The sequence below is a fragment of the Ranitomeya imitator genome, chromosome 6 (genome assembly GCF_032444005.1).
Source record: "Ranitomeya imitator isolate aRanImi1 chromosome 6, aRanImi1.pri, whole genome shotgun sequence".
NCBI classification, from domain to species: Eukaryota; Metazoa; Chordata; class Amphibia; order Anura; family Dendrobatidae; genus Ranitomeya; species Ranitomeya imitator.
In genome coordinates, this window is record NC_091287.1 from 128,903,623 (window position 1) to 129,480,338 (window position 576,716).

Here is a 576,716-nt window from a genome sequence, read left to right on the forward strand (position 1 = left end):
GGCCCCAATGAGGCGAAGGAGAAAAAGCCACGGTCGTCGGGTTGTCTGACAGGATTCTGACATGCCTTCCCCTAACCACGACTGGACCTCCCATACTGCACACATTTCCCTGTAATTTGAGGACCTGGATCGGATTTCTGGAGTCTATGCTCCTTGGAATAATCTTCCTTCCATATGACCACCCCAACTAGTTGACTTGGGTCGGTGGTGATCACCGCGCAGGGGGATGGAACCTAAGGGACTCACATCTGGAGTGGGATAAGGAAGTCGTTCAGTTAGGGGACTATGATGATATCGAACTTCCTTAGCTAGTCGACCACCTCCGTCACTAGCTTTGTGAACACTCTAGGCACTGAGGCTAGACAGAAGGATAGGCAACGGAATTGGTAGTGAAGATCCCGCCCCTGGACCCTTAGAGCGAATCTTAAGTACTGTTGGAAGGAAGCATGGATGGGAATGTGATAGTATGCATTCTTTGGGTCTAGGGTACACATCACCATGTTTTTGTCTATCAAGGGGACAGTGAACCTAATTGATTCCATCTTGAATTTTTTGTGCTTCACCCAGCGGTTTAGAGGTTTCATATTTATTATTGTGTGACTCTCTCCAGAGGGATTTTTGACCAAGAAGAGACTGGAACAGTGTCCCCTGAACCTTTCTTCCTCGGGAACCGGAACCATTGCTGTGATCTTCAGAAGATCCTGAACATCCGACCACATGGGGGAGCGGCAGACTGGAGGTGGGAGTTTGTTAGAATGAAACTTCCTGGCAGGTTCTGGGTAAACTCTATCCTGTAACCTGAAGAGATTATCCCCAACACCCACTGATTCTCCGACATCTCTAGCCAACCTTCAGTACATTCCCCCACTCTTACGGCATCATTTTCTTCCTGACCCTGAACCAAAGATATAGCCTTTACACCTACCTCCTTTGGGGTAGCTCCATCTACCCGACTTCCCCTTCCCCTTGTAGCCTGACCGCTGGATGGTTTGGGGTCTAGAAAAGGGCTGAAACTTATTTTTGTTTTATCCTCAGGGAACCCCATCTTTTTATCAGATGCTTTCTCTAGAATGTCATCTAGAACTGGACCAAATACTCTGTTCCCCAAGAAAGGAATGGAACACAGCTTGTTTTTAGGTTGTGCATCCCCTGACCATGTTTTTAACCAAATAGCCCGCCAGGCATCATTCGATAAGGCTCCGTTCCTGGCTGCAAATCTAACAGACTCTGCAGATGCTTCAGCCATGAACCCCCGTAGCTAGCTTTAGGAGCGGAAGGGACTTCAGGATAAGTTCCCTCAGGGTTTTAGTCTTTAGATCTTCCTCCAGGTCACCGACCCACAGGTGCATGGGCCGAGCGACTGAGGTTGCCGCGATGTTGAGTCGAATTATAACTGCCGACATCTCCCAGGTTCTCTTAAGGAGACCATCTGCTTTCCGATCCATCAGCTCCTTAAGGCTTGATGAATCTTCAAACGGGATCAAAGTCTTTTTCGCCACCTTGGCTATAGGAACATCGATTTTTGGGATGTCCTCCAGTTTGAAGGGCAGGTGAAGCCTAAAGTCTCTGGGAAAAAACTAGCCTTTTCTCGGCATCTTCCAACTCCTCCATGATCGAGTGGATGTGACTGTTAACCAGGATGACTGTTCCCCTGGGATCAAAACCACGGAACATCTTGTCCTGTATAGAGAAACTTCTGGGTTTCCTCCACCTGCATAGTGCTCTGACTGCCCAGAGTAGCTTGTCCATGTCCTCGGAGGGGAAATAGGGATTCTTGTGTACTCACCGTAAAATCCTTTTCTCCGAGCCACTCATTGGGGGACACAGGACCGTGGGTGTATGCTGCTGCCACTAGGAGGCTGACACTAAGTAAATACAAAAAGGGTTAGCTCCTCCTCTGCAGTATACACCACCCACTGGCCCCGGATAATACGAGTTCGTAGCAAAGCAGTAGGAGATTAACAAGATTTAACCGTAGGAACAACCTGTCAGAGACTAAAATAGTTATCATAGGCAACAAGCCAAAACAAGGGTGGGTGCTGTGTTCCCCAATGAGTGGCTCAGAGAAAAGGATTTTACGGTGAGTACCCAAAAATCCCTATTTCTCCATTGCCACATTGAGGGACACAGGACCGTGGGACGTCCAAAAGCAGTCCCTGGGTGGGAAATAACAACCCAACACTGTAAACTTATGGCACCTGCTATCTACAGGTGCGCTACCGCTGCCTGCAGAATACGCCTACCCAGGCTTGCATCAGAAGATGCCTGAGTATGGACATTGTAATGCTTTGAAAAGGTGTGCAGGCTAGACCAGGTCGCAGCTTTGCAAACCTGCTCTGCAGACGCTTGATTCCGAATGACCCAGGAAGCACCCACCGACCGAGTGGAGTGTGCCCTGAGGCCCGCAGGGATAGGCTTGCCTCTGATGCGGTAAGCCTCTTGAATAGTCGACCAAATCCATCTGGCGATTGTCAACTTAGAAGCGGCCAGTGCCTTCCGGTGTCCCGCCGGGAGCACGAACAGAGTATCCGTCTGTCGAAAAGATGCTGTCCTGGACACGTACTTCCTGAGAGCTCTAACAAGGTCCAAGGAGTGAAGAGCCTTCTCCACGCAGTGCGTTGGAGTAGGGCAAAGGGACGGAAGTACGATATCCTCATTGAGGTGGAAGGAAGACACCACCTTCGGGAGGAAAGTAGGGAACGGTGTGAGGACCACCTTGTCCCGGTGGAACGTAAGGAATGGCGTCCGACAGGAAAGGGCAGCCAACTCCGAGACTCGCCTGATCGAGGTAATAGCGACGAGAAAGTTCACCTTCCATGAAAGAAGAGATAGAGAGATGTCCTGCAACGGCTCAAAGGGAGAATCCTGCAGGACACGTAGGACCAGATTAAGGTCCCAAACCTCTGAGGCGGTCTGTAGGGAGGCACGACGTGAGAGACTCCCTGAAAGAACGCTCTGACCTGAGGTTTGGAAGCAATTCTTCATTGAAAAAGGACTGACAAGGCTGAGACCTGCCCTTTAAGGGAACTCGGCGAAAGCCCCAAGTCCAGACCAGATTGGAGGAAGTCCAGGATTGCAGGGATGCTGAAAACCATCAGAGGGCGACCTCTGCTTCTGCACCAATCAAAGAAGATCCTCCAGGTCTTATAGTAGATGCGCAATGACACCGGCTTTCGGGCATTGATCAAGGTGGAAACTACCTCACGGGAAAAACCTGCTTGAGTCAGAACTCAGGATTCAACAGCCATGCCGTCAAACACAGGGCCCCTGAGTTCTGGTGGTAGATCGGGCCCTGAGAAAGTAGATCTGGATGATCTGGTAGGCTCCAAGGAACGTCTGCAATGAGCTGGACCAGCTCTGCATACTACGCCCGGCGAGGCCAATCCGGGGCGAAGAGAATTACCGGGACACCCTCTGCCCTGATCTTCCTGATGACTCTGGGAAGCAGGGGCGGGGGGAAACAGGTAAGGGAGGCAAAACTGACTCCAAGGAAGGACTAGCGCATCTGCCCCGATTGCTCTGGGATCCCGGGACCGGCCACAAACAGGTACCTTGGCATTGAACCAGGAAGCCATCAAGTCTACGTCCGGAGTACCTCAACGAAGGCAGATTTGTTGGAATACGTCCTGATGGAGAGACCACTCTCCTAAGGCAAGACTTTGCTGGCTGAGGAAATCCGCGGCCCAATTCTCCATTCCTGGAATGTGAACGGCCGATATGACCGAGTGGTTGTGTTCGGCCCAGTGAAGGATGTGCTTTACCTCGCACATTGCAGCTCTGCTGGGGGTGCCCCCCTCATGATTTATATAAGCCACAGCCATGGCATTGTCCGACTGGATACGGATGGGGCGGCCTGCTAGATGATGGAACCGCTTTAGAGACAGCTGAATCGCACGTATCTCCAGGATATTGATTGGAAGACGAGACTCATGATGAGTCCAGGTTCCCTGCACAGTGTGATGGTGAAAGACAGCTCCCCAGCCTAGGAGGCTGGCGTCGATAGTGACTACCAGCCAATAGACTGGGCGGAAGGACGTCCCTTGGAGAAGAGAGGATCGGAGCATCCACCATTGGAGTGTCTGCTTGACCCGAGGAGAGAGAGGACACAGTCGGTCGAGGGAAAACGGACTCCCGTCCCATGCATCCAGCAGAGCGTGCTGGAGGGGGCAGAGGTGCAGTTGCGCAAATGGAATCGCTCCATTGCGCCCACCATCTTCCCAAGAATCCTCATGCCGAAATGGATGGAACAGGGGGACGGCTGAAGAAGCTTCCAGACCCCATGTTGAAGAGCCAGTACCTTGTCCCGAGGAAGAAGCACCAACCTTTGGGAGGAGTCCAGGGTCATGCCCAGGAAGGAGATCTGTTGAGCTGGAACAGGAGATGACTTTTTTAACCCTCCGTCACATACAACTGATCTGACAGTCGCTTCTCTTTTACTTTCATTTCTCCTTCCTCACCAGATTGTGAGGAAACCCCCTCCCTCCAGGTAGTCTCCTGTCTCTTGAAGGTCTGTGAAACCTGATATCACAGTTGGATTTCAGAGCTTCAGGGGAGAGGATATAGCTGCACAGATCTCTCAGGCTCATTGTATGTGAATGCGTCACATTCAGTAAGGTTGGTATTTTATGTTTTTATTCATCGCAATAGTTTATTTAGCTTGTTTTATGAATGTATAGCACAAAATGTGAGGATATTTCATAGAAATAAGTGAGATTTTATAAAAGAAAGTGTGCTGCTCAGGCATATACAGTAGTTCCCTAACATATTCCTTCTCTTGCTTCAGATTATCTGCTGAAATGGAGAGGAAAATGTACAATTTATCCAAACAACTTGATGTTGAGGAAGTAACAAACATGCTGTTAGATGATAGAGACCTCACACTGAATGAGGATTTAGGAGAGGAAAGTGAGATTGATTCTCATGATGAGGTGGAAGAATGTGTCCTGGATTCTGAAACAGAGCAAGATGGTGACAGTGGTGAGGATGAAGAAGTTGGATCATATTATATTGGAAAAGATAAAAATACTAAATGGAACAAGAAGCCATTCCAGAAAAAACGTAGGGAACCTTTAAACATTATTACTCACCTTCCTGCAGTAATAGGAACTGCACGTAATGCAAAAACTGCAGTTGAATGCTGGAACAGTATATTTACAGATGACATTCTGGACTCTATTTTCACATATACCAACCAATATATAGACATTATAAAGGACAAGTACATCTGCAACAGAACCATCAAGCCCACAGATGAAATAGAACTGCGTGCTTTTTTTGGACTACTGTACCTTGCAGGAGCTTATAGGGCAAATAGATAAAGTTTGGAGGAACTTTGGGGTAAAGATGGGGATGGAGTTGAAAAATTTAGCCTTGTTATGTCCATAAACAGATTCAAGATTCTAATTCGTTGCCTTCGGTTTGACGACAGAACTACCCGAACCGAACGCAAAACACATGACCGACTTGCTCCAATTCGTGATATATTTCAAAGATTTGTTGTAAACTGTAAACAAAGTTATTACCCTGGAGAGAATCTCACTATTGACGAAATGCTCCCTGGTTTTCGTGGTAGATGTGCCTTTCGTCAATATATTCCATCAAAGCCAAACAAATATGGAATAAAAATTTATGCCCTTGTTGATGCCAGTAAGACCTACACTTACAACCTGGAAGTTTATGCAGGAAAACAACCAGAAGGTCCTTACTGTGTGAGCAACAAACCCATTGATGTTGTAAAAAGACTGGCTGAACCCTTATTTGGATCGGGTCGCAATATTACAGCTGACAATTGGTTTACAAGTTGTGATCTGATTGATTATCTGAAAATTCAGAAGCTGTCATATGTGGGAACTGTAAGAAAAAACAAAAGGGAATTGCCGCCACAGTTTGTAAGTGTGAAAGAGAGACAACAGTACAGCAGTATGTTTGCATTCCATAATGGAAAGGCTTTAGTTTCCTATGTACCACATGCCAAAAAAATCGTACTTCTTCTATCAACACTTCATGATGATGCTGCCATCGATCCTGGGACTGGGGCAGAAAAAAACCCGGAGATAATTACATTTTACAATGCCACCAAAGGGGGTGTGGATACAGCAGATCAGATGTGCTCCACTTTCAACATCAGCAGAAACATCAAACGCTGGCCAATGGTCATATTTTTTGCTATGTTGAATTTGGGTGGTATAAATTCACAAGTAATTTATCTTGAAAACAAGCTTGAACCACTCCGTAGACGATTGTATCTGAAAAAATTGGCCCATGAACTAGTACTTGGAGAGCTACGCAGGAGAAGCGTGAAAACAATCGGTATCCCCTCTCGCCTTCAAGTTCAGCTCAAAAGGTTCCGCCCAGAAGATGATGGTGAAAAGTCACCATCTGCACCACCTCACAAAAGAAGGAGATGCACCACCTGCCAAACGGAAAGCGGAACCAGAAGGCTTTCAAATTATGAATGTCTCAAATGTCATAAAGCAATTTGCCTGACACATGCAAAAATGGTGTGTAATTCTTGCTATTTGCTCTGCAAGTGTGACTTTTCTGGGGAAACCTCAGCATCTACTTCTGATTGAATATGTTTTTAATAGTACTTAAGGTACCTTAAAATTAAGTTTGTGTTCAAAAATTTTCTTTGTACATTTTTTTGAGAGAGTCGAACTGGCGACTATTTGGCGGGAGTTTTGAAAAGTTTGTATTTCATAGTTATTAGTTTTATGTTAAGTAAATGTTTTTTTTTGCAACTGATTATGTGTAGTCTCTTTTATTACATCCCTATGAAGGTCACTGATCACTTTTAGAGCACTGAAATTGCAAACATTACATAATATAGGTATTTTTCCAGCAGGCGCCTGACAGGCACATTGTATGTGAACTCGTTAGTCCGAATATTGTATGTGACGGAGGGTTAAGTTGATCAACCAGCCCAGCCGAGAAAGAGTATCCAAGGAAATGCGGACACACTCCTCGCAGGCTCAGAAAGATGGACCTTTGACCAGTAAGTCGTCTAGGTAGGGATGGACAACAAAGTGTAGGCAGGCACCGCCGCCTGGGATCACCTAACGCATGCTACAAATGCATAGAACAAACAACAAGAAAAAGGATAGCATGCACAAAAAAAGGGATCACCATGCCAATAATAGCAAAATATAACAATTTTATTAATACACCACACAAGAACACTACAAAAAAGAGATATAAAAACAATTAAAATTGCACTACACAGTACAAAACAAATAGAACAAAGACCCAAAATAAGGTCAAACCACAGTGTCCCCCAAAATGTATAAGCTGCCTAGTCCATCTATACAAAGGGTATTTTAAAGGGGCAACAATACCCTAATACCAAAAGACCCCTATAGAACCCTACAGAGGATGATTTAGGACAAAATAGAGAATCCTATACTACCTGAGAAAATGAATCAGGTTTTCAGAAGCAGCATTTCCTGGCAAAAATAACAGGCTAAGATAACAGATGGCAATGGAAGGGGGTAAACACCGGGCACTAACGCCCAACGCGTGTCGTCAGTAAACTGGCTTCTTCAGGGGCAGTCATGCTAGTGTTAGCGTAGTGTGGTTAAATACCTTAGTGTTAATAAACCAAGTGGAATCAGCTGGAGACAGGAGGTGTGCGGGGAATCCACATGTGCCGTATAACCGGAAGTGGCCGGAGACGCCGGCGGCTGCGGAGAGCGGGGACCTCCACAGCGATGCGCCCGCACTGATGCAAACGCGCACGCGTCGAAACGGCGCGCGCGCAGTAAAAACCAGGCGGGCCCAGTACTGCGGGAGCCGCCCCGATCAGAGCCCAGCACACCGGCGCCTGCGCAGTAAGCGCAATGAAGTAAAGATCCGCCCGTGGCCCAACGCGCATGCACAAACAAGCGCCATGGGCCAGAGGCGGACACCAAAGAGACAGGACAGACCAAACATAAGCGATACGCATAAAAAGGTGCTGGGAATACCAGACATAAGGAAACAAGGTAAGGAGCCATATTCAGATTGCACTCGATGGGGCAACTGGGTAGATGACAACGACATACAAGAAAACAATAAACAAACAAAGATTTACAGATGTCATGAGATGTTGTCCTAGAAAAAAAGGGGTAAAATTAAATATAACAATCATAGAGTGGTGGACATAATAGTGTCCAAATTCCACACAGGTAAATTACACTTAATCAGATATCAGCCATGATGTAGGTACATGGCTCAAATTATAAAACAATCATAAATACAGGAATATAAATGCATGAATGGCCAATAGTTGGTATGACGTACAGTCGACATGAAGTAATCAAATTAAACAGAAGTGATCAGATTTCAAAACCTCATTCAATCCCCTTCTTTTTATAATAATTGTTAGTTATGAACCTATGATTATGGCTATGTAAAGAAAAACCATGGTTTTCCACGGATAGAAACTAGTTCATCCGTATACTACATTTTAGAACCACAAAATGTTTCTGGACCTAAACGGAAGGAAAAGTCACGTAAACAAAAATGCACATGACAAATTATTATATGCTTATAGATCACTATCATAATTATTAAAGTTGTTTATAATATCCAGTGAAAAGTAATTCCTCATTTAGTCCATGTGGAGTTAGAGAGTTCAAATTGTGGATCCACTTCGACTCGCATCTCAACAGACTCCTGACCACATTACCGCCCCGAATGTTTTGTGGGATGGCCTCCAGTCCCATGACCCTCAGTCCCCTTGTCCGTCCACCATGGCAATCCAAAAAATGAGTGGCCACCGATGAGATTCCCTTATCTTTCTCACGGTCCCTTGCTGCCGTGGCAATGTTGGATAGATGTTGCTGCATTCTTCTTTGCAGCATCTGCGTAGTCTGTCCCACATAGATCTTCTGACACTCGCAGATTAAAGCGTAAACGAGTAAATGGGTCTTACAGTTGAAGAAGGCTTTTTTCGGCGTGATCTGAAAAGGAGGAACAGTTAACAAAAGGCCATCCTGAGCCACCATGAACTGACACACATTGCAGCCACCACACGGGAAAGTTCCAAAGACTCTTGTTCCTCTATTTAGTCTGGATGTAGGGCGTGTGTAATGGCTGTGGCAAAGCAGATCTTTGAGATTTTTTGCTCGTCGGGCTATCAATTTGGGAGTTGCCGGAATAAACGGTACCAATTTGGGTTCACTCAGAAGGGTACCCCAGCTACGGTGCAGAACCTTATAAATATCTTGCCACTGATTATTAAAGGTGGTCACAATACCCAACGGTGCATTTGACTCACGTGTCTGTCCTTGAAGTAAGTCCGGGCGTGGGCTTGTACAAGCCCTCTGGTATGCAGTAGAGATTATCCTCTTTGGGTAACCCCGATGCCTGAAACGATCTGTGAGAGCCTTTGCTTCATGATGGAAATCAGACGTCAGGCTACAGTTCCTCTTAAGGCGCAAAAATTGGCCTGTGGGGATCCCATTCTTGAGGTGCCTAGGATGGAAGCTAGAATAGTGTAACAGACTATTCGTCGCAGTTGGCTTACGAAATAAAGTAGTGACGACATTGGAGCCTACCAAGCTTATTCTTAGGTCCAGGAACTCCACCGAGGTGTATGACATACATGACGTAAGTCGGATATTAAAAGGATTGTCATTTAAGTCAGCAATGAACCGATTGCAGTCCTCCTCGGTGCCTGTCCAAAACATCACAATATCGTCAATAAATCGAAGCCACTTAATGCACTTCTCCCCAAAGGCCACATGCTCATACACCACCGACTCCTCCCACCACCCTAAAAAAAGGTTCGCATAGGAAGGTGCACAGCGTGCCCCCATAGCGGTCCCCTTAATTTGTCTATAAAAACACCTGTCAAAGACAAAGTAGTTTTTATCGAGGACAAAGAGCAGAAGGTCGAGTAAAAATTGGTCATGCTCTCTATCTCCTGTGGTGTTTAGATCAAGAAAAAAGGAAACCGCTCTCAATCCAACATCATGATTGATGCTGGTATATAGGGACTCGACATCCAAGGTTATTACCAACGTGCCTGGTGGTAAGCAATGATCTTGCAGTAGTTGGATAAGATGAGTCGAGTCCCTAAGGAAGGATTTAAGCCTCATGGCCACTGGCTGTAAGAAGAAGTCCACGTAAGTGCACGGCTTCTCAAATAAACCATTGATGCCAGAGATTATTGGCCTGCCTGGGGGATTTTCCAATGATTTATGCACCTTCGGGAGAAGGTAGAACGTCGGTGTAACCGGGAAATCTGTAGTGAGAAAATCTACCTCTTTTTTGTTCAAAATGCCACGACCTGCTGCTTGTCCAATAAGCTGGTCCAGTTTTCTTTTGAAAAAATCCGTAGGGTCCGCTGGAAGCCGTACATAACACATGGAGTCTCCCAGTTGACGTCTAGCCTCCTGTAAATAGAGAGAATTAGGCCACAAGACAATATTACCTCCCTTGTCCGCCTCCCGAACAAGGAACTCTCCATTCCTCTGCAGGTCTCTGAGTGCCCTGCGTTCAGAAAGATTAAGATTGTTGTTTCTATTACCATCGGGCCGAAGTGCCCGGATCTCCCTGCAGGTCTGGTTGAAAAAAATCTGGACCGCCGGAAAAAGGGAGAGGGAAGGAGTGGCCTGCGAGGGAAGTCTTCCGCCAAAGCGCAGGCCACTCCTTCCCTCTCCCTTTTTCCGGCGGTCCAGATTTTTTTCAACCAGACCTGCAGGGAGATCCGGGCACTTCGGCCCGATGGTAATAGAAACAACAATCTTAATCTTTCTGAACGCAGGGCACTCAGAGACCTGCAGAGGAATGGAGAGTTCCTTGTTCGGGAGGCGGACAAGGGAGGTAATATTGTCTTGTGGCCTAATTCTCTCTATTTACAGGAGGCTAGACGTCAACTGGGAAACTCCATGTGTTATGTACGGCTTCCAGCGGACCCTACGGATTTTTTCAAAAGAAAACTGGACCAGCTTATTGGACAAGCAGCAGGTCGTGGCATTTTGAACAAAAAAGAGGTAGATTTTCTCACTACAGATTTCCCGGTTACACCGACGTTCTACCTTCTCCCGAAGGTGCATAAATCATTGGAAAATCCCCCAGGCAGGCCAATAATCTCTGGCATCAATGGTTTATTTGAGAAGCCGTGCACTTACGTGGACTTCTTCTTACAGCCAGTGGCCATGAGGCTTAAATCCTTCCTTAGGGACTCGACTCATCTTATCCAACTACTGCAAGATCTTTGCTTACCACCAGGCACGTTGGTAATAACCTTGGATGTCGAGTCCCTATATACCAGCATCAATCATGATGTTGGATTGAGAGCGGTTTCCTTTTTTCTTGATCTAAACACCACAGGAGATAGAGAGCATGACCAATTTTTACTTGACCTTCTGCTCTTTGTCCTCGATAAAAACTACTTTGTCTTTGACAGGTGTTTTTATAGACAAATTAAGGGGACCGCTATGGGGGCACGCTGTGCACCTTCCTATGCGAACCTTTTTTTAGGGTGGTGGGAGGAGTCGGTGGTGTATGAGCATGTGGCCTTTGGGGAGAAGTGCCTTAAGTGGCTTCGATTTATTGACGATATTGTGATGTTTTGGACAGGCACCGAGGAGGACTGCAATCGGTTCATTGCTGACTTAAATGACAATCCTTTTAATATCCGACTTACGTCATGTATGTCATACACCTCGGTGGAGTTCCTGGACCTAAGAATAAGCTTGGTAGGCTCCAATGTCGTCACTACTTTATTTCGTAAGCCAACTGCGACGAATAGTCTGTTACACTATTCTAGCTTCCATCCTAGGCACCTCAAGAATGGGATCCCCACAGGCCAATTTTTGCGCCTTAAGAGGAACTGTAGCCTGACGTCTGATTTCCATCATGAAGCAAAGGCTCTCACAGATCGTTTCAGGCATCGGGGTTACCCAAAGAGGATAATCTCTACTGCATACCAGAGGGCTTGTACAAGCCCACGCCCGGACTTACTTCAAAGACAGACACGTGAGTCAAATGCACCGTTGGGTATTGTGACCACCTTTAATAATCAGTGGCAAGATATTTATAAGGTTCTGCACCGTAGCTGGGGTACCCTTCTGAGTGAACCCAAATTGGTACCGTTTATTCCGGCAACTCCCAAATTGATAGCCCGACGAGCAAAAAATCTCAAAGATCTGCTTTGCCACAGCCATTACACACGCCCTACATCCAGACTAAATAGAGGAACAAGAGTCTTTGGAACTTTCCCGTGTGGTGGCTGCAATGTGTGTCAGTTCATGGTGGCTCAGGATGGCCTTTTGTTAACTGTTCCTCCTTTTCAGATCACGCCGAAAAAAGCCTTCTTCAACTGTAAGACCCATTCACTCGTTTACGCTTTAATCTGCGAGTGTCAGAAGATCTATGTGGGACAGACTACGCAGATGCTGCGAAGAAGAACGCAGCAACATCTATCCAACATTGCCACGGCAGCAAGGGACCGTGAGAGAGATAAGGGAATCTCATCGGTGGCCACTCATTTTTTGGATTGCCATGGTGGACGGACAAGGGGACTGAGGGTCATGGGACTGGAGGCCATCCCACAAAACATTCGGGGCGGTAATGTGGTCAGGAGTCTGTTGAGATGCGAGTCGAAGTGGATCCACAATTTGAACTCTCTAACTCCACATGGACTAAATGAGGAATTACTTTTCACTGGATATTATAAACAACTTTAATAATTATGATAGTGATCTATAAGCATATAATAATTTGTCATGTGCATTTTTGTTTACGTGACTTTTCCTTCCGTTTAGGTCCAGAAACATTTTGTGGTTCTAAAATGTAGTATACGGATGAACTAGTTTCTATCCGTGGAAAACCATGGTTTTTCTTTACATAGCCATAATCATAGGTTCATAACTAACAATTATTATAAAAAGAAGGGGATTGAATGAGGTTTTGAAATCTGATCACTTCTGTTTAATTTGATTACTTCATGTCGACTGTACGTCATACCAACTATTGGCCATTCATGCATTTATATTCCTGTATTTATGATTGTTTTATAATTTGAGCCATGTACCTACATCATGGCTGATATCTGATTAAGTGTAATTTACCTGTGTGGAATTTGGACACTATTATGTCCACCACTCTATGATTGTTATATTTAATTTTACCCCTTTTTTTCTAGGACAACATCTCATGACATCTGTAAATCTTTGTTTGTTTATTGTTTTCTTGTATGTCGTTGTCATCTACCCAGTTGCCCCATCGAGTGCAATCTGAATATGGTTCCTTACCTTGTTTCCTTATGTCTGGTATTCCCAGCACCTTTTTATGCGTATCGCTTATGTTTGGTCTGTCCTGTCTCTTTGGTGTCCGCCTCTGGCCCATGGCGCTTGTTTGTGCATGCGCGTTGGGCCACGGGCGGACATCTTGGGACGGGTGGACCTTTACTTCATTGCGCTTACTGCGCAGGCGCCGGTGTGCTGGGCTCTGGTTGGGGCGGCTCCCGCAGTGCTGGGCCCGCCTGGTTTTCACTGCGCGCGCGCCGTTTCGACGCGTGCGCGTTTGCATCAGTGCGGGCGCATCGCTGTGGAGGTCCCCGCTCTGCGCAGCCGCCGGCGTCTCCGGCCACTTCCGGTTATACGGCACATGTGGATTCCCCGCACACCTCCTGTCTCCAGCTGATTCCACTTGGTTTATTAACACTAAGGTATTTAACCACACTACGCTAACACTAGCATGACTGCCCCTGAAGAAGCCAGTTTACTGGCGACACGCGTTGGGCGTTAGTGCCCGGTGTTTACCCCCTACCATTGCCATCTGTTATCTTAGCCTGTTATTTTTGCCAGGAAATGCTGCTTCTGGAAACCTGATTCATTTTCTCAGGTAGTATAGAATTCTCTATTTTGTCCTAAATCATCCTCTGTAGGGTTCTATAGGGGTCTTTTGGTATTAGGGTATTGTTGCCAATTTAAAATACCCTTTGTATAGATGGACTAGGCAGCTTATACATTATGGGGGACACTGTGGTTTGACCTTATTTTGGGTCTTTGTTCTATTTGTTTTGTACTGTGTAGTGCAATTTTAATTGTTTTTATATCTCTTTTTTGTAGTGTTCTTGTGTGGTGTATTAATAAAATTGTTATATTTTGCTATTATTGGCATGGTGATCCCTTTTTTTGTGCATGCTATCCTTTTTCTTGTTGTTTGTTCGTCTAGGTAGGGAAGCACGACTAGACCCCGACAATGCAGAATTACCATGACCGCCGCCATGACCTTTGTGAAAACTCTGGGGGCGGTGGCGAGACCGAAAAGCAAGGCCGTGAACTGAAAATGTTCTCCGATGGCAAAGCGAAGAAACCTTTGATGAGGTGGGAAGATTGGGATGTGGAGGTACGCATCCCGGATGTCGATGGATGCTAAGAATTCGTCATGTTCCATCGAGGCAATGACGGAACGGAGAGATTCCATCCTGAAATGACGGACTTTGACAAATCTGTTCATGAGCTTTAGGTCCAGGATGGGTCGTACTGTTTCATCCTTTCTGGGGACCATAAACAGATTTGAATAAAAACCGCAGAACCTTTTGTCCTCTGGGACAGGGACACTCACTCCGTCTTGTCGGAGCGACGGGATGGCCTGGGAAAAAGCGCATTCCCGCTTCGGGAGGATGGGAGGCGAAAAACTGGGTTGGAGGAGGAAAGGAAAAATCGATTTTGCAACCGGATGAGAAGGCGTCCGCCTACTTTGCTGGTGTCGTCCGGACGAGATTGCGAGTCATTTAGAAGATGGTTGGGGTCTGGATCCCCTAGATCTAGACTGTGTGGAGCTGCCCCTCCAGGAATGGTTGGGCCTGTATGATGCCTGAGGGCTTTTGTCTCTGCCGGCACGGCGCTCCGAACCAGGGGAACTGGGCTGAGGAATGCCATGCGTAAGTTCCACGAAAGGGCCGAAAACGAGCCTGCGGCTGTCGTCGGAATGGTTTTCTGAATCTCTGCTGGGGAAGGGAAGTACTTTTTCCCCCCATAGGGTCTGAAATTAGTTTGTCCAGCTTTTCACCAAATAGACGGCTACTGAGATATGGCAGAGACGTGAGGGACTTTTTAGATACGGAGTCCGCTCGCCAGTTCCTCAGGCATAGCGCTCTCCTAATCGCCACAGCGTTTGAAGCCGTAATTGCAGAGCAGTTTGCCGCATCCAGGGAAGCGTTTACCAAGTAATCGCCAGCCAAGAAAATTTGATTTGCTAGCTCCACTATGTCAGAAGGAAGGTCACTGTTCTGTAAGGCCTTATGCAGAGAGTCTGCCCATCAAGTCACGGCTTTGGCTAACCAGGAAGCAGCGAAGGAGGGAAAAAGTGCCGAGCCTGAAGCCTCAAAAGCTGAACGGGCGAGACTGTCAACTAGGCGGTCTGTGGGATCTTTGATAGAGGATCCGTCCGGCACGAATAGGATAGTTTTAGAGGACAAACGTGAGGCAGGAGGATCCACAGGAGGGGATTCTGTCTATTGTTTGCGGAGATCAGGAGAAAAAGGATATTTGGACTCCAGAGATCTGACCCTGAAAGCGTTTGTCTGGACGCTCCCTATGTCGCTGGACTATGTCCTGGAACTCCGGGTGATTGGCAAACACCCTGTATGTTTGGTTCTTTTGAAAGACACCAAATTATCCGTACTGGAGGTCGCCGGTTCCTCATCAACCTGAAGGGACTGCTTGATGGCCTCAATGAGACTATAGTGCTCTGATAACCTGGCAACTCCAGATCTAGAGGCCCATCAGACTCCGGATCAGAGTCCTGGTCAGAAGAGGTGCCTGGGGAGCGAGAGCGGGAAGCGGAGCTAACGGACGCTGAGGAACCAGAGGGCCTGGGGGACGAGCTACGGACATGCTTCCTAGATGGCCACTTGTGCTTAGAATGAGAGCGGCCCCTGCAGGCTGAAGATTCCGCAGCCATAGGGGAAGCTTCCTGAATAGGCGGATTAGTGGTCCTGCTCCTGGCTGGATCCTGGAGGGACTCGATAGCTTTAGTCAAAGAAGCCATAGATTGCGAAAGTGGCAAAACCCACTCAGGGGGACTAGTCACCGCGGGCTTGTTTGTGGCGGGGGGCTCCTGAGCGCATGTAGGGTCACAAATATTAAAGAGCAGAGTAGTATGCCCCCTTGGTAGCGCAGCCTGACAGGAGAAGTGAAGAACACTGTATGTGTTTTTGCAGACTTTTTGTGTTTAGGCAGACATGTTGTCTGTTAACCTCCGTGCACGGCTGTGGAGCACCTGTGCAGCTAGTAAAGCGGAGCACTGTGCAGGAGTATGACGGCCTGTATCAGTGTGCAGCGCACCTACCCAGGTCCTGTGTCCAGATGTCGCACTGAGACCGGTGGGAGAGGGTGGCGTTGAGGCTCCTCGTTGTCCAAGATGGCCGCCGAGAGGTTGTGGGGTGCTTCTCGCAGTGTGAGAACGCGGGCAGAACGCGGCCTAGCTGTGGCCAAAGCCGGGGACTAAATTAGCGGTGCCCAGCCGCAAGATGCGGCCGAGCCCGCGGTGCGCTCGGGAACCACCCACCCCTGCTAGACTCACCGCTTAAGGTCCACTTCAGACGAGGTATGAGGGGAAGTGCAGTCAACCTCGATCCGCAGCCCTCTCGATGAGGAGGTGGAGAGGGACTGCGAAGCTCCTTGCAGCACCACTGTTCTTCAGTGGTGGTGCAGAGGGAGGGCGGCCGGACTGTGCTCATGGGAAGGTGGCCTGTGTATCCTAAGGGTTCGCTCCCCTAGGATTTCACAGGGCTAGTCCACGGCCGAACATCCCACATCGCAGGAAAGGGTACGGGGAGTAAATTCGCCGTGCTCGCCTGTTGATGTTTCGGGGGAGATTAGCCCCCTTAAAAGGGTCTGTCGCCCCCTTCATCCTCTTGCGCAAAGTTAAAAATAAGAACATCTGGGGAAAAAAACAGATGCAGTGTGCCTCCTACGGACACTAAGCAAGAACTAGTACTATCCGGAGCCAGTGGGCGGTGTATACTGCAGAGGAGGAGCTAACCCTTTTTGTATTTACTTAGTGTCAGCCTCCTAGTGGCAGCAGCATACACCCAGGTGTGCATTCATGGTTACATTGTCCGAATAGTCTCACGTGGGTACCTCACACCACTGATGTTGCTGCTCTACATAGTAACGTAGTTAGTAAGGCCGAAAAAAGACATTTGTCCATCCAGTTCAGCCTATATTCCATCATAATAAATCCCCAGATCTACGTCCTTCTACAGAACCTAATAATTGTATGATATAGTAACATAGTTAGTATAAGTGTACATCCTCCTTGGCACTTCGCTCCATCTCCCACTTTGGCCTTTTGGCACAGGTGCAACCCTGGGACTCTGGCTGAGTAGCGTGGGTCTGGATAAGCCCCAAGATAGAGGCCTGGAACTCTTCTCTGATAATGGACCTCAGAGATGGTTGCTCATTCCCGATGACTTTGGATCTGCAAGACTCGCCTAGGTGTTTTATCCAGATGTCCAGTAGCTTAGTGTTGCAGATAGCACATCTTCTACATTTCCTTGCCATCCCTTTTAGGTGTTGTAGAGGCGGATGCTGCCCCCTAGAATACAGAGTATATGCCATGTGGTTCTATGTGTGGTGTAAGGGGCTGTCAGTGGGTATCTACACCAACCCTCTACCCACGTGCCCCTGGCCTTGCTCAGTGGTAACCTCAGCTTTTGCAAGTTCCTCCATGCTCAAGCACACAGTAGGGCAGCCCTCCAGACGTTTGGGACCCTATTTATATAATACCCTCAGACGAGGCACCGCTAGGATCCTTGCTACATCTGGATACTTCCTGCATTCCACCGTGGCACGCAGGCTAGCCGCAACCCCCAGCGATGACCGGAAGTGCGCCCGCAGGGGATTTAGCGTGCCAGAGCCTCCTAGCAGTGCCCTGGGAGCAGTGCACATCAGGAAGGCTGAGGGACCCCTTCTTTTGGGGTGGGGGGGGGGGGGTGGCGGGTCGGCCACAGGCCGCTTGACAGGAGGAGAGGCTGGGCCACCCCAATCCACACTGGGTCTGCCAGGAGGGATATGCCAGAGTTCTCTCATCGTTCCTACCCTCACTGGGACAGGAAAAACACTGAGGCTGTGTGCACACGTTGCAGATTTTTCATGTTTTTTCGCTATAAAAACGCATACATTATGCATCCCATCATTTAGAATGCACTCTGCAATTTTTGTGCACATAATGCGTTTTTTCGCAGAAAAAAAATGTATCGCAGTAAAAAAACTCAGCATGTTCATTGTTTTTGCAGATTTTTTGCGGATTTCCCATTATATTATTGCATTGGGAACCTCTGGAAAAATCCGCAAAAAAACACACCAAGAACACGGTAAAAGCGTGAGAAAAAACACAAAAACGCATGCAGATTTCTTGCAGAAAATGTCCGGTTTTGCTCAGGAAATGTCTGCAAAAAATCCTGAACGTGTGCACATAGCCTGAGGGGTGGATATGGGAGTGTCCTTTCAACCTCTCATTTCATGTCCCAGCAAGGATAAAAAGGATGACCTTCAGTGTTGGAAGGAGCGATGACCTGGAAACCGATTTCAAAAATTTTGCTGATTTAAAGTGGACATGTGGGAAATATTAACTATTGTGTGATAACTGTCTTAAGGACATAAAAATTGTATTTGAAAAGTGCTAAATTTTCAAAAATTGTTTTTTTTTTTCATAAATAAACACAAGTCATATCAAAGAAACTTTACCACTATCGTGATGTACAATGTCATGAAAAAACAAAATCTCAGACTCGGTGGCATCTGTTGAAGCGTTCCAAAGTTATTACTACATAAAGTGACACTTGTCAGAATTGTAAAATTTGGCCCTGTCATGAAAGTGGGAACAGCCTTGGGGGTGAAGGATTTCAAATAATCTACAAAGTCAGATTGTCATACAGATCAGTATGTGGCCCATAGTTTTTAACAGCGCATTTACATATAAGAAAAATATGGACTTCTCGGGAACAGGATTGCAGATATCAAAGTATCATTTTATTGAGCTTCCTATGACCTACATGCCCATATAGACAGTTCAGGAGGGTTGATCATACCGACAGATGGATGCCCTTTTAAGCATATCAAGCAAAAAAGTGTCAGCCTGGAGCTACCAGGACTGTTGGTATGCCTACTGCCTAAACCCGGTGTAGGAGAGGAACAGGAGTGAAAAGAGAGCACTAGTAAAATGCAGCCAGTGTTCTGGGCCAGCTCTGCATGCAGAACTTTGTGAACCAAACCAGGAGGAATGCACCAGATGCCAATTCCATCATCTTTTCTAAAAGACAAAAAGGAAAGGATAAGAGACACACATCATCCACTAAAATCAACGTGTGGGTAATTGGAAGAATGGCAGTATCCACCCCACAGCCTCTCCAACATAGACAGCTACATTTTGATGAATTTCCAGCAAATTGAGAAGTCAGTGAACCCTTCGTTATAACCACAACCCCTTTAACAATCAGAATATTTTTAGGGATTCTTACATATTGTAAATCAAACAGGAGGCTATACATATTTCATAGTTTTATTAAGGTCGTCTTTTGCCCAGTCCATGCCCAAGACCCTCTTTATGGACAGTCCACTCTCCCCCATCACACAGCATGATAAAAAACCCTATAGATTCACGTTTTGTAACAGTTCTTTAAGATGTAAATTGGAGTTCGTTAAAAAAAAAAAAAAACCTTGAAATATACTATAGGTAGGGAAACTCTTGCAGTCTTTCACACATTCCACATAAATAACCTTTTCAGCTTTTTCTTCTATAAATTATATACCTGCATTAAACAGCTGAAGTTGTCTGTTAGAAATTCTGAATAGTGACCATCCTTTATGCTGTGGCGTCCCTACATTTACTTGTTGCAGACTAAACCTTTTAGAAAGAAAAGTAATGACGGAGACACATTCAACATAACCCATCAACCAGAAAACTGGTATATATAAAATGGTGTTCTAATAGTAGTAGACAAAAATCAAGCAGATTGTGCTGGAGAAGCAGACTCAATTTTTTTTTTTTGTTTTTTTTTTTAGAAAGAGTAACATTAATCTAGTGGATCATCTCATTCACAGTTCAAAGAATAACACAACTTGCACATGAGATTTATAACATCTCATCCCCATACCTGCTACTGTAAACTCTTCTGGATTTTGCCTGTGCAAACCCACACATAAAATTTGCAACATGTCTGCCCTTAGTGAAACGGCACACTAAACCAAGCACTGGGATACACGCTCACTCCGTGACCGTCCTGGAGACCGTCTGGATGAAGACTTGACCTGTGATAGGGATTACAGCTTTAAGTAACCAGTCCAGATAAACCCTTGTACAACTTATGACTGTGTGTTATCACCTTATTACCAATATAGTGAATTAGTAAATTAAGTCACCCCATAAAACTGTCTTAAAACAGAACATTAGGTTAGATATTTATCAGAAATACTGAGCACTACACCCAGCCTGTGCCAAGCCTGACCTGACTGGGTATAGACTAACCGTACCCAACTGCACCACAACAAAGAATTTTATGTTAGCGTCCCTATAAAATTATAACCTCAATCCCTATTACACATTTAGGATTTTGCCAGGGTTCCAGCTTTCGTTGATAATGGCACTGTGAAGTAACCATATAATGAATGTTAATATCTGAGAGTGGCCTATCCCTTTAAAATCAGAACACCCCCAGTAAAGTAGCTAGGTCAAGCTCTGGTCCAACATTGAACAGCACAAGAAAAACATGTCACAAAATTCTATCTTTGAACTCAGAAACTCACAAATTTCAAGTATTCAGAAAGTTCACAATTTCAATACCAGGTATATACTCTGAATGAGAATACTTAAGGGGTTACCTAGGGCTTTAAAACACAGTCTTGGGATATACTATCAGCATTAGATCAGTGCCAATGTTAATGGGATAAGCGTTAGCGAGTAATAAAAGAGGATTAGTAGGATGCCAAGTTGGACCACACCAATCTTATATTCATAAGCTAATCAAGAGGATAGTTCGGTAATTTTAAAGAATCTGTCGATGATGCATGGTACCCTGCAATTCCCTTTTAGCCACTATGTAGCAGAAACAAGCCAGAGCCAGACGGCAGAGCTAGAGATAGAAACTTAGGCAGCGGAGCTCCATAAATGTCCTGAATAGACAAAATATCACAACAAACTACAGCTTTGCACTAGATATTAAGACCCGTGTATCAGTTGCCAATCTACAGATAAACTATAAAGAAGCCATTAAATGGTCTACACTAAATCCCTTTAAGGTCACTTAACTGATTGACACATGAAGCAGGCGATGTGAAAAGCTGAAGTGATCTTGTCTCAGTAGGTGTACCAAAACGGAAAGGAAAATCTGGCAACCCCTCCACTTCCTGTCCCAATACAGCATCTGAAACAATCTCTGGTTGGTGTAAGATGGTCATCCACATGGTGTCTACTATGGGCATAGCAAAACTGAGGTAGTCAACCTTGGTGAAGGCTCAGCATAAAAAGATTTTAATAACTACTGAAAGCTGCTTTTTTTTCCATTCTCCACTTTAGATGTGTAACGTTTACAACAAAATTCTTGATCAATTCCCACAGCCTCATGTGTTCCCATATTCAAAGACAGAAAAAAAAAGCAAGAGGGTTTGGGGTGGGAGGAAGGGGATCAGCAAGAGAAAAACAAAAAGGAAAGTTTTTAAATTTGGAACGTTGGAGGATCCAGTCATCTGTTCCATCCAGTGCGCAGCGGAGAAGATCAGACAGTTCAGATGATCTCAAGTCCAACAGCTGTAGTTTGTTTTCCTTATGGGCAAGTTCACAAAGGTTGTGGTAAATGTTTTTGCGGATTTATTGTTCACCAAGAACCGCGTACTGGTTGTCTAGCTGAAGCTGAAGGGCCTGATTCTTTGAGGCTTCTTCTCTGGCACGGTTTTTATGTTTTACAATTTCAAAAGTCTTCTCCATTTCTTTATCCCTAGTTTATAAAATAAATCAATACAGAAGGTATTAAAGTTTTGCACATAGAACAGATGCCGGTGGTACAAGGTCTCGTCAGACAGGATCATTATCCTTACCATTTTATACAGGTGCTAAGTATCAACATTAGGCACACGCCCCACGTAGTTAGCTGTATGACTATATTGATCGCCGAGTCACAGCTGTGACAGTAGAGGAGCAGAGCTCCTCAGGGAGGACAGTTCAGGATTTTTTATTTTATTTTTAAGCATCATTTCATTAACACCCCCACCTTCTGTGCCAGACACTCTTTAGTTAAAACGTCGTTTAAAACCCATGTAAAAATGACATGGACACCTTCAGAGGCATTTTTTTTTAAATTAATGTATTTCTGGACAAAACTATTTTATTATAACATTTTCTATGTTATGGCTTCTACAGCTGATATGCATCACTGTACATAGCTGAAGAATGAGTTACTAGTGAGTGTCAGCGAACTAGTTTTGATAGAGTTTATAATGCTTCTCTTCTCCTGAACTCTGATGTTGGCAAAGTTTAGATGAGCCTTCACCCTTCCCACCATGACCAATTTTAATTCTTTTGGGTTTTTTTTTGTTTTGTTTTTTTTTTTTATCTTCCCTTGCAGAGCCATAACTTTTTGCCTGTCGACATAGCTGTATGAGGGCGGGTTTATTGTGGGATGAATTGTAGTTCTAAATGACACTATTAATGTTTCTATATAATGTAGTGAAAAATGGAGAGAGAATTTTTTCCCCTCAACTTTGCTGTTTCACTTAACCTTCATAGTGTTATTTGCAAGGTATAATTGTACTATTATGGTATTACAGGAAGAGAGTGTTTTCTTGCGGCACAAGCTGAGGTTTTAGCGGTACCAATTTTGGGGACCTTACAACTCGGACTGCTTTTTATCTGACTATGCCATGTGAGATAAGATTTTTAAGAAAAAAAATAGATGCAATTCATTTTTGGATTGGGAACAGAGGGTGATTTGATCTTTCTTTTTGTATTTTTTACTTATTCTTTTTTAGTCCATTAACTAACATCTAATACATTTTTTAACCTTTGCAATATTGATACTATGCATAATCATTAATAAATGATTCAATACAATAAATGCATTTTTCCATTTATTGTTTGCTTGTGTGTCTGCGGACATTTGCTCAGACTCCACTGTGGGTTTTAGTCCTCTAACCACAGAATTTACAAATTTCTTGCGCACTTTTGGGGTTTTGTTTAGTGGCCTGTTGTGGATTCTGTTTTTGGGCTCCCTCTGGTGGTTACAGATGGTACTGGGTGACTTGTGTTCTCTGCGGTCTCTGGTGTCCACCTGTTCTATCAGGATATGGGAGTTTCCTATTTAACCTGGCTTTCTTGTCATTTCCTCGCCGGCTATCAATGTAATCAGTGTGTCTTGTTACCTCTGCTTCCCGCTTCTGTAATCTTCAGGACAAGCTAAGTTTTTGATTTTCCTGTTCCACGTTTTGCTTAATTTTTGTCTTAGTCCAGCTTGCAGATATGTGATTCCTTTTTGCTGGTTGCTCTAGTGGGCTGATATTACTCCTCATGTTCCATGAGTTGGCACATGAGTTCAAGTAATTTCAGGATGGTTTTTTGTAGGGTTTTTCGCTGACCGCGCAGTTCACTTTTGTATCCTCTACTATCTAGCTTTAGCGGGCCTCATTTTGCTGAATCTGTTTTCATAACTACGTATGTGCTTTCCTCTCATTTCACAGTCATTACATGTGGGGGGCTGCTATTTCTGTGGGGTGTTTCTCTGGAGGCAAGAGAGGTCTGTGTTTCTTCTTAATAGGGGAAGTTAGTCCTTCGGCTGGCGCGAGACGTCTAGGAATCATCGTAGGCACGTTCCCCGGCTACAGCTAGTTGTGTGTTTAGGTTCAGGATCGCGGTCAGCTCAGTTTCCATCACCCTAGAGCTTGTTTTGTTTTTTGTGCTTGTCCTTTTGTGATCCCCTGCCATTGGGATCATGATAGTATAGCCGGCCAAAAAGTGGTAATCGTATTGGCTTAAGTAGGAGGAAAAAATAGTCTGAGGAAGTTTTTTTTTTTTTTTCTCCCCACCCTCAGAGTTTGCTGCCTAGCCTTAATTGCAGCCTGGCTGCGTCTTACCTCCTCTTAATCCTTGAATGGCTCTGACCTCAGCTGTTTATCATGGACGTCCAGAGTTTGGCTTCCAGCCTGAATAATCTTGCTGCTAAGGTTCAAAATATACAAGATTTTGTTGTACATGCTCCTATGTCTGAACCTAGAATTCCTATCCCAGAGTTTTTTTCTGGAGATAGATCTGGTTTTCTGAATAGGAACAATTGCAAGTTGTTTCTTTCTTTGAAATCTCGCTCTTCTGGAGACCCTGCTCAGCAAGTCAAGATTGTTATATCTTTCCTGCGGGGTGACCCTCAGAATTGGGCATTTGCATTGGCACCAGGGGATCCTGCGTTGCTCAATGTGGATGCGTTTTTTCTGGCATTGGGTTTGCTCTATGAGGAACCTAACCTAGAGATTCAGGCTGAAAAAGCCTTATTGGCTCTCTCTCAGGGGCAAGATGAAGCAGAAATATATTGTCAGAAATTTCGGAAATGGTCGGTGCTTACTCAGTGGAATGAGTGCGCCCTGGCTGCAAGATTCAGAGATGGCCTTTCTGAGGCCATTAAAGATGTTATGGTGGGGTTCCCTGCGCCTACAGGTCTGAATGAGTCTATGACTATGGCTATTCAGATTGATCGGTGTTTACGGGAGCGCAAACCTGTGCACCATTTGGCGGTGTCTTCTGAACAGGCACCTGAGACAATGCAATGTGATGTGATAGAATTCAGTCCAGAAGTGAACGGCAAAACTATAGGCGGAAAAATGGGTTGTGTTTTTATTGTGGTGATTCAGCTCATGTTATATCAGCATGCTCTAAACGCACAAAAAAGGTTGATAAGTCTGTTGCCATTAGTACTTTACAGTCTAAGTTCATTCTGTCTGTGACTCTGATTTGTTCATTATCAGCCATTTCCGTCGATGCCTATGTGGATTCAGGCGCTGCCCTGAGTCTTATGGATTGCTCATTTGCCAACCGCTGTGGGTTTAGTCTGGAGCCTCTGGAAGTCCCTATTCCTTTGAAAGGAATTGACTACACCTTTGGCTATGAACAAACCTCAGTACTGGACACAAGTGACCATGCGTATGACTCCCGTTCATCAGGAGGTGATTCGCTTCCTGGTACTGTATAATTTACATGATGTCTTAGTGCTTGGTCTGCCATGGTTACAAACTCATAACCCAGTCTTGGACTGGAAAACGATGTCTGTGTTAAGCTGGGGATGTCAGGGGGTTCATGATGATGCACCTCCGATTTCTATCGCTTCATCTACTCCTTCTGAGGTTCCTGTATTTTTGTCTGATTATCGGGATGTTTTTGAGGAGCCTAAGCTCAATTCGCTTCCTCCTCACAGGGATTGCGATTGTGCTATAGATTTGATTCCTGGCAGTAAATTTCCTAAAGGACGTTTGTTCAATCTGTCAGTGCCAGAGCATACTGCTATGCGGAATTATGTTAAGGAGTCCTTGGAAAAGGGACATATCCGTCCATCTTCGTCCCCTTTGGGAGCAGGTTTTTTTTTCGTGGCCAAAAAAGATGGTTCCTTGAGGCCTTGTATAGATTACCGTCTTTTGAATAAGATTACAGTCAAATATCAGTATCCTTTGCCATTGTTGACTGATTTGTTCGCTCGCATTAAGGGGGCTAAATGGTTCACTAAGATTGATCTTCGGGGTGCGTATAATCTTGTGCGGATAAAGCAGGGTGATGAGTGGAAAACCGCATTTAATACGCCTGAGGGCCATTTTGAGTATTTGGTGATGCCTTTTGGACTTTCTAATGCTCCTTCTGTCTTCCAGTCCTTTATGCACGATATTTTCCGTGAATATCTGGATAAATTTATGATTGTGTATTTGGATGATGTTTTGGTTTTTTCTGATGACTGGGAGTCCCATGTTCAGCAGGTCAGGAAGGTGTTTCAGGTCCTGCGGGCCAATTCTTTGTTTGTAAAAGGTTCAAAGTGTCTCTTTGGAGTCCAGAAGATTTCTTTTTTGGGGTATATTTTTTCCCCTTCTACTATGGAGATGGATCCCGTCAAGGTTCAGGCTATTTGTGACTGGACGCAGCCTACATCTCTTAAGAGTCTACAGAAGTTCTTGGGCTTTGCTAATTTTTATCGTCGTTTCATAACTAATTTTTCTAGTGTTGTTAAGCCTTTGACGGATTTGACTAAGAAGGGTGCTGATGTTGCTGATTGGTCTCCTGCGGCTGTGGAGGCCTTTCAGGAACTTAAGCGCCGGTTTTCTTCTGCTCCTGTGTTGCGTCAGCCAGATGTTTCGCTTCCTTTTCAGGTTGAGGTTGATGCTTCCGAGATTGGAGCGGGGGCGGTTTTGTCGCAGAGAAGCTCCGATTGCTCAGTGATGAAGCCATGTGCGTTCTTTTCTAGAAAGTTTTCGCCCACTGAGCGGAATTATGATGTTGGTAATCGGGAGCTTTTGGCCATGAAGTGGGCATTTGAGGAGTGGCGTCATTGGCTTGAGGGTGCTAGACATCGTGTGGTGGTCTTGACTGATCACAAAAATCTGATTTACCTTGAGTCTGCCAAGCGTCTGAATCCTAGACAGGCTCGTTGGTCGCTGTTTTTCTCCCGTTTCGATTTTGTGGTTTCATACCTGCCAGGTTCAAAGAATGTGAAGGCGGATGCTCTTTCTAGGAGTTTTGTGCCTGACTCCCCTGGAAATTCTGAGCCCACTGGTATCCTTAGGGATGGGGTGATTTTGTCGGCTGTCTCCCCAGACTTGCGACGTGCTTTGCAGGAGTTTCAGGCGGATAAACCTGATCGTTGTCCGCCTGAAAGACTGTTTGTTCCGGATAATTGGACCAGTAGAGTCATCTCCGAGGTCCATTCTTCTGCGTTGGCAGGTCATCCTGGAATATTTGGTACTAGAGACTTGGTGGCCAGGTCTTTTTGGTGGCCTTCCTTGTCGAGGGATGTGCGTTCTTTTGTGCAGTCTTGTGAAGTTTGTGCTCGGGCTAAGCCTTGCTGTTCTCGGGCCAGTGGATTGTTGTCACCTTTGCCTATCCCGAAGAGGCCTTGGACGCACATTTCCATGGACTTTATTTCGGATCTCCCTGTCTCTCAAAAGATGTCCGTCATCTGGGTTGTGTGTGACCGCTTTTCTAAGATGGTTCATCTGGTACCCTTGCCTAAGTTGCCTTCCTCCTCTGAGTTGGTCCCTCTGTTTTTTCAGAACGTGGTTCATTTGCATGGGATTCCGGAGAACATCGTTTCTGACAGGGGATCCCAGTTTGTGTCTAAATTTTGGCGGACGTTCTGTGCTAAGATGGGCATTGATTTGTCCTTTTCGTCTGCATTCCATCCTCAGACGAATGGCCAGACGGAACGAACTAATCAGACCTTGGAAACTTATTTGAGGTGTTTTGTTTCTGCTGATCAAGATGACTGGGTTACCTTTTTGCCGCTTGCCGAATTTGCCCTTAATAATCGGGCTAGTTCTGCTACCTTGGTTTCTCCTTTCTTTTGTAATTCGGGGTTTCATCCTCGTTTTTCCTCTGGTCAGGTGGAGCCTTCTGATTGTCCTGGAGTGGACATGGTGGTGGATAGGTTGCATCAGATTTGGAGTCATGTGGTGGACAATTTGAAGTTGTCCCAGGAGAGGGCTCAGCAGTTTGCTAATCGCCGTCGCCGCGTGGGTCCTCGACTTCGTGTTGGGGACTTGGTGTGGTTGTCTTCTCGTTTTGTTCCTATGAAGGTCTCTTCTCCTAAGTTCAAGCCTCGGTTCATCGGTCCCTATAGGATCTTGGAAATTCTTAACCCTGTGTCGTTTCGTTTGGATCTCCCGGCATCGTTTGCTATTCATAATGTGTTCCATCGGTCGTTGTTGCGGAAGTATGAGGTTCCTGTTGTTCCTTCGCTTGAACCTCCTGCTCCGGTGCTGGTGGAGGGAGAATTGGAGTATGTTGTGGAGAAGATTTTGGATTCTCGTGTTTCCAGACGGAAACTCCAATATTTGGTCAAGTGGAAGGGTTATGGTCAGGAGGATAATTCTTGGGTGGTTGCCTCTGATGTTCATGCTGCTGATTTGGTCCGTGCATTTCATAGGGCTCATCCTGGTCGCCCTGGTGGTTCTCGTGAGGGTTCGGTGACCCCTCCTCAAGGGGGGGGTACTGTTGTGGATTCTGTTTTTGGGCTCCCTCTGGTGGTTACAGATGGTACTGGGTGACTTGTGTTCTCTGCAGTCTCTGGTGTCCACCTGTTCTATCAGGATATGGGAGTTTCCTATTTAACCTGGCTTTCTTGTCATTTCCTCGCCGGCTATCAATGTAATCAGTGTGTCTTGTTACCTCTGCTTCCCGCTTCTGTAATCTTCAGGACAAGCTAAGTTTTTGATTTTCCTGTTCCACGTTTTGCTTAATTTTTGTCTTAGTCCAGCTTGCAGATATGTGATTCCTTTTTGCTGGTTGCTCTAGTGGGCTGATATTACTCCTCATGTTCCATGAGTTGGCACATGAGTTCAAATAATTTCAGGATGGTTTTTTGTAGGGTTTTTCGCTGACCGCGCAGTTCACTTTTGTATCCTCTGCTATCTAGCTTTAGCGGGCCTCATTTTGCTGAATCTGTTTTCATAACTACGCATGTGCTTTCCTCTCATTTCACCGTCATTACATATGGGGGGCTGCTATTTCTGTGGGGTGTTTCTCTGGAGGCAAGAGAGGTCTGTGTTTCTTCTAATAGGGGAAGTTAGTCCTTCGGCTGGCGCGAGACGTCTAGGAATCATCGTAGGCACGTTCCCCGGCTACAGCTAGTTGTGTGTTTAGGTTCAGGATCGCGGTCAGCTCAGTTTCCATCACCCTAGAGCTTGTTTTGTTTTTTGTGCTTGTCCTTTTGTGATCCCCTGCCATTGGGATCATGACAGTGGCCAAAGCAGCTTTACAATAGGGTCACTCAGGAACATTCCATATTGTGCAGGGGCGCCATATCATTATCCTAGGGTACCATCCTCTGCGGTTAGGATGGGAGTTTTAAGGCTATATTAGCTCCCATTTCCCTTCCCACGTACCAACATTGCGTTGATCTTTTCGAATTTTGGCCCTTGTTAACTATTGTTTTGTAGAGCCTTGCTTTTAATACACTACTTAAGGATAAAACCAAAGACAGAAACATAATGATTAAATACCCTGCAGTAAATAAATGATCGTGCATGAAAATATATGGTACTTAGTCAACATTATTTTTTTTTTTTTAAATCAAAAAATTTGAATGCTATCCCACCACTTCACGGTGACTGTAATTGGGACAGTCCTAACACCCTTATACGCTGCATGCACACCAGTTTATATCCCGGTTCAAACCTTTGATATTTTTTTCAGCCAGTTTGCAAAATGTGCATATAAAGGTGTGGCCTGCCTTTCCTTTGAGCTGGGTATTATATTGATGTGGTTTCCCTCGGCTGTGTGTCCACTAATTGGGCTCAGTCCTTATCTACATGCATGTCACTTGACAAACGGTAAGGTTTTTAATATTGGCGTTAAGACTGTCCCAATTACAGTCACCGTATATTATTGTCATGCACTATGCTATTTACCGCAGGGTATTTAATCATGCTTCTGTCTTTGTTTTTTTTCGGTTCAGTGGCCAGTGTGAACGTGCGATTACACACTGCATGAACACCAATTTATATTTTAGTTCATACCATTGTTTTTTTTTTTTACTTAATAAAGATGTTTTAAGGGTTTTGGTTATTCTGGTTGTTAATTTATAAGGGCCCCTTAGTTATTTATATTCTTGCTCTTTGGTTTTCTTTTTTAGGCCCCTAAGGCCATGAACCTGAGCAATCATTTGATCACTTTATTATATAGGAAAATTACTGATATCCTATGAAGCCTAAAGTACCAGAGGGCAGTATTGGGTGCCTTCAGTAGGCACCCAGCTTCCATGCACCCAGTCACCAATGCCGTCTGAAACCTTTTAAATGGCGCTGAATAACACAGAAGGCACACACAGTATGTAGCGGGCTTAAATGCCCCAGAAGGTGTACATTATTTTTACTTCAATGGATCCAGGAACATCTACAAATGTTATTTTATAATGCTGTGAAGAATATCTACAGATTTATACCCGGACTACCATACACAAAATACAATAACGTTCCATGCCACGACTACAAGGGTTAACAGACTCACATATTGCAAACGTAAAACCCCACAGGAGGTGTCATGTTTAGCTACTTGCCTGCGCGATTCTATATGCTTGGCAGTGGCTTGTAGAGATGGAAACTGGGTATCACTAAAAATTTCAGGTGGACCTTGTGGTTTTTTCTGTGGAGCAGAATTTCTGGCAGCAGGTGGTCTATATACACCAGAGGGCTGTGCGGGCTCTGCGACTTCTGAAACTGAGGAGAAAGAAAACGGGATGGATCAGAATTTTATGACAAAATGAAAAGCAAAGAATCAGAAAATAAGAGCATCTACAATAAGTAACCAGCACTGAGGATCCAATACATTTGTGGACTACACCATAGAAAACATTTACACCTCTCAGACGGGAAGACGGAATGTGTATCAAATCACAGAGGTCTGGAATAGGGAGATGTAGTGAACCAGTTCGAAATCTAAATGAGAAATTAAGTTTTTCTTTTCCTCCCATTTTTCAGACACTTTAGGCAAATAATTTTCGATAATTATGGAAAAAACGCAAATGGCACATACCAACACTTATAGGAGCTTGAGCAGGAGCAGCTTTATTCCAAGGACCCGAAGTCTTGTCTGAGCCATAGCCTCCAGCTTCTTCCCAATCGGCACCCTGTTCTTCCTTTTTTTCATATTCATCATCTTCCTTTTCATTACTACAAGCAGAAAAAAAATGACACTTTACAGAAGGCAAGGTATATGAAGGCCTTATTGTGCACGTCAAAAGAAGAAACCCATGAGTGGTCGGCCCAAAGGTGTAGCCAGGGGGATTTTTTTCTGGTCCTTTTCCATCTCTTGCAAATCAGGGCACAGATTTAGGGTACAGAATTTATTATAGAAGATGAAAATCATTCCAAATGCGGTGAAAGGAAAAAAAAGTGCAATCCCACACTTGTTTTTTGTTTGGCTTTTTTGCTAGGTTCACTAAATGCTAAAACTGACATTATGATTCTCCAGGTCATTACGAGTTCATAGACACCAAACATGTCTAGGTTCTTTTTTATCTAAGTGGTGAAAAATATATAAATAATTCCGCAATTTTTGGATCGTCTCTATTTTTTGTGATCTGGGGTCGGGTGAGGGATTATGTTTTTCGTGCCGAGCTGACGTATGTAATAATTCCATTTTGGTGCAGATATGATCTTTTGATCGCCCGTTACTGCATTTTAATGCAATGTCGCGGCGATCAAAAAAAACATAATTCTGGCGTGTTTATTTTATTTTTTTTTATCACTACACCGTTTGGCAATCAGGTTAATCCTTTTTTATTGATAGATTCTGAACGCAGCGATACCAAATATGTGTAGGTTTGATTATTTTTTTGTTTTTATTTTGAGTGGGGTGAAAGGGAGGTGATTTGAATTTTTATATTTTTTGGATTTTTCTCATTTTTAAAAACTTTTTTTTTTTTTTTTTTTACTTTTGCCATGATTCAATAGCCTCCATGGGAGGCTATAAGCTGGCACAACTTGATCTGCTCTGCTACATAGAGGTGATGCTCTGATTGTCTCTATGTAGTAGAATTACAGCATTGCTATGAGCGCCGACCACAGGGTGGTGCTCACAGTAATCCAGCAGCAACAACCATAGAGGCTTGAGACCTCTGGTTGTCATGCCGACGCGCTGATGACCCGGTCACCGGTGCGTGTATTTCCGGTCAGATGCGCTTGTTAAAAGAGTTTGACAGCGGCATTTAACTAGTGGGTGGATCGCGATTCCATCTGTGCCTATTGCAGGCACATGTCAGCTGTATGAGTAAAGAGGTTTTCTTCTTTTTTTTTTGTAAACAAAAAGCATTTGGGGACAGGCGCTTCTGAAACCATAGAACTACTTTAAGTTTCCAGCTACAAAATACTTTTCAATTAGAGGTGCTGAGGGTATGTTTGCATAAATTACTAGATCATTAAAGGGAACCTGTCACCCCCTCAGGCGTTTATAACTGAAAGAGTCACCTTGTGCAACACTAATGCTGCATTCTGACAAGGTGGCTCTTTTAATTCTTGTTCCTGCCACTGCTGAAAGAATCGTTTATCAAATTTGTCCCTCATACCTTGAAATCGCCCGGGGGGCAGGTCTTTCCCCCCTAACACAGATGCATCACAGCCGTCACTCAGGGCCTCTGCGCACCAGGCTTCGCCTCCTCTTCATTAGCGTCTCTGCCGCCTGCGCTGTAAGTTCGAAGGGCAGCGCAAATGCGTTTTTTTTTCGGGAATGCGCAGTTGCGCTGCCCTTCGAACTAACAGCGCAGGTGCCGGGGACGCTAATGAAGAAAGAGGAGGCAACGCCTGGTGCGCAGGGGCCCTGAGTGACAGCTGTGGTGTGTCTGTGTTAGGGGGGAAAGACCTGCCCCCGTGCCAATTTCGAGGTATGAGGGACAAACTTGATAAACAATTCTTTCAGCAGTGGCAGGAACAAGAACTAGAAGAGCCACCTTGCCAGAATGCAGCATCAGTGCTGCACAAGGTGGCTCTTTTAGTTACAAAAGCCTGGGGGGGGGGGGGGGGGAGGTGACAGGTTCCCTTTAAAACCTCTACAGAAACAAATTATCCCTTGCTCCCATAAGTGTTCATGAGTTTATAAGCCAGAATTCAGCAGGACATTACCTTATTTGCAATGACTGAAGCCTCAGACCACTGTAGTCAATTTCTTTTTGCTCAAATTCTTTCCATTCATCATCTTGCTACAAAGAGACATGATACACATTAACACTGCAAAAAAACTAAGACACTCAAAGCAAGGTAAAGTAGTACTCCCCATCTATAGGAGTATGATTGCTGGTATATATCACATCAGTATGTCTGTTGAGGGTAGGGTAGGACCTTCACAGCCATGCTCATAGCAGACAGGATGATATCCAGAGAGAAGGGCAGGATTAGAAAAAGTTATCCTTTGTAGACGGTATGTGCCCACGATCCGGAGTTGCTGCGGGTTTGACGCTAAGTGCTTATGCAGCATCAAACCCGCAGCATTCAGATGTTACAGCAGAGTGGATGGAATTTCAAGAAATCCCATGCACAATATGCGCCAACAGACGCCCGTGGATTACCTGCGGAGACGGACATGCAGCACGTCTTTCCAGACCGCAGCATGTCCATCTCTCTTGCGGAGACACTAATCTCCGCAAGAGAAATTTCACCACTAGACTGTATTGAATGCAGTAAATCCGCACAGTTCAGAGAACACATGTGGATTTACCTTCGCTCAATAGATGACAGCGCTTTGGACGCAGCAAACATGCGCCGCATCCAAAACGCTGCTAGTTCCAGATCGTGGGCACCTGGCCTAAGGAAACTGTATTTTCACCTGCATAAAATGACCTGAAGGGGATGTTTCCCTTCAAATAAGTTTCTACCCTAGCTGCACTCTGTTATAAAACAAACTGTCTTACCCCAGATCCACCAGCAAATCTCTACTGCGGTGTTGACATCACCAACAGCGAGACAGCCAATTAGCCAGCTCAATAGCTTGCCGATCTAGATAGGGCGTCCCCTTCAGAGCCATGATGCTCACCAATAGGCTGCCGATGGTACGTCAATGCTGCAGCCAACGCAAGGCATCAGGACCGGTGGCAAGAGACTCGGTGGATCTGGGGAAGGGGAGTACAGCGCGATCTATTGCTTTATAATTGCAGCCAGGAAGAAACTTAATTGAAAGGAAACAACACCTTTAAGTCAAAAGCAAAATTAACGGTTTGCAAATTAACTATTACATTCTTACAGAGGTCTGAATCTCTTACTACATTAGCCTGAGCATGATTAAGACTAGATCCTGCAGCTAAAAGATTTCAAGCTCTGCACCATAACAGAGATAAAGCACTGTCAGGCTATGTGCACACGTTCAGGATTTTTCCACTATAAAAACGTGATAAAAACGCATACATATGCATCCAATCATTTAGAATGCATTCCACAATTTTGGTGCAAATGATGCGGGGGGTTTTCCGCGAAAAAAACTCATTGCGGTAAAAAAAAAAAAAACGCAGCATGTTCATTAGTTTTGCGGATTTTTCGTGTTTTTCCTGCTTTTTAATGCATTGGGAAAGCTCCGGAAAAAAAACGTGTAAAAAACGCATGCGGATTTCTGGCAGAAATGTTCGGTTTTTGACAGGAAATTTCTGCAAGAAATCCAGAACGTGTGTACATACTTTTAAACTCGTCTACACATGAACCCACACATGTATACTTTATACTGGCAGGTGTAAGCAAACATACAAGATGTTCTTTAACAAACTTTGCATAAATCAATAGTACAAGCGAATGCAAGAAACTTAATATATCTTCAAGAAATATATTTTTCTCTTCCCTCCTCCATGCTATCTCAGCTCATCACTAAAAACAGCCATATCTCCCGTACACAGACGGGGCCATCAGATGAACGCTCATCATCCAGCCATCTCTCCCCTACATCAGATGAACGCTCATCATCCAGCCATCTCTCCCATACATCAGATGAACGCTCATCATCCAGCCATCTCTCCCATACATCAGATGAACGCTCATCATCCAGCCATCTCTCCCATACATCAGATGAACGCTCATCATCCAGCCATCTCTCCCATACATCAGATGAACGCTCATCATCCAGCCATCTCTCCCATACATCAGATGAACGCTCATCATCCAGCCATCTCTCCAATACATCAGATGAACGCTCATCATCCAGCCATCTCTCCCATACATCAGATGAACGCTCATCATCCAGCCATCTCTCCCTTACACAGACGGGGCCATCAGATGAACGCTCATCATCCAGCCATCTCTCCCTTACACAGACGGGGCCATCAGATGAACGCTCATCATCCAGCCATCTCTCCCATACATCAGATGAACGCTCATCATCCAGCCATCTCTCCCATACATCAGATGAACGCTCATCATCCAGCCATCTCTCCAATACATCAGATGAACGCTCATCATCCAGCCATCTCTCCCTTACACAGACGGGGCCATCAGATGAACGCTCATCATCCAGCCATCTCTCCAATACATCAGATGAACGCTCATCATCCAGCCATCTCTCCCTTACACAGACGGGGCCATCAGATGAACGCTCATCATCCAGCCATCTCTCCAATACATCAGATGAACGCTCATCATCCAGCCATCTCTCCAATACATCAGATGAACGCTCATCATCCAGCCATCTCTCCCATACATCAGATGAACGCTCATCATCCAGCCATCTCTCCCCTACATCAGATGAACGCTCATCATCCAGCCATCTCTCCCATACATCAGATGAACGCTCATCATCCAGCCATCTCTCCCCTACATCAGATGAACGCTCATCATCCAGCCATCTCTCCCTTACACAGACGGGGCCATCAGATGAACGCTCATCATCCAGCCATCTCTCCCATACACAGACGGGCCCGCCAGATGAATGCTCATCATCCAGCCATCTCTCCCATACATCAGACGAACGCTCATCAGAGCAGCTGTGACGTGTGAGGCCGAGCAGAAGCGACTATAGCTCCGCGCTCCTCCGTGCAGGTAGGGGGAAACTAGAGCAGCTGCACAGGAAGTAGGTGGCGGAGGACGGCCACACTGCCGGCGGAGGACGGCCACACTGCCGGCGGAGGACGGCCACACTGCCGGCGGAGGACGGCCACACTGCCGGCGGAGGACGGCCACACTGCCGGCGGAGGACGGCCACACTGCCGGCGGAGGACGGCCACACTGCCGGCGGCTGCGCCCACACGTGCCTTCTCCTACCTTCTCCTGCTGGGCCTCCTGCGCCTCGCTCCTGCCGGACTTCTCCTTCCGGAAGCTCTTGGCTGGCGCACTCAGTGACGTTAGCGTAGACTGTGCCCCGTCCGCCGGCCTCGCTGGCCCCTTGCCCCCGGCCGCGCCGCCAGAGCCGCCCTTCTCTTTCTTCTTTTTCTTGTCTCTTTTGGCGAAGAAGTCGTCCAGGCTTCTCTCCTCGGGCTCGGCCATATTGGCGACTCCTGGCACACGCTGCTTCTGACACGGCGACCACTAAGCGCTGCACGAACCGGTCACACCAAGTGACTGAGTGGAGCGGTGAGACCGGAAGCGCTGCCCACACCCGGGAACACACCATCCACAGCTTATCCATAGGGGTGGTACAATAACAGCTAGCTGTTCGCATAGGGCGTACATGATCACGTGTGTCTGCACGCCCCCTCCTTTCTTCGAAGTGGTATCGCCCGCCATACTTTCTCGACAACGAACGTGTCTGGCCGCTGGAGATCGATTAGTTTTTTCTCAATAACTTTATTGACAATGTTATCCTTCCTGGCTGCTGCCGTTCACAGCATCATAGTTGACGTTCGTCTGCTGTCGGCTTACTTTCCACGTCACTGCTGAAGATGCTCTGCTGTAGCACTGGGGGCATGTGGCCAGCACCGTGCTATGTATTATGATGGGAAGATAATATAAAGGTGCCACACCGCCCTGTACTGGAGCCCTGGGTACACATCTGCCCTGCTGTGCTAATCATTGTCTACGGGGCTGATTGGAAAAGATACATTGTCTAATGGGCTTAATAATCCCGCCAAGCACTACCCAATAATAATCCCGCCAAGCACTGCCCAATAATAATCCCGCTAAGCACTGCCCAATAATAATCCCTCCAAGCACTGCCCAATAATAATCCCGCTAAGCACTGCCCACTAATCCCGCCAAGCACTGCCCAACAATAATCCCGCCAAACACTGCTCAATAATAATCCCGCCAAGCACTGCCCAACAATAATCCCGCCAAACACTGCTCAATAATAATCCCGCCAAGCACTGCCCAATAATAATCCCGCTAAGCACTGCCCAATAATAGTCCCACCAAGCACTGCCCAATAATAAACCCGCCAAGCACTACCCAATAATAATCCCACCAAGCACTACCCAATAATAATCCCGCCAAGCACTACCCAATAATAATCCCGCCAAGCACTGCCCAATAATAGTCCCACCAAGCACTGCCCAATAATAAACCCGCCAAGCACTACCCAATAATAATCCCACCAAGCACTGCCCAATAATAATCCCGCCAAGCACTACCCAATAATAATCCCACCAAGCACTGCCCACTAATCCCGCCAAGCACTGCCCAACAATAATCCCGCCAAACACTGCTCAATAATAATCCCACCAAGCACTGCCCATTAATAATCCCATCAAGCACTGCCCAATACCGCCAATCACTGATCAATAATCCCAGCAAGCACTGCCCAATAATAATCCCGTCAAGCATTGCCCAATAATAATCCCGCCAGGCACTGCCCATTAATAATACCCCAAAGCACTGCCCAATAATAATCCCGCCAAGCACTGCACAATAATAATCCCGCCAAGCACTGCTCAATAATAATCCCACCAAGCACTGATCAGTAATCCACCAAGCACTGACCATTAATAATCCCACCAAGCACTGCCCAATAATCCCATCAAGCACTGCCCAATAATACCGCCAAGCACTGATCAATAATCCCAGCAAGCACTGCACAATAATAATCCCGCCAAGCACTGCCCAATAATAATCCTGCCAAGCACTACCCAATAATAATCCCACCAAGCATTGCCCAATAATTCCCCCAAGCACTGCCCATTAATAATTCCCCCAAGCACTGCCCAATAATAATCCCACCAAGCACTGCCCAATTATAATCCCACCAAGCACTGCCCAATAATAATCCCGCCAAGCACTACCCAATAATAATCCCACCAAGCACTGCCCACTAATCCCGCCAAGCACTGCCCAACAATAATCCCACCAAACACTGCTCAATAATAATCCCAACAAGCACTGCCCAATAATCCCATCCAGCACTGCCCAATAATACCGCCAATCACTGATCAATAATCCCAGCAAGCACTGCCCAATAATAATCCTGCCAAGCACTACCCAATAATAATCCCGCCAAGCATTGCCCAATAATAATCCCGCCAAGCACTGACCAATAATAATCCCGCCAAGCACTGCCCAGTAATAATCCCTCCAAGCACTGCCCAATAATAATCCCGCCAAGCACTGCCCAGTAATAATCCCTCCAAGCACTGCCCAATAATAATCCCGCCAAGCACTGCCCAATAATAATCCCACCAAGCACTGCCCAATAATAATCCCGCCAAGCACTGCCCAATAATAATCCCGCCAAGCACTGCCCAATAATAATCCAGCCAAGCACTGCCTAATAATCCCTCCAAGCACTGCCCAATAATAATCCCTCCAAGCACTGCACAATACATAGAAAAAAGGCAGCACAATTTATCTGCCCAGATCTTAGAACAAATGCACTACAGGATGCAGCCAGCTCATATAGCAAGATGTCAACACAGGTGCAAAATACTAGATGGACAGCCACTGACTGCATATCTATTCATGGAGGGGGTGACTGCCCAGTATACATTTGCACAATAAAGGCCTGTATAGGACACTGTTCATATAAAGGAAATGCATATTGTCTGGTTCTCAGCCTATTAGTCATGCCCCTACTATTCGATTAGTCGGGCTGCTCAGCACTCTCTCAATGCATCCCAGTGTGAACACACCTGTATACAAGACCAAACGTGCTGTGCTTGGCTGCACCCTGAACAATATAGGGCACAAAATACTTAAAAAAGTGAAATATTGGTCGATATTTTGGCCAAAATACGCAAGCTCGCAATCCACATCAAGGATCCCCTCACTTGCAAGTCCTATCACTAAACTATTAGCGAAGCCACAAACCCCCTGTGCGCCCCCCCGCTGTTCTGAAAATACTCACCAAGCTCCCTCGTTGGCTGTCGCTGCTTCCTGTTCTGACGGCATCTTCTCCTGTATGCGGTCACGTGGGGCCACTCATTTACAGTAATGAATATGCGGCTCCACCTTCCAATAGGGGTGGAGCCGCATATTCATTACTGTAATCGGCGGCCCCATGTGACCGCATACAGGAGAAGATGCGGCCAGAACAGGAAGCAGCGACAGCCAACGAGGGAGCTTGGTGAGTATTTTCAGAACAGCGGGAGGGGGCACATAAATCTTTATTTTAAACACTATTATTCATATCTTCTCTGCAGCAAACGCACCAGATGCTGGTACGTGTGGTACCCAGTGGGCACACGGGCGGCACACGGGTGCCACACTGATGTGCCACAGAAACGTTGGGGCACACGGACACGGATAATTCCGGTACCGATTTTTTTCCGGTACCGGAATTATCTGGACGTGTGAAACCGGCCTTATAAGCAGTGTGGTTACATGTCACTGGCACTATGCAGAAAAAAAATTCCTACAGCAATATAGTCATGTGTTCATTCACCTGTATGGGTCAGGGTAGATTCAAATGAATTCTCTTGAAAACTTAAAAAAATAGCCATTAGTAAATCAAAAGGAGCTCAAATACAATTAAAGGGGTTGTCCCTACTCTGCAGGATAGGTGATAACGTGCTGATTGCATGGGCGTGACAACTCCATTCACATTTCTGAAACCAGGTATGAATTAAAAAAAAAACAGAGAAAACTGAACTAAGTTCATTATCTTAGAGGTGTTTTCCAGAAGTTTCTAGGATAGGTTTTCAATATCAGATCATTGGGGGTCTTACATCTGCCACAATAAGTGTATTGAGCCAGTGTAGCTGACGTTCTTCGGTCCTGCAGCTCAGATCCTATTCACTTTGATAAGAGCTGAGCTGTATCACCTGAGATTGAGTACTCCAGTGTGATGATCTGTTCTCTTCAGACTCCATATACTGTTCATCTCCACCTGCTAACAGCTAATTGGTGGAGGTGCCATGTTATCTGTTATTTATTTTGCAATAATTCCTTTTGAGTAGTGTTATATGTGACTAGCTATTGAACCCATTCTACGCCCGGGTGGCGAGCATTTATATTGGTATATGGTCTCCATCCTGGTATGTGCTGCTCCATCCTGCGTCCCCATCCTGTCATGAGCTGCTCCTTCCTGCGCCCCCATCCTGTCATGTGCTGCTCCATCCAGCGTCCCCATCCTGTCATGTGCTGCTCCATCCTGCGTCCCCATCCTGTCATGTGCTGCACCCATCCTGCGAACCCATTCTGTCATGTGCTGCTCCCATCCTGCGTCTCCATTCTGACATGTGCTGCACCCATCCTGCGCCTCCATTTTGACATGTGCTACACCCATCCTGCGCCTCTATTCTCACATGTGCTGCACCCATCCTGCGCCTCCATTCTGTCATTTGCTGCTCCCATCCTGCGCCCCGTTCTGTCATGTGCTGCTTCCATCCTGCACCCCCGATCTGTCATGTGCTGCTCCCATCCTGCGCCCCCGTTCTGTCATGTGCTGCTTCCATCCTGCACCCCCGTTCTGTCATGTGCTGCTGCCATCCTGCACCCCCATTCTGTCATGTGCTGCTCCCATCCTGCACCTCCATTCTGTCATGTGCTGCTGCCATCCTGCCCCCCCGTTCTGTCATCTGCTGCTCCCATCTTGCACCCCCGTTCTGTCATGTGCTGCCCTATTCTGTCATGTGCTGCTCCCATCCTGCGCCCCCGTTCTGTCATGTGCTGCTCCCATCCTGCGCCACCGTTCTGTAATTTGCTGCTCCCATCCATATGCCCCATACGCTGCTCCATAAAGGTTTATGGCCCCCATAAGATGCTCCATAGTATATGCCCCCGTACACTGCTCCATAAAGGTTTATGGCCCCCATAAGATGCTCCATAGTATATGCCCCCGTACACTGCTCCATTATGGTTGATGGCCCCATAAGATGCTCCATAGTATATGCCCCCATACACTGCTCCATTATGGTTGATGACCCCCATAAGATGCTCCATAGTATATGCCCCCGTACACTGCTCCATTATGTTTGATGGCCCCCATAAGATGCTCCATAGTATATGCCCCCGTACACTGCTCCATTATGGTTGATGGCCCCCATAAGATGCTCCATAGTATATGCCCCCGTACACTGCTCCATTATGGTTGATGACCCACATAAGATGCTCCATAGTAAATGCCCCCGTACACTGCTCCATTATGGTTGATGACCCCCATAAGATGCTCCATAGTATATGCCCCCGTACACTGCTCCATTATGGTTGATGACCCCCATAAGATGCTCCATAGTATATGCCCCCGTACACTGCTCCATTATGGTTGATGGCCCCCATAAGATGCTCCATAGTATATGCCCCGTACACTGCTCCATTATGGTTGATGGCCCCCGTAAGATGCTCCATAGTATATGCCCGTATGCTGCTGCGATATATTAAAAAAAAAATACCATACTCACCTATCGTCGCTGGGCGCCGAGTGCTCGGGGGCCTGAGCAGGCGGGGACACCGGCGCGCTGTGGGGGTCAGGTGCCGGTATCGCCGCTAGCTCAGGCCCCCGACACTTGCTATATTCACCTGTCTGTCCCGTTCCAGCGCTGCGTGCCGCTTTTTCCGGGTCCTCTGGCTGTGACTGTTCAGTCAGAGGGCGGCGCGCATTAAGCGCGTCATCGCGCCCTCTGAACTGTGAACGTCACAGGCAGAGGACCCGGAACACGGAGCCGCACGCAGCGCTGGAACGGGACAGGTGAATATAGCTCATACTCACCCTCCTGGCGCGTCCCTGCTATCCATTGGAGATCGCGGTGTGCGTTCAGTGTTTACGCATACCGCGATCTCCTGGGAGCGTCACTCTGTGGGGTCCAGACTGCGCCAGCGCTTGCGCAGTCTATAAAGGCTTCGGACAAAGTGACGCTCCCAGCGTTATAGATGGATATTGGGATGGGGTCCTCTGTTGACACAAAAATGCAAGCTAATGCCTAATCCAGAACCACATTCTTGGTAACGGTGCAGCTACCAACATTCCTGCTTCCACCCCTGTATGAACAACCAATCTGATCATATCAGGACCAGACATACTGTAGATATAATGGGCCTCATTGCAGAGTTCATCTCGTGTATATTCTATAAATTCCTGAGGTATTAATACACCTTTATTGGATTTCCAGTCTTGTCCAGCAATGTAAAATGGAATCAAACAGGTCAAATTCAGATCATTACGCAGGTTAGCTCGGTTAGAAAACTCCTTTTCAAATATACTTTTAGGGCTCGCTCACAAGAGAGATGATTCTGTATTCAGAGAAAATGGAATAGATTATGGTAATGACACTCAGTTTGAGCCGAGTTTTATCTTACTGTGATCCGATTCTCTCGCATGGGAAAATCGCAGCACGGATGTGGAGAAGATGAATAATTTCTCCCATCTTCTCCATTGTCTGTAAATTGGACTGTACCTGGGTGACATCCGAGTGCAGTTTGATGTTTTACAAGCACCTATAGAATTGTATGGGTATTCACAATTAAATTTACAGAGGCACTCAGAGCATGCTGTAATTTTTCTCTATTAACCCCCCCATGACAGCACACAGGATGATGTCATCTCATCCTAATAGACAGGAAACATGAAAGAGGTCAACTAGACCATCCCACCACCATTCCCCAGTGTTTTTCCTGTCCCTATGGAGATGAAGAGGTCATCCTCAGTGCTCTGTGCCATCTGCAGACACCGGACTTCTAACGAAGCTGGGCAGCAGGAGATCGGTCAGTCTTACCCTCCCTCTCTGGATGCTGTTCCTGGCTCCTTAGGACTTAGGACGTGATCTTTCCCCCAGTCTGCGCCTTCGGTTAAAGTCTGGGGGGGTTCTCGGGTGAGAGGCCTCTCGGAGCTCTCCGGTCCCATCTCCTCCCCCTGCTCCTGCTGGGGCGGACTGCTGTGCTGCGAGGGAAGCGTGCTTCCAGCTTCCCTCGGTGTAAACTGGTGCGGTCCCAGCGGCTGGAATTATATCGGACGCCGACTGGCATGCTGAGATCGTCACTTCCGATTTTGCTTTCCACGGTGGAATGCAGCAGGAAATTCAAACGCAGGACCCAGATGGACTCCACCAACCAGGGACAGCAGGGGAGGAACACCTATGATTGGAGGGAGGCGCTGGTCTGGTCGTCCTACTTAAAGAGCCCCGAGGAGTTCAAGTAAGGTAGGACAAACTGTGGGTAGCATGGAGTCTGATCCTTCGGCTCTGCATATGTGGAGCCCAGCGCTGTTCTGATCCCTATAAGTATACAGGCATTGGATTCCCTCCATAGTGCAGGTAGAGATACTGAAATCCTTTCTACCTTCTCTCTTTCAGGGGGACAAGCATCCTGCACCAAGAAGTAAATCCAAAGCCACTAGCCACAAATGTGCATTATGTGCCAAAAAGCTCTCCTCACATGGGAAACACTTATGTCAGGAGTGTATGCAGAAAGTTCTAAAGGAAGAACAGCCCTCCGTAAGAGAAGACATTAAAGGGACAGTACGTCAGGAGATACAAGCTTCCCTGGCATCCTTCTCCCAGGTAATACCGCCACCTTCTGCTCCAGCAGCAAAAAAGTGGAAGATTTATCAGGAAGAGGATCCGGACTCCCAGGAGTCCATGCGGGAGGAATTCTTGGAAGAAGAAGAGCTGAGTTCCGACCCAGATATACAGGAGAAGAGGTACTACTTTTCCACAGTAAACATGGAGGACCTCACGGCTTTGAGAAAAACCATGGAAGTGGAAGAAGAAACACCAGCACGTACAGTACAAGAGGAAATGTTTGGAGACCACCAATCAAAAAATAAGCTGTTTTTCCCGATACACAAAAATATCAAGGAGCTAGTGCTGGAAGAATGGGTAACTCCAGAGAAGAGACTGAGAACTCCCACAGAGTTAAAAGATAGATTCCTAGAGGATGACAAGACTGTAGAATGCTGGTCCGAGGTGCCCAAGGTAGACGTTCAGGTTGCCCGGGTAGCCAAGAAAACTACCTTGCTGTTTGATGATTCCTCTCAGTTAAAAGATCCTCTAGAGTGCAAGATGGGGGGCCTCCTCAGGAAAACCTGGTAAACATCTACGGCATTGCTAAATACAAATGCGGTCTCTACATCAGTAGCCAGATCAATGTCTCGCTGGTTGGGGCAGCTGGAGGAACACCTGGCAGCAGGGACCCCCAGTGAAGAGATCCTCGCCTCACTCCTCCTTCTCCGAAATGCTACAGCCTTCCTAGCAAACGCCTCGGCGGAGTCCCTCAAAGTGGATCAGCTAGATCAGCGTCCCCATCCAACTCGGTGAGACGAGCCCTGTGGCTGAGGTCATGAAGTGGGGACGTAGCATCTATGATCAAGCTATGTTCCCTTTAAGAGGAAATATATGTTTAGGCCTGCATTGGATGAAAAAGAGGTCATTTCGGCCCCCTCAGGAACTGTCTTCCCAGTACAGAGGTAAAGGGAAGACAGGAAGGTGGAGCTACCCCAAAGGAGGCCGGGGCAGGAATCTATTTGTCTCCCAGGGCCAGAGTCCGAGTAAACCATGATGCTCAAGGGAGAGTAGGAGGTCGCATTTCTCATTTCCTTCCAATATGGCGGGACATATCTACCAACCCATGGGTCCTAAGATCCATCCAGAAAGGGGTGAAGATAAAATTTACCTCCTACCCTCCGCAGAGAGTAAGAGTTACGCAGCTCCCTGCGCAAAAACTCCAAAGCACCCTGGAGTCAGACCTCAGAAACCTATTAGCTTCTGGGGCAATTTTGCAAGAGAGAGGGAGAAGAACAGGGATCACTAATCCAGGCTCTTCTTAATAAGGAAACCAAATGGATCCCACAGGATTGTAATAAATTTGAAACCTCTAAACCAATATATCTGTTACAGGAGATTCAAGATGGAGTCATTCGTATCGGCAGTTCCCCTGATAGGAAAAAAACTTTGTCATGGCAACAATCGATCTGCAGGATGCATACTATCATGTCTCGATCCATCCCAACCATCGGAAGTTCCTGAGATTCTCGGTTTCCCAAGGGGAGTGGATAACTCATTACCAATTCAATGTACTCCCATTTGGAATATCGTCGGCACCCTGAATATTCACGAAAATTGTGGCAGAAGTCATGGCTCATATCAGAGGTCAGCAGATTTGTATCATTCCATATCTCGACGACTTTCTGCTGATAGCACCATCAGTACGGGCATTACGGGAGCACATACAGATGACTTCTCAGATTCTGACATCACTGGGATGGCTGATAAATCACCAGAAGTCAAATATTATTCCCTCCACAAGGAAGACCTTCTGGATTCTCAGGCACAAACATCCTACTTTCCCAAAGACAAGCAGATCCAACTGAGGGCAAAGATAAACATCCTGTGGAGCAGAAGATTGGTGTCCATGATATTTGCCATGTCAGTCTTCGGCTCCATGACATCTTGTATCCAGTCCAGTCAGTAGCCTGGGCCCAGACGCACTCCAGAGACCTGCAGAGTTATGCACTAGCAGAGTGGGACAGTTACTCCAGATTACTGGACAAGAAAGTGTCAATACCGGCCTGGATATGGACTTCATTGTCTTGGCGGGACAACCCAAAGAAACTGATCAACGGATTGCCTTGGATCCAGACCCCGCTAGTCACCATTGAAGTAGATGACAGCAAAAGGGGATGGGGGGGCAGTAGTCTCTCAGACATCCTTCCAGGGACTCTGGTCAGCCGAAGTCAGCAGTCATTGAACTTCAGAGAGTTGAAGGCGGTGGAGGAGACCCTCAGGGCAGCAACATCAGTGGTGTGAGGTATCAGCGTGAGACTCTATTCATACAATGTAACCATGGATGCACACCTCCATCACCAGGGAAGTTCGAAGTACAAAGATCTAAAAGGCATCTCAGCAAGAATATACTCTTGGGCCAAAACGTGTCTGCTTTCTGTGCCAGCCCTTCACATAAAGGGAACAGACAAGAGAGTTGACTTCCTGAGCAGAAGGGATATCCACCCAGGAGAGTGGAGTCTGAATCCAGAAGTATTTCAGATGTTGATCAAAAGATGGGGTTATCCAGAGGTCGATCTATTTGCAGGACGCCAGAATGCAAAAGTGACCCACTATTTTTTACTAAACCCAGACGACACTTCTAGGCGTAGACGCCTCGGCCCACCAGTGGCAATTCGATCTGGCTTGCGCCTTTCCTCAGATCCCAAGCAGAGAAGAAGGAGCAGCATCCATACCAGGTGAATCGTGTCCAAAACGGTCTTTATTCAGCCATAAGAAAGATACAACGTTTCGGCCGAGTTGGCCTTTGTCAAGTATACAAAACATCAACAGTGGCCATCTTAAATAGTGTGGAACCTATACAGGGACCAATCACTACCAAGGGGCGGCCTTTATTAAATCCCATTAAAATCACATAGTATATACTCGTATTGTGTGCAGCATTAGAAAATCAAACAATCAACACCTAATCACCATCATATTACATAAATATTAACAATAATAACAAAGAAAAAAACACAGGGAAGGGAACATAACAACTGATCGGTAACCCAATCATGGCTCTAGCTGTTTCGTTGTCATAGCGATACTTCCACCAATCCCCGGATGTTGTTCATGTCCACACACCGGTTGCCCAATCGCCATCTGTTTAACAAAAGGGCACAACAGCTGATCCCAACTAGTCGCCACTTACCCATGTGGATATATCCGTCCACCTAAGAACGCCGGTGCCTGCGCAGAGCGCACACCAAAGCAGCGGTCATATGACCATCACCTGATGTGACACACAGCGCACGCGCCCGGCGTCGCAGGTAGAACGTCATCACTACAAGCTACAGGCAAAAGGCGCAGTCACATGACCGGCAAGGCGGCGCCATGACGCATAAGCGCCCGCACCCCCAGCACGCCCACACGCCGCGCCTGCGCAAATAGAGATGATACGAACTTAGCCAAATCCATGGCACCCGCCCTCCATTCACATAGGATATTTTAATCACTGGGTGATTTGGCAGACAAGGACCAAAGGAAGGAAGAACAAATATACAACAGAGTATAAAGAAACAAATAAAGGACAAAAAGGGAAATTTTCCCAATATCCTCCGTATGTTCCTTGGATATCAAATCCCGAGTGCACTATAAAAACAGAAACAAAAATAAAAATGGGGAAAAAAAAGAGAAAAAAATTAAAAACATGCAACAGCACAAATTTAAAAGTACACAGAGATGGAAGCATCCATGAGGTATAGCAGGGGATCGAGACACATTTACATATATGTATATCATTAGAGTATAACCAAAAAGATCCTAACATATATAACGTCTACTGTATCAAAAAACTTGGCACTCAATAATGCTTGTAGAAAATAAAGTCATTTATTTTGCATCAGGACAAACAGATCAGCTGTAGCTCGTATCTTGCTAAACGTTTTCGGTCCTTTGTGGACCTTCCTCAGAGCAAGTTTATCTGGAGCGTAGGATCTGGACATATACCCAGATGCATGAGTATGCTGACACTATATGTAGAGGCAAATTTCAGAGGCACTAATGGAGACCGTAACTGAGCAGATAAAGCTGCTTGGGCATACGATGTGCCCACACTGTGCACGTTCTATTGCCTGGAGCGCTGGTGGCGTGCTGAGACGCTGAGCGTGACTCCCTCAGCGTCTCAGCACGCCACCAGCGCTCCAGGCAATAGAACGTGCACAGTGTGGGCACATCGTATGCCCAAGCAGCTTTATCTGCTCAGTTACGGTCTCCATTAGTGCCTCTGAAATTTGCCTCTACATATAGTGTCAGCATACTCATGCATCTGGGTATATGTCCAGATCCTACGCTCCAGATAAACTTGCTCTGAGGAAGGGCCACAAAGGACCGAAAACGTTTAGCAAGATACGAGCTACAGCTGATCTGTTTGTCCTGATGCAAAATAAATGACTTTATTTTCTACAAGCATTATTGAGTGCCAAGTTTTTTGATACAGTTGATTTAAGGGGCTGGAAACCCTACTTGAGCACCTCTACTCACAAATCTATAGAGTGCCGTGTATCTTGTTCATATATAACGTCTACATTAGGACATACATATTTGTAGATTATAATCTACATTCAACCCTCTAGGTTGTAAAGTCTCTAATACCGAGATCCACCTCAGCTCCTTTTGTTTAAGTTTAAGTGTCCTATCACCTCCTCTCCTCCAGGCTGGGACCCCATCAATAACCCTAAAACGCAATCTGTATACTTGACAAAGACCAACTCGGCCGAAACGTTGTATCTTATGGCTGAATAAAGACCGTTTTGGACACGATTCACCTGGTATGGATGCTGCTCCTTCTTCTCTGCTTGTGACTATGGGTCCGACTGGATCCTTGGACTCCTGAGTGTGCATCCCCTATCCGTGTGCTGGTGGTTGATTTTTTTCTATTTCCTCAGATCCCAGTCTTACCAAGGACTCTACAGAAGATAAGGGACAAACAGACCAGGGTCATTACAGTGGCACACCTCTGACCGAAGAGAAGTTGGTACGACACCATAACCAGCCTATGTGTAGACTGTCCTCTAATCCTTCCACCAATCAAGGATCTCCTACATCAGGAGCCAGTCTATCATCATAGAGAACTTACATCTAGTGGCCTGGCTTCTGAATTCTCGATTCTGAGGGCCAAAGGTCTCTAAGAGAGTCATCAACACGCTACAGAAAAGTAGAAATGTGGTGACAAATGCCATATACCAAAAATCCTGGAGGACGTTTGTGTCATGATGTGCACCAGACCGGCCAGATCCCTGAAAGGCCAATATCGCCCAAATCCTAGATTTTCTGCAGGAAGGCTTGGAGAAAGGACTTAGACCCAGTACTCTTAAAGTACAGGTGGCGGTGTCAAGCTCATACTTTGACCAGGCCCGTGCTGAACACCGATGGGTAAGACGATTCATGACAGCGGCTACACGACTTTGTCTTAGATCAATCAGTCTGATCCCCGCAAAGGCATAGAAACCAACATGTTTCAAAGCTTCCCCAGACTGGTGTCCATAGATTGGGACCCGGTCCTTTTGTCTGCCCTTATTCACACATTGAGGTCAACTCTGACACATGGTAAGGTTTTTAATATTAGACAATGTAAGACCGTCCCGATTAGGGCACCTTGACGATGGTGGGATGACTTTTATGCTATTTTTCATCAAAAACAATATTACTAAGAACCCTGAGTGATTTAAATGGACTTGCTGTTTACTGATTTAGTTACAGCAGGGTTTTTTGCTCATTTTGTTTCTTGTAGGTTTTGTGCGCTTTATGGCCAATGTGAACATGCGTTTATGTGCTGCATGTATACCAACTTAATCCAAGCACAATTTTTGTGTTTTTCCCGTCATAAGCAGGCAAAAGCATAATAGTGAAAGAACACACCCCCACCATAGTTTAGAGCATGGAGAGAGGAGCAGTCACTTCCCTGAAAAATGTAGTTAATGTGGTTAACCCTCCGTCACATACAATATTCGGACTAACGAGTTCACATACAATGTGCCTGTCAGGCGCCTGCTGGAAAAATACCTATAATATCTAATGTTTGCAATTTCAGTGCTCTAAAAGCGATCAGTGACCTTCATAGGGATGTAATAAAAGAGACTACACATAATCAGTTGCAAAAAAAAACATTTACTTAACATAAAACTAATAACTATGAAATACAAACTTTTCAAAACTCCCGCCAAATAGTCCCCAGTTCGACTCTCTCAAAAAAATGTACAAAGAAAATTTTTAAACACAAACTTAATTTTAAGGTACCTTAAGTACTATTAAAAACATATTCAATCAGAAGTAGATGCTGAGGTTTCCCCAGAAAAGTCACACTTGCAGAGCAAATAGCAAGAATTACACACCATTTTTGCATGTGTCAGGCAAATTGCTTTATGACATTTGAGACATTCATAATTTGAAAGTCTTCTGGTTCCGCTTTCCGTTTGGCAGGTGGTGCATCTCCTTCTTTTGTGAGGTGGTGCAGATGGTGACTTTTCACCATCATCTTCTGGGCGGAACCTTTTGAGCTGAACTTGAAGGCGAGAGGGGATACCGATTGTTTTCACACTTCTCCTGCGTAGCTCTCCAAGTACTAGTTCATGGGCCAATTTTTTCAGATACAATCGTCTACGGAGTGGTTCAAGCATGTTTTCAAGATAAATTACTTGTGAATTTATACCACCCAAATTCAACATAGCAAAAAATATGACCATTGGCCAGCGTTTGATGTTTCTGCTGACGTTGAAAGTGGAGCACATCTGATCTGCTGTATCCACACCCCCTTTGGTGGCATTGTAAAATGTAATTATCTCCGGGTTTTTTTCTGCCCCAGTCCCAGGATCGATGGCAGCATCATCATGAAGTGTTGATAGAAGAAGTACGATTTTTTTGGCATGTGGTACATAGGAAACTAAAGCCTTTCCATTATGGAATGCAAACATACTGCTGTACTGTTGTCTCTCTTTCACACTTACAAACTGTGGCGGCAATTCCCTTTTGTTTTTTCTTACAGTTCCCACATATGACAGCTTCTGAATTTTCAGATAATCAATCAGATCACAACTTGTAAACCAATTGTCAGCTGTAATATTGCGACCCGATCCAAATAAGGGTTCAGCCAGTCTTTTTACAACATCAATGGGTTTGTTGCTCACACAGTAAGGACCTTCTGGTTGTTTTCCTGCATAAACTTCCAGGTTGTAAGTGTAGATCTTACTGGCATCAACAAGGGCATAAATTTTTATTCCATATTTGTTTGGCTTTGATGGAATATATTGACGAAAGGCACATCTACCACGAAAACCAGGGAGCATTTCGTCAACAGTGAGATTCTCTCCAGGGTAATAACTTTGTTTACAGTTTACAACAAATCTTTGAAATATATCACGAATTGGAGCAAGTCGGTCATGTGTTTTGCGTTCGGTTCGGGTAGTTCTGTCGTCAAACCGAAGGCAACGAATTAGAATCTTGAATCTGTTTATGGACATAACAAGGCTAAATTTTTCAACTCCATCCCCATCTTTACCCCAAAGTTCCTCCAAACTTTGTCTATTTGCCCTATAAGCTCCTGCAAGGTACAGTAATCCAAAAAAAGCACGCAGTTCTATTTCATCTGTGGGCTTGATGGTTCTGTTGCAGATGTACTTGTCCTTTATAATGTCTATATATTGGTTGGTATATGTGACAATAGAGTCCAGAATGTCATCTGTAAATATACTGTTCCAGCATTCAACTGCAGTTTTTGCATTACGTGCAGTTCCTATTACTGCAGGAAGGTGAGTAATAATGTTTAAAGGTTCCCTACGTTTTTTCTGGAATGGCTTCTTGTTCCATTTAGTATTTTTATCTTTTCCAATATAATATGATCCAACTTCTTCATCCTCACCACTGTCACCATCTTGCTCTGTTTCAGAATCCAGGACAGATTCTTCCACCTCATCATGAGAATCAATCTCACTTTCCTCTCCTAAATCCTCATTCAGTGTGAGGTCTCTATCATCTAACAGCATGTTTGTTACTTCCTCAACATCAAGTTGTTTGGATAAATTGTACATTTTCCTCTCCATTTCAGCAGATAATCTGAAGCAAGAGAAGGAATATGTTAGGGAACTACTGTATATGCCTGAGCAGCACACTTTCTTTTATAAAATCTCCCTTATTTCTATGAAATATCCTGACATTTTGTGCTATACATTCATAAAACAAGCTAAATAAACTATTGTGATGAATAAAAACATAAAATACCAACCTTACTGAATGTGACGTATTCACATACAATGAGCCTGAGAGATCTGTGCAGCTATATCCTCTCCCCTGAAGCTCTGAAATCCAACTGTGATATCAGGTTTCACAGACCTTCAAGAGACAGGAGACTACCTGGAGGGAGGGGGTTTCCTCACAATCTGGTGAGGAAGGAGAAATGAAAGTAAAAGAGAAGCGCCTGTCAGATCAGTTGTATGTGACGGAGGGTTAAATGTAGCAGCATCAAGGGCTGTTATTTCATCAACCATGCTGGGGATCATAGTGGAGAATTTTGTATCTACTCAGCCTGATTTGGTGGAGACCGGGATCTTCTGTACCTAATGTACAAACTCTCCTGTCATGGCTGTGAAATTCTGTATGCAGTATGGGAACTTCCTATGTGACAACCACCTGACAGCCCACAACAAGGCACTGGATCATATACTAATAAAACCCATCTGATTTTTTGGGTTTCAAATATTTTTCCTCAACTTGAAGGTGGAACTTTAGAAAAGCATTTTTTCCCATTACTAAGGAGTGGGTCTCCTAGACTGGTAAAGCAAATGCACTAAGTGCAAGGAATGCCAAAATTTAGAAGGAGGCACTCCAATACCCCTTTGAAGAGACCTAGTGGAGGGCCTCAGACAACAATTTCCCTATTAGGAGTGGGTATTCAATACTGGTAATGCCCATGTACTAAGTGCATGGGCTGAAAAACCTTTATCCGTGTCAGGTATACATACTGTATAAAAGAAAGTTTGAGGTAGGCCTCTAAAAATTGTTAATGCAGGCTTCATAATCATAATATAAAACAAAAAAACGGAGTATATAGATCCCAATACACATATTTAAAAATATACGTTTTTTATTAATCAACAATATTCTGAAAACATTACATCAGTAAATACATATATAGCACAGGATAAAGTGAGGAGGAAACAGATGGTAGCGGCGAAACAGAAAGAAAAGTATATATCACATCCCTGGGGCTGCTAGTACAAGATCACTAGTATAAGGATTTCATGTAACAAATGCCACAATCTCCCATAGTTAAATTATTAGTTAAAGTGCCACAGTGCAAAGATATTACCATTCATAAGTACCAAGCAGCTTACCCATCGTGTATGGATGTCTTTCCAAGTTCCACACGCAGCCCCCCTGATGCATGTTTCGCGGTCTGCTTTTTCAAAATGGGGTCTGTTTGTTAACCGCTCTCACAGGAGTTAAAATAGGGCACATACAGGAAGTGTAATCAGGCATAACGGCGCGCACACACCCAGGATCAAGCTCCATTGTACCCGGCGGTCGTCAGGGCAACACACACATGGGGGCGGAAATCCGCCAGGTGACGTCACAAATTATGCGTGTGTAGCTCCTATTGATAACCGCCCAGGAAGTCAAGAGCAAAAGATAGAGGGCGCGTGCGCGTCTGCCTAAAACCCTCCCACCGAAGACCATAGGGGCCGCCATTTTGTAAGTGATACTGGATAACTGAAAAGGGGAGCCGCTGTATATAGCGGCAACAGGCACACTATATGCCCATAGCCCACCCATCGAGGGCCACGGGAACCGCCACACCCCAGGTAATATTATACAAATCACTTATATGTTACAAAAGCGAGTACACCACATATACAGCTAAGGACCTCCCACCGGAGACCATGGGGGCCGCCATTTTGTAGATGACATTAACAAAAAAAAAAAAAAAAAGGAAAGTGCTGTGTGTTAAAACAATAACATGCACTAGTCATATACCCGCGGTCCTCCCACCAAAGGCCACGGTGAATACCATATTGTGAGTGATAATATGTGGGCTGCTTCCTATTACAGCAGCAATTACACCACATACATTAACAAAGCCCCTCCCACCAGAGACCATGGGAGACGCTATTATATAAGTGATAATGAATCAGTACACAAAACTGTGTACTACAGTGTCGAGTGCACATTCTACGTGCCCCCCTCACCAAGGATCGTGAGAGTCATCATATTAGTGAATAAAATCAGGAACGCAATAAAAAATCCTAGCAGCACAAAAATGCGTACCTTACGAACACAGTGTAAACATATAATAAATCTCTGAGGTGAGCACGTGCAAAAGTGGATGAACATATCAGATCACATGTTAATGTCACACACAGACAATATAAAAACTAGCGGCTGAAGAAGAGTCCTTTTCATCCATATGTGGTGGTAAGTTCAAGGCGAATCCGGTAGATGGTCACATAGTGGGCCAGGTTACGATAATGTCCCATATAATTAAAATAACTAAAGACAGAGAACAAACAAAAATTAGAATCAAGATTTTAAAAACATAGAGGAGAGTCACATGAGGAGAGGATATACTCTAATAACCACTAGGGTTATATCCATAAAAATATTAATATAAAATCAAAGCACTCAAAGGAGGGCGAAGGAGCGGCGGAACACAAAGGCCTGTACCCAAGTTGGGGGAATGTCTCATAGGAAAGGAACAAAACTAAGTTGTTCGTTCAATCCTTTGGGGGACATAGTATCAAGGGTGACAATCCACCTGCATTCGCATTGTGCAAGTAGTTGTTTAAGGTTGCCACCCCTGATGCCCCCATGAATCCTATCAATCCCCCTTACCTTCAAACCGCCGGGATCGGACCCATGATGTGTACGGAAGTGCCTCGGCAGAGTTTTTAATGTCGATATATCCCTTGTCTCTCTTGCAGCCAAAATGTCACGGACATGCTCGTGCGTCCTAACTTTCAACTCCCTAGACGTGAGACCTACATAAATCAGGGAGCAGGGACACGTAGCATAATACACTACGTAGGTGGTATTACAAAAAATATATTCACGGATTTTATATTCCCTGCTCCCATCAGATGACTTAAATGTCCCACATCTAAGGATATTAGGACACGCGACACATGACCCGCAGGGGAAGCACCCGAGTCTGGGATTTATCTTAGCCAAAAAGGTATCATGTTTTGCCACGTAATGGCTTTTTACAAGACTATCTTTAAGGTTCCTTCCCCTGCGTTGTACCATACATGGGGCTGGAGACAAGTGTTTAGCCAGGACACTATCCATCAATAAAACTGGCCAATGTTTAGTTAAAACATCACGGATCCGATCCCAGCGGCAGTTGGCCATGGAGATAAAACGTATCTCAGAGTCCCTCGATTTCATGGTCTTCCTGGATGGTAACAATAAATCCTCTCTCCTAGTTTGTTTCGCCCGTTTATAGCCTGCCTTAATGCACCGACGACTGTACCCCCTGGCCTTAATCCTATCTGAGAGTATCGTGGACTGTCCCTCGAAACAGGCCTCCGTGGAGCAGACACGCCTGTTCCTCAAGAACTATAAACGGGCGAAACAAACTAGGAGAGAGGATTTATTGTTACCATCCAGGAAGACCATGAAATCGAGGGACTCTGAGATACGTTTTATCTCCATGGCCAACTGCCGCTGGGATCGGATCCGTGATGTTTTAACTAAACATTGGCCAGTTTTATTGACGGATAGTGTCCTGGCTAAACACTTGTCTCCAGCCCCATGTATAATACAACACAGGGGAAGGAACCTTAAAGATAGTCTTGTAAAAAGCCATTACGTGGCAAAACATGATACCTTTTTGGCTAAGATAAATCCCAGACTCGGGTGCTTCCCCTGCGGGTCATGTGTCACGTGTCCTAATATCCTTAGATGTGGGACATTTAAGTCATCTGATGGGAGCAGGGAATATAAAATCCGTGAATATATTTTTTGTAATACCACCTACGTAGTGTATTATGCTACGTGTCCCTGCTCCCTGATTTATGTAGGTCTCACGTCTTGGGAGTTGAAAGTTAGGACGCGCGAGCATGTCCGTGACATTGTGGCTGCAAGAGAGACAAGGGATATATCGACATTAAAAACTCTGCCGAGGCACTTCCGTACACATCATGGGTCCGATCCCGGCGGTTTGAAGGTAAGGGGGATTGATAGGATTCATGGGGGCATCAGGGGTGGCAACCTTAAACAACTACTTGCACAATGCGAATGCAGGTGGATTGTCACCCTTGATACTATGTCCCCCAAAGGATTGAACGAACAACTTAGTTTTGTTCCTTTCCTATGAGACATTCCCCCAACTTGGGTACAGGCCTTTGTGTTCCGCCGCTCCTTCGCCCTCCTTTGAGTGCTTTGATTTTATATTAATATTTTTATGGATATAACCCTAGTGGTTATTAGAGTATATCCTCTCCTCATGTGACTCTCCTCTATGTTTTTAAAATCTTGATTCTAATTTTTGTTTGTTCTCTGTCTTTAGTTATTTTAATTATATGGGACATTATCGTAACCTGGCCCACTATGTGACCATCTACCGGATTCGCCTTGAACTTACCACCACATATGGATGAAAAGGACTCTTCTTCAGCCGCTAGTTTTTATATTGTCTGTGTGTGACATTAACATGTGATCTGATATGTTCATCCACTTTTGCACGTTCTCACCTCAGAGATTTATTATATGTTTACACTGTGTTCGTAAGGTACGCATTTTTGTGCTACTAGGATTTTTTATTGCGTTCCTGATTTTATTCACTAATATGATGACTCTCACGATCCTGGGTGAGGGGGGCACGTAGAATGTGCACTCAACACTGTAGTACACAGTTTTGTGTACTGATTCATTATCACTTATATAATAGCGTCTCCCATGGTCTCTGGTGGGAGGGGCTTAGTTAATGTATGTGTAATTGCTGCTGTAATAGGAAGCAGCCCACATATTATCACTCACAATATGGTATTCACCGTGGCCTTTGGTGGGAGGACCGCGGGTATATGACTAGTGCATGTTATTGTTTTAACACACAGCTCTTTCCTGTTCTTTTCTTTTTTTTTTTGTTAATGTCATCTACAAAATGGCGGCCCCCATGGTCTCCGGTGGGAGGTCCTTAGCTGTATATGTGGTGTACTCGCTTTTGTAACATATAAGTGATTTGTATAATATTACCTGGGGTGTGGCGGTTCCCGTGGCCCTCGATGGGTGGGCTCTGGGCATATAGATAGTGTGCCTGTTGCCGCTATATACAGCGGCCCCCCTTTTCAGTTATCCAGTATCACTTACAAAATGGCGGCCCCTATGGTCTTCGGTGGGAGGGTTTTAGGCAGACGCGCACGCGCCCTCTATCTTTTGCTCTTGACTTCCTGGGCGGTTATCAATAGGAGCTGCACACACATAATTTGTGACGTCACCTGGCGGATTTCCGCCCCATGTGTGTGTTGCCCTGACGACCGCCGGGTACAATGGAGCTTGATCCTGGGTGTGTGCGCGCCGTTATGCCTGATTACACTTCCTGTATGTGCCCTATTTTAACTCCTGTGAGAGCGGTTAACAAACAGACCCCTTTTTGAAAAAGCAGTCAGGGGGGCTGCGTGTGGAACTTGGAAAGACATCCATACACGATGGGTAAGCTGCTTGGTACTTATGAATGGTAATATCTTTGCACTGTGGCACTTTAACTAATAATTTAACTATGGGAGATTGTGGCATTTGTTACATGAAATCCTTATACTAGTGATCTTGTACTAGCAGCCCCAGGGATGTGATATATACTTTTCTTTCTGTTTCGCTGCTACCATCTGTTTCCTCCTCACTTTATCCTGTGCTATATATGTATTTACTGATGTAATGTTTTCAGAATATTGTTGATTAATAAAAAACGTATATTTTTAAATATGTGTATTGGGATCTATATACTCCGTTTTTTTGTTTTATATATATTGGGAAGTATCCTAGGCTGTCCCAGAGATTTGGGCAAAAATATTGGGAGAGATATATTTATTTTCTCTCGGCCAAAAATTTATGATAATTTTTGTGAGTTTTGTGTGGAGGCTTCATAATCACCCTTAAAAAAATTACAGCGAGGATAGCATGATCACCCTGTTGATATGGTGGTGGAGGAGGAGGATGACACAAAAAATTTGAAATCCTGAAGCGTATACCCATGTTTGGGTGGGAAAGAGGGCATGGGAATATACCAGAAAAAAACACTGTATTTGAGTTTATGTTCTGCTGCTGTCATCTGGTGGTGTACAGAAGTCTGGCCCAATCCAGCCCTTGTTCATTTTCATAAGAGTCAGCCTGTCAGCATTTTCAGCTTGGATACTCAATAGTCGTAAGGCAGAGAGGAATCATGGAGGACGTTAGTACGGTTAGCAAGGTTCTCCTTAAGCATCTTCCAAAACGTTTCCCTTCCTGTCAGAGTACCCGCGCATCAGGGCCTGTGCAATGGGAGGGTCTGAGACAACTGTCCCCAACTTTTGAGAGTGTTCCTCTGTCTCGGCTGCATCTGATGTGTTTCTCCCTATTCTACATTCATTAGTTGTCTATGGAACTATGACCAATGCCGCCAGTGTTGTCAGATAGGAATTTTTTTTAGACCTTTCTGCTATAGGAAGGAGAGATGTAAAGTTCTCTGTGTAGCATGGATCTAGAATGGAGACTAACCAGTAATTATCGTCAAAATGCGTACAACGTGAGGGTCATGGGAAAAACAGAGGAACATAAACTCAGCCATATGTGCCAGACTGCCAACAGCCAAGACTTCCCTATCCCGACCAAAAGGATGACTGTCCATGTTATCGGCCTCCTCGTCCCGTCTTCTTCGTCTTCAGGCCATCCAGACGAGATGAAGGTGGTGTGGGTGCTACTGTCTGTAGCTTATGCAACAAGCTCCTGTTCCTCCTCATTATCACCCAATCCACATTGAGAAGATTAGATGAGGCTGAGCTGTGTAGCATCATCCAGTATAGTTTCTTGCTCCATCTCAGCTTGCTCCACCTGCAAAGCCTCCTCTTTAATTGTGAGCAGTGAGCATTTCGGTAGAGAAGCAAGTGGGATGGTGATGCTGATAATGGCGTCATCGCCCCTCACTATCTTGGTCAAGTCCTCAGAGTTTTAGAGAACCACACAGATGTCAGACACCAATGCCCACTCATCAGCTCTCATGTACAGAGGTTGACCGGAATACCGATGGCCATGGTGAAGCTAGTATTCAGCTACTACCCTCTGCTGCTCACAAAGCATTGCCAACATATGTAACGCTGAGTTCCAACATGTGACATCCCACCCCAGTCTGTGAACCGGAAGTTGCAAACCCTGCTGCATCACTGCCAGGGTGGCTGCAGCTGTAGCTGACTTGCGTTAATGGGTACACACGTGGTGTACTTTCACAAGTAGCTCCGGCAGATCTGGGTAGGTTTTGAGAAAAAGCTGAACCACTAAGTTAAGGATGTGGGCCAGGCAGGGTACGTGGCCGTTGTTGCCAAGCTTCAGAGCTGCCACCAGGTTTTTGTCATTGTCTCACATGATCATGCCTGGTTTTAGGTTCAGGGGTGATAGCCACAGATCAATATCATCTGTTAGATCTTTCAACAATTCCACAACAGTGTGCGGTTGTTCAAATAAGCAGATTAGCTCAGCAGATCTTGTTGCCGCTTGGCTGAGGCAGTGTTGCAGTGCTTCCAGCTTGCGACTGATGTTGACCTTTCTGAGATGGGGGTAAGGAGGAGGTGCAGGAACTTCTGTGGGGGCAACCCTGAGTGAACCAGGGCCGGCAATCCTCGGTGTCGATAGCACGTGTTCCGTCCCATTGTCCGACTAGGTCTCAGATTCCACAATGTTCACCCAGTGTGCCGTCAGGGAAATGTAACATCCATGGGCACAAGCCCTTGTCCATGTGTCCGTGGTTAAGTGGACCTTTCCAGTAACAGCGTTGGTCAGGGCACAGCTAATACTATATGACACATGCTTGTGTAAGGTGAGGATGGCACACTGGGAGAAATAGTGGCGGCTGGGAACCGAGTACCGAAGGATGGCTGCCACCATGAGGTTGCGGAAAGCTTCCGTCTCCACAAGCCTAAACGTCAACATTTCCAGGGCAAGCAGTCTGGGGATTCCCTGAGAGTAACAGAAGCCGCTATCTGACGACCGTACATTACCTCACGAGAAGTGTTCTATCTTTCACATGCCCAAATTAAAGATGTGTCTAATAGGATATCAAGACTTTCCTGTGCTACAGATGACTATGCATGTCTACTAATACACGTAGGAACAAATGACACCGCAAAAAAGGACCTGGAAACTATATGCAGAGACTTTGAAGACCTAGGCTGGAAAGTCAAGGAACTGTTTGTGCAGGTCATCTTCCCATTCATCCTCCCAGTGGATGGACATGGGCCAAAGAGATTGAAAAGGATTCTATAGGTGAACAATTGGCTACATTGATGGTGCTATGAGCAACATTTTGGGTTTCTTGACCATGGAGTGAATTACCTGTATGATGGACTCCTTGCTAGAGATGGATTGCATCTTATGAAAATCGGAAAACATATTTTGTACACGCCTTGCTACACTCATCAGGAGAGCTTTATACTAGAGCAATATGGAATGAGTAATATATGGCCAGGAAAAAATATGCAGCTAATGAATTATTTTGAGAACCCTGCTATTGGGAGTGGAAATAAAGAAAAACAACACATTCTGTAATTTTTATTGTAGGTACACTTCAACTGTAAGAGACAGAATCTAAAAATAAAAAAAAACAGAAAATCACATTTTATGATTTTTAAATAATTAAATTGCATTTTATTGCATGAAATAAGTATTTGATTACCTACCAACCAGCAAGAATTCTGGCTCTCACAGACCTGTTAGTTTTTTCAGAAGCCCCCCTACTCTGCACTTATTACATGTATTAACCGCACCTGTTTGAACTTGTTAACTGTATAAAAGACACCTGTCCACACACTCATTTACACTCCAACCTCTCCACCATGGAAAAAAGACAAATTGAGTTTGACTTAAGTTGGCACACATGCAGCACATAAATACATGTTCACATTGGCCATAAAACATATAAAACCTACAAGAGAAAAAAAATGAACCTTGCTGTAAATAAGTAAAAAGCAAAAAATGCATCTAAATAACAGAGTTTTTAGTAATACTGTTTTTAATCAAAAATAGCATAAAAGCCATCCCACCACATCAAGGTAACTCTGATCGGGACAGTCCTACACTGTCTAATATTACAAACCTTACCATGTGTCAATGTTGACCTCAGTGTGAATAAGGGCAGACAACAGGACTGGGATAAAAAAATGGCCATGGCCAAGACAAAAGAGCAGTCTAAGGACTCCAGGGATAAAATTGTAGACCTGAATGACGCTTGGATGGGCTAAAGGACAATATTCAAACAGCTTGATGAGAAGGCAACAACTGTTGGCACAATCATTAGAAAATGGAAGAAACACAAGATTACTGTCAGTCTGGGGCTCCATGCAAGATCCAGCCTCCTGGGGTAAGGATGATTCTGAAAAAGGTCAGGAATCAGCCCAGAACCACACTGGAGGACCTGGTCAATGACCTGAAGAGAGCATTGACCATAGTCTCAAACATTACCATTAGTAACAAACTACGCCGTCAGGGATTAAAATCCTGCTGGTTTCGCAAAGGTCCCCCTGCTCATGGCAGCACACGTCCAGGCCCTTTTGAAATTCACCAATGACCATCTGGATGATCCAGAGTAGGCATGGGAGAAGGTCATGTGGTCAGATGAGATAAAAATAGAACTTTTTGGTATTAACTCCGCTTGCCGTGTTTGGAGGAAGAAGGAGGAGTACAACCCAAAGAGCACCATCCCAACCATGAAGCATGTTGCATGAAACATCATACTTTGGGGGTGCTTTTCTGCAAATGGGCAGGTTGACTGCACTGTATTGAAGGGAGGATGGATGGGGCCATGTATCATGAGATTTTGGCCAACAATCTCTTACCCTCAGTAAGATCAGTGAAGATGGGTCATGGCTGGGTCTTCCAGCATGACAACGACCTGAAACACACAGCCAGGTTAAGTAAGGAGTGGCTTCATAAGAAGCATTTCAAAGTCCTGGAGTGGTCTATCCAGTCTCCAGACCTCCAATCAATAGAAAATCTTTGGAGGGAGCTGAAACTCAATGTTGCCCAATGACAGCCTCAAAACCTGATAGATCTGGAGAAGATCTGTATGGAGGAGTGGGCCAAAATCCCTGCTGCAGTGTGTGCAAACTCGGTCAAGAACTACAGGAAACATCTGACCTCTGTAATTGCAAATTAAGGTTTCTGTATCAAATATTAAGTTGTTTTTCTATTGTATCAAATACTTATTTCATGCAATAAAATACAAATTTACAAATTCATTATGCAAAAATCATACAATGTGATTTTCAGGTTTTTTTTTTATTTGTCTCTCACAGTTGAAGTGCACCTATGATAAAAATTACAGACCTCTCCGTTCTTTGTAGGTGGGAAAACTTTCAAATTCGGCAGTGTATCAAATACTTATTTTACCCACTGTATGCAGTAGTTTATAGTGCAATACATGTGGGTGGGGTAATTTAATGGCAAGAAGGAACCTAAGGACAGGTTCACACATCAGTGTTTCATAGTCCATACTTTGACTACGATGCTCAGACTGGCTGCATATATGAAGCTGTTGAGTTCAACTCAGGAGACTCGCTGTTTGACCAAGCATTGTAAACCACAAAACACTGATGTGTGAGTCCGGCACAAACCGATTTTTGAGGTGCACAATATGAGCCACTGAGCTTAGTGATTGGCTGCAGGTTTGATGCGCTGTCAACATGACGTTACTGCTAGTCAATAATCAAGACGTCATAAGGGGCATAAGCACAATTTTATAAGGGAGAGGTGATCTTATTCATAAAAAAAATGCATTTTTATTTATAGGTTCACACGACCGATGTCTCGACATCTGAGAAAAATGATCAGATGTTGACCACAGTGGCCTCAGTTTTTCTCGTTCTTGGAGACAAAAAAAAGTTTCTCCACCTTCTCATGGGACATGTGACATTAGAAGGAATAGACAATATGTAAAAAATAGTTGCAAATGTTTTAAAAAGTATGAAAAACCCTATCCCACTTTTTCTTTAAAAAAATGAATATTAGGTCTATTAAAATTTAAATTTATTGACCCCATATGGAAAATGCCCTAAAAAAAATGCAATAAAAAGTACCGTAATTAAAAAGTTGTATGTACCCTATAATAGTAGCAATAAATTCTACAACTCACCTCGCAAAGAACAAACCCTCACAGCTCCACTAATGGAAACTTTTAAATAGATATGAGTCTTAGAAAATGGTGACATATAACAAATGAAGTAATAATAATAAAAATGTACATATTAATATAAATAAACAATGTATCTTTGGTATTTCTATAATTATGCTGATGTACAGAATCATTTTACCAGGCCATTTTTACTGCACACTGAGCACAATAAAATCACCCCCCCTCCCCAAGAAAAAAACCCAGGACTCCAGCACTGCAAGGCTGCAGTGCTATCCACTGAGCCACCGTGCTGCCCCATGACCAATGAATATCCATGACAGAAAGAAGGACAGACAGAAAGACGGAAGTGATCCTTAGATAATTATATAGTAGATTGTTTTAAAAGAACCAAGAAGAAGACAGAAGACATCAAGATGAAGACCAGATGGCATCATATGATGACGACCGGATCTGAGATGCTTCAATTTAGATATAGGGAAGTATAATATATATTTTATATGAATATTGGTCACGGCTTACCATAATATGAGTTTACATATCATTATAACAATATTATTATTATTATGGGCATTAAATTATTTTGCCAAAGAAGAAGAAAAGACGAAAGAAGATTTTACCAATATATCTACTTTGAGGGTTCCAATTAATGTCTGTCACCCTCAAAAGGGGACTTGTTAAATATTAATTATTGATTATTGACTTATTATTACACTCAATTCTGTACTGAGCCTCGTGGAAGGTTTGGCTAATATTACATGTGCTCTTCCTGTATATTTATTTCAGAGTAAAAGTTAACACCATATAGAGAGAACACGTACTCAATGGGACATATATATATCCACGACTCACCGGAGGGAGGGGCTGTCACTTGGGGGGTTTATCTTCACTCTCTGCGGACTTCATGACACAGACTTCAGATGAGATGGACAGCTGGTATGTGAGTTAGCCATGTGCTTCTTGATGACTTCTACCATACTTCATGACAGAGACAGATGCCATTTACTATTCAGAATCTCAGGATTCAGACGGGGAACAAACTTTGAAATGGACAATCTCTTTGTAACTATTTCACCTATTTTATGTTTTGCTGCAATGATGCTTTTTGGCGGACAATCCAATAAACCACTACATTTTTTATGAGAAATATCATGACATTTTCTTTAGAGTATCGCATCTGGTAAAGAGTCCTGAATAAATAAATATACGAAATAACTATTTTTAACATATATGGGAATTGCTTTTAATGCACAAGAAATAAAAGTGCATTTCTGGTGTTGGGGAACATCTTTGTTTGGAGTAATTCCCAGAATATAGAACAGCTTGTGAAATGGGGTGAAATGTCCTAACACTGAAATGCTCAAATGATGCGAAATTAGTTCCCATCCTGGTGTAAAAGCCTGCAAAGGAGAACAGGTCTGTAAATAAAGGGCCAGTAGTCTGGTTTCTTTGTTTTTATTGGAATCAGATTTATTTCACAGGTTGAAAATATTAGAACTATATCAAATCACTTATTCTTTTCCACCATTATTGAATAATATTCAGTCTTAAAATTAAACCTGAATACACACAAATTAAAAACCAGGCTGAGGTTTGCTGATCCAAGTATATCACAGAACCTTTTCATTTGAAAGATGGGAATCAATGAATCCTTTTCTTGGCTGAATGCTCTATGGTCATAGGACTATTTTACTAACATCATCTGCAAATAGAAGAAAAAGGACTGAATCGCCATTGCATTATGTCATATTATGCAGTTGTAAGGAAAAAATGAAGAGGATATATTATTTTGGTGGCTCATACGAATGCCACTAATTTGACAAGATCGATGTCAAATATTCCCATTTTTATTGTGGATTATTTATTTATACACATACAGCAGGTGAAATTAGCATTGAACATGTCACCAATTTTCTAAGTAAATATTTTTCTAAAGGTGCTATTGACATGAAATTCTCACCAGATGCTGGTCAGAACCCATCCAATCCACACAAGCAAAAAAAACTTCAAACCATAGATGTGCATAAATTAAGTTTTGTGTAATAATGAGAAATGACACAGGGAAAAAGTTTTGATCACATGAATAAGCAATCCTGCCATTTCATGAAAAATAATATCAGCTGGTACAACTGATGGCCTATCAAAAGGTGTCTTATTATCAATATTCTACACATGAAACATCTCATGATGGGTAAAACCAGTGAGCTGCCTCATGATATTTACAACCTTATTGTTACAAAACATACTGATGGCATTGGTTATAGAAAAATTTATAAGCTATTAAAGGTTCCGGTGAACACTGTTGGGGCCATAATTCGGAAGTGGAAAGAACATCATTTCAAGACCTGGAATCATCAGGTACAGTTGTTAAAAAAAAAGAAGTAATGCACTCAACCTCCATGACCTGTGCATACTCACCATGCAAGACTCCATTGCTAAAAAAAAAAAAAGCATGTGCAAGCGCGTCTAAAGATTGCTCAACAACATTTAAACAAACCTGTGAAATACTGGGAGAATACAACCATAGAAGGATAAGGATGGGGACATGCATACCATGACAGGGATGGGGGCTAATCATACCAAGATGCTATTAAAGAAAAATTAATATTCATTGCCCTCCACCACACCCATGGACGTGGAATGCAGTGAATATTCATTTCTCTTTAGCAGCGGGCACAGGAGTTAGCCGCAGCAGCTCTTGCCTCTGTGACCCGCTGCCCCGCCGCTGCCGCTCCCCAACCTCCACATCACAGCCAGAGCCGGTACATCCAGACTATAAGACGCATCCCCCATTTTTATCTTATAGTCCGAAAAATACGGTAATTAAAGTAAGGATAAATGGACAGATGTACAGAGACATTCTGTATAAAAATCTACTGCCATCTACCTGGATAATGAAGATGAAACAAGGGTGGATATATCAGCAAGACAATGATCCCAAACACAGCTAAGGAAATTCTCAATTGGTTTCAGAAACAGAAAATAAAACTGCTAAAATGGCCCAGTCAATCATCTCACCTGAATCCAATAGAACATTTATGGAAGGAACGTAAGCTCTTTGTCCGTGTGTATTGAATTGATTGTTACTGATATGTGATGAGAATTTCATGTCACTAGCACTTTTAGAAACATATTAACTTAAAGAATTGGTGACGTGTTTAATATGTTTAATACTTATTTCACAAAATGTATATGCCGATATATTGATGCAAGTAGAACAATTTGGCTCATTTACTAATACTGTCTAATCTTTAGACATCATAAACATAGTACAGGTAGTCTGTAGACTTAGAATCATAGAATGCTAGAGAGTTAGAGTTGGAAGTGACCTCCAGGGTCATCATAAACAACCCCCAGCTCAATGCAGAATTCACTAAACCATCTCAGATAGATGTTTGTCCAGCCTCTGTTTGAAGACTTATATGTATGTATTTAAAATGCTAGCCAACCACCCCAACCATGAATAATAAACAGCATCAATCTGATGTGTCAAGGGCCCACCAGTTGCATTTGCAGCACAAAACTGGAACATTTTACAAAGAGTTAAAAGGGATGGGAAATTGAAAAGCAAAACCACATTTAAGGAATTATGCATGAGTGTGCTTATTTTTTTCCTATGGGGCTAAGATCTTACAGGCAGATAGTTACTTACTCATGGACTGCTTCTGCCAGCAATTCTGTGGCTTTCAATCATGTCATGTCAACACAGCAGCTCTTCCGGGTTGCTCTATCGATGGGGCATCACAGCAAACTTCATGCTGGTTGATAGCTGACTTCATGCACTGGAGAGACAGCTGTCAGTCACTATGGCATTGACTGAGATTCCCCATTAATAGAGCAGAATGGAAAAGAAGATGTTGAGGTGTCGACATGATGGCTATGTATGTAATCTGGTGTTCAGTGGGAACTGTTACGACATGATGGCTATGTATGTAATCTGGTGTTCATATGTGTTAATCTGTTAATATGTGATTCGTGAGAACTTGGTGCAGAAGTGGAGTTTTTCCAAGAGTGGGTGGTTGGACTGTGGAAGGTTCAAGGGGTGGTTGCGGAGCTGCGGTAGCGTCTGGGCGGAGTCTCAAGGGGGCCTGAAAATGTTGCCAGAATGTTGCCCTGAAATTTCTGGTGGCAGCCCTGTGGGACCTGGAACATATTTTGCAAGATTTAAGATCAGTTGAATCAACTTTTATGTTTTTTATTTGGATTAATTTTTTATTCTCTGTGTATGAATTGAAGTAATTTATTTCTAAGTTCTCCACCAGTACAAAATATGGCATATTACTGTGCAGCTATAAACATACATGGAGGACAGTTGCCATATTGTGCACCTACCTGTTTTCCTCTCCATCAAGGATAGAGTGATATGCTGCTATTTCCTTCTCTAGTTGCAATTTGTGGGATAACAAATGTTCCCGTTCTCGCTGGTGCTGCTCAGTTTCACCTTTAATTTCCTCCAGTTCTGCTTCCAGCTTAGTGATCACAGAACCCAAATTCTGAAGTTCAATGTCATGCCAGTGTTTAGCATCATGTAAAGAGTTCTCCAGACCTCTTTTCTGCAAACAAACAAATCTTTACCTTGAACACTCTGTCAAATACATTTGAACTTACATTCAGACTTCACCACAATCATTGAAATATCTCTAGTCTAGTCACTCAGTTGGGCGCCCCTCTATAAGACGAAATGGAGTTACTCTGGCAGACATGCCCTGACCATGCAACATATGAATGGTGGGGAAAAATGTATAGCCAATCGCTCAGTTTTTCTGTTTCAAAGGTCTCCCACCCCTAGATTTATACTCCTAATGAATTCAGTAAAATTATTTTAGTTCATAACTTCCAACCCAAAATCACAGTGTTGGGAATGTGCAAGATATAATTCAGTGGCAGTAATTAACGTAGCATTGCACTAAGTATACGTCTATGTGCACTCCAATAAGAGTGCTACTCAAACTCCTTAATTTAAAACGCTTAGCAGCTCAAGAATAAATATGATAACTACATTGTTTATTAATTCTTTGCAGGTAAAGAGGGACTCCCATCAAAACTTGTATCCTCTTAATATATTGCAATAATCCTATTATATAGCACTGTGTACCTACAATTGCAAATTTTGCCCCTCTGCCATATATTATACCCCCACCCAAAGGGATGACTACCAAGCTCTATATTGAACCTGAATTTAGGCGATTTTAAACTTACTCATTGAGGCGGCAGGTTGGGGCTCCAGGTCTTCATTGTTTTGAAGTAAGTTTAAAATCGCCTAAATTCAGGTTCAATATAGAGCTTGGTAGTCATCCCTTTGGGTGGGGGTATAATATATGGCACGTGCCGTTTAACAAAGAAAAGGAAAAAAATTGCTTTCTATTTTTCCCTATGAATAGCTAGTTATATACACAATGACCCAGGCTATGTCTTACTTACTTCATTACTTAAAGGGCCAAACATCCTTTTGATTTGTTTACTATATATAGCAACTTTGCACAGGAAACAATTTAATATGTATGGATATATATGGCACCTGTTATGATAGTCCTTTTTTGGACGTTTATGCCTGTAAAATATTGAGGGTATAAATTGTTACTTATAACATACCTGGCTATATTCCCCTCTAAACTTGCTTGGTTTGTGGTACTCTTACCGTATGTAAATTATTTGTGTTTGTACAATAAAATATTTATAATCGTGGTAAAAAACTCTCCTTACCTTATTGATTGATATGCAATAGAGGTTGGTGTGCTTTAATCCAGTAGACGCCCGGTTCGTTCAGCACCAGGGTCTCAATCCTCATAAATTATCTAGACCTATACCTAGAATAGCTATAGATTCTGTACCTTTAAGCCAGGGGTATTTTAATTAGGTTGTTCAAGATGTACGTCTGCAGGTAGGGGCGATAGACTTGGAGTCTATCGATTGTTAACAACTTTGGCTGACATTACACAATACCGTAGTGGACTGGCAGACTCAGGAGATAGTAAGGTGAAGGAAATACTGTCAAAGGCAATGCATGTGCACTCTTATGGCCAGGGTTGCTATCAGGTCCTTGCCAGAATACCCCTCTGATTTTGAGGATGTGTTCTTGGAACAGGGGTGTCAGGAACTTCCACCACATCGACCTTATGATTGCTCCATTAATTTAATTTCTGAGGCCAAGTTTCTTAAGAGCAGGCTATATAACTTTTCAGGTCCTGAGAGGCCTGGCATGAAAGACTATATCACAGAAAGTCTGGCTAAGGGTCATATGAGACTCTTCTCATCTCATGTTGCAGCAAGTTTTTCTTTGTTAAGAAAAAAGATTGGATGTTACACCCCTGCTTGGATTTCAGGTAACTAAATTGACCCACTTTTCGGGATTGATACACTCTCTATCGCATTCCGAATCGCTTAACTAGATTGTCAGGGCCAAGTGGTTTTCCAAACTGTATATTAAGGGGGCCTTTAATCTTGCCCGTATTGAGGTGGGGGATGAGGGTAAGACTGTTTTTAATACACCTGAGGGACACTACGAAAACGTTGGAGAGGAAACAGGCATTTATATAGGAGCATAGCCAGGTATAAGACCCCGGCATCCTCAACATCAGGGGTAATCGGTAGGACAGGGATAGCCTAGGGTTCCCCTAGCTTGAGGGACAGGGTAGGAACCCATTGTTCCTGCAATTGTCCCTGCAAATCCTACTGTAATATCGTGCCACTTCCTGTTTCTACATAGACCTAATGGAAAAAAGAATTAGCTGCGTAGAAAGGCAAAATTAGCAATTGTAAGTACACAGTGCTATATAATATGATAACTGCAATATAACTGCAATATATTAAGAGTATTAAAACTTTGATGGGAGTGCTTTTTGAAGGAGATGGAGTAGCTCTGGAGACAAGTTGAGCTGGCCGCACCCCAAATCTGGATTGATGGACTAACCTGAGGACAGATTTGGGGATGACAAATTCTGTTTTGAGAGACATCAATTAAGACAGACTGGGTGGAATACGGTAACAACAACGTGACTCCCAAGTGTCTCCATCTCCTTGGCTGTATATAATGTGAGTGGACGGTAAACTTTTTTTTCATTCAAAATGAGGCATGTGCTTAGGCTAGTAAGCACTCTATTAGAAAATACATAAGTAGAACAGAATAGTAGTGATGGTAGTTTATATGTCATACACACCAACAGGCTCTCTTTAATATGTTCTTCATGGAGCGTGACAGGGACTTTGAAGTGGGCAGATCCCGCTCCACAGACGGCAGTTGTGAGCTATGTTATATAGCTGACATCTGCCTCTAACAGCAGCAGTCGCTGTACCTGTCTATTGCTGCTGTTAACCTTTTCAATGCCGCTCGCAATTGCTAACAGCAGCATTTAAGCACCACGATCTGGCCCGGAAGTCAGTTCAGGCAGCCATCAGCTTCACTGCGATGTGATAGCAGAGAGCTGATGGCATTTTATATGAACCGGGGCCAGCTGAACGCCCCCGTGCCTGTTCCTTCTCTCTGATGTCCAGCATGTAGTTGGGTGTAATAGAAGGCAGTGTCTTTTACTATATACAGCAATTCTGTGGTATTGCTTTATATAGTGCAAGTGATCAAACAATTGCAGGTTCAATTCCCCTAAGAAGACAAACAAATGAAGTAAATAGTTAATAAAAAAGTTGTTAAAAAGGCAAAACAAAAAATGTAAAAATTTGAATCACTCCAGCTTTCCCCAGTTAACAATAAAAAAGTGTAAAAAAAAAAACCTCCAAAACACATATATGATATCAACTTGTCCAGAAAAGTCAGATCTTTGAAAGTATAATATCAATTAACACGATCTGTAAAAGAGAAAAAAAAATGAAATGCCAGAATTGCACGTCTTTGGTTGCCACAACGCCACAAAAAAAAGCGTTATGAAACGATCAATGCGTTGTATATGCTCCAGAATAGTATTAATAAAAACATCAGGTTACCACATAAAACATGAGCCCTCACACAGTTCTATCGACCGAAAAATAAAAATGTTGTAGGTTTTGGAAAATGGTGACTAGAGCTAATTTTTGTTGTTTTTTTTTTTTTCAACAAATTTAATTTTTTTCACCACCTAAATAAAAAAAATATGAAAGTTTGGTATCATCGTAGTCATTCTGACCATATTTCCAGATTTTTTGTATTTTAAAAAAACAAAGCGCCCAAACAGTTATGGAATTGCTTATTTTTCCTCACAATTTCACTTTACTTTTCAATTTTGTTTCCCTTTTTTCCCTTTTTCCAGTAAACCGTATGATGAAGTGGATGGTGTCATTCAAAATTTCAACTAATCCCTCAAATAACAAGCCCTCACAGCGGCAAAAAAAACTTATGGCTCTTGGAAGAAGGGGAGGGAAAAATGAAAGTGCAAAAAATGAAAAATTGCTCGGTCCTTATGGGGTTAATTCCATAGTCAAGAATCCGTCTATGGTACATTATTGTTAATGACCAATAAACCTACCAGTGTCCTGAGTGATTCAGTCTCAGCCTGCAGACTCTGGATTTTGCAAGCTGTATCATGGAACTCTTCTCTCAGACCCTCCACAACTTCCTCCTCTTGGCTGTGCAATGCTGGCAACGCTGCTGATTGCTGTTTTGAGAAAATAGGGGGATATACAGTTTTTGTCAAAGGGTTCACACACTACCATCCTGTGATGATCAAACCTGTGATCCACATAATATGATGAGGTAAAAAGTTTTGCTTACTATATATATATATCAACAAAAGAAAAAGCAAGCAGCACAGCCCAATGTCCAGAGACCGGCATCCGCACGGGATCCACAATACGAGAAGGACGTCCGAAAGGAACTGGAGGTGCTCGCGTGAAAAAAAGCATGTAGCATATGAAACAAAAGAGGAAACGCGGCAGCACTCACCAGTATATGTAGTTCAAGTGTCCTTTATTATCATAAACGAAGAGGCATCTTCACGGCACAAGGGAGGGGGTGGAAGGGAGTGCAGTCGACGAGACGACGGCCGTTTCGCGCTACAACAGAGCACTTCTACGGGTCCAACGAAGCGCTCTGTTGTAGCGCGAAACGGCCGTCGTCTCGTCGACTGCACTCCCTTCCACCCCCTCCCTTGTGCCGTGAAGATGCCTCTTCATTTATGATAATAAAGGACACTTGAACTACATATACAGGTGAGTGCTGCCGCGTTTCCTCTTTTGCTTCATAAATATATATATATATATATATATATATATATATATATAGTAAGCAAAATTGGAGGCAATACTCAATCATTTAATGGGTCCAAGTGAAAATCTAGGAACAATGTTTCAGCTCCTCAACTGAAGCCTTTAAGTGTTGGGAAGATAAAACGCCACACTTTTTTCACTTGGACCATTTGAGTGCTATCTCCGATTTAGCTTTTCTTATGAGTATTCAGAGGCCTTTCTTGGTTATTACCCGGTGGTTATTACACCACCGACTGTACTGCTAATTTTTGCATTCCATATAGACAGACTGAGAAGTGAATCGAGTGGCCAGTTATCCTGGAACCAACTATAAAACCTATACGCCTAAGGTCCGGTTCATACAGCGCTTCAACAGTGGGTTTGGGGGTTCTGCCTATATCCCCCTTAAAATGAACCCCTGAGGAGGCAACAGACTGCAGTGACATGAACAGAGTTTATTTAAGGATATGGACATATTGCCCGTGTTTTCCTCTTGAGGAACAAGTGTGTTACCGTAATGTGTAATGTGAACTGTGCTATAGGTTAATGGTGTTAATAACATGTGTTGTTCGACAGTAGGGAAAGTGAGAGTTAATTGTTGGGACAAGTCCAGAGTAGAGTGGGTCAAGATGAAGGAACAGAGACAGTTTCCTGTCAGAAAGGGTCCAATGTGCCTTGAAAGAAGACCTAAGGTCTGATGTAAGCAGTGCCACATGGTGTGGGTGTACTTAACAAGAGAGGAGACAGTGATGGAGTGCAGCGAGATCCTAGCGGAGAGCAAGAGAGAGAAGTGACCGAAAAACAGAGTGATTGTTCTGAGACGGTCCTGATTCAGGACAGGGCCGGCTCCAGGTTTTCGAGGGCCCCGGGCGAAAGAATCTCAGTGGGCCCCCCCTTTAACACATACCCCGATTTATGATGCACAGATACGGCAGAGAAATGTATAGTACAATGCCAGATTTCACTTCTTACATGAGTGACAGCTATTGTAGATTCTGCAGTGTATATATACAGGAGGAAAGGTGCTGTGCAGTGTATATATACAGGAGAGGTGCTTTTCTGTTTTGAGTTTTTCTATGAAACAAAGACTTTTCTACATAAACAACGTTGTTTGGTTTTGAGGCCCCAACAGATCTGTGCTACAAAGTAACATCGCTCGGGCTTGGGCATTAATGAGGGACCTGATGCTGAATCCTTTCCACAAACCCTAATGACCCAATTAGTGCCCCGTCATTAGAAGCTCATTAAACGCCTCCCTGTCCTGAGTAGTCATGTACAGTATGGGGGGATCCTGCAGCACACCCCCTGACTGCTCCATACCATACACTGCCCTCTGTCGCTCTCACTATTATCCTGTGCATTTCTCTGTCATCGTTGCCCCATGTTACACTTGTCACCCCCCACTACAGAGTAGCAGGGCAGCCAATGTCACCCCCTCCCGGACCCTAATGGCAGCAGGAAATGTCTGCTCCTCTATTGGGTTGGAACCTGATTTAATCAAGGAATAATGTGGATTTGTTGCCGGTGGCTGCAGGGGAAGGGTTAAGTTATGCCATGTCCTTGGTGGGAGCAGTGGCAGCTGCTGGGACCTGGACAGAGACAACCAATGTTTCTGTGACTGCACAGTGTGATGTGGAGGAGAGAAGCTGAGACTCCGGAGCAGAAATCACCCACATGCCAGCACTGGGCAGAGTCCCTCCAGTCACCAGCCTGGGGCCACGGGGCCCCAACCTACAACCCACAGCTCAGATTTATCCATGGCAGCAGCTCCCCTTCCTCCTGGCATCTGGTTAACCCCATTTATGCGGGTCGGATTGTTATCTTTAAGGTTCAGCAATAACCTTCATACAGATGGGAAGGGGTTAAGCTTCTTCCTACCCCACTAGTGCAGGTTTGGTGCAGCATGCATGTATTCTGGGTGAGCTGGGTGGCTGCAGGTTGCAGGCTGCACCCCACCAGCTGCTCCTCCAGACATCACCCACATTTTTAGGCAGCGGAGACAGCAGCAGACTGAGCCATAACTGCAACCACTGCTGGATACCTTTGCACTCACTCAGGCACTGGTAGGACTGAGCTCCTCTGGAATCTGCCTAATAATAAGTTCAGCTCAGCACTGCAGCCACCCAGGGGCTCTCTCCGCCCACAAACAATGTCACACTGGCTGCCTTCTCTTAACCCCTATGTGCCTGCCTGGCTGCACTGACTGAGTGAGAAGATGCTTGTGTCAGAGCTGGCACATAGGGGTTAAGAGAACGCAGCCAGCAGTGACTTTGTGGGCGGAGAGAGCATGTTATCTCCTGCTCTGCTCTCCCAGCTGTATCTATGACAGCGTGAGTGGGCCCCCCTCTCTCCCCAGGGCCCAGGCATTTGCCCAGTGTGCCGGGTGCTGACGCCGGCCCTGATTCAGGATGCCTATCAGTATGGCCCAGAGTTTATTATTCTGGTAGGTAACAGGCCTAGATGGGACAGAGTACATATGACAAAGGGAGTGTCCCGGTTAGGAGTTGCAGAATGTCAGCAAGCTAAGTACCAGCCATACTGGCATTATAGTTCTCTAGAGGGGAAGGAAAAAGCAGAACCGCGGGTTGAGAACCGGACTCTTGCTTGCTGGACTGTTGTGAAATAGAAAGGAACGGTAAAGTTACAGAACAAGCGAGTAAAGAGGAAGGAATTGAAACTGTGTACGGAAATGCTCCATATTGTAAAGGAAATGTTCATCAAGTTGTGTGCCGCTATCTACTGTACATAATTCCCCTCAAGTTATTGTTAAATGCAAAGTTTATTCTTGACTGGTGATCTCCCCCATTGAACTATCAAACACCTGGTTTTGGCCACCCAACGTCATCGATTACATGTGGCCTGCAAGGATGTAAGCGCCCTCAAAACAAGTCTACACACCCAGCCTGGATCCCCACCTTCATGTAACATGCTGGAGTGTAAGAGATGAGTACCTCACCCATGGCTACCTCCCTGTGCAATGTTACATTTTCAGCTCTGGCAAAAATTAAGAGATCACTGTAAAATGTTCAGTTTCTCTGATTTTTCTCTTTATAGGTATATTTTTAAGTAAAATGTAAATTGTTCTTTTAGTCTACAAACTTCTGACAACATGTCTCCGAATTTCCAAGCAATACATTTTTTTTTCTGAAAAGGAGAAATGGTCCAAATAAAAAAAAAACAGTGCTTCCAGACCTCAAATTAATGCAAAGAAAACATGTTCATAATCATTTAGAAACAACAATACTGATGTTTTTACTCAGGAAGAGTTCAGAAATCAATATTTTGTGGAATAACCATGATTTTTAATCACAGATTTTATGCGTCTTGACATGCTTGCTACCAGTTTTTCACACTGCTTCTGGCGCAAAAATTTAAGCAGTTCATCTTTGTTTGATGGTTTGTGACTATCCATCATCCTCTTGATTACATTCCATAGGTTTTCAATGGGGTTCAGGTCTGGAGAATGGGCTGCTCATGACAGGGTTTTGATGTGGTGGTCTCTTCATTATTGCCAGAGCTGGATATGAACTTCTTTCCCTCTGCTCCTATCTCCGATGCACTGACTTGCTGCAGTGCTCAGCTGATGTGATTAAATGATGTAATCGCACCAGCTGTCTCACACATCAATTGATGGAAGAAGGGTTGGTGGCTCCTCCTCCACCATTGTATTCACCACTGTCTGCATCCCAAGGATGCAGATAGTGATGAAGGTGGCAACGGATGGACAGTGGGCGGGGGAGGGCATGGTGCAGCCCGTGAGCCACTGCTCTAGCCCTTTGTCTGTCTTGGTCCGCAGGTCAGACTGGAACAGCCAGAGGGTCAGATGTAGCTCCCCAGCCGCAGTTTCCCCACCCCTGGTCTAATGTGTATGGGGCCTTTTCACAGGACTCTCTGCAGTCCACTACTTTTGGAGACACAAACTTCCTTTCTGTATTGTTTGTATAGGCAGTTCAGTGGAGTGTGTATGCTTTGTGGTATGTTAGTAAGTGGGTATTAGAGAATTGGATTAACATGGAAAAAAGGGAATATGTGACATTTGCATAGCAATTTAAAAAAATATCATTAGTTGGTTAGTAATCCTTAGTAGTGATGAGCGAATATACTCGTTACTCGAGATTTCTCGAGCATGCTCGGGGGTCCTCCGAGTATTTTTTAGTGCTCGGAGATTTCGTTTTTCTTGCCGCAGCTGAATGATTTACATCTGATAGCCAGCATAAGTACATGTCAGGATTCCGTAGCAACCAGGTAACCCCCACATGTACTTATGCTGGCTAACAGATGTAAATCATTCAGCTGCTGCAAGAAAAGCTAAATCTCCGAGCACTGAAAAATACTCGGAGGACCCCCGAGCATGCTCGAGAAATCTCGAGTAACGAGTATATTCATTCATCACTAATCATTAGCCTATGGGTCCAGACAATTATTCCTCTGCTGTCTATGCTTTGGCCAATACTCTTCACAAACTACATGGCCAACATGGGAAAGTCTCCACTTTGTTGAGCACAAGGCAAGAAATGGAGCTACCAAATATGAAGATGGGGCACTTGATAAAAGAAGCATAGTGATCCTTTGTGCAGTTTACTATTTTATGCACACTTAAGCATAACTTTAACTGGAAAACATCTTACTATTTTTAAAGTTGTTACATTCGGAACAGAAGACACACAAGTTAGATGTTGGCTTTAGATAATAAGTTTTTCATTCTCCATCTTCAAGAGCGATTAGCATCAAATGATTGCTAAATTAATTTTCAAAGCCCTAGAGAATAAGTGAGTGAAGCGTATTCTTAGAACATCACCCACATTACTCCCACATGTGGTATTTCATCTGAGGTTTTAAAACCATTCCATTGAACTTGCATCAGATAACATTTACTTGTGATGTTTCCTACGAGGAGGACATTTTACAAGGTGGTGACTATACGAGAGGCGATCCAAAAGTAATGATAATCAGTTATTTCTATTGCACACAGAAATTAAAATAAAATGTTTTCTTCTCTCTTAGGTACCCACTAGTCCAGGAAAAAAAATCACTTAAATAGACCACGATTCCCGGGAGCTACATTCATTTGAATATGAACTGCCGAGGAGTGAACATCAAAATGGAAAAAAACGAGCTCAGAGCTGCCATCAAATACCTCTGCTTGAAAAAAATGACTACCAAAGACATACACAGCGACTTGGTGGAAACATTGGGGGACTCTTCTCCTCCATATTCCACAGTTGCATGCTGGGCCAAGGAATTTAAGCTGGGAAGAACATCGACGGAAGATGAACATCGTCAAGGACGCCCATCCACGTCCCTCAATGAAGAAAACGTGAAAAAAGTTGAAGAAGTTGTATTGGCTGATCGAAGAGTGACTATCAGGCATGTAGCTGAGGTCCCAGGGATCTCATATGGCAGTATTCAAAGAATCCTTGCAAAAGAATTTCATATGAGAAAGGTCTCCGCGCGTTGGGTGCCAAAAATGTTAACCGACGAGCAAAAGAAGAAACGAGTTGACATTTCAATAGCAAATCTCAAAAAGTTCCAAGCAGACAAGGAAAATTTTTTGTCACGTTTTTTGACCATGGACAAGACCTGGATCCACCACTTTGATCCCGAAACTAAACAACAATCGATGACGTGGAAACGAGCCGACGAACCAACGCCGAAGAAATTCAAAGTGTCAAGCTCAGCAGGGAAGGTTATGGCGTCCGTTTTTTGGAATGATGAAGGAATTATTATGGTGGACTATTTGGAGAAGGGAGCCACTATTACGGGCTTCTACTACGCAGAACAAATAAGAAGATTGTGGGAGGCTATCAAGGAGAAAAGGCGCGGCAAACTGCGGGCTGGAGTGCTGTTTCACCAAGATAACGCGCCGGCTCACAAAGCTGCAGTTGCCATGGCTACCATTCAAGAAGCGGGCTTTGAACTGATGGAACACCCCCCTATTGGCCAAATCTAGCCCCCAGTGACTTCTTTCTCTTTCCTCGACTCAAGGAACACCTCCGGGGCAAGAAATTTGATGACAATAGCGACGTGATAACCGCTGTTGGGGATTTTTTTGAGGGTCAAGATCAAGAATTTTTTTCTAAGGGAATTCTAAGTTTAGAAAAGAGATGGACTAAATGTATAGACTTGATAGGAGACTATATAAAAAAAAATAAAAAATATTTTTGACTATATTCATTGTGTTTAGTATTGATTATCATTACTTTTGGATCGCCCCTCGTATATTGCACAATATAAAAAAATAATATTAGGTTCACTTACTTTAGCTTGAAGAAGGGCACCCGATTCAGCTCTGTTCTTCTCGATGTCTTTCTCCCAGTGAATTCTGATGGTTTCCAATATATCATCAAGTCCTGTACCGATGGGAGTATCTACTTCTTCCAGCTGAGATCCCGCCAGCTGCTTGTATAGCATCTTCACGTCCTTGTTAATTTTAGAATACATTTTATAAATAGAGTATATGACTTGTTAAAGTGTTTTACATTTACACATGAACCATTCATTATAACTTGACCATGGGGATGACTTACTGTTGGTGATAGTACGTTATACCTTTTAATGAGAATATATTACTCACTTATCTCTTATATTTCTGGTTGAGTCAGTCCAAAACATACTTTTCCCTTAAAGACTCACCTCCTTCAAGGCTGATAATGCACCTCTTTCTTTGTAATTGACGTGAATGATGTACCATACTTCATCCACAACTAGACTTGCACTGCCTCCATTTACCTATGGGCCAGGACTGGACCCAATTTGTCTATGTGCATACCCTTGCCTTTAGATAATTGACATTAATGCAAGGTTTACAATTGAATGTGAGTCACTAGAGGACATCATAGAAATCAATTACAAGCAAAAAGGCTGGATTGCCAAGCGAGTTGGATGCATAGAAAATAGTCTGAACCCGCCCATTAGACTCCTCAGCAATGATTTACATAATGAGCAGGACATGTATGAAGCTAACCAAGGGTTGGCTGCAGTTTAGTATAGAAAAACCTGACGACAGCTTCATTTTAGTGAATTGAAGATGAAGAAATAACATTGGAATATTATTTTATTGATCTCTATATTGTTGACCCCAGTTTTAAAGTAGATGCTCATATTTTACAGGTTACATATAACATTGTGCTCCTAAAAAGTGAACTGTGCAGTGTTTACACACTGTTTTACTGTGTAATGATACTGAGCTGCATTCATAATTTTACAGCTTACAGCTCCAAACCATGTTGGCTCAGTGACCTTGCTCTGACGTCTGCATTCTAGGAAACTTGTTTTCTTACAGCAGACATTGAATAATAGCTAAACTTACCAATGTGATATAGAAACTCAGCTAAACTATTAGGATTGTGTCTGTGGACAAGTATGTTGACTGATTAGAATAGCAACCAGCATAATTGTGCATGTATCTCAGGGCTATAACACGGTATATGATATGTAATGCAGTATACTTACACAGTTACATATTTGTGCTTTCAATTCTACACGCCATCTGTTCATTTTAAGGCTACTTTCACACTAGCGTCGGATTCGGCCCGTCGCATTGCGTTGGGCCGAGATTCCGACGCTAGCGTTTGTTGCGCCGCACAACGGGTGCAGCGGATGTATTTCTCCGGCGCATCCGCTGCCCCATTGTGAGGTGCGGGAAGGTGGGGGCGGAGTTCCGGCCACGCATGCGCGGTCGGAAAAAGCGGTCCGTCGGCAGCAAAAAACGTTACATTTAACGTTTTTTGCTCCCGGCGGTCCGCCACAACACGGCGCAACCGTCGCACGACGGTTGCGACGTGTGACAATACGTCGCAATGTGTCGGTAATGTTACTCTATGAGGCAAAAACGCATCCTGCAAACAACTTTGCAGGATGCGTTTTTTCCCCTAAACGACGCATTGCGACGTATTGAAAAAAACGCCAGTGTGAAAGTAGCCTTAACTTGGAAATGAAACACTTGTAAACCAGTGCCAAGTGGATAATAATATTTTTTTTACATTTATATATGTATTTGCAACTAGAACTTGGTGAATCAAGTGCTAGACACTTTATGGCTCATTCTAGGGGCTGTAGCTTAGAAAAAGGCGTGACTTGGAGGTAAATGGGGTGTGTGGTTAACAATGTGACAATATACCTCAAAGGGGTGTGCAATTGTTTACCATTATTGAGGTGCAAAACGTTAACCAACCAATAGGTAGTATAAAGTTATAAAAAAACATAATCCAGCAAAGCCACTGTGATACTTTTGGTACATTTTTAGATTGTATTTTATGGGTTATAAATGTTTTAAACCAATGTATTTATTAGTACAATAATAAAAGGGTTCAGATTATATAGATTAATCATTGAAAAAACTACTGTGTGTACTCTCATATAACATACAGTATAGTTTTAGAAGTTTTAGGCCAGTGAGGAAAAAATGCTTCAAAGTAAGACTCTTTTTGAAACTAGAAGTCTTAATAGTTTATTTATAGCAATTAACAAGATGCAAAGTGAATGAACATGAGGGAAGTCTATATAAACATTTAAGCGACTGCCCTTTGCCTTCAAAACAGCATCAAAGCATCAATTCTTCTAGGTACACTTGCACAAAGTTTTTGAAGGAACCCTGCAGGGAGGTTGTTCCAAACATCTCAGAGAACTAACCACAGATCTTCTGTGGATGTAGCCTAGCGCAAATCCTTCTGTCTATTCATGTAATCCCACACAAACTTAATGATGTTGAGATGAAGTTTACATAAGGGCCATATCCTAACATGGGGGTTATTGTCCTGCTGCAGAAGAGCCAATGAGAGACCTCACTGATGGTGTGGCATGGCGGATAAGTATCTACCACTATTCTCATTGAGGATACAATAAATCCTGACCAAATCCCCAATTGTGCTGAAATACAACCACAAATTTGCATGGAACCTCCACCATGCTTCACTGTTGCCTTCAGACAATCATAATTGTACTACTCTCCAATCCTTTAGTGAACAATCATCCTTGTGTTACAGCAACACATTTAAGAATTTTACTCATTAGTCCATCACCTGCTACCATTTTTCTGCACTCTTGTTCCTATATTTTTGTGTATAGTTGAGTCTCTTGGCCTTGTTTCCATGTCAAAGGTATTGCTTTTGGCCACAATTTTTCCATGAAGACCACTTCTGGCCAGATTTCTTGAGAACAATAGATGTGTGCAGCAGGTTCCCACTGGTTCCTGCCAGTTTAGAGCTGATGGCATGGGTGGAAATCTTCTTATTTTGTAGGGAAGTAAGACTGATGTGTCTTTTATCTGCTGTACTAAGATTCCATGGCCAACCACAACTGTCTACACATTGCCCATTTCTTGGTGTCCTCAATGCTCAATGCTGAGACATACAGTACATCCAAATACTTATACATCATGCAAAACCAGATGTCTGACTGGTGCAAAATTTGTCCTGCAGCAGAAAAACTAACCCAAATGCACAGTCAATATCATTAAGAACTGTCTTGAGCGTAAAGAAGAACAAGTCTTGGAAGTGATGATATGGCTCCCAAAGATCACTGATCTCAACATCTTCGAGTCTGTGTGGAATTTTAGAAAGAGACACTTGTGCATGCCTACTTCCACATAACATCTGTGGTTAGTTCTCCAAGATGTTTGGTATAGCCTCCTCCTTCAAAAACTTTGGTGAAATGTACTTAGAAGATTTAATGCTGTTTTGAATGTAAAAGGACATCACACCAATATTGATTTGATTTAGATTTCTCATTTGTCCATTCACTTTGCATTTTGTAATTGATAAAAAATATAAAAACAACAACATAATAATAATAATAATAGAAAACTATTAACACTTTTATTTTTGAAAGTATCCTTACTTTACAGCATTTTTTCAGTATCTTCCTAACACTTTTGCAGAGTACTGCGCTTTAAAGAAATCAGCTGCTTTAAGGTTATTTTTTACCTCCTCATGATTTTTGGACAGCAAGGCAAGCTCCTCTTTCATGCTGTCTATCTGACTTTCCAAATCCATTTTTGTCAAGTTTGCATCATCAATCACTTTGTACAATGAGCGTATCTCCTCCTCCACAGCTTTTTTAAAAGGTTGCTCATTTTCATATCTGCCAAATAAAAAGATAAGTGTTCACAGTTTTTTGTAGAGTAAGTTAATAATATGTGCTTATTTCTCATCACCACAACAGTCTCCTAACCCCAAACAACTATATGGATCTTGTAGAATATTGCTTCTAGATACTGATCACCAGCAAAATGTGTGCTCTATTCAAATTAGAATGCCCCTGGTGAGCTGATAATCTTGTGACTTTATCTACTCAGTTACATAGTCTGTGCTTACTCAGGTCTAAAGGTACCTTCACACATAACGATATTGTTAGCGATATCGTTGCTATTTGTGACGTAGCAACGATATCGTTAATGAAATCGTTATGTGTGACAGCAACCAACTATCAGGCCCCTGCTGGGAGATCGTTGGTCGCTGAATAAAGTCCAGAACTTTATTTCGTCGCTGGACTCCTGCTGACATCGCTGGATCGGCGTGTGTGACACCGATCCAGCGATGTCTTCACTGGTAACCAGGGTAAACATCGGGTAACTAAGCGCAGGGCCGCGCTTAGTAACCCGATGTTTACCCTGGTTACCATGCTAAAAGTAAAAAAAAACAAACACTAGATACTTACCTACAGCCGTCTGTCCTCCAGCGCTGTGCTCTGTACTCCTCCTGTACTGGCTGTGAGCCGGAAAGCAGAGCGGTGACGTCACCGCTCTGCTTTCCGGCTCACAGCCAGTACAGGAGGAGTGCAGAGAAGCAGAGCGCAGCGCTGGAGGACAGACGGCTGTAGGTAAGTATCTAGTGTTTTTTTTACTTTTAGCATGGTAACCAGGGTAAACATCGGGTTACTAAGCGCGGCCCTGCGCTTAGTAACCCGATGTTTACCCTGGTTACCGGCATCGTTGGTCGCTGGAGAGCGGTCTGTGTGACAGCTCTCCAGCCACCAAACAGCGACGCTGCAGCGATCCGGATCGTTGTCGGTATCGCTGCAGCGTCGCTTAATGTGAAGGGGCCTTAAAGTTGCTATAATTTACATCATCATATCTTGATTGTGGCCTATCACCCTGCATGTTCCAAGAGGGACAGGAGGACATGTTGGCTAGTTATGCAAAAAATGTAGAGCAGCCACAGTCACAAGAAGATGGCGATGGAGAATGAAAAATTTTGTCGAAGGAGGTAGATTATTATTATTATTATTATTTATATAGCACCATTAATTCCATGGTGCTGTACATGAGAAAGGGGTTACATACAGAATTATAGATATCGTTATCGTTTAGATGATGATGATGTGACACAGTTGCCGATTAGTCAGGTTGATGTTAAGTCACCAATTCCGGAGGACCAGGGTGCAGCAGTGGTAGATGAGTTGGTGGGTGACGGAGTCACTGCCCCAACCTGGGAAGCTGACATGCAAAGCATGGCCATCAGCACTGAGGGGAGGGATCTGGAGCACCAAAACAGGCAGGTAGAGACAGTGGGGTGACGAGAGGGAGAAGGCGGGTAACTGTTCTGCAGAGCACCCACACTCGTGAATTTCTCCATCAAAGCATTAGGTGTTCACCAGACTGGGACTTTTTAAAGAGAATTCTGAGACAAAAAATGGTCATTTTCCACCTGTGTCATGCCAAGATCAGCAGGGGCCTGACCACTAAGAACCCAACCACCACCATCATGATCAGGAACTGGTCGTCTAAGCACCCAACTCAGTGGGCCGAAACTTGGGCCCACAATTGGTGCCAATGCGTGATATAACTGCCTCTTTCCCTGTGCCAGCTGCTTGTCTATCCCCTGTTCTTGACACTGGCACAGATGCCTACCACCCTGCACTTGTCCTTGCACATTCTGAGGCATCATCATCTGGCACTTCCAAATCTTTGTCCCAGCACAGAGTTCAGCACAGAGTCCCTAACCCAGGCCTCGGAACGAAAAACAAAAAAGTTACCAGCCACTCACAAGCACATTTCCAGGCTGCTTGCTATGGAAATGTTGCCACTTAGGCTTGTAGACACAGAGGATTTCCACCGACTCATTGTGGCAGCCGTCCCTCAGTACTTGGTCCCCAACCACCACTATTTCTCTCAGTGTGGTGTCCCTGCCTTGTACCAGCATGTGTCCAGGAATATCACCCGCTTGTGGCCACAGACGCTGCAGTTCCCTGATGGCACATTGGCTGAACATTGTGGAAAATGGGGCCGATTCCCACCCTGGCACGACACATGCTACCAATGCTGAGGATTGCTGGCTCTACTTCTATCAGGGTTTGTTCCACCTCCACCAGTTCCTGCACCCCTCTCCTGCTCCTCCTCATCTTCCATCTTTAAATTGGTGCCTCAGAGCACAGACTAGACAGATCTGTGGCTATCGCCTCTGAACCTCCAATCAGGCATGTTCGGGTGTCATAATAGCCGTAACCTGCTGGCGCCTGTGAAACTTGGCAAGCTCACACATTTCTCTGCCCTGACTAAGCACCAGGAAAGGTCAAAGAGCGTCAGCGCATGTGCACTGCAGTGCTTTACTCTGCCCTAATCAGGGCAGAGTAGTATGCCCGCGCAGGGTCGCGATGCTAGGGAGGCTGTGCGGATGACGTAAGGATGCGTCATCCACTCAAAGCAAGAAGAAGGATGGCATTACAAGAAGAAGGGCTTTGCCGGACTTTCAAGTCAGTTTTCGAGGATATATACAACATATTAGAATGTTGTATATCAGGCCTGAAAGGTGATGGTGTTATCTTATATCGGTCAAACCTGGTGACAGGTTCCCTTTAAAGGGAAGGTAACGCATTTGTAGATCATTAATAAATCAATGTAATGTAGCATAACATGCTGTTCTAACCAAGTTTTGAATGCATTTAAAACATATTTTGTGTGTTATAGGAGTTTAAAGAGGGCACTGGGGGCTGACATCTTGTTTTCACATTATGTCATAGCACAGCCCATTCAAGTAACCATGGAACACAAGCTGACAAATATCAGTAGCCACAAGAGAAAAGATCCAGTATAACGTGCCGTTATTAAAATATACAATCTTTATTAAACAAACTCAGCAAAGTTCATGTATAAATAGTACAACATAATTCCACATGGAATGAATATCAAGGTCACTACTTAACCATATCAGGGAAAAATCCCACCATCAGCCCGGCCTACAACCAAAGTGCACAGTGCATAGTCCGGTCCCACTTTTTAGCCCCATGAAATATTCTATCTCCGGGATCAGCTGAATGATTCACTGCACCTGCAGGTAATGCAAGCAGGCACAGTAAATCAGACCGCCACCATCTTTGTGCGGACAGATAGCGGCGGTCACATTAAAACTGTGCATGCACTCCTCCTGTACTAGGATGGTGGTGAATCATTCGACTGATCCCAGCGGCGGCGTTTTTGCGATGGTGTTCCGATGGTGGTACCGTGCAAGAGGCTGCGTGAGTGTGAGTGTGAATGTGAGGGTGATTGTGTGAGAGTGTGAGTGCGTGTGTGAGTGTGAGTGTAAATGTATGAGTGTGAGTGTGAATGTATGAGTTTGAGTGTGTGTGTGAGTGTGCGTGGTGCATGCGGCATATAGAGTGTGTGTGTGTGTGTATGGTGTGACGATGCTCTTTACACTGCATACAGATAGGTGCATTTCTGTATAGAGCAGAACGGTGCTGGCAGCATGAACTCTACCTTAGATAGCTATGATTGCTGCATCTCTGTTACCATGCAGTTGATGTAATATCCCAGTTACTGATGATAACTGTACCCTGTATCATGCTGTTGTTGCTGTAATGTGGCAGTACTGATATACTGTTATTTTTTTGTAGTTTTTACCCATTATCGTCCACTATTATCGTCCACCGTTATCGTTCACATAATCTCAATAAACATAGACTTAAGAATCCATACATTCTGTTTACTGGGAAGTGGATGACGGTTTAGTTGTATGCTGAAATCCACACAGCATCATATGTGGAGGAAGGCAGAACAGTAAAAATGGGCCGCCGGTCGCAGGCAGTGGTTGCACAGGCTGTACGGGATCGCTACCACCCAGACTGCTCCGCGTACGGGTATTAAAGCAGCCGCCATACATCTGCGGGGAACAAGAGTCCAGGCCCCAGTAAGAATGGATTAGTTGCCTTCAGTGAAACTGATAGCCGATTGCAGGGTGTAGTTTATCAGACTGTACGGGACCGCTAACACCCACACTGCTCCGCATATGGGTATCACAGCAGCCGCAATATGCCATACAGCCGCAGAACGAGAGTGCAGCCCACCAAAAAATGCTACACCATTCCTGCCAGTGAGTGATTTATTGATAGAGTCACAGGGTGCCCAGGAGGAAGGACACTTGCCCGGATTGGCATTCTTAAACACTACTAGGGGTGTCGATCCAATAGTACAAAAAATTCCTTTCAACCTAGAAAAAAAAGTGTATTACATATGGTTCAGGGTATAAGCAAACTCATAACATACCATTCCCTCACTGTATTTGTGGAATTTGTCACCCTACAATCTAAGATCAGAAATTACCGTAGTTTTGACTACACTCTGTCATGTTCCACTGTCCCAGTGTCAAACCCAGCAGGACACCCGTGGCAGTCCACAAAACTAATATTGTTTGCACAGGCCCTCCTCGCGATACAAGTAAGCCTCCTCCAGAAGAGAAGAAACCTCAAGATGTCAGTGTCCTCTACACAGGAGACCACATCTTCTACTGAAGTGCAGAGCCTTTAGGGAGAAGTCTTTGGAGGATCACAAAGGTTTCCTCAAGGAAAACAACATCTGCTTCAAATGCTGTGTCACAACCTCTCACCTCGCCAGGAACTGTGAAGCTAGCATGAAATGTGCAGAATGCAGCAGCAAGGATTACAATACAGCCTTGCACCCTGGACCACCTCTACTAGTGTTGTCGCAGGCAGAGGAGCACAATGAGAAGCAAAAGAACACTGACCAAGACACTCCTGTTGTCACCTTTCAATGTATGAAGATCTGTAAGGGACTCACAGGAGGAAGATCCTGTTAAAAAATCTGCCTTTGTATGAGTCTACCCAGCAGACCGTAGGGACAAAGCGCTCAAGATATATGCAATCCTGGATGACCAAAGTAACAGGTCTCTAGCCAAGTCCATCTTCTTTGATAACTTCAGCATTGTAGGCCCCGGTTCTCCCTACTCTTGAAGATGTGTTCATGTACTGTCGAGATGGCGAGGAGGAAAGCAATCGAATACAAGGTGGAGTCCATAGATGGCCAGACCTGCCTATTGCTACCAACCATCTTGGAGTGCAACCAGATTCCCGACAACAGGTCTGAGATACCTTCACCGGAGGTGGCAACACATCATCACATCAGAAGCGTATAGCCCACCTGATACCTGAGTTGGATGCAGAAGCCCCAATAGCCTTACTCCTGGGAAGAGATATACTATGAGTCCACAAGACTAGAGAATATATCAATGGCTTCAAGAATGCTCCATATGCACAGAGACTCGACCTCGGATGGGTCATTATTAGAGACGTCTGTCTAGGAAGAGCACACAAGCCAGCCTCAGTCAACAGTATGCTTACCAGCACACTAGAAAATGGACCTCCGTCTCTCTTCCAGCCATGTCACAATAGTCTGCTGGCAAAGGAATTACCGAACAGCACTCCCCTACCTTGCCTGTTGTGAGTTCTGTTTTTGGGCTCCCTCTGGTGGTTACTGATGGTACTGGGTGACTTGTCTTTCCTGGGTTTCTGGGTTCCACCTGTTCCATCAGCATATGGGAGTTTCCTATTTAACCTGGCTTTGCTGGCATTTCCTCGCCGGTTATCAATGTATCCAGTGTGTCTTGTTACCTCTGCTCTCTGCTCCTAGAACCTTCTGGACAAGCTAAGTTTGGATTTTCCTGTTTTGTGTTTTGCTTAATTTGGTTTTTAGTCCAGCCTGCAGATATGTGATTCTCTGCTGCTGGTTGCTCTAGTGGGCTGAAATTGCTTTTCATGTACCATGAGTTGGCACATGAGTTCAAGTAATTTCAGGATGGTTTTTTGAAGGGTTTTTCGCTGACCGCGCAGTTCACTTTTGTATCCTCTGCTATCTAGCTTTAGTGGGCCTCATTTTGCTGAAACTGTTTTCATACTACGTATGTGCTTTCCTCTCATTTCACCGTCATTATATGTGGGGGGCTGCTATTTGCTGTGGGGTATTTCTCTGGAGGCAAGAGAGGTCTGTGTTTCTTCTGATAGGGGAAGTTAGATCTTCGGCTGGAGCGAGACGTCTAGGATCATCGTAGGCACGTTCCCCGGCTACTTTTATTTGTGTGTTAGGTTTAGGGTCGCGGTCAGCTCAGGTTCCATCGCCCTAGAGCTTGTTTGTATCTGTGCTTGTCATTTTTGTGATCCCCTGCCATTGGGATCATGACAGTATAACCGGCCCACAAAGTGTTAATTGTATTGGCTGAAGTAGGAGGATAAGTAGTCTGAGGAAGTTTTTTTTTTTTCCCCTTTCCCTCAGAGTTTGCTGCCTAGCCTTATTGCAGCCTGGCTACTTCCTCCTCCTCTTAATCTTTGAATGGCTCTGATCTCAGCTGTTTATCATGGACGTCCAGAGTTTGGCTTCCAGCCTGAATAATCTTGCCGCTAAGGTTCAAGATATACAGGATTTTGTTGTACATGCTCCTATGTCTGAACCTAGAATTCCTGTCCCAGAGTTTTTTTCTGGAGATAGATCTCGTTTTCTGAATTTTAGGAACAATTGCAAGTTGTTTCTTTCTTTGAAATCTCGCTCCTCTGGAGACCCTGCTCAGCAAGTCAAGATAATTATATCTTTCCTGCGGGGTGACCCTCAGGATTGGGCATTTGCATTGGCACCAGGGGATCCTGCGTTGCTCAATGTGGATGCGTTTTTTCTGGCATTGGGTTTGCTCTATGAGGAACCTAACCTAGAGATTCAGGCTGAAAAAGCTTTGTTGGCCCTCTCTCAGGGGCAAGATGAAGCAGAAATTTATTGTCAAAAATTTCGGAAGTGGTCGGTACTTACTCAGTGGAATGAGTGCGCTCTGGCTGCAAAGTTTAGAGATGGCCTTTCTGAGGCCATTAAAGATGTTATGGTGGGGTTCCCTGCGCCTGCTGGTCTGAATGAGTCTATGACTATGGCTGTTCAGATTGATCGGCGTTTACGGGAGCGCAAACCTGTGCATCATTTGGCGGTGTCGTCTGAACCGTCACCTGAGATAATGCAATGTGATAGAATTCAGTCCAGAAGTGAACGGCAAAAGTATAGGCGGAAAAAAGGGTTGTGCTTTTATTGTGGTGATTCAGCTCATGTTATATCAGCATGCTCTAAACGCACAAAAAAGGTTGATAAGTCTGTTGCCATTAGTACTTTACAGTCTAAGTTCATTCTGTCTGTGACTCTGATTTGTTCATTATCATCCATTTCCGTCGATGCCTATGTGGATTCAGGCGCTGCCCTGAGTCTTATGGATTGGTCATTTGCCAATCGCTGTGGGTTTAGTCTGGAGCCTCTGGAAGTCCCTATTCCTTTGAAGGGAATTGACTCTACACCTTTGGCTATGAATAAACCTCAGTACTGGACACAAGTGACCATGCGTATGACTCCCGTTCATCAGGAGGTGATTCGCTTCCTGGTACTGTATAATTTGCATGATGTTCTAGTACTTGGTCTGCCATGGTTACAAACTCATAATCCAGTCCTTGACTGGAAATCAATGTCTGTGTTAAGCTGGGGTTGTCAGGGGGTTCATGATGATGCACCTCCGATTTCTATCGCTTCATCTACTCCTTCTGAGATTCCTGTGTTTTTGTCTGACTATCGGGATGTTTTTGAGGAGCCTAAGCTCAGTTCGCTTCCTCCTCACAGGGATTGCGATTGTGCTATAAATTTAATTCCAGGCAGTAAATTTCCTAAAGGTCGTTTGTTCAATCTGTCAGTGCCAGAGCATACTGCTATGCGGGATTATGTTAAGGAGTCCTTGGAAAAGGGACATATCCGTCCATCTTTGTCCCCTTTGGGAGCAGGTTTTTTTTTTGTGGCCAAAAAAGATGGTTCCTTGAGGCCTTGTATAGATTATCGTCTTTTGAATAAGATTACCGTAAAATATCAGTATCCTTTGCCATTGTTGACTGATTTGTTTGCTCGCATTAAGGGGGCTAAATGGTTCACTAAGATTGATCTTCGGGGTGCGTATAATCTTATACGAATAAAGCAAGGTGATGAGTGGAAAACCGCATTTAATACGCCTGAGGGCCATTTTGAGTATTTGGTAATGCCTTTTGGACTTTCTAATGCTCCTTCAGTCTTCCAGTCCTTTATGCATGATATTTTCCGTGAATATCTGGATAAATTTATGATTGTGTATTTGGATGATATTTTGTTTTTTTCTGATGACTGGGAGTCTCATGTTCAGCAGGTCAGGAAGGTGTTTCAGGTCCTGCGGGCCAATTCCTTGTTTGTAAAAGGCTCAAAGTGTCTCTTTGGAGTCCAGAAGATTTCTTTCTTGGGGTATATTTTTTCCCCTTCTACTATTGAGATGGATCCCGTCAAGGTTCAGGCTATTTGTGACTGGACGCAGCCTACATCTCTTAAGAGTCTACAGAAGTTCTTGGGCTTTGCTAATTTCTATCGTCGTTTTATAACTAATTTTTCTAGTGTTGTTAAGCCTTTGACGGATTTGACTAAGAAGGGTGCTGATGTTGCTAATTGGTCTCCTGCGGCTGTGGAGGCCTTTCAGGAACTTAAGCGCCGGTTTTCTTCTGCTCCTGTGTTGCGTCAGCCAGATGTTTCGCTCCCTTTTCAGGTTGAGGTTGATGCTTCCGAGATTGGAGCGGGGGCGGTTTTGTCACAGAGAAGCTCCGATGGCTCAGTGATGAAGCCATGCGTGTTTTTTTCTAGAAAGTTTTCGCCGGCTGAGCGGAATTATGATGTTGGTAATCGGGAACTTTTGGCCATGAAGTGGGCATTTGAGGAGTGGCGTCATTGGCTAGAGGGTGCTAGACATCGTGTGGTGGTCTTGACTGATCACAAAAATTTGATTTACCTTGAGTCTGCCAGGCGTCTGAATCCTAGACAGGCTCGTTGGTCACTGTTTTTCTCTCGTTTCAATTTTGTGGTTTCATACCTGCCGGGTTCAAAGAATGTGAAGGCGGATGCTCTTTCTAGGAGTTTTGTGCCTGACTCCCTTGGAAATTCTGAGCCCTCTGGTATCCTTAGGGATGGGGTGATTTTGTCTGCTGTCTCCCCAGACTTGCGACGTGCTTTGCAGGAGTTTCAGGCGGGTAAACCTGATCGTTGTCCGCCTGAGAGACTGTTTGTTCCGGATAATTGGACCAGTAGAGTCATCTCCGAGGTCCATTCTTCTGCGTTGGCAGGTCATCCTGGAATATTTGGTACTAGAGACTTGGTGGCCAGGTCTTTTTGGTGGCCTTCCTTGTCGAGGGATGTGCGTTCTTTTGTGCAGTCTTGTGAGGTTTGCGCTCGGGCTAAGCCTTGCTGTTCTCGGGCCAGTGGATTGTTGTCACCTTTGCCTATCCCGAAGAGGCCTTGGACGCACATTTCCATGGACTTTATTTCGGATCTCCCTGTCTCTCAAAAAATGTCCGTCATCTGGGTTGTGTGTGATCGCTTTTCTAAAATGGTTCATCTGGTACCCTTGCCTAAGTTGCCTTCCTCCTCTGAGTTGGTCCCTCTGTTTTTTCAGAACGTGGTTCGTTTGCATGGGATTCCTGAGAACATCGTTTCTGACAGGGGATCCCAGTTTGTGTCTAGATTTTGGCGGACGTTCTGTGCTAAGATGGGCATTGATTTGTCCTTTTCGTCTGCATTCCATCCTCAGACGAATGGCCAGACTGAACGAACTAATCAGACCTTGGAAACTTATTTAAGGTGTTTTGTTTCTGCTGATCAGGATGACTGGGTTACCTTTTTGCCGCTGGCCGAGTTTGCCCTTAATAATCGGGCTAGTTCTGCTACCTTGGTTTCTCCTTTCTTTTGTAATTCGGGGTTTCATCCTCGTTTTTCCTCTGGTCAGGTGGAACCTTCTGATTGTCCTGGAGTGGACATGGTGGTGGATAGGTTGCATCGGATTTGGAGTCATGTGGTGGACAATTTGAAGTTGTCCCAGGAGAAGGCTCAGCAGTTTGCTAATCGCCGTCGCCGCGTGGGTCCTCGACTTCTTGTTGGTGACTTGGTGTGGTTGTCTTCTCGTTTTGTTCCTATGAAGGTCTCTTCTCCTAAGTTCAAGCCTCGGTTCATCGGTCCCTATAGGATCTTGGAAATTCTTAACCCTGTGTCGTTTCGTTTGGATCTCCCGGCATCGTTTGCTATTCATAATGTGTTCCATCGGTCGTTGTTGCGGAAGTATGAGGTACCTGTTGTTCCTTCGCTTGAGCCTCCTGCTCCAGTGCTGGTGGAGGGAGAATTGGAGTATGTTGTGGAGAAGATCTTGGATTCTCGTGTTTCCAGACGGAAACTCCAGTATTTGGTCAAGTGGAAGGGTTATGGTCAGGAGGATAATTCTTGGGTGGTTGCCTCGGATGTTCATGCTGATGATTTGGTTCGCGCTTTTCATAGGGCTCATCCTGGTCGCCCTGGTGGTTCTCGTGAGGGTTCGGTGACCCCTCCTCAAGGGGGGGGGGGTACTGTTGTGAGTTCTGTTTTTGGGCTCCCTCTGGTGGTTACTGATGGTACTGGGTGACTTGTCTTTCCTGGGTTTCTGGGTTCCACCTGTTCCATCAGCATATGGGAGTTTCCTATTTAACCTGGCTTTGCTGGCATTTCCTCGCCGGTTATCAATGTATCCAGTGTGTCTTGTTACCTCTGCTCCCTGCTCCTAGAACCTTCTGGACAAGCTAAGTTTGGATTTTCCTGTTTTGTGTTTTGCTTAATTTGGTTTTTAGTCCAGCCTGCAGATATGTGATTCTCTGCTGCTGGTTGCTCTAGTGGGCTGAAATTGCTTTTCATGTACCATGAGTTGGCACATGAGTTCAAGTAATTTCAGGATGGTTTTTTGAAGGGTTTTTCGCTGACCGCGCAGTTCACTTTTGTATCCTCTGCTATCTAGCTTTAGCGGGCCTCATTTTGCTGAAACTGTTTTCATACTACGTATGTGCTTTCCTCTCATTTCACCGTCATTATATGTGGGGGGCTGCTATTTGCTGTGGGGTATTTCTCTGGAGGCAAGAGAGGTCTGTGTTTCTTCTGATAGGGGAAGTTAGATCTTCGGCTGGAGCGAGACGTCTAGGATCATCGTAGGCACGTTCCCCGGCTACTTTTATTTGTGTGTTAGGTTTAGGGTCGCGGTCAGCTCAGGTTCCATCGCCCTAGAGCTTGTTTGTATCTGTGCTTGTCATTTTTGTGATCCCCTGCCATTGGGATCATGACACTTGCCCTCTCTCAGTTCCTACTAACGAAGACCATGCCTGTGAAGGTGAATAAGACCACATAGGATGTACAGTCTTCCACAGGACAAAGGAGGACAACAAGGCAGCAATGTCTATAGAAGACAGGATGTTTTTGGAAATCATGGATAGACAAATAGTCAAGGACAAGTCGAACAGTTGGGTCACACCTCTACCATTTCGGCCTCAAAGAAGATGCCCACCCAACAAAAGGGAACTGGTCTACAGTCAATTCATCTCCCTCAGACACAAGCTTCAGAAGTCATCAGAGACAAAGGAACATTTCTTTACCTTCATGGGGAAGATATTCCAGAACAACCACGCAGAGATTGCACCCGCACTTCGGCACTCAGAAGAGTGTTGGTACTTGCCCATCTTCAGAGTGTACCATCCTAAGAAGCCAGGTCAAATAAGAGTGGTATTCGACTCAAGCACCAAATGCAAAGACGTCTTATTGAATGATGTCCTATTGTCAGGCCCAGACCTCAACAACAGACTTCTAGAAGTACTACTCTGTTTCCGCAGAGATACAGTGGCATTTATGGCTGACATACAACAGATGTTCCACTGTTTTCTCGTCAAAGAGGAACACAGAAACTACTTGAGGTTCTTCTGGTACCGCGACAATGACCCAGACAAAGACATCGCAGAGTATCGGATGAGGGTACACATCTTCGGGAACAGCCCTTCCCTGGCAGTCGCTATCTATGGCCTCCGAAATTCTGCCAAAGAGGGCGAAGAAGAGTACCGGTCAGACATCAGATCCTTCGTAGAAAAGGACTTCTACATAGATGACTGTTTGAAGTCCACACCAATGAATGAGGCTGCGATCAGTCTACTAAAAAGGGCTCAAGAAATGCTCGCTTACTCTAACCTAAGGATACACAAGATTTCCTCCAACAGCCGAGGGTTGATGGAAGCCTTTCCCTCTCAATACTATTCCAGTGATCTAAAGGACTTAGACCTAAGGATCGACTCCCTTCCCATGCAGCGAAGCCTTGGATTGCTTTGGGATCTGAAGACGGATGCCTTCACCTTTCAGATCAGCAAAGATGAGAAACCCTTCATGCGCAGAGGAGTTCTTTCTTTCTTAAATAGTCTATACGACCCCCTGAGGTTTGTAGCTCCAGTAACCATCCAAGGAAAAAGTATGCTAAGAGACTTCACCCAAGAGACATCCGATTGGGATGTATCTGGATATCAAAGATGCAGAGTTCTACACCGATAGCAAGGTGGTATTGGGATACATCTGCAACGAAATGTGACGCTTCTATGTCTACATCAGCAACCGGGTACTGAGGATAAGAAGATCTACCTGCCCTAATCAGTGGCACTATGTAACTACTCAATAATCCTGCAGACCATGTGACTAGATCTATTGCACCAGGTAATCTTAAAGGGAACCTGTCACCTGAATTTGGCGGGACTGGTTTTGGGTCATATGGGCGGAGTTTTTGGGTGTTTGATTCACCCTTTCCTTACCCGCTGGCTGCATGCTGGCTGCAATATTGGATTGAAGTTAATTCTCTGTCCTCCATAGTACACGGCTGCATGCTGGCTGCAATATTGGATTGAAGTTCATTCTCTGTCCTCCATAGTACACGACTGCACAAGGCAAGATTGCCTTGCGCAGGCGTGTACTATGGAGGACAGAGAATTAACTTCAATCCAATATTGCAGCCAGCATGCAGCCAGCGGGTAAGGAAAGGGTGAATCAAACACCCGAAAACTCAGCCCATATGACCCAAAACCAGTCCCGCCAAATTCAGGTGACAGAGTCCCTTTAAGGACACTACATGGTTCACATATATAGCAAAAAAACTCAGCACTCAACTTAACGTGATCAAGTGAGGTTTTAATGGTGTCCACAAGGTAGTAACAGAAACTTTCCGGTCCTAATAATTGACCTTCATCAGTCACGGACCATATAGTAGAGTGCTGCCTGTATATAGAGGAGGAATGACCTGTATGAGGGCTAGCCGATCTACAGAAAGCCCGGGTAGTGTGCGCCTGCCTGGATGGCATAGGGACACGGACGAGCGGTGGAATGATGAAGGTCCATTATCAGGACCTAAACATTTCTGTTACTACCTTGTGGACACCATTAAAAGCTCACTTGATCACGTTAAGTTGAGTGCCGAGTTTTTTTGCTATATATCTTACGGTGTGGGAACCTACTCTGGCACCTCCCTTAAAAAGCTGTGCACACGCTTATTTATTTACACTACATGGTTCACAGGCCCTGTCTCCTTGTAACGTTCGATGCCCCACATCAGCAGGCCTGATACGTACTAACTAGTGGATCCAGATACTGAGGAGCTCCGTCCTCGAGTCTCTTCTCTTCATACAGTGATTTAAAGTCATCACTTCGAATCTCATCCGTTCAGCAGGTTCTCAACCTGGAAGTCACTTGTTCGAGCAATCACTTGTCTACTTCATGTAGCCCAATCACAAGTCAATACTATCTGCAAACCAGAGACCTTGTAAAGGTTGGCATCACTGCAAGTAGGCGTTCACCGCTCCCAACCTGGAAAGAGCCAAGATTATTACAATACTTTGTGTTGTACAAAATAAACCTACACCAGAGAAATGGACAACCTCAACAAGGGACAACCCGTTCCTAGAGACAGCGCGCTGAAAAAGCTCGATCCAATTGTCGACAAAGACATTCTGCTGAGAGTAGGTGGCCGTCTTCAAGAAACTGAGGTAGAAGTTTCAGAGAATCACCCGGTAACAATTCCTGGATGTCATCATGTCAGCACCCTGCTCATTCAGCATCATCATGACTTAGTGAGACAACCAAGGCCGTTTGTTCACTGAAGGGCATCTACAGGTGGCTGGACTATGGATTGTTGGAGCAAAGAGAAGCATGAGCAAACTCATCTTCAACTGCATTACATGTCGCAAACTCAGTGGCATGTTCCAAAATTTGAAGAGGGCCAATCTTCCACTCGAAAGACTTAGTATTGACCCCCCCTTCACCAACGTTGGATTAGATGTATTCGGTCCTTGGTCCATGGCTACACGATGCACTAGTAAGATTCATACTGAAGCAAAGTGTGACAGTCAGTCGCATCGAAATGAGTGGCCACTCGGACTAGTCACCAAGCCCCTTCCCAGGAAGGATGGGAAAGTGCACAAAGTAGAGGTCAGAGAGTGCAAGCTTTGGGAGAACAAACTGTTCCTCAGGCCAGTTACTGAACTTGTGTTGTTTTCCCCAAAAGAACCAAATAGTGGCATCCGTTGATTCCAAGCGGGGAGTGTTCTGCCCATTTATGAGCAGCAAAGATAAATATTCATAGTGTAGTTCCAGTTACAACCCTTAGAGGTCATTAGTTACCCATTCATCATGTTTCTGTATACACTAGTATTTCTCCTTTAAGAAGCAGTGTGCACTGTTTAGAACCGCCCCCTTAACTTCCCAGGGAAAACAAGATATGCAGACATCTTTGTCAGGCCTTTAGAGTGATACACGTGTGCTCTGGCTCTCTTTCCCACAATTGCTCCTCCTGTCCAGTGGATCCCTGTAAGAGTCACAATGCAGTTACGTGTTTGTGTAGAATCTGTATATGCGAAAGGTATGCAGCCACCATGCAATATATTGTGAAGTGAGGTATATTGTGCTCTGTATCCTCGAATTAGTTATAATGCTCTTTACACTGCATACAGATAGGTGCATTTCTGTTTAGAGCAGAACAGTGCTGGTAGGATGTCCCTCTTTGTCAGACCCCTGCTCTGTCCATTTTAGTGGAACTGGCTAAAACCGGAGTGAAAATGCTAAAAGTGGAAAATTTTTGCTCAATTCCATGTTGTGCAAAAATTGTGTGACATTTGTTTAAAGTGTTTTACTGCAGATTTCCACACGTGGTTTCTTCTATCTAATTTCCCATTGTTTTGTCGCAATAGGACATAATAGCAGTTTAAATTTTCAACATGAATCTGTTTTTCCTTAGTCCTAATAGCAGCTTAAGCTTTAAGTCCTAGATGTGTCTAATTTTACTTATAGAGCATGGAAAACAGATTGTTATTATTAATATTGTTATTATTATTAACCAGGACTTAACTGCACATAGTAATAAAATTGTTATTAAAATTACAGCCAAAAAAAACAATTTTGTGTGTATACACCAACTAATGATTTAAAGATTCACCTTTTGAGGAGAATTCTTTAAGCTACAGGGCAGGTTAATTTTTGTCAAATTTTCTTGCAGGTTAGGCCTCTTTCACACTTCCGTTTTTACAATCTGCCCAGGATCCGTCAAAATGTTGAAAAGACGGACCCTGTGCAGATTATAAAAAACGGGTGCACTGGGCCCATTTTTCTGACGGACCCGTTGAGGCTATGTGCACCTGTTGTGTATGCGTCTTTGCAGCGGTTTTCCGCTGCGAAAATGCATACACAACACAACCCAGGTTAAAAATAATAAAAAAAATTACAAATAGCAATATTCTTACCTACCTTGCGTGCAATGACCTCTGATGACATCGCGGTCTCGCAATGCATTACTGGGAACGCCAGCTGCCGTGAGCATCGGTAACGCTGCATGGGACGCCGGAAGGTGAGAATATTGCGATTTTTTTTATTATTATTATTTTTAACATTATATCTTGTTACTATTGATGTTGCATAGGCAGCATCAATAGTAAAAAGAGAGAGCTTTTCCACGCATGCTCAGTTTCAAAAGACAGAACCTGTCGCTGGATTCCTACTTTTGACAGTCAGCGACAGATCCTGATTCCATAGGCTTCCATTATAGCCAACAATGGGCAGCGCAGGATCCGTCGCTGAGCGACTTTCCGACATACAGAAAAAACGTTCCTCTGTGCGTTGTATCCGCCCGACGGACAGCGATTTACCGACGGATCCAGTGGACGACGGATGAAACGGATGGCCATCCATTACAATCCGTCACTAATACAAGTCTATGAGAAAAAACAGGATCCAGCAGAAAAATTTGCTAGATGATGTTTTTTTCAAAAATCGACGGATTTCGATGGGAGCTCAAGGACGTAAGTGTGAAAGAGGCCTTAAAGGGCCACTGTCACCCCCCTCCAGCCGTTATAAACTAAAAGAGCCACCTTGTGCAGCAGTAATGCTTCATTCTAACAAGGTACTCTTTTAGTTTTAGGTTCAAGTATACCCCAAATAAAACGTTTTTATACTTAGCCACAATTCCTGTCTCTAGCCAGGGAGGCGGGTCCTCACTCCCCAGCTCTAACCGCTCCTCTGCCGTCACTCCAATCTTCCTGCGCTTTCGGCGCCGCCCCCTCAGGGCTGTGTACGTTTCAACACCAGCGCAGGCGCAGTCAGCAAGCCTGGCTGGGACGTCAGACGGCCAGAGCTTACTGCGTCTGCGCAGCACAGAGCTGGAGCGGTTAGAGCTGGGGAGTGAGGACCCGCCTCCCTGGCTAGAGACAGGAATTGTGGCTAAGTAAAAAAAACGCTTTATTTGGGGTATACTTGAACCTAAAACTAAAAGAGCCACCTTGTTAGAATGCAGCATTACTGCTGCACAAGGTGGCTCTTTTAGTTTATAACGGCTGGAGGGGGGTGACAGTGGCCCTTTAATGGTTCTCACATAAATAGCAGAAATGTATTGGCAAACTGGAAACCAGCTTGTAGTAGTGTGTTACCTTGATTGCTGTGACTTAAGTGTAAACATTGCCGAAAACAATACCAAATTGCCACCTTTGGGAACTTGATTGCAGAGATAGATGTGGACAACACCTAGTTAGGTTATACTGAGCCTGGAAATAAACTTTGGTAGCTAAATGGAAGTCAGGAGAGCGGAGATAATTAGCACCTTGCTTGAGTTTGAGCTACGTGGACAGTGAATCAATTCCCGATAAGCACATGATTGCTGAACGCTAAGCTATTTCAATACTGAGACAGTACATGGCTGCTTGACCCAACCTTAAAGGCCTTGGGTGATAATGTCTGAGGTGTTTGTTGCGTTATACTATTAACAAAGCATGCGCTAGCACAAAGGGAGCCAGCAATAGTTGAAGGAAACAAGGTCCAATGCCTGAGTGGGGAAAAGTCAGGAGCATAGTGGGTAGATTATTATTCAAGAAATTAACGGTTTATAATACTGTAAAGTTGCAGCAAAACTATAGTATGCACATATATAAACAAACTACACATGGCATTCATTCATGGCAGTAAATTACTCTGATGTTGTTATGGGGATTTAATTGTAGAGCCAAACACACTCTATACACAAGGACTAGATTCAGTAGGAAATCGAATGTTACTAACACATCACCACCCCTTACCCGCCCCTGAAACACCCTCTTATATGTTCATACAAACTTGACATATTTATTTTAGATTTAGTTATGTATAGTTGTTCTTTTATTTACAATGTACACTTTATGCCACAAAAGCAAGGCAAAAATGTATATGGTAAATTGTTTATAGATTACAGATTATATTTGAATGAATTTGAAGTTTTAATATATTTGGCAAATTCCTACAGTGAATTCCTGACACTATTGGCCAACAGAAAAGTCCCCTTGTTTTTGAGAACAAGAAGGCTCTGATTGAACATACTGACTATTTCATATATTCCAATGTACTGAACTATTGATAGGGATGGTATTTTTATAAACTGTACGTTTACATAGGCTCAGAAGAAGACGTTCAGGAGCAAACATATGGATGTTTAAGAAAAAAACTACAGTATGGTATTATTTATATTTATTTTTTGCCTCAAATATAGAAAACAACTATAAATCTTTAGAGGTTTTCAGTATTGTAAAACAAACAGAATATAATTTATTTATCATATATTTATCTATATTTTTTATTTACTTATTTTTTTAAAGCATTTATTTCCTAATTGTTAGTTCCATGTGCACACTTGAGTAATTGTTTTTTCTGTTACAGCCAGCAATGATTCCTCGTGTTGACCTGAGGCTGCAGCAGCCAATCACTGCCTGCATTGCTGAAATGTAAAGGTACCGTCACACATAACGATATCGTTAACGATATCGTTGCTTTTTGTGACATAGCAACGATATCGTTAACGAAATCGTTATGTGTGACAGCGACCAACGATCAGGCCCCTGCTGGGAGATCGTTGGTCGCTGGGGAAAGTCCAGGACTTTATTTCGTCACTGGATCTCCCGCTGACATCGCTGAATCGGCGTGTGTGACGCCGATTCAGCGATGTCTTCTCTGGTAACCAGGGTAAACATCGGGTTACTAAGCGCAGGGCCGCGCTTAGTAACCCGATGGTTACCCTGGTTACCATTGTAAATGTAAAAAAACAAACACTACATATTTACATTCCGGTGTTTGGTCATGTCCCTCGCCTTTAGCTTCCCGCACTGTGAGCGCCGGACGGCCGTAAAGCAGAGCACAGCGGTGACTGTTGTGAATTCTGTGGCCAAGCTCCCTCCTGTGGTCGTGAGTGGTACTGCGGCTGGTTCTGTCTATGAGCTTCCTTTGGTGGATGAGAGTGGTACTGCGGCTTCTGAGTTTCCTTCCTCAGATGATGAGGTTAAGTCGTTAGGTGCTGCTCTATTTAGCTCCACCTGGTGCTTTGATCCTGGCCTCCAGTCAATGTTCTAGTATTGGTCTTGCTTCCTCCTGGATCGTTCCTGTGGCCTCTCTATCCTGCATAAGCTAAGTTCTGCTTGTGTTATTTTTGTTTGCTATATTTTCTGTCCAGTTTGCTATATTGGTTTTTCTTGCTTGCTGGAAGCTCTGAGACGCAGAGGGAGCACCTCCGTACCGTTAGTCGGTGCGGAGGGTCTTTTTGCCCCTCTGCGTGGTTGTTTGTAGGTTTTTGTGTTGACCGCAAAGCTATCTTTCCTATCCTCAGTCTATTCAGTAAGTCGGGCCTCACTTTGCTAAATCTATTTCATCTCTGTGTTTGTATTTCATCTTTACTCACAGTCATTATATGTGGGGGGCTGCCTTTTCCTTTGGGGAATTTCTCTGAGGCAAGGTAGGCTTATTTTTCTATCTTCAGGGCTAGTTAGTTTCTCAGGCTGTGCTGAGTTGCATAGGGAGCGTTAGGCGCAATCCACGGCTACCTCTAGTGTGGTGTGATAGGATTAGGGATTGCGGTCAGCAGAGTTTCCACGTCTCAGAGCTCGTCCTATGTTTTTGGTAAATGTCAGGTCACCTTGTGTGCTCTGAACTTCAATGTCCATTGTGATTCTGAATTACCTGTTCATAACAGTACTGGAGGCCCAAAGTACTAATGCTTCTCAATAGAGGGAAAAGAGAAGTTCTGAGACCATTTTTTTTCTTTGCACTGTGTTCTGTCTTTCTTTTCCCCTTTACATCAGGGTGGTTCAGAACACAGGTGTGGACATGGACATTCAGGGTCTGTCCTCTTTGATGGATAATCTCACTATAAGAGTACAGAACATTCAAGATTTAGTGGTTCAGAATCCTATGTTAGAACCTAAAATTCCTATTCCTGAGTTATTTTCTGGAGATAGAGCTAAGTTTTTGAATTTTAAAAATAATTGTAAACTGTTTCTGGCTTTGAAACCCCGCTCCTCTGGTGACCCAGTTCAACAAGTTAAAATCATTATTTCTTTATTACGTGGCGACCCTCAAGACTGGGCATTTTCCCTTGCGCCAGGAGATCCTGCATTATGTAATATTGATGCGTTTTTTCTGGCGCTCGGATTGCTGTACGACGAACCTAATTCAGTGGATCAGGCAGAGAAAAATTTGCTGGCTCTGTGTCAGGGTCAGGATGAGATAGAGATTTATTGTCAGAAGTTTAGAAAGTGGTCCGTGCTCACTCAATGGAATGAATGTGCGCTGGCAGCTATTTTCAGAAAGGGTCTCTCTGAAGCCCTTAAGGATGTCATGGTGGGATTTCATATGCCTGCTGGTCTGAATGAGTCTATGTCTTTGGCCATTTAGATCGGTCGACGCTTGCGCGAGCGTAAATCTGTGCACCATTTGGCGGTATTATCTGAGCATAAACCTGAGCCTATGCAGTGCAATAGGACTTTGACCAGAGCTGAAAGGCAAGAACACAGACGTCAGAATGGGCTGTGTTTCTACTGTGGTGATTCCACTCATACTATCTCCGATTGTCCTAAGCGCACTAAGCGGTTCGCTAGGTCTGCCACCATTGGTACGGTACAGTCGAAATTTCTTTTGTCCGTTACTTTGATCTGCTCTTTGTCTTCCTATTCTGTCATGGCATTTGTGGATTCAGGCGCTGCCCTGAATTTGATGGACTTGGAGTTTGCTAGGCGCTGTGGGTTTGTCTTGGAGCCCTTGCAGTGTCCTATTCCATTGAGAGGAATTGATGCTACGCCTTTGGCCAAGAATAAGCCTCAGTATTGGACCCAGCTGACCATGTGCATGGCTCCTGCGCACCAGGAGGATATTCGCTTTCTGGTGTTGCATAATCTGCATGATGTGGTCGTGTTGGGGTTGCCATGGCTACAAGTCCATAACCCAGTATTAGATTGGAAATCAATGTCTGTGTCCAGTTGGGGTTGTCAGGGGGTACATGGTGATGTTCCATTTCTGTCTATCTCATCATCCACCCCTTCTGAGGTCCCAGAGTTCTTGTCTGATTACCGGGATGTATTCGATGAGCCCAAGTCCAATGCCCTACCTCCGCATAGGGATTGTGATTGTGCTATCGATTTGATTCCTGGTAGTAAGTTTCCTAAGGGTCGACTGTTTAATTTATCTGTACCTGAGCACGCCGCTATGCGGAGTTACGTGAAGGAGTCTTTGGAGAAGGGTCATATTCGCCCGTCATCGTCGCCATTGGGAGCAGGTTTCTTTTTTGTGGCCAAGAAGGATGGTTCGCTGAAACCTTGTATTGATTACCGCCTTCTATATAAAATTACGGTGAAATTTCAGTACCCCTTGCCGCTGCTGTCTGATTTGTTTGCTCGGATTAAGGGGGCTAGTTGGTTCACCAAGATAGATCTTCGTGATGCGTATAATCTTGTGCGTATCAAACGGGGCAATGAATGGAAAACAGCATTTAATACGCCCGAAGGCCATTTTGAGTACCTGGTTATGCCATTCGGACTTTCTAATGCTCCATCAGTGTTTCAGTCCTTTATGCATGACATCTTCTGAGAGTACCTGGATAAATTCCTGATTGTATACTTGGATGATATTTTGGTCTTCTCGGATTATTGGGAGTCTCATGTGAAGCAGGTCAGAATGGTGTTCCAGGTCCTGCGTGCTAATTCTTTGTTTGTGAAGGGGTCAAAGTGTCTCTTTGGTGTTCAGAAGATTTCATTTTTGGGGTTCATTTTTTCTCCTTCTACTATCGAGATGGACCCTGTTAAAGTTCAGGCCATTTATGATTGGACTCAGCCAACATCTCTGAAGAGTCTGCAGAAGTTCCTGGGCTTTGCTAATTTTTATCGTCGCTTCATCGCTAATTTTTCTAGCATTGCTAAACCGTTGACTGATTTAACCAAGAAGGGTGCTGATGTGGTCAATTGGTCTTCTGCTGCTGTGGAAGCTTTTCAGGAGTTGACGCGTCGTTTTTTTTCTGCCCCTGTGTTGTGCCAACCAGATGTTTCGCTTCCGTTCCAGGTCGAGGTTGATGCTTCCGAAATTGGAGCAGGGGCTGTTTTGTCGCAGAGAAGTTCTGATTGCTCGGTGATGAAACCATGCGCCTTCTTTTCCAGGAAATTTTCGCCTGCTGAGCGAAATTATGATGTTGGCAATCGAGAGTTGCTAGCCATGAAGTGGGCATTCGAGGAGTGGCGTCATTGGCTTGAAGGAGCTAAGCATCGCGTGGTGGTCTTGACTGATCACAAAAACTTGACTTATCTCGAGTCTGCCAAACGGTTGAATCCTAGACAGGCTCGTTGGTCGCTGTTTTTCTCCCGTTTTGACTTTGTGGTTTCGTACCTTCCGGGCTCTAAAAATGTGAAGGCGGATGCCCTGTCTAGGAGTTTTGTGCCCGATTCTCCGGGTTTGTCTGAGCCGGCGGGTATTCTCAAAGAGGGGGTAATTTTGTCTGCCATCTCCCCTGATTTGCGGCGGGTGCTGCAAAAATTTCAGGCTAATAGACCTGACCGTTGCCCAGCGGAGAAACTGTTTGTCCCTGATAGGTGGACGAATAAAGTTATCTCTGAGGTTCATTGTTCGGTGTTGGCTGGTCATCCTGGAATCTTTGGTACCAGAGATTTGGTGGCTAGATCCTTTTGGTGGCCGTCTCTGTCGCGGGATGTGCGTTCTTTTGTGCAGTCCTGTGGGATTTGTGCTCGGGCTAAGCCCTGCTGTTCTCGTGCCAGTGGGTTGCTTTTGCCCTTGCCGGTCCCGAAGAGGCCTTGGACGAATATCTCTATGGATTTTATTTCGGATCTCCCCGTCTCTCAAAGAATGTCGGTCAGTTGGGTGGTTTGTGATCGCTTCTCTAAGATGGTCCATTTGGTGCCCTTGTCTAAATTGCCTTCCTCCTCTGATTTGGTGCCATTGTTTTTTCAGCATGTGGTTCGTTTACATGGCATTCCAGAGAACATCGTTTCTGACAGAGGTTCCCAGTTTGTTTCGAGGTTTTGGCGAGCCTTTTGTGCTAGGATGGGCATTGATTTGTCTTTTTCCTCGGCTTTCCATCCTCAGACAAATGGCCAGACTGAACGAACCAATCAGACCTTGGAAACATATCTGAGATGTTTTGTTTCTGCTGATCAGGATGATTGGGTGTCCTTTTTGCCTTTGGCTGAGTTCGCCCTTAATAATCAGGCCAGCTCGGCTACTTTGGTTTCGCCGTTTTTCTGCAATTCTGGGTTCCACCCTCGTTTCTCTTCAGGGCAGGTTGAGTCTTCGGACTGTCCTGGTGTGGATACTGTGGTGGATAGGTTGCAGCAGATTTGGACTCATGTAGTGGACAATCTGACTTTGTCCCAGGAGAAGGCTCAACGTTTCGCTAACCGCAGGCGCTGTGTGGGTCCCCGACTTCGTGTTGGGGATTTGGTTTGGTTGTCATCTCGTTATATTCCTGTGAAGGTTTCCTCTCCTAAATTTAAGCCTCGTTTCATTGGTCCATATAGGATTTCTGAGGTTCTTAATCCTGTGTCTTTTCGTTTGACTCTTCCGGCTTCTTTTTCCATCCATAACGTGTTCCATAGGTCATTGTTGCGGAGATACGTGGCACCTGTGGTTCCATCTATTGTATATTGTGGAGAAGATTTTGGATTCTCGTGTTTCGAGACGGAAACTCCAGTATCTGGTTAAGTGGAAAGGTTATGGTCAGGAAGATAATTCCTGGGTCTTTGCCTCTGATGTCCATGCTGCCGATCTGGTTCGTGCCTTTCATGTGGCTCATCCTGGTCGGCCTGGGGGCTCTGGTGAGGGTCCGGTGACCCCTCCTCAAGGGGGGGTACTGTTGTGAATTCTGTGGCCAAGCTCCCTCCTGTGGTCGTGAGTGGTACTGCGGCTGGTTCTGTCTATGAGCTTCCTTTGGTGGATGAGAGTGGTACTGCGGCTTCTGAGTTTCCTTCCTCAGGTGATGAGGTTAAGTCGTTAGGTGCTGCTCTATTTAACTCCACCTGGTGCTTTGATCCTGGCCTCCAGTCAATGTTCTAGTATTGGTCTTGCTTCCTCCTGGATCGTTCCTGTGGCCTCTCTATCCTGCATAAGCTAAGTTCTGCTTGTGTTATTTTTGTTTGCTATATTTTCTGTCCAGCTTGCTATATTGGTTTTTCTTGCTTGCTGGAAGCTCTGAGACGCAGAGGGAGCACCTCCGTACCGTTTGTCAGTGCGGAGGGTCTTTTTGCCCCTCTGCGTGGTTGTTTGTAGGTTTTTGTGTTGACCGCAAAGCTATCTTTCCTATCCTCGGTCTATTCAGTAAGTCGGGCCTCACTTTGCTAAATCTATTTAATCTCTGTGTTTGTATTTCATCTTTACTCACAGTCATTATATGTGGGGGGCTGCCTTTTCCTTTGGGGAATTTCTCTGAGGCAAGGTAGGCTTATTTTTCTATCTTCAGGGCTAGTTAGTTTCTCAGGCTGTGCCGAGTTGCATAGGGAGCGTTAGGCGCAATCCACGGCTACCTCTAGTGTGGTGTGATAGGATTAGGGATTGCGGTCAGCAGAGTTTCCACGTCTCAGAGCTCGTCCTATGTTTTTGGTAAATGTCAGGTCACCTTGTGTGCTCTGAACTTCAATGTCCATTGTGATTCTGAATTACCTGTTCATAACAGGTGACGTCACCGCTGTGCTTTACGGCCGGCGCTCAGTCAGTGCGGGAAGCTGAAGGCTAACAGGGACCCCCCTGAATCTTCTCCCTGAAACATCCCCTGCCACGGGATGTTGCCTGAATCCAACCCAGTCAGCTTCTGACTAACTTCCTATCCAACCCCTAGTTTTACCAGTGTGAGGAGTGGCCTAATAAATAAAACCTTTTGCTCCCCCTAGTGGCCGGAGTGTGAAGTGTAATGTGTGCTAGTGATACTTGGTCAGATGAACTCCTTTAGTGCCATCAGACATACCATCACTCCCCTTAGTGGCAGAGCAACGTTACTGCAACGACCAGGTCTCTGGGGCGCTGCACTGACATATAATCCTAATCACTGCCTGCATTGCTGACATGTAATCCCAATCACTGACTGCATTGCTGACATGTAATCCCAATCACTGACTGCATTGCAGACAAGCAATCCTAATCAGTGCCTGCATTGCTGACATGTAGTCCTAATCCCTGCTCGCATTGCTGACGTGTAATCCCAATCACTGCCTGCATTGCTGACATGTAATCCCAATCACTGCCTGCATTGCTGACATGTAATCCCAATCACTGCCTGCATTGATTACATATAATCCTTACTTATGTCACCACTTTAACATATGTTTGATGTGGTCACATGTTAAAGGGAATCTGTCACCCCAAAATTCGCCTATAACCTCAGACAACTGGCATCAGGTACTTATCTACAGCATTCTGTAATGCTGTAGATAAGCCCCCGATGTATTCTGAAAGATAAGAAAAACAGGTTATATTATACTCACCCAGGGGCGGTCCCGGTCCGGTCCGATGTGCGTCGCCGTCCATGTCCAGCGCCTCCCATCTTCATGCGATGTCGTCCTCTTCTTTGCTTCCTGCTCTGGCGCAGGTGTACTTTGCCCTGTTGAGGGCAGCGTAAAGTACTGCGCTGGGCCTCTCTGTCCTTTCCCGGTGCCTGCGCACTGCAGTACTTTGCTCTGCCCTCAATAGGGCAGACAAAGTGTGCCTGCGCAGGAGCCGCGGCAGGAAGCAAAGAAGAGGACGTCATCGTATGAAGATGGGAGGCCCCGGACCGCGATGCCATTCAGACCAGACCGCGGAGGGACCCCCCCTGGGTGAGTATAATATAACCTGTTTTTCTTATCTTTCAGGTGACATTGGGGGCTTATCTACAGCATTACAGAATGCTGTAGATAAGCCCCTGATGCCGGTGACCTTAGCTTATAGGCTAATTTTGGGGTGACAGTTTCCCTTTAAGATGATGCTTCATCTCTGCAGCAACATAAACAAAGACTGATAAGGAACCAAAAAACATTGAGGATTTGGAAGAAAAGTACAGTTTTTACTCTAATTTAACACATTTGCTATTAGTGTATGTTATTATTGACATTGGGAACTCCCTTTAAAGGGTAACCGTCACCAGGTTTTTCCCATATTACCTACTGCCACCACCCATCAGCCCTATGTAAAATGCTATATAGTTCACCTTCATGCTTCTGCACAGGCTCACTTCTCTCTACCCTGCCAAGGGCAGAGCAATGTACCGCCGGCACATGCGCATTACAGCACTTTGCTCTGCCCTTGGCAGGGTAGAGAGAAGTGCGGCTGTACAGGAGTGCGAAGAGGGACACAGTGTGGATGTTGTAGGATGAGTCATCCACACAAAGTAGAGAAGGAAGACGGCATTGTTATAACAGAGTAGGTGCTGGATGTACACCGGTGACCCCCATCGGACCAGACCGCCCCTTAGATGAGTATAATAAAAAGGTCTTTTTTTTGCCTTACAGGGCAAATTGAAGGCATATATACAGCATTTTAGAATGCTGTCACATTGGGTTGAAAGGTGGTGGCCATGGGTTAAATGGAAAAAACCTGGTGACAGGTTCCCTTAAATCTCTGTGTCACAATTTCATTTTCTGTTTTCTGATTACATGGATTAAAATTGGCATTCCAATTGTTCTTGCATTTTTTCATGATGTCACAGTTGTAAAAATCCTAAATGTATTGTTGGTCTATTGCTTGAAACAAATTAATGGCTGACAAATTCATTTAATTATTAACTTGCTCATGAGTTCAAATTAAGGAGTAAGTAATTTGACATTCTGTTTCATAGTCAAGTCTATTACACTAACATATACCGTAATTATTCATTTCAGACTTGCATATAATATAAATTTTTTTTATCTGTACTGTTTTAGATAAAAGATTTTCACACATAATCCTATCGAAATCTACGTTGTTAATAAGAAATCTGTGTTGCTGTTCGTGGCCATGGGTTTAGTTATTTTTTTTTCTACCTTTGAAAAATGTAACAAATGTTTCAATTAATAGTAATGAATAAACATTGTACTTATATATCTCCAAGATATTCCACAGCACTTTACAATTAAGTGGGATTCAATTAGTAGCATGTTTTTTTTCCCTGCGTGTACCAATCTCTTTGACATTTTGAAGCTGACAATGATCTTTGTGCAGCCTTCTATCAGCTGAACAATACCGAACCTGGAGTGGAGAGTAAACTACTGGATACCATGTATGAAACATTACCTTATTCATCACTCTAGGCCACATATGTCAAACTCTGGCCTGCAAGCCAAATCTGGCCAACAGGGTGAGTATATTTGACCTGTGAGGCCGGGCGGGTCACCTTAGTATATTTTGCCCACAATGCCAGACAGGTCCCCTGCCCAACATTGCACTTTCACCTTGCATCACACTTTCCATAACACTGTATGGATCACTATTCGGGGCCATTATATTGTACAGAGCACTATGTGGGGCCCATACTTTAAACTACTAACGCTGACCTACAAAGCCATTCACAACCTTTCTCCTCCATATGTTTCCGAACTAGTCTCTCAATATCTTCCATCACGTAATCTCCGGTCTTCCCAAGACCTCCTTCTCTCATCCACGCTTATTCGCTCCTCACCCAATCGCCTCCAAGACTTCTCCCGAGTATCCCACATCCTCTGGAATTCTGTGCCCCAACACACTCCTTTATCCACCACATTTGGATCCTTCAAAAGAAACCTGAAAACCCACCTCTTCAAAGAAGTTTACAGCCTGTAATGACCACATGGCCACTTCAACACCATCGGAGCTACTGCAACCCTCGACCTACTGTCTCCTTCCCCATAATCCTGTAGAATGTAAGCCCGCAAGGGCAGGGTCCTCTTAGCTCTATACCAGTCTGTCATTGTTAGGCTAGGGTCACATTGCGTTAGTGCAATCCGTTTAGCGCTAGCGCTAGCGGATTGCGCTAACGCAATGTTTTCTATGGGGCTGCGGTCGGGGTCGCGGTAACGTCCCCGCTCTCGCAGATCCCCGATCTGCGAGAGCGGGGAACGGACCGCAGGCGCGCCTCGGACGCTGCAAGCAGCGTCCGCGGCGTGCGAGGAATCACCGGCGCGTCGCTAGCGCGTGCCAAACATGGCACGCGCTAGTGAAGCGTGTTCCCATTAGCGTGAATGGGCGCGTTAACGGCCGCGTTGCACGGCGTTAATTTCGCCGTGCAACGCTGTCCGTTTAACGCGGTCCCATAACGCAATGGGAACCCAGCCTAAGTTTTCTTTACTGTAAGTGATATTTGTATTTTGATGTAACCCCTTCTCATGTACAGCACCATGGAATTAATGGTGCTATATAAATAAATAATGATAATAATACTGTATGGAGCACTATGTGAGACCATTATACTATATGGAGCACTATGTGAGACCATTATACAGTATAGAGAACTATGTGGGTCCATTATACCCTATAGAGCACTATGTGAGGCCATTATATTGTATGTAGAGCTATGTGGGGCTATTATACTGCATGGAGCTCTATGTGGGGTCATTATACTGTATGGAGTACTATAGTTGGCCATTATACTGTATGGTGCACTATGTTAGGCCCATTATACTGTATTGAGTACTATGTAGGGCCATTATACTGTATTGAACACTTTTTGTGGCCATTATACTGTGTGGAGCACTATGTTGGGCTATTATTATTCAGTATGGAAGACAATGCAGGGCCCCATTATACTGTATGGAAGAATATGTGGTGCCCTTTATGCTGTATGGAGCACTTTTTGAGGCTATTATATTGTATGGAGGCTTATTTGGGGATTACAGTTGGAGAATCATACTGTGATGGGGTCACCATTCTTTGAGGGAGGGGGGTAGGAACATTATAGGCTAGGGTCATTATAATATGCATGTGGAGGGTAATGTGGAGGAATTCACTGACAAGGTATCATACTGTATTTGGGGCACTTTTGTTTGCATCATACTTTATTAGCTGTATTATTCAAGTTTTTTTTATCCTTTGTTATTACATATTCAAAGTAGGCCATTGAGCCATATGCATATTACTGCTCTTATATGACATATTATTCCAACATTTTCTTCTAAGATCTATTAATTGAAATGTACGTTGTTCCAGGGACAACCCCTTTAAGTTTGTTTTCATATGAAAAAGTTCATCATAATATTTGATAAGGAAAAACTTCCTGACTGCTTCATTAACCAAGTGCTCCCAGTGGGTATAGATTTCCAGAGATGGAGTGAAAGAAAAGTTTTATTGAAACAACTTGTTTCGGAGTTTGTCTACCTCCTTCATCAGATACCTCTGGACACCTATATCCACTGGCAGCGTCCAGTTAATACCACAGTAATTTTTTCTTCATCATGGAATATCTCTTCAGTTCCAGCACTCACGAGCTTCAGAACTAGCAGTCAGAGCAGCAGTTGGTCACTCTGGATCCACCCACACTTCTCACAAGTATTGTGCCTGTCCTGCACAACCAAATCAGGTGAGTAGTGCAGTTGCAGCGCCCCATGGTCCTGGTCATTGCATTTCCTCTAGTGGGGAGTGATGTTACGTTTGGAGGCTATAAAGGAGATCTCTTTACCAGGTACCACAAACATACAACACATTTCACACTCCAGTCCACCAGGAGGAGCTATGCTCCTATTTATTAGGGCACTCTTCACACTTAGGTAAAACTGGTGGCCTGGAGAGGAAGTTAGGCAGTTGCTGGCTGAGCTTTGCTCAGGCAGTTGGTCCCTGAAGGGGGTGGGAGCCTGTCAGCGGCCCAGACAGAAGGTCACGGAGCTGCGCCTGCCCCACGTGTGGCAGTTCCTAAGAAAGGACATGAACAGAGAACTGTATTGTAGAGAGTGAGAAAGAAGTCATATCAAAAGGAGTTCTGCCCTGCACAGGCTGCCTCCTTCTGAGGCGCAGGATCCCCTTAGCCGGAAAACCGAGGGAGCAACAGTCCTTTATGCCTTGCTCCAGAGACTGGCAGAACAGCTAATTGCAAGTTACTGATCCACCCTATACCCAGGAGGCAAGGTGGCACCCACGAGAGGCCGGGGCATGATAGAGTCCCTGTAAAAAACCTCACACCACCGGTCATACGGGTTTGTCCTATCCATCTGGGGGACAGAGAGAGAGCGATAACATCGATAACATCTACAGCATCTGTGAGGACCTTATGAGAGGCTTAGCAATAAGGTACTACAGCACCAAGGCGCTAGAGAAAGGCTACTGATTTCCACCTGGATAAGGGGACTCTGGATTTGCCTCCAAACCAGCCAGACTCTGCCTGCCCTGTGATCTGGTGCTCTGGACTGTGGATGCTGAAGCCTTCAGTAAAAGGTAGAGACTGCAACCTTGTGTTCTCGTTCTTCACTGCGCCTCTCACCATCCACCATCTACACACTGGGAAGCCCTGGGGACATATTTCACCTGTGGGAAGGTATACCATCTAGCTGCCATAACATCACCCCAGCAGACCCCTCCAAGCAGCGTCGGTCACCCTGACCGAATGCCACAGGTGGCGTCACGAACATTTCCCCTTTAAAGACCTTTCCCCCTTTTACAACGGACCTCCCGAGGGCCACGGACCGGGTCACCCACCGTGACATCCCCCTTGAGAACCGAAGTACCCAGTACCGAGTACCCCACTGCCCACGAGGGCGCTCCACAGTCACAAATATCGAGGTATACTGACCCACGCATGGAGCGCTTTTCTTTTCTTTATATAACAGTATTGATGTGGAATGCAATATGTACCTTTGCAAACCATTTTTGTTTCATTACTTTAAAGATGAAAAATGCAGACATTTTTAATTAATTTTTAAAAGGAATCTGTCACCCCATTTGACCTATTTACACTATTAATATGGGCATTCAGGTTATAGAATGCTGAAAAAAGTCATCCCTGTACATCTCATATCAGATGCCTTGTTGTTGATAAATCATCTTTTATCACTTTATGTAAATGACCTCTTCCAGGCTCTGTGTAGGATGCTACCTGGAAGATAATTCTGCCTTCAGAGATTATTTTACATGAAGGGGAGTTACCAGTGTGATATGTGATGGCCGCTTTCTGCAATCCTGATCTCCCTGCAGAGCTGTGAGTGATTATACCTGACACATCTGCAGGTTCCTCTCAGCTCCAGCTTCCAGTTCACAGGCAGACATGGCTCCTATATTGTTACAATACAGCAGAGTTCAAAGAGAAGCAAAAAAATGTGTTTCCAAGAAGACAAGTTCCATTTCTCCTGTTCTGTGTTAGTTACTTGTCTCACACTGGTAACTCCCCTTCATGTAAAATAAGCTCTGGAGGCCGAGATACCTTTACCTTCCAGGCACCATCTGCCCCGCAGCCTGAAAGAGGTCATTTAGATACAAGAGTAACGTGGATTTCTCTGGGATTAGACATCGGATCACAGATTTCAATGTATCATTTTATTCATATTCCTATGACCTGCATACCTATATAGACAGCTTAGTAAGATTCATTCTACTGATAGATTTCCTTTTAGTTATGATCTCCCATTATTTTGGGTCTACAGATCTTGTGAAGGGCTATAAGTTTCCTTAGTACAGAAAACAAACATACTCTGTGTAGCCTTACATCTATTATGTGATATGTCATTTATATCTTGCTAACCTATTATATGTCAGTCAAAATTAGGAGATAGATTGAAGCCAATACGATTGGACAATAGGATCGGACACACATTGTTTGTTGTTTGTTACCTTGGAAACACAAGCAAAACAGCATAGCCAGCCACTAAACTATTAAAACTTAACATTTAATATGTATACCTAAAAAACTTTTTTTTTTTTAAAACATTCAAAACATATAGTGCTCGTCATTACCAGTGCACTAGATGAAAAAAAAACGGCACAATCTCACCCGATCGTTGTCTCTTGATTTTCTGAGGATTCCTGTGGCGTCAGGATACGTGAGACCAAAAATATGGGGAGAAGGGGAATGGGGGTGGGGGGAGAAAATAGGGCCTACTTTCCCTGTCGTGCCCTGTGCAAAAGACTCCCACCCTGACAAGGGCAGTACCCAAGTATGAGCCTGCTTTGTGGTGCCTTTGACAAATGTAGCCACCCTGGATAATATGTCTTCCTTTCCCTTCCCAATGCGTTTCCTCCCCTGTTCAGGGGGTTCATCAGGGGAAGTTGTCCAAGGCTAATGGAGGTACTCTGCAGTGGCAGACATGACCTCCCTATGTGAGAGACTGTTTTATCCTCACATAGAGGAATCTTTCACATAGGGAGGTCATGTCTACCACTGCAGAGTACCTCCATTAGCCTGGACAACTTCCCCTGATGAACCCCCTGAATAGGGGAGGAAACACGTTGGGAAAGGAAAGGAAGACATATTATCCAGGGTGGCTACATTTGTCAAGGGCACTACAAAGCAGGCTCATACTTGGGTACTGCCCTTGTCAGGGCAGGAGTCTTTTGCACAGGGCACGACAGGGAAAGTAGGCCCTATTTTCTCCCCCCCCCATTCCCCTTCTCCCCATATTTTTGGTCTCACGTATCCTGACGCCACAGGAATCCTCAGAAAATCAAGAGACAACGATCGGGTGAGATTGTGCCATTTTTGTCATCTAGTGCACTGGTAATGACGAGCACTATATGTTTTGACTGTTTTAAAAAAAAACAAAACAGTTTTTTTAGGTATACATATTAAATGTAAAGTTTTAATAGTTTAGTGGCTGGCTATGCTGTTTTGCTTATCCATATTAGTCTGATTGATCTGGAGCAGTATGCTCAGGTTTTGACTTGCTGAGTATATATTACCTTGGAAACACAATAAAGACTCCTGTAGAGCTGTTGACACAAAATGATAAGACTTTTTTATGGAAAGTGAAGACTATTTGCATAGTTACATTTTTTTCAATTTTAAATTACTTGGATTTAGATTACTTGCCTTAAGGCTTCTCCGACTTGACAGTACAAGTCTACAGTCACTCTGTATAACTGCAGACTTGTGAATCATCGCAGTGCACTGTGATGATTTCCCACTGCCAGTATAGCAAGTATAGGAGCCAGTATAGGTGACCGCAAGTATGTAATTAGCATGCTTCCAGCCACCATCCGGCTCACTTGCATTGAGCAAGGCCGGACACATCTAGTCGGAATGTGACTGGAAGTAAGCAAATCAAATACTTGCAGTCACATGACTTCCTACTCCCAACAGCGGCATTGGGGAATCTGCACAGCGCACTGTGAGGATTCACAAGTTTGCAGTTTCACAGAGTGTCTGTAGACTTGTACCCTAAGGGCTCATACTCACATGCGAGAAACTCGGATGAGTCAATACCCGACACTGCACCCGGCACTCAGATCGGAGCGTACGGCCGCATAGCAATAGATGCAGCCGCAAGCTCCGCTCCTGAGTGCCGGGTGTCGCGCCGGGTATTGACGTGTGAGACTCATCTGAGTTTCTCGCAAGTGAGTATGAGCCCTAAGTCTGGATAATTCATTTAAAAACATTTATATACGGTAGTTATTTTTGGTTGAAAATAAGACCTATGGCTTTCAATTTTAGTCACTGAAAGGATGTGCATGTGTTAACAGTGATCTCTTCATGGCTCTAGATCAAATGAAATTTTGCAATGACCACTTCAATATTGAAGACATCTAGTAAGTTACCTATAACCAGTTTACTACCATTAACCACTAGGGATATTGGTAATACGGGAATATGTCACCAGGTGTTTGTTACCTAATCTGAGAGCTAGATGATGTAGAGATAGAGTCCCTGTGTCACTTACTGGGATAATGAGCTATTATGAAATCACTGTTTTTAGAAGTAGGAGATTTTCACCGGAGGACTAGTAAACCTGATGCCAGGTTGTTCAACCCCGCCTCCACCACTGATTGGCAGCTTTTTCCTTGTGCCCAGTGTACACAGAAAGCTGCCAATCAGTGGTGTGGGCGCGGTTATACAGAGCTCAGCATTAGAGAATGGGTGGATCTATAGCAGAGGAAACTGTTTTTAATAAAACTGCAGCCCACAGTAAAGCAAATGACACTGAAATCAGGGTCCTGGCTCATACGTCCTTTGCTCTTAGGTGGGCAACTAAAAACCTGGTAATAGATTTCCTTTAACTATGATAGACCATCTGGTTTGTTATCATTAACCCTTAACTGACATAGACAACCACACTTGTGTATTACCTTTCTTTGAAGTCTTCTGCACATGCTTGTTTATTCTCTGTTTGCAGCATAAGTCGAGCATTCTCCAAAACAGAATCTCCCACCTGCAAAAATAAAGCATTCATGCAAGATAAATCATGCGCTCTGGACTTTTTTTTTTTGGATATGAGAGCTTTAATACTTGTAGATGCTTCAGCATTACAATTGCAACACTGAGAAGGGAAAGTCATGGGTTGATGAAAATAACAGCATTAAAAAACATGTTAATGATATGCAAATGATGAAAAAATGTATTCTGTATCAAATATGAGACCCATGCGTAGATATCCCCGCACTTACACACCTTGACATGGTATCAGTGAGGCTATTAATAGTTGTCTGAGGAATATTTTAACACGCAAAATGCACTTTGACACACAAATCATCAAGATCCACTTCTGGCAGCTCCTTTTACAATTGCCGACTAATGACATCCCAGATGTGTTTGATGGGAGATAAATCCATGGGCACTGCAGGCCATGCTGGCTGCTCACAGAGCAACATACGACCTTGCATTGTTGTGTTAAAGAACTGCTATTAAGACACTTTAGAGAAATGGCTGTGCCATTGGTTCCATGACCAAATCAATGCAACAACGAGCTGTGATTGTACCTGGAATAAAGACTAGAGGTGTCCAGCTACCATGCATTATGCCACCCCACACCATCATTTGAGGAGTAGAGGAATAGCGCTTAGTGATCCATCCTATACTGCAAGTGAACTTAGGCGTCACATACCAAGCTTTTGACATGACACATTATTATTATTATTATTTATATAGCACCATTGATTCCATTGATGAGAAGGGGTTACATACAAATTACAGATATCACTTACAGTAAGCAAACTAACAGTTACAGACGGATATAGAGGGGCGAGGACCCTGCCCTTGCGGGCTTACATTCTACATTCAACACATTCTGCACAAACAGTCAGAAGATGTTTCACTGGCTAAGGGCCACATATCAATCTACAATGTTTATTTACCCCAATCCAGCACTCTCAAAGGCTATCATGATGCAGAGCAATGGATGCTGTAATGGAGATCTATCCTCTTCACCAATGAGTCCAGCTTTTGTCTAGCCAGAAATTAGTCTGAAGACCATGTGGGCAATGCCATGAAGAAACCTTCATGAGGAAATGAGAGGCTGCGTGTCCACGATCAGGATGGCCGGCGGGACTCCTGGCCCCTCTATACCATGTGGGTAAACATTTGTTTATTAGGCATCTTAGCGGTTTATTGTTAGGCTATGGCGGTCTCTTTGTTGCTCACAGACTGGTGTATATGGCTTATCTAGCCTTGTTATTTATAGTCTTTTACATACCAATTCTGTGTGGAATATTCAGGCAATTTTCTATGCTTAATTATGTGTATCTTTGTTCTTAGTACTGACTTCTAATTATTCCTGTTATATGCCATGTTATGTGCCTTGCCGCTTGTTTTAGTATACCTATTTCCCATATGTGTATTATACCTACACACTAAGTGCGTATACATGCTTTGTTGTTATTTCCAGGTTTCTTTGTCCACCGTTGTGTCTCACCCTTGCCTTTTAGGCAATTTTAGGACCACTTTGTGGTCTTTTTGCTATTAATAAAGGACTTTTTATACGTTCATTTTGTGTGTGGTGCCTTTCTCTGTATGTGTTCATCTAATTAAAAGTCTGTCAAGGTGTGTAAGTGCAAGTGGAGCGCCCCCAGACACAGGGCCACGGGGTACTCGATCCGGGGTTGTCACGGTGGCTAGACCCGGTCCGTGACCCTGCTAAGGGGCGTCCAATGAAAGGTGATGGTGCGTGGTGCAAGGTGCGAGGAATAACGAGGACACAGGGTTGTAGTCTCTTTACCTTTACTGAAGGCTTCGGGGTCCGCAGTCCAGAGCACTGCTAACGGGGCTGACTGAGACCGGCCGGTCCGAAGGCACATCCAGAGTTCCCTTTGCAGGTGGGAATCAGTGTCTACCTTCTAGCGCCTGTGTGTTGTAGTCCTTCCCTGCTGAGCACCACGGGATAGTCCTCACAACTGTCCTATCTGTTCTTTCTCTCTTTCCGTCCCCCAGTTTATATGGCTAGGACGCACCTTTATGACAGGTAGGCCTGGAGTTATTCTGGGACCCTAGCGACGCCCCTCTCCCATGATTGCCTCATATGTCCATTTAGGTGATTTAAGTCAGACAGCCAACCTGTAATCAACTGTCCTCCCGCTGTTTGAAGTAATGCGTGGAATCTGTTACTTCCTCGGTGCTCCGGCCACTGGCTACGCGCCTCAGAAGGATGTTGCCAATCTCGGGGCATGACTCCTTCTGGTTCTATCTCCTTCGTACTTTGATCCCACTTCTCACTTCTCCACAATATCCTTCTCTTCGTGTCCTTCCTCGAGATACCGCCGCAAGGTAGTGCAGGCACGGTCCCGTAACAATCTGTTCTTTCTGCTAGGTACCTGACAGGTTCCCAATTCTGACAAGTCTTCCCTGGAGCTCTCCCAGGCTGCGTTCTCACCTAACTTCCTATCCAACCTCCAGTTTTACCAGTGTGAGGAGTGGCCTAGTACATAGTGCCTTTTGCTCCCCCTGGTGGCCGGAGTGTGAAGTGTAGTGTGTGACTGTGATACCTGGTCAGGTGAACTCCTTTAGTGCAATCAAACATAACATCGCTCCCCTTAGTGGCAGAGCGACATTACTGCAACGACCAGGACTCTGGGGCGCTGCACTAGTATTTCTACACATGGCACTGATTCTTGATATGGAATAAATTAAGATGTTTTGAGAATGTTGTTTCCACTTTTGCATCAATTGCATATCATTAACATGTCTATCCATTCTGTGATTTTCATACCTCCTTGATTTTTCCTTCTTGGTGTTGTAATTTCATTGTTGTGAAGTGTAGATAGCTGTGTAAGAATGGCTGCACACAGCATAAATATAATCATAATAAAAATAATTGAGTGCAGTGGACAACATAGTACATTTATGTATCCATGACTTATTTATGCAAGCACAGTCACTTTAGATGTCTCTGTTACCTGCTATAGGCAATGTTATATGTTTTGCATGCTTTGCAGTTATGATAATAAATCCCTGCATTTGATCCTCGAGCCAAGTATCAGCTCCAACTTGTTTTTATAGTGTGCTCCAATGATTCTAATCTATGTTTAAATATATACATATAGTAAACAACCAGCTAGCAGAATCCTGCATAGGAGGCGCTGAGAAGATTAGAAATGATTAGATGAGATGGCGGAACTAGTTTTTTCCACCTTCCAATACAGGAGGTGCAGCTGGTTTAAAAGGGCAACATAGCTGTTCATTCCATGTAAAGGAGAAGAGGTGCAAACACCTTTTGTATTTGGGTCTGTGTTTGCAAAGTGGAGGACCTGTGTAAGTTGCCTTGAATTCGCAAGAGGTCGAGTATTGTACTTTGAATACTGAGCACCTGAACCGCTCTCTTTCTCATACTACTGTATTGACTCTTTGTTATGTTATTACATTCTGCTGAAAGTTTATGGAGTTAATAAACTTTCCTGTTTGGACAAGAAACGTTGTGAACACTGCCAACTGCCAACAAACTAAATCCCTACTAGATATATACACTGCTCAAAAAAATAAGGGGAACACTAAAATCCCACATCCTAGATATCACTGAATGAAATATTCCCGTTGTAAATCTTTATTCATTACATAGTGGAATGACTTGAAAACAATAAAACCTAAATTGATCAGTGTAAATCACAACTAACAAAATAATGGAAAATGAAGTTACAGGCTGATCCAACTTCAGTGGAAATGCCTCAAGACAAGGAAATGATGCTTAGTAGTGTGTGTGGCCTCCAAGTGCCTGTATGACCTCCCTACAATGCCTGGGCATGCTCCTGATGGTCTCCTGGGGGATCTCCTCCCAGACCTGGACTAAAGCATCCGCCAACTCCTGGAGAGTCTGTGGTGCAACGTTTGTGGATGGTGCAAGACATGATGTACCAGATGTGTTCATTCGGATTCAAGTCTGGGGAACGGGCGGGACAGTCCATAGCTTCAATGCCTTCATCTTGCAGGAACTGCTGACACACTCCTGCCACTCCTGCATTAGGAGGAACCCAGGGCCAACCGCACCAGCATATGATCTTACAAGGGGTCTGAGGATCTCATGTCGGTACCTAATGGCAGTCAGGCTACCTTTGTTTGTTGGCAAGCACATGGAGGGCTGTGCAGCCCTCCAAAGAAATGCCACCCCACACCATTACTGACCCACTGCCAAACTGGTCATGCTGAAGGATGTTACCGGCAGCAAATCACTCTCCATGGCGTCTCCAGACTGTCACTTCTGTCTCACGTGCTCAGTGTGAACCTGCTTTCATCTGTGAAGAGCACAGGGTGCCAGTTGCGAATTTGCCAATCCTGGTGTTCTGTGGCAAATGCCAAGCGTTCTGCATGGTGCAGGTCTGTGAGCACAACCCCCATCTGTGGATGTCGGGCACTCAGACCATCCTCATAGAGTCATTTTCTAACCGTTTGTGCAGACACATACACATTTGTGGCCTGCTGGAGGTCATTTTGCAGGGCTCTGGCAGTGCTCCTGTTTCTCCTTGCACAAAGGCTGAGGTAGCGGTCCTGCTGCTGGGTTATTGCCCTCCTACAGCCCCCTTCACGTTTCCTGGTGTACTGGCCTGTTTCCTAGTAGCGCCTCCAGCCTCTGGACACTACGCTGACAGACACAGCAAACATTCTTGCCACAGCTCGCATTGATGTGTCATCCTGGATGAGCTTCACTACCTGAGCCACTTGTGTGGGTTGTAGAGTTCGTCTACAACCCACACAAAGCACAACCAACATTCAAAAGTGACCAAAACATCAGCCAGAAAGCATTGGTATTGAGATGTGGTCTGTGGTCTCCACCTGCAGAACCACTCCTTTATTGAGTGTGTCTTGATAATTGCCAATAATTTCCATCTGTTGTCTATTCCATTTGCACAATAGCATGTGAAATTGATTGTCAAACAGTGTTGCTTCCTAAGTGGACAGTTTGATTTCACAGAAGTTTGATTTACTTGGAGTTATATTCTGTTGTTTAAGTGTTCCCTTTATTTTTTTGATCAGTGTATATTACATATATATATTGTGACAGGGTCACTGGCGCCGTATGCGAGGTGAGATATGTGTCACAAAGGTTGCTTTCCTGTGTGATGTGAAAGCCATAAGTGTTTTCTCCAGCATGGTGGGTAGCTCAGAGATGGGAGGAAAGCCTACCCACCTTATCTCCACCTCCAGGGTGTAGCTGGAGGGAGTTAAATGTCCAGCCAGTTTTTTTTCCTTGGTCTGTATTGTGTGGAGGAGAGGAGGAGAGGAAGCCACCAGACTAGAAATGAGCGAATTTGCTCGTGTTCCCTCTTATTCGGCAAGAGGGAACCTGGCTTCCTGGATTGCGCCGGCCAAATCAGTCGATTGGCGCCGCAGCTGCATGTGTCGCGGCTGTGTCACAGTCACGACACATGCATGGAGAGCCTGTTTGTTGGGCCCAAGGAACCGCTGAGGTTACCAAAGGCTGCTGGTAAAGACCTGATCTGCTGGCGGTGTCACGGTCCTGGATACATAGCGGTCCATTGTCCTATGTCTTCCGAGCAGATGGATTGTAGTTTAGGCAGGTGCTGCTTGTATTTTGCCTACCCAGGCTGCAGTGTGGACAATCAGCTTGGAGAGGGGTGTAGTCATGTCCTGTTACCATAAAAGGAGTACTGGTGTTAGGACTTTTGGACTCCGAGAGTTTGGTGACCCTGACAAGGTTCACGCTTCCCCACCAGTCGATCCCAGATAAACATTGTTTTGTTGTTTAAGTGTTCCCTTTATTTTTTTTGAGCAGGGTCGTATATACATATATATATATATATATATGTATATATATATATATATATATATATATATATATATATATATATATATATGTATATATATATATATATATATATATATATATATTAAATATATATATATGTATATATACAGCTCTGGCAAAAATTAAGAGACCACTGCAAAATGTTCAGTTTGTCTGACTTTTCTCTTTATAGGTATATTTTTGAGTAAAATGTAAATTGTTCTTTTATTTTATTAACTTCTGACAACATGTCTCCTAATTTCCAAGCGATACATTTTGTATATTTTTTCTGACAAAGAAAAATGGTCAAAATTAAAAAAATACCCAGTGCTTTCAGACCTCAAATAATGCAAAGAAAACAAGTTCATAATCATTTAGAAACAACAATACTAATGTTTTAACTCAGGAAGAGTTCAGAAATCAATATTTTGTGAAATAACCATGACTTTTAATCACAGCTTTCATGCGTCTTGGCATGTGTTCCACCTGTCTTTCACGCTGCTTCTTGCACAAAAATTTAAGCAGTTCTTCTTTGTTTAATGGCTTGTGACTATCCATCATCCTCTTGATTAAATTCCAGAGGTTTTCTGTGGGGTTCAGTTCTGGAGATTGGGCTGCACATGATTTTGATGTTTCGAAGGAGGAAGACACATGTGGTGTCGAAACATGTCGTCCATAAGGGATTGAATGTATGCAATATTGTTACTGAAGAAATCTGGAACTTTTAATGGATAAATAAAAGGTATATTTTACTCTACCATTGGACTGATTGCTGGAGAAACAAAAAGTTTTTTCTTTACATGTGTGGATTTATCCCAATCTGTTTTCCGTGCAAACTGTAACCACAGGTTGGATGTATTCCTGTTTCTTCAAAGTGGTGAGCTGGCATTGCCAAAAACTCTTACAGTATATATATATACTAGCTATTGAACCCGTTCTACACCTGCATGGCGAGCATTTATATTGGTATATGGTCTCCATCCTGGTATGTGCTGCTCCCATCCTGTGTCCTAACTTTGTTATGTGCTGCTACCATCTTGCACCTCCATCCTGTCATATGCTGCTCTTATCCTGCGCTCATTTTCTGTCATGTGCAGCCCCTATCCTGTGGTCTTATCCTGTTTTGTGCATCTGCATGTTGTCATTCTGTTATGTGATGCTCACATTATGTCATGTGCTGCTTCTATCCTGCGCCTCCACCCTGTCATGTGCTGCTCCCATCCAGCGCCCCCATTTTGTGATGTGGTGCTGTCATCCTACGTCCCCACCCTGGTATGTGCTGCTGCCATGTTGTGATGTGGTGCTCGTATAAAATAGAACCTGAGTAAACGTCTGCATATCTCACAATATATGGTGCCATTTTTTACACGCCCCCTGTTTCCGGCTCATAAATGTCCCCCTGCTCTCGGAATCGGCGCCTGCGCAGTCCACGCTTTCCGGCGCCATTTTCTTGAAGGCACACTGCAGTATCCAAGAAAATGGAGCCGGAAAGCGTGGACTGCGCAGGCGCCGATTCCGGGAGCAGGGGGACATTCATGGCTTGGAATCAGGGGCTTAAGTAAGAAATTGCTGTGGCATGAACTGCCACAGCGTCATGAGGGCGGGATCGTGTCCACACGCTCTCTGTTTCCGGCTCATAAATGTCCCCCTGCTCCCAGAATCGGCGCCTGCGCAGTCCGCGCTTTCCGGCGCCATTTTCTTGAAGACACACTGCAGTATCCAAGACAATAGCGCCGGAAAGCGCGGACTGCGCTAGCGCCGATTCAGGGAGTAGGGGGACATTCATGGTCCGGAATCATGGGGCCTAAGTAAGAAATTGCAGTGGCATGAACTGCCACAGCGTCATGAGGGCGGGATCGTGTCCACACGCCCCCTGTTTCTGGCTCATAAATGTCCCCCTGCTCGCGGAATCGGCGCCTGCGCAGTCCGCGCTTTCTGGCACCATTTTCTTGAAGACACACTGCAGTATCCAAGAAAATGGCGCCGGAAAGCGCGGACTGCGCAGGCGCCGATTCCGGGAGCAGGGGGACATTCATGGCCCGGAATCAGGTGGCGTAAGTAAGAAATTGCTGTGACATGAACTGCCACAGCATCATGAGGGCGGGATCATGTCCACCGTGTCCCCACGTCCCCTGTTTACGGTTCATAAATGTCCCCCTGCTCGAATCGAATCGGCGCCTGCGCAGTCCGCGCTTTCCGGCGCCATTTTTTTTCTAGAATATGGACACTGGCTATAATCTAACGCTAGGAACGTCGCGTTTGTGCAGACTATAAAGGCTTCGGACAGAGTGACGCTCCTACCGTTATATTATATATATATATATATATGTTTTAATCTTTGAAATCTATGGTTTATATACTATATGGATTTGAATGTTTTTGTACAGTGCACTACAAATAAATAAAAACAATATGAACAGTGCACTATTTGTAGTGTGTTTTATAATTTAAAAATTTTTGCAGTCACTCTATTGCATCTGCAGATTGCCTGTTCATCACTTGACCGCAATACAATGTGCATAGTTGCGGTCAGGTACCGACTGGAAACTTTTCCTGCTTTTCTCAATGTCTTATTAAGCGAATAGGTTGAAAAGCTGGTCAGCACGTGACTACAGCTATGCAAATCGCATAATTACGGTCATGTTACGAATGCTAGAGCAGGCAATATAGCAAAATTCTGACAGTGTGCACATTATAGGGATTCAACAATATACAACCACAAAGTCACTGCAGGAATTTAGCTCAAGCCCAGAAAACTCCTCTAAGGCCTAATTCACAAGTCAGTATTTCGCATCAGTGTTTGTGTGCTAAAACCAGGAGTGGAACTTACAACGAAACACTATAATTGAAAGATTGACATCTGTTCTGTGTTTTAGAGACATTCATTGTTTTGGCATACAAATACTGATGAATTACTGATCAAAAATACTGATATGTGAATAAAGCCTAACGGATAGGTTCACACGAGCGTGCAGTGTCGGACAGGGGTACCAAGGGCCCACCAGTAACTAACTCCAGGGCCCCACTTTTCAGCTACATGCAAATGTAATGTTATCCTCAATCCCAGATTTATATAACAATGAACTGGGTACATTGTTACATGAATAAGATGCTGCTTTTGTACTTAATGATTCAGGTATATTGTTTTATTCAGCAGCAGCTAATAATCATTTACAAAACCATTTACAGGTTCCTATGTTACATAATTGCAATATGCCTGTAAAATTGGATGCTTTACTGTGGCTCCGATTTTTTTCACTCACCCAGAGACTTGAATGGGTGAGTCTCATCCAATTTATGGAAGAAACTTACCATGTTTTTCGGATTATAAGACACACTTTTTTCCCAAAATTTGGGGGGAAAATGGGGATGCGTCTTATAATGGGGATATACCTTACTGGCCGTGGTGAAGCAAGGTCCCAGGGTCGCTGCTGGAGGAGGCAAGAGTGGAGCGTTGTTGCAGGCTTGGATGAGGGGATGTTTGGATGTACGGTGCGCTGCTGCGGGTGTTTGGTGCTGCGGGGACTCTGCCGACATTTTGCGAAAGCCTAGAACCCCCCGCACTTACATGGTTTACTATGTGGTGTACTCCGGGAAAATAGCTGCCAGGTGCAGCGCATGCGCAGATGGAGATCTTGGCACCAAGATCTCGGGAGATGAGATCTCAGCGCTTTCACAAAATGTGAAGATAAGATAAATCTGATGAATGATTGCAAATGTAGATAAATAACTATTTGTCTAATAAAATAACTAAGCTAAACTTAATCCAAAACTACATCAAATAAGTCCTAAAATTAGATAAAAAAGACTTTTAGACTGTTGTTTTTTTTTAAAGAGAAAAATGATCCAATATCACAAGTCTGTGAGTAGAAAAAGTATGTCAACCTTTATGATTAACAGATAATTTGAAAGTGAAATTACAGTTCTCAATTACTGAGATGAGTTAGGTGGGCAACCTGTTTTATTTCAAGAACAGGGATTTATCAAAGTCTGATCTTCAGAACACATGTTTTTCAAATGTATTGTGGAATGAACAAACATGATTTCTGAGGACCTCAAAAAAAGTGTTCCCTAATGCTCATGAGGCTGGATAAGGTTATAAAACTATTCCAAGAGAGCTTGGACTCCAACCAATCAAATGTAAGATGTATTATGTAAAAATTGAGAACATTTTAAAGTAAATTTCACGATGTGACTGACCCGGTATGAAATGACCCAACCGTAGGTCTGTCATGAACAACACAACAAACAAGGGAACACAATTACAATGGTGGGCCCTGTCGGTAGGGACTGGGGGAATGGGCACCTCCTGCACTTGCCTGCAGATGTGCCCTGATCTTGCTACCGTCCCTATACTGGTTCTTTCAACCCATCGCCGACCAGGATACTTAGTCCCTCACTTGCCCTGCACATATCCCTAAGTAGGGAACTGGCAGGTGAGAGCACTGGTCCCACCGCTGCACTAATACAACACGGGGTAAGGAAACACAGACAAGGTAAAGGAAAGCAACACTTAGCTTAATGCTGCAAGGCACAGCACATCGGGAAGAAACACCAGATACACCGCACTCAGCAGTAGAATAACTGTTCCCAGCAAGCTCCTACTCCCAACTTGGTCGCTGCAGAATGAACTAATACCGACAGTCAGCTGATGCACCAGGTGACCTTTTAAAGGATGGAGGGAGTGGTCACCACTAACATTAGCTGACCCAGCAGCAATGCAATTCAATACACTAACACCAGCGGCCACCAGGGGAGGAAAACTGCATTAACCCCCGATGACCAGAAAGGAAAAAAGGTCTTAAACTGAGGGAAACCAGATCTGCCACAAATCCAAAAATGGATCGTGACAGTTTTATTACTCTCCCTAAAAGCGGATGACCAACAAAGATCACTCCAAGAGGAGGTGTATAATAGTCACAAGGTTACAAAAGAACTCAAGTTAACTTCTAAGCAACAAAAGGCTTTGCTCAGATTAATGTTATTGCTCATAAGTCCACCATATGGAGGACACTGAACAACAATGGTGTGCATGCCAGGATTGTAATTAGAAAGCCAATGCTCTTCAAAAAGATCATTGCTGCCTTATGCAGTTGGCTAAAGATTACTTGGACAAACTAGAAGGCTACTGGAACAATGTATTATTGATGGACCTGTATTGGGGCCAGAACAGCTTGTGAACATTGATGGAACAGTGAATTCTGAATTATACTAGCAAATACTAAAGGAAAATATCAGGACATGTGTCCATGGATTGAATCTTGTTTTCTTACTGGGTCATGCAGCAAGACAATGACTGAAAGTATGCAAGTCAACCTACTACTGACTGGTAGGTTAGAGAACTCAAAGTTTTGATCTTAATTTTATAAAAATGTTGTGGAAAGACCTGAAGCGAGTTCATGGGAGAAAACCCACCAACAGAACAGAACTTTGTAGGGAGGAACAGTTAGGAATTCTTATGTGCATGACTTATTAACATTTCGCAGAAACATTTAGATGCAGTTATTGCTGCACAAGGGGGTCATTCCTGCAATACATACAGTAGCATGCAAAAGTTTGGGCACCATTGGTCAAAATTACTGTTATTATGAAGTTAAGCAAGTTGAAGATAGATTAAATGATCTCTAAAAGGCCTAAAATTAAAGATGACACATTTCCTTTGTATTTTAGGCACAAAAATATCATTTTAAAAATTACGTAAAGAAAAGTGGGCCAATGCAAAAGTTTTGGCACCCTTAGAGATTTATGTGGTGTGCTCAGATATCTTTGACTAAGGTTTCAGACCTTATTTAGCCTGTTTAAGGGAATGCAAGTGCTGTGCACATTAATTTCTCTTCTGCCATTACTACAATTTTGGCCAATTTGTGAATTGCTATAACTATAAATACTTTTTCTTGTTATGATCATTGAAAAATTCTATCATACACTGGTGCTTGAAAGTTTGCAAACCCTTTAGAATTTTACTTGTTTTTGTATAAATTTCATCAAAAACAATGTATCTTGGTACCGTGTTAGCCAGTAGATAGAGGAAAAAAAAAAAATTTCCTTTCTAGGCGCTTCCGGAAGACAAGGATAATTTGAAGGTTGAGATCATTTGCTCAGTACCAAATTTATTAGGACACTTTAATAAAGTGTCCTAATAAATTTGGTACTGAGCAAATGATCTCAACCTTCAAATTATCCTTGTCTTCTGGAAGCGCCTAGAAAGGAAATTTTTTTTTTCTCTAACCATTGTATTCACATGCAATCCTTGGATCAAGGCTGGCATAGTTCCTGCAATAGTGCTGCATACCGGAATATTATAAGGCGTGGATCCATCATACGGATCAATTGAATGTACATACAAGACATCCAAAGGGTGAGTGCAACAATATATATTTCTTGCTGTGAATATACATCTACACTTAGACTCTGCGCCCCTTGTCTCCCTTTTTATATCTCCTTCCGAGATCCTTGTGAGCCAGTAGATAGAAAAATATTTAGAATTGAGAGTCCTCAGTGGTTGATACCTTTTAATGGCCAACTGAAAAGATGGTAATAAATTGCAAGCTTTCGAGACTACATACGTGATGAAGAGACGTATGTAGTCTTGAAAGCTTGCAGTATGTTACCATCTTTTCAGTTGGCCGTTAAAAGGTATCAACCACTGAGGACTCTCAATTCTAAATATTTTAACAAAAACAATATCAGTATAATCAATATCATAACAGTATGAGTCAAAAATCTCAGTGTGCACATTTTCTTACAGGTTTTAGAGTAATTGTATTAGGATGCAATTTAAAAAAATTACTATTTGTTTATGTAAAATAGCCTAAATGTAAAATATAACACTTTTATTTAATGTGAGCAGTAATGGCATTATTTTGAGCATTTGCTGCCATCTTGTGACTAGGGTTGAGCGACCTTGACCTTTTTAGAGTTGAGTCGTGTTTCGCGAAACCCGACTTTCTTAGAAGTCGAGTCGAGTGGAATCGGCCGATTATCGCGAAAAGTCGGGTATCGCCCGAAACACGAAACCCAATGCAAGTCAATGGGGGAGCATAGTCGGCAGTGAGTGGAGGCCAGGAAAACACCTACACTGCCCATTTTAATGGCAAAAACATCCATTCTTTTCACTGAAGCTTGTCAATCGTAATTTAGCTTATAATAATTGGAAGGCATTTGAAATTGGGGGTCATTTGGCTAAAGTTGTGGGGGGTAGGGCTGGTTCAAGTAATTAGTGGGCCCAGGAAATCTGGAACGCGTCACGGCAGTGGAACAGGGAGAGGAAAGTATTTCAACTTTGCAAGTGCTGTGATCCTGAGCAAGCAGGGGGGGCCCACTCGTTGGCACTGGCACTGGCACAGGGCCCCTCAAAGTACAGCAGTATGTTTGCACGGCGGGGGCGCCTCCCACCGGCAGCAACACTTTTGCGTACTATGAGAGGCCCTGTGCCAGTGACGTCGCCAACTAGTATTCCTCCCCCCACCTGATGAAGGAACCTGCACTTTCATCTGCACCTTCCTCTTTGTCCCCGTGTAAGGTGGTATGGTATGCGGGAAGAGGAACCTGACTTTCAGCAGGGTCACAATCTTGCTGTGTAGCGTGCACGGGGAATTTAGCGTTATGGGTCAATGTACCAGCAGACTCATCTATCACTGTCTGGGCAATGGGCAGGATGAGGAGGAAACACAGATATAGGCCCAAAGAATAAAGTGGGCTAAATGCAGTTCAAAATTGGTAACACAGGACTAACCAGGGGGCATTGCAGTGGAGGACAACTGGAATGAGAGGCTGACACAGAGAGTAGGCCCAAATCAGTAAGTAGTCGAAATGCAGTTCAAAATTGGCAACCGTAGTAAACAGGCGGCACAGCTTTGTTCAGTGGAGGAGAACAGCAAGGAGTGGCAGACACCGATAGTAGGCCCCAACCCAACTAGTAGGCCAAATGCAGTCTAACATTAACAACTACTTAACGAGAGCCTGAAAATGGAATTTCAGGACAGGAAACCAGGAGAACAGCAAGGAGTGGCAGACACCGATAGTAGGCCCCAACCCAACTAGTACGCCAAATGCAGTTGTTCCATTTAACCACAATTTAATGAGAGCCTGAACATAGAAGCTCAGGAAAGGCAACCTGGAGAACACCTTGTAGTGTAACACACCATCTCTCTACACCCCATACCCAATTTGTAGGCCTAATGCAGTGTAGTTTCCAACAACTACTAAACGAGAGCAGGAAGATCGAAGCAATGGCGAGGAAACCTGGGGAACACCTTGAAGTGGAACACACCATCTCTCTACACCCCATACCCAATTTGTAGGCCTAATGCAGCGTAGTTTCCAACAACTACTAAACGAGAGCATTAAGATCGAAGCAATGGCGAGGAAACCTGGGGAACACCTTGGAGTGGAACACACCGTCTCTACACCCCATACCCAATTTGTAGGCCTAATGCACTGTAGTTTCCAACAACTACTAAACGAGAGCAGGAAGATCGAAGCAATGGAGAGGAAACCTGGGGAACACCTTGGAGTGTAACACACCGTCTCTCTACACCCCATACCCAATTTGTAGGCCTAATGCAGTGTAGTTTCCAACAACTACTAAACGAGAGCAGGAAGATCGAAGCAATGGCGAGGAAACCTGGGGAACACCTTGGAGTGGAACACACCATCTCTCTACACCCCATACCCAATTTGTAGGCCTAATGCACTGTAGTTTCCAACAACTACTAAACGAGAGCATTAAGATCGCAGCAATGGCGAGGAAACCTGGGGAACACCTTGGAGTGGAACACACCATCTCTCTACACCCCATACCCAATTTGTAGGCCTAATGCACTGTAGTTTCCAACAACTACTAAACGAGAGCAGGAAGATCGAAGCAATGGAGAGGAAACCTGGGGAACACCTTGGAGTGTAACACACCGTCTCTCTACACCCCATACCCAATTTGTAGGCCTAATGCAGTGTAGTTTCCAACAACTACTAAACGAGAGCATTAAGATCGCAGCAATGGCGAGGAAACCTGGGGAACACCTTGGAGTGGAACACACCATCTCTCTACACCCCATACCCAATTTGTAGGCCTAATGCACTGTAGTTTCCAACAACTACTAAACGAGAGCAGGAAGATCGAAGCAATGGAGAGGAAATCTGGGGAACACCTTGGAGTGTAACACACCGTCTCTCTACACCCCATACCCAATTTGTAGGCCTAATGCACTGTAGTTTCCAACAACTACTAAACGAGAGCAGGAAGATCGAAGCAATGGCGAGGAAACCTGGGGAACACCTTGGAGTGGAACACACCATCTCTACACCCCAGACCCAACTTGTAGGCCGAATGCAGTGTTGTTTTCAACAACTACTTAAGAAGAGCCTGAAGATCAAAGCTCAGAAAAGGCAACCCGGGGAACACCTTGGAGACACTGGTAGTAGGCTGTAAACCCCAAATTTTGGTCAATGGAGTTTATGAAATGTTCCAGGGGTACACAGGCAGCATTGGTGTGGTAAGCGGAGGACAATTTATATTTGGGACTGCAGACAGACTTTGTAGGCTGTCCCCTGTGGACCATGCATCCACAACATTAACCCAGTGCGCCGTAATGGACATCTAACCTTTCGTGGACATGCCTACTGGTCCATGCATCTGTTGTCAGGTGCACCTTTCTACTATTAGATAGCCAGAGAGCATGGACAATGCAGATTTTTACATGATGCTGTAGTGCTGGGATGGCTTTTCTCGCAAAAGAAGTGATGACTGGGTAGCTCTTACCGTGGTACAGCGTAGTCCATCTGGGCTTTATAATTGTAAAATAGAGAATAAAAATTGGCTGTATGCACTTTAAAATAGGTTACAGGGGTACACGGGCGGCAGTGGTCTGGTCAGTGTAGTTGTAGTAGAAAGAAGGGACCGCAGACAGGCTTCGAAGGCCTAACATAACAAATTGGACAGGCTGTAGGCACTTTTACATTGGTTCCAGGGGTACACGGGCAGCAGTACAATGGTCAGTGGAGGCCAAGTGGAAGGAGGGACCGCAGACAGTCTTCGAAGGCCTAACATAACAAAATTGGGCTGTTGGCAATTTAAAATTGGTTCCAGGGGTACACGGGCAGCAGTACAATGGTCAGTGGAGGCCCAGTGGAAGGAGGGACCGCAGACAGGCTTCGAAGGCCTAACATAACAAAAATAGGGGTGCAGGCAATTTAACATTGGTTCCAGGGGTACACAGGCAGCAGTGGTCTGGTCAGTGTAGTAGTAGTAGAAAGAAGGGACTGCAGACAGGCTTTGAAGGCCTAACATAACAAAATTGGGCTGTTGGCAATTTAAAATTGGTTCCAGGGGTACACTGGCAGCAGTACAATGGTCAGTGGAGGACTAGTGGAAGGAGGGACCGCAGACAGGCTTCGAAGGCCTAACATAACAAAAATAGGGGTGCAGGCAATTTAACATTGGTTCCAGGGGTACACGGGCAGCAGTGGTCTGGTCAGTGTAGTAGTAGTAGAAAGAAGGGACTGCAGACAGGCTTCGAAGGCCTAACATAACAAAGTTGGGCTGTTGGCAATTTAAAATTGGTTCCAGGGGTACACGGGCAGCAGTACAATGGTCAGTGGAGGCCTAGTGGAAGGAGGGACCGCAGACAGGCTTCGAAGGCCTAACATAACAAAAATAGGGGTGCAGGCAATTTAACATTGGTTCCAGGGGTACACGGGCAGCAGTGGTCTGGTCAGTGTAGTAGTAGTAGAAAGAAGGGACTGCAGACAGGCTTCGAAGGCCTAACATAACAAAATTGGGCTGTTGGCAATTTAAAATTGGTTCCAGGGGTACACGGGCAGCAGTACAATGGTCAGTGGAGGCCTAGTGGAAGGAGGGACCGCAGACAGGCTTCGAAGGCCTAACATAACAAAAATGTCAATACAATGGTATTGTCAGTGCCAGGCATTGAAGGATGTCAGCGCATAGACTAAACATTGGTGGAGCTGTGAGAGATAATTTTGCAAGTGGTAGAGCACTGTTTGAGCTGGGGGGGGGAACTGTCTTGTGGCCGGCGGTACAGGCCCAGGGCCCCTCATATTACAACGGTGTGTCTGACGTTGGGTGCGCACCACCACCGCCAGAGACACTTTATTGCACTATGAGGGACCCAGTGGCAGTGCCGTCGACCAAAAGCGGGCACACCCACCTCTTCAGAAAAAAAACAGCACTCTCACGGGTGCTGGCGCCAAGTGGCGATACCACGGCCCCGTGTGGGGAGTTGGGCCATTTAGGGAGGTGTAAACATGTCGTATGCTGGACAATCAGGTGCAGCAAATTACGATATTGGAAAAGTCATTCATAATAGTCCACAGACAAGACCTTTTCATAGGAAAGCTAGGTGTCAGCCGGGCAAGGTGGGGCAAAAGATTTCGAAATCCAGTTGTGGTTCATTTTAATGAAGGTTAGATCATCTACATTTTGGGTAGCCAGACGAGTCCTTTTTTCTGTTAGTATTGAACCTGCAGCACTGAATACTCTTTCTGATAGGACACTAGCTGCCGGGCAAGCAAGCTCCTGCAATGCATATTCTGCCAATTCTGGCCAGGTGTCTAATTTGGATGCCCAGTAATCAAATGGGAATGACTGTTGAGGGAGAACGTCGATAAGGGATGAAAAATAGTTTGTAACCATACTGGACAAATGTTGTCTCCTGTCACTTTGAATTGATGCTGCAGTACCTGTCCTGTCTGCGGTCATAGCAAAATCACTCCACAACCTGGTCAGAAAACCCCTCTGGCCAACGCCACTTCTGATTTCTGCCCCTCTAACACCTCTGGTCTGCTGGCCCCTGCAGCTCGTGTGAGAACGATCACGGGCGCTGTGTGCAGGGAATGCCAGAAGCAAACGGTCAACAAGAGTTGATTGTTTGGTTGCTAATATTAGTTCCAAGTTCTCATGTGGCATTATATTTTGCAATTTGCCTTTATAGCGAGGATCAAGGAGGCAGGCCAACCAGTAATCGTCATCGTTCATCATTTTAGTAATGCGTGTGTCCCTTTTGAGGATACGTAAGGCATAATCCGCCATGTGGGCCAAAGTTCCAGTTCTCAAATCTGCGGTTGTGCTTGGTTGAGGGGCAGTTTCAGGCAAATCCACGTCACTTGTGTCCCTCAAAAAACCAGAACCCGGCCTTGCCGCGCCAACAATTTCCAGTGGCCCTGGAAAAGCTTCCTCATTAAAAATATAATCATCCCCATCATCCTCCTTGTCCTCCTCCTCCTCTTCACCCGCTACCTCGTCCTGTACACTGCCCTGGCCAGACAATGGCTGACTGTCATCAAGGCTTTCCTCTTCCTCAGCTGCAGACGCCTGATCCTTTATGTGCGTCAAACTTTGCATCAGCAGACGCATTAGGGGGATGCTCATGCTTATTATGGCGTTGTCTGCACTAACCAGCCGTGTGCATTCCTCAAAACACTGAAGGACTTGACACATGTCTTGAATCTTCGACCACTGCACACCTGACAACTCCATGTCTGCCATCCTACTGCCTGCCCGTGTATGTGTATCCTCCCACAAAAACATAACAGCCCGCCTCTGTTCGCACAGTCTCTGAAGCATGTGCAGTGTTGAGTTCCACCTTGTTGCAACGTCTATAATTAGGCGATGCTGGGGAAGGTTCAAAGAACGCTGATAGGTCTGCATACGGCTGGAGTGTACGGGCGAACGGCGGATATGTGAGCAAAGTCCACGCACTTTGAGGAGCAGGTCGGATAACCCCGGATAACTTTTCAGGAAGCACTGCACCACCAGGTTTAAGGTGTGAGCCAGGCAAGGAATGTGTTTCAGTTGGGAAAGGGAGATGGCAGCGATGAAATTCCTTCCGTTATCACTCACTACCTTGCCTGCCTCAAGATCTACAGTGCCCAGCCACGACTGCGTTTCTTTCTGCAAGAACTCGGACAGAACTTCCGCAGTGTGTCTGTTGTTGCCCAAACACTTCATAGCCAATACAGCCTGCTGACGTTTGCCAGTAGCTGCCCCATAATGGGAGACCTGGTGTGCAACAGTGGCAGCTGCGGATGGAGTGGTTGTGCGACTGCGGTCTGTGGACGAGCTCTCGCTTCTGCAGGAGGACGAGGAGGAGGGGGTGCGAACGGCTACAGCCAACTGTTTCCTAGACCGTGGGCTAGGCCGAACTGTCCCAAAATTGCTGTCCCCTGTGGACCCTGCATCCACAACATTCACCCAGTGTGCCGTGATGGACACGTAACGTCCCTGGCCATGCCTACTGGTCCATGCATCTGTTGTCAGGTGCACCTTTGTGCTCACAGATTGCCTGAGTGCATGGACGATGCGCTCTTTAACATGCTGGTGGAGGGCTGGGATGGCTTTTCTGGAAAAAAAGTGTCGACTGGGTAGCTCGTAGCGTGGTACAGCGTAGTCCATCAGGGCTTTGAAAGCTTCGCTTTCAACTAACCGGTAGGGCATCATCTCTAACGAGATTAGTCTAGCTATGTGGGCGTTCAAACCCTGTGTACGCGGATGCGAGGCTAAGTACTTCCTTTTTCTAACCATAGTCTCATGTAGGGTGAGCTGGACTGGAGAGCTGGAGATCGTGGAACTAGCGGGGGTGCCGGTGGACATGGCAGACTGAGAGACGGTGGGAGATGGTATTGTTGCCGCCGGTGCCCTAGATGCAGTGTTTCCTACTACGAAACTGGTGATTCCCTGACCCTGACTGCTTTGGCCTGGCAAAGAAACCTGCACAGATACTGCAGGTGGTGCGGAAAATGGTGGCCCTACACTGCCGGAAGGGATGTTGCGTTGATGACTAGCTTCATTGGCCGAGGGTGCTACAACCTTAAGGGACGTTTGGTAGTTAGTCCAAGCTTGCAAATGCATGGTGGTTAAATGTCTATGCATGCAACTTGTATTGAGACTTTTCAGATTCTGCCCTCTGCTTAAGGTAGTTGAACATTTTTGACAGATGACTTTGCGCTGATCAATTGGATGTTGTTTAAAAAAATGCCAGACTGCACTCTTTCTAGCATCGGATACCTTTTCAGGCATTGCAGACTGAGCTTTAACCGGATGGCCACGCTGTCCTCCAACAGGTTTTGGCTTTGCCATGCGTTTTGAGCAAGATACGGGCCCGGCAGATGGAACCTGTTGCGATGTTGATGCCTGCTGCGGCCCCTCCTCCTCCGCTTCAGAACTGCTGCCGCCTGCACCCTGTTCCCCCAATGGCTGCCAATCGGGGTCAAGAACTGGGTCATCTATTACCTCTTCTTGTAGCTCGTGTGCAACTTCGTCTGTGTCACCGTGTCGGTCGGTGGTATAGCGTTCGTGATGGGGCAACATAGTCTCATCAGGGTCTGATTCTTGATCATTACCCTGCGAGGGCAATGTTGTGGTCTGAGTCAAAGGACCAGCATAGTAGTCTGGCTGTGGCTGTGCATCAGTGCACTCCATGTCAGATTCAACTTGTAATGGGCATGGACTGTTAACTGCTTCACTTTCTAAGCCAGGGACGGTATGTGTAAAGAGCTCCATGGAGTAACCCGTTGTGTCGCCTGCTGCATTCTTCTCTGTTGTTGTTTTTGCTGAAGAGGACAAGGAAGCGACTTGTCCCTGACCGTGAACATCCACTAACGACGCGCTGCTTTTACATTTACCAGTTTCACGAGAGGAGGCAAAAGAGCTAGAGGCTGAGTCAGCAAGATAAGCCAAAACTTGCTCTTGCTGCTCCGGCTTTAAAAGCGGTTTTCCTACTCCCAGAAAAGGGAGCGTTCGAGGCCTTGTGTAGCCAGACGACGAACCTGGCTCCACAGCTCCAGACTTAGGTGCAATATTTTTTTTCCCACGACCACCTGATGCTCCACCACTACCACTACCCTCATTACCAGCTGACAATGAATGCCCCCGGCCACGACCTCTTCCACCAGACTTCCTCATTGTTTTAAAAACGTAACCAAACTAACGGTATTTGTTGCTGTCACACAACTTACACGGTGAGCTATAACTTCAGTATGATTTAGCTACCCCTTTACAGGTGGGTGAGACCACAACGAAAATTAGGCACAATGTTACACACTCTGTTTTTGGTGGCACCAAATGAGAGAGATGCCACACACGCAGGACTGTCACTGAAGCACAAATGTAAATATTAATCTCCCACTGTTTTTTTTTTTTTTTCAGGGAGACTTTAGAAACAAAATAAAATAAAATGATTTTTTCAGGAAGAATTTAGAAACCAAATAAAATAAAATGATTTCTTCAGGGAGAATTTAGAAAACAAATAAAACAAAAAATAGGCTTTCTATGGCCCACTGAGTGAGAGATGACGCGCACAGGAGTCAGGAGTGGCACACAAGCCCAGAGGCCAATATTTTTCTCCCAATGATTGATGTAGTGATTTTTTCAGGTTGATTTTAGAACCCAAATCAAGCTACAAAAATAATAGGCTTTCTATGGCCCACAATTGGAGAGAGAGAGAGAGATGGCACACCCAGGAGTCAAGACTGGCACACAAGCAGAAAGGGCAATATTAATCTCCCACTGATTTTTTTTTTTTTCAGGGAGACTTTAGAAAAAAAAAAAATAATAAAAAAAAATGATTTTTTCAGGAAGAATTTAGAAACCAAATAAAATAAAATGATTTTTTCAGGGAGAATTTAGAAAACAAATAAAACAAGAAATAGGCTTTCTATGGCCCACTGAGTGAGAGATGACGCACACAGGAGTCAGGAGTGGCACACAAGCCCAGAGGCCAATATTTTTCTCCCAATGATTGATGTAGTGATTTTTTCAGGTAGATTTTGGAACCCAAATCAAGCAAAAAAAATAATAGGCTTTCTATGGCCCACAATTGGAGAGAGAGAGAGAGAGAGATGGCACACCCAGGAGTCAAGACTGGCACACAAGCAGAAAGGGCAATATTAATCTCCCACTGATTTTTTTTTTTTTTTCAGGGAGACTTTAGAAAAAAAAAATAATAGAATAAAATGATTTTTTCAGGAAGAATTTAGAAACCAAATAAAATAAAATGATTTTTTCAGGGAGAATTTAGAAAACAAATAAAACAAAAAATAGGCTTTCTATGGCCCACTGAGTGAGAGATGACGCACACAGGAGTCAGGAGTGGCACACAAGCCCAGAGGCCAATATTTATCTCCCACTGATTGATTTATTGATTTTTTCAGGTAGAATTTAGAACCCAAATCAACCAAAAAAATAAATAGGCTTTCTATGGCTCACTATCTGAGAGAGAGAGATGGCACGCTTAGGACTGGCACACAAGCCCAAAGGCCAATATTAATCTCCCTTTTTTTTTTTTTTTCAGGGAAAATTTATAAACCCAATAAAAAAAATAATAAATAGGCTTTCTATGGCCCACTATCTGAGAGAGAGAGATGGCACGCTTAGGACCGGCACACAAGCCCAAAGGCCAATATTAATCTCCCACTTTTTTTTTCAGGGAGAATTTATAAAACCAAAAAAAAAGAAAAAAAAAGGCTTTCTATGGCCCACTATTTGTGGGAGAGATGGCACGCTCAGGACTGGCACACAAGCCCAGAGGCCAATATTAATCTCCCACTTTTTTTTTTTTTTTTTTCAGGGAAAATTTATAAACCCAATAAAAAAAATAATAAATAGGCTTTCTATGGCCCACTATCTGAGAGAGAGAGAGATGGCACGCTTAGGACTGGCACACAAGCCCAAAGGCCAATATTAATCTCCCTTTTTTTTTTCAGGGAGAATTTATAAAACCAAAAAAAAAAAACTAAATAGGCTTTCTATGGCCCACTATTTGTGAGAGAGATGGCACGCTTAGGACTGGCACACAAGCCCAAAGGCCAATATTAATCTCCCACTGATTGATTTATTGATTTTTTCAGGTAGAATTTAGAACCCAAATAAAGCAAAAAAAAAAAAAGGCTTTCTATGGCCCACTGAGTGAGTGATGATGCACACAGGAGTCAGGAGTGGCACACAAGCCCTGAGGCCAATATTTTTCTCCCACTGATTGATGTAGTGATTTTTTCAGGTAGATTTTGGAACCCAAATCAAGCAAAAAAATAAATAGGCTTTCTATGGCCCACTGACTGAGAGATGGCACACACAGGAGTCAGGAGTGGCACACAAGCCCTGAGGCCAATATTTTTCTCCCACTGATTGATGTAGTGATTTTTTCAGGTAGATTTTAGAACCCAAATCAAGCAAAAAAATAAATAGGCTTTCTATGGCCCACTGAGTGAGAGATGGCACAGACAGGGATGGCACTCTAGCAGAAATGCCAATCTTAATCTCCCACAAAAAAAAAAGGAACTGTCCTTCAATTACTATCTCCCTGCAGTAATCTCAGCCAGGTATGGCAGGCAGCAATAAGGAGTGGACTGATGCACAAATTAAATAAAAAGTGTGGACAAACAAACAAGATAGCTGTGCAGAAAGGAAGGAACAAGAGGATTTGTGCTTTGAAAAAAGCAGTTGGTTTGCACAGCGGCGTACACACAGCAATGCAGCTATCAGGGAGCCTTCTAGGCCAGCCCAATGAGCTACAGCGCTGAGAAAAAAAAAAAAAAATGTAGCTTCCACTATCCCTGCACACCGAAGGTGGTGTTGGACAGTGCAAATCGCTACAGCACAAGCGGTTTGGTGGTTAATGGACCCTGCCTAACGCTATCCCTGCTTCTGACGAAGCGGCAGCAACCTCTCCCTAAGCTCAGATCAGCAGCAGTAAGATGGCGGTCGGCGGGAACGCCCCTTTATAGCCCCTGTGACGCCGCAGACAGCAAGCCAATCACTGCAATGCCCTTCTCTAAGATGGTGGGGACCAGGACCTATGTCATCACGCTGCCCACACTCTGCGTTTACCTTCATTGGCTGAGAAATGGCGCTTTTCGCGTCATTGAAATGCGACTTTGGCGCGAAAGTCGCGTACCGCATGGCCGACCCCGCACAGCGGTCGGATCGGGTTTCATGAAACCCGACTTTGCCAAAAGTCGGCGACTTTTGAAAATGAACGACCCGTTTCGCTCAACCCTACTTGTGACTACTTACATCATTTTTTTTTAGCGTTTAAACTACAAGTGCATTTAATTAGCAAATCTATCCTACACCCACAATGCAGAAATTAAATTAAAAAAAGAGTAAATGCACATATAATTTAATATGTCTTTCATTGTTTTAAGGAATGTTTGCTTTCTGTTCAATTTGGTGTAGCATTGCTTTATGATCTTGTATTATCTATAATATAAGGCTGGGAGCGTCACTCTGTCCGAAGCCTTTATAGACTGCGCAAGCGCCGGCGCAGTCTGGACCCCACAGAGTGACGCAGCCTAGGAGATTGCGGTATGCGTAAGCACTGAACGCACACTGCGATCTCCAACGGAGAAGCAGGGATGTGGCAGGAGGGTGAGTATAAGCTATGTTCACCTGTCCCGTTCCAGCGCTGCGCGCCGCTCCATCTTTCGGGTCCTCTGCCTGTGACGTTCACAGTTCAGAGGGCGCGATGACGCGCTTAATGCGCGCCGCCCTCTGACTGAACAGTCACAGCCAGAGGACCCGGAACACGGAGTGGCACGCAGCGCTGGATCAGGGCCAGGTGAATATAGCAAGTGTCGGGGGCCTGAGCTAGCAGCGACTCCGGCACCGGACCCCCACAGCGCGCCGGTGTTCCCTCCTGCTCAGGCCCCCCAGCACTCGGCGCCCAGCGACGATAGGTCAGTATGTTATTTTTTTTTATATATTTCGCAGCAGTATACAGGGCATATACTATGGAGCATCTTATGGGGGCCATCAACATTTATGGAGCAGTGTACGGGGCATATACTATGGAGCATCTTATGGGGGCCATAAACCTTTATGGAGCAGCATACGGGGCATATACTATGGAGCATCTTATGGGGGCCATAAACCTTTATGGAGCAGTATATGGGGCATATACTATGGAGCATCTTATGGGGGCCATCAACATTTATGGAGCAGTGTACGGGGCATATACTATGGAGCATCTTATGGGGGCCATAAACCTTTATGCAGCAGCATATGGGGCATATACTATGGAGCATCTTATGGGGGCCATAAACCTTTATGCAGCAGCATACGGGGCATATACTATGGAACATCTTATGGGGGCCATCAACCATAATGGAGCAGCATATGAGGCATATACTATGGAGCATCTTATGGGGGCCATCAACCATAATGGAGCAGCATATGGGGCATATACTATGGAGCATCTTATTGGGGACATCAGCCATAATGGAGCAGCGTATGGGGCATATGGATGGGAGCAGCAAATTACAGAACAGTGGCGCAGGATGGGAGCAGCACATGACAGAACGGGGGCGCAGGATGGGAGCAGCACATGACAGAATAGGGCAGCACATGACAGAACAGGGGTGCAGGATGGCAGCAGCACATGACAGAACGGGGGTGCAGGATAGCAGCAGCACATGACAGAACGGGGGCGCAGGATGGGAGCAGCACATGACAGGATAGGGGGGCAGGATGGGAGCAGCACATGACAGGATGGGGGCGCAGGATGGGTGCAGCACATGACAGGATGGGGCGCAGGATGGGAGCAGCAAATGACAGAATGGAGGCGCAGGATGGGTGCAGCACATGTTAGAATGGAGACGCAGGATCCGAGCAGCACATGTCAGAATGGGGGCGCAGGATGGGAGCAGCACATGACAGAATGGGGGCGCAGGATGGGTGCAGCACATGACAGGATGGGGGCGCAGGATGGAGCAGCACATGACAGGATGGGGGCGCAGGATGGAGCAGCTCATGACAGGATGGGGGCGCAGGATGGAGCAGCTCATGACAGGATGGAGACGCAGGATGGAGCAGCACATGACAGGATGGGGCCGCAGGATGGAGCAGCACATACCAGGATGGAGACCATATACCGATATAAATGCTCACCACCCGGGCGTAGAACGGGTTCAATAGCTAGTCTTGTATAACCCAGGTACACTTCAGTAAATAAAGTAAATAGAAGAAGGTATGCTTCAGTCCCTGAACAGTTGACATTCTTTTTCAAAAAATTATAATAGTTAAATGCAGAATTCAGAATTTCTTCAACAAATATTTTATAGAATCCAGTGATGGCAAAGCTCTCCAATACCATTTCACAACTACAGAGTTTATAAAAAAAATTTACATTACATTTTTCAATAAATCTTTATCAAACATCTTAGGGATCAGGAAGATGAATGCTGAACTTAATCCAATATATAGTTTTAATTGCAGAGAGAATTTTTAATGCTGCAAATTCTGCCAATTGCTAGGGCAAAGTGACAGCTGAGGTCACAGCAATATTCCCTGGGTCTACCAGGGCATAATAGGATGTTAAGTGCATAGCACTGACACCACTGAGCTCTAAAAAAGCTGTTTATTTTTGTTGTGACTTCTTTTTGCAACTTTTTTGCTAAAATACCACAACATTTGTATAAAAATTTCAGGGAAACTTAAAATGTACTAAAGAGCAGGGATGAGTGACCCCAAACTGTAAAGCTTGGGGCTTGTATTGGACTCCTAGATTACCTTAGTTCACAGGTGCCGGTTCTAACAAGGGCATCGCGAAAGCCAAAATGTTAAGCGTTGACTTCACCGCTCATCAATCCGACTCTCATGCTGCCCTCGTGAGAACTGGCCGCTGTGAACTGAGGCAAGTTTACTGATGTCACCTCAGTTCACTGAGGCTGAGTATTGCGGATCACAGCATGAGACCCGGCAGGGGTTCCTGCTCCAGTGTATGGAGTTTTGTTCTCTGAACAGAGCTTCATACACTAAATGAAGAAGACGGGGATTGTCGTGGGACCTCCATTTGGATTACGCCGGACCTTGTGTATTTTTTTTTAATGGAAATAAATGGGGGAAAGAGGGAAATTTGGGGGGAGTGCTTTTTACAGCTAAAGGACTTCTCTGTGTGTGTGTTTCTTTTGACTATGGGATTTAGTAAAGACGCCTCTCCATTACCAGCCCCAAGGCTTGATGTCAGCAGACATTACACAGCTGACATCCACCTCAAAATTATTACCCTGATTGCCAACATACCAAGCAATCGAGAAGAGCCAAGGCTAAGTGCCAAAATTGGCGTGTCTAATAGATGCACCATTTCTAGGGCGACTGACAGAAGGTCTTATTAGGCTGGGAACAAGCCAATATCCATGGCCCTTTCCAGCAATTTAATATTAGCCCCCAACTGTCTGCTTTGCCATAGCTGGTTATTAAAAATAGGGGGTATCAAAGAGAGGACACCAGAAAGACCACGCGTGTGTGTGTGTGTGGGGGGCGGGAGATGTGTAGTATCCAGGGCTGGCTGGCAAATTTTAGCCTGGGGGGCAAGCACACAGCAGTGGCCCATGAGTAGCGGCCCATCCTTAAAGGGGTTGTCGGAACTTATGCCACATGTCTACAGTCACTATGTGTGAATCCTCATATCGTGCACACTGTGCGCTGTGAAGATTCTCTGGTGCCGGCGCCGGGAACAGGTGGTCTTGTGACCACAAGCATGCGATATATATATTCCCAGCCACATTCCGACTAGACTGTTTCTGGACTTGTTCAATGCAGTTGCATTACGCCATGCAAGTCTAGTCGGCATGTGACCGCATGTATGCAAATAACAAACTTGCAGTCACACACCCGCTGAATAAGCACAGCACTGCGAGCAATGTGAGGCTTCACAAGTCTGCAGTCACATAGAATGACACAGAGAGAATGCACCAATGACACATGTTCAGCCCCACTGCATAATGGCACACACACGCACAGCCCCACTATATAATGACACACACACAGCCCCACTGTATAATGACACACACACACCACAGTCCTTGAATCTGCGCTAGCAGTAAAACACTTTGCCCAATACTCCCTTCCCTCCTCTCCCCTTGTCAGGCCATGTAAGCTTCAGCTCGTATGTGGATCACTGCTCACCATTCCCGCTGTCCACCATCCATGCAGTACCTCCATAACGGCACCATACAAAACCTGCATAACTCCACCATAGAGTACCTCCTTAACATCACCATACAGTACCTTCAAACAGGGCTGCCACTAGTAATTTTGTGGCCCCATACTGGCCAAATTTTCAGGGCCCATTGGGACTCTGCCCAGGCTCCAACCCCAGCCTCGCCTCCACCCCTCGAACTGTCCACAGTACCATTGCTGTCTCTTGGAAAAACTCCACTTCTCACAATCACACATTAACAGTTCCCATCACCAGATCACAAATATAGCCAGCAGCTTTTGTTTTGGCCAAAAGATTGTTCTAATCTGCCACCACGACAAGGTAGACGCATTTGGCCAGGCCCTACTCTACGCTAACCTATTAAAAATTTGTTAAAATATGCAATACAATTTAGGTTTATTTTTATGTATGTTTCAATTTTTTAAATGACCAATAATGTCACATCCAAAGGGACAAATACCACCATACCATGACCAGACACCATATTACCACCACATAGTGATCTATAATACCACATACAAGTAATAAATACCAACACAACATGATCAGACCACATATTACCACCACATAGTGACCTATAATACCACATACAAGGAATAAATACTGCCACACCATGTCCAGATCACATATTACCACCACAGTGACCGACTAATATCACATACAATGGACAAACACCACCGCTCCATGTCAAGATCACATATTACCACCACATGTGACCAATAATACCACATACAGGGAACAAATACCACCACACCATGACCAGTCAACATATTGCCACCACAGTTACCGAATAATAGCACATACAAGCGACAAATACTGCAACACCATAACCGGACCACATATTACCACATCATAGTCACTGAATACTACAATACTAATCATTAATAAAAAAAAACAAAAGACAATACTATCACCAAAAGTGCCACTATGCACAGGAGATATGTACTTAGTATGCAGTGTCTGTGTACAGGTAATACAGTGATCACCGGTGACATTATACACAGGAGCTCTGTATATAGTGTCAGTGTAGAGGTAATACAGGGATCACCAGTGACATTATACACAAGAGCTCTGTATATAGTGTCAGTGTACAGGTAATACAGTTATCACCAGTGACAATGTACACAGGAGGTCTGTATATAGTGTCAGTGTACAGGCAATACAGTGATCACCAGTGACAATATACACAGGAGCTCTGTGTATAGTGTCAGTGTAAAGGTAATACAGTGATCACTGGTGACATTGTACACAGGACCTCTGTATATAGTGCCAGTGTACAGGTAATACAGTGATCACTGGTGACACTGTACACAGGAACTCTGTATATAGTGTATAGTGTCAGTGTACAGGTAACACACTGACTCACCAGTGACATCTCTGGGTGAAGTCCTTCAGCTTCACTTTTCATCTTCAACCAGCACAGACCGCCATCACGTCTTCCAGCCAGGACGGGTCTCTGCAGGAAATAACACAGTTATCAAGAGCTCCGCTTGCAGAACACATTACTTAATTTTTTGCCAACTTCTACACTGCACCAGATGAAGAAAAAAAGGCGACATAATGTCGCTTTGCACAGTAACAGGACCACCCCCCATTTAAAACAGTATCCTTAAAAAATAAAATAAATACATCACTGCAGTGATATTATCCCTTAATTAGCCCCTATGGTAATAATATCCCCATCCTGGCCCCATGTATTTCATTCCTGGCTCCAGCCATATGTTCTCCCACTCTGCCCTCATGAGGATCCATTCTGCCCCCATATGATCTCCGCATCCTGCTCCATCTGTCCCATGATCCTGCCCCATCTGTCCCATCATCCTGCCCCATCTGTCCCATGATCCTACCACCCCATCTGTCTCCATCGTATCCATCCTGCCCCATAATCCTGCACCATGTGTCTCCATTCTGCACCATGATCCTGCCCCATCTGCCTCCATCCTGCCCCATGTCTCACATTCTGACCCCATGTCTCACATCCTGCCCTCTGTGTTGTTTCCATTCCTGCCCCCTTTGTCTCACATACTGCCCCCTGTGTGTCCATTCTGCCCCCTGTTGTTTCCATTCCTGCCCCGTGTTGTTTCCATTCCTGCCCTCCTGTGTCTCACATACTGCCCTTTGTGTCTCCATCCTGCCCCATGTGTTGTTTCCATTCCTGCCCCCCGTGTTGTTTTCATTCCTGCCTCATGGGTTGTTTCCTTTCCTGCCCCATGGGTTGTTTCCATTCCTGCCCCATGGGTTGTTTCCATTCCTGCCCCCTGTGTTGTTTCCATTCCTGCCCCATGTGTTGTTTCCATTCCTGCTCCCTGTGTTGTTTCCATTCCTGCCCCCTGGGTTGTTTCCATTCCTGCCCCTTATGTCTCCATCCTGCCACCTGTGTTGTTTCCATTCCTGCCCCTTGTGTTGTTTCCATTCCTGCCCCCTGTTATTTCCATTCCTGTCCCCTGTGTTGTTTCCATTCCTGCCCCCTGTGTTTCCATTCCTGCCCCATTATTTCCATTCCTGCCCCCTGTGTTGTTTCCATTCCTGCCCCTTGTGTCTCCATCCTGCCTCCTGTGTTGTTTCCATTCCTGCCCCTTGTGTTGTTTCCATTCCTGCCCCCTGTGTTGTTTCCATTTCTGCCCCTTGTGTTGTTTCCATTCCTGTCCCGTGTTGCTTCCATTCCTGTCCCTGTGTCCCATCCTGTCCCCGTGTCTCCATCCCGTCTGTTGTGAATTCTGTGGCCAAGCTCCCTCCTGTGGTCGTGAGTGGTACTGCGGCTGGTTCTGTCTATGAGCTTCCTTTGGTGGATGAGAGTGGTACTGCAGCTACTGAGTTTCCTTCCTCAGGTGACGAGGTTAAGTCGTTAGGTGCTGCTCTATTTAACTCCACCTGGTGCTTTGATCCTGGCCTCCAGTCAATGTTCTAGTATTGGTCTTGCTTCCTCCTGGATCGTTCCTGTGGCCTGACTATCCTGCATAAGCTAAGTTCTGCTTGTGTTATTTTTGTTTGCTATATTTTCTATCCAGCTTGCTTTTTTGGTTTTTCTTGCTTGCTGGAAGCTCTGAGACGCAGAGGGAGCACCTCCGTACCGTTAGTCGGTGCGGAGGGTCTTTTTGCCCCTCTGCGTGGTTGTTTGTAGGTTTTTGTGTTGACCGCAAAGCTTTCTTTCCTATCCTCGGTCTATTCAGTAAGTCGGGCCTCACTTTGCTAAATCTATTTCATCTCTGTGTTTGTATTTCATCTTTACTCACAGTCATTATATGTGGGGGGCTGCCTTTTCCTTTGGGGAATTTCTCTGAGGCAAGGTAGGCTTATTTTTCTTTCTTCAGGGCTAGTTAGTTTCTCAGGCTGTGCCGAGTTGCATAGGGAGCATTAGGTGCAATCCACGGCTACCTCTAGTGTGGTGTGATAGGATTAGGGATTGCGGTCAGCAGAGTTTCCACGTCTCAGAGCTCGTCCTATGTTTTTGGTAAATGTCAGGTCACTTTGTGTGCTCTGAACTTCAAGGTCCATTGTGGTTCTGAATTACCTGTTCATAACACCCGTCCCCGTGTCCCATCCTGCCCTTTGTTGGTTCCATTCCTGCCCCCGTGTCTCCATTCTGCCCCGAGCTTGCCGCATTCAATAGGAATAAAAAACACCTTTCTCCTTACCTGGCCATGGTCCAGCGCTGACATCCATCCCTGGCATTTCAGCGCGGACTCACTGGTGAATAACAATGACGTCATATGCCGGCGACGTGCGCGCTGATGTCAGCTGCCAGCCTCTGATTGGCTGGCGGCTTTAACTACTGCCATGCGGACACACACACACCCACTCAGGAAAATACACACACTCAGGGAAACACACGCACCCACACACTCAGAAAAACACACACACATACATACACATGCCCACACACACACGAAAACACACACACACTCAGGAAAACACACACACGCTCAGGAAAACACACACGCTCAGGAAAACACACACACACTCAGGAAAATACACATACCCTGACCTGCCATGTTTAATTTGCTAAATGTCCCCCTCCCCCTGCCACTTAACACACTAAGCGTTGAGATGGGCAGCTGGAGAGGTTACCTGGAGTTTGCACTGTGCTGGGCAGTGGACAGAGCAGCTTCCTCTCATCTTGTCCATGTCCTGCCATCCTGTGCTGCTGCTGCTCTAGTCTGCACACTGTAGCTCCTCCCCCTCCAGGTCCTGGCTGAGCAGACATCGGAGGCAGATCTGCACACAGAAGAGGAGGAGACTGCGTGCGATCACTATGGAAGTAACGCAGCCTCCTACTCTTCTTGTGTGCCAGGAGCTGCCCCCTCTCACCGCAGCATGCACATTACTGAAGCCAGCCATGGCCCCGGCCACAGGTGCCCACGCTGCATGTCCCGCCCTCCTGTTTCTGCTCATCACATGTCCTCCACTGGCCCTGTGCAGTGGCTTAGGCACCGGCCCAGGGGGCAAATGCATTCTTGCCACCCGGCCCAGTCCGCCCCTGGTCGTATCTCAGATACACCAGCTGTTATCTTTGGAGCGAACAGCTCCCTGCTACCCCCAATTATGCAATTGACCAAGGACCAATGGAGGAGGCTGCACCCTGTTTCCACTAATAGGCCGGTTAGCGGGAAACTGAGAGTGAGTGTATACTATATACACCTCTTATGACAATACACGAAATATATGTATGCATCCCCAAAACAGTCACTGCAAACTCCATGATAACCCCAGACTACTCGCTGCCACCACCAGTCAATTTTTTATACAGGCTATCTGTAGGCCTGGTTCTGATTCTGGTGCGGGTTACAGAACAAAAGGAACAGAATAATTTCATTTTATATTTAATCCAAAACAGCATATACAATTACAGAAAATAAAAGGGACTAACAATAGACTTAATATGCCGATCACAGTGATGATTCAGCTTAGTAGATGGAAGAAATCGAAACTGAAAACATCTGGTTAACAGAATCAAGCTTACACTGGTATGAATCTTCCTCATCATTGAACACAGAGAACAATTTATCTTGATCTTTTATAAACACCTGAGTTACCCCCCTCCCCCGAGATGACCTCACATGGGCCAGGTTGTGGGATGTCTTCAGCCCTTCAGGATTTGATAACATTTCCAACTTATGCGATATCATGCCTTATGCTGATTGCAGAAGTTCGAGATCACTGCCATATTTTTTATCGGGATTTTACCTTCCCCACAGATCAAAAATGATATGGCTGTTGTCAGAGATCAGCTCAATATTGATTTGTGGCATATAGGCAGTGGTTACAGTTATGAAAAAACATGCATCTTCCCCAATTCATCCTGAAGCTGAAAATGTATGTCTCATGCCTATCGGATCTATATGAACTCCGATATTCAGAATTTTTTTACATAAGACAAGTCTGAGGTCAATGTATAAATTTCCTCTAAAGAGACAAAGTATTTCCTGGGGACAAAAGAGGCTCTGTCACTTTTCTATTTATGTGTACTTTTGTTATCCATGAAAAATAGGAACAAAACTAAAGCTTTATACAGTATAATGGGCCCCATATATTGCTCCATACAGTATAATAGGAACCATATATTTCTCCATATCTATATATATAACTAGCTGAAGAGCCCGGCGTTGCCTGGGCATCTATATATATAATTGCCTAAGGGTTTTTCCGTCTGTCTGTCTGTCTGTCTTTCTGTCTGTCTGTCTGTCTGTCCTGGAAATCCCGGCTCTCTGATTGGTCGAGGCCGCCAGGCCTCGACCAATCAGAGACCGGCACAGCATCGACGTAGAAATCCCGCGTCTCTGATTGGTCGAGGCCGCCAGGCCTCGACCAATCAGCAACGGGCACAGCGACGATGATGTCATAAAGGACGTAGAAATCCCGCGTCTGATTGGTCGAGGCCGCCAGGCACAGCGACGATGATGTCATAAAGGACGTAGACATCTCACGTTTCTGATTCAGCGACGGGCACAGTATCGACGTAGATGTCATAATGGCGCCATGGCGACGATGATGTCATAAAGGTTGCCTCGACCAATCAGCGACGGGCACAGTCTACCGCGAATTCTGGAATCATCATTGTCCATATACTACGGGGACATGCATATTCTAGAATACCCGATGCGTTAGAATCGGGCCACAATCTAGTAGTAAATATCTGTGGTTAGTTATAGCACCTCACTTCTCTTATTTTCCCATCACGCCTCTCATTTTCCCAATCACATCTTTCATTTTCCCCCTCACATCTCTCATTTTCTCCCTCACACCTCTCATTTTCCCCCTCACATCTCTCATTTTCCCTCTCACATCTCTCATTTTCTCCCTCACACCTCTCATTTTCCCCTCACTCCTCTTACTTTCCCCCTCACTCCTCTCATTCCCTCCTAACACTTGTCATTTTGACCTCACATCTGTCATTTTCCGATCACTCCACTATTTTCCCTCACTCCTCTCATTTTGCACTCACACCTCTCATTTTCACCTCAGTATATACATGTTTGTCATCTCCCTTATTTATAGTATACACCTGTATGTCATCTCCTGTATATAGTATATACCTGTTTGTCATCTCCCCTGTATATAGTATATACATGGTGTGTGTCATCTCCCCTGTATATAGTATATACCTGTATGTCATCTCCTCCTATATATAGTATATACCTGTATGTCATCTCCTTCTATATATAGTATATACCTGTATGTCATCTCCTCCTGTATATAGTATATACCTGTGTGTCATCTCCCCTGTATATAGTATATATCTGTGTGTCATCTCCTGTATATAGTATATACCTGTATGTCATCTTCTATATATAGCATATACCTGTATGTCATCTCCTCCTGTATATAGTATATACCTGTAGGTCATCTGCTCCTGTATATAGTATATACCTGTGTGTCATCTCCTCCTGTATACAGTATATACCTGTATGTCATCTCCTGTATATAGTATATACCTGTATTTCATCTCCTCCTGTATATAGTATGTACCTGTATGTCATCTCCTCCTCTATATAGTATATACCTGTGTGTCATCTCTCCTGTATATAGTATATACCTGTGTGTCATCTCCTCCTGTATATAGTATATACCTGTATGTCATCTCCTCCTGTATATGGTATATACCTGTATGTCATCTCCTCCTGTATATAGTATGTACCTGTATGTCATCTCCTCCTCTATATAGTATATACCTGTATGTCATCTCTCCTGTATATAGTATATATCTCTGTGTCATCTCCCCTGTATATAGTATATACCTGTGTGTCATCTCCTCCTGTGTTAGACCTCGTTCACACGTAATTTGCTCAGTATTTTTACCTCAGTATTTGTAAGCTAAATTGGCAGCCTGATAAATCCCCAGCCAACAGGAAGCCCTCCCCCTGGCAGTATATATTAGCTCACACATACACATAATAGACAGGTCATGTGACTGACAGCTGCCGTATTTCCTATATGGTACATTTGTTGCTCTTGTAGTTTGTCTGCTTATTAATCAGATTTTTATTTTTGAAGGATAATACCAGACTTGTGTGTGTTTTAGGGCGAGTTTCGTGTGTCAAGTTGTGTGTGTTGAGTTGCGTGTGGCAACATGCATGTAGCGACTTTTGTGAGATGAGTTTTGTGTGGCAACATGCGTGTAGCAACTTTTTGTGTGTCGAGTTGCATGTGACAGGTTAGTGTAGCAAGTTGTGTGCAGCAAGTTTTGCGCATGGCGAGTTTTGCACGTGGCGAGTTTTATGTGTGGTGCCTTTTGAGTATGTGCAAGTTTTGTGTGAGGCAACTTTTGCATGTGTTGCAACTTTTGTACATGTGGCAATTTTTCCGCGTGTGCAAGTTTTGCGTGTGGCGAGTTTTCCATGAGGTGAGTTTTGGACTTGTGGCGAGTTTTGCGTGAGCCTAGTTTTTGCATGTGGCGAGTTTTGCACGTGGCAAGTTTTGAGCGGCGACTTTTGTGTTTCGACTTTTATGTGGCGAGGTTGGTGTATGTGTGGTGAAATGTGTGCTGAGAGTAATATGTGTTCAAGCACGTGGTAGTGTGTGGCGCATTTTGTGTGTGTGTTCATATCCCCGTGTGTGGTGAGTATCCCATGTCGGGGCCCCACCTTAGCAACTGTATGGTATATACTCTTTGGCGCCATCGCTCTCATTCTTTAAGTCCCCCTTGTTCACATCTGGCAGCTGTCAATTTGCCTTCAACACTTTTCCTTTCACTTTTCCCCATTATGTAGATAGGGGCAAAATTGTTTGGTGAATTGGAAAGCGCGGGGTTAAAATTTCACCTCACAACATTGCCTATGATGCTCTCAGGGTCCAGACGTGTGACTGCAAAATGTTGTGGCTGTAGCTGCGACGGTGCAGATGCCAATCCCGGACATACATACACACACACATACACACACACATTCAGCTTTATATATTAGATTGTCTAAGGGTTTTTCTGTCTGTCTGTCTGTCCTGGAAATCCCGCATCTCTGATTGGTCGAGGCCGCCAAGTCGATGATGTCATAAAGGTTGCCTCGACCAATCAGCGACGGGCACAGTCCACCGCGAATTCGCCTCGACCAATCAGCGACGGGCACAGTATCGACGTAGATGTCATAATGGTTGCCATGGCGACGATGATGTCATAAAGGTTGCCTTGACCAATCAGCGACGGGAACAGTCTGCTGTGAATTCTGGAATCATCATTGTCCATATACTACGGGGACATGCATATTCTAGAATACCCGATGCGTTAGAATCGGGCCACAATCTAGTAGTATATAATGGCCCCATAAAGTATTATTTACAGTATAATAGGCTCAATATAATGCCCCAATACAGAATAATGAACCCCATATAATACTCCATACAGTATAATGGGCCCCATATATTGCTCCATATAGTATATAATGGCCCCAAATAATGCTCCATACAGTATAATGGCCCGATATATTGCTCCAGATAGTAAAATTGCCTCGTATATTGCTCCATCCAGTGTAGTGACCCCATATATTTCTACATACATAAAAAAATAAATAATCAAGTACTCAGCTCTCCTCATTCCCTACTGCCTCAGTTCCTACTGACTCTCTGCACTGCTTGGCTGAGGGCATGCTGTGGTGTCATCATCACGTCCTCTGCCCTGAGACATCCCAGAGAGTCATAAGACACTGAAGAGACCAGCTTGAAACTGGGAGAGGTGAGGATTGGAGGGGGGGACCCGGTGTCAGCACTGGCATCGGGCTCCCCAACTCATGGGCTTCATAGCATGCTCATATCTCCGACGGTGAGTGGCCTCCCCCATTTGTCCAGGGCCTCGGCACTTACCCAGGTGTGCTGTCCATAGACATCACATTTTAGCACCATAATTAGAGCCACAAGAACTGGATCCAACTTGCATTAGACTAGGTTCAGACGAGCATATGCACAACTGTCTGTTTTTTATCCAGATAAAAACCCCAGACAATTATATATTGTCATCCATATGTCTGTTTTTATCATTTGTACGACATTCATGTTTTACATGAGCAATTTAATAAATAATAAAAGGCTTAATACATTTTCCTAATTTTAGAATTGTAATGGATCCATAGAATCCATTTGATCCATTTTTTTCACACCAATTTACTTATAATGAGCAAGTCTGATCCGAAATACGGATCAAAGTAGTGCATACTACAATTTTGTACACGTGGACCGATGGTGCATACGAACTACCATTTTGATATGTATTGTTCAGTGTACCCTATGCCATCCGTTATGCATAGATTTATTCCAGATGCTAAAGTGGAGCCATCTAAATGAGTCTTTACCTTAAACATTTGCAAACAAGGATTACTGAGTCCAATAAACTGATTCAAAATAATAATTACATGTCATTAGGGTGGGGTTTGAGTTAGGACAATATCCTCAGAAATGAGAATACAGATAATAAATGGGAAATGTTTAAGAACATCCTAAATAGGCAGTGTAAGCGGTTTATACCTTGTGGGAATAAAAGGACTAGAAATAGTAAAAACCCAATGTGGCTAAACAAAGAAGTAAGACAGGCAATTAACAGTAAAAAGAAAGCATTTGCACTACTAAAGCAGGATGGCACCATTGAAGCTCTAAAAAACTATAGGGAGAAAAATACTTTATCTAAAAAACTAATTAAAGCTGCCAAAAAGGAAACAGAGAAGCACATTGCTAAGGAGAGTAAAACTAATCCCAAACTGTTCTTCAACTATATCAATAGTAAAAGAATAAAAACTGAAAATGTAGGCCCCTTAAAAAATAGTGAGGAAAGAATGGTTGTAGATGACGAGGAAAAAGCTAACATATTAAACACCTTCTTCTCCACGGTATTCACGGTGGAAAATGAAATGCTAGGTGAAATCCCAAGAAACAATGAAAACCCGATATTAAGGGTCACCAATCTAACCCAAGAAGAGGTGCGAAACCGGCTAAATAAGATTAAAATAGATAAATCTCCGGGTACGGATGGCATACACCCACGAGTACTAAGAGAACTAAGTAATGTAATAGATAAACCATTATTTCTTATTTTTAGTGACTCTATAGCGACAGGGTCTGTTCCGCAGGACTGGCGCATAGCAAATGTGGTGCCAATATTCAAAAAGGGCTCTAAAAGTGAACCTGGAAATTATAGGCCAGTAAGTCTAACCTCTATTGTTGGTAAAATATTTGAAGGGTTTCTGAGGGATGTTATTCTGGATTATCTCAATGAGAATAACTGTTTAACTCCATATCAGCATGGGTTTATGAGAAATCGCTCCTGTCAAACCAATCTAATCAGTTTTTATGAAGAGGTAAGCTATAGGCTGGACCACGGTGAGTCATTGGACGTGGTATATCTCGATTTTTCCAAAGCGTTTGATACCGTGCCGCACAAGAGGTTGGTACACAAAATGAGAATGCTTGGTCTGGGGGAAAATGTGTGTAAATGGGTTAGTAACTGGCTTAGTGATAGAAAGCAGAGGGTGGTTATAAATGGTATAGTCTCTAACTGGGTCGCTGTGACCAGTGGGGTACCGCAGGGGTCAGTATTGGGACCTGTTCTCTTCAACATATTCATTAATGATCTGGTAGAAGGTTTACACAGTAAAATATCGATATTTGCAGATGATACAAAACTATGTAAAGCAGTTAATACAAGAGAAGATAGTATTCTGCTACAGATGGATCTGGATAAGTTGGAAACTTGGGCTGAAAGGTGGCAGATGAGGTTTAACAATGATAAATGTAAGGTTATACACATGGGAAGAGGGAATCAATATCACCATTACACACTGAACGGGAAACCACTGGGTAAATCTGACAGGGAGAAGGACTTGGGGATCCTAGTTAATGATAAACTTACCTGGAGCAGCCAGTGCCAGGCAGCAGCTGCCAAGGCAAACAGGATCATGGGGTGCATTAAAAGAGGTCTGGATACACATGATGAGAGCATTATACTGCCTCTGTACAAATCCCTAGTTAGACCGCACATGGAGTACTGTGTCCAGTTTTGGGCACCGGTGCTCAGGAAGGATATAATGGAACTAGAGAGAGTACAAAGGAGGGCAACAAAATTAATAAAGGGGATGGGAGAACTACAATACCCAGATAGATTAGCGAAATTAGGATTATTTAGTCTAGAAAAAAGACGACTGAGGGGCGATCTAATAACCATGTATAAGTATATAAGGGGACAATACAAATATCTCGCTGAGGATCTGTTTATACCAAGGAAGGTGACGGGCACAAGGGGGCATTCTTTGCGTCTGGAGGAGAGAAGGTTTTTCCACCAACATAGAAGAGGATTCTTTACTGTTAGGGCAGTGAGAATCTGGAATTGCTTGCCTGAGGAGGTGGTGATGGCGAACTCAGTCGAGGGGTTCAAGAGAGGCCTGGATGTCTTCCTGGAGCAGAACAATATTGTATCATACAATTATTAGGTTCTGTAGAAGGACGTAGATCTGGGGATTTATTATGATGGAATATAGGCTGAACTGGATGGACAAATGTCTTTTTTCGGCCTTACTAACTATGTTACTATGTTACTATGTTACTATGATATTTTTACAAGGGTTATTTATGTGTTCCATTAAATTAGTTTTTATATTATGAAGAAATGCTGTAATAATTAATATTGGTTATATTTACTCATGTTTCCTTTGTTAATATTACTTTTGTACTACTAGTTATGTATTATATGTTGACACTGTTTGATGTTTTTATCATTTTTCATTATTATTGATCTAAACATCATAGAGTGGATCAAAGCCTGATTTTAACATTTTTTCTATATTTTGCCATCTAAGTATCATCATCACATTAGTTATAGGTAAGGCAAGTATTAGCAGTAAACACTGACTAGTGAGTGATTAGTGATTTGGGTAATTATAAATGTGTCTCTGTTAATGTAGTATGAGCCAAGTTGTCCATATGGCAGATTTAAGAGTGAGTGAGTTGTGTATAGAACAATCCAAAAATGTCCAACTATAGACCGATTAGCACCCAAGAAGCACTTACCTGATGGTATATATTCTCCCAGTTGTCCCGGAGTGATCCCCAACTGCTTACAGTTGATGCTTTTTTATCCAGGTATACTCTGATGTGTTCTTCCAACTCACAGTTCACCTGTTCTAAGGCCCTCACTTTATCTATGTACTCCACCAAGCAGCCATTCAAAGATTCAAATGTGGGGGCTCTTCCTCTTTCCAAGTTTTGGGCAACATGAACAGGTGGACCAGAACTGCGTAGTCCCTGCATGAAAACGCTGCTGATGCCTAGGGCCCGTCGAGAGACTCGAGTGCCAAGACTACTTACACCTCCAGTTGGGACACTTCCTACATACACACCTGGTGGTCTGGGAAGATTACTGGCACTGCCAATGCTGACCCTTCGATTGGTAGCCCCAGAACACTCAGCAGAAGGCAAAGTAGGCTGTTGCCCTAAGATAGATGACCTACGCCTTGGTAAGGGCATTGCTGCACAACACGCTCTCCACACTTTCTCTGCTCTCGCTCTGGGATCCCTTCCCAGCGTTAGGTTGTTTTTTTTGTTGTTGAATATTTGGGATTTAGTCTTGTCATATGCTTTTCTACAATGCGGTGTTTGTACTGTTTGTCATGGAGAGTTCTGTCTCATTGTTCTACAGCATCCACTGTCTCAGCAATTCATTTCAGGAATATTCTGTTGTAGATAAATGTCCAATGACATGCCGTGAATGTGAATCATTTGATACCTGTCACTGGTGACCTTGGGCAATACAAAGCAGGTTTAGAGCCATTATTATATCTGGCAGTATAATACATGTTACACAATATTAATGTTATCCATAGTATATGTGTAATCAGGTTAATTTTGTAATTTTTTTATTATGTAATGGTGCAGTTTTGGGATGAAGCAATAGATTTGTGCAAGTATGGATGTCACGCTTATCTTTTTTTAATTTGGTTGAAGACTCCAAATTGTTACAATACAAATTCAATCCAATTTTGCAAAATTCTAGCAAAATATCTTTATACAATGAAATATGCATGACAATCACTACAGTTTGTACAGATGTGCTCAAAGGTTTACATGCTCCGGCAGAATTTTTGCTTTCTTGGCCTTTTCTTCAGAGAACATGAATGATAACACCAAAACTTTTTCTCCACTCATGGTTAGTGGTTGGGTGAAGCCATTTATTGTCAAATTACTGAGTTTTTTCTTTTTAAATAGTAATGACAATCCAAAACATCCAAATTACCCTGATCAAAAGTAGTTTGGATACAGCACTCTGTGAACAGCCAGCTTCTTTAGCAATGACCTTTTGTGGCTTACCCTCATGTAGTGTGTCAATGACTGCCTTCTGGACATCTGTCAAGTCAGCAGTCTTCCCCATGATTGTGGAGCCTACTGAAACAGACTAAGGGACCTTTTAAACACTTAGGAAGCCTTTGCAGATGTTTTTTGTTAATTATTCTAATTTTCTGCGATAATGACTTTTGGGTTTTCATTGGCTGTAAGCCATAATCATCAACATTAACAGAAATAAATACTTGAAATAGATCACTCTGTTTGTATATATAATCTATATAATATATGTTTCACTTTTTGTATTGAATAACTGATAAATTAACTTTTTGGTGATAGTTTAATTTTGTAAGACGCACCTGTTTGTGTTTTTGTTTTTTATGTGTACTTGTATTCTCTCTGCAGTGAGATTACAACTGTCACTACATCTCACACAGGAGCAGTCTGCTTTTTCTGGGATACTCTTGTGTGCAACATTTAATAAGAGCCTGATCTTACTAAAAAAGCCATTACAAGTTGAACACAGTAGACAGAAGCATGATACTGAGACATATCTGGTCAGGCAGTGTGGAAAGAGGGACAGAGCAACAAAGGTGACCGTGCTATGAAAGGAAGGGAGCTAATAGAAGGGTTTGTAATGTGACACAGCTAAACTCAGCTGCTTTGCACCTCCCTCCCCACACTGATTAATGCAGGTGGTTAGACCAGGTGAGAAGGCTGTCTGACATTATACATCTTACACATTAAAAAATCTGCTGCAAGCTTCCGTGGGGGTGTGTCCTTTGTTGTGAGTGTTGCTGCCTACTTTTGATTGGTCAGCATTGTGCAGGGAGAAGAAGTATACACCCCCCAGTGAAAACTCTGAGAACACCCACTTGGAATTAATGAAAATTAACTCATTAGGTGGCAAATACTTTGATTGCTATTATCTCCACAATAGAGAGGCAAAATGCAGAAAAATAAAAATGTTTTATTCCATTCTGCAGTTACTATTACATTATATAGTTGGTTCAACATGAAAAATTTGGTGAAGGGTTCTTTTTAACTTAGAGCAAAGGTAAGGAAGGACACATATGCATGGCACATGCAATACAAAATAGAAAAACACTTATGAGATAAATGGCCATCTCTACTTACAGAGGATAATCCTTTGAAAATTAATTGGCTTAACTTAAACTAATATGAAACCTAAAGGGATATTCCCAAAATAACAAGTTATTCCCTTACAGGTAGGAAAGCGACTTAGACATTTTATATATATATATATATATATATATATATACAGTGGGGCAAAAAAGTATTTAGTCAGTCAGCAATAGTGCAAGTTCCACCACTTAAAAAGATGAGAGGCGTCTGTAATTTACATCATAGGTAGACCTCAACTATGGGAGACAAACTGAGAAAAAAAAATCCAGAAAATCACATTGTCTGTTTTTTTAACATTTTAGTTGCAAATTATGGTGGAAAATAAGTATTTGGTCAGAAACAAAATTTCATCTCAATACTTTGTAATATATCCTTTGTTGGCAATGACAGAGGTCAAACGTTTTCTGTAAGTCTTCACAAGGTTGCCACACACTGTTGTTGGTATGTTGGCCCATTCCTCCATGCAGATCTCCTCTAGAGCAGTGATGTTTTTGGCTTTTCGCTTGGCAACACGGACTTTCAACTCCCTCCAAAGGTTTTCTATAGGGTTGAGATCTGGAGACTGGCTAGGCCACTCCAGGACCTTGAAATGCTTCTTACGAAGCCACTCCTTCGTTGCCCTGGTGGTGTTCTTTGGATCATTGTCATGTTGAAAGACCCAGCCACATTTCATCTTCAATGCCCTTGCTGATGGAAGGAGGTTTGCACTCAAAATCTCACGATACATGGCCCCATTCATTCTTTCATGTACCCGGATCAGTCATCCTGGCCCCTTTGCAGAGAAACAGCCCCAAAGCATGATGTTTCCACCACCATGCTTTACAGTAGGTATGGTGTTTGATGGATGCAACTCGGTATTCTTTTTCCTCCAAACACGACAAGTTGTGTTTCTACCAAACAGTTCCAGTTTGGTTTCATCAGACCATAGGACATTCTCCCAAAACTCCTCTGGATCATCCAAATGCTCTCTAGCAAACTTCAGACGGGCCCGGACATGTACTGGCTTAAGCAGTGGGACACGTCTGGCACTGCAGGATCTGAGTCCATGGTGGCGTAGTGTGTTACTTATGGTAGGCCTTGTTACATTGGTCCCAGCTCTCTGCAGTTCATTCACTAGGTCCCCCCGCGTGGTTCTGGGATTTTTGCTCACCCTTCTTGTGATCATTCTGACCCCACGGGGTGGGATTTTGCGTGGAGCCCCAGATCGAGGGAGATTATCAGTGGTCTTGTATGTCTTCCATTTTCTAATTATTGCTCCCACTGTTGATTTCTTCACTCCAAGCTGGTTGGCTATTGCAGATTCAGTCTTCCCAGCCTGGTGCAGGGCTACAATTTTGTTTCTGGTGTCCTTTCACAGCTCTTTGGTCTTCACCATAGTGGAGTTTGGAGTCAGACTGTTTGAGGGTGTGCACAGGTGTCTTTTTATACTGACAACAAGTTTAAACAGGTGCCATTCCTACAGGTAATGAGTGGAGGACAGAGGAGCCTCTTAAAGAAGAAGTTACAGGTCTGTGAGAGCCAGAAATCTTGATTGTTTGTTTCTGACCAAATACTTATTTTCCACCATAATATGCAAAAAAAATGATAAAAAAACAGACAATGTGATTTTCTGGATTTTTTTTTCTCAGTTTGTCTCCCATAGTTGAGGTCTACCTATGATGTAAATTACAGACCCCTCTCATCTTTTTAAGTGGTGGAACTTGCACTATTGCTGACTGACTAAATACTTTTTTGCCCCACTGTATATATATATATATATATAAAGATATATATATATATATATATCGATATATAGATATATATAGATATATATATATATATATCAATTTTCCTATTATAAACTTACTTATCGGATAATACCAGTGTTCAGTAGGCCTGTGACCAGTAGGCATTCCATTATAAATAAAGACAAGTTGATTTTTTCATTCAAGTTTTGATTCTTATTAAAAATTGGACAGACATACTGTGTCAGTATGACAGTAAACATCAACTTTCACCATATTTCCCCAAGCTTTATTGTATTCCATTTGAAATTGCAAGATGAGATACATTAAAACACATGGATGAAATTTTTGTCCTTTGGCAAGACTCAGATGATTTGCTGGCTAAACTAAATAACTGTCATCATTGGCTGTGTTTTTTTTCAAGTGCTGTGTGTAAGGCCTCCTTCACATATCCGTTTTTTATGTCTGTATGCAGTCCCTTTTTTAGGGACTGCAAATATGGACATACTTACATCCATTGTATTCAATGGTGGTGCGCACCTGTCAAGTCTTTCCCACGGACGGTGTCTTTGTGAAAAACCTGCAGATATGTCTGTGTGCAAAATGTGTGCTGCACACTGATGACACATGGATGACATCCGTGTGTCATCAGCATGACACGTATGGTACTTGAGAAGAAGTGGTACAATTCGAGCTGTTCCCTGACGCCGGCCGGCTGCTGAAGGCAGCTCTCATCATTTTCTCCTTTATGTGCTGAGATGAGTGCAACCAAGAGGCAATAACGGGAGTTGTATTCAGACCCCGCTGTGTCCCTCCTGTGTAAAAAAAAAAGCGGCGTGGGTTAGGGTGCAATTTTTATAACCAGCAGAGGATGTTAATAATCTGGGAACAAGGGACAATACCCCCATAAGGTTCCCAGGCTATTAATAATAGCTCATAGCTGTTTGCTTAGCCTTTGCTGCTGAATTTACGAGGAGCCTAGAAAAAAAATTGAGGCAGGGTCTCCCATTAAATTCAAACTAGGAAAGGCTAAACAGACAGATGTGGGTTGACATTAAAAGCCTGGGAAGGGGTCAGAGATATTTCCCCCCCCAGGCTACCAACATCAGCCCTCTGCCGCTCCAGATATGGCGCATCCAGGGCCGATTTTTGACAAAGTGGGGCATTGGGCAAAAGTTTAAAGTGGGGCCCCAAATGCTAACATATCGCACCATCACACAGAAACATTTCTGATATATTTACACTGCATCCAAAACATTGTGAAGGTTAGATTTATCTTGAGGAGACAAATAAAGATAAATCGACATGCTGCGGTCCGGAAAGACGCACCACATGTCAGTCTCAGCAGGTGAGCTGTGGGCGTCTGTGCATGTATAGTGGGCATGGGATTTCTTGAAATCCCATCCACGATGCTGCAACATCTGGCCACTCCACAAGTACGCAACATACAACCCTGCATCGTTTTACTGACCGTATGCACCTACCCTTACTCCAGCTGAGGAAGACTGATTGGTACAGATGGTCCTTGATGCAGTATAATGCAGGGTGAGTATATACCTAATAGGAATATACTCACCATCGGACGCGCCCTGCTTCTTTCCGGCAGCCTTCCTTCCTAAGAATCAGCCCTTCCAGGACCTTCGGTGACGTCGCGGTGACGTCGCGGCTTGTGATTGGTCGCGCGAGCGGTCACATGGGCGGCCAATCACAAGCCGCGACGTCACCGCGACGTCACCGCAAGGTCCTGGAAGGCTGATTCTAAGGAAGGAAGGTTCCCGGTTAGTACCAGGGCGCGTCAGAGGGTAAGTATTGCGATATTTTTTATTTTAATTCTTTATTTTACACTTAAATCTGAATTCCGATACCAATTCCCGATATCTTAAACATATCGGGAATCGGTATCGGAATTTCGATTCTAGATTCAAAAGATCGCCGACTTCATGGCCGACCCCACACAGGGGTCGGGTCGGGTTTCATGAAACCCGACCTTGCCAAAAGTCGGCGACTTTTGAAAATTTTTGACCCGTTTCGCTCAACCCTACCTGAATGTATTAAAATATATATCATATAGCATATATCTAACTTTTGCTAGCTTTGGCTCATTATACAATTAATAATAAGTGATGATGGCGCCTCCGCTAAAAAATGACGGATTTATACAAAAAAAATTTCCACTTTACAATTTTGCAAATAAACAAAATTGCTGATTAAAATGTATACTATTTGCGTTGGTATATTTGTTTTTACAATCAGCCTTTGGATCTCTTTCTCCTGCTTGCTGAATATCAAACTTTCATGTTCATTTTTCATGCTGTCCTGGGCATTGGTGCACTCAGGGCACAGACAGCTGGAGAATATCTGTTATTTCTATAATGTGGCTGCAGGTGTTTATGTTCCATAATAATCTCATCATGAATAAAGACAGAACTAGCACTTGTGAGTACATGAGCCAGATAATTACTTACATTACTGAACACTTCTGGGGCAGCAATTTATTTATTTGGACTTACAAAAAAAACTGCTGAATGCGAAGTAACTTAGATTTATAAATGTACTGGCATATACAGTAGTACTGTACGTATGCTGCATGAGGTTTTTTGACCTTACTGCTTTAGCGTGCATCTGTTGTTTCAGGTGACCTGAATAAACTGTCTTGTGTGTGTTTCCATAACAAGCACTATTTCTTACCATTATATGACATGCATTCTGCATTTTTCACCAGTTTCCAGCTCAATCTCTAATTTTCGGTTATCCCTGAGCAAGTGGTTAAAGACAAGTTGCTATAATGTCTCCCATACACAAAGACATACAGGATTCCTGTGCTCCTTTTTCTGTCTAGCACATGTTGAGAAGCAACAACATGGAGGACATTGTATGATAGTAGTGAGCAGTATAGCTGTGAATCCAGCATTGCGGCCAAATAAACACTTGCCAAAAGGAGCAGCATCATTTGGGCACTTAGGGTACTTTCACACTGGCGTTTTTTAAAATACGTCGCAATGCGTCGTTTAGGGAAAAAAACGCATCCTGCAAAGTTGTTTGCAGGATGCGTTTTTGCCCCAAAGCGTAACATTACCGACGCATTGCGACGTATTGACACAAGTCGCAACCGTCGTGCGACGGTTGCATCGTGTTGTGGCGGACCGCCAGGAGCAAAAAACGTTAAATGTAACATTTTTTGCTCCAGACGGACCGCTTTTTCCGACCACGCATGCTCGGCCGGAACTCCGCCCACACCTCCCCGCACCTCACAATGGGGCAGCGGATGCGCCGGAGAATGCATCCGCTGCACCCGTTGTGCGGTGCTAACAACGCTAGCGTCGGAATCTCAGCCCGACGCAATGCGACAGGCCGAATTCCGACGCTAGTGTGAAAGTAGCCTTAGTCACTGGACACAGACAGGCAGCTGTAATCGGATCCCTCAGTGTGCTGGTAATCAGTTTTATCGTGAGCAAGACAGATTTTAACTGTATGTATTTTTATGTGAATGATAAGTTCAGGAGAGAAGTAGCTGATAAGTGAAAAAATTAGCATATTTCTCATATCTCTGGTTTCTTGTGTTTGTTTACACTATTAATTTATATAAAGTTAGTGGGAGCGATATCGACGGCAGTTTTGTTTTCCTTTTATATAAAATTGTTTTTTCTAATTCTATTTTCTTTAAATTACTAAACCCATGTGAGCTGCTATTAACCCCTTCAGCCTTCACCCCCCAGCCTGTTTTCAATTCTGACCAGTGTCGCTTTATGTGGTAATAACTCTGGAACGCTTCAACGTATCCCACTGAATCTGAGACTGTTTTTTTCGTGACACATTGTACTCTATGTTAGCGGTAAAACCTAGGCCAATATTTTTGCGTTTTTATTTGAGAAAATAATGGAATTTTGTTGAAAATTTAGCAATTTTCAAACTTGATAATTATATCATAGAAAATAGAAAATACATAACATTTTCCAAATGTCTACTTTACATTAGCATCACTTTTTAAACAATTTTTTTTTGGTTACGACGTTAGAAGAATTAAAAGTTAATCAGCAATTTCTCAGTTTTCCAACAAAATTTACAAAACCAATTTTTTAAGGACTACATCCTATTTAAAGTGGCTTCCCATTTAAAATGACTCAAATTCAAACACAGGACCCCTTAAAACTACATTCAATAAATTTATTAACCCTTCAGGTGTTTCACAAGAATGAAAACAATTTGGAAGGAAAAAATTAAAATGTAACTTTTTCCCACAAGAATGATGCTTTAGCCCCAAGAGTCTACCGAGAAACCCATGCATTTGGGGGGAGGGGGGGGAGGGGAAGGGACAACTTTGGTCATCATGCAGTTGGGCGCAAAGAGGGAGTCTGTTTTTTCTGTGATAAGAAGGGTCATTTTGTGGGTACTTGTCCATCCATACTTAACCCAAACAGCTGCAGGAAAACTAAGGCGCCTGGGTTGCAGGGAGGTTAGCAACCCGTGTGTACATATTTCCTCTGGGGGTAGGTCACAATTCTTTTTACCAGCCGAGATACTGTACATTTTGCTGGAAGTAAGGTGGTTATTTCAGCCTTTTTGGACAGTGTGGCAGGGTTTAATATGATTGATGCTCGGTTCGTCCAGGACCAATCAACATAAATTATCTAGACATATACCGATAATCGCTATAGATTCTTGAGTCAGGGGTATTTTACTCAGGTCATTCGTGTGATATGTCTGCAGGTAGGGGCCATGCACTTGGAATCAGTTGATTGTTATGTGCTAAACTTCTTGCCCTCACCTTGGTTAACGTTGCACAATCCCATGGTGGACTGGCAGAATTGGGAGGTAGTAAGGTGGAGCGAGTGCTGTCAAAGACACTGCTTGGGAACCCATCTAGACAGGGTTGATAACCGGTCTCTTCTTTTGAGGAAGTGTTCTCAAAACAGGGTTGTCAAGAACTATTTACAAAAGACCTAAATGTACCTTCACACTCAGCAACTTTACAACGAGAACGACAACGATCCGTGACGTTGCAGCTTCCTGGATAGCGATCTCTGTTATGGACCTGGTGGTTAGGAGCACCCGGCACGACCTGATAGTTAAACTCACACAGGACAAGCTCTTGGATGTGGGAGCTCTGCTGACCGCAGGCCCTAATCCTATCACCACAACTAAAAATAGCTGTGGAGCGTTCCTGACTCTCCCTAGACGCCTCTTCACAGCCTAAGAGCTAGCTAGCCCTAGAGATATAAAATAAAGCCTACCTTGCCTCAGAGAAATTCCCCAAAGGAAAAGGCAGCCCCCCACATATATTGACTGTGAGTAAAGATGAAAGTCACAAACGCAGAAATGAAACAGGTTTCAGCAAAGGGAGGCCAGACTTACTAAACAGACAAAGGATAGGAAAGGTATCTTTGCGGTCAGCACAAAAAACTACAAAAGACCACGCAGAGTGTGCAAAAAGACCTCCGCACCGACTAACGGTGCGGAGATGTCACTCTGCATCCCAGAGCTTCCAGCTAGCAAGACAAAATCATGATAACCAGCTGGACAAGGAAACAATGAACAAATAATAACTATCAGGAACTTAGCTTCTGCTGGAGAAGACAGGTCACCAGAAAGATCCAAGAGCGAACTGAACTAATGCAGGAACATTGACAGCTGGCATGGAGTAACGATCTGAGTGGAGTTAAATAAAGCAGCCAACCAAAGGATAAACCACGTCACCTGTGTAAGGAACCTCAGAAGCAGCAGCTTCACTCACAGCCACCAGAGGGAGTCCATGGACAGAACTCGCCGAAGTACCATTCAGGACCACAGGAGGGAGTTCGACAACAGAATTCACAATAGTACCCCCCCCCTTGAGGAGGGGTCACCGAACCCTCACCAGAGCCCCCAGGCCGATCAGGATGAGCCAAATGAAAGGCACGAACTAGATCGGCAGCATGAACATCAGAGGCAAAAACCCAGGAATTATCTTCCTGACCATAACCCTTCCACTTGACCAGGTACTGGAGTTTCCGTCTCGAAACACGAGAATCCAAAATCTTCTCCACCACATACTCCAACTCCCCCTCGACCAACACCGGGGCAGGAGGATCAACGGAGGGAACCATAGGCGCCACGTATCTCCGCAACAACGACCTATGGAACACATTATGAATGGCAAAAGAAGCTGGAAGGTCCAAACGAAATGACACAGGATTAAGAACTTCAGAAATCTTATATGGCCCAATGAAACGAGGCTTAAACTTAGGAGAGGAAACCTTCATAGGAACATGACGAGATGACAACCAAACCAAATCCCCAACACGAAGTCGGGGACCAACACAGCGCCGGCGGTTAGCGAAACGTTGAGCCTTCTCCTGGGACAATGTCAAATTGTCCACCACATGAGTCCAAATCTGCTGCAACCTGTCCACCACCGTATCCACACCAGGACAGTCCGAAGGCTCAACCTGCCCTGAAAAGAAACGAGGATGGAAACCAGAATTACAGAAGAAAGGAGAAACTAAAGTAGCCGAGCTGGCCCGATTATTAAGGGCGAACTCAGCCAAAGGCAAGAAGGACACCCAATCATCCTGATCAGCAGAAACAAAGCATCTCAGATATGTTCCCAAAGTCTAATTAGTTCGTTCGGTTTGGCCATTAGTCTGAGGATGGAAAGCCGAAGAAAAAGACAAATCAATGCCCATCTTAGCACAAAAGGACCGCCAAAACCTCGAAACAAACTGGGAACCTCTGTCCGAGACGATGTTCTCTGGAATGCCATGCAAACGAACCACATGCTGGAAAAACAATGGCACCAAATCAGAGGAGGAAGGCAATTTAGACAAGGGTACCAAATGGACCATCTTAGAGAAGCGATCACAAACCACCCAAATGACCGACATCCTTTGAGAGATCAGAAATAAAATCCATGGAAATATGCGTCCAGGGCCTCTTCGGGACCGGCAAGGGCAAAAGCAACCCACTGGCACGAGAACAGCAGGGCTTAGCCCGAGCACAAGTCCCACAGGACTGCACAAAAGAACGCACATCCCGTGACAAAGAAGGCCACCAAAAGGATCTAGCCACCAAATCTCTGGTACCAAAGATTCCAGGATGACCAGCCAACACCGAACAATGAACCTCAGAGATAACTCTACTAGTCCATCTATCAGGGACAAACAGTTTCTCCGTAGGACAACGGTCAGGTCTATCAGCCTGAAACTTCTGCAGCACGCGCCGCAAATCAGGGGAGATGGCAGACAAAATTACCCCCTCTTTAAGAATACCCGCCGGCTCCGGAACACCCGGAGAGTCAGGCACAAAACTTCTTGACAGGGCATCAGCCTTCACATTCTTAGATCCCGGAAGGTATGAAACCACAAAATCAAAACGGGAGAAAAAGAGCGACCATCGAGCCTGTCTAGGATTCAACCATTTGGCAGACTCGAGATAAGTCAAATTCTTGTGATCCGTCAAGACCACCACGCGATGTTTAGCTCCTTCAAGCCAATGTCGCCACTCCTCGAATGCCCACTTCATGGCCAACAACTCTCGATTGCCAACATCATAATTGCGCTCAGCAGGCGAGAATTTTCTAGAAAAGAAGGCACATGGTTTCATCACCGAGCCATCAGAACTTCTTTGCGACAAAACAGCCCCTGCTCCAATCTCAGAAGCATCAACCTCGACCTGAAACGGGAGCGAAGCATCTGGCTGGCACAACACAGGGGCAGAAGAAAAACGACGCTTCAACTCCTGAAAAGCCTCTACAGCCGCAGAGGACCAATTGACCACATCAGCACCTTTCTTGGTCAAATCAGTCAACGGTTTAGCAATACTAGAAAAATTAGCGATGAAGCGACGGTAAAAATTAGCAAAACCCAGGAACTTCTGCAGGCTCTTCACAGATGTCGGCTGAGTCCAATCATAAATGGCCTGAACTTTAACAGGGTCCATCTCGATAGTAGAAGGAGAAAAAATGAAACCCAAAAATGAAACCTTCTGAACTCCAAAGAGACACTTTGACCCCTTCACAAACAAGGAATTCGCACGAAGGACCTGGAACACCATTCTGACCTGCTTCACAGGAGACTCCCAATCATCCGAAAAAACCAAAATGTCATCCAAATATACAATCATGAATCTATCCAGGTACTCTCGGAAGATGTCATGCATAAAGGACTGAAACACAGATGGAGCATTAGAAAGCCCGAATGGCATAACCAGGTACTCAAAATGGCCCTCGGGCGTATTAAATTCTGTTTTCCATTCATCGCCCTGTTTAATTCGCACAAGATTATACGCCCCTCGAAGATCTATCTTGGTGAACCAACTAGCCCCCTTAATCCGAGCAAACAAATCAGACAGCAGCGGCAAAGGATACTGAAATTTGACTGTGATCTTATTAAGAAGGCGGTAATCAATACAAGGTCTCAAAGAGCCATCCTTCTTGGCCACAAAAAAGAACCCTGCTCCCAATGGTGACGACGACGGGCGAATATGACTCTTCTCCAAGGATTCCTTTATATAACTCCGCATAGCGGCATGCTCTGGCACAGATAAATTAAACAGATGGCCCTTAGGAAACTTACTACCAGGAATCAAATAAATAGCACAATCGCAATCCCTATGAGGAGGTAGGGCACCGGATTTGGGCTCTTCAAATACATCCCGGTAATCTGATAAAAACTCAGGGACTTCAGAAGGAGTGGAAGGCGAAATTGACAACAATGGAACATCACCATGTACCCCCTGACAACCCCAGCCAGACACAGACATAGATTTCCAATCCAACACTGGATTATGGACCTGTTGCCATGGCAACCCCAAAACGACCACATCATGCAGATTATGCAACACCAAAAAGCGAATATCCTCCTGATGTGCAGGAGCCATGCACATGGTCTATTGAGTCCAGTACTGAGGCTTATTCTTGGCCAAAGGCGTAGCATCAATTCCTCTCAATGGAATAGGATACTGCAAGGGCTCCAAGAAAAAACCACAGCGCCTGGCAAACTCCAAGTCCATCAAATTCAGGGCAGCGCCTGAATCCACAAATGCCATAACAGAATAGGACGACAGAGAGCAAATCAGAGTAACGGACAAAAGAAATTTAGACTGTACCGTACCAATGGTGGCAGACCTAGCGAACCGCTTACTGCGCTTAGGACAATCGGAGATAGCATGAGTGGATTCACCACAGTAAAAACACAGCCCATTCCGACGTCTGTGTTCTTGCCGTTCAGTTCTGGTCATAGTCCTATCACACTGCATAGGCTCAGGCCTATGCTCAGAGAATACCGCCAGATGGTGCACAGCTTTGTGCTCACGCAAGCGCCGATCGATCTGAATGGCCAAGGACATAGACTCATTCGGACCAGCAGGCGTGGGAAATCCCACAATGACATCCTTAAGGGCTTCAGAAAGACCCTTTCTGAAAATTGCCGCCAGGGCACACTCATTCCACTGAGTAAGCACAGACCACTTTCTAAACTTCTGACAGTACACCTCCGCTTCATTCTGACCCTGACACAAAGCCAGCAAGATTTTCTCTGCCTGATCCACTGAATTTGGTTCATCATAAAGCAATCCAAGCGCCAGAAAAAACGCATCAACATCACACAATGCAGGATCTCCTGGCGCAAGGGAAAATGCCCAGTCTTGAGGGTCACCACGCAACAAAGAAATAATGATTTTTACTTGTTGAACGGGGTCACCAGAGGAGCGGGGTTTCAAAGCTAGAAACAGTTTACAATTATTTTTGAAATTCAAGAACTTAGATCTATCCCCAGAAAATAAATCAGGAATAGGAATTCTAGGCTCTAACATAGGATTCTGAACCACAAAATCTTGAATGTTTTGTACCCTTGCAGTGAGATGATCCACACAAGAGGACAGACCTTGAATGTCCATCTCTTGGGTCCTGAACCACCCAAAGGTTTAGGGGAAATGAAAGACAAAACACAGTGCAAAGAAAAAAAAATGGTCTCAGAACTTCTCTTATCCCTCTATTGAGATGCATTAATACTTTGGGCCAGCTGTACTGTTATGGACCTGGTGGTTAGGAGCACCCGGCACGACCTGATAGTTAAACTCACACAGGACAAGCTCTGGGATGTGGGAGCTCTGCTGACCGCAGGCCCTAATCCTATCACCACAACTAAAAATAGCCGTGGAGCGTTCCTGACTCTCCCTAGACGCCTCTTCACAGCCTAAGAGCTAGCTAGCCCTAGAGATAGAAAATAAAGCCTACCTTGCCTCAGAGAAATTCCCCAAAGGAAAAGGCAGCCCCCCACATATATTGACTGTGAGTAAAGATGAAAGTCACAAACGCAGAAATGAAACAGGTTTCAGCAAAGGGAGGCCAGACTTGCTAAACAGACAGAGGATAGGAAAGGTATCTTTGCGGTCAGCACAAAAAACTACAAAAGACCACACAGAGTGTGCAAAAAGACCTCCGCACCGACTAACGGTGCGGAGATGCCACTCTGCATCCCAGAGCTTCCAGCTAGCAAGACAAAATCATGATAACCAGCTGGACAAGGAAACAATGAACAAATAATAACTATCAGGAACTTAGCTTCTGCTGGAGAAGACAGGTCACCAGAAAGATCCAAGAGCGAACTGAACTAATGCAGGAACATTGACAAATGGCATGGAGTAACGATCTGAGTGGAGTTAAATAAAGCAGCCAACCAAAGGATAAACCACGTCACCTGTGTAAGGAACCTCAGAAGCAGCAGCTTCACTCACAGCCACCAGAGGGAGTCCATGGACAGAACTCGCCGAAGTACCATTCACGACCACAGGAGGGAGTTCGACAACAGAATTCACAACAGATCTCGTTGTGTTTGACACGCAGCAGCGATCTGGATCCCGCTGTGATATCGCTGGTCGGAGCTAGAAGTCCAGAACTTTATTTGGTCGTCAGGTCGGCGTGTATCCTGTTGTGAGTTCCGTTCTGGAGCTCCCTCCTGTGGTTGCTAATGGTATTTTTGCGAGTTCTGCCCTTGGGCTCCCTCTGGTGGTTTCGAGTGGAACTGCTGCTCTGTTAGGTGGCTGTAGCAGCTGCCTTCACTAATCGCCTTGCCTGGGTTTGTTATTTAAACCTGCTCTGGGCTTTAGTCCATGCCTGCTGTCAATGTTCTTGGTTGGATTTGATTCTTCCCTTGGATTTCTCATATGGCCAGTCCTTGTCTGCAAAAGATAAGTTTTGCTAGTTTTGTTTGTCCATTTGTTTGGACTCTATTGCTTTGCATTTTGTCTCTTTTTGTCCAGCTTGTCACTATGTCTTATTCAGGCTAGCTGGAAGCTCTGGGAAAGCAGATTTGCCCCTCCACACCGTGAGTCGGTGTGGAGTTCATTTTTGTAAACTCTGCGTGGATTTTGTAGTTTTTAACACTGACCGCACAGTATCCTTTGCTCTCTGTCTATCTAGTTTAGAATTGGCCTCCCTTTGCTGAATTCTAATTTCATTTCTGTGTTCGTCATTTCCCTCTCCTTTCACAGTCAATATTTGTGGGGGGCTGTCTTTCCTTTTGGGGGTTTCTCTGAGGCAAGATAGCTTTCTATTTCCTTCTTTAGGGGTAGTTATATCTGAGGCTGTGACAAGGTGTCTAGGGAGTGTCAGGAACATCCCACGGCTATTTCTAGTTGTGTTGTTAGGATTAGGGACTGCGGTCAGTAGAGATACCACCTTCTCAGAGCTCGTTCCATGTTGCGTTTTAGCCACCAGGTCATTTCAGTGTGGCCTCTTAACCACCAGGTCATAACAGTATCCGTCATGTTTGACATCAAAAGCAATGACGCCAGCAATGTTTTACATGGAGCTAACAACCAGCGAGAACGATAAGTGAGTCGCCGTTACGTCACTGGATCGCTCCTGCATCATTCTGGAGCTGCTGTGTTTGACGTCTCTACAGCGACCTAAACAGCGACGCTGCAGCGATCGGCTCGTTGTCTATATCGCTGCAGCGTTGCTGAGTGTGATGGTACATTTAGAAGAGCCTTAGCATACTGCATGTTGACTTATAAAGATGAAACTTGCCAAAACAATTGGAGTACAAGAAGTACTGCACGAAACAAATATGTTTATCATCCAACCACCTTAAAATTCCTTGACAATGCTCAGTCGTCACCACCTTCAGACAACTTTGTATACAAACTCTGCCTCCCTTTAGTTTTATCTGTTTATCTTTATTTAAGACAATCAATCATAGATGACAGTGAAGGATAAAAGAGTTAAAGACGGAGTTGAATTTTTTTTACTTACTTTCGAGACTGAAAAATGCTGCATTTAACTCTTGGACAATTTTCAACTAATAAAAATGATTTAATAATTCCTCTCTTGGATGCTTTAATGATACAAATTTAGTTTTTGCATCTTTATTTTTTCCTGTCCTTATTTCAAGACCTGTCACTTTTGTATCTTTCTGTCATCATAACAATACATGGGATCCTTTTTTTGTGGGATGAGTTTTACTTTTGAATTACACCATTTGGTTTATGAAATACTATATGGGAAAATAAGATAAAAGCTCATGGCCCTGTTCCTTTTTTGTGATGTGTTGTTGCCATCAATTTATACATGTCTTAATTTTTTTCAAATGAAATGAGAACATTTCTAACGTTCACCTTCTGATCAGTGTTCTATGTTCTGCTATAAATAAAATATGGTTATAAAATATTTCTGATACATTGCATTTTTATTTTATTTTTATTTTGCACTGCTATTTTTGAATTAATGGAAGATGTGTGTCATATGTTAATGCGGTTTATGCAGTCAAGGGGGATAGATACAATTCAGAGACACATCAAGATGTTAGTGCCTCAATCTCGGCCAATCTGACATGCGGGGAAAGACTTTGTACATGTGTCGTGAATCTTCCAGTGCATACGCAGTGTGACAATGAAGTTGTAGAAAATTACATCTAGCTTCACTGCACATGCTGTGGATAAAAATAAAATCAAACCTACACATATTTGGTATTGCCACATTCAGAATCACCCGATCTATCAATAAAAAGAAAGGATTAACCTGATCGCTAAATGGCATATTGAGTAAAAAGTCAAAGCGCCAGAATTACGTTTTTTTGGTTGCCGCAACATTGCATTAAAATGCAATAACGGGCGATCAATAGATCATATCTGCACCAAAATAGTATCATTAGAAATATCAGCTCAACACACAAAAAATAAGCCCTCACCTAAACCGTGATCACGAAAAATTGAGATGCTACGGGTATCGGAAAATGGCACAATTTTTTTTTTTAACAAAGTATGAAATTTTTTTTCACCACTTAGATAAAAAAGAACCTGGATATGTTTGGCGTCTATGAACTCATAATGACCTGGAGAATCATAATGGCAGGCCAGTTTTAGCATTTAGTGAACCTAGTAAAAAAGCCAAACAAACAAGTGTGGGATTGCACTTTTTTTTGCAATTTCACCGCACTTGGGATTTTTTCCTGTTTTCTAGTACACAACATGCTAAAACCAATGTTTTATATCTCGTCCCACAAAAAAACAAGCCCTCACATGGCCATATTAAAGGAAAAATAAAAAAAGTTATGGCTCTGGGAAGAAGGGGAGCGAAAAACAAAAACGCAAAACCGAAAAAAGCTCCTGGGGTTAAGGGGTTAAAATCAGAAATATGGAGTAACTGAAACCTTGTGATTGACTTTCTAGCAAGGTCACACCCAATCCTATTGGGCAGTGTTTGTAAAAGCATATAAAATATAACTACTAAACTGTAATATTGCATATTCTAAAAAAACAACAACAGCACAGTTTTACATATAAATAACTTTATTTATAAAGCCACAGATTATTCTGTAAAGTATTACCACAATTGTAAAAAGATGACAATTCTTAGGAAAACAAGCTGAAAACATTATAGTCATTGAGGGAGAAGGGGGTACACAAAGCATATTTATATGATGTGGGTGTATGATCCACTTTTAAGGAACTTTGGAGATGGGAGAATGGGATGGCTGTAAATGTAACTAAATCCAACTAAACTTTAAACCACCTGTTATCCACTTTTTATTGTAGGTCAAGAAAAAGTTTTCACGCCTCCATTGTTTGGTTACAAGTTGTCCATTTTGATCAAGGCTGTTTATGTCCTGGATGTAAAACACAGTATTAAACGCATCTTCGCTCAGTTATCATTAAATTTCAGAAACTTGTTCATGTGCTGAAAAAAGATTTTCTTGACAAAATGGGTTGACGAGAACCATTCCACTGTTCCGATAATCCCCATTGGCTGGAGAACGTGGTTCTGAGAGATGGTCCTAAGGAAAGCAAAATAGAAAGATCATTATGAAAAGTTGAATATACATTAAAAACTCACAAAAATCATCCATTCCTCCCTTTCTCCCAAAAAAAGATTGCTTAAAGGTTTAGTGTTACAGTTAAGTCCATATATATTTGGACAGATACAACATTTTTCTAATTTTGTTTATAGTCATTACCACAATGAATTTTAAACAAAACAATTCAGATGCAGTTGAAGTTCAGACTTTCAGCTTTCATTTGATGGTATCCACATTAAAATTGGATGAAGGGTTTAGGAGTTTCAGCTCCTTAACATGTGCCACTCCGTTTTTAAAGGGACCAAAAGTAGTTGGACATTTGACTGCAAGGCTATTTCATGGACCGGTGTGGGCAATCCCTTCATTATGTCATTCTCAACTAAGCAGATAAAATGCCTGGAGTTGATTTGAGGTGTGGTGCTTGCATTTGGAAGGTTTTGCTGTGAAGTAAACATGCAGTCAAAGGAGCTCTCAAAGCAGGTGAAACAAGCCACCCTTAAGCTGCGAAAACAGAAAACACCCATCCGAGAAATTGCTACAATATTAGGAGTGGCAAAATCTACAGTTTGGTACATCCTGAGAAAGAAAGAAACCACTGGTGAACTCATCAATGCAAAAAGACCTGGGCGCCCACGGAAGACAACAGTGGTGGATGATCACAGAATAATCTCCATGGTGAAGAGAAACCCCTTCACAACAGCCAACCAAGTGAACAACACTCTCCAGGAGGTAGGCGTATCAATATCCAAATCTACCATAAAGAGAAGACTGCATGAAAGTAAATACAGAGGCTTCACTGCACAGTGCAAGCCACTCATAAGCATCAAGAATAAAAAGGCTAGACTGGACCTTGCTAAAAAACATCTAAAAAAGCCAGCACAGTTCTGGAAGAACATTCTTTGGACAGATGAAACCAAGATCAACCTCTACCAGAATGATGGAAAGAAAAAAATATGGCGAAGGCGTGGTACAGCTCATGATCCAAAGCATACCACATCATCGGTAAAACACGGCGGAGGCAGTGTGATGGCTTGGGCATGCATGGCTGCCAGTGGCACTGGGTCACTAGTGTTTATTGATGATGTGACACAGGACAGAAGCAGCCAAACGAATTCTGAGGTATTCAGAGACATACTGTGTGCTCAGATCCAGCCAAATGCAGCCAAACTGATTGGTCGTCGTTTCATACTACAGATGGTCAGTGACTAGTGTTGAGCATTCCGATACCGCAAGTATCGGGTATCGGCCGATACTTGCGGTATCGGAATTCCGATACCGAGATCCGATACTTTTGTGGTATCGGGTATCGGTATCGGATACATAGAGATGTGTAAAATAAAGAATTAAAATAAAAAATATTTATCTATTTACCTCTCCGGCGGCCCCTGGACTCAGCGCGGGTAACCGGCAGGCTTCGTTGTTCAAAATCAGCGCTTTTAGGACCGGAGAATCACGTCCCGGCTTCTGATTGGTCGCGGGCCGCCCATGTGACCGCCACGCGACCAATCACAAGCCGTGACATCACCGCAAGCTATTAGCGCGCTCATTTTTGAAAAATGAGCGTGTTAATGACTTTCAAAGACGTAGCGGCTTGTGATTGGTCGCGGCGACGCGACCAATCACAAGCCGCGACGTCACCGCAAGCTATTAACGCGCTCATTTTTGAAAATGAGCGCGTTAATGGCTTTCAAAGACGTAGCGGCTTGTGATTGGTCGCGTGGCCGCGACCAATCACAAGCCGCTACGTCTTTGAAAGCCATTAACGCGCTCATTTTTAAAAATGAGCGCGTTAATAGCTTGCGGTGACGTCGCGGCTTGTGATTGGTCGCGGCCACGCGACCAATCACAAGCCGCTACGTCTTTGAAAGCCATTAACGCGCTCATTTTTCAAAAATGAGCGCGCTAATAGCTTGCGGTGACGTCGCGGCTTGTGATTGGTCGCGTGGCGGTCAAATGGGCGGCCCGCGACCAATCAGAAGCCGGGACGTGATTCTCAGGTCCTAAAAGCGCTGATTTTGAACAAAGAAGCCTGCCGGTTACCCGCGCTGAGTTCAGGGGCCGCCGGAGAGGTAAATATATCAATATTTTTTATTTTAATTCTTTATTTTACACATCCCTATGGATCCCAGGGCCTGAAGGAGAGTTTCCTCTCCTTCAGACCCTGGGAACCATGAGAATACCTTCCGATACTTGATGTCCCATTGACTTGTATTGGTATCGGATATCGGTATCGGCGATATCCGATATTTTTCGGGTATCGGCCGATACTATCCGATACCGATACTTTCAAGTATCGGATGGTATCGCTCAACACTATCAGTGACCCAAAACATAAAGCCAAAGCAACCCAGGAGTTTATTAAAGCAAAGAATTGGAATATTCTTGAATGGCCTAGTCAGTCACCTGATCTCAACCCAATTGAGCATGCATTTCACTTGTTAAAGACTAAACTTCAGACAGAAACCTCAGAAACAAACAGCAACTGAAAACCACCGCAGTGAAGGCCTGGCAGAGCATTAAAAAAAAAGGAAACACAGCGTCTGGTGATGTCCATGAGTTCAAGACTTCAGGCAGTCAGTGCCAACAAAGGGTTTTCAACCAAGTACTAGAAATGAACATTTTATTTAAAATTATTTAATCTGTCCAATTACTTTGGTCCCTTTAAAAACAGGGTGGCACATGTTAAGGAGCTGAAACTCCTAAACCCTTCATCCAATTTTAATGTGGATACCCTCAAATGAAAGCTGAAAGTCTGAACTTCAACTGCATCTGAATTGTTTTGTTTAAAATTCATTCTGGTAATGTCTATAACCAAAATTAGAAAAATGTTGTCTCTGTCCAAATATATATGGACTTAACTGTATATACCATGACATTAGAAAATAAAGGATAAAATCATAGACTTGGTTACACTTTTGCTTACAAGTAAGCTAAGCAGCAGTAGGCAATGTCAAGCCGCAGCTGCAAAAGCAAATAGGATTTTATAGTGCATAAAAAGAAAAATAATAGCCCATGATTACAATGTTATATAAAAGTGAATCTGTCACCCCCTGGACAATTTTTATCTATTACTATGGGCATACAGGTAATTGAATGGCTAAACCAGTCTTACCTATATGTCTCATAGCTGCGGTGTAGACATTGAGAAATTGATTTATAATCTTTTATGTTAATGATTTCTTCTAGGGTGTGCGGTGCCTGGAAGAAATCACTGCCTCGCTTCATTATACTATCACCTCCCTCCCATCAGTGTCATACTGATCTAGTCGGTACTGTAATCCTACGTATGCGCGTTCGTGCAGTTATGTGAACACTGTCCACCTTGTATAGGCAGTGTCTGAATTGATCTTCTGCACCTGTGCAGAAGATCAATGTGGCGGAAAAGTGATCCTGATATCTAAATAGGAGAGGGTACTTTACAGTTACAGTGGGCAGAATCTGCAATGCCCCATGTCAATAGGTAGTAATGGCAAATACTAGATCAGCATTTGAAAAGGGCTAGATGTTTTTCTCATAACAAATAGTATTGTGGGTCATACATAATTGTGTGATAGATCATGCATTATTGATCGAGAAAGGGAAAACCTTAGTAATTATGTGACTTTTATGATAGGTCAGATAAGAGAAGCACAAGTAGGGAGTGAATTATATAATCCCCAGAATGCTGAGATGAAGTAAAAGCTTTGGTTACATAGAAAGGTGACCTGAATGTCTTGAACAAACCTGAGCACACATCTTGAGATGGGACTGCCTGTGTAGGGTGAGGAGGCAGCTCCTGTTAGAGTTCGGTCAAGAAATTTATTACCGTTATAAAACATCTTGAACCTTTTATCTGCCTGATTATATCTATCTCTCCATGTGTTGTTGGCCATTTACAAGAACCTGTATGTACACATCAAAGTAATGCATGGGCTTAAAAGCCATTTATTTTTTAAAGGGAACTTGTCACCCCGTTTTTTCCATATGAGATAAAAATATGGTTCAATAGGGTCTGAGATCAGCTTTACATCAGTACCTTTCATATCCCCCGATTCCCCACCTTTGCTGCCAAAATACCTTAGCAATCTCTCCATTTTCATATGTCAATCACCCCGGTCCGGTCCGATGGGCGGGGCCTATTCGCTGATTCTCCCCACCTCCAGCTTTGCTCTATGAATCTTCTTTCCTGCTTTTGCTTAGTTTTCTGCACCTGCGCATTCCAGTGGCGTCTTGCGCGTGAGTAGTATGTTTTGCTCAACAGTGGGCAAAGCATTCAACTCATGCATGCGCCGTCATTTTCCTTGATGTTCTGTGCCCTGGAAGTCTTTCTATGCTTCCGGGGCACAGAGCATAGGGTCAAAAGTCGGCGCATACGCAATAATGATTTCATGCTTTGCCCACAGTTGGTCAAAGCATACTGCGCAGGCGCTAGAGGCTAATTGAATGCACAACCACAGAAACTGACCGGTATCTGTGGTATTCACAGATCTAATTATGTCTGACATGCCGAAGAGCGGGGGGAGAGACAGCGATTATGCCCTGCCAATCGGACTGGGGTGATTAACATACGAAAACGGAGAGATTACTAAGGTATTTTGGCAGCAAAGGTGGGGAATCGGGGGATATGAAAGGTACTGATGTAAAGCTGAGTTCAGGCCCTATTGAACCATATTTTTATCTCATATCGAAAAAACGGGGTGACAGGTTCCCTTTAAAATATATATTGTTGTTATTTGCCATTACAACAAATGTGTAACTTGAGAAAGAGTGTCCTATCCAGAGCATTACCTCTGATGTTTCCAGAGACTGTATCTCTCGCGGTAACTCCACTGCATGCTTGTTGAAATAGTCCATTGTAATCGCATTATTCCAGTAACTTAAATTATTCTCAGGGTTAGAAGCCTTCTTCTTCCGTCTCATGCAGCACACAGTCAATAAGACGGCTGTAAATCAAACATAACAGAATGGTTACAGGTTGTCTGTTGGTAAAGTTTTCTAATCTTAAAGGGGTTTTAGGATAGGTCATCAATAATCATAGACTGTTTCTGGGCCGACTCCCAGAACAACCACTGATCAGCTGTTACAGCCTCCAACTAAGGCTGGAGGTATCAATTTATGGACGGGCTCCATGCTCTGTATAGTGGCCACTTTCGGTACTGCAGAATAGCCTTTATTCAAGTAGGAGATGATCCATAGCACCTGGCAGTGGCCACTAAATAGTGTGACATAGCAGTGTTTTTCTGATCTGGCACCTGGCATGGCTTTGAGCAGCTGATCAATGGGGGCACTGGGTGTTGGCCCCCAATTGATCGAGTATTGATGACCTATCCAACATAGTGAAAAACCCCTTTAAGATGAAGATTATATATACAGGATGCACATGAAAGGTTTACACTATATAAAATTGTTGTAACTGTTTGATAATTTTATTAAATTGTCAACAATCAGGGTTGATGGGGCACATTTGTCAATACTGACTTACATTTAGACACTTTGGATGCCTCAAATTTATCATGGTAAGACCTCACTCACACTGGTGTATAATGCAGAGAAGTGCAATGCGAGAAAAAAAAAAGTACTTTGACCAATGTTATTAAATGCTTATCTGCATGCTGTTACTCAGTGCTCATCTGCATGCGCGATTGGATGTGATAATGGTATCACACTCGCCAATGCAAGTAAATTGATGTGAGAATTTTTTTACCCACACAGTAAGGCAAAAAAACCCACACAAATATTTTATTTTAAAAAACACTTTCCGACTCTAACCGTTTCAGCAATTTATTAAAAAAATAAATAAAAAAAAAAACAGTCCAGGGAATCCGACGTAGTCCCACTCATTCACAAATCCATAGTGTTCCCACGACACCCACCAATTCTATACTGCAACTTATGGAGCGTTGTTATGAGAATGACACTTCACAGGTCACTCCCGGTCATGTCTCACAAGCAATAATGTTAGAAACTCAGTAACGTCATCGCTTGTGAGACTTGACCAGGAGTGACCTATGAAACGTTCTCAGAACCATAGGTTACAGTGCAAAATCTAAGTTGCCGGCTCTTACGATATCCGGCGGCCCTGAACAGCGGTGATGCCAGTAACTACACCGCTCATCAGAGTTGCAATCATGCGGCATTCTTTGAGACCTGGTGACTCTAATCAGCGGTGTAGTTACTGACATCTCCATCAGTACATCATGGGAGCGCCATGGATTACGTCGAACTGTGGGGATTTTATTTTAATAATAAATTGATAAATTAGAGAGTGTTTCTTGTTTTTATTTCTTTACCACTTTCTTTTTATGTGTACCATTTGTGGGCTTCCTTGGATGTACTACGTCGGAATGACTGGTGTGGATTTTTTTTAAATAATTTGGTGAAACAGGGTTAGAGTCAGGGGGTTCTTTTTAAAATAAGATACAGTGATGAGCAAAAGGGTTTTAAAGGGACTCTGTCACCCCCTCCAGCCGTTAGAAACTAAAAGAGCCACCTTGTGTAGCAGTAATGCAGCATTCTGACAAGGTGGCTCTTTTAGTTATTGGTGCAGTTAAAGCCAAAATAAAGCGTTTTATAATGTCGCCAAAATACCTGTCTTTAGACAGGGAGGCAGGTCTTAACCCCCTGCTGCAAACGCCACACTTCGGTCTCTCAAATCTTCTTCGGCGCCAGGCGCCGCCCCCTCCGCGCTGTTTTCCAATCAAATCCAGCGCCTGCGCTGTTTAGTACTGGCTGGGGCAGGCGCAGTGAGCTCTGGCCGTCTGACCTCAGATGCAGTCTTGCAGACTGCGCCTGTGCAGCCGCCCTGCCTGTGAATCCCAGCCCCGCACTGTGCATAATGCATAACACACTGCAAGTTGGCTCATCACAAGGTCTATCAATTTTGGGGCAACAAACACAGGAGTGGGGTGGCTCATATGCTTTATAATAGTCAGATCACATATGTCCAAGCAAGCACCGTGCAATGAACGTTACACGAGTCTGCAATAGTGGCTCAAAAAAGTGAAGAGGCCTCGACCTCAACATGGTAATACGAAATGTTGGCTTGACTTTGCAAAAAAATTACGAAACGTGGACAGCAGAAGACTGGAAACGGGTGATTTGGAGCAATGAGATGAAAGTCAGTGGACTTTGGTCTACCTACTGTAGGTCTGGAAGAAACAAGGGAAAAAGGGGCTAATCGATTGAGAAATTGAGGGAACTGTCAGGTTTGGTAAATGATGATATGAATTTGTTTCACAGCCAAAGGCATTGGATACTTGACCAGGATCGATGGTGGTCTTGACAATAAGCTATATGTGAGTGTCCTACAAGATGAGTTACTTCGTACACTCAAGTACTATGGGTATGAAAAGGACAACATAGTGTTCCAGCAGGACAATGACCCGAAGCATACGTCGAGATTGGCAAAGAAATAGGTAAATGACAATGCAGTAGAGGTGCTGGATTGGCCCCCACAGTCCCCAGACCACAAGCTAATCAAACAATTATGGGAAGCGTTGAAGAAAAAACTGTATATATACCCAAATGAGTCAATCAGTATGCACAAACTTTGGGAATGTGTAGAAGAGACCTGGGATTAGATTTCGGTCTAGACATGTTTGAATCTAATCCAAGAGCATGCCCAGAAGGATTCAGGCAGTGTTGAAATCCAAAGGTGGATTTACAAAATACTAATAAAATAATAAAAATTAACCCTGGGCCATTTTCATTTTTTTTTTTTTCATATTTTGCTCCCCTTCTTCCCAGAGCCATAACTTTTTTAATTTTCCAACAATATGGCCGTGTGAGGACCTGTTTCTTGCGGGACGAGTTGTGGACACCATTTTGAAGAACACCATTTATTTTACCACTAGATGGTGGCCCGATTCTAACGCATCGGGTATTCTAGAATATGCTTGTATATAGCAGCCACATACTATATAGCACAGGCCACGTAGTTTATAGGAGCCACGTAGTATATAGCATACAAATAGTACGTGGCCTGTGCTATATAGTATGTGGCTGCTATATACATACATACATGTATGTTCTACATACATATTGTAGAATACCCGATGCGTTGTATATAACGCAGCCCACGCAGTATCTAACACAGGCCACGTAGTATACAGCAGCCATGTAGTATATAACACTGCCCACGTAGTATATAGCAGCCATGTAGTATATAGTACTGCCCACGTAGTATATAGCAGCCATGTAGTATATAGTACTGCCCACGTAGTATATAGCAGCCATGTAGTATATAGTACTGCCCACGTAGTATATAGCAGCCATGTATCCAACACAGCCCACGAGGTATTTAGCAGTGTGGGCACATATCTCTGTTAAAAAAAACAATTAAAATAAAAAATAATTACATACTCACCCCCTGGGATCCAACGGCGCTGTGGCGATGGGTGCGCGGCTGCCGCCATCTTCCTTTCCCAGGATGCATTGCGAAATTACCCAAAAGACTTAGTGGTCTCGCGAGACCGCTAAGTCTTCTTGGTAATTTCGCAATGCATCTCTGGGACCAGAAGCTGGTGGAAGGCGCGAGCGCATCCTCGGACTGCGGAGGGTGAGTATAGCAGGGTTTTTTTTTATTATTATTATTTTTAACATTAGATTTTTTTACTATTGACGCTGCATAGGCAGCATCAATAGTAAAACGTTGGGGACACACAGGGTTAATAGCAGCGGTAGCGGAGTGCGTAGCCCGCGACATAACGCGGTCCGTCACCGCTGGCATTAACCCAGTGTGAGCGGTGACCGGAGGGGAGTATGGAGCGAGTGGGCGCCGGGCCCTAACTGCAGGGGAGTAGGGAGGGACTAATCGGACTGTGCCCATCGCTGATTGGTCACGGCAGCCATGACAGGCAGCTGGCGAGACCAATCAGCGACTTGGATTCCATGACAGACAGAGGCCACGACCAATGAATATCCGTGACAGACTGAAGGACAGACAGACAGAAAGACAGAAGTGACCCTTAGACAATTATATAGTAGATACAATGTACTGGAAAATGGGAAAAAATTCCAAGTGCGGGGAAATAGCAAATAAAATACCACAATTCCAGAATTTTTTTTTTTTTTTTTACCATATTCACTAAATGCTAAAGCTAATCTACCACTATGATTCTCCAGGTCATTACAAGTTTGCAAATTCCAAACATGTATAGGTTCTTTTTTAAGTGGTGAAAAAAAAAATCCAAAGTTTGTACAAAAAAAAAAAATGGCGCCATTTTCCAAGACCCATGGCGTTTCCATTTTTCAGGATCTGGGGCTGGGTGAGGGCTTATTTTTTGCGCGGTGAGCTGATGTTTTTATTGATACTATTTTGGGATAGATAAGATCTTTTGATCACAAGTTATTGCATTTTATTGCAATGTTGTGGTGACAAAAAGCTGTAATTGTGGCATTTTTAAATTTTTCTGATATTGACTTTTCAAATTCTTTTTCAGTGAGGAAATAATAAATCTTATGGTGGCTGTGAGGGATCTCACAGGGGAAGGGGGCGTCGACTTTCCTCACCTCGGGGGGAGGGGAGAGAAGGATCCAGCAGGGATCGGCTCTCTGGCGCCACCACTTGCCTCAGGTCAGTCAGGGAACTGCACCGAGGGCAAATAGTCATCGGAAAGGCTTCCCTTATAGGTATGAGTTAGTGAGGCGCTCCCAGTGAGGGGGGATATATATCACCAATCCAGCCTGGGGATATATATCTAAACCTCCTGGCCATCACTGCCAGAGATCCTCACTAAAACAGTATGGTATTCTGCCACCAGTTCCTCATTTAAAATAAGCCTCGTCCGACATCAGGCTTATATCGGGTCAGGAACCCACCCCGGGGTAGCGTATAATAATCAACGGAGCGTGCAGACGTGGGGATTCGTGGATCGAGATAAAAGAGCAGCCCAAGATTAATTTTATATTTAATTGCCGAGGAGGCACACTAGAAAATACAGCTATACATACAAGAGCAAATATATACAGTCAGGAGTGTAGTACAATGATAGGGTATAGATAAGTTGCAGTTACCGTGTTATGTAGCATGTGACCACAGGGAGGCACTGATGGATCACAGATCCAAATCTTAGTTACAGGCTTTCCGGGCTGCAACAGCTAATGTATCCTCCGGCCATCAGGAAAACTCAGTCCAAAATGAGAAGCTGCCTTATATCTCCTAGACTGCTACCTCACACATCTGCTCCCACCCCTGGGTGGTGCAGCCTCTCTCCTCCCATGTCTGAGAATATGATTTTCTGCCTAGTTCTGAGATTGGCCCATAACTTTGCGCCCGAAGCTCTGAATGGGTTGGATGTACCACCAACTGGATTCCACTGGATTTTATCTGCTCATAGAGACTAAATATGACTACCATATACAATTCCTGTTAGCTATGCTTTATAGCTCCATAATTCAAAGTGCTACAGGTGGCTAAATAATATGGGCGCATGGAGAAAGGAATGCCGATTCTGAATATGTGCTCGGCTAGTTTTAGAGATATTGCATTCTACTATTATAAGTCATTTTCCAAATTCAATACCTCATAGCCTTGCTGTACCATGTGCTTGGTCACACAAAGGGCCCAGATGGCTGCAGCTCCAGAAGATTGCTTATAGAGACTAAATATGACTACCGTATGTAATTCCTGTTAGCTATGCTTTATAGTTCCATAATCCAAAGTGCTACAGGTGGCTAAATAATATGGGCGCGTGGAGAAAGGAACGCCGATTCTGAATATGTGCTCGGCTAGTTTTAGAGCTATTGCATTCTGCTATTATAAGTCATTTTCCAGATTCAATACCTCATAGCCTTGCTGTACCATGTGCTTGGTCACACAAAGGGCCCAGATGGCTGCAGCCCTAGAAGATTTCACACCATTGTGTCAAGAGCTTCAAAGAGCTTGAGTTAATTAATGGTAAACAATGATCCTTGGGAATGAGTGCCAAGGATGGAGGCACACTTCAGGAGAGGAGAGACATTTACTTTGTCCCTCAAAGTGGCCCAGACAAATTTGTATGCCCATACATTTTTCATCCAAAATCCCACGTCATCAGGCACCAGATGGACCCTTGTAAATGCAGCAGAAATTATGATGTTTTGAGATATTGTACCGCATATGGGCACAGTCAGAAAACCAGAGCTTCGTCAATACTGGAGTACTGATATACTCTAAAGGGCACGCTGGTAATCAGTATGGCCATGACAAGGACACGATTTGAAGCCATCCAACAATTTTTTGCATCATGGTGATCTTATCTTTGATCATCTGTATAAAATTTGGCCAGTAGTTGAATGAATACTTCAGCAGAAAATTTCCTTGATCATCTGTATAAAATTTGGCCAGTAGTTGAACACTTCAGCAGAAAATTTGCTGAGGCATACACCCCCAAAGGGACATCTGTATAGATGAATCTCTGGTTAATCTCAAAGGCAGTTTAAAATTTCAACAATACCTGCCCAGTAAGACGGTCAGGTATGGTATTAAACTGTACAAGCTGTGTGAGGAGAGTGCCTCAAGGTACACACATAGATTCATGGTCTACGAAGGGAAGGACACGGATTGACCCCCTGAATGTCCCCCTGTCCTGGAGGTGAGTGGGAAATTGTGTGTAAATTGCTGTATCACCTCTACATAGATAACATTTACACCAGCATTTCACTTTTCAAGAACCTCTCTGTCAGAGGTACAGTTGAATGTGGCACCGTGTGGAAAAAAATCAGAGCAGCCTCCCTAAGCCGTTAATTGGGCAATTGCTGAGAAAGGGCAAAAGCAGAAAAGGACAAGTGGGATGTTGTTATCTTGACCACCATGCACTGGGACAACAGCTCCCTTGTCACTGCCTGAGATACCACAATAAATGTCCCAAAGCCAGATTGTATCTTGGATTATAATAAGTACATGGGGGTAAAGATATCTCAGATTAGGTAATCAAACCATACAGTGCCATGCAAAAATCAATTGAATGGTACAAAAAATTGCCCATGCACATTGCACTCTACAATGCTTTTGTGCTGTTTCAATCTGCAGGTAATATGAGGACCTTCTTTTAGTTTCAGGAGGTAGTCATCAAGGCCCTAATGTTTCTCATTTAGTAAGGTTAGGGTCCCAGTTCTTCTGAAACTGATGGTGATCGTATCGTGCCAGGTGAACAATTTCCAGCACAGGGCAGCGAAGAAGTGAAGATCACAAAAAAGGTGCAGAATATGATTCAAGAAGGGAATAAAAAAAATACAATTGTGACACCTTCATCGAGAAACCTGGCCTTTGCATAGCGTACTACATGTCCAAAATTTAATACAATTTTTTTTACCCTGTTGATACAACACACTTTTATAATCTGATGTACTCTGCACATCTTACACATAACACCACATTATAAACTCATACACCGGTAAAAGCAAAAGAATTATTATCATTACTATAATGCTAGATAATTCCTTGAGGTGTGTAGTTTCCAAAATGGTGTCGCTTGTGGGGGATTTCCACTGTTTAGCCACATCAGTGACTCCTCAAACATGACATGGTGCACGTAGACCATTCCATCAAAGTCGGCACTCCAAACAGTCACTCCTTCCCTTCTGAGCCTTGCCGTGCACCCAAACAGTACTTTTTCATCACATATGGGGTTTTGATATACTCAGAGCAAATTTCACAACAATTTTTGGGGGTCTATGATTTCTGTTACCAGTGTGAAATTAAAAACAAAATGGGGCTAAAAGAATATTTTTATTGATAACGTGATTTTGTATTTTCAAGTATTAACGTTATACATTTCTACGAAGAACCTGGGGGTTCAAGGTGCTCACCACACATCTAGATAAGTTCCTTCTGAGGTCTAGTTTCCAACATGGGGTCATTTATGGAGGTTTTCCACTGTTTAGGTACATCAGGGGCTCTCCAAATGTGACATGGCATCCATTCTTGATTCTAGTTGATTTTGTGTTTAAGGCCGGAATCACACATACGCGAGATACGGCCAAGTCTTGCAGGTGAAAACCCAGCTCTGGCGCCGGCACTCCGGAGCGGAGCGTGCAGCCGCACAGCAATACATGGAGCTGCACGCTCCGCTCCGGAGTGCCGGCGCCAGAGCTGGGTTTTCACCTGCGAGACTCGGCCGTATCTCGCGTATGTGTGATCCCGGCCTAAAAAGTCAAACGGTGCTCCTTCCCTTTCAAGCCCTGCTGTTCTCCAAAACAGTGGTTTTCCCTCACATATGGGATGTTGGCGTACTCAGGAGAAATTGCACAACAATTTTTGGGTCCATTTTCTTCTGTTACCTTTGTGAAAATAAAAAAATGGGGCTAAAAGATAATTTTTGTGGAAAAATTTGATTTTCTAATTTCACAGCTCAACATTATAAACTTCTTTGAAGCATTTGGGAGTTCAAGGTGCTCAACACACATCTAGATAAGTTCCTTGGGGGGGTTTAGTTTCCAAAATTGGGTCATGTTTAGGCACATCAGGGGCTCTCCATAATGCTAAACGACGTCCTCTCTTGATTTCAGACAATTTTGTGTTTAAAAAGTCAAATGGTGCTCCCTCCCTTTCAGCCCTGCCTTGCACCTAAACAGTGGTTTTCTGACACATATGCGGTGTTGGTGTACCCAGGAGAAACTGCACAAGAAATTTTGGGGCTCATTTTCTCTGTTGCCATTGTAAAAATAAAAAAAAGGGTCTAGATTAAAATTTTTGTGAAAAAAGTTAAATGTTCACTTTCTCCTGCCACATTCCATTAATTCATATGAAGTCCCTTAAGGGGTTATAAACTTCATGAATGTGGTTTTGAGCACATTGAGGGGTGCTGTTTTTAGAATGGTCACTTTTGGGTACTGTAATTTCTGTCATATAAGCCCCCCAAAGTCACTTGAAATGTGATGCCTAAAAAATGATTTTGTAAATTTGTTGGAAAAATGAGAAATCGATGATCAAATTTTAACTCTTCTAACAAAAAAATATGGTTCAAAAATTGTTCTGATGTAAAGTAGACAAATGGGAAATGTTGTTTATTAACTATTTTGTGTGACATAACTTTCTGGTTTAAGAGCATAAAGATGAAAATTTCTGATATTTTCACAAAAAATGTCAATCAAATTTTGTCAACATTTTTAAGTACAATATATCATGAAAAAAAAAATCTCAGAATCAGTGGGATCGGTTGAAGCATTCCAGAGTTATTATCCCATAAAATGACACTGATCAGAATTTAAAAAAATTGGCCTGGTCAGGAAGTTTGAAAACAGGATTCGGGGTATAGGGTTTAAAGGGGGTTTCCAAAAATTGGACTCCAACACACATAACATAACAAATAAAGCAGGTACCCACTCTCACCAGGTCCAGCTTCCTTCTGCTATGGTTTCAGTATTTTGGCTGCAGCTGTGACATCATTTCGACAGTGCACATCACAGTTGCAGCCAATGCCAGAACTTGATAGCTCGTGCCGTCTTCATTAGCAGAGCTACTAAGCCGGTAGCATAAAAACACATATAGAAAAACACTTGTAATCACTTTTAGAAAAATAGAAATGCAAAAGTACAGTAATTTTGCCCCTGGCATAATGTGGTGGAGAAATTCTGGTAACCAGTTGTTTTCTTGGCATAGACGTAGAAGGAAGATGGAGAATTTGTTTCCTTTCTCTACATGCAAAACATGCTCTTATTTTATTGGAAAGGAAATGAGCGCTATGTAAGATCCATGCGTGCATTTACAAGGTAAAGTTCTAATATGAAGGTAAGCTAATGTTATCCCATTCATGAACTTTGATTTTGATATCTCCTCTTTTTCTCCACAGTGCCCATGTGAATAGACTGTCTATAACCATACATCAAATAAAATACAATGTACTACTAAAGGTCAGTCTTTTACTATTCTGATTGATACTTTGGCCTTAGAGCTATTCCTTTAGGATCAAATATTACGTATTCCCAAAGATGCTGTATTTATCATCAGTGCGATTGAAGCATCACTTTTCGGTAGCACCAATCCATAGTGCCAACTCCAGGGCAATCCTTTTATCTGTAGGTTTTGCTGACGTTTTCTCAGTCTGCATGCCCTGCATGTTGTCTGTTGTCTGACATCAGCACAACTAATGAAATGAATGTGCTGCTGTGCATCTGACTCATAGGTTTCTATTATTTACTCCTGCCATTATTCTACATTTAATCAGGTTGCTATAGCTACAGTACAATTGCCGTCCTTACCCTACGTTCTTACGCTCATGAATTTTAATGTTTAATCCAGGGAAGTCATAACAGTGATGCATGGAATGCATCTTACAGCATCAATACAGTGATGAAGACGCGCTCGCTTGTTTGATGGAATTTTTCAAATGATAGAATATAACATATTGAAGAATGTTCATAATAGGTCACAATTATTTATTTCTTATATTAGTATAATATAGATAAAGGTAAAACATAATATTTTATAGTTAATATTAACTATTGACGTAATTTTACTAACCTAGAGAATGATATTACTAGACTCACAATGGATCAGATTCATCAACACCGGCGTTGTTCACACTGGTCTTGATGAGAGGCCATGCTGGTCAGCTCCTGATTGTGTACGCCTTTTTATAAATCAGTGGTGTACACCTCTCCACAAATCCTACTCCAGCCCCTGCTCATCATAAATTTGACCAGCGGCATTCGCCACGCCCCTGTTCCACCCCAGCCCTGCCCATTTTCTCGGAGCCGAGAGAAAATGATGTGAAAATGCCAAAAGTCACAAGGTTTTGGCTCAAAAAATGGATGGTGTCATTGAAATGTCCAACACATATTCCTTCCCCCCCAAAAAAGCAACCAAGCCCTTAACAATATTTTTTTCCAGCATGATGGAGACCATTTCACAAGGCAAAAGTGATAACTAAGTGGCTCGGTGAACGAACATTGACATTTTTGGTCCATGGCCAGAAAACTTCCCAGACCTCAATCCTACTGAGAACCCGTGGTCGATCCTTAAAAAGTGGGTGGACAATCAAAAACACAGAAATTGTAATACACTTGAAGAACGGATTAGGCAAGAATGGGTTGTTGTTATGCCAGTGCGAGCTGCAGAAGTCTTGAAAAATAAGGGTCAACACTGAAAATAATGAGTCTTTACAAAAATGTGATGTACTTTTCAATAAAAATGTAAAATGTTATGAAATGCTTATAATTGTACTTCAGTAACTATAGAAACAATGGGCTAAAAAATCAAAAAACACTGAAGGAGCAAACTTTGTGAAAAACAACATTTCTCTAAGTCTCAAAACTTTTGGGCACGATTGTATGTGTAACATGCAGTGTGTGTGTGTGTGTGTAGCATGCAGAGTGTGTGTGTAGCATGCAGTGTGTGTGTAACATGTAGTATATGTGTTATACGTGTGTGTATAGCATGCAGTGTGTGTGTAACATGTAGTATATGTGTTATACGTGTGTGTAGCATGCAGTGTGTGTGTAACATGTAGTATATGTGTTATACGTGTGTGTGTGTAGCATGCAGTGTGTGTGTAACATGTAGTATGTGTTATACGTGTGTGTGTGTAGCATGCAGTGTGTGTGTAACATGTAGTATATGTGTTATACGTGTGTGTGTGTGTAGCATGCAGTGTGTGTAACATGTAGTATATGTGTTATACGTGTGTGTAACATGCAGTGTATGTGTAACATGTAGTATATGTGTTATACAACGTGTGTGTGCAACATGCAGTTTATGTGAAATCCAGTGTTATGTAATATTTGCATGTGTGTGTACATTATGCAGTGTGTGTATGATGTGTATTATGCAGTATGTGTGTAACATGCAGTGTGAGTGTGTGTATCATGCAGTGTGTTTAACATGTAGTATATGTGTTATACGTGTGTGTAGCATGCAGTGTGTGTGTAACATGTAGTATATGTGTTATACGTGTGTGTGTGTAGCATGCAGTGTGTGTGTAACATGTAGTATGTGTTATACGTGTGTGTGTGTAGCATGCAGTGTGTGTGTAACATGTAGTATATGTGTTATACGTGTGTGTAGCATGCAGTGTGTGTAACATGTAGTATATGTGTTATACGTGTGTGTAACATGCAGTGTATGTGTAACATGTAGTATATGTGTTATACAACGTGTGTGTGCAACATGCAGTTTATGTGAAATCCAGTGTTATGTAATATTTGCATGTGTATGTACATTATGCAGTGTGTGTATGATGTGTATTATGCAGTATTTGTGTAACATGCAGTGTGAGTGTGTGTATCATGCAGTGTGTTTAACATGTAGTATATGTGTTATACGTGTGTGTAGCATGCAGTGTGTGTGTAACATGTAGTATATGTGTTATTCGTGTGTGTGTAGCATGCAGTGTGTGTGTAACATGTAGTATATGTGTTATACGTGTGTGTAGCATGCAGTGTGTTTAACATGCAGTATATGTGTTATACGTGTGTGTGTAGCATGCAGTGTGTGTGTAACATGTAGTATATGTGTTATACGTGTGTGTGTAGCATGCAGTGTGTGTGTAACATGTAGTATGTGTTATACGTGTGTGTAGCATGCAGTGTGTTTAACATGCAGTATATGTGTTATACGTGTGTGTGTAGCATGCAGTGTGTGTGTAACATGTAGTATATGTGTTATACGTGTGTGTGTAGCATGCAGTGTGTGTGAAACATGTAGTATATGTGTTATACGTGTGTAGCATGCAGTGTGTTTAACATGCAGTATATGTGTTATACGTGTGTGTGTAGCATGCAGTGTGTGTGTAACATGTAGTATGTGTTATACGTGTGTGTAGCATGCAGTGTGTGCAACATGTAGTATATGTGTTATACGTGTGTGTGTAGCATGCAGTGTGTGTAACATGTAGTATATGTGTTATACGTGTGTGTAACATGCAGTGTATGTGTAACATGTAGTATGTGTGTTGTACAACGTCTGTGTGCAACATGCAGTTTATGTGAAATCCAGTGTTATGTAATATTTGCATGTGTGTGTACATTATGCAGTGTGTGTATGTGTATTATGCAGTATGTGTGTAACATGCAGTGTGAGTGTGTGTATCATGCAGTGTGTGTTTAACATGTAGTATATGTGTTATACGTGTGTGTAGCATGCAGTGTGTGTGTAACATGTAGTATATGTGTTATACGTGTGTGTAGCATGCAGTGTGTGTGTAACATGTAGTATATGTGTTATACGTGTGTGTGTAGCATGCAGTGTGTGTGTAACATGTAGTATATGAGTTATATGTGTGTGTAGCATGCAGTGTGTTTAACATGCAGTATATGTGTTATACGTGTGTGTGTAGCATGCAGTGTGTGTGTAACATGTAGTATATGTGTTATACGTGTGTGTGTGTAGCATGCAGTGTGTGTGTAACATGTAGTATGTGTTATATGTGTGTGTGTAGCATGCAGTGTGTGTGTAACATGTAGTATATGTGTTATACGTGTGTGTGTAACATGCAGTGTGTGTAACATGTAGTATATGTGTTATACGTGTGTGTAGCATGCAGAGTGTTTGTAACATGTAGTATATGTGTTATACGTGTGTGTGTAGCATGCAGTGTGTGTGTAACATGTAGTATATGAGTTATATGTGTGTGTAGCATGCAGTGTGTTTAACATGCAGTATATGTGTTATACGTGTGTGTGTAGCATGCAGTGTGTGTGTAACATGTAGTATATGTGTTATACGTGTGTGTGTAGCATGCAGTGTGTGTGTAACATGTAGTATGTGTTATATGTGTGTGTGTAGCATGCAGTGTGTGTGTAACATGTAGTATATGTGTTATACGTGTGTGTGTAGCATGCAGTGTGTGTAACATGTAGTATATGTGTTATACGTGTGTGTAGCATGCAGAGTGTTTGTAACATGTAGTATATGTGTTATACGTGTGTGTGTGTAGCATGCAGTGTGTGTGTAACATGTAGTATATGTGTTATACGTGTGTGTGTAGCATGCAGTGTGTGTAACATGTAGTATATGTGTTATACGTGTGTGTGTAGCATGCAGTGTGTGTGTAACATGTAGTATATGTGTTATACGTGTGTGTGTAACATGTAATATATGTGTTACACGTGTGTGTGTAGCATGCAGTGTGTGTAACATGTAGTATATGTGTTATACGTGTGTGTAGCATGCAGTGTGTGTAACATGCAGTATATGTGTTATACGTGTGTGTGTAGCATGCAGTGTGTGTAACATGTAGTATGTTATATGTGTGTGTAACATGTAGTGTGTGTAACATGTAGAATATGTGTTATACAACGTGTGTGTGTGTAACCTGCAGTTTATGTGAAATCCAGTAAGTGTTATGTATCGTTTGCATGTGTGTGTACATTATACAGTGTGTGTATGATGTGTATTATGCAGTATGTGTGTATCATGCAGTGTGTGTTTGTGTGTCATGAAGTATGTATGTAACATGCAGTGTGTGTGTATGCTATGTAGTATGTGTTATGTAGTGAGTATGTAATATGTAGTGGGTGTAATATCCAGTGTGTGCATGTATAGCATTAGTGTGTGTGTAACATGCAGTTTATGTAACATCCAGTGGGAGTTATGTAATATGTTTGGATGTCTGTGTATACTATGCAGTATGTGTGCAACTTGCAGTGTGTGAGTGTATTATGCAGTGTGTATGTAACATACATTGTGTGTAGCATGCAGTGTGTTATGTTATGTGTTTGTATGTGTGTCTGTGTATGTGTACACTTACCTGTCTTTGGCTAAAGGCCCCTTCACATTAAGCGACGCTGCAGCGATACCGACAACGATCCGGATCGCTGCAGCGTCGCTGTTTGGTCGCTGGAGAGCTGTCACACAGACCGCTCTCCAGCGACCAACGATGCCGGTAACCAGGGTAAACATCGGGTAACTAAGCGCAGGGCCGCGCTTAGTAACCCGATGTTTACCCTGGTTACCATGCTAAAAGTAAAAAAAAACAAACAGTACATACTTACCTACAGCCGTCCGTCCTCCAGTGCTGCGCTCTGCTTCTCTGCTCTCCTCCTGTACTGTCTGGGAGCCGGAAAGCAGAGCGGTGACGTCACCGCTCTGCTTTCCGGCTCACAGACAGTACAGGAGGAGTGCAGAGCGCAGCGCTGGAGGACGGACGGCTGTAGGTAAGTATGTACTGTTTGTTTTTTTTTACTTTTAGCATGGTAACCAGGGTAAACATCGGGTTACTAAGCGCGGCCCTGCGCTTAGTTACCCGATGTTTACCCTGGTTACCAGTGAAGACATCGCTGGATCGGTGTCACACACGCCGATCCAGCGATGTCCGCGGGAGATCCAGCGACGAAATAAAGTTCTGGACTTTCTTCAGCGACCAACGATCTCCCAGCAGGGGCCTGATCGTTGGTCGCTGTCACACATAACGATTTCATTAACGATATCGTTGCTACGTCACAAATAGCAACGATATCGTTAACAATATCGTTGTGTGTGAAGGTACCTTAAGTTCACACTGGGCGTTTTAGCTGTGTTTTTGCAGCATTTGTATGCTAATTTTCAGCTGCGTTTTACAGTACCAGCTATGTCTATATGAGATTTCAGAAATCTCCTGCACACACATTGTTTTTTTCAGCGTTTTTTCAACTTTTTTTACCCATTGACTTGAATGGGTAGTGAAAAAACGCTGAAAAGCGCACCAAAAACGCAGCTATGATTTTTGCATTGTTTTTTGTGCCAAAACCTCATTCTTTGGAATAAGACTTTTTTTTTTACCAGCATGCACAAGAAAAAAATCCAGCATGTCAAAAATGCATCAAAAACGAAAGAAAAACCAAGGAAAACGTTTTTTTTTCTTTCTGCAGATTCTTTACTGCCAAAAGATCAGGTTTTGCTGCAGAAAAAAAAAACACCCAGTGTGAACTTGCCTTTAAACTACCTGCATTATCTTAAACAATATAATTGTATTACAATAAATGGTCGTGTTAACCACTAAAGTATGACAAAACAATAATGTTACATATTTACCTTAGCCGCAGTGTGTAGAAACACCCCATCCTCAGTTGACCACCATGAGATTAGTTATTATCTATTATAAAACCATCTTACCCAGGAGTATGAAATAAATACTATCAATACCCCGGAATCAGCTGATGTAGAAGTATCTGTTGTAATTTATGCATTTGGAAACCCTCCGGCATCTAGATGTGTGCAGCTCTTGTCTAGTAACTAGTTAAATGTGCAGGCTCTTGCAAATGTTGCAGTGTGCAGCTCTAAATACAGATGTCAAAATTGGACCATCAATCAATCATGGAACCCGCTTCAATTGCAGCTTACATGAGCAGCTCGTTAGCGGACAGTGATTTATAGCTCTGACATTTCCACTCATCATTGAAGCATAAGGTGAACAATTACTAATCAAGTTCCTAAAAATAACTGCAAATGGATATAAGAAATGTAGATTTCGCAAAAGCGATTGCTCTGATTCCCACTAGGTGGCAGCAATGATATTTTTTATTTTTCTTATATTATTGGAAGATTGTAGAGTTGTTTCACTGTCACCAGGGGGAGTATTAAGTCAGTCTACAATTATCTCATTATGTCCTTTATATAAGAAAGTATGAAAAAAAGACTAATTGTATACAAGAGGGGGGGCTGGAGGAACGGAGTTAACGAAAGCCCCCCATGACTGCGTTGCCAAGGGAACGCAAGGGAGCAATTTTTAAAGGGAACCTGTCACCCCGTTTTTTGAGATTGAGATATAAATACTGTTAAATAGGGCCTGCGCTGTGTGTTACTATAGTGTATGTAGTGTACCCTGATTCCCCATGTATGCTGAGAAATAACTTACCAAAGTCGCCGTTTTCGCCTGTCAATCAGGCTGGTCAGGTCGGGAGGGCGTGTTCACAGCGCTGGTTCTTCCTCAGCTTTACGTTGGTGGCGTAGTGGTGTCTGCATGTTGAGGTGACTAATCCACTGTGGGCACGTGAACAAGCAGCGCACGATCTGCGCTGTCATCCCTTTCGTCGATGGGGGCAGTCATCTTCCTGGGGCCGCGCGTGCGCAGATCGAGTGCTCTGCTGCACGGGGCTTCAGGAAAATGGCCGTGGGATGCCGCGCGTGCGCATTAGAGATCGCGGCGGCCATTTTCCCAAAGCCGAGATGCAAACTCATGCTATCCCCTTTTCTAAGAAGAACCTGAGGTCGGCTAACTTGCAGCTGGATGTGGTTACGGCAAAATTGGCAAAGGAGGTTGAGTTGGGGCGCATGGCGGGGCCGTTTAGTGATTTACCTGTAGAGGGGGTGGTTGTTTCGCCGCTTGGGGTGGTCCCTAAAAAAGAGCCCAACAAGTTTCGCCTTATTCAGCATTTGTCTTATCCGAAGGGCCAGTCAGTTAATGACGGGATAGCGGATGATCTCTGCTCTGTGGTTTATACCTCTTTTGATACGGCCGTTCAATGGGTGCGTAGGTATGGCACAGGCGCGTTAATGGCTAAGACAGATGTTGAATCGGCTTTTCGTCTGCTTCCGGTTCACCCCGATAGTATCCTGCTGTTGGGATGTTTTTGGAATGGGGGGTTCTACTTGGATAGGTGTTTGCCGATGGGTTGTTCAATTTCCTGCTCGCTGTTTGAAGCCTTTAGTACTTTTCTGGAGTGGGTCGTTCGGGATGTTTCCCAGGTTCCGTCGGTTATTCATTACTTAGACGATTTTTTGTTCGTTGGCCCCCCGGATTCTTTGTTGTGTGGCAATTTGTTGGCTACGATGGAGTGGGTAGCAGGTCAGTTTGGGGTGCCCTTAGCGCGTGATAAAACGGAGGGACCTGTTAAGGTGTTGAGTTTTTTAGGAATTCTCATAGATTCGGAGAAGATGGAGTGTCGCTTGCCTGAGGAGAAGTTGGTAGCCTTAAGGCAAGAGGTAATGAGATGTGAGAAGCTGCGCAAGGTTACGTTGAAAGAGCTTCCGTCACTGTTGGAGCGGTTAAACTTTGCGTGCCGGATTATGCCGATGGGCAGGATATTTTGTAGGAGATTGTCGAGAGCTACGGCCGGAGTGCGGTCCGCGCATCATTTTGTACGCTTGAAAAAAGAGCACAGAGAGGATTTGGTGGTTTGGAGGCGTTTTTTGGACAACTATAATGGCAGGTCCCTGATCCAACAGGAGGATTTGAACGATTTTGATTGCGAAATTTTTACGGATGCGGCTGGTAGTGTTGGATACGGGGCTTATTGTGCTGGAAGGTGGAGCGTTGGGGGATGGCCGGATTGGTGGCGCGAAGCGGGGTTTACAAAAAATTTGGCGTTGTTGGAGCTGTTTCCAATTGTGGTTTCGGTGTTCATTTGGGGCAGTACGTTTCAGGATAGGCGGATACGTTTTCATTGCGACAATTCGAGTGTAGTGGCGGTGATCAATAGTCTGTCTTCTTCATCCCCTCCGGTAATCAAATTGGTTCGGGAGTTAGTTTTGCGGTGCTTGGAGTTGAATGCATGGATTTCAGCTGTACATGTTCCTGGCGTGCAAAACTCTATAGCCGATGCTCTGTCTCGTTTGCAGTGGGAGCGTTTCCGGGAGTTGGCTCCAGAAGCGGAAGATGCAGGAACGACATGCCCTTTTCATTTGTGGCAGATTGTTGCGGACGAGGAGGTCGGCTGATACAGTCGTCAGTGTCGGGAAGGACGTGGTCAGGTTATGAAGCGTCATGGCATTTGTGGGAAGGGTGGTTGGAACAGTTGGGTTCAGTCGAATCGGATGGCGATAGGGAGATGGCATTGTTGCTTTTAATTGGTTCGGCGGAGGAATGGGGTTGGTCCGTATCAAAATTGAATACATTTATAGCTGGTGTTGCTTTTGGTTTTAAGCTTCAGGGTTCCGTTGATGTTACTAAGAATTTTCTGATTCGGCAGGCATTAAAAGGTTTTAGAAGGGGTTTTTCAACGTGCGATACTCGGCGGCCCATATCTTTCGGGATGTTGGAGCGTTTGGGGGTAGCTTTGAGGGAGGTATGTAGTTCTGATTACGAGGCTGTTCTGTTTCGACTGGCTTTTTCGTTAGCTTTTTTCGGGGCTTTGAGAATAGGGGAGCTGGTTTCCCCTAGCAGGTTCACAGCTGGGGGTTTGTTGGCGGAGGATACTGAATTTTGGTCAGGTGGGGTTGCTTTTTGGATTCGGCGGTCGAAGACTGATCAGTTGGGGAAAGGTAGGCGTGTGGTTTTAGGAAAAGTGATTGGGGGGGCGATGTGCCCTCATAGGTGTTTGGAGGATTATTGGGGTCTGGATCCGGATAGGTCGGGCCCACTTTTGCGGCACCGTCAGGGCGAATTTTTATCGCGGTTTCAGTTTACGGCAGTTCTGAGACAAGCGTTGACAAGTTTGGGCCTGGACCCGTCGTTATTTGGGACACATTCCTTTCGAATTGGGGCAGCATCTGAGGCTGCTGGTTTAGGGCTGGGTCCGGAGGTTATTCGGCGTATTGGTAGGTGGTCGTCGAATCGTTATTTATCTTATGTGCGTAATTGATTTGTTATTTGTTTAGGGGGGGTATTAATCATTATTGTATTTTGCAGGACGGACCCCACTTCTGACGTGGATTTTCGGACATTCTTTTGTGCATTGGGGGGCGATTCGTGCCGATGTTAGACACGATGGTAGGCAATTGGGATTTCAGAGGGAGGTGGTGGTGGTCCGTTGGTTGGGTTTTCGGGGCATGTCGTGGCGCGGGTTTTTGACCGAATTTTCCCGATCGGTTAGTTTGGATCGTTCTCCGGATATTGTTGTTGTACATCTGGGTGGTAATGATTTGGGGTCTAAGCCGGTGAGAGAACTAATTCGAGATATACGGTATGATCTTTTGCGATTGTGGGTATCCTTTCCAGGGATGGTTACGGTGTGGTCCGACATTGTGCCCAGGAAAACGTGGAGGGCAGCACGCTCTTTGAGGGGTATCAATAGGGCCCGGGTGAAGCTAAACAGGGCTGTGGCGAGTTTTGTTTCTCGTAACGGGGGGATGGCGGTTCGCCATTTTGAGTTGGAAGCTGGTGTGGGAAATTACTGGAGGAGTGATGGCGTTCATTTGAATGATATCGGTTTGGATTTGTGGATGTTGGCAATACAAGAAGGGGTGGAGAGGGCCATGGCGGTGGTGGGGCACTTGCGAGCCTGAGGTGGTCAGTGCTGCTCGTGGTTGGCGGGGGGCGGGGTTCTTGGAGTTGGTTTCATGGGGCTGATCTGGCTGGCTGGAGGAACGGAGTTAACGAAAGCCCCCCATGACTGCGTTGCCAAGGGAACGCAGGGGAGCAATTTTTAAATAATAAGGCAGGGAAAAGGGATTGGTTCAGGGGATGGGGAGGAGTAGAGGGGTGGCCTAGTGGGGGTGGGGGCGGGTTGTGGAAAGTGCGGGAAAGGGGCCATTACTGTTTGAGCATCTGACCTGAGAAGCCCACCCTCCCTCCCTTGTTTTTTGGTGTAATGAGGGAATAGTTGGGGATTTTAGGTGCTGAATTTGTTTTTGTAAAGGTCGTTATTGCATTCTTGTCACAGTGGCTGGTTGGCGGGGGGCGGGGTTCTTGGAGTTGGTTTCATGGGGCTGATCTGGCTGGTTTACTGGCTCTGGACGGGGATTTGACCTCGGGAGCTTTGGGGTTGGTTTGCCCGGTAAATGGGTTACATGGTGCCCTCGAGCTGGTGGTTACGGCTGAGGGTAAAGAAGGGGTTTTTCCATGTTGGTTTTGGGCTTTGCCTATTAGGTGCCAGATTTATTAGCTCCAAGAACCATCCCCTCAAGTTTTTATACAAATGTATAAATGGTTGTTATGTTGGTTATTTAATAAAATGGCCGCTGTGGCCAAAATTATCCAAAGAAATTAATTGTTGTGTTTTATTTAAGGGGGCATTAATTGGTCCTGGCAGGGGGGTACAAGGATCAATGTGGTAAGAGAGGCCTGGTAGCTCGGAGGTCCCATTTTGGAATGCGCAGTAATGTTGGTGGTCAAGTCATAGAGCTTGAAAAACTGCATTTTTTTTCCTCTTTGAGATCCTTATTAAAGGGAACCTGTCAGTACCACTAGGGTCAAAAAAATTAAATATAGGACAGGGGTCATTAACCTGTAGCACTCCAGCTATTGTGAAACTGGAACTCCCAGCATCACCTTATAGATGTAGCCTTTGAGGTGGCGGCTAAGGAATTGCATGAGTTGTAGTTATACAACAGTTAGAGCGTCGCTCCCTGATGTAGGGCGTTAAAAGACTAATCAGCTTAGAGGGAGCACTGGTCACAGGCATTGCCCATGAAATCTCAGGCATTTACTCAGCCAGATGTACTAAACATGCAGCGTGCTGATGCCTTTTCTTACAGAAGGGAAACGGCTGTGCGTGAATTACATGTGAAATTTCACTTCGGAGTGGTGCTAGGCTGGGAATATTTTAGGTGGATTATTGCATTACTAGTGGATTAGCTGCTCTCTATACACCTTCATCCTTAATTACATATAGTGTTATAGTGTGTTTTGCCTAAACTTGAACATCACTTTGGTGCTAGAAAGGTGTACTCAGAATTTGTCTTCTAATGTCCCACACATCTATATACACTGCTCAAAAAAATAAAGGGAACACTAAAATCCCACATCCTAGATATCACTGAATGAAATATTTCACTTGTAAATCTTTATTCATTACATAGTGGAATGTGTTGAGAACAATAAAACCTAAAAATTATCAACGTAAATCACAACTAATATCCCATGGAGGTCTGGAGTTGGAATGATGCTCAAAATCAAAGTGTAAAATGAAGTTACAGGCTGATCTAACTTCAGTGGAAATGCCTCAAGACAAGGAAAGGATGCTCAGTAGTGTGTGTGGCCTCCACGTGCCTGTATGACCTCCCTACAATGCCTGGGCATGCTCCTGATGAGACGGCGGATGGTCTCCTGAGGGATCTCCTCCCAGACCTGGACTAAAGCATCCGCCAACTCCTGGACACTCTGTGGTGCAACGTGATGTTGGTGGATGGTGCGAGACATGATGTCCCAGATATGTTCAATCGAATTCAGGTCTGAGGAACGGGCGGGCAAGTCCATAGCTTCAATACTTTCATCTTGCAGGAACTGCTGACACACTCCAGCCACATGAGGTCTGGCATTGTCCTGCATTAGGAGGAACCCAGGGCCAACCACACCAGCATATGGTCTCACAATGGGTCTGAGGATCTCATCTCAGTACCTAATGGCAGTCAGGCTACTTCTGGCGAGCACATGGAGGGCTGTGCGGCCCTCCAAAGAAATGGCACCTCACACTATTACTGACCCACTGCCAAATCGGTCATGCTGAAGGATGTTGCAGGCAGCAGATCGCTCTCCACGGTGTCTCCAGACTCTGTCATGTCTGTCACATGTGCTCAGTGTGAATCTGCTCTCATCTGTGAAGAGCACAGGGCGCCAGTGGCGAATTTACCAATCCTGGTGTTCTGTGGCAAATGCCTAGCGTCCTTCACGATGTTGGGCTGTGAGCACAACCCCAATCTGTGGACGTCAGGCACTCAGACCATCCTCATGGAGTCAGTTTCTAACCGTTTGTGCAGACACATGCACATGTGTTGCCTGCTGGAGGTCATTTTGCAGGGCTCTGGCAGTGCTCCTGTTCTGCCTTGCACAAAGGCTGAGGTAACGGTCCTGCTGCTGGGTTGTTGCCCTCCTATGGCCCCCTCCACGTCTCCTGACTTACTGCCCTGTCTCCTGGTAGCACCTCCAGCCTCTGGACACTACGCTGACAGATACAGCAAACTTTTTTGCCACAGCTCGCATTAATGTGCCATCCTGGATGAGCTGCACTACCTGAGCCACTTGTGTGGGTTGTAGAGTCCATCTCATGCTACCCTGAGTGTGAAACCACAACGAACATTCAAAAGTGACCAAAACATCAGCCAGAAAGCATTGGTACTGAGATGTGGTCTGTGGTCCCCACCTGCAGAACCACTCCTTTAATGAGTGTGTCTTAATAATTGCCATTAATTTCCATCTGTTGTCTATTCCATTTGCACAACAGCTTGTGAAATTGATTGTCAAACAGTGTTGCTTCCTACAGTTAGGTCCATATATATTTGGACAGAGACAACATTTTTCTAATTTTGGTTATAGACATTACCACAATGAAATTTAAACAAAACAATCCAGATGCAGTTGAAGTTCAGACTTTCAGCTTTCATTTGAGGGTAGCCACATTAAAATTGGATGAAGGGTTTAGGAGTTTCAGCTCCTTAACATGTGCCACCCTGTTTTTAAAGGGACCAAAAGTAATTGAACAGATTCAAAAATTTTAAATAAAATGTTCATTTTTAGTACTTGGTTGAAAACCCTTTGTTGGCAATGACTGCCTGAAGTCTTGAACTCATGGACATCACCAGACGCTGTGTTTCCTCCTTTTTGATGCTCTGCCAGGCCTTCACTGCGGTGGTTTTCAGTTGCTGTTTGTTTGTGGGCCTTTCTGTCTGAAGTTTAGTCTTTAACAAGTGAAATGCATGCTCAATTGGGTTGAGATCAGGTGACTGACTTGGCCATTCAAGAATATTACACTTCTTTGCTTTAATAAACTCATATTCATTACCTTAATGAGTGGTACCATGTGACCGCTCAGCACAGGAGAGGAGAGCTGCCAACGCTGTGACAACGGAGATGCAGGGACGGAGATGCAGCGACGGAGGGTGAGTATGATCTCTTCTGTTAGCCAGCAGCTGCATCGTTACTGTGCCACAGCCGCAAGCTCCTGTCACCTGCTGCTCCACCGCCCCCCTCCCCGTCGGCTTTTTGGACCGTGATTCATGTATAAGCTGAAGGGGGCATTTTCAGCACAAAAAAATTGTGCTGAAAATTTCGGCTTATACACGAGTATATACGGTATATTACAAAAGAGCTTAGATTATTACATTAAATAGACATTTAGGATTAAAATAAGTGTTAGTTTCGGAACCCCCTGCTCTGTCGCCCAGCCGCAATGGAGCCCCTGAGCAGGCGGGGGAGGTCCGGTGCCAGCAGTGAGCCCCTCGCCTGTCATCACAGGTTCAGCTGTATCGGCATCTAGCTGATACAGCTGACCGCATTGATGAGAGAAGGAGCGCTACGCTCCTTCTCCCATCATCCCCTTGTCAGCGTCTGACATCACTGACGCCGACACTGACAGCGGGCATGATGATGTCACTGCCCAGAGCCCACAGTCCAGAGATGAGCAGGCACTCAGAGAAGCAGAGGAACTAGGAAGAAGAGAGGTGAGTATTTTTTTTATGGGTGCTTCTTCATACTACAAATTCTACCTATGGGGGTGCTGCCTTATACTACAGGGTCTGCCTATGGGGATGCTGCCTTATACTACAGGGTCTGCCTATGGAGGTGCTGCCTTATACTACAGGGTCTGCCTATGGGGTGCTGCCTTATACTACAGAGTCTGCCTATGGGGTGCTGCCTTATACTGCAGGGTATGCCTATGGGGGTGCTACCTTACACTACAGAGTCTGCCTATGGGGTGCTGCCTTATACTACAATGTCTGCCTGTGGGGGGTCTTCCTTATACTACAGGGTCTGCCTATGGGGGACTGTCTTATACTACAGGGTCTGCCTATGGGGGGCTTCCCTATACTACAGGATCTGCCTATGAGGGTGCTGCCTTATATGACGAGGTCTGCCTATGGCTTGCTGCCTTATACTACAGTGTTTGCCTATGGGGTGCTATCTTATACTACAGAGTCTGCCTATGGGGGGCTGCCTTATACTACAGGGTCTGCCTATGGGGTGCTGCCTTATACTAGTGTTTGCCTATGGGGGTGCTACCTTATACTACAGAGTCTGCCTATGTGGTGCTGCCTTATACTACAGGGTCTGCCTATGGGGGGCGCCTTATACTACAGGGTCTGCCTATGGGGGTGCTGCCTTATACTACAGGGTCTGCTTATAGGGGGCTTCCTTATACTACAGGGTCTGCCTATGGGGGGCTGCCTTATACTACAGGGTCTGCCTATTGAGGGCTGCCTTATACTATGGGGTCTGCCTATGAGGTGCTGCCTTATACGAGAGGATCTGCCTATGGGGGTGCTGCCTTATACTACAGGGTCTGCCTATGGGGTGCTGCCTTATGCTACAGAGTCTGCCTATGGGGACTGCCTTATACTACAGAGTCTGCCTATGGGGCTGCCTTATGCTTTAGAGTCTGCCTATGGGGGTGCATTATATAATATAGAGTAGGCCTATGGAGAGTGCATTATACTATATTTAGGACTATCTAGTGCATTATACTATATGGAGGCTATCTAGGGGGCCATCATACTGTGTAAAAATTACAGTGAGGGTGCCATCATACAGTGTGGGGATTACATTGAAGGAGCCATCATACAGTGTTGGAGCCATCAAACAGTTTGGGGGCTACTAAGGGGTCAGTATACTGTGTGGGTGGTACTATACTTTGAAGAGGCATTATACTGTGTATAAGAGAGCAACATACTGTGTATAGGGGAGCTGTACAGGGGTCAGACTCGGGACATTATTAAATGTAAAGTGTGCACTTATTGTTATAGGGGAACTCAGGTTACTGTGACTATCAAAGGGACACATAGAGGGCATTATTACATTCTAGTGAGCAAAATATGGGCACTGTTTCCTAGTGCACTTGCGCCCAGCATTACTATATTCTAGAGGGTTGCTTTAGAATTTAGAAGGCACAGAGAACCACAAGCAGGCTCAGTATTGGGGTATCAGGTGCAGTAATAGGGACACATATGACAGCAGCGGCTCAGTATTGGGGTATCAGGTGCAGTAATAGGGACACATAGGGCAGCAGCGGCTCAGTATTGGGGTATCAGCAGGATGAGGAGTATTGGGGTATCAGGTGTAGTAATAGGGACACATACGACAGCAGCGGCTCAGTATTGGGGTGTCAGGAGCAGTAATAGGGACACATACGGCAGCAGCGGCTCAGTATTGGGGTATCAGGGGCAGTAATAGGGACACATACGGCAGCAGCGGCTCAGTATTGGGGTATCAAGTGCAGTAATAGGGACACATATGACAGCAGCGGCTCAGTATTGGGGTATCAGGTGCAGTAATAGGGACACATAGGGCAGCAGCGGCTCAGTATTGGGGTATCAGCAGGATGAGGAGTTTGTGCAGATTGAGAATAGATGGTGATGGGGCTGGAATATGAGAAGTGAAATGTGTCTTTGTTGTATTCTCTGCAGCTGAGTCGTGGCTGGAAGAAGTTGTCATCTCAGTCTGGGGCAGATGGAAAAGACGGGAAAAATGAACGATTCCATCAGAAAGAACGTTAGCGGTAAGTCATTATCTGTAACTGTTCTGTGATCTCTTATTGTATGTGTCCACATTCAGGATTGCATCAGGATTTGGTCAGGATTTTATGCAGGTAAAATCCTGACTAAATCTGCACCTGAGGTCACTGGCAGGTCACCTGCGCTGTCCTTGCGTGGTTTCTGCAATATAAGGACATGCTGCGTTCTTAAAAGACGCGCCGCATGTGTGTTTTCGTGGGTATGCCGCCTGCGTCTTTTAAGACATAGTGGAGACGGGATTTCATGAAATCCCCCCCCCACTATGCTGTATCATCTGGACGCTGCGTTTTTGACGCTGCGGCTCAACGCAGCGTGAAAAACCCAGCGTTTCCTGAACGTGGAAACATACCCTCATATGTTCTTTAGGTCTGGTATCTACCACTGACCATATGGCGGTAATATTAATAGTAGTCTTTACATAGAGATTATTTTCAGTAACAGCGTGGTCATCTGCTGAGGTTCTCCTCCAGTATTAGGGTGCATCACCGAGTTGTAATCAAGGCTACCTAGTTAGAGGTCCACTCAGAAGTTTTGCCCCCCTGAACCAAAACCCCAGCTATGCCTCTGAGCTGCGGCATAGTCCAGATAAGAATGAATTAACGCAGCAGTAAGAGTTTTTGAAGAGTCGAAAGTAAGAAAAGGTCGAATTCTAGAAATGTTTGAGGTGAAGATAACAAGAGCGAGCCAGTGATCGGATGTGGGGGTGAATGAAAGGTCTGAATCAAGTATGACCCCAAGACAGCGGGCATATTGCTGGGGAGTAATGGTAGAACCACACACGGAAAAGGCAATGTTGGTTATAGATAGGTTAGTAGAGGCAGGAAACACAAGGAGCTCAGTTTATGACAGTTTTAGTTTCAGATGTTGGAGACAGCGGTAAGACAATGGTGTTTTGTAATAATGCAGGTGTGATGTCAGGAGACAATGTATATAATTGGGTGTCATCAGCATAGAGGTAGCACTGGAAACCAAATCTACTGATTGTTTGTCCAATAGGGGCAGTATACAAGGAGATGAGGGGCGCCAAGGACTGATCCTTGAGGAACCCCAACAGTAAGGGGAAGATGAAAGAGGGAGGAGCCAGCAAAACAAACAGTGAAGGAGCGGTCAGAGAGATAGGAGGAGAACTAGGAGAGAACGGTGTCCTTGAGGCTGATGGAGCGGAGCAAAGTGAGGAGGAGCTGATGATCCACAGTGTCAAATGCTGCAATGATATAAAGGAGAATTAGCATGGAGTAGTGACCATTAGATTTAGCTGTTAGTAGATCATGAGACTTTAGTGAGGGCAGTTTTGGTGGAGTGTAAAGGGTGGAAACTGGATTGTTCACAGTATTAAGAAATGGGGTATGTGAGCTTTTGATCAGGGTCATTTGGATGTTTTGGGTTGTCATTATGATTTAAAAAGAAAACACAGTAGTTTGACAATAAATGGCTTCACCCAACCACTAACCATGAGTGGAGAAAAAGTTTTGGTGTTATCATTCATATTCTCTGAAAAAAGGCCAAGAAAGCAAAACTTCTGCCGGGGTATGTAAACTTTTGAGCACAACTTTATATACCTGTATGAGGCACAGTATAACAGGATGGGGCACATATATACCAGGATGCAGCACATATATACCAGAATGGGCACGTTATATCAGAATGGGGTATATGTATAACAGGACGAGGGACATGTATACCAGGATGGGGGACATGTATACCAGGATGGGGAACATATATACTTGGATGGAGCACGTTATACCTGTAAGGGGACCAGGATGAGACACATTATCCTAAGAAGGGGCCCAGAATAGGGAACATTATACCAGGACGGGGGACATTATACCAGGAAGGGGACATTATACCAAGAAGGGGACCATAATTTGACACATCATACAAAGAAGGAGATCCGGAATGTGGACATTATACCAAGGAGGCCAGTTTAGGAGACATTATCCCAGCGATGGGTCCTGTATGAGGGACATTATTTCAGAAAGGGGTGGTCTCTAATATCATATCAACCTCCTTAGTTATAAATTGGGTGGCCCCTTATTATGTAACGCCCTCTGTTGTTATGTACAGTGCTATCCCATTACATAGTATCATGTCTTGTTCTATAGCACCATCCCTTACATAGCGTAGTCTCTTTATTTTTGTTATTCTCAGCGCACTCTCTTTATTAGGCCGGAGTCACACTACAGCGAGATATGGCCGAGTCTCGCAGGTTAAAAACAAGCTCTGGCACCGGCACTCCGGAGCGGAGCGTGCGACTCCATGTATTGCTATAAGGCCGCACGCTCCACTCTGGAGTGCAGGTGCCAGAGCTTGGTTTTAACCTGCGAGACTCGGCCGTATCTTGCTGTGTGTAATCCAGGCCTTACATACAGTATTTGAGTCGCCTGGGCAGTGGGGTACTTGGTACCGGGTCCGGTCGCAATAAAAGGCGTGATCACGGTGGCAGCGACCCAGTCCATGGCCCTGGGCGCCCAAGTAAAAGGGACGGTCTTTAACCCCTTAATCCCATTGGATGCACTATCCCGTCAAGGTGACCAGGGACTTAATTCCCAGTGACGGGATAGTACGTCCAGCGCAATCAGTCGCGCTCACGGGGGGAGCGCGGCCGATCGCCGCCGGGTGTCAGCTGATTACTACAGCTGACATCCGGCACTATGTGCCAGGAGGGGTCACGGACCACTCCCGACACATTAACCCCCGGAACACTGCGATCAAACTTGATCGCAGCGTTCCGGCGGCACAAGGAAGCATCGCGCAGGGAGGGCACTCCCTGCGTGCTTCCCTGAGACCCTCGGAGCAACGCGATGTGATCGTGTTGCTCTGAGGGTCTCCTACCTCCTCCTCCCTGCAGGCTCCGGATCCAAAATGGCCACGGGGGGCCTTCCGGGTCCTGCAGGGAGGTGGCTTTCAAGCACCTGCTCAGAGCAGGCGCCGAGAATCCTCCCTGCAGTGTCTGTCAGATTGCTGACTGCTTTGCAAAGTGTGACATCAGCGATCTGACGCTATAGTATGATGTCCCCCCTGGGACAAAGTAAAAAAGTAAAATAAATTGTGTGTTCCAATAAATACATTTCTTTATCTAAATAATAAAAAAACAATAAAAGTACACATATTTAGTATCGCCACGTCCGTAACAACCCGACCTATAAAACTGTCCCACTAGTTAACCCCTTCAATGAACACCGTAAAAAAAAAACTAGGCAAAAAACAACGCTTTATTATCATACCACCGAACAAAAAGTGGAATAACACGCGATCAATAAGACGGATATAAATACCTATGGTACAGCTGAAAACGTCATCTTGTCCCACAAAATACGAGCTGACATACAGCATCATCAGCAAAAAGTAAAAAAGTTATAGTCCTCAGAATAAAGCGATGCAAAAATAATTATTTTTTATATAAAATAGTTTTTATCGTATAAAAGCGCCAAAACATAAAAAAATATAAATGAGGTATCGATGTAATCGTACTGACCTGAAGAATAAAACTGTTTTATCAATTTTACCAAACGTGGAGCGGTATAAATGCCCCCCCCAAAAGAAATTCATGAATTGCTGTTTTTTGGTCATTCTGCCTCCCAAAAATCGGAATAAAAAGCGATCAAAAAATGTCACGTGCCCGAAAATGATACCAATAAAAACGTCAACTCGTCCCGCAAAAAACAAGACCTTACATGACTCTGTGGACCGAAATATGTGAAAAATGATAGCTCTCAAAATGTGGAGACGCAAAAACAATTTTTTGCAATAAAAAGCGTCTTTTAGTGTGTGACGGCTGGCAATCATAAAAATCCGCAAAAAAACCCCCACTATAAAAGTAAATCAATCCCCCCTTCATCAACCCCTTAGTTAGGGAACAAATAATAAAATTTAAAAAAAGTATTTATTTCCATTTTCCCGTTAGGGTTATGGTTAGGGTTGGTGCTAAAGTTAGGGTTATGGCTAAAGTTAGAGTTGGGGCTACAGTTAGGTTTAGGATAGGGCTAAAGTTAGGATTTAGATTACATTTATGGTTGGAATTAGGGTTGGGATTAGGGTTAGGGGTGTGGTTAGGGTTATGGTTGGGATTAGGGTTAGGGGTGTGTTGGAGTTAGGGATATGGTTAGGGTTGGGATTAGGGTTAGGGGTGTGTTGGGGTTAGGGGTCTGTTGGGGTTAGGGGTTTGGTTGGGATTAGGGCTAGGGGCATGTTCAGGTTAGGGGTATGGTTAGAGTTATGGTTAGGGTTGGGATTAGGGCTAGGGGTGTGATTGGGTTAGGGTTTCAGTTAGAATTCAGGGGTTTACACTCTTTAGGCACATCAGGGGCTCTCCAAACGCGACATTGGGTCCGATCTCAATTCCAGCCAATTCTGCGTTGAAAAAGTAAAACAGTGCTCCTTCCCTTCCGAGCTCTCCCGTGCACCCAAACAGGGGTGTACCCCAACATATGGGGTATCAGCATACTCAGAACAAATTGGACTTGAACGAATTGAACTTTTGGGGTCCAATTTCTCCTGTTACCCTTGGGAAAATACAAAACTGGGGGCTAAAAAATAATTTTTGTGGAAAAAAAAGATTTTTTATTTTCACGGCTCTGCGTTATAAACTGTAGTGAAACACTTGGGGCTTCAAAGTTCTCATAACACATCTAGATAAGTTCCTTGGGGGGTCTAGTTTCCAATATGGGGTCACTTGTGGTGGGTTTCAATGTTTAGGCACATCAGGGACTCTCTAAACGCGACATGGCGTCCCATCTCAATTCCAGTCAATTTTTCATTGAAAAGTCAAATGGCGCTCCTTCCCTTCCGAGCTCTGCCATGCGCCCAAACAGTGGTTTACCCCCACATATCGGATACCAGCGTACTCAGGACAAATTGAACAACAACTTTTGGGGTCCAATTTCTTCTGGTACCCTTGGGAAAATAAAAAATTGGGGGCGAAATGCGCCCAAACAGTGGTTTACCCCCACATATGGGGTATTGGTGTACTCAGAACAAATTGTGCAACAACATTTGGGGTCCAATTTCTCCTGTTACCCATAGTAAAATAAAACAAACTGGAGCGGAAATACATTTTTTTATGAAAAAAAGTTAAATGCTCATTTTTTTTTAAACATTCCAAAAATTCCTGTGAAACACCTGAAGGGTTAATACACTTCTTGAATGTGGTTTTGAGCACCTTGAGGGGTGCAGTTTTTAGAATGGTGTCACACTTGGTTATTTTCTATCAGATAGACCCCTCAAAATGACTTCAAATGTGATGTGGTCCCCAAAAAATGGTGTTGTAAAAATGAGAAATTGCTGGTCAAATTTTAACCCTTATAACTCCCTAACAAAAAAAAATTTTGGTTCCAAAATTGTGCTGATGAAAAGTAGACATGTGGGAAATGTTATTTATTAAGTATTTTGTGTGACATATCTCTGTGATTTAAGGGCATAAAAATTCAAAGTTGGAAAATTGCGATATTTTCAAAATTTTCGCCAAATTTCCATTTTTCTCACAAATAAACGCAAGTAATATCAAAGAAATTTTACCACTATCATGAAGTACAATATGCCACGAGAAAACAGTGTCAGAATCATCAGGATCCGTTGAAGCGTTTCAGAGTTATAACCTCATAAAGGGACAGTGGTCAGAATTGTAAAAATTGGCTCGGTCATTAACATGGAAACCACCCTTGGGGGTTAAGGGGTTTAAGGGGTTGTGGAAATAAGGAAAGTTTGTGACACCACCTGTGGTTCTCAGTCAGAGGTGACCGACGCTGCTTAAAGGGGTCCTTTAGGGGCGATGGTGCTGCAGCAAAGATGGTGTCGCTTCCCACAGGTGAAGCAGTGTCCCCAGGGCTCCCGATGTATTTGGCAGGGATGGTGAATGCTGCAAATAATTGGAGGACACAGGGTTGCAGTCTTTACTTGGTTTACTGAGATGGTATTCAGCCTCAGTCCAGGGTACTGGTAACAGGTGCAGCTGGAGTCCAGGCAGCCTGAAAGACAGGTGGAAATCCCCTTGACTGGTCAGTTTGGAAGCCTTCCACTATGCGCTGGTCTGTGGTCCCTTGCTGCCTGGAGCTCTCTAACAAGGCCCTTTTTCTTCCCTGTCCAGGGATAGTACCTGCACGGTAGGCAACTTCAGCCATCACTTCTGGGTCTCTGTTCACGGTACTTCAGGTATTATGTGGGCAAGTCCCTTTTAGTTTCCTGTCCTCTGGTTCTGCCGTGGGGCTTGCAGTCCGCCACAGCCTCGGGGTCTCGGTACCCGGTTTCTGCGCTCAGCTTAGAGAGGCCCAGTAGCAGGCCTCCTCTAGCTCCTAAGTACTTCTGTCCTCCTTCACTGTCTGCTACCAACTGTCAAATGTCTGCTTTTCTGCCTAGCAACTGCCTAGCAACTCACTCATCCTCCCGACCAGAGAGAGCAGCTCCCCTCAAGTCGGGTGTAGAGCTCCCCCTTCTGGCCTGGAGTCAGAATGTGTTGCATGTAAAGTTACCTGCCAAAGGGATTCCTCCTGTCTCCAGGCATGGCATTACCCTCCCCGAGAGGAAGGCAATACCACTGTGGTACCTGAACTCCTGGGGTGCCACATATTCTCTTGTTCAATATAAAATAACTGCTGACAGAGCAGTATCTGACGAGAAGACCGGCCTATCAGCCAACTCCATCAGAAAAGAAGCTTTACCATGCTCCATCAGGAGTCATTTCAGTTTATAGTGAACAAGAGAAGACAGTATGTAATAAAGAATAGAATGCTATAAATAAATATAATAAAGAATCAAATATGTAAGGGACAGTGCTGTACATAACAAGAGAGGCCACTGTGTAATAAGGGGCGGCAATATACAAAATGAGAGAAGACTATGTACATATATATATATATATGCATATATATATATATATATATCTTTATAGATTTGTTGCCATAAAAGAAGAGAGGTGCATTTATTGCATAGGGACCCCAAGCCTTCAGTGCCCACCCCTACTTTAATGTACAGGTAAAGTGTCATGTAAAAGTTTTGATCTGGTCAAAATTACTGTTAATGTGAACAGTTAAGCAAGTTGAAGATGAAATGATGTCTAATAAGCCTAAAGTTAAAGATGACACATTTCCTTTGCGTTCTAGGCAAAAATGTATATTGTCATTTTTTTGCGTTTTAAAAATTACAAAAAGGAAAATGGGCCAATGCAAAAGTTTGGGCACCCTTGGAGATTTGTGTGCTCAGGTAACTTTGACCTAGGTTTTAGATCTAAATTAGCCTCTTATGGTTATGGATTGTTCACTATCATTGCTAGAAAAGGTCAGATAATGCAAATTTCCCATTTTTGTAAAAACCCAGCCTCCTCTAACCTCGTGCCAATAAACAGTAGCCATGGGTTCTTCTAAGCAGCTGCCTAGAACTATGAAAATGAAAATGGTGGAGGCCCACAAAGCAGGAGAAGGTTATAAGAAGATTGCAAAGCGTTTTTATGTAGCCTTTTCCTCAGTTTGAAAATGCAATAAAAAAATGGCAGTAAACAGGAAAAGTGGAGATCAAGACGAGGTCTGGAAGACCAAGCAACATTTCAGTGAGGTGCTCATAGAATTGCTATAGAGGCAAATAAGAATCCCTGCCTAACTGAAAAAGACCTTCAGAGAGATTTAGAACACTGTGCAGTTGTGGTGCATGTTCTACTGTTCAGAGACACCTGCACAAATATGGCCTTCATGAAAGAGTCATCAGAAGAAAACCTCTCCTGTGTCCTCACCATAAAATTCAGTGCCACAATTGTGCAAAGAACATCTAAACAAGCCTGATGCATTTTGAAAACTGGACCGATGAGGTTAAAGTAGATCTCTTTGGTCACAATGATCAAATGTTTGTGTGGAGAAAAAAGGCACAGAATTTCAGAAAAAGAATATCTCACCAACCATTTAGCATGGGAGTGGATCAATTATGCTTTGGGGTGGTGTTACAGCCAATGACACAGGAACATTTCATGGGTAGAGGGAAGAACGGATTCAATGAAATTTCAACAAATTCTTGATTCAAACATAACACCATCTGTAAAAAAAAAACTGCAGCTGAAGGGAGGATGGCTTCTACAAATAAATAATGATACTAAGAATGCATCAAGATCCACAATAGACTAACTCAAACGGCGCAAACTGAAGGTTTTACAATGGCCCTCACAGTCCCCTGATCTGAGCATCATTTAAAATCTGTGGCTACACCTCAAAATAGCAGTGCATGCAAGACAAACTAGGAATATCACAGAACTGGAAGAATTTTTCAAGGAAGAATGGATGAAAATCCCTCAAACAAAAATTGAAAGACTCTTAGCTGGCTAGAAAAATCGTGTACAAGCTGTGATACTTTCAAAAGGGGGTGCTACTAGGTACTAACCATGCAAGGTGCCCAAACTTTTGTTCATTTTTCTTTTTGCAATTTTAAATTGTAAAAGATGAATATATATATATTTTTTTCATAAAATACAAATGTGAAATGTGTGATTTTCATCTTCAACTTGCTTAACTGCTCACTATAAGGCTTTATTCACACATCAGTATTTTCATCCCAAAACCAGGAATGTCTCCAAAACACAGAACAGGTGTCAATCTATCAACTATAGTTTTTCTCTGTAAGTTCCACTCCTGGTTTTGGCATACAATCACTGATGCAAAATACTTACCAAATGCTGACATGCAACTAAGGCTTAACAGTAATTTTAAATAGGGCTGCCCAAACTTTCACATGCCACTGTAAATGTAAAGTCTGCCGTATTCTTCATCCAAAGTTATTTCATGTATATTCAATACACTCGTAGGGAATTGTTCCATGAGTGAATTAAATCCTCGCGGGGTACAAAAATGTGTAATATCTACAAAGAATTGAATAATTTACAGGTGGAAAATGATTCTCTCTCCGGTAAATATTTCTATGCATTGCTGCACACATATTTTTTTTAGTCATTGCTGATTAAATACTGCAGTGGCAGTGTGCTACATCTGATACAACCCAGGGAACAAATTGTTTGACTTATAGTTCTTTTTTTAAACATTCTATCATTATGGTAATCTATGCAAGATATCTTATGGAGAGGAGAACGTGTGCGCTCCTAGTGTGAAACGCATTTTCCATTTGTGAAGACTCCGAGTCCTAACACTTATCTTTAAAGAAACATGAACTGCATTTTATTAACTCATTCTGTCCTCTGAAAAAACATGTGGGCTCTTGTATTCCAACCAATAGCGATGTCTAATTTAATAGATAACATTCTAAACGGGTAATCGGCGAGTAACTTAAAGGGGTGTTCTCAAGTTTGAAAACTATCTCCTATTGAAATGAATGGGGAAAACTTTTCAATCGCTGGTGGGTTTGAACACCGTGGCCACCACCGATCTCGAGAAGCGAGGCTCTGGCTGAATGGAGCAGAGGTTGATCATGCGCATTGCCTCTCCGTTCATTCTAATAGGAGCGCTGAAAATAAGCCAAGCACTGCTCTTGGGAATTTTCGGGGCTCTCATGAAGAATGAATGGAACGATAGTTTACATGAGCGACATGATTAATTGATCTTGTTATAGGGAAAAACATTTAAACTTGAGAACACCCCTTTAAAAACTGTTTTGACTGCAACAAATCAAATTAACCCTTAATGACCGAGCCATTTTTCATTTTTTGGACTTCTGTTATTCCTCGCCTTCTTCCAAGTGCAATAATGTCTTTTTAATTTTTTATGGGACCAGTTATTGTTTTGAGTGACACCTTTTATTTTACTATACAACATACTGAAAAATTGGGAAAAAAAATTCAAAGTGCTGTGAAATGGCAAAAAAATGTATTTCTTCCATTTTTTTGTGCGATCTGTCTTTAAAGTGTTTATTGTGCAGTAAAAATGACATAGCAATATGATTCTTCATTACATTACAGTGATATATATATTATACATACACACAGTGGGTAAAATAAGTATTTGATACACTGCCGATTTTGCTCGTTTTCCCACCTACAAAGAATGGAGATGTCTGTAAATTTTATCGTAGGTACACTTCAACTGTGAGAGACAGAATCCTAAAATAAAAACCAAAACATCACGTTGTATGATTTTGAAATAATAAAATTGCATTTTATTGCATGAAATAAGTATTTGATCTCCTACCAACCAGCAAGAATTCTGTCTCTCACAGACCTGTTAGTTTTTTTTCTTTAAGAAGCCCTCCTACTCTGCACTTATTACCTGTATTAACTGCACATGTTTGCACTTGTTACCAGTATAAAAGATGCCTGTCCACACACAATTACACTCCAACCTCTCCACCATGGCCAAGACCAAAGAGCTGTCTAAGGACACAAGGAACAAAATTGTAGACCTGCACAAGGCTGGAATGGGCTAAAGGACAATAGGCAAGCAGCTTGGTGAGAAGACAACGCTTGGCACAATTATTAGAAAATGGAAGAAACACAAGATGACTGTCAACCTTCATCGGTTTGGGTTTCCTTGCAAGATTTTGCCCCGTGGGTAAGAATGATTCTGAGGAGGGTCAGGAATCAGTGAACTACATGGGAGGACCTGGTCAATGGCCAGAAGAGAGCTGGGACCACAGTCTCAATCGTTACTGTTAGTAACACACTACGTCGTCATGGATTAAAATCTTGCATAGCACGCAAGGTCCCCCTGCTTACAACAGCACATGTTCTGGCCCGTTTGAAGTTTGCCAATAACCATCTGGATGATCTAGAGGAGATATAGGAGAGGGTCATGTGGTCAGATGAGACTAAATAGAACGAAGAGGAAGGACCGTGACATGGTGGGGGAAACATTATACTTTGGGGGTGCTTTTCTACAAAGTAGACAGGACAGCCATACATTATTGAAGGGAGGATGGATGGGGTCATGTATCACGCAATTTTGGCCAACAACCTCTTGCCCTCAATAAGTGCATTGAAGATGGGTCGTGGTTGGGTCTTCCAGCATGACAATGACGCAAAACACACAGCCAGGGCAACTAAGGAGTGGCTCCGTAAAAAGCATTTGAAGGTCTTGGAGAGGCCTAGCCAGTATCCAGACCTGAACCTAGGTCCGGCATCAGCACCTGGTGCACACAGGCAAGTGCCAGGGCCTTGAACAGGTGGGGGGGAATCGCCGTTGGGGATACCACTTGCTCCATGCCCCAGTAATGCAATACTTCCTCTCCCTGTTCCACCGCTGTGGCATCTTCCATGTCTCCTGACTGTAATATTCAGGTCAGAGGGCGCGATGATGTGACTAGTGTGCGGCCTCTGCCTAAACAGTCACAGTGCTGAGAGCCGGAAGACGCCGACAATGAGGAATCCGGAGCAGAGAGGTGAGTATTTCCTTTTTTCTTTTTTTAATATTTAGAGCAATATATGGAAACCATCATATGGGCTCATTATATGGGGCCCTTCATACTCTGGAGCACCATCTATGGGGGCCATTATACATGGAGAATTATATGAGGCCCATTTTATGGAGCATTATATGGGGTCCATTCTGTTTGGAGCCATATATGAGGCCCATCATATACTGGAGCATTATATCTCCCTTCTCTCAATCTTGCTGTCTACTGGATGACTCTGAAATGTATTTCAGGAAGTGGGGTGAGTCTTTGTCCCTTTGATCCTGCTCTCCTGTCTGCCGAACTGTCTGTCAAACTGTATACAGGCATAAAAGCACAGATGGTCTTCTATTTGGGACAGGGAGCAATACATACTCAGAAGTAAGAAAAGTAAGTTCCAGCAACTATAGTGCTGTCAGAATGCTAATGAACGACCCATTCTAAAAAAAAGTATTTCTGGACACTAAAGAGTAATATTTGCAGTATTTACTTATTGTGAAGAATGATATCAGAAAGACCAAAATTTTCTATAGGTTTCATAGGAAAGGTATGCTTTAGCCAGGCCACATCGCTTATATAATATTTTAATTTTCGTCAAACAAAAGTTCATGCAATTATATGAAGTTTGTTCTTACAAGGAATATGTCATTCTAAAATATGCATTCTTTAAATCATTTATGTTAAACATGGTGATGTTTTTAAATCATTATACGTATAAAGGGAATGTGTAAGCAGGGGTTTGCTATCTGATCTGAGAGCAGCATGTTGTAGGGGCTCAGACCCTGGTTCCAGTGATGTTTCTCTCACTGGACTGTGCGTTTTGCTGTTTCAATAATGTCAGTTTTTTATCGACTGGAGATGATCACTACAGGACTAGGTGTCTCGTGCTCATTGTGCTAGTTATCACATAATCATCACAGGCAGAAATACAGTAACAGGCAGGGCCGGATTGGCCATCTGGCAATTCTGGAAAATGCTAGAAGAGCCTGTCCGGTCATGGGCCGCCTTGTCTGCTATGTTGTTAACAGAATTGGTGTTCTCAAGACATCCACACTTTTAAGAGTTGTGACGGAGCACAAAGTCGCTGACTCCGTCACTTACCCTAGCAGGCCACAGGTATCATTAGAAATATTGGTCTTGTAGTAAATCTTCCTTTCCTCCATCCAGGGTAATATTAGTAATATGTCCCATCTGGTGCCTGGGGACGAGGACAACATGGGCCTGTGTGATTTCAAATGCCAGGGCTGAATTTCAGCCTCAGTCCGTACTTGGTAACAGGTATAATTTTTGTGCCGATAATACAGGGTCTGTCCCCTGTCCCTCATACTCACCTGTCAGCTGCCTGTCCCACACACCGCGCGCCGCCGCCGCCATCCCTCTGGCTCTGTCCCGCTGCAGCACCTTCTTCCTGAGTGAGCGGTCATGTGATACTGCTCAATAAGGTCATGAATATGCGCATATTCATGACCTTAATGACCGGTACCATGTGACCGCTCACTCAGGACGCGCTACAGACGCTGAGACCAGGCATCGCTGGAGCAGGTGAGTATCGTCTTCAAGGAGGGTGGGTGGGACTCGGAGAAGGGGGGGTGGGGGGGGCGGGTTGCAGTCGGTCGCGTTTGTGACCCGGGACTAAAAAAAAAAAAAAAAAAAACCTTGCTCAGGTGCCGCCCCCCGCAATGTCGCCGCCCTAGGCACGTGTCCTCGAGTGCCTAGTGGCAAATACGGCCCTGCAGGTTCCACTATTAAAAACTGGGTGATGTCAAAGTTCAGCTCATCTCACCTCAGCCCAGGTCAGAGAACATGCCAGCAACACTCTCCAATATAACTCAGTGAGCATCTCTAGTCTATTGGTTCCTGTACGCATGGGGCTGCAATGAATGCTGTTAATGTTAATCGTGTAGAGAAAATAAATATATATTAAAAATAAGCTCCAATAGGAAATTAAAAACAGTCTAGAGGAAAAGAATATATCACTATCTGGTTTTAATTGTCACAAAACATAGGATGCGTCCCTGATAAAGATGGGCTAATTTTCAGCTAAGATCACCTTTCATAGATTTCCCAGTAGTTCACAATGTGTATGCTATTTGGATTAATTTGGTTAATTATTTGGCCATGTTTGAAAATGACTGTTGAGGGCATAATAGGTAAATCAATACTTCAGTTACATTCTGTGAATGATGAATCAAAGATTTTATTAATCTCTACTTGCAATATATCATTAGGGGAAGATGGCATTTTCCTCACCTCTCAGAAGCCTGCAGTCCTACTTTCTTTGTCTATTATCTCTATTCAATTGTTCAGTAATCTCCACTGCCCCCAAATATCCATCTGTAAATAGTTTTACAAGAAGGAGGGGGAGGAGGGGTGCGCAGGTGCAGGAGCAATTTCTCCCTCTGTGTCTACAGCAGTGGCATACCATATAGGCCGACCTCTGAATCATAAGTGTCCTTACTATAGGCGCTGCTTCTGATAAATTTGCTATAATAGTTTTTTGAAGAAAAGTACAACAAAATGTGAGAAGTAACATTTGTTTTCTATGTCTGGCTTTTTCTATGACAAACTGACAAATATAACAAGTTGAAAATATGTTTTTTCTTACAGAAGTGTTCCACCCCATATGCCAAAATTAGCATTTCTTCATACCAGGAGCTCTTCGTGGTGAGTGCATGCACAATAACGCTTACATCGGGTCTGTTTACTCAGATGGAGTGTCAAAGCTACATCAAGCATATGATGTTATTAGCAAAATTTGGTTTACATCAAAGTCACTCAGCACATGAAAACCATGCTTCCATTTACTGGCTCGAAAGGAACCATATGGAAATCACTGATGTAAAAATAAAACCAGCCAGAGTTGGCACTAGAAAATATTGGCCTGAGGGGCAAGAAGAAAAAAAAATGCATCCAAAATGCTGTATTATGGGCAGCAATGACTGCAATGCTATTCAACTACAGAAGAAATCTTAAATGGAGTCTGTCTGCAGGATTTCACCCTCAAAATACATGTAGCTCTTTCAAAGACAAGTCCAGCAAAACCTTTATATGGCCGACCGGTCCGCTCTGCTATTACTGAGAAATCAACGTTTGAATTGCTATGCAAATGATGCTGTAGATCTAAAGCCTCTGTCACTCCAGCTCTATTCCCTGCCAAGCACCACCTCCTCAGACTCTATGCTGTGGGACTTGAGGTAAAGGAGTCTTCAGGCAGGCAGGCGGAAGTGGCGCTTGAATTACGACTGATGTAACATGAATGAAGTACATGTTTCAGGACATAAAGAATCTATATTCTTCTCCTTGGCAGAACTTCATACTCTCATTAGAAAATGAAAAAGTCTTCTTTCCCAAAGCTTTTATCTAAAGGTATTAATGGGAACCTGTGATCTGATTCATGATTTAGTCATTGGCTGCTCTATATGTTTTACTCTGAAATGATGCAAAGCCAGCAGGGAACTTTGGCTCCAAATCATCAAGACCAATGTTGTTCATGCCAGTCTCCATAAGGGGGCGTGTTGGAGTCACAGACCTCTAATTTATTAAGAGAGTGGAGTAAGATTTGTGGTATAAGATATGTCACAGCCCGTCATTAATTAGATGAGCATGCATTGCCGATCCCCTCTTGCCTCCATCCCACCCCAGCTCCACTTATTTTAGTGGATCTGCCTAAGCCTGATGTGAAAGCACCAAAAGTCACAATATTTTTGCCCAACTACGTGTTGCACAAAAAATTAGTTTCAAAGTATTTTATGCTAGATTTCTGGCGTAATTGCTTTGCTGAATCAGGGCATATGTGTAACTGCTAACTAGTAGAAGGCATGTCTCCAGCGGCTTCTCCTCGCCCATTTCCCCAAGACAGACAGGCCTCTACCTTTGTGTGTGCAGAAGGAGAGACCAATCATTCCAAAGGACCAGGGTGCAGACTGGCCTCGGACTAGTCATGCAAGACAGCTATCCCCCGTTCGGCCTTTCAAAGTATGTTTTCTTTAAAATACCGCAGCTGGATTTTGAGCCATGCTGTTGTGGTTCGTGCACCATGAACTAGATGACAGGTTCACTTCAAGCTAAAAATTCTGGGAGTGAAAATATTTTTGGCAGGTTACATTACAGGTTTTACAGGCTTAGAAACAAGCAGACAAGTAAATTGACCTAAAAAATTGAGAAAAGTAGATTCAACTTACATAATAAATATGCCTTAGAAAATGATAAATGAGTCTCAAATTGTAAATGAAATACACATAATACAGTACTTGTACAGTATTGGTAACTAGCTGAAGAGCCCGGCGTTGCCCGGGCATAGTAACGAACTGTGGTTAGTTATAACAAATTATAATGATTATCCTCCATCCCATAGTCCCGTGCCCTTATACCCATCATACATATCCTCCATCCCATAGTCCCATGCCCATATAACCGTCACAAATCCTCCATCCCATAGTCCTGTTCCCATATTCCCATCATACATATATTCCATCCCATAGTCCTGTTCTCATATTCCCATCATACATATCCTCCATTCCATAGTCCCTGGCCAGTATACCCATCACACATAAACCATCCCATAGTTCCATGCCCATATACCCATTATGACATCATCTTCGTCATGGCAACCATTATGACATCATCACCATGGCAACCATTATGACATAACCGTCACCATTGCAACCTATTATGACATCATAGTCGCCTTGGCAACCATTATGACATCATCTTTGCCATGGCAACCATTATGACATACCAGTCACCATTGCAACCTATTATGACATCATCGTCGCCATGGCAACCATTACGACATAACCGTCACCATTGCAACCTATTATGACATCAACGTCACCAGGTATTATTGGGAACCTGTCATTAGATTCATGATTTAGTCAATTGCTGCTCTATATGTTTTACTCTGAAATGATGTAAAGCCAGCGGGGAACTTTGGCTCCAGTTCATCAAGACCAATGTTGTTTATGCCATGAATTAGATGAGCATGCATTGCCAATCCCCTCCTGCCTCCATCCCACCCCTTCTCCGCTTATCTTAGTGGATCTGTCTAAGGCTGATGTGAAAACACCAAAAGTCGCAAAATTTTTGCCCAACTACGTGTTGCACAAAAAATTAGTTTCAAAGTGTTTTATGCCAGATTTCTGGCATACTTGCTTTGCTGAATCAGGGCGTATGTGTAACTGCTAACTAGTAGAAGGCATGTCTCCAGTGGCTTCTTCCTGCCCAGCTCCCCAAGACAGACAGGTCTCTCTCTTTGTGTGTGCAGAAGGAGAGACCCATCAGTCCATTAAGACATCATCTTCGCCATGGCAACCTTTATATCATCGTTGCCATTGCAACCATTATGACATCATCTTCACCATGGCAACCTTTATGATATCATAGTCGCCATGGCAACCATTATGACATCATTGTCGATACACGCACACACACATACACTCATTTTTATATATATAGATTGGGTAATGCATTTAATTAAGGTCTAACATACTGAAGAACTAAACTTTTAGAGTGCCTGTGTTGGTAGCATAAGTGTGCTGCACAGTGCCTTTTGATGCTTTCCTACCCAGAGCACAATACTGCTAGGTTAGGCCGATTTCACACTTGCATTTCGGTAGCGTGCATAGGGCTGCGTACTTCCTCCCTTAAGCTCCGCCTACTTCATAATTTCTTCCCTTAAGCTCTGCCTACTTCCGCATGCATACTGCGTGCATATCTTTAACACTGGGTGCGCAGGGACATGCGTTGTATGTGGATACGTCCGCATGCATCGTCTTGACGTGCCCGCCAACCGCACAGGATCACGACATGTCCCTGCGTACCTAATGTTAAAGATATGTACACAGGACGCATGCGGAAGTAGGCGGAGCTTAAGGGAAGATGTGCAGAAGTAGGCGGAGCTTAAGGGAGGAAGTACGCAGCCCTAAGCACTCTACCCAAACGCAAGTGTGAAACCGGCCTTACAGCACTATCAGTCTATCAGTCGTCTGATAATTTTTTTTTAAATTCACAGATAACAGTATAAAATGGAAGTAAAGAAACTATACTTACAGCATGATGATATTGGGACACTAATAGCCAAGAATATCCATGCGATATCCACTTTGCTAAGACAAATGGTTTCTCTGTGTTGGGGTTGACTGCCATCCTCCGTTACATGGGAAATATTGCCAGGAACCCCAGGTCTCCATGTTCCTGCAGGAACTAGCCTATTTAGAAAATTTCCAGTTGCTGTGGACCCAGCTGTAGACATAATAATGGGTCCCCTTGTAGTTGCATCCGTAGACAGAAACACTGGTACTATGGTAGCATTTTTCGGCACCATTTGCTGTTTTGGAACAGTACTCTCTGTGGTTCCTTGTACCAGTGTAGTGGTCTTTGAAATTGAAGGGCTTGGCGTAAATGTGGTCATTCTCATAGTAGTGTGTGAAGTTCCATTTACTTGTCTTACAGAGAACAAGGAGCCATTTCTGTTTAGTACTTCCCATAGTTTATAATGATGGGGCTTAAAAGGCACTGACACTGATTCAGCGTTCTGTGAAAGACCAATGGTAGGATCTGGTGAGCCCACCGTCTGTTCCTCTTGAGAAAGGCTTTGCAAGGTGCTAACACGATGAAAAGTGTCTGTAAGGAATCCATAAATAGTGCTAGTATCGTCAGTGGTGGTTGTAGTCCTCAGTGGTAATCTTGAATGGAGATCTGGGTTGAGGTAAGTTACAGTAGACTCAGTCAACTCCTTTTTCACATCTTGAGCGGTTTTCCTTTTTTTGTGTGCATTTCCTGAATTTGTAACACCCTGAACATTGACAAATGGTGTTGCCGTAAGCCTGTCACTGTAATCAACACCTTTACTGTGAAAAGGAGGCACTACATCTGCAGGTTTTACAGACAGCCTTGTTCCCGGCCTGGCAGACTTCTTAACAAGTCCGGAGCTGAGACTTGGCATTACCATTGTTGCATTTGTACTTGTTTCCTTTAGTAAGTTATGAGATGGTAAAGTTGGAAATTGTTCCTTAACTGAAAATACTTTTCTCTCTGCCTGTGCCAAAACGAGTAGAATACCTACGAGAAACAGCAAAACGTGTTGATCAGAAAAACAAACCCAAGATGTTTGTAAAATGCAGTTTACATGTATTGAAATGAACCATTGTATTTCCAGGATATGCTATCACTTTATTATCATGGGGGTCTGCCACGTAAAATCCCACCAATGCTTCGAAATAATAGGCTGTAATGCTGATTTAGCGCTAATTTTTCCCTGGACAGCGGCACTCTGGCCACTTAGCTTTGCAAGGAACTGCAACAAGCCTCTTTCACTTGGTAGGGCATGTGCAGATAATCTGAAAATGGCAGTGCTTTGGACGCAACGCATGTTCGTTGCGTCCAAAGCGCTGCCGTCTATTGAACGCAGGTGAATCTGCATGTGTTCATGTCAAATACATTCTATGAATGCAATTTATTTTGTGGAGACTAGCGTCTCCGAAAGATAAATTGACATTTTGAGGTCTGGAAAGATGCGCTGCATGTCCGTCTCCGCGGGTGAGCCGCGGGCGTCTGTGGATGCATAGAGGGCATGGGATTACTTGAAATCCCATCCACTCTGCTGAAACATCTGGATGCTGCGAGTTGGATGCTGCACAGCGTCCAACCCGCAGCGTTTACTGATCCTCTGCACATACTCTTAGGGGTACCCTGCAGTTCCCTGCAAAACTACATGTTCGGACTCTGCTATACAGGTTAATAAGAAGTTGAAGATAATGATGCAGTCTCTTCATTCTCAGCTTTATTGGGGTTCCCAGATATCAAAACCCTCATGATAATGAAATAATGCCATATCCTATTTTAAAACTTACTGAGCTTATAATCTTTTATTTTTATATAGCGCTAACATATTCCGCGGCGCTTTACAGTTTTGCACACATTATCATCGCTGTTCTTGATGGGGCTCACAATCTAAATTCCCCATCAGTATGTCTTTGGAATGTGGGAGGAAACCGGAGTACCTGGAGGAAACCAACCCAAACACAGGGAGAACATACAAACTCCTTGCAGATGGTGTCCAAGGTGGGATTAGAACCCAGGACTCCAGTGCTGCAAGGCTGCAGTGCTAACCACTGCGCCACCGTTAGTTTGGAAATAGGAAACATAAGGGCAACCTAATTACAACAGAAAAAAATACCAAAATCAATGTAGGGTTTTTATCTGATGATCATTTCACACTCAGACGTGTACCACAACCAGGAGGCAGCTATTACAACCACAGGAAAGAAGCTTTCTACATCAACTTAGAAGAAGAAGTCTCCACAGAATATGTCAGAAATGTCTAATAGACATCCTGGCGGAGAGTGGATGGAGAGGAGGCCGCGCATGTGCAGCTCTGATCACTCGCTTCTTTGGGAGGTATAGACATCCCAGGCCAATAAAGGATTAAACAATAGAGGAGTTGTAGTCAAGTTGTAGTTGTTGTCAAGTCAATTTTCAAAGAACTAACTATAAATCTTGCATATTTTACCTTTAAATCATACCTATGGTTACATTTGTAAAATATGTTATTCTGGCTCTATACAATTTTCTGCAAGTAGTACATATTAGGCCGGGATCACACACAGCGAGATATGGCCGAGTCTCGCAGGTTAAAACCAAGCTCTGACACCGGCACTCCAGAGCGGAGCGTGCGGCCGCATAGCAATACATGGAGCTGCACGCTCCGCTCTGGAGTGCCGGTGCCAGAGCTTGTTTTTAACCTGCGAGACTCGGCTGTATCTCGCTGTAGTGTGACTCCGGCCTTAGACAGAGAATAGGAGGAGGGGGATGCAGCTGCAGTATCTTTCCCTAGTTTCTCCTGTATGAGGGTCACCTTGTAGTCTCTCTGGCTCAGCTTGTGTGTATGAGACTCATGCTGTATGAGAGGGGCGGCAGCTAATTGGCAGAGTACACAGCAACCACATCACACCAAGAAGGGCTTACCGACTCAGCACAGTTAGAGAGAAAAAATAAACATTTACATCTTATACCATTCTGGCGGAGAAAATTGTGCGGGAACCCACGCCAGTTTTTTCCGCGATTTAACCCTTTATTTTAACAGCTAGAGTCCCCAAATTTTGCACACAGACACTTCTAACATTAGTAGTGAGGAATATGTAAAAAATACAGGATATGAAATGGTTTACTGTATGTAAACCATGTCTCATATCCTGTCGCGTTTGGGAAGGAGATAGCAAAAGCTGGCAATTGAATTACCGGCTTTTCTGCTATCTAGCGCTGAATGAAATATACATATATATATATATATATATATATATATATATATGTGTCTCTCTGACATATATACAGTCATGGCCAAAAGTATTGACACCCCTGCAATTCTGTCAGATAATACTAATTTTCTTCCTGAAAATGATTGCAAACACAAATTATTTGGTATTATTATCTTCACTTAATTTGTCTTAAATGAAAAAACACAAAAAGAATTGTCCTAAAGCCAAATTGAATATAATTCCACACCAAACATAAAAAGGGGGTGGACAAAAGTATTGGCACTGTTCAAAAAATCATGTGATGCGTCTCTAATTTGTGTAATTAACAGCACCTGTAACTTACCTGCGGCACCTAACAGGTGTTGGCAATAACTAAATCACACTTGCAGCCAGCTGACATGGATTAAAGTTGACTCAACCTCTGTCCTGTGTCCTTTTGTGTACCACACTGAGCATGGAGAAAAGAAAGAAGACCAAAGAAATGTCTGAGGACTTGAGAAACCAAATTGTGAGGAAGAATGAGCAATCTCAAGGCTACAAGTCCATCTCCAAAGACCTGAATGTTCCTGTGTCTACCGTGCGCAGTGTCATCAAGAAGTTTAAAGCCCATGGCACTGTGGCTATCCTCCCTAGATGTGGACAGAAAAGAAAAATTGACAAGAGATTTCAACGCAAGATTGTGCGGATGTTGGATAAAGAACCTCGACTAACATCCAAACAAGTTCAAGCTGCCCTGCAGTCCGAGGGTACAACAGTGTCAATCCGTACTATCCGTCGGCGTCTGAATGAAAAGGGACTGTATGGTAGGAGACCCAGGAAGACCCCACTTCTTACCCCGAGACATAAAAAAGCCAGCCTGGAGTTTGCCAAAACTTACCTGAAAAAGTCTAAAACGTTTTGGAAGAATGTTCTCTGGTCAGATGAGACAAAAGTAGAGCTTTTTGGGCAAAGGCATCAACATAGAGTTTACAGGAGAAAAAAAGAGGCATTCAAAGAAAAGAACACGGTCCCTACAGCCAAACATGGCGGAGGTTCCCTGATGTTTTGGGGTTGCTTTGCTGCCTCTGGCACTGGACTGCTTGACCGTGTGCATGGCATTATGAAGTCTGAAGACTACCAACAAATTTTGCAGCATAATGTAGGGCCCAGTGTGAGAAGGCTGGGTCTCCCTCAGAGGTCATGGGTCTTCCAGCAGGACAATGACCCAAAACACACTTCAAAAAGCACAAGAAAATTGTTTGAGAGAAAGCACTGGAGACTTCTAAGGTGGCCAGCAATGAGTCCAGACCTGAATCCCATAGAACACCTGTGGAGAGATCTAAAAATGGCAGTTTGGAGAAGGCACCCTTCAACTATCAGGGACCTGGAGCAGTTTGCCAAAGAAGAATGGTCTAAAATTCCAGCAGAGCATTGTAAGAAACTCATTGATGGTTACTGGAAGCGGTTGGTCGCAGTTATTTTGGCTAAAGGTTGTGCAACCAAGTATTAGGCTGAGGGTGCCAATACTTTTGTCTGGCCTATTTTTGGAGTTTTGTGTGAAATGATCAATGTTTTGCTTTTTGCTTCATTCTCTTTTGTGTTTTTTCATGTAAGACAAATTAAATGAAGATAATAATACCAAAGAATTTGTGATTGCAATCATTTTCAGGAAGAAAATGAGTATTATCTGACAGAATTGCAGGGTGTCAATACTTTTGGCCATGACTGTATATATATAGACTGTATATATGTTTTAACGAATATTTGAGCCCATGGATCCATTGTATGTCCGTTTTGCAAGCCGGCGAGAAAATCTCGCTGTATGGATGCCATACAGATTACATACGGAGGATGACATGCGCAAAATATGCTGCCACACCCTGCCTATGGATGACATACGGATCACTATTTTGGGAACATTTCTGCATATTATGGCCGTAAAAAACGGACCATATTTGTCATTAGTAGCGCGGCCGTGGCCAATCAGAAAGCCAGCAATTATGATATTAACCTGAGGGGCCGGTCTAGCAACCTGACCTCCAGACCAAAGTTATAAATTTAGGCTGCAGACAGAGAATTGTGTTCACATGATGGGGGCAGCCTGAGAAGCTGGTGTGATCCAATCTACATTCGTCCTACCCTCAGAAGCAACTACCAGTTAGATAATTTCTGTAAGTTCTCCTCTTTATTTTATAATGTTTTCCATAAGTTGTATGTCTTTTTATTATCATATTTTTATACCTTTTTCTTATTGTAAGCATTGAGCCTTTTGTTATTAAAGTATAAAACTTTAACAAGTTGAACCTTGAATGTTCCTAAAGAATCCATAGCCTAAGGTGTGTGAGCCTTATGAGTGATAGACATTATTAGTATTAATAGTCCGGGACTCATCGCCCGTGTATTCGATGAGTGGTGGCAGCGTGTATGAGCGGGTGTGTGGCCTCGGTCGGTGTGTGATTTATGCTCCCATTACAGCATAGGACAGAGGTTGAATGCTGGACTGAGAGTGGGGAGATAGATTAACCCTTGCAGGCACAACCCCAAGTCACGTGTGAGAGCAGGCACATAATGAATAAGTGACACCATGGGAAGGGATCCGTGACAAGGGGCAAAACTCCAAAACACTGTCTGCAAATTGAAGCAAGTAAAAAGTAAAAAAAAATGTTTTAAAAAATATTAAAAAATTAAAAAAAAACATAAAAGTTCAAATCACTCCCCTTTAGCCCCATTCAAAATTAAAGAATTAAAAAAAAAAATCAAGCCTACACATATTTGGTATCGCCGCATTCGGAATCGCCCGATCTATCAATATAAAAAAATAATAATCAAATCAGTAAACGGCGTAGTGAGAAAAAATTAGAGATGTCAGAATTACGTTTTTTGGTCGCTGCAACTTTGCAATAAAATGCAATAATGGGCGATCAAAATAACGTATCTGCACCAAAATGGTATCACTAAAAACATCAGCCCAGTATGCAAAAAATAGGCCCTCATCCAACCCGAGATCCCTAAAAATGGAGACGCTATGGGTCTTGGAAAATGGCAACCTTTTTTTTTTTTTTTACAAATTTTGGAATTTGTTTCACCGCTTAGATAAATAAGAACCTAGACATGTTTGGTGTCTATGAACTCACAATGACCTTGAGAATCATAATAACAGGTCAGTTTTAGCATTTAGTGAACCTAGTAAAAAAGCCAAACAAAAAACAAGTGTAGGATTGCACTATTTTTGCAATTTCACCGCACGTGGATTTTTTTTCCCGTTTGTTGTTACTCAACATGGTAAAACCAATGGTGTTGTTCAAAAGTACAACTTGTTCCGCAAAAAACAGGCTCTCACATGGCCATTTTGACCAAAAAATAAAAAAGTTATGGCTCTGGGAAGAAGGGGAGCAAAAAATGAAAATGCAAAATAAAAAATAATCCTGGTCGTTAAGGGGTTACTTTCCCAGAGGAGAACTGCAAAGCTTATAAGCCTCCTCACATTGGCATGCCAGGTTAGGCATGCCATTGTCCACAAGGAAAAACATTACCCTCTGGATCCATCCAAACTAGATCTCATACCTCCCATGTATAGCGCCATGGAACAAATGTCGCTATAAAAAAAAAAAATAATAATAAATACTTTTCACTGATGAGGGGCACCACCTCAAAACATTGTCCGCAAATTGAGATTCTGATTTGGCTTGTATCCTAAGTCACATTGCAAGGCTCGTTACAGGGTGAATAGTGACTTTTAGGATTGCCACTCCCAATAGTGGCACTAGAGTAGTCCTCTTCCCCTATGAATTTGCATAGATGATGACTGACAGGACACTACTCTGACGTGACATTTGTCTCTTAATAATAATAATAATAATAATTTTTATTTTGATATAGCGCTAACATATTCCGCAGCGCTTTACAGTTTGCACACATTATCATCGCTGTCCACGATGGGGCTCACAATCTAAATTCCCTATCAGTATGTCTTTGGAATGTGGGAGGAAACCGGAGAACCTGGAGGAAACCCACACAAACACAGAGAGAACATACAAACTCCTTGCAGATATTGTCCTTGGTGAGATTTGAACCCAGGACCCCAGCGCTACAATGCTATCCACTGAGCCACCGTGCTGCCCCTCTTGCTTCATGCAGCCTGCCCTACTCCTACTGTGTGTCCTCTGAAATCTAGGACTGGTTATGGTTGATGGTAGCGGCCATCTTGGAATCCTGACAGAGTGCAGCAGGTAAAGCTTACCTGTATGCTATAGAAAGGTATTTAGAAAAAGTATTAATATTTAAATGTGTATTACGGTATTTATTTTATTTATTTATTTATTTTGGTACATTTCTCTGAGAACTGTTCTAATGACAGCCGGTATACTTCTCCACAGTGCTGTATCAATGGGAGCCCTTTCACACAGTCAAACCCCATTGGGTCCTGATGAAGACCAAGTATCCACAGATGTGTGTCTTACTTAGCAAGTCTTGCAAGTCTTGTTTATTCATTCACTCTTATTTTGTAGCTATGTCCGATAAGTGGCGCTAGTGAGATAGTTTTTAACTTGGAGATAATTTGAAACACTTCCCCAAGAGCATTCATCTGACACCATATTTTATTGATAACGTGTTGTGTTCATGTAATGTACTCTGCAGCACTAGTAATAAGCACAGCTGGGATTTTTTTTAATCATTATTGCTGGATCCAAAAAGAAGGGGTTAATTCTGCTGGATCACACGGTCACTCCATGGAAATCTCGGCTGGTTGCCATGCAACCATATCGGTAATGCCGCATGCGGTGCACAGATTGAACAGTACCTGCCTCTTGAGCATTTTAATTTCCCAGAGAAAAAAGAAACAAAATCAGAGGAGAATTGAGGATTGAATAAATTATTTTTTATCATTTCCAGTTGAATGAAAAACAATAAAGTAGCATAGAGGTTAATGTGAATCACAAGGTGTAGACTGCCGGCAAAATAGACTGCTTTGGCATGTACTGCATGTCATTAAGTGATTGCGGAGTTCATATAAGGCAGAATATATGTCTTCCATTATCATTAATAGTTGTAACCAAGGAAATGCACATGTAGAGGCAAAGCATGCAGCAGCTGTGGGGGCCGAGGACACCGGGGGCCACATCAGACTAACAAGTGAGGCGGTAACAGATCAATACTTGACTTTCTCCAACAGGTAATTGGAAGGGGATCACAAGCTCTGGACCTTGGTGTACAAGGACTTTGGGGTGTGATGGCATTACGGCCCCAGATAGTTACTACAGAGATGAGTATCTAAGCTCTAACGAGCCAATTAGGTCCAATAGACAGTCATAAGTACTTTAGTGTACAACCTAATTTAACCAGTTTAAGGGCATATCTCCCCATTCCTGACCAGGCAGTTTTGTGTTCTTTCATATACTTTTATAAAGTTGTAAAAAATTTTCTTGTTTGGATATTCAAACAAATTGTTCCCATAAAAGACCTTTGGGGGGCATTTCAACATTGAAATATTCAAGGCTCAATATTGTACTTGTGTCCATTTTTTTCCCCAGCTTTGATTTTTTCTGAAGATAAGAAAGGCAGCTTAAACAGCCTCAGCCAGATCACCGACAGACCTGTGAAGCACGGGTATCTCCGTCCTGATCCAGACGTGAAACAACAGCATGCATGAAGAAAGTAGGTGTAGATTCCAGCTTCTTAAAATTTGAAAGGCTTTATTAATACATCCAAAATATGAAATATAGCAAGTCCTTACTTATAGGTGAATGCAGACAGAGAGTGTAGACTACGCGTTTCGATCTAACCGATCTTACTCATGTCTAATCACTTATGTGCGGGTGATACTATTAAAGTACTATGTGACCTATCCTGATAGGATTTTAGGTCACATGATCTCAAAAGTGGAAGGTCCTAATACTTTAGCACTGCACAGTTCTAATATGTGTAATAACTTGTGATAAAATCAACATATTAAAACTAGTTAACAATAGTGATAAAGAATCTCATTTTTCTTGTTAAGCCCAAGAGGGGATCTGGTCTGCAAATTATAATTCCAATACGCCACTCTTGTCAAGAGGCGTCTCTTAATGTCTCCTCCCCGACTAGGGCATTTAACTTTCTCTATACCCTGGATGGTCATGGCTGCAGTATTACCATTATGGCAGGTGGCAAAATGCTTAGCTACCATAGATACATTTCTATTGCAACTACTATAATTATTAATATCTCTGATATGCTCTGATATTCTTAACTCCACATTCTAAACAATTTATTTTATATACCACGTTTTTTTGAGTGACAATTTATGAAATCTTTAATTTTATAGTTTTTAGAATTGTCAAAATTAGTAAATGTTTTACTCTGTTTACTAAATGCGCACGTACTGCAAGCAGTTGTGCCACATTTAAAAAATCCTTTACATTCTAACCATGTGTTAGTTCTAGCTTTTGATATATACTGACTAGGAGAAATCTTGTCACCAATCGTGGGAGCTTTTCTAGCTACTAGATTAATACCGTCTTTAAGTATATTAGACAGTATGTCATCCTGTTCCAAAATAGGTAAACGTTTATGGATAACTAGATGGTGGCCCGATTCTAACGCATCGGGTATTCTAGAATATGCATGTCCACATAGTATATTGCACAGCCCACGTAGTATATTGCCCAGCCACGTAGTATATTGCCCAGCCACGTAGTATATTGCCCAGCGACGTAGTATATTGCCCAGCCACGTAGTATATTGCCCAGCCACATAGTATATTGCCCAATCATGTAGTATATTGCCCAACCACCTAGTATATTGCCAAACCACGTAGTATATTGCCCAACCACGTAGTATATTGCCCAGCCATGTAGTATATTGCCCAGTCACGTAGTATATTGCACAGCCACGTAGTATATTGCACAGCCACGTAGTATATTGCACAGCCCACGTAGTATATTGCCCAGCCACATAGTATATTGCAGTCACGTAGTATATTGCCCAACCACGTAGTATATTGCCCAGCCACGTAGTATATTGCCCAGTGACGTAGTATATTGCACAGTCACGTAGTATATTGCCCACCACATTTTATATTGCCCAGCCACGTAGTATATTGCCCAGTGACGTAGTATATTGCCCAGCAACGTAGTATATTGCCCAACCACGTAGTATATTGCCCATCCACGTAGTATATTGCAGAGCCCACATAGTATATTGCCCAGCCACGTAGTATATTGCACAGCCACGTAGTATATTGCCCAGTGACGTAGTATATTGCCCAGCAACATAGTATATTGCCCAACCACGTAGTATATTGCGCAGCCACATAGTATATTGCCCAGTGACATAGAATATTGCCCAGCAACATAGTATATTGCCCAACCACGTAGTATATTGCCCAGCCACTTAGTATATTGCAGTCACGTAGTATATTGCCCAGGCATGTAGTATATTGCCCAGCCATGTATATTGCCCAACCACGTAGTATATTGCCCAGTGACGTAGTATATTGCCCAGCGACATAGTATATTGCCCAACCACGTAGTATATTGCCCAGCCACGTAGTATATTGCCTAGTGACGTAGTATATTGCGCAGCCACGTAGTATATTGCCTAGTGACTTAGTATATTGCCCAGTGACGTAGTATACAGCACAGAGCCACGCAGTATATTGCCCAGTTACGTAGTATATTGCCTAGTGACTTAGTATATTGCCCAGTGACGTAGTATACAGCACAGAGCCACGCAGTATATTGCCCAGTTACGTAGTATATTGCCCAGTGACGTAGTATATTGCCCAGTTACGTAGTATATTGCCCAGCCACGTAGTATATTGCCCAGTCACGTAGTATATTGCACAGCCACGTAGTATATTGCACAGCCACATAGTATACTGCACAGCCCATGTAGTATATTGCCCAGCCATGTAGTATATTGCCCAGTGATGTAGTATATTGCCCAGCAACGTAGTATATTGCCCAACCACGTAGTATATTGCCCAGCCACGTAGTATATTGCCCAGCCACGTAGTATATTGCCCAGCCACATAGTATATTGCACAGTTACGTAGTATATTGCCCAACCACGTAGTATATTGCCCAGCCACGTATTATATTGCCTAGTGACGTAGTATATTGCCTAGTGACGTAGTATATTGCCCAGCAACGTAGTATATTGCCCAACCACGTAGTATATTGCCCAGCCATGTAGTATATTGCCCAGCCACGTAGTATATTGCACAGTCACATAGTATATTGCCCAACCACATAGTATCTTGCCCAGACACGTAGTATATTGCCCAGCCACGTAGTATATTGCCCAGCCACATAGTATATTGCACAGTCACGTAGTATATTGCCCAACCATGTAGTATATTGCCCAATGACATAGTATATTGCCCAGCAACATAGTATATTGCCCAACCACGTAGTATATTACCCAGCCACATAGTATATTGCAGTCACGTAGTATATTGCCCAGTCACGTAGTATATTGCCCAGCCACGTAGTATATTGCAGTCACGTAGTATATTGCCCAGCCACATAGTATATCGCACAGCGACGTAGTATATTGCCCAACCATGTAGTATGTTGCCCAGCCACGTAGTATATTGCCTAGTGATGTAGTATATTGCGCAGCCACGTAGTATATTGCCCAGTGACTTAGTATATTGCCCAGTGACGTAGTATACAGCACAGAGCCACGTAGTATACTGCCCAGTTATGTAGTATATTGCCCAGTGGCGTAGTATACAGCACAGAGCCACGTAGTATATTGCACAGCGACGTAGTATACAGCACAGAGCCACGTAGTATATTGCCCAGTTACGTAGTATATTGGCCAGTGACATAGTATACAGCACAGAGCCACGTAGTATATTGCACAGCGAAGTAGTATATTGCCCAGTGACGTAGTATACAGCACAGAGCCACGTAGTATATTGGCCAGTCACGTAGTATATTGCCCAGCTACGTAGTATATTGCCCAGCCAGGTTTGTCACAGGTTAAAAAATAAAAAATAAACATATACTCACCTTTCCGAGGGCCCCTTGTAGTCCACAGTAGCTTCCGATCCCAGGGTTGGTATTAGCGCAGGACCTGTGATGACGTCGCGGTCACATGACCGTGACGTCATGGCAGGTCCTTCTCCCATACCATCTTTGCCACCGGAACCTGCAACGGAAGATGGCAGCCGGCGCGAGCGACTACGGAGGGTGAGTATAGCAGGTTTTTTTTTTAAATTATTTTTAACATTACATTTTTTACTATTGATGCCGCATAGGCAGCGTCAATAGTAAAAAGTTGGGGACACACAGGGTTATAGCGGCGGTAATGGAGTGCGTTACCTGCGGCATAACGCGGTCCGTTACTGACCGCATTAACCCTGTGTTAGCGGTGACCAGAGGGGAGTATGCGGGCGACAGGCACTGACTGCGGGGAGTAAAGAGCGGCCATTTTCTTCTGGACTGTGCCCGTCGCTGATTGGTCGTGGCAGCCATGACAGGCAGCTGGCGAGACCAATCAGCGAATGAATAACCGTGACAGACAGACAGAAGGACAGACGGAAGTGACCCTTAGACAATTATATAGTAGATAGATTTAATTTCCTTAAAATGGGCACTGTATTGTAGACATACATACGGTTTTTTCTGTTCATTTTTTTTATTTTTTTGACCTGCCTCCGTTTTATTACCAGATATTAGAAGTTTTTCCCTATCTTTTTTTCAACTATGTTATGGCTCTTTTCAGGCACCAATTCGGGTATTTGCGTTTATTTAATCGTGCCTCCAAATTCTCATATTCCTTTTCTCTCTCTTCTGTTTTACTACAGTTTCTCTTTATTCTTGTAAATTCACCTACCGGGATGGATTTTATTGTATGGGCTGGATGGCCACTATCAGCATGTAGAATAGTGTTCCCACTAATGGGTTTAATGTACGTTCTACTGCTGATTGATCCATCATTTTCACCCCCTAGTTCTAAATCAAGGAATGATATGCGGTTTCTATGGAATCTATAGGTGAACTTAATACCCAGATCATTACAATTCAAATATTCAACAAAGTCCGGTATGGCAGACACATCGCTCCCCCAAATATTGAGGGTGTCGTCGATGTATCTGCCATATCAGACGAGATCAGCCAAAAAAGGATTATTAACTGTATAAATGAAAAAAGATTCCCAAAATGCCATGGTAAGATTCGCTAATGATGGGGAGTACTTAGCTCCCATTGGCACTCCAGTCCTTTGCAAAATTCAAACCTAAAGAGAGAACATTTAACTGGTCTTCTGTTAGCACCTGTGTTGATAAATTCACTACATCCACAAGGGCACAGGTATACCGCCCATTAGACCCATCGTGTCGGGGGTGGGTTCTATTACTGAACATATTGGTGAATGGTTGGACTTATTATTACAACCGTTGGTCATAAAAATGCCAGGTTATATTAAGAATTCAAAGGAGGTACTGGAAATATTTTCCAAAAAAACTTGGCATGGGAATTTTTCGTGGCTTTGCTGCGATGTTGTCTCCTTGTATACAAGCATACCACATAATGTAGCTATGAAAGCGCTGGAATTTCATTTGAAAAACAGTGGGATTTATTCACAGGATTTGGTGGAGGATTTTGGGCAAAGCAATCTTGCGCCGGCGCACTATGTCCCGGAAGTATTTTGCTGTGGTCCGGGACATAGTGTGCCGGCGCATGCGCACTAATGGTTTTCGGCTTTGCCCGCAGTTGGGCAAAGCATACTGCGCGTGCGCAAAGCACGATAGCTTTGCGCACGCGTTAACTGGGGAGGAAAGCGAATCAACGGCAAGTCAATTTCGCGGCCAGCGGGAAAAAAGGGGGCCAATAAAAGACCCGAAAACACTGCCCATATGACCCAAAAAAGGACCCGCCAAATTCAGGTGACAGGTTCCCTTTAAGTCTTATGGCAAGTCTGGACAAGAAGACAGATGAAGTGCATAACTAGAATTTATAGTGCCTTGGTATTTGCAGCACAAATCACAGATTGTACGAGCCTACAAGTAATTCCATTTGCGGCATGAGACAAGAACAAGTACTTACATGTTTATTTAAAAAAAAATGCATGAAGAGAATGATTTATTCTTTTAGGACAAAGTTCTGATCCTCTTGTGCAGGCATTGCAGGTCCTTAGGTGTAACCATGGATACCTAAGGTCCTGCATTGACTGCACATGAGGAAAGAGACAGCGAATCAGACTAACTATACTAGATTTCTAATTGGAGGTATTTGCTAATGTTATTATTATTATGCCTACTACATTTTGGGATAGGATCTTGGAGATGGGAATACCCTGAATGTCAGCTCCTGCATTTTCTGTGTAGCTGCCTAACCCCTGATGAACTCCTGTTATCCCCAATGGGGGGGAAACGCGTCGGGAATTACCTGGGGACTTACTGACAGACTATGGTCAGGATGACATCCATTCCTCCACATTGACTTCTGGGTTTACTTGGAAATGTCATAATACACCTCAACAAAGATGAGTACAGCAGTGACACTTTTGCTTACTGTCTATGTGGTCAGAACGATTGTGTTCAAGTACCTTGGGGATTGCTAAATAGAGGTGTATTTATGTTATAATTATCTTTCTATCATGGATATCTGTGTATTACCTGGTGGATCCATGTCTATATAATCTCTGTCTTGTAATTATGAGTGATATGCTGCCTTTTTACTGGAGTATAAATATTGCACATTGGTGTGTATCCAGTGACATTTGAAAGGTTATTCTGTTGGCATATAGCACTCGCCTCCTACTGAATATTATAACAAGAAGGGAGGAGTGTGATTAAGACACATTTGTCATCATACATCTTCTGTCTATTGTTGCACTTTGGTGCTGGTCAGGATAATCCAATTTGGACAAAACATATTTTTACACTCCGTTATACCCGGTTATCTGTAAGGGTATATCTGTGGTGTTGTATATTGCCATGCTGCACTCACCATATATTGCTATATAGAGCTGCAATAGTAATCGATCTCTTTTTTCCTTTTTATTAATTTTTTTTTTTTTGTATTTCATTTTTCCATTTTTTTGTGTTTCTTTTCATGGGTATCGGAGGTGTATTTGGGACATTATCTTTTGTCTATCCTTATTACAGGGACTGTTAGGGACCCTAGGGTCAGCCGCCGAGGAGTGGGGGCGCCTACCGCGGCAAATTAGGGTGCCAACCTCCACTGACAGGCAGGATTCATTGTAGTCTGTTATAGGGTTCTTTAGGTACATTCTGTACTTTTTTATTATATGTGATATATAAAGTCTCCTTTTTTAACTATTGTGATTAAAAGTTATTTTTTAGGGATCCTTGTTTTTTTCTGGTTTGGTCTTCTGATGGGAATACCCCTTTAATTCCTCCCAGTAGGCTCGCTCTCAGTCATAGTGGAAGCACTTGCACAGTTTCAGTCACCCCTCTTTGCATAGAGAGCGGTGACTGTAATTGCACCTCCGGCCAGCTGTCAATAAGGGCGGGGGGCACAGTAACATCTGCCACTCTCTATGCAAAGAACGGTACCGGAAACCGTGTCAGCACCACCCTGTGACTGAAAGAGCGAGCCTACCCAGAGGAGTGAAATATATTTCCTCCCGGCAGAAGGGCTCTCAGTGTGGGCGTCACACAGTGTCACAACGCTATTGACTTGCAGATTAACCCCATATCTGCTGGGTAATAGTGTTATTTTACATGACAGGTTCTCTTTACATTTTTTTCACCTTTCTAAATACCTTGTATTACTTATCTTCTAATATTCCCGAATAACTGTCTTTATTTTAGTCCAGAGTTGAGTTAGATTTCTGCAAAAATGAAAACTTAAATCTTTACAGCGAGAATCAATATCTTTATGGTATATCAATATCAATATGGTAATATCTTTTCATTTTGTTCCTGAAGTTGTTTGTCCATAAGTTTTCTGGCATCTTCACTAACAGATGTATGAATGCAGCTCTGGTAAAAACACAGGTTATAACTCAGAATCAATACCTCATAATGTACAATGTATTTACAACAATCCATGTACACATATGTACATCCTGATGACATGTAACTTACTGCAGTATATGTATGTGACTGGCATGAAGTGCATCTGTGATTGGGAGGATTTACACCTGTGCCATCTACTGCTGGAGCGACCTTTAGGCTATGTGCACACGTTCTGGATTTCTTGCAGAAATTTCCTGAGCAAAACCGCACATTTTCTGAAAGAAATCCGCATGCATTTTCTTTGTGTTTTTCTCGCGTTTTTTGTGCGATATAGAGGGAAATCTGCAAAAAAAACGCAAAATTAATGAACATGCTGCGTTTTTTACCGCAATGTGTTTTTTCGCAAAAAAAAAAAACGCATCAGGTGCACAAAAATTGCCAAATGCATTCTAAATGATGGGATGCATAATGTATGTGTTTTTATGCATTTTTATAGCGAAAATAACACGAAAAATCGTGTGCACACAGCCTTACAGTTAAGCTCCTACTGCATGTATTGGGATTGCAGCTAGCGCCAATCCCAGAACTTTAGACTCTCAGATGTCAATGTGAATAGTGATGGGAGCACATGAGGAATTTCACATTGGGAGATCATTTCTTCTATCAACTCTTGGCACTCCAGTAATGTGATTGGTTGCTATTGCAACTAGTGGCCTAATGATAGTTTCCAGATCTGCCATATATCTACACTTCTACTAGGCTGCATTTGAGTGTAACATTTTTAGAAGTAGATAATGCACTGCACTACACATGTAGTGCAGTGCATTATCTATTCGATTAAAGGATTGTATGTTAAGTCACATTGTGAGACTACAAAAAGCTATTATTACTAGTGATGAGCGAGTGTACTAATTGCTCAGGTTTTCCCGAGCATGCTCGGGTGACTTCCGAGTATTTGTTAGCGTTCGGAGATTTAGTTTTCATCACAGCAGCGGAATGATTTACAGCTATTAGCCAGGCTGAGTACATGTGGGGGTTGCCTGGTTGCTAGATAATCCCCACATGTAATCAAGCTGGCTAATAGCTGTAAATCATGCTGCTGAGGCGATGAAAACTTAATCTCCGAGCAGTCATAAATACTCGGAGACCACCCGAGCATGCTCTGGAAAACCCGAGCAACGAGTATACTCACTCATCATTAATTATTATGTAAAAAGTGTTTCATTGTTTTTTTTTCTTTTTAATTCCCCCCCCTCCAAATTTCTAGTTTTCCAATAAAGTTTTGGTTTCATTAAAAAAGATACTAAAAAGACACATATTTGGTATTGCTGCATCAATAACAATCTGTACCTTAAAATGCTTTCATTTTTTATTCAGCATGGTGAACACAGCATAAAAAAATGCCAGAATTGCTGTTTTTATTCATCCCAGCTCACAAAAAAATGAAATAAAAAATAATCAAAAGTTCACCTGTAACACCAGTCAAACAGCTATGACTATAGTAAAATATGTAATTTTGGTATTGTCAATATGGTATCAAATTTCAGAGTAAATTTACATGTCAATTATAATGAATGGTGAACAATATCTAATAATAATATAATCCAGAATTGTTGTTTATTTTTTGTTCATGTCACCTTCCAAAAAATGTAATAAAAAGTGATCAATAAGTTGTATGTAACACAGAATATAATACCACTGATAACTCACCCTCCAAAATACAAACCCTCCTATAGCAATGTAGACCAAAAAAATAAAAAAGCATTATTGTTCTTGGAATGAGTCTATGAAAAATAAAAACGGAATAAGATGATTGATCATTAAGGTTAAATTAGGCCGTAGTCTTTAGGAGGTTAATAAGCTCTAAAGTGATGGTCAGAAGTGGACGTTGCCTCTAAGATACAAAATAAATATATTACGGTACATTATTATTATTTCTCTTAGCAACTAAATAACAATTACGCTATACAATCACTATCGGAAAAAAAGAATGTGTTAATATCTTTATCTAGCGAAAGCATTTTTGGATGTGGCTTAAATAAAATGCTTGCCATAACCATATTTTAATCTTCATTTTAGCAAAATAGTCACTCATCAAAATCTGCAGACAGTATTAAGCACTAAGCAGACACTTCCACAAATATGATATGACAACTTAATGAAGGCAGCTGTGCATTACAATCACTTTCTACTGATGGAGGAGACACTTTACAAGTTTAGAAGGCTAATTAGAAATGAAAAGTCCCGAATCAGTGCTCCAGGGACTGCTGTACTAGACATTTCCCTTTGGGGATTACAGACAAATGCAGATTTTGGATAATCGAACATGTGACATGAATTATTCCGCACATTGAAATGAGAATATTTTCTAAATGCAATGCAACATATAATTATGTTATTCCACATGCAATTTAGGAAAATGATATGGGCTATTAGAAAGTAATATTCATTTTAATAAACACAGCATGAGCTTTTTGTACAATTGCCTTCTTCAGTCTTGATTTAGAATCTCTTACATTCTTGTTAACGTCTAAGGCAAGGTTCACATTGACCTTAGGCTATATTCACACTTGCATAATGACTTTTTGTTTCTACCAATATCATGGCAGCTCACAGTGGCAGATGTGCTATTCTTGCAGTTGAAAATACTGGAAACCCAAATTAAATAAGTACCAAGAACATATCAGGACCCATTCATCAGTATTTTTTTGGAATAAAATACTTTGAAACAAGGCAACATTTTTGCGCATTGCAGTCTTGCAAACATTTTTCAATTTTTGACATTTTCACGCTAGTCCAGTACCGACTGGAGAAAGATTTATGGCAGACACCACTTGTAAAATGCGCTTGATTCATTAATTGTGCCTCTTACTCCACCACACCCCCTCATAAAGATTGGCATGTACAATGCCAGTCTTAGGCCAGGATCACACACAGCGAGATACGGCCGAGTCTCGCAGGTTAAAACCAAGCTCTGGCACCGGCACTCCGGCGCGGAGCGTGCAGCTCCATGTATTGCTGTGTGGCTGAACGCCCCGCTCTGGAGTGCCTGTGCCAGAGCTTAGTTTTAACCTGCGAGACTCGGCCGTATCTCGCTGTGTGTGATCCCGGCCTTAAAGAATTAGGGCCAATTCTTATCCCCTTCCAGAATTGTAGTTTTGAATGACACCACTCATTTTTCCATTAAATCTACAGAGAAAAAAAATAAAATAATATATATATATTATATATATATATATATATATATATATATATATACACTAGATGGTAGCCCGATTCTAATGCATCGGGTATTCTAGAATATGTATGTAGTTTATTTATGAAGATTTTAGAAAAATATATAGAATACACAGAATACTGCGCCTGTCGCTGATTGTTCGCGGCCGGCCACGTAGTATATAGCACAGCCACATAGTATATTGCACAGCCACATAGTATATTGCACAGCCACATAGTATATTACACAGCCAAGTAGTATATAGCACAGCCACGTAGTATATAGCACAGCCACGTAGTATATAGCACAGCCCACGGAGTATATAGCACAGCCCATGGAGTATATAACAGCCCACGGAGTATATATCACAGCCACGTAGTATATAGCACAGCCCACGGAGTGTATAACAGCCCACATAGCATATAACACAGCCATGTAGTATATAACAGCCCACGCACGCAGTATATAACACAGGCCACGTACTGTATAACACAGCCCATGTAATGTATAACACAGCCCACATAGTGTATAGCACAGCCCACGTAGTATATAGCACAGCTGTTATGATGCGGTGGTCTAGGAGCAACATGGAACAAGCTCTGAAGGAAGTGGTAACTGTACTGACCGCAGTCCCTAAGCTCAACACAACACTAGAAGATAGAGAAAATCCCCAAAGGATAGATTAGCCCCCCACAAATAATGACTGAGTGGAGAGGGAAAAGACATACACAGAATGAAACCAGGATGAGCACAGGAGGCCAGTCCAGCTAAATAGATAGGACAGGATGGAATACTGTGCGGTCAGTATAAAACACTACAAAAAATCCACACAGCGTTTTCAAAAATCTCCACACCTGACTAAAGGTGTGGAGGGTAAATCTGCTTCCCAGAGCTTCCAGCAAGACAGAATTAATTCATACTGATAAGCTGAACAAACATAGAAAGCACAGAACGGATAAGTCCACAATCTATGGACAGAAAAGAGCAAGCAAAAACTTAGCTTTGCTGAACTGGTCAGGATAACAGGGAAATCCAAAGAGATGTGAATCCAACCAGGAACCATTTACAAGTGGCGCTGGCTGAAGGAAAGAGCCAGGCCTAAATAGCAGAGCAGAAGAGACAATAAGTGGAGGCAGCTGATGACAGCTAACTCCAAGGAGCAGCCATACCACTTGAAACCACAAGAGGGAGCCCAAGAGCAGAACTCACAAAAGTGCCACTTACAACCACCGGAGGGAGCCCAAGAGCGGAATTCACAACACACAGCCACATAGTATATTGCACAGCCCACGTAGTATATTGCACAGCCCATGTAGTACATTGCACAGCCCACATAGTACATTGCACAGCCCACATAGTATATTGCACAGCCCACGTAGTATATTGCACAGCCCACGTAGTATATTGCACAGCCCACGTAGTATATTGCACAGCCCACGTAGTATATTGCACAGCCCACGTAGTATATTGCACAGCCCACGTAGTATATTGCCCAGCCCACGTAGTATATTGCACAGCCCACGTAGTATATTGCACAGCCACGCAGTATATTGCCCAGCCACGTAGCATATTGCACAGCCCACATAATATATTGCACAGCCACGCAGTATATTGCACAGCCACGTAGTATATTGCACAACCCACATAGTATATTGCCCAGCCCATGTAGTATATTGCACAGCCATGTAGTATACTGCACAGCCCACATAGTATATTGCCCAGCCCACGTAGTATATTGCCCAGCCCATGTAGTATATTGCACAGCCCACATAGTATATTGCCCAGCCCATGTAGTATATTGCCCAGCCACGTAGTATATTGCCCAGCCCACGTAGTATATTGCACAGCCATGTAGTATATTGCATTGCACAGCCCATGTAGTATATTGCCCAGCCCACGTAGTATATCGCGCGCTCCGGTCTGAAGAGTGCATTGCGGTCTCGCGAGATGATGACTTGCGGTCTTGTGAGACCGCTACGTCATCATCTCGCAAGTTCGCAAAGCATGGAGCGGTCACCGGAGCGTCGCGAGGAACGTGAAAGGCCCGTTCTGGATCCGAGGGGCCGACGGACGGTGAGTATATAATTATTTTATATTTTTTTAATTATTTTTAACATTAGATCTTTATACTATTGATGCTGCATAGGCAGCATCAATAGTAAAAAGTTGGTCACACAGGGTTAAAAGCAGCATTAACGGAGTGCGTTACACAGCGGCCTGTTAGCGCTGCCATTAACCCTGTGTGAGCGCTGACTGGAGGGGAGTATGGAGCGAGCACTGACTGCGGGGAGTAAGGAGCGGCCATTTTGCCGCCGGACTATGCCCGTCGCTGATTGGTTGTGGCTGTTTTGCTGCGACCAATCAGCGACTTGGGATTTCTGTTACAGACAGACAGAAATACAGACAGACAGACGGAAAGAAAGATGGAAGTGACCCTTAGACAATTATATAGTAGATGTAATATATATATGTTATTTATTGCCACCATTTTGTGGTATATTTGATGTTTTGATGGCTTTCTCTAATATTATGGGTGGGAAGTGTGGCAACCATAAAAAAGTAATTCCCGTGTTTCAATTTGATTTCTTTATGGCGTTTACTGTATAGGTGAAACAAATTTACATTTTCATCATGTTTAATAAATTCACTTTTAATTTCTTGTTCTATATACTGTAAATACAATAGTATTTGCTATGCCAAGATTGTCTGTCAGCACTGCACTGACAGGCAAACATTGGATCACTATGGCAACGATCGGGCCCTCGTGATCACATCACGGGGGTGCTGATCGAAGACCAGAGGGGGCTCCCTCCCTCTGCATGTCTGCTAAATGCTGCTATCGATCACAGCCTTTAGGGGCTTAAAGTGCTGGGAGCGGTGTGGGCATCACTCCTGCACTGAGTGCCTGGTGTCAGGTGTCAGATTAGCGAGGCAAACCATTTGTATTTATTTACCATTCTAGGTGTCAGAATCAGCTGACATCCGGCGGCGATCTCACACACAGCCTCTTCTTAAAATCCCCATGACATATCCATACATTCAAATTCGGTAAGTAGCAGCCAACCTGGACATATGGATACATGCAAGGTCATAAAGGGGTTAAAAAATAATAAAGTTAAAGTTTTGGAATGACAAAATCAAAGTCCTGATCTTAATCCTATGGCAATGTGGTGAAAGGACCTGAAGCGAGAAGTTTATCAGAGAAAACCCACCAACATAAGTTGAAGCTGTTATGCAGAGAGGAAAGGGCTAAAATTTTCCACCATGCTGACGAATGCAGGATTAGTCAAAAATTATGGGAAATGCTTGGATGCAGTTATTGCTGCACACCGGAGTCACGACAGGTACTGAAAGCAAAGGTTCACACACGGCAAAATTTTATATTTTTTATTCATTTGTTGATTTGGTTCTTTTTATCTACTTTTTGGCTTTCTGTGAAAATTTGATGCAGCTTTAGGTCAAATTTACGAAAAAATATGGAACATTCTGAAGAGTTAGCAAAGTTTCAAGCACCACTGTTCTTAGTATCATGTAGAACATTATTTTATAGTCCTCATATTGTGCTAAGGTGTAGTTCCTATAGTATAAAGTCATATCAGTGACTACACCTCATTGATTTTCTCTGATTACCAGAAATTCACTTCTAATATATACCGTAACTATGATATTAAGAATCTACACTGAATCCTCCTTATAGTGCATCGAAATGCAACCTTCTTGGTAGCCTGAAGGTAGCCAGTTAAAAAAAGGAGAAAATAAAAAATGAAAACCTACAAAGAGAATAAAAGGACACGGGTCTACGCATTTCGAGCAGAACCGCACTTAGTCCTGATGAGTAAAATAATGTATTAATGGTAGATTATGTAACAGTAATTGTTATATTATACAGTAAGGCCACCCAAAAATGTTTTTTGTTAATTTCTACCTTTTATGGTGGAAAGATAATTTAATGTTAGCAAAATTTCTAATTCTCTTGTAAACTTGCTCTCTTGTGATAGCTCAGTATCAATCACTATTAAATATAAAAAAAAACAGATTGTGCAAGGCATACACTATAGCTGAAACATGATAAATAGTCCACAGAGGTATGGGGCTTTATGGAATAGGCAGATGTTCTAACTTGCCTCATAAACATTTAATGCAATTTAAAAGAGGCATGACCCTAATTTCATAAGTAATTACTCACACAGCACCATGGACCTCCACATGCTCTACCAGTCATCGGGTCGTTTACAACTTCTATCACTATGAAATAACGGTCTTCACTTTATGCATTTAAAATACAAACTAAGCCAAAATGGATATTAGCAGTGTAAGGAAGATGCATATACAATGATGCAGGGAAATATTAATAGTACTAGATACTCATGTATATGTTATTGATCATTACTATCGCATATAAATTTAATGTAATTGATTTGATATAATATGATTGATACTAAAAACAATACTTTATCTCACTTTGTTTCTTCAAGGGTAAAGCACTGGATTGTTTGCATAACCTTGATACTGAAGTGTTAGTATCAATAAGCACCTGTACGACAACGGCGTTTTCGCCAGTGATACAGTGACCCAGGCGAGTTAATGTATATTATTGTCCAAATACTGCACACATGCAATCTTTCACCTCAGGATCACAGCTGGGAATATGCAAATAAAGTTCAGCACTCGCACTTGCACCACCCCCATAAGGTTCTTGGGTGCAACCATCTTCATCCACGTCTCTTGCTCTGGCATGCGTTAGCTTCACACAGCCAAGCATACAACCATGGCACATCCAGCTCTGCTGCATGTGAAAACTAAACCAAAAACTGACACACCCAAACTTTACCTGTAGGTTTGAATGAAAACAGTGGTCATGGGCCACTTGTAAGACCCAGACTGGAGGGAGAGATTCGTCCCACTACCATCCTACAGATTTCTCCAAAAATAAAAGCACAAGACAGGTTTTCCTAAACTGACTTGGTCAAATAACTTGACCCAGTCCACACTTTATTTTGCGTGGTAACGCAAGCCGTGGCTGTGATTGCAAAGCACTCCAGTGGGTTCAGCATACTTCTAAGCACATTCTGAGGGATACATAATGGCCCTCTCATATGATTCTTCTCACTCTCACACTCCCTAAACCCTCTTTACACTTTAGATAGCTGTTCTGTTGGCAAATCAATGGTAAGGCCAATCATTCTTATGACTGTTATTTCAATGACTTTCATATACAAAGAAGCACACAGCTGGCCGAGTGCTCCTGTGTTCTCTCTGTGGGAGAGCCACTGCCAGACATCTCTGATGGTGGCTTATCACATAGAGAACAAAAGGATTGGCAGTCCGAAATTGAACATGCCGGATCCTTCCTTCATTATACAGTACTGTGCAAAAATTGTAAGTATGTGTGGGAAAAATGCAGCAAAGTAAGATTTTGTTTCAAAAATAGAAGTGTTAAAAGTAAATTATTAATTAACAAAATGCAGAGTGAAGAGACAAAAAGATTTACACAAATTACATCTATAGGAGATGGATCGGTGTTTAGTTCTCCAAGATGTTTAGAACAACCACCCTGCCGAGTTTCTTCAAAAACTGTGTGCAAGTGGACATAGAAGTATTGATGCTGTTTTGAAGGCAAAAGGGGGTTACACTAAATATTGGTTTGACTTTGATTTCTCTTTTGTTCTATCACTTTGCATTTGGTTAATTAATAAACAAAAACTCTCTTTTTTTTAAAGGGTCTTACTTTCCATCTTTTTTTTTTACACACCTGCCTAAAAGTCCTGCACAGTCCTGTATGTTGAGCGACAGTCAAGAGGCTCAATACACATTAGACACTCAACTAAACCTGTTGATATTGACGGTTCAGGCCCATGTTAGTCTAATGTGTATGGAGGCCTTAGATCAGCCGCAGACGAGCGTATGAAAATGAAAAGTCTTGTCAGTCTCCACCAACTGTGATGTGATCAAAATCGGATAGCACAAGTCCAATTTATACGCTTGTCTGCATGAGCCTCCAAAGTGCCCTGGATGAAATTGCACCTCCTATACATAGAACAACTCGGCACAGACGGCGACAACCGTGGCACACGCTGCAAACACGTTTCCTACAGCGGTGCTCCAGGTGCGCTGAACATCTGTGGAGAAAATCTAATCTACCCAAAGATTTCATCCATTATAAGTTTATGCTTAAAACATACAACTCTGCCCTTCACCTCTCCAAACAAACCAATTTTAACACCCTCATCACCTCGCTGTCCAATAACCCTAAACGTCTCTTTGACACTTTCCATTCCCTACTCAACCCAAGAGTGCAGGCCCCAACCACGGATCTCCGCGATTACGATCTGGCCAATTACTTCAAAGAAAAAATTGACCGCGTTCAACAGGAAATCATCTCCCAATCCCTTCATACCATGCACTGTCCTCCCTCTCCCACTGCATCCAGTTCACTCTCTGACTTTGAACCAGTTACAGAAGAAGAAGTAATCAGGCTTCTTGCATCTTTTCGCCCAACCACTTGCACCAGTGACCCCATTCTGTCACATCTCCTCCAGTTCCTTTCCCCTGCTGTCACCTCTCACCTAACAAAAATATTCAACCTTTCTCTCTCTTCCGGTATTTTTCCCTCCTCATTTAAGCATGCCATCATACATCCATTACTTAAAAAACCATCCATCGATCAAAACTGTGCCTCTAATTATAGACCTCTCTCTAATCTTCCCTTCATCTCTAAACTCCTCGAACGCCTGGTCCACTTCCGTCTTATGCACTATCTCTCAGATAACTCTCTTCTTGACCCTCTTCAATCTGGTTTCCGCTCTTTACACTCTACTGAAACTGCCCTCACTAAAGTCTCTAATGATCTACTAACAGCTAAATTTAATGGTCACTACTCCATGCTAATTCTCTTGGATCTCTCTACAGCATTCGATACTGTGGATCATCAGCTCCTCCTCACTTTGCTCCGCTCCATCGGCCTCAAGGACCCCGTTCTCTCCTGGTTCTCCTCCTATCTCTCTGACCGCTCCTTCACTGTATCTTTTGCTGATTCCTCCTCCTCTCACCTTCTCCTTACTGTTGGGGTTCCTCAAGGATCAGTCCTAGGCCCCCTCCTCTTCTCTTTGTATACTGCCCCTATTGGACAAGCAATCAGTAGATTTGGTTTCCAGTACCATCTCTATGCTGATGACACCCAATTATACACTTTTCTGATATCAAGCCTGCCTTTTTAGAAAACACCAGTGATTGTCTTACTGCTGTCTCTAACATCATGCCATCCTTCTATCTGAAACTGAACCTGTCAGAAACTGAACTCCTCGTGTTCTCTCCCTCTACAAACCTACCTTTGCCTGACATTGCCATCTCTGTGTGTGGTTCCACCATTACTCCCAAGCAACATGCCCGCTGCCTTGGGGTCATCCTTGATTCTGAGCTTTCCTTCACCCCCACATCCGATCATTGGCTTGCTCTTCTTATCTTCATCTCAAAAACATTTCTAGAATTTGTCCTTTTCTTACTTTCGACACTGCAAAAACTCTTACTGTTTCACTCATTCATTCTCATCTGGACTATTGTAACTCTCTTTTAATTGGCCTCCCTCCTACCAAACTCTCCCCACTACAATCTGTCCTGAATGCTGCTGCCAGGATTATATTCCTCACCAACCGTTACACCGATGCCTCTACCCTGTGCCAGTCATTACATTGGTTACCCATCCACTCAATAATCCAGTACAAAACTATTACCTTCATCCACAAAGCACTCCATGGCTCAGCACCACCCTACATCTCCTCCCTGGTCTCAGTCTACCACCCCACCTGTGCTCTCCGTTCTGCTATTAACCTGAGGTTAACATCCTCAATAATCAGAACCTCCCACTCCCGTCTTCAAGACTTTTCATGTGCTTCGCCAATTCTTTGGAATGCACTACCTAGGTTAATAAGATTAATCCCCAATCCCCACAGTTTTAAGCGTGCCCTAAAAACGCATTTGTTCATACTGGCCTACCGCCTCAACACATTAACCTAACTATCCCTGTGTGGCCCATTAAAAAAAAAACAAAAAAAAAAAACCTTTAACCTTAATCAGGTTCCTCACATCATGTTCTCATATATTTCATGCAGTTAATAGCCCTCTGTGTCTGTACTGTTACATACTTAGGCTGTTAACTGGTTCATGCAGCTTTACATGAACACCCGATCCTTACACTATGGCTGGTCCGAACAACGAAAGCAATTGTTACCTTCCACCTCTCGTGTCTCCCTTTTTCCTATAGATTGTAAGCTTGCGAGCAGGGCCCTCACTCCTATTGGTATCTATTTTGAACTGTGATTTTTGTTATGCTGTAATGTCTATACAAATCCCCTCTATAATTTGTAAAGCGCTGCGTAATATGTTGGCGCTATATAAATATAATTATTATTATTATGAGCCCTTTAGACAAGGGCTCCTGGAGCAGAACAATATTGTATCATACAATTATTAGGTTCTGTAGAAGGACGTAGATCTGGGTATTTATTATGATGGAATATAGGCTGAACTGGATGGACAAATGTCTTTTTTCGGCCTTACTAACTATGTTACTATGTTACTATGTTACTATGAGTTAGGAACTGCTTTGCACAAACCTGCTTTACATTACAAATGGTTTGGGACATTTTGTCATAGACTATTGAGTAACGTATAAGTGGAAGCCACCAGAAGCAGAGACGGGTCTGTCACGATTCACACCATGCTGCCAACACTATGCCACGGATCTCAGCAGTATGTCAGGGATGCCAGAGAGGATATCTTTATGGTCCCCACTACTCACAGCAATTTGTCATGAACCAGGGTTGTTTGATTGCCCCTGGTTCCTTCTGAAGGGGATTTATCTACAGTTAGGGCCAGAAATATTTGGACAGTGACACAAGTTTTGTTATTTTAGCTGTTTACAAAAACATGTTCAGAAATACAATTATATATATAATATGGGCTGAAAGTGCACACTCCCAGCTGCAATATGATAGTTTCCACATCCAAATCGGAGAAAGGGTTTAGGAATCATAGCTCTGTAATGCATAGTGTCCTCTTTTTCAAGGGACCAAAAGTAATTGGACAATGGACTCTAAGGGCTGCAATTAACTCTGAAGGCGTCTCCCTCGTTAACCTGTAATCAATGAAGTAGTTAAAAGGTCAGGGGTGGATTCCAGGTGTGTGGTTTTGCATTTGGAAGCTGTTGCTGTGAGCAGACAACATGCGGTCAAAGGAACTCTCAATTGAGGTGAAGCAGAACATCCTGAGGCTGAAAAAAAAGAGAAAATCCATCAGAGAGATAGCAGACATGCTTGGAGTAGCAAAATCAACAGTTGGGTACATTCTGAGAAAAAAGGAATTGACTGGTGAGCTTGGGAACTCAAAAAGACCTGGGCGTCCACGGATGACAACAGTGGTGGATGATCGCCGCATACTTAATTTGGTGAAGAAGAACCCGTTCACAACATCAACTGAAGTCTAGAACACTCTCAGTGAAGTAGGTGTATCTGTCTCTAAGTCAACAGTAAAGAGAAGACTCCATGACAGTAAATACAAAGGGTTCACATCTAGATGCAAACCATTCATCAATACCAAAAATAGACAGGCCAGAGTTAAATTTGCAGAAAAACACCTCAAGAAGCCAGCTCAGTTCTGGAAAAGTATTCTATGGACAGATGAGACAAAGATCAACCTGTACCAGAATGATGGGAAGAAAAAAGTTTGGAGAAGAAAGGGAACGGCACATGATCCAAGGCACACCACATCCTCTGTAAAACATGGTGGAGGCAACGTGATGGCATGGGCATGCATGGCTTTCAATGGCACTGGGTCACTTGTGTTTATTGATGACATAAGAGCAGACAAGAGTAGCCGGATGAATTCTGAAGTGTACCGGGATATACTTTCAGCCCAGATTCAGCCAAATGCTGCAAAGTTGATTGGACGGCGCTTCATAGTACAGATGGACAATGACCCCAAGCATACAGCCAAAGCTACCCAGGAGTTCATGAGTGCCAAAAAGTGGAACATTCTGCAATGGCCAAGTCAATCTCCAGATCTAAACCCAATTGAGCATGCATTTCACTTGCTCAAATCCAGACTTAAGACGGAAAGACCCACAAACAAGCAAGACCTGAAGGCTGCGGCTGTAAAGGCCTGGCAAAGCATTAAGAAGGAGGAAACCCAGCGTTTGGTGATGTCCATGGGTTCCAGACTTAAGGCAGTGATTGCCTCCAAAGGATTTGCAACAAAATATTGAAAATAAAAATATTTTGTTTGGGTTATGTTTATTTGTCCAATTACTTTTGACCTCCTAAAATGTGGAGTGTTTGTAAAGAAATGTGTACAATTCCTACATTTTCTATCAGATATTTTTGTTCAACCCTTCAAATTAAACGTTACAATCTGCAATCTGTTGTAGAGGTTTCATTTCAAATCCAATGTGGTGGCATGCAGAGCCCAACTCGCGAAAATTGTGTCACTGTCCAAATATTTCTGGCCCTAACTGTATATCCCACTTCCCAGTTCCGGTTTGGAATTTGCAACTCTCTGGCGCCCCCTTACCCTCAGGTCAGATTAGGTACTGCACCTAGGGTAATTAGTCACCAGAAAGGCTGCCTGTTATGTACTGGCTAAGATATTAGAAAGGAGACGATTCGTATATACATTACAGATTACAAAATAAAATAGGATTAACTTTGAAAGGAGAACTTAAACGTTATGTCATGGTATCATCTTGGCTGGCCTGTGGCTTAAGAGGATAAATACATCCAGATGCATGGAGCAGCTTTGCCAAGCTGGTGTTAGATCGCTTTCTGGGACAGGACTGAAGCCTAGGCTAAGAGTATAGTAGTGTATTATACTTCTCAGCTTGTGACATCACTAAAGGGCTGGTTAATGATATGCACTGAGGCTAGTTCTTTACATTATTCTAAGGTTTCAGGCAAAAGAATTCCTGAGTGAGTGGGAGGGACCACTAGTGGCTTTGCAGGATTGGTCACCTGCAGTTTAAAGCCCCACCCGGCTCACACACTAGCTTCAAGTTACCCAGTGCCTCTCTCTAGGATTTGTGTCTACAGCAACAAATGCAGTGGAAGCTGGAAGGGGGGTCAAATCTGCAGCATGTGTGTGACATGGTACTTTCTAGACTAATCTCACATTATGACATTGTTACAGTATCGTGACACCTCCCCTTTTTGAAAAAAAATGCAACATGCCTAGGCTAGGCAGCTTTAAACAATCAATACATCAGAAACGAAGACAAAGCTATTGCCATAAAATACTTAATATTTTATTATGATCATTTTTAAAAATTGTAGGATTCACATATGGATAAAATTGGAAAAAATGTGAGGACACAATGTACAAATATAAATCGGCCTGTCCGGCGTAAATAAGGTGCCAAGGGGTAGAAAAATAATAAACACATATGAAGAAGTTTTTTAGTACAATATCCAGGAGCTCATATCCAAAAAAAGGGTAATAAAACCTCTTAAAAGGGTCAAAGTGACCTAAGGACCTGAGACAATAGTAAATAGGTGAAGGATTGGTAAGTGTAATGCTAATGTGGATGCATCAATATATAACATAACGCCATTTGGTAAAAAACAATAATGGTAAAGTGTCCAGTGCTAGTGCAGCATGGCTAAATTGCCAGAATACATAAAAGTGGCTATATATTGACCCCGATGATGTGAAGCACCAGTGGCGCTGGCATATTACCTTTCCGGCCCAGACCAATTCCCCTTTTTGACTGCGCCACGGAGGCAGAACCTCTCGGTACTCCTCCATGCGCACCTCAGCCGGTTCACCCTGGTGGGACAACCCATCTGCATTGCCATGTTCCCTGCCCTTTTTGTGCTTGATGGTAAAATCGTACTGCTGGAGGGCAATGTTCCAGTGTAGCAACCTTCCATTTCTTCCACTCATGGCTCGTAGCCAGCACAGAGGGTTGTGGTCAGTCACCACAGTGAAGGTGTGACCATACAAGTAGGGCTGCAAGCGTTGCAGGGCCCAGACAATGACCAGGCACTCCTTCTCGATGGTGAAGTAGACCACTTCCCTCGGCAGAAGCTTCCGGCTCAGGTACAACATGGGGTGCTCTTGGTTCCCCGAGTCGACCTGGCTGAGCACAGCACCGAAGCCAAATTCGCTGGCGTCGGTCTGCACCAAGAACGGTTGACTGCTGTCTACTGCTTTCAACACAGGGCATTGCGCAGTGCTGTTTTCAATGCCTGGAAGGCCCCCTCACAGTTGTCGGTCCAGTTGACGATGTGGGGTAGCTGCTTCCTGGTGAGGTCCATCAAGGGTTTTGCCAGGCTACTATAGTTCTGTACGAAGTGCCTATAGAACCCTGCAGTGCCCAGGAAGGACATCACCTGCTTCTTGGTCCTGGGGGTGGGCCAGGACACGATCGCGCTCACTTTCCCAGGTACTGGCTTTATGGACTTCCCACCTACCCAGTGCCCCAGGTAGTGGACCTCTCTCATGCCCATCTGGCACTTTCCCGGCTTGATGGTCAGATGGGCTCGGTGAAGTCGCCTGGGCACCTCCTCAAGATGCTGCAGGTGTTCATCCCAGGAGGAACTGAAGATGGCAATGTCATCCAGGTACGCCACCGCATACTTCTCCAGTCCCTGAAGCAGGTGGTTGAGCATCCTCTGGAAAGTGGCAGGGGCATTCTTCATGCCGAAGGGCATGACTGTGGACTCGTACAGTCTAAAGGGTGTGATAAAGGCGGACTTCTCCTGCGCCTCGGGGCTCAGGAGAATCTGCCAGTATCCTCGACTCAGATCCATTATGGTTAGGTATTTTGCACCAGCTAACTTCTCAAGCAGCTCCTCGATGCGCGGCATTGGGTGCGCGTCAAAGGCTGTGATGGTGTTGAGTCCCCTGTAGTCCACGCAGAACAGGGTGGTCCGATCCTTCTTTGGCACGAGGACTACAGGTGAGGCCCATGCGCTCTTTGACCGCTGAATCACCTCCAGCTGTAACATCTCATCGATCTCCTGGTGCATAATCTGCTGCACCTCATCAGAGATCCGATAAGGTGTTCGCCGTAGTGGGGCATGATTCCCAGTGTCCACCTCGTGGACCGCTAACTCAGTCTTTCCAGGTCAGTTGGAGAACACGGCCCAGAAGGTTTCCCACGTGGTCCGCAACTGTAACCGCTGGGGTTCGGTTAGCGAGGCGCTTACCTCCACGTCCTCAATGGACCCACCGGCCTTGGCTTGGGCCAGCATGTCCAGGAAGTGGTCTTCCTCCCCGTCTTCGGGCAGGCTGGAAGACCGGTAGGATGAAAGGTTCACGTTCGTGATGAGCCTTCATTATGTTGACATGAAAGGCCTTTCGCCTACCCAAGCGTGGTCAAGTGTGACCACGTAGGTGACCGGGTTGAGCTGTTGGTGGATGACGTTCGGGCCTTGCCATGCTGCCTGAAGCTTATCCTTTGGTATGGGGACCAGCACCCACACCTTTTGACCCATGTGGTAGGTCCGCTCCTGGGCATTCTGGTCGTACCAGTGCTTCTGATCAGCCTGAGCCTGCATCATGTTGCCATGCACCAACTGCGTCAAGGTCTGCATCTTTTCACGGAAGCACATGACATACTCCACTATGGACACTTCAGAAGGGTTTGGCTCCTCTTCCCAGGATTCCCTTATCAACCCAAGGGGTCCCCGGACTCGCCTGCCATACAGGAGCTCGAAGGGGGAGAACCCCGTCGAGGCCTGCAGAACCTCTCGGTAAGCGAACAGCAGGTGTGGGAGGCACCACTCCCAGTCGCGTCCCTGGGTCTCAACCAGCATGCGGAGCATCTGTTTGAGGGTACCATTGAAGCGTTCACACAAGCCATTGGTCTGTGGGTGATACGCACTCGATACCAGACACTTCACCTGCATTCTCTTAAAGAGAGCCTCCATTAGGCGAGACATGAATTGGGTCCCTTGATCGGTAAGCATCTCCCTGGAAAATCCTACCTGTGAAAAGATAGCCAACAGTGCATCCGCCACCTTATCTGCCCAAGTTGAGGACAGAGCCACCGCCTCTGGGTACCGGGTAGCGTAGTCTACCACAATAATTATGTATTGCTTTTCAGAGCTGCTGGGGACGGCCAGCGGGCCCACAATGTCCGCCACGATCCTCTGGAAAGGCTCCTCTATCACTGGCAGGCCCCGCCTTCCCCACTCTATGGCAGGTGACACAGGAGCGGCAGTAGTTTGGCACATCTGTCCCCATCTTACGTTATGTCATGGTATCATCTTGGCTGGCCTGTGGCTTAAGAGGATAAATACATCCAGATGCATGGAGCAGCTTTGCCAAGCTGGTGTTAGATCACTTTCTGGGACAAGACTGAAGAGTATAGTAGTGTCTTAAACTTCTCAGCTTGTGACATCACTAAAGGGCTGGTTAATGATATGCACTGAGGCTAGCTCTTTACATTATTCTAAGGTTTCAGACAAAAGAATTCCCGAGTGGTTTGCAGGATTGGTCACATGCAGTTTAAAGCCTCACTCGGCTCACACACTAGCTTCAAATTACCCAGTGTCGCTCTCTAGGATTTGTGTCTATACCAACGTGAATACTTTTCTGCCCAATAATGACAGAAGTATTCTAGGAGTGATACCTTTATTGGCGATTTTCTGGTAATTTGTTATTGTACATCATGTCTATACCAACAAATGCAGTGGAAGCTGGAAGGGGGAGGGGGGTCAAATCTGCAGCATGTGTGTGACATGGTACTTTCTAGACTAATCTCACATTATGACATTGTTACAGTATCATGACAGGGTCACACTTTGCTTTCTAACCCTTTAAGCAGTTAAAAGAAGCTCAAAAAGACTGAACATTTGCACAGCAAGTGCGTTTTGTCATTGCAGTGCATATGTTCTTTCTCTGTCGCATCTGAAAAAGGCATTGTGTTCTCCTGCCTTTATGAAAAATCTCCTTTAATATCTATGCAAATCGTTTTGAATTCCAGATAAATTCCTACACCTTAATTACATCTGTTTTGTTTCAAATCCATCGCACAATGGCCGATGTGCAGAGGCTAAATTGTCCTAATCCTTTTTTCTGCAACATGTAGATACCAGAGATCTAAATACACTTTATGCCTAAGATCACACTAGATATCTTTTCCAGTTCTCTGGATGTCACTGCAGATGTGCCATGTCTTGTTCTTGTATTTTACCGATGAAAGTCAAACACTATTTTCTTGAAAACAGAAATGGGTAATCTTCTCAGTACTCTTTGGGCAATGCTATTACAGCCTCGCACCATTAGTCAGCTCTTGGATTAACCTACACGTGCCTTTGTCAACTCAACCATGAAATCAATCTCAAGAGGCACAAAAATTACATGAGTCTCAGTAGGTAGTAATGTCTCCTGAGCAAAATCCAGACAGGCAGACAAGTCTCACATGTAACTGGTTCTGTGCCAATTTTTTTTTTTATTCGCGATCCTATTCTTATTCATAAAAGCTATCAGTCTATCACCGATATTCTCTCCTACTCCTAATTAGCAGGCCTAATTCATTCAGAATTTTTAAACAAAGGAAAGCAAAAGAAACTGTGTCTGGCACTTCAAGGCTTTATTGGATGGGTTTGTGAATGCCTACGGAGATCTTCTAAAGGCAAACAGGATCATGGGGTGCATTAAAAGAGGTCTGGATACACATGATGAGAGCATTATACTGCCTCTGTACAAATCCCTAGTTAGACCGCACATGGAGTACTGTGTCCAGTTTTGGGCACCGGTGCTCAGGAAGGATATAATGGAACTAGAGAGAGTACAAAGGAGGGCAACAAAATTAATAAAGGGGATGGGAGAACTACAATACCCAGATAGATTAGCGAAATTAGGATTATTTAGTCTAGAAAAAAGACGACTGAGGGGCGATCTAATAACCATGTATAAGTATATAAGGGGACAATACAAATATCTCGCTGAGGATCTGTTTATACCAAGGAAGGTGACGGGCACAAGGGGGCATTCTTTGCGTCTGGAGGAGAGAAGGTTTTTCCACCAACATAGAAGAGGATTCTTTACTGTTAGGGCAGTGAGAATCTGGAATTGCTTGCCTGAGGAGGTGGTGATGGCGAACTCAGTCGAGGGGTTCAAGAGAGGCCTGGATGTCTTCCTGGAGCAGAACAATATTGTATCATACAATTAGGTTCTGTAGAAGGACGTAGATCTGGGGATTTATTATGATGGAATATAGGCTGAACTGGATGGACAAATGTCTTTTTTCGGCCTTACTAACTATGTTACTATGTTACTATGTTACATATTATTAAAGGGGAGGGGCAGCTCTGATATTTACAATTAAGTCTGATTTCCTGCAATGAACATTTTTCATGCTTTTTATGTTGCAGATTTTCAGCAGCATTCCTACTAGTTAAACATGGTTACTTGCAGTTTTTTCAATGCATTTTTGTGTTACGTTTTTATTTTTTATTCTCTTTATGACGCTGCAGTTTTTGTCTCTTTTTGGTTTGTAATGTTTTCAATAAACCTCCTGGTATTTAGCTTTGAGAAAACTTTATTGATAAAGTCATCTGTGTATTATATGCATTTTTTAACTGCGAATTTTCTGCAAATAATGTAATTCTATGGGCAAAGTCTGCATGTAAAACTCAGCGTACCAGCAAAAGAAATTTACATGTTGCGGATTTCAAAAAATCATTGCCATTAGGCCGGGGTCACACTTCCGAGTGTGATGCAAGAAACTCGCATGAGTCTCTCGCATCAATACCCGACACGGCTGCAATACAGAAATACATGCAGCCGCACGCTCCCGTCCCATGTGCCGGCAGATGTGCCAGGTATTGATGTGAGACTCGTGTGAGTTTCTCGCATCACACTCGCAAGTGTGGCCCCGGCCTTAAACAGTATACGGCACTGCGCTGTTCTGACGCCATGCACTGTTTACATGGACTTTAGAAGAGAACAGCTGATGGGTGGTGGGAACCACACACTGATATTGATGACCTAGAAATCAAAACACACACTGTGCCATAAAAACACTGTGCTATAGTTAATATAATTTACTTAGATGCTGACATAATAAAAATTAGTAATTATTAATTAGCATTCATTGTTTCACCACCAGTTATGTTGTAGGACAAAATCTTTGGAATAAAGAGTCAAAGACTATGGTTTTAATTAATTAAGACTGGAGCTTCATACGCTAGTCTTAATGAGGGGAGTACAGGAATAATATCTGCCTTATGGGCAGCACAGTGACTTAGTTTTTAGCACTGCAGCCTTGCAGCGCTGGGGTCCTGGTTTCAAATCCCACCAAGGACAACATCTGCAAAGAGTTTGTATGTTCTCTCTATGTTTGCGTGGGTTTCCTCCGGGTTCCCACATTCCAAAGACATACTGATAGGGAATGTAGATTGTGAGCCCCAATAATGTCTGTAAAGCGCTGTGGAATTAATGGCGCTATGTAAGTGAGTAAAATAAATAAATAAATTGATTAACCCCCTCACGACATATGACATACATTTACATGCTATGTCGTATCCCTGCCTTTGATGCGGGCTCACAAGCCAAGCCTGTATGTTTACCGGAAGATGATGGCTGATTTAATCAATAATTTAAAAAATACACATATTTGGTATCACCGTGTTTTGTAAAAGTCAGCTCTATCAAAATATAAAATAATCTGATCAGTAAATGGCATAATGAGAAAAAAAATAGATACGCCCAAATTATGTTTTTTTGGCCATTGCAACATTGTAATAAAATGCAGCAAGAGGCAAGCAAAACATTGTATCTATCTCAGAATGGAATACAAAAAAAAGTCAGCTTACAGCACATAAAAGAAGCCCTCACACAGCACAATAACCCAAAAATTGAAAGCGTTATGGATTTCGTCAAATGGTGACACAAGCATGTGACACTAGTCGCTACTCATGGTCAAGCCGTGAGGCTGGGTAGTCAAAAGGTCTCCATCACGCTCTGGCCATGATTGGATGACTGAATTGTCACTCAACACACTGACAGCTCAGCACACCCCAGTCTCCAATTGGACAGCTGATCTACCTATCACCATACTGACAGCTCAACACACCCTAACCCTAGATTGGACGGCTGAACTGTCACTCATTGTATCCTCACCAATAGGCAGAATCGTGACAAATCAAAGCTTTTTGTCATTTAAAAAAAATTCACATTTTTATTCATCATTACTTAAATTAAATTAAAAAAAATATATGCATGTTTGGGAGCTGCATAATCGTACTGACCTGGAAAATCATATTGCCAGGTCACTTTTACCATATAGTGAATGTGGTAAGTAAAAATACATAAAAAAAACTGTGAAATTGCACTTTTTTGCAATTTCAACACACTTAGAATTTTTTTCCGCTTTCCTGTGCATGATAAAATGAGTGACGGCATTCAGAAGTATAACTCGTCCTGCAAAAAAATAAGCTCTCATACGGTTATGTGGCCAGAAAAATAAAAAAGTTATAGCTCTTGGAAGAAGGGAAGGAAAAATCAAAAGCGGAAAATGACTGCAGAGTGAAGGGGTTAAGTGGCACATGCCACTTGTGTCTCCATGTTCCTCACCATGACGAAGGAATCAATTCCGAAAAGCGTGTCGGGGTGTGCGCGTATCTGTGATCCCAGACCTTAAAGGTACAGTTAGGGCCAGAAATATTTGGACAGTGACACAAGTTTTGTTATTTTAGCTGTTTACAAAAACATGTTCAGAAATACAATTATATATATAATATGGGCTGAAAGTGCACACTCCCAGCTGCAATATGATAGTTTCCACATCCAAATCGGAGAAAGGGTTTAGGAATCATAGCTCTGTAATGCATAGCGTCCTCTTTTTCAAGGGACCAAAAGTAATTGGACAATGGACTCTAAGGGCTGCAATTAACTCTGAAGGCGTCTCCCTCGTTAACCTGTAATCAATGAAGTAGTTAAAAGGTCAGGGGTGGATTCCAGGTGTGTGGTTTTGCATTTGGAAGCTGTTGCTGTGAGCAGACAACATGCGGTCAAAGGAACTCTCAATTGAGGTGAAGCAGAACATCCTGAGGCTGAAAAAAAAGAAAAAATCCATCAGAGAGATAGCAGACATGCTTGGAGTAGCAAAATCAACAGTTGGGTACATTCTGAGAAAAAAGGAATTGACTGGTGAGCTTGGGAACTCAAAAAGGCCTGGGCGTCCACGGATGACAACAGTGGTGGATGATCGCCGCATACTTAATTTGGTGAAGAAGAACCCGTTCACAACATCAACTGAAGTCCAGAACACTCTCAGTGAAGTAGGTGTATCTGTCTCTAAGTCAACAGTAAAGAGAAGACTCCATGACAGTAAATACAAAGGGTTCACATCTAGATGCAAACCATTCATCAATACCAAAAATAGACAGGCCAGAGTTAAATTTGCAGAAAAACACCTCAAGAAGCCAGCTCAGTTCTGGAAAAGTATTCTATGGACAGATGAGACAAAGATCAACCTGTACCAGAATGATGGGAAGAAAAAAGTTTGGAGAAGAAAGGGAACGGCACATGATCCAAGGCACACCACATCCTCTGTAAAACATGGTGGAGGCAACGTGATGGCATGGGCATGCATGGCTTTCAATGGCACTGGGTCACTTGTGTTTATTGATGACATAAGAGCAGACAAGAGTAGCCGGATGAATTCTGAAGTGTACCGGGATATACTTTCAGCCCAGATTCAGCCAAATGCTGCAAAGTTGATTGGACGGCGCTTCATAGTACAGATGGACAATGACCCCAAGCATACAGCCAAAGCTACCCAGGAGTTCATGAGTGCCAAAAAGTGGAACATTCTGCAATGGCCAAGTCAATCTCCAGATCTAAACCCAATTGAGCATGCATTTCACTTGCTCAAATCCAGACTTAAGACGGAAAGACCCACAAACAAGCAAGACCTGAAGGCTGCGGCTGTAAAGGCCTGGCAAAGCATTAAGAAGGAGGAAACCCAGCGTTTGGTGATGTCCATGGGTTCCAGACTTAAGGCAGTGATTGCCTCCAAAGGATTTGCAACAAAATATTGAAAATAAAAATATTTTGTTTGGGTTATGTTTATTTGTCCAATTACTTTTGACCTCCTAAAATGTGGAGTGTTTGTAAAGAAATGTGTACAATTCCTACATTTTCTATCAGATATTTTTGTTCAACCCTTCAAATTAAACGTTACAATCTGCACTTGAATTCTGTTGTAGAGGTTTCATTTCAAATCCAATGTGGTGGCATGCAGAGCCCAACTCGCGAAAATTGTGTCACTGTCCAAATATTTCTGGCCCTAACTGTATATGGCCCCCAAATCTTTTTCACTATCCCTTTCCACCTTCTTTGCACATTTTGCACTGTGAGTGATACGGTATGGATCTGCACTAATTAGTTTGGTTTTGTTACACTTGGTCAGCCTTCTAAATAGAGTGAGTTTTTTTTTATAACCAATTTATGCCCATTTTTATTATAATATACTCACATTTTGGCACTTGTAATTCACTTGTGGCTACTTTATTCAATAACCTTGGCACTTGTTTTTATATATATATATATATATATATATATATATATATATATATATATATATATATATTATGTGATCTTTGAGGTCCGGCATCTATTTTAATGATTTTATGGTCATCACATTCTACATCATACTTAAGATACATTTCTTTTGATGAATGTTCCGGATACGTGCACATGTCTCTTTTTAGTATTACTGTTTGCCACTATCTATTTAATTTAATAAAGGCAATTTTTCATTGAATATATCTTGTCCGGTATCTGTATGATAGTCTGTTCTTTTGGGGTTTTCTTTAGTCTCTCTTTTGAGTGGTTTCCACTCTTTACCACTGGGCACTTGACATTATCACTATAATATATTATATATTTTATATTACTGTATATATATTTTTATAATTTATATTAATGTGTGCCCTTAAGTGTCTCTGTTATACATGTTCCTCACCAGAAATGTTACTCCAATATTTGACTAAAGTAACATTTTGTCACTTGGGTCTGCCCATCTTGGAGGAGATGGCTTGAAACTGACACGTAAACACCAAAAGTGACAATGTGTAACCTTTGAAGCTGTTTTATGCCAAAATTCTGGCATAAATTGTTTCTTTTTTCCTCTTTAGAAACATAGGTGCCAAGGTCTTTTGGGGTATTGTTGAGAAAAATGGCTTAAAAACAAACCACTAAATATTACCACTAGTCAAAAGTGGACACAAGGCTCATGCGTGGTCATATTCTTCAATGTGGAACATTCCTTTACTTAGAGCAGTGTTTTCCAAACTCCAGTCCTTACGGCCCCCAACACATCAGTGTAACACTGGTGAGAGAACCTGTGGCAATTTCTGATACCTTGATAATAATTCTACCATCTACATACAAGGGAAACATGATCTGTTGTGGGTCTGTGAGGACTGGAGATTGGGAAACGCTGATTTAGAGGGACACTAGAGTGAAGATTTGGACACATGCAGCAAAGGGCTACAATAAAAATATGTGAGCTCCTGGCTGTCAAAAACTACATGCAAAGTATTCTTTGTGAGGGATACACCCTCTACTGAGACCCAAGAGCTACCCTATATGAAAGTCAGGCAAGTATAGGCCAATAGATAAGCTGTGAAAGGAAATGCCTGGATTAGATATATACTCAAAGTGTTAGATGCTGAACAAATTGATTCATTTGATATTTTTAATTGTGCCGCCACACAATTATCTGCTGCGTAGATATGGCAGATAAGAACAGATGGTGCGTACGACCCAAAGGGCCAACAGAATATGTGAATAATCCTGTGGTTAATTAGTGTTGATGACATTAGGAAATCATTGTTGTATTACACTGGCAAAATTAGTTGACATTAAATGCTGGTTATGTTGCCAAATATGCTTGAAGGAAAATGTTTTGATGGTATTTATTTTTGTTCTTGCCATCTGTAGCAAAATTCACCATTGCATTTATCAGCGGTGACGCCAGCAAGAAGTGTGTTATTTGGACAGGGTCCCATATTAATAATCAAAAATCAGCAATAATGTTTGTGTATTTTATCATTTCTACATTAATCAAAATCTTGCCTAGTTTGATTTGGCAGGAAAATCGCAATTTGTCATATTCAAGATTGCAGCATGCTGTCAGTAAATGGAAATATTACTTGTGCACTAATTGCTCCTAAATTGGGTAACTTTCTATTAACAGCCTATCACTATGTATGAGCGTACATCGCTCACCACATCGACAGAGGTCAAGCATACCACTGCGCCGTCTACATTCCTTTACGTGAGTCCTTCCCCTCTCTTTGCATTATGTTTTGATCTGCTGAATTTCTAAATAGAAGACCAAAGCGATATCTAACTTTGGATGGAACAAAATAAATCATCTTAATCACTTAACTAGTGGAGTGCTGAGTTTTTTACCTTCACTTATATATGGATTGCAACCCTACTCGTGCACTCTGAAGTTGACTCGGAGTGCTGTACTGTATACCATCGACTACCATATTTCCCAACTGGCGCCAGACTCCTATGCTTAATGATCATTTTTATATTTCTATAGCACCAACATATTTCACAGCATTTGACTATTCAGAGGGAATGGTACAGACAATAAAGGCATTATAGAATAACACATAATTCATCAGATACCAAGAGAAGTGAGGACCGTACTCGCAATCAATCTATGAGGAAATCGGGGGACACGAAAGGTATATGCTAAAAAGTGCTTGTATTGTATGGTCCAGTCATCAATATAATAAATAGGATATTCACATAATGCTGCAAAAACCGGTCACCAGACAGAACATGTAGAATACAGACACAGAGGGCTATTAAGTGCATGGGGGGTGTAAACTGATGCTATGAGGGACCAGATTTTGAAAAAAAAATTTTGAAGAGCAAGACAGGAATAGTTAGATAAATGAGGTAAGGCGATAGGCCTGTCTAAAGAAGTGCATTTTTAAGGCATGTTTAAAAGTGTGGGTATTGGAAATTATTCGAATTGTCTTGGGTAGTGCATTCTAAAGAATTGGCGCAGCACATGAGCCTGGAGTGGGAGATTTTGATTATTGAACATGTTAGAAAGTGGTCATAAGTAGATTGAAAAGTCAGTCCAGCTGCTCTCATCTGCCACCTCTCGCCAAGCTCTCGTGTGCGGGCACTGTCCCCAGTCACTGATAGTGCTTGCATGCAAGGGGTAGATGATGGAGGCTAGACTAATCTGTCAATTAAATGCAGGATCCAGGCATTTGTATTTGGTAAGTCGATGAAGAAAAAATATTCTGTACGAATGTGTACTTAGCCTTTAATGTAAAATTAGCTGTAATAAAGGTACGGTACATTTGTCAGAGTCCATTTTGAGTTTTGCTATGTGGCTGACATATCAGCTGAGATAATAGTTCTAAGATGTGTATAAATTGTGGTTTTGCACCAGGAGAGTTGTCCTTTTAGATTCCGCAGAAAACAATTGAGAAATCATGAGTGATCACAAACAGTATCACTGCTACATCAGTGAGCTCTCCAAGACCAACTCCATGTAAAGCTCCTGTCTGACATTAGAAAGACCTGGGTTAATACATGGAAACCAGATCTACATTTGTATTGTGTCCTGGATGTATTGAAGATCAGAACAAGAAAAGGAACAAATGGCAAAATGCCTCCTACTGCTAATGCCGGATTATTTGCTAAACTAATCAAACGACTTAGAGTAAAATTCAGTAAAAGGGTTTGAATGAAGAGCATTTTGTGATCTTCTTTTACCATTGTTACTATGGCTACAAAATCGAAAGGGTGGTCAAACATCATGTTCCCCGAGTCATCGCATCCAGTAACCATGGCGATCTGAGCAGCAGGAAAGGAAAAGCTTCAGAAAGCTGTGCACGCTGAAAGAATATAATACAGCGAATCATAATAGATCAATGAATGGCTGGTGTATGGACCGTGCCCAAGAACAGAAATTACTACATTCTTTATGATTCTCTTCCATTGATCAAGTCATTCTAAATAAGTGGATAATTAAAAATCATCCTTTGCAGGTTGTCCATTGAAAAGAAGTTATCTCCTATACACAGAATAGGTGTTATTTTGTAGATCGGTGGGGGTCCAACCACTAGGAACTGTGCCGATTGGCAAAACAGGGCATTTTTATCCCACTTAGAACAGTGCAGTGGTTATATTCAATATCTATTTTCTAAGGGGCTACCACCAAGCAGTGCCCCGCTCTTAGCAGTCCCTTAGAGAATGATTGACACTCCATTGTAATCTACTATATAATTGTCTAAGGGTCACTTCCGTCTTTCTGTCTGTCTTTCTGCCCTTCTGTCTGTCACAGATATTCATTGGTCGTGGCTTCTGTCTGTCAAGGAAATCCAAGTCGCTGATTGGTCGCGGCAAAACAGCCACGACCAATCAGCAACGGGCACAGTCCGGAAGAAAATGGCCGCTCCTTACTCCCCGCAGTCACTGCCCGGCGCCCGCATACTCCCCTCCGGCCACCGCTAGCACAGGGTTAACACAGGGTTAATGCCGGCGGTAACAGACCGCGTGATGCCGTGGGTAACACACTCCGTTACCGCCGGAATTAACCCTGTGTGTCCCCAACCTTTTACTATTGATGCTGCCTATGCGGCATCAATAGTAAAAAAAATGTCATGTTAAAAATAATAAAAAAAACAAAAAACCTGCTATACTCACCCTCCGTTATGCGCTGAGCCACGCGCGGCCTCCACCATCTTCCGTTCCCATAGATGCATTGCGAAATTACCCAGAATACTTAGCGGTCTCGCGAGACCGCTAAGTCATCTGGGTAATTTTGCAATGCATCCTGGGAACGGAAGATGGCGGCAACCGTGCGCATATTGCTGGAGCTTCGGTGGATCCCGCCAGAGGGTGAGTATATAACTATCTTTTATTTAAACTATTTTTTTAACAGGGGTATGGTGCCCACACTGCTGTATACTACGTGGCCTGTGTTACATACTGCGTGGCTCTGTGCTGTATACTATATAGGCAGTGTTATATACTATGTGGGCTGTGTGATATACTCCTTGGGCTGTGCTATATACTGCGTGGGCTGTGCTATATATTACGTGGCCACTGTTATATACTAGGTGGCTGGGCAATATACTACGTGGCTCTGTGCTGCATACTACGTGGCTCTGTGCTGTATACTACGTAGCTGGGTAATATACTACGTGACTGGGCAATATACTACGTGACTGGGCAATATACTACATATCTGTGCTGTATACTACGTGGCTCTGTGCTGTGTACTACGTCGCTGGCCAATCTACTACGTGACTGGGCAATATACTACGTGTTTGTGCTGTATACTACTTTGCTGTGCAATATACTACGTGACTGGGCAATATACTACGTGGCTGGGCAATATACTACATGACTGGGCAATATGCTACGTGGCTGGGCAATATACTATGTAGCTGGGCAATATACTACGTGGCTGGGCAATATACTACATGACTGGGCAATATACTACGTGGCTGGGCAATATACTACATAGCTGGGCAATATACTACGTGACTGGGCAATATACTACATGGGCTGTGCAATATACTACGTGGCTGGGCAATATACTACATAGCTGGGCAATAAACTACGTGGGCTGTGGAATATACTTCGTGGGCTGGGCAATATACTACGTGGGCTGTGCAATATACTACGTGGACATGCATATTCTAGAATACCCGATGCGCTAAAATCGGGCCACCATCTAGAGGGAATATAAATGCCCAATTTTTACAAGTTTTTGGTGGTTCCAGTTGTAGGACCACTACCGATCTATAAGTTATCACTTAACCTCTGGAGAGCCCCTTTAAATATTTTGGAAATATATGTAATTTTCTATATTACTTTACTTCAAATATTTGTAAAAAGAACAGTCCACTGTATTCAGGTTTAGAATTATTGGTAGTTTCCATAGCTCCAAGAGAATGAATGAAGAAAGTTGTGTATATGGGCTATGGCCTGGGTGCAACAACCAGTGGCTTCCTCATCAGGCCGGTTGAGAGACAACCCTTTGAGAACAGGTGTTTGGGTCCCATAATTGGGCTTTGCATCTGCATCAGACATTAAATGAAGAACCTGTGGACATAATAATGAGACCACAACAGGGCCCCAATTCCCCCGTAGTAGGGCAACCCCTATTTAGAGCTTATTTTATAGTCAAGTCTATATGGGATGATTTACAATTAACCTATTACTTATTAATATGTCCTTTGTGTGCAATGGTACCAACGAAAATTACAATAAGGTTAAAAATAGATATGCATGTGCTTTGCATAGATGGAGATAAACCTTCAGACACCTTTTCCTTAGATGACCCAAAGAATCCCAAATATGACATTGATTAGGGGAATTAATCATGTGTTTCTTAAATGCAATAAAAGATTATTCTTTATTGTTGAGGTTATATCCACTTATCGAGCACAGAATGATGTATACCGTATAACAAAAGATATTGCGCTATATCGCTTTTATTGTGGTTTCCATGGCGATCTAAAATCATGCTGGTAGCTTAGTTACACTGACCACAAAGCATCACTTTGAAGAACTGATAATATAGGAGAAGCTCAGTAGTATTAACTCATTTTTATCTGGTTTGTAACCGCGTGGTATCTACAAAGCTATGGAGATTTCACTAGGCATGTGGAATTATCTACTTGATTTCCAATTTGATTCATAATAAGCAATAATTATGGCATCTAGAATTCTTAAAGCATAACAAAACCTTTTTTTTCTTTCTTTTATTTAAACTTCCTCCAGGCATTGCTAAGTTATGACATTTTAATATATTCTTCATCACTTTACTTTATTTCCTTCCCTCTCAAACACTACGCTGCAGTGCTATGTCACACTGATGGATCGTGAAACTACTGCGCCATGGTCCGCTGGAAGGGCGTGACTAAGCGGCTACCTGGTATTCACTAGAGCTCCTGAGTCCTGATGGTGGAGTTAGGCTTGAGCTGCAGGTAATTACCAGGAACCACTCCAGGGCAATCCCCAGTAATGCGGAGACATGTAGGAGACATGGACACACTCGGAGACCCTAACAGGACACGATTTAGATAACTGATAGAATAGAAATGGGAGTCGGTTCAGACAGAACAGGATCGGGCACGGACAGAACAACATGTTCAGCTGGGATGGACTCAGGGTTTGGGTGAGACAAGTTCTGGATAACTGGCAGATAATGCAGGTACAGGTTCAGACAGGACAGGTTCAGGATACATTTTTGGTTCAGGCAAGACAGGTTCAGGGATAGGTTCAGATACAGACAGGATGGGTTCAGAAACAGGGACCTGACAACTGAACAGTTGAACAACTACTAACTAGAAAACTAACGTTTCTTAAACACTTCCCTACAGGGAAGGGTGCTTTAAATGCCTAATGCCTCCCAACTATTGGCTGGGGGCATTTCCAGGACTGCGTGCGCTGTCCGTTTAAGAAGCGGGGAACATGGGTTGCCAGGAGATCTTGTGATCTGTGCAAGCTCTGGGAGCAGAAAACCGTGGCAGGGAAAGGAAACGCCACCGAACAGCCATGGCGATGAGTATGTCAGTGTCTCTGATGGGAGGGCAGAGAGAGACTATGCAGGTACGCCGATGTTGGTGTTACATGCTATTTCAAAGCCCAGTTTATGCTCCTTTAGAAGCTGTTTTTAACTTACAGCTCAGCAAAATCCATATGCTGTTTTCAAAGAATCTGTGGTACAGGAATTGTCTGAATTCTTGGCTTGCGAGCAGAGAGGCTCAGACAGGAAAAGTCCTGCACAAAAGTCGTTTGGATATAGTGTATGGATCTTGCCAGGCAGCAGTTGAAAGAAGCTTATAAAGGAATATAAGGAATATAACCTATGGGAGGTGGAGCCGCATATTCATGACTGTAATGGGCGGCACCACGTGACCGCTCATACAGGAGAAGGTGTGGCGAGGACAGGACGCTGCGAGGGAGCCGGGTGAGTATTTTATTAACAGCGGGCGGGTTCACAGGTGGTGGGAGGGGGGTGGGGACAAGGATCTTTATTTAAAACACCAAAAAACAAAAAAAAAAGGATTTTTCATATCTTCTTTCCAGCGAACGCTGCAGGAGAGAAGATATGAATGGCGGCTTCAGCACCACATGGGGGGGACAGCGCTTACTGTAGCGTTGCCTCCTGCACGGCACACGGACTGCACACGGACAGCGTCCGTGTGCGGTATGTGTTTTACACAGACCCATTGACTTTAATGGGTCCGTGTAATCCGTGCACTCCCACGAACACTGACATGTCTCCGTGTTTTGCAAACGGACACATGGTCCGTGAAAACACGCTGACATGTGCAGAGACACATTGATTTCAATTTGTCTACGTGAGTCAGTGTCTCCGGTACGTGAGGAAACTGTCACCTCACGTACAGGAGCCACTGACGTGTGAAACCGGCCTAATGGACATCTGTGTCCTTCTGATTTTATGTGCAGACATAAAGAGATTTTTTGTGTTGGATTCTTTTGGAATCCTTTATACAAAATTGTAACATGTTGCACTGGACGTAACATGCATTGATGATTGTTCCCTAGAAGCTTTACAAATCTCGGCACACATATGGAAACTGATAGATCCTGGATAGCAGCAGAGGGAGACTGCGTGGCTCATACTAACGAGCTGTATGCAATGTCCTTCAACCTCTAAGGCTGCCATCACACTACCAGTGTTTGGTCAGTATTTTACATCAGTATTTGCAAGCCAAAACCAGGAGTGGGTGATAAATGCAGAAGTGGTGCATATGTTTCTATTATACTTTTCCTCTAATTGTTCCACTCCTGGTTTTGGCTTACAAATGCTGATGTAAAATACTGACCAAATACTGCTAGTGTGACGGCACCCTAAGGGTATATTCCCACGGTCAGGAACCGGCAGTGCTTTGGACGCAGCACATGTCGGCTCCGTCCAAAGCACTGCCGGCTTTTGAAAGCAGGTGATTCTGCATGTGTTCATTGAACCGTGCCCTATACATTGGAAGAGAAATTTATCTTGCAGAGACTGAACGTAAGATAAATTGACATACTGCGGTCTTGAAAGACGCGCCGCATGTCGGTCTCTGCAGAGACACTAGAGGCGTCCCTGCACGCATAGTGGAGATAGGATTTCTTCAAATCGCATCCACTATGCTGTAACATTTGGCCACTGTGGGTTAGACGCTGCAGATGTATGCATTCGTTGCGCATGTGCGAATTTTCCTGGCGTCTTTGCAGCATTTTTGATTAATAAAACTAATTCTATTAAAAATGTACTATAGACAAAGCATGCATGAATTCCATACCCAAAAATGCTGCAAAAACGCATCCAAGGAAATGCGAACAGAAGGGCAGTTTCAGCACAGCGTTTTTTTTACTGCCAAGAGGCAAAATGGTTTTGCTACTTGTGAACATAGCCTTATGAGGAGTTCTCTTTCTAATTTATTTATCATGGTATTTAGAGCTAATGATTTACTCTTTGTCTTCTAATATTTTATGATTCAGATTTTATGGTATGATAACATGGCACTTGTGGACTGACAAGCTAGCTTTGATAGATCCTGATAATAAGTCAGAAATACCTCAGCTCAGTCCACATCTTCATATGTGGATTTCATTGCTTGCCTATGGGGCACAGTCTGCCTCTCGGGCACAGTCTGCCTCCCAATGTGATATCTCCACTGTCATGTAACTTCTTCAAGCAGAAAATCGACGAGCTATACCTTTATGTTATATAGATCAAAATGCTGATTAAATGAAATTGAAAAATTCTGAAGAGTATGTTAAATTTAATCTCAACTATGTGTAAAACAAGCAGATTTCATATCAAATGCGTCACAGGCTGAGAGTTTAACCTGCTGATGTAAAATTGTGATTTGAAGCAATGGGAGAAACTTCACAGCAAGTGTTCTTCCAGAGCTTCATCTAAGCAGAGGCTCCCTGCAGCACGTGACATGAGACATATCTGTCATATTCTACTATTCTGTTCACAACGTATCAAAAAATACATGGCTCATTATACAATCGAGACTAGCTTCTACTACTGCACAAACTAAAGGCACCTCCCGGCACTAAGCAATGCACATCCTACAATGGTCACTATTCTACAAACCAGTCATGCATCTTAGACACAAGTCATACCTATCAATTTTTTGGTCAGTGAGGTGTGTGAGATCTTTTTTTTGCATTTCTATGTGTATCATTTTGTAGCACAAAAAAAAATCTCTGTTTCTTGGTGAATGTGCAAAAAATTGATTTCTATTACTTTTCTTGCAATTTTTAATATAATTTTCTGAAACATTCTAAATTAAGATTCAAATGTATGTTCCAATTTGTAATGAATTTTATATACTTAAAAAAGGATTCTCCGGTCTTAAGCTACAAGTCTTCAGTTACTCTATGTGACTGGAAACTTATGAATCCTCACATCACACGCACTGTGAGGATTCTCCAGTGCCAATGACGGGATCAGGCGGTCTTGTGACTATGTGACTGCCAGTATGCGATTTCCATAATTCCGGCCACATTCCTACTAGACTATGTCCGACCTTGCACTATACACTTGCATTGAGTGGGGCCGCACCCATCTAGTTGGCATGTGGACGCATGTATGCAAATCACATACTTGTTGTCATGCACTGGCATCTTCGACACTGGCATCGAAGAATCCTCACAAAGCGGAGTGCTCGTGATGTGAGAGTTAAAAAGTCTTCAGTCACACTTTAACATGTTTTCATAACTTATAAGACATTTTTGTTACAGGGTTATTCTCTTCAATTTTACATTGGTATTGTTATATAGTGCTTGTAAAAACAAGGAACTTTGTTATGTTATTAAAAATTCTCTCTGTTCTCATGAATGGAAGAATTGTTTATTTTATTGTTCATGGCTCATTGCCTAGATTATTGGTGGCTGAACATGCAGCAGGGCTTATAAGCTTTTTCCAACAGAGCTTGTAAGCGCTGCTCTAAAGCTAGCCAAAATTCTAGAGCGCTCTTTAAGTTCCTGATCCAGCCTGCCTCAGTCCCAGATGCGTTGTCTCTGCTTGCACCATTGGAGAGCGCACGGTTTGGGCTACCATCGAAACAATGAAAATGGTCCGAATTGTCAATCAAGCAGAAGCGCACAGTCCCCAAGAATACAGGGGGCAGGGGAGAGGTGCTTTCTGGCTTCAGAATATGCAACAACCCCTTAAAGGGAACCTGTCACCTGAATTTGGCGGGACTGGTTTTGGGTCATATGGGCGGAGTTTTTGTGTTTTTGATTCACCCTTTCCTTACCCGCTGGCTGCATGCTGGCTGCAATATTGGATTGAAGTTCATTCTCTGTCCTCCGTAGTACACGCCTGCACAAGGCAAGATTGCTTTGCGCAGGCGTGTACTATGGAGGACAGAGAATGAACTTCAATCCAATATTGCAGCCAGCATGCAGCCAGCGGGTAAGGAAAGGGTGAATCAAACACCCGAAAACTCCACCCATATGACCCAAAACCAGTCCCGCCAAATTCAGGTGACAGAGTCCCTTTAAAAATAATAACATTGTTTTATTTCGTATTTTTTTTACCGATTTAATAAAACTTTTTTAAATTTTTCTTATGTTTTTTGTATTCTAGTGCATTGGTATAAGTATGTATTACATTACTGCCTGCGCTTGGAGTCACAAGGGGCAGCCCTTATGATAGCTTTTGATCACAGTATAACAAAGAGAATTCTCTGATCTGCGGTTGTTGAGGTTGCAGTTGTCGACAAGTCAATTCAGGACATTATTAACGGTTTCAATAAATGACACGAAAGAATCCCATTCAATGATGATGGTAGATGCTTCTTTTCTTTAGACGCTAGAGCAATAAATAGGATATTCCTCAACAGAGCAGTGAACTGCCCATCACAGTGGGACAGTAAGATATTTGGGTAAAATCTGAAATAAGGATCGTACACGCATCTAGATCATAAGTAGAATATTACATCTGCTGTAAAGTAGATATCGGCACAACATCACTACTTTCCAATCATGCAATTCTCTTCTTGTCTTTATTAGGAAGAACTGACAGAACGGCCCGCTTTAACCAGTAATTCTGAAAAAAAATATGGGCTCTCCTAGACCGAAGCCTCATTGTGTTATCTGCAGAAAACGTCTGCTCGTATCTTTTAGTCTCACGAGAAGCAGGAGACTCATTATCACAAATCACTCCTTATAGGAAGCCATGTTAATAGGCCAAATGTCTATCCGCAAGATTCTCCAAAAGAATGGCTGGTAAGGCGCCATCGACTGTAAAGTGAGGACTTATGTGGGAAGACGTGGAGGGCTGTCCTAGTAAATTATAAGCCAAACGCTCTGACATGACAGCATTTTAAGTGACATAGAAAATTGCAGATCCATGCTCCCCTGCTGTGTCACTGTTCTGTGCCAGTGTCCTCAGATCTCGTCTCCTCGCCTGTCACTACAGCGCTTCCTGAGCGTCTCGCCTGCGCACTTACTGTGCAGTCTTCACATTCTTCACTTTACAGGCTTTGTAGAACAGAGCTTTCTTTTTCTGTAAATGAGGTCGGGGTCATACAGTTCTTAATGCTCAATCTTTTATTATTATAATTCCCTCAAGTTTCACATGTCAGATAATAGAACCATGTCTCAGCGCTTGTTTTACCAGGAGGACTCACTGAGACACCACACGGACCACTTGTATATAGCACAGTCCATTGATGGCCCATGTAGCCAACTTTTTGCATCTATCTATATTTTACATCTATTCTACATTTTAACTTCCAAATCATTATTATTCATCCATTAACCCCTTTCTGCTATCAGACAGAATAGTACGTCCAATGACAGTATCCCCACCTTTGATGTGGGCTCCGGTGGTGAGCCCGCATCAACGCCGGGACATATCAGCTGTTTAGAACAGCTGACATGTGCCCACAATAGGCGCGGGTGGAATCGTGATCCACCCGCACCTATTAACTAGTTAAATGCTGCTGTCAAACTCTGAAATGCGTGCATCTGTGACCCTGTCACGTGATCGGGGGTCATCGGCATGTCGGCATGACAACCAGAGGTCTCCTTGAGAACTCTATGGTTGTTAATGCCAGATTGCTACGAAATCATTGTTTTATCAGCAGGACATTGTCACTAAAGGACTAGTAATCCTGCTGCCATGTAATCCTCCATATTCATGAGCTCTGTAAAACCCCGCACCCTCAACTGATTGGCAGCTTTCTGGCTATGCACAGTATACTGATAATAATAATTTTTAAACCCCCACACATTCCGCAACATCTTACATTTTAGAGGGAACTTGTACAGACAATAAAAGCATTACAGAATAACACATAAAACAACAGATATCAAAAGAAGTGAGGGCCACGCTCGCAAGCTTACAATCTATGAGTGTACGTAGAAAGCTGCCAATCAGTGGTGTGGGTGGGGCTATACAGAGCTCAGCATTCAGAGAACATAGAGTAACATAGTAAGGCCGAAAAAAGACATTTGTCCTTCCAGTTTAGCCTATATTCTGTCAGAATAAATCCCCAGATCTACGTCCTTCTAAAGAACCTAATAACTGTAAGTTACAATATTGTTACGCTCCAGGAAGACATCCAGGCTTCTCTTGAACCCCTCGACTGAGTTCACCATCACCACCTCCTCCGGCAAGCAATTCCAGATTCTCACTGCCCTAACAGTAAAGAATCCCCTTCTATGTGCGCTTAGTAACCCGATATTTACCCTGGTTACCATTGTAAAAGTAAAAAAAAAAACAGTACATACTCACATTCCGGTGCCTGTCACGTCCCCATCTTCAGCTTCCCGCACTGACTGTAAGCGCCGGTCGTAAAGCACAGCGGTGACGTCACCGCTGTGCTCTGCTTTACGGCCGGCCGGCCGGCGCTGACGCAGTCAGTGCGGGAAGCTGACGGCGGGGGACGTGACAGACACCGGAATGTGAGTATGTACTGTTTTTTTTTTTTTTACATTTACAATGGTAACCAGGGTAAACATCGGGTTACTAAGCGCGGCCCTGCGCTTAGTAACCCGAGGTTTACCCTGGTTACCCGGGGACTTTGGCATTGTTGGTCGCTGGAGAGCTGTCTGTGTGACAGCTCTCCAGCGACCACACAACGACTTACCAACGATCACGGCCAGGTCGTATCGCTGGTCGTGATCGTTGGTAAATCGTTTAGTGTAACGGTACCTTAACTGGTAAGATTACCAGCTAAAGGAACATTACCTAGTCATCTATGTTAGGAAATTGCCCATAATAACTTTGAGGGCATTGCTAAAGATGTTCTCTTATGGAAACCAATCCAGATGTCCAAGCATAAAATTGCGTCGTACAAAATCAAGTACTTTTATCATCTTATGTACTCACAAGCACAACATTCTTCATTTCCTTAGTCCTTAAAGTAAAATCCATTTGTAACAGATGACTAACTCTTACCAACAAGAAGCCAAGCTAATGCCCGCTTTGTTTCACTGTGTGGCTAAAATGTCTATGGTAATTTGACAACTGCATAAAAATAAATTGTGAATCTTCAGAAAGTGAATCAGGGCACGGCTGCTGTTATTACAGGTCTATTCTGCTAGAAAAATATACAGAACGAGTTCTATTACAATGGCAGACCATGCATTTCTCAGTAGGCTGCTTTAGTTGCGGCTATCCTTTGATATTTACGCCATGGTGGTTTTGAAAGCCACTTTATGGACTTCAGTAACTTCCTTACTGCATACAGAAGAATGGATTTTTCACGATGGCTTTAAGATGATATAACTACCGTAAATGCAGCTATTGTTACACAATATACTGTATAAACCAGGGTATGAGAACAAAACTGATAAAAAAGACAAGTGATGTTGCGGTAGCGTATAAGATTCCAGCTTTGAGGCTAAAGCACATCTGTCACTAGATTTTAATTGATAAACTGCAAATATTGGTAAATGGCATTTTCAGTGGATCTGATGAGAACGGTGTACTTTGAAAATTCATGTCAGAATAGCTATATAATTCTGATGTTAAAAGACTTGTTCGTCCAGGTTTAGGATGAAAATCTGCAGTTACTCTACATGACTGCACACTTCTGAACCTTCATGGTGCGTACACTGATTGCTGTCAGGATTCCCCAGTGTCTGTGGTGAGAGTGATCAGTCACGTGACCGCATCTATGCCATTTTCATACTTCCAGCCACATTACGACTTGACTTTATCTGGCCTCACTCAATACAGGTGAATTGAGCAAGGCCCAGCACGTATAGTCAACACATGTCTGCATGTATGCAAATCATGGTTTTGTGGTCTCGGGATTACCTGCTCACTCCACCTACTCTGGGGAATCCTGACAGTGTGCGGTGCACACACTGTGAGAATTCAGAAGTCTGCAGTCACATAGAGCAACTGCAGACTTTCATCCCAAACCTGGACAACCTCTTTAAGGCTGGCTTCAGACTTGCGTTCCTGTGCACCGCGGATGGCAACCTACTTCCTCCTTGCTTCCTCCGTGAAGCTCCGCCCAGGCTCTGCCTACTGCCGGCTGGGTCCAGCATTTCCCTGCGTACCTTTCTTTAACATTGGGTATGTAGGGACATGCGTTGTATGCGGATGTGTCCGCATGTGGCTATTTGAGGTGTGCGGTGCCCGCACGGAAACGGAAAACACAGGAAAACGCTGGACGCAGTAGGCAGAGCCTGGGCAGGGCTTCATGGAGGAAGCAAGGAGGAAGTACACTGCCATCCGCAGCACACAGGAACGCAAGTCTGAAACCGGCCTTAGATGATCATTTTATGAGTCCAATGGTTCACTTTTACTGGCGAGTAGCATCCAATGATTCTCTCATGTGAGAGAATAGGATGTTATATGCAGATGACCCTCGGCTCAAACTCTGCCGTGAGCGTGAGCCAGGTATCATTTCCCATTCGCTCCCATGTGAGAACTGGATCACAGGTGTGGAGAAGAAGGAGAACTTAATTTCTCCATCTTCTCCATTGTGTGAGTTGGTGTATATTAGACTGCGCTCAGACGACATCCAAGTGCAGTTGATGATTTGCACGCACCCATAGACTTGCATGGGTGCACGCTGTCTGATATACACTGCCAATCACAGCATGCAGCAATTTTTTTCCTCATGCTGATTCGGCTTGACAAAAAAAAAACGCTCATCAGCACTGCTCCATAGTATAACATTAGAGTGAGTGCTATCCGATGGATCATCACATCGCACTCGACCAAGTTATAAGGCAATGTGAGCGAATCCTAAATGTATAGAAACATTTTGCAAACGTATACTGTAGTTATTCTTTAAAAGGAACCTGTCACATTGAACATGGTGTCTGATTAGTAAGACAGCATGTTAAAAGCTAGGAAGACCTGACCTTGGACAGTTTGATACGAAAGAAAGGAGCAAAAATGAGTGCTTCTATACAAAGTGGATGTTTCCACACATGCCAGTCAAAGTACTAATTTCTTATCTTAAAATATTAAATTTTTCTTTCCTTGGTTCATGCAAGAATTAATTAATACCAAACACCACCGTAAAATTTTAATAAATCCAGTTGACTTCCAAAGTTCTTCCACATTCATTTACAAGATATCGTTACATGAGGACTAACATTGCTTGGAAATGCAGATCTACAAAGGTGGAAATTGACATGTCTCTGGGGAAGTGCTATTTTTGCCGGAGCGAATATGAGCATCTTTAATTCACATTGTCGAGCAGACAGGGCGTGTTATTAGTGCCTGCTGTGCGCTGTCTGGAAGACTGTCTGCCACACGGCTGTGTATAGAGATAACTCTTCTCGGGGCAGACTGCTCACCAGTCATCTCCTGCGCAAAATATTTCAGCTCATAGATGATGAAAAATGTCTTTTCTTCAGTAATTCAAGAGGACAGTTTACTTGCTGACTACAATGGGATTTCCGAAGACGAGATTAATCATTGGTTCTATCGCATCATTTTTCCCACTACATAGTTTTTACTGATCATCATGTCTAACAGAAAAGTGATTGCTATTGAAGGGTGTATATTATCAAAGCAAAAAAAGAGAAATTCCAGCTCCTAAAATTCCAAGTTTATTCAAAGCATTTAAAACAATGAATCCAAACGTGATCGAGGCAACGCAATTCATTGTTTGTCTTTGTTGTATCATGGAGCCAAACAACCCGCTTAACATTAAAATGAACACATGTTATTCAATTATTTAAAAGCATACCCAAATAAAAAATAATACTAAGGGTGCAGTCAGACGACCGTATTACTTGCGTGGCCGTCGGCTCTCCTGACCTGAAAAACACAGTTGCATATGCTGTCACGTTTAGTTCAGGGTAACAGACAGCCAGTCCGAGGATTGCGATGTGATCCTCGGGCTAGTAATACGGCCGTCTGACTGTGCCATAATGCGTAAAAAAGGGCAGAGACACACTGCCGTATTTCTTGTGCGAGAATCGCATCGTAAAACTCGTACTGGCTGTCGGCTCTCCTGACCTGAGCTTGACAGCTGCATAGTAATCCATCATGCTGTCATGCTTGGGTCAGGAGATGTGCTGGCCAGTCCGTGCAGTGTGATGCGATTCTCGCACGAGAAATACGGCCGTGTGTCTCTGCCCTAATCACGAGAATTTGGCTTGGATAAATGCCCAAGCAGGAGGTAACACTAATGTATGACCATAGAAAATGCTAATACAATATGACCATAGAAGATGAGACCTATTAGTGGAACCAAATCCAATTAAGACAATATAGGGAAAAATAGGTCCAGATTCTTGGTCTAGTAAATGTCACGGATAAAATTCAAACAGTTCTGACTGTGGTGGTTGGCACCCTAATAAGTAACGATAAAGGTGCTGCCACTCTCTGAAGGCTGTCCCTAAAATTATCCCTATAATATTAGCTGTAATGACTAACTTAGGAAACAATCAAAAAAAGAATAATACAGTTATCTTTGATAAGCATAATTATCCCTAAAGGTACCTTCACACTGAACAACTTAACAGCGATATCGCTAGCGATCCGTGACGTTGCAGCGTCCTGGATAGCGATATCGTTGTGTTTGACAGGCAGCAGTGATCTGGATCCTGCTGGGAGATCGTTGGTCGGAGCAGAAAGTCCAGAACTTTATTTCGTCACTGGATCTCCCGCAGACATCGCTGAATCGGCGTGTGTGACGCCGATCCAGCGATGTGTTCACTTGTTACCAGGGTAAACATCGGGTTACTAAGCTCAGGGCCGCGCTTAGTAACCCGATGTTTACCCTGGTTACCGTTGTAAATGTAAAAAAAAAAAAACACTACATACTTACATTCCGGTGTCTGTAAGTATGTAGTGTTTTTTTTTTTTTACATTTACAATGGTAACCAGGGTAAACATTGGGTTACTAAGCGTGGCCCTGCGCTTAGTAACCCGATGTTTACCCTGGTTACCAGGGGACTTTGGCATCATTGGTCGCTGGAGAGCTGTCTGTGTGACAGCTCTCCAGCGACCACACAGCGGCGAAACAGCGACGCTGCAGCGATCGGCATCGTTGCCTATATCGCTGCAGCGTCGCTTAATGTGACGGTACCTTAAAGGGAAGGTGCCATCAAAAAAAATTTTTTTTCAGAAATTGTAAAAATGTAAAGAATTAATGATTACATTTTCTTAAAAAATATTATCATTTGTTTATAATTTAGTAAAATATGAAAAATAATTTGAAAAGTTTTGGAATTTCCACTTTTCAACACTAGGGGGAGCAGCTGCTGAAATTTCAGAAAACCCTAGTGTACAAATAGCTCACATTACTGCACTGCAGTAATTATGGGCGGAGTCTGCTGACGTGTGTGATGTCTCCTCTCCTCCCCTTATGGGTGTTTGCTAAGGGATTAGAGAGGATGAGATTCAGGGACCCAGTGAGCAGCCATTTTGTTGGTGACTGCAGAGTATGGCTGCCGTCACACTATCAGTATTTGGTCAGTATTTTACCTCAGTATTTGTAAGCCAAAACCAGGAGTGGAACAAATAGAGGAAAAGTATAATAGAAACATATGCACCACTTCTGCATTTATCACCCACTCCTGGTTTTGGCTACAAATACTGAGGTAAAATACTGACCAAATAATGATAGTGTGAAGGCAGCCTTATACTGACAAGTAGACAGTCACCAAGGATGGCAGGCAGCAAGGATTCTGGGAGATATGTGGTGGAGGGAGCAGGGTGACAGCAGCACAGAGTATTTCAGGAGAGCAGTGTGCTGGTCTATAGGGGCCCCCTGTTTGGTGTGCGGAGCAGCCAGGGATTGTACATAGAGCGCTGTCTTTTATACACATGGATGGACCGTCTGCTCCACAGAAATCCAGGAAACATTTCTGCGGATTGATGGCCTGGTCTGATCCAGACTTTGCATGCAGACCCCATTCCCCTCCTCAGATCCTGTCTTCTCCATCCTGTCCTGGCGATGTGTCAAAGCGAGGCGACAGGCGCAGTCCGGGGTGACGCTGGGAAGGAAATGTAGCCATATAGTAACGATAAAAATGAGACCCCTCTCTTCAGCTGCCTCACCAGCCCTGACTGCACCTAACTGGAGGTCATGCTGCCCCCTCTATTACTCCAGACCCGCGTGCAGGTGCTCAGCCAGAACCACCATAGAATGGGTCCGCTTTCTGAAGATAATACTGCCATAGTGTTCTCACATAATACTGCCATATAGATCACACACAATACTATCAAATAGATCACACAATACTGTCATACATTTCTCACATAATACCACCATATAGATCACACATAATACCGCCAGTGTTCTCACATAATACCACCATATAGATCACACATAATACCGCCAGTGTTCTCACATACCGCCATATAGATCACACATAATACAGCCAGTGTTCTCACATACCGCCATATAGATCACACATAATACTGCCATAGTGTTCTCACATACCGCCATATAGATCACACATAATACTGCCATAGTGTTCTCACATAATGCCGCCATATAGATCACACATAATACCGCCAGTGTTCTCACATACTGCCATATAGATCACACATAATACCGCCAGTGTTCTCACATACCACCATATGCTTTTCACATAATACCGCCATATAGATCACCCATAATGCCGCCACATAGATCTCACATGTATTGTAAATAAAGACTCGGCCAGAATAAAGTCCTTTATTAATCTTTTTTATACCATACCGAACACATAATCCTCGACTCCCTCATCTCCCACAACAAAAATAATAAACCACAATGGGGAAAGACACGCAGGGGGAGAGCAGTGCATAGGAGAGGATTAGATACTGACTTCTGAGCCGTGTATCTAATCCTGTCCTGTGTGATACTGTGCTGCGCCGTGTATCTAATCCTATCTTGTGTGATACTGTACACAGGACAGGATTAGCTACACAAGACTAGATTAGCTACACAGGACAGAGGTAGCAGTGGTAGATGGTATATAGAGGCAGGCAGCAGTGGTAGATGGTATATAGAGGCAGGCAGCAGTGGTAGATGGTATATAGAGGCAGGCAGCAGTGGTATATAGGGGCTAGTAGCAGTGGTATATAGGGGCTAGTAGCAGTGGTATATAGGGGCTAGTAGCAGTGGTATATAGGAGCAGGTAGCAGTGGTATATAGAGGCAAGTAGCAGTGGTATATAGGGGCTAGTAGCAGTGGTATATAGGAGCAGGTAGCAGTGGTATATAGGGGCTAGTAGCAGTGGTATATAGGGGCTAGTAGCAGTGGTATATAGGGGCTAGTAGCAGTGGTATATAGGGGCTAGTAGCAGTGGTATATAGGGGCTAGTAGCAGTGGTATATAGGAGCAGGTAGCAGTGGTATATAGGGGCTAGTAGCAGTGGTATATAGGGGCTAGTAGCAGTGGTATATAGGGGCTAGTAGCAGTGGTATATAGGGGCTAGTAGCAGTGGTATATAGGGGCTAGTAGCAGTGGTATATAGGGGCTAGTAGCAGTGGTATATAGGAGCAGGTAGCAGTGGTATATAGGGGCTAGTAGCAGTGGTATATAGGGGCTAGTAGCAGTGGTATATAGGAGCAGGTAGCAGTGGTATATAGGGGCTAGTAGCAGTGGTATATAGGGGCTAGTAGCAGTGGTATATAGGGACAGGTAGCAGTGGTATATAGGGGCTAGTAGCAGTGGTATATAGGGGCTAGTAGCAGTGGTATATAGGAGCAGGTAGCAGTGGTATATAGGGGCTAGTAGCAGTGGTATATAGGAGCAGGTAGCAGTGGTATATAGGGGCAAGTAGCAGTGGTATATAGGGGCTAGTAGCAGTGGTATATAGGAGCAGGTAGCAGTGGTATATAGGGGCTAGTAGCAGTGGTATATAGAGGCTAGTAGCAGTGGTATATAGGGGCTAGTAGCAGTGGTATATAGGGGCTAGTAGCAGTGGTATATAGGGGCTAGTAGCAGTGGTATATAGGGGCTAGTAGCAGTGGTATATAGGAGCAGGTAGCAGTGGTATATAGGGGCAAGTAGCAGTGGTATATAGGAGCAGGTAGCAGTGGTATATAGGGGCTAGTAGCAGTGGTATATAGGGGCTAGTAGCAGTGGTATATAGGGGCTAGTAGCAGTGGTATATAGGGGCTAGTAGCAGTGGTATATAGGGGCTAGTAGCAGTGGTATATAGGGGCTAGTAGCAGTGGTATATAGGAGCAGGTAGCAGTGGTATATTGGGGCTAGTAGCAGTGGTATATAGGGGCTAGTAGCAGTGGTATATAGGAGCAGGTAGCAGTGGTATATTGGGGCTAGTAGCAGTGGTATATAGGGGCTAGTAGCAGTGGTATATAGGAGCAGGTAGCAGTGGTATATAGGGGCTAGTAGCAGTGGTATATAGGGGCTAGTAGCAGTGGTATATAGGGGCTAGTAGCAGTGGTATATAGGGGCTAGTAGCAGTGGTATATAGGAGCAGGTAGCAGTGGTATATAGGGGCTAGTAGCAGTGGTATATAGGGGCTAGTAGCAGTGGTATATAGGGGCTGGTAGCAGTGGTATATAGGGGCTGGTAGCAGTGGTATATAGGAGCAGGTAGCAGTGGTATATAGGGGCTGGTAGCAGTGGTATATAGGGGCTGGTAGCAGTGGTATATAGGGGCTGGTAGCAGTGGTATATAGGGGCTGGTAGCAGTGGTATATAGGGGCTGGTAGCAGTGGTATATAGGAGCAGGTAGCAGTGGTATATAGGGGCTAGTAGCAGTGGTATATAGGGGCTAGTAGCAGTGGTATATAGGGGCTAGTAGCAGTGGTATATAGGGGCTAGTAGCAGTGGTATATAGGGACAGGTAGCAGTGGTATATAGGGGCTGGTAGCAGTGGTATATAGGGGCTGGTAGCAGTGGTATATAGGAGCAGGTAGCAGTGGTATATAGGGGCTAGTAGCAGTGGTATATAGGGGCTGGTAGCAGTGGTATATAGGGGCTGGTAGCAGTGGTATATAGGGGCTGGTAGCAGTGGTATATAGGAGCAGGTAGCAGTGGTATATAGGGGCAGGTAGCAGTGGTATATAGGGGCTAGTAGCAGTGGTATATAGGGACAGGTAGCAGTGGTAGATGCATAAGAAAATAAAAACTCTGTACTTACCTTCAGTCCTCTCCCAGGAAGTGCTGAGTCATGTTCAGGGCAGAGCAGTGTGACGATCTCCCTGCTCTGCTCTGAACAGGTCGGCAGTGAGCAGTGATTGCAGCCTGTGCTGTAATACTAAGTACAGGCTGCAATCACAGCTCCTGGCTGCAGATACTCACCCCGAACCTCGCTCCCAGCAGCAGCTTCTCCCTCGCAGCTCCTGCTATGATCGCACACACTGAGCTGTGTGTGCGATGACAGAGGAAAAAAACAAAATGGCCGCGATCTCCTCTCACAGCTGTGACGTAGCAGCCCAGGGGGCGTGCCCAAGTCACAGCTGAGAGGCAGGAGGAGCGGTCGGAGCCTGACTGTTGGCTCCTATGCCCATGGCTGCCGTAAGTGAGGTGTGCAAGTGTCGTGTCCAGACACTTACACCCACACTAATGAAAATGGCGGCCTCCAGTGGCAAAAGTAAAAATGAATAAATAAAAAAGTATTAAAGTACTACATTTACTTTTGTATTAAAAATAATTGATTATATAATCAATAATTATTAATACAAAAACTAAAATCACGGCACCCTCCCTTTAACCCCTTAGCGACCGCCGATACGCCTTTTAACGGCGGCCGCTAAGGGTACTTAAACCACAGCGCCGTTAATTAACGGCGCTGTGGAAAAAGTCCATAGCGCCCCCCAGAGGCCGATTTTCTCCGGGGTCTCGGCTGCCGAGGGTAGCCGAGACCCCAGAGAACATGATTCGGGGGGTTTTTAACCCACCCTGCATTTGCGATTGCCGGTAATTAACCGTTTACCGGCGATCGCAAAAAAAAAAAAAGCGATCTCTTTTTAATTTCTCTGTCCTCCGATGTGATCGCACATCGGAGGACAGAGAAAAGGGGTCCCAGGAGGCCCCCCAATATTCACCTAGCTCCCCCGATGCTCCTCGTGTCTCCCGGTGGGCGCCGCCATCTTCAAAATGGCGGGCGCATGCGCAGTGCGCCGGCCGGCACCGGGGGAATCTTTGGGGTCTCGGCTGCCGGGGGTAGCCGAGACCCCAAAGAGCACGATCGGGGTCGGTATTACCGACCCCTGTTTTGCGATCGCCGGTAATTAACTGTTTACCGGCGACCGCAAAAAAAAAAAAAAAAAAAAAAGTAAAGTGTAATTCTCTGTCCTCTGATGTGATCGCACATCAGAGGACAGAGAAATAGGGGGATTCGGGGACCCTAGCATACTCACCTAGGTCCCTGGATCCTCTTGCTGCTCCTCCTGGCCGCCGGCAGCAGAAAATGGCGGACGCATGCCCAGTGCGCCCGCCATCTGTCTCCATCTGCCGGCCGGCAGGAGAACAGCAGTTGGGGCTAAAATTAGGGGTAGGGTTAGGGGTAGGGTTAGGGGTAGGGTTAGGGTTAGGGGTAGGGTTAGGTTAGGGTTAGGTTAGGGGTAGGGTTAGGGGTAGGGTTAGGGGTAGGGTTAGGTTAGGGTTAGGGGTAGGGTTAGGTTAGGGTTAGGGGTAGGGTTAGGGGTAGGGTTAGGGGTAGGGGTAGGGTTAGGGTTAGGTTAGGGGTAGGGTTAGGGGTAGGGTTAGGTTAGGGGTAGGGTTAGGGGTAGGGGTAGGGTTAGGTTAGGGTTAGGGGTAGGGTTAGGGGTAGGGTTAGGGGTAGGGTTAGGGTTAGGTTAGGGTTAGGTTAGGGGTAGGGTTAGGGGTAGGGTTAGGGTTAGGTTAGGGGTAGGGTTAGGTTAGGGGCAGGGTTAGGGGTAGGGTTAGGTTAGGGGTAGGGGTAGGGGTAGGGTTAGGGGTAGGGTTAGGTTAGGGTTAGGTTAGGGGTAGGGTTAGGGGTAGGGTTAGGGGTAGGGTTAGGTTAGGGGTAGGGTTAGGTTAGGGGTAGGGCTAGGGTTGGGGCTAAATTTAGGGTTAGGGTTGGGGCTAAATTTAGGGTTAGGGTTGGGGCTAAACTTAGGGTTAGGCTTCTTTCACACTTACGTCGGTACGGGGCCGTCGCAATGCGTCGGCCCGACATACCGACGCACGTTGTGAAAATTGTGCACAACGTGGGCAGCAGCTGTAGTTTTTCAACACATCCGCTGCCCAATCTATGTCCTGGGGAGGAGGGGGCGGAGTTACGGCCACGCATGCGCGGTCAGAAATGGCGGATGCGACGTACAAAAAAACGTTTCATTGTGCCGACGCTCCGCCAAAACACAACTGATCCAGTGCACGACGGACGCGACGTGTTGCCATCCGTCACGATCCGTCGGCAATACAAGTCTATGGGCAAAAAACGCATCCTGCGGGCACATTTGCAGGATCCGTTTCTTGTCCAAAACGACGGATTGCGACGGAATGCCAAACGACGCAAGTGTGAAAGTAGCCCTAGGGCTAGGGTTAGGGTTGGGGCTAAAGTTAGGGCTAGGGTTGGGGCTAAAGTTAGGGTTAGAGCTGGGATTAGGGTTAGGGTTTGGATTAGGGTTCGTATTAGGGTTAGGGTTGGCATTAGGGTTACGCTTGGGATTAGGGTTAGGTTTGGGATTAGGGTTAAGGTTAGGGTTGTGATTAGGGGTGTATTGGGATTAGGGTTAGGTTTGAGGTTAGGGTTGAGATTAGGATTAGGGGTGTGTTGGATTTAGGGTTTTGATTAGGGTTATGGTTAGGGTTGACATTAGGGTTGTTTTGGGGTAAGGGTTGTGATTATGGTTAGGGTTAGTGATTAGGATTATGGATGAGGTTGGGATTAGGGTTAGGGGTGTGTTGGGGTTAGGGTTGGAGCTAGAATTGGGGGGTTTCCACTGTTTAGGTACATCAGGGGGTCTCCAAACACGACAGCCAATTTTGCGCTCAAAAAGTCAAATGGTGCTCCCTCCCTTCTGAGCTCTGCCGTGCGCCCAAACAGTGGGTTACCCCCACATATGGGGCATCAGCGTACTCGGGATAAATTGGACAACAACTTCTCGGGTCCAATTTCTCTTGTTACCCTTGTGAAAATAAAAACTTGGGGGCTACAAAATCTTTTTGTGAAAAAAAAAATATTTTTTATTTTCACGACTCTGCATTCTAAACTTCTGTGAAGCACTTGGGCATTCAAAGTTCTCACCACACATCTAGATAAGTTCCTTGGGGGGTCTAGTTTCCAAAATGGGGTCACTTGTGGGGGGTTACTACAGTTTAGGTACATCAGGGGCTCTGCAATCGCAACATAATGCCCACAGACCATTCTATCAAAGTCTGCATTCCAAAATGGCGCTCCTTCCCTTCCGAGCTCTGCCGTGCGCCCAAACAGTGGTTTACTGCCACATATGGCGCATCAGCGTACTCGGGATAAATTGGACAACAACTATTGCAGTCCAATTTCTCCTGTTACCCTTGTGAAAATAAAAACTTGGGGGCTACAATATCTTTTTTGTGGAAAAAAAAATATTTTTTATTTTCACGACTCTGCATTCTAAACTTCTGTGAAGCACTTGGGCATTCAAAGTTCTCACCACACATCTAGATAAGTTCCTTGGGGGGTCTAGTTTCCAAAATGGGGTCACTTGTGGAGGGTTTCTACTGGTTAGGTACATCAGGGGCTCTGCAAACGCAACATAATACCCGCAGACCATTCTATCAAAGTCTGCATTCCAAAACTGCGCTCCTTCCTTCCGAGCTCTGCCGTGCGCCCAAACAGTGGTTTACCCCCACATATGGGGTACCAGCATACTCAGGACAAATTGGACAACAACTTTTGGGGTCCAGTTTCTCTTGTTACCCTTGTGAAAATAAAAATTTGGTGGCTAAAAAATCTTTTTTGTGGAAAAAAAAAATATTTTTTATTTTCACAGCTCTGCATTATAAACTTCTGTGAAGCACTTGGGCATTCAAGGTTCTCACCACACATCTAGATAAGTTCCATGGGGGGTCTAGTTTCCAAAATGGGGTCACTTGTGGGGGATTTCTACTGTTTAGGCACATCAGGGGCTCTCCAAACGCGACATGGCGTCCGATCTCAATTCCAGCCAATTCTACATTGAAAAAGTAAAACGGCACTCTTTCTCTTCCAAGCTCTGCGGTGCGCCCAAACAGTGGTTTACCCCCACATATTGGGTATCGACGTACTCAGGAGAAATTGCACAACAACTTTTGTGGTCTAATTTCTCCTGTTACCCTTGTGAAAATAAAAATTTGTGGGCAAAAAGATCATTTTTGTAGAAAAAATGCAATTTTTTTTTTCACGGCTCTACGTTATAAACTTCTGTGAAGCACATGGGGGTTCAAAGTGCTCGCCACACATCTAGATAAGTTCCTTAAGGGGTCTAGTTTCCAAAATGGTGTCACTTGTGGGGGGTTTCCACTGTTTAGGCACATCAGGGGCTCTCCAAACGCGACATGGCGTCCAATCTCAATTCCAGCCAATTCTACATTGAAAAAGTAAAACGGCACTCCTTCTCTTCCAAGCTCTGCGGTGCGCCCTAACAGTTGTTTACCCCCACATATTGGGTATCAGCGTACTCAGGAGAAATTGCACAACAACTTTTGTGGTCTAATTTCTCCTGTTACCCTTGTGAAAATAAGAATTTGTGGGCAAAAAGATCATTTTTGTGTAAACAAAAGCGATTTTTTATTTTCACGGCTCTACGTTATAAACTTCTGTGAAGCACTTGGGGGTTCAAAGTGCTCACCACACATCTAGATAAGTTCCTTAAGGGGTCTAGTTTCCAAAATGGTGTCACTTGTGGGGAGTTTCCACTGTTTAGGTACATCAGGGGCTCTCTAAATGTGACATGGTGTCCGATCTCAATTCCAGCCAATTCTGCATTGAAAAAGTCAAACGGCGCTCCTTCACTTCTAAGTTCTGCTGTGCGCCCTAACAGTGGTTTACCCCCACATATGGGGTATTGGCGTATTCAGGAGAAATTGCATAACAAAATTTATGGTTACATTTCTGTTTTTACACTTGTGAAAATAAAAAAAATGGTTCTGAATTAAGATGTTTGCAAAAAAAAGTTAAATGTTCATTTTTTCCTTCCACATTGTTTCAGTTCCTGTGAAGCACGTAAAGGGTTAATAAACTTCTTGAATGTGGTTTTGAGAACCTTGAGGGGTGTAGTTTTTAGAATGGTGTCACACTTCATTATTTTCTATCATATAGACCCCTCAAAATGACTTCAAATGTGATGTGGTCCCTAAAAAAAATGGTGTTGTAAAAATGAGAAATTGCTGGTCAACTTTTAACCCTTATAACTCCCTAACAAAAAAAAATTTTGTTTCCAAAATTGTGCTGATGTAAAGTAGACATGTGGGAAATGTTATTTATTAACTATTTTTTATGACATATCTCTCTGATTTAAGGGCATAAAAATACAAAGTTTGAAAACTGCAAAATTTTAAAAATTTTCGCCATATTTCCGTTTTTTTCATAAATAATCGCAAGTAATATCGAAGAAATGTTACCACTAACATGAAGTACAATATGTCACGAAAAAACAATCTCAGAATCAGCGGGATCCGTTGAAGCGTTCCAGAGTTATAACCTCATAAAGTGACAGTGGTCAGAATTGCAAAAATTGGCCTGGTCATTAAGTACCAAATTGGCTCTGTCACTAAGGGGTTAAGTTTCAAAATCTCGACGCGTTTACTCCCAGAGATAAGCAGGGTTCATCAAGAGACAAAGTTCCAACTTAGGTCCCACCACCCATGGAGGAAACAGTGACAGTGCACATTTACTTTCCCAGGTCCAGGCTTTGCTCCCCTCACCTCAGTCCACTGGTCTCTGTTGTGCTCCACATCGGACTTTGCAGGTTGCTGTCATCTCCCTAGGCCTTTTTAAGGCCTATCAGGACACACAGGTATAAAGCCTAAGGAGATGATGTCACACGCTGGGCAACCTGCAAAGAATAACAGAGGCCAGTGGACTGAGGGGGATGGACCAAAGACTGGACCAGCGACAGGTGTGTAACAGTGTGTTTAAAATCCACAAGATGTCAACTTCACTTGTAAGTACGCTGAGTTTTATGTGCAGATTTTGCTCATAGAATTGCATTAGATGCAAATATACCAAAAAGAGACCAAAAAAAAAACGCAGTGGCAATAATGCAATAGTGTTTTTGCATCATTTCTTGCCGTTTTTGGTGAATGAAACTAGTTTTATTAAATATGTACTGTAGAAGAAGCATGCATGTAATCCACACCCAAAAAATGCTGCCAAAAAAGCATAAAAAGCGCTGTGAAATCCACAACCAAAAAATGCTACCAAAAAAGCATAAAAAGCACTGTGAAAATGCCAAAAAAATGCTGAATGTCGAGTGTGTTTTTTTAATAATTTTCAATATTCTTACAGATAAGCAAAAGAATGGAGGTTTTTTCAATAACAAGTATTACACAGTAACATCTTAACCGCTACAAACATGAAGACCCCAACATATTCCTAAGCCAGCCACCCTACCTTAGCTCTCCCTGGTACAATTTCCTTAATTAATAAAAGAATGAAGGGTCTCACCCATCAGAATATTATTAAACCCTCAAATTCCCCAGGCTTCCCTGTAACTCCTTCAGTAGTTACCATTCTGTATTCACAAATGGACGGACCACTTTATTTCTGTAGAGCTATAATGAATTAGTATAAAATTCTTCCATTTAAAAAAAAAATGTTTTGTTTGTTTATCTTTATTCGTTCCGTTTTTATTTTTTTACAAAGCAAGTACTGATTTAAGTTGGTATATTATTTCACCTTCCGAAGGCATTGACATTGATAACCAGTTTCTCAATATACACTGTTTCTAGATCATAAGAATCCTATGAAAAAGCGTCAGTATATATAATTTCACATTATCCTTATTACCCGCCTTTAATATCCACAGCATATGGTCTAACTGATTTTTTTTCCAGATATTTGTTTATAAGTATTTGAATCTTTGTCCAAAATCCTTGTATCTTACTACATTGCCACAACCCATACATATCTGTTTGCACTCTTTACATTTGGGGTAGTGTAAAACTCTATCAGAGGGTAGATTATTGTATGTTACGTTAAAACCATAATTAGCTTGTGAAAATGACAAATTTTAGGCTAAGACAACATTTTACTTAGAAAAACATATTTTTTTTGCTTTCAAGTGCCAATGTAATAAAGTTTTGTGAAGAACCGGTGGGTTAACAATGCTCACCATACACCTAGGTGAATTCCTTAATTGGTCTAGTTTCAAAAATTGGGGTCACTTGTGAGGAGTTTTCATACCGCAGGAACTCCGCAAATGCAACAAGGTGACTGCAATTTATTCCAGCCAAATTTGTGTTGCAAAAATCAAATAACTCTTCTTCCCTTCTGGGCCCTGTCGTGTGCCCAAACTGCAGATTTTGACCACCTATGGGGTTATGCCATGTGCAGGAGAAATTGTGCAATAAAATTGTAGGAAGCATTTTCTCCTACTATCCCTTGTGAAAAAGAAAAATTTGTGGCTCAGGCAATTTTTTAGTGGAAAATATGATTTTTCATTTTTTATTCCACTTTGCGTTAACTCTTATAAGTACCTAGAGATTAACAAACTTTCTGACAGCAGTTATGTATTCATTGAAATGTGAGGATTTCAAAATGTTATAACGTTCAGGGATTTTCCAATCAGTGCACGTCTCAAAATCACATTAATGATGTATACTCGTAGTGCCGCAAAAAAAAAAGGAATTTTAATCTTCTCTGAAAAAATAAAAAATTGTTGCTAAACTTTCAACCTAAATACAAAATAAAAAAACTCTTGCCATTGATGCTGATATTAAGTATATATATATGGTAAATATTAATTAGTTCAATGGTATAAACATACAAAATTAGAAAATTGATTACTTTTTTCACATGTTCTTCAAATTTCAGATCTTTTTATAAAAAATTGCAAAACATTCTGGAGTTATTACCAGATAAAGCAACATATGTCAGGCTTGAAAAATAGGTTGGGCTCTTTTTAGCGGTTGCCCAGACTGGGGACAAAAGTCTGCACTCATTCCATGTGACAGCAGATAGCCGAATTTTGACAGCATGTGGTATGCACACCTTTAAGTGGTTAAAAATACAACTCATACTGAGAAAAAAAAAGATATATGGCCACATTAACAGAAAAAATTAAGAAGCTATGGTGTTCAGAATATAGTCATAGAGCAAAAATTTCTGCCTCATGAAAGGTAAAATAATCCACAAATAAATCTTTTTACTAGAACAAATGAACTAACAGCAAATAATTTAATGTTGCAATTAAAGTACATTTAGCTGTCATCATTTTAAGAAATATCATGAATATTATGACAGATAAGCGAGTGTGTCTAAGGCAATGTGTTAAATGTGTTACACCTTGAATATATCAAAGGGAGTCTGTCAACCCAAATTAATCACAAAGCCTTGTAGGGGTATAGTCCTAAAAAAAAATCATATATTTAAAGATCTATTTGCTGCCTCCATTCTGTAGAAACTGAAGTTTAATCAAACGTGCTAATTATGGTGCTCAGTGCACCGCTGGCGTGGCCAGGGTCCTTAGCGCACTGTTCTGCCTACTAGTTTTGTATACCCCACCTCCCTCAGTGGTTATTGAGAGTTCTTGCTTGCCTAGAGGGAGCACTGTCTACAGTGAAAGCTCTGTCAAGCCCCTGCTGTCGGCCACAAGTAAGGGATGGGGGGAATGCAAAACCAATAGGCGAAGCACCCTAATTAGAATGTTTGATTAAACATCAATTTCTTTAAAATGATTAGAACTCTAAGGCTGTTATTTTTTATTGGGGTTACTTCCTACCCTACATGGTGGTTACTCACTGTAGTTTACAAAAGGGGAATTGTGGAAACCACAAGAAAAACGACAATAGCGAAGAGAAACTATGTATCACAAATAACCTTTATTGATTCAAAAGAAATACATGGTAAAATACGGACCATAACTACGGACAAAGTGCCAGACGGTGCAAAGCACAGGAAAAACACCACCCGTGCCTGTGGAACGTACAGATGAAGGACTGGCTGTCTTAAGTAGTAATATACAAAATACAAAAAGTACAAGAATATATGAGCGTATAATAAGACCAAGAGCACACCAATATAAAAATCTGTTCCTAGATAGTACCCACGTATATAAAGGCAGGACCTTAACACATGGATGAGCGACCTACAGCCCTAACGTACATCAGCAAGTGCACAAGAGAGAGCCGTCATCGTATATCTATAGACACGTGGGGATAATGCCCATACCAAAACGGCCATATGTAAAAGGGCCTAATCGGCCGGTAATAATAAATGCCAAATAAAGAATCACTGCCATAAGATACTAAGATGGAATCCATAATGTAGAAACATTCGCCACTCCATGGTATATTACCTATAAGGTGCTGCTAGTGCTGCTCTGCCAGAACTCACGGCTGCACGTCCGCCCGACGCGCGTTTCGGAGAAGAACTCCTTCGTCAGGGGGCGTGTTGTTATTGAGAGTTCTTGCTTGCCTAGAGGGAGCATGTCTACAGTGAAAGCTCTGTCAAGCCCCTGCTGTCAGCCACAAGTAAGGGATGGGGGGAATGCAAAACCAATAGGCGAAGCACCCTAATTAGCATGTTTGATTTAACATCAATTTCTTTAAAATGATTAGAACTCTAAGGCTGTTATTTTTTATTGGGGTTACTTCCTACCCTACATGGTGGTTACTCACTGTAGTTTATACTATCAGCTTGTACTGACATACTCATTTTACGGACTAACTTTAACCAGAATGTTTACTTCAAAATCCTTATACACAATATCTTCAGTAACTACCAAACTTTATTAGATTCTAGGAAGAAGTAGCTTTTTTACCATTAAATGTAGCTTAGCTTAGCTCTCATTGGGTTAAGTTTTGTGTTTTTAAGTCACCCTGAGTGTAAGATACAGGGACATGCTTGATTTAAAGGGAAATAGTATCAGAAAATAACCTATTGCTTAATGTTATGTTTGCTAATGACAGGTGTTATGAAGGCAATCCAGAAACACAGTGTGCTTAGCGATCAGAGCGCACACAGTGATCTGACAAATACCCAAAAATACAAGAACAAGCTCTGAGATGTGGAAACTCTGTAGACTGCACACCTGATCCTATCCTAAACACAACTAAAAGCGGCTGTGGATTGCGCCTAACAACTACCTAGGCAACTCGGCACAGCCTAAGAAACTAGCTACCCTGAAGATAGAAAAATAGGCCTGACTTGCCCCAGAGAAATTCCCCAAAGGAAAAGGCAGCCCCCCACATATAATGACTGTGAGTAAGATGAAAAGACAAAACGTAGGGATGAAATAGATTCAGCAAAGTGGGGCCCGATATTCTAGGACAGAGCGAGGACAGTAAAGCGAACTTTGCAGTCTACAAAAAACCCTAAAGCAAAACCACGCAAAGGGGGCAAAAAAAACCCACCGTGCCGAACTAACGGCACGGCGGTACACCCTTTGCGTCTCAGAGCTTCCAGCAAAACAAAAGACAAGCTGGACAGAAAAAAAGCAACAAAAAAGCAAAAAGCACTTAGCTATACAGAGCAGCAGGTCACAGGAACAATCAGGAGAAGCTCAGATCCAACACTGAAACATTGACAAGGAGCAAGGATAGCAGCATCAGGCGGAGTTAAGTAATGAAGCAGTTAACGAGCTCACCAGAACACCTGAGGGAGGAAGCTCAGAAGCTGCAGTACCACTTGTGACCACAGGAGTGAATTCAGCCACAGAATTCACAACAGCTTAAACCAGGTATTTGTGTTAAATGCATTTCTTAAAAAATGTTGATGATGTTTTTTTTTTTCAATAGCACAATCTGTATTAAAAATAAGAAAAAGAAATCTTGCAATTTTCCTATTGGCCACTGGAGCATTTTTTGACTTTGTTGTTTCAGGAAACAACACATGTACTGTGTATAGTCAAAATAATATACGGTAGTTATAATGGTCATATCTCCACCCATTTTTTTAAATACATCTTTATATTTTAAAGATACCTATTGTTATTTTTCTTACACAATAAGTACATGTAAATATGTGCCATATTGTCATTTATCTTTTCCAGCTTGTGGGTTGCTATACCTATATTCTGTGAACTCAAAAATGAGTCTATGAATAGAAGACAGAAAGTAGGGAAAAAGGTGATGAAGCAGTTCCAGTGAAACATGAGGTGGTATGCAAAAGAAACATTGGACATGGAACACATCAAAGTTCCCAACACAATTAATAAAATACCCTACATGTAGCATCCAGATTATAATTATGATTTATGGCCTTGAAGATCAACAGCCCTCTAGAGTGGCTGTGATTTTTTGTAATTATATGTTTGGACCTATCTGTAATACTGTTTTAGTAAAGTATTGTAATCACCATAAATTATCACTTCTAGACGATTTTTTTTTGAACTCTCAATGTGTGTGAATTGACAGTGGGGTGCAATTATCCCCTTGTCAACTGGACATGTCGCTACAGTCTGTCACTGTTCATTCACTGCTAACCATTTCAGACTGTACAGTGTAAAACACTTTACAAAAGGACAGTACTAATGGCCAGATGTCTATTTATTCTTTCATTTCCAGGTGGTATAACAGATGAATGGCACAAGTATGTAAGTATTTACAACCCCAATACCAAAAAGTTGAAAAGCTGTATAAAATATAACGAAAACAAGAATGCAATGATCTGGAAATCTCTTATAACTACATTTTAGCCACAACAGAATATAGAAGAAATGTCAAAATTTGAAAGTTAGACATTTTTAATTTCAATTGAAAAAATTATCTAATTCAGAAATTGAAGGAAGCAACACATCTCCAAAAATTTGGACAGGTTCATGTCTGACATTGTGTAGCATCCCGCCTTCCTTTTACAACAGTCTGTAAAACTAGGCAAGTGAGGAGACCAATTGCTGGAGTTTTGGGAGAGGAGTGTAGTCATCTTTTTGTCTGATGCAGGATTCAAGATACTCAACAGTCTTGACAAATTGCCTCTTCTGAGAAAAAGAGGACTTAAACTCTATAGCGCCACCTGTTACCTTGACAAGCCAGAGCTGGTATGTCACTCTCCATAAGGAGAAACGTTACCCCTTAGACCCCAGTCTAGATCCTCTCATCTAGCCAAATCAGTTCTCATGCTTCGCACTGACGATGGCCAACAGCCCGAAACACCATGTCTGCGAATTGAGATACTGATTTGGCTTTTATCCTAAGTCATATTGCACGACTCGTTTAAAGGGTTGATTGTGACTTGTAAGATCGCTACTTCCAACAGGTGGCGCTATAGGGTTTAAGTCTTCTTTTTCTCAGAAGAGGCAATTTGCATATTATATTTCCCAGAGGAGCATTGCACGGCGAATAAGCCTCCTTACCTTGACAAGCCAGAGATGGTATGTCACTCTCCATAGGGAGAAACGATACCCTTTAGACAACAGTCTTTGGTCTTTTTTGCTTAATTTTTTTTTTCAGAATGCGCTGAATGTTTTCTGTTGGTAAAAAGTCTGGACTGCAGGCGGCCAGTTCATCACCCGAAATATTCTTCTGCAAAGCCATGTTGTTGTGAGGGTGATGTATGTGGTTTAGCATTGTCTTGCTGAAATATGTCATGTGTGTGATAGCATATGTTTTTTCTAAAACCTTTATACAATGCTCAGCAAAATGTGTACACTGCCCTGCCATAGGCACTAATGCAAACCCATATCATCAGAGAGGTAGGATTTTCAACTGTGCAATAATATCAAACTGGATGGTCCCTCTCCTCTTGAGATAACAGGACATGACATCTGTGAATTCCATAAAGGATTTTAAATGTTGATTTATCCAACCACAGAGCAGTTTTGCATTTTGCTTTAGACCATCTTAACCCCTTTCTTCCATCAGATGTACTATTCTGTCCGATGGCAGAACCCCCGCTTTGATGTGGGCTCCAGAGATGAGCCCACATCAAAGCCGGGACATGTCAGCTGTTTTGAAGAGCTGACATGTGCCTGCAATTGGCGCTGGTGGAATCGTGATCCACCTGTACATATTAACTAGCTAATTGCCGCTGTTAAACTCTGACAGCGGCATTTAACAAGCGCTTCTGGCCATTCGGCCAGAAATACGCACATTGGTGACCTCTGTCACATGATCGGGGGTCATCGGTGCATCGGCATGTCAACCAGAGGTCTCCTTGAGACCTCTATGGTTGTTGATGTCGGATTGCTATAAGCGCCACCCTGTGGTCGGCGCTCATAGCAATGCTGTAATTCTACTAACAAGAGGTGATCTGAGCAGAGCTAAACAAGTTGTGCCAGCTTCTAGCATCCCATGGAGGCTATTGGAGAATGGCAAAAGTAAAAAAGAATGTTTTTAAACATATGAAAAAATAAAAAAATGTAAAAGTTCAAAAATCACCCCCCTTTCGCCCCATTCAAAAACAAAAACAATAAAAAAAATTAAACCTACAAATATTTGGTATCGCCGCATTCAGAATCGCCTGATCTATCAATAAAACAAGCGACAAAAAAATTAAAACCGCCAGAATTACTTTTTTTGGTCGCTGCGACATTGCATGAAAATGCAATAACGGGCGATCAAAAGAACGGATCTGCACCAAAATGGTATCATTAAAGCTCAGCATGCAAAAAATAAGCCCGACCCCAGATCATGATAATTGGAGACGTTACGAGCATTGTAAAATTGCACATTTTTTTAGCAAAGTTTGGAACTTTTTTTCACCACTTAGATAAAAAAAGAACCTAGACATGTTTGGTGTCTATGAACTTGTAATGACCTGGAGAATCAGAGTGGCAGGTCAGTTTTAGCATTTAGTGAACACTTTTTTTTTGCAATTTCACCGCACTTAGAATTTTTTTCCCCGTTTTCTAGTACATGACATGGTAAAACCAATGGTGTCATTCAAAAGTACAACACGTCCCACAAAAATAAGCCCTCACCTGGCCATATTGACAGAAAATGGCTCTGGGAAGGATTGGAGCAAAAAACTAAAACGCAAAAACAAAAATACCCCGGGTCATGAAGGAGTTAAATGAGCTTTGTCCCAGAGAAGATGGCAATGTTTTTGGATTGTGTTATTACATGGCTTCTTCTTTCCATGATTAAGTCTTTTATTTGCATTTGTAATTTATGGCAAACTGTTTTCACAGACAATGATTTCTAGAAGAATTCCTGAGCTCAGGCAGTTATCTTCACAACCAAATTATGCCTGTTTTTAATGCAGTGCCGACTGAGCACCCATCATGTGCACATGGATTTCTCCAGAATCTCTGAATGTTTTGATGATATTATTTACTGTAGATGGTGAGATATTCAAAGCAATTTTACGTTGAGGAACATTTTTCCAAATTATTTAACAATTTTTAGACACAACTGTTCACAGATTGGTGAATCTCTGACCATCTTTGCTTATTAGAGACTCTGCCTCTCTAACATAATCTTTTGATACACTGATGTGTCCCTCCAGCTATTTTTCATTAGTACCACATACCTTTCCAGCCTTGTCCCAACTTCTTTTTCCAACCCTGTCTTTTCTGAGATGTTTTGCTGCCGTCAATTTCTAAATTAGCTAATTTTAAAAACATAATGGACACATGTCTAATTTTCAATCTTTGATGTGTTTTATGTTTTGTTGTGAACAAAATACAGCTGTAGAAGATTTCCAAATCATTGCACTTTTGTTTTCTTTCTATTTTATACAGAGTCTGAACTTTTTTTTTGAATTGGGGTTGTACTAAAACAGACAATAAAACACTTTTGATATATATAGCCACTATTCAGTAGCTTTTAATGAGCACAAATCACTTAAATGAAGGAGCAGAAGTGCTCATATAAGTGAAATAATTAGTGGGAGCTTCAGGATCGAGACTTCAGTTGATCAAAACTATGGTGGCTATAACATATCAAAAGTCTTTTTTTTTTACATTGAGAACTTCTTTAAATGAAAATTATAGTGCTCATTTAATGGGCACTTTTTTCTCTAAAAAAATCATCAATCATCATTATCAGTCATTATCATCATCATTGCTTTATTACCACCAGATAAACTTTACAGAAATTTTAATTAGAACTTTTAACAGATTGCAGAGATTTCAGACTAAGGCAAATATAAATGGAACCTGTATGATTGACAGCACAAAGAATTCCTTCTCTTGATAACTTTAAGTGGATGTTTTAAGTCAAGCGGGTGAGATTACAGCTGTGAAGCACTTCTGTTCTACTGGCTCTATATAAAGATTAATGAAAGTGAACATGCTGTCCATGAGTTAATCTTTACTTACTAAACAGATGGCAACAGAGGGCCTGTGACCTTCTCTTCATGGTATCATCTGCTCCTTCGTGTCCTCTAGTTTACTCTTCATACTGTCTAGAAGATATGAAAAATGATCATTAGTTTATTTTCAGCTGATAATTATGATATAAAAGTCACTTTATCCTAGGAAAATACCATATATGCAGTCTTGGTATTGCATAAAATCATATACCCAAAATCTAGTCACTGTAATTTTTACCACCACTCTTTAAAGAGGACCTGACACCAGGTCGCAAGAAACCAGTTTCTCCTCTTATTTCATTCCGACTGTTCCCAAGTATGCGTTTGGTTTTTAAATCCACCATACATTCCAAAGATATAGGCTTTTTTCATTTAGTTATGATTTTTTTTATGGTCTTTGAGCTCTGTGAGCCATGCCCCCTTGGTCAAGATCATAAAAATGAGTTCTTAAGAAAAGGCCTATATTTTTGGAACCATGTGGCAAAAAAACAAAACAAAAAACAGAAAACTAAATAGAGAAGCAGGAATAAAGTAGGAGCAACAACTGGTCACTTTTGACCTGGTGACAGAGACTCTTTCAGGGCCTCTCAGAACACACAGAATAATATTTATTTTTTAAGACAATATTCTGTCTAATGGACCTAGTGACTTCAGCTAGTTGTCTTATAGCATGTCAATTCATGGTTCATGTGTCATGTGCCAACTGTTTGGTAGAGGGCCTGTCTGCACTGAGATACCCTTCCAGAAATAGTGATTTTTACTTCAACACAAAATGGTCAGACAGCCAAATAATCAAAATAGTCATAATAGCAAGAAATTATTTAGGATAAGGAGAGCTGATTCTATTGAAGGTAGTCAGTCATTCACCAGTGGGATAGTCATGTTGTTGGTACAGTTATAGTGAGAATTAGGGAGTTACAGACTTTTTATGAGGTTGGCAAACTCATGACCCCCAAATAATAATAATAATAATAATAATCTTTATTTTTATAACATATTCCACAGCACTTTACAGTTTGCGCACATCATCGCTGTCCCCGATGGGGCTCACAATCTAAAATCCCTATTAGTATGCCTTTCGAATGTGGGAGGAAACCGGAGTATTCTAGCAGCTACAGCTTAGAATACCAAGCTGTTGCACAACTCTTGAGGTAGATAATAGGAAACAGCTAGAAGAGTATAACCCAATAAAATAAAACGTAACTTTTACTAATACTATTAAAACATGGACAGAACAATACAACAAACAATAGTGCTCACGCCGAAAACTGTGCTCTATTAAAAAACTGGTTTGGTCTCACCAATTATGGACACCGGGTACCCATACCGATGAAGAAAGGTCCCTGGAAGGGTCCAATAGATGTAGGGTGTAACAACAAGAGGGACGGGGGCCTTCTTACTACACCCCTGTCGTGCCCCAGCAATAACTCCTGTCCTTACAAGGACAGGCCCAAATATGCCCTACTATGGACTCCCCCCACCAAAATAATATAGTATCTTCTCCCTACGCGTTTCTTCTCCGGTAATGAAGATTCATCAGGGGAGCTTCTAGTAGCCAAAAGGCCCAAATATAAAGTCGAAAAAAGCAGTCCATTCACTTGTTCATAAAGAGGGGGAATATACGCAGTGGCTGTATAAAATTCCCAACATGGGCAGTCCAGTATAGCGTCTGTCCCAGACGGTGAGTCAGCTAAGTGTGGCGCCCACTGCCCCTATATAAATAAGGGGACACTCCTCTCCACAACCAATAGCGTCCCCCCCCCGCCATCTCCACCCCCACCAACCTGTAACTCCGGAAACGGTCCAGTCAGTCCGCACTGCGCTCCAGTGTTGGAACGCACGCCAAGTTCCCCGATGATGGCGGAGATACCGGAAGTCTAAGCGCCATGATTGATGTGTAACTTCCGGTACGCCGGCAAGCCAGGAAACCGGAGTACCCGGAGGAAACCCACGCAAACATGGGGAGAACATACAAACTCCTTGCAGATATTGTCCAAGGTGGGATTAGAACCCAGGACTCCAGCGCTGCAAGGCTGCTGTGCTATCCACTGAGCCCAAATCCTTCGATCTCTCCATGGATGACATTAGAAAATCATTTTCTACAACATTTTCTACTATTTGTACAAAGTTAGATTGCACACCTGTGAAGGAAGTATATAATTGTAAGGTTGACTAATGTCAGTAGAGCAAATGGTCACGGCTACATCCATATATTGTCTCTATACAAAGGGCACAGCATCTGCCTGCTCTTATTGCAGGAACTCAAGCACAGAGGGGAATCTCCTGGGAGCATGTAGAGGTGTCAGAACATGGCAGCTTCACAGAGGCTGCAGATGGTTGCAAGTAGAAGGAATATTTCCTATTGTGTGTATAGTGTATATACAGAGGAAGGAAGGGGGAAGACATAGGACATTTGAAATGCTACAAGTTGGCTCATCGAGTCATCGTCCATTCACAGACAGCAACAATTGAATGAGCCAATCCTGGTCATCCTGAAAATATGAGCCTATGATCAGGGCTATAAAATGCTGGACGGCTAAAGAGAAGGTGTTCACATGTGAGAGCAGCATGGAAGGTTGATGTGCACCGATTTCCCCTTCTCCTTCCCTCAGGACAACTGACAATAACTGTAGATGGAAACATCTAGATATTTCTGTTATTTCTCCCTTTTTATTTTATAGCTATTTTGCATATTGGTGTATTGTTTTGTGTCTAACTTTTTTTCATATATTTATTGTAAGCACTGTCTCTTTTTATATTAAAGCTTATAATATTTAATACGTTTGACATTGTATGCTCTAAAAGAATCCAATATCCCTTCAGAGAATGTGTGACCTTTTGATTGTCTGACAGTAACACATTTTGGGGACTCATCACCCCGTGTGTTTGATGAGTGGTGGTAGCAAGCTAAGAAAGCAGGGTGTGCTGAATGTGTCGGGGTGTGATTTATGCTCACTGTATAGCCTAAAACAGAGGTTGAGTACTGGACTGAGTGAGCAGAGATAAGTTAACCTCTGCAGCCACACTACCTGTCATGTGCTGAGAAGTGTGTACGTGACAACACTGTCGGGGAACTGAAAGTGTAGAAGTAAGGGCTCAAATTAGATGGTGTTTAGTTGTGCATACATATTCTTTTATTTTTATTTTTTAAGTAAAAATATTTGTTATTGACTTTCATTGTAAAAAATTATGTTGAATCGTATCTCTCATTGACATATTGAAATTCTCTACTGCAAAAATAAAACTAGATGCTTACCTTTGAAATATTTGCCAAAACTATAGTTCTACACAGATTTTAAATTTTGCCATAGAAATCTGTAGGGCCAATGTAGTAGAGATTTGAATAGTTGTTTTTTCCTTTCTCTGTGACATAGATAATAAAGCGTCTGTAAAGTGGATCTGGAGCAATCTCCCACACATGGATGACAGATTATGCACATGTTAGTGTATGCATGAGTGAATATTGTAATGATCAGATGCTTTTATTCTAGTCTTACTAGTAATTGCTGTTTGTATCTTCACCTCTCTACACATACAGCACAAATAAAATTATACTGTCTGGAACCTTAAATACATTGAATTACAGTGTTAACTACGTAGTTCAAAAGATAAATGACTACTGTTTATTGAACTTAATATAAGAAAAATATTGTTTGAGTTTTACTTTCCATTACTTTTAGAACCCTGTGATAGTCCACATTGATTTCACTTAGTAATACAGACATATTATAAAGGTGACAAAACACTTCACTCATGGTGCCCATACAAAGAAAGGTTAACAAAGACATATATTTATTATGCTTACTTATATAACACCATCATGTTCCGTAGTGCTTTACAGACATCAACATCACTGTCCCCATTGGGGCTCACAATCTAAATTCCCTATCAGTACGTCTTTGGAGGAAACAGGAGTACCCAGAGGAGACCCACTCAAACAAAGGGAGAACATATAAACTTCATACAAATGTTGCCTTTGGCAGGATATGATCCCAGAGCTACAGTGCTAACCACCAATCTACCATGTTCCACACTGACTTCATTTGGGGACCACCAGTTTCTATCATCAAATGGATCTGGCCAAGCATTGTGGTTTTCATTTATAACAGAAACACATCTCACAAGAGGGGGAGAGTTTTTCAGAGGTGGGATGAACCTGGTGATTTGCATTAAATATTGTACAGTATGTGCATATGCATTCTGCTGCTGGAGGTAGGGAGAGATTTCTGTTAGCTTTACGATATGAGCCAACCTAAATATTTAAGATAACATTTAATTTGAGGAAAAACAAGTTACTGTTGGGAATCAATCAAATCAGTTTTTATTTACTATCCAGGTTAACATTAAAAAATGATCCATGTAAGCTACTTGCTGTGGGCAGCATTCAACATTAAAGGGAACTAGTCACCATGCAACTTGTCACAGGGTAACCGCAACATTCCTCTGTTACATGTGAGTGAATTTTTGAATGCTTGGTATTTTCATTTTACCCTTGTTTATGTTGCCTTGTTCATCGGATTGGTATACTGCGGTGCACAGTAGCGCCCCTCTTCCCTGGGTGGAGGAAAAGAACAGACGGGGGGCTGATTCAGGAGATAAGGCAAGTGTGGCAGCCCCAGCATTTTTACCTTCAGAAGTATCCCCGGGAATAGTGCAAGCTAGGGCACCCCCTAGTGGTAGGGACAGAGAAGGAGCCCCTGGTCTCTGGTCACCCGACAGCTGGGTCGTGACATTAGCTCGGAATGTAACCATTCTCTGTTCAATTATGGACTTATTACTGCTAGGATGGGACAACTACAGCAGCTCAGTCTGGAGGTGGTTATTTTGGAGCACCCTACTGTATTACATCTGGTGTAGGAACCATGTCCCCAGGCAAACCATAGAGGAGCCCAAGATCACTTTGCCTGACAGGTTCTCTGGGGGCGTGTCAAGTTTATTTTTTTCAGGTAGGCCGGTAAATTGTACTTTAAGTTATGTCCTGTTTCCTCAGGTACAGAGGAGCATTGTATGGTGATAATAATATCGCTCCTTCAGGGGGTCCCCCAAGCATGGGCATTTTCTTTCCTGCCCAGTTGCTTCAGACGGTGGAAGAATTTTTTCAGGTGCTGGGCCTTATATATGATGACCCTGACCACATCTCCTTTGCTGAGTCCACACTGCGCCAACTTCAACAAGGAGACCGGCTGGCGGAGTATTGCTCTGAGTTTCGGAGGTGAGCCACAGACACTAAGTAGAATGATCCTGCACTCCGTATCCTGTTCTGTGAGGGGCTTAGAGTAAGGGTGAAGGATGCTTTAGCTCTGTATGAGACTCCAGTCTCTCTTGAGGAGGCCATGTCTCTGGTGATCTGGGTAGATTGCCATCTTCGCCAGAGTTCTAGGGAGATACCACAAGGTGTGTGAGGTCCGGTGCCAAGGGAGATTGGGAGTCATCTGAGGAGCATGGGCAGGTGGGGCAACTCACTCTGAAAAACTGTCTGTTGTTCGGTGAAAAGGGTAAGTGTGTTTTTACTGTGGTAAAAAGGGCCATTTCGTGGGCACGTGCCCTTCCTGATCTCGCAGTAAACAGCCGCCAGGAAAACTAAGAGGCCCGGGTTACGGGGAGGTTAGCAATCGGGTGTACTCATCATCTCCATGGGTAGGACACAATTTTTTCTGGCAGCATAAATTAACCTGGTTGATATTATGGTAGATGTGTCTGCATTTCTGGACAGTGGGGCGAGGTTTAACTTGATCGATGCTTGGCTTGTTCAGGTCTGAGGCTTCAATCCACATACTCTGTCCAGACCCATTCCCATAATCGCCATCGATTCTGCCTCCTTGAGACAGTGGCATTTTACTCAAGTCATCTGAGATTTACATCTTCAGGTAGGTCTTGGCTCGGTCTACACAATCATGTAGTAGATTGTCAGACTCAGGAAGTGGTAAAGTGGAGTAAGTATTGTCAAGAACACTGCTTGGGTACTTGGCTTGCTAGGGTGGATACGCAGTCTGTGCCGAAATACCTGTCTGATTTTGGGTTGTGTTCCTGGAGCAGGGGTGCCAAAAACTTTCTCAACATCGTTCTTATGACTGCGCCGTTAATCTTGTTCCTGGTGCCAAGCTGCCTAAGAGAAGACTGTACAATATTTCTGGTCCAGAAAGGCAGGCCATGAAGGACTATATCTCAGAAAGTTTAGCATAGGGTCATATCAGGCCATTCTCATCCTTCATTGCCGCCAGGTTCTTTTTTGTAAAGAAAAAAGATGAAGGATAAGACTCATGCCTAGATTTCCACAAACTCCATATGATAACAGTCTGGGATCCATATCTGCTCCCTCTCATACTGGACCTCTTTAGTCAGATTGTAGGAGCAAAATAGTTTTCAAAACTGGACCTCAGGTGGCGTATAATCTCATGCGCATTAAAAAGGGGTATGAGTGGAAAACAGCATTCAACACTCCTGAGGGACACTATGAGAACCTGGTAATGCCTTTTGGGTTGATGAACCCCCCGACGTCTTTCAGCACTTTGTAAAGGACATCTTTAGTCGCCTAGTAGGCAGATTTGTGGTTATCTATCTGGATGACATATTAATTTATTCAGCTGACTTTGAGTCACATCAGGCACATGTCAGGCAGGTCTTACATACACTTAGAGACAATAAATTATATGTCAAACCTGAGAAGAATATGTTCTCAGTTGAGGAGATCCTTTTACTACGATATGTGTTGTCATCCACCGGTTTTCGTATGCATCTGGTGAAAATCTGTGCTGTATTGGATTGGGATTGTCCTGAGGGTTTGAACGCATTACAAAGGTTTTTCAGTTTCGTTAACTACTACGGTAAGTTCATCGAAAACTTTTCAGTAGTAGCCAAACCTAATACGGATATGACTAGGAAAGAGACGGACTTTTCCAAGTGATCCAGTCCCGCCAGGGAGGCTTTCGATACTTTGAAGAGGTGTTTTTATCTGCGCTGATCCTCATACAGCCAGACGTCTCTCAGCTTTTTATCGTTGAGATTGATGAGCCTGAGGTGGGAGTTAGTGCTGTGTTCTGGTAAATGGCGTCCATGTGCTTGTTTTTTTTTAAAAAACCTGTCATCTGCAGAGAAAAATTATGACATCGGTAACGGAACTCTTGGCGATCAAGTGGGCTTTTGAAGAGTGGCGTCATTTTTTGGAGGGAGTGGTACATCCGGTTATGGTGATCACGGATCATAAGAATCTGGAATATTTGGAATCGGCGTAATGTATAACACCTCAACAGGTAAGATGGGCATTGTTCTTTACCAGGTTTAAATTTTTTGCCTAGTCTAAGGCCTTTTCAAAGGCTAGTTTCACACTAGCGTTTTGCTGAGCCATGGAGGGCTGCGGACTTCCTCCGTGAAGCCCCGCCCATGGTCGCAGCTCCGCCGCTCAGCCTACGTCTGCATGCGGCCTGCGTACCTATCTTTAACATTAGGTACACAGGTCATGCAGATGCCTCCGCATGCGTCGTTTTGACGATGCGGCGACCAACGTCGAACGCAGCTGGTTGGAATTTCTTTTTTTCTCTGCATCGTCAAAACGACGCATGCGGAGGCATCCGCATACATCCACACCACCTGCATACCTAATGTTAAAGATAGGTACGCAGGCCGCATGCAGACATAGGCGGAGCTGAGCAGTGGAGGTGCGGCCGTGGGTGGGGCTTCACGAAGGAAGTCCGCAGCTCAGCAAAATGCTAGTGTGAAACTGGCCTAAGGCAGGTGTATTTTTTATCTGCAACAAATTGCACACTGACCACTTGGCCTATGTGCTCATGCACTTGAGTAATTTTCCCACACAGATCCAAGTAGCAAAAAATACAGAATGTTCACTATTCTGGTTAGTTTTAATGACCAATTCACAGAGATAGGGAAGATGTTGGGGAGTCTAGACAGAATTATTGCTTAGGTGGAGAAAATCCTTCCTACTAGTGATGAGCGAGCGTTCTTGGACAAGGTGTTATTCGAGCATGCTTGTGTGTTAATAGAGAATCTTCGGCGTGCTCAAATACTATGTTTGAGTTGCTGTAACTGCATGTCTCATGGCTGTTCAACGGCTGCAACACATGCGGGGATTGCCTGTTTGTTAGGGAATCCTGGAATATGTTACAGCTGTTGAACAGCCATGAGACATGCAGCTATATACATAGTATTCAAGCCCACAGATGACACTCTATTAACACACAAGCGTGCCAGGAAAACAAGTACACTCGCTCATTACTACGTCTTACACATCAGATGAAGCAAATGTTATTTTATATTTAATAAAAAAATGCAGTATGTTCCATCCTTGTCTGTGTTGGTAAATGGATCCTCTTAATTTATGTCTGAATGACGCCTTTTATAAATCTCCATATTTTCTTGGGAAACCCTATAAATCCTATTGTAAAAGTGACAGCTCTCAATGTTTGACACGTTCAAATAACCATGGTTGGAAAAGACTTGTCTAAACACAGAATTAATATTGTTATTTCTGTTCCTCTCTTCTGTTTTGTGAACTACTTCCTAAGATAATGACAGTTCTAGTAAAAGGTATAACAGAATAATAATCAGATTTTTGACAATGAGTCGGAACATTTAACCAGTAACCTCATTTATCTGTGTTCAGGACATATTTATCTTTTTGTAGTAGGACATGCTTTTTACGAGGGTTAGCGTCTTGAGATATCCTACAAGGTTCGGGTTACAATGATCTATGTGGCTTATTTAATGTTATTGAGTTGGTTTTACATAGTTTTCTTCTTAATAGACAAGCAATGTCTGAGACTGCCTACCATAGTGTCAGGCAACAGAAGCTAAATAGATTATTGAACATGGTCATGCTTAGAGAATCACTTTACACACAAGGGCAGCCATAGATCAACAAACCAAATGGCTAAATGGTTACTTGATTGATCCCTCAATAGCTTTTTATTACAAAGTGGCATGTCATTGTAGTGATGTGATTAGAAATCTAATTAATTTGCTGCCCATCAGTCTCCATATTTGTCATTGACATACAGTATAAGGCCGGCATCACACTACTGTAGAATATGGCTGAGTGCTTTGCGAGAAAACATCGCACTGAGACTCGGCCAAGACTCGCCAATGTAAGCCTATGGGTGCAAGAAAAAATTGCACAGCACTCGAACCATGCGAGTGCTGTCCGATTTTTATGCACTGATGTCCTTTGAAAAGTCGGCAATTCATGTACTGTATACAGTAAAATTGCAGAGTGACAGGTTAGAATAGAATAGATAAATAAATACAAATAGAATATATAGATATAGAGATGTCAGTGACACACATATACAGTAGATATGTACAGTATATATATTACATAGATAGAAGAAAAGCTGGCAATTCAGCATCCCCTGAATCACAGCAGGAGCCGACAGGATAGAAGAGATGGATTACATACAGTAAATACACATAGAATAGAAAGATATACAGATGTCAGTGACATATACAATTAGTACAATGTGTGTGCAGCTTACTGTACATGTATTTAATTAATAAAAGATTATTTTTCTGAAAAAAATGGCATGGGTTCCCACTTAATTTTCTTAACCAGCAGAGGGAATGGCTCGAAACGCGTCTGCCCACAGAACTCTTCCCACATTGGGGGCTTGTGACTTCTATGCTAAATGGATTATTTATTTTAAAGATTTTTCCCAATAAAATTTAAAAGTTTTTATGAGACTGTCTGAGCTGGATTACCTATTGGATTGAATGCTTTATTATATGGTGGATTAGACAAGTATTCTCCCCTTGAGGCATTATTCATAATCAGAACAGTAGAGAATCTATGTCCATTCAATAATGCCTCCCTACTGTCCCAGATCCCGAGGAACACACCCAGATTTGGGTGAGCTATTCCCCTGACCCGTAGGTCATCAATATGTCCTGCTTTCAGCAGTATTTATGACTTTTAGATCCATATGCAATTGAATAAATTGGTGAAGCAGAGAGTCACATGTGCCATCTAAGGTTTGACACAGGAGTTATGATGTCATTATTAAATTACTCCTAGTGTACCAAGAGACACTGCAAAGACCAGAGATTTGCTTTGCCTGTTTGTTGGCCGGGCACCATACTGTGGGATTGAAAGGACCTTATTGGTCATCATACTATGTGTGGTGGGTACTGTGTGGGCATGTCTAGCCATTATATTTTGTGTGGGGCATACTGTGTGAGAGGTCATGTGGAGGCTTTATACTGTGTGGGGGGAACTGTGAGGAATCGTATTATATAGGGGGCACTGGGAGCATCATAACTTATGTGGGGGCACCATAATGTGTGGGGGACTTTGGGAGGATAATAATATGGGGGATAATAATATGAAGGGACACAGTGGTGGCCTCATTGTCTCACTTTCAATTGTATTTGTGTCTTTAATATGCATTTGTAAGTTAATATAATGGGGGCACTGTGAAGTTATCATTCTGTGGAAGATACTGTGCTGACATCATCATATGTTTGGGGAGAATCATACTGCAGAAATATCATACTGTGTGGGCAGGACACTGTTGGGGCATCAAAATGTATATGGTAGGCACTGGGGAGCATCATGTGTAGGGGTAATGTGAGGGCATTATAATACATGGGGGATGCGCTGCAGTTGCTGTGTGGGACTGGCAGGGTGCATCATACTGTGCAGAAGGGCATGGTAGACGTGTCATCAGTGGTTTGTTCTGGTGTCTACACTGCAATAAAGATGTTGAGATAACAGCAAACACTGATGAGCAAAAGGGTAACAATATTTTGGACTTCTGACTTTCCGTCTCCATAACTCACCATCCACTTCTTCGAACGCGAAACTATCATCATTTTATGTACAATCATCTCGGCTATCTCATATTATCTTATGATGATTATCAAGGCTTTCTCATGTTTTTCTGAGCCACCATTCTTCAAGAAGGCATTGCTTTTGTTGTGATATTTAATATTGCTGTAAAACTGCTTTGTTTTGCGTTCTGCAGCAATTCCAGTCACATTGTTTTACCTGCTATTTATGGATTGCAACAAAAATAGCGTATTTTTTTTTTGTAATTTTTTCATGAAGCTGCACAACAGCAGATACTCAAGGGCCCTCTATTAAATTGTAACAAATTTATATTGTTGGCATGAGATCAGAAAGAGCTGCTAATGGGGAACCTTTTCGTCTGATGGAAAATGTTCCTGTTATTATATATAGCCAGGGTTTGCAACCCTCAGCTAAGCCACATTCTGATAAAGAAATGAAGAATAAAAAGGAAAATTGTTTCCTTGGCAATAAGAATTCATGCAATGTAAAATGTTCCCAGAGGAGCATCAAGCTCTTCCACTAAGTATCATAATTTAGTGCCCAGCGATTAGGGAACCGTTTTAAATAGAACAAGGCTTTGTCTACAAATACACTTATTTCTGATTCAAAGCACAATCATACTAGCAAGCAATTATTGTCATTATGTATAGCTGATGTCACCATGCACATATATCACACATGATTGGTTTATTGCAAGTAAAAATAGAATACAAATGGATGTTATGAATGGCCATAATCACAAATGCACTTTGATACTGTAAAATGATTATTGTAGACACGTACTGTATGGACAAAAGTATTGGGACACCTATACATACACCTAGATTCAAATTCACCGCAGTGAAATTCTCCAGGTGAACTCATCTGCACCGTGAGATGTTTTTTCACTGTGCTAGTGGTAATCTCACCAACGTCACCGGTTGGGAATGCAGCCTCAGTGACAGGCCATAACCGCCATGATGTCACCGCTGGTTACTGATGTTATGCTAACAGCAGCTCATTCCCCAGTAGTTCTCACCCTGGACAGTCACATCTTTGCACCGTTCAGGTTGAAAACTGTTTATCCTAAACATGGATTACAGCGTGGGACAGAACGACGGACAGGTGAGGGATATGGTTGTTTTTTTTTATTTTTGTCTTATTACAGAAGACGAGGGCTTCAGTGGAATGGATGTTAGGTGAGTATAACTGTGTTATCTTTAAATAAAAAAGTAAAAGTGTGTTTTGTTTTATTTCAAATAAAGGACTTTATTCTGGCTGTGTCTTTATTTATCATATAGCTATAGGATTAGCAATGGATAGGTGTCTTATAGACGCCTCTCCATTACTTAGCCGTGGGCTTGATGTCACGTGACATTACAAAAGTGACATCAACCCCACAAATATGAACCCCACTTGCCACCGCTACAGGGCAAGTGGGAAGAGCCGAGCAAAGCGCCAGAATTGTCGCATCTTATAGATGCACCTTTTCTGGGCAGCTGGGGGATGCTATTTTTAGGCTGGTGGGGGACAATAACCATGGCCCCTTACCAGCCTGAGAATACCAGCCCCCAGCTGTCTGCTTTAGCAAGGCTGGTTGTCAAAAATGGGGGTGACCCTATGCCTTTTTTTTAAATTATTTATTTCAATAATTAAAAAAATCATAATTGGGACCACTCTATTCTTGATAACCAACCTTGCTGACACCTCCTATCACAGCTGCACGCTCACGCTGTCGTTCGACAGCGTGGAAACCGCTGCTGTCTGTCTGTCTGTGATGATTTTATCGCTGATTCGAAGTGGTGTTTGCTGTGCTGTCATGCACATGACAGCATGGCAACTACTGGATGTTCAGGCCCCCCATTCAAGTGAATGGGGTCCAGGTTCAAGTTCGGGTACTGTTCTGTTACCTGAACCAGAACATTTTGTAATTGTTCATCCAGGTGTCTGCCCATCTCTATTTGTGAGGTTGGGAAGCCCACAGCCTCAGGAAAATGTAGCGCAAGAGGCCCAGCCGAAATCTCAATCCGCACAGGCGCCGCCTCCGGCGGCCCACGGCTTCAGGAAGATGGCTACAGGGAAACCAATGATGCACTCAGCACTGCTCACCGCCAATACCAGGTTTCAGCATCACCACACTTCTGCCACCGCCGGTTCCCTGAGGAAGAGACGCTGCTACACCACTGCCACAACCCCCCCAGTAAGCCTGCGTTCGGACTTTAAGACGCATTCCCCATTTTCCTCCCAAATTTTTTGGGGAAAAAGTGTGTCTTATAGTCCGAAAATTTGGTATTTTTATGTACAGGTACCCAATAAAGAAATATTAAAATTGACAACCCTTTTAAATTATACCCTTCATGCTTTTCTGTAAACTTCTTATAAGAGAAATATTTGACATTATATTAAACAGGTACTTGAATATTGTACATAAGACAGTTAAAGGAGTTTTCCAGAAATATATATAGATGGCCTATCCACATTTGTTCCTGGTAGCTTCTCTTCACTTCATTAATAGGAATGAAGTCACAAGGCTCTATATCTATATCTCACACTGATCCCTATCATAAAATGATGGCTTAGCCCAAATGACATTTTAAATAAATAATTTAGAACTTACTGTTCATGAGGTTCGCAGTTTTAAAACCAACTTACCTTATATTACATACTTATATTTTAAGCGTCACATCAACGCAACATCAGATGAATATTGTGTAGTTCAGGAATATGTGAATATTTGCATGACTAATTAACTGCTTCTGATTGTAAAATATGCAAATGTACTTAATTTTAAATCTGGTAAAAGTTCTTTCAAACCTTTCATTCCACCACATGAAAAGAAAAAGCCCCAATTCTAAGAAGCTGATACTCATTCCCCATTCTCTTTCAGAAGGACATTTTCGCGGATAATTGCTGGAGAAGGCAGAAAATTGCAAAACAGTTTTTGAACATTCAGAGACGCTAAACTGGCAGAATTAATTTACTGTACAAAACATCCCATGTGTTTAAAAAATTAGCATAGCAAGTCTCAAGTAATCAATTTAAAAAACAGATTTGTTATGAATTGAATTTAGTACATATTAAACACATTACTCTTAACTGGCATACATGCATATATTTATTATTTATTCTAACCACCAATTTAACATATTACAACTTGCTTTGCTGGTGGATCTGGAACGCCAGGGCCGTGGGGTACTCGGTACTGGGTCTGGTACTTAAAGGGATGTGTCATGGTGGCGGTGACCCGGTCTGTGGCCCTGGGTGCCCAAGTAAAAGGGACGTCTTTAAAGGGGTTGGTGAAATAATAAAAGTTTGTGACGCCACCTGTGGTACTCGGTCAGGGGTGATCGACGGTGCTTAAAGGGGTCCTCTGGGGTGGTGAAGCTGGGTCCCCAGGGCTCCCGATGTGTTTGGCAGGGATGGTGTGATGCCGCAAATAAACAGAGGAGGGTTGCAGTCTCTTTACCTGGTTTAATGATGTAGACAGTCACAGTCCAGGGTACCAGCAACAGGTGTTGGTATGGTCCGGTCAGCCTGGAGGCAATGGTGGATGCCTCTCTCAGGTGAGGTTTGTAAGCCTTCCTTCTAGCGCTCTTATGCAAGGTCTTTGCTGCCTTTGGCTCCCTTACAAGGTCCTCTCTCTCCTGTCCTGGGACAGTACCCGTATGATGGGCAATATGAGCCTTTTTACAAGGTCTCAATCATGACCCAGGCTCTGTGTACTGCTGCACCTTTGGGTGTGGGTATGGACAGACTACATAAAGTCCTCTGCCCTCCGGTTCTGCTGTGGGACGTGAAGTACTACACAGCCTCGGGCTCCCGGTGCTTGGTTCCTGCGCTTCAGCTCAGAGGGTGCCTGGTCACAGTTTCCCTACGAACTCCTTTGTTCTTTACTTCTCTCCTCTCACACTTGCTATCAATGCAACCCGTCTGGTTCTCTTCTGTCTTGGAGCTGTAGCACCACATGTGGATGCACGGCCCCACTCTGCTCACACTCCTCTCTCCTCCAACTCCCAACTCCAACTCAATCACTAATTCCTCCTCCAGGCCAGAATACATATATCTGGGGGAAGCTCCCCTGAATCCGGGTTCAGAGCTCCCTCATCTGGCCTGGATTCAGAATGTGTTGCATGTAGGTGTATTACCTGTTAAAGGGAATCCTCCTTGCCTCCAGGCATGACATCATCCTCCCCAAAAGGAAGGCAACATCACTGTAACAACCGGTTACCTGGGGTGTTACAAATCTGCTTAAGGGAACTGGAAAGCTACAAAATAAGTTTATTAGCTATATTGCATTATTTTTAAATTATTTGGTCTACCAAAAACTAATGGACACTTAAAGGCTATAAATAATAACAGAAGGATTAAAACTATACATTTGTCAAAGACAGCAACACTATTTATCAGCATATTATGTACATGCAAACCTTCCAGAAAATATCATCAGCTGCACAATTTTTGTCCTTCACTAAATATAATATAGCACAACATTGGTATCATAATGTGAAACTATGTACTCTGACTAATTTTGCTATTGTTGTTATAGTTCCATTAAAGTTTCTCTAAATGTGTTATACTGTACACCATGGCATTAAAGGGTATATCCGGGACTTAAAAAATGTATCTAATTGAAACTTACCTGCCTGTTGTGCACGGCGCCATTCTCCCCCCAGCACAGAAGCCTCTGCTGACGTCTACAGAGCGGAGACTTCTTTTCCTGTCTGCTCTGTTGACAGGGCGGGACTTCCGACGTCATTCTGATTGACAGCTGGATCCCCGCTGCCTAACTGGGGAAGTCGGCTGTCAATCAGAATGACCTCGGAGCCCCGCCCTGTTGCCTCAGTACAGGCAGCTGAATCCCTGGCAGGAGTAGTATATGACCAATCTATGCTGGGGTAGAACAGCACCATGCACAACAAGCAGATAAGTTGCAATTACCTGCCTGTTAGTGCTTAGATACATTTTTTGATTTTTGCAAAGTCCTGGATACCCCCTTTAATGGTGGTAGGCATCAAGTTGGGATCTTGAAACTTCTAACAAAAATGCAGCATTTCGTCATTGAACCCCCACTTAATTATTTATGGCACTTTCTGACTTATGGATAATATATATATATATATATATATATATATATATATATATATATATATTCAGTTCTGATGAAGTTTTAAGCAGTTGTGGAAAAAATGCTGTAAAGTAGAATTCTTTCAAAATTTGAAGTGATAATAGTTTATTTGTGTTAATTAACAAAATGCAAACTGAATAGACAAAAGAGAAATCTAAATCAAGTCAATATTTTGTGTGACCTCCTTTTGGCTTTTGAACAGCATCAATTCTTCTAGGAATACTTAAACACAGTTTATGAAAGAATCTGCCGCAGTGGTTGTGCCAAACATCTTGAAGAATTAATCACAGATCTTCAGTGGATGTAGGTTTATGCAAGTCCTTCTTTCACTTCATGTAATCTCACACAGAGTTAATGATATTGACATTAGGTCTCTGCAGGAGGTATCACTTCCGGGATCTTATTTTTCTTTATGCTGAAGACAGTTTTTAAAGTCTATATGGGGTCATCCTGCAGCAGAATAAAATTGTACCCAATCAGATACCTCATGGGTGGATAAGTATACTGTATGCCTGTATTTCTCAGTATTGAGGACAACATTAATCCAGACCAATTCTCCAACTTCATTTGCTGAAATGCAGCCTCAAATGTTCAAGGAACCTCCAGCATGCTTCCAAGTTGCCTGCAGACATTCATTATTGTACCCCTCTCCATCCCTTCAAACTGTCTTCTTTTACAGCCAAATATTTCAAATGTTGATTAAATATAGAACAATTGCTGACATTTTTTCAGTCCTCAAATTCCTATGTTTTCATGAAAAATATTTAGAATTGAGAGTCCTCAGTGGTTGATACCTTTTAATGGCTAACTGAAAAGATGGTAACAAATTGCAAGCTTTCGATACTGCACAGGTCTCTTGTATGTTTTCATGCAAAGTTGATCTTGTTGTTTTCATGTTGAATGTATGGGTCTTTGGCCTTAACTTTTCCATAAACACCACTTATGGGCCGACTTTTCCATGAGTAGATGGATGTAGCTGGGTATAAGAGAATTATAGTTCAGCTCACTGTGATTTTCATCTTGGGATTCTTCGGAGAACGGAAATGCCGCGTCAAGGCGTGTGAAATACAAAATGAAGGAAATCCAGATCCACGAACAGTGAATGTTTTATTCACACAAAATGCTTCAAAGACATACAGGGTCAGCAGTACAGCTTACCAGACATGTGGTATTCACACATTTCAGGTGTCTGAGCACTCTTGAAGGGGTTTTCCACTACTGGTTCTATCTCGACCAAATAATAATATCTATACTCACCTCCCATGCTGGTGCTGTTCCCTAGGTGTCGGCACTTGCTCTCCCCGGGGCTGTGAAGTGGTTGTTGTTGTGACATGTGATGCTGGTGCCCAATCAGCGCTGGCATCACTGCGAAGGCTGAGACAATGACACCAGCGCTAATTGGGTGCTGGGCATCATATGTTATTCCACCTCATCACAGCCTTGGAACACAAATCTTGCCTTTCTGAATGACATGAAATTGTTTTCCATAACTTCACCTTTTTAACAGGTTTGGTTGTTCATTATCCAGTTAAAATCCTCCAATACAGGTGTTTCTGGTGTAATGAATCTGCCCCTTCTAGTTCTGAACTCATTCTTACTTTGATACTGTTAGAGGCTATTTCAATTGGCTATATTTCAGCTTACTTTCTGTTGCTTATTACTACAGTATGTATCCAAACCCTTACATAGTAACATAGTAACATAGTTAGTAAGGCCGAAAAAAGACATTTGTCCATCCAGTTCAGCCTATATTCCATCATAATAAATACCCAGATCTACGTCCTTCTACAGAACCTAATAATTGTATGATACAATATTGTTCTGCTCCAGGAAGACATCCAGGCCTCTCTTGAACCCCTCGACTGAGTTCGCCATCACCACCTCCTCAGGCAAGCAATTCCAGATTCTCACTGCCCTAACAGTAAAGAATCCTCTTCTATGTTGGTGGAAAAACCTTCTCTCCTCCAGACGCAAAGAATGCCCCCTTGTGCCCGTCACCTTCCTTGGTATAAACAGATCCTCAGCGAGATATTTGTATTGTCCCCTTATATACTTATACATGGTTATTAGATCGCCCCTCAGTCGTCTTTTTTCTAGACTAAATAATCCTAATTTCGCTAATCTATCTGGGTATTGTAGTTCTCCCATCCCCTTTATTAATTTTGTTGCCCTCCTTTGTACTCTCTCTAGTTCCATTATATCCTTCCTGAGCACCGGTGCCCAAAACTGGACACAGTACTCCATGTGCGGTCTAACTAGGGATTTGTACAGAGGCAGTATAATGCTCTCATCATGTGTATCCAGACCTCTTTTAATGCACCCCATGATCCTGTTTGCCTTGGCAGCTGCTGCCTGGCACTGGCTGCTCCAGGTAAGTTTATCATTAACTAGGATCCCCAAGTCCTTCTCCCTGTCAGATTTACCCAGTGGTTTCCCATTCAGTGTGTAATGGTGATATTGATTCCCTCTTCCCATGTGTATAACCTTACATTTATCATTGTTAAACCTCATCTGCCACCTTTCAGCCCAAGTTTCCAACTTATCCAGATCCATCTGTAGCAGAATACTATCTTCTCTTGTATTAACTGCTTTACATAGTTTTGTATCATCTGCAAATATCGATATTTTACTGTGTAAACCTTCTACCAGATCATTAATGAATATGTTGAAGAGAACAGGTCCCAATACTGACCCCTGCGGTACCCCACTGGTCACAGCGACCCAGTTAGAGACTATACCATTTATAACCACCCTCTGCTTTCTATCACTAAGCCAGTTACTAACCCATTTACACACATTTTCCCCCAGGCCAAGCATTCTCATTTTGTGTACCAACGTCTTGTGCGGCACGGTATCAAACGCTTTGGAAAAATCGAGATATACCACGTCCAATGACTCACCGTGGTCCAGCCTATAGCTTACCTCTTCATAAAAACTGATTAGATTGGTTTGACAGGAGCGATTTCTCATAAACCCATGCTGATATGGAGTTAAACAGTTATTCTCATTGAGATAATCCAGAATAACATCCCTCAGAAACCCTTCAAATATTTTACCAACAATAGAGGTTAGACTTACTGGCCTATAATTTCCAGGTTCACTTTTAGAGCCCTTTTTGAATATTGGCACCACATTTGCTATGCGCCAGTCCTGCGGAACAGACCCTGTCGCTATAGAGTCACTAAAAATAAGAAATAATGGTTTATCTATTACATTACTTAGTTCTCTTAGTACTCGTGGGTGTATGCCATCCGGACCCGGAGATTTATCTATTTTAATCTTATTTAGCCGGTTTCGCACCTCTTCTTGGGTTAGATTGGTGACCCGTAATATAGGGTTTTCATTGTTTCTTGGGATTTCACCTAGCATTTCATTTTCCACCGTGAATACCGTGGAGAAGAAGGTGTTTAATATGTTAGCTTTTTCCTCGTCATCTACAACCATTCTTTCCTCACTATTTTTTAAGGGGCCTACATTTTCAGTTTTTATTCTTTTACTATTGATATAGTTGAAGAACAGTTTGGGATTAGTTTTACTCTCCTTAGCAATGTGCTTCTCTGTTTCCTTTTTGGCAGCTTTAATTAGTTTTTTAGATAAAGTATTTTTCTCCCTATAGTTTTTTAGAGCTTCAATGGTGCCATCCTGCTTTAGTAGTGCAAATGCTTTCTTTTTACTGTTAATTGCCTGTCTTACTTCTTTGTTTAGCCACATTGGGTTTTTCCTATTTCTAGTCCTTTTATTCCCACAAGGTATAAACCGCTTACACTGCCTATTTAGGATGTTCTTAAACATTTCCCATTTATTATCTGTATTCTTATTTCTGAGGATATTGTCCCAGTCTACCAGATTAAGGGCATCTCTAAGCTGGCCAAACTTTGCCTTCCTAAAGTTCAGTGTTTTTGTGACTCCCTGACAAGTCCCCCTAGTGAAAGACAGGTGAAACTGTACAATATTGTGGTCGCTTGATGTCATAAAATAGAACACCAGTCAATAAAAAAAATGTCACAACTTATTCCTCTATGAAACTCATCTAAAACTTCAGATTTATACCATTTCCCTTTAAGAATGACACATACTGTATAAAAGTATAAAAAGTGGTGGCTGTATTTTCAAAAATATAGTACTGATGAAAGGATTGCTAGGGATTGAAGAGAACATTGCATCTAAATGACTGGCAAGAAATGATAGTTCAAGTCACCTTATCCCACATGACTGTGTAGCACTATGTAGACACTTTAGAGCCATTGGCAAAGATAGCACGTTCAATCTATATACACTGCTCAAAAAAATAAAGGGAACACTAAAATACCACATCCTGGATATCACTGAATGAATTTCAGTTGCAAATCTTTGTTCATTACATAGTGGAATGTGTTGAGAACAATAAAAAAAAAATTATCAATGTAAATCAAAATGAATATCCCATGGAAGTCTGGATTTGGAATGAAACTCAAAATCAAAGTGCAAAATCAAATTTGGCTGTTCCAATTTCAGTGGAAATGCCTCAAGACAAGGAAATGATGCTCAGTAGCGTGTGTGGCCTCCACGTGCCTGTATGTACTTCCGACAACGCCTGGGCATACTCCTGATAAGGCAGCGGATGGTCTCCTGAGGGATCTCCTCCCAGACCTGGACTAAAGCATCCGCCAACTCCTGGACAGTCTGTGGTACTACGTGACGTTGGTGGATGGTGCGATGTCCCAGATATGTTCAATCAGATTCAGGTCTGAGGAATGGGCGGGCCAGTCCATAGCTTCAATGCCTTCATCTTGAAGGAACTGCTGACACACTTCAGCTCCATGAGGTCTGGCATTGTCCTGAATTAGGAGGAACCCAGGGCCAACCACACCAGCACAAGGGGTCTGAGGATCTCATCTTGGTACCTAATGGTAGTCAGGCTACCTTTGGCGAGCACATAGAGGGCTGTGCAGCCCTCCAAAGAAATGCCACCCCACACCATTACTGACTTACTGCCAAACTGGTCATGTTGAAGGATGTTGCAGGCAGCAGATTGCTCTCCACAGCGTCTCCAGGTTCTATCATGTCTGTCACATGTGCTCAGTGTGAACCTACTTTCATCTGTGAAGAGCACAGGGCACCAGTAGCGAATTTGACAATCCTGGTGTTCTGTGGCAAATGTCAATCGTCCTGCACGGTGTTGGGCTGTGAGCACAACCCCCATCTGTGGACATTGGGCACTCAGACCATCCTCATGGAGTCGTATTCTAACCATTTATGCAGACACATACACATTTGTGGCCTGCTGGAGGTCATTTTGCAGGGCTCTGGCAGTGCTCCTCCTGTTGCTCCTTGCACAAAGGCTGAGGTAGCGGTCCTGCTGCTGGGTTGTTGCCCTCCTATGGCCCTCTCCATGTCTCCTGGTGTACTGGCCTGTCTCCTGAGAGCGCCTCCAGCCTCTGGACAGTACGCTGACAGACACAGCAAACCTTCTTGCCATAGCTTGCATTGATGTGCCATCCTGGATGAGCTGCACTACCTGAGCCACTTGTGTGGGTTGTAGAGTCAGTCTCATGCTACCACGAGTGTGAAAGCACAACCAACATTCAAAAGTGACCAAAACATCAGCCAGAAAGCATTGGCTGAGATCTGGTCTATGGTCCCCACCTGCAGAACCATTCCTTTATTGAGTGTGTCTTGATAATTGCCAATAATTTCCATCTGTTGTCTATTCCATTTGCACAACAGCATGTGAAATTGATGTCAAACAGTATTGCTTCCTAGGTGGACAGTTTGATTTCACAGAAGTTTTATTTACTTGGAGTTATATTCTGTTGTTTAAGTGTTCCCTTTATTTTTTGGAGCTGTGTATATCATTTGCATAATGGACTGATGATACTGGAAAATAGTCTGTTGTTTTAATTAAGTGTCATGATTCCACGGACTTATCTGGTATGTCAACCTGTTAATGGGGTTCTCCAGGCTTTTCACAAAAGTCTCCAGTAACTTCATGTGACTGCAGACTTGTCAATCCTCACATCGAGTGCAGCACGCTCTGTGAGGATATTCCACTGCAGTATGTAGTATGCATACTCCCGGCCGCATTCTAAGTAGACAAGCTTAGCTTTGCTCAATTCACTTGTATTGACAAAGTCTGCGCAATTCTAGCCAGAATGTGGCTGGGATATTGCATACTTGCGGTCACATGACTGCTCAGTCTCGCTACCAACACAGGAGAAACCTTACTGCCTGCACTGTGCGAGATGTGAGGATTCCAAAGTCTGTGACTGCAGACTTTTGTGAAAAGCCTGGACAACACCTTTAAGCTGTTGGTGTTTATATTGCTATGCGGTGGTTCCGTACGCCTATACAATCTGTTTCAGGAAATTTATAACTGCTTTTTAATTTACTTAAGTGGCCAAGAAATTTTACTATACAATTTTGGGATGAAGAATATTACAATATTATCTTATGCGCAGTTCTCACATTAAGAGTAATCTCACAGGTTCCAGTATCTATCTGGGTGGATGCTTTTACTTACACACATAACCACAGTGTCTGATCTGTCATGATGCACCATGGAGCTGCTGACAACAGTAGATGCTACTGTACCGACTATTCTCTATTTTTCTGGCAAATTATGACACTGTTTCCATCATGTGGATACTCTTTTTAGCTCTTAGAAAGCAAATTATGTCAATCTCTGGGTATTATGTGGACACTTTTAAAATCTTTGTATGCATGGAAGACAAGGACACAATAAGGGTATAATCTTGCCTTGCGCAGGCGTGTACTACGGAGGACATAGAATGAACTTCGATCCAATATTGCGGCCAGCATGCAGCCAGCGGGTAAGAAAAGGGTGAATCAAACACTCAAAAACTCCGCCCACATGACCGAAAACCGGTCCCGCCAAATTCAGGTGACAGGTTCCCTTTAACAACTTGGTTTAACACCTTTGTGATGGAGCCAATTTGCAGCTTAATGACCAGGCCAATTTTTACAATTCTGCCCACTGTCACTTTATGAGGTTATAACTCTGGAACGCTTTAACTGATCCCGCTGATTATGAGAAAGTTTTCTCATGACATATTATACTTCATGTTAGTGGTAAAATTTCTTCAATATTACTTGCTTTTATTTATGAAAAAAGCAGAAATATGGCAAAAAATTTTAAAATTTTGCAATTTTCTAACTTTGAATTTTTATGCCCTTAAATCAGATATGTCACACAAAATAGTTAATAAATAATATTTCCCGCATGTCTACTTTACATCAGCACAAATTTGGAAACAAATTTGCTAGGAAGTTAAAAGGGTTAAGGCTATGTGCACACGATGCGGATTTTGCTGCTGATCCGCAGCAGATCCACAGCTGCGGGTCCGCAGCAGTTTCCCATGAGTTTACAGTACAATGTAAACCTATGGGAAACCGAAAACGCTGTGCCCATGCTGCGGAAAAAAATGCGCGGAAATGCAGCGGTTTACATTCTGCAGCTTGTCAATTCTTTGTGCGGAATCCGCAGCGGTTTTACACCTGCTTCATTATAGAAAACCGCAGGTGTAAAACCGCAGTGGAATCCGCACAAAAACCGCGGTAAATCCGCTATAAATCCACAGAAAAAATGCAGTGTTTTCGCCCTGCGGATTTATCAAATTCGTGCGGAAAAATCCACAGAGGACCATTCTGTGCACATACCCTAAAAGTTGACCAGCGATTTCTCATTTTTACATTAAAACTTACAAAACCATTTTTTTAGGGACCATCTCACATTTAAAGTCACTTTGAGGGGTGTACATGACAGAAAATACCCAAAAGTGACACCTTTCTAAAAAAAACTACACCCCTCAAGGTGCTCAAAACCACATTCAAGAAGTTTATTAACCCTTTATGTGATTCACAGGAACTGAAGCAATGTGGAAGGAAAAAATTTACATTTAACTTTTTTTTATAAACATTATACTTCAGAACCATTTTTTTTTATTATCACAAGTGTAAAAAGAGAAAATGAACCACAAAATTTGTTGTGCAATTTCTCCTGAATCCGCTGATACCCTATATGTGGGGGTAAACAACTGTTTGGGCGCATCGCAGTGCTCGGAAGGGAAGGAGCGCCAAATGACTTTTTCAAGGAACTTATCTAGATGTGTGGTGAGCGCTATGAACCCCCTAGTGCTTCACAGAAGTTTATAACGTGGAGCTGTGAAAATAAAAAATTGTATTTATTCCACAAAAATGATTTTTCGACCCCAAATTTCTATTTTTACAAGGGTAACAGGAGAAATTAGACCACCAAAGATGTTGAGCAATTTGTCCTGAGTATGCCGATACCCCATACGTGGGGGTAAACCACTGTTTGGGCGCATTGCAGAGCTCAGAAAGGAAGGAGCACCGTTTGACTTTTTCAATGCAGAATTGGCTTGAATTGAGATCGGACGACATGTCACTTTTGGGGAGCCCCTGATGTGCCCAAACAGTGGAAACCCCCCACAATTGACACCATTTTTGAAACTAGACCTCTTAAGGAACTTATCTAGATGTGTGGTGAGCACTTTGAAAGCCCAAGTGCTTCATAGAAATTTATAACGCAGAGCCATGAAAATAAAAAATCTTTTTGTTTTCCTCCAAATTGATTTTTTAGTCCGCAATTTTTTATTTTCACAAGGGTAACAGGAGAAATTGGACCCCAAAAGTTGTTGTCCAGTTTGTCCTGAGTACGCTGATACCCCATGTGTGGGGGAGGACCACTGTTTGGGCACACATAGGGACTCAGAAGGAAAGTAGTGACATTTTAAAATGCAGACTTTGATGGAATGGTCTGCCGGCATCATGTTGCGTTTGCAGAGTCCCTGATGTACCTAAACAATAGAAACCCCCCACAAGTGACCAAATTTTCTAAACTAGACCCCCAAGGAGCTTATCTAGATGTGTGGTAAGCACTATTAACCCCCAAGTGCTTCACATAAGTTTATAACGTAGAACCATGAAAATAAAAAATCATATTTTTTCCACAAAAATGGTCTTTTCACCCCCAAATTTTTACTTTCACAAGGGTAATATGAGAAATTGGACCATGAAAGTTGTTGTGCAAGTGGTCCTGAGTACGCTGATACCCCATATGTGGGGGAGACAGTGTTTGGACACATGGCAGAGCTCGGAAGGTAAGGAGCACCGTTTTGGAATGCAAACTTTGATGGAATGGTCTGCAGGCATCATGTTGTGTTTGCAGCGCCCCTGATGTGCCTAAACAGTAGAAACCTCCCATAAGTGACCCCATTTTGGAAACTAGACTCCCAAAAGGAACTTATCTAGATGTGTGGTGAGCACTTTGAACAACCAAGTGCTTCACAGAAATTTATAATGCAGAGCCGTGAAAATAAAAAATCTTTTTTTCCACAAAAATGATTTTTTATCCCCCAATTTTTTATTTTCCCACGGGTAACAGGAGAAATTGGATGCCAAAAATTGTTGCCCAATTTGTCCTGAGTACACTGATGCCCCATATGTTGGAGAAAACTACTGTTTGGGCACACGTTGGGGCTCGGAAGGGAAGTAGTGATGTTTTTGAATGCAGACTTTGATGGAATGGTCTGCAGGTGTCATGTTGCGTTTGTAGAGCCATTGATGTGCCTAAACAGTAGAAACCCCCAAACGTGACCCCATTTTGGAAGCTAGATCCCCCCAAGGAGCTTATCTAGATGTGTGGTGAGCACTTTGAACGCCCAAGTGCTTCACAGAAGCTTATAACGCAGAGCCGTGAAAATAAAAAAATCTCTTTTTGTTCCACAAAAGGGATTTTTTAGCCCACAATTTTTTATTTTCACAAGGGTAACAGGAGAAACTGGACCCCAAAATTTGTTGTCCAATTTGTCCTGAGTATGCTGATGCCCCATATGTGGGGGTAAACCACTGTTTGGGCGCACGGCAGAGCTCAGAAGGGAGGGAGCATCATTTGACTTTTTGAATGCAAAATTGGTTGGAATCAATGATTGGTTGGAATCAATGATTAATCCCAACCCTAACCCTAATCTCAACCCTAACCCTAATCCAAACCCTAATCCCAACCCTAACCCTAATCCCAACTCTAACCCTAACTTTAGCCCAACTAACTGTATTAGGGTCTATGGTAGTGACCAAAATGAACCAATAGGAAAAATCTCCCTATTGTTGCCGGGTGCCGGCCGGCAGATCTCGGCGGGTGCACTGCACATGCGTCTGCCATTTTCTTCCCGGGAAAAAATGGTGGTGCCTATGGGGGAAGCACGAGGGTCGAAGAGCACCGGGAGGTACCGTAGAGGGATCAGGGACCCTATTTCTCTCTCCTCTGATGTGCGATCATATCAGAGGAGAGAGAAATTAAATGGCACTTTTTTGCGCTTGCCATTATACAGTTAAATAACGGCGATCGCAAAACCGGGGTCGGCAGAAAATGACCCGAATCATGTTCTTTGGGGTCTCCGCTACCTCCGGCGATGACATGAGAGGAGAAAGAAATTAAATGGCACCTCTGATATCTACCGCCCCCCCCCACCCCCCCGCAGCCGTGACCCCGGAGAAAATCGGACTCTGGGAGGCGCTATACACTTTTTACAGGTGGTTTAAGTACCCTTAACTACCGCCATTAAAGACGTATCACAGTCATTAAGAGGTTAAGTCTATAGAGATAGCAGCACAGTTATTATTCTGTTTTGACCTTACTCCTTACATGTTTATAAATAGAATGAAACTTAAGGGCATCATTTCTTTGGAAAATCTTTTCTAGAATGTGAAATATTAATTCCCTTTCATGTGGATGCCTCAAAGGGTATTGATATTTGCATAAAGGGTGTTGATATTTTTATAATTTAGTTTTTATGGTTTGGCGTTGGACTGCTCCAGGTGAACTTTGAGGTTACTATTCATTACACTGCGTTGAAGAAACATTTTGAAGGCCAGTTTTCTGAAATAGGAACAGCTGTCTGCTTTAATGACTAGATTTCACTTTTGACCTTTTGTTTCTGGCTGGCAGTCCCAGATGAAAAGAAAGGAATTTTTTTGGGAGGTCGTCTTGATTAGAGGCCATTAAAATATCTCTTTCAAGAATGGCAAATACCAGGGGAATAAAAATCTAAAGCTGTACCGCTGAATAACATTTAGGTTGGTATTTCTCCTTTCAAAGATTTAGCTAAGCTTAACTAAATAACTTTGTATACAGTCTCCATCACTCTCATAATTTGATTTCTTCCTGGGATTCATTTAGTTCGTATTAAATAAATTAACTTGGTACTCCATCCATCTGGACTTAACAGAAAACTTATTAAAACTTCTTAAACATGCATTAAAATTAGGATGGGCACAACTTAACATAATATGAAGGAGCAGACTTAGGCTACATTGACACATCCATCCATTATAAGAAATGATCCAAGCCTTCAGTCCATGGGACTCAGAGAAAGTCCCGTTCTCATCTATTTTCCATATCAGATTAGGCGATCAAAGTCTATGGTGAATCGTATAAAATGGATGAAACATGGAAGACATACTTTGAAGTTCAATTTTCAATTGGTCTTTCATCCATTTGTCACGGATCCATTGTTAAGATTCGATGAATAAATAAATGTTCAGACAATTTACCTCCTTCAGGTTTTAAAAACAGATGAGAAAAAAAAACACGGAGACAATACAGATGACAAGAAGAATCTGAAAGTTTCACACCGATGTAAAAATAGACACAAATGTGTGAATTTTGTCTTAGAGTCGTGAACATGCCTGTATTTTGGATTTGTACAGCCATAGAGGCACATAAGACTAATGATGTATTCCTATATGCTTTCAATTTCATGCCAGAAAAAAAATCTAATTTTCATTAGATATTCTTCCTGAATTAGGGATTCTGAAATTGTATATTAAATCCAAACCCCGATGCACAACTACTCCAGAGAAAATGAAGAGATCCATTATAACAAAATATATATTTTTATTAATTAGAATTAAACCAAATGTACAAGACAAATCAATAAAAAAGCAGAGTGGCTCATAGGGGAGACACCACAAACTTCTGGTAATAAAGAAAATAAGGAGGTATCCTCAAATATAGTAGTTGCACTATGAGGTAGTGATGTAATAAGCAGGCAGTAGAACAGGCTAGAAAGATCATACCATAGAAATAAAGACCACAAAGCTTAGTGATCTAACAAAAAGGTGTCCTTCTTCAATCACAAGAATAATATAAGTTCCTGCCATGTACCACCCTTCCAAATGTAGCATGCAAACTAGATATAGTAATATATAGACCAGAGTCACTATTGTATACTCCTGCTCTGAAATGCAGTTAACATATGAACATGGGTATATGTTTCTCAGCAGCTCCCCAGTGAGGCACTCTGCTTTTCATTGATTTGTCTTGTACATTTGGTTTTAATTCTAATTAACAAAAGTATATATTTTATTATAATGGATCTCTTAATTTTCTCCAGAATAATTGTGCATCGGGGTTTGGACTTAATTCTTTAAACATAAGGATGAATGACCTCGGGGAGATCAAAACATCCAACACTGTGGAGACACCATCACGTGTTTTTCAACGCAATGATCCAGAACACTGCCCCCATCCCTTATGGGAAATATGCAAATGCATGTAGAAAAGCTGCGGAGACACCATCACGTGTTTCTCAACGCAAGCAATACACGTGATGGTGTCTCCGCGGTGTTGGATGTTTTGATCTCCCCGAGGTCATTCATCCTTATGTTTATAGTTCTTTTACTAAGCACTGCTCCTAATAGCTAGTTTCCTACTCCACACTGATGAGGGGCAAATACCCCAAAACAGCTGTCTGTGGATGGATACCATGTTTTGGCATAGGTGGTTTTCCTTTTTGGATGCTGCCCTTCCCGTGGTTGTTCCTTCCCGGTGAAAGACCTGGCTATTCATTGCTTGCGTTGAGAAACACTTGATGGTGTCTCCGCAGCTTTTCTACATGCATTTGCATATTTCCCATAAGGCATGGGGGCAGTGTTCTGGATCACTGCATTGAAAAACACATGATGGTGTCTCCGCGTTGGTGAATGTTTTGATCTCCCCGAGGTCATTCATCCTTATGTTTATAGTCCTTTTACTAGGCACTGCTCCTAATAGCCAGTTTCCTACTCCACACTGATGAGGGGCAAATACCCCGAAACAGCTGTCTGTGGATGGATACCATGTTTTGGCATAGGTGGTTTTCCTTTTTGGATGCTGCACTTCCCGTGGTTGTTCCTTCACGGTGAAAGACCTGGCTATTTATTGCTTGTGTTGAGAAACACTTGATGGTGTCTCCGTGGCTTTTCTACATGGACTTAATTCTTGACACGCAGTGCCATTGACTTATTATATGTGGACCCTTTGGGTAATTGAAAATGTATATTGACACGTTACACTCCTATTATAATCTTGTGCTTTTATTGGACAATATGACTGTGTTTAGCCATAAACTTAGCATAATACTTGGACATAATTAGTTTGACTCTAGAAGGCACTTGCCATTGACTCTATGTATGGTGTTATCTTCTCATCTCTTTTCTTTATTGCTAATACATCCAATTGTATTAGGGAGTTTGGAAAAGTAGCTTACATAGAACCTGTCAGCATGATTTTGTAATGTAAAGTAAAGACATGGCTGTACTACTGATTACATTTATACCTTTGTGAAGTAATCCACTTTGTTATTCTTCTTTAATCACCATTTAAAGTTTTCTGCTGATTAGATTTTGGTGCACGGGGGCTGGACTGTACACAGGGTCTTCTCCTGTGATTCCGGATCCCTCTGCCTACCTCTATTCTGTGAATGACAAGTTGCTGCTTTTTCAGTGACCTCTGTCTGAAGGGGAGAATTCAAACAAAAAAAAAACAGTGACCTGCCATTCAAAGACTGGAGGCAGACAGTGGATCCAGGGAATCACAGTAAGGAGAAGACCCCATGTACAGTCCGGCCCCTGTGCACCGAAATCTAAATAGCAGAAAACTTCAAGTGATGATTAAAGAAGAACCACAAATCGGATTTCTTCACTGAAGGTATCAATTTAATCCATTATAGCTCCATTACAGCCCTGCCTTTACTTTACACTACAAAACTGTATTGAGAAGTTCTTATTAATGATCAATATACACAAGTGACCCGCACCTATATCGAGCCCTATCGTGTGCGTCTCAAAATGGGGAGTTGGCTGGGCATGCATTGCTATCACCATTCTCTTCTTTGGGAGTTTTGAAAATCGCCAAACCAACACGCTATACGTGTAGAAGTGTAAGTTACAGAAGTTGGGCCCACATCTACAATACATTTAGCTAATTCCTGTAGCTATGTCATAACTTAACCAGATAGAAACACCCTTTAAATGTCAATATTTAATCAATATGAGGAAATCTACATCAAGATGTAAGATGCAGAAAATTTGGGCGGTTAGATATCTGAATGTATATTTTGTGTTCTGTTTCCCACCCAAATAAATCTTAAGTTTCCTTTTGTCATTGAAATCATTTTGAAAATTAAAACAATACGGGAGTGAAATATATTTAGCAATGCATTGCTATTGCGTGTTGTAAACATGCACATGTGGCTTCTTATCTTATAAAATGTTCATTTTCCTGCTATAAAATCTTCCAAATGTATTATTATAATTATCAGGAATAATTAGCAGTCTGCATGAAGATCTCATTCTGCTATGTGATCATCGCACATCTGTGACCACCACTGTCTACTGTCATTAAACCACATAATCATCCTCTTTTGTCAGTTGTGATTTTCTTCCACCATTGGGCTACACAGCAGAGCCATATGTTAGAAGGTAGGTAATTGCTTCTCTTCCGCCCGCTACCATCTCATAGGAAGAAAAACTAGCTACATCTGCTCTTCATGGAGCTTACACTAGGTTGTCACTCTGCCAAAGACTGCCTGGCCGGCTATATGCTAGCTAGATACGGTACCATAGGAAATTCAGTTTGCGCTATCATCGAGGCAAGAAAAGGGCATTGGTTTCGTAGCTTCTTGTAATCTTGTGATGACCTACAAATAATAGGATTTACTCACTGGAACATGTTGTTCACAGTACATGTATCGGGCAAAGCAGAAAATCATGCTTTGTGCTGCTCTACTAGACGCACTACAAGGGAAAATGTATCTCCTGAGTATGGGGGGTGAAACCAGGTAAACAAGACATAAAGTAGCTAACGGACGAACGAGACATATTATTGCAGCATATTACTAGGATGTTAGACTAAAGCAGCTTGTGCACAACAGTCTGTAAGTTTAAGGAGTCATCTATTAGCTATAGAGAACAATTAGAAACCAATTCTGGAACAAAAAAAACCCATAACAATAAATAACATAATTACTCTTTTGCTGGATTGAAATAAAAAAAATTATATCATGCAACAATTAGAATTTTTGCAGTTAATCACAAAAAATAAAGAGAGTGCAACTGCCAAGATTGTTTGGGAAGCAAACCATGAAAACACCCTTGAGACAGTGTACACAACAATGGGTGGCAAGCAAAAATATCAAGCTATCAGAATAGATCTATCGCACAATATGGTGGGCCACAGAATTTATAATTACTGGCTGTATAACTGTTAAAAGAGCAAATCCATTTCCTAAAATATATCACAGAAATGCCCTGACTTTCTACACTGTCTAGGAGATAAGCGATTTCGGGAAACGCACAATAGGCTGCTGGATGGTGTACTATATGGATGGCTGGTGGTGGAGGTGAACAGGTAGGACTTGTGGCTATGCATTAATGCAGTATTATTGAGCATGCCTCAGTTGTCAATTTCAATGTACACTCAGCAAATATTTGTGACTATGCAATATGCACAGTGGCAGTGCGCTCACTCGCCGACTCTGAACAGAAATAAGGAGCCGGCAAGAGCGTGCGCTGTCAGTGTGCATTGGTAAGGTAAAAACCTGGTGTCCTTTTAAAGGAGAGGCCAGCGCCGCCCCAGCAAGTGGTGCTGGTGCCTGATTTGAAAGCACCCAGGCTATTCTTATAACACGAACTAACAGTGCGTTCTCTTGCCGGCTCTATAGTTCTGATCAGAGAAAGAGAAAGTAGTAAAAAGAAAAGCAGTTAGATAATGTAGTGAGGGAATGGTAGGGAATGGAGGACACAGCATGAACTTCAACCCAATATTGCGGCCAGCATGCAGCCAGCGGGTAAGGAAAGGGTGAATCAAACACCCGAAGACCCCGCCCATATGACTGAAAACCGGTCCCGCCAAAATCAGGTGACAGGTTCCCTTTAATTCAGCCTTCAACTTCTCCTATACAGCCTTTGTTAGGTGTTGCATGCATGGAGATATTCTCTTGAAGGAATGGAGTCCAAAAGAGAAAGTCATAATATTCATCTGTTGGTTTTGAACAGATTACAGAGGTATTGTAGATAGCACACCACACCACATGGTAATCCTAAAACAGTCTCATACAAAACCTATACATTCCCTAACAAGGTTTATATAGATTTGGGGGGCAGCACGGTGGCGCAGTGGTTAGCACTGCAGCCTTGCAGCGCTGGAGTCCTGGGTTCAAACCCCACTAAGGACAACATCTGCAAAGAGTTTGTATGTTCTCTCTGTGTTTGCGGGGGTTTCCTTTGGGTTCTCCGGCTTCCTCCCACATTCCAAAGACATACTGATAGGGAATTTAGATTGTGAGCCCTATCGGGGACAGTGATGATAATGTGTGCAAAATGTAAAGCGCTGCAGAATATGTTAGCGCTGTATAAAAATTATTATTATTATTATTATTTTGAGCCCCAGGCTCCAAATCCACCTTGTGGGACAGATCTATTCATAGATTAGGCATTTTATGCTTTAATATATATTTTTTTGCAAATATGTATTTCAATTTGTTTGCAAACAGTTAAATAAAGTAAAGAAAATGCTACTTTTTAACATTTCTCTAATGTTCATAGATTTACACACAGACTGCATATGTCAGTGATTAGATTTACATTTCCATTGTACACCCTTGTTTGCTAGATGTAAAAGCAAAGAGATTTAGCAAAGGTTTATATTCTTTATACTTAACATACCACAGTGAATTACGGGAATTAGTGAGGTATTAAATCCTTTCTTTGTGTAGTTACTAGACATAAACTTCACAATCTATCTGAATGTTTTGATCTTTACAAATGGAATTTAATTTACTCATTACCAATTCAAAATTGAAGAGTAGTGCAGTTTTCCTTCTGTACGCAAAAAATGCTTTCTATTAGAGGTCTTTGGGTATGTGTGGGAGTGGTGAATATGGTGTTCTATTCTCTGACATTCTAAGTGGTAAAATGTATTTTATAATAATGTATGTTATCTGAAAGCAAATCCCCCTGGGGCTGCAATATAGCCTAGTCAGGGTTAACTGTAACGGATTGTCCCAGATTGGGGAGGGGGAACTGAGAGTTAGTATCAAGTTCATCAAGTGTCTAACTCAGTTTAGAGGGAGTGTAGTGAAGTGCTAGTAGTGGTGATATGCAGTCGGCTGCTAGGGCCAACATGAGCCTGTTTCATGGGGCAGTGGATTGCCATGGAACCCTTCTGGGTGAATTCATCTTTCAGCCCTGGGACCTTGAGAAGGAAGTTGGGCCCTTTGGGCTCACTAAGCCTGTGGTGCTGCAGGGAAAGATGGACTCAGACTCTAAGAGACAGGAGGCAATGTAATGCAAGTGCACTGTCTTCAGGGGAGAATAATTCCTAGTGTTATAAAGTTATAAAGTAATCGGTGTCCACTGGATTGTGTACTGCAAAAGTTCTGGAAGCCAGGAGCCAGTGGCGGCCTATGGGCAACAAGTAAGTGTTATGAGCTCCCCATTGGACAGCACACTGGGATTGGGACACAATTTTCCTGTATGGTGCCAGAGCATGCAGAAGCAGATGCTTGTCTATGACTACCTCACTCAGACAACTTATATTTGGTATAGTTGACAGGATGAGAATTCCTTGCACAAAGAAAGAAGGGTAAGAAAGACCCGTGGTGCAGATGGAAAAGCACCAGAATACGTGCACCCCAAGATGGCGGCCAGAAGCTTTGATTCCAAGATGATGACAGCAGCAGTGAAGAGAATAAGAACCACCTATTGTGGGTGTGGATGGTGCCTGAGAGCACAAAAATATGTTCAGTCCCCAAGAGTTCAGGCCCAAAGAAGGATGTGCTCTGCAGCAATGATCACGCTGGGGATGGGATCTATGTAGCTGAGGAGCGTGAGGAGGGCACGGCGCTATGCGAGACATGGTCCATCGAATGGAAGATGGCAAAAGCAGGAGGCATGGACAAAGGCAGTGGTCACATCAGAAGTTTGGCTTTAGTGGGAAGCTTTCATTTCATTTTCATTCATTTTCATTTCATGACAAGAGAAGTGAGGAGCTAAGACAAAAGACTCAAGCAGAAAATGTCCAGATCAAGAAAAGTCAGCGCACTCACCGGTGTTCGAGCATTCACATGCAATCATGCGGTGCAGGGAGGGTGTTGAACACGTTGCGGATAACAGCCGTTTCGTGCTATCGAGCACTTCAACAGATCCACTGGATAACGGCTGTTATCCGCAATGTGTTCACCCGGTGAGTGCGCTGACTTTTCTTGATCTGGACATTTTCATACAAATTGTTTTCTTCATCAAGCGGCACCCAGGTGGAGTTTGTATAGCGATTATTCCTTTTTCTCTATTGTGACTAAAGGCATATACGGTGTGGTTTTTGATACCCCTGAAGCAGTAAGGGTCTAACGTATAACGGCTGTGCGATTGCAATATCTCTGGACTTTGGACTTTTAAAGACTCAAGCAGAGATGGCACTTATTGGTCGGAACCAAGGTGGGCCCCAAAACTGCCCTATGGATATGAGTGAGCGAGAGACAGAAGTAGAGGAAAAAATGCCTGAGATTGTCATCACCGAGGCAATGGAAGGAAGTTACCAAACAACAGGCACTGTCCGAGGATCATCATCCCCGATGATGATCCAGTTGTTGACTACTGCACAGCCAGAAGTTGGCCTCCTGGTCAACAAACTGAGGATGCTTTGCTGGAGCCGTATACTGGGGGAAGAGGCTCCTTCAGGTGAGGGAGAGAAGACCCCTGATGCCGTCAACACGGAAACAACATCTAAAGAGGGCAAACAAGCCCCTGCATGGCTGGTCCCCATTCTGGTCATTGCCAGGGAAATCCCTGAGGAAGAGATGGAACAAGGCAGGCCTGATGTCGATGTGGTGGAAGTAAGGCCGGTAAAGCCAAAAGTTCCCCATATAAATGGGTGGAGGATAAAATCGAACATACTTAATACCTTGCCAACTGATAGCCCCCCTGATTACCGGCCTAGGTGCTTGACAGAGCATCCACCAGAGATGTATGACTTATTAACTCAAAGAAAAAGGACTGATCTCTACCTGAGGGGTGGCTGGAAGGGTCCAATAGTTCCCGACGGGAGGGTTCAGGTTCCTGGAAGAGGAATACGTGAGAAGCAAGGTTGTAAAATGAAAATACCTGCCCGCACAGCTATGTAGTGTGTACCCAAGCGAAATTGTGGAGTTCGTTAAATGTGAGTTCAGGAAAGTCTAGTACGCGAAGGCCCTGGCTACGTCCTTATAAGTATGAGGATGTGAGAGAATAGGACTGGGAGGTATTACGGCGAACAGCCCAGAAACAAATGAGCATAAGAAGCCCCAAACGAGTTTATGTAGGTCCCGAGAAACAGTATTCCTCACTGGGAGGTGACTCGTCAGAACTCCCAGGAGGGACATCAGTTGGCTAAATTGCCTGACCAGGTGGGGTCGCCAAGCTTGTTGGAGTTGCAAGATTGAATGTTCAAGCTGCAGGATGCAGGGGCTAAACAAAAGAAACCCGGCCCCAGCAAGAAAAGTGGTCTTTCAGTGAGCTTTCAGGTGACCAGTTATGGGCTCACCCAAGTGGGCTGTGGAAGTGCTAGGAGGAGTGTGGAGGAGATGACTCTGGATCAGTAACGTTTCCAGACAAGCCCTGGAAGTGGAAGAGACCACCATCCCCCACCGCCTGGGCTGCCTTCATGAAAGAGAGGTGGGACATCCTGAAGAAGTCTTGAAGGGAGAAGTGGTTCGGGGTAAAGTGCGCTTGCACTGGAGTTACAATTTAGCAGGAAGCCATCCCAATTCTCTCTATCGAAAAATCGGGTGAGGCATCTGGAGAACTCCTATTGGGGGAAACACTCTTATTTTAATTGAAGATTGGTCATTTAGTTTTCAGAGTTTGTGTGTTTTGTTTTGTTATGGCACCTGGAAAGAGTCCGAGGGCTGTTCCAATACTTTTGAGGCAATATATCCTAGACAGGGTTAATTGTAACAAATGGCCCAAATTGGGGAGGGAGAACTGAGAGTTAGAGACATCTTCAGCAAGTGTGAAGTTCAGTTTAAAGGCAGAGTGATGAAGTGCTAGCAGTTACTCGGGGCAGTGGATTGGCATAGAACCCTTCTGGTCAAATACGTCTGTCGGCCCTGGGACCTCAAGATGGACATTGTGGCCTTTGGCAGGGCTGGCTCCAGGTTTTTGAGGGCCCCGGGCAAAAGAGTCTCAGTGGGCCCCCCCCCCTTTAACACATACCATGATTCAAGATGCTCAGATACAGCAGATAAATATAGCTATAGTACAATGCCAGATTTCACTTCTTACATGAGTGATAGCTATTGAAAATTCTGCAGTGTATATATATAGGGCAGGAGGAGCGGTACTGTGCAGTGTATATATACAGGACAGGAGAAGCGGTACTGTGCAGTGTATATATACAGGACAGGAGAAGCGGTACTGTGCAGTGTATATATACAGGACAAGAGAAGCGGTACTGTGCAGTGTATATATACAGGACAGGAGGAGTGGTACTGTGCAGTGTATATATACAGGACAGGAGGAGTGGTACTGTGCAGTGCATATATACAGGACAGGAGGAGCGGTGCAGTGCAGTGTATATATACAGAGTAGTGGTACTGTGCAGTGTATATATACAGGGCAGTGGTACTGTGCAGTGTATATATACAGGGGAGTGGTACTGTGCAGTGTATATATACAGGGGATCGGTACTGTGCAGTGTATATATTTCAACAGCCGCCCAGCCCAGGCCCCCAGCACCTGTCCTGTATATATATTATATATACTGTCATACAGGCTGTATAGATACAATACATACATATACAGGACAGGTGCTGGGGGCCTGGGCTGGGCAGCTGCTGAAGTATATATATATATATATCAGCTGTGGCCACCCCAGGTCACCCAGACTGTCAGAATATAGCGATACATCGCACTCACTCATGGCGGGTAGGAGCTCCTCCGAAATCTGCCTGTCCTGATAAGTTCAGCAGTCAGTGAGTGCAGCCAGCCATGGGCGGGAGAGCAGAGCAGGAGAACGTGCTCTCTCCGCCCACAAAACAATGTCACGCTGGTTGCGTTCTTAACCCCCTATGTGCCTGGCCCTGCACTGACTGAGAAGATGCTTGTGCTAGCGCAAATTGAATGGCCAGATGGATCTATGACAGCGTGAATGGGCACCCCGTCTCGCCAGGGCCCCGGCACTTGCCCGGGTACGCCGGGTGCTGACGCCAGCCCTGGCCTTTGGGTGCACTAAGCCTGCAGTGCTGCAGGGAAAGATGATCTCAGACTCTCAGAGGTGAAAGGTAATGGAATCCTGATGCACTGCCTATGAGGGAGAAGAATTCCTATTTCTAGAGGAGTTAGCAAGAGAACTAGGGCTGAAGTAAAGTCTGGTACCTGTGGGAAAGGCCGTAACTTGTTGTGCCCTATCCTACATGCTTCATTGTAATTGCTGCACACCAGGGTCCTGGTCGTTGCAGTGGTATTGCTTTCCTCTCGGGGAGAGTGATATTACGTTTGGAGGCAAAGAAGGATAACTGCATCCAGGTATCACAAACATGCAACACATTTCACACTCCAGGCCATCAGGGGGAGCTCTTGCTCCTATTTATTAGGTCACTCCCTACATAGGTAAAACTGGTCGCCTGTAGGGAAAGTTAGTTAGTTGCTGGCTGAGCTCAGCTCAGTTAGTTGGTCCCTGACAGGGGTGGGATCCTGTCAGAGAATGAAAGAGAAGGACACGGAGCTGTGCATGCCTTCAGAGCTGCAGCTCCTGGGAAGAGACATTCAGAAGGCAGAACTGTGTTGCAGTGAGCGTGAAGGAAGTCATAGCAAAGGAGAGGATACCAGAAGGGAACCAGCCCTACACAGGCTTCCTCCTTCTGAGGCACAGAATCCCGGTAGCCGGAACACTGAGGGAGTAACGACCTTTATGCTTTGCTCCAGAGACCAGCAGGACAGCTAATTGCAAGTTACCTGTCCGCCCTACACCCAGGAGGCATGGTGGCAACCTTTGGAGACCGGGGAGTGCTAGAGTCCCTATAAACAGCCTCTAGCCACCGGTCATATGGGTTTGTCCTATCCTATATGGGGGACAGACATTATATCTGTGAGGACCTTATGTGAAGCCTTAGGCAGTAAGGAACTACAACACTGCCGCGCAAGGGAAGGCTACTGATTTCCACCTGGACAAGGGGACTCTGGACTTGCCTCCAAACTGTCCGGATTCTGCCTGCCCTGTGATCTGGTGCCCTGGACTGAGGACGCTGAAGTCTTCAGTAAAGGTAAAGAGACTGCAGCCTGTAGCCAGTGGAAGCCTATGATCGACTAGTAAGTGTGATGAACCCCACACAGAGCAGCACATGGGGATTGGGACACAATTTTCCTGTAGACTGCCAGAGCATGCATAATCAGCTCCTCCTCTATGACTACCTCGCTCAGGCACCTTACATATGTGCACATAGATTTTTTTTATAAGATGTTCAAAAACTACAAGTTTTCAGGTAGAATTCACTTCAGGAAATGCTTCTTCTGTGGGAAATATGCACTATGTATTTTCCAAGTGGGTGAACTCATAAGTTTTTCAAGAGGAAAACATTTCAGGAATGCCGCCTTTTTATTCCCTGAAGCATCTTTTCAATGATTATTTTAATCAATTCCTAAGCACTTTTTCAGTAATTTTGGCCACTGGCATTCTTTTTAACTCCTTCACGACACAGCCATTTTTTGTTTTTGTGTTTTTGTTTTTTTTTCCTCCCCTTACTCCCACAGTCATAACTTTTTTCATCCACATAGAAATATGAGGGTTTGTTTTCCGCAGGACGAGTTGTACTTTTGAATGACACCATTCATTTTACCACAAAGAGTATTGGAAAATGAAAAAAATTCCAACTTGGGAGAAATTGGGGAAAAAACACAATTCTTATTTTTAGCCTTTTTTGTTTCACTTAACACCACATATGCTTGGCTTAATTCATGCTACTTTTTGCCTTTAATTATTGGCATAGATTATTGCAGTTTTGCAAATGTTAAGGTCTAAGGATAAATGCATTAGTAAACATATTCTATTTTGTGTAAAATTTAATATTAGTTTACTATAACTTGAATGATGCTTCCAGTGATGTTTATGTCACTAGACTCAGTGGTAACAACTCAGGATCGGCAGCTGAATCATCATAGATCTCCAACTTCTCTAACTTGCAGAACAATTATAATACTCCTGTACTTATATGTAAGTGGTTTCTGGGTCCCTTCAGATACTGGCTTGCTCTGTAGTTACACATTTATATCTATGATCTTCCAATGAAGCTGTGTTTTACAGTTGAAAATTCATGTTTAAAACTGATTGTACAGCAAACAGAACAATGCGTTATACTGCACCTGGAAGACAAAGAAACGCATACGTTTGCATGGTTTCAAAAGCTTTTCTTACAGAGTCAGTGCGAAGCTGAGCAGACGTCATTACAAACAGCAGGGCTGCATTACTGAGTAGTATTATTATGTTGTAATTCGCTCTGCTGTCCTGCTGTGGGTTGTATCATGTCATCATGTCGAGACAGGCGACTAATAGCATTGTACTTGTGACTTTACCCTATGGATGACATTAATTATGATGAGTTGGATATAGGGAATTATTACAAATGATTACATATTTATATTCCTTGTCAGATCTCTCTTAACTTTTATATACATACTATTGTATTTGTAACCTGATCATACCGAGGATAAATGTAGAGTCCTAATGACCTACTACCAAGATTAGATAATATGGATCTTGTTCTAATGAATAAATACTCAAAATTTGTGGTTTTCTAAGATTAGAAACAAAGTCAAGGCCATAAATGGAAGGGAATTTCATTTAAAGGTGCTGTCTGATCTTAAGCTAAAAGTCTGCAGTCTCTCAATGTGACTGGAAATTTGTGAATTCTCCCATCACGCACACTGCGCTCTCAGGAATCTTCGGTGTCTTAGCTAGGAGCGGCAGTCATGTCACCGGAAGTATGTGATATGCATACTTCCGACTATATTTTGACTAGACAGTTTCCATCTTTACTCAATACACTTGTGTATAGGTATTTTTAAATGAGAATCAGTAACCCTCCCCTCCCCCCATCAATGAACAGAATCAATAGATTGTGCATAGTGCTGATATGGAACATGTACTGTACGTTAACAAATACGAATGATATCTATTCTAGAAAAGTTTTTTTTACAGCTTTTTATTAACATATAAAGAGAGTATTAGATCCTAGTAAAATGTGGTTGTCAGTTTCCACTCCACTTGATCTTTTTACATTTGCAATAACTATTTTAACAAATCTACACTAAAAATGAAGCATCAGACGATGGAGTATTACACACTGCAGGGCCAGACTACAGATACGGCGCTATCTGGAGACATGGAATCATACTTCTCTGCATAAACAAAATAATTGGATATCTTTAATTAAAACTACAGTGCCTTGCGAAAGTATTCGGCCCCCTGGAACTTTTCAACCTTTTCCCACATATTATGCATCAAACATAAAGATACCAAATATAAATTTTTGGTGAAGAATCAACAACAAGGGGTGTGTTGGGGTTAGGGTTGGAGTTAGAATTGGGGAGTTTCCATTGTTTAGGCACATCAGGAGCTCTCCAAATGCATCATGTGTCTGATCTCAATTCTAGGCAATTCTGCGTTGAAAAAGTCAAACATTGCTGTTTCCCTTCCGAGCTCTGCCATGTGCCCAAACAGTGGTTTACCCCCACATATGGAGTATCAGCATACTCAGGACAAATTGGACAACAACGTTTGTTGTCCAATTTCTCCTGTTACCCTTGTGAAAATAAAATTTGAGGGCTAAAAATCATTTTTGTGGGGAAATAATGATTTTTTATTTTCACGGCTCTGCGTTATAAACTTTAGTGAAATACTTGGGGGTTTAAAGTTCACACAACACATCTAGATAAGTTTCTTGGGGGATCTAGTTTCCAAAATGGCATCACTTGTGGGGGTTTCTACTGTTTAGGCCCATCAGTGGCTCTGTAAATGCAACATGATGCCGCAGACCATTCCATCAAAGTCATCATTCCAAAACGTCACTACTTCCCTTGCGAGCCCCGACATGTGCCCAAACAGTAGTTTTCTCCCACATATGGGGTATCATACTCAGGACAAATTGCATAACAACTTTTGGGGTCCAATTTCTCCTGTTACCATTGTGAAAATACAAAATTGGGGCTAAAAAAATCATTTTTGTGTAAAAAAAAACAAAGATTTTTTTTATCTTTATGGCTCCCCGTTATAAACTTTAGTGAAACACTTGGGAGTTCAATGTTCTCACAACACATCTAGATAAGTTTATTTGGGGGTCTATATTCCAATATGGGGTCACTTGTAGATTTAGGTACATCAGGGGCTCTGCAAACGCAACATGATGCCCACAGACCCATCCATCAGAGTCTGCATTCCAAAATGGCGCTCCTTCCCTTCCGAGCTCTGCCATGCACCCAAACGGTGGTCCCCCCACATATGGGGTATCTGCGTACTCAGGATAAATTGCACAACAACTTTTGGGGTCCAATATCTCCGGATGCCCTTGGAAAAATAAAAAAAATTGGGGCTAAAAGATCATTTTTGCAGAAAAAAAATGATTTTTTTTCCACAGCTCTACATTATAAACCTTTGTGAAACAATTGGGTGTTTAAAGTGCTCACCACACATCTAGATAAGTTCCTTGGGTGGTCTAGTTTTCAAAATGGGGTCTCTTGTGGGGGTTTCCACTGTTTAGGCACATCAGGGGCTCTCCAAACGCGACATGGTGTCTGATCTCAATTCCAGCCAATTCTGCGTTGAAAAAGTCAAACGTGCTCCTTCCCTTCCGAGCTCTGCCATGCGCCCAAACAGTGGTTTACTCCCACATATGGGGTATCAGCATACTCAGGACAAATTGCACAATAACTTTTGGGGTCCAAATTCCCCTTTAGCTTTGAAAAAATAAAACATTGGGGACAAAATATAATTTTTGTGAAAAAATATGAGTTTTATATTTTTACAGCTCTACATTATATTTTTCTGTGAAGCACTTGGGGGTTCAAAGTGCTCACCACATATCTAGATAAGTTCCTTAGGGGGTCTACTTTCCAAAATGGTGTCACTTGTGGGGGTTTCTACTGTTTAGGTACATCCGGAGCTCTCCAAATGCGACATGGCGTCCGATCTCAATTCCAGCCAATTCTATATTAAAAAAGTCAAACAGCGCTCCTTCCCTTCCGAGCTCTGCCATTATTATTATACAGTTTTTTGAGTGCCATTTATTCCATAGTGCTTTACATGTGAAAAAGGGGGCAAATATAGACAAATACTATAAACATGAGCAAAAAAGCAAGGCACTAACAGGTACAGAAGGAGGGTGGACACTGCCTGTGAGGGCTCACAGTCTGCAGGCCATGCGCCCAAACAGTGGTTTACCCCCATATATGGGGTATAAGTGTACTCAGGACAAATTGCACAACAACTTTTGGGGTCCAATTTCTCTTGTTACCCTTGTGAAAATAAAAAATCTGGGGCGAAAAGATCAATTTTGTGAAGAAAATATGATTTTTACATCTCTACATTATAATTTATGTGAAGCACATGGGGGTACAAAATGCTCACCACACATCTAGATAAGATCCTTAGGGGGTCCACTTTCCATAATGGTGTCACTTGTGGGGGGTTTCCACTGTTTAGGCACATTAGGGGCTCTCCAAACGCAACATGGCGTCCGATCTCAATTCCAGCCAATTTTGCATTGAAAAGTCAAAGGACGCTCCTTCACTTCCGAGCTCTGCCATGCGCCCAAACAGTGGTTTACCCCCACATATGGGGTATCAGCGTACTCAGGACAATTTGCACAATATCTTTTGGGGTCCAATTTCTCCTGCTACCCTTGGAAAACATTTGGATCTGAATTAATTTTTTTTGTGAAAAAAGTAAAATGTTCATTTTTTTTAAACATTTCAAAAACTCAGGTGAAGCATCTGAAGGTTTAATAAACTTCTTACATGTGGTTTTGAGCACCTTGAGTGGCCTGGTCATTAACATGCAAACCACCCTTGGGGGTAAAGGGGTTAAGGAAAGAGGGCAAGATAACATTGAAAAATAATCATACATAAAGCCTCACAATCTACTTGGATACTAAGAAAAGAATGAAGAGGATGAGAAACATCAGCCGAGAGTTGCAGGAAGCCTCAGTTAAACAATTGCCTTATTACATGACCACAAATCCCTGGAGTGTTAGAGCAATAAAAACAAACCATCCCTTAGAACTGATATGTCTGTGTTCTCACTTCTATCTAAAGACGTGAGTAATGCATTCAATTATCTGCCGTAAACTCTGCTGAATATCGTCTTTATAGCTGTAAGATCTTTTACCAGTGGCACTGACTGTACATTACACTTAAGAGCAAGTTTCATGCTCTGCCCTCCGTAGATAAAAAAGTAATTCATCCATTAACTGCAGAGAAAAACACACTATTCTGGGGAAGATTTTGTAATGTTGAATTTGTAAACTACTTCTAATTAGTTTTTTTAGGTTTTCTTGTGACTTCCAAGTCATTTCCTAAGATTATCATTATAGCCACTGCAAACTGTCTACTCACAGAATTGAATTTATTTCTACTACCGTGGTTTTACTATCCGATTAATCCAATTTACAAAGGTGATTCTGAAACATAACACAGCATTATATTATGGAAGGGCTGAAAGTTAATTCTGCAAAATGATCGTTAAAAGAGGTTGGCTGCAAAAAATATTAATTTACTGTTAGATTACACACAACATAACACAGGGATTGGCCACTACTTTATAAGTCCCTTCCATGTGAACTAACTGCTATAGATAATTTCTTTTGTACATACTTTGCTTTATCAAGTTCTTCTGTAACCTGGGCTGCTCCTCTGATCACATGATATCTGTCTGTGAATACTCTGACTTCCTATGATGTCACATCAATTTCTCCTTGATTTCCTGGCTCTTTTTGTAATTTTTAAAATGTTAAAGACAACAATATTTTTTTTGCCTAAAACTTTAGCCCTTTCAGGCCCCTTTCACACATCAGTTTTTTGCCATCAGTAGCAATCCGTCGAATTAAAAAAAAAACGGATACGGCGACTGAGGCCGCCGGATCCGTTTTTTTTCTCATAGACTTGTATTAGTGATGGATTGCGACGGATGGCCTCACGTTTCATCCATCGTTTGCCGGATCCGTCGAAAATTGTTTGTCTGGCAGCCGGAGGCAACGGACACAGTAACGTTTTTTGTGTCCATCGAAAAAACACAGAGCGACGGATTCCGTTTTTTTTAACTGAGCATGCTCCAATCCAATTAGCCAGATCTACTAGTCGGATTCGTCGCAAAAACGAATCTGTCGCATCAGTTTTCCACTGGGAATCTGGCGCCTGCGCAGTTGAGCGGGTCACCGTGCTCCATTGAATATAGTGCCAATGTCTCATGAGATTTGTGAAGACTTCGGCACTTCTATCGAGGAGTACAGTGACCCGCTCCACTGCACAGGCGCAAGATTCCCAGCCCCGCAGTGTGAATACATAATAACACACTGCGGGGCGGGATCTGGGGCCTCCGCTACACGCAGGCACGATATCCTTACATCACCTGATGTAGGTTCCCGGGAAGCGCGCACGGCGCATGTCCGAGAACTGATTGCAGAGCGCAGGCGCTGGAGACATCACGAGAAAGAGAGGAGGTGGCACCCGGAGGCAAGACGGAGATGATGGACAGCAGTGAGGCTGTTGAGCTAGCGGGAGAATACATACCTCCCTGACTCAATAGAGGTATGGCGAGAAGTTGAGGGGTTCTCAGTCGAGGGGTTCAAGAGAGGCCTGGATGTCTTCCTGGAGCAGAACAATATTGTATCATACAATTATTAGGTTCTGTAGAAGGACGTAGATCTGGGTATTTATTATGATGGAATATAGGCTGAACTGGATGGACAAATGTCTTTTTTCGGCCTTACTAACTATGTTACTATGTTACTAAGTTTATAAAACTCACTATTTCAGCGTTCCTAGGGATAATAAACATGAGTCACCTTCACAGAATGCAGCCTTAGCGCTGAAGGTGGCTCTTTTACTTTAATAGGCCCTTGGGAGGTGACAGGTTCCCTTTAAAGGGTACAAATGCTTCTCATAATAGCCAACTACTTTTATTCGTGAATAATAATTTATATTGTAGACTGTATATAGGTCATAGAGACAGTATGTCACGTACGGTATTACCAATTTCCACCCTTTCTGCTAGAAACAAAATGCTTAGCTTGAACAATGCCTCCATGGTGAAAGCTCTTCATCAAGTAGACTATTTCATCCTGTCGGCCTGATATTATTTACTTAGACTAAATATTAATGATGATGAGCACTACACACCGTGGAGAGGAGCAACGCTGCAGAATAATACAATCTAAGTTGTATCCTCCCAAATAAAACATAAATTATGTAGGCTTACTGCTGAGACACAACTGTTGTAAGACAGACTTCCAAAGGAATCGAAGGTTGCTTCAAAGGGGAGATATAATCAGGAGCATCCTTTAATCTGACACAGCATGTACAAGTTATGAAGCAGTAGTAATGCTATTTAAATGCAAAATCCTATTTACCGCTCTCTTGCCTTGGCATTTCTCCTGTCTCTCGGTTTAGACAATGCATATTCAGAGTTAGTAATTTATGGGTGGAGACAGGGAGAAAAACAATGACACATGAACTTAAATGACAATTTCAGCTTCTAGAGACATTAATTCACTGTTTAATATTTGATGTGGCCCTTTATTTTTATTATAATTTAGAATGACATGAAAGAATTTGCGAAGGAATGGGTGCTGGAAGAAATGAAAAGGAGTAAGAGCGGAAATATGTGAGATTTATTATTACTAGAACTGGTATAAGAGGATCCTGGAAAATGTCTCAAGTGGCTTGCTCCATATTCATCAAAAACTGAAGACATTTTTGAAGCATCACATGACACTTGAGATATTTAAAAAAAAAAACTATATTAAAACAGAGTAGCAAGGCAGGGTAGTTTGTTAGCTGCAACAGCTGTAACATTGTCATTTACATGTGTAAAGTGGGCCAGAGCGGTAGTCATGACCGAGCTGCTGTCCAGTTACGCTCTGGCACTTTACAGGACCACATCATGTGGCCATTTCCTGAGGAAGACGTGCTTTACACTTTGAAACGCGTTGGATAGAATGAAAACCACATGTTTGAATAATTCGCTGAGATTTGACATCTTCCATACGCAGCAGCGTGGGAGAGATCCACAAATTATTGCAATGTTCATACTAGTTGGTTTTGTAACCCGTGGATCCACAGCAGTTGTACAAATTATTTAAAAATGTTTTTTAAATCATAAATCAGGTTAGTACAATCTGATTAAGAACTATAATTGTATGTCAGATAAGAACCTATTTGCACTACTTTCTTCCTAGTATTTTAACATGTTTAAAGATCAACTCCCATCATAGTGTTTTATCCAATATATTGCAGTTATCATATTATCCAGCCCTGTATTGTCTATTGCTCATTTTGATTTTCTACCAACATAATTCTTCTCTTTTCTCTGCTCTATGTAGAAACAGGAAGTCTCTTTTCCCTGCTTGTATCATTCTCCTCTCCACCTTCTGACCCAGCTGCTGCCTCCTCTCCACTGCCAGGGACTTTTGTGGTGACTCATGAGTTAAGGCCCCGTCACACATAGCGAGATCGCTAGCGAGATTGCTGCTGAGTCACAAGTTTTGTGACGCAACAGCGATCTCAGTAGCGATCTCGCTATGTGTGACACGTACCAGCGATCAGGCCCCTGCTGTGAGATCGCTGGTCGTGTCGGAATGGCCTGGGCCATTTTTTGATCGTTGAGGCCCCGCTGACATCGCTGAATCGGCGTGTGTGACGCCGATTCAGCGATGTCTTCGCTGGTAACCAGGGTAAACATCGGGTAACTAAGCGCAGGGCCGCGCTTAGTAACCCGATGTTTACCCTGGTTACCATCCTAAAAGTAAAAAAACAAACGCTACATACTTACCTATCGCTGTCTGTCCTCAGCGCTCTGCTTCTCTGGTCTGGCTGTGAGCGCCGGTCAGCCGGAAAGCAGAGCGGTGACGTCACCGCTCTGCTTTCCGGCCGCTGTGCTCACAGCCAGACCAGAGAAGCAGAGCGCCGAGGACAGACAGCGGTAGGTAAGTATGTAGCGTTTGTTTTTTTTTTTACTTTAACGATGGTAACCAGGGTAAACATCGGGTTACTAAGCGCGGCCCTGCGCTTAGTTACCCGATGTTTACCCTGGTTACCGGGGACCTCGGGATCGTTGGTCGCTGGAGAGCTGTCTGTGTGACAGCTCTCCAGCGACCAAACAGCGACGCTGCAGCGATCCGGATCGTTGTCAGTATCGCTGCAGCGTCGCTATGTGTGACGGGGCCTTTATACAGAGGAAAATTGCCTTCCTGTTGCTACATAGAGCTTAGAAGGATTCCGGTAGTCAGTTTTGAATCACGAGATGTCATAGGCCTAATGATAAGAGACGAATTTACTGGACAGAAAGGCAAAATGAGCAACTGTTAGGCTAGGTTCACATTGCGTTAGTGGGTGTCCGCTAACGGACTCCGTTACATGGCGCAATTGTCGCAATTAACGCTATGTAACGGATCCGTTAGCGCACCCATTGACTGCAATGTGCTAACAGATCGCTAACGCATCACAAACATATGCCTTTTTTGGCATGCATCTGCGATGTGCCGTTAGTTTCGGACGGACCTCGAACGCTGCTCGCAGCGTTCAGAGTCCGTTCCTCGCTAGCGCAGATCGAGCATCTGCGCTAGCGGGATAGCCGAACGCAATCCCTTTTTGGACATTGAGTTAGCGCAATCCGTTAGCGTATCCGCTAAACGGATTGCACTAACGCAATGTGAACCTAGCTTTAGTACACAGTGCTATATAAGACATATATTAATATAATAAACATTTTAATGGGAGGAGTGCTTCTTTAATGAATTTTGTCTTAAAGCATACACTAAGCTTACACCTATTTTATTTCCTCTCCTCTCATTTAGGATAGGTTATCAATTTAAGATCATGGGGATCTGACACCCCCATAATTACTTATTATCCGCTCTGATGGTGGCTTGATATATAAACTGTGTACAGTTCCATCGGTTTAGTGACCACTGTCGTGTATGGCAGATCAGCTGCTAAATAATAAAGGGTGCCCAAACACCTTCAAAAACTATGAGCCGAATGCTTGTTTGGCTGCAAACTTTTTCTCCTGCACTGACTGTGCATATTTTTCGGTAGGGACTAGGGCTTATCCATGGATCCTGCTTTCTAACTTCACATGCTCAATCCTTCTTTCCTCGGACATCATCTCGGGCATCATCTGTCACGGGAGGGTTTGAAGTCCCCATACACTTAAGATACTTGGTCAGTCTTAAAAAATTGAACAGGTTGTCCAGTAATTTTCCATTCCTGGACTATCCTTAGAATAGGTCCTCAATATCTGATTAGTCAAGATAAGCCATCCAGCACCCCCCCCCCACCCCCGACCCCACCCGATCAGCATTCCCTGGAGCTGGATGTGATCAGTTGCAGAGCAGCACAGCACAACTCCTTCAGCAACATACTGGCCATGGACAGGTACTGCATATCGAACAACTATTCAAATCACGTCCGGCTGCAGCTGGCACTAAGAACAGTTGATCAGGGAGGGTGCTGAGTATCTCACCCCCCAGATCTGATATCAGAGACTCCTTCTAAGTACAGGTCAGTGTAAAAGTCCTGGACAACCCCTTTAAACTGGTTTGGCAGACTTTGGCCTGAAGTGTATGGTCACCTTCAATCTAAAAAGGTGAATCCCCTAATAAATATTTATGAGCAGCCATTCTGATTAAAATGCACAGATGAATTTTATAATAATAATAATAATAATAATTTTATTTCTATAGCGCCAACATATTCCGCAGAACTTTACATTTTAGAGGGGACTTGTACAGACAATAGACATTACAGCATAACAATAATCACATAAATCCACAGATGCCAAGAGGAATGAGGGCCCTGCTCGCAAGCTTACAATCTATTTTAGGAGGGTTGCAGAATAACCATGTGAAATGACCATAATTAAGACACTCCGTCGAAACACATAGGTCTGTGTCCTCCTTTTTTTCACTGTCCAATAGTCTACCTGTTCTTAAATGGAGCCTTTTATATGGCTTAACTAAAAGCTAAGTTTTAAAAATATTTACAAGTTTGCTCGCTGAATTCCTCCTTCCTTTCTGATGCTCAGGTTACAGAATAAGTGTCACAACTTTTTTTGTTAATTGATTTTACTCCAAAAATTCATATATTTTAGAATAAACTGTGTAACATGTAACATATACATATTTGTACAATAAATGTAACATTTCAGGACTTTTGATACATGGTTTGATATGGTTTATTGCTTCATGGTAACAATTATTTGTTTTTTTGATATGAGGTTTGGCAAAAAAAGTGGAATTGCTTATTGCTTTTATACCGATTGTGATATTTGATATCACCCTTGTGTTGACATAAGAATTATTATCTTTTGAGCTCATTAACAAGAAGTTTACAATAGAAACTTTATAGCTGCCAATTTATAGTAATGGGCAAGCAGCTATACACGCTATGTTCCCTATAGTAATTCATCATTTCATATTGGATTACAACAGAGATGTCAAACATTTTGTATTTAAAATTCCATTGAGACCTGAGATTGTTTTATTGCAATCAGATTGTGTTTTATCTCTGAAATGAATCTATTGCATGAATACTTTTGCCAAGAAGCCCTGTTTTTATCAGACCGTTAATAGCTGAGACTTCAATTAATAAACACTACATTACTGTGGCAATCCAGGAATGGTCTTATGTATTAGGTCCTCGGATCAAATTGAATATTTATTTGATAGCATCAAATATAACAGCTAAAGGTAACTCAGCTGGCACATAAGTCATTAAAAAAACAAATCTTGGCAAGCAAGTTTCTATAGACTATATTGGCAGCGCAATCATTCTCAGCTGGTCCCAATGACAATGCTTCCATGACTAAGCTCTTGACAGGGGAAATTTTATGCTAGAGTTCACAATCCTCATCTATGTTGATTTGCCACCTAGCAATTAGGTTGGGTATTCACTGCCAAGTTAGAGTCAGGAGAGTTCTAGAAAAAAAAGGGTAACCTCCTTGTCTCATGTAAGAATAGGAAAATCTATAAGACACCTGTTAAGCCTCCAGAACCTTCCAAAAATCATTTCTAACAAAAACTGAGTTCGGATGATAAGAGGCACAGTCAGTGGGTGGGAACATGATATGGAACATTAGAAAATGGTATCACTATGCAATTAAAAAAAGTGGTGGCATCTGAAGTAGCGACAATCAAACATTTCCCAGAAAGTTATTTTGCAAGTATGAATAATACAAATAGAACATTGTGATAGATGGGTGACAAACTTCCCCATCACCAAGCAGAGACATACAGTACAGACCAAAAGTTTGGACACACCTCATTTAAAGATTTTTCTGTATTTTCATGACTATGAAAATTGTACATTCACACTGAAGGCATCAAAACTATGAATTAACACATGTGGAATTATATAATTAACAAAAAAAGTGTGAAACAACTGAAAATATGTCTTATATTCTAGGTTCTTCAAAGTAGCCACCTTTTGCTTTGATGACTGCTTTGCACACTCTTGGGATTCTCTTGATGAGCTTCAAGAGGTAGTCATCATAGTTTTGATGCCTTCAGTTTCCTTAAACAATCCCTCAATGAAACTGAATACTCCTTGATATAGATTATACAATAGACTATGATGTAAAAAGAGTGTGAAATACATTCATTAACTGGGCTTGTCAAATCAATAGAACTTGTAATTGTCCTTTATGCTATTATTCCCTACAACATGAAACAAAAGGAAATACCTTAAATATGTATTTTATAAGTCATAAAGTAACTGAAGAAGATTTCAGTTTGACTACTTAACCTGAAAATTATATAATGTTTTTGCTTCTCATTTTAATGAAAGTAATTTCAAAGATAAGTATTACGTGAATGGTACATAGACTTCAAGCAGCTGAGCAGCAGCAGTGGAGATCGTCTATTTTGTAGATTTTGCCTAACTTTTAAATAAAAAGTAAATAACTATTTTTAAGGATCTAAACCCAGCTAGTGAGATCCACACAGGAAGTCTGACATTTGGAAAATCACTTATTGAAAATACTAAACATGTTAAAAATGAAATGTCTGCCAGAAGACAAATAAGTGACTAGCTTTCCACTCCAGCCAAGTTCATTTATAGTAAATGACTAAAGTAAATACAGTCAAAGGCTTTTCATCAATTGATTTGACATTTATCAGTCTATTTAATGTTCAGCCACAAAATACAGTATTTTTTTTGCTTTTCCCTCCAGAAAGGGTTTATATAGAAGAAATGTGTACATTCAAGACAACTATCAGTTGGTTTAAAATTTTATTGTGTTGAACGACTAGCTATATGACATTTCTAAGTATGTGGTGTAAGGCTGCAGCTGGACAGGGCTTGAATGGGAGGTATGTGTAACCGAGTTGGCTAGCCTCGGTGATGTGGGACCCGGAGAAGCAGGCTCCAGCATGGAGAGTGCTGACCATTTTTTTTAATGGGCACAGATTTTGAGTCCGGGGTTTAGGAACAGCCAGAAGAGCTGGGTGAGACTGGCCGTTACCATAATTTCAGTTCAGCGGCCTCATTCATTTTCTGGGTGTGAGATGTGAAAAGATCTTTACTGAGGTTTAGTCTCAGCCAGAGGCAGAAGTGTGGACTGTAGTTTATATGGGTGAGCCCACATCGCTGGACACTGTACTACGATATGGACTGTATTTGTTTTTTTTCCAACTTTTATGCCAAAGAAAAGGCTGTTTTCTGTTCGTTTGCTGGAAGTTTATGAGCCGCAATAAACCTTCCTGTTTGCCATAAGGACTTTGTGAGTGTGTGTACCGCTGCCAGAAAGCGATGATCCCTACAGTGATTTATCATTTTCATTTTCTTTATTACTGTCTTTTTTCTTTTTTTGCTAAAAGGGTATTCCTAGGATAAACTGATCACAGCAGAGGCAAGATGAAGCATGGCACAGTGCCCATTTAACCCCTTCCCGACCTGTGACACAGCGTATGCGTCATGAAAGTCGGTGCCAATCCGACCTGTGATGCATAAGCTGTGTCACAGAAAGATCGCGTCCCTGCAGATGGGGTGAAAGGGTTAACTCCCATTTCACCCGATCTGCAGGGACAGGGGGAGTGGTAGTTTAGCCCAGGGGGGGTGGCTTCACCCCCCCGTGGCTACGATCGCTGTGATTGGCTGTTGAAAGTGAAACTGCCAATCAGAGCGATTTGTAATATTTCACCTAAAAAACTGGTGAAATATTACAATCCAGCCATGGCCAATGCTGCAATATCATCGGCCATGGCTGGAAACACTAGTCTGCACCCCCCCCCACCCCACCGATCACCCCCCCAACCCCCCGATCTGTGGTCCGCTCCCCTCCGTCCGGTGCTCCGCTCCCCCGTCCTCCCGTCCGCTCCCCCCGTGCTCCAATCACACCCCCCGTGCTCCAATCAAACCCCCCGCAATTCGATCCCCCCCGCACAGCGATCCCCCCCGCACAGCGATCCCCCCCGTGCTCCGATCCACCCCCCCGCACAGCGATCCCCCACCCCGTGCTCCAATCCACCCCCCGTGTTCCGATCCACCCCCCATGCTCCGATCCACCCCCCGTGCTCCGACGCCCCCCCGTGCCCTCATGTTCCCCCCCTTATACTTACCTAGCCTCCCGGGGTCCGTACGTCTTCTTTCCTGGGCGTCGCCATCTTCCAAAATGCCGGCCGGCAGATTCGTTCCAGAGTGAATTTTGATCACTGAGATATAACCTATCTCAGTGATCAAAATAAAAAAAATAGTAAATGACCCCCCCCCTTTGTCACCCCCATAGGTAGGGACAATAAAAAAAATAAAGAATTTTTTTTTCCACTAAGGTTGGGGTAAGAACTAGGGTTAGGGTTAGGGTTAGGGGTAGGGTTAGGGGTAGGGTTAGGGTTAAGGGTAGGGTTAGGGTTAGGGGTAGGGTTAGGGGTAGGGTTATGGTTAGGGATTTTTCCGCAGAGGATTTGATAAATCCGCAGTGCTAAACCGCTGTGGATTTACCGCGGTTTTTCTGCGCATTTCACTGCGGTTTTACAACTGCGATTTTCTATTGGAGCAGTTGTAAAACCGCTGCGGAATCCGCAGAAAGAAGTGACATGCTGCGGAATGTAAACCGCTGCGTTTCCGTGCAGCTTTTCTGCAGCATGTGTACAGCGATTTTTGTTTCTCATACGTTTACATTGAACTGTAAACTCATGGGAAACTGCTGTGGATCCGCAGCGTTTTCCGCAGCGTGTGCACATACCTTTAGAATTAGGCTATGTGCACACGGTGCGGATTTGGCTGCAGATCCGCAGCAGTGTTCCATCAGGTTTACAGTACCATGTAAACATATGGAAACCAAATCCGCTGTGCCCATGGTGCGGAAAATACCGCGCGGAAACGCTGCGTTGTATTTTCTACAGCATGTCAATTCTTTGTGCGGATTCCGCAGCGTTTTACACCTGTTCCTCAATAGGAATCCAGAGGTGAAATCCGCACACAAAACACTGGCAATCCGCGGTAAATCCGCAGGTAAAACGCAGTGCCTTTTACCAGCGGATTTTTAAAAAATGGTGCTGAAAAATCTCATACGAATCCGCAACGTTGGCACATAGCCTTAGGGTTAGGGTTGGGTTGGAATTAGGGTTGTGGTTAGGGGTGTGTTGGGGTTAGGGTTGTGATTAGGGTTACGGCTACATTTGGGATAAGGGTTAGGGGTGTGTTGGAGTTAGAATTGAGGGGTTTCCACTGTTTAGGCACATCAGGGGGTCTCCAAACGCAACATGGCGCCACCATTGATTCCAGCCAATCTTGTATTCAAAAAGTCAAATGGTGCTCCCTCACTTCCGAGCCCTGACGTGCGCCCAAACAGTGGTTTACCCCCACATATGGGGTACCAGCATACTCAGGACAAACTGCACAACAATTATTGGGGTCCAATTTCTCCTGTTACCCTTGTGAAAATAAAAAAATTGCTTGCTAAAACATCATTTTTGAGGAAAGAAAAATGATTTTTTATTTTCACGGCTCTGCGTTGTAAATGTCTGTGAAGCACTTGGGGCATCAAAGTGCTCACCACATATCTAGATAAGTTCCTTGGGGGTCTAGTTTCCAAAATGGGGTCACTTGTGGGGGGTTTCTACTGTTTAGGCACACCAGGGGCTCTGCAAACGCAACGTGACGCCCGCAGACCATTCCATCAAAGTCTGCATTTCAAAAGCCACTACTTCCCTTCTGAGCCCCGACGTGTGCCCAAACAGTGGTTTACCCCCACACATGGGGTATCAGCTTACTCAGGAGAAACTGGACAACAACTTTTGTGGTCCAATTTCTCCTGTAACCCTTGGGAAAATAAAAAATTCTGGGCTAAAAAATTATTTTTGAGGAAAGAAAACGTATTTATTATTTTCACGGCTCTGCGTTATAAACTTCTGTGAAGCACTTGGGGGTTGAAAGTGCTCACCACATATCTAGATAATTTCATTTCGGGGTCTAGTTTCCAAAATGGGGTCACTTGTAGGGGGTTTCTACTGTTTAGCCACATCAGGGGCTCTGCAAACGCAACGTGACGCCCGCAGAGCATTCCATCAAAGTCTGCATTTCAAAATGTCACTACTTCACTTCTGAGCCCCAGCATGTGCCCAAACAGTGGTTTACCCCCACATATGGGGTATCAGCGTACTCAGGAGAAACTGGACAACAACTTTTGGGGTCAAATTTCTCCTGTTACCCTTGGGAAAATAAAAAATTGCGGGCTAAAATATCATTTTTGAGAAAATATTTTTTTTTTTTTTATTTTCATGGCTCTGCGTTATAAACTTCTGTGAAGCACTTGAGGGTTCAAAGTGCTCACCACATATCTAGATTAGTTCCTTTGGGGGTCTAGTTTCCAAAATGTGGTCATTTGTGGGGGATCTCCAATGTTTAGGCACACAGGGGCTCTCCAAACGCGACATGGTGTCCGCTAATGATTGGAGCTAATTTTCCATTTAAAAAGCCAAATGGCGTGCCTTCCCTTCTGAGCCCTGCTGTGCGCCCAAACAGTGGTTTACCCCCACATATGGGGTATCTGCATACTCAGGACAAACTGGACAACAACATTTGTGGTCCAATTTCTCCTATTACCATTGGCAAAATAGGAAATTCCAGGCTAAAAAATCATTTTTGAGAAAAGAAAAATTATTTTTTATTTTCATGGCTCTGCATTATAAACTTCTGTGAAGCACCTGGGGGTTTAAAGTGCTCAGTATGCATCTAGATAAGTTCCTTGGGGGGTCTAGTTTCCAAAATGGGGTCACTTGTGGGGGAGCTCCAATGCATAGGCACACAGGGGCTCTCCAAACGCGACATGGTGTCTGCTAACAATTGGAGCTAATTTTCCATTCAAAAAGTCAAAAGGCGCGCCTTCCCTTCCGAGCCCTGCCGTGTGCCCAAACAGTGGTTTACCCCCACATATGAGGTATTGGCGTACTCAGGAGAAATTGCTCAACAAATTTTAGGATCTATTTTATCCTATTGCCCATGTGAAAATGAAAAAATTGAGGCGAAAAGAAATTTTTTGTGAAAAAAAAGTACTTTTTCATTTTTACGGATCAATTTGTGAAGCACCTGAGGGTTTAAAGTGCTCACTAGGCATCTAGATAAGTTCCTTGGGGGGTCCAGTTTCCAAAATGGGGTCACTTGTGGGGGAGCTCCAATGTTTAGGCACACAGGGTCTCTCCAAACGCGACATGGTGTCCGCTAACGATGGAGATAATTTTTCATTGAAAAAGTCAAATGGCGCTCCTTCCCTTCCGAGCCTTACCATGTGCCCAAACAGTGGTTTACCCCCACATGTGAGGTATCGGTGTACTCAGGAGAAATTGCCCAACAAATTTTAGGATCTATTTTATCCTTTTGTCCATGTGAAAATGAAAAAATTGAGGCTAAAAGAATTTTTTTGTGAAAAAAAAGTACTTTTTCATTTTTACGGATCAATTTGTGAAGCACCTGGGGGTTTAAAGTGCTCACTATGCATCTAGATAAGTTCCTTGGGGCATCTAGTTTCCAAAATGGGGTCACTTGTGGGGGAGCTCCAATTTTTAGGCACACGGGGGCTCTCCAAACGTGACATGGTGTCCGCTAAAGAGTGCAGCCAATTTTTCATTCAAAAAGTCAAATGGCGCTCCTTCCCTTCCAAGCCCTGCCGTGCGCCCAAACAAAAAATTATTTTCTCAAAAATGATCTTTTAGCCTGCAATTTTTTATTTTCCCAAGGGTATCAGGAGAAATTTGACCCCAATATTTGTTGTCCAGTTTCTCCTGAGTACGGTGATACCCCATATGTGGGGGTAAACTACTGTTTGGGCACATGCCGGGGCTCGGAAGTGAAGTAGTGACGTTTTGAAATGCAGACTTTGATGGAATGCTCTGCGGGCGTCACGTTGCATTTGCAGAGCCCCTGGTGTGCCTAAACAGTAGAAACCCCCCACAAGTGACCCCATTTTAGAAACTAGTGGTGAGCACTTTGAACCCCCAAGTGCTTCACAGACGTTTACAACGTAGAGCCGTGAAAATAATAAATCATTTTTCTTTCCTCAAAAATGATGTTTTAGCAAGCATTTTTTTATTTTCACAAGGGTAACAGGAGAAATTGGACCCCAGTAATTGTTGCGCAGTTTATCCTGAGTATGCTGGTACCCCATATGTGGGGGTAAACCACTGTTTGGGCACACGTCAGGGCTCGGAATTGAGGGAGCACCATTTGACTTTTTGAATACGAGATTGGCTGGAATCAATGGTGGCGCCATGTTGCGTTTGGAGACCCCTGATGTGCCTAAACAGTGGTAACCCCTCAATTCTACCTCCAACACTAACCCCAACACACCCCTAACCCTAATCCCAACTGTAGCCATAACCCTAATCACAACCCTAACCCCAACACACCCCTAACCCTAACCACAACCCTAATTCCAACTGTAGCCATAACCCTAATCACAACCCTAACCCTAACCCCAACACATCCCTAACCCTAATCCCAACTGTAGCCATAACCCTAATCACAGCCCTAACCCTAACCCTAATCCCAACACACCCCTAACCCTAATCCCAACTGTAGCCATAACCCTAACCACAACCCTAATTCTAACCCTAACCCTAAGGTTATGTGCCCACGTTGCGGATTCGTGTGAGATTTTTCAGTATCATTTTTGAAAAATCCGCGGGTAAAAGGCACTGCGTTTTAACTGCGGATTTTCCGCGGATTTCCAGTGTTTTTTGTGCGGATTTCACCTGCGGATTCCTATTGAGGAACAGGTGTAAAACGCTGCGGAATCCGCACAAAGAATTGACATGCTGCGGAAAATACAACGCAGCGTTTCTGCGCGGTATTTTCCGCACCATGGGCACAGCGGATTTGGTTTCCATATGTTTACATGGTACTGTACACCTGATGGAACACTGCTGCGAATCCGCAGCGGCCAATCCACTGCGGATCCGCAGCCAAATCTGCAGCGTGTGCACATAGCCTAATTCTAAAGGTATGTGCACACGCTGCGGAAAACGCTGCGGATCCGCAGCAGTTTCCCATGAGTTTACAGTTCAATGTAAACCTATGGGAAACAAAAATCGCTGTACACACGCTGAGGAAAAACTGCACGGAAACGCAGCGGTTTACATTCCGCAGCATGTCACTTCTTTCTGCAGATTCCGCAGCGGTTTTACAACTGCTCAAATAGAAAATCGCAGTTGTAAAACCGCAGTGAAATGCGCAGAAAAAACGCGGTAAATCCGCCATAAATCCGCAGCGGTTTAGCACTGCGGATTTATCAAATCCGCAGCGGAAAAATCCGCAGAGGACCAGAATACGTGTGCACATACCGAAACCCTAACCCTACCCCTACCCCTAACCCTAGCCCTAGCCCTAACCCTAGGCCTAACCCTAGCCCTAACCCTACCCCTAGCCCTACCCCTAACCCTACCCCTAACCCTAACCCTACCCCTAACCCTACCCCTAACCCTAGCCCTAACCCTAACCCTACCCCTAACCCTACCCCTAACCCTAGCCCTAACCCTTACCCTAACCCTAACCCTACCCCTAACCCTACCCCTAACCCTAACCCTATTCTAACATTAGTGGAAAAAAATAATTCTTTATTTTTTTTATTGTCCCTACCTATGGGGGTGACAAAGGGGGGGGTCATTTAATATTTTTTTTATTTTGATCACTGAGATAGATTATATCTCAGTGATCAAAATGCACTTTGGAACGAATCTGCCGGCCGGCAGATTCGGCGGGCGCACTGCGCATGCGCCCGCCATTTTGGAAGATGGCGGCGCCCGGGGAGAAGACGGACGGACCCCGGCAGGATCGGTAAGTATGATAGGGTGGGGGGGGAGCACGGGGGGGGGATCGGAGCATGGGGGGGTGAATCGGAGCACGGGAGGGGTGGAACGGAGCACAGGGGGGTAGAACGGAGCACGGGGGGGGTGGAACGGAGTACGGGGGATGGAATGGAGCACGGAGGGGGGTGGATCGGAGTGCGGGGGGGGTGATCGGAGCACGGGGGGGTGATTGGAGCACGGGGGTGAGCGGACAAGAGCACGGGGGGAGCGGAGCACAGGACAGAGGGGAGCCGGAGCAGTGTACCAAACAGATCGGGGGGCTGAGGGGCGATCGGTGTGGTGGGGTGGGGGCACATTAGTATTTCCAGCCATGGCCGATGATATTGCAGCATCAGCCATGGCTGGATTGTAATATTTCACCCGTTATAATAGGTGAAATATTACAAATCACTCTGATTGGCAGTTTCACTTTCAACAGCCAATCAGAGCGATCGTAGCCACGAGGGGGTGAAGCCACCCCCCCTGGGCTAAACTACCACTCTGTTGTGAATTCTGTGGCAGAGTTCACTCCTGTGGTCACAAGTGGTACTTCGGCTGATTCTCTCTGGGATCTTCCGTTTGTGGAGGAAAGTGGTACTGCAGCTTCTGAGGTTCCTCCCTCAGGTGATCTGGTGAGCTCGTTAGCTTCTTCTCTACTTAACTCCACCTGATGCTTTGATCTATGCTTCCTGTCAATGTTTCAGTGTGGGACTTGTTTTTTTCCTGGATCATTCCTGTGGCCTGCTGCTCTGCAAAGCTAAGTTTTGCTTATGTTATTTTGTTGCTATTTTTCTGTCCAGCTTGCTTAATTGGTTTTTCTCGCCTGCTGGAAGCTCTGAGACGCAGAGGGACCACCTCCGTACCGTTAGTCGGTGCGGAGGGTCTTTTTGTCCCCTCTGCGTGGTTTTTTATAGGTTTTTGTGCTGACCGCAAAGTTATCTTCCCTATCCTCGTTCTGTTCAGCTAGTCGGGCCTCACTTTGCTAAATCTGTTTCATCTCTATGTTTGTGTTTTCATCTTACTCACAGTCATTATATGTGGGGGGCTGCCTTTTCCTTTGGGGAATTTCTCTGAGGCAAGGTAGGCTTATTTTTCTATCTTCAGGATTAGCTAGTTTCTCAGGCTGTGACGAGGCGCCTAGGTTCTGGTCAGGAGCGCTCCACGGCTACCTTTAGTGTGGTTTGATAGGCTTAGGGATTGCGGTCTGCAGAGTTCCCACGTCTCAGAGCTCGTTCTATTATTTTGATTTATTGTCAGTTCACTGTATGTGCTCTGACCTCCATGTCCATTGTGATTCTGAATTGCCTTTCATAACACCACTCCCCCTGTCCCTGCAGATCGGGTGAAATGGGAGTTAACCCTTTCACCCGATCTGCAGGGATGCGATCTTTCCATGACGCCACATAGGCGTCATGGGTCGGATTGGCACCGACTTTCATGATGCCTACGTGGCGTCATGGGTCGGGAAGGGGATAGACACATTTGCCCAATATAATGCTGCACAAATGCTGATTATGGCCCCATAAGATGCTCCATAAAGATATTTGCCCCATATAGCGCTGCACAAACCTTGATTATGGCCCTATAAGATGCTCCATACAGACACTTGCCCCATATACCGTAATGCTCCACAAAAGTTAATTATGGCCCCATACAGACACTTGCCCCATATAGTGCTGCACAAACGTTAATTATGGCCCCATACAGACACTTGCCCCATATAGTGCTGCACAAACGTTAATTATGACCCCATACAGACATTTGCCCCATATAGTGCTGCACAAACGTTAAGGCCTTATACAGACACTTGCCTCATATAGTGCTCCACAAACGATAATTATGGCCCCATACAGACACTTGCCCCATATAGTGCAGCACAAACTTTATGGCCCCATATGATGCTCCATATCGACACTTGCCCCACAGAGTGCTGCACAAACGTTATGGCCCCATAGATGCTCCATACAAACACTTGCCCCATTTGCTGTTGCTGCGATAAAAAAAAAAAATCACATACTCACCTCTCCGTCGCTCAGGCCCCCGACACTTTCAATATTCACCTGCTCCTCGTTCTGGGCACCGCTCCGTCTTCAGTGTCTTCTGCACTGACGTTCAGGCAGAGGGCGTGCACTAACCACATAACCGCGCCCTCTGACCTGAGCGTCACTGCAGAAGACGCTGAAGATGGAGCGGCACTGGAACGGGGAGCAGGTGAATATCACGCAGCGCAGCGCTCCCCTCCCCGTTATACTCACCTGCTCTTGGCGCTGTGCAGTCCCTGCTTCCCCGGCGCTGCTGCTTCTTCCTCTACTGATCGGTCACCGTTACCGCTCATTACAGTAATGAATATGCGGCTCCACCTCCCATAGAGATGGATCCGCATATTCATTACTGTAATGAGCGGTACATGTGACCGCTCAGTACAGGAAGAAGCTGGGGCACCAGGGAGGCGGGGACCTGCAGGAACCGCGCCAGGAGTAGGTGAGTATAATTAGACAGCATCCGCTCCCCATCCCCTGCCGACCCCTGGGTATGTCTCGAGTATTAGCTGAGAGGGGAACTTTCAGCCCCCAAAAATGGGCTGAAAATCTCAGCTTATACTCGAGTATATACGGTAATTCGCTAATTTTTATGTCATTTTGCTAGATATCCAGCTATGAATAAATTGATGGAATATCTTAGCTATAATCAGCATATTTTCTTAAATAATGCCTACAGAAGTAATTATTTACGGTCACTGGTTATAATCAAAAGTACATTCAAATACTTTATAATATATCTTGTCAGAGAAATAATTTTGCTTTCTACATGAGCTCTGTCCTAAACTCTGCTCTACACTAGGAAAGAGGAGAAAAGTGTGAAAGAGAAGCAGAGACAGTGCTTCTGTTTTCTTATCTCAGTGCTTGATTCACAGATACACTGCTGAGTACTACAACATAATATGTTGTTCCTGCTTCTTACATGTGTTACAAAGAGACTGGAGAGCAATAATTCCTCCTGTCTTTTTGTACTGTGAATGGGAGACATCATTGCAGCTGGATACCCACTAAACAACTGCAAATAAATTAGATGTAGAGTCCACAGAGGTTAAAACTGATAAAAAAGAAGAAACATCTCATGTAATAATCATATATTGTGCTACCGCTTATGTACACACAGATGACAGCTTATAGTAAGTCTCCTGAAAAAAACACAACTGAAAGACAGTGATATATATATTTGTATTCTTTTTATTAAGGTTAGATTTTGTCTTAAGAGTGTACAACAGGAGACTTCTCAATGGGGAGAAATGCTTTTTATAGGACTGCATTCCCCATGTTATCCATATTATTTTTATTACAAAACATAATGGTCACTGTCATTGTACTAGGTCATGGAAACAAAAAAACAAATTGAAAACAAAACAGGATTCTAGACAACGTTCATCAAGACCAACACTGTAGGATTGATGGGACCAGTCTATGCCTCCATTTATCAGGGCAACTCATTATGCTGCAGGCCAAAGTCAGTCAATTAGAATGAGAGAGAATTGGCGCTCGCCCCTTTAGCCTCATTCACCTTCTTCTCTTAAGATCTGAATAGAGAACACTTAATTTCTTCTTCTAAAGGAAGAACATCCCAGACTTTGGTGATTGAATGACCAGACCTTAAAGCATTTTGTGTGCAAGCTTGTAAGAGGACAATTGCTTTATACATCTTTCTAAAAAAAAGATCCTAATGAATATCCTACATTTGACACAGATAGGAAGATAGGAATTAGAACAAAATGGAGAAATGTAGATAAAATCTGGTATAGCAACACTCCAGCATTTTTTTTAATTTTGGCGCTAGAATGGTGCCATTAATCTCAATTCCAATAAATATATATGTATAAGGGGTGCACCCCTGCACAAATCAAAAAATAGGGTGCAAAACCTGGTCTGTAAAGTAGTCTAGACAAGGCACAGAGAGAAAAAGACAAGACCAAAAGAATGGTATGCACTCCCAAAATGTACAAAGATCAATATATAAACTTTAATAGCACCTCAAAAAACAGCAAACACAAAATAAAACCATTTAAAATAGGCCTAAATATAGGACCAAAAAGCCCCACCCCTATACAATAGTACAAGATATGGCATAGTGAAACAAAATACCAAAAACAGTAATATGAATGGCTAGATATGGCAACATATGATGTCCCTAGTACAGGATGTATAGTACAGAAAAGGGCTAACGAAATATGTAACCCAAAGGTCTAACTGACCCGATGACACAGCTGAAAAAAGTAACGGTACACAGTATGCTTCAAATATTCCAAAAAATTATTAGCAAAGGAGTGCACATATAAATAATGCCATAACAGATGAAAGGCATGTGCATATATAATTGGTACCATACCAGTAAAAATCATGAGGTACCCATGATAATATGCAACTAACAGAGAGTAAACCCGAATAAGGTCAATCTGTAAGGCAACTGATACTACCGGAGAAGATGGAAAAGGTAGCGTCAGTGTAAGCAGCTCAAGTCAGTGACCCGAAGTAAATGGGACGCAAAGCCAAGTGAGGGGTGAGGCAAGAGCCCCACGCGTATCGCTGCAGGACGCAGCTTCGTCAGGCGAAGTAGATAGTCGGCCGTTTGAGGAGGTATATATACAAGTAGATAATTGTAAAGTAAATACACACCGGTGTGCAGAGCCGGGTAAGAACGTCAGTCGCAGCCGCCGCATGGAGGAAAACAGGAAGTGGCTATAGCCGGAAGTGTATATCGTTGTCATGGTGCCATTGCACATGCGCAACGAATACACATAGGAGAACGTACCGCGCACGCGTCGCTGGAAACACCATAGGCCGGCGTGTAGACAAATATAGTGTCCGCCGTGCTCAATGGAAAACAAGGGCAGTCAAGTATAACTCGCGTGAGAGAGAGGAGACACAGAACACTTAGAAAAACCAATGTATGACTAGACTAAGGGGACCATTGTGCCTTCAGGCATGGGACATAGGCATGAGTATGAAAAGGCATGTGGTGTAAAAAGAAATGTCATGCCATGTACCACCTCAAATAATAGCAGGATGTACAGCCACAAAGGGCGTAATAATAGATGGTACAGTATTACAGGTATATCAATAATAGCGCCAATAGAAAGAAAGTAAAACCATAAACAATGAAAAAGTACAATAATAATAATAGTCAGAGAATGGGGGATCCATATACGGAAAGGCTATTCATATAATTATATTATAATGCATACACTATATATAGAGGTAAAGGGTGACAGAAATAACTGCACCAGAATATAGGGTCCCAAAAACTGACTCAGGACCTAATAACTAGGGACCGGACAATAAGATAAAAAATGTCCGGTGCAGGTAGATGGTCAACTGACTGATAGCCGGATACCAGAACAAATAGATAATTAATAGCTAGGTCCAGATACAATAGTATTTATTATTATTATTAGATAAATAATGTGCATATAGTGGAGTCAGTATGAAGTAATATCAACAATTTGTCCTTGTCACGGTCCATATTCCACAGAAGCCCAGAAATACAAGTAATTGCATAGTGACGGTCCAACTGTAAAAGTCCTGTCAGCCGATGTAAGTATAGAGGAGGCCATAAGATCCATCCAAAGTCCAAGGGAAAATTACACGAATCAACCAAAGCTAGGAGTTTTCACTTGAAGGATGTGGGACAGAGCTGTGCCTGTTAGCATGTTGATAATCAATCTTGTGCAAGGTCCATGTCCCACCGAGATCCAAGAATATTATGGAGCTAGATAGGCTCAAATGTAGGCGACGACCGATGGAAACCTCAAGGTGATGTAGTCCGATGATATACGAAGCCAATGGCGCCTAGGTACAAAGCCTAGCAAAAGTTGGCCCTGAAAAGATGAATAAATGAGTACCATGGCATAAGAGTAAAGTACTCTTGTACATAGGGGTCAACATGAATTGTAAAAGACCCATGAGGACCCAAAAACTAGCCCCCTATCTCAGCCCAAGAACCCTGTAAATAAGAGCTCTTCATTAAGGCCCTGTGGCGCCATAGATCTAAGATTGAAAATCCACCTAGATTCAATCCGAAGCAGTAGCTTGTGTGGATTTCCACCCCTACCCCCATAAAGGACCTTCTGTAGGCCTACAACACTAGTGTTAGAAGTAGAACACCCATGGGCTGCCAAAAAGTGTGCAGCAACCGGGGTGAGAGGCTTACCCTTGCGTTGATCTGTGGCCGCCAAATGGATGGTAGACATGTGTTTCTGTATTCTCTTTCTTAATTCCTGAGAAGTTTGGCCCACATAAGGTTTACCACAAGGGCAGATGATGACATAAACGACATCCTTTGTCCTGCAGTTAATATAATGCTTGAGGGAGTGGAGAGTAGAATCTACCGGGTTGAAAAAGGTATTTTTAGTGGGTGTCATAAAAACACAAACGTTGCACCCACCAAAAGGAAAGGACCCCTTGAGTACAACCCCCCTATTTAATCTAACTGTGGGCCTAGAAAAATGGCTAGACGTAAGCAGATCACGCAAATTTGGGGCCCGTCTTGTCACAAGTAACGGTCTATCGCTCGTAACTTCTGCGGTCTGGTTATCAGTCCTAAGAATAGACCAATGTCGATTAATGATGTTCTTTACCTGGTGCCAGCTATTGTTATAGTCCGTAATGAATCGAGTGGTATGATCAGGGTTTCGAGGTCTAGAGGTCAGTAGTGATGTTTGGTCCTCCCGTCGTGCTCTCTGGAAGGCCGATGAAATCACTCGCTTTGGATACCCTCTCTGCTTGAAGCGTCTTGTAAGATCATGAGCCTGTGTTATAAAATCGGCATCATGGGTGCAATTACGCCTCACCCGCAGGAATTGACTGATAGGTACACCCACCTTCGTGTGGAGAGGGTGAAAGCTATTGAACTCAAGCAGGGAGTTGGTGGCCGTGGCCTTGCGAAAAAGGTCCATAATCAGCCGATGACCCTCAACAGAGATCTTCAAGTCCAGGTATGTAGCAGACACTGTGGACATAGAATGTGTAAGCAGAATGTTAAGGGTATTGGTATTCAAATCCTGCAGAAACTGTACACACTCGGCCTCAGTGCCCAACCACAGAAAGAACACGTCGTCAATGTAACGATGCCAGTGACGCACTTTTTCTTGGAACATTGAAGACGGGTATACCACCGTCTCCTCCCACCAGCCTAAGAAAATGTTCGCATAGGCTGGTGCACATTTAGCCCCCATAGCCACACCAGATACTTGGAGGTAAAAAGTACGATCAAAAAGGAAAAAATTATGGTGTAACACAAATTTCAAAAGTTCGAGAAGGAACATATGATGTTGGGTATCTTCCTGTTCCCTTTTGGACAGAAAAAAGAAAAGCGCATTAAGACCATCCGTATGCCTGATGTTAGAGTATAAGGATTCCACATCACATGTGACCAAATAGAAGTCGGTGGGTAGACTGATGTCACGAATCACTTCGATGAAGTGAGCGGAATCCTTGACATATGATGGTAGTGATGTTGCAATGGGCTGTAAAAAGAAGTCTATGTAGTTGCAAGCTTTTTCACATAGGCTACCAATACTGGAGACAATGGGACGACCGGGGGGCTGTGTGTCGTCCTTGTGGATTTTTGGAAGCATATAAAATGTTGCGATGATAGGATCCTCCACCCACATGTATCGTTTTTCATTGGGAGTGATAATATCCAGCTCGTTGGCTCTACAAAGTAAGGTTTGATATTTAGACAAGAATACCTTTGTAGGATCTGATGGTAATCTGTTATAAAACTGTCTGTTGTTCAGTTGCCTACTAGCCTCCTCCAGGTACATGTGGGTGGGCCACAGGACGACATTGCCCCCCTTGTCCGCTTCCTTAATAATAAAGGCCCCATTATTCCTCAGGGCGGAGATGGCGCGATTTTCTGCAAGGGAAAGGTTAGGGGGTGTGCTCACCTGAGGAGACATAGCCACAATATCACGTTTGACCAACTCATAAAAAATCTTCACAGCAGGAACCAAGGAAAAGGAAGGCGTCCTAGATGATTTATTTCTGTAGGGAAATCTGTTGTTACGGGACGTAGGTTGGTTTTCCTCCAGTAGATCGACCAGATCCTGAAAGACCTGACGTTCATCCTGAGGAATATTGTGCAGAATACTAGGTCTTTTGTACATCACTTGAAAGGTGATGTTCCTGCAGAAAAGATACAAATCTTTAATTAGGGTGAATTTATCTACCCTATGTGTAGGGACAAACGTCAGACCCCTACGGAGTACTGACAGTTCCACCTGTGACAAGGGATAATCAGATAGATTAATAACCTGCAAAACATTATGTTGTACCTCAGGTTCTGGCATAGGGATGTCCCGGATCTCCAAATCATCTACTTGCGTCGAGTGGGGTACTTGTGCCGGTATGGTGATGTCCTCCCCCGGTACTGTGCGAATCGTTTTCTTGTGGGAGGTCTTCTTTCTCCTGCTACGTCTGGTCCGTGGTCGAGCTCGCTCCCCGTGGAGGACAAAAAATCACTCGAGCTGGCCCCTCTGAGGGAGGGTTCAGTGTTGGTAGGGAGATGGGAGTTGCTATTAGCAGATGTGGGACCAGTTCTGGCATTGCCTCTATGCCTCCATCTATACACCTGCTGATGTTCATAGTCCATTTTATCCCGTTGGAATTTCTTGCGTTTCCCAGAGATGACCTCAGTCTCATATTTGTCAAGTGTCTCTTTGAGCCTGATTTTAAAAGCCCCCACTTGCGTGTCTTCAAATTTATGTAGTTTAGTTTCCAAATCCTTAATATGGGTTTTGGTGGAAGAAAACAGCTCCCTATCGTGCTCAATTAAAAGGGCAATAAGAATGTTCGAGCAACGTGTAAGGCCTTGTTCCCAGATCTTCTGAAATGCGGCTGATGGTTCCCATGCCGGGAAAATAGAAATGCGTAAGCCCCTAGGTACAAACCCAGCCTTAGAATATTCCTCTAGGCCTCTCATATTCCACCAGAGTTTGACCCCGGTTTTGTGGGCCTTTGTGAGTTCCGTACATAGTGCTGAAAAATCCGAGTCTGGAGCAGAAGGCTCCACTGTATGGAATATACTGGTGGACTGTGCTAGCCACGCAGCTTCCCTGGCGTCCCAATCCATAACTGCACACCAAATGCTAAAAATCGTAACAATACAAACTATTAAATACAATGAGTCAGCAGATAGGCACGATAGGGAGCTGTTTTCTTCCACCAAAACCCATATTAAGGATTTGGAAACTAAACTCCATAAATTTGAAGACACGCAAGTGGGGGCTTTTAAAATCAGGCTCAAAGAGACACTTGACAAATATGAGACTGAGGTCATCTCTGGGAAACGCAAGAAATTCCAACGGGATAAAATGGACTATGAACATCAGCAGGTGTATAGATGGAGGCATAGAGGCAATGCCAGAACTGGTCCCACATCTGCTAATAGCAACTCCCATCTCCCTACCAACACTGAACCCTCCCTCAGAGGGGCCAGCTCGAGTGATTTTTTGTCCTCCACGGGGAGCGAGCTCGACCACGGACCAGACGTAGCAGGAGAAAGAAGACCTCCCACAAGAAAACGATTCGCACTGTACCGGGGGAGGACATCACCATACCGGCACAAGTACCCCACTCGACGCAAGTAGATGATTTGGAGATCCGGGACATCCCTATGCCAGAACCTGAGGTACAACATAATGTTTTGCAGGTTATTAATCTATCTGATTATCCCTTGTCACAGGTGGAACTGTCAGTACTCCGTAGGGGTCTGACGTTTGTCCCTACACATAGGGTAGATAAATTCACCCTAATTAAAGATTTGTATCTTTTCTGCAGGAACATCACCTTTCAAGTGATGTACAAAAGACCTAGTATTCTGCACAATATTCCTCAGGATGAACGTCAGGTCTTTCAGGATCTGGTCGATCTATTGGAGGAAAACCAACCTACGTCCCGTAACAACAGATTTCCCTACAGAAATAAATCATCTAGGACGCCTTCCTTTTCCTTGGTTCCTGCTGTGAAGATTTTTTATGAGTTGGTCAAACGTGATATTGTGGCTATGTCTCCTCAGGTGAGCACACCCCCTAACCTTTCCCTTGCAGAAAATCGCGCCATCTCCGCCCTGAGGAATAATGGGGCCTTTATTATTAAGGAAGCGGACAAGGGGGGCAATGTCGTCCTGTGGCCCACCCACATGTACCTGGAGGAGGCTAGTAGGCAACTGAACAACAGACAGTTTTATAACAGATTACCATCAGATCCTACAAAGGTATTCTTGTCTAAATATCAAACCTTACTTTGTAGAGCCAACGAGCTGGATATTATCACTCCCAATGAAAAACGATACATGTGGGTGGAGGATCCTATCATCGCAACATTTTATATGCTTCCAAAAATCCACAAGGACGACACACAGCCCCCCGGTCGTCCCATTGTCTCCAGTATTGGTAGCCTATGTGAAAAAGCTTGCAACTACATAGACTTCTTTTTACAGCCCATTGCAACATCACTACCATCATATGTCAAGGATTCCGCTCACTTCATCGAAGTGATTCGTGACATCAGTCTACCCACCGACTTCTATTTGGTCACATGTGATGTGGAATCCTTATACTCTAACATCAGGCATACGGATGGTCTTAATGCGCTTTTCTTTTTTCTGTCCAAAAGGGAACAGGAAGATACCCAACATCATATGTTCCTTCTCGAACTTTTGAAATTTGTGTTACACCATAATTTTTTCCTTTTTGATCGTACTTTTTACCTCCAAGTATCTGGTGTGGCTATGGGGGCTAAATGTGCGCCAGCCTATGCGAACATTTTCTTAGGCTGGTGGGAGGAGACGGTGGTATACCCGTCTTCAATGTTCCAAGAAAAAGTGCGTCACTGGCATCGTTACATTGACGACGTGTTCTTTCTGTGGTTGGGCACTGAGGCCGAGTGTGTACAGTTTCTGCAGGATTTGAATACCAATACCCTTAACATTCTGCTTACACATTCTATGTCCACAGTGTCTGCTACATACCTGGACTTGAAGATCTCTGTTGAGGGTCATCGGCTGATTACGGACCTTTTTCGCAAGGCCACGGCCACCAACTCCCTGCTTGAGTTCAATAGCTTTCACCCTCTCCACACGAAGGTGGGTGTACCTATCAGTCAATTCCTGCGGGTGAGGCGTAATTGCACCCATGATGCCGATTTTATAACACAGGCTCATGATCTTACAAGACGCTTCAAGCAGAGAGGGTATCCAAAGCGAGTGATTTCATCGGCCTTCCAGAGAGCACGACGGGAGGACCAAACATCACTACTGACCTCTAGACCTCGAAACCCTGATCATACCACTCGATTCATTACGGACTATAACAATAGCTGGCACCAGGTAAAGAACATCATTAATCGACATTGGTCTATTCTTAGGACTGATGCCCAGACCGCAGAAGTTACGAGCGATAGACCGTTACTTGTGACAAGACGGGCCCCAAATTTGCGTGATCTGCTTACGTCTAGCCATTTTTCTAGGCCCACAGTTAGATTAAATAGGGGGGTTGTACTCAAGGGGTCCTTTCCTTGTGGTGGGTGCAACGTTTGTGTTTTTATGACACCCACTAAAAATACCTTTTTCAACCCGGTAGATTCTACTCTCCACTCCCTCAAGCATTATATTAACTGCAGGACAAAGGATGTCGTTTATGTCATCATCTGCCCTTGTGGTAAACCTTATGTGGGCCAAACTTCTCAGGAATTAAGAAAGAGAATACAGAAACACATGTCTACCATCACCTTGAGGTTTCCATCGGTCGTCGCCTACATTTGAGCCTATCTAGCTCCATCATATTCTTGGATCTCGGTGGGACATGGACCTTGCACAAGATTGATTATCAACATGCTAACAGGCTCAGCTCTGTCCCACATCCTTCAAGTGAAAACTCCTAGCTTTGGTTGATTCGTGTAATTTTCCCTTGGACTTTGGATGGATCTTATGGCCTCCTCTATACTTACATCGGCTGACAGGACTTTTACAGTTGGACCGTCACTATGCAATTACTTGTATTTCTGGGCTTCTGTGGAATATGGACCGTGACAAGGACAAATTGTTGATATTACTTCATACTGACTCCACTATATGCACATTATTTATCTAATAATAATAATAAATACTATTGTATCTGGACCTAGCTATTAATTATCTATTTGTTCTGGTATCCGGCTATCAGTCAGTTGACCATCTACCTGCACCGGACATTTTTTATCCTATTGTCCGGTCCCTAGTTATTAGGTCCTGAGTCAGTTTTTGGGACCCTATATTCTGGTGCAGTTATTTCTGTCACCCTTTACCTCTATATATAGTGTATGCATTATAATATAATTATATGAATAGCCTTTCCGTATATGGATCCCCCATTCTCTGACTATTATTATTATTGTACTTTTTCATTGTTTATGGTTTTACTTTCTTTCTATTGGCGCTATTATTGATATACCTGTAATACTGTACCATCTATTATTACGCCCTTTGTGGCTGTACATCCTGCTATTATTTGAGGTGGTACATGGCATGACATTTCTTTTTACACCACATGCCTTTTCATACTCATGCCTATGTCCCATGCCTGAAGGCACAATGGTCCCCTTAGTCTAGTCATACATTGGTTTTTCTAAGTGTTCTGTGTCTCCTCTCTCCCACGCGAGTTATACTTGACTGCCCTTGTTTTCCATTGAGCACGGCGGACACTATATTTGTCTACACGCCGGCCTATGGTGTTTCCAGCGACGCGTGCGCGGTACGTTCTCCTATGTGTATTCGTTGCGCATGTGCAATGGCACCATGACAACGATATACACTTCCGGCTATAGCCACTTCCTGTTTTCCTCCATGCGGCGGCTGCGACTGACGTTCTTACCCGGCTCTGCACACCGGTGTGTATTTACTTTACAATTATCTACTTGTATATATACCTCCTCAAACGGCCGACTATCTACTTCCCCTGACGAAGCTGCGTCCTGCAGCGATACGCGTGGGGCTCTTGCCTCACCCCTCACTTGGCTTTGCGTCCCATTTACTTCGGGTCACTGACTTGAGCTGCTTACACTGACGCTACCTTTTCCATCTTCTCCGGTAGTATCAGTTGCCTTACAGATTGACCTTATTCGGGTTTACTCTCTGTTAGCTGCATATTATCATGGGTACCTCATGATTTTTACTGGTATGGTACCAATTATATATGCACATGCCTTTCATCTGTTATGGCATTATTTATATGTGCACTCCTTTGCTAATAATTTTTTGGAATATTTGAAGCATACTGTGTACCGTTACTTTTTTCAGCTGTGTCATCGGGTCAGTTAGACCTTTGGGTTACATATTTCGTTAGCCCTTTTCTGTACTATACATCCTGTACTAGGGACATCATATGTTGCCATATCTAGCCATTCATATTACTGTTTTTGGTATTTTGTTTCACTATGCCATATCTTGTACTATTGTATAGGGGTGGGGCTTTTTGGTCCTATATTTAGGCCTATTTTAAATGGTTTTATTTTGTGTTTGCTGTTTTTTGAGGTGCTATTAAAGTTTATATATTGATCTTTGTACATTTTGGGAGTGCATACCATTCTTTTGGTCTTGTCTTTTTCTCTCTGTGCCTTGTCTAGACTACTTTACAGACCAGGTTTTGCACCCTATTTTTTGATTTGTGCAGGGGTGCACCCCTTATACATATATATTTATTAGTCTTGTCTTTACCCTGTTTAGGGGTTCTTTCCAAGGGGTTGCACACGCGTATTTTAGCGTTATCTGCTGACTCATTGTATTTAATAGTTTGTATTGTTACGATTTTTAGCATTTGGTGTGCAGTTATGGATTGGGACGCCAGGGAAGCTGCGTGGCTAGCACAGTCCACCAGTATATTCCATACAGTGGAGCCTTCTGCTCCAGACTCGGATTTTTCAGCACTATGTACGGAACTCACAAAGGCCCACAAAACCGGGGTCAAACTCTGGTGGAATATGAGAGGCCTAGAGGAATATTCTAAGGCTGGGTTTGTACATAGGGGCTTACGCATTTCTATTTTCCCGGCATGGGAACCATCAGCCGCATTTCAGAAGATCTGGGAACAAGGCCTTACACGTTGCTCGAACATTCTTATTGCCCTTTTAATTGAGCACGATAGGGAGCTGTTTTCTTCCACCAAAACCCATATTAAGGATTTGGAAACTAAACTACATAAATTTGAAGACACGCAAGTGGGGGCTTTTAAAATCAGGCTCAAAGAGACACTTGACAAATATGAGACTGAGGTCATCTCTGGGAAACGCAAGAAATTCCAACGGGATAAAATGGACTATGAACATCAGCAGGTGTATAGATGGAGGCATAGAGGCAATGCCAGAACTGGTCCCACATCTGCTAATAGCAACTCCCATCTCCCTACCAACACTGAACCCTCCCTCAGAGGGGCCAGCTCGAGTGATTTTTTGTCCTCCACGGGGAGCGAGCTCGACCACGGACCAGACGTAGCAGGAGAAAGAAGACCTCCCACAAGAAAACGATTCGCACAGTACCGGGGGAGGACATCACCATACCGGCACAAGTACCCCACTCGACGCAAGTAGATGATTTGGAGATCCGGGACATCCCTATGCCAGAACCTGAGGTACAACATAATGTTTTGCAGGTTATTAATCTATCTGATTATCCCTTGTCACAGGTGGAACTGTCAGTACTCCGTAGGGGTCTGACGTTTGTCCCTACACATAGGGTAGATAAATTCACCCTAATTAAAGATTTGTATCTTTTCTGCAGGAACATCACCTTTCAAGTGATGTACAAAAGACCTAGTATTCTGCACAATATTCCTCAGGATGAACGTCAGGTCTTTCAGGATCTGGTCGATCTACTGGAGGAAAACCAACCTACGTCCCGTAACAACAGATTTCCCTACAGAAATAAATCATCTAGGACGCCTTCCTTTTCCTTGGTTCCTGCTGTGAAGATTTTTTATGAGTTGGTCAAAGGTGATATTGTGGCTATGTCTCCTCAGGTGAGCACACCCCCTAACCTTTCCCTTGCAGAAAATCGCGCCATCTCCGCCCTGAGGAATAATGGGGCCTTTATTATTAAGGAAGCGGACAAGGGGGGCAATGTCGTCCTGTGGCCCACCCACATGTACCTGGAGGAGGCTAGTAGGCAACTGAACAACAGACAGTTTTATAACAGATTACCATCAGATCCTACAAAGGTATTCTTGTCTAAATATCAAACCTTACTTTGTAGAGCCAACGAGCTGGATATTATCACTCCCAATGAAAAACGATACATGTGGGTGGAGGATCCTATCATCGCAACATTTTATATGCTTCCAAAAATCCACAAGGACGACACACAGCCCCCCGGTCGTCCCATTGTCTCCAGTATTGGTAGCCTATGTGAAAAAGCTTGCAACTACATAGACTTCTTTTTACAGCCCATTGCAACATCACTACCATCATATGTCAAGGATTCCGCTCACTTCATCGAAGTGATTCGTGACATCAGTCTACCCACCGACTTCTATTTGGTCACATGTGATGTGGAATCCTTATACTCTAACATCAGGCATACGGATGGTCTTAATGCGCTTTTCTTTTTTCTGTCCAAAAGGGAACAGGAAGATACCCAACATCATATGTTCCTTCTCGAACTTTTGAAATTTGTGTTACACCATAATTTTTTCCTTTTTGATCGTACTTTTTACCTCCAAGTATCTGGTGTGGCTATGGGGGCTAAATGTGCGCCAGCCTATGCGAACATTTTCTTAGGCTGGTGGGAGGAGACGGTGGTATACCCGTCTTCAATGTTCCAAGAAAAAGTGCGTCACTGGCATCGTTACATTGACGACGTGTTCTTTCTGTGGTTGGGCACTGAGGCCGAGTGTGTACAGTTTCTGCAGGATTTGAATACCAATACCCTTAACATTCTGCTTACACATTCTATGTCCACAGTGTCTGCTACATACCTGGACTTGAAGATCTCTGTTGAGGGTCATCGGCTGATTACGGACCTTTTTCGCAAGGCCACGGCCACCAACTCCCTGCTTGAGTTCAATAGCTTTCACCCTCTCCACACGAAGGTGGGTGTACCTATCAGTCAATTCCTGCGGGTGAGGCGTAATTGCACCCATGATGCCGATTTTATAACACGGGCTCATGATCTTACAAGACGCTTCAAGCAGAGAGGGTATCCAAAGCGAGTGATTTCATCGGCCTTCCAGAGAGCACGACGGGAGGACCAAACATCACTACTGACCTCTAGACCTCGAAACCCTGATCATACCACTCGATTCATTACGGACTATAACAATAGCTGGCACCAGGTAAAGAACATCATTAATCGACATTGGTCTATTCTTAGGACTGATGCCCAGACCGCAGAAGTTACGAGCGATAGACCGTTACTTGTGACAAGACGGGCCCCAAATTTGCGTGATCTGCTTACGTCTAGCCATTTTTCTAGGCCCACAGTTAGATTAAATAGGGGGGTTGTACTCAAGGGGTCCTTTCCTTGTGGTGGGTGCAACGTTTGTGTTTTTATGACACCCACTAAAAATACCTTTTTCAACCCGGTAGATTCTACTCTCCACTCCCTCAAGCATTATATTAACTGCAGGACAAAGGATGTCGTTTATGTCATCATCTGCCCTTGTGGTAAACCTTATGTGGGCCAAACTTCTCAGGAATTAAGAAAGAGAATACAGAAACACATGTCTACCATCCATTTGGCGGCCACAGATCAACGCAAGGGTAAGCCTCTCACCCCGGTTGCTGCACACTTTTTGGCAGCCCATGGGTGTTCTACTTCTAACACTAGTGTTGTAGGCCTACAGAAGGTCCTTTATGGGGGTAGGGGTGGAAATCCACACAAGCTACTGCTTCGGATTGAATCTAGGTGGATTTTCAATCTTAGATCTATGGCGCCACAGGGCCTTAATGAAGAGCTCTTATTTACAGGGTTCTTGGGCTGAGATAGGGGGCTAGTTTTTGGGTCCTCATGGGTCTTTTACAATTCATGTTGACCCCTATGTACAAGAGTACTTTACTCTTATGCCATGGTACTCATTTATTCATCTTTTCAGGGCCAACTTTTGCTAGGCTTTGTACTAAGGCGCCATTGGCTTCGTATATCATCGGACTACATCACCTTGAGGTTTCCATCGGTCGTCGCCTACATTTGAGCCTATCTAGCTCCATCATATTCTTGGATCTCGGTGGGACATGGACCTTGCACAAGATTGATTATCAACATGCTAACAGGCTCAGCTCTGTCCCACATCCTTCAAGTGAAAACTCCTAGCTTTGGTTGATTCGTGTAATTTTCCCTTGGACTTTGGATGGATCTTATGGCCTCCTCTATACTTACATCGGCTGACAGGACTTTTACAGTTGGACCGTCACTATGCAATTACTTGTATTTCTGGGCTTCTGTGGAATATGGACCGTGACAAGGACAAATTGTTGATATTACTTCATACTGACTCCACTATATGCACATTATTTATCTAATAATAATAATAAATACTATTGTATCTGGACCTAGCTATTAATTATCTATTTGTTCTGGTATCCGGCTATCAGTCAGTTGACCATCTACCTGCACCGGACATTTTTTATCCTATTGTCCGGTCCCTAGTTATTAGGTCCTGAGTCAGTTTTTGGGACCCTATATTCTGGTGCAGTTATTTCTGTCACCCTTTACCTCTATATATAGTGTATGCATTATAATATAATTATATGAATAGCCTTTCCGTATATGGATCCCCCATTCTCTGACTATTATTATTATTGTACTTTTTCATTGTTTATGGTTTTACTTTCTTTCTATTGGCGCTATTATTGATATACCTGTAATACTGTACCATCTATTATTACGCCCTTTGTGGCTGTACATCCTGCTATTATTTGAGGTGGTACATGGCATGACATTTCTTTTTACACCACATGCCTTTTCATACTCATGCCTATGTCCCATGCCTGAAGGCACAATGGTCCCCTTAGTCTAGTCATACATTGGTTTTTCTAAGTGTTCTGTGTCTCCTCTCTCCCACGCGAGTTATACTTGACTGCCCTTGTTTTCCATTGAGCACGGCGGACACTATATTTGTCTACACGCCGGCCTATGGTGTTTCCAGCGACGCGTGCGCGGTACGTTCTCCTATGTGTATTCGTTGCGCATGTGCAATGGCACCATGACAACGATATACACTTCCGGCTATAGCCACTTCCTGTTTTCCTCCATGCGGCGGCTGCGACTGACGTTCTTACCCGGCTCTGCACACCGGTGTGTATTTACTTTACAATTATCTACTTGTATATATACCTCCTCAAACGGCCGACTATCTACTTCCCCTGACGAAGCTGCGTCCTGCAGCGATACGCGTGGGGCTCTTGCCTCACCCCTCACTTGGCTTTGCGTCCCATTTACTTCGGGTCACTGACTTGAGCTGCTTACACTGACGCTACCTTTTCCATCTTCTCCGGTAGTATCAGTTGCCTTACAGATTGACCTTATTCGGGTTTACTCTCTGTTAGCTGCATATTATCATGGGTACCTCATGATTTTTACTGGTATGGTACCAATTATATATGCACATGCCTTTCATCTGTTATGGCATTATTTATATGTGCACTCCTTTGCTAATAATTTTTTGGAATATTTGAAGCATACTGTGTACCGTTACTTTTTTCAGCTGTGTCATCGGGTCAGTTAGACCTTTGGGTTACATATTTCGTTAGCCCTTTTCTGTACTATACATCCTGTACTAGGGACATCATATGTTGCCATATCTAGCCATTCATATTACTGTTTTTGGTATTTTGTTTCACTATGCCATATCTTGTACTATTGTATAGGGGTGGGGCTTTTTGGTCCTATACTTAGGCCTATTTTAAATGGTTTTATTTTGTGTTTGCTGTTTTTTGAGGTGCTATTAAAGTTTATATATTGATCTTTGTACATTTTGGGAGTGCATACCATTCTTTTGGTCTTGTCTTTTTCTCTCTGTGCCTTGTCTAGACTACTTTACAGACCAGGTTTTGCACCCTATTTTTTGATTTGTGCAGGGGTGCACCCCTTATACATATATATTTATTAGTCTTGTCTTTACCCTGTTTAGGGGTTCTTTCCAAGGGGTTGCACACGCGTATTTTAGCGTTATCTGCTGACTCATTGTATTTAATAGTTTGTATTGTTACGATTTTTAGCATTTGGTGTGCAGTTATGGATTGGGACGCCAGGGAAGCTGCGTGGCTAGCACAGTCCACCAGTATATTCCATACAGTGGAGCCTTCTGCTCCAGACTCGGATTTTTCAGCACTATGTACGGAACTCACAAAGGCCCACAAAACCGGGGTCAAACTCTGGTGGAATATGAGAGGCCTAGAGGAATATTCTAAGGCTGGGTTTGTACATAGGGGCTTACGCATTTCTATTTTCCCGGCATGGGAACCATCAGCCGCATTTCAGAAGATCTGGGAACAAGGCCTTACACGTTGCTCGAACATTCTTATTGCCCTTTTAATTGAGCACGATAGGGAGCTGTTTTCTTCCACCAAAACCCATATTAAGGATTTGGAAACTAAACTACATAAATTTGAAGACACGCAAGTGGGGGCTTTTAAAATCAGGCTCAAAGAGACACTTGACAAATATGAGACTGAGGTCATCTCTGGGAAACGCAAGAAATTCCAACGGGATAAAATGGACTATGAACATCAGCAGGTGTATAGATGGAGGCATAGAGGCAATGCCAGAACTGGTCCCACATCTGCTAATAGCAACTCCCATCTCCCTACCAACACTGAACCCTCCCTCAGAGGGGCCAGCTCGAGTGATTTTTTGTCCTCCACGGGGAGCGAGCTCGACCACGGACCAGACGTAGCAGGAGAAAGAAGACCTCCCACAAGAAAACGATTCGCACAGTACCGGGGGAGGACATCACCATACCGGCACAAGTACCCCACTCGACGCAAGTAGATGATTTGGAGATCCGGGACATCCCTATGCCAGAACCTGAGGTACAACATAATGTTTTGCAGGTTATTAATCTATCTGATTATCCCTTGTCACAGGTGGAACTGTCAGTACTCCGTAGGGGTCTGACGTTTGTCCCTACACATAGGGTAGATAAATTCACCCTAATTAAAGATTTGTATCTTTTCTGCAGGAACATCACCTTTCAAGTGATGTACAAAAGACCTAGTATTCTGCACAATATTCCTCAGGATGAACGTCAGGTCTTTCAGGATCTGGTCGATCTACTGGAGGAAAACCAACCTACGTCCCGTAACAACAGATTTCCCTACAGAAATAAATCATCTAGGACGCCTTCCTTTTCCTTGGTTCCTGCTGTGAAGATTTTTTATGAGTTGGTCAAACGTGATATTGTGGCTATGTCTCCTCAGGTGAGCACACCCCCTAACCTTTCCCTTGCAGAAAATCGCGCCATCTCCGCCCTGAGGAATAATGGGGCCTTTATTATTAAGGAAGCGGACAAGGGGGGCAATGTCGTCCTGTGGCCCACCCACATGTACCTGGAGGAGGCTAGTAGGCAACTGAACAACAGACAGTTTTATAACAGATTACCATCAGATCCTACAAAGGTATTCTTGTCTAAATATCAAACCTTACTTTGTAGAGCCAACGAGCTGGATATTATCACTCCCAATGAAAAACGATACATGTGGGTGGAGGATCCTATCATCGCAACATTTTATATGCTTCCAAAAATCCACAAGGACGACACACAGCCCCCCGGTCGTCCCATTGTCTCCAGTATTGGTAGCCTATGTGAAAAAGCTTGCAACTACATAGACTTCTTTTTACAGCCCATTGCAACATCACTACCATCATATGTCAAGGATTCCGCTCACTTCATCGAAGTGATTCGTGACATCAGTCTACCCACCGACTTCTATTTGGTCACATGTGATGTGGAATCCTTATACTCTAACATCAGGCATACAGATGGTCTTAATGCGCTTTTCTTTTTTCTGTCCAAAAGGGAACAGGAAGATACCCAACATCATATGTTCCTTCTCGAACTTTTGAAATTTGTGTTACGCCATAATTTTTTCCTTTTTGATCGTACTTTTTACCTCCAAGTATCTGGTGTGGCTATGGGGGCTAAATGTGCGCCAGCCTATGCGAACATTTTCTTAGGCTGGTGGGAGGAGACGGTGGTATACCCGTCTTCAATGTTCCAAGAAAAAGTGCGTCACTGGCATCGTTACATTGACGACGTGTTCTTTCTGTGGTTGGGCACTGAGGCCGAGTGTGTACAGTTTCTGCAGGATTTGAATACCAATACCCTTAACATTCTGCTTACACATTCTATGTCCACAGTGTCTGCTACATACCTGGACTTGAAGATCTCTGTTGAGGGTCATCGGCTGATTACGGACCTTTTTCGCAAGGCCACGGCCACCAACTCCCTGCTTGAGTTCAATAGCTTTCACCCTCTCCACACGAAGGTGGGTGTACCTATCAGTCAATTCCTGCGGGTGAGGCGTAATTGCACCCATGATGCCGATTTTATAACACAGGCTCATGATCTTACAAGACGCTTCAAGCAGAGAGGGTATCCAAAGCGAGTGATTTCATCGGCCTTCCAGAGAGCACGACGGGAGGACCAAACATCACTACTGACCTCTAGACCTCGAAACCCTGATCATACCACTCGATTCATTACGGACTATAACAATAGCTGGCACCAGGTAAAGAACATCATTAATCGACATTGGTCTATTCTTAGGACTGATGCCCAGACCGCAGAAGTTACGAGCGATAGACCGTTACTTGTGACAAGACGGGCCCCAAATTTGCGTGATCTGCTTACGTCTAGCCATTTTTCTAGGCCCACAGTTAGATTAAATAGGGGGGTTGTACTCAAGGGGTCCTTTCCTTGTGGTGGGTGCAACGTTTGTGTTTTTATGACACCCACTAAAAATACCTTTTTCAACCCGGTAGATTCTACTCTCCACTCCCTCAAGCATTATATTAACTGCAGGACAAAGGATGTCGTTTATGTCATCATCTGCCCTTGTGGTAAACCTTATGTGGGCCAAACTTCTCAGGAATTAAGAAAGAGAATACAGAAACACATGTCTACCATCCATTTGGCGGCCACAGATCAACGCAAGGGTAAGCCTCTCACCCCGGTTGCTGCACACTTTTTGGCAGCCCATGGGTGTTCTACTTCTAACACTAGTGTTGTAGGCCTACAGAAGGTCCTTTATGGGGGTAGGGGTGGAAATCCACACAAGCTACTGCTTCGGATTGAATCTAGGTGGATTTTCAATCTTAGATCTATGGCGCCACAGGGCCTTAATGAAGAGCTCTTATTTACAGGGTTCTTGGGCTGAGATAGGGGGCTAGTTTTTGGGTCCTCATGGGTCTTTTACAATTCATGTTGACCCCTATGTACAAGAGTACTTTACTCTTATGCCATGGTACTCATTTATTCATCTTTTCAGGGCCAACTTTTGCTAGGCTTTGTACTAAGGCGCCATTGGCTTCGTATATCATCGGACTACATCACCTTGAGGTTTCCATCGGTCGTCGCCTACATTTGAGCCTATCTAGCTCCATCATATTCTTGGATCTCGGTGGGACATGGACCTTGCACAAGATTGATTATCAACATGCTAACAGGCTCAGCTCTGTCCCACATCCTTCAAGTGAAAACTCCTAGCTTTGGTTGATTCGTGTAATTTTCCCTTGGACTTTGGATGGATCTTATGGCCTCCTCTATACTTACATCGGCTGACAGGACTTTTACAGTTGGACCGTCACTATGCAATTACTTGTATTTCTGGGCTTCTGTGGAATATGGACCGTGACAAGGACAAATTGTTGATATTACTTCATACTGACTCCACTATATGCACATTATTTATCTAATAATAATAATAAATACTATTGTATCTGGACCTAGCTATTAATTATCTATTTGTTCTGGTATCCGGCTATCAGTCAGTTGACCATCTACCTGCCCTGGACATTTTTTATCCTATTGTCCGGTCCCTAGTTATTAGGTCCTGAGTCAGTTTTTGGGACCCTATATTCTGGTGCAGTTATTTCTGTCACCCTTTACCTCTATATATAGTGTATGCATTATAATATAATTATATGAATAGCCTTTCCGTATATGGATCCCCCATTCTCTGACTATTATTATTATTGTACTTTTTCATTGTTTATGGTTTTACTTTCTTTCTATTGGCGCTATTATTGATATACCTGTAATACTGTACCATCTATTATTACGCCCTTTGTGGCTGTACATCCTGCTATTATTTGAGGTGGTACATGGCATGACATTTCTTTTTACACCACATGCCTTTTCATACTCATGCCTATGTCCCATGCCTGAAGGCACAATGGTCCCCTTAGTCTAGTCATACATTGGTTTTTCTAAGTGTTCTGTGTCTCCTCTCTCCCACGCGAGTTATACTTGACTGCCCTTGTTTTCCATTGAGCACGGCGGACACTATATTTGTCTACACGCCGGCCTATGGTGTTTCCAGCGACGCGTGCGCGGTACGTTCTCCTATGTGTATTCGTTGCGCATGTGCAATGGCACCATGACAACGATATACACTTCCGGCTATAGCCACTTCCTGTTTTCCTCCATGCGGCGGCTGCGACTGACGTTCTTACCCGGCTCTGCACACCGGTGTGTATTTACTTTACAATTATCTACTTGTATATATACCTCCTCAAACGGCCGACTATCTACTTCCCCTGACGAAGCTGCGTCCTGCAGCGATACGCGTGGGGCTCTTGCCTCACCCCTCACTTGGCTTTGCGTCCCATTTACTTCGGGTCACTGACTTGAGCTGCTTACACTGACGCTACCTTTTCCATCTTCTCCGGTAGTATCAGTTGCCTTACAGATTGACCTTATTCGGGTTTACTCTCTGTTAGCTGCATATTATCATGGGTACCTCATGATTTTTACTGGTATGGTACCAATTATATATGCACATGCCTTTCATCTGTTATGGCATTATTTATATGTGCACTCCTTTGCTAATAATTTTTTGGAATATTTGAAGCATACTGTGTACCGTTACTTTTTTCAGCTGTGTCATCGGGTCAGTTAGACCTTTGGGTTACATATTTCGTTAGCCCTTTTCTGTACTATACATCCTGTACTAGGGACATCATATGTTGCCATATCTAGCCATTCATATTACTGTTTTTGGTATTTTGTTTCACTATGCCATATCTTGTACTATTGTATAGGGGTGGGGCTTTTTGGTCCTATATTTAGGCCTATTTTAAATGGTTTTATTTTGTGTTTGCTGTTTTTTGAGGTGCTATTAAAGTTTATATATTGATCTTTGTACATTTTGGGAGTGCATACCATTCTTTTGGTCTTGTCTTTTTCTCTCTGTGCCTTGTCTAGACTACTTTACAGACCAGGTTTTGCACCCTATTTTTTGATTTGTGCAGGGGTGCACCCCTTATACATATATATTTATTAGTCTTGTCTTTACCCTGTTTAGGGGTTCTTTCCAAGGGGTTGCACACGCGTATTTTAGCGTTATCTGCTGACTCATTGTATTTAATAGTTTGTATTGTTACGATTTTTAGCATTTGGTGTGCAGTTATGGATTGGGACGCCAGGGAAGCTGCGTGGCTAGCACAGTCCACCAGTATATTCCATACAGTGGAGCCTTCTGCTCCAGACTCGGATTTTTCAGCACTATGTACGGAACTCACAAAGGCCCACAAAACCGGGGTCAAACTCTGGTGGAATATGAGAGGCCTAGAGGAATATTCTAAGGCTGGGTTTGTACATAGGGGCTTACGCATTTCTATTTTCCCGGCATGGGAACCATCAGCCGCATTTCAGAAGATCTGGGAACAAGGCCTTACACGTTGCTCGAACATTCTTATTGCCCTTTTAATTGAGCACGATAGGGAGCTGTTTTCTTCCACCAAAACCCATATTAAGGATTTGGAAACTAAACTACATAAATTTGAAGACACGCAAGTGGGGGCTTTTAAAATCAGGCTCAAAGAGACACTTGACAAATATGAGACTGAGGTCATCTCTGGGAAACGCAAGAAATTCCAACGGGATAAAATGGACTATGAACATCAGCAGGTGTATAGATGGAGGCATAGAGGCAATGCCAGAACTGGTCCCACATCTGCTAATAGCAACTCCCATCTCCCTACCAACACTGAACCCTCCCTCAGAGGGGCCAGCTCGAGTGATTTTTTGTCCTCCACGGGGAGCGAGCTCGACCACGGACCAGACGTAGCAGGAGAAAGAAGACCTCCCACAAGAAAACGATTCGCACAGTACCGGGGGAGGACATCACCATACCGGCACAAGTACCCCACTCGACGCAAGTAGATGATTTGGAGATCCGGGACATCCCTATGCCAGAACCTGAGGTACAACATAATGTTTTGCAGGTTATTAATCTATCTGATTATCCCTTGTCACAGGTGGAACTGTCAGTACTCCGTAGGGGTCTGACGTTTGTCCCTACACATAGGGTAGATAAATTCACCCTAATTAAAGATTTGTATCTTTTCTGCAGGAACATCACCTTTCAAGTGATGTACAAAAGACCTAGTATTCTGCACAATATTCCTCAGGATGAACGTCAGGTCTTTCAGGATCTGGTCGATCTACTGGAGGAAAACCAACCTACGTCCCGTAACAACAGATTTCCCTACAGAAATAAATCATCTAGGACGCCTTCCTTTTCCTTGGTTCCTGCTGTGAAGATTTTTTATGAGTTGGTCAAAGGTGATATTGTGGCTATGTCTCCTCAGGTGAGCACACCCCCTAACCTTTCCCTTGCAGAAAATCGCGCCATCTCCGCCCTGAGGAATAATGGGGCCTTTATTATTAAGGAAGCGGACAAGGGGGGCAATGTCGTCCTGTGGCCCACCCACATGTACCTGGAGGAGGCTAGTAGGCAACTGAACAACAGACAGTTTTATAACAGATTACCATCAGATCCTACAAAGGTATTCTTGTCTAAATATCAAACCTTACTTTGTAGAGCCAACGAGCTGGATATTATCACTCCCAATGAAAAACGATACATGTGGGTGGAGGATCCTATCATCGCAACATTTTATATGCTTCCAAAAATCCACAAGGACGACACACAGCCCCCCGGTCGTCCCATTGTCTCCAGTATTGGTAGCCTATGTGAAAAAGCTTGCAACTACATAGACTTCTTTTTACAGCCCATTGCAACATCACTACCATCATATGTCAAGGATTCCGCTCACTTCATCGAAGTGATTCGTGACATCAGTCTACCCACCGACTTCTATTTGGTCACATGTGATGTGGAATCCTTATACTCTAACATCAGGCATACGGATGGTCTTAATGCGCTTTTCTTTTTTCTGTCCAAAAGGGAACAGGAAGATACCCAACATCATATGTTCCTTCTCGAACTTTTGAAATTTGTGTTACACCATAATTTTTTCCTTTTTGATCGTACTTTTTACCTCCAAGTATCTGGTGTGGCTATGGGGGCTAAATGTGCGCCAGCCTATGCGAACATTTTCTTAGGCTGGTGGGAGGAGACGGTGGTATACCCGTCTTCAATGTTCCAAGAAAAAGTGCGTCACTGGCATCGTTACATTGACGACGTGTTCTTTCTGTGGTTGGGCACTGAGGCCGAGTGTGTACAGTTTCTGCAGGATTTGAATACCAATACCCTTAACATTCTGCTTACACATTCTATGTCCACAGTGTCTGCTACATACCTGGACTTGAAGATCTCTGTTGAGGGTCATCGGCTGATTACGGACCTTTTTCGCAAGGCCACGGCCACCAACTCCCTGCTTGAGTTCAATAGCTTTCACCCTCTCCACACGAAGGTGGGTGTACCTATCAGTCAATTCCTGCGGGTGAGGCGTAATTGCACCCATGATGCCGATTTTATAACACAGGCTCATGATCTTACAAGACGCTTCAAGCAGAGAGGGTATCCAAAGCGAGTGATTTCATCGGCCTTCCAGAGAGCACGACGGGAGGACCAAACATCACTACTGACCTCTAGACCTCGAAACCCTGATCATACCACTCGATTCATTACGGACTATAACAATAGCTGGCACCAGGTAAAGAACATCATTAATCGACATTGGTCTATTCTTAGGACTGATGCCCAGACCGCAGAAGTTACGAGCGATAGACCGTTACTTGTGACAAGACGGGCCCCAAATTTGCGTGATCTGCTTACGGCTAGCCATTTTTCTAGGCCCACAGTTAGATTAAATAGGGGGGTTGTACTCAAGGGGTCCTTTCCTTGTGGTGGGTGCAACGTTTGTGTTTTTATGACACCCACTAAAAATACCTTTTTCAACCCGGTAGATTCTACTCTCCACTCCCTCAAGCATTATATTAACTGCAGGACAAAGGATGTCGTTTATGTCATCATCTGCCCTTGTGGTAAACCTTATGTGGGCCAAACTTCTCAGGAATTAAGAAAGAGAATACAGAAACACATGTCTACCATCCATTTGGCGGCCACAGATCAACGCAAGGGTAAGCCTCTCACCCCGGTTGCTGCACACTTTTTGGCAGCCCATGGGTGTTCTACTTCTAACACTAGTGTTGTAGGCCTACAGAAGGTCCTTTATGGGGGTAGGGGTGGAAATCCACACAAGCTACTGCTTCGGATTGAATCTAGGTGGATTTTCAATCTTAGATCTATGGCGCCACAGGGCCTTAATGAAGAGCTCTTATTTACAGGGTTCTTGGGCTGAGATAGGGGGCTAGTTTTTGGGTCCTCATGGGTCTTTTACAATTCATGTTGACCCCTATGTACAAGAGTACTTTACTCTTATGCCATGGTACTCATTTATTCATCTTTTCAGGGCCAACTTTTGCTAGGCTTTGTACTAAGGCGCCATTGGCTTCGTATATCATCGGACTACATCACCTTGAGGTTTCCATCGGTCGTCGCCTACATTTGAGCCTATCTAGCTCCATCATATTCTTGGATCTCGGTGGGACATGGACCTTGCACAAGATTGATTATCAACATGCTAACAGGCTCAGCTCTGTCCCACATCCTTCAAGTGAAAACTCCTAGCTTTGGTTGATTCGTGTAATTTTCCCTTGGACTTTGGATGGATCTTATGGCCTCCTCTATACTTACATCGGCTGACAGGACTTTTACAGTTGGACCGTCACTATGCAATTACTTGTATTTCTGGGCTTCTGTGGAATATGGACCGTGACAAGGACAAATTGTTGATATTACTTCATACTGACTCCACTATATGCACATTATTTATCTAATAATAATAATAAATACTATTGTATCTGGACCTAGCTATTAATTATCTATTTGTTCTGGTATCCGGCTATCAGTCAGTTGACCATCTACCTGCACCGGACATTTTTTATCCTATTGTCCGGTCCCTAGTTATTAGGTCCTGAGTCAGTTTTTGGGACCCTATATTCTGGTGCAGTTATTTCTGTCACCCTTTACCTCTATATATAGTGTATGCATTATAATATAATTATATGAATAGCCTTTCCGTATATGGATCCCCCATTCTCTGACTATTATTATTATTGTACTTTTTCATTGTTTATGGTTTTACTTTCTTTCTATTGGCGCTATTATTGATATACCTGTAATACTGTACCATCTATTATTACGCCCTTTGTGGCTGTACATCCTGCTATTATTTGAGGTGGTACATGGCATGACATTTCTTTTTACACCACATGCCTTTTCATACTCATGCCTATGTCCCATGCCTGAAGGCACAATGGTCCCCTTAGTCTAGTCATACATTGGTTTTTCTAAGTGTTCTGTGTCTCCTCTCTCCCACGCGAGTTATACTTGACTGCCCTTGTTTTCCATTGAGCACGGCGGACACTATATTTGTCTACACGCCGGCCTATGGTGTTTCCAGCGACGCGTGCGCGGTACGTTCTCCTATGTGTATTCGTTGCGCATGTGCAATGGCACCATGACAACGATATACACTTCCGGCTATAGCCACTTCCTGTTTTCCTCCATGCGGCGGCTGCGACTGACGTTCTTACCCGGCTCTGCACACCGGTGTGTATTTACTTTACAATTATCTACTTGTATATATACCTCCTCAAACGGCCGACTATCTACTTCCCCTGACGAAGCTGCGTCCTGCAGCGATACGCGTGGGGCTCTTGCCTCACCCCTCACTTGGCTTTGCGTCCCATTTACTTCGGGTCACTGACTTGAGCTGCTTACACTGACGCTACCTTTTCCATCTTCTCCGGTAGTATCAGTTGCCTTACAGATTGACCTTATTCGGGTTTACTCTCTGTTAGCTGCATATTATCATGGGTACCTCATGATTTTTACTGGTATGGTACCAATTATATATGCACATGCCTTTCATCTGTTATGGCATTATTTATATGTGCACTCCTTTGCTAATAATTTTTTGGAATATTTGAAGCATACTGTGTACCGTTACTTTTTTCAGCTGTGTCATCGGGTCAGTTAGACCTTTGGGTTACATATTTCGTTAGCCCTTTTCTGTACTATACATCCTGTACTAGGGACATCATATGTTGCCATATCTAGCCATTCATATTACTGTTTTTGGTATTTTGTTTCACTATGCCATATCTTGTACTATTGTATAGGGGTGGGGCTTTTTGGTCCTATATTTAGGCCTATTTTAAATGGTTTTATTTTGTGTTTGCTGTTTTTTGAGGTGCTATTAAAGTTTATATATTGATCTTTGTACATTTTGGGAGTGCATACCATTCTTTTGGTCTTGTCTTTTTCTCTCTGTGCCTTGTCTAGACTACTTTACAGACCAGGTTTTGCACCCTATTTTTTGATTTGTGCAGGGGTGCACCCCTTATACATATATATTTATTAGTCTTGTCTTTACCCTGTTTAGGGGTTCTTTCCAAGGGGTTGCACACGCGTATTTTAGCGTTATCTGCTGACTCATTGTATTTAATAGTTTGTATTGTTACGATTTTTAGCATTTGGTGTGCAGTTATGGATTGGGACGCCAGGGAAGCTGCGTGGCTAGCACAGTCCACCAGTATATTCCATACAGTGGAGCCTTCTGCTCCAGACTCGGATTTTTCAGCACTATGTACGGAACTCACAAAGGCCCACAAAACCGGGGTCAAACTCTGGTGGAATATGAGAGGCCTAGAGGAATATTCTAAGGCTGGGTTTGTACATAGGGGCTTACGCATTTCTATTTTCCCGGCATGGGAACCATCAGCCGCATTTCAGAAGATCTGGGAACAAGGCCTTACACGTTGCTCGAACATTCTTATTGCCCTTTTAATTGAGCACGATAGGGAGCTGTTTTCTTCCACCAAAACCCATATTAAGGATTTGGAAACTAAACTACATAAATTTGAAGACACGCAAGTGGGGGCTTTTAAAATCAGGCTCAAAGAGACACTTGACAAATATGAGACTGAGGTCATCTCTGGGAAACGCAAGAAATTCCAACGGGATAAAATGGACTATGAACATCAGCAGGTGTATAGATGGAGGCATAGAGGCAATGCCAGAACTGGTCCCACATCTGCTAATAGCAACTCCCATCTCCCTACCAACACTGAACCCTCCCTCAGAGGGGCCAGCTCGAGTGATTTTTTGTCCTCCACGGGGAGCGAGCTCGACCACGGACCAGACGTAGCAGGAGAAAGAAGACCTCCCACAAGAAAACGATTCGCACAGTACCGGGGGAGGACATCACCATACCGGCACAAGTACCCCACTCGACGCAAGTAGATGATTTGGAGATCCGGGACATCCCTATGCCAGAACCTGAGGTACAACATAATGTTTTGCAGGTTATTAATCTATCTGATTATCCCTTGTCACAGGTGGAACTGTCAGTACTCCGTAGGGGTCTGACGTTTGTCCCTACACATAGGGTAGATAAATTCACCCTAATTAAAGATTTGTATCTTTTCTGCAGGAACATCACCTTTCAAGTGATGTACAAAAGACCTAGTATTCTGCACAATATTCCTCAGGATGAACGTCAGGTCTTTCAGGATCTGGTCGATCTACTGGAGGAAAACCAACCTACGTCCCGTAACAACAGATTTCCCTACAGAAATAAATCATCTAGGACGCCTTCCTTTTCCTTGGTTCCTGCTGTGAAGATTTTTTATGAGTTGGTCAAACGTGATATTGTGGCTATGTCTCCTCAGGTGAGCACACCCCCTAACCTTTCCCTTGCAGAAAATCGCGCCATCTCCGCCCTGAGGAATAATGGGGCCTTTATTATTAAGGAAGCGGACAAGGGGGGCAATGTCGTCCTGTGGCCCACCCACATGTACCTGGAGGAGGCTAGTAGGCAACTGAACAACAGACAGTTTTATAACAGATTACCATCAGATCCTACAAAGGTATTCTTGTCTAAATATCAAACCTTACTTTGTAGAGCCAACGAGCTGGATATTATCACTCCCAATGAAAAACGATACATGTGGGTGGAGGATCCTATCATCGCAACATTTTATATGCTTCCAAAAATCCACAAGGACGACACACAGCCCCCCGGTCGTCCCATTGTCTCCAGTATTGGTAGCCTATGTGAAAAAGCTTGCAACTACATAGACTTCTTTTTACAGCCCATTGCAACATCACTACCATCATATGTCAAGGATTCCGCTCACTTCATCGAAGTGATTCGTGACATCAGTCTACCCACCGACTTCTATTTGGTCACATGTGATGTGGAATCCTTATACTCTAACATCAGGCATACGGATGGTCTTAATGCGCTTTTCTTTTTTCTGTCCAAAAGGGAACAGGAAGATACCCAACATCATATGTTCCTTCTCGAACTTTTGAAATTTGTGTTACACCATAATTTTTTCCTTTTTGATCGTACTTTTTACCTCCAAGAATCTGGTGTGGCTATGGGGGCTAAATGTGCGCCAGCCTATGCGAACATTTTCTTAGGCTGGTGGGAGGAGACGGTGGTATACCCGTCTTCAATGTTCCAAGAAAAAGTGCGTCACTGGCATCGTTACATTGACGACGTGTTCTTTCTGTGGTTGGGCACTGAGGCCGAGTGTGTACAGTTTCTGCAGGATTTGAATACCAATACCCTTAACATTCTGCTTACACATTCTATGTCCACAGTGTCTGCTACATACCTGGACTTGAAGATCTCTGTTGAGGGTCATCGGCTGATTACGGACCTTTTTCGCAAGGCCACGGCCACCAACTCCCTGCTTGAGTTCAATAGCTTTCACCCTCTCCACACGAAGGTGGGTGTACCTATCAGTCAATTCCTGCGGGTGAGGCGTAATTGCACCCATGATGCCGATTTTATAACACAGGCTCATGATCTTACAAGACGCTTCAAGCAGAGAGGGTATCCAAAGCGAGTGATTTCATCGGCCTTCCAGAGAGCACGACGGGAGGACCAAACATCACTACTGACCTCTAGACCTCGAAACCCTGATCATACCACTCGATTCATTACGGACTATAACAATAGCTGGCACCAGGTAAAGAACATCATTAATCGACATTGGTCTATTCTTAGGACTGATGCCCAGACCGCAGAAGTTACGAGCGATAGACCGTTACTTGTGACAAGACGGGCCCCAAATTTGCGTGATCTGCTTACGTCTAGCCATTTTTCTAGGCCCACAGTTAGATTAAATAGGGGGGTTGTACTCAAGGGGTCCTTTCCTTGTGGTGGGTGCAACGTTTGTGTTTTTATGACACCCACTAAAAATACCTTTTTCAACCCGGTAGATTCTACTCTCCACTCCCTCAAGCATTATATTAACTGCAGGACAAAGGATGTCGTTTATGTCATCATCTGCCCTTGTGGTAAACCTTATGTGGGCCAAACTTCTCAGGAATTAAGAAAGAGAATACAGAAACACATGTCTACCATCCATTTGGCGGCCACAGATCAACGCAAGGGTAAGCCTCTCACCCCGGTTGCTGCACACTTTTTGGCAGCCCATGGGTGTTCTACTTCTAACACTAGTGTTGTAGGCCTACAGAAGGTCCTTTATGGGGGTAGGGGTGGAAATCCACACAAGCTACTGCTTCGGATTGAATCTAGGTGGATTTTCAATCTTAGATCTATGGCGCCACAGGGCCTTAATGAAGAGCTCTTATTTACAGGGTTCTTGGGCTGAGATAGGGGGCTAGTTTTTGGGTCCTCATGGGTCTTTTACAATTCATGTTGACCCCTATGTACAAGAGTACTTTACTCTTATGCCATGGTACTCATTTATTCATCTTTTCAGGGCCAACTTTTGCTAGGCTTTGTACCTAGGCGCCATTGGCTTCGTATATCATCGGACTACATCACCTTGAGGTTTCCATCGGTCGTCGCCTACATTTGAGCCTATCTAGCTCCATCATATTCTTGGATCTCGGTGGGACATGGACCTTGCACAAGATTGATTATCAACATGCTAACAGGCTCAGCTCTGTCCCACATCCTTCAAGTGAAAACTCCTAGCTTTGGTTGATTCGTGTAATTTTCCCTTGGACTTTGGATGGATCTTATGGCCTCCTCTATACTTACATCGGCTGACAGGACTTTTACAGTTGGACCGTCACTATGCAATTACTTGTATTTCTGGGCTTCTGTGGAATATGGACCGTGACAAGGACAAATTGTTGATATTACTTCATACTGACTCCACTATATGCACATTATTTATCTAATAATAATAATAAATACTATTGTATCTGGACCTAGCTATTAATTATCTATTTGTTCTGGTATCCGGCTATCAGTCAGTTGACCATCTACCTGCACCGGACATTTTTTATCCTATTGTCCGATCCCTAGTTATTAGGTCCTGAGTCAGTTTTTGGGACCCTATATTCTGGTGCAGTTATTTCTGTCACCCTTTACCTCTATATATAGTGTACGCATTATAATATAATTATATGAATAGCATTTCCGTATATGGATCCCCCATTCTCTGACTATTATTATTATTATTATTGTACTTTTTCATTGTTTATGGTTTTACTTTCTTTCTATTGGCGCTATTATTGATATACCTGTAATACTGTACCATCTATTATTACGCCCTTTGTGGCTGTACATCCTGCTATTATTTGAGGTGGTACATGGCATGACATTTCTTTTTACACCACATGCCTTTTCATACTCATGCCTATGTCCCATGCCTGAAGGCACAATGGTCCCCTTAGTCTAGTCATACATTGGTTTTTCTAAGTGTTCTGTGTCTCCTCTCTCCCACGCGAGTTATACTTGACTGCCCTTGTTTTCCATTGAGCACGGCGGACACTATATTTGTCTACACGCCGGCCTATGGTGTTTCCAGCGACGCGTGCGCGGTACGTTCTCCTATGTGCATTCGTTGCGCATGTGCAATGGCACCATGACAACGATATACACTTCCGGCTATAGCCACTTCCTGTTTTCCTCCATGCGGCGGCTGCGACTGACATTCTTACCCGGCTCTGCACACCGGTGTGTATTTACTTTACAATTATCTACTTGTATATATACCTCCTCAAACGGCCGACTATCTACTTCCCCTGACGAAGCTGCGTCCTGCAGCGATACGCGTGGGGCTCTTGCCTCACCCCTCACTTGGCTTTGCGTCCCATTTACTTCGGGTCACTGACTTGAGCTGCTTACACTGACGCTACCTTTTCCATCTTCTCCGGTAGTATCAGTTGCCTTACAGATTGACCTTATTCGGGTTTACTCTCTGTTAGCTGCATATTATCATGGGTACCTCATGATTTTTACTGGTATGGTACCAATTATATATGCACATGCCTTTCATCTGTTATGGCATTATTTATATGTGCACTCCTTTGCTAATAATTTTTTGGAATATTTGAAGCATACTGTGTACCGTTACTTTTTTCAGCTGTGTCATCGGGTCAGTTAGACCTTTGGGTTACATATTTCGTTAGCCCTTTTCTGTACTATACATCCTGTACTAGGGACATCATATGTTGCCATATCTAGCCATTCATATTACTGTTTTTGGTAATTTGTTTCACTATGCCATATCTTGTACTATTGTATAGGGGTGGGGCTTTTTGGTCCTATATTTAGGCCTATTTTAAATGGTTTTATTTTGTGTTTGCTGTTTTTTGAGGTGCTATTAAAGTTTATATATTGATCTTTGTACATTTTGGGAGTGCATACCATTCTTTTGGTCTTGTCTTTTTCTCTCTGTGCCTTGTCATTAATCTCAATTCCGTGACCCTAGTCTTATACTTACCAGCCGCTGTCTTCAGCTCTTCCCGGCGCCACTATCTTGTGATCGCAACTTCGAACTGACCGGAAGTCAGAGGTCACAAGTTCTCAATGGAAGTCTATGAGAGCCCCTTTCTGGCTTCATCTTGGCTCCCAGAGACTTACATTGAGTTGTGGCTTTCAGATAACTTAGCAAACACTGGGGCGATCCGATAAGTCACAAACTACTGGAGACCGACCAGAGTAGCCCTAGAATAGATAAAGATGGTGGCCAGTAAGTATAATACTAGGTGCAGGGAACTTAGGTTAGTGTTAGTGGCACCATTCCAGCAGAGAAATAAAAATAAATGCTGAATTGGTGCTTAAAGACAAATAACTGTCTAAAAACCATATAGGAAAGCTGGAAATGTATTTTGTGAGATATATTTAGTAAAATCACCAGATCAGACTCTATAATAAAGTCATCTTATAGAGGCAAATCAATGAGTCCATTAGATCTTTTTCAGCACACGACAGAAGGGCTTTCGCAAGCACCATGAGCTAGTTCACAAGAATATGGAACCAGTCACAATAGAAATGCACTTTCACATTGCCTTTCTCTTATCAGTTCTGCTGTACAAGCTAAACAGTTCTTGTCTGTCAAAGTAAAGTAGCATAGGAATACATACTAGAACGCATGTCATATAAAGCCGCCAGTAAGGAAACTATGTCCCCCAAGGCTCCCTGAACAAATGCAATAAAAATGTACAAAATGTAGTAAGCAAAAAAATCCATATTCCAGAGGCAATTCTATCCCTGGAAATAGCAGAGTGTGAGAGCGCTAGTGAACATGTAAACTTCTAGTATTATACTAGGTGACAACCTAACCACTGATAACATACAGTTAGTAGGGAGCCTTTACATTCTGAGCACTGTGAGTCTTAAAAAGGAATCACCAGAAAATGTAAAATTGTTTATATCAGGTTTTCGTGTTACATCTCCTTTCGTGTCGCCCGTGGCCTGAGCGCACATCGGGTTTGCGCTGCGGCTCCCCGGACGGCTGTGTGGGCGGACCGCGTTGTCATGGAGGTGGGCGGAGATGACGTTTGTCCTCCCGCCCATGTGCCGTGACGCGCGGCTCGCCCAGCTGTCCGAGGGTTCTCGCATCATCCCGTACTGTGCGCCGATTGGCTCACCGGCGCTCTGCCTTCCCATATATACCCCAGCCTGTATTTTTAATGGCCACGCCTCCTGACGAAGCCATCTAGGTGAAACGCGCGTTGAGGCTTCCCTCCCTGCCTGCAGTTCCTGGGCCTTGATTGCTATCATGTCGCAAGGTAACGGTTTATTTATCTAATATATTCCTTACATGCCTACTCACGCTGCCTTCACTTCGTCTCATATTCACTGCTACCCTGGATATTTCCTGTGGATCACCTGCAGTTGCACTATCTAGTATCCTTTAGTGCACATATGAGACTGCTTTACTTATGCATGATTTATTAGTCCCCGGTCTGCAGTTAGGATAGGGTGCTCAATCTTGCCCTTCATGTTACCTTCAGCATTGTATTTTGCCATCTAGTACATGCTTTCTTTTAGCTGCTTCTTTCATGTTGCCCCTTTTTTGTCTTTGTACTGACATTCTCTATCATTATTCTGTGTATATTTGATACTTTAATAAAGATTATTGTCTTATATTTTTCTTTTGTACCTCTATTTCTATTTGCCCAGACCTACGGTTAACCACCTTTCCCTATATTATCTATATTGGATTTAGGGTTTATTTGAGGGTCTGGTGCGATTTCTTTCTTGGTTTATTTAGTTTTGGCTTAGAGGTATGCCCCCTGTTGGCCGTGAGGGCACTGCTATGTAGGTGTTTTTTTCGTGTTACATCTGTTTAAAAACAAATTGGCATTTTTTTTTATATCATGGTCTTTATGAAAAAAAGCATAATAAAATCAAATTAGTAATCTTACAATTTTCACACTGGCCCCTGGGGCATTGTTATACTTCTTGTCCCTTTAGTAAGAGTCTGCAGCAGTTTCCTTATCATCAGAAGCAGCATGTGACGCCAAGCCGTGAGTGACGCCAAGCCGTGAGTCAGAATAGTCAAGGAGTCCTAGGTCAGAAGCCAGGAAGGTAAGTCATAAACAGAAGAAAGAGACAAAAGCGTGGTCATGTAGCGTTCCAAGGTCAGAGTACCGGGAAGATAGCGGATCAGAGCAGAAGGGGTTAAACAGATGGATGGTCAAATTGAAGTCCAAGGTCAGGCAACAAAAGATCAAGCATACAGAACTCAAGGCACATGGAGCACAAACCTCCTAGATGAATGTATGTCTGGCAGAGGTCTGGGAGAAGCAGCTCAGTTAAGTAGCATGGCAATCACCTGGAATAATGAACACTTGGAGACAGCTGACACCTCCCAGTCTCAGATTGGATAATCGAGCTGTCAATCCACACACTGACAGATCAGCATGCCCCTGTACCAGATAAAATGGCTGAGCTGTCAATCAAAGTACTGACAGCTTCAGCACCCCCCTGTACCAGAAAGGACAACCGCGCAGTCAGTAACTGCATCTCAGACACATTGAGGGGTGGAACCATGACACAGCATGACAATATCACCTGTACCCACAACTGAAAACACGGGATCCACCATTCACATTAGGTGAAGTCATTGCTGCTAACTAGTGATGAGCGAAGTGCTGGGATAAGGTGTTATCCGAGCATGCTCATGTGCTAACCAAGTGTCCTCAACGTGCTCAAAACATATGTTCGAGTCTCCGCGGCTGCATGTCTCGAGGTTGTTAGATAGGCAACCCCTGCTGGTGTTGTGGCGAACAGCCGAGTGACATGCAGCCGCGGGTACTTGGACATATTTTTAAAGCACACAGTGGACACTCGGTTAGCACACGAGCATGTTCGGATAACACCTTATCCCAGCACTTTGCTCATCACTACTGCTAATACAGTATATATGAGGATTTCCTAAAAGAGCAGAGTCTAAAATTGCAAAATTTCTAAATTTTCTTTTTAAGAAATATTGTGATCTAGAAAAAAACACGGATTACCAAACATTTATAAAAAAAAAATACATTGAACAGAAAGATCTTGATTTAAACAATAGGTCATTTTCTAATGACACATTCCCGTTAAATAATTTCCTGTAAGCTTAACCTCATAGCTTTTTATACTTAACGACACAATTGCACTTCACTTGCATTAATGATTCACACAGATAAGTTATTGCTTCCATGAGGCTATTGATCTTACCTCTGAGTGAGATGTATAGAAGGTGTCCAGCTTGGCTATATTTGCATAATCCATTGATTTAATCTCATATATTACAGGTGGGTTTTGCTTCCTCCATTCCACAAACATATGGGAGCTAGAGTATTAAAAAAATTATATTATTATTTTTATTGAACACAACAAACCCATTGCTTAGCACTGAACCAACCAAATCATTAATTCAATAATGTCCGAGCCTAGATGATTCAGGCAAACGGAGCAGCATATTTCATTTTCTGAAGATTTCACATTCTTTTTTCATTCTCTTGTTTTAATGAAATGAAATTCACTTCAAGACAATGATTTATAAGGTCTCATCAAAGTTTCCCAAACATCTTTCATGTGAAAGCAAGGGAGGAACGGTCAGATGAGAAGGGAGACTACAAACTGAACACGGTGTCCTCCCTTAAATGTCGGGAAATTAGAAAATCTGCTTCTTATTAAACCAAAAGGGAAAAAAATATACATGCTTAATTTAATTCTGTATGTGCAATAGTATTCTCCCCCAGAAACATTGCTTGTCCATGAATTATATTAACGACACAATGATTTCAAAGGACACGGTGTAGCGCTTCATGTTCTGTACATAAGGAGTCCAATTAAGGACACAAATACAGTGTGGATCCGTACTAATAATCCATAAGACTGCAAATCCCTGAGAGACTGTGGGTCGAATCACCCACTAATAAGGCCATGTTCACACCCTCAGTACTTAGTCAGTATTTGACTTCAGTATTTGTAAGCCAAAACCAGGAGTGGAACGGTCAGAGGAAAAGTGTAATAGAAACACGTCACCACTTCTGTATTTTTCACCCACTCCAGGTTTTGGCTTACAAATACTGACCAAATGCTGACCAAATACTGAACATGTGAATGTGGCCTCACATAAAGATCTATAATGCTGTTACATGAGGTGATCAGACCCTTGAAGGGGAATTTGCAGAGGGACTTGCAAGCAATTTATGAGCAAAGAAAGCACTTTCATCTCACGCCACTTTTTTAGTACCCAATTTAAAAAACTAAACGTGTTTCAAACACAAATGTTTTTAGAAAAAAAAATGAAAATGGCAAGTATAGCTTGGGCTCTTCATTAATCCTCTTTACTATCAATGCTTTCTTTTACAGTATTCTTTACTCAAATCATTTTAATATATGACACACTCTGAACCTAAATGGGTCATTTGTACACATTTCTTATTACAGTCTAGAGAAGATTTATTTTTCTTCGTGTTTTTAGCTTTTATTTTTTGTGCCCTACATCTAACTAACAGTGATAACCTATTTACAATACGCATTTGTTTTCACTGCGGATGTTCTTTTATTTACGGTACTTGAGTTTCATCAAAGCAGAACTGTTCATTTTACACAAATGAGCTTCTCCGGGACTGTGTGAATAAGTAGGCCTGGAGCATGTTCATTGTGAAAAAATTGTTACACTGCACACAATGAAACTATAGAAAGAGTTGATTTTTAAAGATTTTTCAAGGAAAAAAAAATCTGGGAAGGAGTCTTGATATGGAAAACATGGCACCATGAAAAATAATCCCTATTAAAGCACCACTCCAGTGTTGTTGTTTTTTTTAAGCACGAGAATGGTGCTACAAATCTACGCTTGCTTAGTGTAGCATTGTACTTAACAGTCTCCATCATAGACTCTTCCCGGTGCCACTCTGGTCCTGCTCCGACATCTTGTGACGGCAACTTCTAACTGACTGGAAGTCAGAGGTAACAGTCACGAGCTCTGTAAGTCTTAGATGCTTGTTCTGGTCTCGTTCTAACTCTCATAGACTTACATTGAGTTGTGACTTCTGAAATACTCCAGCAAACAATGGAGCAATCTGCAGGTCACAAACTGCTGGAGACAAAACAGGAGTGGCGTCGAGAACAGATGAAGACGGTGGCTGGTAAGTATAAGACTAGGGACAGGAAACTTAGATTAGACACCACTCCAGCTGTAAAATAAAAAAAAAATGCTTGAGTGGTGATTTCATTGTGTGCCAACCTACTCTCTTGTAATATCAAAAATGTTATCGAACAGAGAGGATGACATGCGGCACATTATGGATCACTTTCTTGCAACTAAAAGTAAAAGTTTAAGACCGTGGGGATGGAACTTTTTACTCACTCTCCTTATTAGTCAAATAGCCCTTACACAGCCTGGAGGTGTGTTTGGGGTCATTGTCCTGTTGAAAAATAAATGATGGTCCAACTAAACGCAAACTGGATGGAATAGGCTGCCGCTGCAAGATGCTGTGGTAGCCATGCTGGTTCAGTATGCCTTCAATTTTGAATAAATCCCCAACAGTGTCACCAGCACCCCCACACCACCACACCTCCTCCTCCATGCTTCACGGTGGGAACCAGGCATGTAGAGTCCACCTGACTTCTGCACAACACAACTGATGGCCCAACCCCATTTATAAGGCAAGAAATCCCACTTATTAAACCTGACAGGGCACACCTGTGAAGTGAAAACCATTCCTGGTGACTACCTCTTGAAGCTCATCAAGAGAATGCCAAGAGTGAGCAAAGCAGTCATCAAAGCAAAAGGTGGCTACTTTGAAGAACCTAGAATATAAGACATCATTTCAGTTGTTTCACACTTTTTGTTAAGTATATAATTCCACATGTGTTAATTCATAGTTTTGATGCCTTCAGTGTGAATGTACAATTTTCATAGTCATGAAAATACAGAAAAATCTTTAAATGAGAAGGTGTGTCCAAACTTTTGGTCTGTACTGTATCTTTAATATTGGGTACGCAGGGACATGTGTTGTATGCGGATGCGTCCGTGTGTGCCATTTTGACGTGCCCTCCGAACGCAACATGTAGCATTTTACTTGCGTTTGGCGGGCACGTCAAAATGACGCACGAGGACGCATCTGCATACAACGCTGCGGACTTAAACGCTAATGTGAACCTGGCCTCACACTGAACAGTACAAGTGTATAGCTAATGTCAACAGAACACCATGGTTAATTAATTGTTTCAATTACTTCTTTTAATAGATGTTATTTCTTGCAAACAATTTTAGGTCACTGTGGCTCAGAAATATTTTACTCAGTATTTTGCATCAGTGTTTGTAAACCAAATCCAGGATTGGAACCTAGAGTTATATAATGGAAAGATCTGTACCTCAGCTCTGTTTTGCACCTACCTCTGGTTTTGGCTTACTGATGCAAAATTCTGAATGAAAAGCTTAAATGTGAAAGTGGCCTGAAATAGGAGGCACAAAAGCACAATGTAAAACATAACTCCTAGGTTCATGAGTTTGATCTGCAACAAACTTATTTGACTCCCGTTATTTCCAGCTGCCAAAAATACTTAAAGTAGGTTCATTTGCTTTTCATGAAACTAATCCTAGCTTATGCTTGACTAAGACAAAAAAATTATATTGTAACTAAGCCATATTGTTAAGGGCACCAATAAGAATGGAGTTTACAAAAGTTAGTGCTCTATGCATTATACTGTAGACTGTAATATTAAGGCTTTGGCTTTTATTGCCTTCTCCTATCACATAAAAGTCTGCCATGGTTGAAACTTTTTTCCACTGTACAATTTAAAGTCGTGGCATAATCACTGATTTTACCGTGTCTATTGCCCAACAAACCCCTTCTTTGATTAGTGTGATGACCAACTCCAGTGCTCGGCTGACCAGCTAGTGACCAGCTAGTCTTCCTGACTGGTGCATTGTAGCTTTACATATGCTGGTTTTGAGTTTTATCTCTTTCAGCCCTGTCATTGGGAAGGAAGTCGCGGCAGCTGATAGTGGCAGTTGAGTTTATGATACTTACAGTATAATGTATACTAACATATTCATCTATTAAGTACTATTCACAGACTACACTTTATGTATGAGAACTATTTTTCTGAAAAACATGATGTACAATAACAAATTGTATTGTGGTACCGTGTTAGCCAGAAAAATCGATGTGAATATTTTTCTGCCCAATGATGACAGAAGTATTCTAAGAGTGATACCTTTATTGGCTAACCAGAAAATAATATGTTTGCAAGCTTCCAGAGCACAGAGGCTCCTTCTTCAGGCAAGATTACAAAAATCAAATCTGAAAAACATGTAAATCTAACTCTCTCATAAAATGCAGAACACATTTTTATTTAAATACTGGAGTTTCTGATATACAGTAATATATCCAGAACCATTGACTCATCCTTACCTCCTTGGTTAGGAACCATGATGCATTTTTTTTGGACATTTATGTTTCATGGATGTAATATTGTTTATACTCTACATTGGGTCTATTACACTTCATTTTTCAGTCCTTCAGAAATTCTTGAAACTGGTTCCAGTGGTTGAATGTAGAAATAACCCTCATGTATGATGTTCCAATTTTATGCTAACCCTTCTGCATGATCCACAACCCTTTAATTCGGACCAGATGGCTTTGAGCAAAACTACACATTATGCTTGGTTTGTTCAAGCATTCTTTCATTTAGTATGTGCTCTTTTCATACTTTGTAGTCAGAGGAAGACTGGGAACAAACTATTATCTACTAATAGCAGCGTGGAGCTGCATTCTACACAAGAGCCATAAAAGACAATCGGAAGTTCCTATGTCAAGATGATTGATGACGTTTGGTCATTGATCTGAAAATTGTGCACTATCTGGAGTAACCAGAAGGTTGACAATGTGCAAGATGAAAGAGGGGGAAATTATGTTGTTTAGACTAAATATTTTTGGGTAATTCAAGTTTATGAGGCTTAAGAGATAATCAAAATTCGGAAAATGATGCCCAACCGGTACTTTTAGAAGAGCAGCCAGTTTAGAGTCATGTCATCGGGTCACACGGGAATGAAATGGAAGTTATTTGAGGTCATTTTGTAGGGCAGTAATTTATTTTACTTTGCTTATACTATCCGCTTCTCTTCTAAAGTAGTGGACCTCATGTATAAAGTGAAGCAAAGCTAATGAACATAGTAACAATAAGATGAACTAACTGACCTGTACATAATCAGTGACATTTAATCATTATATTTAAGGTTAATTATAAACATGAAAAAGTATTTGTAACAACGTTTGGCCCTTATTCTCACAAACCATGAAGGTAACTGTAAATGAATGAACAATGTACTTAAAGGAAATATGTCACCAGCTTTTTGCTACCCTGTCTGAGAGCAGCATGAAGTAGGAGACCCTGATTCCGGTGATGTGTCACTTATTAGCTGCTTGATTCAGTTTTGATAAAATCTCTGTTTTATCTGCTGTATGCTCTGAATGCTGAGCTCTGTATATCCCCGCCCACACTGCTGACTGGCAGCTTTGTGTACAAGATGCAGAAAGCTGCCAATCAGTGCTAAGGGCAGGATTATTGCAGAGCTTATGAATACAGACAAAGCTGTCCTCTAGTGATAATCGCAAATGCACAGCTAGCAGCCCAGTATGTAGCACATAGTTAGAATCAGGGACTCTTTTCTTATTATGCTGCTTTCAGATTAGGTGGCAAAAAACTGATGACAGATTCTCTTGAAAGCATTTAATAGTTCTGAATATATTAATCATTGTCACAGATTCTGGGATGAAAGATTGAGTCCATTTACAGTACAACATATTTGGATGAGGTTTTGAAAACCCTATTCATTTATAGTAAAACTAATAGATGGCAAGGGCATACTGGACTGTCAGTATTGTAAATGGGATAGCCCAGCTGCCCAATCAGGACTGGAGCATGTAATTAGGGATAGTCCAGCTGCCCAATCAGGGGCTGGGGCAATGTAAACTGTCCAAATGCAAATTTAAAATTGCCCAGAAGCCCAATCACTGCCTGGGCCTGCTTGGCTTCCTCCAAGTGTCACCCTGTAAGGGTGATTGCATGGCTATTGTCATGACCATTGTCAGTCATAGCTTTGCTTGGTGTAGTATGTGCCTTGTGCTATTGTGTTCTGCTCTTGTGATCTTTTTCTGCATGACCTCAGACCTTGCCTTTGACTATTCGTTTGCCCTTGTCTCTACCCTTACCGTTTTGGACTGCCAACTTCAGACTGTGACCTGTTTACCCCTTTCACATACACTCTTGGTATTTGAACCCGGACTTCTTGACTCACCTGTCTCTTGGCTTGTCTGTGAGAAGTGACTATAGCCAGCATCACAAGCGTGTTGCAAAAAAGCCATTAGTTCCTAATTGCAGATTATACACTCTCAATGTATAGAGTATAACCACAGATAAATCTACCACATAATACACATAAAAGTTGTTATGTAACCTGCAGTAAAAGTTCACTACGTAATAGGTTTAAACAGCTCCCTCCTAGCTGATAAGCTAAGTGAGACATGTTGTCTTACATACAGCACATGTAGTATTTTACAGATCACCAATTTTAATTATAAGACACTATTCAGTCAGTGTAATAATATTCAGTAGCAGATAATTGAGGATGGATACTGTTTGGAAGGCTAGTGGGGGCCATTATGCAGTGTGAAGGTTTGTGTGGGTCCATCATACTGTATGGAGGCCATCTATGCGGGGGACATTTTACTGTCTGGAGGCCTATGTGGGGGTCATTATACTGTTTGGAAGGCTAGTTGGGGGCCATTATACAGTGTGAAGGTTTGTGTGGGTCCATCTTACTGTGTGGGGGCCGAGACCCCAAAGACTCTCCCGGTGCCGGCCGGCTGGCGCACTGCGCATGCGCCCGCCATTTTGAAGATGGCGGCGCCCATCGGGAGCCACGAGGAGCACCGGGGGAGACAGGTAAGCATTGGGGGGCTACCTGAGACCCCATTTCTCTGTCCTCTGATGTGCGATCACATCGGAGGACAGAAAAATTAAAAAGAAATCGCGTTTTTTTTTTCTGCGATCACCGGTAAACAGTTAATTACCGGCGATCGCAAATGCGGGGTCGGTAAAGAAACCCCCAAATCATGTTCTCTGTGGTCTCGGCTACCCCCGGCAGCCGAGACCCCGGAGAAAATCCGACTCTGGGGGGCGCTATTTACTTTTTCCACAGTGCCGTTAATTAACGGCGCTGTGGTTTAAGTACCCTTAGCGGCCACCGTTAAAAGGCGTATCGGCGGTCGTTAAGGGGTTAAAAATGATCATTATCACTTGTTTAGTATAATTGGTTATTCATACATCTAACTATAATTTAAAAAAATCTTTGAGAAACACAGACAGATACTTATCCATGGTTCAATACCATTAAGGAACCATCTGATTGGCTCCAAACTTATTATGCACTAGGACAACAATCCTAAACATATAGCCATTGTCATTATGAACTATCTTCATTCTTCAGCTTAAAGAGGAACAGAGAATTAGGGAGTTCTAGAAGTGATTATATGGTCTCCGCAGAACCTTGATCTCACCATTACCGAATCTGTCTGGGATTGCATGAAGAGACAGAAGGATTTGCAAGTCTACAGCTGTGGTTAGTTCTCTAAGATGTTTTAAACAACCTCTATACCAAGATCCTTCAAAAACTGAGTGCAGTGCAAGTGTATCTAGGAGAGTTTATGCATTGATGCTGTTTTGAAAGCAAAGGACAGTCACAACAAATATTGATTGGATGTAAATTTCTCTTTTGTTCATTTACTTTACATTTTGTTAATTGAAATAAACTATTACAGGGAATCTGTCAGTATGATCAACCCTCCTAAGCCATCTATATGGTCATGTACATCATAGGAAACAAAATAAAATAATACCTTGAAATCACTAGGCAACAAAATTTCAAAAGTCGTCTGGTTCAGAAATCAAATTAGCCATTTCTTAATGATTGTGATATGCTGAATTCAAATATGACAAGGAAAACTGTTATTTGGCTCTAGTTTCCATGAAATCGAAGAGTTTGCGTTTTACTGTTACGTAAATTAATAAGTAATTATAACATGTAGTTATTACTTCTACAAATATAAAACTGCACATGAACACTGTATTGTCAAACACATTTTATTAGATGTATTCAGAGGAAACTCAAGTATTTAAATCTACTATATAATTAATTAATTCACATGTCTAAGCACTTTGAATAATTTTTATTTTAACTATTAATATACATTATTGCACAGTACAAAATATGTCCTTAGTCACTGGGAAATCGGCTCATTTTTACTTGTCTCTTGCATTCAAGCATTGGGTTATCTCTGGTGATTGTCCAACAGTAGTCTGCAAGCATCGAAGGGTTCTAATCACCCTGATATCTTTTTTCCATACTCGCAATTTCCTGGCGACATCGCTCACCGTGCTCTTCACTCACTGCTCCGCAGTTTGGTGCAAACAAGTCTAGATGCGAATGCAAGAGATGAATCTTTAATTACATGTTGCAGCCAAGATTATGATATGCCTGAAGAAGATTTTCCACCAGCTCTTTATAGTTGTCTGACTTGGTGTTTCCAAGGAAATTTGTTACCACTAACTGGAATACTACCCATGCAGCCTTATCCTTGCCACGCAGTAAACGGCGAAAGTCCTCATCTTGCAGAAGCACACGGATCTGAGGACCAATGAAGACTCCTTCCTTTATCTTTGCTTCACCCAATGTTGGAAATTTACAAATGAGATACTTGAGTGCTTCTGCATTTTTGTCCATTGCCTTTACGAAGTTCTTCATGAGACCCAACTTGATATGCAGTGAAGGTAACATAATTTTCTGTGGTTCGACAAGTGCTGGATGAAGAACATTTTTAGTCCCTGGCTGCAGTGCATTTCTGAGGGACCCACCTCTTTTCTTGTAGTGTTCTTCTCTTGTCTCAACTGTCCCATTAACATAGGAAACAACAGTACTTTGTTAATTGTTCTGAATGAACTACTGGGCATATTGCAGATAGAATATTTGGGTACTGTATAATCTACTTCTTTTCCCAAATTCCTTTCCCAATTGGAGGCACCATGCAGAAGTAACAATTGGTAGTTTGGTCAGTTGGCTCTCTCCATACCATTGGCACTGCAAAAGGCATTGATTGTCTTTTCCCATTCAACCACTGTGTGAGGTGTGATGAACATCGATTACAGCATGTATGTGGAGCCCAACTCTTGTCATGATCTCCGATTTTGCAGCCAAAATACAGGTTTTTGGCTGCAAAATAGGCTTTCCTAACCATATGAGTCAAGTTACGCTTTTGTGACTCAAAAGTCACCTCATCACAGATATAGCAGAAATTATCTGCTTTACTAATGCAAGTCTGAGGCATCACTGAATAGATGATGGCAGTCAACCGCTAAAATTGCTGTGTGACTGATGGAGAACATGCGCCTTTTATAGAGTTGGGTGACTCAAGTTTAACCCCTTCCCGACCTGTGACACAGCGTATGCGTCATGAAAGTCGGTGCCAATCCGACCTGTGACGCATATGCTGTGTCACAGAAAGATCGCGTCCCTGCAGATCGGGTGAAAGGGTTAACTCCCATTTCACCCGATCTGCAGGGACAGGGGGAGTGGTAGTTTAGCCCAGGGGGGGTGGCTTCACCCCCTCGTGGCTACGATCGCTCTGATTGGCTGTTGAAAGTGAAACTGCCAATCAGAGCGATTTGTAATATTTCACCTAAAAAAATGGTGAAATATTACAATCCAGCCATGGCCGATGCTGCAATATCATCGGCCATGGCTGGAAATACTAATGTGCCCCCACCCCACCCCTCCGATCGCCCCCCCAGCCCCCCGATCTGTGGTCCGCTCCCCTCCGTCCTGTGCTCCGCTCCCCCGTCCTCCTGTCCGCTCCCCCGTGCTCCAATCACACCCCCACGTGCTCCAATCAAACCCCCCCGCACTCCGATCCCCCCCCGTGCTCCGAACCACCCCCCCTGCACACCGATCCCCCCCCCCTGCACACCGATCCACCCGCCCGCACACCGATCACTCTCCCCCATGCTCCGATCCCTCCCCCCCCGTGCTCCGACGCCCCCCCGTGCCCTGATCTCCCCCCCCTGTGCCCTGATCTCCCCCCCTTATACTTACCGATCCTGGCGGGGTCCGTCAGTCTTCTTCCCCGAGCGCCGCCATGTTCCAAAATGGCGGGCGCATGCGCAGTGCGCCCGCCGAATCTGCCGGCCGGCAGATTCGTTCCAATGTGAATTTTGATCACTGTGATATAATCTATCACAGTGGTCAAAATAAAAAAACAGTAAATGACCCCCCCCCCCCTTTGTCCCCCATAGATAGGGACAATAATAAAATAAAGAATTTTTTTTTTTTTCACTAAGGTTGGAGTTAGAACTAGGGTTAGGGGTAGGGGTAGGGTTAGGGGTAGGGGTAGGGGTAGGGTTAGGGGTAGGGGTAGGGTTAGGGTTAGGGGTAGGGTTAGGGTTAGGGGTAGGGGTAGGGTTAGGGTTAGGGGTAGGGGTAGGGATAGGGTTAGGGGTAGGGTTAGGGTTAGGGTTAGGGTTTCGGTATGTGCACACGTATTCTGGTCCTCTGCGGATTTTTCTGCAGCGGATTTGATAAATCCGCAGTGCTAAACCGCTGCGGATTTATGGCAGATTTACCGCGGTTTTTCTGCGCATTTCACTGCGGTTTTACAACTGCGATTTTCTATTGGAGCAGTTGTAAAACCGCTGTGGAATCCGCAGAAAGAAGTGACATGCTGCGGAATGTAAACCGCTGCGTTTCCGTGCAGTTTTTCCGCAGCATGTGTACAGCGATTTTTGTTTCCCATAGGTTTACATTGAAATGTAAACTCATGGGAAACTGCTGCGGATCCGCAGCGTTTTCCAAAGCGTGTGCACATACCTTTAGAATTAGGCTATGTGCACACGGTGCGGATTTGGCTGCGGATCCGCAGCGGATTGGCCGCTGCGGATCCGCAGCAGTGTTCCATCAGGTTTACAGTACCATGTAAACCTATGGAAAACCAAATCCGCTGTGCCCATGGTGCGGAAAATACCGCACGGAAACGCTGCGTTGTATTTTCCGCAGCATGTCAATTCTTTGTGCGGATTCCGCAGCGTTTTACACCTATTCCTCAATAGGAATCCGCAGGTGAAATCCGCAGTAAATCCGCAGGTAAAACGCAGTGCCTTTTACCCGCGGATTTTTCAAAAATGGTGCGGAAAAATCTCACACGAATCCGCAACGTGGGTACATAGCCTTAGGGTTAGGGTTGGGTTGGAATTAGGGTTGTGGTTAGGGTTAGGGGTGTGTTGGGGTTAGGGTTGTGGTTAGGGGTGTGTTGCGGTTAGGGTTGTGGTTAGGGTTACGGCTACAGTTGGGATAAGGGTTAGGGGTGTGTTGGCGTAAGAATTGAGGGGTTTCCACTGTTTAGGCACATCAGGGGGTCTCCAAACGCAACATGGCGCCACCATTGATTCCAGCCAATCTTTTATTCAAAAAGTCAAATGGTGCTCCTTCCCTTCCGAGCCCCGACGTGTGCCCAAACAGTGGTTTACCCCCACATATGGGGTATCAGTGTACTCAGGACAAACTGGGCAACAATTACTGGGGTCCAATTTCTCCTGTTACCCTTGAGAAAATAAAAAATTGCTTGCTAAAACATCATTTTTGAGGAAAGTAAAATGATTTTTTATTTTCACGGCTCTGCGTTGTAAACGTCTGTGAAGCACTTGGGGGTTCAAAGTGCTCACCACATATCTAGATAAGTTCCTTGGGGGGTCTAGTTTCCAAAATGGGGTCACTTGTGGGGGGTTTCTACTGTTTAGGCACACCAGGGGCTCTGGAAACGCAACGTGACGCCCGCAGACCATTCCATCAAAGTCTGCATTTCAAAACGTCACTACTTGACTTCCGAGCCCCGACATGTGCCCAAACAGTGGTTTACCCCCACATATGGGGTATCAGCGTACTCAGGACAAACTGGGCAACAATTACTGGGGTCCAATTTCTCCTGTTACCCTTGAGAAAATAAAAAATTGCTTGCTAAAACATCATTTTTGAGGAAAGAAAAATGATTTTTTATTTTCACGGCTCTGCGTTGTAAACGTCTGTGAAGCACTTGGGGGTTCAAAGTGCTCACCACATATCTAGATAAGTTCCTTGGGGGGTCTAGTTTCCAAAATGGGGTCACTTGTGGGGGGTTTCTACTGTTTAGGCACACCAGGGGCTCTGCAAACGCAACGTGACGCCCGCAGACCATTCCATCAAAGTCTGCATTTCAAAAGTCACTACTTCCCTTCTGAGCCCCGACGTGTGCCCAAACAGTGGTTTACCCCCACATATGGGGTATCAGCGTACTCAGGAGAAACTGGACAACAACTTTTGGGGTCCAATTTCTCCTGTAACCCTTGGGAAAATAAAAAATTCTGGGCTAAAAAATTATTTTTGAGGAAAGAAAACGTATTTATTATTTTCACTGCTCTGTGTTATAAACTTCTGTGAAGCACTTGGGGGTTCAAAGTGCTCACCTCACATCTAGATAAGTTCCTTTCGGGGTCTAGTTTCTAAAATGGGGTCACTTGTGGGGGGTTTCTACTGTTTAGCCACATCAGGGGCTCTGCAAACGCAACGTAACGCCCGCAGAGCATTCCAACAAAGTCTGCATTTCAAAATGTCACTACTTGACTTCCGAGCCCCGACATGTGCCCAAACTGTGGTTTACCCCCACATATGGGGTATCAGCGTACTCAGGAGAAACTGTACAACAACTTTTGGGGTCAAATTTCTCCTGTTACCCTTGGGAAAATAATAAATTGCAGGCTAAAAAATCATTTTAGAGAAAATAAAATTTTTATTTTATTTTCATGGCTCTGCGTTATAAACTTCTGTGAAGCACTTGGAAGTTCAAAGTCCTCACCACACATCTAGATTAGTTCCTTTGGGGGTCTAGTTTCCAAAATGGGGTCATATGTGGGGGATCTCCAATGTTTAGGCACACAGGGGCTCTCCAAACGTGACATGGTGTCCGCTAATGATTGGAGCTAATTTTCCATTTAAAAAGCCAATTGGCGTGCCTTCCCTTCCGAGCCCTGCCGTGCGCCCAAACAGTGGTTTACCCCCACATATGGGGTATCAGCGTACTCAGGACAAACTGGACAACAACATTTGCGGTCCAATTTCTCCTATTACCCTTGGCAAAATAGGAAATTCCAGGCTAAAAATCATTTTTGAGGAAAGAAAAATTATTTTTTATTTTCATGGCTCTGCATTATAAACTTCTGTGAAGCACCTGGGGGTTTAAAGTGCTCAATATGCATCTAGATAAGTTCCTTGGGGGGTCTAGTTTCCAAAATGGGGTCACTTGTGGGGGAGCTCCAATGCATAGGCACACAGGGGCTCTCTAAACGCGACATGGTGTCCGCTAACAATTGGAGCTAATTTTCCATTCAAAAAGTCAAATGGCGCGCCTTCCCTTCCGAGCCCTGCCGTGTGCCCAAACAGTGGTTTACCCCCACATATGAGGTATCGGCGTACTCGGGAGAAATTGCCCAACAAATTTTAGGATTCATTTTATCCTATTGCCCATGTGAAAATGAAAAACTGAGGCGAAAAGAATTTTTTTGTGAAAAAAAAAAGTACTTTTTCATTTTTACAGATCAATTTGTGAAGCACCTGAGGGTTTAAAGTGCTCAATATGCATCTAGATAAGTTCCTTGGGGGGTCTAGTTTCCAAAATGGGGTCATTTGTGGGGGAGCTCCAATGTTTAGGCACACGGGGGCTCTCCAAACACGACATGGTGTCCGCTAACGATGGAGATAATTTTTCATTCAAAGAGTCAAATGGCGCTCCTTCCCTTCCGAACCTTACCATGTGCCCAAACAGTGGTTTACCTCCACATGTGAGGTATCGGTGTACTCATGAGAAATTTCCCAACAAATTTTAGGATCCATTTTATCCTGTTGCCCATGTGAAAATGAAAAAAATTGAGGCTAAAAGAATTTTTTTGTGAAAAAAAAGTACTTTTTCATTTTTACGGATCAATTTGTGAAGCCCCCGGGGGTTCAAAGTTCTCACTATGCATCTAGATAAGTTCCTTGGGGCGTCTAGTTTCCAAAATGGGGTCACGTGTGGGGGAGCTCCAATTTTTAGGCACACGGGGGCTCTCCAAACGTGACATGGTGTCCGCTAAAGAGTGGAGCCAATTTTTCATTCAAAAAGTCAAATGGCGCTGCTTCCCTTCCAAGCCCTGCCGTGCGCCCAAACAGTGGTTTACCCCCACATATGAGGTATCAGCGTACTCAGGACAAATTGGACAACAACTTTCGTGGTTCAGTTTCTCCTTGTACCATTGGGAAAATAAAAAAAATGTTGCTAAAAGATAATTTTTGTGACTAAAAAGTTAAATGTTCATTTTTTCCTTCCATGTTGCTTCTGCTGCTGTGAAGCACCTGAAGGGTTAAAAAACTTCTTGAATGTGGTTTTGAGCACCTTGAGGGGTGCATTTTTTAGAATGGTGTCACTTTTGGGTATTTTCATCCATATAGACCCCTCAAACTGACTTCAAATGTGAGGTGGTCCCTAAAAAAAATGGTTTTGTAAATTTCGTTGTAAAAATGAGAAATCGCTGGTCAAATTTTAACTCTTATAACTTCCTAGCAAAAAAAAATGTTGTTTCCAAAATTGTGCTGGTGTAAAGTAGACATGTGGGAAATGTTATTTATTAACTATTTTGTGTCACATAACTCTCTGGTTTAACAGAATAAAAATTCAAAATGTGAAAATTGCGAAATTTTCAAAATTTTCGCCAAATTTCCGTTTTTATCACAAATAAACGCAGAATTTATTGACCTAAATTTACCACTAACATGAAGCCCAATATGTCACGAAAAAACAATCTCAGAACCGCTAGGATCCGTTGAAGCGTTCCTGAGTTATTACCTCATAAAGGGACACTGGTCAGAATTGCAAAAAACGGCCAGGTCATTAAGGTCAAAATAGGCTGGGTCATGAAGGGGTTAATTAGGATTGAATCATCTTTCTTTCTTTGGCATCTATCATTGGTCATTTAGAGATGATGAAATACTGATGACTCAATTCATTAGTCATTTGGAGATGATGCAATATTGATGAAGCAATCCATTTGTCAGTGGGATGGTGTAAAACTAATGACTCAAGGCTGATGATGTATTCCTTGCCTAGAGTTGTATCAAAGGCTGTGAGAAATATCAACGCCCCCTGTATCATAAAAACTGGAGACAATTTCAAAATATAAGCATCATTTTCGTTTTCAGCATCCCAAAACTTGTTGAGTTGAACTGTTTTCTTGTCTGAATCAATTTTGCTGTTGACTAGTGCATTTAGAAGCCAACATCTTATTCCACAGAAATCTACATTTTTCTTAATACGTAAATGAGCAGTTAAGATCCGGACATGATTTCCCCTAGAATCTGTCTTCAGAGCTTATTTTAAATTAAATAGACTCTACCAGTGTGAGACATGTAATGACTGACTTTTTGCTCTCCTGATCTCACTGCAAAGCTGTGTGTGATTACATTTAGCCCAGTACAACAGAGCTGATATGTGTCTTATTACAAACACATCTGCAGCTGTAGCTCTGCACTGACAGTGCTGTCAGCTCTGCTGTACTGCCCCTCCCCACACATTGACTGACTGTGAGATCGAGGCTGAAGAGAAGTGTTAGCTGTCATCAGAGTTCTGCAGTGAGATTCAGGAAAATAGACTGTCAGTCATTACATGTTTCACACTTGTAATGCTCCCTTCCATTTAAAATAAGCATAGGATTTAGATCTGTGTATGACCCATAGATCTTACCGCCTCAGTAACAAAATAAGGAAAACTTGGATTTCTCTGGAATAAGACATAGGATCTCTGATATCAAGGTATCATTTCATTTAACTTTCTATGACCTGTGTGCCCATATACACAGCTAAGAAAGGTTGGTCTTAATGACATATGACCGTTACTATATATATGATATATGAACAATAAACTGCTGTAGTAAAAAACTACTATGGTAAAAATGAAAGCAGCACCAAGGCTGTTTTCTATGGACAACAAGTATTTATTTTATACAATTTAGGTAAATCTGTCCTAATGGAATACATTATAAATTGCCTAAACATATTATCTTAGTAATGTTATAAAAGGTATGCTCCGGTTTTAAAAGACAATAAACAATTGAAAGAACACATGTAACTGCTAGAATTCTTTCATAGATGTTTTGGAAAAAAGCAGCCATAGAAACTGCTATTTTGAGTCCCAAAAGGCAATTTTAATGACTTTGATAGACAGCACTAATGTACTGCAAAAAAGAAACATATCCACTGGCAGTTTGGGACTGTGCAATGAGAACACTTCTAATAGAAATATAACCTAAAGCTATCACATCTAAAGAACATGTGCATAGTTCAAAGAGATAATCCACAGAACCATGAGAATGTTGAGTGCCAATTGTTCTTTCCAACAAAGCAAACCCTTCACTTAAACGGTACATTTTATTGCAAAACTGTTAGTTACTAGGGAAAACTGCAGCAAAATTGTAAAAAAAGAAAACCTACATACACAAAAATACATTGGGTGCTATGCAATATGCCAATATTATTAATTTAAAAAATGTCTTTATTAGATTGCATAATAAACAGCAAAAAACCTAAGACACTGAGTGTGCCACATTCATAAATAGTGGCAAGTAGCATAGTACAATGTCCATATAGGTAGTCATAAGGAATGTGATGTAACATCTTGACACTAAGGTCATTAGAATTATTAATTTCAATAAATATATTACACAATAGTATGTAAACGTTTGGGCACCCCTGGCCAAAATTACTGCTATTGTGAACAGTTAAACAAGTTGAAGATTAAATGATCTGTAAAAGGACTAAAGGTAAAGATGACACATTTCCTTTGTATTTTAGTACAAATAGTTGTACAAGTAGTTGATGATGAGGTTTGCGCACGTGAGGAGGAATTTTAGTCCACTCCTCTTTGCAGATCATCTCTAAATCAAGATTTTGAGACTGTTGTGTCGCAACTCGGAGTTTCAACTCCCTCAATAAGTTTTCTATGGGATTGAGGTCTGGAGACTGGCTAGGCCACTCCATGACTTTAATGTGCTTCTTTTTGAGCCACTCCTTTGTTGCCTTGGCTGTATGTTTTGTGTCATTGTATTGCTGGAAGACCCAGCCATGACCCATTTTTAATGTCCTGGCGGAGGGAAGGAGGTTGTCACACAGGATTTTACAGTACATGGCTCCATCCATTCTCCCATTGATGCGGTGAAGTAGTCCTGTGCCCTTAGCAGAGAAACACCCCTAAAACATAATGTTTCCACCTCCATGCTTGACAGTTAGGACGGTGTTCTTTGAGTCATAGACAGCATTTCTCTTCCTCCAAACATGGCAAGTTGAGTTAATGTCAAAGAGCTCAATTTTTGTCTCATTTGACTACAGCATCTTCTCCCAATCACTCACATAATCATACAGGTGTTCATTGGCAAACTTCAGACGGGCCTGCGCATGTGCCTTCTTGAGGAGGGGGACCTTGCGGTCATTGCAGGATTTTAAACCTTAATTACGGCATAATGTGTTAGCAATGGTTTTCTTGGTGACTGTGGTCCCAGCTGCCTTGAGGTCATTAACAAGTTCCCCCTGTAGTTTTAGGATGATCTCTCACCTTCCTCATGATCAAGGATACCCCAAAAGGTGAGATTTTGCATTGTGCCCCAGAAGGATGTCGATTGACAGTCATTTTGTATTTCTTCCATCTTCTTACTATTGCACCAACAGTTATCTTCTTCTCAACCAGCATCTTATGGTTTTATAATAAGGAGGACATAGAGTCAAAAAGTACCAAAAAATAAAAAAAAATGTATTTAAAAATACATAGCTATAAAATAAATATTAATTACATGGGTCACATGTGTACAAACAAGTGAATAAATCCATAGGTGTAATATATGACAGAGGAGAGACTGGAAAACAGGAAGTCAAGCACCTATAGTAAGCCCTGCTATTGTTAACCTAGTAACAGTGCGTGTAGCCAATGCTATGTAACAGAGAATCACTCTATTTTAATCACTGCACCTGTTACAATGTCCATAGCTTAGCTTGCCTGTCATCCCTACATTAATGCAAATAAGTAAAGGCAATAATTACCGATTTATGTGTTCGGTCCCCAACGCGCGTTTCACGTACAAATAGTCTTGCTTCCTCAGGGGGTGTAGATTAATTTCAGTTTCAGTCCAGTATTAATAGCAAGCTGATCCAGTCACATGACCGTCCGGCTACCTATCAGCGCTAGGCTGAGGAAGCGAGACTATTTGTACGCGAAACGCGCATTGGGGTTTGTGGCCGAGGCTCTAACAGGACCGAATACATAAATGGGTAATTATTGCCTTTACTTATTTGCATTAATGTAGGGATGACAGGCCCACCAAGCTATGGACATTGTAACAGGTGCAGTGATTTAAATAGAGTGATTCTCTGCTACATAGCATTGGCTACATGCACTGTTACTAGGTTAACAATAGCAGGCTTACTATAGGTGCTTGACCTCCTGTTTCCCAGTCTCTCCTCTGTCATATATTACACCTATGGATTTATTCACTTGTTTGTACATGTGACCCATGTAATTAATATTTATTATATAGCTATGTATTTTTAAATAAAATTTTAATTATTTTTTGGTATTTTTTTACTCTCTGTCCTCCTTATTATAAATTGATTGATGAGTCACCATTCACATGGCCATTTAATTTAGGCTACGTTCAGACTAGCGTTGTGCGCCGCTGCGTCGGCGACGCAACGCACAACGCATGCAAAAACGCGGCAAAACGCACGCAAAAACGCTGCGTTTTGCGACGCGTGCGTCGTTTTTTGCCGAAAATCGGACGCAAGAAAAATGCAACTTGTTGCGTTTTCTTGGTCCGACGCTTGCGGCAAAAAAGACGCATTTGTCGCAAAACGCAACAAACAAAAACGCATGCGTCCCCCATGTTAAACATAGGGGCGCATGACGCGTGCGTCGCCGCTGTGTCGCCCGACGCTAACCCGACGCACACTAGCACAACGCTAGTCTGAACGTAGCCTAACTGGTATCTCTTAAATTTACTTATGGTTTTGTAGCCCAATCCAGCTTTGTGCAGGTCTATGATCTTGTCTGTGGACAGGAGTCTTTTATAAAGGTGACTATGTAAGACAGCTATCTTTAATGCAGGTAACAACTTGATTAGGAGCGTCTAACTGGTATGTAGGAGACAGAACTCTTAATGGTTTGTAGGGGATCAAATACTTATTTCTCACTGCAGAATGTAAATAAATTTATATAATTTATACAATGTGATTTTCTGGATTTTATTTTTGATATTCTATCTCTCAATGTTAAAATTAACCTACCCTGAAAATTATAGACTGTTCATGTCTTTGTCAGTGGGTAAACTTACAAAATCAGCAAGGGATCAAATACTTATTTCCCCCACTGTACTTATAAAATTGGTGGCATGTTCAATACTTATTTCTCCTGCTATATATAGTGATGCGCTCATCTTCTATGATTGTGCACTGTTGGGCATAACTTTAAGTAATGCTTAAATTAAAGTCATCTGCCAGATGCCAGAGCAGTAATCTTGGTACTGAATGAAAAAAACAAAAAGAAACATCCACAGCGTGAAACAGGATCCAAGAAGAAGATCCAACATATCTTTACTTCAGGCGAGGATAAAACAACATGGTTCGCTAAACATGCTTTTGTCAGGGTATAAGCACCGTGGATGTTTCTGTTTCACTGTTCTATTTAGGATTTTTGCTTAGGAATTTTAAAAGAGATTGCATGGAATTTGTAACAATTGGACTATCAGCAGTAAAACTGATTAAATATTAAAAAAACATACCCATTTGATCAGTTCCAACAGGTGCTAGGATGTTTCCTGCTGTTTTTTTTGTTTACTTCATTGCAATAATGATGTTCTGTACATCTGCAGGACCGCTGCAGCCAATCATTGGCCTCAGTGATTTTTGTTCTCAATCTTATGCCATACAGTCATACATTCAAGCAACACTGGTGAATTCAGTCATTGGCAGTAGCGATCACACGCATGTACGTTACATTATTTCTGTAAGGAAGCATACAAAGATTGGCGGGGACCACATGAGCTTTTGGGAAGTGAGTATAAGTAATACTGTATAAACAAAAAGAAAATTATATTACTAATTCCTCCATGATTATTCAGATCTAACATCAGTCTATTGTGAACTCAAATATATTATAATATTTTTCCCCAAGTCCAAGGAATATGGAAGCTGAGCTATGAGGAGATGTTTGTTGGAGGTTTCTTACTATAGAGCTGTCACTGTCCCTATAAAGTTTGTGACAAAGAGCGCCAGATCACCCCTGATTTCTATTTTGTGATTTTTCTCATTAAAGGGAACCTGTCTCCAGGTTTGGTCAATATGAGGTAAAGCCACCACCTTTCAGGCCTGGTATACAGCATTATAGAATGCTGTATATCTGCCCCCAACCCAACCTGAAAGTGAAGAAAGAGAGCTTTCATTATACTCACCGGGGTGGGCGGTCCAGTCCGAGGGGCACCAATGGTCTTTCTACACCTCCCATTACCTTACGATCGCTGCCCTCTTTCATGCTTTGTGTGGATGACATGTCATTAGCACAGTCTCCCCGGCATCGTGCTCCTGCTCATGTGAACTTCTCTGGCCTGACTAGGGCAGAATAAAGTACTGCAGTGCAAGGCACCGGGGTTCTTTGACCTTTCCTGGCACCTGCACACTGCAGTCACTTTACTCTGCCCCAAAAGTTGTACACCTATTCAGGAGAGTGATACAGGGGAGACTGATTGAATGGCGACGGGACAAGTCATCCACACAAAGGAAGAAGGAGAATGGCATCACAAGAAGAAGGGAGGCAACGGACCAAGAACATCAACACCCCTCAGACCGGATGCCCTACAGGTGAGTATAATGAAAGCTCTTTTTCTTGTTTTTCAGGTCAGGTTGTGGGCAGATACACAGCATTACTGAATACTAGATGGTGGCCCGATTCTAACGCATCGGGTATTCTAGAATATGCATGTCCACGTAGTATATTGCACAGCCCACGTAGTACATTGGCCAGCCACGTAGTATATTGCCCAGCCACGTAGTATATTGCCCAACCATGTAGTATATTGCCCAGCCACGTAGTATATTGCCCAGCTACGTAGTATATTGCCCAGCTACGCAGTATATTGCCCAGTGATGTAGTATATTGCCCAGCCCCGTAGTATATTGCCCAGCCAAATAGTATATTGCCCAGCCACGTAGTATATTGCCCAGTCACGTAGTATATTGCCCAATGATGTAGTATATTGCCCAGCTACGTAGTATATTGCCCAGCCACGTAGTATATTGCCCAGTGACGTAGTATATTGCCCAGCCACGTAGTATAGTGCCCAGTCACGTAGTATATTGCCCAGTCACGTAGTATATTGCCCAGTGATGTAGTATATTGCCCAGCTACATAGTATATTGCCCAGCCACATAGTATATTGCCCAGCCACGTAGTATATTGCCCAGTCACGTAGTATATTGCCCAATGATGTAGTATATTGCCCAGCTACATAGTATATTGCCCAGCCACGTAGTATATTGCCCAGCCACGTAGTATATTGCCCAGCCACGTAGTATATTGCCCAGCCATGTAGTATATTGCCCAGCCACGTAGTATATTGCCCAATGATGTAGTATATTGCCCAGCTACATAGTATATTGCCCAGCCACGTAGTATATTGCCCAGCCACATAGTATATTGCCCAGCCACGTAGTATATTGCCCAGCCATGTAGTATATTGCCCAGCCACGTAGTATATTGCCCAGTCACGTAGTATAATGCCCAATGACGTAGTATATTGCCCAGCTACGTAGTATATTGCCCAGCCACGTAGTATATTGCCCAGCCATGTAGTATATTGCCCAGCCACGTAGTATATTGCCCAGTCACGTAGTATAATGCCCAATGACGTAGTATATTGCCCAGCTACGTAGTATATTGCCCAGCCACGTAGTATATTGCCCAGCCACGTAGTATATTGCCCAGCCACGTAGCATATTGCCCAGCCATGTAGTATATTGCCCAGCCACGTAGTATATTGCCCAGTCACATAGTATATTGCCCAGCCACGTAGTATATTGCCCAGTCACGTAGTATATTGCCCAGTCACGTAGTATATTGCCCAGGCACGTAGTATATTGCCCAGTCACGTAGTATATTGCCCAGCCATGTAGTATATTGCCCAGCCACGTAGTATATTGCACAGCGACGTGGTATACAGCACAGAGCCACGTAGTATACAGCACAGACACGTATTATACTGCCCAGTCACGTAGTACATTGCCCTGCTATGTAGTATATTGCCCAGCCACGTATGTAACAGGTTAAAAAATAAGCATATACTCACCTTCCGAGGGCCCCTTGTAGTGCAGTCGCCTGTGTGCGGTGCACGCGGCAGCTTCCGGTCCCAGGGTTGGTATGAGCGCAGGTCCTTCTCGCATAGCATCCTTAGCACTGGAACCTGCAGCTTGCACTGCCGAGGACAGGACGCGACGTCGGAGGGTGAGAATAACCTTTTTTTAATAAATTATTCTTATTTGTAACATTAGATCTTTTTACTATTGATGCTGGCATTAACCCTGTGTGAGGGCTGACTGGAGGGGAGTATGGAGCAGGCACTGACTGCGGGGAGAAAAGAGCGGCCATATTGCCGCCGGACTGTGGCCGACGCTGATTGGTCGTGGCAATGGTCGTGGGCGTTTTGCCATGACCAATCAGCGACTTGGATTTCCATGACAGACAGGGGCCGCGACCAAGGAATATCCATGACAGACAGAAAGACAGACAGAAAGACAGACAGACAGATGGAAGTGACCCTTAGACAATTATATAGTAGACTGTATATGAGCCCTGAAAAGTGGTGGCCTTGCCTCAAACCTGGTGAAAGGTACGCTTTAAAATAAAAAGAGAATCAACATTTTTTACTTCTTGACCCTGAAGAACTGCTTTTTTGTCAACATTTCCAAATAAAAAGATGTAGTATTTCTCTAGTGTGTCAACATGCAAACAGCTCCCACATCCCAGTTTCCCGCTGACCTGTGAGTCTGACACTAATGGAATGTACAGTCATGGACAAAAATTTTGAGAATGAGACAAATATAAATTTTTCCAAAGTCTACTGCTTCATTTTTTCTAATGGCAATTTGCATATACTCCTAAATGTCAGAGTGATCAGCTTAACAGCAATTACTGTACTTGCAAAGTCAATATTTGCCCAGAAAATGAACTTTAACCCCCTAAACACATTTCAACATCATTGCAGTCCTGCCTTAAAAGGAGCAGGTAACATCGTTTTAGTGATTGATCCATTAGCACAGGTGTGGGTGTTGATGAGGACAGGGCTGGCGATCAATCAGTCATGATTAAGTAAGAATGACATCACTGGACACTTTAAAAGGAGGCTGGTGCTTGGTATCATTGTTTCTCTTCAGTTAACCATGGTTATCTCTAAAGAAACACGTGCAGCCATCATTGCACTGCACAAAAATGGCCTAATAGGGAAGAGTATCGCAGCTACAAAGATTGCACCTCAGTCAACAATCTATCGCAACATCAAGAACTTCAAAGAGAGAGCTTCCATTGTTGTCAAAAAGGCTCCAGGGCGTCCAAGAAAGACCAGTAAGCGCCAGGACTGTATCTTAAAACTTTCAGCTGCGGGATCGGACTACCAGCAGTGCCGAGCTTGCTCAGGAATGGCAGCAGGCTGGTGTGAGTGCTTCTGCACGCACTGTGAGGCGGAGACTCTTTGAGCAAGGCCTGGTTTCAAGGAGGGCAGCAAAGAAGCCACTTCTCTTCAGAAAAAACATCAAGGACCGACTGATATTCTGCAAAAGGTACAGGGAGTGGACTGCTGAGGACTGGGGCAAAGTCATTTTCTCTGATGAATCCCCTTTTCGATTGTTTGGGACATCTGGAAAACAGCTTATTCGGAGAAGAAGAGGTGAGCGCTACCACCAGTCTTGTCTCATGCCAACTGTAAAGCATCCTGAAACCATTCATGTGTGGGGTTGCTTCTCAGCCAAGGGAATCGGCTCAATCATAGTCTTGCCTAAAAACACAGCCATGAATAAAGAATGGTACCAGAATGTCCTCCAAGAGCAACTTCTCCCAACCGTCCAAGAGCAGTTTGGCGCCCAACAATGCCTTTTCCAGCATGATGGAGCACCTTAACATAAAGCAAAGGTGATAACTAAATGGCTCATGGAACAAAACATAGAGATTTTGGGTCCATGGCCTGGAAACTCCCCAGATCTTAATCCCATTGAGAACTTGTGGTCAATCATCAAGAGACGGGTGCACAAACAAAAACCAACAAATTCTGGCAAAATGCAAGCATTGATTATGCAAGAATGGACTGCTATCAGTCAGGATTTGGTCCAGAAGTTGATTGAGAGCATGCCAGGGAGAATTGAAGAGGTCTTGAAGAAGAAGGGTCAACACTGCAAATATTGACTTGCTGCATTAACTAATTCTAACTGGCAATATAACCTATTGGTACTCATAATATGATTGCAATTATATTTCTGTATGTGATATAAACATCAGACAAACACTAATAAAAACCAAAGGGCAGCAGATCATGTGAAAATATAATTTTGGTGTCATTCTCAAAAATTTTGGCCATGACTGTAATAGTGGGGCTTACTGCAGTCATGTATGAGTTTCCAGGCTTTGATTGGAATGAGGCTACAGAATGTAAGCTATTACTATTTTCTGAAACTGCAGTTAATGTGGCAGCGCTCCAATATTCTTGGATATCGGTGTGGCACCGCAGATGTAGACAAACTGTCCTGTACATATATCATTATTTTGTCATCAAAGTAGTGAAGAAGTCAAGCAAAAGAACAGACGTACCACATTCAGCTGTGATTGTATACAATACATCTAATTCCCTTCCAGGTGCACACAGATTTTGGAGGATACCTGCAGCCATTCGAAACTAGCAAAACTGTAATCAGTTTTTACTATACAGTCTTCATACATTATTAAAGGGAACCTGTCACTAGATTCCTGCTGTCTGAACCACAAGCAACATTCATTTTAATAATCTTTATATAGCACTAACATATTCTGCAGCGCTTTACAGGTTGCACACATTATCATCACTGTCCCCGATGGGGCTCACAATCTAAATTCCCTATCAGTATGTCTTTGGAATGTGGGAGGAAACCGGAGTACCCGGAGGAAACCCACGCAAACACGAAGAGAAAATACAAACTCTTTGCAGATGTTGTCCTTGGTGGGGTTTGAACCCAGGACTCCAGCACTGCAAGGCTGCTGTGCTAACCCATGCTGCCCGATTATGGGCCTCTCTGCACAATTAAAGCCAGGTATGTCTGTAGGGGACTATGGGGAGAGACCTGACAAGTCCTGCGCCGCCCCATCGCCTTTTCCCCTCAGCTGGAATGGTGCACGGAGAAGCCAGCCGGGGGAGGCGCTGGATTAATCAGGTCTCTCACTATAGTTTCCAGCTGGTTCTTCAAACTATGTTTTTTTCTGAAATGCCACAGCGTTTTAGAAAAAGACATATCTGGCTTTAATCATACAGCTGTATCGGGCGGGGTGGCTGTGTCCGAGGGTCACCGTTGCATCTCGCCACTGTAGAGAAAAAGCAGTATCCTAGCTATTTGTGTGACCAGACCAGAGCCAAAGATTAAACTTTTCTTTACAGAACAATCTGATGAGAAGTATATATATAAGATAGCAGGCTTAAACCTTTAAGAATACATCTTCTGCACAATCCAGAGGCAGGAACTTCATGGATACATGTGGTGGTACATTACCTATGTTATAATAGATCAGCAAACCACTATGGGAACCTCCATCTTCCTTTCACGTGAGGACCTCACTGGTTGAGGTGCGTCGCTACGACTCCTCACTTTTATTCTCAAAGTCAATTTGATGTGGGCCACATGCCCCTTGGTGTGCGACTGCATCTTCTGTTCCACATAGGTGAATACATCTCCCAGCCTGGCCATCGTCTCCTTTATCTCCCTCAGGCCTGGCTGCACTTTTGCTTCCTATCTGGTTTAGATAATGTTTGCTGTAGACCTCCACTTGCCTGAGATAAGGCGTCTTTTTGCAACTTAATCCTTGTTTACTTCAGCGCCGTGCTATCCGGTTTGTGGTCTCCCTCCTTCGCACACATCACCCATTGCTTGCAATGCAGGTCTGCTTACACTTAAACCAAAGATCCTTCTCTTTTCAGTACTCTTCCCTATCTGCCTAACAACAGGAACTGAATTCCTTTTGCCCACATAACTGAACTGCTGAAGGCCATAAACTAAATGAAGCAATATTTAAAACTACACAATGCATTATATAACCATAATATCTTCAGGGGGATGTCGACAGCTTCTCCACTCCTTTACACAGCTAGTCTCTGATTCATATTGGCCACGGTTTGTGCAGCATGAATCTATTGACAGGTTCCCTTTAAATAGTTATTTTAGACCTGATGAGGGTGGTTTAGTTCCTTTGAAGATTCAAGTCAGAAAGGCTGCATAATCCTGTGAAAGTTTACTTCAATCTCCACCTGCTTAGCCTGATGGACAGCTCCTGATATTTCCTCTTTGCTGCTGCTGAGATCTCATACTGCTCAGTATAAGCTGCAGCTGTCAGTCAGTCAGGCTGGTTGGGTGGAGGGTAAATAAACATGGAGTCTCAAGTGATTTTATTCTACGGCTGGACTAAAAAATGCTAATTTTCACCATCCGGTTTGTACATCCATTTTAACAATCAACATAAGTACATAAGTCTCATCAGGTGCAAGTGCTGCTTCATTCATTGTTTGTGGGACTGCAAGAGATGCCTCATCCTAATAGGGACTTTCTGAGCATTGATCTTGGTATCGTTGGGGTGGATCAGTGGATACATGATTCAATTACTTGCTAAAATGGGAATAACCCTTTAAAGGGCCATTGGCTTCCAGGGCTTTGCCTGCTGATTGAGGTTCGTACCTATTTTTGTTTCTTGTTATTTTGATATTGATTCTTGCTTGTATTTAACCTTGATCTTGACCTGAGTCTTGTTGCTAGGTTTCCCTCCTGCTTTTTAATTGTACGCCAGATACCTCTTCTACTTCTGGCTCTAACCCATAGCTCTTGAATACTCTGATCTTGTGTGCTATGGCTTTTGTATCCTCATAGGTCTCATATAGTAACAATCCTTGACACTTTCCGAATACGCTACTGGTCTGTCAGCACTATGGCAACTTTTTACTGTTCTGGAGACTGCAACTTGGGGATCTTTTTGCAACAAAGTCCACACCTCCTTGCAGAAGGTTAGGACCACAGTCTAGCAAGTGCCAGATATATTGTGTCTTTAAGAATCTATATCAATAGGTGAAGATAATAGCAACATTGGGGAAAAGAAAAGGTAAGACAGCACCAGCCAATTGTCACCCGTGTGACGCAATGCAGCTGATGAACAATCCAGGTCCATAACTGAATCCATATACATTAAAGGGAATCTGTCACCAGGATTGGCCAATATGAGATATGGCCATCACCTTTCAGGGCTGATATACGGCATTCTATAATGCTGCATATCTGCCCCCAAGATAATAAAAACACCTTTTATTATACTCACCTGTGGTGCGGTGCGGTCCAGTCCGTCACTGGTCTTGGTCCGGTGCCTCCCTTCTTCTTGCGATGCTGTCCTCCTTCCTGCTTCATGTGAATGACACATCCCTATGTCATCCAAAGGGTTCCCGGAATCATGCACCTGCGCAGGGGTATATCTATGCCCCGACTACTGCAGAGCAAAGTACTGCTGTGCGCATGCGCCAGGGCTCTTTCACCTTTCCAGCGCCTGCAATACTGCATATACTTTACTTGGTTTGTGAAAGAAAACAATCGTCTGGACAGCCCAATTGAATAGCATTTGTCTGAGTCCTTGTATAGGCATGGTCACATGTTCAGTATTTAGTCAGTATTTTACATCAGTATCTGTAAGCCAAAACCAGGAGTGGAACAAATCAGAGGAAATGTACAGTATAATAGAAACACGTCACCACTTCTGTATTTATCACCCACTCCTGGTTACTGATTTGAAATACTGACAAAATACTGAACGTGTGAACGTGGCCATATAACACATTTTCAAAGCAAGGAACTATGTCAATAACACAACTGAAATCAGTGCTACACAAGTGACCGTGTAGATTCAGTATCACCCATTTCTTGCTCCCACTGTTTAGTGCTTGATCCAGGTCACAATTGTTCGCTGTTAGCAGCTCTAGGACCATACAATGGTCAAATTATTTCCCAAATCAATAGCACAAATGAAAATGAGCAACTTTATTTTATATATTAATGGTGGCCCTATTCTAACGCATTGGATATTCTAGAATATGTATGTAATTTATTCATGAAGTTTTCAGAATAATGCAATTTATACACAGGATTCAGCCGGCCGGGCGCGACCAATTAGCGAAGCGTGGTTCAAATTCAGAGCCAATTCGCGGCTGGACTGCGCATGTCGCTGATTGTTCGCAGCCGGCCAGGCGTGACCAATCAGTGAAGCCAGGGCTGGCTCCAGGTTTTTGAGGGCCCCGGGTGAAAGAGTCTCAGTGAGCCCCCCTCTTTAACACATACCACGATTCATGATGCACAGATACAGCAGAGAAATATACCACAGCCAAGTAGCATATAACACAGCCCACATAGCATATAGCATAGCCACGTAGCATATAGAACAGGCCACGAAGTATATAGCACAGGCCATGTAGTATATAACACAGCCCACGTAGCATATAACGCAGCCCACGTAGCATGTAGCACAGCCACATAGCATATAACACAGCCACGTAGTATATAGCACAGCCCACATAGTATATAGCACAGCCCATGTAGTATATAGCCCACCCACGCAGTATATAGCACAGCCCACGCAGTGTATAACACAGCCCATGTAGTATATAGCACAGCCCACGCAGTGTATAACACAGCCCAAGTAGTATATAGCACAGCCCACATAGTATATAACACAGCCCACGCAGTGTATAACAGCCCACGTAGTATATAGCACAGCCACATAGTATTTAGCACAGAGACATAATATATAGCAGAGCCACGTAGCATATAACACAGCCACATAGCATATAGCACAGCCACGTAGTATATAGCACCGCCCACATAGTATATAGCACAGCCCATGTAGTATATAGCCCACCCACGCAGTATATAGCACAGCCCACGCAGTGTATAACACAGCCCATGTAGTATATAGCACAGCCCACGCAGTGTATAACACAGCCCAAGTAGTATATAGCACAGCCCACATAGTATGTTACACAGCCCACGCAGTGTATAACAGCCCACATAGTATATAACACAGCCCATGCAGTATATAACACAGGCCACATAGTATATAACAGCCCACATAGTATATAACACAGCCACATAGTATATAGCACAGCCACAAAGTATATTGCCCAGCCATGTATATTGCACAGCTACATAGTATATAGCACAGCCCACATAGTATATAACACAGCCACGTAGTATATAGCACAGCTCACGCAGTATATAACACAGCCACGTAATATATAACATAGCCACATAGTATATAGCACAGCCCACACAGTGTATAACACAGCCCACGTAGTATATAGCACAGCCCATGCAGTGTATAACACAGCCAACGTAATATATAACACAGCTCATGCAGTGTATAACACAGCCGACGTAGTGTTTAACACAGCCCACGTAGTATATAACTCAGGCCATGTAGTATATAACACAGCCACATAGTATATAGCACAGCCACGTAGTATATTGCCCAGCCATGTATATTGCAGCTATGTAAAATGTAGTATATAGCACAGCCCACATAGTACATAACACAGCCACGTAGTATATAGCATAGCGCTAGCAGTATATAACACAGCCCACGTAGTATATAACACAGCCACGTAGTATATAGCACAGCTCACGCAGTATATAACACAGCCACGTAGTATATAACACAGCCACGTAGTATATAGCACAGCCCATGTAGTATATAGCGCAGCTCATGCAGTATATAACACAGCCACATAGTATATTGCCCAGCCACGTAATATATTGCACAGCTACGTAGTATATAGCACAGCCCACGTAGTGTATAGCACAGAGGCGCAGTATATAACAAAGCCACGTAGTATATAGCACAGCCATGTAGTATATTGCCCAGCCATTTATATTGCACAGCTACGTAGTATATAGCACAGCCCACGTAGTATATAACACAGCCACATAGTATTTAGCACAGCTCACGCAGTATATCACACAGCCACGTAGTATATTGCCCAGCCACGTAATATATTGCAAAGCTACGTAGTATATAGCACAACTCACGTAGTATATAGCACAGCTCATGCAGTATATAACACAGCCACATAGTATATTGCCCAGCCACATAATATATTGCACAGCCCATGTAGTATATAGCACAGAGGCACAGTATATAACACAGCTCGCACAGTATAACAGAGCCCACGTAGTATATAGCACAGCGATGTAGTATATAGCACAGCCCACGTCCTATATAGCACAGAGATGTAGTATATAACACAGCCCTATGTGGTATGTAACACAGCCCATGTAGTATATAGCACAGCCCACGTAGTATATAGCACAGCCCACGTAGTATATAGCAATGTGGGCACCGCATCCCTGTTTTTTTTAATAAAGAATTAAAATAAAAAATAGTTATATACTCACCTTTCGTTGGCCCTCGGATCCAGGCGAGGTGTTTAGCGATTCTCCTCGCGACGGTCCCAAGAATGCATTGCGGTCTCACGAGATGATGACATAGCGGTCTCGCGAGACCGCTACGTCATCGTCTCGCGAGACCGCAATGCATGGGCCGGAGCATCACGAGAAGCGGGAAAGGCGCCGGACGGTGAGTATATAATGATTTTTTATTTTTTTAATTATTTTTAACATTAGATCTTTTTACTATTGATGCTGCATAGGCAGCATCAATAGTGAAAAGTTGGTCACACAGGGTTAATAGCAACGTTAGGGTTAATAGCAACGTTAAAGGACTGCGTTACACAGCGGCATAACGCGGTGTAATGCAGCCATTAACCCTGTGTGAGCTCTGACTGGAGGGGACACTGACTGAGAGTAGGAAGGCGAATTCACGGCCGGACTGTGCCCGTCGCTGATTGGTCGTGGCCTGGTGGCCGCGACCATTCAGCGATGCGGGATTTCCGTAACAGACAGACAGACGGAAGTGCCCCTTAGACGATTATATACAGTGGGGCAAAAAAGTATTTAGTCAGTCAGCAATAGTGCAAGTTCCACCACTTAAAAAGATGAGAGGCGTCTGTAATTTACATCATAGGTAGACCTCAACTATGGGAGACAAACTGAGAAAAAAAAATCCAGAAAATCACATTGTCTGTTTTTTTAACATTTTATTTGCATATTATGGTGGAAAATAAGTATTTGGTCAGAAACAAAATTTCCTCTCAATACTTTGTAATATATCCTTTGCTGGCAATGACAGAGGTCAAACGTTTTCTGTAAGTCTTCACAAGGTTGCCACACACTGTTGTTGGTATGTTGGCCCATTCCTACATGCAGATCTCCTCTAGAGCAGTGATGTTTTTTGCTTTTCGCTTGGCAACACGGACTTTCAACTCCCTCCAAAGGTTTTCTATAGGGTTGAGATCTGGAGACTGGCTAGGCCACTCCAGGACCTTGAAATGCTTCTTACGAAGCCACTCCTTCGTTGCCCATGCGGTGTGCTTTGGATCATTGTCATGTTGAAAGACCCAGCCACGTTTCATCTTCAATGCCCTTGCTGATGTAAGGAGGTTTGCACTCAAAATCTCACGATACATGGCCCCATTCATTCTTTCATGTACCCGGATCAGTCGTCCTGGCCCCTTTGCAGAGAAACAGCCCCAAAGCATGATGTTTCCACCACCATGCTTTACAGTAGGTATGGTGTTTGATGGATGCAACTCAGTATTCTTTTTCCTCCAAACACGACAAGTTGTGTTTCTACCAAACAGTTCCAGTTTGGTTTCATCAGACCATAGGACATTCTCCCAAAACTCCTCTGGATCATCCAAATGCTCTCTAGCAAACTTCAGACGGGCCCGGACATGTACTGGCTTAAGCAGTCGGACACGTCTGGCACTGTAGGATCTGAGTCCATGGTGACGTAGTGTGTTACTTATGGTAGGCCTTGTTACATTGGTCCCAGCTCTCTGCAGTTCATTCACTAGGTCCCCCCGCGTGGTTCTGGGATTTTTGCTCACCGTTCTTGTGATCATTCTGACCCCACAGGGTGGGATTTTGCGTGCAGCCCCAGATCGGGGGAGATTATCAATGGTCTTGTATGTCTTCCATTTTCTAATTATTGCTCCCACTGTTGATTTCTTCACTCCAAGCTGGTTGGATATTGCAGAATCAGACTTCCCAGCATGGTGCAGGGCTACAATTTTGTTTCCGGTGTCCTTTGACAGCTCTTTGGTCTTCACCATAGTGGAGTTTGGAGTCAGACTGTTTGAGGGTGTGCACAGGTGTCTTTTTATACTGATAACAAGTTTAAACAGGTGCCATTACTACAGGTAATGAGTGGAGGAAAGAGGAGACTCTTAAAGAAGAAGTTACAGGTCTGTGAGAGCCAGAAATCTTGATTGTTTGTTTCTGACCAAATACTTATTTTCCACCATAATATGCAAAAAAAATGATAAAAAAACAGACAATGTGATTTTCCGGATTTTTTTTTCTCAGTTTGTCTCCCATAGTTGAGGTCTACCTATGATGTAAATTACAGACGCCTCTCATCTTTTTAAGTGGTGGAACTTGCACTATTGCTGACTGACTAAATACTTTTTTGCCCCACTGTATATAGATAACAGTAATCTGCTTCTTTCACCTCCTGGATTAATCTTTCTCCTTCATGAGTGAGATCTGTAAAATCGGTATTCAATGAAGACAGATGTGCCCATTATTGAGCTAGGAGATGATAGTTGGTGCTCTTAAAATTCCTTGTATATATTGATATATTGAGTACATTTATATATTATATTAATATATATATATATATATATATACTGTATATATATTAATATAATATATATATATACTGTATATTAACAGCGGTTACTATTTAGTCTTCTGTAAGGTTCATAGACAACCCAATGCTGTGATCTATGAATGCACACACTATGAATACTTAAAGTAACATTTGCGTAACATTTAACAACAGCTGCTGGAATGATACCGTCACAGTGGAAATCATTACTGCTTTCTTAGGGCAGAAGCATCAACGTGATTCTGCATATATTGCAAGCCTTTAGAGAAGCACTTCTGAGAGAACATCAAAGCTAAAGTCTGGGATGACAGTTTGAATTTAGCAACAAAGTGACACCATTAGGGGTTTTTGCATAAATAAATCTTATAATAAATAACTGATGTTCTTTCATTAATCCAACGTAGACTGTATTATTAGTGAGAACAGGGGTATAAGGCATGGACCACGGCATGGATCAGGATAAGCACAGTATTATTAACGGGGAACGCACATTGAGATTCAAAGCAAAGACTGAGTCTAAAATCCTTGCACCCTTCACATTGTAACCACTTTAGAAGAAGACCTAAATAATAGATGCCTGACATGTCTGATAATTTTAAGCATTCACGTTAGCTATGTACACAATGTAATAATAACATGAAAGACTGCTGGGAATTACAGAGCATTGCTGTTGACCAACTCAATAGACTTCAGACAGACACCAAACAGTGGCGGACTAGATTGGCAAAGGCCCATCAGTGATTCTTGGGGCCCACTATTCGGTTACATGCAAAAATACCCTGACCCTAGTAAACAAATGTACTTTTGCTTCCATGTAATATTAATTTGGTTAGCTTGCTTAATGAATGAAGCTACAGAAGAGCCATAATCAGCAGTACTCAAGGGCTACACTCATTTGAATTGAACAACACAAAAAAGTAAGAAAACCTATGGAGTATATCTGCCCATTAAAAATATTTTTATTATCAAAATTAAAACATACATAGAAAGGAAAAACTAAAAAACGGATGATGCTAGATATACATGCAGGAAAATATAGGCAAATGCAGGAGGTGAAAAGCAATAGTATAAATATATAATTTTCCCCTAAAAAAAGCTGAAATCAAATGGTTAAACTTTCCAATATATATGAAAAGCAGCGGGGAAACTCGAAGAGCCATATTAAAACTTATATGTAGATGTCACCAGCTGCCTACAGCCTTCCCACCGCCCCAACGCACGTTTCTTTAATTCTTCATCAGGAGGCATGTGACACCTGCTCTTCATATATATTGGAAAGTTTAACCATTTTATTTCAGCTCTTTTACCTCCTGCATTTGCCTATATTCACCTACATGTGTATCTAGCAGCATCCGTTGTTTCGTTTTTCCTTTCAATGTTTTATTTTAAATTTTAATAATAAAAATCTTTTTAATGATCAGATACACTCCATAGGTTTTCCTACGTTTCTTCTGTTGGTTAATGAATAATAAACTGACACTTTTTTTTGCACTACTCATTAGTACTACTTCAAAGAGGCCTACCGGAGGATTCTCCTGTTCTCCTGTGGGCCAGTCCAAGCCCGGTACCAAACAACAATGCTGCATAAGAATTGGAAGAATTTGGGAAATTGCTGCAGAACAGCATGGCATAGTTTGTTTGTAATCATTACTAAATGGACTGATAAACTCCATAACACAATGATGGGGGTTTACTATTTAGTCAAATTCTTTAACATAATTTTAAAGTGGTTCCAATATAAAAGACACTGATGAGTATGCAAATTTAGTAGATTACATTAAGACTGTACATATTATTAATCTTACAAATATGACCACACATATATAACATAAATTTTATTATATAAAAACATAAAATATACAAATTATGATAAAAGCAGTGATATTATCACAGAAAGATTTTTTTTTTCAGAATAAAAGGTATGTAAAATGTATGTCATGCACAGATGACAATTACAAATAGGTACAAAGAGCACATAGAAAAGATGAATGTTATCTGAAATGTAATCTGATGATCACCCCTGGGAGAAGCCATGGCAAAACGCGCATCAGCGTCAGAGTCATAGAGGTAATATGCAGCACAGTGTTTGGGTACTCATGATAAATGTGAAATCTGTTTTATGACTGACTCAATGACCTATATATGCAAGCATTATGCTCACTTTACTTATCATTCCTACTTCTATGCATTCATGTTACAGTTGTGCTTAAAGGTTTACAAACCCCAGGAGAATTTTGGCTTTCTTATCCTTTTTTCAGAAAATACGAATGACAACACCAAATTTTTTTCTCCACTCATGGTTAGTTGTTGGGCAAAGCCATTTATTGTCAAACTACTGTGATTTCTCTTTTTAAATCATTATGACAACACAAAACATCCAAAGACCCTGGTCAAAAGTTCACATACCCCATTTCTTAATACCTTGTACCTTGTATTGCCCCCTCTAACATCAATGACAGCTTGAAGTCTCCTGTGGTAGTTGTGGATGAGGTTCTTTATTTTCTCAGATGGTAAAGCTGTTTACTCTTCTTGACAAAAAGCCTCCAGTTCCTGTAAATTAATGGGCTGTCTAGCATGAACTGCGCACTTGAGATCTCCCCAGAGTGGCTCAATGATATTGGGGTCAGGAGACTGAGATGGTGACTCCAGAACCTTCACTTTGTTCTGCTGTAGCCAATGACAGGTCAACTTGGCCATGTGTTTTGGATCATTGTCATGTTTGAAGGTCCAAGTACGTCCCATGCGCAGCTTCCGGGCTGATGATTGCAAATATGCCTCCAGTATTTGCTGATAACATGCTTCATTCATTTTTCCTTTTACTTTGACCAAGTTGCCTGTGCCTTTGTAGCTCACACATCCCCAAAACATCAGTAATCCACCTCTGTGCTTTACTGTAGCAATGGTGTTCCTTTCGTCATAGGTCTTGTTGACCTCTCTCCAAATGTAATGTTTACAGTTGTGGCCAAAAAGTAAAATTTTGGTCTCATCACTCCAAATTACCTTGTTCCAGAAGTTTTGAGGCTTGTCTCTGTGCTGTTTTGCGTATTGTAGGCAAGATATTTTGTGGCATTTGTACAGTAATGGCTTTCTTCTGGTGAGTCGACCATGCAGCCGATTTTTCTTCAAGTGCCTCCTTATTGTGCATCTTAAAACAGCCACACTGCTAGTTTTCAGAGAGTTGAGTATTTCAGATGATCTTATTTGTGCATCCCGAACAATTTTATTGGCATTTGTGTACGACATTTTTGCTGGTCTACCTGACCGTGGTTTTGTTTTTAGAGTCCCTGATTTGCCAATTGTTAACCACAGTTTGAACGCTGCTGACTGTCATTATCCATTCCTTGGATATCTTTTTGTATCCCTTTCCTGTTTTATGCAGTCCAACTACATTTTCCCATAGATCCATTGACAATTCTTTAGCTTTCCCCATGACTCACAATCCAGAACAGTCAGTGGCTGGATGAATGATGCAAGAGTCTGTCTGGATCCCAGAAACTCTCTCAGCTTTTATGCACACACTGATTACAAGCAAACAGGTCACAGGTGAGGAAGTTACCTTCAGTAGCCATTCAAAACCATTTGTGACAACTTCTGTGCATGGTATTAGGCCAAAATCACCAGTATATTTTTTGATCAGGGTCATTTGGATGTTTTGGGTTGTCATTATGATTTAAAAAGAGAAAACACAGTAGTTTGAAAATAAATGGCTTCACCAACCACTAACCATGAGTGGAGAAAATGTTCTGGTGTTATCATTCATATTCTCTGAAAAAAGGCCAAGAAAGCAAAAATTCTGCTGGGGTATGTGTTGTGAATTCTGTGGTCAAGCTCCCTCCTGTAGTCATGAGTGGTACTTCGGCTGGTTCTGTCAATGAGCTTCCTCTGGTGGATGTAAGTGGGGCTGCGGCTTCTGAGTTTCCTTCCTCAGGTGACGAGGTTAAGTCGTTAGGTGCTGCTCTATTTAACTCCACCTAGTTCTTTGTTCCTGGCCTCCAGTCAATGTTCCAGTGTTGGTCTTGCTCTCTCCTGGATCGTTCTTGTGGCCTGTCTGCCCTGCATAAGCTAAGTTTTGCTTGTGTTACTTTTGTTTGCTATATTTTCTGTCCAGCTTGCTATATTGGTTTTTCTTGCTTGCTGGAAGCTCTGAGACGCAGAGGGAGCACCTCCGTACCGTTAGTCGGTGCGGAGGGTCTTTTTGCCCCCTCTGCGTGGTTGTTTGTAGGTTTTTGTGCTGACCGCAAAGCTATCTTTCCTATCCTCGGTCTATTCAGTAAGTCGGGCCTCACTTTGCTAAAATCTATTTCATCTCTGTGTTTGTATTTTCATCTTAACTCACAGTCATTATATGTGGGGGGCTGCCTTTTCCTTTGGGAAATTTCTCTGAGGCAAGGTAGGCTTATTTTTCTATCTTCAGGGCTAGCTAGTTTCTCAGGCTGTGCCGAGTTGCATAGGGAGCGTTAGGCGCAATCCACGGCTACCTCTAGTGTGGTATGATAGGATTAGGGATTGCGGTCAGCAGAGTTCCCACGTCTCAGAGCTCGTCCTATGTTAGTAACTATCAGGTCACTTTGTGTGCTCTTAACCACTAGGTCCATTGTGGTTCTGAATCACCTGTTCATAACAGGTATGTAAACTTTTGAGCACAACTGTATATATTACACATTGGGCTTATTTTAATGTCACGTTAACTATTTCTTGGAGTCATTTGTCCTAGCATTGCAGATAACTCTCATCTTGGCTATGTACCCTTTGAACCTATTTCTAATTGTCGTATGTACATGACGGGCGTTTTATATACCTTTTTCTGAAAAAAAAAAACCTTTTTCTGTGATAATATCACCGCTTTTATTGTAATTTGTATATTGTATGTTTTGATATAATAAAGCTTATTAGTTTATCTATGTGTGGTAATATTTGTAGGTTTAATAGGTGCATGCTGTCTATGACCGGCATCCCACTCTAAATATTATATTGTCCCCCTGGCTTGCTGACAATATTTGTAGGTTATATATAAGACTGGATATATGCAAAATATTAATGTACAGAATGAGTGCTTCACTTTTACTGAGTAAATGTTATTTTTTGTAAAATACAAAGTAGTAAGTTTCCTGCACATTACTAATATCAAATCAGCTTCTGTCTTCAACATCTTTCCCTTCCGTCATTCGTTAGGAACCTTTGGTTAATAGCATCCCAGGCATAGATTAGGCCAGATGGGAGGGAGTCGCAGACAGCACCTATGGCTATGCGCTTATATGGATCTGGCTGATGTCAGGACATTAGCATGTCATCTTAAAGGGAAGGTGCCACCAGTTTTCTTGTATTTTGTTTTTTTGTGAAATTAAGCTTAAAATAGTAATTAACATGTATTAATGCAATGTTTGCACTGTTTGCAAACATTTCCATATGAAAAATATTATATATTTTTCTACAAATATACATATTTACCACTAGGGGGAGCATTTTCCGTTTTAGACCTCAAGCAGCTATAGTAAGATTTAGCAGCTCTGCCCCAGGGATATTAGACCACCCAAAAGGGGAGGGAAATGGTGATGTCAGCAGTTACTGCTCCAACAGTAAGAATGAAGAGCAGTATCACAGGGCAGAGCCATTTTGTGTGACTGCCCTGTGACCTGCTGTCACCAGCAGTTACTGCATCAGAGTGACAGCTCGTATATGTGACAGCTCGTATATATATGCAGCATGTATGTAGCATGTATGTAGCATGTATGTAGCATGCATGTATGTAGCATGTATGTAGCATGCATGTATGTAGCATGTATGCAGCATGTATGTAGCATGTATGTAGCATGTATGTAGCATGCATGTATGTAGCATGTATGTAGCATGCATGTATGTAGCATGTATGCAGCATGTATGTAGCATGTATGTAGCATGTATGTAGCATGCATGTAGCATGTATGCATGTAGCATGCATGTATGTAGCATGTATGTATGTAGCATGTATGTAGCATGCATGTATGTAGCATGTATGTAGCATGCATGTATGTAGCATGTATGCAGCATGTATGTAGCATGTATGTAGCATGTATGTAGCATGCATGTAGCATGTATGCATGTAGCATGCATGTATGTAGCATGTATGTAGCATGCATGTATGTAGCATGTATGTAGCATGCATGTAGCATGCATGTATGTAGCATGCATGTAGCATGCATGTATGTAGCATGTATGTATGTAGCATGCATGTATGTAGCATGCATGTATGTAGCATGTATGTATGTAGCATGTATGTAGCACGTATGTATGGAGTATATATGGAGTATGTATGGAGTATTTTTTTTTTTCATTCAACACATTAGCCGGATGATGGGACTATTACTGTCCCATAATTGGCTAATGTGTCAATCACTGTCATTGTAGCAGGCATCGTCCGATGGGACTTGTAGTCCCATCGGACGATGCTTGCACACACATAGAGACCCCCCATGCCGTACAGAGCCCCCCCACGCCGCACATAGCCCCCCCACGCCGCACAGAGCCCCCCCACGCCGCACAGAGACCCCCCCACGCCACACAGAGACCCCCCCACGCCGCACAGAGACCCCCCCACGCCGCACAGGGAGGGAGAGCGACACAGGGGGAGAGTGCAGTTTACCGCAGATCACTGGGACTGTGTGCAAGTGGGGAGGTGGAGACAGAGCAGAGGGAAGCACACAGGGCAGTGTGAGGAGCAGAGGATGTCTGCCCAGAACCTGCAGTGCCTGGAGTACAGAGGAGCAGTCAGTGCTTCTGTCCTGCGATAGAGAGTAAGTGGAGCTCAACAAATAGCACTGGACTATAATAAAATGGCAGCTAGTCACACCTACAGCAGTGAGTTGTGCAGCCCACAGAGGCGTGCCCAGCTCACTGCTAATGCTGCTGCAATGTTACAGATAGGGTCCGAGCCGGTCTATTATCTCCTATGTCCATGGGGTGCCGTAATCTGACACTGATAGGGCCCTGCTACTGCTGCAAAACCAAGATGTCAGCCCCCAGTTCCTTCTTTCTACTCATATAACACACGGAATCTGTTTTACATGCATTCAAATCTGGGTTATAACAGCATGTTATGCTACATTACATTGATTAATTAATGATCTACAAACGCGGTACCCTCCCTTTAAGGCACACTGCATTGTATCACCATGGTAACAAGATAACATGCATTTGAAAATATTACAGCAAATGAATTAGAAACTAGGGTGCAGAAAATTAGAGCTGGAGTGAATCGATTTGCGCATCCCATTCCATCGGCCACCACTGTGATCTGGGGGAGCTGCATGGGAGCGGAAGAACTGCCTACTAACTAATGGCATCCGTGGCTCTCCTTTTGATTAGCTGGCCTGATACATCACATGTGCATCATGCCATAATGATGATGGGCTCCAGGTAGGCTAATCAAAAGAGGAGCCATAGAACTTAGCATGTAACAGGAGGTACTCCTGCTCCAGTACAGCACCACTGACCACTGCCATGGCCGAGGGAATGGAATGAAAATTGTTTCGCACATACTCTAATTACAGGCACATATATTTTTCAGAAAGACGATCATATCATTAAGACCCATCACACCTATAGCATGTGTTCAAACTTTACCCCTAGTCTCGCTCTGTATTTGGAGCCCTTTGGGTAAAGGAAAATTATTTCAATGCAGAAAACACAGATCTTCTCCATTGCAAGCATGTGAAGTTGTACTATGGTCAGTTAGATGAAGCGACCCTATTCCCTAAGTTGGTAATTCATTTTCCAAAGGGGCCACACAAGAGATTGCGACTGTTGTGGGGGGCTAAACCAAAAGGCAGAACTTAAATCTTATTATTGTTTGACATTGATTTGCATCACCTAAAATTAAGCAGAATTAAGTATGTTGCCTCACTGCTACTGCTAATATATCTCACAATAGGGCTTTTGTATCCTGTATTATTTCCAGTATTACATAATCAACACTATATAATTCACTGTTTCTTATAAAGTTCATAAAAAAACAGTCATCATACTGCCATTGTACTTTGATCAACAGCTTATGATGCCCCCACAGTCCCCACACACAGTACAATGTCTCCACATAGCCCCTCAAACAGTATGGTGTCCTAATAAATTCTCCCACCCAGTATGATGTCTCCACAAAGCCTCCCACACAATATGATGTCCCGTCGTATAGTGTCCATAGAGCCCTCACTCAGTATAACGTCCCCACAAGGTTTCCTTGCCCAGAATTATGCTCCCACATGGTCCCTTTGCACACAAAGCCCCCTCACAATATTATGTCCCTATAAATCCCCCCATGATGTCACCGCAAAGCCCTTCAAATAGTATGCTGTTCCCTCATATAGTCACCATATAGCCCCCCATGCAGTATAATGCCCCAACACAGCCCCCTTGCACAGTATTATGTCTTCACACAGCCTCCAGCACAGTATTAATTCCCAAATTGCCCCCCGAGCTCAGTATTATTCCCTCACAGTTTTCCACAATGTACTGTCAATTTTTAAATAACAATACGCTGCTCACCTAACCCTATTTCCCATGTGCTCCGATCTGCACTGTGTACTGCGGCACAGCTCGTACGATGTAGTGGCGTCATTATTCCTACTGCGCTCTAGGAAGCATGGGCTCAACGATGGAACAGAGAGCTGTTAGATCCCTGATCGACTTTTTCACCAGCATCTGCATGTCGACAATACTGGCGAAAGTGAGACGCCGGGTGGCGGGTGGCTGTGTAGTGTGGGACACTACAGCATAAAGCTTTTTAGCTGTCCTGGTCTGTGGACCACACTTGGCTCGAGTTTGCCTTAAGCAATAGGTTTGACATGTTCTTTGAATATAATACATTGTTTTTCCTATATAGGAGTATATATAGGGGCAGAATATCACATAAACAGGAAACAGTCCAAGTGATAAATCTTTCTCAACATGAACCACTCCTACTATTACTCTATTACTAGCTGGCTAAATGTCACATTGTATTTATAATACCCCAAATTATTGCACTTACAGTTACACTAAGGGGTGTTTATATCTAACCACATACTGTAGGCATACTATTATTACTATTATACAACCTTCTTCTTACTAGTACAGCTATAATAATACGATTTCTTTGGTAAGGTGTGATTGGTTCACAATGTGATTATGTATTTGTTTTAAATTGAGATGACTTTCAGCCATGTAGTAATTATTTAAGATGGCAGGACTAATCAATGTATTAATTGGGCTTTTTTTTTTTTTACAGAAAATAAATATGCTTAGCACTTTTTTTGCACTTATTAGATTCAGTAACCAATTTATCCATTACAGAGGCTATTTTAAAGGCAAAATCCAATTCTCATTCAGATTAGCCACATTGACTAAATCTGTTTCATAATTCACCAGCTTTCAGTAGAAAATTGCAGTCAATATTTACTTTACAGCATTTTTTACAGCAAGCTCACCTGAAAAAGCGCACAGCCATGCGAAACAGCTATTTCCACAGGTGTTGTCTGCGCCGATTCTCATCTATCCTGCGCTAAGTTTGGAATACAATAAAGCTGACAATTAAAATATTGTAAGTACTCCTCCATTTTTCTTGGCCACGTGGATTGTTTTACTGGACTCTTGTGTATGGAGCTGATCACCACCGCGGAAAGCAGTTATATATCTACCAACTTGTGCGCCACAATAGTCGCATATGTACTTATGTGTATTGCCAACCCAGTCTTTCTTTTTTGTTGGATCTTTAATGGCTACTTTAAGGAGCTACAACTACGTCATGGTGACGTATTTGACACATAGATTCGCAGCTTGTTAGTGTGCAAAAATATTATAATTTTTAATATATACTAAACTTCCCTTTTTTCTGAAACCCGAATACTCCTTTACATAATATATGTAAAGGAGTACTCGGGTTTTTAGAAAAAAAGAGAAATTTATATACATAAATCAGGTCTTTGACTGAAATAGTACTAGAGGCTTAATGGAAATCTGACAGCAAAATTAACCTTTAGACAGTATTTGGAGGAAGAGGTACAAACAATGATTTGGATCTACCCTAAAAGAGGTTCTCCAGAAGGACTCTCTTCTCCATTAATTGCGTCTTGTATTATTACAGCTCAATCCTGTTCACTTAATGGGGTTTTTCTCCTTGCAACTTTTTGCAAAGCCGCTAAGCTCAGTTGTAAATTACTGCCCTGTAGACGTGACCATTGCAGCCGATACACAGTCACCAGAAGAGCACCTGAGACACAGCGCTGGATCTTGTGAGGGTAAGCACCTGTTGATTGTGTTATTTTCATTATGACAAGTGATAATTTTTTTAAAAAAAATTGAAAAAGAAAAACCCCTTAAAGGGACGGTTTTGGAAAACAGCTCTTTTTGCATAATCCTAAAAAGAAATCCCTGTATGTCTCTGTCCGCCATTGTTTCTTGCTTGTGAAATCTACATGTTCAATATTCTGGCCTTGCAAGTAAAAAGTAACCGGTGTTTATATATAGAAAAATCCATGGAGAAGTAAATATCAATGATCCCATAAAGTAGAAACCTTTGAAACAAGTCATTGTACAAAATAACTACATGCAAAAAATAAATTCGAATTTTGTCTTACAGGTTATAGCTGTTTTACTGTTGCTATGTGTTTGTAATCTGTGTGCAGTATATCCACTATTACAGTATGCCGGTTTACACATGCAGTTACTTCCGCAAACAGATCATTATAGTAATTTATAATGACAATATCACTTATAAAGTAACTCCGGAACCAGAGTCTGTCATTATAGTCTGTAGGATTTGCTAATCTGCAGGTGGTGGCTAAGCCCCCTGGATCTCCACGTTCTCTGTATTGCTATACATTAGAGGCGATGGTGGTGATGGATCATGTACATGAACCTGAGTATTGATTCATATAGATATATTATGGATCTTTACATTTGTCTATGTGGGCAAGCAAAGGATTAGACTTCTTGGCAAACTAAGAGAGCTCTGCTGAAATATGTTGAGAATATTGGACATACACTTCATTTATTTCGAGAAAAAAGCATGAAGAGAAGACCATTTTGTAACCTCCGTAAATGTTACTACAATCATATTGCACGTCCACAGCAACAATATGATGTTTTATATGTGTGAAAAGGAACATTTTGTTTCCGCAAGTGGATTCTAAAAGGTGCTCAGGGCGCGTAACATGGCATCCCCAAGGTCACGTAGTCACTGCCATGTCTTCAAATGATTCGGCCTTTATAAAACAGTACTCTCCAGCATCTTGAGCCATTTCCACTGCTGTGCCTTCTAACATCCCATTCTTCTATTACTTGGCTTTCTGATGACTAGAGACCCCCTAGGTAACCCACCCCCAGCATTCATGAAGATCCCAGGCTATCTGTGTGTAAGGTGCTGCATAGAGGAGCTGTCCACTGCTCCAGTGCTGAATCTGGTCTCCTGGCCACCACCAATGCTGCTGAGCCTCCACTGCAAGCCCTTTACTAGTGCAACCACGCCTCCATCCCCTCCAGCAGCCAGAGGGTTAAAGGGTCATTTCTGATCGTCTGCTCTCAGTGAAGTGTTTTAAAAGAATTCTTAACCCATTGTAAACCAAAGGACAGCAACCTTTTTTTTTTCTTCTCTTCTTTCTTCTGCTACATTAATCAGTTAACAGCCAAACCCTAAATACTGTAATCACCAATGGCCTAGTTACTACACTGGGTGCTTTGCCCAGCACCAAGCGCTGGCATCATGCCTAAAGGATTATGTCAATGAATCTTGGTTCATTTAAGAGATCAGCTTCCAAGATGTGACATCTGTTCTCACGGTAACACATGGAGGATGCTGGTTGCCTCTGACTATGGGGGGGTTGTAGTTTGCCATTCACTGTATCAAGCTATATGTCCATTTTGTTGCAGCCTGGATGCCAGAGTATAGCAATGCTAAGTGTTCCTGACAGCAGGGCACTAGTGAAAAGTCCCCAGGATGGTTACAGGTTTATATCTACATAAAACTTCTATTTGACTTATCTGTAAGTCTCCCAGACCCCTGGATGCACTGAAAGCTCACATTATAGCCACCCCCTGGCATCATATGGACGTCATAAAATACTGTTGCATCCAGTATCCAATATGTAGTGACAGCATTAGCCGGTGCCATCCATACCCCAAGTGCTCACATAGGCATAAAATCCTACTGCATGCAATCTAGAATTGATCACTACTGCATTGTATCCGATAAAGCTGAAGACATTGTAACAGATGTTCCCTGTGATGGCTGAATCCCAGGAACTAATGTCACTTTAATAACCTGCTGCTTGATTCCTTTGTAGACATTAATCTTACGGCGTAAGAGCAGATCATGTCTAATGGCGACACTGCTCATCATGGAAGGATTGATGTGAAGTTCCATCAACAGGAAGATGAATGAAAAATCTTACCTTTCTGATCAAATGCAAGCTCTCCAAATAGTGAATAAGCCACTCCAGTGCGTGAGCTGCTGCCCTTCTATGTGGCAGCCTCAGCTCTGTATCCAGCACTGGCTGATCCTCCCCCAACAGACTCTGCTACTGGGGGGGACCAATAGCTCCAGCAGTCTGGGATGAATCACATAGCTGCGGTGGCCAATCATGGCCCAGAAGAGTCCTGGCAAGGGAGATACTGAGCTCCTACACTGCTACATTTGGGAGCAGAGGCTTTGTCGCCCCCCTTTGTTTGGACTGGATTGCAAGATGCAGTCGTTTGGCAGAGCTGGTTGCATCTGCTGATAGTAGTAGTCATGATGCCAGTGATAATACCGCTCTAGGAGAGATCTATTATGCTAATAAGACTTATACTTCTGCATTAAGTGGGAATGACTTGTTGAATGCAGAGCAGGTCATGGAGCTGACGATTTTTCAATGAACTTCATCTCAGTGATGATCCTCAGTAATGATACTATTCTCTGCTTTTATAGTAGCACTTGCCAAATCCTTTTGATAAAAAAAAGTATCCCATACATTACTACGTCTTACTAATGCCATTTTTAGGATCCTGTAATAGGTACAGGCAATTCAATCCATAAAGATGTCCCACAAACAGAGGCGTATCTACACCATGTTTCAAATTATTATGCAAATGAAATTTTTCTCCGATTTTCCTAAATCGTCAGTGCAAATGACAGTCAGTCTAATAAAAGTCATCACCCGTTAGAGTATACCTCGAATTTTATTGAAGAAACCTCCCAATGATAACAGTATAATCTCCAAAATGAATAAAAACTCAAAATGCACTGTTCCAAATTATTAGGCACAGTAGAATTTCTAAACATTTGATATGTTTTAAAGAACTGAAAATGCTCACATGTTTAACCCCTTAGTGACAGAGCCAATTTGGTACTTAATGACCGGGCCAATTTTTGCAATTCTGACCACTGTCAATTTATGAGGTTATAACTCTGGAACGCTTCGATGGATCCCGCTGATTCTGAGATTGTTTTTTCGTGACATATTGTACTTCATGTTAGTGGTAACATTTCTTCGATATTACTTGCGATTATTTATGAAAAAAACGGAAATATGGCGAAAATTTTTAAAATTTTGCAATTTTCAAACTTTGTATTTTTATGCCCTTAAATCAGAGAGATATGTCACGAAAAATAGTTAATAAATAACATTTCCCACATGTCTACTTTACATCAGCACAATTTTGGAAACAAAATTTTTTTTTGTTAGGGAGTTATAAGGGTTAAAAGTTGACCAGCAATTTCTCATTTTTACAACACCATTTTTTTTTAGGGACCACATCACATTTGAAGTCATTTTGAGGGATCTATATGATAGAAAATAATGAAGTGTGACACCATTCTAAAAACTACACCCCTCAAGGTTCTCAAAACCACATTCAAGAAGTTTATTAACCCTTTACGTGCTTCACAGGAACTGAAACAATGTGGAAGGAAAAAATGAACATTTAACTTTTTTTTGCAAACATCTTAATTCAGAACCATTTTTTTTATTTTCACAAGTGTAAAAACAGAAATGTAACCATAAATTTTGTTATGCAATTTCTCCTGAATACGCCAATACCCAATATGTGGGGGTAAACCACTTTTTGGGCGCACCGCAGAGCTTGGAAGTGAAGGAGCGCCGTTTTACTTTTTCAATGTAGAATTGGCTGGAATTGAGAGCCTCTGATGTGCCTAAACAGTAGAAACCCACACAAGTGACCCCATTTTGGAAACTAGACCCCTTAAGGAACTTATCTAGATGTGTGGTGAGCACTTTAAACCCCCATGTGCTTCACAGAAGTTTATAATGTAGAGCCGTGAAAAAAAAAAATCGCATTTTTTCTACAAAAATGATCTTTTTGCCCACAAATTTTTATTTTCACAAGGGTAACAGGAGAAATTAGACCACAAAAGTTGTTGTGCAATTTCTCCTTAGTACGCTGATACCCAATATGTGGGGGTAAACCACTGTTTGGGCGCACCGCAGAGCTTGGAAGAGAAGGAGTGCCGTTTTACTTTTTCAATGTAGAATTGGCTGGAATTGAGATTGGACGCCATGTCGCGTTTGGAGAGCCCCTGATGTGCCTAAACAGTAGAAATCCCCCACAAGTGACCCCATTTTGGAAACTAGACCCCCCATGGAACTTATCTAGATGTGTGGTGAGAACTTTGAATGCCCAAGTGCTTCACAGAAGTTTATAATGCAGAGTCGTGAAAATAAAAAAAAAAAATTTTCCACAAAAAAGATTTTTTAGCCCCCAAGTTTTCATTTTCACAAGGGTAACAAGAGAAATTGGACCCCAAAAGTTGTTGTCCAATTTGTCCTGAGTATGCTGGTACCCCATATGTGGGGGTAAACCACTGTTTGGGTGCACGGCAGAGCTCGGAAGGAAGAAGCGCCGTTTTGGAATGCAGACTTTGATAGAATGGTCTGCGGGCATTATGTTGCGTTTGCAGAGCCCCTGATGTACCTAACCAGTAGAAACCCTCCACAAGTGACCCCATTTTGGAAACTAGACCCCCTAAGGAACTTATCTAGATGTGTGGTGAGAACTTTGAATGCCCAAGTGCTTCACAGAAGTTTAGAATGCAGAGTCGTGAAAATAAAAAATATTTTTTTTTTCACAAAAAAGATATTGTAGCCCCCAAGTTTTTATTTTCACAAGGGTAACAGGAGAAATTGGACCACTAAAGTTGTTGTCCAATTTATCCTGAGTATGCTGATGCCCCATATGTGGGGGTAAACCACTGTTTGGGCGCACGGCAGAGCTCGGAATGGAAGGAGCGCCGTTTTGGAATGCAGACTTAGATAGAATGGTCTGTGGGCGTTATGTTGCATTTGCAGAGCCCCTGATGTACCTAAACAGTAGTAACCCCCCACAAGTGACCCCGTTTTGGAAACTAGACCCCCCAAGGAACTTATATAGATGTGTGGTGAGAACTTTGAATGCCCAAGTGCTTCACAGAAGTTTATAATGCAGAGTCATAAAAAAATATATATATATTTTTCCACAAAAAGGATTTTGTAGCCCCCAAGTTTTTATTTTCACAAGGGTAACAAGAGAAATTGGACCCCAGAAGTTGTTGTCCAATTTATCCCGAGTATGCTGATGCCAAATATGTGGGGGTAACCCACTGTTTGGGCGCATGGCAGAGCTCAGAAGGGAGGGAGCACCATTTGACTTTTTGAGTGCAAAATTGGATGTCGTGTTTGGAGACCCCCTGATGTACCTAAACAGTGGAAACCCCCCAATTCTAGCTCCAACCCAACTCCAACACACCCCTAACCCTAATCCCAACCCGATCCATAATCCTAATCACTAACCCTAACGATAATCCCAACCCTTACCCCAAAACAACCCTAATGTCAACCCTAACCATAACCCTAATCAAAACCCTAAATCCAACACACCCCTAATCCTAATCTCAACACTAACCTCAAACCTAACCCTAATCCCAATACACCCCTAATCACAACCCTAACCCTAACCCTAATCACAACCCTAACCTTAACCCTAATCCCAAACCTAACCCTAATCCCAATACACCCCTAATCACAACCCTAACCTTAACCCTAATCCCAAACCTAACCCTAATCCCAAGCGTAACCCTAATGCCAACCTTAACCCTAATACCAACCCTAATCCAAACCCTAACCCTAATCCCAACTCTAACCCTAACTTTAGCCCCAACCCTAACCCTAGCCCTAAGGCTACTTTCACACTTGCGTCGTTTGGCATCTGTCGCAATCCGTCATTTTGGACAAGAAACGGATCCTGCAAATGTGCCCGCAGGATGCGTTTTTTGCCCACAGACTTGTATTGCCGACGGATCGTGACGGATGGCCACACGTCGCGTCCGTAGTGCACTGGATCAGTGTTTTGGCGGACCGTCAGCACAAAAAAAGTTCAATGTAACGTTTTTTTGTACGTCGCATCCGCCATTTCTGACCGCGCATGCGTGGCCGTAACTCCGCCCCCTCCTCCCCAGGACATAGATTGGGCAGCGGATGCGTTGAAAAACTACATCCGCTGCCCACGTTGTGCACAATTTTCACAACGTGCGTCGGTATGTCGGGCCGATGCATTGCGACGGCCCCGTACCGAAGTAAGTGTGAAAGAAGCCTAACCCTAAATTTAGCGCCAACCCTAACTCTAAATTTAGCCCCAACCCTAACCCTAAATTTAGCCCTAACCCTAACCCTAGCCCTACCCCTAGCCCTACCCCTAACCCTACCCCTAACCCTAGCCCTAACCCTATCCCTAACCCTAGCCCTAACCCTACCCCTAACCCTACCCCTAGCCCTAACCCTACCCCTAACCCTACCCCTAACCCTAGCCCTAACCCTACCCCTAACCCTACCCCTAACCCCAGCCCTAACCCTACCCCTAACCCTACCCCTAGCCCTAACCCTACCCCTAACCCTACCCCTAACCCTACCCCTAACCCTAGCCCTAACCCTACCCCTAACCCTACCCCTAACCGTAGCCCTAACCCTACCCCTAACCCTACCCCTAACCCTACCCCTAACCCTACCCTTAACCATAACCCTAACCTTACCCCTAACCCTACCCCTAACCCTAACCCTAATTTTAGCCCCAACTGCTCTTCTCCTGCCGACCGGCAGATGGAGACAGATGGCGGGCGCACTGCACATGCGCCCACCATTTTCTTTTGCCCAGAAGATGCCGGCGGCCAGGAGGAGCAGCAGGAGGATCCAGGGACACAGGTGAGTATGCTAGGGTCCCCGAATCCCCCTATTTCTCTGTCCTCTGATGTGCGATCACATCAGAGGACAGAGAATTACACTTACGGTAGCTTTTTTTTTTGCGGTCGCCGGTAAACAGTTAATTACCGGCGATCACAAAACAGGGGTCACTAAAACCGACCCCGATCATGCTCTTTGGGGTCTCGGCTACCCCCGGCAGCCAAGACCCCAAAGGTTCTCGCGGGGCCGGCCGGCGGGCGCACTGCGCACGCGCCCGCCATTTTCAAGATGGCGGCGCCCACCGGGAGCCACGAGGAGCATCGGGGGTGATAGGTAAGTATTGGGGGGCTACCTGGGACCCCTTTTCTCTATCCTCCGATGTGCGATCACATCGGAGGATAGAGAAATTAAAAAGAGATCGCGTTTTTTTTGCGATCGCCGGTAAACGGTTAATTACCGGCGATCGCAAATGCGGGGTGGGTTAAAAAAAAACCCGAATCATGTTCTTTGGGGTCTCGGCTACCCCCGGCAGCCGAGACCCCGGAGAAAATCCGACTCTGGGGGGCGCTATTTACTTTTTCCACAGCGCCGTTAGTTAACGGCGCTGTGGTTTAAGTACCCTTAGCGGCCGCCGTTAAAAGGCGTATCGGCGGTCGCTAAGGGGTTAAGATTGATTTCAGTGATCCATTGATCCCTGAGACACAATACCATCCACGAGTTTATTTGAAAAAAAAAACAAAGCAATTAAATCTTTATGACACTTAAATCCAATTTGCATAATAATTTGGAACACGGTGTAGTATTTTGGTTCAGGGAGCGGTGGGGCGATGCACCACTGTTGTGTGGGCCCCTAATCAGGTAGCTCTGATTACAACTATGGTGGTGCACCCTAATAGTGGATGTAGGTGAATCTCAGCAGATGACCATGCTGTTACTGAAAATAATCTCTATACAGAAACCAACACTGATATTACCACCATATGGTCAGTGGTACATACCAGTCCTGCAGAACATCTAAGAAATCACAGCACAGTTACAGATAGTGACTTACAGTTTATGTTCTTTCTGATGGAATCGTTCACTTTTCGTGTCTTTTCCGTTTGGCCCAGACCGAGAAGACAAGTCAACTTCTTCCAGCCAGGACTAATCTGCAGAGATTAAAACAAAGACACATTTGACTTCTCACATTTTTAGAACGGCCCCATCTATTCCTAACCTGCACAAACTCCTCAACCTACTGATACCCCAGTACTATGTGTCTCTATTACTGCACTTACTGTGTAGTTCTGTGTGCCCCTTAGATGATAAAACAAACCTCTAGAATATAGTAATGCCCTGTGCAAATGCCCTTGGAAACAGTGCCCACAGTTTGCCCCCGAGAAAGTAATAATGCCCTGTGTGCCCCTTTGGCCCACTTAACATTTAGGCTGTGTGCACACATCGCGTTTTTTTCGCGGTTTTCCTGCGGTTTTTCGCTATAAAAACGCTATAAAACCGCGAAAAAAACGCTAACATTAAGCATCCTATCAATTATAATGGAAACCGCAAATTTTGTGCACATACTGAGTATTTTTCCGCAGCGGAAAACATTAGCGGTAAAATACGCAGCATGTTCATTAATTTGCGGAATCGCGGCGATTCCGCGCCCATAGACTTCTATTGTACCGCTTGAATTCCGCAAATGCCAGGAGCATCCCATAATCCAGGAAGACAATATCCGTCATCCTGGATGATGGCTGCCAACATGGACTGGTATGACCGGATGCAGCTGGATGTGCCTTTCATGATTAGTGTGGTAAGTGTCTATGTGTGTGTTTTGTGTGTGTACGTATGTGTGGTGTATATTGTGTATGTGTATATTGTGTATGTGTGTTGTCAGACATAGGCCGATGAGACTATTACTACTCCCATCGGCCTATGTCTATTCCCTATAGTCGCAGCAGGCTCAGCTCGATGGGAGCAGTATATTCCATCGAACTGTTCCTGCTTGCAAAAAACACACACAATATTTTTTTTTGTTTAAATAACATCATCCACGACCCGAAATAATTGCCCCCCCCATAAAAAGTTTCATTGGTGGCCAGTGGCCCGTATTCCTCCCCTCCCCCATAAAAAGGTTCATTGGTGGCCAGTGGCCCGTATTCCCCCCATAAAAAGGTTCATTGGTGGCCAGTGGCCCGTATTCCCCCCCATAAAAAGGTTCATTGGTGGCCAGTGGCCCGTATCCCCCCCTACCCTTAGAAAAGGTTCATTGGTGGCCAGTGGCCCTTATATTTTAGTCCCCCAAAAGTTTCATTGGTGACCAGTGGTTACCTGTGAAAATAAAATATACATACCTGTCCCCGCCGATCGCCACCTAAAATAAATAAAAAAATAAAAAACCCATACTCACCTATACGCCCAATTCCACGAATCCCTTGTCAGAAAAAAAGTTAAAAAACAAACCACAATGTATACCTACCCTCCGCAGCATCCAAATAAACGAGTGTCCCACGATGATCTACAGTTTAGAGCAGCCACATAACATGCAGCTGCTCTAAACCGCGGCCGCCGATACAATGAACGGGATCGTAAAGCAATCTCGTTCACTGTATACCGAGTTCTCCCGAAGGCAGCTCGCGCTGTTCGGGTGAACTCGTTCGGTAGTCACTGCGGCTGCGCGGACTCACCGGCTGACCGGAGTTGAACTTATCAGTCCATCTCCGGTCAGCCAAACTAGTTAACCCTTTGCAGTACAATAAAAAAATGGTCAAAAACCAGTTGTCATCATTTAATTAAAATACTTTTTCCAGACTGTGTGTTTTTTTTAACCCTTTACTAAAATTGGATTAATAATGGATAGGCGTCTTATTGACACCTCTCCGTTATTAACCCAGCTTAATGTCACCTTACAACAGCAAGGTGACATTAACCCTTCATTACCCCATATCCCACCGCTACACGGGAATGGGAAGAGAGTGGCCAAGTGCCAGAATAGGTGCATCTTCCAGATGTGCCATTTCTGGGGTGGCTGGGGGCAGATGTTTTTAGCCAGGGGGGGGGGGGGGCCAAAAACCATGGACCCTCTCTTAATGTCCAGAGTCTCCCCCAGCACAGCTCCCCTCTACACAGTATGAAGCTCTCTTACACACAGCATAATGCCCCCACACTGTACAGTACCCCTGATACAGTATACTGCCCCTTTAGTAGCGCACAAACTTTTATGGCTCCAACACTGTATGATGACCCCCACACTGTAATCCTCACACTGTATGACGGCCCCCTAAATAGCCTCCATATAGTATAATTCACCCCAGAGACCTCCATACTGTACTCCTCAAAGGCCTCAATATAATATGATGCACTTACCATAGTCCTTCATATAACATAATTCACTCCCCATAAGCCTCTATATAATATAATGCACTCCCCATATGCCTTTATATAATATCACTAGCTGGTGGCCCAATTCTAACGCATCGGGTATTCTAGAATATGCATGTCCACATAGTATATTGCACAGCCCATGTAGTATATTGTCCAGTCACGTAGTATATTGCCCAGCTACGTAGTATATTGCCCAGCCACGTAGTATATTGCCCAGCCACGTAGTATATTGCCCAGTCACGTAGTATATTTCCCAGCTACGTAGTATATTGCCCAGCCACGTAGTATATTGCCCAGTCACAAAGTATATTGCCCAGCTACGTAGTATATTGCCCAGCCACGCAGTATATTGCCCAGCCACATAGTTTATTGCCCAGCTACGTAGTATATTGCCCAACCATGCAGTATATTGCCCAGCCACGTAGTATATTGCCCAGTGATGTAGTATACAGCACAGAGTCACATAGTATATTGCACAGCTACATAGTATATTGCCCAGCCACGCAGTATATTGCCCAGCCACGTAGTATATTGCCCAGTCACGTAGTATATTGGCCAGCCATGTAGTATATTGCCCAGTCACGTATTATATTGCCCAGACACGTAGTATATTACCCAGTCACGTAGTATATTGCCCAGCGACGTAGTATACAGCAAAGAGCCACGTAGTATACTGCACAGAGCCACGTAGTATATTGCCCAGCCACGTAGTATATTGCCCAGTCACGTAGTATATTGCCCAGTCACATAGTATATTGCCCAGTCACGTAGTATATTGCCCAGCGACGTAGTATACAGCACAGAGCCACGTAGTATACAGCACAGAGCCACGTAGTATACAGCACAGAGCCACGTAGTATATTGCCCAGTGACGTAGTATACAGCACAGAGCCACGTAGTATATTGTCCAGTCACTTAGTATATAACACTGCCCACACAGTATATAACAGTGGCCACGTAATATCTAGCACAACCCACGGAGTATATCACACAGCCCACATAGTATATACACACTGCCTATGTAGTATACAGCACAGAGCCACGTGGTATCTAGCACAGCCCATGTAGTATATAGCAGTGTGGGCACCATGTCCCTGTTAAAAAAATAATTAAAATAAAAAATAGTTATATACTCACCCGCCGGGATTGAATCCAGCGAGGCTCTGGCACAGGCGATGAGTGCGCGGCTGCTGCCATCTTCCGTTCCCAGGATGCATTGCGAAATTACCCAGATGACTTAGCGGTTTCGCGAGACCACTAAGTCTTCTGGGTAATTTCGCAATGCATCGCTGGGAACGGAAGATGGTGGCAGGCGCCAGCAGCTCGGCGGACAACGAAGGGTGAGTATAGCAGGTTTTTTGTTTTTTTATTATTTTTATCATTACATTTTTTTTACTATTGATGCCGCATAGGCAGCATCAATACTAAAAGTTGGGGACACTCAGGGTTAATAGCGGCGGTAACGGAGTGCGTTACCCGCGGCATAACGTGGTCCGTTACCACCGGCATTAACCCTGTGTAAGCGGTGACCGGAGGGGAGTATGCGGGCGCCGGGCACTGGGCACTGACTGCGGGGAGTAAGGAGCGGCCATTTTCTTCCGGACTGTGCCCGTCGCTGATTGGTCGTGGCTGTTTTGCCGCGACCAATCAGCAACTTGGATTTCCATGACAGACAGAGGCCACGACCAATGAATATCCGTGACAGACAGAGAGACAGACGTGACCCTTAGACAATTATATAGTAGATGCACTCCCCATAGACCTCCATATAGTATATTGCACTTCCCATAGACCTCCATATAGCATAATGCACTTCCCATAGCCCTCCATATATATAATGCGCTCCCCATAGGCCTCCATATAGTATAATGTACTACCCTTTAGCCTCTAAATAGTATAATGCACTCTCCATATGCCTTAATATAGTATAATACACTCCCCATAGGCTTCTATGTAGTATAATGCACTACCCATAGGCCTCTATATGTAGTATAATGCACTCCCCATAGGCCCCTATATAGTATAATGCACACCCCACAGGCCTCTATATAGTATATTGCACTTTCCATAGGCCTCTATAGTATAATGCACTCACAGTAGACCTCTGTATAGTATAATGCACTCCCCATAGACCTCCATATAGCATAATGCACTTTCCATAGCCCTCCATATATATAATGCACTCCCCATAGGCCTCCATATAGTGTAATGCACTACCCTTTAGCTTATAAATAGTATAATGCACTCTCCATATGCCTTAATATAGTATAATACACTCCCCATAGGCCTCTATGTAGTATAATGCACTATCTTAGCTCATAAATTGGCCAGTTCATGTTATTTAATCAACTACGGCAAGGTGACCTCCCTCTGATGGGTCCCTGTTCTACTGTACATACCTCTCTTGAGCTATCAGCCTACAGTCAAATGGACAAACTTTTCTGTCCCGGGCCATGAGCCTAAAATTCAAATGGGTAAGTAAAACTGATGAAAATCTCCTGCTGGTCAATGGGAGGATTGCAGAGTCAGATTGGAGGTAGTTACACCTCCAATAGTAAAACACAAAGAAAAAAATCTGACTAGCACCTCCTAACTGTGAACAGGTGCCAGCTGCGATAACTGCATTATACAGAAAAAGAAAAACACAGCAGCACTCTATATGAGCCAAGATATATGCAAACACTGAAGACATTGAATCTAACTGTGTTATTACTCAGTAAGATGTACTTACAAAAATGAAGGTTCTTAGCACCTAAATTGACCAATTCATGTATGCCCATCAACCATAAATAGATAGATAATTAGATGGATAGTGTGGAAGCGGTAGGTGCGAATCCAGTGAGCTACTGTCCAGGCTTACCCTGGAGGGGCACAACTCCAGGGTAGCTGACCTTCGGGTCAGGTCAGGAATACAAGGTACAGAGGGCGAAGACTGAGACATGGTGAGGAAGGCTGAGGCAGGCAGTACAGGTTCAAAATATGTAGCTGGGGTCAAGAGCGGAAAGATCAGACAAAACGAGAAGACAAGCCGGGTTAATAACAGGAGAGACAAGCAACTAAACACCTTGACTGTGAACTAAATGCAAACTACAAACTAGGAGCTACCTAATATATCCTTTGCTGGCAGTGGATAGGACACTCTTTTTGGCTAGATTGACAGAGAAACCTTTGAAGAACAGTAGGAGCGCAGATGTTTTCAGCAGGCGGCCAAGATCTCTGCTTGGGACCAAAACCCTGCCAATCGACCAAATAAAAGGTCTTTCCCCGAACCTTCTTAGTATCCAGAAAGCCCTTTACCTCAATTGCATCCGAGGGAACACAGGAGCAGAAGTAGAGGTAGGAGTATGGGGTCTAGAGAAGCGATTCAAGATCTCCGGCTTCAGGAACGAGATGTGGACCAAATTCAGAATCCCTAGATTCACCGAGAGCTGAAGACTGTAAATCACCAAATTTGTCAGAGGATTTTGAATGAGCTAAGGTACCAGGAGTACGAACTTGTGAGAGGGCAATTTCAGATGAACATTTCAGGAAGATAACCAGACTTTATCCCCAGAACAATTAACATTGGTGAACCTCTCTTTTTGTCTGCATGAGACTTTGTCTGGTACAAGGACATAAGGAGAGAGGTCTGAATCCACTTCCAGATCTGGAAGATTTTATAATAGGAGGAATCAACTGGTGGAACCCCAGAGGAAGTAGACATAGGAGAGGGCACTTGCACTTGCTGGGAGTATACAATGAAAAATTGAGATGCTCCAAAAGACTCCTCAATATGGTTGTTGTAGGATAACTGCCCAGGGAAATAACTGCACACAATCATCCTGATGGGCAGAGATAAAGTGGTGTAAGTTGTTCTCAGGAACCTGGTTAACCTGTTCCACTTGCCCACTGGTCTGAGGATGGTACACGGAGGAGAAATCCAGCTAAACATTCTGCAGCTTGCTAAGAGCTCTCCAAAACTTAGATATGAAACAGACAGTGAAGAGGAAGAACATGGAGACGAAACACATGTGGAAAAAAACTTCGTGGCGAGCTTGGGAGCTGATGGAAGACCAACCAAAGGAATGAAGTGAGCCATCTAGGAGAAACAGTCCACCATGACCCATATTGTCATAGTGTAACCTTCAGAGAGGGGAAGGTGTGTGATTAAATCCATGGCAATGTGTTGCCAGGGAACGGAAGAGACCGGAAAAGACCAAACGAGACCAGCAGACTTGTTTCTGCGAATCTGTCTCATAGAGAACAGGCTGTTACAAAGTCCTGAAAACCTTGGCCTGCGAAAGCCATCAGAAGCAGCGAGCAATCAGCTCAGTAAACTTACATATACCCACATGGCCGGCCAGGTTGGATTTGTGTCCCCTGGACAAAATTCTCCCTTTCCTAGCAATTGGAATAAATATATTACCCGGAGGAATGTCTTTTAAAAAAACAGAAAAAGCTTCTACAATCCTAGATGGGTTAATGAAAGGGCCGGACTGGGACTAAAATTCAGCCCTGGCATTTAAAGTTACACAGGCCCATTTGTTACATGTTGACTGTATAATGTCTTTGTACACTTGTAGCCAAATGCGGACTAGGACTGAAATTCAGCCATGGCATTTAAAATCACACAGGCCCATGCTGTCCCCTTCCCCAAGCACCAGATGGGATATATTACTAGTATTACCCTGGATGGAGGAAAGCAAGACTTACTACAAGACCAATATTTCCAATGATACCCGTGGCCTGCTGGGGTAAGTGACGGAGTCAATGACTCTGTGCTCTGTCAAAACTTTTAACAGTATGGGTGTCTTGAGAACATTGATTCTGCTAACAACGTAGCAGACAAGGTGACCCACGACCAGACAGGCCCTTCTGGCATTTGCTAGAATTGCCATATGGCCAGTCCAGCCCTGGTTAGAAGACAGGTCTCAGTCAGAAAAGGAATTCAACAAGCAAAGCAGGAGCAGATAGCACAAGACAGAACAATAGAAGAAATTTAACTGACAGTGAGTCAGAGGTTTATGGGCTTAAATAGATAACAACCCTGCCCAGGGCTCACAGAAAGGAACCAGAAACTAACCCCTTAGCTATGTGACTAAGCAGAACCAACAGATCCAGCCCCACATCATCTTCAACAAAGGCTTAAGGCCCCGTCACACTTAGCGACGCTAAAGCGATCCCGACAACGATACGACCTGTCAGGGATCGTTGCTGCGTCGCTATGTGGTCGCTGGTGAGATGTCAAACTGTGAGATCTCCCCAACGACGCAGCAGCGATGCGGCGACCTGTAGCGACCTGTACAACGATGTCACATGGCAGCTATTTCATGACGATTAACAGACCTCAATGAGGGACGTCCTATCATGAGGTCGTTGGTAAGGTGTCAAACACAGCGATGTGTGCTACCCAGCGGGACCTCAACGATCAAAAAAAGGTCCAGGCCATTCCGACACGACCAGCGATCTCACAGCAGGGGCCTGGTCGCTGCTACGTGTCACACATAGCGAGATCGCTACTGAGGTCGCTGTTGCGTCACAAAACTTGTGACTCAGCAGCGATCTCGCTAGCGATCTCGCTTTGTGTGACGGGGGCTTTAGCGATTCCCAGTGACAAAAGTGGTAACAGAGGGATAAGGCACTGGACTGGATATAATAGAATCAATATTATAACTTGAGGGTTCAATGTAATATATTCCATGTCTTTAGAAATACATGTACGATGTTGATGGATATTTTACGGTACTTTTGACGTCGACAGAGCTATTTCTTTCCATTTTGCCTCAGATTGTACAACTACAGAAATATTTAATCAAATATTTCCAAGTACATTTCACATTAAGCCCTTGTACAGCTGCTATATCAAATAAAATGTAGGAGTTTGATCAACCACTGACATGAACCCAGGGGAAATCAATTAGCACTAGCATTATTTATTGAAGTTTAACATCTGGCATTAAAGTATCATTAGATAATCATCTAATTGTTTGAGAAATTATTCCTATGAATTCCAGTTGGGAATTCTTACTGTTCTAACAGTTCTGCTGCACTGTGTTTGGTAAATCATTTCCCATTTGTTTTTATGACCAGTTTTCTGCATAAATCTGTCAAGTGCATTAAAGAGCCTAATTAAAAATGTCCACTTCTCTGCCTGCACCATGGCACTGACACTGCGCTGCAGCAGATTTTGTTTTTCCCTTTACCTGCCAAACTCATCAGATATTCTGTAGTCACAGCAGTATTAGTTGCAATTTGTGGATACCCAGGGCTGCTGCAGAATTATATACATTGGACAAGTTATTCTTGAAACGGTTTGAAAAAGTTGAAAAGTTGCCTAATAGCAGCTAAATCAAGTTATAATCTTCATTTTTATTTTTTTAAAGGAATCCTTTAAAAAAAATTGCTGTGAGTAGCATCTTCACCTTTGCTACTCATATACTTATGAAAGGCCATAATAATATTTTTATGAGGTTTGGAGCCTTTATTTTCTTTTACAATGATACAAACAAGGGAGTATCTACAGTCCAATGGGCCCCAAGACAAAATTTGTACCTGCCCCAGCCCAGCATGTTAATAAAATACATGGGTTCTATAATGTTTCTAGAGGCATTTATTCGCCCACCATAAAAATGAAGCAATGCATAGTAAATATATACGGTAAATCTCATGGTTAATTATTTTCTAAGTAAAAGATCTAAATAATACAGGGACTTGCAAAAGTATTCAGCTCCTTTGCTTTTTACCTAATTTGTTACATTACAACCTGTGTTTAAATATTTTTGTAATCTGATTTGTGTGTGATGCATCAGGACTAAACAGTCTAATATCTAAGTTGGTGAACTGAAGTGAGAAAGATAAAGGCATACATTAAAAGTATGGGATCAAATAACTAAAAATTGGCATGTGCATATAGTATGTATTGACCCTAATGAAGTCCCTAAAAATTTCTGATGCAAGCAATTACCTTCATAAGTCACATGCTTAGTGAAAAGAAGTTCACCTGTGTGCATTCTAAGGCCTCTTTCACACTTCCGTCTTTTTGAAGACGTTGCAATGCGTCGTTCTGTGCAAAAAACGCATCCCGCAGGATGAGTTTTTTGCACATAGACTTGTATTACCGATGTATCGCGACGTATGGACACACGTTCCATATGTCGTGCACTGGATGCGTCGGTAATTGGCGGACCGTCGTCACAAAAAAAGTTTAATGTAACTTTTTTGGGCGACGCGTCCGCCATTTTCTACCGCGCATGTGCGGCCGAAACTCCGCCCCCTCCTTTCCAGACTGCAGAGTGGGCAGCGGATGCGTCGAAAAACTGCATCCACTGCCTACTTCGTGCAAAAAATTCACAACGTCCGTCGGTACAAAAATATTTATACGCCTCCCGTAGAAGCAGAGCGAAACGCGCGTCGAGGCAGAGGGACGTCCGGGTACCCTCATCTATCCACCCATTGGTATGTACTTGCCGATATTACTTTATTAGGGATACATATTTTTGTACCTACAGTATATTTATTAGTGTAGGATTAATTAGGACACGTTTGGGGCATTGTTTTTGTATACATGTTAAAGTGCACTGCTTTTTTGCGGCCAAAAAAATGTATTTACAGCAAATGCCCTGTTTTTAGTATACTTATTTATGGTATGCATGTCTCATGATTTTATTACCAACTACGCATGTGGCTATAATACATCTGTGGTTTAGTTTGTGGGGTTCCCCAGGACAACATAGTCCCTCAATTGGTTCAATCTAGCACCTTTCTGTATTATGTTTTAATGTTGTGTATCAATAAAACTATATAGTATCATTTCATAAAAGTATCTAGGTTTGAGACTCTTTTTTCATATAGAGTATCTCTTGGTGTGAATTATCATTTATGCAGGTACTTTGCCCTTTTTTTTGCATATGGGTTTAAATATTTGGGGCTATTCTGTGATTGGATGTTCTTTACATGGCCTGATGAAAACCCTCAAAAGTACTCAGTGAAATTTCAGGTTGTGAGGTAGCAAAACATGGAAGGGGGAGGGGAATGAATACTGGCATTTTCCCACGCTCCAGAGTTCAATGCAGGTCAGGCTGTGAGTGAGCACAGCTTCAGTGACATCAGCGCTAGTCACTGAAGCTCTGCTCCCAGCATCTCATTAATTCATCAGTGGTTTACAGCTGGGATGGTCGCATCTTAGCACTGTCCTGGTCGTAAACTGTATTTCCTCCAGCTATGGATTACGGCATGGGACACATCGATAGACAGGTGTGGGTATATTGTTGGTTTACTATGTTTATTACAGTAGATAGAGGGCATCAAGGAATTAGGAGTACAATAAACATGTCAAACTGTGTTGTGTTTGATTTCATTAAAATACTTTATTCTGGCTGTGTCTTTATTTAAACCCTTAACAACTATTGGATTAGTAATGGATAGGTGTCTTATTGACACCTCTCCATTACTAAGCCGGGCTTAATGTCACCTTACAATACAAAGGTGACATTAAACTGTAAACTATTTCCCCACTTGCCACTGCTACATGGCAAGTGGGAAGAGCGAGGCTGAGTGCAATATCCATGGTCCCTTCCTAGGCTATTATTATCAGCCCGCAGCTGTCTGCATAGCCTTTGCTGGTTATTAATTATGGGGGACTCCATGTCATTTTTTGGGGGGTCCCCCATTTTAATAGCCAGTAAAGGCTAAGTATACAGCTGTGAGCTGATATTAATAGCCTGGGAAGGTCCATGGGTATTACCCCCTTCCCAGGCTATAAACATCTGCCCCAAGATGCTGGTTGTCCCTCTGCTGGTTTTGAAAATTGCGCGAGAGCCCGCACCATTTTTTTCCATAAAATAATCTTTTATTAATCAAATACAATTTAATTTGCACACACTGTACTAATTGTATTTATCACTGACATCTATATATCTACCTATTCTATATGTATTTACTGTATGTAATCCATATCTTCTATCCTGTCGGCTCCTGCAGTGAATTTACAGAACCCGGCAAATTAATTACTGGCTATTCTTCTATCTATCTCTCTATGTAATATAAATGCATATACAGTGCGGCAAAAAAGTATTTAGTCAGTCAGCAATGGTGCAAGTTCCACCACTTAAAAAGATGAGAGGCGTCTGTAATTTACATCATAGGTAGACCTCAACTATGGGAGACAAACTGAGAAAAAAAAATCCAGAAAATCACATTGTCTGTTTTTTTAACATTTTATTTGCATATTATGGTGGAAAATAAGTATTTGGTCAGAAACAAAATTTCATCTCAATACTTTGTAATATATCCTTTGTTGGCAATGACAGAGGTCAAACGTTTTCTGTAAGTCTTCACAAGGTTGCTACACACTGTTGTTGGTATGTTGGCCCATTCCTCCCTGCAGATCTCCTCTAGAGCAGTGATGTTTTTGGCTTTTCGCTTGGCAACACGGACTTTCAACTCCCTCCAAAGGTTTTCTATCGGGTTGAGATCTGGAGAATGGCTAGGCCACTCCAGGACCTTGAAATGCTTCTTACAAAGCCACTCCTTCGTTGCCCTGGCGGTGTGCTTTGGATCATTGTCATGTTGAAAGACCCAGCCACGTTTCATCTTCAATGCCCTTGCATTGAAGGAGGTTTGCACTCAAAATCTCACGATACATGGCCCCATTCATTCTTTCATGTACCCGGATCAGTCGTCCTGGCCCCTTTGCAGAGAAACAGCCCCAAAGCATGATGTTTCCACCACCATGCTTTACAGTAGGTATGGTGTTTGATGGATGCAACTCAGTATTCTTTTTCCTCCAAACACGACAAGCTGTGTTTCTACCAAACAGTTCCAGTTTGGTTTCATCAGACCATAGGACATTCTCCCAAAACTCCTCTGGATCATCCAAATGCTCTCTAGCAAACTTCAGACGGGCCCGGACATGTACTGGCTTAAGCAGTGGGACACGTCTGGCACTGCAGGATCTGAGTCCATGGTGGCGTAGTGTGTTACTTATGGTAGGCCTTGTTACATTGGTCCCAGCTCTCTGCAGTTCATTCACTAGGTCCCCCCGCGTGGTTCTGGGATTTTTGCTCACCGTTCTTGTGATCATTCTGACCCCACGGGGTGGGATTTTGCGTGGAGCCCCAGATCGAGGGAGATTATCAGTGGTCTTGTATGTCTTCCATTTTCTAATTATTGCTCCCACTGCTGATTTCTTCACTCCAAGCTGGTTGGCTATTGCAGATTCAGTCTTCCCAGCCTGGTGCAGGGCTACAATTTTGTTTCTGGTGTCCTTTGACAGCTTTTTGGTCTTCACCATAGTGGAGTTTGGAGTCAGACTGTTTGAGGGTGTGCACAGGTGTCTTTTTATACTGATAACAAGTTTAAACAGGTGCCATTACTACAGGTAATGAGTGTAGGAAAGAGGAGACTCTTAAAGAAGAAGTTACAGGTCTGTGAGAGCCAGAAATCTTGATTGTTTGTTTTTGACCAAATACTTATTTTCCACCATAATATGCAAAAAAAATGATTAAAAAAAACAGACAATGATTTTCTGGATTTTTTTTTCTCAGTTTGTCTCCCATAGTTGAGGTCTATCTATGATGAAAATTACAGATGCCTCTCATCTTTTTAAGTGGTGGAACTTGCACTATTGCTGACTGACTAAATACTTTTTTGCCCCACTGTATATATATATATGTGTGTCACTGACATGTATGTATATATATATATATGTATTCTATGTGTATATGTCTATTCTATCTTTTCTATTATAACCTGTCAGTGTGATTTTACAGGAGCTGCATATGAATTACCGGCTTTTCAAAGGACACTGGTGCGTAAAAATTGGACAGCACTCGCGTTATAAAAAAATCGCAGATGAGATGTAACCCATAGAATAACATTGGTCAGAGTGCAATCAGATTTTTTTCTCGGATTGCACTTGTCAATTTCTCGTACAAATGGGCATGAGCCCTGAGGCCGGGGTCACACTAGAGAGAAATACGGACGAGTGAGAGGCGTAAAAACAACGCATTGCGCTCGGACCAATGTTTCTCTATGGGGCAGCTTCCATCAGCCGTATATTTTTCAGCTGTATTTTACGGGCTGAGAAAATTGCAGTAATGCGGATTACACACGGACCATGTGTGTGACTTGCGAGAAATACGCAAGACTTTTCCAGGTGACAGGAAATGGACCAAGCCATTATTTGGAAGCTTAGACATGCTAATTAGCTCAAAAAACGCTTCAGACATCCCAGAAGAACGCCTCCACGGAGTCCTGCATTATGTCTACATTCATAAATGTCGAGATGCTAAATGTTCTGGTCCAAGAAAGGCCTGAAATTTGGGACCAGAGGGATGCACATTACTCCGACCGGGCCAGAAAAGAGGCGGCATGGAGGAGGATCTGTGGGCTACTTTTTGGCGATTTTGCAGACCGTTCACGTGAGAGACAGCAAAAAATTAGTAAGTTCACTCATGCTTTAAAAATCATATTAACTGCACTAAATAATAAGTTTTCACACTATCCCCTTAAATCATATGATGTGGTTTTTTATACCATTATGAGTAATATAGATTATGTTTATAAATTACACCTTACTAGGCCACATGACTATGTAAAATGTCAATTCACTTGTGGATCCAATGTGCGCAATGCCCTTGTACATTATTATTGTCTGTCACTGCAGTGGAAGATGTTATGAGACGCTAGCGCAGCACCAGCATGAACGTCAGCAGCGGGCCAGGAGTGGGGATGCAGTACCGGCCAAGCGAAAACATATATATTTTGACCACCTGGCATTTCTGGCTCCCATTATGGATCTCAGACCGTAAGTACATACATCACACCACATTACACATATGCTTTTTAGGGTCATATGTCCACATTTTTTATTGTATAATTAAATTTCCTAACAGAACTCAGTCCAACCTCACTGAGAGGGAGACAGGGTCAGATTCTGAGACCATTATTGATCCGGTCGGGGAAGGTGAAGAGGTGGCTGGCCCATCTTCTCAGCCTTCCAGCTGCATCACCCAAGCTCCACCTGCACCAGCACCAGTAGCTGCAACAGGACCTGCTCTAGCAGCTGCACCAGCACCAGGCAGCCTTGATGAACCAGGCAACAGCAGCAGCCCTACTGTGCCTCTGGAGGCCTCCCCCGAGTCTGCTGTCGTATCCCACCATGGGCATGTTGACACGGGGGTGCTCAATTACCTGTCCAGGGCTGCCCAGGATGAGGATGAGGAGGCATATTCCCGCAGTCTGGCTTGGTACCTCCGTCCCCTCCCCGTGAGGTGAAGCTTCGTGTGCGAGGATCTGTTCAGATCCTCATTGATGCATGCACACCTCCAATACCCCATATGAGGTATTTGAGTTCTTGGAGACGTGGCAGCTGTCACTCCATAACCTGCTCTGAGTTAACCCAAACCCAGAAGTGCATGAGCAATATGGATCTGACGCATCTCCTCCACCGTTGCCTACACCTCAACCCATTCCCTCCAAACCCAACCTTGGGCACAACAGGCCCAAATGGCATCCTGTAACCAACCTGCCCAATATGGCCACTTGTACAGACCCAGTGTTGGAGGCTGGTCCCAACCTGGCTTTGGATGACATGGCCATATTGGGGGGTATAAGTCACGTGGCTTCCAGAATCCACAAGGGGTCCAATCTCCATTTTCCCTATGGACACTTTGCCGCTCACCAATCTAACCCTGGCCACACCATACATCATGGCCAAGATTATGCACCCACGCAGGGTGAAGGGCAAGTTGGACACCAAAGCCAGCAAGAAAGAGAGGCTGGACTCCTGCCATCACCTCCACCAACGCTCCAAAATTTATAATGTATTTTGTTATCTGATTTTGCTATAGCAAATTAATGTTTATGTTTCATTGTTATGTTTTACAACATTTGAAAAAAAGGTATTGCCAAATTTCTATGGCCACAAAAGCCATATGACTTAAATATGGTTTTAAGCAAAAAAAAGTTATGTTTTGGCTTTATAAAATATTTAGAAATGCCAATTTTGTCTCTTCTTACAATAATTAATACAAGATACAAAATGAAAATAATAAAAAAAAAAGAAATCAAAGAAATCAAATGAACACACACAATGACTTAAATGAAAAAAGTATATTTATCTACACAAACATTTTAAACTTACAACATAGATACAGCATGCTCTTGCTAGGGAGTAGCACCCTGAGGTGTCACAAAATTATTTGTGAAAATATCACATATTTTCAGTCCAGAAAGCAGACGACGCTGAGGGATCACATACTGTATGGTCTAGGCCTACCTACATTGCCCAACACACCTTCAGCACCATCAGATCATGAGCATTCATGAAGTAACGGGAAGTTATGTATGACCACAGATGCTTTGATGACCTCATTTATGTTGGCTTCACTCAGCTGATGGCTGACTGGAGGACCCGCCATTTGGCACAAAGAATGCCGAAGGCGCACTCCACCAGTCGCCGTGCACATGTTAGATCCTACGCTGGTGGTCCAGGTTTCGACAGGGATATGGCCTCATTACATGCCTGGTTAATTGAAAGACCTCAAGGACATAAGGCACAGAATCTTGATTGGAGCCAGGAAGCAGACGAGGTGGTGGTAGGTCCAACTGATTATTGTGCAGCCGCCGACCCATAATGGAAGAATTGAAGATTCTAGAGTCTCCAGTTCTCCCATAGGCTCCAATATCTACAATTATAAACCTGTAGTGACTGCCAACCAGAGCCAACAACACTACAGAAAAAATATTTTTTATAATCATAAAATTGAGACCCTGAGTTCAGCGGCTTATGCACACGGATGTGCTTCCCATCAAGGGCTCCAATACAATAGGGAAATTGGCAGAGCTCCTCAAATCCCCAGTCAATCTGCACCCAGTCTTTCATCTTGGGCTCAGGCATTACCACTTGATAAAGTCGGGACCAGATTACTGAACAGGTAGACTGGACTATGCCTAAGATTGTAGACCTCACAATCAAAAATTCACGATGGAGTGCTGCATAGGATAGACCAGTTGTAAGGAAGCTAAAAGAAAACAAATGTAAAACAAAATATTAAAACTGGGTCAAGGTTTTAAACAATTCATATAGAGCACAAGTGCAAAAAACTGATTCAAGCTTTTAAACAATTCAGGCTATCACTACCTTAAAAAAATTAACACTGGCTATGTGAATTTCACATTAATACCATATTCTTATTACTAAAAGTAGAGATTTGAGATATATTAAGAATAAAATACCAGAATCTGGTAAGCAGAACTAGATAAGACATTTAGAGAGACATCATCAACATAGAGTATGAGGAGGAGGAATACATACCGTAACGTAAGGAGAAGACGCTCCTCAGCAGATATACATTTACACATCCTGGTGTCCTGAAAGGTGATCCCAGGGCGCACTGCCTCCAACAAAAGATCAAAGGTGGCAAGGCTCATGCGACAAGATTGATAAAACTTGTCTGGATGTGTTCACAGAGATGCATAGAGACGGTGAAAAAATCCAGTTGTATAGAACACGCTTAGTTGGGGTGAACCTAAGTGTGTCTGACATGTTGCCAACAAAGCACCAATTATACACCAACACAAGCACAGCAACAAAATGGCCAGATTGGAGGCTACCGCCTGTTGTAGAGGCAATAAATTGGGTTGGTGATGATGATTTAAATTATTTTCAGGCCTCAAAACCGTTAAATGTCCATTTTGGAAGGTTGCAAGAAAAGAACGCTATACGGATGACAAATGGATGACATATGGAGGATTACATGCGCAAAATACGCAGCCACACCTTGCCAACGGATGACATATGGATCACTGTTCAGGGAACATTTCTGCGTATTACAGCCGTAAAAACGGACAGTAATTTTATACGTTAGGTGTGACCCCGGTTTTAGACTAATAATTGTGTGGAAAGGGGAGTGAAATCTAATTGATACAGTTAGTTTGTTACCTGTTGTAGTATACAAAATGTTAACAAGAAATACTGGTAAAATAATTTAAAATAAAAATAGACTCCAATATTTGAATATCCGAACTAAAAAATTTTTTTTAGAGCTTTAAAAACTTCATGTATGAAAAATCAAAATGTGTCTGGTGATGAAAAAGGAAAAATAGCTTTACTATTTTTAATATTTGTTGTTGTTATTATTGTCTATGACACTGTATGTTGTGACCAAATTATCAGACTACCACCTTTTAGGAATGCATCAGAGGAGACACCCATGAGATATGGTGATGTGGGATCCAATAATTACAGTAGGAACAAGAGTAACTAATTGCAGCAAGGTTGATGTTACATTAATATTCAGAAAATCCACTACAAATTTAGAGTGAATAATGCAGATGGATACTAGCTCATAATCATGGTGCAGTCCTGGAAAAAAAGTGACCTTTAGAGAATGAGCTGAGACAGTCGGTACCATGTACAATAGATAAGAAAGCTACTTCTACATGATATCAGAGCTGTTTTCCCCCTCAGAAACCACCATGGAGGATGTGAATTCTGCCTGCACTGTGATAAGTGGTGATAAGCATGATGTGAAGCTCTATCTAATGATACTTGAGTGAACATGTTATTACTGACTGTTCCTGTGACACTCTACAGTACTAGATAATGGAAACACACACAAAGCTCATATAGGCTAAAAGTCTGACCTTTGAAATAAACCTGAAAATTGGAAAAAATATGCAATAAAGTGATAAAATATTGCATTTTATGGTCAATTTACTATTTTCAGTTGTGCTGCATTGCCATCTAAGAAACTAAGAATGGCATTAAAATAAAGACTAATGCAGCCAGCGATTTCCCTAATAATGTTAGGGCCCTTGCACACAAAGCCATGTGCATGGAACGGGTATGACAAACTACAGCTCCTTATTACTAACTCAAAGATTTGTTTCTAAGACAGGCCAGATTTTACACTTGAACTAATGCTTTTAGGAAAGAATGCCTCGGAGAAATGTAATGTTTTGTTTGTTTTGTTTTTTTCTCTTGTTTGTGTTTTTTTATATACACAATTGGGAAAAAAAGTATTTAGTCAGCCACCAATTGTGCAAGTTCTCCCACTTATAAAGATGAGAGAGGCCTGTAATTGACATCATAGGTAGACCACAACTATGAGAGTCAAAATGAGAAAACAAATCCAAAAAATCACCTTGTCTGATTTGGAAAGATTTATTTAGCAAATTATGGTGCAAAATAAGTATTTGATCGTTAACAAAAGTTAATCTCAATATTTTGTTTTATATCCTTTGTTGGCAATTAGAGTTGAGCGACTTTTACTTTTTTAGGATCGAGTCGGGTTTTGACTTTGTCAAAAGTCGGGTCGGGTGAAATCGGCCGATTATTTCGAAAAGTCGGGGGCCGACCGAAATATGAAACCCAATGCAAGTCAATGGGGAATCAAAGTCAGCAGTGAGTGGAGGACAGGAAAACACCTACAGTGCCCATTTTAATGCCAAAAACATCAATTCTTATTTCTTAAGCATGTCAATCTTAATTTACTTTATAATAATAGTTAGGCATTGAAAACAGGGGGTCATTTGGCTAAAGTTGTGGGTGGGTAGGGCTGGCTCAAGATTTTCGTGGGCCCAGGAAACGCGGAATACGTCACAGCGGTGGAGCAGGGAGAGGTAAGTTTTTCAACTTTGCAAGTGCTGTGATCCTGAGCAAGCAGGGGGGCCCACTCATTGGCACTTGGCACTGGCACAGGGCCCCTCATAGTACGGCGGTGTGTTTGACGGCGGGTGGCGCCTCCCACTGCCAGAGACACTTTTGCATACTATGAGGGGCCCTGTGCCAGTGACGTCGCCAACGAGTATGCCTCCCCTTACCTGATGAAGGAATCTGCACTTTCATCTGCACCTTCCTCTTTGTCCCCGTGTAAGGTGGTATAGTATGCGGGACGGGGAACCTGACTTTCAGCAGGGTCAGATTCAGGCTGTGTAGAGTGCAAGAGGAATGTAGTGGTCTGGGTCAATGTACCAGCAGACTCATCTAGCAGTGGCTGGGCAATGGGCAGGATGAGGAGGAAACACAGATATAGGCCCAAATAATAAAGTAGGCTAATTAAATTGGTAACAGGACTAAACAGGCGGCAAAGCTTTGTTCAGTGGAGGACAACTGTTGTAATGAGTGGCGCAGACACAGTTAGTAGGCCCAAAATAAAAAAGTAGGCTAAATGCAGTTCAAAATTGGTAACAGGACTAAACAGGCGGCCTAGCTTTGTTCAGTGGAGGACAACTGTAATGAGTGGCGCAGACACAGTTAATAGGCCCAAATACAAAAGTAGGCTAAATGCAGTTCAAAATTGGAGACAGGACTAAACAGGCGGCATAGCTTTGTTCAGTGGAGGACAACTGTAATGAGTGGCGCAGACACAGTTAGTAGGCCCAAAATAAAAAAGTTGGCTAAATGCAGTTCAAAATTGGCAACAGGACTAAACAGGCGGCCTAGCTTTGTTCAGTGGAGGACAACTGTAATGAGTGGCGCAGACACGGTTAGTAGGCCCAAATACAAAAGTAGGCTAAAAGCAGTTCAAAATTGGTAACAGGACTAAACAGGCAGCATAGGTAGGTACTGGGGTGGGCTCTTCTGCTGAGTAGCAGACAGTGGTAGTAGGTGTAAAGTATTAACTGGTCTAAATGGAGGCCAGGGCCCTTGTATATTTTAACTATCATCTATCATTTCAACAAATTTGTATTGGCAGTGGCATTGAAGGATTTAATAGCACAGACTACACAGTGGTGGAGCAGGGAGAGGTAAGTATTGCAAGTGGCAGAGCACTGTTCAAGCTAGGGGGAACACTCTCTCGTGGGCGGCGGTGCTGGCACAGGGCCCCTCATATTATGACGGTGTGTCTGACGTTGGTTGTGCACCACCACCGTCAGAGACACTTCATTGTACTATGAGGGACCCTGTGCCAGTGCCGTCGCCCAAGAGTGGGCGCACCCACTTGTCCAGGCAAACGGCACTCGCGCGGGTGCTTGCGCCAGGTGGTGACCACGGCCCTGTGGAGGGAGTCAGCCCATCTAGGGAGGTATAAAAATGGCCTATGGTGGACATTCAGCAGCTGCAAATGGCGGAATTGGAGAAGTCAGTAAGAGGAGGCCAAAAGCAAGACATTTTTCAGGCAAGCTACGTGTCAGCAGGAGAAGGTGGGGCAAAATAATTTGAAATCGATGATTGGTTCATTTTAATGAAGGTTAGATCATCAACATTCTGGGTAGCCAGACGTGTCCTTTTTTCGGTCAGTATTGAACCAGCAGCACTGAAGACTCTTTGTGATAGCACACTAGAAGCAGGGCAAGCGAGCTCCTGTAATGCATATTCTGCCAATTCAGGCCAGGTGTCTATTTTAGATGCCCAGTAATCAAAGGGGAATGACCTGTGAGGGAGAACATCGATAAGGGAGGAAAAGTAGTTTGTAACCATACTGGACAAATGCTGTCTCCTGTCACTTTGAATCGATGCAGTGGCAGAAAGTGGCTGGAAGATATATGAAAAAATACAAGGACTCTAGTACAATTTCAATCTCCCTACAATGATCTCAGGAAAAGTATGGCAGCAATAAAATGGACTGCTGCACACAAAAGTGTGGACAAATAAACAAGATAACTGTGCAAAAAGGAGCAACAGGATTTTTGCTTTTAAAAAAGCAGTTGGATTGTACAGCGGCGTGCAAACAGCAATGCAGCTATCAGGGAGCCTTATAAGGCAGCCTAATAAGCTACAGAGCTGATGCACAAAAATATAGCCTCCACTGTCCCTGCAAACAAATGGTGGTGTTGGACAGTGGAAATCGCTACAGCACAAGCAGTTTCGGGGCTTAATCTTTCCTCCCTAACTATATCCCTTCTTCTGATGAAGCTGCGGCAACCTCTCCCTATGCTACGATCGGCAGAAGTAAGATGGCGGTCGGCGTGCACGCCCCTTTATAGCCCCTGTGATGCCGCAGAAAGCAAGCCAATCACTGTCATGCCCTTCTCTAAGATGGTGGGGACCGAGACCTATGTCATCACGCTGCCCACACTCTGCGTCCTCCTTCATTGGCTGAAAAATGGCGCTGAAAGCGTGATACGAAACACGACTTTGGTGCGAAGATCGCAGACCTCATGGCCGATCCCACACTAGGGTCGGGTTTCATGAAACCCGACTTTGCCGAAAGTCAGTGATTTTTGAATTTGTCCGATCCATTTCGCTCAACCCTATTGGCAATGACAGAGGTCAAACGTTTTCTGTAAGTCTTCACAAGGTTGGCACACACTGTTGGTGGTATGTTGCGCCATTCCTCCATGCAGATCTCCTCTAGAGCAGCGATGTTTTGGGCCTGTCGCTGGGCAACACACACTTTCAACTCCCTCCAAAGGTTTTCTATGGGGTTGAGATCTGGAGACTGGCTAGGCCACTCCAGGACCTTCATATGCTTCTAGCGAAGCCACTCATTCGTTGCCCAGGCAGTGTGCTTGGCATCATTATCATGCTGAAAGACCCATCCACGTTTCATCTTCAATGCCTTTGCTGATGAAAGGAGGTTTGCGCTCAAAATCTCACAATACATGGCCCCATTCATTCTTTCATGTCAACGGATCAGTCATACTGGTCCCTTTGCAGAGAAGCAGCCCCAAAGCATAATGTTGCCACCCCCATGCTTTACAGTAGGTATGGTGTTCTTTGAATGCAACTCAGCATTTTGTCTCCTCCAAACATTACAAGTTTTGTTTCTACCAAATAGTTCTACTTTGGTTTCATCAGACCATATGACATTCTTTCAATACGATTCTGGATAATCAAAATGCTTTCTAGCGAACTTCAGATGGGCCCGGGCATGTACTGGCTTAAGCAGGGGGACACGTCTGGCACTGCAGGATCTGAGTCCCAAGCAGAGTAGTGTGTTTCTGATAGTAGCCTTCAGGTCATTCACTAGGTCCCATTGTGTGGTTCTGGGATTTTTGCTCACGGTTCTTGAGATCATTTTGACCTCACGGGGCGAGATCTTCCGTGGAGCCCCAGATCGAGGGAGATTATCAATAGTCTTGTATGTCTTTTTTCTTATTATTGCTCCCACAGTTGATTTCATCACACCAAGCTGCTTGCCTATTACAGATTCAGTCTTCCCAGCCTGATGCAGGGCTACAATTTTGTTTCTGGTGCCCTTCTACAGCTCTTTGATCTTCCCCATAGTGGAGTTTGGAGTGTGACTGTTTGAGGTTGGGCACAGGAGTCTTTTATACTGATAACAAGTTCAAGCAGGTGCCATTACTTCAGGTAATGAGTTGAGGACAGAGGAGCCTCTTAAAGAAGAAGTTACAGGTCTGTGAGAGACAGAAATCTAGCATGTTTTTAGGTGACCAAATACTTATTTTCCACCACAATTTGCTTAATAAATCTTGCCAAATCAGACATGGTGATTTTCTGGATTTGTTTTCTCATTTTGACTTCCATAGTTGTGGTCTACCTATCAATTACAGGACTCTCTCATCTTTTTAAGTGGGAGAACTTGCACAATTGGTTGACTGACTAAATCCTTTTTTCCCCACTGAATTTGCTAATGTGTATACCAATTAAGTAAAGATCATATCATAAACAAGAGTCCTTACCTCAAGTAGCCACAGGTCCGAGCGTTCACCACACCCAACGCACGTTTTGTCCAGGGACGAAGCATCTATATGCGAAATGTACGTCGGGTATGGTGAACGCTCAGAACTGTGGCTACTTGAGGTATGGACTCTTGTTTATGATATGATCTTTACTTAATTGGTATATGCATTGGCACATATATACAGTATATTGTTTATGAAGGAATAGGTAGTCTTTCATTAATGTTTACATAAATTACTGTATATATAGGTAATAATTACCTGCATTATATCTGTACTTTATATACTCATTATTACTACCATGTATTAGTGGAAATCTTGAGCACTTGCTTGGTTAATCTATATTTGTGTGTGCACTTTTCCCCATTGAGTTATTTATTTATTATAATTTGTGACATTATCATCTCACTATCTTTGTACCTTTTCTGTAATTTTTGCACCTTCCTTATGTGCCTACACACTAAATATGTGTAGATTTTTTTATTGGACAGTCTAGCCCCGAAAGGGTTGAATCATGAAATTGAACTATACACTTTTCAATGTGCTATATATAGTATATTCCTTTTAAATACCACTTCTCACCTAATTTTTCGTGAGAATATATATGCATTTTTAACATTCTTTAATATTATTTATACACCCTTGGAATATTATAGTTTATGAATTTTTTATATTTCTTATATTCTTTTATTGATCCCTTATATGAGGAATCACATCAGAATATATACTTTTTATAGAATGTAGCTGGTATGTAATTATGTGCTTTTATATATTATATATTAATATCCCATATTTATATATATTTATATATCTACCGTATTTATTAATGTATTTCTATAAATTTTTTAAAAAGTCCTTCCACAAATATAATGCAATGCTTTATCCTATTCCTTTTACACATACTCTATTTTAAATTTATTTGAAATAAACGATATATTTTAACCGTTGATTTTCTTACCTAAAACAACCTACAGTCATGGCCAAAAGTATTGACACCCCTGCAATTCTGTCAGATAATACTCATTTTCTTCCTGAAAATGATTGCAAACACAAATTATTTGGTATTATTATCTTCATTTAATTTGTCTTAAATGAAAAAACACAAAAGAGAAAGAAACAAAAAGCAAAACATTGATCATTTCACACAAAACTTCAAAAATGGGCCAGACAAAAGTATTGGCACCCTCAGCCTAATACTTGATTGCACAACCTTTAGCCAAAATAACTGCGACCAACCGCTTCCGGTAACCATCAATGAGTTTCTTACAATGCTCTGCTGGAATTTTAGACCATTCTTCTTCGGCAAACTGCTCCAGGTCCCTGATATTTGAAGGGTGCCTTCTCCAAACTGCCATTTTTAGATCTCTCCACAGGTGATCTATGGGATTCAGGTCTGGACTCATTGCTGGCCACCTTAGAAGTTTCTCTCAAACCATTTTCTAGTGCTTTTTGAAGTTTGTTTTGGGTCATTGTCCTGCTGGAAGACCCATGACCTCTGAGGGAGACCCAGCTTTCTCACACTGGGCCCTACATTATGCTGCAAAATTTGTTGGTAGTCTTCAGACTTCATAATGCCATGCACACGGTCAAGCAGTCCAGTGCCAGAGGCAGCAAAGCAACCCCAAAACATCAGGGAACCTCCGCCATGTTTGACTGTAGGCACCGTATTCTTTTCTTTGAATGCCTCTTTTTTTCTCCTGTAAATTCTATGTTGATGCATTTGCCCAAAAAGCTCTACTTTTGTCTCATCTGACCAGAGAACATTCTACCAAAACATTTTTGGCTTTTTCAGGTAAGTTTTGCCAAACTTCAGCTTGGCTTTTTTATGTCTCGGGGTAAGAAGTGGGGTCTTCCTGGGTCTCCTACCATACAGTCCCTTTTCATTCAGATACCGATGGATAGTACGGGTTGACACTGTTGTACCCTCGGACTGCAGGGCAGTTTGAACTTGTTTGAATGTTAGTCGAGGTTCTTTATCTAACATCCGCACAATCTTGCGTTGAAATCTCTTGTCAATTTTTCTTTTCCGTCCACATCTAGGGAGGTTAGCCACAGTGCCATGAGCATTAAACTTCTTGATGACATTGCGCACGGTAGACACAGGAACATTCAGGTCTTTGGAGATGGACTTGTAGCCTTGAGATTGCTCATGCTTCCTCACAATTTGGTTTCTCAAGTCCTCAGACAGTTCTTTGGTCTTCTTTCTTTTCTCCATGCTCAATGTGGTACACACAAGGACACAGGTGTTGTGAATTCTGTGGCAGAGCTCCCTCCTGGGGTCACAAGTGGTACTTCGGCTGATTCTCTCTGTGAGCTTCCGTTGGTGGAGGAGAGTGGTACTGCGGCTTCTGAGTTTCCTTCCTCAGGTGAAGTGGTGAAGTCGTTAGGTGCTGCTCTATTTAACTCCACCTAGTGCTTTGATCCTGGCCTCCAATCAATGTTCTAGTATTGGACCTGTTTCCTCCTGGATCGTTCCTGTGGCCTGCTGCTCTGCATAGCTAAGTTCCGCTTTGCTATTTTGTTTGCTGTTTTTTTCTGTCAAGCTTGTCTATTTGTTTTTTCTTGCTTGCTGGAAGCTCTGGGACACAGAGGGTGTACCTCCGTGCCGTTAGTTCGGTACGGAGGGTCTTTTTGCCCCTTTGCGTGGTTGTTTGTAGGGTTTTGTGTTGACCGCAAAGTTACCTTTCCTATCCTCGCTCTGTTTAGTAAGTCGGGCCTCACTTTGCTAAATCTATTTCATCTCTACGTTTGTCTTTTCATCTTAACTCACAGTCATTATATGTGGGGGCTGCCTTTTCCTTTGGGGTATTTCTCTGAGGCAAGGTAGGCTTATTTTCTATCTTCAGGCTAGCTAGTTTCTCAGGCTGTGCCGAGTTGCATAGGGAGCGTTAGGCGCAATCCACGGCTGCCTCTAGTGTGGTTGGAGAGGATTAGGGATTGCGGTCAGCAGAGTTCCCACGTCTCAGAGCTCGTTCTATGTTTTTGGGTTATTATCAGATCACTGTATGTGCTCTGACTTCTATGTCCATTGTGGTACTGAATTACCTCATCATAACACACAGGACAGAGGTTGAGTCAACTTTAATCCATGTCAACTGGCTGCAAGTGTGATTTAGTTATTGCCAACACCTGTTAGGTGCCACAGGTAAGTTACAGGTGCTGTTATTTACACAAATTAGAAAAGCATCACATGATTTTTCGAACGGTGCCAATACTTTTGTCCACCCCCTTTTTTATGTTTGGTGTGGAATTATATCCAATTTGGCTTTAGGACAATTCTTTTTGTGTTTTTTCATTTAAGACAAATAAAATGAAGATAATAATACCAAATAATTTGTGTTTGCAATCATTTTCAGGAAGAAAATGAGTATTATCTGACAGAATTGCAGGGGTGTCAATACTTTTGGCTATGACTGTACAAGTATTATAATAAAATAATCAGTTTTTGCAGCCCACATATTCACCTACTGTACATGGTCTGTATATATATTTATATACTATGGTTGCTTTCTATAAGCCCAATTAATTCACTGCTTTTATATAATATGAGAAGGTTAGTTTAATTTTATTGTACCTTCTTCCCTTTTTTTTGCTTTGCATTGGTATATGGCTGACCACCACTGTTGCCGCGCACGCTGGGTTATGTGCGCCATTCTTCCTGTGTTCACTGTGATTGATAGGCTGCTGTGCACACACACAGCAGCCCTGCCCCGCCTCAGACTCCAGTTAATTGTGCACCTGTGTCTCAGCCTGTCTCACCTTTCATCTTTGGTGCGGGTTTGGCAGTGTGGAAGCCAGATCTGAAATGTCCGCACTGGACCTGATCGGCCTTTACCTGCGCTTGCCTTTCCTGGCACCAAGGGAGTGATTCTGAAAATGCTCCAGGTACAGTTCGCATGTTATGTGGTCCTTTTTTTTTTTTTTTTTTTTTTATACTCTTTATACATTCAGGAGGCCATAATGGCACAACGTAAATAAAATACGTAGATTAGGCCTGCCCCATTATGAGAATGCCGTGAACTGGCGGGGTAGCTCAAAGAATTGATCAATTGTTTGCTAAATGTCTCATATTTGAAATACAGTTAGAATTTATGTGCAATTGCACTTCAGTTATTGCGTTCTGACCATAAGCAGTGCTGGCTTCTTCCCTTTTTTTACCTTTATTATTATCTTTATCCACCTTGGGCCAAATCACACACAGCACAATAAAGTCTTTTTCCTTAATAAAACTTTATTATAAATAATAATAATAATAATCTTTATTTATATAGCACCAACATATTCCGCAGCGCTTTACAGTTTAACAGTTTCAAACACAAAAGTCATAAGTAACAACGTTAACAATACAATAATTAAAGCAAAATAAGACGACCCTGCTCGTGAGAGCTTACAATCTACAATGAGGTGGGGGAGATGCAAAGTACAGGTGTGTATTTACAATGATGTATTTACAATGATGGTCCAGCCATCTTCAGGGGGTGGGGGATAGATGGAGATAGTGAATGGGCTACACACACACAAACATAAAATGACTTTGATTAGTGAACGTGATAGGCCGCTCTGAACAAATGTGTTTTGAGCGAGCGCCTAAAACTATGCAAATTATGGATGGTCCTAATATCTTGGGGTAGAGCATTATAAACTCCAGCCCCCTTTATCATGTGCTGCTTCCAGGATCCAATATGCTTGCTGACTCATTACATTAGCATATCATTAGCCAGCAGGTGCACCAGTTTACCGTGACACACTATATACAGTATGGACGGACTATAGACAGCAGCCGTAACCCTGATGAAGAAGGACCACTGTCCTTCGAAATGCTTTGATTGACTACTGTCCTCTCCACACATCCGTCCTTGCCACACGTGACATCACGTTCCCTCGGCAACTGGCAAACTAGCTTCACTGCGGCGGCGCTTCCGGCCAGAGCCCACCGCTAGTTTCTAACCTGGTACATGCTGTGAGTTGCCACCACAGGAGGATGCTCCACACACCTTGGCCTCTCTGCGTGCCCACCAATCCAGCTACCAGTGCAGCACACCAGCATAATTTCAAGCCTAGCCAAGTAAATCCCTCAGTTACTATTTATGCACCCCAGTGACTCCATAGGCTCTCATATTTGCATTGCAGTGCCGTGATCTTTATCCTTTCTGATTGATATAATGAATATATTATTCTGATATAAAAATATGACAATGTAAAGATAAATCAACCACTCTCTATTGTGTGATCCAGGTAAAAAATCCTAAAATAATGCCAAAAAAATATATTAAATATATAAAAAATAAATCCAAAAATTAATAAAAAATGTGAAAGAGATAAATAAACTGCTAAAAAAATAAAGAGAATACTAAAATCCCACATCCTTGACATCACTGAATGAAATATTCCAGTTGTAAATCTTTGTTCAGTACATAGTGGAATGTATTGAGAACAATAAAACCTAAAAATTATCAATGTAAATCACAACTAATATCCCACGGAGGTCTGGAGATGGAATGATGCTCAAAATCAAAGTGTAAAATGAAGTTACAGGCTGATCGAACTTCAGTGGAAATCCACAAGACAAAGAAATGATGCTCAGTAGCGTATGTGGCCTCCACGTGCCTGTATGACCTTGAAGCGATGGCCGGGGGACCACCACGGTGCAGGAAGACTACTGTACACAAGATGAGGTGCAAACAACAAAGGGTAGATTTGTTGGAAGGCAAGGAATGAAGGGAATGAGGAAGATGCAAACAGGGGTAGACAATGGCATAAGACAATTTACAAGAGTAATAAACTTTATCTTTTCCGTAAAATAGCACGGTGCTCCAGCTATAACAGACTCAAAATATGTCTAACAAGCAAATGTAAACAATAAACGAGTGATGATGCTACTCTACGTATAACCTCCCTGGCCTTTACTAAGCAGGCCACACGGCTCCTGTGTACTGACTATTGAAGCCTACACTAGGCCCTAACAGGTGCACCAAACAGGAACAAACTCACGGTGATGTTGGAGAATCAGGTCCAGTCCCAGGGGGCCCCCAGCAGTCTAATATGGTGGTGCACACGGCTTTCTGTCAGCTTTGTGAAACGTGGTCTTCTCCTGGCTTCTGGATCCTAGGGATGCTCCTGGAAACTGTAAATCCCTTTCTCTGTATCTTTGTGGCTCTCTTGCAGTTATATCAGGACACAGTTTTTCTCTTTCAGCTATCAGCACAAAAAGTCCTCTCTCCAGTAGCCTCAGCTCACACACGCTGCTCCAGCTCCACACCTGCACTCTGCACAGACTAGTTCATTACAACGATTATTGCAGGGGAGAAGCAGAACATTCCATCACGCCAGACAAGGGGGTGCAGCCTCTTAAAGTGCCAGTGTGTTACTTACTGTCCATAACAGCACCACCCTCTTACAACCTCCCTACAATGCCTGGACATGCTCCTGATGAGGCAGCGGATGGTCTTCTAAGGGATTTCTTCCCAGACCTGGACTAAAGCATCTGCCAACTCCTGGACAGTCTGTGGTGCACTCCTTCAGAGGAAGACTTGGCCATCGAAACGTGCGTCAAGGGGTATGCTGGACAGAACTGAACTCTGGGTATTTATATGTATCTGTGGTCTTTACTTTTGCTGTTCTAATTAGTTCCCTTGATCTTTGATATGCATAACACTGTCCCTGATTGCCCTTAGGGGATTATGCACTTTATACTCTATTACATGATTTTCCCGAGGCCAATCAGGGAGAGAGGAACTCCCAGATACATGTGTGTGATGTATTAAGTATTTTATATCTGTCTTGAGATTCTTTTGACTATGAGCACTATGCACTTTATTCTGTATTTACCTGTATGCAATATTGAACTGTGCCTCAAGCGGATGATATTAAATTCTTTATCTTGGATATAATACACGTAGTATATTTATACCCAGGATACTGTCATCATACATGTTCCTTCCAATGTATGTTTCTTTCCATCCTGTTTTTCATTTTGCTCTTATCTCCTTAAAACATTTTAAAATTTGTATATTCAATAAAGACATCATTGATTCTTTACGCTGTGTTAGGGAACTTTTGTTGCTAGGTTACAGATTTTGTGGATGATCATGGTCCTCCGTACTTTTGAGGCTATTCGGTTCAATGACATTGGTGGATGGTGCGAGACATGATGTCCCAGATGTGTTCAATCGGATTCAGGTCTGAGGAACGGGTGGGCCAGTCCATAGCTTCAATGCCTACATCTTGCAGGAACTGCTGACACACTCCAGCCACATGAGGTCTGGCATTGTCCTGCAATAGGAGGAACCCAGGGCCAACCGCACCAGCATATGGTCTCACAAGGGGTCTGAGGATCTCATCTCAGTACCTAATGTGTTAGGATCTGGTGGCCTAGGAGCAGCATGTGACGTACTCTGGAGAAGGTGGTACCTGTACTGACCGCAGACCCTGAACTTAGCAGCGCAACTAGAAATAGCCGTGGGATGTACCTAACACTCCCTAGACACCTCGACACAGCCTAAGGACTAACTTCACCTAAAGATAGAAACGGGAAAACTATCTTGCCTCAGAGAAAATCCCCAAAGGATAGACAGCCCCCCACAAATATTGACTGTGAGAGAAGAGGGAAATGACAAACGCAGACTGAAATCAGGATTAGCAAAAGAGGCCTTACTAGCTAAAAAGAAAGAATAGGACAGAGAACTATGCGGTCAGTATTAAAACACTAGAAAATATCCACCACAGAAAATACAAAACTCCACATCTGACTAAAGACATGGAAGGTATATCTGCATCTCCAGAGATACCACTTGGCTGCAAAAAATCCTTACACAGACAAGCTGGGCAAGACAAAACATGAAAATGCACTGAACTATAAGGCCCACAGCATGTGGACAGCAAAAACAAAGCCAGGACTTATCTTTGTTGAAAAGCACAGCAAACAGGAGAGACCAGTAAGGGATGTGAATCCTCCAAAAACAATGGACAACTGGCACTGACTAAAGAATCAAGCAGGACTAAATAGCTGAGTCCAAATTGCAAAAAGTGAACACACCTGATAAATGCTGCGATCCAAAGACAGCAGCACTACCACTCATAACCACCGGAGGGAGCCCAAGAGCAGAATTCACAACACTAATGGCAGTCAGGCTACCTCTGGCGAGCACATGGAGGGCTGTCAAGCCCTCCAAAGAAATGCCACCCCACACCATTACTGACCCACTGCCAAACCGGTCATGCTGAAGGATGTCGCAGGCAGCAGATCGCTCTCCACAGCATCTCCAAACTCTGTCATGTCTGGCACATGTCCTCAGTGTGAACCTGCTTTCATCTGTGAAGAGCACAGGGCGCCAGTGGCAAATTTGTCAATCCTGGTGTTCTGTGGCACATGCAAGCATCCTGCATGGTGTTGGGCTGTGAGCACAACCTCCATCTGTGGATGTCGGGCACTCAAACCATCCTCATGGAGTCGGTTTCTAACTGTTGTGCAGACTCATGCACATTTGTGGCCTGCTGAAGGTAATTTTGCAGTGCTCTGGCAGTGCTCCTACTGTTCCTCCTTGCACAAAGGCTGAGGTATCGGTCCTGCTGCTGGGTTGTTGCCCTCCTACGGCCCCTCCACGTCTCCTGGTGTACTGGCCTGTCTCCTGGTAGCACCTCCAGCCTCTGGTCATTATACTGACAGATGCAGAAAACCTTCTTGCCACGGCTCGCATTGACGTGCCATCCTGTATGAGCTGCACTACCAGAGCCAATTGTGTGGATTGTAGAGTCCGTCTCATGCTACCATGAGTGTGAAAGCACAACCAACATTCAAAAGTGACCAAAGACCAAAACATCAGCCAGAAAGCATTGGTACTGAGATGTGGTCTGTGGTCCCCACCTGCAGAACCATTCCTTTATTGAGTGTGTCTTTATAATTGCCAATAATTTCCATCTGTTGTCTATTCCATTTGCACATCAGCATGTGAAATTGATTGTCAAACAGTGTTGTTTCCTAAGTGGACAGTTTGATTTCACAGAAGTTTGATTTACTTGGAGTTATATTCTGTTGTTTAAGTGTTCCCTTTATTTTTTTTGATCAGTGTATAATAATTACACTGTACATATAGGTGCAAAGTGTGGAAGGAGGTCTCACCAATATGGGAGAAAAAAATCGAAATGTCATAGTGCAATACAAAGAACTGGTAAAGATAAATAGTGTCTAAAAATTAAAAATGCACAAATGGGATCAATACCCCCGACGCACGTTTCAGAATTACTTCCTTCGTCAGGGGGTGTCGACTGTGTAAAATCAAGTGGTTTATATATTGTGAATGTGTGATGCCGATAATGGTGTCCGGAGCTTGCACGGTACATGCGCCGCTAGGAGGACCCGGATAGCTGAGCGCCCGCATCACTTGACCAGACGCACGGGGTTGGAGTACCCAGCGTTTCCTTGGACACGGGAGGCAGGCAACAAGGAGCTGGGACACAGGGGGTGCATGTGCATAGCGCTGGACACACAACATTGGCAATACATTAAACAATGGCCCTGAGAAGCCATGGAGCTGTACTTAAGGTATCCTTTAATATTGTAGCATGTGGCTTGGTGACTGCATATGTATGCTTGCGTACAAAGGACTGAGGTAGGGACAACTGCACATTGCACTGGGACAAGGACATGGACATGATTTCTAATGTGGTTGCAAGTGTGCAACAAGAGGTGCAGGATGGGAGGCATCTTTGAATAAGTGATGGACAGAGATTGGCGTGCCCGTAGAACAGTGGAAGAGGCAGTGGTGTCAACCGCAGACACGGTTGTTGTGAATTCTGTGATCAAGCTCCCTCCTGTGGTCACAAGTGGTACTGCGGCTTCTGAGTTTCCTTCCTCAGGTGTGAGGTTAAGTCGTTAGGTGCTGCTCTATTTAACTCCACCTAGTGCTTTGATCCTGGCCTCCAGTCAATGTTCTAGTATTGGTCTTGCTTCCTCCTGGATCGTTCCTGTGGCCTGTCTGCTCAGCATAAGCTAAGTTCTGCTTGTGTTACTTTTGTTGCTATATTTTCTGTCCAGCTTGCTTTTATTTGTTTTTCTTGCTTGCTGGAAGCTCTGAGACGCAGAGGGAGCACCTCCGTACCGTTAGTCGGTGTGGAGGGTCTTTTTGCCCCTCTGCGTGGTTGTTTGTAGGTTTTTGTGTTGACCGCAAAGCTATCTTTCCTATCCTCGGTCTATTCAGTAAGTCGGGCCTCGCTTTGCTAAATCTATTTCATCTCTGTGTTTGTACTTTCATCTTAACTCACAGTCATTATATGTGGGGGGCTACCTTTTCCTTTGGGGAATTTCTCTGAGGCAAGGTAGGCTTATTTTTCTATCTTCAGGCCTAGCTAGTTTCTCAGGCTGTGCCGAGTTGCATAGGGAGCGTTATGCGCAATCCACGGCTACCTCTAGTGTGGTGTGATAGGATTAGGGATGGCGGTCAGCAGAGTTCCCACGTCTCAGAGCTCGTCCTATGTTTTTTGCTTATTGTCAGGTCACTTTGTGTGCTCTGAACTTCAAGGTCCATTGTGGTTCTGAATTACCTATTCATAACAGTACTGGAGGCCAAAAGTACTATGCTTCTCAATAGAGGGAAAAAAGAAGTTCTGAGACCATTTTTTTTTTCTTTGCACTGTGTTTTGCCTTTTTTTTTCCCCTAGACATTTGGGTGGTTCAGGACACAGGTGTGGTGATGGACATTAAAAGTCTGTCTTCATGTGTGGATCTTCTCACTGCAAGAGTACAAAATATTCAAGACTTTGTGGCTCAGAATTCTATGTTAGAACCAAGAATTCCTACTCCTGATTTGTTTTCTGGAGATAGAGCTAAATTTCTGAGTTTCAAAAATAATTGCAAACTGTTTCTGGTGTTGAAACCTCGCTCCTCTGGTGACCCAGTTCAACAAGTTAAGATCATTATTTCTTTATTACGTGGCGACCCTCAAGACTGGGCATTTTCCCTTGTGCCAGGAGATCCTGCATTATGTAATATTGATGCGTTTTTTTCTGGCGCTCGGATTACTATACGACGAACCTAATTCAGTGGATCAGGCAGAGAAAAATTTGCTGGCTCTGTGTCAGGGTCAGGATGAGATAGAGAATTATTGTCAGAAGTTTAGAAAGTGGTCTGTGCTCACTCAATGGAATGAATGTGCTTTGGCAGCAATCTTCAGAAAGGGTCTCTCTGAAGCCCTTAAGGATGTCATGGTGGGATTTCCTATGCCTGCTGGTCTGAATGAGTCTATGTCTTTGGCCATTCAGATCGGTCGACGCTTGCGTGAGCGTAAATCTGTGCACCATTTGGCGGTATTATCTGAGCATAAACCTGAGCCTATGCAGTGCGATAGGACTTTGACCAGAGCTGAAAGGCAAGAACACAGACGTCAGAATGGGCTGTGTTTCTACTGTGGTGATTCCACTCATGCTATCTCCGATTGTCCTAAGCGCACTAAGCGGTTCGCTAAGTCTGCCACCATTGGTACGGTACAGTCGAAATTTCTTTTGTCCGTTACTTTGATCTGCTCTTTGTCTTCCTATTCTGTCATGGCATTTGTGGATTCAGGCGCTGCCCTGAATTTGATGGACTTGGAGTTTGCTAGGCGCTGTGGGTTTGTCTTGGAGCCCTTGCAGTATCTTATTCCATTGAGAGGAATTGATGCTACGCCTTTGGCCAAGAATAAGCCTCAGTATTGGACCCAGCTGACCATGTGCATGGTTCCTGCGCACCAGGAGGATATTCGCTTTCTGGTGTTGCAAAATCTGCATGATGTGGTCGTGTTGGGGTTGCCATGGCTACAAGTCCGTAACCCAGTATTAGATTGGAAATCAATGTCTGTGTCCAGCTGGGGTTGTCAGGGGGTACATGGTGATGTTCCATTTCTGTCTATCTCATCATCCACCCCTTCTGAGGTCCCAGAGTTCTTGTCTGATTACCGGGATGTATTCGATGAGTCCAAGTCCAATGCCCTACCTCCGCATAGGGATTGTGATTGTGCTATCGAGTTGATTCCTGGTAGTAAGTTTCCTAAGGGTCGACTGTTTAATTTATCTGTACCTGAGCACGCCGCTCTGCGGAGTTATGTAAGAGAGTCTTTAGAGAAGGGTCATATTCGCCCGTCGTCATCGCCATTGGGAGCAGGGTTCTTTTTTGTGGCCAAGAAGGATGGTTCGCTGAGACCTTGTATTGATTGCCGCCTTCTAAATAAAATCACGGTCAAATTTCAGTACCCCTTGCCGCTGCTATCTGATTTGTTTGCTCGGATTAAGGGGGCTAGTTGGTTCACCAAGATAGATCTTCGTGGTGCATATAATCTTGTGCGTATTAAACGGGGCGATGAATGGAAAACTGCATTTAATACGCCCGAGGGCCATTTTGAGTACCTAGTTATGCCATTCGGACTTGCCAATGCTCCATCAGTATTTCAGTCCTTTATGCATGACATCTTCCGAGAGTACCTGGATAAATTCCTGATTGTGTACTTGGATGATATTTTGGTCTTCTCGGATGATTGGGAGTCTCATGTGAAGCAGGTCAGAATTGTGTTCCAGGTCCTGCGTGCTAATTATTTGTTTGTGAAGGGATCAAAGTGTCTCTTTGGTGTTCAGAAGGTTTCATTTTTGGGGTTCATTTTTTCCCCTTCTACTATCGAGATGGACCCTGTTAAGGTCCAGGCCATTTATGATTGGACTCAGCCGACATCTCTGAAGAGTCTGCAAAAGTTCCTTGGCTTTGCTAATTTTTATCGTCGCTTCATCTGTAATTTCTCTAGTATTGCTAAACCATTGACCGATTTGACCAAGAAGGGTGCTGATGTGGTCAATTGGTCTTCTGCTGCTGTGGAAGCTTTTAAAGAGTTAAAGCGTCGTTTTTCTTCTGCCCCTGTGTTGTGTCAACCAGATGTTTCGCTTCCGTTCCAGGTTGAGGTTGATGCTTCTGAAATTGGAGCGGGGGCTGTTTTGTCGCAAAGAGGTGCTGATTGCTCGGTGATGAAGCCATGCGCCTTCTTTTCCAGGAAGTTTTCGCCTGCTGAGCGAAATTATGAGGTTGGCAATCGAGAGTTGCTGGCCATGAAGTGGGCATTCGAGGAGTGGCGTCATTGGCTTGAAGGAGCTAAGCATCGCGTGGTGGTCTTGACTGATCACAAGAACTTGACTTATCTCGAGTCCGCCAAACGGTTGAATCCTAGACAGGCTCGTTGGTCGCTGTTTTTCTCTCGTTTTGACTTTGTGGTTTCGTACCTTCTGGGCTCTAAAAATGTGAAGGCGGATGCCCTGTCTAGGAGTTTTGTGCCCGACTCTCCGGGTTTGCCTGAGCCGGCGGGTATTCTCAAAGAGGGAGTAATTGTGTCTGCCATCTCCCCTGATTTGCGGCGGGTGCTGCAAAAATTTCAGGCTAATAAACCTGATCGTTGCCCAGCGGAGAAACTGTTTGTCCCTGATAGGTGGACGAATAAAGTTATCTCTGAGGTTCATTGTTCGGTGTTGGCTGGTCATCCTGGAATCTTTGGTACCAGAGATTTAGTGGCTAGATCCTTTTGGTGGCCGTCTCTGTCGCGGGATGTGCGTTCTTTTGTGCAGTCCTGTGGGATTTGTGCTCGGGCTAAGCCCTGCTGTTCTCGTGCCAGTGGGTTGCTTTTGCCCTTGCCGGTCCCGAAGAGGCCTTGGACACATATCTCTTTGGATTTTATTTCGGATCTCCCCGTCTCTCAAAAAATGTCGGTCATTTGGGTAGTTTGTGATCGCTTCTCTAAGATGGTCCATTTGGTACCCTTGTCTAAATTGCCTTCCTCCTCTGATTTGGTGCCGTTGTTCTTCCAGCATGTGGTTCGTTTACATGGCATTCCAGAGAACATCGTTTCTGACAGAGGTTCCCAGTTTGTTTCGAGGTTTTGGCGAGCATTTTGTGCTAGGATGGGCATTGATTTGTCTTTTTCCTCGGCTTTCCATCCTCAGACAAATGGCCAAACTGAACGAACCAATCAGACCTTGGAAACATATCTGAGATGTTTTGTTTCTGCTGATCAGGATGATTGGGTTTCCTTTTTGCCGTTGGCTGAGTTCGCCTTTAATAATCGGGCCAGCTCGGCTACCTTGGTTTCGCCGTTTTTCTGCAATTCTGGGTTCCATCCTCGTTTCTCTTCAGGGCAGGTTGAGTCTTCGGACTGTCCTGGTGTGGATACTGTGGTGGACAGGTTGCAGCGGATTTGGACTCATGTAGTGGACAATTTGACCTTGTCCCAGGAGAAGGCTCAACGTTTCGCTAATCGAAGACGCTGTGTGGGTCCCCGACTTCGTGTTGGGGAGTTGGTTTGGTTGTCATCTCGTTATATTCCTATGAAGGTTTCCTCTCCTAAGTTTAAGCCTCGTTTCATTGGTCCGTATAGGATTTCTGAGGTTCTTAATCCTGTGTCTTTTCGTTTGACCCTTCCAGATTCTTTTTCCATCCATAACGTATTCCATAGGTCATTGTTGTGGAGATACGTGGCACCTATGGTTCCATCTGTTGATCCTCCTGCCCCGGTTTTGGTGGAGGGGGAGTTGGAGTATATAGTGGAGAAGATTTTGGATTCTCGTGTTTCGAGACGGAAACTCCAGTATCTGGTTAAGTGGAAGGGTTATGGTCAGGAAGATAATTCCAGGGTCTTTGCCTCTGATGTCCATGCTCCCGATCTTGTTCGTGCCTTTCATATGGCTCATCCTGGTCGGCCTGGGGGCTCTGGTGAGGGTTCGGTGACCCCTCCTCAAGGGGGGGTACTGTTGTGAATTCTGTGATCAAGCTCCCTCCTGTGGTCACAAGTGGTACTGCGGCTTCTGAGTTTCCTTCCTCAGGTGTGAGGTTAAGTCGTTAGGTGCTGCTCTATTTAACTCCACCTAGTGCTTTGATCCTGGCCTCCAGTCAATGTTCTAGTATTGGTCTTGCTTCCTCCTGGATCGTTCCTGTGGCCTGTCTGCTCAGCATAAGCTAAGTTCTGCTTGTGTTACTTTTGTTGCTATATTTTCTGTCCAGCTTGCTTTTATTTGTTTTTCTTGCTTGCTGGAAGCTTTGAGACGCAGAGGGAGCACCTCCGTACCGTTAGTCGGTGCGGAGGGTCTTTTTGTCCCTCTGCGTGGTTGTTTGTAGGTTTTTGTGTTGACCACAAAGCTATCTTTCCTATCCTCGGTCTATTCAGTAAGTCGGGCATCGCTTTGCTAAATCTATTTCATCTCTGTGTTTGTACTTTCATCTTAACTCACAGTCATTATATGTGAGGGGCTGCCTTTTCCTTTGGGGAATTTCTCTGAGGCAAGGTAGGCTTATTTTTCTATCTTCAGGCCTAGCTAGTTTCTCAGGCTGTGCCGAGTTGCATAGGGAGCGTTAGGCGCAATCCACGGCTACCTCTAGTGTGGTATGATAGGATTAGGGATTGCGGTCAGCAGAGTTCCCACATCTCAGAGCTCGTCCTATGTTTTTTGCTTATTGTCAGGTCACTTTGTGTGCTCTGAACTTCAAGGTCCATTGTGGTTCTGAATTACCTATTCATAACACACAGTTTCTGGATCCTGGCAATCAGATCAAGTAGTCAGGTTCTTTGCTTGCATGTGCATGAGAATGCTGGTGGTGGTCAGGCTGGTAGTTATGCTGTCCTTGCTGATGCTGGCATGGCAGTTATTGCAAATGGCCTTTCTTGGATTACCTGGACTGTCTTTAACACCTTTACCCCCAAGGGTGGTTTGCACGTTATGGATCGGGCCAATTTTTACAATTCTGACCTCTGTCCATTTATGAGGTTATAACTTTGGAACGCTTCAACCGATCCCGATGATTCTGACACTGTTTTCTCGAGACATATTGTACTTCATGACAGTGGTAAAATTTCTATGATATTACCTGCGTTTATTTGTGGAAAAAATGGAAATTTGGCGAAAATTTTGAAAATTTCGCAATTTTCCAACTTTGAATTTTTATGCAATTAAGTCACAGAGATATGTCACACAAAATACTTAATAAGTAACATTTCCCACATGTCTACTTTACATCAGCACAACTTTGGAACCAAAAATTTTTTTTGTTAGGGAGTTATAAGGGTTAAAATTTGACCAGCAATTTCTCATTTTTACAACAATTTTGAAGTCATTTTGAGGGGTCTATATGATAGAAAATACCCAAGTATGACACCATTCTAAAAACTGCACCCCTCAGGGTGCTCAAAACCACATTCAAGAAGTTTATTAACCCTTTAGGTGTTTCACAGGAATTTTTGGAACGTTTGAATAAAAATGAACATTTAACTTTTTTTCACAAAAAATTTACTTCAGCTCCAATTTGTTTTATTTTACCAAGGGTAACAGGAGAAAATGGACCCCAAATGTTGTTGTACAATTTGTCCTGAGTACACCGATACCCGACATGTGGGGGTAAACCACTGTTTGGGCGCATGACAGAGCTCGGAAGCGAAGGAGCGCCATTTGACTTTTCAATGCAAAATTGACTGGAATTGAGATGGGACGCCATGTTGCGTTTGGAGAGCCACTGGTGTGCCTAAACATTGAAACCCCCCACAATTGACACCATTTTGGAAAGTAGACCCCCTAAGGAACTTATCTTGAGGTGTAGTGGGCACTTTGACCCACCAAGTGCTTCACAGAAGTTTATAATGCAGAACCGTAAAAATAAAAAATCATTTTTTTTCACAAAAATTATATTTTCGCCCCCAATATTTTATTTTCCCAAGGGTAAGAGAAGAAATTGGACCCCAAAAGTTGTTGTACAATTTGTCCTGAGTACTCTGATACCCCATATGTGGGGGTAAACCACTGTTTGGGCGCATGGGAGAGCTCGGAAGGGAAGGAGCGCCGTTTGACTTTTCAATGCAAAATTGACAGGAATTGAGATTGGACGCCATGTTGAGTTTGAAGAGCCACTGATGTGCCTAAACATTGAAACCCCCCACAAGTGACACCATTTTGGAAAGTAGACCCACTAAGGAACTTATCTAGAAGTGTGGTGAGCACTTTGACCCACCAAGTGCTTCACAGAAGTTTATAATGCAGAGCCGTAAAAATAAAACAAAAATTTGTTCCCACAAAAATTATTTTTTAGCCCCGAGTTTTGTATTTTCCCGAGGGTAACAGGAGAAATTGGACCCCAAAAGTTGTTGTCCAATTTGTCCTGAGTGCACTGATACCCCATATGTGGGGGGGAACCACCGTTTGGGCACATGGGAGGGCTCGGAAGGGAAGGAGCGCCATTTGGAATGCAGACTTAGATGGAATGGTCTGCAGGCGTCACATTGCGTTTACAGAGCTCCTAATGTACCTAAACAGTAGAAACCCCCACAATTGACATCATTTTGGAAAGTAGACCCCCTAAGGAACTCATCTAGATATGATGTGAGAGCTTTGAACCCCCAAGTGTTTCACGACAGTTTATAACGCAGAGCCACGCAAATAAAAAAAAAAATTTTTTCCACAAAAATTATTTTTTAGCCCCCAGTTTTGTATTTTTCCAAGGGTAACAGGAGAAATTGGACCCTAAATATTGTTGTCCAATTTGTCCTGAGTACGCTGATACCCGATATGTGGGGGGGAACCACCGTTTGAGCGCATGGCAGAGCTCGGAAGGGAAGGAGCATCATTTGGAATGCAGACTTAGATGGATTGGTCTGCAGGCATCACATTGCGTTTGCAGAGCCCCATGTGTACCTAAACAGTAGAAACCCCCCACAAGTGACCCCATATTGGAAACTAAACCCCCCAAGGAACTTGTCTAGATGTGTTGTGAGAACTTTGAACCCCCAAGTGTTTCACTACAGTTTATATCGCAGAGCCGTGAAAATAAAAAATCCTTTTTTCCCACAAAAATTATTTTTTAGCCCCCAGTTTTGTATTTTCCCAAGGGTAACAGGAGAAATTGGACCACAATAGTTGTTGTCCAATTTGTCCTGAGTACGCTGATACCCCATATGATGGGGTAAACCCCTGTTTGGGCACACGGGAGAGCTCGGAAGGGAAGGAGCACTATAACAAACCCTAATCCAAACACACTCCTAACCCTAATCCCAACGGTAACCCTAACCACACCTCTAACCCAGACACACCCCTAACCCTAACCCTAGCCCTAACCCTAGCCCTATCCCTAACCCTAGCCCTAACCCTAGCCCTAACCCTAGCCCTAACCCTAGACCTAACCCTAGACCTAACCCTAGCCCTAGCCCTAACCCTAACCCTAGCCCTAACCCTAGCCCTAACTCTAGCCCTAATGGGAGAATGGAAATAAATACATTTTTTTAATTTTTCCCTAACTAAGGGGGTGATGAAGGGGGGTTTGATTTACTTTTATAGCAGGTTTTTTAGCAGATTTTTATGATTGGCAGCCGTCACACACTAAAAGACGCTTTTTATTGCAAAAAATATTTTTTGCGTTACCACATTTTGAGAGCTATAATTTTTCCATATTTTGGTCCACAGAGTCATGTGAGGTCTTGTTTTTTGCGGAACGAGTTGATGTTTTCATTGGTAACATTTTCGGGCACGTGACATTTTTGATCGCTTTTTATTCCGATTTTTGTGAGGCAGAATGACCAAAAACCAGCTATTCATGAATTTCTTTTGGGGGAGGCATTTATACTGTTCCGCGTTTGGTAAAATGGATAAAGCAGTTTTATTCTTCAGGTCGGTACGATTACAGCGATACCTCATTTATATCATTTTTTTATGTTTTGGCGCTTTTATACGATAAAAACTATTTTATAGAAAAAATAATTATTTTTGCATTGCTTTATTCTGAGGACTATAACTTTTTCATTTTTTTGCTGATGATGCTGTATGGTGGCTCGTTTTTTGCGAGACAAGATGATGTTTTCAGCGGTACCATGGTTATTTATATCTGTCTTTTTGGTCGCGTGTTATTCCACTTTTTGTTCGGCAGTATGATAATAAAGCGTTGTTTTTTGCCTCTTTTTTTTTCTTTTTTCTTACGGTGTTTACTGAAGGGGTTAACTAGTGATATAGTTTTATAGGTGGGGTCGTTACGGATGCGGCGATACTAAATATGTGTACTTTTATTGTTTGGTTTTTTTATTTAGATAAAGAAATGAATTTATGGGAATAATATATATATATTTTTTCATTATTTAGGAATTTTTAAAAAAAAATTTTTTACACGTGTGGAATTTTTTTTTTTAACTTTTTAACTTTGTCCCAGGTGGGGACATCACAGATCGGTGATCTGACAGTGTGCACAGCACTTTGTCAGATCACCGATCTGACTTGCAGCACTGCAGGCTTCACAGTGCCTGCTCTGAGCAGGGCCTGTGAAACTACCTCCCTCCCTGCAGGACCCGCATGCCACGGCCATCTTGGATCCGGGTCTGGAGCAGGAAGGGAGGTGAGGAGACTCTCGCAGCAACGCGATCGCATCGCGTTGTTGTGGGGGGCTCAGGGAAGCCCGCAGGGAGCCCCCTCCCTGCGCGATGCTTCCCTGTACCGCCGGCACACCGCGATCATGTTTGATCGCGGTGTGCCGGGGTTAATGTGCTGGGAGCGGTAGGCAGCTGACACCCGGCCGCGATCGGCCGCGCTCCCCCCGTGAGCGCGTCCGATCGCGCTGGACGTACTATTCCGTCCTTGGGAAGTAGGGCCCACCCCACATGGATGGAATAGTACGTCCATTGGCAGAAAGGGGTTAAAAACGCGCCAGACTCAGGAACACCTAACCCTTGGCTTGGCAACTTCACCCGTGTTGGTGCTCTGGGGATCAGTTGCCCGACTTGTGTCTCTGGCCACCCCACTGCCTCTTCCTACCTGTTGTGGTGCTGCGGATGCCTCCCCCCAGGCACTGCTGTCTTTGATCTGCATGTCTCCTTCCCAGTTTGGGTCAGTGACTTCATCGTCCATCACCTCGTCTTCCACAGCAGCACTTTGGTCCTCCTCCTGAGATGCTGACGTAACAAGACCACTTGCTGGCAATGGTGTCCCATCATCAACCAGTTTTTGCAACAGTATTTGCATTTTCCTACTGTCACCTTTTTGTGAGCGTGGCTGCTCAAATACTTGAGCATTTGTACATGCGATCTCCTCATGTCCCGGTTGAAGCAAGTAGGGCGTAAGGCCAGAACCTATAGATGGAAATGTGAACAGCTCTTCAGAGTGTCTAAGTGTGGTATCACTTGTCTACAGGCATTCGGTATGGTGGGAGGAAGGAGGATCAGGGTGAGGATTATGTGGTTCAGAATTATGGCTACTGAGACTGGACAATGTGGTGGTGCTGGCAAAGTGACTGGAAGGATTATCTGCTATAAATTCAACGACCTTTTCACACTGGTCTGGCTACAAGAGTGGTGTTCCATGCCCCCTTACAAAGTGGGACAGGAAGCTAAATTGACATGATGTGTGTGTGTCATGATCCTGTTGTCAGGTGTGCCAGGATCAGGGGCTCCTTCCCTGTCCCTAATGCTAGGGGTGCCCTAGCTCACCCTGTTCCCCCAATTACTTTTGATGCTAAAGATGCCGGGGCCACGTACCTTGCCTTAGCTCCCAAATCTGCCCTCAGTCTGTACCCTTCCCCCACCTAGGGAAGAGGGGAGTAGTAGTGTACCGTAATACACCAAGCAGACTAACAAGGTAATACGAACAGGGATAAAGGAAAATATCGGTCATACAAATATACACACATTAGCAACTGAGGTAAATACTGGAGAGTGGAGGATGGGGTAAAACAAAAGTAGAAGAAGAAAGGGAATTATCACACACTCAAAAATTAGCAACAGTCACAAATAAATCCACCAAATGCCTTCTCCAATAACAACCACCAACAAGCTCCAGCCATGCAGCATAAGCTACTCTGACAATGAGTGCTAGCCAGAGCCCGGTTTATATAGGAGATGGAGATGGGAGGGGCTAACAGTTCACAGCTGAGAGCCTTGATACAGGAAAACTTCCAGGAGCTCTAAACTGAGCAGGTTAATCCCCTCACTGCTAATAGAAATTTCCACTGTTTAATATGAAGGTGAAGTGCTTCTAATTGGTGCAGGAGTAGGATAAATCAGACACCACGGTCTTCTGGCTCCTCTCCATCACCATAAACCCGTGACAGTGTGTTTGTTGTTCTCCCACGGTAGGCACAGTATCACCTTGCCCAGCCTCAGCCTCTGTGCTTACCATCAGCATCATGTCCATTAACCCATCCCTTACCATGTGCCTTGCCTATTTTAATTACGTATTACATATCCCTCTTGAAAAAACGCTGCAGACAGTATTACAATGCCAGAAAAATTTGCCCACTACAGATGGACGTATAAGACTGCAGTATCAAAATAGTAAAGCGATTTTTTTTCACAAACAATTTATTTATTTTGGGGGGGTTAAGATACAACTGAAGCACAATAAATGGCGCATAAAATTTCACTGCTCAACATAATTTCTGCATTACAATACCAGCAAAATGTGCCCACTTCAAATGGACGTATAAGACTGCAGTATCAATATAGCAATGCTATTTGTAACCGAAGACTTTTTTTTGGGGGGTGGGTTTGAGCCCAACTATAGCACGATAAATGTCATATAAAATGTCAATGCAAAAAAGAATTGCAGTATTCCAATACCAGCAAAATTAATTTTCTTGAGGAGGGTTTGAAGCCTAACTCTAGCACAATAAATGTAAAATGTCACTGCTGCAAAAAATTGCAGTATTACAATGCCAACGAATATTGCCCAATTGAGATGGACTTATGAGACTGCAGTATAAATATATCAATAGGATATTTTTAACAATTTCTTTTTTGAGCAGTTGTGCAGCTGAACTGTAGAGCGATAAATTTGGCATCAAATTTCACAGCTCAAAAAAGGGTTGTATTACAATGTCAGCCAAATTTGCACGCATCAGATGGACGTATGAGACTACAGTATAAATATAGCAATGTGATTTGTTTAACAAACAATTTTTTTTAAGGGGATTGAGGCTGAACTGTAACACAATAAATGCCGTATAAAATTTCACTGTTCAAAATAATTACCATATTACAATATCAAGCAATTTGCCCAATTGAGATGGACGAATGAGACTGCAGTATCAATATAGCGATGCTATTGAGATCCAGCCAAGTGTGAATGTATGCTTTGGATACACAACTGCTGCAGTAAAAATGTTGTATAATATTTCCCTGCACAGAGCAATTTGCAAGATTAATCCCTTTACCCCCAAGGGTGGTTTGCACGTTAATGACCGGGCCAATTTTTACAATTCTGACCACTGTCCCTTTGTGAGGTTATAACTCTGGAACGCTTCAACGGATCCCAGTGATTCTGACATTGTTTTCTCGTGACATATTGTACTTCATGACAATGGTAAAAATTCTTTGATAGTACCTGCGTTTATTTGTGAAAAAAACGGAAATTTGGCGAAAATTATGAAAATTTCGCAATTTTCCAACTTTGAATTTTTATGCAATTAAATCACAGAGATATGTCACACAAAAGACTTAATAAGTAACATTTCCCACATGTCTACTTTACATCAGCACAATTTTGGAACCAAAATTTTTTTTGTTAGGGAGTTATAAGGGTTAAAAGTTGACCAGCAATTTCTCATTTCTACAACACCATTTTATTTAAGGGACCACATCTCATTTGAAGTCATTTTGAGGGGTCTATATGATAGAAAATACCCAAGTGTGACACCATTCTAAAAACTACACCCCTCTAGGTGCTCAAAACCATATTCAAGAAGTTTATTAACCCTTCTGGTGCTTCACAGGAATTTTTTGAATGTTTAAATAAAAATGAACATTTAACTTTTTTTCACAAAAAATTTAATTCAGCTCCAATTTGTTTAATTTTACCAAGGGTAACAGGAGAAAATAGACCCCAAACATTGTTGTACAATTTGTCCTGAGCACGACAATACCCCACATGTGGGGGTAAACCACTGTTTGGGCGCATGGCAGAGCTCGGAAGCGAAGGAGCGCCATTTGACTTTTCAATGCAAAATTGACAGGAATTGAGATGGGACGCCATGTTGCGTTTGGAGAGCCCCTGATGTGCCTAAACATTGAAACCCCCCACAAGTGACACCATTTTGGAAAGTAGACCCCTTAAGGAACTTATCTAGATGTGTGATGAGCACTTTGACCCACCAAGTGCTTCACAGAAGTTTATAATGTAGAACCGTAAAAATAAAAAATCATATTTTTTCACAAAAATTAAATTTCCGCCCCCAATTTTTTATTTTCCCAAGGGTAACAGGAGAAAATGGACCCCAAAGGTTGTTGTACAATTTGTCCTGAGTACGCTGATACCCCATATGTGGGGGGAACCACTGTTTGGGCGCATGGGAGGGCTCGGAAAGGAAGGAGTGTCATTTGGAATGCAGACTTAGATGGAATGGTCTGCAGGCGTCACATTGCGTTTGCAGAACCCCTAATGTACCTAAACAGTAGAAACCCCCCACAAGTGACCCCATATTGGAAACTAGACCCCCATGGAACTTATCTAGATGTGTTGTGAGAACTTTGAACCCCCAAGTGTTTCACTACAGTCTATAACGCAGAGCCGTGAAAATAAAAAATCCTTTTTTTTCCCACAAAAATTATTTTTTAGCCCCCAGTTTTGTATTTTCCCAAGGGTAACAGGAGAAATTGGACCCCAAAAGTTGTTGTCCTATTTGTCCTGAGTACGCTGATACCCCATATGTTGGGATAAACCCCTGTTTGGGCACACGGGAGAGCTCGGAAGGGAAGGAGCACTGTTTTACTTTTTCAACGCAGAATTGGCAGGAATTGAGATCGGACGCCATGTCGCGTTTGGAGAGCCCCTGATGTGCCTAAACAGTGGAAACCCCCCAATTATAACTGAAACCCTAATCCAAACACACCCCTAACCCTAATCCCAACAGTAACCCTAACCATACCTCTAACCCTGACACACACCTAACCCTAATCCCAACCCTATTCCCAACTGTAAATGTAATCTAAACCCTAACCGTAACTTTAGCCCCAACCCTAACTGTAGCCTTAACCCTAGCCCCAACCCTAACTTTAGCCCCAACCCAAACTGTAGCCCTAACCCTAACCCTAGCCCTAACCCTAACTTTAGGCCCAACCCTAACTGTAGCCTTAACCCTAGCCCTAACCATAGCCCTAACCCTAGCCCTAACCCTAACCCTAGCCCTAACCCTAGCCCTAACCCTAGCCCTAACCCTAGCCCTAACCCTAACCCTAGCCCTAACCCTAGCCCTAACCCTAGCCCTAATCCTAGCCCAAACCCTAACCCTAGCCCTAACCCTAGCCCTAGCCCTAACCCTAGCCCTAATGGAAAAATGGAAATAAATACATTTTTTTAATTTTTCCCTAACTAAGGGGGTGATGAAGGGGGGTTTGATTTACTTTTATAGTGGGTTTTTTAGCGGATTTTTATGATTGGCAGCCGTCACACCCTGAAAGACGCTTTTTATTGCAAAAAATATTTCTTGCGTTACCACATTTTGAGAGCTATAATTTTTCCATATTTTGGTTCACAGAGTCATGTGAAGTCTTGTTTTTTGCGGGACGAGTTGACGTTTTTATTAGTAACATTTTCGGGCACGTTACATTTTTTGATCGCTTTTTATTCCGATTTTTGCGAGGCAGAATGACCAAAAACCAGCTATTCATGAATTTCTTTTGGGGAAGGCGTTTATACCGTTCCGCGTTTGGTAAAATTGATAAAGCAGTTTTATTCTTCGGGTCAGTACGATTACAGCAACACCTCATTTATATCATTTTTTTATGTTTTGGCGCTTTTATACGATAAAAACTATTTTATAGAAAAAATAATTATTTTTGCATCGCTTTATTCTCAGGACTATAACTTTTTTTTTTTTTTGCTGATGATGCTGTATGGCGGCTCGTTTTTTGCAGGACAAGATGTCGCTTTCAGCGGTACCATGATTATTTATATCTGTCTTTTTGATCGCGTGTTATTCCACTTTTTGTTCGGTGGTATGATAATAAAGCGTTGTTTTTTGCCTCATTTTTTTTTTTTTTTCTTACGGTGTTTACTGAAGGGGTTAACTAGTGGGCCAGTTTTATAGGTCGGGCTGTTACGGACGCGGCGATACTAAATATGTGTACTTTTATTGTTTTTTTTTTTATTTAGATAAAGAAATGTATTTAGGGGAATAATATATATATTTTTTTTCATTATTTAGGAATATTTTTTTTTATTTTTTTTTACACATTTTGAAAAAAATTTTTTTACTTTTTTACATTGTCCCAGGGGGGGACATCACAGATCAGTGATCTGACAGTTTGCACAGCACTCTGTCAGATCACTGATCTGACATGCAGCGCTGCAGCCTTCACAGTGCCTGCTCTGAGCAGGCTCTGTGAAGCCACCTCCCTCCCTGCAGGACCCGGATCCGCGGCCATCTTGGATCCGGGGCTGGAGGAAGCAGGGAGGGAGGTGAGACCCTCACAGCAACGCGATCACATCGCGTTGCTGCGGGGGGCTCAGGGAAGCCCGCAGGGAGCCCCCTCCCTGTGGGAAGCTTCCCTATACCGCCGGCACATCGCGATCATCTTTGATCGCGGTGTGCCAGGGGTTAATGTGCCGGGGGCGGTCCGTGACCGCTCCTGGCACGTAGTGCCGGATGTCAGCTGCGATAAACAGCTGACACCCGGCCGCGATCGGCGGCGCTCCCCCCGTGAGCGCCGCCGATCGCGCTGGACGTACTATCCCGTCCGTGGTCATGGGGGCCCACCCCACCTCGACGGGATAGTACGTCCCATGTCAGAAAGGGGTTAAGGCCGGTTTCACATTAGCGTTGCGGACGGCTGCGGACTTCCTCTGTGAAGCCCTGCCCTCGGCCACACCTCTGCTGCTAGCTCCGCCTACTTCTGCATGCGGCGTGCATGCGGCCTGCATACCTATCTTTAACATTAGGTACGCAGGTCGTGCGCTGTGTGCGGATGCTTCCGCATGCGTCATTTTGATGATGCGGCGACCAGCATAGAACGCAGCTTGTAGCAATTTTAGTTTTTTCTACGCATCGTCAAAACAACGCATGCGGAAGCATCCGCATACAGCGGCACGACCTGCGAACCTAATGTTAAAGATAGGTACGCCGGCCGCATGCACGCCGCATGCAGAAGTAGGCAGAGCTAGCAGCGGAGGTGCAACCGAGGGCGGGGCTTCACGGAGGAAGTCCGCAGCCCTCCACAGCTCCTCAAAACACTAGTGTGAAACTAGCCTAAGAGCAAAAAGATTATTATAAGTTGCAGGCTGCAGCATAAAGAAAGTGCAGTTCACCTTATCCTGTCCTACACTATCCCATCAGCACAATCTCTCCCTAAGTGCTGCTAACAGCAGTATAAATATTGCTTATCATTAGTCCTAAGAAGGGATAGATATTGTTGTACTTCAAAGAAATATAAATGTGGTTGAATTCTTGACTAGCTACAATTCTGTCCCTTTCTCATCAGCACCTCTCCCTATGCTGTCTTTGTCCGGGGTACAGTGTGCCGAGCATAGCGTGACAGGTCTCATGTAGACCTGATGAGGATTTTAGGCCAGCCAGTCACAATAATGCCACAACTAATATGGCTATGGTATTACAGTGACTGTCAGGCAATCCCCATATGTTTATTGGCTGTCTACAAAGCGCCAAACATGTGGGGCTGGGAATCGAGCTCCCACTCGAACATTCAAAAAATACTCGCCGAGTAACAAGCATACCAAGCACACTGATGCTCGAGCGAGTAACAAATAGTGATAAGTACACTCGCTCATCACTACTCAGCAGTTGCTATCCAGACTTGGGGTTAGGAAGGCTAAATGTGGAGGAGGGATATTTGCTAACTTACGGCTCATGCAGATGAGAGAATGAATTAGACATGTGCCATCCGGTTATTGATGAGATAGCATATGGACAGCACACTGACCAATCTTATTCAATAGAGCTGTCAGATAAATAGTTATCTCGGCCCAACTGTCTGTGAGAAAAAAAATCGCATCATGCAATACATTCTTTCAAGTTTCGAAAGAGACGCAACCCTGCATATCTATGGGTGTGAAAAAATTGGAGCCCAAAGGGAACATCCATGCAGCATCTGATTTTTATGTATACATTGCTATTATAAATATAGGAAACTATATTCACGTGTAAGTACCTTATTCAGTGTAGATGTATGAAAACTGATCGTATACAGATGTCACACGGATGTAAAAAATGGACACACGGATGGCACACGAATGAAAATCAGATTAAAAGTAGAAAAAAATTATTCTAGTTTTATCGATGAAATCCGGACAATTTCTCATACACTAATGTGCAGAGTCCCTTACTGTGCAGACCACCACTGAAGTACAGTAGGCTGAAAGTATCGCTAGCATGGGTAGTTATGGTAGGGGCATCTGCTATAGCAGTGAGGGTTGCGTTAGTGCGGCGCCCCAGGGTCCTGGTCGTCGCAGTGGTATTGCTTTCTTCCAGGGGAGAGTGATGATACGTTTGGAGGCAAGAAAGGATAACTGCATCCAGGTATCACAAACATGCAACACATTCACACTCCAGGCCACCAGGGGAACTTTTGCTCCTATTTATTAGGTCACTCCCCACATATATATAACTGGTGGTCTGTAGGCAAAGTCAGGCAGTTCCAGACAGAAGTTAGTTGCTGGCTGGGCTCAGCTCATTCAGTTCCAGACAGTAGTCTGAGGAGGACAGAGGGTCAACGGAGCTGTGCATGCCCTCAGAGCTGCAGCTCCCAGAAAGAGACATTGAAAGGCAGAATTGTATTGCAGCGAGTGTGAAGGAAGTCGAAGCAAAGGAGAGGATACCAGAAGGGGACCAGCCCCGAACAGGCTGCCTCCTTCTGAGGTGCAAACCCCGGTAGCCAGAACACCGAGGAGTAAAGACCTCTACACCTTATTTCAGAGACAAGCAGGACAGCTAATTGCAGGTTACCTGTCCGCACCTACACCCAGGAAGCACGTTGACACCCACAGAGCTGGGTTATCTAAGAGACCCTATAAACAGGCTCAAGTCACCAGTCATACGGGTTTTGTCCTATCCTACATGGGGGACAGAGAGAGCGAAACATCGCATCTGTGAGTCCCTTATGTGAAGCCATAGGCAGTAAGGGACTACACCACTGCAGCGCAAGGGAAGGCTACTGATTTCCACTTGGACAAGGGGACTCTGGACTTGCCTCCAAACCGGCCGGACTCTGCCTGCCCTGTGGTCTGGTGCCCTGGACTGTGGATGCTGAAGCCTTCAGTAAAAGGTAAAGAGACTGCAACCTTGTGTCCTCATTCTTCTCTGCGCCTTTCACCATACCACCATTTACACACCGGGAAGCCCTGGGGATATACTTCACTTGTGGGAAGGTATACCATCTAGCTGCCATAACATCACCCCAGAGGACCCCTTAAAGCAGTGTCGGTCACCCTGACCGAATACCACAGGTGGCGTCACAAACATAAACTCTATCCCTTTAAAAACCTTTCCCTTTTATACGGATGTCCCAGGGCCACGGACCGGGTCAGCCACCGTGACATCCCTCTGTGAACTGAAGGACCCGGTACCGAGTACCCCACGGCCCCCTGGGGGCGCTCCATTAGCCTGAAGGGAAGGGGTGAGCTTTAAACCAGGATAGGCAGTTAAGGAGCCTAGGTGTGGTTTTGAGTTGATACATGTCAGCTCTGAATGTGCTGAGATGCTGCTGAACCATAGTACTGGTCTCCTGGAGAGTGGCTGGAAAGTTTAGGTTGTGTGAATAACAGATTTGCATGTATCCCTTAAAAAAATTGGTGTATCTTTGAGTAGCCGTACTCCACTGCAAGAAATGCACAAAAGCCAAGAATATATTTGTCATAATTTACCTCAATTTTGTGGTGTCTAAAAGACATTTATGCACACACCCTTACATTAGACAGTCTTAAAGTGCACCTGATTTATCACTGTGGTTCATGCTGCATGATATATCTACTGCATTTTTAGACTATTTTACACCAAGTATCAGTTGACTAATTGTAATACTCTCTCCCAGACTCATTAGCCCAAGCGAGGATTGTGGCCCCCACTGTGACACAAACCAGACTTAAGGTACCGTCACACTAAGCGACGCTGCAGCGATACCGACAACGATCCGGATCGCTGCAGCGTCGCTGTTTGGTCGCTGGAGAGCTGTCACACAGACCGCTCTCCAGCGACCAACGATGCCGGTAACCAGGGTAAACATCGGGTTACTAAGCGCAGAGCCGCGCTTAGTAACCCGATGTTTACCCTGGTTACCATCGTTAAAGTAAAAAAAACAACCACTACATAGTAACATAGTAACATAGTAACATAGTTAGTAAGGCCGAAAAAAGACATTTGTCCATCCAGTTCAGCCTATATTCCATCATAATAAATCCCCAGATCTACGTCCTTCTACAGAACCTAATAATTGTATGATACAATATTGTTCTGCTCCAGGAAGACATCCAGGCCTCTCTTGAACCCCTCGACTGAGTTCGCCATCACCACCTCCTCAGGCAAGCAATTCCAGATTCTCACTGCCCTAACAGTAAAGAATCCTCTTCTATGTTGGTGGAAAAACCTTCTCTCCTCCAGACGCAAAGAATGCCCCCTTGTGCCCGTCACCTTCCTTGGTATAAACAGATCCTCAGCGAGATATTTGTATTGTCCCCTTATATACTTATACATGGTTATTAGATCGCCCCTCAGTCGTCTTTTTTCTAGACTAAATAATCCTAATTTCGCTAATCTATCTGGGTATTGTAGTTCTCCCATCCCCTTTATTAATTTTGTTGCCCTCCTTTGTACTCTCTCTAGTTCCATTATATCCTTCCTGAGCACCGGTGCCCAAAACTGGACACAGTACTCCATGTGCGGTCTAACTAGGGATTTGTACAGAGGCAGTATAATGCTCTCATCATGTGTATCCAGACCTCTTTTAATGCACCCCATGATCCTGTTTGCCTTGGCAGCTGCTGCCTGGCACTGGCTGCTCCAGGTAAGTTTATCATTAACTAGGATCCCCAAGTCCTTCTCCCTGTCAGATTTACCCAGTGGTTTCCCGTTCAGTGTGTAATGGTGATATTGATTCCCTCTTCCCATGTGTATAACCTTACATTTATCATTGTTAAACCTCATCTGCCACCTTTCAGCCCAAGTTTCCAACTTATCCAGATCCATCTGTAGCAGAATACTATCTTCTCTTGTATTAACTGCTTTACATAGTTTTGTATCATCTGCAAATATCGATATTTTACTGTGTAAACCTTCTACCAGATCATTAATGAATATGTTGAAGAGAACAGGTCCCAATACTGACCCCTGCGGTACCCCACTGGTCACAGCGACCCAGTTAGAGACTATACCATTTATAACCACCCTCTGCTTTCTATCACTAAGCCAGTTACTAACCCATTTACACACATTTTCCCCCAGACCAAGCATTCTCATTTTGTGTACCAACCTCTTGTGCGGCACGGTATCAAACGCTTTGGAAAAATCGAGATATACCACGTCCAATGACTCACCGTGGTCCAGTCTATAGCTTACCTCTTCATAAAAACTGATTAGATTGGTTTGACAGGAGCGATTTCTCATAAACCCATGCTGATATGGAGTTAAACAGTTATTCTCATTGAGATAATCCAGAATAACATCCCTCAGAAACCCTTCAAATATTTTACCAACAATAGAGGTTAGACTTACTGGCCTATAATTTCCAGGTTCACTTTTAGAGCCCTTTTTGAATATTGGCACCACATTTGCTATGCGCCAGTCCTGCGGAACAGACCCTGTCGCTATAGAGTCACTAAAAATAAGAAATAATGGTTTATCTATTACATTACTTAGTTCTCTTAGTACTCGTGGGTGTATGCCATCCGGACCCGGAGATTTATCTATTTTAATCTTATTTAGCCGGTTTCGCACCTCTTCTTGGGTTAGATTGGTGACTCTTAATATAGGGTTTTCATTGTTTCTTGGGATTTCACCTAGCATTTCATTTTCCACCGTGAATACCGTGGAGAAGAAGGTGTTTAATATGTTAGCTTTTTCCTCGTCATCTACAACCATTCTTTCCTCACTATTTTTTAAGGGGCCTACATTTTCAGTTTTTATTCTTTTACTATTGATATAGTTGAAGAACAGTTTGGGATTAGTTTTACTCTCCTTAGCAATGTGCTTCTCTGTTTCCTTTTTGGCAGCTTTAATTAGTTTTTTAGATAAAGTATTTTTCTCCCTATAGTTTTTTAGAGCTTCAATGGTGCCATCCTGCTTTAGTAGTGCAAATGCTTTCTTTTTACTGTTAATTGCCTGTCTTACTTCTTTGTTTAGCCACATTGGGTTTTTCCTATTTCTAGTCCTTTTATTCCCACAAGGTATAAACCGCTTACACTGCCTATTTAGGATGTTCTTAAACATTTCCCATTTATTATCTGTATTCTCATTTCTGAGGATATTGTCCCAGTCTACCAGATTAAGGGCATCTCTAAGCTGTTCAAACTTTGCCTTCCTAAAGTTCAATGTTTTTGTGACTCCCTGACAAGTCCCCCTAGTGAAAGACAGGTGAAACTGCACAATATTGTGGTCGCTATTTCCTAAATGCCCAACCACCTGCAGATTTGCTATTCTGTCAGGTCTATTAGATAGTATTAGGTCTAAAAGTGCTGGTCCTCTGGTTGGATTCTGCACCAATTGTGAAAGATAATTTTTCTTGGTTATTAGCAGAAACCTGTTGCCTTTATGGGTTTCACAGGTTTCTGTTTCCCAGTTAATATCCGGGTAGTTAAAGTCCCCCATAACCAGGACCTCATTATGGGTTGCAGCTTCATCTATCTGCTTTAGAAGTAGACTTTCCATGCTTTCTGTTATATTTGGGGGTTTGTAACAGACCCCAATGAGAATTTTGTTACCATTTTTCCCTCCATGAATTTCAACCCATATGGACTCGACATCCTCATTCCCTTCGCTAATATCCTCCCTTAAAGTGGACTTTAGACAAGACTTTACATAGAGACAAACCCCTCCTCCTCTCCGATTTTTACGATCCTTTCTAAACAGACTGTAACCCTGTAAGTTAACTGCCCAGTCATAGCTTTCATCTAACCATGTCTCGGTTATTCCCACTATGTCAAAGTTACCTGTAGATATTTCTGCTTCTAGTTCTTCCATCTTGTTTGTCAGGCTTCTGGCGTTTGCGAGCATGCAGTTTAGAGGATTTTGTTTTGTTCCAATCTCCTCACTGTGGATTGTTTTAGAAATGTTCTTACCTCCCTTCTGAGTATGTTTTCCTGGGTCGTCTTTGTTCGAGTCTAATGTTTTTCTTCCCGTCCCCTCTTCTTCTAGTTTAACGCCCTCCTGATGAGTGTAGCGAGTCTTCTGGCGAATGTGTGTTTCCCAGGTTTGTTGAGGTGTAGTCCGTCTCTGGCGAGGAGTCCATCATACCAGTAATTCACACCGTGGTCCAGGAATCCAAATCCTTGTTGTCTGCACCATCGTCTTAGCCAGTTGTTTGCATCAAGGATCCTGTTCCATCTCCTGGTGCCATGCCCGTCTACTGGAAGGATAGAAGAAAAAACTACCTGTGCATCCAGTTCCTTTACTTTCTTCCCCAACTCTTCAAAGTCCTTGCAGATTGTCGGTAGGTCCTTCCTTGCCGTGTCATTGGTGCCAACATGTATCAGAAGAAATGGGTGGACGTCCTTGGAGCTGAAGAGCTTTGGTATCCTATCGGTCACATCCTTGATCATCGCACCTGGAAGGCAGCATACTTCTCTTGCAGTTATGTCCGGTCTGCAGATGGCTGCTTCTGTGCCTCTCAGTAGTGAGTCTCCCACCACCACCACTCTTCGTTGCTTCTTGGCTGTACTTTTTGCTGTCACTTGTTGCTGTGTGCCCTTTTCTTTTTTGCTTGCTGGTATTGCTTCATTCTTAGGTGTGCCATCTTCATCCTCTACAAAGATTTGATATCGGTTCTTCAGTTGTGTGGTTGGTGATTTCTCCATGGTCTTCTTGCTTCTTTTGGTCACATGCTTCCACTCATCTGCTTCTGGAGGTTCTCTGACACTTTTTGCACCTTCTGTGACCAGTAGAGATGCTTCTGTTCTGTCTAGAAAGTCTTCATTCTCTTTGATGAGTTTCAAAGTTGCTATTCTTTCTTCCAGACCCCGCACCTTTTCTTCTAAAAGGGCCACTAGTCTACACTTCTGACAGGTGAAATTGGATTCTTCTTCTGGTCGATCTGTGAACATGTAGCACATGCTGCAGCTCACCATGTAGGTTGTCACATCTGCCATGTTGCTCCTAGATCCTGCTGACTTGCTGTGTGTTTTCCTTCTTGTGTAATCTACTCAGCCAAGCTCTCTTGCAATAATGTCCTACAGGCAAAAATTCTTCTAGCTTAGGGAGACTTCGCTTCTCCCAGAAGGCACCTGGAATATGCAAATTAGCCTCCTGAAGCTTGAATCCCTGGTTTGGTGATGCTTTCGAAGCAGCTGGTCCCGGCTGTACCCAACGATCTTCTAGCTTAGGGAGACTTCGCTTCTCCCAGAAGGCACCTGGAATATGCAAATTAGCCTCCTGAAGCTTGAATCCCTGGTTTGGTGATGCTTTCGAAGCAGCTGGTCCCGGCTGTACCCAACGATCTTCTAGCTTAGGGAGACTTCGCTTCTCCCAGAAGGCACCTGGAATATGCAAATTAGCCTCCTGAAGCTTGAATCCCTTACCTTCGCTGTCTGTCCCCGGCGCTGTGCTTCTCTGCACTCCTCCTGCACTGGCTGTGAGCACAGCGGCCGGAAAGCAGAGCGGTGGTAACGGCTTTCATGTCTGCACGCTAGCCCTGAATGCCGAGGAGATCTGAGTCTTTGGCCGGGAGGATCCGAAACAGTGCGCACTGTACAGGCTTATGTCTAAGCGAGACTGTCAGATAGATAGAGTGATGTGAAAAGTACTTATGGGTATGTTAGAAAATTACTAAAGTGACGTGTACTATATGTCATTAATAAAAGCAATCTACTGAAATGAGATTTAAAGTGACTAGTGCTAAATATTACCACTATTGATTTTTTTAATGAAAAATAAATAGATAGATTCAAAGTGTCCTTATAGGTATATTAAAAATTTACTAAAGTGACGTGTACTATATATCCTTAATCAGAGCAATCTATTAAAACGAGATTTAAAGTGACAAGTGCTAGATTTTACCAATATTAATTACAAAAAATTTTTTTAATAAAAAATAATAAAAAATAAAAAATAAATCAATTAATTCAAAGTGTTTAGTGCATACTAATTATATCTATATTATGATATGTGATATAAAATTTATGTGCCTTATTCTTTTCAAATTAATCTAAACTACCCACTTTATACCAATACTTTCACATCAAAATTAAAAACATTCCATAAATATACAATAAAAAACTCTTTTTCAAATAATTCATAACACATTACATATTTTATGAGACAAATACTATTTTTCGTGATAAAAATAATAACATTTCATTACTTGTGACCAATAACAAGAAAAATATAGGAATATACATCTCTGTTGAAAATAATAATATTCACCGAACAATAATTAATAATAGCACGACATAAATTTAATATATTGCAGAATTTCCTAATAATCTTCTGGCAGCTCTTCATTATTGGTCCCATTTTTATTTTTCAACGATCACCCTTTTAATATAGATATCCAAGATAGTGAACTTCTGGTCAAATCATGGCAATGCAACAACAATAAGTCCTATTTAAACTAAACATAAAAAAAGGACAAAATTAGTACATATAGTATAAATAACATTAAAACTAAACATTTTCCCTCTACCCCTAAAAAATAAATAAAGAGAAATATAGATCAGGCAGCATTGAGTTCTTATAAAAAGGCACTAAACCCAAAGCTCTCATTCAGTCCCTCGGGGGCCATCGTGCCCAGTCTAAAAATCCATTTACATTCCAGCTTTGCTAAATTTTTGGCTAGATCTCCTCCCCTCGGGCCCATTTTAATGGCATCAATTCCTTTGACTTTCAGAAGACTCGAGTCACTACCATGATTTAGAAAAAAGTGGCGAGGTATTGTTTTCAGCTGGGTCGGATCTTCACATGTCTTCGCTTTGTCAATATCTCTGACATGTTCACGCACACGTATGCGTAATTCACGAGTTGTGAGACCTATATAAAGTTTTCCACACGGACATTGTGCACTATATATCACCCCTTTTGTAGAGCAGGTAATATAATGTCTGATAGTATAGGTGCGACTTCCAGTGGCATTAACAAATTCTTTACTTTTCAGAACATTTGTACATCCTTTGCAATGTCCACATGGGAAACATCCTTTTGTCTCCAACCACGTGTGATTCTTTTTCTCTGGTGGCTCATAGTGGCTGTGAACCAAAAGATCTTTCAAATTTTTTGATCTTCGTGCCGTAATCAACGGCTTTTCTGGCAAACATTTTCTAAGAGTAGAGTCCGACAGCAAAATGGGCCAATGTTTATTAATGATCTCTCTAAAATCTGCCCATTGACTATTAAAGGTAGTAACTAGACGTATTGGCCCTCCTTTTTCATCTACTTTAGGTTTGTTTCTGTATAATAATTCATTCCTAGGAGTATGTCTGGCCCGATGATAACCATCTCTTATCATAGTCTTATTGTAGCCCCTATCACGAAACCTCTGTCTCATGGTTTTAGCTTGATCCTCAAAGGAGTAGTCATCTGAACATATTCTTTTTAATCTTAGGAATTGACCCGTGGGTATTCCTCTTATAGTGGATTTAGGATGTAGAGATGTTGCATGCAGCAACATGTTCGTTGCCGTAGGTTTTCTATAGACCTCAGTGGTCAAATTGCCACTTGGTGCTGTTTTAATTAGTATATCCAGAAATTCCAATTCCCTTCCCACTTTATATGTCAATTTGATGTTCTGTTCATTGGTGTTCAACCGGGTCATGAGTAGATCTAGATCTCCTCTGGGGCCTTCCCAGATGAACCACACATCATCGATGTATCTCATCCAATGATGTATGTTCTCTGTGCCCAAGACCGGATTACTAGAAAAGATCTCCCTTTCCCACGCTCCTAAAAACAAATTTGCATATGAGGGCGCACAAGACGCCCCCATTGCAGTCCCTTGTTTCTGCAAAAAAAAATTTTTATTGAACAAAAAACAATTGTGGGTCAGGATGAATTCCAGAAGGCAAATGAGGAGGTCCACCAACCGTGCATCCAAGCTACTCATCCTGAGGAACCATGAGGTTGCTGCTATCCCATCCTTATGTCTAATAGATGTATACAGGGACTCCACGTCTGCTGTGACCATAACCATATTCTCGGTCAAATGCATATTATCTAACCTTTGCAAAGCAGAGGTGGTGTCCCTGATATATGATGGTAAGCTAGTGACCAAAGGTTTCAGAAAAAAGTCAAGAGTGTCACAGATAATTTCACACAGTCCGTCATTGCCTGCCACTATGGGTCTACCGGGGGGATTTACTGGATCTTTGTGAATCTTAGGGATTATATAGAAGGTGGGTAATTTGGGCTCCAATTTACTGACCGTTTCTAGTACTTGTTTTGGAATGGTGCCTTCGTATACTGCCTCCTCCAAGATGGTAATCAATTCGGCCTGGTACGCTGGAAGTGGGCTGGATGGCAACCTACGGTAACAATTAATATCATTTAGTAATTTATAGGCCTGTGTCTCATACTGCTCACATGGCCATATCACCAGGTTGCCACCTTTATCCGCTGCTTTAAAAACAACGTCCTCCCACCCCTGCATTTCTCTCAAGGCGTTTTGTTGGTTAAATGTCAGGTTGAATTTTTTATGTTTGTTGGTGGCTAATTTTTCGATATCTCTTGACACCATTTTAGTAAAAAATTCAACTGCTGGACAGACATTTAATGGGGGAAATTTTTTCGGCTTTTTAAATAAATCACAGGGAAAGTTGCTTACCTCTGATACATTCTCATTTTGTTCCATCAAGGACATCAAAGCCTCCAGGGCTTCTTGTTCTCCTTCAGTTCCCATATGGCGTGGGAACGATCCGGCGCGCCGAATATATCAGGCGCTGTAGTTCTACATGGTTCAGCTGATCAACGCTTCATTGGCTTAGCGCAGTATATAAGCCCGGTTTTCCCTCTACCCCGACACGCCCCCTGAAGAAGTGTGGACGAAACGCGCGTTGGAGTAGAGGGACCTGACACTCCATCATACACATAGCAGTAAGTACTTTGTTCGGACACTGCCGCTGTGCTACCTACTTAGGCATAACTGATCCGAATATAGGAATATTATACCTGCTCCATTTAAAGCTAGGACCACGGTAGCAGTTGATTATATGCTTTAATTAGTGGACAAGGGCGGGGAATACCTTATAAGCATTGTGAGCTCTTGTTTAGACCACTTGATATCTGAATTAGCTTCTGTTTTCCCATAGTCCAGCATAAGTTTACTTAAAGGTATTGATATATATATGCTCTGTGCTTGATGATTGGATTAGTCTTTAGGGTCCCTCACATCTGAGATACCTGGTTGCTGTTTTTTGTTTGGTATTTTTTTGTTTGGTATTTTGTTTTTTGATGTATATTGTTTCTTTTTGTTTAATAAAAATGATTTTATTGGGCTAAATTAAAGTTGTGCTTTTCTGCGTTACCGCTGTTGACAGCTATAGGTGACACGGACGGAATGGTTAGTTAGTTTGAGCACAAATTATTCTTGGATCATTATTTGGATATATGATATTTGTTTTTCTGTTTATGACAGACGATCCTTTAAATACAAGATGGATATGAAAGCCAGAGAAACACTGTGGCGTACCAAGGCTACAGATATTTTCAAAACCGGTACCTCGGGTGGTTTTAATGATATTGTTTTAAATCATAAAGAGTTGATCAGGCAGTATAAGAATTTACTTATCCGTAAAACTAAGATATGGTGGACAAAAACCTTTTTGGATAATTATTTGGATTTAAAGATTGTGCCCAGAGGATTACGTGTCCAACTGTTCCCGACATTTGATTTAAATAATGATGAACTGCTAAAAAAAATGGATTGATGCGGCTAATGTTTGTTCAGCAACCTTTATGCAGATCATTATAGAACATAACGGTTTAGTTTTGAAAAAACTTGATGAAGAAATTGATCTCCAACTCAAAACAATTCAAAAAGAAATTCAGGGGGATATTTTGGATCGGTGTCTGAAAGATGTGGAGAAAGAATTGGAAAAATGTGAACATAATATTAGTGAAGGGAAAAAGAAAAACATTTCAAGAGATGTGGCTGATTATGAATCGAAAAAAAATTTTCGTTGGCAAAATCAAGATCGCAATACGAAAACTCTTCAGCCCACAAGAAGTGGATCTATTAGTTCACTGGCCTCATCGATGGGAGCACAGGGATTTGAAAGTGATAGAGAGACACCCATGAGATCGGGACCTGTCACTAGATATACCAACCGGAAAAAAGGATCGCAAGCTCCCAAATATTTTAGAAAGGAGAGAGGCGGAAAGAGTGACAGAAATAAGGTAATTAACCTCTCATCACATATACTCACTGTTTCACAAATTGAGGTTTTGGAAAAAGGGCTGACTTTTTCTCCATCCTGTTCCTTAGATCCATTTCTAGCTACTAAGGATATACATTTGTTTGCCCGTAAAGTGCTGCTTAAAAAATGCCATCATAAAAACATTCCATCCACTAATAGTAATACTGAGGAGAACAAGAAGCCCTGGAGGCTTTGATGTCCTTGATGGAACAAAATGAGAATGTATCGGAGGTAAGCAACTTTCCCTGCGATTTATTTAAAAAGCCGAAAAAATTTCCCCCATTAAATGTCTGTCCAGCAGTTGAATTTTTTACTAAAATGGTGTCAAGAGATATCGAAAAATTAGCCACCAACAAACATAAAAAATTCAACCTGACATTTAACCAACAAAACGCCTTGAGAGAAATGCAGGGGTGGGAGGACGTTGTTTTTAAAGCAGCGGATAAAGGTGGCAACCTGGTGATATGGCCATGTGAGCAGTATGAGACACAGGCCTATAAATTACTAAATGATATTAATTGTTACCGTAGGTTGCCATCCAGCCCACTTCCAGCGTACCAGGCCGAATTGATTACCATCTTGGAGGAGGCAGTATACGAAGGCACCATTCCAAAAGAAGTACTAGAAACGGTCAGTAAATTGGAGCCCAAATTACCCACCTTCTATATAATCCCTAAGATTCACAAAGATCCAGTAAATCCCCCCGGTAGACCCATAGTGGCAGGCAATGACGGACTGTGTGAAATTATCTGTGACACTCTTGACTTTTTTCTGAAACCTTTGGTCACTAGCTTACTATCATATATCAGGGACACCACGTCTGCTTTGCAAAGGTTAGATAATATGCATTTGACCAAGAATATGGTTATGGTCACAGCAGACGTGGAGTCCCTGTATACGTCTATTAGACATAAGGATGGGATAGCAGCAACCTCATGGTTCCTCAGGATGAGTAGCTTGGATGCACGGTTGGTGGACCTCCTCATTTGCCTTCTGGAATTCATCCTGACCCACAATTGTTTTTTGTTCAATAAAAAATTTTTTTTGCAGAAACCAGGGACTGCAATGGGGGCGTCTTGTGCGCCCTCATGTGCAAATTTGTTTTTAGGAGCGTGGGAAAGGGAGATCTTTTCTAGTAATCCGGTCTTGTGCACAGAGAACATACATCATTGGATGAGATACATCGATGATGTGTGGTTCATCTGGGAAGGCCCCAGAGGAGATCTAGATCTACTCATGACCCGGTTGAACACCAATGAACAGAACATCAAATTGACATATAAAGTGGGAAGGGAATTGGAATTTCTGGATATACTAATTAAAACAGCACCAAGTGGCAATTTGACCACTGAGGTCTATAGAAAACCTACGGCAACGAACATGTTGCTGCATGCAACATCTCTACATCCTAAATCCACTATAAGAGGAATACCCACGGGTCAATTCCTAAGATTAAAAAGAATATGTTCAGATGACTACTCCTTTGAGGATCAAGCTAAAACCATGAGACAGAGGTTTCGTGATAGGGGCTACAATAAGACTATGATAAGAGATGGTTATCATCGGGCCAGACATACTCTTAGGAATGAATTATTATACAGAAACAAACCTAAAGTAGATGAAAAAGGAGGGCCAATACGTCTAGTTACTACCTTTAATAGTCAATGGGCAGATTTTAGAGAGATCATTAATAAACATTGGCCCATTTTGCTGTCGGACTCTACTCTTAGAAAATGTTTGCCAGAAAAGCCGTTGATTACGGCACGAAGATCAAAAAATTTGAAAGATCTTTTGGTTCACAGCCACTATGAGCCACCAGAGAAAAAGAATCACACGTGGTTGGAGACAAAAGGATGTTTCCCATGTGGACATTGCAAAGGATGTACAAATGTTCTGAAAAGTAAAGAATTTGTTAATGCCACTGGTAGTGTTGAGCATTCCGATACCGCAAGTATCGGGTATCGGCCGATACTTGCGGTATCGGAATTCCGATACCGAGATCCGATACTTTTGTGGTATCGGGTATCGGTATCGGATACATAGAGATGTGTAAAATAAAGAATTAAAATAAAAAATATTGATATATTTACCTCTCCAGCGGCCCCTGGACTCAGCGCGGGTAACCGGCAGGCTTCGTTGTTCAAAATCAGCGCTTTTAGGACCTGAGAATCACGTCCCGGCTTCTGATTGGTCGCGGGCCGCCCATGTGACCGCCACGCGACCAATCACAAGCCGCGACGTCACCGCAAGCTATTAACGCGCTCATTTTTAAAAATGAGCGCGTTAATGGCTTTCAAAGACGTAGTGGCTTGTGATTGGTCGCGGCCACGCGACCAATCACAAGCCGCGACGTCACCGCAAGCTATTAACGCGCTCATTTTTAAAAATGAGCGCGTTAATGGCTTTCAAAGACGTAGCGGCTTGTGATTGGTCGCGGCCACGCGACCAATCACAAGCCGCGACGTCACCGCAAGCTATTAACGCGCTCATTTTTAAAAATGAGCGCGTTAATGGCTTTCAAAGACATAGCGGCTTGTGATTGGTCGCGGCCACGCGACCAATCACAAGCCGCTACGTCTTTGAAAGTCATTAACGCGCTCATTTTTAAAAATGAGCGCGTTAATAGCTTGCGGTGACGTCGCGGCTTGTGATTGGTCACGTGGCGGTCACATGGGCGGCCCGCGACCAATCAGAAGCCGGGACGTGATTCTCAGGTCCTAAAAGCGCTGATTTTGAACAACGAAGCCTGCCGGTTACCCGCGCTGAGTTCAGGGGCCGCCGGAGAGGTAAATATATCAATATTTTTTATTTTAATTCTTTATTTTACACATCCCTATGGATCCCAGGGCCTGAAGGAGAGTTTCCTCTCCTTCAGACCCTGGGAACCATGAGAATACCTTCCGATACTTGATGTCCCATTGACTTGTATTGGTATCGGATATCGGTATCGGCGATATCCGATATTTTTCGGGTATCGGCCGATACTATCCGATACCGATACTTTCAAGTATCGGACGGTATCGCTCAACACTAGCCACTGGAAGTCGCACCTATACTATCAGACATTATATTACCTGCTCTACAAAAGGGGTGATATATAGTGCACAATGTCCGTGTGGAAAACTTTATATAGGTCTCACAACTCGTGAATTACGCATACGTGTGCGTGAACATGTCAGAGATATTGACAAAGCGAAGACATGTGAAGATCCGACCCAGCTGAAAACAATACCTCGCCACTTTTTTCTAAATCATGGTAGTGACTCGAGTCTTCTGAAAGTCAAAGGAATTGATGCCATTAAAATGGGCCCGAGGGGAGGAGATCTAGCCAAAAATTTAGCAAAGCTGGAATGTAAATGGATTTTTAGACTGGGCACGATGGCCCCCGAGGGACTGAATGAGAGCTTTGGGTTTAGTGCCTTTTTATAAGAACTCTATGCTGCCTGATCTATATTTCTCTTTATTTATTTTTTAGGGGTAGAGGGAAAATGTTTAGTTTTAATGTTATTTATACTATATGTACTAATTTTGTCCTTTTTTTATGTTTAGTTTAAATAGGACTTATTGTTGTTGCATTGCCATGATTTGACCAGAAGTTCACTATCTTGGATATCTATATTAAAAGGGTGATCGTTGAAAAATAAAAATGGGACCAATAATGAAGAGCTGCCAGAAGATTATTAGGAAATTCTGCAATATATTAAATTTATGTCGTGCTATTATTAATTATTGTTCGGTGAATATTATTATTTTCAACAGAGATGTATATTCCTATATTTTTCTTGTTATTGGTCACAAGTAATGAAATGTTATTATTTTTATCACGAAAAATAGTATTTGTCTCATAAAATATGTAATGTGGTATGAATTATTTGAAAAAGAGTTTTTTATTGTATATTTATGGAATGTTTTTAATTTTGATATGAAAGTATTGGTATAAAGTGGGTAGTTTAGATTAATTTGAAAAGAATAAGGCACATAAATTTTATATCACATATCATAATATAGATATAATTAGTATGCACTAAACACTTTGAATTAATTGATTTATTTTTTATTTTTTATTATTTTTTATTAAAAAAATTTTTTGTAATTAATATTGGTAAAATCTAGCACTTGTCACTTTAAATCTCGTTTTAATAGATTGCTCTGATTAAGGATATATAGTACACGTCACTTTAGTAAATTTTTAATATACCTATAAGGACACTTTGAATCTATCTATTTATTTTTCATTAAAAAAATCAATAGTGGTAATATTTAGCACTAGTCACTTTAAATCTCATTTCAGTAGATTGCTTTTATTAATGACATATAGTACACGTCACTTTAGTAATTTTCTAACATACCCATAAGTACTTTTCACATCACTCTATCTATCTGACAGTCTCGCTTAGACCTAAGCCTGTACAGTGCGCACTGTTTCGGATCCTCCCGGCCAAAGACTCAGATCTCCTCGGCATTCAGGGCTAGCGTGCAGACATGAAAGCCGTTACCATGGCTCCATGAATGCGCCGCTGCCCGCAGTCCGTGGGTGATGAGTCACTTCCATATGGCGGGGGAACGATCCGGCGCGCCGAATATATCATGCGCTGTAGTTCTACATGGTTCAGCTGATCAACATTTCATTGGCTTAGCGCAGTATATAAGCCCGGTTTTCCCTCTACCCTGACATGCCCCCTGAAGAAGTGTGGATGAAACGCGCGTCGGGGTAGAGGGACCTGACACTCCGTCATACACATAGCAGTAAGTACTTTGTTCGGACACTGCCGCTGTGCTACCTACTTAGGCATAACTGATCCGAATATAGGAATATTATACCTGCTCCATTTAAAGCTAGGACCGCGGTAGCAGTTGATTATATGCTTTAATTAGCGGACAAGGGCGGGGAATACCTTATAAGCATTGTGAGCTCTTGTTTAGACCACTTGATATCTGAATTAGCTTCTGTTTTCCCATAGTCCAGCATAAGTTTACTTAAACGTATTGATATATATATGCTCTGTGCTTGATGATTGGAGTAGTCTTTAGGGTCCCTCACATCTGAGATACCTGGTTGCTGTTTTTTGTTTGGTATTTTTTTGTTTGGTATTTTGTTTTTTGATGTATATTGTTTTTTTTTGTTTAATAAAAATGATTTTATTGGGCTAAATTAAAGTTGTGCTTTTCTGCGTTACCGCTGTTGACAGCTATAGGTGACACGGACGGAATGGTTAGTTAGTTTGAGCACAAATTATTCTTGGATCATTATTTGGATATAAGGTACAGACCTGGGTATACAGCCCCCAGGGTGGCAGAAACAAGAGCAGAAACAGGACAGGACCTGGAAACTCAGTAGCTGACCACATACGAAGAGAGAATGTTGCTCAGGCATTTTCCCATTGGTGGAGATGCCGTAAGTACCAGGTGTCTCTTGGCAATTGGCTGGGGACACATTAGGTTTGCGCATACTTTAAGAATCAGGAAGAGCAGGCGCCGCCGCCTTAAGCATTCAGCCAGGAAGTATGCACACAGAAAGCAAAGGTCACATGGCTTACAGCAGGCAGAGGGCAGTACTCACTACATGGCCTGGAGTTGTGAGTACTGTAAATTGGTGTATCTGCATGGTGGGAGATGGGAAGCCATGCCGTGATGCTGGCAAGGATGTTACACTAATTTTAGACCACTTTTTAAACCAATGAACTGGCGCAAACCTTTAGTAAAGCTGGCATATTTTACAAACACGTTTAGTAAGTGGTAATGCACGTTCTCCATGTTGATGAGTTGGTGCTCGAGTAGTGTTCCAATTTCCGTAGAGAAATACCGTATATGAAAAACTCGGTACTCTCATTGATAATGTGAATATACTGACCAGAGTTGGATAGGATCAGTGGCGTTGTTTGGCTTCAGCCCCGGATCATAAAAGCACTGCCCCAAAACTCTAGGTAGCTTCTTTTTTTTTTTTTAAATAAAATTCGATTAGATGGCACTATAATCCACTAACCATAGCAAAGAGTAAGACCGGAGAACAGCAGACGATGTCATGATCAGGGCATTCTCATACACAGCATCAGAGATCCAGCCTCTCGTGTGATAGAAGCGTCATCCACAAGCAGTGAGCACAAAGCCGCTTCTCCTTAATAGGTAACATCTCCTCTAAATGTGCAAATGACGAGCAGTCACATGACTGCATCCCACAAGTGGCGGGCTTAGAACTGCCTCTTATCAGTCAAACCTCCTTTGTGTATGCAGATGACGAACAGTCACATGACCGAATCATTCTCATCCCATCAGATGGGATCATAAGGGGGTCAATGGAAATAACCCTTTGCATATAGTAATGGTGACGATCATTGAAATAGGGATAATGTACATACATTTTCATATATTCTTAGGGAATCATAAAGGGGTCAAGGGACATTACTATATGCAAAGGGTTATTTCCATTGACCCTCTTATGATCCCATCTGATGGGATGAGGGAGATTTGGTCATGTGACCGCTTGTTGGTGACATTTCTAACACGAGAGGCTGGATCTCGGATGCTGTACTATGAGACCACTCTAATTGTGACGTCACCTGCCGTTCTCCATTCTTACTCTTTTTTATGGTTAGTGGATTATAGCGCAATCTAATCATGTCTGTACAAATCGTTGACAGCTTTGCCACATAAAAGAACCTGCACTTGATCTCAATAAATATATATGATACCTGGAAGCTTTACATGAATTTGCCAATATACATGTGTATATGTTTATATTACATCATATCGGAACAGAGATATATTTTGTGTGTTATACTATGGATTCTTTATTTTTACCTATACAGTAAATGTGTATATACTGAATGTATTATTGTTTTTAAAGTGATTTTAATACAATTGTTTTCTCAATACACTAGATGGTTACCATGACTACTGGGATGGGACTGGAAGAGATGGAGCCCACTATAACTGTGTGATATAAAGCAATGCTTGTATGTCTGTGCATTGTCACTGTATTTTAGGATTGAGAAAAGCAATATGCCAAAACGTTGCCTCATTTTTCCTTCTCAATGTTGTGATGTTTTAACTATTTTGGAATAAAGACTAGATTTTTATAAGGTGCCGAGTATATCTTTAGATATTCTACTGATCTAGTTTAACTACAGCAGCCAATTATCAAAACACTGCAAATAAGATATTAAGATTTTTCTAGTTGACTATTGACACATCAAATGAGAAAATTATGGTACGATACAAAATTGAATCAGGAATAGCTCAGTCAGCAAATTTTATTATATATTGCTTTTTGACAAGCTTTATGCATTAATTATTCCTATAAAGGGGACATTTTACAAGTGTTTTGTTACCCAAATGTGCATTTACAATTTAAGACTCTGTTCCCCCAGGGAAATGTTTCTATAGCAACAAGAAGACTCTTTTTAATTTCAATTAAATGCTTGGATGTATTTTATGAAAACCGCTCAGATGGTAGACAGGATTGTCCTCAATCCATACACCAATATAGTTGATTTCAGAGCTCCTGTTGTTAGAATTGTAATTGCTAATTACATTTCAATCTTCTAAGATGTGTCTTAAAACCAAAGGGTAATGACATTGCATTCTTTGCACCATCTGTCTGCTAAACATGTACGGTACTTATCCTTTTATTTAATGTCTCAGAATGACATAACAAATTACATAAAATAAAAAAATAAAGTGAAACCTATTTAAGACAATAACTACAAACTGCATTAAAAATGGTCCTCTAGTTAGAGGGTTCGCCATAGTCCCAATTGTCCCTTGGTCATATTTTGGAAATGTCCCCCTCCCTCACCAGCTTGTTACACAGACCCAAGAGTCTCAGTGGCAATATTGCACAGTAATATTGTCCCCTCAAGTAACCCACATAGTAGTACTGCTCTCCAAACAGTTATGGTGCCCCTTTTAAGCCTTACAAAGGTGCATTATAACTTTAGTGTCCTACACATTAATAGTACCCCCACACAGAAATAGCACCCAGTTTGTGCCACTGCACAAAAAATTACCTCCTTTTTGCTCCCACAAAGTAAAAGCTCCCACTTTATGCCCCTACAGAGTATTAATTACCCCTTTGTGTCACTTCACATTAATAGTGCACACAGTAATAGCGTTGTCTTTGTAAATACAACTTCAAGCACAACACTTTACTTTCATATCTTCGCAGCTCATCCAGTTCCATTACAGCAGTTACATCAGGTTTCACAGTGTACGTCATTTCAGCTTTCCCTTTAATCTTTTTCTCCTCACACGGCTCGAGCCCGGGTTCTATTGTCTCATAAAGCATTTCAGCATCCTCCCTGTTCAGATTCCTTGCCTTAAGTGGGGTTTCCCTCAGCAGCCATTTCGCACCGGCTCCGAGGACATCAGCCCACGCAAACATCTTCCACATGGCGAGCGACCTGCCCGTCTTTCCTGCCAAGTCTACTGGTAAATTAAGCCTTCGTTCAGAAGCTGCTGATGCTTGTATGACTTTGGCCAACCCGGTAATGGGGTGCTGAATGGCTGGGCTCTATGCTAAGGCACAAAACGTTGCGGGGTATCTACAGTTAGGTCCATATATATTTGGACAGAGACAACATTTTTCTAATTTTGGTTATAGACATTACCACAATGAATTTTAAACAAAACAATTCAGATGCAGTTCAAATTCAGGCTTTCAGCTTTCATTTGAGGGTATCCACATTAAAATTGGATGAAGGGTTTAAGAGTTTCAGCTCCTTAACATATGCCACCCTGTTTTTAAAGGGACCAAAAGTAATTGGACAGATTCAATAATTTTAAATAAAATGTTCATTTTTAGTACTTGGTTGAAAACCCTTTGTTGGCATTGACTGCCTCAAGTTTTGAACTCATGGACATCACCAGATGCTGTGATTCCTCCTTTTTGATGCTCTGCCAGGCCTTCACTGTGGTGGTTTTCAGTTGCTGTTTGTTTGTGTGCCTTTCTGTCTGAAGTTTAGTCTTTAACAAGTGAAATACATGCTCAATTGGGTTGAGATCAGGTGACTGACTTGGCCATTCAAGAATATTCCACTTCTTTGCTTTAATAAACTCCTGGGTTGCTTTGGCTTTATGTTTTGGGTTATTGTCCATCTGTAGTATGAAATGATGACCAATCAGTTTGGCTGCATTTGGCTGGATCTGAACACACAGTATGTCTCTGAATACCTCAGAATTCATTCGGCTGCTTCTGTCCTGTGTCACATCATCAATAAACACTAGTGACCCAGTGCCATTGGCAGCCCTGCATGCCCAAGCCATCACATTGCCTCCGCCGTGTTTTACAGATGGTGGTATGCTTTGGATCATGAGCTGTACTACGCCTTCGCCATACTTTTCGCTTTCCATCATTCTGGTAGAGGTTGATCTTGGTTTCATCTGTCCAAAGAATGTTCTTCCAGAACTGTGCTGGCTTTTTTAGATGTTTTTTAGCAAAGTCCAGTCTAGCCTTTTTATTCTTGATGCTTATGAGTGGCTTGCACCGTGCAGTGAACCCTCTGTATTTACTTTCATGCAGTCTTCTCTTTATGGTAGATTTGGATATTGATACGCCTACCTCCTGGAGAGTGTTGTTCACTTGGTTGGCTGTTGTGAAGGGGTTTCTCTTCACCATGGAGATTATTCTGCGATCATCCACCACTGTTGTCTTCCGTGGGTGCCCAGGTCTTTTTGCATTGATAAGTTCACCAGTGCTTTCTTTCTTTCTCAGGATGAACCAGACTGTAGATTTTGCAGCTCCTAATATTGTAGCAATTTCTCGGATGGGTTTTTTCTGTTTTCGCAGCTTAAGGATGGCTTGTTTCACCTGTATGGAGAGCTCCTTTGACCGCATGTTTATTTCACAGCAAAACCTTCCAAATGCAAGCACCACACCTCAAATCAACTCCAGGCCTTTTATCTGCTTAATTGAGAATTACATAACGAAGGGATTGCCCACACCTGTCCATGAAATAGCCTTGGAGTCAATTGTCCAATTAAATTTGGTCCCTTTAAAAACAGTGTGGCACATGTTAAGGAGCTGAAACTCCTAAACCCTTCATCCAATTTTAATGTGGATACCCTCAAATGAAAGCTGAAAGTCTGAACTTCAACTGTATCTGAATTGTTTTGTTTAAAATTCATTGTGGTAATGTCTGTAACCAAAATTAGAAAAATGTTGTCTCTGTCCAAATATATATGGACCTAACTGTATATTGTTCCTGGGCACTTAAGCCCTGCTGAACTTTATGAGCACCAAGGCCCTTCTAACCACAACCAGGAAGCTTTCCTACCCTTATCACCGTGACCCCTTCTACAGTAAACCATTAACACTAAAATGCCCCATCTAGTGGTCTATTCCCAACACTGCGCTTTCCCTACATACAGAACAGTCACAGGAATAATAAATTCATTACTGATGTACATTCAGCAACATTAAAATATACATTTACACATATGATAAGCTGTGAAGGGCACAGGGGTTCAGAGGAATTCCCACAACCCCAATACATTCCCCCTTCCTTTAAGCTTGGTCGTCCCTGACCAAGTACTGAATAACTTTAATTATGTACAGGCAATACTCCGCACAGGGAGAAAATGAGGTCCACAGTCTTTTTAGGGGTGGCCCCCTTCCTTTGCATGTGGCACAGTCCTGTGGGCCACAGACAGGCTACCTGGTAGGAAGATGCAGTCTGTTGCTGCAGCCTGCACACAGCCCTGTACTTCCACATAGGTCAAGTCCTGCTATCCAGCAGAAGCAGGGCCACCATCAGGGCATTACTGCCCTTACTGCTGTATGGGGCCCAGTCAGCAGCAGTACACAGAGGGGCCCGCAGATCCGGGGCCCCACTGTTGTGCTTCTACTGATCGGGCCCCACTGTTGTGCTTCTACTGATCGGGCCCCATCGTGCACTAAAATACTGTGCACTGTGGCGCACACATCAGCACTGGGGCCCGGGAGCCTTCTTGGAGCTGTGCACGGCCATCTTACCTAGTCGGCTGCGCAGCTCCTGCTCGGCTGTAGCTAGAATGTATGGGCTCCCTGCAGGTCCTGACTACAACCCATACATTCTAGCAGTCTCAGTAGTGAATGTGCTAGAATGTAGGGGCTCCTGTCAGGTCCTCTCAGCAGCCCATACATTCTAGCTGCTGCTTCACTGCTGACAACACTAGACGCCCCAGGAACGACTGAGTAAGTATCAAAAACATTTTTGTTTTTTTTAAATGGGTGAGGTGGGGGGGGAGTGAGACTGCAGATGATGAAGTGTGTTGGAGGGGGTACTGCACATGGTGAAATGATAGGGGGCTGCAAATGATGAAATGATAGGGGGCTGCAAATAATGAAATGATAGGGGGCTGCAGATGATGAAATGATAGGGGGCTGCAGATGATGAAATGATAGGGGGCTGCAGATATTGAAATGTGTTTGAGGGGGCACTGCACATGATGAAATGATAGGGGGCTGCCTATGTTGAAATGATAGGGGGCTGCAGATGATAAAATGATAGGGGGCTGCAGATGATGAAATGTGTTTGAGGGGGTACTGTACAAGATGAAATGATAGGGGGCTGCAGATGTTGACGTGTGTTTGAGGGGGTACTGCGCATGATGAAATGATAGGGGGCTGCAGATGATGGAGTGTGTTTGAGCGGGCACTGCGCATGATGAAATGATAGGGGGCTGCAGATGATGAAGTGTGTTTGAGGGGGTACTGCACATGATGAAATGATAGGGGGCTGCAAATGGTGAAGTAAAGGGGACTGCAGATGAAGTGAAGGGGGATAGGGGACTGCCAATGATGAAGTGGGGGTGATGGGGACTGCAAATGATGATGTGGAGGTGATGGGGACTGCAAATGATGATGTGGAGGTGATGGGGACTGCAAATGATGATGTGGGGATGATGGGGACTGCAAATGATGAAGTGGGGGTGATGTCAACTGCAAATGATGATGTGGGGGTGATGGGGATTGCAAATGATGATGGGGACTGCAAATGATGAAGTGGGGGTGATGGGGACTGCAAATGATGATGTGGGGGTGATGGGGACTGCAAATGATGATGTGGGGGTGATGGTGACTGCAAATGATGATGTGGGGATGATGGGGACTGCAAATGATGAAGTGGGGGTGATGTCAACTGCAAATGATAATGTGGGGGTGATGGGGATTGCAAATGATGATGGGTACTGCAAATGATGATGTGGGGGTGATGGGGATTGCAAATGATGGGGATTGCAAACGATGATGTGGGAGTGATGGAGACTGCAGATGATAAATTGTGTTTGAGGGGGTACTGCACATGATGAAATGATAGGGGGCTGCAAATGATGAAGTAAGGGGGACTGCAGATGAAGTGAAGGGGGATAGGGGACTAAATAATGATGGTGGACTGCAAATCATGAAGTGGGGGTGATGGGGACTGCACATCGAGTGACTGTGAGGGACGGGGGATGGCAATTGAATTGAAGGTGGGGGTGGGGAGAGTAAATGGTGTATTGAAGGTGAAGAGAGCAAATAATGAATTTTGAGGGTGAGGAAGAGCAGTTGATAATGAATAGAGAGTGGGAGAGAGAGAAGACATGACAATGAATTGAGGCAGAAGGTGCATGTAACTATAATGAATCGGGGTAAGGGTTAGAGAGGGAGGTACATAGTGGGGTCGTTGATGATAAAGTGACTGGTAATAAATTGGGGGAAAGAGTACAGGTGCTAATTAATTTATATATTAAATAGGGAAAGTGGTTATGTACAGATAGTTTGGGCACAGTGGCGGATTATAATTTATATTTGGAATGGTGGGTTGCATAATAACCAATTATATATTAATGGTGTTTGAACGTCTGTATTCAGATGTGTAGGAGAAAGGGAAAAAGTGGGGAATGTGCTCTGGAAGCGGTGCTCTAGATAACTGTGTTATTTTATGCAGAGACGAGTCCTGCCTGAAAGAAGCGCTGGATTAAAAGAAAGGCAAAGATGAAGGACTTCAGCTAGAGACGTCACTGGTGAGTCAGTGTGTTACCTGTACACTGACACCATACACTCTATACAGAGCTCCTGTGTATAATGTCACTAGTGATCACTGTATTACATGTACACTGTACCCTATATACAGTGCTCCTGTGTATAATGTCACTGGTGATTCCTGTATTACCTGTACACTGACACTACATATAGAGCTCCTGTGTATAATGGCACCTGTGACCACTGTATTACCTGTACACAGACACTGCATACTAAGTACAGATCTCCTGTGTACAATGGCACTTATGGTGATAGTATTTTTTTAATTAATGATCAGTATTGTACTATTCAGTCACAATGTGGTGGTAATATGTTGTCTGGTCATGGTGTGGCGGTATTTGTTCCTTGTATGTGCTATTATTTGGTCACTATGTGGTGGTAATATGTGGTCTGGTCATGGTGTGGTGTTATTTGGTCCTTGTATATGCTATTATTCGATCACTGTGGTGTGGTAATATGTGGTCTGTACATGCTGCGGTGGTATTTGTCCCTTGTATGTGATATTGTTCTGTCACTGTGGTGGTAATATGTGGTCTGTACATGGTGTGGCTGTATTTGTTCCTTGTAGATAGTATTATAGGTCACTATGTGGTGATAATATGGTGTCTGGTCATGGTGTTGTGGTATTTGTCCCTTGCATGTTGTATTATTGTTCATTTGAAAAATTGAAAAATAAATAAAAATATACCTAAATTGTATTGCCTATTTTAACAAATGTTTAATAAGTTAGAGTAGAGTAGGGCCCAGCCAAAAGAGTCTACCTTGTCGTCATGACAGATTAAAAAAACCTGCTGTCTACGTGTGTGATCTGGTGATGAGAACTGTTAATGTGTGATTGGTGAGAAGTGGGGTTTTTCCAAGAGACAGTGGTGCGGCTGTGGACAGTTCAAGGGGTGGAGGCAGAGCTGGGGTGGAGCCTGGGGGGAGTCTTAAGGGGGCCCCGAAAATGTTGCCAGTATGGGGCCCCAAAATTCCTAGTGGCAGCCCTGAGCAGAAGTGTGCAACAGGTCTAACAAAACAAAAACTGAATGTAACTCCAACTTATCTTCTCTTCTGGTCGTCCAACCTCATTGCTTCTAGTCCTTGAAGCGTATTTGGGCTCCTTTACATGAGGGGACGCACAGCAGTCCCCTATTATCCTGAAATCAAAGTGCAACGAGCACAACTTATTCAGCTACATACATATGGTTCATCGGTATGCATCCCTTTCCGCTGTTTCATCAGTGCTCCTTGTTCACGTACAGACTGAAAGGGACTCTGCAGCCACAGAGCCCGAAAGTTGCCTGGGGTTAACAGGGGTGGAGTAGGGAGGAGTATCCGCGTGGAAGTCCAACCGCTCCTGTCTTGAATCCAGTACATTATCCTCCGTACACAAAGTCACAGCCACAGCGTAGTATTCCCTGGGACAGTCTTCTTTAACCCCTTTACCCCCAAGGGTGGTTTGCACGTCAATGACCAGGCCAATTTTTACAATTCTGACCACTGTCCCTTTATGAGGTTATAACTCCGAAACGCTTCAACGGATCCTGGTGATTCTGACATTGTTTTCTCGTGACATATTGTACTTCATGATAGTGGTAAAATTTCTTTGATAGTACCTGCGTTTATTTGTGAAAAAAACGGAAATTTGGCGAAAATTTTGAAAATTTCGCAATTTTCAAACTTTGAATTTTTATGCAATTAAATCACAGAGATATGTCACACAAAATACTTAATAAGTAACATTTCCCACATGTCTCCTTTACATCAGCATAATTTTGGAACCAATTTTTTTTTTGTTAGGGAGTTATAAGGGTTAAAAGTTGACCAGCAATTTCTCATTTTTACAACACCATTTTTTTTTAGGGACCACGTCTCATTTGAAGTCATTTTGAAAGGTCTATATGATAGAAAATGCCCAAGTGTGACACCATTCTAAAAACTGCAACCCTCAAGGTGCTCAAAACCACATTCAAGAAGTTTATTAACCCTTCAGGTGTTTAATAGGAATTTTTGGAATGTTTAAATAAAAATGAACATTTAACTTTTTTACACAAAAAATTTACTTCAGCTCCAATTTGTTTTATTTTACCAAGGGTAACAGGAGAAATTGGACCCAAAAAGTTGTTGTCCAATTTGTCCTGAGTACGCTGATACCCCATATGTGTCAGTAAACCACTGTTTGGGCGCATGGGAGAGCTCGGAAGGGAAGGAGCGCTATTTGACTTTTCAATGCAAAATTGACAGGAATTGAGATGGGACGCCATGTTGCGTTTGGAGAGCCACTGATGTGCCTAAACATTGAAACCCCCCACAAGTGACACCATTTTGGAAAGTAGACCCCCTAAGGAACTTATCTGGATGTGTGGTGAGCACTTTGACCCACCAAGTGCTTCACAGAAGTTTATAATGCAGAACCGTAAAAATAAAAAATCATATTTTTTCACAAAAATTATATTTTTGCCCCCAATTTTTTATTTTTCCAAGGGTAAGAGAAGAAATTGGACCTCAAAAGTTGTTGTCCAATTTGTCCTGAGTACGCTGATACCCCATATGTGGCAGTAAACCACTGTTTGGGCGCATGGGAGAGCTCGGAAGGGAAGGAGCGCAGTTTGACTTTTCAATGCAAAATTGACAGAAATTGAGATGGGACGCCATGTTGCGTTTGGAGAGCCACTGATGTGCCTAAACATTGAAACCCCCCACAAGTGACACCATTTTGGAAAGTAGACCCCCTAAGGAACTTATCTAGAGGTGTGGTGAGCACTTTGACCCACCAAGTGCTTCACAGAAGTTTATAATGCAGAACCGTAAAAATAAAAAATCATATTTTTTCACAAAAATTATATTTTTGCCCCCAATTTTTTATTTTTCCAAGGGTAAGAGAAGAAATTGGACCTCAAAAGTTGTTGTCCAATTTGTCCCGAGTACGCTGATACCCCATATGTGGCAGTAAACCACTGTTTGGGCGCATGGGAGAGCTCGGAAGGGAAGGAGCGCCGTTTGACTTTTCAATGCAAAATTGACAGGAATTGAGATGGGACGCCATGTTGCGTTTGGAGAGCCACGGATGTGCCTAAACATTGAAACCCCCCACAAGTGACACCATTTTGGAAAGTAGACCCCCTAAGGAACTTATCTGGATGTGTGGTGAGCACTTTGACCCACCAAGGGCTTCACAGAAGTTTATAATGCAGAGCCATAAAAATAAAACAAAATTTTTTTCCCACAAAAATTATTTTTTAGCCCCCAGTTTTGTATTTTCCCTAGGGTAACAGGAGAAATTGGACCCCAAAAGTTGTTGTCCAATTTGTCCTGAGTACGCTGATACCCCATATGTGGGGGGGAACCACCGTTTGGGCGCATGGGAGGGCTCGGAAGGGAAGGAGCGCCATTTGGAATGCAGACTTAGATGGAATGGTCTGCAGGCGTCACATTGCGTTTGCAGAGCCCCTAATGTACCTAAACAGTAGAAACCCCCCACAAGTGACACCATTTTGGAAAGTAGACCCCCTAAGGAACTCATCTTGATGTGTTGTGAGAGCTTTGAACCCCCAAGTATTTCACTACAGTTTATAACGCAGAGCCATGCAAATAAAAAATATTTTTTTTCCACAAAAATTATATTTTAGCCCCCAGTTTTGTATTTTTCCAAGGTTAGCAGGAGAAATTGGACCCTAAATGTTGTTGTCCAATTTGTCCTGAGTACGCTGATACCCGATATGTGGGGGGGAACCACCGTTTGGGCGCATGGGAGGGCTCGGAAGGGAAGGAGCATCATTTGGAATGCAGACTTAGATGGATTGGTCTGCAGGCGTCACATTGCGTTTGCAGAGCCCCTAATGTACCTAAACAGTAGAAACCCCCCACAAGTGACCCCATATTGGAAACTAGACCCCTCAATGAACTTATCTAGATGTGTTGTGAGAACTTTGAGCCCCCAAGTGTTTCACTACAGTTTATAACGCAGAGCCGTGAAAATAAAAAATCTTTTTGTTTTCCCACAAAAATTATTTTTTAGCCCCCAGTTTTGTATTTTCCCAAGGGTAACAGGAGAAATTGGTCCACAAAAGTTGTTGTCCAATTTGTCCTGAGTACGCTGATACCCCATATGTTGGGGTAAACCCCTGTTTGGGCACACGGGAGAGCTCGGAAGGGAAGAAGCACTGTTTTACTTTTTCAACGCAGAATTGGCTGGAATTGAGATCGGACGCCATGTCGTGTTTGGAGGGCCCCTGATGTGCCGAAACAGTGGAAACCCCCCAATTATAACTGAAACCCTAATCTAAACACACCCCTAACCCTAATTCCAACGGTAACCCTAACCACACCTCTAACCCTGACACACCCCTAACCCTAATCCCAACCCTATTCCCAACTGTAAATGTAATCTAAACCCTAACCCTAACTTTAGCCCCAACCCTAACTGTAGCCCCAACCCTAACCCTAACCCTAGCCCTAACCCTAGCCCTAACCCTAGCCCTAACCCTAACCCTAGCCCTAACCCTAGCCCTAACCCTAGCCCTAACCCTAGCCCTAACCCTAGCCCTAACCCTAACCCTAGCCCTAGCCCTAACTCTAGCCCTAACCCTAGCCCTAGCCCTAGCCCTAACCCTAGCCCTAGCCCTAACCCTAGCCCTAACCCTAGCCCTAGCCCTAACCCTAGCCCTAACCCTAGCCCTAACCCTAGCCCTAGCCCTAACCCTAGCCCTAACCCTAGCCCTAATGGGAAAATGGAAATAAATACATTTTTTTTTATTTTTCCCTAACTAAGGGGGTGATGAAGGGGGGTTTGATTTACTTTTATAGCGAGTTTTTTAGCGGATTTTTATGATTGGCAGCCGTCACACACTGAAAGACCCTTTTTATTGCAAAAAATATTTTTTGCAATACCACATTTTGAGAGCTATAATTTTTCCATATTTTGGTCCACAGAGTCATGTGAGGTCTTGTTTTTTGCGGGACGAGTTGACGTTTTTATTGAAAACATTTTTGGGCACGTGACATTTTTTGATCGCCTTTTATTCCGATTTTTGTGAGGAAGAATGACCAAAAGCCAGCTATTCATGAATTTCTATTGGGGGAGGCGTTTATACCGTTCCGCGTTTGGTAAAATTGATAAATCAGTTTTATTCTTCGGGTCAGTACGATTACAGCGATACCTCATTTATATCATTTTTTTATGGTTTGGCGCTTTTATACGATAAAAACTATTTTACAGAAAAAATAATTATTTTTGCATCGCTTTATTCTCAGGACTATAACTTTTTTATTTTTTTGCTGATGATGCTGTATGGCGGCTCTTTTTTTGCGGGACAATATGACGCTTTTAGCGGTACCATGGTTATTTATATCTGTCCTTTTTATCGCGTGTTATTCCACTTTTTGTTCGGCGGTATGATAATAAAGCGTTGTTTTTTGCCTCGTTTTTTTTTTTTTTTCTTACGGTGTTTACTGAAGGGGTTAACTAGTGGGACAGTTTTATAGGTCGGGTCGTTACGGATGCGGCGATACTAAATATGTGTACTTTTATTGTTTTTTTTTTTATTTAGATGAAGAAATGTATTTATGGGAATAATATTTTATTTTTTTTGTCATTATTTTGGAATATTTTTTTTAATTTTTTTTACACATTTGGAAATTTTTTTTTTTACTTTTTTACTTTGTCCCAGGGGGGACATCACAGATCAGTGATCTGACAGTTTGCACAGCACTCTGTCAGATCACTGATCTGACATGCAGCGCTGCAGCCTTCACAGTGCCTGCTCTGAGCAGGCTCTGTGAAGCCACCTCCCTCCCTGCAGGACCCGGATCCGCGGCCATCTTGGATCCGGGGCTGGAGGGAGCAGGGAGGGAGGTGAGACCCTCGCAGCAACGCGATCACATCGCGTTGCTCCGGGGGTCTCAGGGAAGCCCGCAGGGAGCCCCCTCCCTGCGCGGTGCTTCCCTGCACCGCCGGCACATCGCGATCATCTTTGATCGCGGTGTGCCAGGGGTTAATGTGCCGGGGGCGGTCCGTGACCGCTCCTGGCACATAGTGCCGGATGTCAGCTGCGATAAGCAGCTGACACCCGGCCGCGATCGGTCGCGCTCCCCCCGTGAGCGCGGCCGATCGGCTATGACGTACTATCCCGTCCAGGGTCAGATAAGCCCAGGGCACCTCGACGGGATAGTACGTCTAAGGTCACAGAGGGGTTAAAGAAGGAGACCCAATCCCCCTCCAGTAAGGGTCTCCCATGTTTCATAGATGCAGTGTTGATATAGACCTTATCGTCCATGCCTGCCTCCCGTATGTTGCCATATCCCTGGCTAATGTTTGCGCAGACCAATTGGCCCTGAGAGTGATGCCCAGCCATAGCGCCCTCTCCATGTTGGTGTAATTGAGCCCATATTTCTTTTTCTTGTCTTTTCTTTTGGGCAATAGTGTTGGCTATCCAGATGGACTGGCCAGGAGTACGGGCGGACCTTGTGTCGCTGTGTCAACCCGTGGAGCGCCCGACCTGGGCCCAGCCTCCCATTCCTGATAGCTGTGGGACACTTCCCAGGTCTCACTCCCCGGGTAAGGCGACCATGGAACGACTCAGCCTGGTGGAGTTAAAGGCCGGGGAAAGGCCTAACCTTCCAGAATTGAGGGGCGAGGGTCACTCACCAATGATGACTCAGCAGATCCGGACGGATCCGTCCCACAGGTGATGTATCCCTCTGTGGGTGCGCTCCATGACTCCCAAGAATGAAGTGCCACCTCGGCCCCCACTTTCGGTCTTGACTCCTCTAGGGTTGTCTCTGTTTCCTGTCATTGCTGCTGCCACACCATCAGCTACCGGTGACGAGGTTCCACCTGGCAAAGACACTCTGGCTCCAAATGTTGTGATGGCTCCAACTTTACATCCCATGGCTCTGATCCAGCATCTTCCAGTGAAGGTTCCTGTGGAGCGGTCCCTGTTTCCAGCTCCCAGCATTGGCGTTCCAGCTTGCAGTGTCATGGCAACTCGGACTCTGTCAGCCGCCGGTTACATTCTTCAGCAGGTGGCAGGTAGTCATCACCAATCTCATCTTCTTGTCATCTGGGTCATGTCTTTTCCTCCCCCCGCCACCATTTTCACTCTATGCGGCCTATCTTTCTGTAATGAAGGGTGCAGGAGGGGTGCAACGTTGCCGACACCGTGTTTCGTAATGACGCCTGGCAGCTGCACACGGGCTGTTCTCCAGGGCCCCATCTATCCCAGGGGGGTCACTTCCTGCCACTCCACCCATTTTCTTGATACCTGTTGCAAGGGGCGAGTTCCTCTCCTTCTCCTTCACACCCACCAGTGGCAGGTACCCTGATCAGGCCATAGGTTTGCCAGACAGCTTCCCGCGGCAACTCTCCATCAGGATGCCCACGAGGTGAGGGAACAGTGTCATTGTATCTAATTGCATGCCACAAACTGCCATCTTTAGGACCACCATCTTGGCCATTACAAAGTCAGTTTAATTAGCGGCTTTCAACATTAACGGCTTAGTCACATTCAGCAAATCAGTAGCATCCACAACAACTTCATCTCTTTCTTCTCTGGACACATCAATCACATTGTCCGCAGGTTTCCCACACGGTGCAGCTTTGGCATCCTGCCGACTCAGGTTTTGCATGCCCTGGTTTCCCTCCACATAACATCATCTACCCTTGTCAGCTCCCCTGCAGCTCCACTATCTGCGCTGGAAGGTCTTCCTTTCATCTTGAGTCAGACTGCTCCAGTCCCTTTGAGAATAACTGAGACACAGTTCAAGTATAACTTCAAACACAACACTTTACTTTCATATCTTCCATTACAGCAGTCACATCAGGTTTCACAGTGTACGTCATTTCAGCTTTCCCTTTAATCTTTTTCTCCTCACACGGCTGGAGCCCAGGTTCTACCCTCTCATACAGCATTTTGGTGTCCTCGCTGTCCAGATTCCTTGTCTTAAGTGGGGGTTCCTTCAGCAGCCGTTTTGCTCCGACTCCGAGGACATCAGCCCACCAAACATCTGCCACATGGTGAGTGACCTGCCCATCTTTCCTGCCAAGTCTACTGGTAAATTAAGCTTTCGTCCAGAAGCTGCTGGTGCTTGTATGACTTTGGCCAACCCGGCAATGGGGTGCTGGATGGCTGGGCACTCTGCTAAGGCACAAAACGTTGTGGGGTATCTATATTGTTCCTGGGCACTTAAGCCCTGCTGAACTTTATGGGCACCCAGGCCCAGGCCATTGAGGTGTGTCCTTCTCAAAGATGAGTTATGTATAAAGTAAAATGGAACATAAATTCTGAGACAGCAAATCTGCTCTTGATATAATGTTGGTCTTTCTAAAAAAAAAAGTATTCTTTTGGAGAATTTTCATTGTATCTTTGAAAATCCAAAAATACTAAATAATTTGCATAGATAAATAAATAAACATGCAACATTGACCATATGGTGAGATTTCCAGTTTCCTTCATTTTCCTGATCACTGGGGGACAGGTACTCCTCGTTGAGTGATGGTTATGGTCAGTAACAGATATGTAGCAAGAGCAGAACTTGAGCTGAGCTTTATGGTTCTATTGTAACACATTCAGCTATCAGTAATCTTTTTGTAAACTCTACCCTGATTTCACTATATTTAGATAAATAAATAAAAGAGTAGGGTAAAGGGTTGAGCAGGGTAGAGGGTAGAAGGGCAAAATAAGCAATTGTAAGCACACCTTTCTATATAATACTAGCTATTGAACCCATTCTATGCCCGGGTGGCGAGCATTTATATTGGTATATGGTCTCCATCCTGGTATGTGCTGCTCCATCCTGCTTCCCCATCCTGTCATGAGCTGCTCCATCCTGCGCCCCCATCCTGTCATGTGCTGCTCCATCCTGCGCCCCCTGTTATGAACAGGTGATTCAGAACCACAATGGACCTAGTGGTTAAGAGCACACAAAGTGACCTGATAGTTACTATTAACATAGGACGAGCTCTGAGACGTGGGAACTCTGCTGACCGCAATCCCTAATCCTATCACACCACACTAGAGGTAGCCGTGGATTGCTCCTAACGCTCCCTATGCAACTCGGCACAGCCTGAGAAACTAGCTAGCCCTGAAGATAGAAAAATAAGCCTACCTTGCCTCAGAGAAATTCCCCAAAGGAAAAGGCAGCCCCCCACATATAATGACTGTGAGCAAAGATGAAAACACAAACACAGAGATTAAATAGATTTTTGCAAAGTGAGGCCCGACTTACTAAATAGACCGAGGATAGGAAAGATAGCTTTGCGGTCAGCACAAAAACCTACAAACAACCACGCAGAGGGCGCAAAAAGACCCTCCGCACCGACTAACGGTACAGAGGTGCTTCCTCTGCGTCCCAGAGCTTCCAGCAAGCAAGACAAACCAATATAGCAAGCTGGACAGAAAAAATAGCAAACAAAAGTAACACAAGCAGAACTTAGCTTATGCAGGGCAGACAGGCCAATAGAACGATCCAGGAGAGAGCAAAACCAATACTGGGACATTGACTTTAGGCCAGGAACAAAGAACTAGGTGGAGTTAAATAGAGCAGCACCTAACGACTTAACCTCGTCACCTGAGGAAGGAAACTCAGAAGCCGCAGCCCCACTCACATCCACCAGAGGAAGCTGATAAACAGAACCAGCCGAAGTACCGCTCATGACCACAGGAGGGAGCTTGACCACAGAATTCACAACAGCCCCCATCCTGTCATGTGCTGCACCCATCCTGCGCCCCCATTCTGACATGTGCTGCTCCCATCCTGCGCCTCCATTCTGACATGTGCTGCACCCATCCTGCGCCTCCATTCTGTCATTTGCTGCTCCCATCCTGCGCCTCCATTCTGACATGTGCTGCACCCATCCTGCGCCTCCATTCTGTCATTTGCTGCTCCCATCCTGCGCCCCCATCCTGTCATGTGCTGCTCCCGTCCTGTGCCCCCGTTCTGTCATGTGCTGCTTCCATCCTGCACCCCTGTTCTGTCATGTGCTGCTGCCATCCTGCACCCCCGTTCTGTCATGTGCTGCCCTATTCTGTCATGTGCTGCTCCCATCCTGCGCCCCGTTCTGTCACGTGCTGCTCCCATCCTGCACCACCATTCTGTAATTTGCTACTCCCATCCATATGCCCCATACGCTGCTTCATTATGGTTGATGGCCCCCATAAGATGTTCCATAGTATATGCCCCGTATGCTGCTGCATTATGGTTGATGGCCCCCATAAGATGCTCCATAGCATATGCCCCGTATGCTGCTCCATAAAGGTTTATGGCCCCCATAAGATGCTCCATAGTATATGCCCCGTATGCTGCACCATTATGGTTGATGGCCCCCATAAGATGCTCCATTGGACATGCCTCATATGCTGCTCCATTATGGTTGATGGCCCCCATAAGATGCTCCATAGTACATGCCCCGTATGCTGCTCCATTATGGTTGATGGCCCCCATAAGATGCTCCATAGTATATGCCCCGTATTGTTATCATCCGGTGACCTTGGAGCAGCATGAAAACTTTCACTGGAGTAGGTGGTAACTATACTGACCGCAAATCCTGATCTTAACACTGCAACTAGAAGTAGCCGTGGGGTGTACCTAACAAGCCCTAGACACCTCGTCACAGCCGGAGGACTAAATACCCCTAAAGATGGAAATAGGAATACTACCTTGCCTCAGAGCAGAACCCCAAAGGATAGGCAGCCCCCCACAAATATTGGCTGTGAGTAGGAGAGGAAAGACACACACAGTCAGAAAACAGGATTTAGCACAAGAGGCCACTCTAGCTAAAATAGGAAAGGATAGGACAGAGTTCTGTGCGGTCAGTATTAAAACCCTTCCAAAAATATCCACAGCAGATTATACAAAAAATTCCTCCATCTAACTAAAGATGTGGAACGTATATCTGCAACTCCAGAGACTACTAAACTCAGAGCAGGAATACAATCAAAAAACAAGCACACAGCTTGTGTGCAATAGAAAAAGAAACAGACACTTATCTTTGCTGAATTGGCAGCTAAGCAGGAGAAGCCAGACAGAGGTCCAATACTTCCCAAGAAACATTGACAACTGGCAAGGACTAATGAGTCCTGCAAACCTAAATACCCCAGTCAGAACTGCAATCAGCAGATACACCTGTCCAGGACTGCAGCCCAGAGACAACTGCATTACCACCTACAACCACCGTAGGGAGCCCAAGAGCAGAATTCACAACACCGTATGCTGCTCCATAAAGGTGTATGGCCCCCATAAGATGCTCCATAGTATATGCCCCGTACACTGCTCCATAAAGGTTTCTGGCCCCCATAAGATGCTCCATGGTATATGCCCCGTACACTGCTCCATAAAGGTTTCTGGCCCCCATAAGATGCTCCATGGTATATGCCCCGTACACTGCTCCATAAAGGTTTATGGCCTCCATAAGATGCTCCATAGTATATGCCCCGTACACTGCTCCATAAAGGTTTATGGCCCCCATAAGATGCTCCATAGTATATGCCCCATACACTGCTCCATAAATGTTGATGGCCCCCATAAGATGCTCCATAGTATATGCCCCGTATACTGCTGCGATATATAAAAAAAAATAACATACTCACCTATTGTCGCTGGGTGCCAAGTGCTGGGGGGCCTGAGCAGGCGGGGACACCGGCGTGCTGTGGGGGTCAGGTGCTAGCTCAGGCCCCCGACACTTGCTATAGTCACCTGGCCCTGATCCAGCGCTGTGTGCCGCTCCATGTTCCGGTCCTCTGGCTGTGACTGTTCAGTCAGAGGGCGGCGCGCATTAAGCGCGTCATCGTGCCATCTGAACTGTGAACGTCACAGGCAGAGGACCCGAAAGATGGAGCGGCATGCAGCGCTGGAACGGGACAGGTGAATATAGCTTATACTCACCCTCCTGGCACGTTCCTGCTTCTCCATTGGAGATCGTGGTGTGTGTTCAGTGCTTACGCATACCACGATCTCCTGGGCTGCGTCACTCTGTGGGGTCCAGACTGCACCGGCGCTTGCGCTTGCGCAGTCTATAAAGGCTTCGGACAGAGTGACGCTCCCAGCCTTATATTATAGATGATGATTGCAATATATTAAGAGTATAAAAACTTTGATGGGAGAGCTTGTTGAATGGCTAGTCAGTGTTTGTTCTGAGTCTACAATGTTTGGCGCCACACCAACAGACTATCACCTGTCCCGTTATGATTATTTACAAATATGCCACCAATGTATCTGAATATTTGATTGGTACCCATCTATATTCAGTGCAATACTCGGCTTTCATTAAACTTTATTCCCTTGTTTATCGAGTTATTTTGTATAAATGTTATACATTGATTGCATTAGCATCATTAGAGCATACTAGCCACTATGTACTCTGTGTGATAATTTTTTTTATATTTTTTGTATTGCTTTGCACTATGTAGGTTTGCATCATTTGTGCACTTTAGCATTCTCTACTAAACACCATATCTGTATGCTCTTACATTGATGTACCTCCAATCTTGATCAGCAATATAGACTATATATTTTGCCATTCTTATTTATAAAAAAAAAAAAAACACCTATGTATATGTGCTAAATAGGAGCCATTAAATCAATTATAAACACCTATAAATGATGGCAACACACATAAAGAAATCATAATAAAATCATTATTTTATTTAAACAAGTTAAAACAACACCAAAAAACTTGGTAATAAAACAAAAATAAACAATACAGGTGAGGATCAGATGAACAAGAAAAGTAAGGTGGAAAACGCCTGGAAGCATCAATATATTATCCAACACTGAACTGTGATTGAAGGTAAATTACTCACATACAAAAAATATATAGAGAGCAGCATAAAGCTGCAAACAGAGCATTTGAATAAAACAGGAAACCACTTATCTAATAAGCCTGTGTCTATGAAAGGTTTCATCCAAAACACATATAAATATATAAATAGAGGCCGACAGAGGTCCTGTAGATTTAGTTAAATAGCTAAAGCTAGCATGTGAGAGAAAGTTATTAAAATATACATTACCGCTTCAGATGAAGGATAACCAGGCGTCCACCACACCCGACGCGCGTGTCGCAATGAAATGCTTCGTCCCGGGGTGGATAGACGCTGGTTTATATTGCAATTGGCCAATAGAATAAAGTACCCGGAAAGAGACCAAGGCACATGCCTTGTGCTGCTGCGGGTTTTGAAGTCTTTTTGTTTTATAAATATATGTATTTCGGTGTTATTATGTATTATATTATAGCGGTATAAGTTTGACCCCTTTCCTATTTGCGCATGCGCCTTGGTTTCTTTCCGGGTACTTTATTCTATTGGCCAATTGCAATATAAAAAGGAATCAAACCAGCGTCTATCCACCCCAGGACGAAGCATTTCATTACGAAACGCGCGTTGGGTGTGGTGGACGCCTGGTTATCCTTCATCTGAACCGATAATGTATATCTTAATAACTTTCTCTCACATGCTAGCTTATTAGATAAGTGGTTTTCTGTTTTATTCAAATGCTCTGTTTGCAGCTTTATGCTGCTCTATATATATTTTTTGTATGTGAGTAATTTACCTTCAATCACAGTTCAGTTTTGGATAATATAGTGATGCTTCCAGGCGTTTCCACCTTTCTTTTCTTGTTCATCTGATCCTCACCTGTAGTGATTATTTTTGTTTTATTACCAAGTTTTTTGATGTTTTTTTTAACTTGTTTAAATAAAATAATGATTTTATTATGATTTCTTTATGTGTGTTGCCATCATTTATAGGTGTTTATCATTCTTATTTACATACAGCTCTGACAAAAATTAAAAGACCACTGCAAAATGTTCCATTTCTCTGATTTTTCTATTTATAGGTATATTTTTGAGTAAAATGTAAATTGTTCTTTTATTCTATAAACTTCTGACAACATGTCTCCGAATTTCCAAGCAATATTTTTTTTACTTTTTTTCCGACAAAGAAAAATGGTCAAAATTAAAAACAAACAGTGCTTTCAGACCTCAAATAATGCAAAGAAAACAAGTTCATAATCATTTAGAAACAACAATACTAATGTTTTAACTCAGGAATCAATATTTTGTGGAATAACCATGATTTTAATCACAGCTTTCATGCGTCTTGCCGTGATTTCCACCAATCTTTCACACTGCTTCTGGTGCAAAAATGTAAGCAGTTCTTCTTTGTTTGATGGCTTGTGACTATCCATCATCCTCTTGATTACATTCCGGACGTTGTTTGGGGTTCAGGTCTGGAGATTGGGCTGCCCATGACAGCGTTTTGATGTGGCGGTCTCTTAATTTTTACCAGAGCTGTATATATTTTTTGCTGCTATCACTTATGCACTTTTTGATGGACTTACACTAAGAGTTACAAATTGTACCGTTTACATATGCTGCTTATGCACCATCATTTTTATGTAATTTATATGATCTTGTGAGCGCCTTCTGTGCCACCACATGCCCTATTTCTTGCAATAAATGCAATTTTATTAATAGTTATCCCTGTATTCAGATATGTTTCAGACCTCATCTCGGCATCTTTTTCTTTGGTTTTCGAGATTTATACTTAGACTGTCTAGTTTTCATTTACACTACCTTTTAGTTGGCTTAATTTGTACCAGAAATGTGGACCACAATTTGGGCTCAATATTTGGTGTGCAGTGTCATGTCATTTTTGTAGATTCGGCTTAGTGTAGAATATCTTACATAACTTTACCAAGCCTCCCTTCTCCATCATGTGACTTTTTAATGTTTATATTTTATTATTTTGCGTCTTTGTTAAGAATTTAATAAGGCATTTATTGTATCTGTCTTATGATTGTCATAAAGTATTTGTGCGTGACTTAATTTGGGCTGTCTTATAATACCAGCATGCTGATGTATAATATGTGGACCGCTTAGGGAGATAATTTGCTGCTTGACAAATATAATCTACAGTAATCATTTTCCTCCTTGCATCCATGCACTCTAACCTCTTTTATGGGTCATATAAACTCTCTGCTCCCAGCAGGAGCTTGATTTGCTTGAGAAACAAGGATTAAATATAGGAATATCAATATGTGTTTGGCGGGATTATGCCACTAACAGATGCTTTATGGCACACATTATACTCAACTGTTTGTATGAAGCAGTTATACCCAAAATATTTGTTAATGATCCAATGTAAAACAAGGGTTAGGAATAATTCATGATAACATCTTCTAATTTTAAATCTTAAGTATTTTTGTCCTTTGGATGGTAATAATCTCATTTCTAAGACAACAAGCTAATATCAGATGCTTAGGCTCGTAACTGTTAAGGTCCTGTTACACTAAACGACTTACCAATGATCACGACCAGCGATACGACCTGGCCGTGGTCGTTGGTAAGTCGTTGTGTGGTCGCTGGGGAGCTGTCACACAGACAGCTCTCTCCAGCGACCAACGATCAGGGGAAAGACTTCGGCATCATTGAAACTGTCTTCAACGATGCCGAAGTCCCCAGGTAACCAGGGTAAACATCGGGTTACTAAGTGCAGGGCCGTGCTTAGTAACCCGATATTTATCCTGGTTACCATTGTAAAAGTAAAAAAAAAAAAAACACTACATACTCACATTCTGATGTCTGTCACGTCCCCCGCCGTCAGCTTCCCGCACTGACTCTGTCAGCGCCGGCCGTAAAGCAGAGCACAGCGGTGACGTCACCGCTGTGCTCTGCTTTACGGCCGGCGCTGACAGTCAGTGCAGGGAAGCTGATGGCGGGGGACGTGACAGACATCGGAATGTGGGTATGTAGTGTTTTTTTTTTTAATTTTTACACTGGTAACCAGGGTAAATATTGGGTTACTAAGCGCAGCCCTGCGCTTAGTAACCCGATATTTACCCTGGTTACAAGTGAACACATTGCTGGATCGGCGTCACACACGCCGATCCAGCGATGACAGCGGGTGATTAGCGACCAAAAAAAGATCCTGATCATTCCCCAACGACCAACGATCTCCCAGCAGGGGCCTGATCGTTGGTCGCTGTCACACATAACGAGATCGTTAGCGGGATCGTTGCTACGTCACAAAAAGCATGACGTTGCAATGATATCGTTAACTAAATCGTTATGTGTGAAGGTACCTTTATACTCAAAGTAGATTATGTTTGTTTGCTGCCAATGATGGTAAATCTACCCAATATCCGTTATGTCTAAATCAAAACACACAAAGAAACCTACCTTTAACTATACACAAATAAGTATGTGAAATCAATTCCAATTTAGAACAGCTTTGAAAAAGTTATTTTATTTTCAATTTTCTTTTCCTTTAGCTATTACGAAACACAGAAAGTCAATAGCCAGGCAGGTATTAGATTAAAGTGTGGCTCTTGTCAATAACTAAAAGTGGGACCCAAAATTCTAACATATTCATCATCACTAAAGAAACATTTAGGCCTTTCTCCGGGAAGGAACAACCACGGGAAGGGCAGCATCCTATGAAGGAAAGCCACCTATGCCAAGCATGGTATCCATCCACAGACAGGTGTTTCGGGGTTTTTGCCCCTCATCAGTGTGGAGTAGGAATCTGGCTATTAGGAGCAGTGCCTAGTAAAAAGGCTATAAAGGCACAGATGATTGGCCTCGGGGAGACCAAAACATCCAACACCGCGGAGACACCATCACGTGTTTCTCAACGCAGTGATTCCAGAACACTGCCCCCATCCCTTATGGGAAATATGCAGATGCATGTAAAGAAGCTGCGGAGACACCATCACGTGTTTCTCGACGCAAGCAGTGAATAGCCAAGCCTTTCCCCGGGAAGGAACAACCACGGGAAGGGCAGCATCCTATGAAGGAAAGCCACCTATGCCAAGCATGGTATCCATCCACAGACAGCTGTTTCTTTTTTTTTTTTTTTTTTTCCCTTAGATGGGAAAATCCACGGTCCAGAAATCCAAGACCAAAGAAAAATCCCAAACAGCTGCGTCAAATTCAAAACACAAAAGCTGTTCCCATCATCATCGGAAAATTTCAGTTTACTTCAACATCAGAAAAAACAAGTCAAGACATATTTACAAGGTATCTCCACTTCTTCACCTTCCAAATCCCTTCGGCATCCACCTCCCCCCTTCTTCTTTTATCCCATAGAAAACACACATACATCTTCCCCAAAATCACTTTTAGACTATTCTTTACTACAATTTCCTTTCTCTTAAAAACATACACATTCCTCACATCCCATAATACTTCCTTTATACATGCAACTATTAACCACAACACTCTCTCCTTCACTCCATCACACATTCCCAAGCCAAACATGAACAACTTGAATGATAACAAGCTCACACCACACAATTCTTTACACACTGGTCCCATTCTTCCAATCACCTCCCTAGCATAATGACAATTCCAAAACACATGTACTACACTTTCCCTTCCACCACACCCACCTCTCGGACACATATCACTTCTCCCCAACCCACGATTCTTCTGAAATTCTCTAACTGGTAACACTCCATGCAAAGACTGCCACACAATCTCACTCTGCCTATTCGTCATACCATCCAACCGCACTTTCTTCCATACTTTTTCTATATCATTCCCTCTAACCATGTTTATTCCACACTTTGTCTCTCTACATTCAATCATCCTATACACAGCCTTCTTATTACTCAACAACCTAACATCCACATCACACAACTCATACTTCACCCAAAATTTATAAACCCACACACACCATCTAGGCACGTCAAAAGCAACCGGATACCTCAGATCCCTCTCTCGCCACCTCAAACGAAATAAATACGCCCCAAACAAAAACCTACACAGACAAGAAAACTTCCCATCCATCCTAATCACCCTCAACACAAAAACCACAATATTTACACCAAAAAACACCTCAAGGTTTGGAAAACCCAACCCACCTTTTTCTAAACGTTTCACCACAACCTCCCTCCTATCCCTCTCCATTCTAGAATTCCACAAAAACACAAACAGAATCCTATTTAACCCTCTCATACACATATACCCCGGCAGAAAGACCACTGCAATATATAAGAAAATAGGCAAAATCACACTTTTAATAACTAAGATTTTTCCAAAAAACGAAAGACTTCTCATCTTCCAAAAACATAACTTCCGCTCAACCTTTCCTTTCGCATCATCCCAACTTTCTTTCCCATCCAAACTCTCTGAAAATTTCACACCCAAAACCTTAATAGACCCAGTCACCTCATTCACTCCTACATCCTTGCTTAAAACTCCTCCCCCAAAAACCTTACACTCACTCTTCTCCCAATTCACCATAAATGCTGACGCAACACAAAAAATAGACGCTAATAACTTCACCCGCCTCACAGAATACTCTGAATCACACAACACACACACGTCATCCATATAAGCACTAACCTTCCATTCCCTCCCTCCACCTCCTGGCACTTGTACTCCTCTAATCACTTTATCTTTCCTCAACATACAAAGCAACGGTTCAATCGCACAAATAAAAACCACAGGAGACAAAGGACAACCTTGTCGCACACCTGAAAAAACATTCACTCTTCTACCCACAGAACCATTCATCAAAACACAACTATAAATGTCTTTATATAAGCTCCTGACCCTCCGAACAAAATCAGGCGGAAACCCCATTCTCAATAATACCCGGAACAAAAAACTATGTGCTAACCGATCATACGCCTTTTCAAAGTCCAAACTCAAAACAAATACACTCTTCTTCCGACTCATACAGTCCCACAAACAATCTCTCAACATACAGACACACTCATGTATACGTCTCCCAGGCACTGCACAACACTGTTCATCCCCAATCACACTCTCTATCACATCACGCATCCTATTCGCCATTACTTTCGCATAGATCTTATAATCGCAATTCAACAACGTTATCGGTCTCCAATTTTTTAAACTCTTCAAATCTCCTTTTTTAGGTATTAACACAACCATCCCTGCACGCATACTCTCAGCCACCTCCATACTAGACCACATATACTTACACATATCCACAAAATCCTTACAAATCACATGCCACATCACCCTGTAAAACTCTATAGGAAGACCATCCTCTCCTGGAGTCTTAGGCTATATTCACACTTTGCGGATTTTGCTGCGGATCCGCAGCGGATTTGACCGCTGCGGATCCGCAGCAGTTTCCCATGAGTTTACATTTCAATGTAAACCTATGGGAAACAAAAAACGCTGTGCACATGCTGCAGAAAAATCCGCGCGGAAACGCTGCGGATTACATTCCGCAGCATGTCACTTCTTTTCTGCGGATTTTCAGCTGCTCCAATAGAAAACTGCAGTTGAAAATCCGCAGAAGAAAACGCAGTAAAAACCGCGATAAATCTGCAGTAAAAACCGCGATGGGTTTTCACTGCGGATTTTGCAATTCCGCTGCGGAAAAATCCGCAGTGGAATCTGCAAAGTGTGCACATAGCCTTATTTAACGCCATGCTATTCATTACCTTCCATACCTCATCACCTGTCACCTCACCCATCACTCTCTCTCTCTCCATCTCACTCAATTTATTTTCTAATACACTTAGTACATCCTCCTCCAAAGCCTCATCCCTCCACTTCACTGCATACAGCTCCTCATAAAACTTAGCCACCTGTTCACACATATCCTCCCCACTTACCTCTCTTCCATCCACTGCATTCAAAACACCCATACTCTGCTTTTTCCCAAAAACCTTTTTAAAGAAAAACCTCGAACACCTTTCATCTTGCTCCATTCTATCAATTTTTGCCCTAAAAATAATACTCTTCCCTTTCTCTTCCAAAAACTCTTTAATTTCTTTTTTAACCTTTTTTATCCCCTCCTCCACCTCTATTCCTCCTTCCCTCAATTTATACAATAAACATAAACGGGCATTCAACTCAACAAACTTTTCCCTCTTAATTGCTGCAAATTCATACCCCACACTTTTAAAAAACTTTTTTGTCTGCCTCTTAACCTAATCCCACCACTCACAAACATTCCCAAAATTTTCCTTACTTTTACACCACTGTTCATACTTTCTCACATACTCCTTCCTCACAGCTTCATTTTCCAACAATTTCACATTTAATTTCCACAAACCCTTTCCAAACACACCACTAACATTAATATCTAACTCGCACAACACACAAACATGGTCCGAAAAAATGACCCTATCCTGCTTATTAGAGTTGAGCGACCTTGACCTTTTTAGAGTCGAGCCGGGTTTTGCGAAACCCGACTATGTCCAAAGTCGGGTCGAGTGAAATCGGCCGATTATGACGTAAAGTCGGGATCGACCGAAACACGAAACCCAATGCAAGTCAATGGGGCAGCATAGTCGGCAGTGAGTGGGGGCCAGGAAAACACCTAGAGTGGCCATTTTAATGTCAAAACCATCCATTCTTCTTAATGAAGCTTGTCAAGCGTAATTTACCTTATAATAATTGGAAGGCATTTGAAATTGGGGGTCATTTGGCTAAAGTTGTGGGGGGTAGGGCTGGTTCAAGTAATTAGTGGGCCCAGGAAATCTGGACCACGTCACGGCAGTGGAGCAGGGAGAGGTAAGTATTTCAACTTTGCAAGTGCTGTGAACCTGAGCAAGCAGGGGGGGCCCACTCGTTGGCATTGGCACTGGCACAGGGCCCCTCAAAGTACAGCGGTGTGTTTGCACGGCGGGGGCGCCTCCCACCGGCAGCAACACTTTTGCGTACTATGAGAGGCCCTGTGCCAGTGACGTCGCCAACTAGTATTCCTCCCCCCACCTGATGAAGGAACCTGCACTTTCATCTGCACCTTCCTCTTTGTCCCCGTGTAAGGTGGTATGGTATGCGGGAAGAGCAACCTGACTTTCAGCAGGGTCACAATGTTGTTGTGTAGCGTGCACGGGGAATGTTGCGTTATGGGTCAATGTACCAGCAGACTCATCTATCACTGGCTGGGCAATGGGCACGATGAAGTGGAAACACAGATATAGGCCCAAAGAAGAAAGTGGGCTAAATGCAGTTCAAAATTGGTAACACAGGAATAACCAGGGGGCATTGCAGTGGAGGACAACTGGAATGAGAGGCTGACACAGAGAGTAGGGCCAAATCAGTAAGTAGTCGAAATGCAGTTCAAAATTGGCAACCGTAGTAAACAGGCGGCACAGCTTTGTTCAGTGGAGGAGAACAGCAAGGAGTGGCAGACACCGATAGTAGGCCCCAAACCAACTAGTACGCCAAATGCAGTTGTTCCATTTAACCACAATTTAATGAGAGCCTGAAGATAGAAGCTCAGGAAAGGCAACCTGGGGAACACCTTGGAGTGTAACACACCATCTCTCTCCACCCCATACCCATTTTGTATGGCCTAATGCAGTGTACTTTTCTACAACTACTAAACGAGAGTCGGAAGACCGAAGCAATGGCAAGGAAACCTGGGGAACACCTTAGAGTGTAACACACCCTCTCTCTACACCCCATACCCAATTTGAAGGTCTAATGCAGTGTAGTTTCCAAGAACTACTAAACGAGAGCCGGAAGATCGAAGCTCAGGAAAGGCAACCTGGGGAACACCTTGGAGTGTAACACACCCTCTCGCTACACCCCATACCCAATTTGAAGGCCTAATGCAGCGTAGTTTCCAACAACTACTAAACGAGAGCCGGAAGATCGAAGCTCAGGAAAGGCAACCTGGGGAACACCTTGGAGTGTAACAAACCCTCTCTCTACACCCCATACCCAATTTGTAGGCCTAATGCAGCGTAGTTTCCGACAACTACTAAACGAGAGCATGAAGATCGAAGCTCAGGAAAGGCAACCTGGGGAACACCTTGGAGTGTAACACACCCTCTCTCTACACCCCATACCCAATTTGTAGGCCTAATGCAGCGTAGTTTCCGACAACTACTAAACGAGAGCCGGAATATCGAAGCTCAGGAAAGGCAACCTGGGGAACACCTTGGAGTGTAACACACCCTCTCTCTACACCCCATACCCAATTTGTAGGCCTAATGCAGCGTAGTTTCCGACAACTACTAAACGAGAGCCGGAATATCGAAGCTCAGGAAAGGCAACCTGGGGAACACCTTGGAGTGTAACACACCCTCTCTCTACACCCCATACCCAATTTGAAGGCCTAATGCAGTGTAGTTTCCAAGAACTACTAAACGAGAGCCGGAAGATCGAAGCTCAGGAAAGGCAACCTGGGGAACACCTTGGAGTGTAACAAACCCTCTCTCTACACCCCATACCCAATTTGTAGGCCTAATGCAGCGTAGTTTCCGACAACTACTAAACGAGAGCATGAAAATCGAAGCTCAGGAAAGGCAACCTGGGGAACACCTTGGAGTGTAACACACCCTCTCTCTACACCCCATACCCAATTTGTAGGCCTAATGCAGCGTAGTTTCCGACAACTACTAAACGAGAGCCGGAATATCGAAGCTCAGGAAAGGCAACCTGGGGAACACCTTGGAGTGTAACACACCCTCTCTCTACGCCCCATACCCAATTTGTAGGCCTAATGCAGCGTAGTTTCCGACAACTACTAAACGAGAGCCGGAATATCGAAGCTCAGGAAAGGCAACCTGGGGAACACCTTGGAGTGTAACACACCCTCTCTCTACACCCCATACCCAATTTGAAGGCCTAATGCAGTGTAGTTTCCAAGAACTACTAAACGAGAGCCGGAAGATCGAAGCTCAGGAAAGGCAACCTGGGGAACACCTTGGAGTGTAACAAACCCTCTCTCTACACCCCATACCCAATTTGTAGGCCTAATGCAGCGTAGTTTCCGACAACTACTAAACGAGAGCATGAAGATCGAAGCTCAGGAAAGGCAACCTGGGGAACACCTTGGAGTGTAACACACCCTCTCTCTACACCCCATACCCAATTTGTAGGCCTAATGCAGCGTAGTTTCCGACAACTACTAAACGAGAGCCGGAATATCGAAGCTCAGGAAAGGCAACCTGGGGAACACCTTGGAGTGTAACACACCCTCTCTCTACGCCCCATACCCAATTTGTAGGCCTAATGCAGCGTAGTTTCCGACAACTACTAAACGAGAGCCGGAATATCGAAGCTCAGGAAAGGCAACCTGGGGAACACCTTGGAGTGTAACACACCCTCTCTCTACACCCCATACCCAATTTGAAGGCCTAATGCAGTGTAGTTTCCAAGAACTACTAAACGAGAGCCGGAAGATCGAAGCTCAGGAAAGGCAACCTGGGGAACACCTTGGAGTGTAACACACCCTCTCTCTACACCCCATACCCAATTTGAAGGCCTAATGCAGTGTAGTTTCCAAGAACTACTAAACGAGAGCCGGAAGATCGAAGCTCAGGAAAGGCAACCTGGGGAACACCTTGGAGTGTAACACACCCTCTCGCTACACCCCATACCCAATTTGAAGGCCTAATGCAGCGTAGTTTCCAACAACTACTAAACGAGAGCCGGAAGATCGAAGCTCAGGAAAGGCAACCTGGGGAACACCTTGGAGTGGAACACACCATCTCTCTACACCCCATACCCAATTTGAAGGCCTAATGCAGAGTAGTTTCCAAGAACTACTAAACGAGAGCCGGAAGATCGAAGCTCAGGAAAGGCAACCTGGGGAACACCTTGGAGTGTAACACAACGTCTCTCTACACGACGGAAGGGCTGATTCTTAGGAAGGAAGGCTGTTGGAAATAAGCATTGCGCGTCCGAGGGTGATTATATTCTTATTAGGTATATACTCACCCTCGGACGCGCCCTGCTTCTTTATTTGGAATGAATGTTTATTTGCAATGTGGTGTTGACTTTCTCTATTATTTTGGTAATTAATGATTTTATTATTTTCATTATTTTGCATCTTCTCGGCAATAATATAAAGAAGACGCGACAGGACAACACTACGTGGATGCCATATGTGTGTTTTCAATTTAAAAAAACTTTCAGTTAACTACTTGCAGGAGAAAGTAATTGTAGCTGGTGGCCATTTTTAGTACTGTACCAGATTTTAGTTGTGTGTTTGTTTTTAATGTTAAAATGTCTGCATTTGATATCTCACCAGTATTTTCTTTTTTATAAGCAAAATACTTATTTTTATATTTTCTGATGTTGGTTCCAGGGGTACACGGCCAGCAGTGCCCTGGTCAGTGTAGTAGTAGTTGAAAGAATGGACCGCAGACAGGCATCGAAGGCCTAAAATAATAACACATGGCTGTAGGCAATTTTAAATTGGTTCCAGGGGTACACGGACAGCAGTGGTGTGGTCAGTGGAGGCCTAGTGGAAGGAGTGACCGCAGACAGGCATCGAAGGCCTAAAATAATAACACATGGCTGTAGGCAATTTTAAATTGGTTCCAGGGGTACACGGGCAGCAGTGACCTGGTCAGTGTAGTAGTAGTTGAAAAAATGGACCGCAGACAGGCATCGAATGCCTAAAATAATAACACATGGCTGTAGGCAATTTTAAATTGGTTCCAGGGGTACACGGACAGCAGTGGTGTGGTCAGTGGAGGCCTAGTGGAAGGAGTGACCGCAGACAGGCATCGAAGGCCTAAAATAATAACACATGGCTGTAGGCAATTTTAAATTGGTTCCAGGGGTACACGGGCAGCAGTGACCTGGTCAGTGTAGTAGTAGTTGAAAAAATGGACCGCAGACAGGCATCGAATGCCTAAAATAATAACACATGGCTGTAGGCAATTTTAAATTGGTTCCAGGGGTACACGGACAGCAGTGGTGTGGTCAGTGGAGGCCTAGTGGAAGGAGTGACCGCAGACAGGCATCGAAGGCCTAAAATAATAACACATGGCTGTAGGCAATTTTAAATTGGTTCCAGGGGTACACGGGCAGCAGTGACCTGGTCAGTGTAGTAGTAGTTGAAAAAATGGACCGCAGACAGGCATCGAATGCCTAAAATAATAACACATGGCTGTAGGCAATTTTAAATTGGTTCCCGGGGTACACGGGCAGCAGTGACCTGGTCAGTGTAGTAGTAGTTGAAAAAATGGACCGCAGACAGGCATCGAATGCCTAAAATAATAACACATGGCTGTAGGCAATTTTAAATTGGTTCCCGGGGTACACGGGCAGCAGTGACCTGGTCAGTGTAGTAGTAGTTGAAAGAATGGACCGCAGACAGGCATCGAAGGCCTAAAATAAAAAAATTGGGCTGGCTGTAGGCAATTTTAAATTGGTTCCAGGGGTACACGGACAGCAGTGGTGTGGTCAGTGGAGGCCTAGTGGAAGGAGTGACCGCAGACAGGCATCGAAGGCCTAAAATAATAACACATGGCTGTAGGCAATTTTAAATTGGTTCCAGGGGTACACGGGCAGCAGTGACCTGGTCAGTGTAGTAGTAGTTGAAAAAATGGACCGCAGACAGGCATCGAATGCCTAAAATAATAACACATGGCTGTAGGCAATTTTAAATTGGTTCCAGGGGTACACGGACAGCAGTGGTGTGGTCAGTGGAGGCCTAGTGGAAGGAGTGACCGCAGACAGGCATCGAAGGCCTAAAATAATAACACATGGCTGTAGGCAATTTTAAATTGGTTCCAGGGGTACACGGGCAGCAGTGACCTGGTCAGTGTAGTAGTAGTTGAAAAAATGGACCGCAGACAGGCATCGAAGGCCTAAAATAAAAAAATTGGGCTGGCTGTAGGCAATTTTAAATTGGTTCCAGGGTACACGGACAGCAGTGGTGTGGTCAGTGGAGGCCTAGTGGAAGGAGTGACCGCAGACAGGCATCGAAGGCCTAAAATAATAACACATGGCTGTAGGCAATTTTAAATTGGTTCCAGGGGTACACGGACAGCAGTGACCTGGTCAGTGTAGTAGTAGTTGAAAGAATGGACCGCAGACAGGCATCGAAGGCCTAAAATAAAAAAATTGGGCTGGCTGTAGGCAATTTTAAATTGGTTCCAGGGGTACACGGGCAGCAGTGACCTGGTCAGTGTAGTAGTAGTTGAAAGAATGGACCGCAGACAGGCTTAGAAGGCCTAACATAACAAACTTGGGCTGGCTGTAGGCACTTTTAAATTGGTTCCAGGGGTACACGGGCAGCAGTGGTCTGGTCAGTGGAAGTCTAGTGGAAGGAGTGACCGCAGACAGGCTTCCAAGGCCTAACATAACAAACTTGGGCTGGCTGTAGGCACTTTTAAATTGGTTCCAGGGGTACACGGGCAGCAGTGGTCTGGTCAGTGGAAGTCTAGTGGAAGGAGTGACCGCAGACAGGCTTCCAAGGCCTAACATAACAAACTTGGGCTGGCTGTAGGCAATTTTAAATTGGTTCCAGGGGTACACGGGCAGCAGTGGTCTGGTCAGTGGAAGTCTAGTGGAAGGAGTGACCGCAGACAGGCTTCGAAGGCCTAACATAACAAAATTGGGCTGGCTGTAGGCACTTTAAATTGGTTCCAGGGGTACATGGGCAGCAGTGTATGGTCAGTGGAAGTCTAGTGGAAGGAGTGACGGCAGACAGTCTTCGAAGGCCTAACATAACAAAATTGGGCTGACTGTAGGCACTTTTAAATTGGTTCCAGGGTAACACGGCCAGCAGTGGCCTGGTCAGTGTAGTAGTTGTAGAAAGAAGGGACCGCAGACAGGCTTCGAAGGCCTAACATAACAAAAATGTCAAAACAATGGTATTGTCAGTGCCAGGCATTGAAGGATGTCAGCGGCTAGACTACACATTGGTGAAGCTGTGAGAGATAATTTTGCTAGTGGTAGAGCACTGTTTGAGCTGGGGGGGGGAACTGTCTTGTGGCCGGCGGTACAGGCACAGGGCCCCTCATATTACAACGGTGTGTCTGACGTTGGGTGCGCACCACCACCGCCAGAGACACTTTATTGTACTATGAGGGACCCAGTGGCAGTGCCGTCGACCAAAAGCGGCCACACCCACCTCTTCAGACAAACAGCACTCTCAAGGGTCCAAGCGCAAAGTGGCGATAGCACGGCCCCGTGTGGGGAGTTTGGCCATTTCGTGAGGTGGAAACATGTCGTATGCTGGACAATCAGGTGAAGAAAATTACGAGATTGGAAAAGTCATTCAGAATAGTCCACAGGCAAGACCTTTTCATAGGAAAGCTAGGTGTCAGCCGGGCAGGGTGGGGCAAAAGATTTTGAAATCCAGTTGTGGTTCATTTTAATGAAGGTTAGATCATCTACATTTTGGGTAGCCAGACGAGTCCTTTTTTCTGTTAGTATTGAACCTGCAGCACTGAATACTCTTTCTGATAGGACACTAGCTGCCGGGCAAGCAAGCTCCTGCAATGCATATTCTGCCAATTCTGGCCAGGTGTCTAATTTGGATGCCCAGTAATCAAATGGGAATGACGGTTGAGGGAGAACGTCGATAAGGGATGAAAAATAGTTTGTAACCATACTGGACAAATGTTGTCTCCTGTCACTTTGAATTGATGCTGCAGTACCTGTCCTGTCTGCGGTCATAGAAAAATCACTCCACAACCTGGTCAGAAAACCCCTCTGTCCAACGCCACTTCTGATTTCTGCCCCTCTAACACCTCTGGTCTGCTGGCCCCTGGAGCTCGTGTGAGAACGATCACGGGCGCTGTGTGCAGGGAATGCCAGAAGCAAACGGTCAACAAGAGTTGATTGTTTTGTTGCTAATATTAGTTCCAAGTTCTCATGTGGCATAATATTTTGCAATTTGCCTTTATAGCGAGGATCAAGGAGGCAGGCCAACCAGTAATCGTCATCGTTCATCATTTTTGTAATGCGTGTGTCCCTTTTGAGGATACGCAAGGCATAATCCGCCATGTGGGCCAAAGTTCCCGTTGTCAAATCTGCGGTTGTGCTTGGTTGAGGGGCAGTTGCAGGCAAATCTACGTCACTTGTGTCCCTCAAAAAACCAGAACCCGGCCTTGCCACGCCACCAATTTCCCGTGCCCCCGGGAAAGCTTCCTCATTAAAAATATACTCATCCCCATCATCCTCCTCATCCTCCACCTCCTCTTCGCCCGGTACCTCGTCATGTACACTGCCCTGACCAGACAATCGCTGACTGTCATCAAGGCTTTCCTCTTCCTCTGGTGCAGACGCCTGATCCTTTATGTGCGTCAAACTTTGCATCAGCAGACGCATTAGGGGGATGCTCATGCTTATTATGGCGTTGTCTGCACTAACCAGCCGTGTGCATTCCTCAAAACACTGAAGGACTTGACACATGTCTTGAATCTTCGACCACTGCACACCTGACAACTCCATGTCTGCCATCCTACTGCCTGCCCGTGTATGTGTATCCTCCCACAAAAACATAACAGCCCGCCTCTGTTCGCACAGTCTCTGAAGCATGTGCAGTGTTGAGTTCCACCTTGTTGCAACGTCTATGATTAGGCGATGCTGGGGAAGGTTCAAAGAACGCTGATAGGTCTGCATACGGCTGGAGTGTACAGGCGAACGGCGGATATGTGCGCAAAGTCCACGCACTTTGAGGAGCAGGTCGGATAACCCCGGATAACTTTTCAGGAAGCACTGCACCACCAGGTTTAAGGTGTGAGCCAGGCAAGGAATGTGTTTCAGTTGGGAAAGGGAGATGGCAGCCATGAAATTCCTTCCGTTATCACTCACTACCTTGCCTGCCTCAAGATCTACAGTGCCCAGCCACGACTGCGTTTCTTGCTGCAAGAACTCGGACAGAACTTCCGCGGTGTGTCTATTGTCGCCCAAACACTTCATAGCCAATACAGCCTGCTGACGTATGCCAGTAGCTGCCCCATAATGGGAGACCTGGTGTGCAACAGTGGCAGGTGCGGATGGAGTGTTTGTGCGACTGCGGTCTGTGGACGAGCTCTTGCTTCTGCAGGAGGACGAGGAGGAGGAGGAGGAGGGGGTGCGAACGGCTACAGACAACTGTTTACTAGACCGTGGGCTAGGCAGAACTGTCCCAAACTTGCTGTCCCCTGTGGACCCTGAATCCACCACATTTACCCAGTGTGCCGTGATGGACACGTAACGTCCCTGGCCATGCCTACTGGTCCATGCATCTGTTGTCAGGTGCACCTTTGTGCTCACAGATTGCCTGAGTGCATGGACGATGCGCTCTTTAACATGCTGGTGGAGGGCTGGGATGGCTTTTCTGGAAAAAAAGTGTCGACTGGGTAGCTCGTAGCGTGGTACAGCGTAGTCCATCAGGTCTTTGAAAGCTTCGCTTTCAACTAACCGGTAGGGCATCATCTCTAACGAGATTAGTCTAGCTATGTGGGCGTTCAAACCCTGTGTACGCGGATGCGAGGCTAAGTATTTCCTTTTTCTAACCATAGTCTCATGTAGGGTGAGCTGGACTGGAGAGCTGGAGATCGTGGAACTAGCGGGGGTGCCGGTGGACATGGCAGACTGAGAGACGGTGGGAGATGGTATTGTTGCCGCCGGTGCCCTAGATGCAGTGTTTCCTACTACGAAACTGGTGATTCCCTGACCCTGACTGCTTTGGCCTGGCAAAGATACCTGCACAGATACAGCAGGTGGTGCGCTAAATGGTGGTCCTACACTGCCGGAAGGGATGTTGCGTTGATGACTAGCTTCATTGGCCGAGGGTGCAACAACCTTAAGGGACGTTTGGTAGTTAGTCCAAGCTTTCAAATGCATGGTGGTTAAATGTCTATGCATGCAACTAGTATTGAGACTTTTCAGATTCTGACCTCTGCTTAAGGAAGTAGAACATTTTTGACAGATGACTTTGCGCTGATCAATTGGATGTTGTTTAAAAAAATGCCAGACTGCACTCTTTCTAGCATCGGATACCTTTTCAGGCATTGCAGACTGAGCTTTAACCGGATGGCCACGCTGTCCTCCACCAGGTTTTGGCTTTGCCACGCGTTTTGGGCAAGATACGGGCCCGGCAGATGGAACCTGTGGCGATGTTGATGCCTGCTGCGGCCCCTCCTCCTCCTCTGCTTCAGAACTGCTGCCGCCTGCACCCTGTTCCCCCAATGGCTGCCAATCGGGGTCAAGAACTGGGTCATCTAATAACTCTTCTTGTACCTCCTGCGCAACTTCGTCTGTGTCACCGTGTCGTTCGGTGGTATAGCGTTCGTGATGGGGCAACATAGTCTCATCAGGGTCTGATTCTTGATCAGCACCCTGCGAGGGCAATGTTGTGGTCTGAGTCAAAGGACCAGCATAGTAGTCTGGCTGTGGCTGTGCGTCAGTGCACTCCATGTCAGATTCAATTTGTAATGGGCATGGACTGTTAACTGCTTCACTTTCTAAGCCAGGGACGGTATGTGTAAAGAGCTCCATGGAGTAACCCGTTGTGTCGCCTGCTGCATTCTTCTCTGTTGTTGTTTTTGCTGAAGAGGACAAGGAAGTGACTTGTCCCTGACCGTGAACATCCACTAACGACGCGCTGCTTTTACTTTTACCAGTTTCACGAGATGAGGCAAAAGAGCTAGAGGCTGAGTCAGCAAGATAAGCCAAAACTTGCTCTTGCTGCTCCGGCTTTAAAAGCGGTTTTCCTAATCCCAGAAAAGGGAGCGTTCGAGGCCTTGTGTAGCCGGACGACGAACCTGGCTCCACAGCTCCAGACTTAGGTGCAATATTTTTTCCCCCACGACCACCTGATGCTCCACCACTACCACTACCCTCATTACCAGCTGACAATGAACGCCCCCGGCCACGACCTCTTCCACTAGACTTCCTCATTGTTTTAAAAACGTAACCAAACTAACGTTATTTGTTGCAGTCACACAACTTACACGGTGAGCTATAACTTCAGTATGATTTAGCTACCCCTTTACAGGTTGGTGAGACCACAGCGAAAATCAGGCCCAATGTTACACACTCTTTTTTTGGTGGCTGCAAATTAGAGAGATGCCCCACACGCAGGACTGTCACTGAAGCACAAATGTTAATATTAATGTCACACTATTATTTTTTTTTTATTTTTATTTTTTTCAGGAACACTTTAGAAACCCCCCAAAAAAAAAAAAATAGATTTTTGCAGGGAGAATTTAGAAAACAAATGTAACAAACTATATGCTTTCTATGGGCCACTGAGTGAGAGATGACGCACACAGGAATCAGGAGTGGCACACAAGCCCAGAGGCCAATATTTTTCTACCAATGATTGATGGAGTTATTTTCTCTGGTAGATTTTGGAACCCAAATCAAGGAAAAAAAATGTAGGCTTTCTATGGACCACAATTGGAGAGAGAGAGAGAGAGAGATGGCACACCCAGGAGTCAAGACTGGCACACAAGCAGAAAGGCCAATATTAATCTCCCACTGTTTTTTTTTTTTTTTCAGGGAGACTTTAGAAAAAAAAATAATAAAAAAAATATGATTTTATCAGGAAGAATTTAGAAACCAAATAAAATAAAATGATTTTTTCAGGGAGAATTTATAAAACAAATAAAAACAAAAATAGGCGTTCTATGGCCCACTGACTGAGAGATGACGCACACAGGAGTCAGGAGTGGCACACAAACCCAGAGGCCAATATTTTTCTACCAATGATTGATGGAGTTATTTTCTCTGGTAGATTTTGGAACCCAAATCAAGGAAAAAAAATGTAGGCTTTCTATGGACCACAATTGGAGAGAGAGAGAGAGAGAGATGGCACACCCAGGAGTCAAGACTGGCACACAAGCAGAAAGGCCAATATTAATCTCCCACTGTTTTTTTTTTTTTTTTTTTTTTTTCAGGGAGACTTTAGAAAAAAAAATAATAAAAAAAATATGATTTTATCAGGAAGAATTTAGAAACCAAATAAAATAAAATGATTTTTTCAGGGAGAATTTATAAAACAAATAAAAACAAAAATAGGCGTTCTATGGCCCACTGACTGAGAGATGACGCACACAGGAGTCAGGAGTGGCACACAAACCCAGAGGCCAATATTTTTCTGCCAATGATTGATGTAGTTATTTTCTCTGGTAGATTTTAGAACCCAAATCAAGGAAAAAAAATATAGGCTTTCTATGGACCACAATTGGAGAGAGAGAGAGAGAGAGAGAGAGAGAGAGAGATGGCACACCCAGGAGTCAAGACTGGCACACAAGCAGAAAGGCCAATATTAATCTCCCACTGTTTTTTTGGTTGTTTTTTTTTTTTTTTTTTCAGGGAGACTTTAGAAATAAAAATAATAAAAAAAATATGATTTTATCAGGAAGAATTTAGAAACCAAATAAAATAAAATGATTTTTTCAGGGAGAATTTAGAAAACAAATAAAACCAAAAATAGGCGTTCTATGGCCCACTGACTGAGAGAGAGAGAGAGAGATGGAACGCTTAGTACTGGCACACAAGCCCAAAGGGCAATATTAATCTCCCTTTTTTTTTCCAGGGAGAATTTCTAAAACCCAAAAAAAAAATAAAATAGGCTTTCTATGGCCCACTATTTGTGAGAGAGATGGGACGCTCAGGACTGGCACAGATGGCACGCTCAGGACTGGCACACAAGCCCAGAGGCCAATATTAATCTCCCTTTTTTTCTGGGAGAATTTATAAAACCAAAAAAATATTTAAATAGGCTTTCTATGGCCCACTATTTGTGAGAGAGATGGGACGCTCAGGACTGGCACAGATGGCACGCTCAGGACTGGCACAGAAGCCCAGAGGCCAATATTAATCTCCCTTTTTTTCTGGGAGAATTTATAAAACCAAAAAAATATTTAAATAGGCTTTCTATGGCCCACTATTTGTGAGAGAGATGGCACGCTCAGGACTGGCACAGATGGCACGCTCAGGACTGGCACACAAGCCCAGAGGCCAATATTAATCTCCCTTTTTTTCAGGGAGAATTTATAAAACCCCCAAAAAAAATAAAATAGGCTTTCTATGGCCCACTATTTGTGAGAGAGATGGGACGCTCAGGACTGGCACAGATGGCACGCTCAGGACTGGCACAGAAGCCCAGAGGCCAATATTAATCTCCCTTTTTTTCTGGGAGAATTTATAAAACCAAAAAAATATTTAAATAGGCTTTCTATGGCCCACTATTTGTGAGAGAGATGGCACGCTCAGGACTGGCACAGATGGCACGCTCACAACTGGCACACAAGCCCAGAGGCCAATATTAATCTCCCTTTTTTCAGGGAGAATTTCTAAAACCCAAAAAAAAAATAAAATAGGCTTTCTATGGCCCACTATTTGTGAGAGAGATGGGACGCTCAGGACTGGCACAGATGGCACGCTCAGGACTGGCACAGAAGCCCAGAGGCCAATATTAATCTCCCTTTTTTTCTGGGAGAATTTATAAAACCAAAAAAATATTTAAATAGGCTTTCTATGGCCCACTATTTGTGAGAGAGATGGCACGCTCAGGACTGGCACAGATGGCACGCTCACAACTGGCACACAAGCCCAGAGGCCAATATTAATCTCCCTTTTTTCAGGGAAAATTTATAAAACAAAAAAAAAAATTAAATAGGCTTTCTATGGCCCACTATTTGTGAGAGAGATGGCACGCTCAGGGCTGGCACAGATGGCACGCTCAGGACTGGCACACAAGCCCAGAGGCCAATATTAATCTCCCTTTTTTTCAGGGAGAATTTATAAAACCAAAAAAAAAAATAAATAGGCTTTCTATGGCCCACTATTTGTGAGAGAGATGGCACGCCTAGGGCTGGCACAGATGGCACGCTCAGGACTGGCACACAAGCCCAGAGGCCAATATTAATCTCCCTTTTTTTCAGGGAGAATTTATAAAACCCCAAAAAAAATAAAATAGGCTTTCTATGGCCCACTATTTGTGAGAGAGATGGCACACTCAGGACTGGCACACAAGCCCAAAGGCCAATATTAATCTCCCACTGTATTTTTATCAGGGAGAATTTATACACCCCACAAAAAAAAATACAGAAAAATGAAAAGGCTTTCTATGGCCCACTATGTGAGAGAGATGGCACACACAGGGATGGCACTCTAGCAGAAATGCCAAATTGCCAATCTTAATCTCCCACCAAAAAAAAAAAAAAAAAAAAAACAGGGAATGTCCTACAATTACTATCTCCCTGCCTGCAGTAATCTCAGCCAGGTATGGCAGGCAGCTACTATCTCCCTGCCTGCAGTAATCTCAGCCAGGTATGGCAGGCAGCAATAAGGAGTGGACTGATGCACAAATGAAATAAAAAGTGTGGACAAACAAAAAAGATAGCTGTGCAGAAAGGAAGGAACAAGAGGATTTGTGCTTTGAAAAAAGCAGTTGGTTTGCACAGCGGCGTACACACAGCAATGCAGCTATCAGGGAGCCTTCTAGGGCAGCCCAATGAGCTACAGCGCTGAGGGGAAAAAAAAAAAAAAAAAAACTTCCACTGTCCCTGCACACCGAGGGTGGTGTTGGACAGTGCAAATCGCTGCAGCACAAGCGGTTTTGTGGTTAATGGACCCTGCCTAACGCTATCCCTGCTTCTGACAAAGCGGCAGCAACCTCTCCCTAAGCTCAGATCAGCAGCAGTAAGATGGCGGTCGGCGGGAACGCCTCTTTATAGCCCCTGTGACGTCGCAGACAGCAAGCCAATCACTGCAATGCCCTTCTCTAAGATGGTGGGGACCAGGACCTATGTCATCACGCTGCCCACACTCTGCGTTTACCTTCATTGGCTGAGAAATGGCGCTTTTCGCGTCATTGAAACGCGACTTTGGCGCGAAAGTCGCGTACCGCATGGCCGACCCCGCACAGGGGTCGGATCGGGTTTCATGAAACCCCGACTTAGCCAAAAGTCGGCGACTTTTGAAAATGTTCGACCCGTTTCGCTCAACCCTACTGCTTATATCCAACAGGAATAATATTTTTAGAAATAAAACAATAATCCAACCTGGACTGTGCTCTTCCACTATCAGAAAAAAAGGTATCTAACAAAGGGTTAACCTTACACACACGCTGCATATCACTCAAATCAAAGTCAGTAACTAACTCCAGCAGAACTTTTCCAGACACATCCACATTCACTCCCCCCACATCACAATTCATATCACCCACAATCACCACAGGCACTCTTCCTGGAACAAAAAGCTTCACTTTTTCAAATAATAACTTACGCTCATTTTTTTCTACTGGCGCATAAATATTGATAACACAAAACTTAACATTTTTATATTCAAAATTTGCTAAGATACACCTCCCCACCTCCACCACCAAATAATTATTCAAAACAACCTCCTGCCCCTTAACTAAAATACCCACACCTTCATTTCTATTATTTGCACTACCAGACCGTACAGACGCACCATAAGACCACTCATCCCCTTTCACACCATCCACAATCCCACATTCTTGTAAACAAAAAATAGATGCATTCTGCATAGCTAAAAAATCCAAAATTGCTGCTCTCCTCCTCGCTTTCTTAAAAACTCTCACATTTTGAGAAACTATAGAAAAACCCATAATGCAAAAACAAAAAACACAATGCAAAAATTACCACAAAATTACACACATTACACAAAAAGCCCTTGACAAAGGTCAAGACTCACAGAAAGGAGAGAAAAAAAAAAACAACAGATCCACTGAGCTTTCATTTTACCCAGTATCACCATTGTCCTCCTCTGCCATTCGGACTGAACAGCAAGTCTCTGAACCACTAACCCCTTCGTGCTCACTCCATTTTTTTTTAGCTGGCCCAATTTTCCTCTTAGGCATACTACTGCATGCCTCATCACTTTCCCCATCCTCCTCCCTCTGACACTTATTCCCACCCCTGTCCTCATCTGAAGAAAGCCCTCCAATATTCTGAGGATCTGAGGGGTGCACAGGGCTCTCAGCTTCAGAAATGTGCACGACTTCCTCCGTTGCATCCATTGCTTCCTCAAGAGAAAACATTTCAGGCACAGTAGAGTCATCATCTTCTTCCTCATCTTCTTCCTGATCTCCTTCCTTATTAAACCTCTTCTCTACTTTTTTTGCCGCCGACCAAAACTCCTTATCTTCCTTCTGTGCATCACTCATAGCACCACGGGGTGCTAGCACAATGTCATCTGGAGTCACAGAGCGTCTTTCCCTCTCCCTCTCCCTCTCCCTCCTTTCCTCTCTCTCCATTCTTTCAGATTCCTTTCTGATTATCGCCAACCTCCTTCTCTCCTCCTCCTCTCTCCATTCACTCTCTGAGCGTCTAGGCGCCCTCCGCGGACAATCCTTATACATGTGGTCACTACTACCACACACGTCACAGGTCTTAGCCATTGGGCAATCACCAGCCATATGCCCCTCCTTCTTGCAGTTTCGGCAACACTGCCCCTTCTGGCAGTCTGCCTGGACATGTCCAAAAGAGAAACATCTCCTGCAAAACAGAGGCTGCCCAGGGTACGTGAGGAAACCCCTATGCCCTGCTACAGAGAAGTTCGCCGGAGGGTGTCTGAACCCACCCACACTGCCAGGATCTCTTCTGAACCTTACACGATACTTGTATCGACAATTAAAGATTCCTAAGCAGTTCACTTGCTTCTCTCCCTTTGAAACAAAGTCACAATACTGTGAGAGGAAGCTCTCCAACAATGCAGGTTCAGTAAAGGGGTTATAGACAGTAACAGTCACCTGCCTTTCCTGAAGACCAAACAGTGGTTCACATTTCACTACCTTCAAACAGGGATCTCTGGCATGATTCCGGAACCACTCATAGATGTTCAGGCAATAATGCTCTGACATAAAAGTAATGTCGTAGTTACCTTGATTAGGGAACTCATTGATACTAAAGATGTTTTCTCGCTTTCCTCCAGCCTTTTCCTCAATAAGGTCACGAACAATAAAGACCACGCTGTTCCTTGCCCAGATAGATGGCTCCAACGTCACTCATAGTAACATAGTAACATAGTAACATAGTTAGTAAGGCCGAAAAAAGACATTTGTCCATCCAGTTCAGCCTATATTCCATCATAATAAATACCCAGATCTACGTCCTTCTACAGAACCTAATAATTGTATGATACAATATTGTTCTGCTCCAGGAAGACATCCAGGCCTCTCTTGAACCCCTCGACTGAGTTCGCCATCACCACCTCCTCAGGCAAGCAATTCCAGATTCTCACTGCCCTAACAGTAAAGAATCCTCTTCTATGTTGGTGGAAAAACCTTCTCTCCTCCAGACGCAAAGAATGCCCCCTTGTGCCCGTCACCTTCCTTGGTATAAACAGATTCTCAGCGAGATATTTGTATTGTCCCCTTATATACTTATACATGGTTATTAGATCGCCCCTCAGTCGTCTTTTTTCTAGACTAAATAATCCTAATTTCGCTAATCTATCTGGGTATTGTAGTTCTCCCATCCCCTTTATTAATTTTGTTGCCCTCCTTTGTACTCTCTCTAGTTCCATTATATCCTTCCTGAGCACCGGTGCCCAAAACTGGACACAGTACTCCATGTGCGGTCTAACTAGGGATTTGTACAGAGGTGTCAGATGGTGTTCTTCACGTAACTCATTTTCAAAGCTGTCGGTACAAAATGCCACAGAAAAAAACAGAATTCTCTGCAAAAGGGTCTGGATTCCTCCAGAAAACCTCACTCCTGACAACTGTTTCGGGGTTTTTGCCCCTCCTCAGTGTGGAGTAGGAATCTGGCTATTAGGAGCAGTGCCTAGTAAAAAGGCTATAAAGGCACAGATGATTGGCCTCGGGGAGACCAAAACATCCAACACCGCGGAGACACCATCACGTGTTTCTCAACGCAGTGATTCCAGAACACTGCCCCCATCCCTTATGGGAAATATGCAGATGCATGTAAAGAAGCTGCGGAGACACCATCACGTGTTTCTCGACGCAAGCAGTGAATAGCCAGGCCTTTCCCCGGGAAGGAACAACCATGGGAAGGGCAGCATCCTATGAAGGAAAGCCACCTATGCCAAGCATGGTATCCATCCACAGACAGCTGTGAAAAAACCCCGAAACAGGTGTCTGTGGATGGATACCATGCTTGGCATAGGTGGCTTTCCTTCATAGGATGCTGCCCTGCCCGTGGTTGTTCCTTCCCGGGGAAAGGCCTGGCTATTCACTGCTTGCGTCGAGAAACACGTGATGGTGTCTCCGCAGCTTCTTTACATGCATCTGCATATTTCCCATAAGGGATGGGGGCAGTGTTCTGGAATCACTGCGTTGAGAAACACGTGATGGTGTCTCCGCGGTGTTGGATGTTTTGGTCTCCCCGAGGCCAATCATCTGTGCCTTTATAGCCTTTTTACTAGGCACTGCTCCTAATAGCCAGATTCCTACTCCACACTGATGAGGGGCAAAAACCCCAAAACAGCTGTCTGTGGATGGATACCATGCTTGGCATAGGTGGCTTTCCTTCATAGGATGCTGCCCTTCCCGTGGTTGTTCCTTCCCGGGGAAAGGCCTGGCTATTCACTGCTTGCGTCGAGAAACACGTGATGGTGTCTCCGCAGCTTCTTTACATGCATCTGCATATTTCCCATAAGGGATGGGGGCAGTGTTCTGGAATCACTGCGTTGAGAAACACGTGATGGTGTCTCCGCGGTGTTGGATGTTTTGGTCTCCCCGAGGCCAATCATCTGTGCCTTTATAAAGAAACATTTAGGGCACGCTTATACAAGCCAATTTTAGTTTGCTAAATGAGCGCAAATCAACTATTTTCAAGTCATTCGTTTTTTGTTTACCGGCCTTTGTGCATGGGCTAATGAAGAACGATGAAGACAAAGCAATCACTAATATAACCTTCTGTCCCTATGCATTATGAATTTATCAGCAGCACATCTACTGTTTCCACCAGACGAGCATGTCATAGCAAGCTCTTCTCCTCTTCAGTTGTTCCCTATTCTGCAATGTGAAAAACCATTGGTCCCATAATTATAATGCCTGCAAATATCCTTCTACTGTATAATCTCAACTTCAAAACTGTACTGATAATGTAAGATTGGCATTAGTGAAGCATCTGGCTTGTAACAAGGGTTTTTTTTGGAAATAGGCAGGGCCGGTGTCAGCACCCGATGCACCCGGGCAAGTGCCGGGGCCCAGACGAGACGGGGGGCCCATTCATACCATGTTACACTGAGGCTCCGGGGGACCCCTGCAGGCAGGGCCAGTGTTAGGGGCAGGCAGCTGCCTAGGACCCCCTCTCCCCCATGGGCCTTCAGCTAGCAGCACATCATGCAGCCACTATGGGGCCCCTGTGAGGCAGGGGGCCCACCTGCCACCAGCGCTGACTCCCCTGCCACCACCCCATTGAACTATACCGGCGTCTGCTAATACAGTTCAAAGCAATGATGGAGGAGAGCACGTCAGCTAACGCTCCCTCTCCCATCATTCCCTGCTCTGCCTCTGACCCTGCAGGTGCGCGATGACATCATTGCACACTCACTGTGTTCCAGGCAGTGCAGCCGCTGAGACAGGAGCAGGGAGCAGCGCGGGCATGAGGAGAGGTGATGAGTGTGTTTTTTTACTATTACAGTGAATACTGGACTGTGGGGCCATTTTCGGGGGGGTGGGGGAGACGCGGGCTGTGCTTTATACTAAATAGCTGTTCTACAGTATATGCTACGTGGGCGGTGTTATATACTATGTGGGCTGTGTTATATGTTATGTAGGATGTGCTATATACTACGTGGGCAGTTATATACTATGTGGGCTGTGCTATATACTACATGGCTGTGTTATATACTATGTGGGCTGTGTTATATACTACGTGGCTGTGCTATACTACGTGGCTGTGTTATATACTACGCGGGCTGTGTTATATACTACGTGGCTGTGCTATATACTACATGGCTGTGTTATATACTACGTGGTTGTGCTATATACTACATGGCTGTGTTATATACTACTTGGCTGTGCTATGTGCTACATGGCTGTGTTATATACTACGTGGCTGTGCTATATACTATGTGGCTGTGTTATATGCTACGTGGGCTGTGCTATATACTACATGGCTGTGTTATATGCAATGTGGGCTGTGCTATATACTACATGGGCTGTGTTATATAATATGTGGGCTGTGTTATATACTATGCAAACACAAAACTCAGCTGCATTTTAAATGCAGGAGGGGGATATCACACAGTGGTGGTCCACCCTCAATTCAATTGGCCCCAGCTCCATAACATTGCATAACAAAATAGGAGGACACGGAGTACATAAGTGCATATAAACATTTTTGTAATTTTATTTGTCTATCAAAAAATATATGTATAAAAAACATTACAATACAAAAAACACATTCAGGAAAACACAGAGATATTGAGGTCACTGTCTAAAGTTGTATAACCATGCACTTGCACATGATATCAAACAATCACATGGATTCAGTGTTATTATGTCAATGCACCAATACGGTTTATAAAGGCACTAGGTCAGGCAATTGTATCTCTATATGTATTTGTGTGAAAATGTGCATCATAATTCAAAAGACCGTGCCAAAACCTGATAAGATGTATCCCACCTGAGGCATGTAGGTGCTGCAACCAGTGTTTATTACAAAATTGCACATGCCCTGCAATCTACCCAGAAAGGGAAAGAGGTAAGAGAATAAAAGTGCTAAAGTGCAGTGCATCAGGGGAAGGTACCATGGAGCAAATGTATTTAGTTAAAGTAACAATATAATATACCTATCGCTCATCGGTCCTTACGCAGAAACTGGTCAGGTGAAGCAGTCCCGATGCATGTTTCGCGGGCATAGCATCCCGCTTGCTCACATATACTATGTGGCTGTGCTATATACTGCGTGGGCTGTGTTATATACTATGTGGCTGTGCTATATACTACATGGGCTGTGTTATATACTATGTGGCTGTGCTATATACTGCATGGGCCATGTTATATGCTACGTGGGCTGTGTTATATACTACGTGGCTGTGGTATACACTACATGGGCTGTGCTATATACTACATGGCTGTGCTATATGCTACATGGGCTGTGTTATATACTACGTGGCTGTGATATATACTATGTGGCTGTGTTATATACTACGTGCCTGTGCTATATACTACATGGGTGTGCTATATGCTATGTGGGCTGTGTTATATACTACGTGGCTGTGCTATATACTATGTGGCTGTGTTATATACTATGTGGCTGTGCTATATGCTATGTGGCTGTGTTATATACTATGTGGCTGTGTTATATACTACGTGGCTGTGCTATATACTATGTGGCTGTGTTATATCCTATGCGGCTGTGCTATATATTATGTGGGCTGTGTTATATACTACATGGGCTGTGTTATATACTAGGTGGCTCAGCTATATACTATGTGGCTGTGTTTGGCAGACGCGGTACTATATAAGGAGCGGGTCTCTGACTGGGGAGCACTCATAGAGAGCTGCACGAAAAGGATGTCTGTGCCATTTCCCCCCTAGCATCACTCCCCCTTTAGTGATGCACTAATTAGAAGACCCCCAGCCGGCCAGTGGGCACTAGAGGGGAGGGGTCCTACGGCCACTCCTAAAGGGGTTAAATCCAGGTGTCCGGCCGGGAACTTTCTCTTTTCCTCTCGGCGAACACCTGGAAGCTTTTGTCCCACCCACCCTTCCTTTTAAAGGCTAATGATGAAACGAACCCGCAGGATAATGTAAATGTGTGAATTATGTTGTAATATTTATAAAAAAAAAAAATTTGGTATATACGTATGTGATATAACTAACCCTGGTAACCTTTATTAAGTTACAGCGGAAGAAGCAGAGGAGGGCAAAGGTCATAACCGCTTGTTGGGCCAATTCCCCTGTCAATCACGGACAGGAGCTCGGCGCGAGCCGCTCGTTACGATATGTAATTGCCTTTCTCTGCTTATTTAATTAATAAACTGTGACCGACCTGTTCAACCCACCTAGGACTGTGTGTGTTTCATTACGGGATTGATGGGAGGGGGGAAGGCACTGGTTACGACACCAAGGTCTCCACAGTCTTATACTACATGGCTGTACTATATACTATGTGGGCTGTGTTATATACATGTATATATATATATATTATATATGTGCTTGGAAAAAGAACTCATTGTTCGAAACGCGTAGCCTGCTGCTACTCATTCTCCTGTGAACCATGTCATTGGACTTTGGATTTTATCCTCAATAAATCTTGATATTTTTGGAAGCTGAATTTCTTTTCCTGTTTGCCTTATCGTTCCATGTGATGACTGCACGGTATCCGGGCTTCCCCACAACAAATGCCTAATAGGTGAGCTGGTTTTTCACTATTTTTTCTGTGTTATATACTACTTGGGCTGTGTTATATACTACGTGGCTGTGCTTTATACTACATGGCTGTGCTATATACTATGTGGGCTGTGCTATATACTATATGGCTGTGTTATATACTATGTGGGCTGTGTTATATACTACGTGGCTGTTCTATACTACGTGGATGTGTTATATACTACGCGGGCTGTGTTATATACTACGTGGCTGTGCTATATACTACATGGCTGTGTTATATACTATGTGGCTGTGCTATATACTATGTGGCTGTGTTATATGCTACCCATTTTGCACTTTTACAAATGTTCTACGTTAATACTTTCTAATGTTTACTTTAAAAAGTTTTCCATTAAAAAACTGTCATATTCAATGTATGCAGTTTTTTCTTTGCAGCAAGTTCAGCTAACAATAAAATGCCTACTGGTAACTGAGGAAGAGGGAGTAGGTCGCAAAAATTGGCATACAGGTCCTTCTCAAAAAATTAGCATATAGTGTTAAATTTCATTATTTACCATAATGTAATGATTACAATTAAACTTTCATATATTATAGATTCATTATCCACCAACTGAAATTTGTCAAGTCTTTTATTGTTTTAATACTGATGATTTTGGCATACAACTCCTGATAACCCAAAAAACCTGTCTCAATAAATTAGCATATCAAGAAAAGGTTCTCTAAACGACCTATTACCCTAATCTTCTGAATCAACTAATTAACTCTAAACACATGCAAAAGATACCTGAGGCTTTTATAAACTCCCTGCCTGGTTCATTACTCAAAACCCCCATCATGGGTAAGACTAGTGACCTGACAGATGTCAAGAAGGCCATCATTGACACCCTCAAGCAAGAGGGTAAGACCCAGAAAGAAATTTCTCAACAAATAGGCTGTTCCCAGAGTGCTGTATCAAGGCACCTCAATGGTAAGTCTGTTGGAAGGAAACAATGTGGCAGAAAACGCTGTACAACGAGAAGAGGAGACCGGACCCTGAGGAAGATTGTGGAGAAGGACCGATTCCAGACCTTGGGGAACCTGAGGAAGCAGTGGACTGAGTCTGGTGTGGAAACATCCAGAGCCACCGTGCACAGGCGTGTGCAGGAAATGGGCTACAGGTGCCGCATTCCCCAGGTAAAGCCACTTTTGAACCATAAACAGCGGCAGAGGCGCCTGACCTGGGCTACAGAGAAGCAGCACTGGACTGTTGCTAAGTGGTCCCAAGTACTTTTTTCTGATGAAAGCAAATTTTGCATGTCATTCGGAAATCAAGGTGCCAGAGTCTGGAGGAAGACTGGGGAGAAGGAAATGCCAAAATGCCTGAAGTCCAGTGTCAAGTACCCACAGTCAGTGATGGTGTGGGGTGCCATGTCAGCTGCTGGTGTTGGTCCACTGTGTTTCATCAAGGGCAGGGTCAATGCAGCTAGCTATCAGGAGATTTTGGAGCACTTCATGCTTCCATCGGCTGAAATGCTTTATGGAGATGAAGATTTCATTTTTCAGCACGACCTGGCACCTGCTCACAGTGCCAAAACCACTGGTAAATGGTTTACTGACCATGGTATTACTGTGCTCAATTGGCCTGCCAACTCTCCTGACCTGAACCCCATAGAGAATCTGTGGGATATTGTGAAGAGAAAGTTGAGAGACGCAAGACCCAACACTCTGGATGAGCTTAAGGCCGCTATTGAAGCATCCTGGGCCTCCATAACATCTCAGCAGTGTCACAGGCTGATTGCCTCCATGCCACGCCGCATTGAAGCAGTCATTTCTGCCAAAGGATTCCCGACCAAGTATTGAGTGCATAACTGAACATTATTATTTGTTGGTTTTTTTGTTTGTTACTAAAAAACACTTTTATTTGATTGGATGGGTGAAATATGCTAATTTATTGAGACAGGTTTTTTGGGTTATCAGGAGTTGTATGCCAAAATCATCAGTATTAAAACAATAAAAGACCTGACAAATTTCAGTTGGTGGATAATGAATCTATAATATATGAAAGTTCAATTGTAATCATTACATTATGGTAAATAATGAAATTTAACACTATATGCTAATTTTTTGAGAAGGACCTGTATAAGAGGTTGACTTATATAAAGCTCCTCTGCTGTATGGTATTGTGGAATTTACAATAGCTATCACTCATGTAAGAAGTGAAATCTGGCAATGTACAATACCTATCTTTCTCTGCTGTATCTGTGCATCATGAATCGTGGTATGTGTTAGGCCGGCTTCACACTTGCGAGTTTTACGGACGTAAGAGCGCAGAAACTACGTCCGTAAAACTCGCAAAAAATACGGCACAATTATTCTCTATGCCTCTGCTCCTATCTGCCGTATTTTACTGATCAGTATTATACGGCTTTCTACGGCCGTACAAAATCGCAGCATGCTGCGTTTGTCACCGTACTGCGCAAGAAATACGCCAATGAAAGTCTATGGAAGCGTGAAAAATACGGATTACACACGGACAAGCAGTGTGACTTGCGAGAAATACGCAGCGCTGTTAGAGAGAAAAGCTGGCAATTCAGTGCGGTGTACAGAAATATCACACTGACAGCTTACAGTAGAATAGGTAGAATAAATGTGTACACATAGAATAGGTATATATATATATATATATATATGTCAGTGAGACACATATATGTATATATATTAATATTTTTTCCAGCGCTATACAGGTTGAAAGCCGGTAATTCAATTACCGGCTTTTTCTTTCTCCTTCCTAAAACCCGACATGATTTGAGACATGGTTTACATACAGTAAACCATGTCTTCTCTCCATTTTTTTGCAGATTCCACACTACTAATGTCAGTAGTGTGTATCTGCAAAATTTGGCCGTTCTAGCTCTTAAAATAAAGGGTTAAATGGCGGAAAAAATTGGCGTGGGCTCCCGCGCAATTTTCTCCGCCAGAGTAGTAAAGCCAGTGACTGAGGGCAGATATTAATAGCCTGGAGAGGGTCCATGGTTATTGGCCCCCCCCTGGCTAAAAATATCTGCCCCCAGCCACCCCAGAAAAGGCACATCTGGAAGATGCGCCTATTCTGGCACTTGGCCACTCTCTTCCCATTCCCGTGTAGCGGTGGGATATGGGGTAATGAAGGGTTAATGCCACCTTGCTATTGTAAGGTGACATTAAGCCTAATTAATAATGGAGAGGCGCCAATTTTGACACCTATCCATTATTAATCCAATTGTAGTAAAGGGTTAAATAAAAGACAAACACAATATTTAAAATTATTTTAATGAAATAAAAACAATGGTTGTTGGAGTATTTTATTCTACGCCCAATCCAGTCACTGAAGACCCTCGTTCTGTGAAAGAAAAAACATAATAAACCAACAATATACTTACCCTCCGCAGATCTGTAACGTCCAACGATGTAAATCCTTCTGAAGGGGTTAAAACAGTTTGCAGCAAGGAGCTTTGCTAATGCAATGCTACTCCTCGCTGCAAAACCCCGGAGAATGAGTCTAAATATAGATCAATGAGCTATATTTAGCTTCATTTGCCGTGAGGCGCCCTCTGCTGGCTGTTCATAGATCGTGGGAACTTGCCTAGAAAGCTCCCAGGCTTATATATATATTTTTTTTTTTTTTCTTTTTGGGACACATGGATCATTTCTATAGCGGTATGTCGGTTTTGCAAGCCTGCGAGAAAACCACGCAGTACGGATGCCATACGGATTACATACGGAGGATGCCATGCGCAAAAAACGCTGACACACCCTGCCTACGGAGGAGCTACGGACCACTATTTTCGGGACATTTCAGCGTATTACGGCCGTAATATACGGACCGTATTTTCATACGCTGAGTGTGAAGCCGGCCTTAAAGGGGGGGCCCACTGAGACTCTTTCGCCCGGAGCCCTCAAAAACCTGGAGCCGACCCTGGAGATAGGGGTCCTAGACATTTGCCCATTTTGCTTTCCCGCCTAATGCTAGTCCTGGACATTGGACAAAGACAAAAAATGTAATCTAGTCTCCAGCTTTTTTTTTTTAGACTTTTTTATGCTATATACTTTTATTATTATTGTAATCTAATAGGAAAAAGACAAGTTGGCAACAAATGGGTGTTCTCATGTTATTAAATTACTTACTAGTTAGCATAAAAATAAGCAAGTTTGCAATTGACATGTTTTTTCTATCTGCTTTCATTCTCCTTTTGTCTTATATAATGTGTAGCATGTTTCCAAGGAGTTTGGCCACTAAAGCTTGGCTGAGTGTGCTCAGAATTTTACATTCCACTAGTGGACTTAACTCTTAACATCCCAGTCAGTTCTCTCCAGTTCATTGATTTCTATACAGCAGTGAGCTGCTCACCTTCCTTCCCTCCCTCTCAGCTCTTGAGCTGTTTTCAGTAGAATCTCAATTCCCAGACTGCACCATCAAATGCAACGCAAAAAATAAGGAAAAAAGTTATGGTAGCGCAGTCACGATGAAGACAAGGATGAGCAGGTGTAGAAGAAAAGAGATTTTAATAAATGACAGCAATGCATTTCAAAAATGATCTGATTACTTCTTCAGGCTTAGGCTATGTGCACACGTTGCGGATTTTGCTGCGGATCCGCAGCGGATTTGACGCTGTGGATCTGCAGCTGTTTTCCATGCGTTATACAGTACCATGTAAACAAAATCCGCAGTGCACATGCTGAGGAAAAAAATGCACGGAAACGCAGCCGTGTTTTTTCCGCAGCATGTCAATTCTTTGTGCGGATTCCGCAGCGGTTAACACCTGCTATTCAATAGGAATCCGCAGGTGTAATACCGCAGGTGGAATCCGCACAAAAAACACACAAAACTGCGGTAAATCTGTGGGTAATCCGCAGTGCGGTTTACCTGCGGATTTTGTAAAAACAGTGTGGAAAAATCCGCACACCAATCCGCAACGTGTGCACATAGCCTAACATATAAAGAAGTATATGAAAACGTTTATAAAGGAAACCGTTGTCCAAGGAAATTACATGTCCCACACTCTGGGGAGTATCAAGACCAGAACACAAAATAAAACAACATATAAATAGTTTATAATCATATTACAAAAAAAAGAAATTAAAATTATACATATATTCTTTACATGAAAAAGCAAATAATTGTGACTGAACCAAAAAAAAATTCATCCTTTACAGATAGATGATCTAGATTGTACTTGTGATTGGAATAACCATTTAACCATTTGTTCCCTGGATCAGAACTGATACAAAACAGGGAAAGTATATTAAATGGTGCCATTAAGAAAGTAAAAAATATTATTAAGCAACAAGCACAATTTAATGAATATAAAGAATACTTTTGCCTATTGGAAAACCAGATTGACATCCCAGAAGGAATATATTAAAAAGTGAAAAATACAGGAGATTAGATAAAGAAGAAAATGCTAAAACTACTGAAAATATTGATGCATTTCAATTTTGGCTTATAACCACATATAATAAAGGCCATGCTTCCATTAAAAAGATATTATGCAAGCATGGGTCCATTATCTGTGGTGATACGATTCTAAATAAGATAATTACCAATAAACTGAATATACAGCTCTGGCAAAAAATTAAGAGACCACTACAAAATGTTCAGGTTGTCTGATTTTTCTCTTTATAAGTATATTTTTGAGTAAAATGTAAATTGTTCTTTTATTCTATAAACTTCTGACAACATGTCTCTGAATTTCCAAGCAATAATTTTTGTCTGTATTTTCTGACAAAGAAAAATGGTCAAAAAAAAACAAAAAAAAACAAACTGTGCTTTCAGACCCCAAATAATGCAAAGAAAACAAGTTCATAATCATTTAGAAACAACAATACTAATGTTTTAACTCAGGAAGAGTTCAGAAATCAATATTTTGTGGAATAACCATGATTTTTAATCACAGCTTTCATTGATCTTGGCATGCTTTCCACCAATCTTTCACACTGCTTCTGGCGCAAAAATGTAAGCAGTTCTTCTTTGTTTGATGGCTTGTGACTATCCATCATCCTCTTGATTACACTTCAGAGGTTTTCAATGGGGTTCAGGTGTGGAGATTGAGCTGCCCATGACAGGGTTTTGATGTGGTGGTCTCTTAATTTTTGCCAGAGCTGTATATTTCTTTTATTATTATTATTTATTATTATAGCGCCATTTATCCCATGGCGCTTTACATGTGAGGAGGGGTATACATAATAAAAACAAGTACAATAATTTTAAACAATACAAGTCACAACTGGTACAGGAGGAGAGAGGACCTTCCTATGTTTCTTGCATGTCCCAGCCCCCCTAAATCGTTAATGACCCCAACTGTCTCAGTCGCTTTATCTACTCTATTGATCTCCTTTTTAGCACATCTTCCATATGTTTTATTCCACTTTTTTCCAGTAGTATGATGACAAAGTATAATTGACACTAATGATGAGCGAATATACTCGTTACTCGAAATTTCCTGAGCACGCTCGGGGGTCCTCCGAGTATTTTTTAGTGCTCGGAGATTTAGTTTTTATTGCCGCAGCTGAATGATTTACATCTGTTAGCAGCATAAGTACTTGTTGGGACTCCCTAGCAACCAGGCAACCCCCACATGTACTTATGCTGGCTAACTGATGTAAATCATTCAGCTGTGGCAATAAAAACTAAATCTCCGAGCACTAAAAAATACTCGGAGGACACTCGATCGTGGGCGGGAAATCTCCAGTAACGAGTATATTCCCTCATCACTAGTTGACACGTTTAGTTTTTTTTACACCACTCACTGAAGGGGTTAACTAGTGTGATATTTTACAGATCAGGTTGTTCCGTACGCGACAGTACAAAATATGTTTTGTTTTTATTTTTTTACATAAAAATGTGCATTTAGTAGTGTAATCTTTTTTTCATGATTATTTTGTCATTTTTTAATTTTTTTTTACTTTTTTTTAACTTTTTTTAGTCCGTCCATGGGACTTTCACTTTTTCGCTTTTTTTTTTAAATTTAGTTGCAGGTATAATGCATTGCAATGTATTATACCTGCATAGAAAGCTTCTTAGACCATGCTTTGATCATGGTCTTAGAAGCTTTCCGTAGTTGAGGCACGGGGGTCGTCATGATGACCCCGGGTCACCATGGCAACGATCGAGCCCAAGCGATGACGGGAGCACCAATCTGGAGGCAGAAGGAGCTCCCCTCCCTCTACTTACCTACTAAATGTTGCAATTGCTCTCGATTGCAGCATTTTGGGGGTTAAACTGCCAGGGGCGGTGCTCCAGGAAAAGCACAGACCAGCCCTGTCCCCAAAAGTGACTACTGAGCAACCGACAACCGACACATGTTCATTAGAGCAGGGAAATGGACATGACTGATGACACTTTGTTTCATGGTGGGAGCAGAGGCTCTGTCTCTGATGATGCCTCATTTGAGTATCCCAGCATGCACTGGGGGTTCTCAAATGAAGAATCATCAAACAAGAAGAAAAAAAAAGAAGTTAGACACTGTGATGAGGGAATGATAGGGAATCATTAATTAAAGTAAATTCGAAAGAGAGTAGATTATTACATTAAATAGATGGATAATTATGATTAAGATACATGTTATTTTTGGATCACTCCTTTAGGAAAGAATTCTGATGGGTGGCAACTGTAATAAGTAGTTAAACTTGAGGAAGATGAAGCTTTTAACTAAATGTTTGTGTCCCAGCTATGAGATGCATGATTATAAATATAATAGATCCTAATGTTAGTTGATACCTTTAGAGATAACCACCAGCAAGAAATCCTCCTCCATAATTGTCACAGCTGTAGCAGGAGGCTTTAAGTCTCCTTAGTGCCAGTTCATATTTATGTGGGTTTAGTACATGTAATTGGTGATGGAGCTTACTTAATTCTTGAGCTCTGGCTGGACAATAAGATGCTTTGCTGAGAAGACTGAGCTGCATTTCTAAGTTGAACAAGATGATTTTACCTGTTTTTTGTTTTATTTTTAGAAACCAAGATAATACAGTGACCCCTGGTGAATGCCATGGGCATACCCCAGACCATGGAGCCACTAGTTTTATTACAGACTATTCTGAAAAAAATAATTAAAACCTACTGAGATTTGAAGGTATTCAGGTGAGTGAAGACTATAGAAATTGATCTTCCAAGTAGCTGAGGACGGATGATTAAACTTCTGATACGAGTTATTGTAGTAAGGACTGTACTTATTAAACCTACCCTCAGAGGAGCAAATTTACATAATTCAAGACTTCCCTGTGTTAATTATTATAAATCAGAGGGATTCTATGACTTTAATGTAGCCAAGGAGTCCTAGAGTGTCCATATAACGTCACTGAAGTCTCCAATTGCAATGATAGAGGACCTGTCATCTGGTCAAAGTGGACAGTTTTTACTTGTTTTATTCCCGATGCTTCCCTGAGTATTCATTTTGGTTACTTTTTTACCTTCCATACTATTCAGGAAATTTGGGCCTTTTCATCTAGTACTAATTTTATGGTCTTTACCAAGGGGGTGTTGCTCACAGTTTAATAATGCAGGGCAGCCTAAAGACACCTTCCCCCAGAGATTCCTATGAGTACTGTCCTCGCGGTAAAGACCAGAAAAATTAGCATTGATTATTTAAATTTATACATTTTTTTTTTTAAACAATAAATTTTTATTGAAGTTTGAATATATGATACAGGAAAAGAAGAAACTTTTGTATTATCATATAGTACATTGCATCATAACAAGGGGGTAACAGTCCTTCATTTATGTTCTGATAACTGGCAATAAACTTAAGACGAGTCATATCAAAGGACGAGTGTAACAGCGACAAAAACACACACAAAATGGGGGACAAGGGTTAGGGGAGGGGGAAGGGAAGGGAAACCCGAGAAGAGGTTATAATAAATCCATACCCATTTGGGTAATTTTAATCAGAAGCCTGAGGACTACGGTTAGATAGTTGAGATACCGGAATAGCGAAAGGGGTGTGGCTGGCGTATTCCGCCCAGGGGAGCCACGTATGTTCAAATCTCTCTACTTTGTCAGTGAGTATAGCTGATAATTTTTCGTTTACCATGTACCATGATAGACGAGATTTAACTCCCAACAAATCCAAGCCAGGTTTTTTCCAAGCCGAGGCTATAGTTTGTTTGGCTGCTAAGAATATAAACGTGATAAGGGCTCGGGAATATTTAGAAATATTGGGGATACGCTTGTTTAGTAGGGCTTCCCAGGGGTTTAAATTTATACATTTTTTATTTATTTTACTTATATAGCTGCAACATATTCTGCAGCGCTTTACATACATTAACAATCTATATTCCAGGTCTGTATATCTTTGGATAAATGTTCTTTATCTACTCTATGTATGCTGAAAACACAATATGTCTGATTTTAAATACCATCATAAATATAGGAGGGTCATGCTGTAGGAAAATTGCACAAAAATATTTTAGAGTTCTCTGAAACCTGAGAAAACGAGAAAACCTCTCTAGCAAAAAAAGGCTTTGAAGCCCATAGCATCCAATCGTAGTGCAGCTGGGCTGTGATTGGTTGACTTGGGCAACAAAACAGTTTTCATGAAGTTGCCATATAAAATCAATAATGAACAGTATGCAGGAGGTTTTATTATGGCAAATTCTATAACAATACTATACAAGGAAAGTTAAGGCTGTTTCAATCTGTAGGTGTAGCACAGAATAAAGGTTTAAAAACAAGTTAACCCCTTAACGACCACCAATACGCCTTTTAACGGCGGCAGTTAAGGGTAATTATGCCTCAGTACCGCTTTTCAATGGCGCTGAGAAATAAGTGTATAGCGCCCCCAGAGTCAGAATTTCTCCAGTGTCTCGCCTGCTGGGGGTAGCAGAGACCCCAGAGAACATGATTCAGGTCGGTTTTTACCAACCACTGTGTTGCAATCGCCATTATTAACGGTGTAACGATGACCGCAACAAAAGTCCAATTTTCCATTTAATTTCTCTCTCCTCTGATGTGATTGTACATCAGAGGAGATAGAATTGGGGTTGCTCGATCCCCCCCAGTACCTCCGGATTCCCTGTAACCCCCCAGGCCGCCATCATCTTCTTCTGGGAGAAATTGGCGGGCACATGCGTAGTACGCTCGCCGAGATCTGTCGGCCGGCACCCGACAACAATAGGAAATGTTTCCTATTGGTTCATTTTGATAATTGTGATAGACTCTATCACATTGATCACAATAAAAAATGATAGTAAATCAAACCTCCCTTTATCACCCCCTTAGTTAGGTAAAAAATAATAAAATAAAAAAATGTATTTATTTCCATTTTTCCATTAGGGTTAGATTTGAGCTAAAGTGAGTTGGGTTAAAGTGAGTTGGGCTAAAATTAGGGTTAGGGATGGACTAAAGTTAGGGATAGGGTTGGGATAAAGTTAGGGTTGGGCTAAAAGGAGTTGGCTAAAGTTAGGGTTAGGGTTGGGGCTTTGTTAGGGTTGGGGCTCTGATTAAGGTTGGGCTAAAGTTAGGGTTTGGCTAGGGATGTAGTTATGGTTGGGATTACGGTTAGGGTTGGGATTAGAGTTATGATTATGTTAGGGTTAAGTTTGTGGTTATGGTTATGGTTAGAGCTGGGAATAGGGTTATGGGTGTGTTGTGGTTAGGGTTGTGGTTAGGGTTATGGTTAGGGTTGGTATTAGGGTTAGGGGTGCGTTGGGGTTAGGGTTGGAGTTAGAATTGGGGGGTTCCACTGTTTAGGTACATCAGAGGGTCTCCAAACGAGACATGGCGCTATCATTGATTCCAGCCAAGTTTGCGTTCAAAATGTTAAATGGTGCTCCCCCTTCTGAGTCCTGCCATGCACCCAAACAGTGACTTTTCCCCACATACTGTATATTGGCATACTCAGGAGAAATTGCACAACAAATGTTGTGGTCCATTTTCTCCTGATACCCTTGTATAAATAAAAAAATGGTTCCAAAGTAATTTTTTTGTGAAAAAAGTAAAACGTTCCAAAGCGTTTGATACCGTGCCGCACAAGAGGTTGGTACACAAAATGAGAATGCTTGGTCTGGGGGAAAATGTGTGTAAATGGGTTAGTAACTGGCTTAGTGATAGAAAGCAGAGGGTGGTTATAAATGGTATAGTCTCTAACTGGGTCGCTGTGACCAGTGGGGTACCGCAGGGGTCGGTATTGGGACCTGTTCTCTTCAACATATTCATTAATGATCTGGTAGAAGGTTTACACAGTAAAATATCGATATTTGCAGATGATACAAAACTATGTAAAGCAGTTAATACAAGAGAAGATAGTATTCTGCTACAGATGGATCTGGATAAGTTGGAAACTTGGGCTGAAAGGTGGCAGATGAGGTTTAACAATGATAAATGTAAGGTTATACACATGGGAAGAAGGAATCAATGTCACCATTACACACTGAATGGGAAACCACTGGGTAAATCTGACAGGGAGAAGGACTTGGGGATCCTAGTTAATGATAAACTTACCTGGAGCAGCCAGTGCCAGGCAGCAGCTGCCAAGGCAAACAGGATTATGGGGTGCATTAAAAGAGGTCTGGATACACATGATGAGAGCATTATACTGCCTCTGTACAAATCCCTAG

The 576,716-nt window shown here is 43.3% G+C and overlaps 3 protein-coding genes across 3 annotated transcripts; all 3 read right to left on the minus strand.

The window, feature by feature from the left end:
* Positions 1-19,489: 19,489 nt before the first annotated feature.
* On the minus strand, positions 19,490-36,244 carry CDV3 (CDV3 homolog). Its single transcript, XM_069730091.1, has 5 exons — positions 35,901-36,244; positions 32,790-32,866; positions 30,706-30,842; positions 30,230-30,389; positions 19,490-21,934 (listed from the first exon to the last, which is right to left on the minus strand). Exons 1-5 carry the CDS (start codon positions 36,120-36,122, stop codon positions 21,808-21,810), a joined length of 723 nt encoding a protein of 240 aa, XP_069586192.1. The 5' UTR covers positions 36,123-36,244; the 3' UTR covers positions 19,490-21,807.
* A 27,972-nt stretch (positions 36,245-64,216) lies between these two features.
* On the minus strand, positions 64,217-156,845 carry BFSP2 (beaded filament structural protein 2). Its single transcript, XM_069732470.1, has 7 exons — positions 156,335-156,845; positions 116,026-116,108; positions 81,872-82,028; positions 78,207-78,368; positions 71,231-71,359; positions 67,110-67,330; positions 64,217-64,479 (listed from the first exon to the last, which is right to left on the minus strand). The coding sequence occupies exons 1-7, from the start codon at positions 156,788-156,790 to the stop codon at positions 64,476-64,478; spliced, it is 1,212 nt and encodes a 403-aa protein (XP_069588571.1). The 5' UTR covers positions 156,791-156,845; the 3' UTR covers positions 64,217-64,475.
* A 17,381-nt stretch (positions 156,846-174,226) lies between these two features.
* TMEM108 (transmembrane protein 108) lies at positions 174,227-443,107 on the minus strand. Its single transcript, XM_069730092.1, has 6 exons — positions 443,004-443,107; positions 397,643-397,757; positions 300,395-300,480; positions 223,297-224,307; positions 179,511-179,665; positions 174,227-174,722 (listed from the first exon to the last, which is right to left on the minus strand). The coding sequence occupies exons 3-6, from the start codon at positions 300,432-300,434 to the stop codon at positions 174,600-174,602; spliced, it is 1,329 nt and encodes a 442-aa protein (XP_069586193.1). The 5' UTR covers positions 300,435-300,480; positions 397,643-397,757; positions 443,004-443,107; the 3' UTR covers positions 174,227-174,599.
* Between the last annotated feature and the right edge of the window lie 133,609 nt (positions 443,108-576,716).

What these genes read in the sequence shown, in the direction of transcription:
- CDV3 (XM_069730091.1), bottom strand. Translation starts at nt 36,122, where the DNA reads ATGGCCGAGCCCGAGGAGAGAAGCCTGGACGACTTCTTCGCCAAAAGA. An exon ending in CTTCAGTCATTGCAAATAAG is followed by an intron (nt 30,843 to 32,789) that starts GTAATGTCCTGC and finishes TTCTGCTTGTAG; the next exon opens with TAATGAAAAGGAAGATGATG. An exon ending in AAGCATATAGAATCGCGCAG is followed by an intron (nt 21,935 to 30,229) that starts GCAAGTAGCTAA and finishes TTTATAAACTAG; the next exon opens with GGATAAAGAAATGGAGAAGA.
- BFSP2 (XM_069732470.1), bottom strand. Translation starts at nt 156,790, where the DNA reads ATGCCCTTACCAAGGCGTAGGTCATCTATCTTAGGGCAACAGCCTACT. An exon ending in GGGAGAATATATACCATCAG is followed by an intron (nt 116,109 to 156,334) that starts GTAAGTGCTTCT and finishes TTATTTTTGCAG; the next exon opens with GTGGGAGATTCTGTTTTGGA. An exon ending in GTGCCCTTCTTCAAGCTAAA is followed by an intron (nt 71,360 to 78,206) that starts GTAAGTGAACCT and finishes TTCTCAAAACAG; the next exon opens with CAATCAGCAGCGTTGCCAGC.
- TMEM108 (XM_069730092.1), bottom strand. Translation starts at nt 300,434, where the DNA reads ATGAAGAGAAGGTCACAGGCCCTCTGTTGCCATCTGTTTA. An exon ending in TGTCCCAATATCATCATGCT is followed by an intron (nt 179,666 to 223,296) that starts GTAAGTATAGTT and finishes TTTGATTTACAG; the next exon opens with CCGTCTTATTGACTGTGTGC. An exon ending in AGTCTCTGGAAACATCAGAG is followed by an intron (nt 174,723 to 179,510) that starts GTAATGCTCTGG and finishes TGCTTTCCTTAG; the next exon opens with GACCATCTCTCAGAACCACG.